General features: G+C 38.9%; 3 protein-coding genes and 1 pseudogene across 3 annotated transcripts; 2 read left to right on the forward strand and 2 right to left on the reverse strand.

The window, feature by feature from the left end:
* Positions 1 to 22,781: 22,781 nt before the first annotated feature.
* Positions 22,782 to 477,400, forward strand: MARCHF1 (membrane associated ring-CH-type finger 1). Its single transcript, XM_055587572.1, has 7 exons — positions 22,782 to 22,892; positions 231,272 to 231,322; positions 343,799 to 343,878; positions 344,182 to 344,925; positions 396,728 to 396,908; positions 464,495 to 464,642; positions 473,945 to 477,400. The coding sequence occupies exons 1-7, from the start codon at positions 22,782 to 22,784 to the stop codon at positions 474,241 to 474,243; spliced, it is 1,614 nt and encodes a 537-aa protein (XP_055443547.1). The 3' UTR covers positions 474,244 to 477,400.
* On the reverse strand, positions 135,362 to 153,011 carry LOC129657135 (basic immunoglobulin-like variable motif-containing protein; annotated as a pseudogene).
* Positions 477,401 to 481,837: 4,437 nt separating the features above from the next.
* TMA16 (translation machinery associated 16 homolog) lies at positions 481,838 to 513,458 on the reverse strand. The gene is made up of 7 exons (XM_055587573.1): positions 513,319 to 513,458; positions 498,912 to 499,024; positions 489,392 to 489,429; positions 488,113 to 488,197; positions 486,893 to 487,041; positions 483,751 to 483,793; positions 481,838 to 482,073 (listed from the first exon to the last, which is right to left on the reverse strand). Exons 1-7 carry the CDS (start codon positions 513,319 to 513,321, stop codon positions 481,893 to 481,895), a joined length of 612 nt encoding a protein of 203 aa, XP_055443548.1. The 5' UTR covers positions 513,322 to 513,458; the 3' UTR covers positions 481,838 to 481,892.
* Positions 513,459 to 536,621: 23,163 nt separating this feature from the next.
* On the forward strand, positions 536,622 to 539,693 carry TKTL2 (transketolase like 2). The gene is made up of 2 exons (XM_055587433.1): positions 536,622 to 539,458; positions 539,574 to 539,693. Exon 1 carries the CDS (start codon positions 537,304 to 537,306, stop codon positions 539,182 to 539,184), a length of 1,881 nt encoding a protein of 626 aa, XP_055443408.1. The 5' UTR covers positions 536,622 to 537,303; the 3' UTR covers positions 539,185 to 539,458; positions 539,574 to 539,693.
* Positions 539,694 to 576,716: the final 37,023 nt, after the last annotated feature.

Genomic DNA, 576,716 nt, shown 5'->3' on the forward strand with positions numbered 1-576,716 from the left:
CTAAAAAGCCTCTTCATGCAAGTGAAAGAGGAGAGTGAAAAAGTTGGCTTAAAGCTCAACATTCAGAAAACGAAGATCATGGCATCTGGTCCCATCACTTCATGGGAAGTAGATAGGGAAACAGTGGAAACAGTGTCAGACTTTATTTTGGGGGGCTCCAAAATCACTGTAGATGGTGATTGCGGCCATGAAATTAAAAGACACTTAATCCTTGGAAAGACAGTTATTACAAACCTACATAACATATTCAAAAGCACAGATATTCCTTTGCCAACAAAGGTTTGTCTCATCAAGGCTATTTTTTTTCCAGTGGTCATGTATGGATGTGAGAGTTGGACTGTGCAGAAAGCTGAGTGCTGAAGAATTGATGCTTTTGAACTGTGGTGTTGGAGAAGACTCTTGAGAGTCCCTTGGACTGCAAGGAGATCCAAGCAGTCCATTCTAAAGGAGATCAGTCCTGGGTGTTCTTTGGAAGGACTGATGCTAAAGCTGAAACTCCAGTACTTTGGCCACCTCATGTGAAGAGTTGTCTCATTGGAAAAGTCTCTAATGCTGAGAGGGATTGAGGACAGGAGGAGAAGGGGATGACAGAGAATGAGATGGTTGGATGGCATCACTGACTCGATGGACATGAGTTTGAGTGCACTCCGGGAGTTGGTGATGGACAGGGAGGCCTGGCATACTGTGATTCATGGGGTCACAAAGAGTCGGGCATGACTGAGTGACTGAACTGAACTTAACTGAAGACATATTTGAATTCTACCTGAGCCACAAACTTTTGAGGAGACTATTTTATGGCTTAGGGAAAGAGCTCTTCAGTTATGTGAAGAGAGAAGCTCTACAATCCTCCTCAGCACCCACTGGAACAATGGACTCACATGCCCCAGAACAAACTCTGGAACAAAGGCATGGGGTGGAATTCAATTCAGAAAATCACTGAGGGTCCCCCTCCCCCACAAGATCCTGAAGTAGGAAAACTTCCTACCCGGGAACCCAGGCAGCCTCAAAGCCCTACCTCCTTCATTGACTAGCATGATACAGTTTCCATCAATTCACTGCCCAAGCCCATGTCAAAGTCAGAAAAATTGCAGACTCACTTGAATGAGCAAATATCCTTTTTTCCTTTTTAAATATTTATTTGTGATTGCATCGTGTGTTACTTACAGCTTGCAGGATCTTCATTCAGGCATGTGGGATCTTTCGTTGTGGCATGTGATTTCTCACTAGTTGAGCACCACAGGTTCAGTAATGGCAGCTGGAGTATTTAGCTGCCTTGTGGCATGTGGACTCTTAGTTCCCCAACCAGGGACTGAATCCAAGATCCCTGCATTGGAAGCTTTATTCTCAACCAAAGGACCACCAGGGAAGAAGCTTTCTGTTTTCAATACCAATACCTCCCACATCTGCCGCTTCCCTCCACTATGACTTAACCTCCTCCGCCTTAATGCTCACTGGAATAAGGAAGCTGGTGTTATGTAGAACCAAACTTGTTCCTGGAAAACCTCTGCCAAAAACGTATATTACTGCAGGGCATTTGGCAGAATTTCTACATTTACCAAATGTAGTCAAGGGAAAAGGGAACATATGAAAGAAGCAGAAGACTCTTTGCTCTTAACAAAGGGGCTGGAAGAGAAAAGAGAGAAACATAGGAAAGAGCATCTTCATAGAGCTTGAGAAACTTCACATGCGACTCCACATCTGAAAGTATATGCATCCTCTCCTCTCCCTACCCTGAACTTTCTTGCCTGTGTGTATATGTACATATAGATGTGCACTGGTGCTTGCATGTACATGTATGAAACCCAATGTAAGAGACTGGGCTTCATTCCAAAGTATAACCAGATGGTTGAAGGATTCTAAGCAGACACTGAAAACTTATATTAAATTTATTTTTTATCAAAGTATAGTTTGTTTACAATATGGTGTTAGTTTCAAGTATTCAGAAAAGTGTCTCACCTATATATATATATATATATATATATATATTTCAGATTCTTTTCCACTATAGGTTATTATAAGATATTGAATACAATCCCTGTGCCACAAAGTAAGTCCTTGCTGCTTATCTATTTTATATATAATAGTGTGTTTATGTTAACCTCAAACTCCTATTATAATCCTCCCTCCTTGATTCCCTAAAATGAAAATTCCCTAAAACTAAGATCATGGCATCTGGTCCCATCCCTTCATGGCAAATAGATGGGGAAATAATGGAAACAATGAGAGACTTTATTTTCTTGAGCTCCAAAATCACTGCAGATGGTGACTGCAGTCATGAAATTAAAAGACTGGAAGAAAAGCTATGACCAACCTTGACAGCGTATTAAAAAGCAGAGGTGGAAATAGAAGGTGATAGGTAAGAAGAACGTGGAGGAGTTGTATTTTCCTGGTATCACATGCTTTGAGACCTCTTCCTGTAGCCTGGTCTCACCTTTGTAACTTGGTCCTCCCATTTGACAATGCCACTTTTAGAATGTGAATCCAGATCCAGGTCCCTCAACCTTGCATGAAACTCGAGCTTCATCTAACCACCAAATGTTGTATTTGTGTCCTTATTTTGGGCTTCACTTGTGGCACTAGTGGTGAAGAACTTGCTTGCCAATGCAGGAGACACCAGAGACACGAGTTCGATCCCTGGGTCGGAAAGATCCCCTGGAGGAGGGCATGGCAACCCACTCCAGTATTCTTGCCTGGAGGGTCCCATGGACAGAGGAGCCTGGTTGGCTATGATCCATGGGGGCGCAAAGAGCTGAACTTGACTGAAGCAACTTAGCTCACACACACACACACACACACACACACACACATCCCTATTTTAGACATCATATTTTAAAGATTGCAGTGCCCAGTGTCACTGGAGCAGCCTAACAGCATTATTAACCACACAGGATAAATAAACTGAAGCAGGGATAGGCAGATTTTTACCATTTTAGGGGGGATGATCAGATATTTGGAAGTCTTTGCTCATCATTTTGATGCACATCACCAGTGAACAATGACTGACAATCACTCTAGATGAGCAATAATCATGAGGACATCATTTTGCAGATTATTAGAACATAAAAGTATTAAGTAACATGGGAGAAGTTCAGAGAGTTAATGTGAAATTTCTAAATAACCTTCAAATAAGCCTATTTTCTTACAATAATTTAACCACAAGCAGGAAAATCCTTTCTGGATTATTGTTTATGGGATATGACCAGAAGCTGACTTAGTGATGGGACTGTTAACTGGCAAAACCTCAAAAAAGAACAATCCGGCTATCATAAGACAAGACTCAGGGCATATGAAATATAAATTTAATATCAAATGACAATGGGTTTTCCTAGCTGACACCTGTTTATATCTTCCAAAACATGCTAAAGAGTATAACTGTCTAGATTCAAACCAAGTGACCTTGGCTGAGTGGTGAGGATTTCCTGTATTTGCATGTTTTGTCACTTAGATGTCACCAGGACTCAGGCATCTGCCCACTCAGCCCACTCTGTATGGTGGAGAAGGGGTTGGGGGGAGCAGGCCCTTCCTGGGATGTCCCTCACTCTGGAAGACTGTGTTGGGCTCTGGGTCACGTTCCTACATGTGATAGACAGGAGGGCCCTATGGGTCAGGCACCTGCTCACCTCTGACCTCAGAAAAATAAATTTTAAAGAAAAAAATAAAAATAAGAGTATAACTATCAAAAATCTATGTACTTGGTGACTACATTTGCCATGCCGCCTTTCCTTAAGATTGAATACATCGAGTGTAGTGCCAATGTTATTTCTCAATACGTATATGTTACAGGAATTTTCTGTCTGAATTAAAAATGTCTTTTCAATGAGATAACTGAAAAAAAAAAAGCAGAGACATTACTTTGCTGACAAAGATCCATCTAGTCAAACCTATGGATTTTCCAGTAGTCATGTATGGATGTGAGAGTTGGACTATAAAGAAAGCTGAGCTCCAAAGAATTGATGCTTTTGAATTGTGGTGTTGGAGAGGACTCTTGAGAGTTTCTTGGACTGCAAGAAGATCAAAGCAGTCAATCCTAAAGGAAATCAGTCCTGGATATTCAATGGAAGAACTGAGGCTGAGGCTGAAGCTCCACAACTTTGGCCATCTGATGCGAAGAACTTACTCATTTGAAAAGACCCTGATGCAGGAAGAGATTGAAGGCAGGAGGAGAAGGGGATGACAGAGGATGAGATTGTTGGATGGCACCGACTCAATGGACAGGAGTTTGAATAAACTCCGGGATTGGCGATGGACAGGGAAGTTGGCGTGCTGCAGTCCAAGGGGTCACAAAGAGTCAGACACGACTGAGTGACTGAACTGAACTGAACCCAAAGTTTGTTTTCTACAACTGTGGGTCTATTTCTATTTTTCATATAAGTTCATTTCTAACATTCATGTTTTTAAAAGTTCACTCTGCCTGCCTGGTGAAGACTGTGCTGTAAGAGGACAAGAATGGAAACAGGGATAAGGTGGTGGCCATGTCAGAGAAACCCCATATCTTTTACTTATTGTGCATATATGAGGGTGGACAGTGCAGATTTCTGAGAGGAGTGGTCAAGAGTTTATTTTTGAACATGTTGAAATGTTCAATGGGGATTTGGATTAATTAATCAACAGATAAGGACAGTAAGACCTTGAGGTGGGATATAGTTTGAGAGTATAATGAATTATTTTCCAGAAAATGGGAGAGAATGAAGAGTGGTGGTTCTCAAACCCATGTTTTCATTAGAAAAATAACAGTGCCCACATCCAAGTACATACTAATTGAATTAAAATATCTGGAATGGGACTGAGACAATGATATTGTTTTTTTAAAAAACTCTCATTTTGATTATGGTGTGCAATGAATTAAAAAACATTCTTGAAGGAAGAAGAGGACTTCCTGGACATGTAGGAAATAAGTGAAAGTCACTCAGTTGTGTCCGACTCTTTGCTACCCCATGGACCATATTCCATGGAACTCTCCAGTCCAGAATACTGGAGTGGGTAGCTTTTCCCTCCTCCAGGGGATCCTCCCAACCCAGGGATTGAACCCAGGTCTCCCATATTGCAGGCAGATTCTTTACCAGCTGAGCCACAAGAGAAGCCAAGAGTACTGAGGTGGGTAGCCTATCCCTTCTCCAGGGAAGAAAAAGAGAATTGGTCAACATATTGGAATTAAATCACTGAAGCTTCTGCCACTTAGACATTTAATCAAAAACATTTCTGTAGTGATGAAAATAACTGATCTTGAGATCACAAGTGATGACATATGAAAGGGGCTTATAATATAAGGCTGTTATTATCATTTATACAGTACTTAATACAGTCTCCATAGAGTTGAGCATGGATAATAGCTATTATTTTGAAACCTGTGGAGCTTTTAAAATATAATTTGGGGCTATTTTCTTCTTCCTGAAAGTTTAAAGAATTGGTACTAATTAAAGAATGATTTGACACAATTAAATTTATGATTGAATCTATAATGTTATTCTAAAATATCTAATTAATCATCAAACACCATTAGCTTAGCATTTTGCTGTATGTAATCTTTTCAACTATCAATAATTCTTTGTAATTATTTGGAAAATCTGGATGGTTAATTTTCTGACTTAACTAGTGAATTATTGAAAGAATATTTCACATCCACATGCAAGACTGAAGAAAATAATCAGCAGTTAAAAGTGAAAGATATTACTTCATGGTTCTATCCTCAACTTTTCTTTTTCATCATCTTTTTTGGGGGCAATACCATTTATTTCTGCAGTTTCTAATATTAATTCTATACCAATAACTACCAAATCTACAATCTTAGCCCTGATCTCAATCCAGTTTCACAAGAACACTTCAAACTCTTCAAATTGATACTGGGTTGGAGGCTCTTCAGGCATCTCACACTCCACATGTGAAAAAGGTGGACTAGTGAAGAAGCTGTTTAATAATCCAAAGAAGAGCTGAGGAACTGGAATCAAGCCTGGGGTAACAGGAGATGGAGGGAAGAAATTCAACTTAGATAGATACATTCTAAAGTCTCTCTTTATAGTCTGGGAGCTGATTAGATGCAGGCAGAAGAGAGTAACCATGAATAGAATCCACATTTCTAATTAGGAACATGAGGGGATGGGAAGTCTTAATAAAAATGAAAGTTTTAGGTGACAGATTGATTTTTAAGGGAAGATAAATTCATTCTAGGCATAATAATGTCATTCTTCCTGTAAAATATTGAGGTGAATACAGTTCCAGGTTACAGTTAGAGTCTGGGTTTGGGGAAACAAGTTAGGTCTACAGTGAAATTTGATATTGATGTAACACTTGTTGCTGTCTAGAGATTGTCAAGACAATTTCTCTGGGAAGTTTTTTATACTTATGAGAAGGCTGTGTCCAATAAGGGCTAATAAGCAATAATAATATCTAATCATGGCTTCCCTTGTGGCTGGGTTTCCCTGATAGCTCAGCTGGTAAAGAATCTGCCTGCAATGCGAGAGACCTGGGTTCGATCTCTAGGTTGGGAAGATCCCCTGGAGAAGGGAAAGGCTACCCACTCCAGTATTCTGCCTGGACTCAATTTGTGTCCAGGTAATCACCTGGAATATTAAATTTAATAAATTTATTTATATAAATTTATTTATATAAATTTATTAAATTTATAATAATTATATATTATGCAACTATATAATTATTAATAATATAATAATAAATTTATTAAATTTATAATATAATATATTATTATAGTAAATATTAAATATTTACAAAATATTTATTTTGTAAATAAATATACAAAATTAGTACCTGCAATACAAGGGAGCAAATAAATATTTCAACATTCTATTCAAATCAAAAGAGCTGGTTCATGAGCTCAATTTTCATTGTATCTTTGAATGGGATGAGTCATGCTCTGGAATTTATGAGAAGTTCTTATTACTTGTTTTGCTGGGGATTGTAATTAAGAGACTGAATTTTCTTTCGTATTGTGATTTTAATAATTTAAAGGCAATTTAAATTTAAGGCAATTTGGGAAGAAACTGTGACAGATTATTGAAATTTAGCATATTTCATTGCTGAATCCTGCTGAGTTGCTTTTTTTCACATCAATGACTTTGGAATTAAAGAGTTCCAAGAAACTCAAAATTAGGGACCTCCCAGTGACTCCATTATGTTTATTATAACTTTTTTATGAACACATTTAACCGATAACTAAATGAAGGAAAAATTTCAAGAAGAGTATCACTGATGTGTTAAAAAGAAGAGTAGGCATTCAAAATCAAATCCAACATGTATGTTCAGGGAAGACAGATAAAATTGAGTTAGTCCTCTATTATGAATTATCATGGACAAAAATCACAGAACAAAGGTTCATTGAGGTATCATGTAGAAATGAAGTCAAATTTTCTGAAGAGGTTCATAAATTTTATTGTGTATGAGAGTACTTCCCCCTCCCTTTTTTTTTCTATCCAGAGGCTTCCTTTGTGGCTCAACTGGTAAAGAATCTGCCTGCAATGCGGGAGATCTGGGTTTGATCCCTAGATTGAGAAGATCCCCTGGAGAAAGAATGGTAACCCACTCCAGTGTTCCTGCTCGGAGAATCCCATGGACAGAGGAGCCTGGTGGGCTACAGTCCATGGGGTTTCAAAGAGTTGGACATAACTGAACAACTAACACACACACACACATATGCATTGCAAAATGGTTGCCACATTCCTTACCTTAAATGGTTATGTGTGTGTGGTGAGAAAGTTAAAGATTTACTCTCTTGACAAATGTCAAGTATACGATACAGTATTATAAATTATAGTCACCATGCTGTATATTTGATCCTCATAACTAACTTGTCTTATTACTGAAAATGTGAACCCTTTGATCAACATTCCTAGCTTTCCCCCACCTCCAGCCTCTGGCAACTACCATTCAAATCTATTTCTATGAGTTTCATGATGTTTTTCTTGAAAGTAAAATATGCATTATTTTCTTTGGCAAAAAATATTTTTGAATTTACGTAATTCGTAGTTGACTGTATTTATCTTTCTTAAGATATATTATTGTGATACCTCTTCTGATGTATAAGTAAAGAAGTTGTCTTTCTTATTGTAGAAAGGAAAACATGATTTTCAAGTATTTTTTACATCAGATCCTTCTTTGCTGAGAGCTTTTAGTTTACAATCAGCTCTCCAAACATTCTACATTCATCTTCTATTGTAGATACAGAGTTACCATTCTACAAGGGTCTACTTGTGAAGATTTAAATGAAAAATTAAGTTTTCCTTGGCATTTCAGTCTAATCAGGTGCTATCTTTGTCTTCCCTTTGGGAAGACAATCAGATTACTTTCACTTCAAGGTGGTAGACTTGCTCACACAACTTAAATTCACATTGTATGGGACAAAAGGATTGACTAAAATAATACAGGATACCTAAGGTAATTTTGAATTTGAATTAAATTTCACTTATTCTAAAGGAGATCAGTCCTGGCTGTTCTTTGGAAGGAAAGATGCTAAAGCTGAAACTCCAGTACTTTGGCCACCTCATGCGAAGAGTGGCTCATTGGAAAAGACTGATGCTGGGAGGGATTGGGGGCAAGAGGAGAAGGGGATGACAGAGGATGAGATGGCTGGATGGTGTCACCGACTTGACGGACATGAGTTTGAGTGAACTCCGGGAGTTGGTGATGGACATGGAGGCCTGGCATGCTGCAAGTCATGGGGTCGCAAAGAGTCAGAAACGAAGATGTCAACTATTCACATGAGGTGGCCAAAGGACTGGAGTTTCAGCTTTAGCATCAGCCCTTCCAAAGAACATCCACGACTGATCTCCTTTAGAATGGACTGCTTGGATCTCCTTGCAGTCCAAGGGGCTCTCAAGAGTCTTCTCCAACACCACAGTTCAAAAGCATCTATTCTTTGGTGCTCAGCTTTCTTCACAGTCCAACTGTCACATCCATACATGACCACTGGTAAAACCATAACCTTGACTAGATGGACCTTTGTTGTCAAAGTAATGTCTCTGGTTTTCAATAGGCTATCTAGGTTGTTCATAATTTTCCTTCCAAGGAGTAAATGTCTTTTAAGTTAATGGCTGCAATCACCATCTGCAGTGATTTTGGAGCCCAAAAAAAAATAAAGTCTGACACTGTTTCCACTGTTTCCCCATCTATTTCCCATGAAGTGATGGGACCAGATGCCATGATCTTTGTTTTCTGAATGTTGAGCTTTAAGCCAAATTTTTCACTCTCCTCTTTCACTTGCATTAAGAGGCTTTTTAGTTCCTCTTCACTTTCTGCCATAAGGGTGGTATCATCTGCATATCTGAGGTTATTGATGTTTCTCCCAGCAATCTTGATTCCAGCTAGTGCTTCTTCCAGCCCAGCGTTTCTCATGATGTACTCTGCATAGAAGTCAAATAAGCAGCGTGACAATATACAGCCTTGACATACTGCTTTTCCTATTTGGAACCAGTCTGTTGTTCCATGTCCAGTTCTAACTATTGCTTGCTGACCTGCATATAGGTTTCTCAAGAGGCAGGTCAGGTGGTCTGGTATTCCCATCTTTTTCAGAATTTTCTACAGTTTATTGTGATCCACACAGTCAAAGGCTTTGGCGTAGTCAATAAAGCAGAAGTATATGTTTTTCTGGAACTCTCTTGCTTTTTTGATGATCCAGCAGATGTTGGCAATTTGATCTCTGGTTCCTCTACCTTTTCTTTTTTTTTTTTTTTTTATTAATTTTATTTTATTTTTAAACTTTACTAATTGTATTAGTTTTGCCAAATATCAAAATGAATCCACCACAGTTATACATGTGTTCCCCATCCTGAACCCTCCTCCCTCCTCCCTCCCCATTCCATCCCTCTGGGTCGTCCCAGTGCACCAGCCCCAAGCATCCAGTATCATGCATCGAACCTGGACTGGCAACTCGTTTCATACATGATATTTTACTTTCTAAAACCAGCTTGAACATCTGGAAGTTCATGGTTCACATATTGCTGAAGCCTGGCTTGGAGATTTTTGAACATTACTTTACTACCATGTGAGATGAGTGCAACTGTGCAGTAGTTTGAGCATTCTTTGGCATTGCTTTTCTTTGGGATTGGAATGAAAATTGACCTTTTCCAGTCCTGTGGCCACTGCTGAGTTTTCCAAATTTGCTGGCATATTAATGTAGCAGTTTCGCAGCATCATCTTTTAGGATTTGAAATAGCTCAACTGGAGTTCCGCCACCTCCACTAGCTTTGTTCGTAGTGATGCTTTCTAAGGCCCACTTGACTTCACATTCCAGAATGTCTGGCTCTAGGTGAGTGATCACACCATCGTGATTATCTGAGTCATGAAGATATTTTTTGTACAGTTCTTCTGTGTATTCTTCCCTCCTCTTCTTAATATCTTCTGATTCTGTTAGTTCCATACTATTTCTGTCCTTTATCGAGCCCATCTTTGCATAAAATGTTCCCTTGGTATCTCTAATTTTCTTGAAGAGATCTCTAGTCTTTCCCATTCTGTTGTTTTCCTCTATTTCTTTGCATTGATTGCTGAGAAAGGCTTTCTTATCTCTCCTTGCTATTCTTTGGAACTCTGCATTCAGATGCTTATATCTTTCCTTTTCTCCTTTGCTTTTTGCTTCTCTTCTTTTCACAGCTATTTGTAAGGCCTTCTCAGATGGCCATTTTGCTTTTTTGCATTTCTTTTCCATGGGAATGGTCTTGATCCCTGTCTCCTGTACAATGTCACGGACCTCTTTCCATATTTCATCAGGCACTCTGTCTCTCAGATCTAGTCCCTTAAATCTATTTCTCACTTCCACTGTATGGTCATAAGGGATTTGATTTAGGTCATACCTGAATGGTCTAGTGTTTTTCCCCACTTTCTTCAATTTAAGTCTGAATTTGGCAATTAGCAGTTCATGATCTGAGCCACAGTCAGCTCACAGTCTTGTTTTTGCTGACTCTATAGAGCTTCTCTATCTTTGGCAGCAAAGAATAGAATCAATCTGATTTCAGTGTTGACCACATGGTGATGTCCATGTTAGAGTCTTCTCTTGTGTTGTTGGAAGAGGGTGTTCTCTATGACCAGTGCGTTTTCTTGGCAAAACTCTGTTAGCCTTTGTCCTGCTTCATTCCATATTCCAAGGCCAAATTTGCTTGTTCCCCCTGGTGTTTCTTGACTTCCTCCTTTTGTACTCCAGTCTCCTATAATGAAAATTACATCTTTTTTTGGGTGTTAATTCTAAAACTTCTTGTAAGTCTTCATAGAACTGTTCAACTTCAGCTTCTTCAGCATTACTGGCTGGGGCATAGGCTAAGATTCCTATGATATTAACTGGTTTGCCTTGGAAATGAACAGAGCTCATTCTGTCGTTTTTTAGATTGCATCCAAGTACTGCATTTCAGACTCTTTTGTTGACCATGATGGCTACTCCATTTCTTCTAAGGGATTCCTGCCCACAGTAGTAGATTTAATGGTCATCTGAGTTAGATTCACCCATTCCAGTACCAATATTAGAAACCCAAATCTGGGCACCAGGAACATTCATTGCTACTGAGCTGCCTCTCAAATGATAGAAGCAAGGAGATATATGTATATGCACTAATCAGTATACATTCACATTTATAATTATTTCTGTATGCAGTTGAAAGTTTGTTGCTGAGCCACAAAAGACGCTGGGATTCTTGGCCTCTGGAGGAGAAGAATTCAATCTGAGGCCAGAGACAAGACTTGATCGCTCAGAGCTTTTGTGTAATAAAGTTTTATTAAAGTAAAAAGGAGATAGAGAAAGTTTCTGACATAGACATCAGAAGGGGGAGGGGTAGAAAGAATACCCTCCTGCTAGTCTTTAGCTGGATGTTATATAGTTACTAGCAGTCTCTTAATGAAAGAAAGGAAATGTCTCAATACTCAGGCACCAGGCCCCTCGCCCACAAGATGCATTTTGAGATAATCTTGGCACCAGGTGAGTCATCACTGGCCATAAAATGATTGACTTGAATCTTGTAGAAGGGCAGATTACCATACAAATAGTTCCGTTTACATGGATTAGGAGAACAAAGTATGAGGATAACATACTGGTGTGTCAGGTCAGTTCTGAGCCTTTAGGTGGACTTGAAGACAGAGTCTGGGGTAAATGCATAGTACATTAACATAGCTGAAGAGAAACATTTCCATAAGAAAAATGCATTGGTAGCTCAAGATTTGAGAAAACTTAAGTTCAGGTGGAACCAGGTGTCTTTTAAGAGAAACCTCTTTTTAAATTTGTATAGAGAAGGAAAAAAATATCGCTAGTTTGTTTCCTCCTGCCCCTTAAGAGAGAGATTAAAAAAAAAAAAAAAAAAAAGTCTGACACCTGCAGTGTATTTCCTAGGTTTGGAGACCCCTTGCCTTCCTGTCTCTTACCCTCTCACAGTTAAGGTTAACAAGGGGCTTCCCAGGCGGTACTAGTAGTAAAGAATCCACCTGCCAGTTCAGGAAATATAAGAGACATGGGTTCAATTCTTAGGTCAGGAAGATCCCCTGGAGGAGGGCATGGCAACCCATTCTAGTATTCTTGCCCTGAGAATCCCATGGATAGAGGAGCCTGTCAGTCTACAGTCCATTGGATCACAAAGAATCAGAAATGACTGAAGCAGCTTAGCACCTACCAAGGTGAACAGGAGTTCATACTGATGTTTGCATCTCTAATACCATATGGCAAGTGCCTTCTACCCCCGCTTATCTGTAACCTCCCACCCCAGTACTGAAAAATTGGCCCTCCTTAGCTGCCAACCACTTACTTAGTTGTTCAGTTCCAGCATACTTGTCTAGCTGCATCAGAACTGTCAACCCATATTTCTGTGGGGAATAATTATGTGAACTAAAGCACAGTGCTGATCTACATTTTTTAATTTAATCTAACAGACTCTATTATTTCTAAATTACTTAACTCAGCACATTTGCCCTCACACTTCTTGGTGAGGGCGTTTCATACACTTGTCATATATTTAGATAGTATTTTTCTTATTCCATCTTGGGACCTCCCAACCTTTTAAATGATGTTTTAACTTGTGTTAGGTAGTTAGAATAGGAAATAAGAGTCCAGAATGGCAGTGGCTAAAAGAAAAGGAAGGGAAAAGCCCATGGAAATAGAACAAAGGAAGGTCTGAGGACTGGAGTAAGGACCTCAGGTAGAACAAACAACACTCCCGGCTAGCCTAATTTACATAGGGCAGGCCTGGGGGAGGGAAAAACATAAAAAGCAGAGCCAAAGGGCTGGGGGTTTCTCTCCCTCTCTCTCCCATGCACTGGGATGCTCCCCCACTCTCTTCTCTTCACGGTCTTTGGGTCAGCATGTCCTCATGCCTTGAGGATGGATTTTCCTGCTATTTTCTAAATAAAATAGAGCTGTAACATGGAGCTGTAACATTGATTTGTCTAAAAGCTATAACATGGTCTGTCCAAGACCCAAGAGCTATGACACACCAAGGGCTTTAATGTCCGTCGCTCCAAATCTTTGTTGTGATGAGACAGAACTGAGGAGTATACACTCGCTTGATAATTTACATCCATTTTCAGTTTTACATTTTGTGCTATGAAGTCTTATAAATGGTCATGATCGATTACAGTGTCATACCCAGTAGTTTCACTGCATTATCACTGATTATTTTTATTATTCCTAGAATTTTGTCTTTTCCAGAATGTCATATAATTGGAATCATACATAACATAGTGATTTTCAGTCTGGCTTCTCTAACATAGCAATATGGTTTTAAGATTCATTTATGCCTTTTTATGACTTAATAACTTTCTTTTTGTTTCTGAAAAATGTACCATTATAAAAAATATTCCACAATTTCTTTATCTATTCACTTATTGAAGGCTATATCAGTTGCTTCTAGTTTTCAGCAATTATGAATGAAACACTAGAAACACCTGTGTACAGGTTTTAGTGGAAACATAAATTCACAAATCAGTCAGGTAAATAGCTATATGTACAATTGTTTGATTTTATGGTAATATTTAGCTTTGCAAGAAAGTACCAAATTGGCTACACCATTCTGCATTCCTAATAACAATAAATGAGAGCCCCTCTTGCTTTGTATTATTCTCCAGCAGTTGGTGTTATCCTCTTGGGATTCAAACCATTCCAATAAACATGTAGTGGTATTTCATTGCTTTAAGTTCCCTAATGATATCTGATGATGAGCATCTTTCATATGCTGATTTGCCATCTGTATATTCTCTTGGTGAGGTTTCTGTTCAGCTAATTTTTTTTTATTTGTTTTCTTACTATTGATCTTTAAGAGCTCTTTGTATATTTTCTATGCAAGTCCTTTATCTGATATGCAGTTTTCAAATATTTTCTCCCTATAACTTGAGTTTTCATTCCCTTAAGTCTTTCAGAGAATAGAGGTTCATAGATTTAATAAATTCTAGCATCAGTTTTTCTTTCATGGATCAGGATTTTAGTGTTCTATCTAATATTTCATTGCTGCAGCCAAAGTTATTCTCCTTTGCTTTTCTTCTAAAAGTTTTATAGTTTTCAATTTAAATTAGGCCTATGATCTATTTTGCAGAGAAGGCAATGGCACTCCACTCCAGTACTCTTGCCTGGAAAATCCCATAGACGGAGGAGCCTGGTAGGCTGCAGTCCATGGGGTCGCTGAGTCGGACACGACTGAGCGACTTCACTTTCACTTTTCACCTTCATGCATTGGAGAAGGAAACGGCACCCCACTCCAGTGTTCTTGCCTGGAGAATCCCAGGGACGGGGGCGCCTGGTGGGCTGCCCTCTATGGGGTTGCATAGAGTCGGACACAACTGAAGCGACTTAGCAACAGCAGCAGCAGCATGATCTATTTTGAGTTTTTTTTGTGTGTGAAATGTGTAAGGTTCTGGTTTATTTTTGATTTTTTTTTTCTTGTGGATATCCAGTTTTCCAGAACCATTTATTGAAAAAAATCTATCTTTTCTCCATTGAGTTGCCTTTGCCCTTTTCTAAAGATGAGTTGATAATAATTATGTGGTTTTTAGCTCGTTTTAGGATTCACCAGTCTTCCATTGTTTTATATGTTCATTCTTTTGCCAATGTCACACTGACTTGGTTACTGTAAATTTATGGTAAGTTTTGAAGCTTCATAGTATGAATCCTTCAGCTCTGTTCTTCTTCATGATTGTGCTTGCTGTTTTTAAGTGTTTTGCCTCTCTATATAAACTTCAGATTATTTTTGTCAGTATCACCAAAAACAGCATTTTGGAATTTTGATTGAGATTGTGCTGAAACTATAGCTCAAGGTAGGAAGAACTGACATCTTAACACTATTGTCTTGTCATCCATGAACACAAAATTTGATGGTATTTATTTAGATTTTATCCAATTTTGCAATCAAAATATAATAGTTTTATACAAAGACCCTTTAACAATTTTGTTAAATTTATACCTAAATATTTCTATATTTTTTGTTATTGAAAGTGGTATTGTTTTTAAAATGTCAAGTTTTAACTTCCCTGATAGTGCATAGGTATTCATATATATAGGAAAACACTTGCCTTTTGAACATTAAGCTTGTGTTCTACAAATATTTCTTACTCAAGATAACTTTGTTATCTTTATTTCTTGTCTGGTATTCCAATTATGCATGTGTTACATCTTCTGAAATAATCCCATAGTTCTTGCATGTGGTGCTCTTTTCCATTTTCCATTCTTCATGGTCTTTTCAGTTCTGTTAGGAAGTTGATTTTCTCAGGGTATATGCCCAGTAATGGGATTGCTGGGGTATGGTAGTTCTATTTTCAGTTTTTTAAGGAGCCTCCATTCCTGTTCTCCACAGGGGCCGTGTCAATTTTACAGTCACACCTATGGTGCACGAGGGTTCTCTTTTCTCCACACTGTCTCCAGCATTTATTGTTTGTAGATTTTGTGATGATGGTCTTGTTGACTAGTATTAGGTGGTACCTCATTACGGTTTTGATTTCTCTAATGATTGTTTATATTCATGTAAGTCAGAAAGAGAAAAACAAATATCATATTAAAACTTCACTTTTGATGTCTCAAAGATCGGCCCAACCTATGTGCTAAGTCTTAAACAAGCACCACATTCAGGAGGAAGCTTGTCTCCCATCACCGAAGAATAGCCCCTCATTTTCATTTTCGGTGTGGGTATTTGAATGAGACCCTCTCTTCATCTACATTTGTATTAAGACTGGAATAGCAAGCTAATGACACAAAGGAACAAGGGCTGTGGAAATTCCATCTGGGCTATGGGCAGCCCTAGGTTCCCAGGTGGCAGTAGTAGGGGTACTGAGAGCCCAAAATCCATGGTGTCAGTAGAGTAAGCCGGGGATTCTGTGTAAAGCAGTAGCAGTGGTGACCTCACCACACAAATTCTATGTTATCATTCCGAGTCCTGTTTCTGGCTCTGTATTTCTGTTCTTCAGCATTCTAAGGTTCTCCATGAGTAACTCAATATCATTTGAATAAATTCCTTATCTACTCAAATTAGTAAAATGTAGAACATATTGACTGTAGCTAGTATGTTTCCATTAAAATTAGAAACAAAACAAACAAACGAAAAAGACTGAAATAGTCACTGCATTATAGTTTTCCCAAAGTTGCTGATCAGGAAGCTGCCCTTTCCTCCTTTTATAAGGACCTTAGGGTTGTGGCTCATACCAAGACTGTCTTTTCAAAAACCTTATCTCTGAACTGCCCCAACAGAGGGGAGAGAAGAGGCTCTCCTCTTCCTTTTATGTGACTTTTTTTTATTCATCCCCAGATTTTCTCACAAGGTTAAAGTAATTTATAAAACTTCACAGAAAGATGGGTGCTTCTAAGAGGAATTTCAAGGTAGAGGGAAGATTTTTAAAAGAAAAATATATACTAAACATACCTTTTCTATAGTCCAAGCCAAAAGCACTTAGGAATTTAAACCTTCACCATGAGTCACTTTATGATTGTTCCCATTTCCTAGCTTTACTCAAAAGGAGAGAGCTCTTCTGTACCTTGTCATTTATTTAATTATCAACAGTTATGTATTGGTCTCTATATCAGTGTTCCACATCCTAGAAGGCAACTATGAACCTCTCTGTCCCTTCAAGAACCTCACATTCTACTCATAGAAATCAAAAGACCCCCAGGACATACTTCCATTTCATAGCAGTAAATTTAACAAACAGTTATCTAGTTTAAAAACTGTCTGGTCTAAAGACTTCCCAGTCTTTGGTGGTCATTAGAACTCCATGTCTTCAAGGACACTTCATGGTTGTGAGTGAGCACTTCAAAACATTCATGCAGGCATCCAGAGTAGCAGTTGCTATTTTAGGCATATATGGTATAGCCTTCTGAGGGTCTAGAGAGGACTCCTGTACACACACACACACACACACATCTTTTCCAAGAACAAGCTTTAATTCTCTGAGGAAGGGAAGCCTATTCCCAACTGCCAGTTTTCTTATTTGCAAGTTGTTTCTTTCATAAAGGAGATTGATCTTCATGTTTATTAGTGGGGGAAAGTGTTCAATAGTTGAGGCCTATTTCTTAAGGACACTTGCAACCAAATCCCTAAAATATTTGTTGGAAAAATCCTTTCAAATTCTTAGATTTGTCAAGTCTCAAATTTGAGGATAATTGCCTACATGAGCAGGTTCAGAAAGCCTTCTCAGTTACATGTGTGTGGTGAAGAGAGCAGGCTCTTAACTGTACTTTCCTGGATATGACATGCAGTGGGCAACCTTTTAGGAAAGAAAGAGTTGAAGGTAGACAGACAAGGTAGAGGCATGCAGCTGCATTTTTTTCTATCAGAAAATTAAAGTTCTTATTTTAAGGCTGAATTGCTTTAAACGTGGGGCATTGTAAGATGCATGTAATATGTCTCACCTAGAGAAATCAGCATGGCTCTGATTCTGCCAGGCTGCTACCTGCAGGAGCTCAGCTCACACAGTGCTCTATGCGAAGGGCACCCCCTGGAGCTCAGTGCCATTTATGTGGATGACAATGGGAATGAGGCCCCTGGAGTTGTGTAGCACAGCTAGTAGTGGTAGAAGCCTTTGGAGTAGCAAGAATTTTAATTTTCATGTAATTTATGTGTAACATTATTTTCTTTGGAAAGTTGTCCAAAGTCAATGGTTTCCTTCAGCAGATACTAAATCAAATGTCTTTTCTCAAAGTTCTTATTATACTCATTACACTGTTGTTAAAAGTTGATCTACTTGTCAGTTTCCCTTCTACCTCAAAGCTCCAGCTTTTTTTTAAGATTTTCTTTTTATGTGACCATTTTTAAAGCCTTTATTGAATTTGTTACAAGATTGCTTCTGCTTTATGTTTTTGGCTTTTTGGCCACAAGGCGTAGGATGTGGTTACAAGGCGTTAGGGTGTTGTACCCACACCCCCTTCAGGATTGTACCCACACCCCCCTGCATTGGAAGGTGAAATTTTAACCACTCAAACACCAGGAATTCCCTCCAGATTCCTTTATTCCTTTTACCAATAGTTCCAAGCACAGTATATGGCACAAGTGTTTAGTAAATGTTTCCTGAATTAAAAGTAAATTACTTTCTATGACATATATGCAATTACCTTGCATTTTTTCTACCTAATTTTAATTTGTTGTCAATTTAGTTCACAGAAAATGCACTGTGCTTATATTTATTAAATTAAATGTCTCCTAGGTGTAAGCATATTAAAAAGTAAGCTTAATTAAATCTCAATTTCCTGTGATCATTATATAGGCTCCTCATTGCTGTGTCTCATATTAGCTTGGTTCAATGGTTAGATGGAAATTAACATGAATACTTAATGATCAATCACTTTTCCATTCTGACATATTACTAATGATACTTAGAGTTTAAAGTGAATTAGGGTTAATTAGAAATGTCCATAATTTGTCTACCCTTCATGTCAAGACTGGCTCGACAAGCAGAGTTTCCAAAAACATAATAGGGCAAGAGAATGAGAAACGAGACACAAGAATTGAAAAGAGAAGACACAGTGAGAAGCAAATTCACAAGACACAGTGAGAACCAAGAATCAGGGGACCAACACCACTCCAAGGTGAAGGTGCTGAAATTGAATCCAAGCCAGCTTTATCACACTTTCAGCCGTGAAGAAAGAATATGCGGGGAGTTAAGCTGTAACTCATGTAGTCTTCAGGGCCAAAGAACAAAGTGATCATTAACCATTGAGTAACTAAGAAACAGGAGAAGGCAATGGCACCCCACTCCAGAACTCTTGCCTGGAAAATCCCATGGATGGAGGATCCTGGTGGGCCGCAGTCCATGGGTCGCTAAGAGTCGGACAAGACTCAGCGACTTCACTTTCACTTTTCACTTTCGTGCATTGGAGAAGGAAATGGCAACCCACTCAGTGTTCTTGCCTGGAGAATCCCAGGGACTGGGGAGCCTCGTGGGCTGCTGTCTATGGGGTTGCACAGAGTCAGACACGACTGAAGTGACTTAGCAGCGGCAGCGGCAGCAACTAAGAAACAGTAATCAATAAAAAATCAGTAACTAAGACTAATATTCTTATCTATAGATTTTCCACCAGATACATAAAACATTTGACTCTGAGACACTAGTTGAGAAACAGTCCAACCCCAGGATCATATCTTGTTTTCAAAACTATGAACTGTTCCATCTGGACTCGTTCCAAGAGTCTTCATGCCTTATAGCATTCAGTTTATCAATAATTATACATTTCTTTTGCAGCCCTTGCCGGGGCCTGCTTTGCTTTTGTTCTTCCTATCTCCTACACTTCTGACTGACATTACATCCTTACACTTAAGAATACCATGAGTGCTACAGACCTGTGCAGGAATATTACTGGTCCTCAGAGGCTCAGCAATCAACATTATTAACCCGTTAGTTATCTCAAACCTATAACCTAAACTTTCTGGAATTTGTATGTTGTCATCAATGTTCCCAAAAACACTGTTCTGAAGTGTAACCTCAAGTCTGAGTGTTTTGTGATAACAGAAGATATAGTCTTTAGTGACTGTCAGTCACTTCCCCACAGGAATTTATGGGATGAAGTGGTACAGCACGCCTTTCATTCCTGTCTCTCTCTCTCTCTCTCAACTCACCTACATCCAAGCTGCTTCCTTTGGTGCAGTTTAAAGATTGGTTTCTTTCAGATATGGTTCTTTGACTCTAAGGTAACTGGTAATGTGAGTGAATGCATATTATACTGAGCACATGATTAGACAAAACTTTAATAAGATGATGTAAATGTCCAGATGTAGGAATGTAACCATCAGAGGCCTTTCTTATAATCTCACATATTGTTCATTCATATAATAAAATACTGAAGTGACACTCTCTAGTTAGATTGTTCTGGTCATTTCACACTTTTAATTTTCTTTGTGAACGTTCTTCTGAATATGTCCAAGTTTAATGAGAAGCTTTCCAATCTTTCAAGCTCTGACTTTATATCATGTTTCTTTTCTGTTTTCCCACAACAGACAGGACAGTGTCCATGGTAAATATTCTATGATTATTATGAACACATTATTTAGGTAAAAAGTGTATATTCTAACCTCTTAGATGAATTAACCTATCTAATCATTCTAGAATTAAGATAATGTGTTACATGCAAAAAACTCCTTAAACTGAGGAGTTTATTATATTTATAATATAATAATAATATTGGTATATTATATATAATATCATTTAATATAATATAGTTTATTATACTACATCAGCAGGCATAATCCAAGTTTAATAACCCTGTCACAATGATTTATTTAACCAAACAATTCAGAAAAAATTATTTGCAGAAAACCAAGTTCAACAAGGACTTCTAAGATCAAAGGGGGCAAGCAGTCACTTAAACTTGAGCAAATATATATACAAGTTTTAAAAATTAGAGAGTCTGGAAGATGCTAGTTATGCTTGGATTTTAAAATCCTTGAGAATATTGCATTGAATCTGACTCAAAATGAAAGTAAGCCTCTTCTTATGGCTTTTCCATGCATACTTCAGTAGCTACAATATAATAAGGACTCAAAAAATGCTTTAGGATTAATGTTGATTGAATAAGAAGGAACATAGCTACAAACACCATCACTACTATGAGAAAAGCCTGCAAATGAAATTAAATTGTTGTGTTTAGTCTCAGAAACTGAATAGGAGATACCAAGTCTGCTGCATTTAAAAACATATCCCAGAATGGATACTTATTATATAATTTTGTGGGCCACATTTTTATGCTTTTTATTCATGCATGAATTCAACATTTTATTATAAGCACTAAAATGATATTTAATTATAGAGTTAATTATTTTTAATAGCAAATGACTTACAAGTTGAACATTTGTTTGTACTTGATTAAACTGTTTTGGTCATTATGTATCATTTCACTTCCTGCTTTTGAAGAAATATACTCATTTTCATTTGCTTTTAGTACACTACAAGAAATGTAATTAAAAACTGATGACTAACCAAGATATTGTGCATCAAGAATGTGGAAATATTTACTCTCTATGGAATGCAAATTAGTTGGGTATGCAAATTTTATAATACATAGATATGAGTTTTCAATAAATTTCAAGCAATGTGTTTAAAGGGGCAAGCATTAATAATTTGTTGCTCATTCAAACAATTGTTTTGAAGCTCTGTTCGCCATTTCCATGTACAACAAATGAATGATTCACTCATATGAGATTGCCAGTCTTATTTAAAAAGTCAATCCATTTAGTATATTAGATTTCATTTTTTTGAAAGTTTTTAAAAATAATTTCCTATGTACATTGTCCAGATCCATTTCACTTGAGTATTTTGTCATTTACAGAAATAACTCATCAATCTGCTAGTGCAAACTTTCTTAATGTTATTTTTCTTAGTCCTGTGAAATGTGCTATTTTGAATCTCTGAAATGTTATAAACCACCAGATTGCTAATTGCTTTGGATGCTGTGAAAAATAATTAATCCACATTATTTTTTATATTTAATTGACAGTGTAATGCATTTAACTAAAGACCTGCAATAAACTATTTCTAATTACTGAGGGTGGTGGAGTGGAAAACTAGGCTGTAAAACTTTACAAGGAAACAATGTTCTCTTCATTACATTAAAAGTCATTGTTGATATATCTTTTTCAGAGACAAAAAATAAAGTCCCCTAAATGGGAAGTTCTGGAAAACTAGAAGGAGTTATGGAATATTTTTACTCACTATTTAGTGAGATGCTTTAATTATTATTTTAATAGATTGCACTAGTGATGTATGTCAGATACTAAAGTTACCATCCTTGCACTAAAATTTCTCTTTCTTTATTTGGTAGAACTTTATAAGGGAGCTACAGTATGATAGGCTACAGTCCATGGGGTCGCAAAGAGTAGGACACAACTGAGTGACTTCTCTTTCACTTTCACTTTTTCATTATGAGGGAGCTAATCATGTCACTGCCAGAATGAGTGATCTTTATCACTGGTCTGTATTTAATTCCTTCTGTATCTACAGCTACAGACATTAACCTGAAAAGCTATGCCAAATTTTAGATGTCACTGAAATATGTAGATATACCAGGAACTGGGTCCATTCTTAGCTTCCAGAGCAGGGACTCCTCGTTAGAAACTGATCCTTGATGTCACAAATTGGGGTGTGAAACATTAGGCTCTGAGTAGTACTATTTGCATTGCCTTGTGGCTCTGAGGTTTTTAATTAATAGCATATCCTTCTTTTCCTCCCCATAACCCCTGTCTAAAATAAAATGTCTCCACTGGTATTTCATTCAGTTGCATATTTAATTTCAATGATGTACATATTCCAACAACGGACAACTAAAGCAAGTGACCTGTTTCAGGGAATGTAAATTGTTTTCAGGATTTCAGAAATTGAAAAGGGATAAGAGGAAGGAGAAAATGCTGGGCTGGTGTGAAGCAATAGCCTGTAATCCTCGCAGGATTCCTAATACCACTCGGACCCCAGAGGGCTCAGAGGAGTGGGCTGATACCTCGCAAGCCTCCACACTGGTGAGTGTAGCAATGGTACCTCGAATGGCTTGTGTGAATGGATGCTGAGGGAATGGCGGGGAGGGAAGGGCTTCCTAAGTTAACAGTTCTGTGCTTTGCAATGGATATTGTTTATATAGATGTTGTTTAATGGATAGTAATTATCATAATTTTATAGAATTTAGAGTTTAATTCAGATTAAACAACAATTCATTTTTTTCTGTTTCTTTTGACATTGCCCATCCATTATGTCAGTGACCTTAAAGAGATATTTAAAATTTATATCTTGCATTCTACACTTTTTTAATGAAATCAATGGAGGAAAACAAATAGGGTTATCCAAAATAATGAAAAAATCAGAATCATACCTTCTGTATTTTCCTATATTCTAAAAATGTCTTTAAATGAATTTAAAAGTTATAATTTTGACACACTATTGTGAATTAAATAATTGCAAGAATTATTTGAAGACCAATAACATACTCATTCTTGTATTGTTTTCTGCTTTAAGTTTACATGTTTGGCTTCAGTTAGCTTTATTTTCCAGTGATTAGGAAAAGAACTTATTAGCAAAAGAGGTTTTACAAAGTCTTTGTTAAGATTTTGCATGCAATGTATTTCATTTTGATTTAAGGAAGGATGATTCCATTCAATCTCTAAGTTTTAATTGACATGTTAGTTGTATTTTAATTACTGTTTTACCAATTTATAAGAACAGAAGTGTTTTTATTGGCCTGATTTATTAATTGATGAACATGTAATTAAACATATGTAAAAGTTATGTTTCTTTTTGCTTTTGAGTTATTTGATAATTTCTATAATTTTACATAAAAATAATAATCCTGAACAAATATTATTGAGCAAATTTAAATAGACACCAATGGAAGGAATAGGCTTTCAACTGATGAAACATAGAAGTGGGAATCCTATTTAATTTCACTCATCTTAGACAGTGGGGCAAAAGGGTTGATGGTACTAAAAAAACTGCAATTTGATTGGACAGTGAAAGTTCTGGGGAATAAATTATTTGAAATCATTATCTGCAATGGTTCATCTCACTCTAATATACTCCTTTGTAAATTAATGTTTTCAATAAAACTGCTTGGCATAAGTTAACACCACTCAAAATATGTGTTGCATAATATGTATATATAAAGCCAGACTTTGTCGGTATCATGCAATAGGTAAAAATTTTTCATTAAATATATTACTTCTGTGATCTCATTATAGTGGCTTTAGTGTTTAATTCTTATTGAATAGAACCATAGATCCAAACCAGAAAACAATCTTGAGCAAAACATTTAGCCTGGATTTCCCTTATAATTTTGGGTAACTTAATATTAGCTTTATTTTACATATATTAGCTTTATTTTGTACATATGTACTAAATTTTACATATTTTACATTTATGGCCCAGAGAAATTGACTTTCCTAGTGTCACTTAGCTAGTAAATGTCACTCCTAGGATTACTAGAATCCTTCCTTCTCAAGATAGGGCTTGCTGTATTAGGGTGATAGCCTGCAGTCACTGTAACATAACCCCAAATCTAAGAAAAATAAAATATTTCTTATGTCATAGTGCACATGTCTAGGGCAGTTCTCCTTGGAGGTTCACTGTCAAAGGTTCACTGATTTTTCAGACTCCATCCATCTTTCTATACTGCCTTCTTAAGCACATGAGCTCTTAGGTCACTGAGGAAAGGAAAAGGCTATGTGGTTCATTATGCATGAGCTATTACGGAGCAACCTGTAATGTGTAGGCATCCTTCCACTGGCCAAAACCTAGTCCCATAAACCTGTCTGAACTGCAAAGGAGGCTGATGAGTGTCAGGAAGCCATATGGACAGGACAAGCAGATGAAGCTAGTGAGCACTTAGCACATCTCTACCACAGTCTGTCCTCTGGTCATCACATATTCATGTCACGTTTCCACTCTTTCATGAAGAAGAAGCATTGCTTTCCAAGAGAGATAACTAAAAATTCTTTTGTTCAGAGAATTCCATTCAAGTCCATTATTGTTGTTGTTGTTCAGTTGCTAAGTTGTGTCCAGCTCTTTGTGACCCCATGAACTGCAGCGCACAAGGCTTCCCTGTCCTTCAGTATCTCCTGGAGTTTGCTCAAGTCCAAAGTCCTTGGTTATTCATCATCCTCATCTAATGATGTGATGGTAAATCACCTACAAATAAATTATCTGTACCTTGCAACCAGCTCCCAACATACATACATACCCAATATGCAGGAGAGAGGTAAGAAAAATTAAATCATAATAAGCACTCATGTTTGGAAAGAGAAAGAATCAGATGAACATGGGAATCAGGGGTCAATTCCTGCTAGACAGACATTATCAAGTCTCTCTGACTGAGAGGTAAGGGAGGATCCTTGAATTGGCTTTGACCCTGCTCCTTAGGAGATCTCACTTGGACATCCTTCTCTCTAGCCTCTAGATATGCCCTCTGAGAAGTTCTCTCTTTTCTATTATTGTCCCTGTTCACATTTGAAATGCCTATAGAAACGTATCACATTATATATATATATATTTCCCCCCGCTTGGGGAAAATTATGGGGCCAAGAGTTGTTTTAAGTCTTAAGTATTTCAAAGCTCATACTTCTGGAAAAATGGTATTTTAGTACTACAGGCCTCTGAAATCTGCTTGGGTTCTGATTTCTCTTTGCTTCCTGATAGTTTATGTGTCTAGGAAAGTTCTTTCTTGGTTGCCTTTAATCCCCAATTATCCATGCCATTTTCTCATGATCTTATGTTGAAAAGCAGACAGGAGGACCACATCCTCAACATCTTTGTCTAGAGATACTTTGTTCAGCTGAGAGGCTCCCCTCAGTGTCAGCTTTAAATATCATATTAGCCTTGAGACACTTTATTCAAATATAACTTTTCATTGGAACTTTGTTGCTCACTTCAAGGTCAGATCTACCAGTTGGGGTTTAGAAGAAGCCATACATTAGGTCCATTGCCAGGAGAAATATCAATAACCTCAGATATGCAGATGACACCACCCTTATGGCAGAAAGTGAAGAGAAACTAAAAAGCCTCTTGATGAAAGTGAAAGTGGAGAGTGAAAAAATTGGCTTAAAGCTCAACATTCAGAAAATGAAGATCATGGCATCCGGTCCCATCACTTCATGGGAAATAGATGGGGAAACAGTGGAAACAGTGTCAGACTTTATTTTTTTGGATTCCAAAATCACTGCAGATGTTGACTGCAGCCATGAAATTAAAAGATGATTACTCCTTGGAAGGAAAGTTATGACCAACCTAGATAGCATATTGAAAAGCACAGACATTACTTTGCCAACAAAGGTTCGTCTAGTCAAGGCTATGGTTTTTCCTGTGGTCATGTATGGATGTGAGAGTTGGACTGAGAAGAAGGCTGAGCACCAAAGAATTGATGCTTTTGAACTATGGTGTTGGAGAAGACTCTTGAGAGTCCCTTGGACTGCAAGTCCATTCTGAAGGAGATCAGCCCTGGGATTTCTTTGGAAGGAATGATGTTAAAGCTGAAACTCCAGTGTTTTGGCCACTCATGCGAAGAGTTGACTGATTGGAAAAGACTCTGATGCTGGGAGGGATTGGGGGCAAAAGGAGAAGGGGACGACAGAGGATGAGATGGCTGGATGACATCACTGACTCGATGGACATGAGTCTTGGTGAACTCCGGGAGCTGGTCATGGACAGGGAGGCCTGGCGTGCTGTGGTTCATGGGGTCGCAAAGAGTCGGACACGACTGAGCGACTGATCTGATCTGATCTGATACATTGGGTCCAGCAAACCCTGAAACTTCTGGATTCTCTCTATTTCTGGTCAGATGTGCTTTCACACAAACCACTTAGTTCCTGAGCTCATATTTCTCCTGTAACACCTTGCTGAATGTAGCAGATAGTAGTTAACATACATTATGAAGTTTTGCTTTTCAATATAGTTTGACTGTTACCAGCCCAACAGGCCTAGGTTCTGACCCTTGAGATTTTGCCAAGAGTTATGCCCAAACTTCATAAAGATGAATAGCTTTCTACCTTTGTAAATCAGTTCCCTGCTCTCTATTGCTTAAACATCAAACAAAAGCCACATATTTGTGATTTTCATTATGGTAGCACAGACTTTGGCTGTTGATTTTTGTATTTGGATAGTTATAAAAACAGCAGCACACTCAGCAAAAACAGAAAGCTGTGATTTTACAGAAAATATGATATAAAAATTATTTAATCTGCTATTCAGATCAGATCAGATCAGTCGCTCAGTCGTGTCCGACTCTTTGCGACCCCATGAACTACAGCATGCCAGGACTCCCTGTCCATCACCAACTCCCGGAGTTCACTCAGACTCATGTCCATCGAGTCAGTGATGCCATCCAGCCATCTCATCCTCTGTCGTCCCCTTCTCCTCTTGCCCCCAATCCCTCCCAGCATCAGAGTCTTTTCCAATGAGTCAACTCTTTGCATGAGGTGGCCAAAGTACTGGAGTTTCAGCTTTAGCATCATTCCTTCCAAAGAAATCCCAGGGCTGATCTCCTTCAGAATGGACTGGTTGGATCTCCTTGCAGTCCAAGGGACTCTCAAGAGTCTTCTCCAACACCACAGTTCAAAAGCATCAATTCTTTGGCGCTCAGCCTTCTTCTCAGTCCAACTCTCACATCCACACATGACCACAGGAAAAACCATAGCCTTAACTAGACAAACCTTTGTTGGCAAAGTAATGTCTGTGCTTTTCAATATGCTATCTAGGTTGGTCATAACTTTCCTTCCAAGGAGTAATCATCTTTTAATTTCATGGCTGCAGTCAACATCTGCAGTGATTTTGGAATCCAAAAAAATAAAGTCTGACACTGTTTCCACTGTTTCCCCATCTATTTCCCATGAAGTGATGGGACCGGATGCCATGATCTTCATTTTCTGAATGTTGAGCTTTAAGCGAACTTTTTCACTCTCCACTTTCACCTTCATCAAGAGGCTTTTTAGTTCCTCTTCACTTCACACCATAAGGGTGGTGTCATCTGCATATCTGAGGTTATTGATATTTTTCCTGGCATTCTTGATTCCAGCTTGTGTTTCTTCCAGTCCAGCGTTTCTCATGATGTACTCTGCATAGAAGTTAAATAAACAGGGTGACAATATACAGCCTTGACCTACTCCTTTTCCTATTTGAAACCAGTCTGTTGTTCCATGTCCAATTCTAACTGTTGCTTCCTGACCTGCATACAAATTTCTCAAGAGGCAGATCAGGTGGTCTGGTATTCCCATCTCTTTCAGAATTTTCCACAGTTTATTGTGATCCACACAGTCAAAGGCTCTGGCATAGTCAAAAACCAGAAATAGACGTTTTTTCTGGAACTCTCTTGCTTTTTCAATGATCCAGTGAATGTTGGCAATTTGATCCCTGTTTCCTCTGCCTTTTCTAAAACCAGCTTGAACATCAGGAAGTTCACGGTTCACGTATTGCTGAAGCCTGGCTTGGAGAATTTTAAGCATTACTTGACCAGTGTGTGAGATGAGTGCAATTGTGCGGTAGTTTGAGCATTCTTTGGCATTGCCTTTCTTTGGGATTGGGATGAAAACTGACCTTTTCCAGTCCTGTGGCCACTGCTGAGTTTTCCAAATTTGCTGTCATATAGACTGCAGCACTATCACAGCATCATCTTTCAGGATTTGAAATAGCTCAACTGGAATTCTATCACCTCCACTAGCTTTGTTCATAGGGATGCTTTCTAAGGCCCACTTGACTTCACATTCCAGAATATCTGGCTCTAGGTCAGTGATCACACCATCGTGATTATCTGGGTCATAAAGATCTTTTTGCCCGAGGTCAGGGGCAGCGGCCGAGAGTGCCAGACTGCGACGGCGCAGGAACGGCCAAGAGGAGATACCCCACGTTCAAGGTTGGGGGGTCAGCCGAGAGGAGATACCCCATGCCCTTAAGCCTGAGGCCAGGAGCGGCAGGCAGGAGGAGCTACCCCACGTCCCCGTGCCTGAGGCCAGGGGCAGCAGCCGGGAGGAGCAACCCCATGCCCGAGGCCAGGGGGGGCGGCCGAGAGGAGATCCCCAGCGTCCGAGGTCAGGGGCCCCAAAGAGAGGAGTTACCCCGTGTCCGAGGCCAGGGGCGGCAGGTGGGAGGAGCTACCCCATGCCCCCATGCCAGAGGCCAGGGGTGGCGGCCGGGAGGACCAACCCCACACCGTGGCTGCGCGGGCACAGGAGGGCCTAGAGGAGCTATACCACGTTGAAGGTCAGGAAGGGCAGTGGTGAGGAGATACCCCTCGCCCAAGGTAAGGAGCATTGGCTGCGCTTTGCTGGAGCAGCCGTGAAGAGACACCCACGCCCAAGGTAAGAGAAACCCAAGTAAGATGGTAGGTGTTGCAAGAGGGCATCAGAGGGCAGACACACTGAAACCATACTCACAGAAAACAAGTCAATCTAATAACACTAGGACCACAGCTTTGTCTAACTCAGTGAAACTAAGCCATGCCCGTGGGGCAACCCAAGATCGGTGGGTCATGGTGGAGAGATCTGATAGAATGTGGTCCACTGGAGAAGGGAATGGCAAACCACTTCAGTATTCTTGCCTTGAGAACCCCATGAACAGTATGAAAAGGCAAAATGGTAGGATACTGAAAGAGAAACTCCCCAGGTCAGTAGGTGTCCAATATGCTACTGGAGATGAGTGGAGAAATAACTCCAGAAAGAATGAAGGGATGGAGCCAAAGCAAAAACAATACCCAGCTGTGGATGTGACTTTTGATTGAAGCAAGGTCTGATGCTGTAAAGAGCAATATTGCATAGGAACCTGGAAAGTCAGGTCCATGAATCAAGGCAAATTGGAAGTGGTCAAACAAGAGATGGCAAGAGTGAATGTCGACATTCTAGGAATCAGCAAACTAAAATGGACTGGAATGGGTGAATCGAACTCAGATGACCATTAAATCTACTACTGTGGGCAGGAATCCCTCAGAAGAAATGGAGTAGCCATCATGGTCAACAAAAGAGTCTGAAATGCAGTACTTGGATGCAATCTCAAAAACAACAGAATGATCTCTGTTCATTTGTTGATTTTTTTAATTTAATTTAATTTTATTTTTAAACTTTACATAATTGTTTTAGACCACCCAGAGGGATGGAATGGGGAGGGAGGAGGGAGGAGGGTTCAGGATGGGGAACACATGTATACCTGTGGTGGATTCTCTGTTCGTTTCCAAGGAAAACCATTCAATATCACAGTAATCCAAGTCTATGCCCCAACCAGTAATGCTGAATAAGCTGAAGTTGAACGGTTCTATGAAGACCTTTTAGAACTAACACCCAAAAAAGATGTCCTTTTCATTATAGGGGACTGGAATGTAAAAGTAGGAAGTCAAGAAACACCTGGAGTAACAGGCAAATTTGGCCTTGGAATACAGAATGAAGCAGGGCAAAGACTAATAGAGTTTTGCCAAGAAAATACACTGGTCATAGCAAACACCTTGTTCCAACAACTCAAGAGAAGACTCTATACATGGACATCACCAGATGGTCAAAACTGAAATCAGATTGATTATATTCTTTGCAGCCAAAGATGGAGAAGCTCTATACTGTCAGCAAAAACAAGTCCAGGAGCTGAGTGTGGCTCAGACCATGAACTCCTTATTGCCAAATTCAGACTTAAATTGAAGAAAGTAGGGAAAACCACTAGACCATTCAGGTATAACCTAAATCAAATCCCTTATGATTATACAGTGGAAATGAGAAATAGATTTAAGGGCCTAGATCTGATAGAGTGCCTGATGAGCTATGGAATCTGCTATTGGAAGACTTAAAATGTCAGAAATTTGCACAAGTTTAGTAATCACGAGAACTAGCAACCACCTATACAAAAGAGTAACACAGACAGGAGGCTAGAGTTACTAGAATCTAAAATGTTGACTGAGACCTCTCAGAACTATACCCAACTTCAAGAAGATGTCCAGTTCTTAACTTCTCAACTGGTGTAGGAAACTTGGAACTCAGAGGAAGGACCCTGAGGATTTAGGACCAATATTCCTGAAAGGAATGTAATCCTTATATATTCAAGTGAGAAAAAGGAGTTGGTGCAGTAAAAGTAATTCAGGGAGTGTGAAAAAACAAAACAAAACAAAAGAAAAAAACGTAGAGACTGGACCCACCTTCCACTGCTGACTCAAAGAAGCCTTGCTGGAATATGCGACAGAAAAAGAGTCTTCTCTCTTCTCCTGTCTTTTGATTTCTGTTATTTATTATTTTTTTAAGTTACATATTAGTTTTACTATTAATAGAGAAACACCATATGGTTCTATTACAGTTTCAGAAAAATTACTAAACCTATATCTACATTGATTTTTAGCTTAAACAATTATAAATGAAAAACAGAAACAGCATTCTTTAATTTGATAAAGTACATTTATTCATTTATTAAAACTTTAAAAATAGCTTATATAACTGTAGAGCTTTAGAAATATTTATATAAAATTAAAGACAAGTCAATTGTGTTAGTTTCTATAGCTGCATAACATTGCCATAAACTAATGGCTTAAACCAATAATATTGTATTAGCTCATAGTTCTATAACTCACCATATTTATTGACCTGAAGATCTTTTAGTACTAGTATTGGCAGGACCTGACCAAGAAGTAAATGTCAAAGGAGACGTCTGGTTTAAAAGCTCCCAACTTCAGCATCTTGGAACAGAATATAGAAGAATGCATTTAAAGCTGGGTGGTATTAACTTAGTAATCAGTAGAAAAAAAATAAGAATACAAGCTTCAACAAACTCAGAAATTTCAAAAGCTTTCACTCATTGCTCAGTCTGATACAGGACATTTGATCCTTCAACAATGAATGCAGAGATCTATGCTCCTCCCCTCTTATGTCTTAAACATGTCTGGTGGTGGTTGGTTGGTGATTTAGTTGCCAAGTTGTGTCTGACTCTTGCAGCCCCATGGACTGTAGCCCCCCAGGCTTTTCTGCTCATGGAATTCTCCAGGCAAGAATACTGGAGTGGATTGCCATTTCCTTCTCCATTGATCTTCCCGACATGTCTTAAACATGCCTCCCATCTCTATGTCTTAAACATAGGCCTTGGAGTGAGTTTATTATATAAGGGACACAGCATAAATAGATAATCATGGAGATACATGGTAACATTTAGATACATCATTGTATCTTGGCAACATGGACTGGAACCAATGACATACCCAGTGTACCTGTCAGAAGGATGGGAAGGAAAGCTTTCCTATATGACCCAAACAGGGAAACTGAGAGCACTGTCAGCCTCTACCACGGTTGGATTCTGCTCTGAATGGTAGCACTTTTGTCCTGCATTTCAATTCATAAAACCAGGCTTTTATTGTTATTATATAATAATACTAGTACCCTCTGTTGTCATCAGAGCATTTGAAGTTTTTCTGCACAAATCATACTCCATCTAAACATAATGATGATGAGGAGGAAGGGGAGGAGACAGGGAAGGAAGAAAAGGAGGATGAAGAAGATATAACTGATTATTATTTGCTGGGAACTTTTCTAAGCATTTCACACATCATCTCATTTGTAACATTACAAGGACTGATGAGGTAGGCATGATCATTATGCCTGTTTTGTGGACAAAAAAATTGAGTTATAGACAAATTTAAAGCTTGCCCAAAGTGACTGAGCTGAAGCTAGGTTTCCATCAGTCCAAGGAGTCTAAATCCAGATGGCTGCTCTCCTGTCCCTCGGTTGGGGGAGAAAGGTCATTATTTGAATTGTATACATTTGGCTAAATAGAAAAATTGTAAATGAGATAATAATACATTATAATGTGGCATAAAGACAAATATGGCCATTTCATTTTAATGTCATAAGTATTTGTGTCTGATATATTATTTTCTTCCCTGCATTGGCTGATATAACTATGGTCAGTTTCACCATTGTATCTTCAAAAACTAACCTAATTGAAAAAGATAGCTTTTTAATTTTTTTTATCCATAAGGCAGTTCAGATCCTCTGCTTTCTAAATTCAGAAAATGCTTACTTAGCCTAAAATTTCTTAAGTTTAAAGATTATTGAAGGGTTTGAGAGATGCTTATTAAGCAACCATCTTTGTAATTGTAACCAATGGGATGAGGAAACCTCTTGTATGACAGGCAGGGAAGAAATACTTCAAATTTATTATAATACAAACTTCCATGCTAAAAACAAAACAAAAAATACCTTATATTGACTACCTTGTTACTGTTCAGTCACAAAGTCGTGTCTGACTTTTTTGCAAACCCATGCCAGGCTTCCCTGTTCTTCACTATCTCTGAGAGTTTGTTCAAATTCACCTCCATTGAGTTGGTGATGCTGTCTAACCATCTCATCCTCTGCCTCTCTCTTCTGCTTTTGCCTTCAATCTTTCCCAGCATCAGGGTCTTACCCTTAAGCAATTTCCTGAATCAAAAAGAGTTCAACATTAGATTCAAAATGAGAGAAAAGGAAACTGAAGCAATAAGAAACTAAAATAAGAAGGTGAGATACTTTATGGGAATAAAGTTTAAGAATCTATGGAACTCAAAATAGGGAGATCAAAAAATGTCATTTTGGGAAGTCATCAACGACTCCATGGAATGTTACTTTTCTATAATTAGTGATGGCTCTTTAAAACCTAAAAAGCCTCTTGATAAAAGTGAAAGAGGAGAGTGAAAAAGTTGGCTTAAAACTCAACATTCAGAAAACTAAGCTCACGACACCCAGTCCAATCACTTCATGGCAAATAGATGGGGAAACAATGGAAATAGTGAGAAAGTTTAATCTGGGGGGGCTCCAAAATCACTGCAAATGGTGACTGCAGCCATGAAATTAAAAGATGCTTGCTCCTTGGAAGAAAAGCTGTGACCTACCTAGACAGCGTATTAAAAAGCAGAGACATTAGTTTGCCAACAAAGGTCCATCTAGTCAAAGCTATGGTTTTTCCAGTAGTCATGTATGGATGTGAGAGTTGGACTATAAAGAAAGTTGACAGCCAAAGAATTGATGCTTTTGAACTGTGGTGCTGGAGAAGTGGAGAAGTTGGAGAAGTGGAGAAGTCCATTGTGGTGTGGACTTGGGAGTCCCTTGGATTGCAAGGAGATCAAATCTGTCAATCCTAAAGGAAATCAGTCCTGAATATGCATTGGAAGGACTGATGCTGAAGCTGAAGCTCCAATACTTTGGCTACCTGATGCGAAGAGCTGACTCACTAGAAAAGACCCTGATGCTGGGAAAGATTGAGGGCAGGATAAGAAGGGGACAACAGAGGATGAGATGGTTGGATGGCATCACTGACTCGATGGACATGAGTTTGAGTAAGTTCCAGGAGTTGGTAATGGACAGGGAAGCCTGGCATGCTGCAATCCATGGGGTCGGTTGCAAAGATTCAGACACGACTGAACGACTGAACTGAACTGAACTTTAAGGCTATAAATAGTCTACAGTTAGGTAGAAAAGAGCAAAGTAATAATCTATGTGTTAGATGAAGTGATTTGCCACTTTAAAACACGTATTCATCTGCTCAGGGCACATTTTCTATCCTGTGTACGTGATTTGCGATGAGGTACTTGCTTCTAGAAAAAAAAAAATATATATATATATATAATTATATATATATATAATTTTAATAAGGTACATATTTGTAGTATAATTTTCAAACAATATTTATGTCCATTGTGTCATTATAATTTGAATACTGAATTATATGTAGTGTAATTACTCAAATACATAATGAAATGGAGATGTTATTAAGAGGTTAACAAATTACTCCAAATCATAATGACCAAGGACTTCTAGTGTTTAGGTTATTTATATACCAAGCCCATTTTAAGAAGTTGATAGTGTTGGCATATAGCAAGGGAAGATACTGTATTATTTTTTAAAAAAGTGAAATAATTCACCTTGGTGGCAAGTAAGAAAGAGTTGGTGACTCAGATTTCTGTCTGATTTTAAATCCCAAGATTTTTCCAATTAGCTATAAATTCAGACACTTTCATGCCAAAACTTCTAATAATGAGGTGCAATAAATAATGAATAATAACTTGTAATAATGAGGTGGAGTGAAGATCATGTGCTATTGAAAATAACCACACCCAAGTCTAGTAGGATTTTGTATTCAAAATTAACATGTTTTAAATTACTTGCCTTTTATTAGTAACTTTAGCAATGATGTTGTTTGAATTGATTAGAATATATTGAATGTGTGTGCTAAGTCACTTCAGTCACGTCTGACTCTTTGTGACTGTAGCCCGCCAGGCTCCCACTCCATGGGATTCTTCAGGCAAGAATACTGGAGAGGATTGCCATTCCCCTCTCCAGAGGATCTTTCTGACTCATGGATCAAACCTGGGTCTCTTGCATTGCAGGCAGATTCTTTACCATTTGAGCTACAGGGAAGTCCAATATATACACTACTATGAGCATTGAGTAGAATTCCCTGTGCTATACAGTAGGCAGGGAATTCTACCCAATACTCTGTGGTGATAAACATAGTATTGTGTATACATATGGCTAATTCACTTTGGTGTACAGCAGAAACTAACACAACATTTGTGAAGTGACTAAACCTCAATTAAAAAAAAAAGAATTTAAAATATTGCATATAGCTTCCCCAATGCATGAGACAATGAAATGCAAATGTACTCATATTAAGAATTAATATGTCTGTATTAATAATTAAATGATAAATTAACCATTTTTCAGTTACTATTTATCAGTCATCTTCCTCAACTTCTTTCTTTCCAAGTATCCCTTTAGTCTATTTTTACTTACCAGGCTGAAGAAAATCACATATCTGCCTATAGCAAATGAACTGATATTGCCCCACAAACATAACCTCTCTTAGAAACCAAAGAAAAGGTAAATAAAAAGAGAAGCTTGAGTATGTTAAATTTCTCATTAAAACTATTGACTTATTTTCCATAGGAATCACCCTTATTTATTTCCATACCTGCTTATTGTGCGATGGCCTTTATACATTTGGAAAATAAATGTCAGGGCAGATAGAGTTTTCAGTAGTGCCTTTTTTTATTTATTTTTTTTTAAATTTTATTTTATTTTTAAACTTTACATTTTAACTTCATTTTCTTCCTCTTTTTGATTCTTTCACATTTGATCATTTATCAGTTATTGCTTTTATTCGCTATTAAATGATTTCTTAGAATAATTATAAAAAAGGGAAATTGAATAAAAGACACCATGCCTTTCAAGAGCTTTGATTTTTGTAAGTAAGTAAATCATTAAAAATATATCCCAATGGTTGTTATGGAAACAGACTGAATTGAAAAATGCAAAGGGAAAGACTGGTGCTTTAAGTGTCACATCATGAAGAAAGGCTACATTCACCATGCAGTTTAAAGTCATGCATTAACTTTAATTGTATAGTTACTGAACAATGTCAAAACATCATTATTCACAATAGTAATGATTGATCTAAAAATGCTCCTCAGAGGAAGAAATCTTTTCCTCTACAGAATTAGTCACGAGATCATGTTCAGAGCTGTTCTTTATCAAAATATGTCATGTCTATCCATTTCGTTTAGATATAAATTAAATTGTGAGCACCTCAAAAAGACATTTAATTCTCAATAGTTGTTTAATTCTACAATTAGTACTATTTGGAACACCCTGATTTCCCAATATCCCAATTTAATTATCTGACACCCAGTGATCATTATTATGTGTACCCAAAAGGGCATGTGCGGAATTGGGGTGCCTTCTTTCTCTCCGCACACAAGTGACCCAGTGTCTTCTTTGTGTTGGTTTTTGTGGAGTGTTGTCATGTTTTATAGAAAGGGGACAGGCAGGACAAATGAGTGTCCTATTTGTCAAATCAGCTTGTTTTTGCCTCAGAACAAAAATTGTACCTTGAAATAAATGGAACATGTCAGAGTGGTCCTGAAGAATCTGAGCAATAATCTCCCTAATCAAGAGACAAATAGGATAGAGCTCACAGAAACATTTATATCTCAAAACACAATTACCAATAATATGATTAGAACATTTTTAATTCCTGTTCTGTGCTGATAAATTTAGATGTCCTGGTAACCCTGAAAGCAGGTCTGCTGTTCTCAAGACACAGACAGAGAAACTAGGTCCAGAAAAATTAGAAAAGTGCTAGAACAGGAATCCTGAGGTCTATGCTACTTCATAGAGCACATTTTCTTCGTATAAACGTTTGACAGTTACATCACATGATATATGATACTAACCTAGAGCAACTGCTCTACTAATTCATCACTGTGTTATTTGCACTGCCTGATGAATGAATTGTTTGGCCTCCAGGGCTGTATATTGTTGAGTTACAGTTTGGGACTCCAGAACTTTCTGCTATCATGGAATGAAGTAAGGATAAATAAATCACTAGGGAATGAGTGATTCAGAACTATGTGAATTACAGTTATCAAGCAGTTTACAATGTATCCTTATTTATTCATTTAACCACTCTCTATTGAAAGTCAGCTGTGTGTGAAGCACTGTTCTATGCAATAAATATATAGTATTGGAAAAAAGATAGTCTTCATCTTCAGGAAGTTAGTGAGCCAAACAAATAAATTAATAGGTTAAAAGTTTGATAGGATAGGGAGTCAACATAGGGTGTTAGAAGAGCCCTTAGGTGTCATTGGCCCAGCTGTAGGAGTTCAAGTTCCCCAAAGACCACAGAGAGTTGGAAATATGAAGAAGACGGTTGCAGGGAGGAGAGAGCACCCATGATAAGCCATTTATCATGTGAAAATTACACTCTTGTATTTTGTTTACTTTTAAAAATACATTTTCTATAGATAGTAAACAGAAACATCTTCAGGAATTGAGTTAGAGAAATACACTTGACCTAAAACAAAACAGTATTTTTGTTCCTGGTGAATGTTAGGATCCTGTCAGAGAAATAATTCAGAAATCAGAGAGATGTCAAGAAAGTAAAGTGAGGATTCATTAATTTTTTTTATTTTAATTTTATTGGGGTATAGTTAATTTTTAATATTGTGCTAGTTTCTGGTATACAGCAATGTGAATCAGTTATACATACACATATATCCACTCTCTTTTAGATTCTTTTACCATATAGGGGATTACAGAGTACTCAGTAAATTTCCCTGTGCTACCTTATATATAATAGTGTGTGTATGTCGATCCCAATCTCCAAATTTCTCTCTCCTTCCTTTTATCTCCTGGTAACCATAATTTTTGTCTGTTTGTTTTGTTTTTTTATATCCATCCCTCAACTTCTGTTTTGTAAGTAAGTTCATTTGTACCCTCTTTTTTTTTTATTGATTCCACGTATAAGTGATATCATATTTCTCTTTCTGCGTCTGACTTTCTTCATTCTGTATGAAAATCTCTAGGTCTATCTATGCTTTTGCAGATGGCATTATTTATTCTTTTTCCTGGCTGAATACTATTCCATTGTATATATGTAGAGTATGCTCTTACAGGGAGTGTGGGGAAATGGGTAAGCAGCTGCCCTGGGTTTCTTTGGCAGGCTGGTTAGGAGGGGCATACAAATGAAGGGGCAGAATATTCACTGGGAAAAGAGTGCTTACATGTCATATTCTTTGACTTTCATCCCAGCTCCATCTTCCCAAGAGGAGAAGGGATTTTTGTCCTTTTTTAGCTTAGATCAGAAGTGACATGGCTTCGGTGCCTGAGGGGAACTTACCTGCAAGGTTAATTTTATTGTAGTGAGAGCATAATGAGCAGCAGGTTACATCCAGATGTGGAGATTCCAGACTTTCTCCTCCTTTATTCGTCTGCTCCAAGACCATATCACCCCAAAATGTGTGGTTTCCTATCAGTCTGAAGGTTCCTGCTTTTCTTTGTCTGCCCATGGACCCTCCTGTTTACAAGATGTGTGGTTTCTGGCTTCCTGGCCCATATTCCCCTTTCTCTGCTCACATCTAGTTACCTGCCTGCTGGAAAACTTTCTACAGGTAGCGAAATTAACTAAATATTTTGTGTACTTTGTTCAACTCTAATATCCAACATGTAGTCTTATGTATGAAGGCTGTAATAATTCAGGGGCCCCATGAAGGTGGATTCCTTTGAGAGGACAGTGAAACTTCCTAGTGAAGAGGATCTGTGTGTCAAAACACATTCTTTGAGAAGGAAACAAGGAGATGTAGGTGTACTTTCTCCCTTAGCAATGCAGAGGTGGGAAATCAATACAATAAAAGCTAGTGTTTGTTGAATACATACTGTGTACCGGGAATGGATCTGAGCACCCGACATTTTAACAATTCATTTAAACCTTCCTGCAGCAGAGGAAAGAGGTAACTTGTCCAAGTTTATTATTCTAGTAAATTTTACTCTTGAATCCATGCCTATTACACTTTCCCATGCTACAAAGAGGGCTTCTTTAGTAGCTCACCTGGTAAAGAATCTGCTGGCAATGCAGGAGACTCTGGTTCAATTCCTAGGTCAGAAAGATTCCTTGTCAAAAGGATAGAGTACACACTCCAGTACTCTTGGACTTTCCTGGTGGCTCAGACCATAAAGAATCTGCCTGCAATGACCTGGGTTCCATCTCTGGGTTGGGACAAACCCCTGGAAGAGGGCATGGCAACCCACTCCAGTATCCTTGCCTGGAGAATCCCCATGAACCAAGGAGCCTGGAAGGCTACAGCGCATGGGGTCTCAAAGAGTAGGACACAAATGAGCCATTAAGCACCACACAGCTTGCGGCAAAGAATATGCTCAGGAAAAGATAAAAACATTGACTTTATTAGAAGTAAGTTTAATTCAGATTCACATTCAACTCTGAATTTTTTGCATACTTTATACACATATATAATATGTATATACTGTGAAATTGAAAGTTGCTCAGTCATATCCAACTCTTTGAGACCCCATGGACTATAATGTCCATGGAATTCTCCAGTCAAGAATAGTGGAGTGGGCAGCTGTTCCCTTCTCTAGGGATGTATATAATAGTATTCTCTAAGTTTATACATATTTTATATTGTATATATGTATTTTTAATTAACAGAACAGCCTTCATTTCTGTTCAGTCACTCAGTTGTGTCTGATTCTTTGCGACCACATGAACTGCAGCAAGCCAGGCTTCCACATCCATCACCAACTACTGGAGCTTACTCAAACTCATGTCCATCAAGTCAGTGATGCCATCCAACCATCTCATCCTGTCATCCCCTTCTCCTCCTGCCCTCAATCTTTCCCAGCATCAGGGTCTTTTCAAATGAGTTAGCTCTTCACATCAGGTGGCCAAAGTATTGGAGCTTCAGCTTCAGCATCAGTCCTTCCAATGAATATCCAGGACTGATTTCCTTTAGGATGGACTGGTTTGATCTTCTTGCAGTCCAAGGGACTCTCAAGAGTCTTCTCCAGTACCACAGTTCAAAAGCATCAATTCCTTGGCACTCAGCTTTCTTTATAGTCCAACTCTCACATCCATACACGACTCCTAGAAAAACCATAGCTTTGACCAGATGAAACTTTGTTGGCAAAGTAATGTCTCTGCTCTTTGCTATCTAGGTTATAGCTTTTCTTTCAAGGAGCAAGAGTCTTTTAATTTTAAGGCTTCAGTCACCATCTGCAGTAATTTTGGAGCCCAAGAAAATAAAGTCTGTCACTGTTTCCTTTTTTTCTTCATCATTTGCCATGGAATGATGGGACTGGATGCCATGATATTGGTTTTTTTAATGTTGAGTCTTAAACCAGATTTTTCACTATTCTTTATTTTTCCCATTGCACAGCCTTTGTATTTCCTATTACATAGATAGAAAAACTTAGGTTTTTGACAAGATATCTTGCCCAAGGGGATTCATCAACATCTAAAATAGCTCAATTCATTGCATTTATATAGGAATGGTAATCTCTTCTAAGATTTTTACTTGTACCTTCTAAATGTTAAAGTACAAATACCATGCAGTTTTAAATAGCATTTCAAATGAATTTGGAGATGAGAAATATACTTATTGGATCTATATTTGAATTAACTGACAGTGACTATACTCATGTTCTAATTATCAATTATCTAATTATCTATCTAGATATTATAATTATCTAATTATGAATCACATTTCTGGAGGAAGGGATGAGGTTATTTAATAGATTCTCTTAAATTAAGCAAGGACTTAATTTGTTTTAACTATTTAGCATAAATGTCCATTCAACATATGGAACTAGTCCCTCAAGTTAAATGCCAAAATGACCTTTTGGTTGATGGTCTGTTAAATTATTTTTATATCACCATAATAATTGTCAACTGTAATTATTAGGTGGAATACTCCATGAGTACAGCTTTGTGATCCCATATTAGGAAACCAGCATCTCAAATGAAGATATGGGAACTTACACAACTGGTTTCTATGTGAGGGATGCAGCCTACAGGAATAAAATTTAATTTAACGACCTAGTAATTCTTTAAAGGTAAAAAATGAAATAGCTTTTGCATTGCAGTACCAATCATCAACTTTCACGGACACATTGTCACACCAACCAAATGTTATTACACATATTGCAATGAGACTACAAACAAAAATGGATTGTCTTTTCACGGGTTGAATAATTTCTCCTATGGAAATTAGACAAAGCAGCACTATTCATTGAGTGAATCATTGCTGTTGTTGTTACTGCCTCTCACTGTGCCAGAATAAACTCAAAATGTAGTGCAGTCATATGTTTAGTGTTTTATCAAAGCCCAGAACCACATTATTCACTTATTTTCTGAAATGTTTTAGGATTAGCTCCACTGCCACTGGCTTTTATTAATTCTTTTACAGGGACATATTTACACTCAGTGAAAGGCATTTAAGAAAACAAATTCTTAAAAAAAAAAAAAGAAAACAAATTCTTTTACCAAATCCTTGTGCAGTGTATGCCTTACTATAATGCATTTATTTGGGACACAAAAGCAAATGAAGAACAGAGATTAAAAATAAGTTTGCTTCTTATAAAAATATTTAAAACTTTATTAAAAATTGATCTACCTTCCTTTTTAAAAGGAACCAACTTATGTTTTATTAGAATAAAAACATCTCTCTCAAACCATCTACTTTTCTTTCTTTTTTTTAATTTTATTTTATTTTTAAACTTTACATAATTGTATTAGTTTTGCCAAATATCAAAATGAATCCACCACAGGTATAAACAAAAATACTTGCCTTTCTACTCAAATGTCTATTTCCCTTTCAGGGTAATGATTCATTCCCTTTCCCTCCTGATATCCTGAAGAAGGAATAAAAAAAAAATAAAAATAAAGGAATAAATCCAAAATAACAAAAAGGAATTTCAACAAATTTAAGAAAAGTGAAAAGCAGAATTGATCTAATTTCTGTTTCAGTTCTGGAGAAGGCATTGCACCCCACTCCAGTACTCTTGCCTGGAAAATCCCATGGGCAGAGGAGCCTCGTGGGCTGCAGTCCATGGGCTTCCAAAGAATCGGACATGACAGAGAGACTTCCCTTTCACTTTTCACTTTCATGCATTGGAGAAGGAACTGGCAACCCACTCCAGTGTTCTTGCCTGGAGAATCCCAGAGACGGGGGAGCCAGGTGGGCTGCCGTCTATGGGGTTGCCCAGAGTCAGACACGACTGAAAGTAACTTAGCAGCAGCAGCAGCAGCTGTTTCAGTTCTGAAGTCATATTTTTTTCTTGAAATATGGTCATTTCTAAGTTTGTTAGTGTAAAATTGGTCATATTACATCTGTAGGTTCTATGATGTCATCTTTTCCTTTCTGATATTGGCCTTTGGGGCTAGTCTCTTTCTATTATGATATTTCTTGCAAGATTTGAACAATATTTTCAAATAAGGACAATATTTTCAAATAAATATTTTCAAAAAAGGATAAATTTTATACTTCATCAATTTTCTTTTTGTTTTTTACTTAATAACTCTATTGAGATATATTTCAAATACTGTCGAGTCTACCCAGTTAAGTGTAATTCAATGGCTTTTATATATATACAATATAATTTTAGAGGATTTTTAGCACACCCAAAGAAACTTGTACCCATCAGCAGTCACTTAACAGCCCTCCCTCCAATCTCCAAGCTTAGATAACTACTCATCTAATTTGACTCTATAAATTTGTCTATTTCAGATGTCTCATATGAATGGAATTGTACAATTTGTGATCTTCTGTGAGTGATTTCTTTTACTTAGTGTAGTGTTTTAGGGGATCATCCTTGTTGTAGTGTGTATAATGCTTAATTCCTTTTTATTGCAAAATATGTAATACTATTTCACTGTATGCATACACCATATTTTGTTTTCCATTCATTAGTTGATTCAGGTTGTTTAATACCTCTTAGCTATTGTGAATACTGTTGTTATGAACATTCATATACTAGTATTTATATGAACATGTAGTTTCATTTTCTTGGTTAGGTACAGGTAGAATCAATTGGTCATATGGTAATTCTATATTTAACAATTTGAGGAATTGCCAACATGATTTTTTTTCATTTAAATTTATTTATTTTAATTGGAGGCTAATTACTTTACAATATTGTACTAGTATTGCCATACATCAATGTGATTCCACCACGGGTGTACATGTGTTCCCCATCCTGAATCCCCCTCCCACCTCCTTCCCTGTACCATCCCTCTGGGTCATCCCAGTGCACCAGCCCCAAGCTTCCTGTATCCTGCATTGAACCTAGACTGGCGATTTGTTTCTTGTATGATATTATACATATTTCAATGTCATTCTCCCAAATCATCCCACCGTCTCCCCCTCCCACAGAGTCCAAAAAACTGTTCTATACATCTGTGTCTCTTTTGCTCTCTCGCATACAGGGTTATCATTACCGTCTTTCTAAATTCCATATATATGCGTTAGTATACTGTATTGGTGTTTTTCTTTCTGGCTTACTTCACTCCGTATAATAGGCTCCAGTTTCATCCACCTCATTAGAACTGATTGAAATGTATTCTTTTTAATGGCTGAATAATACTCCATTGTGTATATGTACCACTGCTTTCTTATCCATTCATCTGCTGATGGACATCTAGGTTGCTTCCATGTCCTGGCTATTATAAACAGTGCTGCGATGAACATTGGGGTACACATGTCTCTTTCCCTTCTGGTTTCCTCAGTGTGTATGCCCAGCAGTGGAATTTCTGGGTCATAAGGCAGTTCTATTTCCAGTTTTTTAAGGAATCTCCACACTGTTCTCCATAGTGGCTGTACTAGTTTGCATTCCCACCAACAGTGTAAGAGGGTTCCCTTTTCTCCACACCCTGTCCAGCATTTATTGCTTGTAGACTTTTGGATCGCAGCAATTCTGACTGGCATGAAATGGTACCTCATTTGTGGTTTTGATTTGCATTTCTGATAATGAGTGATGTTGAGCATCTTTTCATGTGTTTGTTAGCCATCTGTATGTCTTCTTTGGAGAAATGTCTATTTAGTTCTTTAGCCCATTTTTTGATTGGGTCGTTTATTTTTCTGGAACTAAGCTGCAAGAGTTGCTTGTATATTTTTTATATTAGTTGTTTGTCAGTTGCTTCATTTGCTATTCTTTTCTCCCAGTCTGAAGGCTGTCTTTTCACCTTGCTTACAGTTTCCTTTGTTGTACAGAAGCTTTTAATTTTAATTAGGTCCCATTTGTTTATTTTTGCTTTTATTTACAGTATTCTGGGAGGTGGGTCCTGGAGGATCCTGCTGTGATGTATGTCAGAGAGTGTTTTGCCTATGTTCTCCTCTAGGAGTTTTATAGTTTCTGGTCTTATGTTTAGATATTTAATCCATTTTGAGTTTATTTTGGTGTATAGTGTAGCAAGGTTTCTAGTTTCATTCTTTTACAAGTGGTTGACAGTTTTCCCAGCACCATTTGTTAAAGAGATTGTCTTTTCTCCATTGTATATTCTTACCTCCTTTGTCAAAGATGAGGTGCCCGTATGTGCATGGATTTATCTCTGAACTTTCTATTTTGTTCCGTTGATGTATATTTCTGTCTTTGTGCCAGTACCATACTGTCTTGTTGACTGCGGCTTTGTAGTAGAACCTGAATTCAGACAGGTCGATTCCTCCAGTTCCATCCTTCTGGAATCCTACTGGAGTTTCAGCTTTAGCATCATTCCTTCCAAAGAAATCCCAGGGCTGATCTCCTTCAGAATGGACTGGTTGGATCTCCTTGCAGTCCAAGGGACTCTCAAGAGTCTTCTCCAACACCACAGTTCAAAAGCATCAATTCTTCGGCACTCAGCTTCCTTCACAGTCCAACTCTCGCATCCATATATGACCACTGGTAAAACCATAGCCTTGACTAGACGGATCTTTGTTGGCAAAGTACTGTCTCTGCTTTTCAATATGCTATCTAGGTTGGTCATAACTTTCCTTCCAAGGAGTAAGCGTCTTTTAATTTCATGGCTGCAGTCACCATCTGCAGTGATTTTGGAGCCCCCAAAAATAAACAGTCTGACACTGTTTCCACTGTTTACCTATCTATTTCCCATGAAGTGATGGGACCAGATGCTATGATCTTCGTTTTCTGAATGTTGAGCTTTAAGCCAACTTTTTTACTCTCCTCTTTCACCTTCATCAAGAGGCTTTTTTGTTCCTCTTCACTTTCTGCCATAAGGGTGGTGTCATCTGCATATCTGAGGTTATTGATATTTCTCCCCGCAATCTTGATTCCAGCTTGTGCTTCCTCCAGCCCAGCGTTTCTCATGATGTACTCTGCATATAAGTTAAATAAGCAGGGTGACAATATACAGACTTGACTTACTCCTTTTCTTATTTGGAACCAGTCTGTTGTTCCATGTCCAGTTCTAACTGCTGCTTCCTGACCTGCATACATATTTCTCAAGAGGCAGGTCAGGTGGTCTGGTATTTCCATCTGTTGCAGAATTTTTCACAGTTTATTGTGATCCACACAGTCAAAGGCTCTGGCATAGTCAAAAAGCAGAAATAGATGTTTTTCTGGAATTCTCTTGCTTTTTTGATGATCCAGCAGATGTTGACAATTTGATCTCTGGCTCCTCTGCCTTTTCTAAAACCACAGTAGGATGGTTTGCTTCAATTTGCTCACCTAAAATTCAACCTCCTTAATTTGTTTTCCAGTTACTCTGAGTTTTCCAGGAGGCTGAGTCCCTTGAACTCAGGAAAAATTCTCTCATATTCTCTAGTCACAGCTGTCCAGTCAGCAGCCACTGAGATTTTTGCTGCAGATGGTCTCTTGGTATCACTGTTTTGGGAAGGACACTTTCAACTGCTAATGATTCCTCTTTCTACTTCTCTGTGAGCTTTGACCACTCCTCATTCCTTGTCTTTATCTATCTTATTCAAAAGGGGACACTTTATGCTTCATAACAGAGGGGACCAGGGGGCATCTTTTAATAAACTCTAAATAATAAGTGTGCATAAGAAAATATTACAACTATCATGTAGGTATGAATCTGAAGATAGGTCCCTACAAAGCCAGTTCCTCTCAGTTACATGGAAACTTGTCCCTGCAAACATTCTAGAGAACTTCATGCTAATTATTAGCACTAGAAAAAGAAATAAATAAAATTTTGTCCAATCTGACCCAAGACTGCCATTTGTTGTCCGTCACCAACCTTTTCCAAGGGGAACTGTGCCAAGCCAAATTTATTTTAATTTTTGTTCCAAGAGACTTGTGTTATGTTATTTTCCCCATCTTACAGATGGGAAAGCTGAGATAAAGACATTTGAAGCAAATTTTGCATTAACACTAACCAAGAATCCTTCTATAAGTATATTAAAGGAAGTAATGCCTTTGTAGAATAAATGTGAAATCTTCAATTTTAAGATATTTAGCAAAAATCCATAGATGAGTTGCACCACTCATTTACCTGCCAGTCTAAAAGACTTCTTACTCTGGGATTTTAAAAAATTTGAATGTGGGCTTACTTGTCCTATACATTGATTGCAAATTATAGTAAGACTGCTATCCCAGTTATTATGACAGATTTTATTTACTACAAATGTGATAATATAAATATATACATGCATTTACAATGATAACATGTTTGTAACCATCTAGAAATCTGCCATGACCTGAGTAGACGCCTATGAGGACAAAGAATAAATGTAGAGACTGACTTAAGACCTAATGGTAACAAAGTTTTATTTTCTCTTAACATAAATTGAGCGAGCATAATATATCATGTATGTCCTATTTTAATTACATATATATTTCACTAAAATTGTTTGGAAGTACAGAAAACAGTCTGTGGAATTTCTTTAAGGTTATGTGACAGGTTTTATCAGGTGATGAGTTCCTGCTACTTATTCCCTTAAAGCCACAACTTTAATGTACCAAAACAGGCTTTTTTTTTTTTTTTTCTTTTGGCATGTTTTTTATTTCTGTGTAAAATGTGAAATTAACCCAGGTGCTGATTTATGAATATAATTTTTTATTTTGTTTTGTTCTTGATAACAAATTGTCTCTTTCTCTTTGAAAACAAAAGAGTGAAGTACAGAAACATGGTGCAATTGTTTGTTTATTTTAATGTAATAAAACAACACATAAAAGGCTTATATTCATTGCCTTTACTTATCAGAATGGCTGAAAATGAGGCCAGGTTCCTGAGTGTGCCTGATGTTTATGTATGGACTTGGACTTGACAATGAAATTGTGGTTCACTGTGTGTTTCTAATGGCTTCTGGAAAGCTTTGATTGATGTTACACCAGGCTGTGCACAATAAACTGAAGTGCATTATTCCATGATAATTGTTCCCATTTCCATGGAAATCTCTGACTCATGTACATTTTACTTGATTGTGCCCCAAACCGTAATTTTTTTTCATACAAAAGTTGTCCAGCCCTCCTGTTCTAAGGTTTAAAAACAATAACATTTTGGATCAAACTTTAAACTGAGCTAGAAGAAGGAAATCCAAATGAATTAAAATAACATTCAAATGAAACAACATTCATGTCTCTATCACATTAGCTACTTTTCTGCACATATCAATTTCACATGTGAGGGAGGAGAGGTATTCTCATCTCTGTTATACAGACAAGAGAGGATTTAGTTAGGGTGTCACCAGGAACAAGACCATCCCTGGAGTCATCTAACCCTTACTTCTTACTGTGCTGAGTCCCTCCTTGTTCTTTATTCCCATGAAAGCCATGCTTGTTCTATGCCTTTATAAAAGGCACCACATTTTATCCATTTGTCCAAATTAGAAAGTGCATCCTTCCCTGTTGTGTACCCCAATCCCTCACAAATTATTTTTTTCAAATCTACCTGATAAATCTTTTCACTCCATTTCTGTTCATAGCACCATCATATCTGCACTGTAATAGTTTGATATTCCCCTAAATTGTCTTTCTGCTTCTGGATGTTATTGTTTCTAATCTGTTTTGAATTTTGCTTGAAAATTGTCTTTTCAAAACATGAATAGAATACAGTGTTCTGAAACTGTCAATGACTTAGCTTTGCCTGTATCGCAAATGCCAAGCTTGTTAGTGTATGTAAATAGGCCCTTCAAATTCAAACTCTGTATTTACTACCATGAATCCCTTTAGAGGTTCAAGCTTTGCCACATTAATGTGTTGCCAAATGCTCTGCAAAAAAGGCCACAAAAATGCTGGCTGGAGGAAACTATACCTGAACAAAAGAAAGTACAAAAGGGAAAGAAGATGAATTTGGGGGCTGACAAATTACTTTGGACCATTGCCTGCTACATTTCTGCATGGATTAGCTGTCTTACTTCCCTTTTCCCTGAAACTTCTGTTTCAGCCACTAGCTTTTTCTTTCCCTTCAATTTTGTTTGGATTTGAATTTAGTAAATTGACTTTGGACCATAGATATGGTTCTAACCTGGCAATTTATTTAAGTGTTATGCCTGGAAAATTCCCTTGGTTCTGAGAACAGAAAATTCAGTAAACAGCATCTGGCCCTCACTCCCTTTATCAGTCAGTGTTCAGTACAGGAAACAGAAACTACTCTAAGAAAACAGTTAAAATATGAATTAAGTTGTTGGAGGAGCTGAAAAATATTTCATCTGAGCTTCTTGGAAATAATCCCATGGCAACATTCTTGGTTTCATAGGGAGAGATCACTATTTGTCCTGAACCAGGCTGGAGACAGAGCCCCATCTGTACTATTGAAGCTGACTCTCAGCATCTATAAAACTCTCGGTGGATTCTTCACTGCTGCTGCTAGGGCAGCTGAACATTTCCACACCCAGTATTGAAAGCAGCCTCTGCCACACAAGCACCATCAGGACCTCATTTCAACTTTTCCAGATCTTAGGAATATGTGCAACTGATGGACCTAATTTACATTGAGACCCCTAGCTGCAAGGGAATCTGGGAAAAGCTGATTTTTGCTTTCCAAATCTAGAAGAAAAGGGGCTTGGAGGTTGATCGAGTCAGTCCAGGGTTCTCAGTATTCTTCCAGCTCTTGCTCCTATTCTGTTTCTCTGTCAGTCCTGATATTCATTTCTTCTCATTTTTCTTTCTTATTTTCTAGTATAGAGTTAGTCCAACTTGACTCATCAATATAGTACTGTACAGACTAAATACATGCATTTAAAAACAAGCAGAGGGAATCAGTTACACTTATACATATGTCCACTCTTTTTTGGATTATTTTCCCATATGGGTTATTACACCATGTTGAACAGAGTTCCCTGTGCTATATAGTAGGTTCTTATTTAACTAGTTTGATTTTATTTTTGTTGTTTTTATATTTTATTGGAGTATAATTTTCTTACAATGATGTGTTAGTTTCTGGTGTACAACAAATTGAATCAGCTATATATATATATATATATATATATATATATATATATATATATATATATAATCTCCTCCCTCTTGAACCTCTCTCCCTCACCCCCCATCCCACTCCTCTGGATCATCACAGAACATGGAGTTGAACTTCCTGTGCTATACAGCAGGTTCCCACTAGCTATCTGTTTTATCCATGGTAGTGTTATGTGTCAATTCTATTCTCCCTATTTGTCCTGCCCTCTGCTCCCCTTCCCCGTCTGTGTCCACATGTCCATTCTTTACTTCTGCATCTTCATTCCTGTCCCACAAATAGGTTCATTTGTACTACACTTCTAGTATGAAACTAACATAACATTGTAAATCAACTATACTCCAATGCTTGCATGCTAAGTCACTTTAGTCATGTCTGACTCTTTGCAAACCTGTGAACTGTAGCCCCACAGACTCCTCTATCCATGGGATTCTCCAGGCAAGAATACTAGAATGGGTTGTCATGCCCTCCTCGAGGGGATCTTTCTGACTCAGGGGTCAAACCTGCATCTCTTAAGTCTCCTGCATTGGCAGACAGGTTCTTTACCACTAGTGCCAACTGGGATGCCCATACTCCAATAAAAATTATGTTTTTACAAAAACAAAAAATAAAAGAAGAAATATTTGTGGGTAGTATGTGAAAACTTGAGTTTATCAGTTTATCAATTTGATAAACTGATAGTTTTATCTAGTTTGCATTTATCTTCCAAACAGTAAAGAAGATAAGAAACTGAATTTGACTATAAAATTAATCCAATTCCTAGAATTTGCAAACACTTTGAATTAAACTTCTGGAGGTTTTAATTAAATTGTTCACAATTTGAACTTATTCACAACATCCTGACATTTCAGCATTGCTCCAGACTCAATGCACAATGTTTTATAAACTGAGCCAAAAACGGGATAGATATAATCTATCTACTATTTGAAAAACTAGTCTCAGAAAATTAGGAAGTCAGGCAAGGCCAAGTTATTAACCTGTCTCCTGGAATAGGTAAAAGGGTTATCTCCTGTGCAACCAGGCCTCCAGTTCAATTCTTTATCTAATTAATTTACACACAAGCATAGCTGCTCACATTTCCCCTCGGTACAGATCTGTAGGGAAAAACTTAAATTCATAAAGTATGCTTGCACTTACAAAAGTGATGCTGGCAGAAGTAGTGTTTACAAATGTCAGCATGGGTGTTCATTGCTGGTGTATAAGTCCTGACCAGAAGAGCATTCTCCTCTGGGCCTGTTGCACTTCCTAGAAATCTAGGGAAGGCCTACTGAACAGTATGGCAAGACCTGTAAGAAGATTTGGCAGTTTCTGCATATTAAAGTGAGTCACTTGAATTACCACATGTGAAAATGTGTGCATATAAAGAGTCACAAATATGCTAGTGATAAATGGTGCCTAGAGTAAGTTCTAGGAAATGAGATTCAAGCACTTGAGTTATGGTTTTATATTAACTAATGTGGGTCTTCTAGTCTTTCTCTGAGAAAGAATGGAAAAGCTGCAGAGTAAAGAGGGAAAAGTTCTTAGCCCATTCTAACTTGTCACAGTATGGTGGCATTTCACAAACTGGACTTTCTCCAGTAAAAGGAGTTATTAGAATATCCACAGCAAATAGGCCTTCAGTGAGAAAGCATGCATCCAATGATCAGAAATCAGGCTGAGAAAAGGGATCTTTCTTTGGAGTGGCCTTTTTTCTTTCTCTTTTGGGTGTGAAAGAGTTCTGGCAGTGGGCTGCAGCACCCCCAGAAAGAGGGTTCATTCAGCTGCTCAACTTAGCTACCTGGGGGGTCCCTGCCCCAACTACTGCTCCTTGTGCACCTCTCCTGGGCATGTGTGTTTCAGTGCAGTTCAGTCACTCAGTCGTGTTCAACTCTGGGTGACCCCATGGACTGCAGCACACCAGGCCTCCCTGTGAATCACCAACTACCGGAGCTTGCTCAAACGCATGTACATCGAGTCAGTGATGCCATCCAGCTATTTCATCCTCTGTTGTCCCCTTCACCTCCTGCCTTAATTCTTAACCTAATCAGGGTCTTTTCCAATAAGTCAATTATCTGCATCAGGTGGCCAGATTATTGGAGCTTCAGCTTCAGCATCAGTCCTTCCAATGAATATTCAGGACTGATTTCCTTTAGGATTGACTGGTTTGATCTCCTTGCAGTCCAAGCCCTCTCAAAAATCTTCTCCAACACCACAGTTCAAAAGCATCAATTCTCTGGTGCTCAGCTTTCTTTATAGTCCAACTCTCACATCCATACATGACTACTGGAAAAACCATAATTTTGACTTTGACCTTTGTCAGCAAAGTAATGTCTCTGCTTTTTATTATGCTGTCTAGGTTGGTCATAAACTAGTCTTCCAAGGAGAAAGTGTCTTTTAATTGCAAGGCTGCAGTGATTTTGGAGCCCAAGAAAATAAAGTCTGTCACTGTTTCTATTGTTTCCCCATCTATTTTCCTTGAAGTGATGGGACCAGATGCTGTGTTCTTAGTTTTTTGAATGATGAATTTTAAGCCAACTTTTTCACTCTCTTCTATCACTTTCATCAAGAAGCTGTTTAGTTCCTCTTCACTTTCTGCAATAAAGGGAGTGTCATCTGCATATGTGAGATTATTGATATTTTTATTGGCAATCTTGATTACAGCTTGTGCTTCATCCAGACCAGCATTTTGCATGATTCAATTTGCATATAAATTAAATAAGCAGGGTGACAACATACAGCCTTGACATACTCCTTTCCTGATATGAAACCAGTCTGTTGTTCCATGTCCAGTTCTAACTCTTGCGTCTTGACCTGCATACGGATTTCTCAGGAGGGAGGTCAGGTGGTCTGGTATTCCCATCACTTTAAGAATTTTCCACAGTTTGTTGTGATACACACAGTCAAAGGCTTTGGCATAGTCAATAAAGCAGAAGTAGATGTCTTTCTGGAGCTCTTTTGCTTTTTTGATGATCTAATGATGTTGGCAATTTGATCTCTGCTTTTTCTAAATCCAGCTTGAATGTCTGGAAGTTCATGCTTCACATATTGTTGAAGCCTAACTTGGAGAATTTGAGCATTCTTTTGCTAGTGTGAAATGAGTGCAATTGTGAAGTAGTTTAAACATTCTTTGGCATTGCTTTCTTTGGAATTGGTAAAAAAAAAAAAAAAAAAAAAAAAAAAACTGACCTTCTCCTGTTCTGTGGCCACTGCTGAGTTTTTCAAATTTGCCGTCATATTGAGTGCAGCACTTTCACAGCATCATCTTTTAAGATTTGAAATAGCTCAACTGGAATTCCATCACCTCCACTGGCTTTGTTCGTAGTGATGCTTCCTAAGAACCACTTGACTTCACATTCCAGGATGTCTGATTCTAGGCGAGTGCTCACTCCATCATGGACATCTGGGTCATGAAGATCTTTTTTGTATAGTTCTTTTGTGTATTCTTGCCACCTCTTGTTAATATCTTCTGCTTCTATTAGGTTGATACCTAACAGGAAGTTAGGTCCTTTATTGTGCCCATCTTTGCATGAAATGTTTCCTTGGTATCATTAATTTTCTTGAGATCTCTAGTCTTTCCCATTCTATTGTTTTCCTCTATTTCTTTGTTCTGACAACTGAGGAAGGCTTTCTTATCTCTCCTTGCTATTCTTTGGAACTCTGTACTCAAATGGGTATATATTTCTTTTTGTCCTTTGCCTTTAACTTCTCTTCTTTCTCAGCTACTTTTAAGTCCTTCTCAAACAACCATTTTGCCTTTTTACATTTCTTTTTCTTGGGGATGGTCTTGATCACTGCCTCCTGTACAATGTCATGAACCTCCATCCATAGTTCTTCAGGCACTCCATCTATCAGATCTAGTCCCTTGAATCTATTTGTCACTTCCACTGTATAATCATAAGGGATTTGATCTAGGTCATACCTGAATGGTCTAGTGGTTTTCCCTCCTTCAATTCAAGTCTGAATTTGTCAATAAGGAGTTCATGATGTGAGCCACAGTCATCTCCAGGTCTTGTTTTTGCTGACTGTATAGAGCTTGTCCATCTTTGGCTGCAAAGAATATAATCAATCTGATTTTGGTATTGACCATCTGGTGATGTCCACGTGTAGAGTTTTCTCCTGTGTTTTTGGAAGAGGGTGTTTGCTTGACCATTGCGTTTTCTCGGCAAAATTCTGTTGCCTTTGCTCTGCTTCATTCTGTACTCCAAGGCCAAATTTGCCTGTTATTTCAGGTCTCTCTGGACTTCCTACTTTTGCATTCCATTCCCCTCTGATAAAAAGGACATCTTTTATTTGTCGTACTTCTAAAAGGACTTATAGGTCTTCATAGAACTGTTCAACTTCAGCTTCTTCAGCATTATTGGTTGGGGCATAAACTTGGATTACTGTGATATTGAATGGTTTGCCTTGAAAACGAATAGAGATCATTCTGTAGTTTTTCAGATCATACTCAAGTGCTTCATTTTAGACACTTTTGTTGACTATGAGGGCTACCCAATTTCTTCTAAGGGATTCTAAGTGTCTCTTCTTAGTGTTTATATGAAGATAATTACATTACCATGATAAGATGTGCTTCTGTTCTTCAATCAAATGTAAATATAGTTTTGTATCCCCTGCCTAGAATCCCCAAGTCAGTCTTCTGCTTTTGTTTAACAGAAGACTCATGATGTGAAGTTATAAATGTTTCTGATGAATTTGTCCTCAAAACAAATCTAGAATACAAGAAATTTTCTTTTTGACCCAATTTCTCCTGATATCCTGATATATAGCACAGGTTCACATGACCAGAATAGTCAGTGTTTAGGGTTTAGGGGGAAATTAAAATGATGTTTTATTAGCTATAGTGAGTTTCTTTACCAACCAATTTTTTTTCCTTGTAAGTTGTTTTTGAGGCTTTATGTGTATTTGTACTTAAAACTGAATACGTATTTTTTTCTATGTTTAATGTAAATACTCCCTTATTCATACCTATCTTGACATCAGTTTTATTTACTTTACAAAAAAAAAAAAAATTCAAGCACATCAATGAATACATTCTTACCAAAGTTTCTTTAAAATGTTTCTTTTTATCCCTTGAAGTGTGCCTCCATTCAGCTGAATCACATAGAAATCATATTTATTAAAAAACAAACAAACAAACAACAGAGAACAAAGCTCCATAATAACTGAGGTAATATGTCTTATTTCAACATAAGGAAAAGTGCCGGGGTCCAGCCCCAGCTGATCCAGGGTATTCGAAGGAGAGACGGCGTAGGCGAGGGTCAGGGAACAACTGCTTAATTACACTTTAATTAAGGATACAAAGAGTAATAGAATGAGGATAGCTCAGTAGGAAAATTCAGTGGAGAAAAGAGGCTGAGTAGCTTGGTTTACGCTGGAGACCAATAAAACTTCAAGACAAGAAGTTTGCACCACTTACGTAGGCCGCAGGCGTCCTTCCGTTCTCCCGAAGGAGAGGAGACACTGAGGCCTCCCCGGTCGGATCTTAGAAGCCCAGGCATAATTAGCAAGCATGGCAGGTTCCGCGCTCCAGATGGAGACTCAGCCAGAAGTTGAAAGAGAGAGCGACATGGGGAGACCAAGTTTTGGTGAACAAGGCCCGCACTTTATTTTCCAAAGTAGTTTTTATACCTTAAGTTATGCATAGAGGATAATGGGGGAAGGGGTGGAGTCATGCAAGGACAGCAGTTCCTGGTTCTAATCTAAGCCAGGCTTTCAAACTTATCATATGCAAAAGTTCAGGTGATTGACATCATCTTCTGGCCCGGAGGCCTGTTAACATTTTAAGAAACTTATTTTTCTCTAAAGGTGATTATTCCAAAGTCAGGCACCAGCCTTCCAAAAAGCATTGGACAAAGCTGCATTTTACATTTCTATACACCCATTATATCAATCAATACACTGCCAAGGACACAGTAGGTAAGGAGTATGGAGACTTAGCAGCAAACATTGGCCCAACAAGTGAAAAACCCTTCACCAATACAATTTCTAATCAATCTTTTAACTACTCAAAGGAATCTGTGTTTAGGCAGTTTAGAACATCTCCTGCCTCTCACAGTTGGGAGGCTCTGAACAATCACATGTGGCCGGAAAAACCTATTCAGGCAGGCTAGAGGATTTCCAAAGGAGTTTGTAGGTTGAAACACTGTCACACCCAGGAATTATTAACTGGAGCTGTAAGCTAACTCTCTTTTCAGAGAGAGGTAGTGGAAGACAGCCCCCCGTAAAGTCAGAGGTGTAGGTGAAAGCACAAAGCAGAAAGTAGGCAGACTCTGGTTTGGGGGGTAGATGCTCGAGAATTTCCAGGGGGACTCCTGAGGCTCGATCCCGCCTTTGCGTATGCCGAGCCTCCTTCCTCATGACCTTTGTCATGGGCGGAATTCCTCACGCTGGCTCCCGGCAGTGATAGAATTCCAGTTGAGCTATTCCAGATCCTGAAAGATGATGCTGTGGAAAGTGCTGCACTCAATATGCAATATGCACTCAATATGCAATATGCCGGCTCCCGGCAGAAAAGAATAATATAAAAATTAAAATTGAATGTGAAAACCAGAGGAATATTAGAACTCAGATATTTCTTATGCTTCTTTTCACTCTCTCAGTATCTTTCAATATACCTATATAAAGTTAAGAGTAAGTATGAAAGAAATCAGGAACACTTAAAAAGTATACACACTACTATGCATAAAATAGATAACTAATAAGAACCCGATCTATAACACATGGAATTCTACTCAACACTCTGTAATGACCCATCTGGGAAAAGAATCTAAAGAAGAGGATTATATTATGTACATATATACACATATGTACATGTATGTGAGCTGAGTCTTTTTGCTATACCTGAAACTATCACAACATCATAAGTCAACTTACTCCCATAGCTGAGTCTCCTTTCAGATCTACTGAATTGACAACCATGGTGTACATTCTATATACACTGTTATACAAGACATTGATTTCAGTTTAGATTTGTGTTTATTTAGCTATATTGGTTTAAAAGTCTCCATGAAAAAGAAAGGTCTTATTTTCATCTGATATATGTCTCATTGCATGATCTGTTTCAATTTTCAAAAGTGTAAAATACAGCTCAAGTGAGGGTTCGTGTACAAAGAATGAACAGTATTATCTGTAACTTACAAAGCATCCCTGGAGTATACCCAGGAAAAACTGGTGGAAAGGAATTTTCTGTTCAACCATGTCTTACCATGTGCTCACCACGTGGAAGCTATGGGCTAACCTGATGGGTGTGTTTGCTTTCATGAAGCAATGAACTTTTAGTCTGAAAGGAAACATTTAATTCAATGTCAGAAATAATTCACCAATCACTATCTTAACCAATCTATCTATTCAACAAATTTATAAATCAAGTCAATGAAAGTAGAAATTTAATCTCATTTATTTCAAAGACATTATTTGACCTAAATTCTTATTTTTATAATGGCATTAATTAGAATAATCTCCTACAGAAGTGTCAGGTGTTATAATCTTCAGCTAGTTTTTGATCCCTGAAATACCTTGAGCTCTGTCCCCAACTCTACCAATTCAGTAGAGAAAACATCAATCTGTTGGTCAGAAATCTGATTACTGAAAGTTCCTTAAAGCATCAATATGTTTAGAAGATGTCTGTATGTAAAGAGCCCTATACCACTACATATATTACTTTTAACCTAAGGTAAAAGGAGACTTACCTTATCAAAGCTGGTATAAGAATAAGTACAATGTGAATATTTTTAGTTTCCATTTGGAATGGTGGCCAAAAAGATTTGTTCTTATTACTGATTGTATTTTTCATTCTAAAAAATAAAAATATTAATATCTTGTATATGCAAAGTAGCATAGGTTTATATAACTTTGGAGAGTAGGAAATATTTGCTGGTTGTGAATTCTGCAGAGAAAAGTGTAATAAAACCATATATTTTACCCAATTTTTCTTCCTGGGAACTGTGGGAAATTCCTCAATATGGTTATTTATAAGTTAGACTTGCTAATATTATTTTATTTCTCTGTTATACCTCCCTTTTACCTCTGCTGGAAGAGCTCCATACATTTTCTGGCCACTCTCTAAATTGCCCATGGAGTTACAGAGCTAAGCATATTATATCTTTTTAAAAAATTATTGAGATATAGTTGATTTACAAGGGTGTGTTAAGTTCTACAGTATAGATTAAAGTGATAAAGTGATTAAGTTACACATCTTTATGCATTCTTTTTCATATTCTTTTCATAAGTTTTATCAAAGAATATTAATATAGTTTCTTGTCATATGCAATAAGATCTTCCTGATTATCCACTCTCTATGTAATAGTTTGCACCTGCTAACCCCAGACTCCCCCATCTCCCTTCTCGCTTGGCAAAGAAGTCTGATCTCTATGTCTGGAAGTCTGCTCTGTTTCAGAAATTCAACAACTATTGAATCTTCATGGCAGCCTTTATTCTTTTGAAGTAGGGATGGCCCTGCTATTTGACAATACCAGTTGTTTGCTCATATTTTTCATATATTTTCTAGGTTATGTAATCAATATTATTTTCTTACTTGCCTTTTGTCTGCTTCTCTAAGAACTCTATTAAGCAGGGTACATATTGTTTTTGTTAAATGTTTTACTTTAGTACCTAATACAGCACATCTATAATCTCCATAAATATTTATTGAATGAATAAATACTACTTTAATATACTATAGTTCAATAAAACATATTTATGTACAACTTCATGAGTATTCATTTTCATAACTACAAATTGGGAGAATAAACTTTTCCATCAAGAAAGTTAACCTAAAATTAACGTTTCAAGAGTAAACTTTGTAAGTGATAATTAACTGCGATCCTTTTTTTCTTGTGCTGTTTTTTTCCTAAACCAAGGAAAGAAGAAACGGCTAATGCTTGTTGGGCACTAGAACCTTTCAAAGTTATCATCATAGCTCTTGGACAAGTAATGTGCAAGAAAAGTCCCAAAGCCAGATTATAAATTGTACTACACAAGTTGTGAAGTACAAGACAGTAATCTAGAAAAGATAAACTAGGTAAATTAATCAACTAGAAAATAACACATTTGGCAGTTATCTTTAACATCTTATCAGTTCAGTTCAATCGCTCAGTCGTGTCCAACTTTGTATGACCCCATGGACTGCAGCATGCCAGGCTTCCCTGTCCATCACCAACTCCCAGAGCTTGCTCAAACTCATGTCCATCAAGTCGGTGATGACATCCAAACATCTCATCCTCTGTTGTTCCCTTCTCCTCCTGCCTTCAATCTTGCCCAGAATCAGGGTCTTATCCAAATAGTCAGTTCTTTGCATCAGGTGGCCAAAGTATTGGAGCTTCAGTATCAGTCCTTCCAATGAATATTCAGGATTGATTTCCTTTGGGATTGCCTGGTTTGATCTCCTTGCAGTCCAAGGGACTCCCAAGAGTCTTCTCCAAAACCACAGTTCAAAATATCAATTCTTCAGTGCTTAGCTTTCTTTATGGTACAACTATCACATTCACATGTGACTACTGGAAAACCATAGCTTTGACTACATGGATCTTAGTTGGCAAAGTAATGTCTCTGCCTTTTAATATGTTGTCTATATTAGTCATAAATATTCTTTCAAGGAGCAACTGCTTTTTAATTTTATGGCTGCAGTCACCATCTGCAGTGATTTTGGAGCCCCCACCCCCAAATAAAGTTTCTCACTGCTTCCATTGTTTCCCCATCCATTTGCCATGAAGTGATGGGACCGGATGACATGATCTTAGTTTTCTGAATGTTGAGTTTTAAGTCAACTTTTTCACTCTCCTCTTTCACTTCCATCAAGAGGCTCATTAGTCCTTCTTCACTTTCCATCATAAGGGAGGTTTCATGTGCATATCTGAGGTTATTGATATTTCTCCTGGCAATCTTGATTCCAGCTTGTGCTTCATCCAGCCTGGCATTTTGCATGATGTACTCTGCATATAAGTTAAATAATCAGGGTGACAATATACAGCTTTGACATACTCTTTTCCTGATTTGGAACCAGTCTGTGGTTCCATGTCCAGTTCTAACTGTTGCTTCTTGGCCTGCATACAGATAAGGAGGTCTGGTATTTCCATCTCTTGAAGAATTTTCTGTTATGATATGATCCACTCAGTCAATGGCTTTGACATAGTCAATAAAGTAGAAGGAAATGTTTTTCTGGAACTCTCTTGCTTTCTTGATGATTCAACGATGTTGGCAATTTGATTTCTGTTTCCTCTGCCTTTTCTAAATCCAAGAGGTAACAAGAATACACAAAAGAATTATGCAAGAAAGATCTTCATGACCCAGATAACCATGATGGTGTGATCACTCACCTAGAACCAGACATCCTGGAAGGCGAAGTCAAGTGGGTCTTAAGAAGCATCACCGCGAACAAAGCTAGTGGAGGTGATGCAATTCCAGTTGAGGTATTTTAAATCCTAAAAGATGATGTTGTGAAAGTGTTTCACTCAATATGCCAACAAATTTGGAAACCTCAGCAGTGGACACAGGAATGGAAAAGGTCAGTTTTTATTCCAATTCCAAAGAAAGGAAATGCCAAAAAATGTTAAAATCTTATAAAAATGATATTATTTTCCAACAAGTCATCATTTCATGGCAAACCAAAGACATTTCAGTACTTAGAATGGGCTGAAAAAATGAACAGAATGGGCTTAAAACGTATTACTTTCTACTTTTCAGTCACTGATCAAAAATAATTTTTTCTCATAGGTTGTATAACCACATCCAGTCCCCTCCCACATTCTCCACAGGAGGTGCGTAGGAGAACATGCACCCTATCTAGATAGCCAGGTATAACTATCTTAGATAAAGTCCACATTCATCACAGCAGAACCTGAAAGAGGAATTGGTAGGAGCTGATTCAAGTTATTATTTCACTGAAGATCTGAAATCAGTCATTGTATCTAAAAGAAAAATATTTTTGTGAAAAATAATTAATTAGTAAATAAATAATTTAAATGATCAATTTGTAAATATGAAGCATTATGTTGGCATTTATATTCATACAATGTTTTAGAATTGGATAGTTTCTAAGCTGAGAAAGACAGATTGTGTTCAAAGATAAATCATTAATGTTATGGTAAAATCCCATATAAGTAAGAAGTATTGCAAAAACAAATAAAAATACCATCTTGAGTAAAACCTCTAGCTTATATCAACAACTGCTCCCTATGATAAATGAAAGTCAACAAATAAGCCTCAGTATTGTTAAACAGTGGAAAAAGAGAAGTACATCTGAGTGCACAGGTACTAAGAGCATAAAGCACCAAAAACATATGCGGTCAAAGGTTACTCTTTTTCACAAACAGTCATCCTCCTTTACCCATGTGGGATACATTTCACCCCCAATGGATCCCTGAAACTACAGACAGTACTGAACCCTATATATTTCCTATGTTTGTATATCTATGGTGAAGTTTAATTTATAAATTAGGCACAGTGAGAGAATATCTGAATTGTCAGCATCACCAGTCTCACATTTGGAGCCCTTATTAAGTAAAACAAGGTTTATTTAACACAAGAACTGCAGTATCATGACAGTCAACCTGATAAACAATGCAGCTACTAAGAGGCTAATGCACAGACATGCTAGACAAAGGGATGCTCTATGGCCCAGGCAGTAGAATGGAGCAGGACAGTGAGAGTTCAACATACTGTCCAGAATGATGTGCCATTGAAAACTGACAATTTTTTTTTATTCTTAGAATTTTCCATTTAATATTTTTGGAGATTGTTGGCCAAGGGTAACTGAAACCTCACAAATCAAAACCACAGATGAAGGGGCACTTGTATAACAAATTTCGGACCCTCAACACCTAGGTTCAGACAGACGTTTATTGTACCAATTATACAGCCTCTAGTGCCTTTTACAAGTGTATTTATAATTCAGTACCGACCATTCAATGATCTGATAAAACCATGAAAAGGAAAAGTTCAAGACTGATAACACAGAGAAGTTGTTGGTGGGAGTTCCACAGCAAGGAAGCCAGGAGAGCAAAGTGAAATGCAGAGAGAGAACACAGCTAATGTAAGGGATGTGAGCATGTTTAAGGTAGGCTGAGCTAAGCTGTGATGTGTGGTAGGTTCAGTTCAGTTCAGTTCAGTCGCTCAGTCGTGTCCGACTCTTTATGACCCCATGAATCACAGCATGCCAGGCCTCCCTGTCCATCACCAACTCCTGGAGTTCACTCAGACTCATGTCCATCGAGTCAGTGATGCCATCCAGCCATCTCATCCTCTGTCGTCCCCTTCTCCTCCTGCCCCCAATCCCTCCCAGAATCAGAGTCTTTTCCAATGAGTCAACTCTTCGCATGAGTGGCCAAAATACTGGAGTTTCAGCTTTAGCATCATTCCTTCTGAAGAAATCCCAGGGCTGATCTCCTTCAGAATGGACTGGTTGGATCTCCTTGCAGTCCAAGGGACTCTCAAGAGTCTTCTCCAACACCACAGTTCAAAAGCATCAATTCTTCGGGGCTCAGCCTTCTTCACAGTCCAACTCTCACATCCGTACATGACCACAGGAAAAACCATAGCCTTGACTAGACGGACCTTTGTTGGCAAAGTAATGTCTCTGCTTTTGAATATGCTATCTAGGTTGGTCATAACTTTCCTTCCAAGGAGTAAGCGTCTTTTAATTTCATGGCTGCAGTCACCATCTGCAGTGATTTTGGAGCCCAAAAAAATAAAGTCTGACACTGTTTCCACTGTTTCCCCATCTATTTCCCATGAAGTGATGGAACCGGATGCCATGATCTTCGTTTTCTGAATGTTGAGCTTTAAGCCAAATTTTTCACTCTCCACTTTCACCTTCATCAAGAGTCTTTTTAGTTCCTCTTCACTTTCTGCCATAAGGGTGGTGTCATCTGCATATCTGAGGTTATTGATATTTCTCCCGGCAATCTTGATTCCAGCTTGTGTTTCTTCCAGTCCAGCGTTTCTCATGATGTACTGAATTTTTTAATTACTTTCTTTTAATTGGAGGCTAATTACTTTACAATATTGTGGTGGTTTGGGCCATAATTTGACGTGAATCAGATATGTCAATCAGATGTGTCCCCTGTCCCAAATCCCCCTCCCACTACCTTCCCCATCCCATCCCTCTGAGTCATCCAGTGCACTGGTTTTGAGTTCCCTGTTTCATGCAGCAAACTTGGACTGGTCATCTAATCCATATATGGTAATATACATGTTTCAATGCTATTCACTCAAATCATTCCACCTTCAACTTCTCCTACAGAGTCCAAAAGTCTGTTCTTTATATCAGTGTCTCTTTTACTGTCTTGCACATAGGGTTGTTGTTACCATCTTTCTAAATTCCTTATATATACATTAATTTACTGTATCAGGTTTTTTTTTTTTTCCTGACTTACTTCACTCTGTATAATAGGCTCCAGTTTCATCCACCTCATTAGAACTGACTCAGATGTGTTCTTTAATAGCTGAGTAATATTTCATTGTGTATATGTACCACAACCTCCTTATCCACTCATCTACTGATGGACATCTAGGTTGCTTCCATGTCCTGGCTATTGTAAACAGTGTTGCAGTGAGCATTGTGGTACACGTGTCTCTTTCAATTTTGGTTTCCTCAGTGTATATGCCCAGCAGTGGGATTTCTGGGTTGTATGGTAGTTGTGGTTTTTTTTTTTTTTTTTCTCTCTCTCTCTGTGGTTAGTATTTTTTTTTTAATTTTTTTAATTTTATTTTATTTTTATACTTTACAATATTGTATTCATTTTGCCAAATATCAGAATGAATCCTCCACAGGTATACATGTGTTCCCCATCCTGAACCCTCCTCCCTCCCCATACCATCCCTCTGAGTCGTCCCAGTGCACCAGCCCCAAGCATCCAATATCATGCATCGAACCTGGACTGGCGACTCGTTTCATACATGATATTATACATGTTTCAATGCCATTCTCTCAAATCTTCCCACCCTCTCTCTCTCCCACAGAGTCCATAAGACTGTTCTATACATCAGTGTTTCTTTTGCTGGCTGTATGGTAGTTCTGTTTCCAGGTTTTTTTTTAAGGAATCTCCACACTGTTCTCCATTGTGGCTATACTAGTTCACATCCCACCAACAGTGCAAGATGGTCCCCTTTCTCCACATCCTGTCCAGCATTTATTGTTTGTAGACTTTCTGATGGCAGCCATTCTGACTGGCATGAGATGGTACCTCATTGTGGTTTTGATTTGCATTTCTCTGATAATGAGTGAGGTTGAGCATCCTTTCATGTGTTTGTTATCCATCTGTATGTGTTCTTTGGAGAAATGTATGTTTAGTTCTTTGGCCTATTTTTTAATTGGGTTCTCTATTTTTCTGGTACTGAGCTGCATGAGCTGCTTGTATATTTTGGAGATTAATTCTTTGTCAGTTGCTTCATTTGGTATTATTTTCTCACATTCTGAAGGCTGTCTTTTCACCTTGCTTATAGTTTCCTTTGTTGTGCAAAAGCTTAATTAGGTCCCATTTGTTCATTTTTGCTTTTATTTCCATTATTCTGGAAGGAGGGTCATAGAAGACCTTGCTTTGATTTATGTCAGAGAGTGTTCTGCCTGTTTTCCTCTAGGAGTTTTATAGTTTCTGGTCTTACATTTAGATATTTATTCAATTTTGAATGTATTCTTCTGTATGGTGTAAGAAAGTGTTCCAATTTCATTCTTTTACAGGTAGTTGACCAGTTTTCCCAGAACCACTTATCAAAGAGATTGTCTTTCTCCGTTTTATACTTTTTCCTCCTTTGTCAAAGATATCATGTCCAAAGCTGCATGGATTCATCTCTGTGCTTTAGTTTTGTTCCATTGACCTATATTTCTGTCTTTGTGCCAGTACCATACTCTCTTGATGACTGTAGCTTTGTAGTATAGTCTGAAGTCAGGAAGGTTGATTCCCCCACTTTCAGTCTTCTTTCTCAAGATTGTTTTGGGTATTCGAAATTTTCTGTATTTCCATACAAATTGTGAAATTATTTGTTTTAGTTCTGTGAAAAATACTGTTGGTAGCAATGGCACCCCACTCCAGTACTCTTGCCTGGAAAATCCCATGGATGGTGGAGGCCGGTAGGCTGCAGTCCATGGGGTCGCTCAGAGCGACCATCGGGACAGGACTGAGCGACTTCACTTTCATTTTACACCTTCATGCATTGGAGAAGGAAATGGCAACCCACTCCAGTATTCTTGCCTGGAGAATCCCAGGGATAGGGGAGCCTGGTGGGCTGCTGTCTATGGGGTCGCACAGAGTTGGACACAACTGAAGCAACTTAGCAGCAGCAGTAACAGCTTCATAGGGATTGCATTGAATCTATAGATTTCTTTGGGTAGGATACTCATTTTCACTATATTGATTCTTCTGATCCAAGAACATGGTATATTTCTCTATCTATTTGTGTCCTCTTTGATTTCTTTCATCAGTGTTTTATAGTTTTCTATATATAGGTCTTTTGCTTCTTCAGGTAAATTTATTCCTAAGTGTTGGATTCTTTTCATTGTAGTGGTGAATGTGATTGTTTCCCTAATTTCTCTTTCTGTTTACTCATAGTTAGCATATAGGAATGTAAGTGGTTTCTGCGTGTTAATTTTATATCCTGAAACTTTACTATATTCATTGATTAGCTCTAGTAACTTTCTAGTGGTGTCTTTAGGGTTTTCTAAGTAGAGGATCCTGTCATCTGCAAACAATGATTTACTTCTTCTTTTCCAATCTGGATTCATTTTATTTATTTTTCTTCTCTGATAGCTGTGGCTAAAACTTGCAAAACTATGTTGAATAGTAGTGGTCAGAGTGGGCACCCTTTTCTTGTTCCTGACTTTAGAGAAAATGCTTTCAGCTTTTCACCATTGAAAATAATGTTTGCTATGAGTTTATCATAGATGGCTTTTACTATGTTGAGGTACATTCCTTCTATGCCTGCTTTCTGGAGTTTTTTTTTTTTTTTTTTTTTTTTTTTGTATCATAAATGAGTTGAGTTTTGTCAAAAACTTTCTTTGCATCTATTGAGATAATCTTATGGTTTTATCTTTCCATTTGTTAATGTGGTGTATCACATTGATTGATTTGTGAATATTGGAGAATCCTTGCATCCCTGGGATAAAGCCCACTTAGTCATGATGTATGATCTTTTTAATACGTTGGTTGATTCTGTTTGCTAGAATATTGTTGAGTATTTTTGCATCAATGTTCATCAGTGATATTGGCCAGTAGTTTTCTTTTTTATGGTATCTTTCTCTGGTTTTGGTATTAGGGTGATGGTGGCCTCATACAATGAGTTTGGGAGTTTACCTTCCACTGGAATTTTCTGGAGGAGTTTGAGTAGGATGGGTGTTCAGATCGGATCAGATCAGATCAGTCGCTCAGTCATGTCCGACTCTTTACGACCCCATGAATTGCAGCACGCCAGGCCTCCCTGTCTATCACCAACTCCTGGAGTTCACTGAGACTCACGTCCATCGAGTCAGTGATGCCATCCAGCCATCTCATCCTCTGTCATCCCCTTCTCCTCCTGCCCCCAATCCCTCCCAGCATCAGAGTCTTTTCCATAGCACTTCTATAAATTTTTGGTAGAGTTCACCTCTGAACCCATCTGGTCCTGGGCTTTTGTTTGTTGGAAGATTTTTGGTTACCATTTCAATTTCTGTTCTTGTGATGGGTCTGTTAAGATTTTCTATTTCTTCCTGGTTCAGTTTTCGAATTCTTTTGTAAGAATTCATCCATTTCTTCCAAGTGTCCCATTTTATTTGCATATAGTTGCTGATAGCAGTCTCTTATTATCCTTTGTATTTCTGTGTTGTCTGTTGTGATTTCTCCATTTTCATTTCTATTTTTATTGATTATTTTTTTTTCTTGATGAGTCTGGCTAATAGTTTGTCTATTTTACATATCTTCTCAAAGAACCAGCTTTTAGTTTTGTTGATTTTTGCTATAGGCTCCTTTGTTTCTTTTCCACTTATTTCTGCTCTGATTTTTATGATTTCATTCCTTCTACTAACTTTGGGGTTCTTCATTTCTTCTTTTTCTAGTTGCTTTAGGTGTAAAGGTAGGTTATTTATGTGATGTTTCTCTTGTTCCTTGAGGTAAGCTTGTATTGCTATGAATCTTCCTCTTAGCACTGCTTTTACTGATTCCCATAGGTTTTGGGTTGTCGTGTACTAATTTTCATTTGTTTTTATGCATATTTTTATTTCCTTTTCGATTTCTTCAGTGATCTGTTGGTTATTCATAAGCATGTTGTTTAGCTTCCATATGCTTGTATTTTTAAGTTTTTCTCCCCCTCTAGTTGACATCTAATCTTACCACATTGTGGTCAGAAAAGATGCTTGAAATGATTTCAATATTTTTGAATTTACCAAGGCTAGATTTATGGCCCAGGATGTGACCCATCCTGAAGAACATTCCATGTGCACTTGAGACAAAGATGAAATTCATTGTTTTGTGGTGAAATAGCCTATAGACAACAATTAGGTCTACCTGGTCCATTGTATCATTTAAAGCTTGTATTTCCTTGATAATTTTCTGTTTCATTGATCCATCCATAGGTGTGAGTGAGGTATTAAAGTCTCCCATTATTATTATGCTACTGTTAGTTTCCCATTTTACACTTATTACTATTTTCCTTATGTATTGAGGTGCTCCTATGTTGGGTGCATATATATTTATAATTGTTATATCTTCTTCTTGGATTGATCATTTGATCATTATGAAGTGTCCTTCTTTGTCTCTTTTCATGGTCTTTATTTCAAAGTCTATTTTCTCTGACATGAGTATTGCTACTCTTGCTTTCTTTGGTTCTCCATTTGCATGAAATATCTTTTCCAGACCTTCAGTTTCAGTCTATATGTGTCCCTTGGTTTGAAGTAGGTCTCTTGTAGACAGCATATATAGGGATTTTTGTATCCATTCCACCAATATTTGTCTTTTGGTTGGGGTATTCAATCCATTTACATTTACGGTAATTATTGATAAGTATGATCCCATTGCCATTTACTTTGTTGTTTGGGGTTTGATTTTATGAATATTTTCTGTGTTTCCTGCTTAAAGAAGATCCTTTAGCATTTGTTGGAGAGCTGGTTTGGTGGTACTGAATTCTCTCAGCTTTTGCTTGTCTGTAAAGCTTTTGATTTCTCCTTCATATCTGAATGAGATTTTTGCTGGGTACAGTAATGTTGGTTGTAGGTTTTTCTCTTTCATCACTTTAAGTATGTCCTGCCATTCCCTTCTGGACTGAAGAGTTTCTATTGAAAGGTCAGCTGTTATCCTTATGGGGATCCTGTTGTGTGTTGTTTGTTGCTTTTTACTTACTGCTTTTAATATTTGCTTTTTGTGTTTTATCTTTATTAGTTTGATTAATATGTGTCTTGGGATGTTTCACCTTGGGTTTCTCCTTTTTGGGACTCTCTGGTTTTCTTGGACTTGGGTGGCTATTTCCTTCCCCATTTTAGGGAAGTTCTCAACTATTACCTCCTCAAGTATTTTCTCATGTCCTCTCTTTTTGTCTTCTTCGTCTAGGACACCTATGTTTTGAATGATGGGGCATTTAACATTGTACCAGAAGTCTCTGAAATTGCCCTCATTTCTTTTAGTTCTTTTTTCCTCTCTGCTTCATTTATTTCCTCCATTGTATCTTCTACCTCACTTATCCTCTCTTCTGCTTCATTTATTCTACTGCTGGTTCCCTGCAAAGTGCTTTTGATCTCAGTTATTGCATTATTCATTATTGATTGATTCTTTTTTATTTCTTCTAAGTCCTTGTTAAACATTTCTTGCATCTTCTCAATCCTTGTTTCTAGTCTATTTATCTGTAACTCCATTTTGTTTTCAAGATTTTTGACCATCTTTACTATCATTATTCTGAATTCTTTTTCAGGTAGACTCCCTATCTCCACCTCTTTTGCTTGGTTTGGTGGGTATTTATCATGTTCATTTTCCTGTTGAATATTTCTCTGCCTTTTCATTTTGTTTAGATTGCTGTGTTTGGAGTGCCCTTTCTGTAGGCTGGATGTTCATGGTTCCTCTTTATTTTGAAGTCTGCTCCTTGTGAGGTGGGATTGGACTAGTAGCTTATCAAGGTTTTCTGGTTGGGGAAGCTTGTGTTTGTGTTCTGGTGGGTGGAGCTGGATCTCTTCTCTCTGAAGTGCAATGAAGTGTCCAGTAGTGAGTTTTGGGGTTTTAGCATGGCTTTGGGCAGCCTGTCTTTTAATGCTCAGGGTTGTGTTCCTGCTTTACTGGAGAATTAGCATGGTATGCCTTGCACTGATAATTGTTGGCTCTTGAGTGGAGCTTGGTTTCAGTGTAAGTACAGAGATTTTTGGGTGAGCTCTTGTCTATTAATATTCCCTGGAGTCAGGAGTTCTCTGATGTCCTCAGGTTTTGGAGTTAAGCTTCCTGCTTCTGGCTTTCAGTTCTTCTCTTATAGTAGCCTCAAGACTTCTCCATCCATACAGCACAAATGATAAAGCATCTATGTTCATGGTGAAACAATTCTCCACAGCGAGGGACACCCAGAGAAATTCATAGAGATACATAGAGATGAGAAGCGAGAGTTGGGGGATAGAAGTGACCAGGAGGGGAATGGGGGAGTCAAAAGGGGAGAGAGCAATCTAGCCAGTAATAAATTCCCTAAATGTTCTCCACAGTCCAACACTTTCAGAAAGATTCACAGTTACATAGAAAAGAGAAAAGGGAGGAGGGAGACAGAGGTGCCCAGAAAAAAGGGAGGAGGAAGACAGGGGGAGTCAAAGCAGAGAGAGCGATATAGCCAGTAATCAGTTCCCTAAGTGTTCTTCAGAGTCTTGAGCACCCAGAGAGATTCACAGAGTTAAGTAGAGAAGAGGAGGAGGAGAAAGGAGATAGAGGTGACCTGGGGGAGAAGAGGAAGAGTCAAAAGGAAAGAGAGCAATCAAGCCACTAATCAAATCCCTAAGTGAAAATGGATACTGAAGATTAAATCCATAAAGGTATAAAATTGATAACAAATACAAAAAAGCAAAGATTAAAAATCCAGAATAGAGGTTAGACTCTCAAAAATACAATATAAAAAATGCAAGAAAAAATCAATCACAAAAATTAAAATTTTATATATATATGTATCAGTTCAGTTCAGTCACTCAGTCATGCTGACTCTGTGACCCCATGAATTGCAGCACGTCAGGCCTCCCTGTCCATCACCAGCTCCCAGAGTTCACTCAAACTCATGTCCATCGAGTTGGTGATGCCTTCCAGCCATCTCATCCTCTGTCGTCCCCTTCTCCTCATGCTCCCAATCCCTCCCAGCATCCGAGTCTTTTCCAATGAGTCAACTCTTCGCATGAGGTGGCCAAAGTATTGGAGTTTCAGCTTCAGCATCAGTCCTTCCAATGAACACCCAGGACTGATCTCCTTTAGAATGGACTGGTTGGATCTCCTCACAGTCCAAGGGACTCTCAAGAGTCTTCTCCAACACCATAGTTCTAAAGCATCAATTCTTTGGTGCTCAGCTTTCTTCACAGTCCCCACTCTCACATCCACACATGACCACTGGAAAAACCATAGCCTTGACTAGACGGACCTTTGTTGGCAAAGTAGCGTCTCTGCTTTTGAATATGCTATCTAGGTTGGTCATAACATGTGTATATATATATATATATATATATATATATATATATATATATATATATGAAATTTGCTTTAAAACAGGGTCTTTTTCTGGCAAGGTAATAGGTTATTAAAATTAAAGGAGTAATAAAGAACTTAAGATTTATATCTAGGAATTTCTCTAGAGCTGTTGTGAGAAGTGTGGGATCAGTTCAGTTTCAGAGAGCTCTTTGTTCCAGTTTGTACTTGTTCTCAATGTCTATAGGACCCCTCCAATGTATAGTCAATATCAACTGCAGGATTTTTGTCTGTTGCACCTGTCACTTTCAGAGTGGTTCCCTCTTCATTGTTTATTTTGGCTTCCTCTGTTTGCAAGTCTCTTCAGTATATAATTTTTGCCCGGACACAAGGGGGTGAAACTGGTCACTTATTTAGGCTCACTTGTTCTGTTGTGTTGTTGGCATGGAGGGACACTGCAAACAAATGTCATTGGCATGTGTGGGGAGTGCTTGCAGTGTATGGACAACACTGGTTTGGCACAGCCCAAGGTGGCATGTGCTTCTCGGATCTGCACTGCTCAGGCTCCACAGTGATTTGCAATGGCACTGTCCCAGGTGGGCTCTGCATTTACTGCCCTTCCCAGGTCTAAGCCACTCAGGTTCTTGGGTACTCTGCAAGGGCTCAGACTTGGTTGGGGTGTGTGTTTTGTGCCCTTCACAGGTCCAAGCAGCTCAGGCAACCGAGTACTTGGCGAGTGCACTGTCTCATGTGGACCATGCATTTTAATCACCTCCCTGATCCCTTATGCTAGATTTCCTGGGTGTGCCACAAGAGCACTGTCTTAGGTGTGCTGTGTGTCTCCTCTGGGGAGCTGATCTCAGGCTGAGACAATCCTGCCCAATGTCAACCGTCCAGGATCCCAGGAAGACATATTAGCAACTGAGAGCCTGCTTACAGTTTGGTGAAAGATACCATCTCTGGGACTGAAATTGCAGTAGTCCCTTGCCTTCCAGCTTGGCTGTCATATGTCTGCCTCTCTGCCTGGTCAGGGATGAGGCATGGCAGGGAGTGGTGGAGGGTGGCGGGGTGGCGGGGGGAGGGGGGGGGGATCTATATGCAGCCCACTAGCTCTCCTTTGGTATTTACTCAATCCTTTGCTCTGTGAGTGTGCCAGGCTGCACGTTAGAGTCTTTCACAGGAAAGTTTTTTATTATTTTTTCTCTCTGGTGATCCTACGGTTTGGATTGCTATCTCGTGTTAGCGCCCTCAGATTATTCTCAGGGCAATCAGGCTGGTCCTTACCCTAAGGACTGATGATGCAATCCGTGCCTCCCTGCCCAGCCCCTGCTCACTGAAGGCTGATGCAAGTGTCTCGGCTACTTCTCCACTGGCAGTCTCATATAGGCACATATTCTGTGGTTTTTTGTTTTTCTCTCAGCTATATTGCCCTCTGAGATTCCAAAACTCCCCACAGACTCACCTGTGGGAGCATTTCCTACTGTGTGGAAACTTCTCCTCCTTCATGTCTCCCTCCCCAGGACAGGTCTCCATCCCTAGTCTTTTTCTCTGCTTTTTTGTCTTTTATATTTGTCCTACCTCCTTTTGAAGAGAATGGGCTCCCTTTCTGGGTATCTGGTGTCCTCTGCCAGCATTCAGAAGTTGTTTTGTGGAAGTTGCTCAACATTCAAATGAGCTTTTGATGAATGTGTTTGGGAGAAAGTGGTCTCTCTGTCCTATTCCTCCACCATCTTGGGACCACCTCCTTAAATGCATCTTCAACTTACAGTTTCTCCAACTTACAATGGGTTTATCAGGATGAACCCACTGTAAGTCAAGAAGGATCTGTATATGACTTCAATTTAAAATAAATACATAAATTATACACACACACACACATATATATGAACTTTGAGTGATGATATTAAATATTTACTGGAATGAAAAAAAACTGGTTCTGTATACTAAGTAGAAATTACTCATTTGTTTATGTGCTGTTTTTGTAATTCCATCTCCTCAAGTTATAGTTTATTTTGGTTTTTTTGTTTGTTTGTTTTCATCCAGAATATATTTTAAAATCTTTTACACTGATACCAAAGACAGGCAAAGACACTACAAGAAAATGGCAAATATCCTTTAAAAATATTGACATAGAAATCTTGAACAAAATACAAGCAAATCAAAACAGTACATTAAAATGTTTATACACTATGACCAAGTGGGATTTATTCCTGGAATTTGAGAATGAATCAACAGACAAAAATTTATCAATGTGATATGTTAACTTAATAGAATGAAGGGAAAAAAAATCATCTCAATTAATGCAATAAAAGAATGACAAAATTCCACATCCTTTCACAATGAAAAACACTTAATGAACTAGAAATAGAAGGAAACTTATTATGATAAAAGCCATATATGAAAAACCCATGGCTAACAACATATCCAGTGGTGAAAGACTAAAAGCTTTCCCCCTAGAATTATGGGGAATGCTCACTTTTGCCACTTCTAGTAAATATTATTTTAGAGGTTCTAGGCAGAGCAAGTAGGCAAGAAAAAGAAATAAACTTTGAAAATAAAAAGGAAGAAGTAAAAGTATCTCTATTCACTAACAACATGGTAGTATATCTAGAAAATCCTAAAGATTATACAAACGAAGTTAGAGCAAATAAATGAATTCATCAAAGTTCCAAGATACAAAATCAACACACAAAAATCAGTTGCAAAGAGCAATCCAAAAAGATAATTAAGAAAACAACTCCATTTACAATAGCATAGAAGAATAAGATACTTAGGAATAAATGTAACTAATCAAAGTCTCAATGGTGATGAAGCTTTGAAACTAGAGAGGTGGTGGTTATACAGCATTGTGAATGCACTAAATGCCACCTGATTGTATTTTTTAAATGGTTAATCATGTTTTGTCTAGGCAATACCCAGCTTGCTTCTCTTTCTCTTTTCTTCCCCACATTTTATTTTCGAATTTTTCACTGAACACCCATATACTGATCAACTAGATTCTACCTGTTAGCATTTTACTATTCTCTTTACTATTCTTTATCACATAATTTTCCCTCTTTGTACCAGTGCATTTTATTTTATGATGCATTTAAAAGAAATTGTCATCATCATTACACTTTGCCCATAAACACTTCAGCAAGCTTATCATCAACTAAAGATCAATATCTGTTTTACATATTTCTGAGTTAAACTTACATAAAATGCACAAAGTTTAAGTGCATTTTGCTGAGTGTTGACAAATGCACCCATCTGTCTAACCCAACCCCCTATCAAGATACATAACATTACCATCATCCTAGAAATGAAGCACTTGCATTTTAAAAATGGATGAGGTAGGATTTCCACCTTTTTAACAATATTACTAGAGCTACTAACTTGCATTTACAACATAGTTGATAAAAATATTCCAATATTCCTCTGGATTGTATGAAAAGGTAGACAGGGACCACTGATAGACTCAGGCATGTGATGTTAATCACACATAACTTCTTTCTTTTCTTCTCCATCAGAGGCTAGGCTTTCCTTGTTTTTAGTCTCTCCATTTGATGCAGGTAAATCTTTAGTCTCTTGGTTGGCCACTTCCACCTGTCTTCCCTTTGCTCTTTTTTTCCTTTTGTTTGCACTTTTCCACCTGAAGATTCATCTACTGCTGACCTCTTTGGCTTTGCTTCCACTTTGGCAGGAGCTGATTTAGTTGACAACCTCCCAGATCTACTCTTGGACTCCTCTTTCCCTCTACCCCCAATGCGGAGCTGAACTTCCTCTGGGACACCCTGAGAGCTGACAGCTGGGTGGGAACATGCTGGAAATATGGATAGGAGTCTGGAAGCTGGTCTGCCAGGCCACAGCTCCTCCTCCTCCTGCCAGAGCAGCTGGGACCTCTCATGGGCCCTATTCTTGTCTTAATTTTATTCCCTTTCCTTTTTGCTATTCTGATTGAGTGACTTCTATTACCCTTGTTACCCAGATCACCTGTCTGTCTTTTTGCGTTCTGTGACCTCTTGCTGCTTTCAACTACTATATTTTTTGTTTCAATAAATGAATTCAAAAGCTCTAAATCTTTCTTTTTTTACAGTTTCTAGCCTTTTGCTGAAGAAAGCTTGCAATTCACCTAAGCTTTGGTGATTCTCTCATCGAATTCATCAAGTTTTCTACTGAGTCTGATGAACATCTTTACGAGTGTTACTCTGAATTCTTTATCTGATAAAATTCTTATGTCCTCTTCATTTAGCTGTTTTTCTGAGATAGCCTCATGTTTGAAAGATATTCTTTAAAAGATGTGGCAGATTCATTTTGATATTTGGCAAAACTAATACAGTTATGTAAAGTCTAAAAATAAAATAAAATTTAAAAAAAATAATAAATAAATAAAAGATATTCTGTAGTTCCTTCATTTTGCCTAACTCTCTTTGTTTCTATGTATATCAGCTTCATGGCCCAGCTTTGAAAGAGTGACCTCATGCAGGAGGTGTCCTATAGAGTCCAGTGGTGCAATCTCCCCTGGCCAACAAAGCCAGATGTCCCAGGGGTATCCCATGTGTGGGCTGCGTGTGCCCTCCTGTGATGGGTGGACAGCCGTTGTTGCAGGTGTGCTGGTGGGTTAGGTTGGTCCCCAGGCCAGCTTGGCTGTGACTGCTGCAGAGCTGGTCTCTGGTGCAAATGTCTACAGGATCTGGCTGAAACTGCTGCAGGGAAGCGGTTCTGGTCTCTTGAGTTCTTATAGGAAAGCAGGGGCAGGACAGGTGGTGTTAGTTAGGCTGATGCAGACTGATAGAAATAGTGCTCACCAGCACCAGGCCAGCTATGTGGAAAGAAAGTAAAAGCAAATGAAATCTGCCAACACTTCCATCACTAAATCTCCACTGGAGCTCTGCCCCTCTGGTGCACACCCTGAATTAGTCATTGGCTCTCCTGCTTGTGTGGCCCAGGCACTTTTCAAGCTACTGCCTAGGTGATGGACTTTGGAGTGAGTGAGTTTCTGCGTGAGTCTTTTAAGAGTGTAGTCTCTTCCGCAGCCCCTGGGCTCCCCCAGATGTAAGCCCTGCTGGTTTTCAAAGCCAGCTATTATGGGGGCTCAGCTTCCTGGTGCAGATCCCCCAGGCTGAGAAGCCTGATGTGGGTCTTGGACCCCTGCTCCTCAGGGGGTACCTCTGCAGTTGCGATATCTCTCCTGTTTGTGGGTTGTATCACAGAAGTGTGGGAGGGTTTGTTCTCACCTGACCAGAATTCTACACCTCCTCCCTTTCTCAATGTGGCCTTTTCCTTATATCCTTAATTGTAGAAAATCTGTTGTGCTAGTCTTCAGGTCAATTCTCAGAGACAGTGGTTCTATATGTGGTGGTAGTTTGGTTGGTCCCTGGGAGGAGCTGAGTGCAGGATCTTCCTACTCCACCAACTTGATCTGAAAATTGTACAAGGCACTACCCTTGCACAAGCACTGGACTGAGCCTAAGTTCAACCTAAACGGAGGCTAGGAGATGACTCTGGATCTGCTTCTCCTGCCCCTTGAGGGAGTCACTTGCCTCGTCACTGTTTCAGCATGTCCAGTTCCCAGATATCTGGTCCTACCCACAAGTGGCAGAAAGGAATACCTGTACTCTGTCACACCTCTCTCTTAAAGCCCAGACCCAGAAAAGCCAGATCAAGAATGATCCTGCCACCTCTCACTGCCCACCACCTTCAGATCTCCATAGTTTGGTTTTATATCTGTTCTTCCAGATATGGTAATATTGGGACTTCATCCTTTAGAGAAAGACTGAAGTTATATAAGGGGATTTTATAATTTTTAAATTTTTATAACTAAGTGATATATTATCTGTACTGGCCATAAATTTTTTTCCTCATTTTTTATTGTTGAATCTTTAAATTAATTTTAAATGTATTTTGGACTCAAAGTACATTGACTGTGTTTGATTAAATGTAGAAAACTGAAATATAATTCTTCTAGAGATTTAACATTATTTGATCATCTTCATTATTAGTTTCCTATTGGTCATATTATCTCAGCATACTTTAATTACTTCTGATCATCCTGCTTTGTAAATGTTTATGTTCTAGCAGGAATAAAGCTGAAACAGTTGTATCAGGATGGAAAATTATCAACTTGGTTAATTACCTAAGACTAATTTAATGACAACTGGTGTGGTTTTCAAAGCAACAATAATGGTTTGCATTTGATTAGGAATTTGTTTAGGACATTATTTTACTGTGAAATTAGGAAAATAATAGCTCTCTTAAATATCTACTATCTTAATGTATACCTTTTATCTTGCATTAGGTAAAATTCAAGTAGTGGACAGAGCAAAAATATATATATTTAGAATTGATTAGAGTTATGTACATATTCTGATTCTGCCATTTATTCTGCCAGTGTCTGGATCCAGGCCAACTTGTCTTCAACTCTCTGACACTCAGTTTCTTCATCAGTAACAGGAGAGTAATAATGCCTTTCTTGCTGGGTATTTGTCAATTAGTGAAGATAGACAAAGCAGCTGGCAAAAGCAGTAATGGTTTGTTGTTTTTTTTTTTTACACAAACTTGAGACATCACATCATTTTGGAGGTCTAAGTGAATGTGAATGTGTGAAGGGAATTCTTCATTCATTCCCTTATTCCTCTGAATTTTAGGGGTCTATAATTCTGTCACTTGTGTAGGTGATATAAAAACAGATAGCATAAGACTGATGAAAATAAAGTGAGACTATTTGTGTTGGAAGCCCAATAGATTTAACAGCTGGTAAAGGACAGTAGAAGACCATAAGTAGTTATAGTCTTAGGGTCCACAGTTTCTAACAGGGTTTCTACAGTCAGATTCATGAATGAAATTCAGAGCACTACACATCTCCAGATGTTTTGTGTAAACTTGTGCAGGAAGTGTACATTTCCAGAAGTAGTCACACATTCATCCTATTTTCAATGATATCTGTGACCTCCACACCTCAAATAACTGGCTTAAAATCTAACATTTCTTCTCTTTTTTTGCCTACTACTCAAATAATCAGCAAATAAATAGATGGCAGTGTTCTTTTAATAATTACTGTTATATTTTTCCAGTTGTGTATGGATGTAGCAATAGATATAAATAGTTATGGATCAGGTGACTTTCAGACTGGAAGCCCTGTAAGAAGGAGTGAGCCTCCTTTGTGAAAAATAATCATGTGATGTGTGCATGGAATGGATGTTCATAAAAAGAAATGCAAGGCTTTTGTCTCTATTAGTTACATATTCTTTAAGATTCCTAACTTAGAAATTATCTAACTTAACAGATCTCTGAAGAAATCCAAAGCTGAGAACATGATTTTAAAAAATCAGGATGCTGCTGCTGCTGCTAAGTCGCTTCAGTCGTGTCCGACTCTGTGCGACCCCAGAGATGGCAGCCCACCAGGCTCCCCCGTCCCTGGGATTCTCCAGGCAAGAACACCAGAGTGGGTTGCCATTTCCTTCTCTAATGCATGAAAGTGAAAAGTGAAAGTGAAGTCGCTCAGTCCGGTCCAACTCCCAGCGACCCCATGGACTGCAGCCCACCAGGCCCCTCCGTCCATGGGATTTTCCAGGCAAGAGTACTGGAGTGGGTTGCCATTGCCTTCTCCAAAAATCAGGATAAATGAAAATTAATTCAGCCTTTGCACAGCATAAAAATCTTGCAAGATTATGCTTTTATTAATTTTATCTAATGACATTGTCTCATAACTTGACCACTTTCCTGGCATGTCTGCTGCCAATGGCTACATGAGTAGATGAAGTTATAAAAGAAAATTTGTTCTGTGCTTTCTTTTGGCAAAGGAGCTTCTGTTTTGTGACAACAAAGCCACAGATGATGCTTTCCTGCAGCAGGATTGCAACCAAATACTTTCTCTGGGGCCTTGGCAGTAAATGAAAGATTTAAAATTTGATGCTTCAATTTTCTATTTTCATAGTCTTTTGTTCCACAAAGGACAGCTTTTCCTTGATTTGTGGAACTAGTCATTACTCAGTTGAATTGGGAAAGAGATGAAAAATTAGGGAGAACCTAAAAACTCATTAACACAGTCATTTTGTTAACCCTGCTAACAAAATCTGCATGATTAATTTACGTTTACCTTCCTTCAAGCTTTTAATTTTTGTCCCCAAGTATTTTTTATTTACTTCATAGTGTCAGTGATTTAATTTGCCACAAATTTATCAGTCTGGAAAATTGAAATTATTTATATTTAATATTATTATCCAAATATTCATGCATTGCCTACTGTTGCCAATTCCAATTCTGAGCATTGACCATGCATGGTTCCTGACCTCATGGTCTAGTTAAAGAAATAGCTGTTAATTAAATAATCAAAAACACACAAAATGTAAAATTGAGATTGCAATGAATACTAGAGAGGAGTGGTAAATGAGGTAAATGTGCACATAATTCGAAAATTAGACTGTCTTGAAGAAGTGGTTTGTGTTGTGAGCCAAAAGGTTAGAGTTCTCTAAACAAAGGAGGGAGGAAAGTGTGCCCAACAATGAGGAAATAGTCTGCAAGAGCCCATGGAAAGGGAGATGATGAGTGTATCTTAAGACCAGGAGGCCCAGTGATGCTGGAGCAAAAAGATCTGTCTAGAGTAGTCCAAGATTAAGCTGGAGAGATGGGGATGGGGATGGGGCCAAGCTGGACAATGCGGACTGGATTGATGAGTTTTCCTTATACTAAGAGCAATGCAGAATTTAAGCAGGTAGGGGGTGTTTTATATTTTCATTTTAAGCCCTTCCTGCAGTATAAAGAATGAAGCAGGACAATAATAGAAATGGGTAGAATACTTAGAAGGTTACTTCAATAACCCAAGAAACAGATGACAGTAGTATGGACTAGATTATGGAAGGTGGTGTTTGGGGATAGAAAGAAATGGATGTGAATAAAATTTGTAAAGTCAACTTTCAGGATCTAGTGAGGGGTTGGACATGGAATAAAGAGAGAGAGATGCAAAATCACCATTGATTTCTAGCCAGCATAATTTGATAATGGATTACTATTATTAGAAATAAGGAGAACTGGAACAGAGCAAACTTGGTGGACTGTGAGGAAGATGGTAAAATTAATGGGAGACATAATGAGTTTGCATGTTCAAAATAAGATGTCAGTAGATTTTGAAAACTCAGCAATGGCCACAGGAAAAGGTCAGTTATCAATCCAAAAAAAAAAAGGCAATGCCAAAAAATATTCAAACTACCTCACAATTGCACTCATTTCATATGTTAGCAAAATAATGTTCAAAATGCCCCAAGCTAGGCGTCAACAGTAAGTGGACCAAGAACTTTCATATGTACAAGCTGTATTTAGAAAAGGCAGAGGAACCATAGATCAAATTGCCCACATTGGTTAGATCATAGAAAAAGCAAGAGAATTTCAGAAGAACTTCTGCTTCAGTGACTATGATAAAGCCTTTGACTGTGTGGATCACAACAAAGTGTGGAACATTCTTAAAGAGATGGGAATACCAGACCACCTGACCTACCTCCTGAGAAATCTGTATGCAGTTGAAGAAGCAACAGTTAGAACCAGACATGGAACAACAGACTGTTTACAAATTGGGAAAGGAATATATCAAGGCTGTATATTGTGACTCTGCTTATTTAACTTATAAGCAGAGTACATCATGTGAAATACCGGACTGGATGAAGCACAAGCTAGAGTCAAGATTGCTGGGAGAAATATCAATAACCTCAGATATGCAGATGACACCACCCTTATGGCAGAAAGTGAAGAGGAACCAAAAAGATCCTCTTGATGAAGGTAAAAGAGGAGAGTGAAAAATCTGATTTAAAACTGAACTAACTGTCAGTTCTGAGAATTGGACAATAAAAATGGCTGAGTGCTGAATAATTGATGTCTTTGAACTGTGGGTCTGGAGAAGATTATTGAGAGTCATTTGGACAGCAAGGAGATCAAGCAATTCAATCCTAAAGGAAATCAGTCCTTGAATATTCATTGCAAGGACTGATGCTGAAGCTGAAGTTCCAATACTTTGCCCACCTAATGAAAACAGCCAACTCATTGGAAAAGATCCCAATGCTGGAAAAAACTGAAGACTAGAGGAAAATGGAACAACAGAGGACAAGATGGTTGGATGGCATCTCCAACTCAATGGACATGAGCTTGAGGAAACTCTGGGAAATAGTGAAGAACAGGAAGCCTGGCATGCTGCAGTCCATGGGGCTGCAAAGAGTTGGACATGACTGAGAGACTGAAAAACAACCACAAAAAGACTTTGAATAAGTAACTTGCAGAGTAAAAAGTGTTCTGAATTAGAGGCATATATTTGTATGTCATTGAATCTATGAGCATGAATGATTTTCCCAATGAGAAAGGAAAAAAATGAGAAAATGAGTCTAAAAACACAGGGAAGTTCTAATGTAAATAGCCAGGTTGAGAAGGATGAGCTCAAAGGAGGCAGAGGGGACAGCTGTAGAGTTGTAACAAACAGGAGAGGGTAGTGATATGAGGTTTATAGAAGAGAGCACTTCAACAGGACCACAAGGGACTTTCCTGGTGGTCTAGTGGTTAGGACTCTGCACTTCTACTTGCAAGAGACCCCGGTTCTACCCCTGATCAAGGATTTAGGATCCCACATGCTGAGGCTAAAAAAAAAAAAAAAACCACTGAGGTCAGCATTGTTCTAGAAGGCTGCTGAGAGGGCAGATTAGAAGAGTGAAAAATATCTACTGCAAGTGATGATGTAAATACCAGCATTGGTTACCAAGAGCGTTCTGGTATAGCCTGGAGAGTAAGTGCAGGTGAGAACGTGGACACGCTGAGTACAGATAACTCCTTTGGGGAATCTGGCTGTGAAGGAAAGAAGGCATTAACTGGAGGGGCATATAGGGTTAGTTTTATATTTTGTTTTTTAAAAAATATTGTTTAAATATATTTTCTTTGATTGCATAGACTTGTGCCAATTCAGGGGTGTAGAAAGTTATCAAGGGTTTAATGAGACTCAAAAAATTTTGAAACGGTTGGCTGAATTGGAGAGGAGGCTTTCAGAGAGACAGAGTGGTGTTTACATAAGGTGTTTCAGGGTTTTCTGTAGTTTTGTAATCATTAACTTATGGTAACTCAAATGTGACCTGTTGTGAAACTCTCACAAGTACTATTCTGCTTCTCTTCGGAAGCCACAGACTTCATGTGTGCAGAGGTTTCACTACAGCCAGTGGTTCCACTATCCAAATGCAATTAAAAAAAAAGACAAGCTGTGACACCAGAAAGTGTATTATTAAAAAACTATAGAATATCAACTTGATAATGAGAGAAGTAAAAGACATAAAGAAAACAAAGGACTGGGAAGTCTAAGAGTAGTTTAAAATAATTGTAGTGGGTGTAATTGAATAATAAAGGTGGATTTTTAAGTGCATTTGTTCAAGGTAATCCCCAACTGTTACTCTTGGATGATGACTGAAGTGCCAAGATAAAGAAGAGCATCGGGGCAAGGCGGTGACAGTGATGATGGTTCATTAGTGTGAATGTTGTCATCAGGCAGATGAATAGCAGGCTCTGGGCAAGGCGAGTAGACTGTGAGCCTGGTGCCAGAGTCTTTGATGAAAGGAGAAGTGGGAGCAGGATGTCTGAAGACACCAAGAGTGAGGAACTGAAAAGCATGGTGGCATGTGTTTTAAAAAGAGAAGGAGCTCTAAATGAAAGTAACAAGAATGTTAATTTTTATTCTTGACCATGAAGTTCACAGGATGGTGAGAAAATAGTAAACACTAAAGAAGTGGTGTCTTCAGAGCCAAACCAGAATTCAATTAAAATATGGAGAGGAGATGGGGAGCTTTGCAGGTTTTGGAGTGGAAGTTCCAGAAGGTGACATAGAAGGGTTTGAAAAAGGGGGAGTGATTGAAGGATGAGTTGAGGACAGATAACCAGGCTTCCCTTGTGGCTCAGAGGTAAAAGCATCTGCCTTCAATGCAGGAGACCTGGGTTTGATCCCTGGGTCAGGAAGGAGAAGGAAATGGAGATGGAAATAGCAACCCACTCCAGTATTCTTGCCTGGAGAATCCCATGGAGGAACGAACCTGGTAGGCTACATCCATGGGGTCACAAAGAGTTGGACATGACTGAGCTACTTCACTTTCTTTCACTTTCAACCAGAGCAATATGTGAATAACTTACTTGTAGCCAAAAGAAAATATTAATTCACGATGATCTAAAAACAAATATTATGGCATGCATTCCTCACATTTGTTAGGATTCATGAAACATGGACAAAGGATATCTTAAAAAATCCTATAAGATCAACAAGAAAGAGAATGTTTTATTATCTTTCACTTTAACTGGAAGCAAATTAAAACATAATAATGAAACTCCAATACTTTGGCCACCTGATGCGAAGAGCTGACTCATTTGAAAAGACCCTGATGCTGGGAAAGATTGAGGGCAGGAGGAGAAGCGGACGACAGAGGATAAGATGGTTGGATAGAATCACCAACTCTATGGACATGAACTTGGGTAATCTCCGGCAGTTGGTAATGAACAGGGAGGCCTGGCGTGCTGCGGTTCATGGGGTCACAAAGAGTCGGACACAACTGAGACTGAAGTGAACGAAATAAGAGGGGCTTTCTCAGTGGCTCAATATGTGGATCAAGAAAATACCCTGAAGAAGTACATGACAACTCACTCCAGTATTCTTGCCTGGAAAATCCAGTGGACAGAGGGGCCTGGAGGGATACAATCCATGGGGTTGCAAAATAGTCAGACATGACTTAGTGACCAAACAACAATGAAATAACAATTGAAATATCAGTAAGTTAAGCAATATAGAAAAACTAAAGTATATGAGTAATAATTTCATTGTAGGTACCTTCACACTTGGTTTCAAAATGTAGGTAAATTCTTGACAGAAATGCCACCAAGTCCTGATTGATATGTAAATTGTATTTTTAATTCATCTGAGTATATATACTATTTGGGTACTATCCTGTTGGACACAGACAAATTCTTGAAAAAAAAGATCCTGAAATGTGGCTTACAATTGTATAGAACAGGGATGGGGGAGCCTGGTGGGCTGCCATCTATGGGGTCACACAGAGTCAGACACGACTAAAGTGACTTAGCAGCAGCAGCAGCTCCTTTTAAAGAGTAAAGAGATACACTAGTGGGGACACACTTTACAGGGAAAAATTATGTGCCTCTAAAACATGATACAAATACAACAGGAGAGCCATCAGAGCTGAAGGGCAACACAGTGAAGAGTAGTGTAATGGACATAGTTTATTTTGAGTGAGCTCTAATTATTAAAGACATGTCTGACCTTGTTTTTCATCTTATGACTATTTCCAAAATGTTCTGGCATTTGATATCATGCAACTAATGTAATACCACCTAGAAAGTAAACAGGCAAAGCCAAAGCATGGAACAGTAGACAGGGAAGAGGTTTGGGATCAGAAAGACCTGAGTCATAGTCTATTTTCACCACTTGGTACCTGTGGGCCTTGACTAGGTTATTTAAGTCCTCGGAACCTCAGGTTTCTTCATTCATAAGATATAGAGCATCATAGCTACTGGGAGCTTGCCTGCTGGGCAGGTTAAGTAAAATGATGTAGACACAGTATGACCAGTGCCTGGTATCCAGGAACTGCTCTGCACATCTCTTGGAGGCTGAGTAGTATGATCATTGAGGCTGCACTTGGAAACCAGACTGCTGGTTTCAGACACGAGTCTGTTACTTCCTAGCAGTGTGATTTGCAGCAAATCACTTACACTTCCTGCAATTCAGGGTTCTCATCTGTACATGGAGATAACACTACTTAATTCAAAGGACTGTTGTCAGAATTAAATAAACTTTTGCCTCTTTGAACACATCCTGACACATATAGTAAGTATGTGATAAATTTTATTTGTGAAATTATATTAAAATCAAGTATACAATAGTATTAATGAATAAATTATTACTAATAGTATCATTAAGGACTTTTTGGTTAGGGCATCCAGTCAACAAGGGGAAACTGAATGAAAGTAAAGAGTTTTGGTTGAACCACAAGATATTTCTAAAAATCATACTAAGGTATTTAATTTCACTCATCTGATGTGGTCTATGTACATTTTTGGAGATCAGTGTAATTCATGGTAATTATCTGCTGGCAAGTCTACAGGACTATATGAGAAGTAATCTGCTTATTGATCAGCCTCAGGTTTTATTCTCTTTTCTCAGCCAGTTTTCAATGCCTTCACAGCAGTTACATGTAATTACAAACATCTGGTCCCACTGACATCCCCTTAGTTTTATTGTGTTATTGCTCAAGCTCCAGACATTCCTTTTAGAAATCCCATTTCATTGGTCATTTAGTAGAAATGAGGCAACTCTGAGTACAGTATGGTTGCTGTGAAATAAGTAATTTCTGACAACCCATAGAGACAGCATTTACTACTTCAGTCTGGTAAATAGTGAGTGTGCATTCCCCTTTAACATATTACTCAGAAATTATATTTACTTTTATCCAGCCACAGAAAGGGTAGATGAAAGGAATTAAGATGATTAAAAAAAAGATGTTTGCAGTTTTAATTTTCATTTGGTTAGCTCATTTCCCCAAATTTCTGCATTAATTGTTAGGCAGAGAGTTCCCATGGTTTTTCTGGGAAGTAAGAACTATGTGTTTTTATGGAATGTCTCTTTTTCATATATATTTTTATTTTTATACAATTTAAAAAATTACTTTCCACTTATGGTTATTACAATATATTGACTATATTCCCCATATTGCACAGTATGTCCTTCAGCATACTGACAATCCAACAGTTGGTATCCCCTGCTCCCTAATGCCTATATGGCCCCTCACCACTGGTAATTGCTGATTTGTTCTTTATATTTTTGAGCCTGCTTCTTTTTGGTTATATTCACTAGTTTGTTGTATTTTTTAAACTCCTCAGAAAAGTGATGCTACACAGTATTTATCTTCCTCTGACTTATTTCACTTAGCATAATCTCCTCATGGCCCATTAATGATGCTGTAAGTGGCAAAATATCATTCTTTTTTTATAGCTGGGTAGTATGAAATGTCTCTTATATAAGGTTCACATATCCTATAAAATCTGCACAGATAGAGCATTTAAATTATTAAGACTCTTGGAAGATAGTAATAGCCCTAAATCTTTGACAGCTTTGAAGGCAGAAGGCACAGAACGGTAAGCTGTGGCAGATCACAAAGAAACTGGGCCATGGGCCTGGTCTGTCAGGGTGGGAGTCCTGTATTTTCTGTCCAACTGTGGCATCATCATGAAGGCACTTCATGTCTCTGAGCCTCTATGTACAGTCGGACTAATAATACCCATCCAGATGTACTGTGAAAATTTCATGTAATCATGCGGATAATGCAGCAGTCCCAGGCATTACCCATAAGAGATGTCCTGTTAAATTTCTTTCTTTCTTTATCAGTAAGAAAATATAACATCATTTTTTAGATCTTCCACAAAAGGAGTTTCCTTCAAAACTGCAGTATGGTTACTCAGGTTTTCAAAGAATAAAGACTGGGGCCATTTTATTTGTAAATATGCACATTATTACTAGGATCTTTGGGAGTTTTAAAAATCTTTGGGATTATTTAAGCCAAAAATCTTGGCTTAAATGGAAAATTTGTGAGAATATGTTACAATAAATGTAAGATATCCAAACTCTTTCTTACTCTTGTTTAAAATATTTATGTTAAACTTAAGACAGAATGCCAACTTGAAACTTATCATAACAAAGTTGCCCTTGCTATTCTATAATCTGTATAAATAAGCCAAGCAAAATAAAGAAAATTCTTTGTTTGTGAATGTATCTTGTTAGCAACTATGAGCTTAAATTATCTTGTCTTAAATTTTTTAGAATAGTACTGATAAGCCTGTTTGCAGGGCAAGAATACAGACTCAGATATAGAGAACATACTTGTAGACACAACAGGGAAAAGAGAGGGTGGGATGAATTGAGAGAGTAACATTGAAACATATACATTACCACATGTGAAATAGATAGCTAGTGGACAGTTGTCTTATAGCAAAATGAGCTCAGCCTAGTGCTCTGTGATGACCTAGAGAGCTGAGGTGGAGAGGGGAGGTGGGAGGGAGGCTCCACAGGGAGGGGATATATGTATACTTATGGCTTATTCACGATGCTGTACTATGTTGGCAGAAATCAACACAACACAACACAACCCCAATTAAAAATAAGAATTTTAAAAAAGAATGATGTTAACCATTCTGTAACATTTATACACTTAATTTGAAAACCAGTAGAAAAGAATCTTCAAATTTTCAAACTTGTGCAAGTGTATTTTTTTTTATAATAAATCATGAAATGCTAAAAGGAGATACTGATATTGTATGGTATTATAAATTTTTTGAATCATTTTTAAGCTTGTGTATATAATTTCAACTCACACACCTATAGTGTTTGCTGATAGCACAGGCAAGAAAACTAAAATAGAATATATAAAATTTGCCCAAAGTCCCACGACAAATAAGCTTTTGAACCAGAAATAATACATTTTATGACTTTTAGTCTATCTCAATTTATATTATATTGTACTGCAAAGTTTTCTTCCCCTAAAATGTGGTATGGCGAATAATTTTCTAGTCATGTTAAAATAATTTTTTTCAAATGTGTTACTTATTGGCTTCTAGGATGATACTTGCAATTAATTCAGTCATTTTATTGGTTTACTTTAGGGGAAAAATGCCTAATAAAATCATGAGATACTTGTACATAACAAAATTAAGTGACTGAAGGTAATTTGTGTGTTAAAATATGGACAGATGTAATGCAATTTTCATTTCTGTTCCTTACTTTCTTTATAAAAATAGTTATAATTTTTTATAAAAACTTTTCTTTATAAAAATCTGTGTAGAAATCATATCTCTGTAATAGCATAGCATTCTAGTTGAGTTAGCAGTAATGCATGCTGCAGATTGTCCTGAGGAAATCTGAGGGCAGAATAGTCCCACAAATGTGTGCTCATTTGCTCACTCATGCCCAACTCTTTGTGACCCTGTGAACTGTAGCCCAACAGGCTCTTCTGTCCGTGGAATTTTTCATGCACTAATACTGGAGTGGGTTGCCTTTCTCTCCTCCAGGGACTATTACAGACCTCAGGTCTCTTGAGTCTCCTCTTAAGCAGGCAGATTCTTTACCACTGCATCACTTGGGAAGCCCAGTCCTATGAATCAGTTCAGTTCAGTCCCTCAGTCGTGTCTGACTCTTTGCGAACCCATGAATCGCAGCACGCCAGGTCTCCCTGTCTATCACCAACTCCCAGAGTTTATTCAGTCTCATGTCCATCGAGTCAGTGATGCCAGCCAGCCATCTCATCCTCTGTCATCCCCTTCTCCTCCTGCCCCCAATCCCTCCCAGCATCAGAGTCTTTTCCAGTGAGTCAACTCTTCACATGAGGTGACCAAAGTACTGGAGTTTCAGCTTCAGCCATCAGTCCTTCCAGTGAACACCCAGGACTGATCTCCTTTAGAATGGACTGCTTGGATCTCCTTGCAGTCGAAGGGACTCTCAAGAGTCTTCTCCAACACCACAGTTCAAAAGCATCAATTCTTCAGCGCTCAGCTTTCTTAACAGTCCAACTCTCACATCCATACATGACCACTGGCAAAGCCAAAGCCTTAACTAGACAGACCTTTGTTGTCAATGTAATGTCTCTGCTTTTTAATATGCTATCTAGGTTGGTCATAACTTTCCTTCCAAGGAGTAAGCATCTTTTAATTTCATGGCTGCAGTCACCATCTGCAGTGATTTTGGAGCCCAGAAAAATAAAGTCTGACACTGTTTCCACTGTTTCCCCATCTATTTCCCATGAAGTGATGGGACCAGATGCCATGATCTTAGTTTTCTGAATGTTGAGCTTTAAGCCAACTTTTTCACTCTCCTCTTTCACTTTCAAGAGGCTCTTTAGTTCCTCTTCACTTTCTGCCATAAGGGTGGTGTCATCTGCATATCTGAGGTTATTGATATTTCTCCCAGCAATCTTGATTCCAGCTTGTGCTTCTTCCAGTCCAGCGTTTCTCATGATGTACTCTACATAGAAGTTAAATAGGCAGGGTGACAATATACAGCCTTGACCTACTCCTTTTCCTATTTGGAACCAGTCTGTTGTTCCATGTCCAGTTCTAACTGTTGCTTCCTGACCTGCATACAGGTTTCTCAAGAGGCAGGTCAGGTGGTCTGGTATTCCCATCTCTTTCAGAATTTTCCACAGTTTGTTCTGATCCACATAGTCAAAGGCTTTGACATAGTCAATAAAGCTGAAATAGATGTTTTTCTGGAACTCTTTTGCGTTTTTGATGATCCAGCGGATGTTGGCAATTTGATCTCTGGCTCCTCTGACTTTTCTAAAACCAACTTGAACATCTGGAAGTTCATGGTTCACATACTGCTGAAGCCTGGCTTAGAGAGTTTTGAGCATTACTTTACTAGCGTGTGAGATGAGTGTAATTGTGCGATAGTTTGAGCATTCTTTGGCATTGCCTTTCTTTGGGATTGGAATTAAAACTGACTTATTCCAGTCCTGTGGCCTCTGCTCAGTTTTCCAAATTTCCTATGAATAATAATGCTTAATTTACAGATAGTCAACCATGATAATAAAGAACTTTAGTGGAATCACAGCAAGATATCAACTAACACACAAAGTAAATGACCTAAGAGTCTGAAAGTAGAGTTCATTTGGAGTCGGACAAATATGTGTTTGAATTTCAACTCCTGCACCAATTACTTATATAATGGGAGCTGTGAGGATTACTTAACCACTCTCATCCTTGGATTCCTCTTCCACTATAAGTGGTGTAGGGGCAAATGCACACATTTAGAAATCACCCTGTTTAAGACTCAATTCTATCAATGACTAGTCATGTAACTTTCAGCATTGGATAAGCCTACAATTCCTAAATCCACAAAGGTATAAAATCCTAATTATATTTATAACTCTGAGGACATTACCACCTGTCCTGAGCTGACATGAACTATTTATAATCTTTCTTTATCCCACTTAGTGTGAAAAGTCTATGTTTGCATATATAACCCTATTAATACATTCTATTGTGGAGTTATGCAATTTGTGGTTCATGTATCACGTTATCTCTAAAACAACAATTAATAAAAAAAATTCTGAATTCCAAAAGGTTTTAATCAGAGGCTGTGGATCTATGTCTAATATCTCTATGCCCCAGCTTCCTCATATGTAAATGAAGATGAAACACACAGCTGAGTTGCTAGGCTATTGTGGAGATTAAGTGGTGTAATGAATGTGAAGCACAGCGCCAGGTCCATTGTAAATAGGATAAATAGGAATCATAGTAATTATATCTGAGCTTCCCCAATGCCTCAGATTATCATCATTTTTCTAGGAGACTTTCTAGACTTGATCTTCATCTACAATTGAATTGTAATTTTCTTCCCTCCCAACATACACTTGAAATCAATTCATCAGAAATTTGATTCAGCTGTTTAATCCTCTCTCTCCATTTTTCTTTGCTGAAGACTGAAAATATTTGGGAACTTTTTGACAATTAAAGACTTTCCAAATTAGCTTGTGGAATGAGCTAAAAGTCTTAAGACTTGGGCCTGTTTGATATATAAATTGTAATATAATTTGCCAAATGAACAAATTTCGAAATTAAAGTATATTCTGATGCTTTGAAAAATCAAGAAAGGAACAGCTTCCAATTAGACTTGATAAAGTACTTGAGGTCTCATCTACTGTGTCCTGGTGAAGAGGAGTCAAACTGACAAGTCTTCAATAAGATGTCCCTTTACTGGATGAAACTTGAAACTTCTTTGTGCTAACCCAGCTGTAACCAAAAAACACAAAAGCAACTATGATTACTACCACTCATTAGCAATGACAGCAGTGCCTGGGTTACTATTGCTTAAAGATTTACTCGAGAAAATTCAGTGATATAGTGGGTGTTCTTTATGAGTGGGGTAGTGGGGATTGGCTTCAATGTGATTTCTTATCCATGGGAGTATCAGTTCAGTTACTCAGTAGTGTCCGACTCTTTGCAACCCCATGAACTGCAGCACACCAGGCCTCCCTGTCCATCACCAACTCCCAGAGTCTACCCCAAACCATGGCCATTGAGTCGGTGATGCCATCCAACCATTTCATCCTCTGTCATCCCCTTCACCTCCTTCCCTCAATCTTTCCCAGCATCAGGGTGTTTTCAAACGAGTCAGCTCTTCGCAACAGGTGGTCAAAGTATTGGAGTTTCAGCTTCAACATCAGTCTTTCCAATGAACACCCAGGACTGATCTCCTTTAGGATGGACTGGTTGGATCTCCTTGCAGTCCAAGGGACTCTCAAGAGTCTTCTCCAACACCACAGTTCAAAAGCATCAATTCTTTGGCACTCAGCTTTCTTTTTTTTGTTGTTGTTTTGATTTTTTAAAAAAAATGTATTTATTTTTAATTGAAGGATAACTACTTTACAATATAGTGTTGGATTCTGCCATGCATCAACATGAATCAGCCATAGGTATACATATGTCCTCTCCCTCTTGAATCTCCCTCCCCCCTCCCACCTCTTCCTACCCCTCTGGATTGTTATTGAGCCCTCAGTTCAGTTCAGTTCAGTCGCCCAGTCGTGTCCAACTCTTTGCGACCCCATGAATCGTAGCACGCCAGGCCTCCCTGTCCATCACCAACTCCCGGAGTTCACTCAGACTCATGTCCATCGAGTCAGTGGTGCCATCCAGCCATCTCATCCTGTCATCCCCTTCTCCTCCTGCCCCCAATCCCTCCAAGCATCAGAGACTTTTCCAATGACTCAGCTCTTTGCATGAGGTGGCCAAAGTACTGGAGTTTCAGCTTTAGCATCATTCCTTCCAAAGAAATCAGCTTTCTTTATAGTCCAACTCTCACATCCATACATGGCCACTGGAAAAACCATAGCCTTCACTAGACGGACCTTTGCTGACAAAGTGATGTCTCTGCTTTTTAATATGCTGTCTAGGTTGGTCATAACTTTCCTTCCAAGGAATAAGCATCTTTTAATTTCATGGCTGCAATCACCATCTGCAGTGATTTTGGAGCACCCAAAAATAAAATCAGCCATTGTTTCCCCATCTATATAATTGTCAATATGTATGTGTATATTCAGCTATATAGCGGTTAAGAATTCAAAGACATTTCCTAAAAATATTAATATTTCAGATTAATAAAATAATTTAAAAATCAAAGCTATACTGAGCTAATTTTAAATTCAAACTGTACTTTGGTTTATAACTGATTTTTTTAAGGATATGAATTGCAATTTTAATTTTAACCTAGAAAAAAAGTTCATACCATCATGGAAATTCGTGTCATATAAATATTGTGCTGAGGTGTTTCAGAGACCACATGGGCATGGTAAAGCCAGGAAACGGTGGGCCACAGAGGCAGAGATGGATTCACCCATTGACTTACATGCTAAGGCCCCCAAAAAAACCAATCGAACCTGACTTTTCCAAGATTTATTGAGATATACTTGGTATACAAAGATTATGATTAATATATAATTTGCTGAGTTTGGATATATATATGCACTTGTGTTACCATTCCCATAACCAAGTTAACAAATATATCTACCTCTAAAAATTTCCAGTGTCCCTCTGCATTTCTTTTTTCTTCAATTTTATTGTTGGTAGTGTTTTTTTGTTTTTTGTTTTTCTCTCTCTCTCTTTTTTTTTTTTTTTTTTTTTTTGAAGGTAAGAACACTTAATATGAGATCTACTCTCTGAACACATTCTTAAGTGCACAATATTTTATTTATAATTATAGGCACTAGCTTGTACAGCAGATCTCTGGCATTTACTCATCTCATCTAACTTTATTCTAACCCACAACCTTATTGTTTTTTGGATAGGATTTTGTATTTACTACCTTGTAAAAGAAAGTTGAAGGCAAAAAGACGACCTAAGGGAAAGTTCAAAATATTGTTGGACATTCTTAAATGTATTTATCATAATATTTAAAAATACTGTTGAGTTATAGGTAGTGGAAAGCACCTGATGGTTCTGAGTTTAACATTGCTAAATAACTTTAGCCAGCCCAGAGTGGAGTCATCCACAGATCTATATATACACCGACTTTTCTCATTATCCTCCTCTTCTCCTTCTTGCTTAACTGTGGCAACTCCAATTGTCCACATCAAGGGTGAAGTCCACACTTGGAAGGGCAGTCCTAGAGGGTCACTGTAAATGGTTTAATTGTGGGCTGCCTGGCCCCAATGTAAATCTTTCCCCATTGGATCTTGGTGGTAAGGCATTCAAACTTAAAGTCTTCTCCCAATCTGACAGATTTTGTTTAGAGCTTTTCAAATGGCACAGAAACCTTCTCAAAGACAGAAAAAAGTGAAATTTTATAGAAGTTACTGAACTTAATGAAAATCCATAGCCTTGATTCTGTATCATTTCACTCTTTATACAATAGGAGTCAGTCTTCAACATTTTTTAAAATTATATTTTTATTTTAAAATATGTTTTGCCCCAAAACTTACCACTGATGTCATGTATGTGTCTGTGTTTGATTTTTATAAAACTTATATATATGCCTACATTTATATAAAAGTAATGGAAACTAAAGAAAAGAAAGAAAAAATATATCTTTTGCACATAATAATATCTTCAGCAGATAATATGTGCCTCATATAGTCTTGGCTTTCAATATAAATTTGATCTTTCTTCTGACCTATTCCACAATCATGGAGGACTTTATAATAGGAGAGAGTGAATTAAAAATTTTAACATTTTAAATTTTGAGAGAAATTTTCTCTTACCAAAAAGATGGGCAGAACTGGTATTTATGACTAGAGTGCTATTTTGAAATAAACAGAGGAAATGTGAAATATTATAGATGTCATTATAAATTGCAAATATCACTAAAGAGCAGATTCAACATTGAGATCTCAGCTAGATTTTTCTTGAGCTTATTACTTTATAAACACTGGTAAAAAATTTTTCTTCTTACTATTAGTAAACCACTTTGCATAACCCATAGCTATGCTAGTCTGATATAAATCATGACCCCTTTTAAAGATTTCCCAAAGAATAGGTCATAATTGGCTTAAAAGTAACGAAACAAAACATTTTCAAAGTTTAAATCATGTGTTAATTATCACTATTAGGATTTAAGTCAGAGTGGAGGCCTGGAGTGAAGGCTGGGAATCAGTTGCAAAAGAGAACAAGAAAGAATAGGGCAGGCAGAAGGAGGAGGGAAGACTTACTGTTTGGGATGATGTAGCAGAAAGAGTGCAGAGTTTTGAGTTCTCAGCGCTATGTGAAATGAATGAGGTGGTCTAATCTGTTCTCACCCAACCAACATGCCTAATTTTCTCCTTAAACACAAAAATGGATTTCAGTGCATTTCTGTGTGAACTTTCTATTATTTTCCTATTTCCTAAGCCTCATTCAAGTGATAATCAGTGATTTCTTTGACTCTAAAAAAACTTTTGTTAACCAATACTTAATTTCCAAAACATAAACTGAAAAGATGTTTTAATTGATAATCATATTTGAAGTTTCCTTTCAGCTGTAGCATTTTCAATTTGGGCTAAAGAATTTCTAATAATCTAGGTCAATCAACTAGCTGATTATGTACTTGAATGAGAAATGCTTACCTAGAGAAGCCAGGTAGTTACCATGGAGAAGATATGGTCCAGAAAGGATGTGATTATTTAAATGGCCATTTTATTTAATTTTAAAAATTTTTACTGAAGTGTAGTTGCTTTATAACGCTGTGTTTATTTCTGCTGTGCAGCAAAGCCAATCTGTCATCAGTGCAGTTCAGTCACTCAGTCATGTCCGACTCTTTGCGACCCCATGAATCACAGCACGCCAGGCCTCCCCATCAATTACCAGCCCCCGGAGTTCACTGAGACTCACGTCCATAGAGTCAGTGATGCCATCCATCCATCTCATCCTCTGTCGTCCCCTTCTCCTCCTGCCCTCAATCCCTCCCAGCATCAGAGTCTTTTCAAATGAGTCAACCCTTCGCATGAGGTGGCCAAAGTACTGGAGTTTCAGCTTTAGCATCATTACTTCCAAAGAAATCTCAGGGCTGATCTCCTTCAGAATGGGCTGGTGGGATCTCCTTGCAGTCCAAGGAACTCTCAAGAGTCTTCTCCAACACCACAGTTCAAAAGCATCAATTCTTCGGCACTCAGCTTTCTTCATAGTCCAACTCTCACATCCATACATGACCACAGGAAAAGCCATAGCCTTGACTAGACGGACCTTTGTTGCAAAGTAATGTCTCTGCTTTTCAATATGCTATCTAGGTTGGTCATAACTTTTCTTCCAAGGAGTAAGCATCTTTTAATTTCATGGCTGCAGTCACCATCTGCAGTGATTTTGGAGCCCCCCAAAAAATAAAGTCTGACACTGTTTCCCCGTCTATTTCCCATGAAGTGATGGGACCGGATGCCATGATCTTCGTTTTCTGAAAGTTGAGCTTTAAGCCAACTTTTTCACTCTCCTCTTTCACTTTCATCAAGAGGCTTTTTAGTTCCTCTTCACTTTCTGCCATAAGGGTGGTGTCATCTGCATATCTGAGGTTATTGATATTTCTCGCAACAATCTTGATTCCAGCTTGTGTTTCTTCCAGTTCAGCATTTCTCATGATGTACTCTGCATATAAGTTAAATAAGCAGGGTGACAATACACAGCCTTGACGTACTCCTTTTCCTATTTGGAACCAGTCTGTTGTTCCATGTCCAGTTCTAACTGTTGCCTCCTGACCTGCATACAGATTTCTCAAGAGGCAGGTCAGGTGGTCTGGTATTCCCATCTCTTGAAGAATTTTCCACAGTTTATTGTGATCCACACAGTCTAAGACTTTGGCCTAGTCAATAAAGCAGAAATAGATGTTTTTCTGGAACTCTCTTGCTTTTTCAATGATCCAGCGGATGTTGACAATTTGATCTCTGGTTCCTCTGCCTTTTCTAAAACCAGCTTGAACATCAGGAGGTTCACTGTTCACATATTGCTGAAGCCTGGCTTGGAGAATTTTGAGCATTATTTTACTAGCATGTGAGATGAGTGTAATTGTGTGGTAGTTTGAGCATTCTTTGGCATTGCCTTTCTTTGGGATTGGAATGAAAACTGACCTTTTTCAGTTCTATGGCCACTGCTGAGTTTTCCAAATTTGCTGTCATATTGAGTGCAGCACTTTCACAGCATCATCTTTCAGGATTTGAAATAGCTCAACTGGAACTCCATCACCTCCACTAGCTTTGTTTGTAGTGATGCTTCCCAAGGCCCACTTGACTTCACATTCCAAGATGTCTGGCTCTAGATGAGTGATCACACCATTGTGATTATCTGGGTCGTGAAGATCTTTATTTTACAGTTCTTCTGTGTATTCTTTCCACCTCTTGTTAATATCTTCTGTTTCTGTTAGGTCCATACCATTTCTGTCCTTTATTGAGCCCATCTTTGCATACAATGTTCCCTTTGTATCTCTAATTTTCTTGAAGAGATCTCTAGTCATTCCCATTATGTTGTTTTCCTCTATTTCTTTGCATTGATCGCTGAGGAAGGCTTTCTTATCTCCTCTTCTTGCTATTCTTTGGAACTCTGCATTCAGATGCTTATATCTTTTACTATGGTGGAGAGATCGGACAGAATGTGGTCCACTGGAGAAGGGAATGGCAAACCACTTTAGTATTCTTGACTTGAGAACCCCATGAACAGTATGAAAAGGCAAAATGATAGGATACTGGAAGAGGAACTCCCCAAGTCAGTAGATGCCCAATATGCTACTGGAGATCAGTGAAGAAATCACTCCAGAAAGAATGAAGGGATGGAGCCAAAGCAAAAACAATACCCAGCTGTGGATGTGACTGGTGATAGAAGCAAGGTCCGATGCTGTAAAGAGCAATATTGCATACGAACCTGGAATGTCAGGTCCAAGAATCAAGGCAAATTGAAAGCCAAACAAGTGATGGCAAGAGTGAACGTCGACATTCTAGGAATCAGCGAACTCAAATCGACTGGAATAGGTGAATTTAACTCAGATGACCATTATATCTACTACTGTGGGCAGGAATTCCTCAGAAGAAATGGAGTAGCCATCATGGTCAACAAAAGAGTCCAAAATGCAGTACTTGGATACAATCTCAAAAACAACAGAATGATCTCTGTTGGTTTCCAAGGCAAACCATTCAATATCACAGTAATCCAAGTCTATGCCCCAACCAGTAATGCTGAAGAAGCTGAAGTTGAATGGTTCTATGAAGACCTACAAGAACTTTTAGAACTAACACCCAAAAAATGTCCTTTTCATTATAGGGGACTGGAATGCAAAAGTAGGAAGTCAAGAAACAGCTGGAGTAACTGGCAAATTTGGCCTTGCAATACGGAATGAAGCAGGGCAAAAGCTAATAGAGTTTTGCCAAGAAAATGCACTGGCCATAGCCAACACCCTCTTCTAACAACACAAGAGAAGACTCTACACATAGACATCACCAGATGGTCAACACCGTAATCAGATTGATAATATTCTTTGCAGCCAAAGATGGAGGAGCTCTATACAGTCAACAAAAACAAAACCAGGAGCTGACTGTGGCTCAGACCATGAACTCCTTATTACCAAATTCAGACTGAAATTGAAGAAAGTAGGGAAAACCACTAGATCATTCAAGTACGACTTAAATCAAATCCCTTATGATTATACAGTGGAAGTGAGAAATAGATTTAAGGGCCTAGATCTGATAGATAGAGTGCCTGATGAACTATGGAATGAGGTTCGTGACATTGTACAGGAGACAGGGATCAAGACCATCCCCCTGGAAAAGAAATGCAAAAAAGCAAAATGGCTGTCTGGGGAGGCCTTACAAATAGCTGTGAAATGAAGAGAAGCGAAAAGCAATGGAGAAAAGGAAAGATATAAGCATCTGAATTCAGAGTTCCAATCAGTCATATATATGCATATGTCCCCATTTCTTTGGATTTCCTTCCCACTTAAAGATCTAAGTGTAAGCCTGGACACTATTAAACTCTTAGAGGAAAGTATAAGAAGAAAGATTTTTTTTTATCCACTCCTACAGTAATAAAAACAAAAATAAACAAATGGGACTTAATTAAATTTAAAACCTTTTGCACAGCAAAGGAAATCGAAAACAAGACAAAAAGACCACCCTCAGAAAGTGAAAAAATATTTGTAAAGAAAGCAACTGGCAAAGGATTAATCTCCAAAACAGACGTCTTATGTGACAAGTTTTTATCGGGGTTTGGTTAGTTGTGGATTTTGTTGTGATTACATTGCCTAGTTAGATATAAGTTAATGTCACTTAGTAACTGCATATGAGTAATTTTTTTTTTTTCTCCTTCAAAATGCTTTGTCAGAAAACAGCACAGCAGGAAGAGAGTGGTGCAAGAAGTGTATGCAGGACTGAGGGGAGAGAACCCCAGGGAAGAGGTGGATCTTTACTATGATTCACAAAGACTAACTAATCTTGTCAGAGTTGCTTAGTTGCTGTAATTCAGAAACAAAAGCTTTCAAAATAGTGTTAGAAAAGTGTTAAACCTTTGCATATAACGTTTTTATAATAAAAATAGCAAATATTTGTGGGGAAAATACTGAAAATCATAAAGAAGCAAGTAAAAATTATCTATGATTTCACTACTCAGATTTAAGAAATACTAAATTGGGGGTATATTTATTCCACCATTTGTTCTGTTTGGCTTCTCTGGTAGCTCAGGTGATAAAGAAGGAAGTATTTATTTCCGAATAAAGTATTTTAGTGGAACTAGTTCAAGAACAATGGGCATGAAACTATGATTTGATGTGCAGATCTCTGAACATTGACCGTAATATAAGCCTGGTCGGGTTGATATGAGGGTTGTTTGATTTAGACGACCCAGGATTGCATCTGTTTTTAGTCGTAAGGAAGGCACAGCTCATGAGTGCAATACATCTTCTGAGGAAATTAATATTTGAATTGTTATCTCTATAGGTAACACAGCTCGGTTATCTAGTTCTAGTAGTCGTAGTTCCCCTGGCTTTAATTCTGATGTTGGAATTATATAGAAGTTGAAGCTTAAGTCTTCATAATCTGTGTACTCATAGCCAGTATCATTGATGTCCTATAGTTTTTACTGTAAGGGATGGATTATTAATCTCATCTATTATATATAGAATTCATAAAGATGGAAGGGCAATTAAAATTAAAATAATGGTTGACAGAATAGTTCAAACTGTTTCCACCTCTTGTGCATCTATTGTGCTAGTATGGCTTAGTTTTGTTGTTACTATTAGTAAAAGAATGTAAAGTGCTAGCGAGCTAATTAAAAAGACGATTATTAGTGTGTGGTCATGAAAATGCAATAATTCTTCTATAATGGGTGATGTTGCATCTTGAAAGCCTAGTTGTATGGCGTATGCCATATGAGATGTACAGGGCTTTCACCTATAACTTAATTTTGACAAAGTTATATAATGTTTTTACTAACATCTCATTAATTGATAAAGACATAGTGGCTATGGTGTTGGCTAGAAACCAATAATAGGGGGTTTGATTCCTTCAGAATAAAGTATTTATTTCACATGTAAGAATCTGTAATTGTGTGTCTGTAAATTTTAATATACATATACACACAACATGTAACATTTAACCCAAAAGCTGTAATTTATCTTACATTTATTTGTATCAGTGATACATTTTAAAAATGTTTATTATGCTTTATCTTCTTGAATTGTCTGTCTCTCTATTTGACCCATTTTTAATACTGAGAATATTATTGCCATCCTCCATAGAGTAATCACTTTTTGAAAATGTTAATAAATATACTATTCTGTGTTTATTTTTCCCACTTACATTTTTTGTTTAGGATTGTAGCAAACTGAAGTACTTATTATTCATGTTTTTCCATTTTATCTGATATTATCCTTTGTATCATCTTTTACTTTCAAGCTTGGAAAGAAAGTTTCATCCTGATATTTATGAGACATTACACTTTTTTGCTATCTTTTAGATTTTATGGGGTTTTTTGTTTGTTTGTTTTTCACATTTATCACCCTGATACATCTGGAATTTGATTGGTTGAGCAAGGTTTTATTACCCTGAATTTTTTTTTACTGTAAATGATCATACTGTTTGGGGCTAAAGTGGGTAGGTATAGCCTATAAAATTGGGATTAAAATTTGTACTTGGGAATAAGAGCAGCTGGAATCAAGCAGGATGCTTTCTCCCATCTCTTCTCTCTGCTTTTTAGTTTCACTTTTTTCTTGTAGTGGAAAAAGGTGATCATATATTTGTATCCTCAGAGCTTTGCCACCAAAGAATAAGTCCCTTCCTGCTAAAGTTTTCCTGAAACATTACATCAGTTGTTACATTATGGGTTACATGTCTACCCCAGTGGCCAGAGAACCAGGGTACTAGGGTTAGCAGTCCTCAGTGGAGCCCATGACAGGATGAATGACAGTAGTTATTCCTAAAATAGGTGCTGCAATTAACTGGAAATGAGAAGGTGCTAGATGGACTAAAAGGATGGAACTCAGAGGTAGGACCGAGCTATCCTTTATGGGGATTGCTAGCCATGCTGTCATCCTTCCCAGTGTGTGAAACCAACTGAAAAGAAGAGGGGTGTCAGACAGGTGGCAATCAACACATAAATCCATTACCTATAAAGTAGACTGGAGAAAACAGTGTGCCTATGTGCCCTACTGTTGGGTTATACATGCAGCTCCTAAACTGAATTCAACCTTTCCTGCTACTGATCTGCCACTAGTAAGGGGCAGAACCCCCTGGTAAGCCCAGTGTGTGGATAAGCAGAGAAGTCAAGCATCTCCCCAGGGACAGATACTTCCATGTTTTCAGATTATACCCAAGAAAGTGAATAAAATGAATCTAGAATTAGGAGGATCTCTGAAGAATCAGTATTTAAAGCATTAGTGAAAGATTAAGAATCTTGTGTCATCAGAAAACCAGGGTAAAATACTTTGACAAAGAAAGAGGGTCTTCCAGGGTGAACTGTGTTTCTGTGTTGGTGCTGCGACCCTTTCAACACCATCACTCTGGTCCTCCACACAACTGACATGTTGGCTGGGAATTCTGTAAGACTGTAATTCTTAATGGAGTCCTGTGCTCCAATGCTATCAACATAAAGAAAGTTGGTAGTCTAATGTCTTATCTCTTGAACCTCATGTGCTTATGCTTACTTTTCAGTTATTAACACTGCATTCCCTATTATTGGAACAAAGCACCTAGATTTCTGTAACTGATTCATCATATTATTCTCACAAGAGAAAGGACTACATTTTAAAATTTTATCTTTTTTGCAAATAAAATAAGATCGTGTTAGTAGTATAAGCAAAGTTACAGAGTACAGGCCCTGAGCAAATCAAGGGAAATTTTGATCAATGGTTTCCTCTTAAGAATGGAATGTATCTAATGTATTTTCAAAGTTATTTTGCTTTTCAATTGCAAACACCTTCTCTCCATTGCAAAGAAATTCTCTTTAAAATACTCCTGGAAAACACCCTGCAACTAAGGACCTGAATATAATAATGAAAACAAGGTGTGAAGAACATAAAAATGCAACACCATGGATAACTCTCAAGACTTTGTATTGAATGAAAGAAGCCAGACACAAAAAGTGCATCATTGTTGTTCTATATTTGTATGAAGTTAGAGAATAGGCAAAATCAATGGAATGTGATAAAAGTACAGCTAACAGTCACATCTTAGGAAGAAGAATTGACTGGACAGAGGGAAGAACAAGCATGAATTGCTGAAGATGTGTGTTTAGATTTGACTGCATGCCTCAGGTCAGTTCAGTTCAATTCAGTCACTCAGTCATGTCCAACTCTTTGTGACCCCGTGAATCACAGCATGCCAGGCCTCCCTGTCCATCACCAACTCCTGGAGTTCATTCAGACTCACATCCATCGAGTCAGTGATGCCATCCAGCCATTTCATTTTCTGTCGTCCCCTTCTCCTCCTGCCCCTAATCTCTCCTAGCATCAGGGTCTTTTCCACTGAGTCAACTCTTCGCATGTGGTGGCCAAAGTATTGGAGTTTCAGCTTCAGCATCAGTCCTTCCAATGAACACCTAGGACTGATCTCCTTTAGGATGGAACGGATGGATCTCTTTGCAGTCCAAGGGACTCTCAAGAGTCTTCTCCAACATGACAGTTCAAAAGCATCGATTCTTTGGCGCTCAGCATTCTTCACAGTCCAACTTTCACATCCATATATGACCACTGGAAAAACCACATCCTTCAGTTCAGTTCAGTCGCTCAGTCGTGTCAGACTCTTTGCAACCCCATGAATTGCAGCATGCCAGGCCTCCGTGTCCAAAACCAGCTCCCGGAGTTCACTCAAACTCACATCCATCGAGTCAATGATGCTATCCAGACATCCCATCCTCTGTCGTCCCCTTCTGCTCCTACCCCCAATCCCTCCCACATCAGAGTCTTTTCCAATGAGTCAACTCTTCGCATGAGGTGGCCAAAGTACTGGAGTTTCAGCTTTAGCATCATTCCTCCCAAAGAAATCTCAGGGCTGATCTCCTTCAGAATTGACTGGTTGGATCTTGCAGTCCAAGGGACTCTCAAGAGTCTTCGCCAACACCACAGTTCAAAAGCATCAATACTTCATCGCTCAGCTTTCTTCACAGTCCAACTCTCACATCCATACATGACCACTAGAAAACCTATAGCCTTGACTAGACGGACCTTTGTTGGCAAAGTAATGTCTCTGCTTTTGAATATGCTATCTAGGTTGGTCATAACTTTTCTTCCAAGGAGTAAGCGTCTTTTAATTTCATGGCTGCAGTCACCATCTGCAGTGATTTTGGAGCCCAGAAAAATAAAGTCTGACACTGTTTTACACTGTTTCCCCGTCTATTTCCCATGAACTGATGGGACCAGTTGCCATGATCTTCGTTTTCTGAATGCTGAGCTTTAAGCCAACTTTTTCACTCTCCTCTTTCACTTACATCAAGAGGCTTTTTTGTTCCTCTTCACTTTCCGCCATAGGGTGGTGTCATCTGCATATCTGAGGTTATTGATATTTCTCCCCACAATCTTGATTCCAGCTTGTGTGTCTTCCAGCTCAACGTTTCTCATGATGTACTCAGTGTATAAGTTAAATAAGCAGGGTGACAATATACAGCCTTGACGTACTCCTTTTCCTATTTGGAACCAGTCTGTTGTTCCATGTCCAGTTCTAACTGTTGCTTGCTGACCTGCATACAAATTTCTCAAGAGGCAGGTCAGGTGGTCTGGTATTCCCATCTCTTTCAGAATTTTCCACAGTTTATTGTGATCCACACAGTCAAACGCTTTGACATAGTCAATAAATCAAAAATAGATATTTTTCTTGAATTCTCTCACTTTTTTGATGATCCAGCATATGTTGACAATTTGATCTCTATTCTTCTGCCTTTTCTAAAGCCAGCTTGAACATCTGGAAGTTCATGGTTCACGTATTGCTGAACCCTGGCTTCACGCAAAGATGGGCTCAATAAAGGACAGAAATGGTATAGACCTAACAGAAGCAGAAGATAGAAAGAAGAGGTGGCAAGAATACACAGAAGAATTGTACAAAAAAGAGTTTCACGACCCAGATAATCATGATGGCATGATCACTCACGTAGGGCCAGACATCCTGGAATGGGAAGTCAAGTGGGCCTTAGAAAGCATCACTACGAACAAAGCTAGTGGAGATAATGAAATTCCAGTTGAACTATTTCAAATTCTGAAAGATAATGCTGTGAAAGCGCTGCACTCAATATGCCAGCAAATTTGGAAAACTCAGCAGTGGACACAGGAATGGAAAGGTTAGTTTTCATTCCAATCCCAAAGAAAGGCAATGCCAAAGAATGCTCAAACTACCACACAAGGCACTCATCTAACACGCTAGTAAAGTAATGCTCAAAATTCTCCAAGCCAGGCTTCAGCAATATGTGAACTGTGAACTTCCAGATGTTCAAGTTGGTTTTAGAAAAGGCAGAGGAACCAGAGATCAAATTGTCAACATCCGCTGGATCATTGAAAAAGCAAGAGAGTTCCAGAAAACCATCTATTTCTCCTTCATTGAGTATTCCAAAGCCTTTGACTGTGTGGATCACAATAAACTGTGGAAAATTCTGAAAGAGATGGGAATACCAGACCACCTGACCTGCCTCTTGAGAAATCTGTATGCAGGTCAGCAAGCAACAGTTAGAACTGGACATGGAACAACAGACTGGTTCCAAATAGGAAAAGGAGTACGTCAAGGCTGTATATTGTCACCCTGCTTATTTAACTTATACACTGAGTACATCATGAGAAACATTGGGTTGGAAGACGCACAAGCTGGAATCAAGATTGTGGGGAGAAATATCAATAACCTCAGATATGCAGATGACACCACCCTTATGGCAGAAAGTGAAGAGGAACTAAAAAGCCTCTTGATGTAAGTGAAAGAGGAGAGTGAAAAAGTTGGCTTAAAACTCAGCATTCAGAAAACGAAGATCATGGCATCTGGTCCCATCACTTCATGGGAAATAGATGGGGAAACAGTGGAAACAATGTCAGATTTTATTTTTGGGCACTCCAAAATCATTGCAGATGGTGATTGCAGCCATGAAATTAAAAGCCGCTTAGTCCTTGGAAGGAATGTTGTGACCAACCTAGATAGCATATTGAAAAGCAGAGATATTACTCTGTAAACAAATGTCCATCTAGTCAAGGCTATGGTTTTTCTAGTGGTCATGTATGGATGTGAGAGTTGGACCGTGAAGAAAGCCGAGTGCCTAAGAATTGATACTTTTGAACTGCGGTGTTGGAGAACACTCTTGAGAGTCCCTTGGGCTGCAAAGAGATCCAACCAGTCCATTCTAAACGAGATCAGTCCTGAGTGTTCATTGGAAGGACTGATGCTGAAGCTGAAACTCCAATATTTGGCCACCTCCTGTGAAGAGTTGATTCATTGAAAAAGACACTGATGCTGGGAGGGATTGGGGGCAGGAGGAGAAGGGGAAGACAGAGGATGAGATGGCTGGATGGCATCACTGACTCGATGGACATGAGTTTGAGTGAGCTCCAGGAGTTGGTGTGGACAAGAAGGCCTGGCGTACAGTGATTCATGGGGTCCAAAGAGTCGGACATGACTTAGTGATTGAACTGAACTGAACTGATCTTACTAGCGTGTGAGATGAGTGCAATTGTGCAGTAGCTTGAGCATTCTTTGGCATTGCCTTTCTTTGGGATTGGAGTGAAAACTGACCTTTTCCAGTCCTGTGGCCACTGCTGAGTTTTCCAAATTTGTTGGTATATTGAGTGCAGTACTCTCACAGCATCATCTTTCAGGATTTAAAATACCTCAACTGGAATTCCATCACCTCCACTAGCTTTGTTTGTAGTGATGCTTTATAAGGCCCACCTGACTTCCCATTCCAGGATGTCTGGCTCTAGGTGAGTGATCATACCATCGTGATTATCTGAGTCATGAAACTCTTTTTTGTACAGTTCTTCTGTGTATTCTTGTCACCTCTTCTTACTATCTTCTGCTTCTGTTAGGTCCATACCATTTCTGTCGTGTTTTTTTTTTTTTTTTTTAATTTTATTTTATTTTTGTTCCCTTGGTATCTCTAATTTTCTTGAAGAGATCTCTAGTTTTTCCCATTCTGTTGTTTTCCTCTATTTCTTTGCATTGTTAGCTGAGGAAGGCTTTCTTATTTTTCCTTGCTATTCTTTGGAACTCTGCATTCAAATGGGAATATCTTTCCTTTTCTCCTTTGCTTTTCACAGCTATTTGTAATGCCTCCTCAGATAGCCATTTTTCTTTTTTGCGTTTCTTTTCCATGGGGATGGTCTTGATCCCTGTCTCCTGTGCAATGTCATGAACCTCTGTCCATAGTTCATCAGGCACTCTGTCTCTCAGATCTAGTACCTTAAATTTATTTCTCACTTCCACTGTATAATCATAAGGGATTTAATTTAGGTTACTGAATGGTCTAGTGTTTTCCCCCACTTTCTTCAATTTAAGTCTGAATTTGGCAGTAAGGAGTTCATGATCTGAGCCACAGTTAGCTCCCATTCTTGTTTTTGCTGACTGTATAGGGCTCTCTATCTTTGGTGGCAAAGAGTATAATCAATCTGATTTCGGTGTTGACCGTCTGGTGATGTCCATGTGTAGAGTCTTCTTTTGTGTTGTTAGAAGAGGGTGTTTGCTATGACCAGTGCATTCTCTTGGCAAAACTCTATTAGCCTTTGCCCTGCTTCATTCCGTATTCCAACGCCAAATTTGCCCGTTACTCCAGGTGTTTCTTGACTTCCTACTTTTGCATTCCAGTCCCCTATAATGAAAATCCCATTTTTGGGGGGTGTTAGTTCTAAAAGGTCTTGTAGGTCTTCATAGAACCATTCAACTTCAGCTTCCTCAGTGTTACTGGTTGGGGCATAGGCTTGGATACCATGATAATGAATGGTTTGCCTTGGAAACGAACAGAGATCATTCTGTTGTTTTTGAGATTGTATCCAAGTACTGCCTTTCAGACTCTTTTGTTGACCATGATGGCTACTCCATTTCTTCTAAGGGATTCTTGCCCGCAGTAGTAGATAAAAGGGTCATCTGATTTAAATTCACCCATTCCAGTCCATTTTAGTTTGCTGATTGCTAGAATGTCAATGTTCACTCTTGCCATCTCCTGTTTGACCACTTCCAATTTGCCTTGATTCATGGACCTGACATTCCAGGTTCCTATGCAATAGTACTCTTTACAGCATCAGACCTTGCTGCTATCACCAGTCAATCCACAACTGGGTGTTGTTTTTGCTCTGGCTCCATCCCTTCATTCTTTCTGGAGTTATTTCTCCACTGATCTCCAGTAGCATATTGGGCACCTACCAACCCGGAGAGTTCCCCTTTCAGTATCCTATCATTTTGCCCTTTCATACTGTTCATGGGGTTCTCTAGTCAAGAATACTGCAGTTGTTTGCCATTCCCTTCTCCAGTGGACTACATTCTGCCAGACCTCTCCACCATGACCCATCCATCTTGGGTGGCCCCACATGGCATGGCTTAGTTTTACTGAGTTAGACAGGCTGTGGTCCGTGTGATCATATTGGCTAGCTTTCTGTGATTATGGTTTTATAATTATGATTATAGTTTCTGTGATTATGCTGATCATTAGAGAAATTCAAATAAAAACTGTAACAAGATATCATTTCACACCTGGCAGAATGAATATCATCAAATAACATATCATACAAATAACAAATGTGGGTAGGGATGTAGAAAAGAGAACCTTCATACACTGTTGGTGGGAATGTGAATTGGTGCTGCCACTATGAAAAACAGTATGGAGGCTTCTCAAAAAATTAAAAATATAGCAACCATATGATTCAACAGTTCCATCCCTGTTATATATATGAAGAAAATAAAAAGATTAATGCAAAAAGTGAAATGAAACCCAGTGTTTGTAGCATCATTATTTATAATATCCAAGTTACAGAAGCAACCTAAGTGTCCAACAGAGGAATAGATAAAGAAATTGTGAGATATATTGAGAGAGCACTTTACCCAGACATAAAAATAATTAAATTCTTTGACTAAGCTTCAATTAAAAAATAAAAATAAAAGTATTCTTGCCTGGAGTATCCCATGGACAGAGGAGCCTGGTGGGCTACAGTCCACGGGGTCGCAAAGAGTCAGACACAACTGAGCGACTTCACTTTCACTTTAAGCTTCAATTAAAAAATAAAAGTTGTGTGTGTTATAACTGTTCTATCAATCAGCTGTTCCCCCTTCTCTGACCCTCTCTTCAGACCTATTTCCAGAGACACAATGATATTGAAATTAGGCCAGTTAATAACCCTGCAGTATGACCAACCTAGATAGCATATTCAAAAACAGAGACATTACTTTGGCAACAAAGGTTCATCTAGTCAAGGCTATGGTTTTTCCTGTGGTCATGTACAGATGTGAGAGTTGGACTGTGAAGAAGGCTGAGCGCCGAAGAATTGATGCTTTTGAACTGTGGTGTTGGAGAAGACTCTTGAGAGTCCCTTGGACTGCAAAGAGATCCAAGCAGTCCATTCTGAAGGAGATCAGCCCTGGGATTTCTTTGGAAGGAATGATGCTAAAGCTGAAACTCCAGTACTTCGGCCACCTCATGCAAAGAGTTGACTCATTGGAAAAGACTCTGATGCTGGGAGGGATTGGGGGCAGGAGGAGAAGGGGACGGTAGAGGATGAGATGACTGGATGGCATCACTGACTCGATGGACGTGAGTCTGAGTGAACTCCGGGAGTTGGTGATGGACAGGGAGGCCTGGCGTGCTGCAATTCATGGGGTCGCAAAGAGTCAAACATGGCTGAGCGACTGAACTGAACTGAACTGATGCTCTAAGTATCCAAATTTAAAAAAAAAAAAAAAAAAAAAGAGTCACATGTCTCTAACTTTAAATCAAAAGCTAGAAATAATTAAGCTTAGTGAAGAAGGCATATTGAAAGCTGAAACAAGTCAAAAGCTATCCCTTTATACAAAATAGTCAAGCAGTTATGCAAAGGCAAAGTTATGGAAGAAAATTAAAAGTGATCCTCCAAGAAACACACAAATAATTAAGAGAGTGAAGCAACTTTATTTCTGATATGGAAAAATTTGAGTGAACTGGACAGAAGATCAAAGTAGTCACAACATCCCCTTAAGCCTAAATCTAATCCAGAGCAAGACCTAACTCTCTGTAATTCTATGAATGCTGGCAGAGGTAAACAAACTGGAAGAAAAAAAAAAAATGTTTGAAGCCAACAGAGGTTGGATCATGGGTTTCAAGTTATGAAGCCATCTCCATAACATAAAAGTACAATATGAAGCAACAAATGCTGATAAAGAAGCTGCAGCAAGTTATCCAGAAAATTTAGCTAATTCATGGAGGTGTCTACACTAAACAATAGATTTAGAATGTAGATGGCATAACAATTGTATACTAGAAGATGATACCATCTAGAACTATCGTAGCTGGGGAAGAGAAGTCAATGCCTGTCGTCAAAGCTTTAGAGGACAGGGAGACTCTCTTGTCAGGAACTAATGTAGCTGATGACTTTTAAGTTGAACTAATGCTCATTAACCATCTGAAAACCCTAGGGCCCTTAAGAATTATGTTCAGTGTACTCTACCTGTGCTTTATAAATGGAACAACAAAGCCTGAATGACAGAACATCTGTTTATAACATGGTTTACTGAACATTTTAAGTGTACTATTGAGATACACTATTTGGGGTGGGGGATATATATATATATATATATATATATATATATATATATAAAACTTTCAAAAGAATTGTCAATCACTGGTCACCCAAGAGCTCTGATGGATATGTAGAAGGAGATTAATGTTGTTTTCTTACATGTTATCACACATCCATTCAGCAGCCCATGGATCAAGGAGTCATTTTGATTTTCAGGTCTTATTATTTAAGAAACACATTTCATAAGGTTGTAGCTGTCATAGAAAGTGATTATTTAGATTTGGGCAAAGTCAACTGAAAGCCTTCTGGAAAGGATTCCCCATCCTAGATGCCATTAAGAATGTTTGAGAAAAAAATAATGTTTGTGGTTTATGGGAAGAGGTCAAACTGTCACCATTAGCTAGAGTTTGAGAAAAGTTGATTCTAACTCTCATGGATGACTTTGAGGGATTCAAGACTTCAGAGGAAGAATTAATTGAAGATGTGATAAACTATCAGAACTAGAATTAGACATGGAGCCTAAAGATGTAGCTGAATTGCTGCAATCTCATAAAAAAAAAAAATGAACAGATGAGTTTCTTCTGGTGAATGAGCAAAGAAAGTGGTTTCTTGAGGTGGAATCTATTCCTGGTGGAGATGCTATGAAGGCTGCTTGGATGACAATAAAGAATTTAAAGAATTGCATAAACTTATTATTAGTTAATAAACTAGTGGTAGAGTTTGAGAAAATTGACTCCAATTTGGAAAGAAGTTCTTCTGTCAGTAAAATGCTATTAAAGAGCACTAACTGCTTGCCTGGAAAATTCCATGGACGGAGGAGCCTGGTAGGCTACAGTTCTCGGGGTTGCAAAGAGTCAGACACTACTGAGCGACTTCACTTTCTTTCTTTTCTTTATGAACATACATTTTATATGCACTTAGGAAACCAAAAAAATCCATGCAACTTGCTTCATTGAGATATTCATTTTATCATGGTAGTCTGGAACTGAACCTGCAATATTTCTAAGGTACCCCTGTACAAGTAAAAATTTGTCAGATGATACTACTAAAACACATGTGAATTAATTCAACCAAAAACATATAAGCATCTTTTACTGAAAACCACTGAAAGAAGATCAAATAAATATAACTCGATGGAAAAAATTGATTTCACAAACATATTTTATGACTTTGATTAGTAAATTAGTTTATTCTGAAAATTAATAAAATGAGTTAAAAATATATATTAAAAGAAAATAGATAAAGAATAAATCAAGACATGTTAAGAAAACAAGATGAAGCCAAAATTTAAAGTAGTGACAAAGAATTTTCTATTTCTTAATCTTTGTAGATTAAAAACTGCTTCATTATATTTAACCCTAAAATTAATTTTTATATATTTTGGTTTTATATACCCTATTTCACAACAATTTTTTTAAAAAGCTGACAGTATAAATCTGAGGCTCATAGTGCTAAAGAATTGACAATTAAAACAGGATGTTTTACTATTTTACATATGGAACTCAGTAATTGTTACTCACTTTTTAAAATAAAATATATCTCCAGTCCAGGTTCTATGCAGGATACAGGAAGCTTGGGGCTGGTGCACTGGGATGACTCAGAGGGATGGCATGGGGAGGGAAGGGGGAGGGGGGTTCAGGATGGGGAACACGTGTACACCCATGGCAGATGCATGTTGATGTATGGCAAAACCAATACAATATTGTAAAGTAAAAAAATAATAATAATAATAAAATTAAAAAATTAAAAAAATAAATAGAATGTGTGTGTAATTTAGGAAATTTGGAATACACAGAAAATATGTATAAATAAATAAAAATAATTAGACTCCAGGTTAAGCACCATGAACATCTTATACTTCTAGTCTTTTTCTCTGTGAATGTGTACATCAGTTTGTGAATGTGATTTTTTTTTTTTTTTAAAAATTGCTACTTTATTTTATTATATATTCATTTCTGTTACACTTTTTCATTGACCATTGCAAATTTATTATTTGACGTGTTAGGAATTTTGCAAAACTATACTTTTAATTATGAAAAAGTATAGATGAGTAAAGTAACTAGCCTCCAACTAAAATAAATAAATTAAAAAAAAAAACCTCTAAAAAAAAGAAAAAGTATAGCTGACATTGATGTACTTGGTCAAGCAATTATCTTTAGAAATAGCAATATTTTAGAAACTAAAACTTGAAAATATATCAGAGGTTACATTCCCTGAAAGATATATAATGCACAGGAAGAATACATTTTTAGTAATCCAAAAAATAAAAGAGGAAGACGGGGAAAACATGTATCTGATGCACTAATGTCACTCCCAATTGTCAACACTCGGCACCACAGCTGCCACTTGTATTTATTAGTTATTAAAATGAAGTGTAAAGGGCTTTTCTTAAGCAATTTCCTCACAAAAACTGGTCCCAATAATTTGCTAAAAGGACATATTTATTTCAACAATTACTGAGAGAGAAGATAGCATAGTGAACTTAATAGTACGACCAAACACTTTCTACATTTTTCTTTCTATCACAAAAACAGAATTTATTTTCAAAGCCAGAAAATATCTTGAGTAGCATTTCAAGGGAGAGGAAGGGGCCATTTCTTTAAGGTTGAGAACATCTTCCCTTGAGATTCACATCTTCTCCTCCAGCTATCTGGGGAGAACTACAGGCCTGGGTTTGACTCTGGTCTCCAGCAAGTAACTTTATAAATCCACCAATGCCAGTCATACTTGAGATTTCTCTAAATGTTGTTTTCAGACTGTGAAATATATTCCTGTTACTACCTAATTTGAGGAAATAGTAGGATGATATTTGCAATGTCATGGCAACTTACATCTCGGGATAACAATTTTGTTTTTCTTTCTTTCTTTCTTTCTTTACTGCTTTTTAATTGAAAAAAATAAATTATACTCAAACAAAGGGAGGAAAATTAAAATTTACTTAACACCTGCTATATGTCAGGCATTGAGTTGAGTTGTTTATACACACCGCTGCATTTAGTTCTCTGAGGATTTGGGAAAGGTTGTCCCATTTTAGAAGGAGACAGAAATTTCAGTACCTTGTTTTGCTTAAGGTCAAATTATCTAGTAATTCAACCAGAATCTCTTGGAACTGGTGACATTAATTCTCAAGCCAGCATCTTTTCAATGCTCTAGACCTCTTCCTCCAAGCTTTCTCCCTGAACTTCTAGTCTGACTCTCCTCTATAACTGACAACAAACGCTTTGTGAAACATTAGTGCGTGCATTGCGATATACATGTTTTAAGTGTTGTGGGTTTTGATGCTTAATTTTAAATTCCCTGTACAGAAAACTGCATCTAAATCAGAATTGACTTGATTATGCTTTACTCCTCAGTTAAAATAGTTATTCAAATGCTTTAATTGCATGTCATGTGGATTAGAAGATGGTACCAATTAAGTAGTTAGGATTTAGTTATACATATGATAGAGAATTAGTTATATCACTATGGAAGAATAATATCTATATTATAATACAAATTTACAGATATAGATTGCATGAAATATGCATTGCAAATATTCAGTTTTGAGGATCAGCACAGATTTGTTGAATTTAAGGGGATGTGTGTGGAGAAGGAAATGGCAACCCACTCCAGTATTCATGCCTGCAAAATCCCATGGACCGAGGAGCCTGAAGGGCTAAAGTCCGTGGGATCGCAAAAGGTCGGACACTACTGAGCAACTTCATTTCATTTCATTTCATGTGTTCGATTGGAAGAGCAAAGGAGCAAACATGAATTATATTTATAAGCCATTGAATTAAAATTAAACTGATAGCTCAATTCTTGGTAGAATCTAAATATTCTTTACTGAAATTTGGATATCATTTTCTTTATATTTTGTTGCAGAGATTTTTTTTTTCCTTTTAAATAAAAGAATGTAAAGACTAATGCAAAGAAAAGATCTTTTATAGCAGGCTTTAGGAGATATTTAAATAATTTTGTTGTGATGATATGTTGTTCATCTAGAAGCACCAGTGGCAGTTTGCAGGAATAAAACTGAAAATTCTGTTTATTGATTCTGTCTTTATGAAGAAGCAAATGGAATAAAGTGTCTGATATTTTTTAAAAAGATGATACCATCATTTAAGCACCACAACATTTTTTTCGCCTCTTGATTCCCAGCAGGAAAAGGTCTCAAAAACATTATTATTTGGGAAGTTGAGGGGTGTTAGCATTTGAAAGCAAGAACATTTATACAAGAAAATTTCTACTTGAGTGACATGGGCATAAAGGCAGAGAAGAAGCTATTAAGGACTGATGGGTGATCCAAACAGAAAGCACAAAAGTTTAGGATTGTAAAGTAAATCAAAAGAAAAATATAAATTGAAGATGAAATATTGGGTTGGAAAAGTTGTGTTGGTCTTTGGAGCCAAGAAGTAGTACCTGGGTGACTAGATCTGCTATGTAAGGTAGAGTGGACCCTGTGCAGGAGCCAGGGTCTCCATCCCCATCTTGTAGTCCTGTCATACCAGGCCTTATTAATTAAAGGTGGTGTTGGCCCTGCTATGATGTCACAATCTAACATAAAAGCACTTTTGATTGACAAGTTGTTCAGAAGTTAATATATATGCATAAAATTTCAAGTACAAAAAAATGATAAGATGTTATGAGTCTTATATATAACTACCTTTAGTAAGTGAAAAAAATGCACAATCTAAAAGTTATGTTTCATTCAGTGGACAAATATGAGTGCTTAAGCCCAATACACAGTATCTCAGACAACTCTGAGAAATTATTCTGAAAAGGAGGGGGTGGAAGATGTTGAGATTTGAACACGGGCTTCTGTAGGGGCCATTATTTCATCATTAACAGTGATTTTCCATTCTCTGACATTTATTTAATTGGGGGTAAATGGGTTACTTTTAATCAGATTCCATGAGAATATATTTGACAGATACTGTGGGAGTCTATTAGTATTATTTGCTTCTTCTAACAAAGTGTAAAGCAGAATTTTACTTTTGTTATTCAATTAATATTCTCTAACTGCAATGGAATATCATTCTCCCATGTATTCTCACATAGTATTGCATAAGTAAATTTTTTTTGAGAATGAAGGATAAAGTCTCAATTTTGTTTAGTTTTGCCTAAATAAGAATAACAGAAACATAAATTTAAATCAATATTTGACAACACCTCTGTTAAAAAGGGATCCTTAACTATGATTATCCAGGTGTGAAACACCAGCTGCTTTAAATAAAATAACTGTGACACACTTTGAATCAAAGAAAACCATGCTGCTGCTAACTTGCTTCAATCGTGTTCAACTCTGTGTGACCCCATAGATGGCAGCCCACCAGGCTCCGCTGTCCCTGGGATTCTCCAGGCAAGAACACTGGAGTGGGTTGCCATTTCCTTTACCAATGCATGAAAGGGAAAACTGAAAGTGAAGTCACTCAGTTGTGTCCGACTCCTAGTGACCCCATGGACTGCAGCCTACCAGGCTCCTCCGTCCATGGGATTTTCCAGGCGAGAGTACTGAAGTGGGTTGCCATTCCCTTCTCTGAAAGAAAACCATAGACACAGACAAATAAATGTTTGTCTACTGTATGAGAAACTGTAGGGAAATTTTCAAATTATAAATTCATATAATTGGAGAACCCATGCCATTTATGTCATTTTCCTGTGTGATAATGGAGAACTACAAATTAAAATGCTTAATTTTTAGTCTTACTAAGTTCTAAAAGTCTGTGATTCTGGTTTTAAGCAGTACACAATGCAACTCAAAAGTAACTACTGTATTTTATAGATTTTGGGGTTTTTTTTTTAAGACTAACTATTCCTGTGGCATTTCTCTTGTCCTAATGTGGCTAGGAACACTGTTCTCACTCTGAAAACAGTGTATTGACTGGTTCAAAAGGATATTGATTGAAAAAAGGTAGTGTTTTATAAGAATGAAGTTGAGAGGCCTACAGATTAGATAGAAATCTTCCCTGTAGGATTTGAATTTCTCAATGAGTGCATGGGGGTCATATGAATCAAGAATATCTAAGGTAAAGTATATATTTGTGGAAATCAGTTATTTCTATCAAAATTGCTGTTTGGGGGAAAAAATCTTTATTTGAAAGTTAATCACTGTAAGAACACATATATGGATTGCTTTTCCTATTTTTATTTGGTAAGCATTTAAAATAATTAAATCAATTGAAGTCAGTTGCTGAGTTTAATCATTTCTAGGAAATAGCATTATCTCCTAGTCCCTATTTTTCCATAAATGGAGTCAAATGATAAGCAAATTATTAAAGACCTTATGTCAACAACATAGGTAGAAATAGGCCGACTGAGTTTTCAGCCTATGACTTGTCTGAATTATCCTGGTGCTCCATGACAAACTAGTCCTGAGGCTCCAAAACTGTTCAATAAACTTAGGGCATAAAAATATTCATCCATCCATCAGATCATTTCATGTCACTCCTAAGATTATCAAATGAGAGGATAACTCTATTTGAAAGCTTAATCCTATTATGGATCTAGGTTAGCTGATATTTTAATACTTTTCAAAATGAAACATTACAGTGATCTTTTGTCATGTAAGATAGGATAAAACATTTCAGGATATCTGAAGTTTGGGCCATAAATATCAATTTTACAAGACTGAAGAACATTAATGAATATTAAATTGAATAGATGTCCTCTTCACAAACAAAATCAAGATTAGTGTTTGGTGGATTAACTGAAAAGGTTTGTTAAAGTAAAAATGTAAGTAAAAATCATCTATATATCCCTTATTTAAAAAAAAAAAGTAAAATTGCATAGCTGTTACATAGTTACATAACTGGGGTTTCTCAGGTGGCTCAGTGGTAAAGAATCTGCCTGCCAATGCAGAAGCCACAGGAGACACGGATTCAATCCCTGAGTCGGGAAGATCCCCTGGATGAGGAAATGGCAACCCACCCCAATATTCTTGCCTGACAAATCCCATGGACAGAGGAGCCTGATGGTCTATAGCCCATGAGGCCGCAAAGAGTCAGACATGACTGAGCATACGCGCACGCATGACATTCACTAAGCTTTAAATGACACACACTTTCTTTGAATAGGGAACTTCCAGTTGGAGTTATTTGCCATCCTGTTTAGACCATCTATGGGCTTCCCTTGTGTCTCAGCTGGTAAAGAATCTGCCTGCAATGTGGGAGACCTGGGTTCGATCCCTGGATTGGGAAGATCCTCTAGAGAAGGGAAAGGCTGCTGCTGCTAAGTCGCTTCAGTCGTGTCCGACTCTGTGCGACCCCATAGACGGCAGCCCACCAGGCTCCCCCGTCCCTGGGATTCTCCAGGCAAGAACACTGGAGTGGGTTGCCATTTCCTTCTCCAGTGCATGAAAGTGAAAAGTGAAAGTGAAGTTGCTCAGTCGTGTTCAACTCTTCGCTATCCCATGGACTGCCGCCCACCAGACTCCTCCATCCATGGGATTTTCCAGGCAAGAGTACTGGAGTGGGGTGCCATTGCCTTCTCCGAGGGAAAGGCTACCCACTCCAGTATTCTGGCCTGAAGAATTCCATGGACTGGATAGTCCGTGGGGGTCTCAAAGTGGGCAATGGCACCCCACTCCAGTACTCTAGCCTGGAGAATCCCATGGACGGAGGAGCCTGGTAGGCTGCAGTCCATGGGGTCGCTGAGGGTCGGACACGACTGAGCGACTTCACTTTCACTTTCACTTAGACCATCTAAGATTTGTACTCTTTTCATTTTAGTTTCTTTAAATTTAAAATAAACGTAGCTATTTATTAAAAAAATAAAAGCACCCTGAGATGCAAATTCTTCTAAACACTAACACTATTTAATCCAGTCTTTATATTTTCTTCATTTTATTCAACAGTATTTTTGTAAATATTTCCTAACTTTTTTGTACCTTTCCAAAAACGCGGTATAGTTTTCATGTAACTCATTTTATATTTGTACTCAATAGATTTACATAATATTTAATTAAATTTTCCAATTAATACTACCTTCAAAATAGCTAGACTTCCCTGGTGGCTCAGACTGTAAAGTGTCTGCCAACAATGCGAGAGACCTGGGTTTGATCCATGGATTGGGAAGATCCTCTGGAGAAGGAAATGGCAACCCACTCCAGTACTCTTGCCTGGAAAATCCCATGGACAGAAGAGCCTGGTAGGCTACAGTCCATGGGGTCGCAAAGAGTCCAACATGACTGAGCAACTTCACCTTCACATTCAAAATAGCTATCTTTCTACAAAATCATTTTCCTTATTATTCCATACATGCAGGACTATCTTCAAAAGTCTCATGCATTTAAAGATGGGCATGTAAGCAAATTCTCCTCAACAGAATATAAGATAAAATGTGTTGATTACTTCCCACCCTGGCCTATTGGACTTCCCAGGTAACGGGCTCTGTGTCCTTGTTCACTATTTTCAGACTGATACAATAAGGACTAGAGCAATGTTTAAGTTCACATGCTGAAAAGAGAATTCCTTCTCTTTACGTAGATCCCTAAAGACCTAATGGAAAAGTACTCTCTCTCAACTGGGAACTACTCACCTTAGAGCATGAAAAACAACTTCTGTTGGTTTGCACACTAAATTTCATCAATCATAATACAGAAATGAGTATCTTGATTTAAGCAGCTGCTTTAACAAAAACTTAGAGTATTTAGCATTGGTTTAATAGTCATGCTGTAGCTACAAATAGCAAGCATACAGACACTTCAAACTGTCAAGGTAAAATATTTGATGAAACTACAACCTGTGGTTTCTAGAAAGGCAGACCTAGTGCCACCAGCCAAGCCTATAGTTCAAGGAGAAAAACTTGTGAAGAGCCAGAAAATTAGTGTGTGCTGCTTGCTGCTCCATGCTATAAACAAAACCTTACAAGAAGGGACAAGCTTTGCCTCCTTTGCAGGCAAACAAAAAGAGAGTTCATAAATACAGAGCCAAGTCTTGGAAAAGCCAACAGATCCTATACTTCAAACAATAAGAGAGTAAGTTGTACAAAACTCTTTGAAATAACTTCTTCACTATTGGCGCATTCCTATATAAATGTTCTAAGCTTTAAGCTTTCAAGGCAAAAAACGAAAACACAGTTCATTTTTCTTAAAAGAGTATGTTGCCCACTTCTTTAGAGGCTAGGATGAAGAGTGACAACTGGAGTCCAAGGAGCCCACATACAAAATTTAGGGAAGCACTTATTCTCTGCACATGGAGGTCACCAGATGGCCAATACTGAAATCAGATTGATTATATTCTTTGCAGCCAAAAATGGAGAAGCTCTATACAGACAGTAAAAACAAGACTGGGAACAGACTGTGATTCAGATCATGAACTCCTAATTGCAAAACTCAGACTCAAATTGAAGAAAATAGGTAAAACCACTTGACCATTCAGACAGGACCTAAATCAAATCCTTTAGGATGATACAGTGGATGTGACAAATAGATTCAAGGGATTAGATCTGATGGACAGAATGCCTAGGAAACTAAAGGCAGAGGTTCATAACATTGTACAGGAGATGGTGACCAAAACAATCTTCAAGAAAAAGAACTGCAACAAGGCAAAATGGTTGTCTGAGGAGGCTTTACAAATAGCTGAGAAAAGAAGAGAAGTGAAAGGCAAAGGAGAAAAGGAAAGATAAACCCATCTAAAAGCACAGTTCCAAAGAATAGCAAGGAGAGATAACAAAGCTTTCTTAAGTGTACAATGAAAAAAAAAAATAGAATAAAACATTAGAATGGTTAGGACCAGAGATCTCTTCAAGAGAACTGGAGATACCAAAAGAACATTTCACACAAAGATGGGCATAATAAAGGACAAGAAAAAAAAAAAAAGCAGAAGATATTAAGAGGTGGCAGGAATACACAGAAGAACTGAACAGAAAAGGTCTTCAAGACCAGATAACCATGATGGTGTGACACTCACTTAGAGCCAGACATCCTGGAGTGTGAAGTCAAGCAGGCCTTAGGAAGCATTAATACAAACAAAGCTAGTGGAGGTGACGGAATTTTAGCTGAGCTGTTTCAAATCCTAGAAGGAGATTCTGTTAAAGTGTTCCATTCAATATGCCAACAAATTTGGAAAACTCAGCAGTGGCCACAAGACTCAAAGAGGCTAGTTTTCATTTCAATCTCAAGGAAGGCAATGCCAAAGAATGTTCAAATTATCACACAATTGAGTTCATTTCACAAGCTAACAAGATAATGCTCAAAATCTTTCAAGTTGGGCTTCAAGAGTATGTTAACTGAGAACTTCCAGAGGTATAAGGTGGATATAGAAAAGGCAGAGGAATCAGAGATCAGATTGTCAACATCCACTGGATCATAGAAAAAGTAAGAGAATTCCAGAAAAAAATATCTGCTTCATTGACTATGCTAAAGCCTTGTGTGGATCACAACAAACTGTGGGAAATTCTTAAAGAGATGGGAATCCCAGACCACCTTACTTGCCTCCTGAGAAACCTGTAAGTCAAGGGTAGAAGCAACAGTTATAACTGGACATGGAATAATCCACTGGTTCAAAATTAGGAAAGGAATACTCCACGGGTGTATATTGTCAACCGGCAAATTTAAGTTATATGCAGAGTACATCATACAAAATGCCAGGCTGGATGAAGCACAAGCTGGAATCAAGATTGCTGGTAGAAATATCAATAACCTCAAATATTCAGGTGACAAATATGCCTTCTACCCTTATGGCAGAAAACAAAGAGGAACTAGGGCTTCCCTGGTGGCTCAGATGGTAAAGAATGTGCCTGCAATGAGGGTCATAGATTTTTCCCAGGGTTGGGAAGGTCCCCTGGAGGAGAGCATGGCAGCCCACACCACTTTTCTTGTCTAGAATCCCCATTGACAGAGGAACCTGGGGAATACAGTCCATGGGGTCACAAAGAGACAGACATCAATGATCAGCTAAGCACAGCACAAAGAGGAACCAAAGAGCCTCTTGAAGAGAGTGAAAGAGAAGAGTGAAAAGCTTGCTTGAAACACAACAGTCAAAAACTTAAGACCATGGCGTCTGGTCCCATCACTTCATGGCAAATCAGTTCAGCTGAGTTTAGTCACTCAGTCGTGTCTGACTATGTGTGAACTGATGGACTGCAGCACCCCAGGCTTCCCTATCCATAACCAACTCCCACAGCTTACTCAAACTCATGTCCATAGAGTTGGTGATGACATCCAACCATCACATCCTCTGTCATCCCCTTTCCCTCCCGCCCTCAATCTTTACCAGCATCAGGGACTTTTCAAATGAGTTACTTCTTTGCATCAGGTGGCCAAAGTATTGGAGTTTCAGCTTCAGCATCAGTCCTTCCAATGAACATTCAGGACTGATGTTCCATAAGATTAACTGGTTGGATCTCTTTGCAGTTCAAGGGACTCTCAAGAGTCTTCTCCAACACCGCAGTTTAAAAGTATCAATTCTTCAGTGCTCAGCTTTCTTTACAGTCCAATTTTCATTTCAATACATGACTACTGGAAAAACCATAGCTATGACTACATGGACCTTTGTTAGCAAAGTAATGTCTCTGCTTTTTAATATGCCATCTAGGTTGGTCATAGCTTTTGTTCGTAGGAGCAAGCATCTTTTAATTTCATGGCTGCAGTAAACATCTGCAGTGACTTTGGAGCCCAATAAAATAAAGTCTGTCACTGTTTCCATAGTTTCCCCATCTATTGCCCATGGAATGATAGGACCAGATGACAAGATCTTTGTCTTCTGAATGCTGGATTTTAAGCCAACCTTTTCACTCTCCTCTTTCACTTTCATCAAGAGACTCTTTCATCAAGTTCTTCTTCACTTTCTGCCATAAGGGTGGTGTCATCTGTGCATCTGAGGTTATTGATATTTCTCCCAGCAAACTTGATTCCAGTCTGTTCTTCATCCAGCCTGGAATTTCTCATAATGTACTCTGCATGTAAGTTAAATAAGCAGGGTGACAATATACAGCCTTGATGTACTCCTTTCCCAGTTTGGAACCAGTCCATTGTTTCATGTCTCAATCTAACTGTTGCTATTTGGCCTGTGTACAGATTTCTCAGGAGGCAGGTCAGGTGGTCTGGTATGCCCATCTCTTTAAGAATTTTCCACAGTTTGTTGTGATCCACACAGTCAAAGGCTTTAGCATAATCAATAAAGTAGAAGTAGATGTTTTCCTGGAATTCTCTTGCTTTTTTGGTGATCCAATGTATGTTGGGAATTTGATCTCTGGTTCCTCTGCCTATTCTAAATCCAGCTTGAACATCTGGAGATTCATGGTTCACATACTGCTGAAGCCTGGCTTGGAGATTCTGAGCATTACTTTGCTAGCGGGTGAGATGAGTGCTATATGAGGTCATTTGAGCATTCTTTGTTATTGCCTTTCTTTGAGATTGGAATGAAAACTGACCTTTTCCAGTCCTGTGGCCATTGCTGAGTTTTTCAAATTTGCTTTCATATTGAATGCAACACTTTTACAGCATCATCTTTTAGGATTTGAAATAGCTCAACTGGAATTTTATCACCTGCACTAGCTTTGTTCATAGTGATGCTCCCTAAGGCCCACTTGACTGCATTCCAGGATATATGGCTCTAGGTGAGTGATCACATCATCTTGTTATTGGGGTCATGAAGATCTTCTTTGTATAGTTCTTCTGTGTATTCTTGCCACTTCTTAATATCTTCTGCTTCTGTTAAGTCCATACCATTTCTGTCCTTTATTGTGCACATATTTACATGAAAATTTCCCTTGGTATCTTTAATTTATGCCCTGAGCGCCTACCTCTTCCCAGAGAATTTACCAGGTCTCTGAATCAGAGTGCCTCTGCTTCTTCCTACTCAATTCCCATTTTTTCCCAGGGGTTGTCATAATACTAAAGCTATTCTGTTCTCATTTAAAACATATTGGGTTTTTTTTTTTCTCATTTGAAACAATAGCTATAGTTTTCTTCAGGTAACCATTCAAGACTGCTTCCCCTTTATTATGTGTGTATATATATATATATATATATATATATATATATATATATATATTCTAGATAGTTAAACACATGTACAAAGAAGCTCGGAGAAGGCAATGGCACCCCACTCCAGTACTTTTGCCTGGAAAATCCTATGGACGGAGAAGCCTGGTAGGCTGCAGTCCATGGGGTTGCTAAGAGTTGGATACGACTGAGCAACTTGACTTTCACTTTTCACTTTCATGCATTGGAGAAGGAAATGGCAACTCACTCCAGTGTTCTTGCCTGGAGAATCCCAGGGACGGGGGAGCCTGGTGGGCTGCCGTCTATGGGGTCGCACAGAGTCAGACACGACTGAAGTGACTTAGCAGCAGCAGCACAAAGAAGCTATAATGTGATATGAGGGGACCTATTACTTTTAGTGGTTTGATCTTAAGAAGCACATCATACACAGTGTCTCAGAGGAAAAAATGTACCAGATGTAAGTCTGAACAAAACTCTGACCTCATCTGACTTCACCTATGTAAGGCTCTGGAATACCACAAGTGATTTTTTCTTTCTTTCTTTCTTTTTTTTTTTTTAAGATTACTGGCCAGATGGAGATCTCACCTTTATAATGACAGTCTCTAACTATAAATAAGTTTGACTCACATATGACCACTCTAAACTTCAACTCCTTTTGCTTTGGTTCCTATAACAGAAGTGTTTTTTCTTTTATCTCTCTCCTTTCCATTTCTCTTCTTTATTCCTGCTGCAGAAAACACTGAACCTTTGCAAGATGGCCTGTGGGAATTTACTACATTCAATGAAACTCCTGGCTAATATTTCCTCTCCCTACTTATTTAGCAAAACAGATCACTTGCCAAATTTGAATCCTACCTTCAGCTGAACCCCTTGTCCACTAATGACCTTAGCCCACCCAATATATCAGTGGAGATGCCTTTGGTTCCAAAGATAGAACAAAAAGTGATGCAGTTAAGTCATGCTAACACCTCCCTCCCCATTCTCCAAATGGGGTTCATGGACAGAAAAGTAAAAGACTACATCTGGCTCCAAATCTGATAGAATGTAGGTCCAGACATTTCCTCTCGAATTCTAATTTGACCTTTCAATATGTCTCAATTTTTAAGTTCATATCCCACCAGCCTGTTGATTTCAGTGGTAAAACAGTGTTTCCCACTTGGGCTCTGGCAGAAAACTACCAAAAAAGTAACCTATTCACCCCCACTTCAATTACATGGCACTCTCTCAGACAAGTACTGAGGCCAGGAGGTGTGAGTGCAATGCTCTGATTGGCCAGGGCTGGATCATGCCCTGAATGTACCACTGTGGTACATTCAAACAACCCTATCAACATCATATAGAATGAATTCCTCCCAGAAAAGATGCTTTGGTAAGGGAGGAGAAAAAACAATATGTTGTAAATGAGAGAGAAGAAAATGTACTTGGAAATCAGAAGCAACAGCCACTCATTGGCTATCGAATATCCCCACACACATTTTCTGAATGTGACTATTTTAAAAGTCCTATTCATATAAACAAACAAGTCTTATAAAATCCAAGTCAAAGTTCCCCACTTCCTAAAGGAAATTATTTTATCCTTATTGCCTTCACCTTTAAATTAAGGACCACTGAATCATAACCCTTCCTATTTTTATGAGCTGCAGAGTGTCTCTCCATGAACAGTTCTTGTAAGCAAGTAATAGTTTCCTTTTATGGTTAGAAATTAAGTCTGGAAAAGGCTAAATACTTTCACAAGGGAATTATAGAGAATTAATAGAAGATTTAGAATTCCTAGCCCAGCTTCTCTAACTCCATTATCTGATCAGTTAACTTTTTCGATATTCTGATCATATTGGGAATTATATTCAATTCTACTTCCTGAGAGTCATAATTCAGTAGAGTACAATGTGCAGAACCTCAATACTATCTTTTCCTGAACCGAACTGGGGTCTAAGAATAAAACATGCTAACATAAACAAATGACTAATTCCTGAATAAAATGTATGGTCTCTATGCTGATCCCAGTCTCTTGGTTTTTCAATGCTTATCACAGTGGTATTAGAAATTATTTTCAAAAGAATCAATTGATGGGACCTTCCTGATAGTCCAGTGGTTAAGACTTCATTCTTCCACTGCAGGGGCTTCGGGTTCAATCCTTGTTCAGTGAACTAAGATTCCATATCCTGTGCTGCTGCTGCTGCTAAGTCACTTCAGTCGTGTCTGACTCTGTGTGACCCCATAGACGTCAGCCCACCAGGCTCCCCTGTCCCTGGGATTCTCCAGACAAGAACACTAGAGTGGATTGCCATTTCCTTCTCCAATGCATGAAAGTGAAAAAGTCAAAGTGAAGTCGCTCAGTCGTGTCTGACTCTTAGTGACCCCATGGACTGCAGCCTACCAGGCTCCTCCAAATAAAAAAAATAATGATTGATAATAGTCTATATAATTTTTCCACAATAAGCATGTAATATATTTCAAGAGAAGTTCTGAAGCAAATCCCAAAGCACCCAAAATAGTCACAAGGGAACTTAAAGTAATACAATACGGATGTCTGAGAGAAAAATACATTTCGTTATGTGTTGTGTTGTTAATTTTAGGATACAGCCTGTCATTAAAAAAAAAAAAAAAAACCGGAACAGGTGAGCGGTCCATCATTAGCCAAAGAAAATATCTTTTTGTGGCATTTATATTCTCATTAAATTCCATCTGCAAGGCTGCCATCTGAAAAGCCCATTCATCTTCAGGAGAGCCACAACCTTATCACCATAGAGATTAGCCTGCAAATTAGACTTAATCTATTGAGGGATACTTGGGAGAAGACAATGTTTTGACCCAGATGCAGACCATCAAGAAATGTTCTGACCTGCATTACAAAGATTGAAAATCTATGCATTTTCCCTTTAAATATCGATTGCAAGTGATTTTCTCTGCAAAGCGATTGAATTAAAAAGTCAGAGAGTACACAAAAAGGTTTCATAAAAAGAGTACAGAGGCAGTGCACCTTGAGGGTAGAAAAATTGTCACAAATTGTTCCCTACTCTCAAAATGACTATTTTATCAATGTGCTTGTAAAGGATCTATACTTTCAATTCATTTCTTTTTCAGATATTCTAAATTCTGTGATCAAGTCTAACTTCTCTAGGGCAGTGATGATAGCAAATTGCCTTCATAATATCTCCACATTTTGCCTTGTTTCTAAAGTGTTAACTCTTTTTCACAGGAAATAATTTGCATATATTCTGTATATGAAATGATGTCCTAAGTGATTGCAATACAGAGACATATGAGAGCCATTTCGGCCCTGGTGGATGAATAGTCCAGTGAAGAGGAAGGCATAAGGACAGTCAAGCTTAACAAAAGGCAAAATGCAATAAATATTCAAATGAAAGTAGAAGCTTAACACTAACTGGGACATCTGAGCATTTTCTTGGATACACATTTTTTAAATATTCTTCTTTCAGCATCTGTTAGGTTGGCAAATTGCAACTATATAAACAGCAACTACAAAAACTGAACAAGAGAGAAAAGGGAGAGATGGATGCTGGAAAGTAGCAGATTTGGATTTGAACACCTGTTGTTCAGTCGCTAATTCATGTCCAGCTCTTTGGGACCCCATGGACTGCAGCACACCAGGCGGCACTGCAGGAGTCCTTCACTGTCTCTTGAAGTTTGCTCAGGAGAGTCGGTGATGGTCTCTCACCATCTCGTTCTCTGCAACCCTCTCCTCCTTATGTAGGAGGATATAAATAAATTGCTCATTTTCTTTTTCCTTCCCCCTCCCATGCCCTTTCAAGTCTATATGTCCTTTTTGCTAGAAATATAGCCAAAGGTTTCCCTCTTTCCAGGGAGTGCTTGGCAGTGTCTCCAGGGTAGTTCTTGACCTGCATTCTCACCGCATCGCTGCACCACTGTGACCACCCACCGACCCTGGTAGCCCTTTAGATTGAGTGCAAACTCTCTCTCTTTGACAATCCATCACAAGCTGCTATAAATGACCCCACCATCTGGTCTCCTTTTTCCTTCTTTTCTCTTATAATCAACTTACATGAATTTGCTCACTGTTTTCTCATTGGAAACATTATGCTTCACCCAAAATTAAACACTTTTTCTAATATCCATCTTAAGCCTGCCATACTTGCTATTTTCTTAAAATCAGTGAATCATGTCTTTTAATTTGTCCTTGAAATTTACATCTGCTCTATAAAGCCCTTGCTGAACTGAGAGTTGTCCACAAATTCCTCTTAAAATCTTCCTGAGCTGAATTTGAGATTATCAGGGCCCAGTCACGTAATGCATGTTCTCCCTTGATGTATAAAATGTTAATAATTCATATATTTATGCTGCAGTATTGGAGTGACTACTACATGATGGGCTTTGTTCTAAGCATAAGGGACATAGCACTGAACAAAACAAAGCTCTATTCTCATGCAGAGAGAAAGGAGAGACAGACAACAAGCCTGTAAGCAAATATATAAATAAGTACTGTGATGAAATATAAAGCAAAGTAAGGGGAGAATGATTAAAGGTCTGTCTGGCAAGGTGACATTTGAGTGAAAACATGAAAGAAGTAAAGAAGTAAAGCATGCTAATATTTGTGGGAGGAGAATTTAGAAAGAAAGAACAGCAATGTAAAGACTGAACGCAAGAGCTTGCTTGAGTGTGGCTGGAGAAGAATTGGGAAAAGTTAGTGGTGGGAATGCAGCAACAGCTAACTCAGGACCTACCTGGTAGGAAAAGTAATGGTTTGGGATGTCACTGAGAGAGAGGCGAATCCATCTGAGACTTTGCAACAAAAATAAAATGGCCTGATTTTAGGGGGAAAAAATCAAACTGAAGTTGACACACAAATTCCAAATCTCTTACTAGACTATGCTGAGATAGCCCAGCATTTTTCAGGCTCACATTCCTCCTTTAAAAATGAGGGAATAATAGCTGCCATGTCAAGTTGAGAAAATTAAATGAGGACTTACCAGAATGGCTAACATGCAATGAACACTTTATTGAAAGTACTAAACCTTATTGTATGTACATTTGTCAATATTAGCTTTATCTCTCTCCATAATAATGTTTTTTATTGGGACCACATCTAAATAACTGTGGACACTTCGGCTAGATGCCAAAGATAACCACTTCTTCATGCTTTATGTATGCAATCTTTTGTCATCTCAAGCAAAATCCTCTAAATATTTGGATTTAAGAGAAAGTTGAAAAACCAAGTATAGTTCTGACCTGTTGTGAATAGTGACTTGACCTATTTTATATGGTTTTAGTGGCACTATTCATGTCTTTACTTTTTATTGTAAATGTATTCATAAACATATCTTAAGGGAAACAGACATGAAGAATCTTTGTCTTACGCTCACTGATTAATTCTCAAATAGAGTTTACTTAAAAACATTATGTAAAATGTCAACCCTTTGAAGAGTATTTTGGTGGAAGTTTGAAGCCAGGAGGAAAAAGCATAATAAATTTGAATTATTTAATCCTACCTAATTTTTTTCACTGAAACTCAAACATGGTTTTTTAATTATACTGTAAGACTACATGTATATAATGGGGACTTGTTTAACATTTTCTAAAACTATGATTCAGGGACTTCCCTGGTGGTGCAGTGGTTAAGACTGCTTCCAGCGCTGTGTATGTGGGTTCAACCCCTGGTCTGGATGGTAACTAAGATCCCACATGCTGCATCATGTGGTCCCAAGGTAAAGAAGCAAAATAAAGCCACAAAAATCAGGCATCAGGGAGCAAGGTATGTGGGACCAGAGCAGCTGCAAGGTTAAGAGCCTGTGAGGCATATATCAAATGGAGTGTCACCTGCTGCTTGAGTCAGGCTTTTTCATCACCATCTTAGCTGTAATGAAGAGGGAGAGAAGACAAAGTCATTTCCCTCTGCTCTATGTGGTTTAACATTCCTACCATGAATTTGTCAAGAGAATCTTCACTCTTAGCCCAGGCAACCGTAGCAGTGGCCCCAGAGCCCCAAGGAACAGGGTGAAGTGATGACATTCTGTGGCTTTTAAAAGTCTGAAAAAATTAATTCAGTGCTATCATACCTCTGCTTAAAATCCTGAAGCTCACAGGACATGAGGTCCTCCTTACTTCACATTTAGTTAACAGTAAAGAGGAAAACAGTTTTAGCAGATTTCTCCTCCGAGCATTGCCTGACTTGGTGGTACCTGAGGAGGCTGCTTTCTAGGCTGTCCTGTGAAGAGCAGCTTCAATTTCCTCCTCTCCTCAGTATATCAGCCCACATCCAACCCACCAGGACTCTGCCTTTGGGTAGAACACCCTGCTCCTCTGAGGTACATCCTACATTCTGCTGGAATCTCTGCTCTCTCCAGCAACATTTCTTTTTTTTTTTTTTTCTGTTAAAGTAATCCACCATTGCCTGTAGCAGCAATCTTAAAACTTTCAGTTGCCTTAAAGCTTTGAAATTGAAACATCCCCCTTTAATTTTAGCAAATTAAACACTAACTTGATGAGTAGAAGAGAGGTCTGCAGACATTCTGCACAACACAGTCAGGTTTTATAAGTTTGCCATCTCACCTTCTCTTTTCAGATACCACAGAGGCTGCCCTTCCATGTGGGGTCTCATTGCTGCAAAGACTCTGTGACAGGCAGAGGTCTCACATGTCTCCCAAGATTCCCTGTCCCCCACATAATCCCCAAGGATGTGACTATGTAGGTTTTACTTGTATGATAGGTTTATTTTATGGGATTGTTTACTTTAGGAAAGGGAGTTTGTCTGAGTGCCTAACATCTAATCACATGAGAAAAGCAGAGATTTTTCTCTGACTCCTGGGAGAAAGGAAAATGAAAGATTTAAATCATGAGAAGGATTTAGTGAGCTATTGCTGACTTGAAGATGAAGGGACCCACTGGCAAGAATGTAAGCGGTCTCTAGAAGCTGAGAGCAGCCCTCTTCTGACAGCCTTCAGGGAACTGGGTCCTCAGTCCCACAACCATGAGGAATTGAACTTTGTCAACAAGAAGAATGAGCTTGGGAATGGGCTTTTCTCTGGAGCCTCCAAACAAACCATGCTGGCACCTGATTTCAGCTTTGTGGTACCCCAGCCAGAAAACTCAGTCATAGCTCAAGAACTGTCAGAAAATAATGGGTATTTTAAAGTACTAAGTTTGTGGCAATGTGTCACACAGAAATAGAAAATGAATATATTCTACATCTATTCTTATCTCTTTTTTAGGAATCTTTTCATTAAATTGTTTCCAGTCTTCAACCTCTTGCTGTGTAATATGGACTGTCATCACCATCATAGCCACCATCATCACCTCTAATAGTAAATGAATATGCTAGATAGTATATCTAAGTGCTACACACAGAGTATTATAGTTAAAGTTTCGTAAAAAGCCAGGGATCTTATGAAAATGCAGATTATGGATCTGTGGATCTGGGTTGGAGTTCAAGATTTAAACCGGTTCCCAAGGGATCCCTCAAAGCTCTGTTTATGCATGTAAGTCAAAAAATTCAAGTACAACTTTTAGCTGCATGAAATGGCAATTCTTCTTAGGCCATCATTCTTATAAGTTATGTCAGTGACACTTATAAGTCAGTGACACTGACTTTGCTTTGATTTAAGTAACTGCGTACTCAGTTTGGTATTTCTCAGAATATAACCTGAGGGAGGGGAATGGAGTGTGACCTGAGGAAAATAACCAGGTACTGATTCCTAAATTCCATCTCTACGCTTGAAATCAGAGCTGCTTTTTGCACAGTAGTGTATACAATAGATACACTATTCCCAATTCATCCTCTGCTTTGCAAATAGGTTCATCTGAACCATTTTTCTAGATTCCTTATATATATGCTAATACATATATTTTTCTCATTCTGACTTACTTAACTCTGCATGATAGTTTCTAGGTCCATTCATGTCTCTGAAAATGGCACAATTTTGTTCTTTCTTATGGCTGAATAATATTCCATTGTATATATGCACCACATCTTCTTAGACTTTGCTAAATGCCCTTGGGAAGCAAAATCCCCTTGGCTCTTAAGTTGGAAGATTGTTGATTTAGGTTTTGTCTAGAAAAGATGTAACTGAAAGTGTGTTTAGCACAGGGTTCAGTAACTTTTTTCCTATAAAAATAAAATAAATGTACATCCATAAAATTATGCTATGAAAGTTATAACGTGGTTTAGTGTGTTTCATTAAAATTATCTAGACACTTTATTTCTAAGTGAACTTTTTTCTAAGTTTAATTCAGTTTGAACTTTGCATTAATTGACACTTTTCTTTGTGAGGTCCTGGTGAATACTCATATCTTTATAAGACTTAGAAGTTCTTTTACTTTTCAAAACACTTTAACTGTGTGATAAAAGCTATTAAAAAGAGTACTTTAAAAAAATTCTGTCTTCAACATTTACTTTTGTAAATGTTTTAGTAAATGATTTCTTTTACTTTTTTGTGTGTATTTATTATTGTGTGCACATGTGCATATATACACATGCACACTACAGAATACTATTTGGTCATAAAAAGAATAAAATTTGCCATTTGCAACAACATGGATGAAGTAGGAGCATATCATTTTAAGTGAAATAAATCAGACAGCAGAAAACAAATACTGTGTGATATCATATATATAGAATCTAAAAAATAAAACAAATTAATGACTATAACAAAACAAAACCAGACTCACAGATTTAGATAATAAACCGGTGTTGCCATTAAGGGGAGGGATGGGGGAGCTACAACATTGGGATAGAGGGTCAAGAGGTACAAATAATTATGCATAAAATAAACTACAAGAATGTAACAATGTAAAGGACAGGAAATATAACAAATATTTTATAGTAACTTTAAATGGAATGTAACCTTTAAAAATTGTGAATCAGTATATTGTATAACTGAAACTTATAATATTGTACATCAACTATATATCAATAAAAAGTGGAAAAAAACTCAAGTCTATTGCAGCTACAGGAAATTTCTCAAATCCAGAGGCTATTCGAGAAGAAATGGTTTACTGAGCAGAGTTTGAGTCATTCTTGTTAAAGTTGGCCCCAGCACTGCTCATTTATTATTCTCATGTCTGTCACTTAAAGTCTGTTTCAAAAAGCAGTGTGGAGGAGTGGAATTAGATATGGTCTAGAGACTGGACAGACATGTGTTTCACTCTAGCTGTGGCACCATTTTGGCAAACAACTACCTCTTTAAATCTTAATTTCCTCATTTAAAAAAGGGGATGAATCAATCTCATAACTTTTTGTGAAGATAAAATAAAATAAAAATATGTTAAATGATTCAGTTCAGTTCAGTCACTCAGTGGTGTCCGACTCTTTGTGACCCCATGGACTGCAGCACCCCAGGCTTCCCTGTCCATCACCCACTCCCAGAGCTTGTTCAAACTCATGTTCATTGAGTTAGTGATGCCATACAACCATCCCATCTTCCATCATCCGCTTCTCCTCCTGCCTTCTATCTTTCCCAGTATCCAGGTCTTTTCTAATGAGTCAACTCTTCACATCAGGTGGCCAAAGTATTGGAGTTTAAGCTTCAACATCAGTCCTTTCAATGAATATTCAGGACTGATTTCCTTTACAATTAACTGGTTTGATCTTCTTGCAGTCCAAGGGACTCGCAAGATGATTAACACAGGACAGGGCCCATGGAAAGTATTAAGTTATTAATAAATAATAATATTAATTAATGATGCAATACTATCATTTTACTTATCCTGATCTATTTCTTGTCTGGCTTTGCCGTCCTTCATCTTATGTGTAGATAAATAGGCATAGCTAGATCAGAAATTTGTCCATATTAATTCTTAACTATATATTTTTATATATACTTTTTATATAATAAACATTTATTTATAGTTATAAGCTATACACATCACTTGTTAAAATATCCTGGCTTGATTTTGAAAAGCACAACAGAAAAATCATCTCTACAATGGCCTTTTGCTAACAGAGGAAAAACAAGACTTACTGTCAGCTGGACTTTTCACATAGTATGCAGTTTAAGGTATATATTCACACTAAATATTTTCAAGATTATTGGAGACACCAAGATATCCAGATACTTAAGATACACAGGTTCAATGTCAGTTAAAGAGCTAATGACTTAATGAAAGAGAAAGTATAGGAAATTTCATCCTATTTCTATAGGCAGGAAAATTATTGGCTTTAAATCTTCACTTTGCTATTTGTCGGTCAAAACTTGAATCAAAGAAACAAGACTCGATTTGGTTTTGTAGAATTTTCAGAAACTCATTTCAGTTCAGTTCAGTCACTCAGTGCTATCCGACTCTTTCTGACACTGTGAACCACAGCACGCCAGGCCTCCCTGTCCATCACCAACTCCCGGAGTCTACCCAAACTCATGTCCATTGAGTCCGTGATGCCATCCAGCCATCTCATCCTCTGTCGTCCCCTTCTCCTCCTGCACTCAATCTTTCCCAGTATCAGGATCTTTTCAAATGAGTCAGCTCTTCCCATCAGGTGGCCAAAGTACTGGAGTTTCCCCTTTAGCATCAATCCTTTCAAAGAACACCCAAGACTGATCTCCTTTAGAATGGACTGGTTGGATCTCCTTGCAGTCCAAGGGACTCTCAAGAGTCTTCTCCAACACCACAGTTCAAAAGCATCAATTCTTCGGCACTCAGCCTTCTTCACAGTCCAACTTTCATATGCATACATGACTACTAGAAAAACCATAGCTTTGACTAGACAGACCTTTGTTGACAAAGTAATGACTTGGCTTTTTAATATGCTGTCTAGGTTGGTCATAACTTTCCTTCCAAGGAGTAAGCGTATTTTAATTTCATGGCTGCAGTCACCATCTGCAGTGATTTTGGAGCCCAGAAAACTAAAGTCAGCCACTGTTTCCCCATCTACTCCCCATGATGTGATGGGACCAGATGCCATGATCTTAGTTTTCTGAATGTTGAGCTCTAAGCCAACTTTTTCACTCTCCTCTTTCACTTGCATCAAGAGGCTTTTGAGTTCCTCTTCACTTTCTGCCATAAGGGTGGTGTCATCTGCATATCTGAGGTTATTGATATTTCTCGCAACAATCTTGATTCCAGCTTGTGCTTCTTCAAGCCCAGGGTTTCTCATGATGTACTCTGCATATAAGTTAAATAAGCAGGGTGACAATATACAGCCTTGATGTACTCCTTTTCCTATTTGGAACCAGTCTGTTGTTCCATGTCCAGTTCTAACTGTTGCTTCCTGACATGCATACAGGTTTCTCAAGAGGTCAGATGGTCCTGTATTCCCATCTCTTTCAGAATTTCCCACAGTTTATTGTGATCCACAGAGTCAAAGCTTTGGCATAGTCAATAAAACAGAAATAGATGGTTTTATGGAATTATGTTGCTTTTTCCATGATCCAGTGGATGTTGGCAATTTGATCTCTGCTTCCTCTGTCTTTTCTAAAACCGGCTTGAACATTTGAACAGTTCAGGAAACTCACTCTTAAAGTGCAAAATGTTATGCGGAGTAGTTCCATAATAAATGTCGTCCTGAAGATGACTCACTCTTTGACATTTATTCAGGCTGTTGCAAAACAATAATTACCTATGTACTACTGAAGAAAAAGGAAATGAACTCATTGTAGCATTGCATTAATAAAATATTTCAAATGTTTTCTCTTGATATTTTGGATTTAGTGCAACATGGCAGCACTTTTCCTGTTTTGTTTATGCCTCAAAATTAGAGTTGGAGAAGGCAATGGCACCGCACTCCAGTACTGTTGCCTGGAGGATCCCATGGACAGAGGAGCCTGGTGGGCTGCAGTCCATGGGGTCACTAAGAGTCAGACACGACTGAGCGACTTCACTTTCACTTTTCACTTTCATGCATTGGAAAAGGAAATGACAACCCACTCCAGTGTTCTTGCCTGGAGAATCCTATGGACGGGGGAGCCTGGTGGGCTGCCCTCTATGGGGTCGTACAGAGTCGGACATGACAAAAGTGACTTAGCAGCAGCAGCAAAATTAGAGTATAACTACCTATCCTTCTAACTAGTTTGAATCATATTTATGACATGTTCCTAATTTTGTAATGTAGCCAGTTCAAGGTGTCTCTGAGTAATGAACTAAAGTTGTGTTCATATCATTCTTTTTAACATGAGGTATATAAACAATTTATAGTGATAATGATGACTTTTTTGTTCTAGTTCTTCTGTCTTTTACAATTTCAGATTGCATTATAAATGATACAAAAATTATAAGATATTTAAAGTGTATATCATGATGATTTATGTTGTGAAAATCTTCCTGTTGGGTTAACTAACATATCTATCACCTCACATGTTTTACTTATTTATTTATTGCTGGGAACATTTACTTTCTCCTGTCTTAGCAAATTTTGATTATACTAGAAAGTGTTCTCAACTAGTCATCACATCAGATTTTTAGACTTATTCACTGATGGTTGAAAGTTTGTACCCTTTTGCCACCTCTATGTGCAGCTCTTGGTCACTTAGTCTTGTCCAACTCTGTGCGACCCTTTGGACTGTAGCCCACCAGGCTCCTTTGTCCATGGGATTTTTCAGGCAAGAATACTGGAGTGGGTTGCCATTTTCCTCCTCCAGGGGAATCTTCCTGACCCAGGGATCAAACCTATGTCTCCTCTGTCTCCTGCATTATGGGCAGATTCTTTACTTTTTTTTTTTTTTTTTTTAATTTTATTTTATTTTTAAACTTTACATAACTGTATTAGATTTGCCAAATATCAAAATGAATCCGCCACAGGTTTACATGTGTTCCCCATCCTGAACCCTCCTCCCTCCTCCCTCCCCATTCCATCCCTCTGGGTCGTCCCAGTGCACCAGCCCCAAGCATCCAGTATCGTGCATCGAACCTGGACTGGCAACTCATTTCATACATGATATTTTACATGTTTCAATGCCATTCTCCCAAATCTTCCCACCCTCTCCCTCTCCCACAGAGTCCATAAGACTGTTCTATACATCAGTGTCTCTTTTGCTGTCTCATACTTTTTAATCTGAGAATACATGGCAGTTGAAACAGTTTTAAAATGTTTCCTAATATTCATTCATGTGTTAGTCAGTCGTAGTTGTGTCTGACTCTTTGTGACTCCATGGACTGCAGTTCACCAGGCTCTTCTGTCCATGGAATTTTTCAGTCAAGAATATTGGAGTGGGTTGCCATTTCCTTCTCCAGGGGATCTTCCCAACACCAGGATCACACCGCATCTCCTGCCCTAGCAGGTGGGCTCTTTACTGGTGAATTACCAGGGAAGTCCACTTGTTCATTCCTCTACCCTAGAACAGGTTTATTGTAGACTTACAGAAGTCTTTCAAGACAGAAAGTTCTTGTGAGTATGTAACAATAACATACTAAGAAAGTCCAGAACACTTGAATCAATGCACTGCTGCTGCTGCTAAGTCACTTCAGTTGTGTCCGACTCTGTGTGACCCCATAGATGGCAGCCCACCAGGCTCCCCCATCCCTGGGATTCTCCAGGCAAGAACACTGGAGTGGGTTGCCATTTCCTTCTCCAATGCATGAAAGTGAAAAGTGAAAGTGAAGTCACTCAGTCGTGTCCGACCCTCAGCGACCCCATGGACTGCAGCCTTCCAGGCACTAAAAAGAAAAGATCTTACACCAAAAGAAAAGATCAGTTTCTGGACACTGTCTTCCTGAGAAAGTCAATCAGGAAACAAACAAACAAAAAAAATGAGGTAGGCAAGATACTGCTACAAGTAAAAGAATTTCTAGACTCATTAAATTGTTTTAAATGAGCTTTAACCATGAGAAAAAAAGAAGTCAACAGTCCCAATTAAAAAAACAAAAATTTAAAATAAAAAAGTAACTTACATTTTGAACTTAGGGGAAAAAACTGAAACAAATATCTGGGGGTCGAAGCATAAGTAATCACTTCATGCTTAAATATTTCAAATTGTGATGCTATTGAGTGAAATTGTGTCTGATTTGTTTATATGCAATTTTATTGGACTTTGTGAAACTGTTTAGGATGTTTATATGGTCTTAAAATAAATCTGTTCTTATCTGTTTATATGTCTGAAATCACCCATCCTAATTACATACAAACTTATTTACTGGAGGAACAATAAGGTTATGTTTTGTCCCACAAGATCTGTTCCTATTTAACAATGAGTGAAAATCTTGGACTGTCTTAACTCAGTAGTGTAGACCAGCTCTCTGTGTAACATCTGTCATAGGTGCCCATCATGGTCAGCCATTCCTATCGTAATCACTGTAACCATGGTAGCCACTGTCCCTCCTCTTGTGGATACTGGATTTCTTTCTCCATGTTGAGTCCTAATGGAATCTAGCCCTGAAAGACCGGCCCAGACACCTGTGCTGCTACTTACTGTCCTCATTCTCTGATTTGACTGTTCCCTGGCCATGTGTTGGAGGCTGTGATTCTTTTCTGATGGCTCCAAATGGAAAATCCCAAAGGCCAAATCTTTGCCATCTGAGTCTCTGGAATGCTATGATGCAATGCAAATTTCCCCCAACCTTTTTTGTCTTTCAATACTGCAGTCCCCTTTCTAAGTGCTGGATATCTAGATATTCTGGATTTTGAGTGTTTAGATCTGCCCATGTTTTACAGTGGATAGCAGTATGTTTCCTACTTGATTCTCCAATTAAGAACCAATATTCTACTTCTGGTGGTGAGAGGAGGGCCTCTGAAAGCTTTATTCACCTTAAGTGGAGTATAGTTTCTTTACAATGCTGTGTTGGTTTCTGTTGTACAACAAAGTGAATCAGCTGTACATATACATCTGTCCCCTTTCTCTTGGATTTCCATCCCACTGCCCCATCCCACCCCGGCCCCAAGCTGAGCTCCCTGTGCTGTACAGCAGCTTCCCTCTAGCTCTGTATTTCACACATGGGAGTGTACATCTGTCAGTGTCACTCTCTTAATGCGTCCCACTCTTCCCTTCCCCTCCTGTGGCCACAAGTCCATTCTCTGTGTCTATGTCCCTAGTACTGCTCTGCAAATAGGTCTTCTGTAACATTTTTCTAGGTTCCATATATGTGTTAGTATATTATATCTGTTTTTCTCTTTCTGACTTACTTCACTCTGTATGACAGACTCTAGGTTCATCCACATCAGTACAAATGATCCAATTTCATCCCTTTTATTGGCTAAGTATTTTCATTGATTATTAAAAAAAAAAAAAGTAGAGCACTGAAGAATTGATGCTTTTGAACTGTGGTGCTGGAGAAGACTCTTGAGAGTCCCTTGGACTGCAAAGGAGATCAAATCAGTCAATCCTAAAGGAAATCAGTCCTAAATATTCACTGGAAAGACTGATGCTGAAGCTGAAACTCCAATACTTTGGCCACATTATGTGAAGAACTGATTCATTAGAAAAGACCCTGATGCTGGGAAAGATTGAAGGCAGGAGCAGCAGGGGATGACAGAGGAGGAGATGGTTGGATGGCATCACCAACTCAATGAACATGACTTTGAGCAAGCTTTGGTAGTTGGTGAAAGGGAAGCCTGGTGTGCTGAAGTCCATTAGGTTACAAAGAGTCGACATGACTGAACAACTGAACTGGAAAAAAATAAATAAATAAATAAACTCTGTCTAGATTGTCTCTCCTTCCCAATGCAAACGAGTGGAATTTCTAAGAAGGAAACTTAAAATCAGATAGATCTCCAGCACTAACAGGAAATACTCCCTGGGTGAGACATTTAACTTTTAAAACATCTCAAGCTTCCCTATCTGAAAGCACACAGCAGCTTGTAATCTGAAGATGTTTCATGAGAGTAAATGAGTTAGTGAAAAATTGTATATCATCATACTTGGCATATAGCAATTATTATTTTTACAACTAATGATAGAAACAATCTATATATTGACTGGAAATACATGGCAGAGAAATCCCAAGGAAGAGGTGTGTTTTGTTGTTGTTGTTGTTTGTTTGTTTGTTTGTTTTGTTTTTAACATATAAATAAGAGCTGCAAAGTTTCTATACTAGATACAAAAAGATTAAGAAAACTCTGATATTTCATAAACCTATAGCTTGGAACAGAAGGCAATGGCACCCCACTCCAGTACTCTTGCCTGGAAAATTCCGTGGATGGAGGAGCCTGGTGGGCTGCAGTCCATGGGGTCGCTAAGAGTCGGACACAACTGAGCAGCTTCACTTTCACTTTTCACTTTCATGCATTGGAGAAGGAAATGGCAATCCACTCCAGTGTTCTTGCCTGGAGAACCCCAGAGACAGAGGAGCCTGGTGGGCTGCCATCTATGGGGTCACACAGAGTCAGACACAACTGAAGTGACTTAGCAGCAGCAGCAGTGCATTGATTCAAGTGTTCTGGACTTTCTTAGTATGTTATTGTTACATACTCACAAGAACTTTCTGTCTTGAAAGACTTCTGTAAGTCTATGGGGTCGCAAAGAGTTGGACACGACTGAAGTGACTTAGCAACAGCAGCAGCAGCATAGCTTGGAAACAGATTGTATAAAATCAAAGGATTTCTTTTCTGGTATCAAAAGATAACTAATCCATTTAGCCTGAAAAATGTAAAAATATTTTTCTTTTTGAGGGTATTTCCTATTATTAGGTACGTAACGTTTGTCATGGGCTTCCCTTGGCGGCTCAGTGGCAAAGAACCTGCCTGCCAATGCAGGAGACGCGATGTTTATCCCTGAGTCAGGAAGATGCCCCAGAGAAGGAAATGGCAATCTACTCCAGTGTTCTTTCCTGGGAAACACTATGGACAGAAGAGCCTGGAAGGCTACATTCCATGGGGTAGGAAAAGAGTCGGACATGATTTAGTGACTGAACAACAAGACCCGAAATTAGATTGCACATTCAAATAAAGATATTTCTTAAGAAGCTATCATAAGCCATTTATATTTTACTTTTAATACTATGTATTAAGTTTCAAACCTTTAGAAGTGTAGATAAAGCATGAATAATGGGGTGAGAAGAACTGAGACAGATAACATTCTCTTCTCCAATTTACGTAAGCTTCCTAAGACTTCTGAATCTTATTTTCTCACAAGTTACTCTTTTTTTCCTCTGGATGACATTTTCTGTGTGTATTGTCCCAATAGCTTCTCCAAGTGAGAATAGAAATCCCAAGAGGAATGCCTGGATGATTTATAGGTATCACCACACCTCTGGTTTAAAAATATCACCTTCTTTGATATACCACTTAGGAGTATTTTATTGCTTTCTAACTTATCAGGAAATTGCTGAAGTTTGACTCTTATTATGATTGCATACTCATGTGAGAACTTATTGATAATCATAAGAAGAAATTCACAACATAAATTAAGCAAAAAGCAATCTTAAACCTGTCATTCAGGATTCAGAACACAAAGAAGAAAAACTCTTTTTCTGAAATCTTTTGCAGGGTTTCCTTCTCCAGTGACATTGTTCTTACCTCTTTAGTCCTCTGCTTTTCTCTTACCTGGGAGAGAGAAAACAGGCTCCAAGCACACAGTAGTTTTGTAGAAAAGGAGAATCTGTGTGGTGAGTTGTAGCTGTCTTTAATAGCAAGTTCACCAAAAGCCCTAAATTCTGTTCTTAGCTCTGGTGAAGTATTGCTGTGCATGAATACAAGTGATCCTGCACAATCAGTTATCTGCAGCTGTGTCTTAAGATAATAATACATTTTTGCCTATTCACAGATTTTATGGGGGTCAATGAGATGATATGTGCAAAATTTGAAAACCCCGTACTGATAGAAATATCTCCTCTTAGCCTCTAATCTGAGAAGTAAATTAGACTTTCAAAAACTTTACGTAATACAAGAGAATAAAAAAAATTTATAAAATGTTCATATGAGTAATATTATTTTCTTAGTTTTGATTACCCATCTAATTTGCTTCTAATATATCAGTTTAAAATTTTGACTGCAGAGCTGGGAATATCCCATGAATATGCATTCAGCTATTTTAGAGTACAATGGTTAGTTCCAACTGTTGCTACTTGTACACCATGAAAGTGGTCAAGGCATTGGTTCCATTTCTGAAACAGAAGTGTTTAGTAGATGCTCATCAGAAACAAACAAAAAATCTGCATGCATACTCATACACACACTTATTACAGATTTACTGTTATGAAGGATTTGTAGACACAATTTACAAATAATAATACAATACGTAACACTTCTATTTTAAATTCCATATAGTTGATTATCATAGAATGTTTTAATTAACTTTGTGATATATTATATCCATAGCCAACCTATGGCTGCAATTGACATATGAGTGTTGTTCTGACAAAAATTCTGTGTGATGCTTTTGTTTTATTTGACAGTAAGAAAAAACTAAATCAAATTGTATGTTAGAAAGTCATGTATTCATCAATGTTCAGTGATGAATCATTTTTTTAGTAAATTGAATAATAGTCTTCAAATACTGGAAGAATATAACTTCAAGTTTTAAATTTTACTTAAACTATAATGGCTACAGACAAAACACATTTTTAAATTTAATCTCCATCATTAATATTTTCTCTGCAATCTTAAACCTAACAATCAAAGAAACAATAAACCCTAATTGGTAGCATTTGTTGATTTCAATGGTATATTCTCACCATGACTGAGATCAAGCTACCAATGTGACCTCATTAAATATAGAGTTGAGAAAAGTGGCAAAGTAGTAAACACCATTATATAGTATTTCTAATATACAGGTATAGTAGACATTAATAACCTCAAGAGCTTAGGTAATAATACATCAGCAAAAATGTAAGAATAATGAGTTAAGTGTTTATTTTTGTTTTAATATAACTTATTTGTGACTTTATATAAATTAACTCCTTAATAATGCCTGTGATTAAAATCTAGCCACCATATTCCTGAAGCTTCAACAGTTGGTTCCCACAAACCAGCACAAACCAGATCCAACATGTTGGTCCCAGTTGTGGTTTCATAACAAACTGAAATAATCAAAGTGGGAAATAGTTGAAGCTAATAACACTCACTTCCTGGTTCACTACTATATCTAATCTCCATTGGAGATTAGATCCTTAGAATGCTTCTTGGACCTTTTATTGACACAGTTACACAGTCACTGTAGTTATCATAGAGAAGTTGACATCTTGAGATCACATCATATTCAAAGAAGGGTATAGCTTGGCAATATCTTGAATGTCAGTTTGTGAATAATTTCTGCTACAAAGATAAACTTTCTCAAATTTGGCAGGGAAAACTTTTCCTCTAAATTTTTAGGTTCTTTTTGCTGGTCTATTAATTAGATTGATGTGAAACAGATTAACAGGAGAAAAATAAATTTAACTACAAGCATACTGGGGTTCCAGAGATTTAAGACCCAAGGGCAAGTTGAGTAGTCGAGACTAATGAATCCTGAGTTAAGGAGTGGAGTAGGAGCCAGGAATTTCAAAGGGGAGGAGGGCAAATTCACAGGAAGTTGAGATCAGATGTTAGTTAGATATTTGTGTGCCATGCAGATAAATTCAGATGAAACTTATCTCTTGTAATAGCTCTCTCTCTAAGCCAGGTCCTTTATCTAAATTACTTTAGGTAGTTAAGGGGAAAATAAAAAGTTCTTCCTGAGTCTCTTGGGCCTTCATTTTCTTCAGCTCAAAATAATTCACTTGCAGACTGGCAGTTTGGGATGGCTCATTTTGAACACCTTCAATGGTTTGATGTGAAGTTCTATTACGCCCTTCTGTGGACACACGTGCCACTGTTTTTCTAAAGAATTGGCAAGAGAAACCTTACAGATTGTTCCTATGTGCTTACACCTCAGTTTTTAGTGCAATAAAATAGGCATTTTAGTCACTGAAAATATTTTAAGGAGCTTCTGCCCATGCCTTCCCTTTAATATATTCTTATTCCTACATTATTCATTTAATTAAATGTCACTCCTATCCACCAGTTATCAAGCAAAAAAACTGGATGTAATACTAAGTTTTTCCTTTCTATTTACAACTTGTAAATAGCCACTATGTGGTATTGCTTCTTCCTTAATAGCATTATCATCTATTACTAGTGTCAATTAAAAAATATATATATATTCACAACCTAAAAGTTGAGCATTATGTTTTATTTGACGGGAATTTGTAGGACTTCAGGCTGGGGGCAGACAGCATCTCAGCAAACCCTGAGAAAACTGTTTCAAAGAAGTGAGGGGAGGAGTCAGAATAATAGGAGTTTCTCAAGGAAGGGCAGGTAGTCTGAATGTCAAAAGATTATTGCTAATTAAAGAAAATCAGATAACCCAAGCTAAGAAATTTAGCATTTTTCTATGTATGGCAAGAGTCTGGGCTCACTGAAATCATTCCTTTGATATGCACGTCAGCCATCTAAGTCCAGTATTCTGATTTCACATCCTGAACTTCCTCAGAGCTCACCATGGGAAGGGGCTGCAGTCTGATGGCTGCTAGATGGCACGTATTCTTTCCTTCCTGAGTTCTCTCATGGCTCACCAGCTCATCATCCATGGTGGCTGCAATTGCTGGTGATTGTAACATCCTTGTTTACTGACATGGCAGAAAATGTTCCATTTCTCACTTCTTAAAGAAAAAAAAATGGCAAGAAGACCAACTGGTTGTCTGAGGAGGCTTTACAAATAGCTGAGGAAATGAGAAGTAAAAGGCAAAGAGGAAGGAAAAGATAAACCCAACTGAATGAAGAATTCCAGAGAATAGCAAGGAGAGATAAAGAGGCCTTCTTAACTAAACAATGAAAAGAAATATAGAAAAATAATAGAAAGATAAAGGACAGAAATGATAAGGACCTAACAGAAGCAGAAGATATTAAGAAGAGGTGGCAAGAATATACAGAAAAACTATACCAAAAGGTCTTAATGATCAGGATATCCACAACTAGTGTGCCCACTCACTGAGCTGAACATCCTGGAGTGTGAAGTCAAATGGGCCTTCAGAAGCATTATTACAAACAAAGGTAGTAGAGGTGATGAAGTTCCAGCTGAGCTATTTAAAATTCTAAAAGATGATGCTGTTAAAGTGCTGCACTCAATATGCCAGCAAATTTGGAAATTTCAGCAGTGTCCATAGGACTGGAAAAAGTCAGTTTTCGTTTCAATCACAAAGAAAGACAATGCCAAAGAAAGTTAAAACTATCATACAAATTCATTCACTTCACATGTGAGCAAGGTAATGCTCAAAATCCTTCAAGCTAGGTTTCAGCAGTACATGAACTAAGGACTTCCAAATGTAAAAGCTGGGATTAGAAAAGGCAGAGAAACCACAGCCCAAAGAAAAACATGTACTTGTACTTCATTGACTATGCTAAACCCTTTAACTGTGTGGATTACAACATACTGTGGATATTCTTCAAGAGACAGAAATAGCAGACCACCTTACCTGTCTCCTGAGAGACCTGAATGTGGGTCAAGAAGCAACATTTAGAGCCTTACATGGATCAACAGACTGGTTCAAAATTTTGAAAGGAGAACATCAAGGCTGTATATTGTCACACTGCTTATTTAATTTACAAGCAGAGTACATCATGCAAAGTGCTGAGCTGGATGAATCACAACCTGAAATCAAAATTGCTGAGAGAAATATCAAAAACCTCAGATATACAGATGATACCACCCTGATAGCAGAAAATGAAGAGGATCTAAAGAGCCTCTTGATGAGGGTTGAAAAGGAGAGTGAAAAAGCTGGCTTAAAACTCAACATTCAAAAAACTAAGAACATGGCACCCAGTGCCATTACTTCATGGCAAGTAGAAGGGAAAAATTGGAAGCAGTGACAGATTTTTTTTTTTTTTTTTTTTTTTTTTTGCCTAAGGCTCCAAAATCACTGCAGATGATGAATGTAGCCATGAAATTTAAAGATGCTTCCTCCTTGGAAGGAAAGCTGTGACAAACGTAGACAGTGTATTATTAAAAAGCAGACATCACATTGCTGACAAAGTTCTGTATAGTCAAAGCTATGGTTTTTCCATTAGTCATGTATGGATGTGAGAATTGGACCATAGAGAAACCTGAACATCAAAAAGTTGATGCTTTTTAATTGTGGTGCTGGAGAAAACTGTTGAGAGTTTCTTGGACTGCAAGGAGAGCAAACCAGTCAATTCTGAAGGAAAAAATCAGTGCTGAATATTCCTTGAAAGGACCGATGCTCAAGCTGAAACTCCAATATTTTGGCCACCAGATGTGAAAACCCAACTCTCTGGAAAAGACACTGATGCTGGAAAAGATGGAAGGCAAGAGGACAAGGGTATATAGCTCTCTATAAAGAAAGCTGAGCACCAAAGAATCAATGCTTTTGAACTGTGGTGTCAGAGAAGACTCTTGAGAGTCCCTTGGACTACAAGGAGATCCAACCAGCCCATCCTAAAGGAAATAAGTCCTGAATATTCATTGGAAGGACTGATGCTAAAGCTGAAACTCCAATACTTTGGCCACCTGATGCAAAGAAGTAACTCATTTGAAAAAACCCTGATGCTGGGAGAGATTGAAGGCAGGAGGAGAAGGGCATGACAGAGGATGCGATGGTTGGATGGCATCACCAACTCAATGGACATGAGTTTGAGTGGGGTCCAGGAGTTGGTGATGGACAGGGAAGCCTGGCATGCTACAGTCCATGGGGTTGCAAAGAGTTGGACACAACTGAGTGACTGAACTGAACTGACCTGAAGAGGAGAGGGGGCAACAGAGGATGAAATGGTTAGATAGCATAATCAACTCAATGGACATAAATTTGAACCTACTTTCGAGATTGTGGAAGATAGAGGGATCTGGGCTGCTACATTCCATGGGTTCACAAAGAATTAGACATGACTTAGCAAATGAACAGCAACAAAAAATGCTAGAATAATACTTAGACCTAGGAAGACCCCAGTAACCTTTTGACAAATATATGGTTCAGGGGTTGATTCAGGCAAGGCTAAAAAAATAAATAAATAAAAGAAATGATAAAAATGACATGAATCTATTCTTTGTGATGAAGGAGTAAGTAATTTCTTGGCCCTAATTATCTGCACTGGTGTAGACTTAGAATGCTTTTTATTTCTTCATGAAAATTTTAAAATACCAGATTTCCAAATAAATGAGGTAATGGATGTTATGTGATTCTAGCCTTGTAGCTGGTATCATCAGGAAACTGTGAAAACAGATTTTAATGGTTTTATTTTTTTTCCCTTGAACCTAATTTACTTGCACACTTAATACATACAAGACTAAGATGAGTGATGTTTAGGACTAAATAACCCACTGCTAGTATAACAGTCTGATTCATTAGTTTATAAATAGAGTTATGAGCCTCTACTATATGACATCTTTTGCTCTCCAATACAAAATGTCCCCAAACAAGGTATGATTGTGAAATGCCACATAGTGCATAAAGTTTTTATTAACAGAGAGAATGCCAAGAGGGAGATGTTTTGGCTTACTCTAAAGCAGTGATTCTTCAAATAATGTTGGTCAGAATTCCCAGTGAGTCTTATAAAGACCTGGATTCTTTCACCAGAAAAACACATATCTGCATTAACAGACAATTTTGCATGAATTACAGGGCATTTTACAGTCTACAGATTAAAAAATCAATGCTCCAGAGAAACTCAGCTTGGGCAAGCCTTGGCAAATAAAATTAATGAGTATTAAGCCAAAGGAGGGTTAATTAGCCCCTGGTTAAGATGAGAACACCGCAGTCCTGCAAATAAACATATTCCTGCTCAGTGAACAACAGTGTGGGAGCACATAGGGAAACAAGGACAAGCACAGTTCACGAACTCATCTCTCCACGAGACTTTCCTCGCCTGTCCTCAGACTTCACTAAGGGTGGAATGAGCTGCAAAGGTCAGAGTGCAGAGCAGAGATGAATCCTGATTGACTTTGAGAAAAATAGAAGACATAAAATCTTCTCACCTAAACTTTCTCTTTTACAACATGTATAAAAAATAAATTAAAATTGTGCTCAGAAAGTACATTTGATGCCCCAGTGCCAGGAGTATTGCGTTTTGTTTCTGTGGTTTATGTTTTCCCCTGAACATTTCAATATAAATAGAGCTTTGTATTGTGAAGTAGGGCAATACATGATTATTTCATAGTGAAGTCTAGAGTAAGCTTGCCTGGAAAATCCCATGGATGGAGGAGCCTGGGGGGCTGGAAAATCCCATGGATGGAGGAGCCTGGCGGGCTGCAGTCCATGGGGTCACTAAGAGTCAAACATGACTGAGCGACTTCACTTTCACTTTTCACTTTCATGCATTGGAGAAGGAAATGGCAACCCACTCCAGTGTTCTTGCCTGGAGAATCCCAGGGACAGGAGAGCCTGGCGGGCTGTCGTCTATGGGGTTGCACAGAGTCGGACACGACTGAAGTGACTTAGCAGTAGCAGCAGCAGAGTAAGCTTATCATGTGAGCTTGTATGCTTTCACTGTGGCCTTACTCTTTTTTATCATATTCAGAATGAACATCATGGAAGTATCTGGTAAGAAACTTAACCCCAAAATAGTCAATACATAATGTCCAAGTAAGATACATGATCATGTTTACACTCTAAGTTAAATATATATATATATATATATATATATAAAATGCTGCATCAAGATGTCACATATTCAACAAATACATGTGAGAAATGTTTTAAAGATTTTTGAATTGTTAACTAAAGTGTGCTATTTGGATAATTTTAAGTCTTTACAATATATGTTTACAATGGTCACAGAAGTGATAATAAGAGATGTAATTTCTTCTAAAAAATTTTGGAATATAAAAGTTTTCATTCTTACATTTAGGTTGATTTTTATTTTTTTTTTAATTTTATTTTATTTTTAAACTTTACATAATTGTATTAGTTTATTTGTTGCTGTTGTTTAGTCTCTAAGTTGTATCTGACTCTTTGGAACCTGACAGACTGCAGACTTCCCTGTCCTTCATTATCTCCCAAAGTTTGCTCACACTCACGTGCATTGAGTTGGTGATGCTATCGAACCATCTCATCCTCTGTCTCCCCTCCTCCTCCTGCCCTCAATCTTTCCCAACATCAAGGTATTTTCCAATGTATAGTATACAAACTTAACATATATTATGTAAATATTATGTGAATATAATATATAAATATGATGTGTATATATTTCTTTTCAACTTTCTTGCACATAAAGGGATTGGACAATCAGGACACTTTTGAAAATAAAGTAGGCCAAATGATGCAACTTTGCCTTAAATATCCTAAAAATGTATTTTTTTCTTTGTATGTGATCTGGGAGATTGTTGGGATTCTTCTCTTCACTATGTACAACACATTCATAGTTACTTTTGTATTTTCTTCAAAACAAGTCCAAGTAATATATCTTTTCACTCTTAGAACAGAATTTTATGAAAGCTGATGCTGCTAAGTCGCTTCAGTCGTGTCCGACTCTGGGCGACCCCATAGACAGCAGCCCACCAGGCTCCCCCATCCCTGGGATTCTCCAGGCAAGAATACTGGAGTGGGTTGCCATTTCCTTCTCCAATGCATGAAAGTGAAAGTGAAGTCTTTCAGTCGTGTCTGACTCTTCACGACCCCATGGACTGCAGCCTACCAGGCTCTTCTGCCCATGGATTTTCTGGGCAAGAATACTGGAGTGGGTTGCCATTGCCTTCTCCATTATGAAAGCTAGATGTATGCTAATTATCTTTCAATTAAACTGGGGGGAAAAAAACAGGCTTCAAAAATAGTAGTCACAATAATAATAGAGGGAATGGCAGGAAACTTTGGGAGGTAATGGACATGTCCATGGCCCTGGTGGTTGGTTTCATAGGTGTGTTCTTATCCCCAAACTCATCAAACTATATACTTTAAATATGAACAGCTTTTTACGTGTTGATTATACCTTAATGTTTCTTTTTAATGAAAAATAAGTCTGTATAACAAACCCTTTTGTATATAAGTATATATCCTAATGATTCTATTTATTAAAATCTGATTGATAGACTAAACATCTTATCAGCATCAGAACTTCTTATATTTCTTTAATTTTAAAAGGATTGTTCCACATGTAAATAATGTTTATGTTTGCAATATCACTATCCTAGTAGTAATTATTTATGGCAGAGTCCCCAGCCTCTGGGATCTAATTCCGGATGAACTGAGGAGGAGCTGATATAATAATAATAATAGAAATAAAATAAACAATAACTGTCATGTGTTTGAATCCTCTGGAAACCATCCCCCCTACCTCTGTCTGTGGAAAAATTGTTTTCCATAAAACTGATCCCTGGTGCCAAAAAGGTTGGGGGACTGCTGCTTTATGGTTTTCTTGTTGGGTGCATTTTATTTGCAGAAGTATGAACAAATAAATTGCTAAACATTTTCCTTGAAATCTCTAATTTAGAGATGGATTAAATTTGCATTTCAACAAGCAAAGTCTAATGGCCTGCCTATTTAAATTTAGCAAAACTAACTGATGAAAAATAAACACTTTCCAAAAAAAAAAAAAGTTCAAAATATGGAATATGAGCCAACCCATAATAACCAAGTTCAGCCTTTCCATGAAAAGATATGCATTTTTATATGAACTCAATTCTAAGTTTTATCTCCAATTCTTCATCTGTTGGGAAAAATTCGTAACTAGAAACACATGTCAGCATGTTTGCAAACTAGAAATCATCAGCCAAACCAGAGAAACATCAGCCAAACTGTTTCAAATTAGTCTGAGAAGAAAGGATGGGCACCAGTTACCTCTATACCTAGGCATTAGTATTAGAATAAACTGGTTACAATGTGTGGAGGATAGAAGAATGGCCTCCAAAGTGTCCACATCTCAGTCCCCAAAACTCCTGAATGTCAAGTTACATGACAAGAGGAAATTAGAGCTACAGTTGGAATTGAGGTTGTTAATCAACTGATTTTAAGAGGAAGAGATTTTCATGTACAATGTGGGTGGGTTCAGTGTAACACAAGGATCCTGTAACAGAAAGAGTGAAACAGAATAGTCTGAATCAGAGATAGAAACAAAAGACCTGATCATTCACTGATGGCTTTGGGGACAGAAGGACACACAGGCCAAGGAATATGGACAGGTTCTAGGAACCAGGATAACAAAGAAGAGATTCCCCTTGGGAGCCTCCTAAAGGAGCACCACCAAACTTGTAGCTTGATTATAGCCATGAGACCCATTTCAAACTTCTGATCTCCAGAACTGTAAAGTAATAAATTTGTTTTGTTTTAAATCACTGAGTTACTGGCAATTTTATACAAGAGCAATAGGAATTCAATACACATGGCCTCAGAACAAAATGAGTGATTGAAGTTGGTAGCTTTGAGAGAATAATGCACTCACATCAACTCTCTCAATCCTACTAAAAATGAATGGGAAAAATAGGAATAAATATGCAGCTATACAAAATTCACATAAAGGGAAATGTACCCTAATAAGAAAATCATTAGGAAATGTTGTTTTCCCAGGTTTCTAACTTTTATAAAAGAAAAAAGAATTAAAAGATAAATAAAAGAGAATTAACTGAACATGTGAAACACTAGCTAACTTACATCTCTGTGCACCCCACTACATTATATCTTTTGATTATGCAGAGTTTATTTCAGCTCAATGTAGATTAAATTGAATAGTGACATTCCCAACTGGACTACCAGATGGAATCACATTTTAATTAACTTTTCAACCAGCATACAGATGTGCTTCTTGTGATAATTATCAAGAAGTCATTTGCAAAATGAGAAGCCCTGGTGGCAGATTGTAGCTAGAATGATTGATTACATCATGAAATCATTAACCTTAAAATACTTTTAATTTTTTATTGACCAAATGAAGAAAAAGGTTACAAACCATTATTGAATATATCTAAAACACATTATCATGTACCTTTTGGGAGATTAAACTAAAGGAAATATTTGTATGATAAAATAATGATCCATGAATATATATTATTGATTATCCAGAAAGTCACATGGTTTCTGAAATTATGCCTCCATACATTAGTGAAAACACACACCACCAGAAAAACAACCTACCTGTTTCCATCTTTTGTTCTTCAACAACATTAAGTAATTGCAACTTGTATTTGATACTTTAATCATAATAAAGCCCCTACCTTTCTACTTTATGTTTTGAAAATGATCACCAACTTAAATAGAAAAAAATAAGTGAATATAAATGAAACATAAAAGATAATTAAAAATTATAGAAAAGATGAAAGTTTTACATGTACAACTTATTTGATTTGATGTTTACTTCAGTTATTTTCAAATTGTAAATAGTAACTCTAGTAACTAGAACTCTAGAAATTAAAAACACTAGTAATAAGATTTTCGTAATTTAAAAAGGAAGACTTTCATCTGCTTATTCCAAAACTTATAGGTGAAAGTTAGCATAGATATTTCTATTGTTTTAATCATGAACTGAAATAAAAACGTCCGATGTGAGAGCTATGAGTTTCAGTATTATTTGGGCACTTACTGAGGACTATGTGTTTGCTGTCACTAAGTTGTGTCCTATTCTTTACTACCCCATTGACTGTAGCCCGCCAAACTCCTCTGCCCATGGGATTTCCCAGGCAAGAATACTGAAACAAGTTGCCATTTCCTTCTTCAGAGGATCTTCCCAACACAGGGATCAAACCCATGTCGCCTGCATGACAGGAGGATTCTTTAGCACTGAGCCACCTGGAAAGCCCCACTGAGGACAATAGCAGTTCCTCAGCACCGTGAGATTGTCTCACCTGAGACAAATTGTTCCCAAAAGGTAAGGGGAGAGGCCAGCATATCTGTGATTTTGACGAAGAGGTGCGTGTAATCAAGCACACAACTCAGTAGAAGGATACAGCTAATTGGGAGGAACAGAAATCTCAGTTAACAACTTTAGTGCTTTTCTAAGGACAACAAGTCCCCTACATACAAACAAGTTCTGTTCCTAGAGTGTGTTCAGGATAGCTTACAGTGAACGATGTCGGGTTTGTGATCTCTGAAGAAGATTTAGCTTCGGGACCAGGGACCGGGCTTGACCACTCAAGAGTTTTTGTGTAGCAGAGTTTTATTAAAGTGAAAAAGGGACAGAGAAAGGTTCTGACACAGACATCAGAAGAGGATGGAGAGTGCCCCAGTCGCTAGTTTTAGCAAGGGAGTTATATACTTTCTTAATTGGTTATTACAATAAATCAAAAGAATGTCTCAAGGTCGCAAAGGTCTTACCAGATCCACTCCCACAAGTTACATTTTAAGACAACAGGATTAGAATTTAACAGTAGAAAGATCTTAACAGCTTTAACAGAATTAAATGTAACATAATTTACATTTTAAAATAATAGGATTAGTCAGAAAGTTCTCAGGAAGGAAAAACGTGTCCTCAAGCAGGATACATTGTTGTTATATAATCACTGGCACAGAGTTTAAGGGAAACATAACCTTGAGCAAGATGAGTTGTTTTGTTGTGCAATCATCAACTCTGCGATTAAAGAAAAAAAAAAAAAGGGTGTCCTTTTCACCTCCTTGAGAACTCCAGACCCCTCTCTGCTCCTCAGGGACTCTGGACTTCTTATGAACCTGCCAGGAATTGGCTCTCTCAGTTCATAAGTCCAATTTGTTCATAAGTCTGTCAAAGTTTGCCTAGGTACACACTTAACACATTCAGCTGTACAGTATTGTACTCTAATAGGTTTATAAGACTTTCACACAAATAATACATAAAAACACACACACACACAAAAACATTTTTAATCTTATGTACAGTACCTTGGAAAGCAGAGTAGTGCAGTACAACTGCCATACAGGGGCTGGCATTGAGTGAACAGGAAAAAAGAGTTACTGAATTCAGGAGGGAGAGGAGGTGGGAGAAGAGGGATTGTCAGCAACAGGATATGGAGGGCAAGCTGCAGTTTCACTCACACTTGATGCTGATGGCACAGGTTCTGGCTCCTTGCTGGAGACAGGGTTTTTTCTACTCTCTTGAAAAAATGATCCAGTGCTATCTGCGCAGTAGTTCTTTTTTCTCATTATAGATGACATAGTAGCCCTGAGTTGCATTTTGAACAGCTTCATGTACCATTCTATGTTCAGTTTCTGGTACCACAAAACCTAATAACAGCACCTCATCAAATAGACTTAATTTACATGATTAGACATGTGAATGCACGTTCATATCTTTTATTTAATATTTATATTTGATTGATGATTGGTTTACAATATCCACTTGATTTCTGTCATACATCAACTTGAATTAACCATAGGTATATATATGTCCACTCCCTTTTGAATCTCCTTCCCACTTCCTTGCCCATTCCCACCCCTATAGGTTATTCAGTTTAGTCCCTCAGTTATGTCTGACTCTTTGTGACCCCATGGACTGCAGCACGAAAGGCCTCCCTGTCCATCACCAACCTCCCTGAGCTTGCTTAAACTAATGTCCATCAAGTCGGTGATGCCATTAAACCTGTCATCCTCTGTTGTCCCCTTCTCCTCCTGCCCTCAATCTTTCCCAGCATCAGGGTCTTTCCCAAGGAGTCAGTTCTTCGGATCAGGTGCCCAAGTACTGGAGCTTCAGCTTCAGCATCAGTCCTTCTAATGAATATTAAGGACTGATGTGCTTCAGGATGGACTGGTTTGATCTCCTTGTAGTTCAAGGGACTCTCAAGAGTCTTCTCCAACACCACAGTTTCAAAAGCATCAACTCTGCAGTGCTCAGCTTTCTTTATGGTCCAACTCTCAAATCCATACATGACTACTGGCAAAACCATAGCTTTGACTAGACGGACCTTTGTCAGCAAAGTAATGTCTCTGCTTTTTTCATATGTGGTCTAGGTTGGTCATAGCTTTTCTTCCAAGGAACAAGCATCTTTTAATTTCATGGCTGCAGTCACCATCTGCAGTGATTTTGGAGCCCAAGAAAATAAAGTCTGTCACTGTTTACATTGTTTCTCCAACTATTTGCCATGAAATGATGGGACCTGATGCCATGATCTTAGTTTTCTGAATGTTGAGTTTTAAGCCAGCTTTCTCACTCTTCTCTTTTCACTTTCATCAAGAGGTTCTTAGTTCCTCTTTGCTTTCTGCCATAATGGTGGTGTCATCTGCATATCTGAGGTTATTGATATTTCTCCCAGCAATCTTGATTCCAGCTTCTGCTTCATCCAGCCTGGCATTTCACATATGTACTCAGCATATAAGTTAAATAACCAAGGTGACAATACAGACTTGACATATTCCTTTCCCAATTTGGAACTAGTCCATTGTCCCAAGTCAGGTTCTACCTGTTGCTTCTTGACCTGTATACAGATTTCTCAGGATATTAATAATTTATAGATTATTACAGAGTCCCAGTTTGAGTTCTCTGCGTCATACAGCAAATTCCCAGTGTCTATCTATTTACATGTTAGTGTATATGCTCTACATGTTATTCTCTCCATTTGTCTCATTCTCTCTCTCTTCTCCTCCACCCTTGTTCATAAGTCTGTTCTTTATGTCTGTGTCTCCATTGGTGCTCTGTGAATGGATTCATCAGTACCATCCTTCTAGATTCCATATATATGTGTCATTATACAATATTTGTCTTTCACTTTCTGACTTACTTCACTCTGTATAACAGGCCCTAGGTACATCCACCTCATTAGAACTTACTGAAATATGTTCCTTTTTTATGGCTGAGTAGTATTCCATTGTATGGATGTACCACAGCTTCTTTATCCATTCATCTGTTGATGGACATGTAGGTTGCTTCCATGTCTTGGCTACTGTAAATATTGCTGCAATGAACACTGGGGTACATGTGTCTTTTTTTCAGTTTTTTTTTTTTTGGGGGGGGGGTATATGCCTAGAAGTGGGATTGCTGGGTCATATGGTGGTTTTACTCTTAGTTTTTAAAGGAATCTCCATACTGTCTTCCATTGTGACTATACCAATTGACAGTGCAGAAAGGTTTCTTTTTCTCCACACCCTCTCTAGCCCTGTTGTTGTGAGATTTTTTGATTATGGCCATTCTGTCTGGGATGAAGTGATATCTTGGATCCTTTGTGACCCACCTCCTAGAATAATGGAAATAAAAACAAATCATATATTTAAAAGTCTGCTACTTGAAGGTTCATATATAAGGGACTTACTGTATGGGAAGATGCAAGAATCCAAGTTCATAAAAATTTCTTCTGACATATTTCTAACTATCTGAGGGGCTATTTTGGGATATTTTCAGTATCCCCAGAGAACAGAGCACCTCATCCTTGCCCTGCAGAGTGTTTCTGTAGGTAAGCTACTGCAGTGGCTAATGATTCAATCCCCACAGAAATGGATGGCAAGTGACATTGCTTAGTTCACAGTGCACCATGTAGTTCATAAATCAACTAAGTTTTTGGAGACATTTCATGACCAATTTGTGAATGGGGTATAGGAAAGGTAATTTCTAGGTCTAAGGATTTCTTTGGTAGACCAGTCAATATGCTATTACTGGGCCAGGCCATGTTAATTGTAGCAAAAAGTCTCTGGGCCACTTGTCTTACTAGTATGCCATGGCCCAGGAAATTGTTTCCTCTTGTTGCTTTTTCCTATATGTGGAGATACATTGATCTCATATACAGCCATATATTTGGCCAATAATATCAAGTTGTCTAAGTCATCATTATTTTTATAGGAGACTCAGTCACACATTTGGTAATGCAAGAAACAGCAATCCTATAACACTGAATACAAATAATATAACTAGAGGCAATGGCACCCCACTCCAGTACTCTTGCCTGGAAAATCCCATGGACGGAGGAGCCTGGTAGGCTGCAGTCCATGGGGTCGCTAAGAGTTGGAAATGACTGAGCGACTTCACTTTCACTTTTCACTTTCATGCATTGGAGAAGGAAATGGCAACCCACTCCAATGTTCTTGCCTGGAGAATCCCAGGGACAGGGAAGCCTGGTGGGCTGCCGTTTATGGGGTCGCACAGAGTCAGACACGACTGAAGCGACTTAGCAGCAGTAGCAGCAGCATTAATAGAATCATAAGTAAATCTTTACTTATGCAAACACCCTTTTCCAACAACACAAGAGAAAACTCTATACATGGACATCACCAGATGGTCAACTGAAATCAGATTGATTATATTCTTTTCAGCTGAAAATGGAGACACTCTATACAGTCAGCAAAAACAAGACCAGGACCTGACTGTGGCTCAGAACATGAACTCCTTATAGCAAAATTCAGACTTAAATTGAAGAAAGTAGGGAAAACTACTAGGTCATTCAGGTACGACCTAAATCAAATCTCTTGCATTATACAGTGGAAGTGACAAATAGATTCAAGGGATTAGATCTGATAGACAGAGTGCCTACAGAACTAAGGATGGAGGTTCATAACATTGTAAAGGAGGTGGTGATCAGAATCATCCCCAAGAAGAAAGTATGTAAAAAGGCAAATTAGTTGTCTGAGGAGGCCCTATTGAGAAAAGAAAAGAAGCAGAAGGCAAAGGAGAAAAGGAAAGATATACCCATTTGAATGCAGAGTTCCAAAGAATAGCAATGGGAGATAATAAAGCATTCCTCAGTGATCAATGTAAAGAAATAGAGGAAAACAATAAAATGAAGACTAGAGATCTTTTCAAGAAAATTAGAGTTATTAACAGAACATTGCACACAAAGATGGGCACAATAAAGGACAGAAACAAAATGGACCTAAAAGAAGCAGAAAAGATTATGAAGAGATGGCAAGAATACACAGAAGAACTATTAAAAAAAAAAAAATCTTAATGACCCAGATAACCACTATTGTGTGATCACTCACCTAGAGTCAGACATCCTGGAATGTGAAGTCAAGTGGGCCTTAGAAAGCATCACTATGAACAAAGCTAGTGGAGGTGATGGAATTCCAGTTGAGCTATTTCAAATCCTGAAAGATGATGCTCTGAAAGTGTTGTACTCAATATGCCAGCAAATTTGGAAAACTCACCAGTGGCCCCTGGACTGAAAAAGGTCATTTTCATTTCAATCCCAAAGGGCAATGCCAAAGAATGTTCAAACTACTGCACAGTTGCATTCATTTCACACATTAGCAGGGTAATGCTCCAAACTTTCCAAGCTAGGCTTCAACAGGACATGAACAGAGAATTTCCAGATGTTCAAGCTGGATTTAGAAAAGGCAAAGGAACTAGAGATCAAATTGCCAGCGTCCATTGTATCGTAGAGAAAGCAAGAGAGTTCCAGAAAAACATCTACTTCTGCTTCATTGACTACTCTAAAGACTTTGACTGTGGATCACAACAAACTGTGGAAAATTCTTAAAGAGATGGTAATACTAGACCAACCTCCTGAGAAATCTGTATGCAGGTCAAGAAACAATAGTTAGAACTGGACATGGAACAACAGACTTGTTCAAAATTGGGAAAGGAGTACATCAAGGCTGTATATTTTCACCCTATTTATTTAACTTATATTTAGAGTACATCATGAGAAATACTGGGCTGAATGAAGCACAAATTGGAATCAAGATTGCTGGGAGAAATATCAATAACCTCAGATATACAGATGATACCGCCCTAATGGCAGAAAGCAAAAAGGAACTAAGAGCTTCTTGTTGAAGTTGAAAAAGGAGAGTGAAAAACCTGGCTTAAACTCAACATTCAAAAAGCTAAGATCATGGCATTTGGTCCTATCATTATATGGCAAAGAGATGGAAAATAATGGAGACAATGACAGACTTTATTTTCTTTTCTTGGGCTCCAAAATCATTGCAGATGGTGACTGCCATGATTTAAAAAAATTTAAAACATGCTTGCTCCTTGGAAGAAAAATTATGACCAAGCTAGACAGTGTATTAAAAATCAGAGACATTATTTTGCCAACAAAGGTCTGTATAGTCAAGTCTATTTTTTTTCTAGTAGTCGTGTATGGATGTCAGAGTTGGACCATGAAGAAGGCTGAGAGCTGAAGAATTGATGCTTTTGAGCTGTGTTGTTGGAGAAGACTTTTGAGAGTCCCTTGGACAGCAAGGAGATCAAACCAGTCAGTCCTAAAGGAAATCAGTCCTGAATATTTATTGAAAGGACTGATGCTGAAGCTGAAGCTGATACGTTTGCTACCTGATGAGAAGGGTCCACTCACTAGAAAAGACCCTGATGCTGGGAAAGATTGAAGGCAGGAGGAGAAGGGGATGATAGAGGATGAAATGGTTGGATGGCATCACCAACTCAATGGACATGTGTTTGAGCAAGCTCCGGAAGATGGTGAAGGACAGGAAAGCCAGGTGTGCTGCAGTCCATGGAGTCACAAAGAGTCAGACATGACTGATTGATTGAGTGACTGAACAACAGCAACAACAAAGTAAGTATTTAAATCTAGAGGTTTTCAAGACTTAGACATGGATTGCTTAAGACAGAAATCGGGTTTTTCATGTGGTTCATTAAATGAATTATATTGAAGTATTCATCTGGTATAAAAACATAACATTTAGTTGGAAATGTGGCGCAGATGTCTTCCTATAAGGATATTGAGGGCCATGTCATTTTATAATATGATTTTTCTCATCATAAAGACCTCAGAAATCATTAGACTATTAGCCTGATCATCATTGTTTAAGACCTGTTGAATGAATTTTGTTAAGGCTTCAATATGAGTGATTATATACTCCAATCCTCCTGAAGACACACACACAAAAATCACTACAGAATGATCATACCAATGAAATATAGGTTTCTTGATGTGTCAAACCTGTACCAATAGTAAATTTACTATGTCATGTTTAAATTGGCACTTAAATAGCCTTATATCCAAGAGAATTGTAGGGTACTGTCCTGTTCATCCAGGTGGCTGCCTGGGCCATAAATTGGTACCACAAAGTCATTCAGTTCCATTAGATACAACCCAGTATGACCCTGGTCATCTGACTCAGTCTATTTTATAACAATTTCTGTTTGTAAGGGTAATAATGCAGTGACAATGTTCATAAGGAACCCAGCTCAATTTTCTAGTGTTATTAGGCTTACTCTTAGTATGATTTAATTGTTACCAACATAAGGTCTTTAAACTTGAATGGCCATAGCTTGGTGTTGTCCATATAAACCCATTCTTAATGATCAGGGAGTTATGGCTTTATACTGGAATTCAGTTCTTTGTTCCAACTGAGTAATCTTTAAATAAAATTCATAATATGGTCAATGTTAGAGAAGATATTATTACATCAGTAAAGTGATGGGATCCTATCTAGTAATATCAATGGTCCAAATAGAACTACAACTTCTTTCCTCTAAAATGAATTTTCTGAGGGCCATTCAATCAGAGCCTTGTAGAGAAGAAATCCACCAAGTTAACAGGAAATACTGACTACAAACCCAACGACTGGATAGATTTCTAAAATCTGAATTATGGCCATGATAGAAAAACTTTTGATTCATATACAAAATCTAAGAAAGCCCTATATGGGTCAGGTCTGGCATCTTTGGATAGCTATTTGCTTCTTATGCTTATCCTGTGATGAGTGTCATTTATCCTCTGTTTGGACATAGTTTTAAGGTGATTTTGGGGGTCAGCAATCCTCTTTAGACCAGTATAGTACAGAATTTTTGGTAACTTGAAACATATATTAATTAGAAATCTCAACTCTTGAAAAACCTAAATTTCTAGTGAAAACTAAGAAGTAAGCAGTTACAAACTATTTTTCATAAGCTTTCTGTAGATTGGCAAACCCATAAACACTATTTATAATTTATAATTCCTAAAAACATGCTTTCTTATCATGTCTCAGTGTGACACTAAACGTATTTATTGAGTCCTAAATATCTTTAGTTTCTCTGTAAAAGAAAGCTTGTATGAAGTAATTAATGTTTCAGGATCTTATTTTATTTGAGAATGATCTGGACTTTCATAATTTAACTTAATTTTGCAAAACTCTGAAGTTTCAAGTTACCAAAATCTGGAGAAACTATTTTAAGTAGACATACTATAAAACATAATTATTCCTAAAGAGTTCACCAAAAAAAACCTTACCTTATTTATATTTAATTTACTTATAAAAATATTATCATATTAGTGGTAAAGAATATGCCTGCCAATGCAGGAGTCTCAAGAGACATGTGTTCAATTCCTGGGTTGGGAAGACCCCTGCTGGATGGCATGGCAATCGATTCCAGTATTCTTGCCTGGAGAATCCCATGGACAGAATAGCCTGGCAGGCTAGAGTCCATAGGATCACAAAGAGTTGGACATGACTCAAGAGACGTAGCATGCACACAAGTTATTTTTCTAGCTAACAAATTTTGTAGCAGATCTAACGTTTTATTTGACTTCTAGAAAACCTAGGTACAATAAAAATGCTTATGTTTATGACCCTAAAGACATGTCTGTATTAATTAAGCCAACAAAACTATACTCAGAAAAGTTTTCTTCCAGCTCCTGGGGTGATCATGGAAAAGACACTTAAACTCTCTAACCCTTGGTTTATTCATCAGAGAAATGAGTAATTTCCTCCCCTTTCCCCATGTCCACAAGTCTATTCCCTATGTCTGTTTCTCCATTGAAAGTTGTGAAAGTCAAGTCGTTCAGTCGTGTCTGACTCTTTGCAACCCCATGGACTGTAGCCTACCAGGCTCCTCCCTCCATGGGATTCTCGAGGCAAGAGTACTGGAGTGGGTTGCCAGTTCCTTCTCTAGGGGATCTTCCCGACCCAGGGATCGAACCCGGGTCTCCCGCATTCCAGGCAGATGCTTTAACCTCTGAGCCACCAGCCAAGCCCAGTTTCTGTAAATAAATTATTCAGTAACATTTTTCTAGAATCCATATATATGCATTAGAATATGATATTTACCTTTCTCGTTTACTTCACTCTGTATAAAAGGCTCTATGTTCATCCACCTCATTAGAACAAGATTGCTTTGGCTATTCAGGGTATTTTGTGTCTCCATTCAGATTTTGAGATGCTTTGTTCTAGTTCTGTGAAAAATGCTATTGGTAATTTGATAGGGATTGCATTGAATCTTTAGATTGCCTTGGGTAGTAGAGTCATCTTGACAATATTGATTCTTCCAATTCATGAGCATGGCATATCTTTCCATCTGCTTATGTCTTCTTCGATATTTTCCTCAGCATCTTATACTTTTTGGAGTACATGTCCTTTGTCACCTTAGGTAAGTTTATTCCTAGTTTTTTTTTTTTTTTCTTTTCCATGCAATTGTAAGTGGAATTACTTCTTGAATGTCTCTTTCTAATCTTTCATTGTTAGTCTATAGAAACGCAACAGATTTCTGTATATTAATGTTGTAACCTTCAACTTTACCAAATTCATTGATGAGTTCTAGTAATTTTCCAGTAGCATCTTTAGGATCTTCTGTGTATAATACCATGTCGTCTGCAAACAGTGATAATTTAACTTATTTTCCAATTTGGATTCCCTTTACTTCTTTTACTTCTTTACTTCTCTGATTGCTATTGCTAGGACTTTCAAACTGTGTTGAATAAAAGTGTTGAGAGTGGACATCCTTATCTTATTCCTGATCTTAGAGGGGATGCTTTCAGTTTTTCACCAATTGAGTATGATGCCAGCTGTAGGTTTGTTATGCATGACCTTATTATGTTAACATATGTACCCTCTATGCCCACTTTCTGGAAAGTTTTTGTCATAAATGGGTCCTGAACTTTGTCAAAAGCTTTTTTTGTATCTATTGAGATGATTGTATTATTTTTATTATTTTATATTGATATTTTATATATCATATTATATTTTTATTATTTTTATTATTCAATTTGTTGATATGGTGTATCATCTTGATTGATTTGCAGATGTTGAAAAATCTTTGCATCCCAGGGATGATTCTCACTTGATCATGCAGTATGATCTTTTTAATGTATTGTTGGATATTGATTGCTAGTATTTGTTGACGATCTTTGCATCTCTGTTCATCAGTGATATTGGCCTATAATTTTCTTTTTTGTGTGTTATATCTTTGTCTGACTTGTTAAAAGGGTGAGGGTGACCTGATAAAATGTGTTGGGGAGTTTTCCTTCCTTTATGAGTTTTGGAAGAGTTTCATAGGATAAATGCTAACTCTTCTCTAAATATTTGAGAAAATTCACCTGTGAAGCTGTCAGGCTCTGAACTTTTGTTTGTTGAAAAGTTTTTAATCATGCTTTCAATTTCAGTGCTTGTGATTTGTCTGTTCATATTTTCTATTTCTTCCTGGTTCAGTCTAGGGAGACTGTATCTTTCTAAGAATTTGCCCATTTCTTGCAGGCTGCCCATTTTATTGGTATTCAGTTGTTCATAGTAATCTATTATGATCCCTGGTATTTCTGTGGAATCAGTTGTAACTTCTCCTTTCTAATTTCTAATTTTGTTGATTTGAGTCCTCTCCCTTTTTTTCTTGATGAATAGGCTAAAGGTTTATCAATTTTGTTTATCTTTTCAAAGAACCACCTTTTCATTTCATTGATCTTTGTAATTTTTTTGTTTCTATTTCAGTTATTGCTGCTCTGAGCTTTATGATTTCTTTCTCTCTACTAACTTTAGATTTCATTTGTTCTTCTTTCTATAATTCTTTTAAATATAAGGTTAGGTTGAGATTTTTCTTGTTTCTTGAGGTAGGATTGTATTGACATAAACATCTCTCTTAGAACTGCTTTTGCTGCATCCCACAGGTTTTGGACTGTTGTGCTTTCATTCTCTGTTGTCTCTAGGCATTTTTTTTTTTTTTTTTTAATTTCTTCTTTGATTTTTTTTTTTAATTTCTTCTTTGATTTTTTTTTTTTTTTTTTTTTTTTTTTAGTGACACATTAGTTGTTTAGTAAAATACTGTTTAGCCACCATGGGTTTGTGCTTCTCAGAGTTTTGTTCTTGTAGTTTATTTCTAATCTTACAGCATTGCGATCAGAAAAGATGCTTGATATGATTTTGATTTTCTTGAATTTACCAAGGCTTGCCTTGTGGCCCAGCATGTGGTCAATCCTAGAGAATGTTCCATGTGCACTTGAGAAGAATATGTAGTCTGCAGATTTTGGATGTAATGCTCTATGTGAGTGGAAGTTGCTCAGTCGTGTCTGACTCTTTGTGACCTGATGGACTATACAGTCCCTGAAATTCTCCAGGGCAGAATACTGGAGTGGGTAGCCTTTCCCTTCTCCAGGGGATCTTCCCAAACCAGGGATCAAAGCCAGGTCTCCCACATTGCAGACAGATTCTTTACCAGCTGAGCCACAAGGGAAACCCAAGAATACTGGAGTGGGTAGCCTATCCCTTCTCCAGTGGATCTCCCCAACCCAGGAATCAAACCAGAGTACCCTGAATTACAGGTGGATTCTTTACCAACTGAGCTATCAGGGAAGCCCAAATGCTCTATGGATATCAATTAATTCCAACTCATCTAAAGTGTAGTTTAAGGCCTGCATTTCTTTATTGATTTTCTGTCTGGATGATCTGTCCATTGATGAAAGTGGGATATTAAAGTCCCCCACTATTATTTTGTTGCTGTTGATTTCTTCCTTTACATTTGTTAATATTTTCCTTACTCATTGAGGTGCTCCTATGTTGGGTGCATATATATTTATAATTGCTTTATCTTCTTCTTGGATTGAACCCTTGATTATTATGTACTGTCCTTCTTTGTTCTTATAACAGTCTTTTTTAAAAGTTTATTTTGTCTGGTATGAGTATTGCTACTCCAGCTTTCTTATAATTTCCTTTTGCATGAAGTACCTTCTCCCATCCCCTTACTTTCAGTCTTTAAGTGTCTGTAGGTCTGAGGTGGTCCTCTTATAGATAATCTATATATGTTTTTTAGTTGGTGCAATTAATCCATTTACATTTAAGGTAACTGTTAATATGCATGATCATATTTCCATTTTGCTAATTTTTGTGGGTTTATTTTTGTAGATCTTTTCATTCTCTTGTGTTTCCTGCCTAGAGAATTTCCTTTAGCACTTGTTGTAAAGATGGTTTAGTGGTACTGGATTCTCTTAACTTCTGCTTGTCTGGAAATTTTTTGATTTATCCATCAAATCTTAATGAGAGTCATAGGTTCTTCCCTTTAATCACTTGAAATATATCATGTCATTCCCTTCTGGCTTGTAGAGTTTCTGTTGAGAAATCAGATCCCTTGTATATTGCTTGTCTTTTTTCTCATATTGCTTCAAATAACATATCTTTGTCTTTAATTTTTGTCAGTTTCATTACTATGTGTCTCAGTGTGTTCTTCTTTGGATTTATCCTACCTGGGAATCTCTGTGCTTCCTGGATTTAGTTGATTATTTTCTTTCCCAAGTTGGTGAATTTTTCAGCTATTATCTCATCAAATATTTTGTCAGGTCCTTTCTCTCTCTCTTATCCTTTTTGGACACCTATAATGTGAATATTGGTGCATTTAGTGTTGTCCCAGCAGTCTTTGGGGCTGTTTTCATTTCATTTCTTTCCTTTTTTTTTTTTTTTTTTTTTTTTGCCTGTATTCTGTTTTGCAGCATTGATTTCCACCATTCTGTCTTTCAGGTCACTTATCTGTTCTTATACTTCATTTATTCTGCTACTGATACTTTCTGGTGCATAGTTCATCTCTGTTTGTTTGTTCCTTAGCTCTTCCAGGTCTTTGGTAAACATTTCTGTGTCTTCTCCAATCTTCAACTGAGATCCTGGATCATCTGCACTATCATTATTCTGAATTCTTTTTCTGGGGTGTTGCCTTTCTCCATTTAGTTATTTTTCTGAGGACTTATCTTATTCCTTCATCTGGGACATAATCTTATTTCTTTTCATTTTGGTTAACTTTCTGTGATTGTGGTATTAGTTCTGAAGTCTGCTGGGACTATATTTCTTGTTTATTCTGACTGACCTCTGGTGGATGAGAATAAGAGGCTCATTTCCTAATGGGAGGGACTGACGGTGGAGAAAACTGGGATTTGCTCTGGTGGACAAGGCCATGCTCAGTAAAATTTTATTTATTTATTTATTTATTTTAATTTATTTATTTTAATTGGAGGCTAACTACTTTACAATATTGTATTGGTTTTGCCATACATCAACATGAATCTGCCACGGGTGTACACGTGCTCCCCATCCTGAACCCCCGTCCCTCCTCCCTCCCTGTACCATCCCTCTGGGTCATCCCAGTGCACCAGTCCCAATCATCCTGTATCCTGCATCAAACCTGGACTGGTGATTCATTTCTTATATGATATTATACATATTTCAATGCCATTCTCCCAAATCATCCCACCCTCTCCCTCTCCCACAGAGTTCAAAAGACTGTTCTATACATCTGTGTCTCTTTTGCTGTCTCGCATACAGGGTTATCATTACCGTCTTTCTAAATTCCATATATATGTGTTAGTATACTGTATTGGTGTTTTTCTTTCTGGCTTTCTTCACTCTGTATAATAGGCTCCAGTTTCATCCACCTCATTAGAACTGATTCAAATGTATTCTTTTTAATGGCTGAGTGATACTCCATTGTGTATATGTACCACTGCTTTCTTATCCATTTGTCTGATGATGGGCATCTAGGTTGCTTCCATGTCCTGGCTATTATAAACAGTGCTGCGATGAACATTGGAGTACACGTGTCTCTTTCAATTCTGGTTTCCTCAGTGTGTATGCCCAGCAGTGGGATTGCTGGGTCATAAGGCAGTTCTATTTCCAGGTTTTAAAGGAATCTCCACACTGTTCTCCATAGTGGCTGTACTAGTTTGCATTCCGACCAACAGTGTAAGAGGGTTCCCTTTTCCCCACACCCTCTTCAGCATTTATTGCTTGTAGACTTTTGGATCACAGCCATTCTGACTGGTGTGAACTGGTACCTCATTGTGGTTTTGATTTGCATTTCTCTGATAATGAATGACGTTGAGCATCTTTTCATGTGTTTGTTAGCCATCTGTATGTCTTCTTTGGAGAAATGTCTATTTAGTTATTTGGCCCATTTTTTAATTGGGTCATTTATTTTTCTGGAATTGAGCTGTAGGAGTTGCTTGTATATTTTTGAGATTAGTTGTTTGTCAGTTGCTTCATTTGCTATTATTTTCTCCCATTCTGAAGGCTGTGTTTTCACCTTGCTTATAGTTTCATTTGTTGTGCAGAAGCTTTTAATTTTAATTATGTCCCACTTGTTTATTTTTACTTTTATTTCCAGTATTCTGGGAGGTGGGTCATAGAGGATCCTGCTGTGATTTATGTCGGAGAGTGTTTTGCCTATGTTCTCCACTAGGAGTTTTATAGTTTCTGGTCTTACGTTTAGATCTTTAATCCATTTTGAGTTTATTTTGGTGTATGGTGTTAGAAAGCGTTCTACTTTCATTCTTTTACAAGTGGTTGACCAGTTTTCCCAGCACCAATTGTTAAAGAGATTGTCTTTTCTCCATTGTATATTCTTGCCTCCTTTGTCAAAGATAAGGTGTCCATAGGTATGTGCATTTATCTCTGGGCTTTCTATTTTGTTCCGTTGATCTATATTTCTGTCTTTGTGCCAGTACCATACTGCCTTGATGACTGTGGCTTTGTAGTAGAGCCGGAAGTCAGACAGGTTGATTCCTCAAGTTCCATTCTTCTTTCTCAAGATTGTTTTGGAATTTTTGACCACAGCAATCAGAGCAGAAAAAGAAATAAAAGGAATCCAAATTGGAAAAGAAGAAGTAAAACTCTCACTGTTTGCAGATGACATGATCCTCTACATAGAAAACCCTAAAGACTCCACCAGAAAATTACTAGAGCTAATCAATGAATATAGTAAAGTTGCAGGATATAAAATCAACACACAGAAATCCCTTGCATTCCTATACACTAATAATGAGAAAATAGAAAGAGAAATTAAGGAAACAATTCCATTCACCATTGCAATGAAAAGAATAAAATACTTAGGAATATATCTACCTAAAGAAACTAAAGACCTATATATAGAAAACTATAAAACACTGGTGAAAGAAATCAAAGAGGACACTAATAGATGGAGAAATATACCGTGTTCGTGGATCGGAAGAATCAATGTAGTGAAAATGAGTATACTACCCAAAGCAATCTATAGATTCAATGCTATCCCTATCAAGCTACCAGTGGTACTTTTCACAGAGCTAGAACAAATAATTTCACAATTTGTATGGAAATACAAAAAACCTCTAACAGCCAAAGCAATCAGTAAAACTTTAATCCAGTTGTCTGCTAATGGGTGGTGTTGTGTTTCCCCCTTGTTAATTGTTTAGCCTAAGGCAATTCAGTCCTGGACTCTACAGTCTCTATTGTAGGGCTGTTGGCGACCTCCAAAAGGACTAATTCCAAGGTTCGTTTCCCAGGATTTCACCATGGCAGGCCACTGCCAACCCACACTTCTGTAAGAGACCCTCAAACAATCTCAGGTAGGTCTGGCTCAGTCTCCTGTGAGGTCACTGTCCCTTTCCCCTGGGTCTGGTACACACAAGGTTTTGTTGTGCCCTCTAAAAGTGGAGTATCTGTTTCCCTCAGTCCTGTGAAGGTACTGTGATCCAATCCTGTTGGGCATCTAAGTCAGATCCCTGGGAATTTCCATTCCCTTGCTCTGATACCCAGGCTGATGACTGATGTGGGGCCTTGAACTTTCACAGTAGTACAACAACATTCTTGTTCTCCAGTTTATGAGTTATCCAATCAGTGGGTATAGGATTCAATTTTTCATGCTTGTGCCATTCTTACCATTTTGTTGCAGCTTCCCCTTTGTCCTTGGTTGTGGGGTATCTTTTATTAGTAGGTTCCAGTGTCCTCTTTTCCATGGTTGTTCAACAGCTCGTTGAAATTTTAGTGTTCTGGCAGAAGAAAATGAGTGCATGTCCTTTTACTCCACCATCTTGAACCAATCTCAATAATAGGTCTACTCTTTTATAAGAACTCTCACTTTTTAATGCTTTGCTACCCTTGAGAATAACAGTAGATAAAATAGCACCTGTCTTCTTAGGTAATATTCTCCTTTGATTCTCTAAACTGACATTCCCAGGATGCAAAAAGTGACATCATTATTAGGCCCTTGAGATAGGAATGGCAGGTGATCAAAATAACAAGCTGACTTTAAGCCCTATCAGAATTGCTAATGGAGGCTTCCCAGGTGGCTCAATGGTAAAGCATGTACCTGCCAATGCAGGAGACAAGGGTTCTATCTCTGGGTTGGGAAGACCAACTGGAAAAGTAAATGGCAACCTCCTCCAGTATTCTTGCCTGGAAAAATCCCATGGACAGAGGACCTGCTGGGCTACAGTCCATGGGGTTGCAAGAGAGTCAGGCACAACTCAGAAACTAAACAACACCACCAAAATTGTTGATACTTCTTAGCTCCATAGTTTCTCTGAAGTTTATTCATAAATTCTTTGGCAGTAATTATAAATTAATATAATGTATTTGGGAAGGACTTCCCTGGGTTTCAGTGGTAAAGAATCCACCTGCCAAGCAGGAAATGTGGGTTCAATCTCTGAGTCAGGAAGATACCCTGGAGAAGGAAATGGCAACTCACTACAGTATTCGTGCCTGGGAAATCCCATGGACAGCAAAGTCCTTGGGGTCACAAAAGAGTCAGACATGACTTGTTTACTAAACAATAACAACAAAATATTTGGGAGAAGTCTCTTGTTTGCCCTAGCTTCAGGGTGCTTCAAGCTCTTCTTTACATACTTCTTATTCATGCCTATGGAATCTACTATCCAAGAGAGTTACCAAGACCCTCTCAGTCCCTGGAAGAGAGCTGTTTAGACTGACTTTTATACACATGTGATCTCTTGCTCAGAAAGCCCATTATTAGTGATTTTTTTTTTTTTTTTTTTGCCAGTTTACATGATAACTTTCCCACCAAGGTTTAATTTTCAAACATTACTGATTTAATAAAGATTTGAATTGTAGGAAGAGTTGAGTTCATTTCCATTTTCATGTTAAGTCCATGTAAGTCTTCACTCTAACAGCAATGGGCATTCTGTTTCCTCCCTCTGTGATTTCTCAAGTCACTGATGAAAATTACTGGAATGCTATTTAAAAAATCCAACTCCAGTTTTCCTTTTCATGTACTGACTTTCACTTGAAATATTTCTGCTTATTTTTTCTTCATACATATCACAAAATATCCTTAACAAATTTACCTTAGATATCTGAACATAAGCAATAAGTTTATATTATATACCTGAATATTAAACATGTTGCTCAAATTTTTACTTTGTCATCTTCAGTTAACACATGAAAAGCTGGTATTAGGATTCAAACATTTTTTTCTTGCTAATTTTTTAAATTGAATTCCTTTTACACCACATATTTCTCTAAGAATAGAAGTTATATTGGTGCAGTAGAAAAAGGAATAGAAATCAGACAATTAGGGTTGGAATCTGGCTCCAGTTTTATTAGGTCTATGACTTTGCCTAAAGCATCCTTTTTGCTCTGTATCTCAAAGTTCATTCTTGTCTCTGAGCTATTGTGATGGTCTAAATGTAAGTTGTGTATTAAAGTATTTTGTAAGCTCAATGTTTCTATTTGTGTTAAGTAGTATTTGAGTTCCTTTGCAGACTCACAAGTAGCCTTAAAGTGAGGAGCATCTGGATTAGTTAGGGAATGCTGCATCTATAGTCCAGTTCAAATTACATGATAAAATAAAATCTCTCTCTGTGCTCACTGGAAGGGTAAAGTTGCCACCAATGTATATCTGATAGTATGTAAGGCCCAGTAACTGGGATTCAACTGAAATATGCCTTAATTCCCTGAGAAGACAAAGCTTGCATACACCTTTACTGGGTTCACTATGTCCCAGGAAATTTCTCATTCAGCACCAACTTTATGAGCTTACTCATGCAGTCTAAACCTCACCAATGATTTATCCTTTACTAGCTCCCTTGTTATAATAGAAATATGGCATTGCTTCCTTAATTTGGGGGTGATTTTGTTTTCTTTTTCAGATACTCAATAGTACAAGGTGCCTAGACCAACCAAACAAATTGTTTCACCTCTTGAGTCCTTTTATCTTAGGAGAAAAATTGGATCTTTGCTCTCTGGTTCACTTTTTTTTAATTCATGCATGACCTGTTCAAAATTAGAGGGTCAGACATGGAAAGACAGTTGTGTTCACTGCTTGTATTAAGTTTGAAACTTAAATTGACAGAGAAAAACAGAGGTCCCAGTGTTGTCAGGGACTCAGTATGCAACATCTGCTTAAGTGAGTACCTCCCAGCCCTGACATTTTAGGTGAACTGGCAGGGCAGGCTTGACCTGCCATTGGAAACCTGAGTCACAGGGAAAACTAGCCCAGGATGGAGCATACTTAAAGAAGAGACAGAAACTTCACTCTCTGTAGTTGTGACTTCCTGCTATCAGCCAACTAGGAGAGGCAGCAATCTCAGTGTAGCTTGTTGATCTCGTAGTCAACTCCAAAGCTCAGAGTTCTCAACCTCTATGCTCTTGGCATATTAGGTAAATAGTGTTTGCTGTGAGGGGCTTTCCTTTGCAACATAGGATGTTAAACATCTCTGGCCTCCACCTGCTCTATGTCCAGTAGAATCATTGCTGAAGCTTTACTCAGTTGGGAAAAGCAAAAGCTTTTCCAAGCAAGACCCAATTCCCCTGGAGTGGGAGATCACCCAGATTGAAAGATACTAGTTTAAAAGTAAAGGGGGAGTTCCCTAGTGGTTTAGTGGTTAGGATTCCAGCCTTTCACTGCTGGCCCAGGTTCATTCCCTGGGCAGAGAATCGAGATTTTGTAAGCACTGAGGCCAAAAAATAAAATAAAGAGTATACTGAGGCTGAAGCTCAAATTGCAGAGTTTATCCTTGTGATCTTTGCTTTTCCTTTCTTCTTCCTCCCACCCTCTTGCCCGCCTTAATCTCAATGCTTCCAAAACAAATTCTTATTCCTGTATAAGTGTGAAATGACATTTTACAGTCTATCTAGGGAAAAAGTCCTTAATAAGCTTAAATCAAAGCAATAAACTTCGAATTATGGAGTTTTAGATGTCAAGTTTTTGCAATGTCCTGATTGTAGAAATGGACCATACAAGAAGTATTAATTTTTCCAAAAGGTAATCCCCAACATCTGAGGGATTCAAATGTCGTCACTGTTGGGGAGGAATAAATTTTCCTTTAACTTTCTTGGTCTTGGGACTGATCTAAGAAGTAAATTTTAGTGAGACTGATTAATAGGAGAAATTCAAACCAAAATTTAATAATGTGTATACACAGGAGATAATCAGGAGAACTGAACATCTCACCAAGATGGCCAAAATCCTTAAGATTCATCTTTCTTCAGCCAAAAGCAAAAACAAGATGTTGAGGGTAGTAGTTTGGGACTTCAGAGGGGAGGAAGGCAATTTTCAGGGAGATACAAAAGTAAATCTTTGGCTAACAAATGTTTGCTAGGCCAGGCAGAGAAAATGGGACACAGAAAGGAATTTTAACAGACTTTGCTAGGTTCTTCCCTATCTACAGCTAGTTCACACTATAGTGACTTATGCTGACACTTCCCTTCCTAAAAGAGGTCTTCTCTCTGCTTTTAGGCAGTTAGTGAAAGTGAAAGTTGCTCAGTCGTGTCGGGCTCTTTGCAACCCCACAGACTATAAAGTCCCTGGAATTCTCCAGGCCAGAATACTGGAGTAGGTAGCCTTTTCCTTCTTTTTTTTTTTTTTTTTTTTTTTTATATTTTTATGAAATTTTATTTATTTATTTTTTAATTTTATTTTATTTTTAAACTTTACATAACTGTATTAGATTTGCCAAATATCAAAATTAATCCACCACAGGTATACATGTGTTCCCCATCCTGAACCCTCCTCCCTCCTCCCTCCCCATTCCATCCCTCTGGGTCGTCCCAGTGCACCAGCCCCAAGCATCCAGTATCGTGCATCGAACCTGGACTGGCGACTCATTTCATACATGATATTTTACATGTTTCAATGCCATTCTCCCCAATCTTCCCACCCTCTCCCTCTCCCACAGAGTCCATAAGACTGTTCTACAAGACAGCAAAAGAGACACTGATGTATAGAACAGCCTTTTCCTTCTCCAGGGTATCATCCCAACCCAGGGATCAAACCCAGGTCTTCCACATTGCAGGTAGATTCTTTGCCAGCTGAGCCACAAGGGAAGTCCAAGAATACTAGCAGTTAGAGAAAAAGCCTAACTTTCCTCCTGAGTCATTTTAGCCTTGTTTTCAATTCAAAATCATCCCTACAGCAATGAGATACATTTGGGGGTAGCAAATTTTGCTCCCCTACATCCTCTGCATCAGCTGTTTAGTACCAGTGGTATCACATTATTGGTAATAATCTATTTGTCCTCTGGCACATGATTTCATTTGAAAAATTGAGGATGTCTAGACTGAGGAATCTCACCCTATATGGTAGATATTTGTCATTTTCCTCCTCACTTCCTGTTCTGTGTTTTTCCAGCAACATCCATAGATTTTATTTTTAGGTAAATCCCTCTTCCACTCTTGGTTCAAGTGATCTGAAAGTATTCTACCTCTGGCTCGAGAAGCAATGCCCATAACACAGACTTAATGCACTAAGAGTGGAGATTTTGTTGGGCTTATAGGGATAGGGGGATTCTTCTTTTACTGCTGGACTTAATTAAATCTGGAAGAATGTAGGCTGAAGCTTCCTGAAACAATCACAGCTCTACAGAGTCTCAGAAAGAAAGTAGACCTGGAAGGGATCAGAACTCAGCAGAAAGGGGTGGGGGGGCAGCTGCTCCTGATGGCAGATTTGACCTGAAAGCAACAAAAACATCACAATTAAGTCAGGGGGGTTTTCTGTCACTTGCAACCAGGAGTCATAGTGAAAATATTCAGTTATTTCTGATACATGTTGGAGTTGCCTCTTGCTTCCTCTACTCCATGTCCCCTTAGTGATGTCAGCTGTCTTGCTGCTATTCGTAAGTGCATTGCCTTCTCTGACTGTACTGTACCCATAACAGATTAAGGAGGAAATCATCTTATTCATACTTTGTCCTTGCCATACTCTGTCTTCTTAGCATGAGAACTGTTGTTTCTGCCTCATAGAGACCCTATGAAAACACTCAGCAGGTCCTGTACCTGCCCACCTTGGGATGTACCCTGAGCTACTGAATCTCAGAGTTCAAGGATTAGAGCCTATCCAGGCTCCCCTTACTCTAATCCCTGGATCTCTTGGGTATATTTATGATAATGTCTTCTCTGCACACATGGGTTCGAATCCCATCCTCCTAGTCTGGTTGAGTTTATGGCCTTCTGTTGTGGCTCAGCTGATGAAGAAACCACCACCCGCAATGCGGGAGACTTGGATTCAATCCCTGTGTGGGGAATATATCCACTCCGGATATCCACGCCTCTCTTGGGCTTCCCTGGTGGCTCAGAAGTTAAAGCGTCTGCCCCCAATGCAGGAGACCCGAGTTTGATCCCTGGGTCAAGAAGATCCCCTGGGGAAGGAAATGGTAACCCATTCCGGTATTCTTGCCTGGAGAATCCCATGGATGGAGAAGCCTGGTAGGCTACAGTCCACGGGGTCCCAAAGAATTGGACACGACTGAGCAACTTCACCTTCACCTTCTCTTTTTCCAGTTGACAACATTTCATGCGAAATGAATTGTGGTGATTAAAACAGAGCAGAAAACAGCATCAATAGGCTCAGTGAATAAGCATTTTTCTAAACATTAAACAACTGAAATGGTAAATTAAAACATTTTAAAACATAGTATCCTTACATAGGAAGGAATCTTGAGTGATCAATGTAATTCAAAGGAACCATTTTATCTTATTTTATTTTTTTTTAATTTTATTTTTTAACTTTACAATATTGTATTGGTTTTGCCATATATCAACATGAATTCATCTTATTTTGTTTTTTATTAAATGAGTAAATGCAAAAGAATATCCATTAAATATATTTATGTCTGTATTTTAAAAAGTTTGTGGTAAACAACTTCAGGTACTCATCACTCTGTTGAAGAACCTTGCATAAAGGGCACATACCTTCAACTTTATTGGTAAAGAAAACGCATTTTGTGAAGTAGTTTTGGCAATTTCAATTTCCATTTGCAGGGAATTTAACCATAGCAATACATTTTTACTAAGATTTCATATTTTTAAAATATTTAGTTATTGCCAATTTAAGGAGTAAAATGCTATCTTATGGATTTATATTTATAATTACCAAATGAAATTGAATGACTTTTCACATGCTTATTGAATATTTGTGATTTTTTTTTTCTTCAAAATGCCTATTTAGACTATTTTTTGTCAAGTTTTCCTGATACAGATTTTGTATTTACTGTATATTAATCCTATGTATATTCTGTATACTAATCCTATGTCAATTAAAATTCTGAAAGCATTATATTCACATTTGTAATTTTTTTCTCCCTTTTAAAATAATAACATTTAATTAACATTTATGATAACCTTAAAATATTTGAAAATGAAACAAGTGAGGCCAAAGTTACATTAAACCTATATATCAACTTGAGAAATGATGTTCTTCAACATTTTATCTCTCAGTCATAAATATCATTTTCTCTATTTGTTTATTTTACTGTATTTCAATAAAATTTTATAATTTACTCATAAAGCTTTTGCTCATCTGATGTTAGATCCATTCATATATCATGTATTAGAGCTTTTTGATTAGACATATATTGCAAATGCATTTTATTGTCATATATTAATTTTATAACCAAGAATTTTCAAAAACCATTTTTTTAGTTAATTATGATTATTTGTAGATACTTTTAATTTTTCTATTTAAAATTGTATCCCCTGGAAAAACTGGCTATTTGATCTTCTTTCTCTCCCCGCTTGTTTTTCTTTCCTTCTGTGGTGCCTTTTGTATGACTCAGACTCCAAGAGAAAATTGCAGAAGTTGTGGCAATTGACCTCCTACTTTTCTTTTTAATCTTGAAAAAAAAAAGTTTTTATTGTTACACATTAAGTATTATATAAATGTGCCCTAGATTTTTTTAACTGTTCTTACCAAACAATTGGAGAAGGCAATGGCACCCGACTCCAGTACTCTTGCCTGGAAAATCCCATGGACGGAGGAGACTGGAAGGCTGCAGTCCATGGGATCTCTGAGGGTCGGACATGACTGAGCGACTTCACTTTCACTTTTCACTTTCATGCACTGGAGAAGGAAATGGCAACCCACTCCAGTGTTCTTGCCTGGAAAATCCCAGGGACGGGGGAGCCTGGTGGGCTGCCATCTATGGGGTCGCACAGAGTCGGACACGACTGAAGCGACTTAGCAGTAGCAGCACTAAACAATCATAGAAAATTCAATATATTCTCATTTTACAGAGATATTTATCATGAATTGATCCTGAAGTTTATCATTTTTCTATATCTTTTAAGATAAATATTTTACTTTCCTTCTTAAATTTGTTAATATGGTAAAAATGGAAAAATTGTCTAAATTTTGTCAACTCTTACATACCAGAGAGAAATACAAATTTGTAAATGTTATTTTCTTGTTCTATATCCATGGGTATGGTTTACTAACATTTTGTTTAGAACTTTGCATCTACATTTATGAATTAGACTCTCCTATAATTTTGTTCTTAATGTTCTCGTTTGGATATCAAAGTTATGCTAACCTCATAAAACAAGACAGAGTCATCCTTTGTTATTGTTCAGTGAAGTTTTTGTTGCCTGAGATGATCTTCTCCTTGAATCTGTGAGAGAACCCTGGTGGTCCTATGTTCTGTATTTGAGAGACCCTGATGGGTCTTGTATTCTCTTTGCAGAATATTTCTCACTACTGACTCAGTGTCTTTAATAGTTATAAAGCGTTTGGGCCTGGGATCCTTAGGAAACAGAATAGTCTTGAACAATGCATTCACAGGAAGCAGGAATGAGGGTCAAAGGGTTGAAATAAAGGACAGAGCTGGAAGCCAACGCCTGGATGTACTCGTGAGTTAGCCTCTGTTAAGCACGTCTGTTGGCTGATTTCACAAACAGTCCCTGAGAACATACATAACATCATACCATCAAGTTGGTAGATTCAGAATGTATAGCTGACAAAAGTTAATAACTGTTCATGATAAAAATTCTCCACAAATAAGAAATAGAGAAGAGATCCTCCAATTTAATAAATAATGTCTACAAATACTTACAGGTAACATCTGAAGACAGAACTGTTTAAGATGTAGAAAAGGCAAGGATGAATACCCTCATCACTTCTATTCAACATTTTACCAGTGCTCCCTGCCAAGGCAAAAAGTCAGAAAAAGAAATAAAAATTAGAAAGCAAGGAGCAAATCATTTTATTTACAGATGACCTGATTGTGGAAAAAATCCTAAGGAATAGCAAAAAAGAATACAGAAATGAATAAGTGAATTTAGGAAAGTCAATTAAGAACAAAGGACAAGAAAAACTATTATATTTCTCTGTATTCACAAAAAAGTAATTTAAAAATGAAATAGACTATCAATACTTTTACAATAACACTCAAAATGTAAAACACTTGGAAATAAAGTCAATGAAATAATCCACAAGACTGCACATTTAAAACTATGAACAGTTACAGGGGAAACAATTTAAATAAATATGAATAGATGAGCTTCCCTAGTTGCTCAGACAGTAAAGAATCTGACTGCAATGCAGGAGACCCAGGTTTTATCCCTGCATCAGGAAGATCCCCTGGAGGAGAGAATGGCTACCTACTTCAGTATTCTTGTCTGGAGAAATTCATGGGCAGAGGAGCTTGGCAGGCTATACTCCATGGAGTCACAAAGAGTCCACTTTCATAGATTGAAAACAAGAAATCACAAAAAATGTTATTTCTTCTCAATATGATATATTGTTTCAGTGTAATAGCATTAATAATCTTAGGTCTTTTTTTTAGAAATTAACAAAAGGATTATTATTCAATTATTCACCTCTGTATTTCTCTATTGTATTTCCCTTTTGTTGCCATATTCTATATAAATTCTTTCTCTTACCAGCAAATCTAATTTATTGTTAAACCCACTCACAGAGTTTTTAAATTATCACATTACTCTGTCATTTTAGTTCTAGAAGTTCAATTTGGTCTCTCTTGGAATCTACTGGATAACTTTAATAGACTTTTCTTCTTAATTCATATATTTAATTCCTTCATTCACTTTATTAACATTTTAATATTACTTTATGCTTACAGAATTTGAAGTCATTACATGTCAAATTCAGCTGTCAGTAAATTTGCTCATTTGATTCTCATATATGATACATCTTTCCTTGTGTATTTTGACTTTTGTCTATGAGTTCATATATCTTGGAATGTTATATGTGAGAACTGTTTTGAGATCTAAAACTAGGTTCCATCAGAGAAAATTTATAGTTGCCTCTGCCAGCACCGCAGGGTACTTCCAGCTTGAGATCAACTTAAAAAAAAAAGTACTCAGCTTGAGGTATTTTGTTCCAGTCAGATTATGTGATTTAAGGCTAGTTATAGCTACAAATTCTCAGGGAAAAATAGTTTCCCCCTTTTCTAAGGGCTATGCTTCATGAAAGGCAATTTTCTTTATAGTCCCCTGCAAGGAAATAAAATCTTTCTGTTTCCTCATGACACTGACAATGTAATTCTTTAATGCTGCAAAGTATGTGTCTCTCTTATTAGCACCACTGGCAGACTGAATTTTGTTTCCTATACGTCAGCAAAGTATGATTTTGGAAGCATTGATCAAGTTCACCCAGCTTTGAAAATGTGCTCAACGTCAAAGGCCATTTTAATGGTCTTCTCTCTCTTACTTGGTGCCTCTGAATAAGGAGCCTCAGTCTAAAACTCTCCCCCACTGCTGATGTGCCATGATGAGAATGAGGGATCCCAGGGTGAAGTCACTTTGCTAGTTTGCAAGTAGCATGTTATAGATACAAGTTGATTTAGCCTATGTTCTGAGGAAACAGAGCCTGACTCAAAATATGAGTACTAAGCATTGTCAGGGAGAGTGTTTATTTAAAAAAAAAAAAAAAAAACAGTAAAAAGAAGAGGTGTATATATGGAAAGAGAGAGAGCAAAAAGTGAGGGTGTGAGCAACAGGAATCCTCCTTCTTTGCTAATGATACTGAAAAATGGTACAGCTGGAAGAACAATGGTACAGCTGGCTATTTCTAACAAAACTAAACATACTCTTACCATTGCACTCCTTGGTATTTACTCAAATGAACTTAAAACTTATGTTAATCCAAAAAAAAAAAAAAAGCCATACATAGATGGCTGCTGCTGCTGCTAAGTCGCTTCAGTCGTGTCCGACTCTGTGCGACCCCATAGATGGCAGCTCACCAGGCTCTCCCGTCCCTGGGATTCTCCAGGCAGGAACACCGGAGTGGGTTGCCGTTTCTTTCTCCAATGCATGAAAGTGAAAAGTGAAAGTGAAGTCGCTCAGTCGTGTCTGACTCTTCGCGACCCCATGGACTGCAGCCTACCAGGCTCCTCCGTCCATGGGATTTTCCAGGCAAGAGTAATGGAGTTGGGTGCCTTTGCCTTCTCCGACATAGATGGCTATAGGAGTTTTATTCATAGCTGCCAAGATGTATAAAGCAAATGAAATGTCCTTTAATAGATGAACAGATAAACTATAATACATTCAGACAATGCAATATTATTCAGTGCTAAAAAGAAATGTTAACAAACAATGTAAAGAGATGTAGAACACTCAAAGGCAAACTTTTAAGTGAAAGAAGACATTCTGAAAAGGCTACTTAGTATATGATTCCCGCTACATGACATTTTGGAAAAGGCAAAACTATGGAGATAGTAAAAATATCAGTGGTTGCAGGTATTAAGGAAGATGGATGGATGAAACAGGCAGAGCAAGGAGGACTTTTAGGGTAATGAAAAATACTCTATGTGATACTATCATGGTGGATACATGTCACTACAGATGTGTCCAAAACTATAGAACACCCAGAGTGAACCCTAATGTAGACCATGGGTTTTGGGCGATAATAATGCATCAATGAAGGTTCATCAGTGGTAACAGTTGTAATCCGTACCACTCCAATGCAGGATACTGATAGCAGAGGAGATGTGCCTGTGTGGGATTCACAGTATGTATGTGTATGGGAGATCTCTGTTCTTCCTTTTCAGTTTTTCTGTGGACCTAAAGTTGCTCCCAAAAAATAAATCTATCTTTTAAAAAATAAGAATGTCTATTACAGAACCTTCTCAACTTCACAACCCAGCTTTTCTCAGGTGAAGAGGAACTGTTATACTCCTCAGAGAAGACCAGGATTTCATTCATGAGATACTCCTTGATTTCACCCTATCAACTCCTGGGATTTTCCCATGGCATGTTGCTGGGATGAGCATTTGGAGAATATGCTTTTGATCAGATGCTGTACTGTCTGAGCAGGAAGCATGAGAAGAGTTAATGCAAAGCTCTATGAGAGCTGAACATCAGGAAGTCAGCATGCTCACCTACCAGCAATGCTTAACCCAGCATTAAGGCCTCATTAAACTTTTATCCAATTTTTAAATTGTGGTAAAATGCACACAAGACTTACTACTTTAACCATCTTTGAGTGGTAATAGACAGATTCATAATGTGTACCATCACCACCTTTCATCTCCAGAACACCCTTCACCTTGCAAAACTGAAATCCTATGCCCACTAGACAATAACACCATATTCCTTCAGCCCTCCAGCCCCTGGCAACAATCTTTCTTCTTCTACTTTCTGGCTGTATGATTTTGACAACTCTTTGTACTTCATATATTAAGTGTAATCACACAGTATTTGGATTTTCTGTCTGGCCTATTTCACTTAATGTCCTTAAGGTTCATTCATGCTGTAGTGTATGTTAGAATTTTCTTTCCTTTTCAGGCTGAATAGTATTCCACTGTGGTACATATAATGTTTTTCCTATCTGTTCATTCATCGATGCATACTTGGACTGAATTTATTGTGAATAATGCTGGTATGAACATAAGTGTACAAATATATCTTCAATGCTTTGGGGTATATACCTAGTGAAAATGCTGGATTATATAGTAATTCTATGTTTACATTTTTTAGTAACTGCCATACTCTTTTCCACAGGGACTATAAAAAAACTTACATTCCCACCAGCAGTGCACAAGGATTCCAATTTTTCCACACTCTTGCCAACACTTGTTATTTTTCTCTCTTTTTTTTTCCTATAATGATGTTAGATGGTATCTTATTATAGTTTTAATTTGAATGTCCCTAATAATTAGTTGTAGTGAACATCTTTTCATGTGCTTATTAGCCATGTGTAATTTATTTTTTTGGAGCAATTTCTATACAAGTCTTTTGCTATTTTTGAAATGGATTTGTTGTTGTTGAGTTTTAGGACTTCTCTATATGTTCTGGATATTAATCTCTTATCAGATATGTGATTTACTAATATTTTCTCCCATTATGTGGGTTGACTTTTATTCTGTTGATAGTGGTTTTAGATTTACATTTGAAACATTTTTATCAAGTCCAATTGTCTATTTTTTCTTCGTTGTCTGTGTTTTTGGTGTTACTTCCAAGAAATAATTGCCAAATCTAATGTTGTGAAGCTTTTATTTTATATTTTTTTCTAAGAATTTTATGTCCTTGGCCTTCTCACTGAAGTCTTGATTTATTTTGGATTAAGTTTTGTATATGTTGTTAGGCATGTTTCAAACTGTTCTTTTACATGTGATATCCACTTTTTCCAGAATCAATTGTTGAAAATATTCTACTTTTTCCATTGAATTATCTTGGCACCTTTGCCAAAAAAACCATTTGGCCATATGTTCAAGAGCTTATTTCTGAGTTCTATGTTCTATTCCATTGGTTAATATATCTGTCTTTATGCCAGTAACACAATGTTTTGATTATTAAAGCTTAGAATGAGTTTTGAAATTAAGAAATATGAATCCTCAAGCTTTGTGCTTGTTTTTATTTAATTTATGTATTGGCTGTGTTGGGTCTTTACTGCTACATGTGAGGGCTTTCTCGAGTTGCCTAGAGCAGGGGCTCCTTTAGTTGTAGCATGTAGCATGAAAACGTCTCACTGTGCTGGCTTCTCTTGTTTCAGAACCTGGACTCCAGGACCCAAGGCCTTCTGTAGTTATGACATGTGGGTTTCGTAGTTGTGGTACATGAGCTTAGTTGCCCCAAGGCATGTGGAATCTTTCTGAACCAGGGATTGAACCTGTATCACCTGCCTTGGCAGGAGGATTCTCAACCAGTGAACCACCAGAGAAGTCTACTCTGTGCTTGATTTTTGAGATCATTTTGGCTATTTGGGGTCCCTTGACGTTTCATATTAATTTTAGAATGGGATTTTCTATTTCTAAAAAAAAAAATCATTGGAATTTTTATAGAGATTACATCTTTCCTCTATAATGTAAATAATACACAATCAAGGGGTGAAAATACAAACATAACTTCCTTATTTGCCACGTATTATTCTAGGCACATTTACAAATTTGACACTTACACAATGTTTACCAACAAATGATGTATATATATTTTTTTCATTTTACAGATAAGACAGCTAATTATCAGAGAGCTCAAGTAACTGTAAATTCTGACACTATAATACAAACTCATTTCAATACATGGTGCTGATCTTTATCTAGATAAAACCTGAGAAGATATTTATTATATGGAGAGTCCATTGAATCAGATGAATAACATGCTATTTTCCCATGATATCCTTAGGATATGTGAACTTTTATTATAACTCTGCACCTGAAATAGGCAAAGTGTCACCCTAAACAGAATAAGATAAAATGTCTGCTTCCTATTTTACTAAAGAGAAAACTTACTTTGGCTTGATAATGCAAATAAAGTTATGTGGAAAAATCACCCAGGGGGCCCTTGGAGTCTTTTTCTATTATCAAAATATTCACATAATAATTAATCAGTCAGTGCTCTCTGAGAGTGGCTTAAGTATAGTCATTTTGAAAACTGCTCCAGCACCTGCTTGTGAAATAGAAATTCATTTGAAAATAGGGGTCAGTCTTTAATTTAAGTTAATATTTCATGGAGCAATTCTATTTGAAGTATTTCTCACTAAAACTAAGATGATTTATTGCACACACTCAACCAAAGGTGCAGTCACAATCAGGATGTATTGCACAATTGAGAGTCTGAGTTGTGATACAGAATATGTATTTCAGCACCAGATTCAGGGTCTTTATTTGTTATATTTTTAAGTCTCAGAGAGATTATCTAGTTCAGCAAATTGTTTAGTGCTACTCTGTGAAAGAAGATAAATCATCCTTCTATTTTTGGTTATAATTGAATCTATTTAAATGTAGAAACAAATTAGTTGTAGTAATTAGTATATGGGCTTCCCTAGTAGCTCAGATGGTAAAGCATCCTTCTGCAGTACAGGAGACCTGGGTTCAATCCCTGGGTTGGGAAGATTCCCTGGAGAGAGATATAGTAACCCACTCCAGTATTCTTGCCTGATTCACATGGACAGAGGAGCCTGGTGGACTACAGTCCATGGGGTTGCAAAGAGTTGGACACGACTGAGAGACAGACATGCACACAGTAATTAGTACACTGTAAGAAATGGCAACCCACTCCAGTATTCTTGCCTGGAAAATCCCATGGACGGAGGAGCCTGGTAGGCTACAGTCCATGGGGTCGCAAACAGTCAGACATGACTGAGTGACTTCACTCGCTTCACTACTGTATACATTAACTTTACCATAATCAGCTACAGAAATAAATCTCAATATTACATCTTTCTCAAGAAATATGCCATCTTATTTACCTATCTCTGCTCAATTGGCTTAATCTGAGAAAAATCTTTAATGTTTGGAAATTCTGCCCAACACACCTGCTCGTCTACTCATCTGTGGCCAGCGTATGAGAAACAGAGGACTGAGCAAGAGCAGTGGACAGATCTGCTACTTTGGTGCCATATCAGATGATTTTATAATCTTTTTTAAAACTGCTACTGAATGTACAGTGTTAAGAAACATTCCAAAGTCTGTTTCTGGTGTCGCTTCCTTCCAGACTCAAGACTGCCCTCCACCTCTGTGCTCTCCTCCCAAAAGCCCTCTAAGATACGATTTAAGAGGGCTTTCTTTCCCTCAATTAAAAGCAGATAATGAAGAGGAAAAGTTAAAATTTTACATAATCTACTGCTCCTTCTGCCTCTGTGACTCAGCTTGCTCCTTGCAAAGTCTGGATCAGGTGCATCATATAGTCTCAAAGCAGGGACTCACAGTACTAGGAACTGGAGCTTATATCACTCACCCTTGTCCTGCTTTTTGCAATCACCAAGCTCCTGCAAACCTGCTTAATCACACCTGTCTGTGTATAAAATCTCTGTAACCCTTTTGTTCAGGACTCAGAGCTTGGAGTGTTAACTCCTCTGGGACCACTGGCATAATAAACCTGAGTTCTCCAACTGTCTGAGTGTGGTGCTTGGTTTCTCGAGTACTGGTTTCTGCAACAATAAGCTCTACATAAAGATGTGCTTCAAAACTACACTTGGAGCAGCAAGAAGATGGTTATTTCTTTAGTATGTTGCTTCTTTGGGTTAATGAACTAGAATAACTTTGATGTAATCTCTGTGTAAGCCATGTATGCCCAGCTGACCAGGTATGTGTATGATGTGTTAATTGCTCAGTTATGTCTGACTCTTTGCAACCCCATGGACTGTAGCCCACCAGGCTCCTCTATCCATGGGATTCTCTAGGCAAGAATATTGGAGTGGGTTGCCATTCCCTTCTCCAGAGGAGGTATGTGTATGCATGGTTGCAAATGGTTATGTGGAAGAAAAATGGCTACAATACAAAACCAAATGAAAGTACAATTTATTAGCTGTAGCAACATGGATCTGGTCTTCACACTGAATTCTTATCAGGGCAAATACTACTAAAAGTAGATGAACTAGAGATATGGAAATAAGAACTTTTTAAGTGCAGAGAGGGTGTCACTCTCCTGATTCCCCATCCCCATGCTTTCGCATGTAGGTCAGGGGTCAGGGTTTGATTCAACACTCTGATTCTGAACACTAATGATATAAACTCCAGAACCACACAACTGATCCTTTCATTTTTCTTCATTACAACCTGCGTTTAATCACACACACACACACACACACACACACACACACACACATGCACACACAGATAATTTCACCTGTGGTTCACATATTTAACTTTCCTTCTGTGAAATCTGCTCAGAGGCATATCCTTCAGAAATCCCTTTTTAACTGCAGCTGAATGTATGACCTTGTTAAGTGACAATCTCCCTACCTGCAAAGCATCATCTGAATGTAATCTGTAAGTTGTTTCTCTACTCCATAGGTTATCATAACTGCATCAGCACTGAAGAATTCCAAAGTACTCTCTCTTTGGGGAGCTAACCATCCTGCAATATCTTGTAAATTACAGTTTTTGCCTTCACACAAATATACATGTAATCTTTTAATACTCTTTTTCTATTTCTCCTTTTCCTGTTCTTCATTCCTTCTTCCCTGTTTAGACTTGTCAGAGGCACCCACACGCATTAGTGCATCCCCTGGACTAACCAGACTGCTGATGAACAGAGGAAGCATCCTCCTTCTGTCACCTGAGCCTCATCATGACTATGGTCATTGGCCAAGGGGCAGCTTTCTCCTCTGCCTTTGGAAACTTATCTCTTTCTAAGTTAATTGCTCCTTGGTTACCATAGACAATAATCTCTTGAACTTGACATTATTATTCCTGAATTTTCACTAACAAAGCTAGGTAGGAAGTCAAGAAACACCTGGGGGTAACAGGCAAATTTGGCCTTGGAATACGGAATGAAGCAGGGCAAAAGCTAATAGAGTTTTGCCAAGAGAATGCACTGGTCATAGCAAACACCCTCTTCCAACAACACAAGAGAAGACTTTACACATGGACATCACCAGATGGTCAACACCGAAATCAGATTGATTATATTCTTTGCAGCCAAAGATGGAGAAGCTCTATACAGTCAGCAAAAAACAAGAATGGGAGCTGACTGTGGCTCAGATCATGAACTCCTTATTGCCAAATTCAGACTTAAATTGAAGAAAGTAGGGAAAACCACTAGACTATTCAGGTATGACCTAAATCAAATTCCTTATGATTATACAGTGAAAGTGAGAAATAGATTTAAGGGACTAGATCTGATAGATAAGAGTGCCTGATGAACTATGGATGGAGGTTCATGACATTGTACAGGAGACAGGGATCAAGACCATCCCCATGGAAAAGAAATGCAAAAAAGCAAAATGGCTGTCTGGGGAGGCCTTACAAATAGCTGTGAAAAGAAGAGAAGTGAAAAGTAAAGGAAAAAAGGAGAGATAAAAGCATCCGAATGCAGAGTTCCAAAGAATAGCAAGGAGAGATGAGAAAGCCTTCCTCAGCGATCAATGCAAATAAATAGAGGAAAACAATAGAATGGGAAAAACTAGAGATCTCTTCAAGAAAATTAGAGATACCAAGGGAACATTTCATGTAAAGATGGGCTCAATAAAGGACAGAAATTCTATGGACTTAACAGAAGCAGAAGATATTAAGAAGACGTGGCAAGAATACACAGAAGAACTATACAAAAAAGATCTTCATGACCCATATGATCACTCACCTAGAGCCAGACATCCTGGAATGTGAAATCAAGTGCGCCTTAGAAAACATCACTACAAACAAAGCTAGTGGAGGTGATGGCATTCCAGTTGAGCTATTTCAAATCCTGGAAGATGATGCTGTGAAAGTGCTGCACTCAATATGCCAGCAAATTTGGAAAACTCAGCAGTGGCCACAGGACTGGAAAAGGTCAGTTTTCATTCCAATCCCAAAGAAAGGCAATGCCAAAGAATGCTCAAACTATCGCACATTTGCATTCATCTCACATGCTAGCAAAGTAATGCTCAAAATTCTCCAAGCCAGGCTTCAGCAATACGTGAACTGTGAACCTCCAGATGTTCAAGCTGGTTTTAGAAAAGGCAGAGGAACCAGAGATCATATTGCCAACATCTGCTGGATCCTCTAAAAAGCAAGAGAGTTCCAGAAAAACATCTATTTCTGCTTTATTGACTATGCCAAAGCCTTTGACTGTGTGGATCACAATAAACTGTGGAAAATTCTGAAAGAGATGGGAATACCAGAACACCTGACCTGCCTTTTGAGAAACCTATATGCAGATCAGGAAGCAACAGTTAGAACTGAACATGAAACAACAGACTGGTTCCAAATAGGAAAAGGAGTACGTCAAGGCTGTATATTTTCACCTTGCTTATTTAACTTTTATGCAAAGTACATCATGAGAAACGCTGGGCTGGAAGAAGCACAAGCTGGAATCAAGATTGCCAGGAGAAATATCAATAACTCAGATATACAGAAAGTGAAGAAGAACTAAAAAGCCTCTTGATGCAAGTGAAAGAGGAGAGTGAAAAAGTTGGCTTAAAGCTCAACATTCAGAAAACAAAGATCATGGCATCTGGTCCCATCACTTCATGGGAAATAGATGGGAAAACAATGGAAACAGTGTCAGATTTTATTTTGGGGGACTCCAAAATCACTGCAGATGGTGATTGCAGCCATGAAATTAAAAGACGCTTACTCCTCAGAAGGAAAGTTATGACCAATCTAGATAGCATATTCAAATGCAGAGACATTACTTTGGCAACAAAGGTCTGTCTAGTCAAGGCTATGGATGTGAGAGTTGGACTGTGAAGAAAGCTGAGTGCCAAAGAATTGATGATTTTGAACTGTGGTGTTGGAGAAGACTCTTTAGAGTCCCTTGGACTGCAGGGAGATCCAACCAGTCCATTCTAAATGAGATCAGTCCTGGGTGTTCATTGGAAGGACTGATGCTAAAGTTGAAACTCCAATACTCTGGCCACCTCATGGGAAGAGTTGACTCATTGGAAAAGACTCTGATGCTGGGAGGGATTGGGGGCAGGAGGAGAAGGGGACAACAGAGGATGAGATGGTTGGATGGCATCACCGACTAGATGGACATGAGTTTGAGTGAACTCCAGGAGTTGGTGATGGACAGGGAGGCCTGGTCTGCTGCAATTCATGGGGTTGCAAAGAGTTGGACACAACTTAGCAACTGAACTGAACTGAAGCTATCCAACCGAAGCCATCACCATCTGTTTGCATTCATACAGTGCAATTGTCCTCCAGGAATAATGGAGTAAATGAGAATTTCTCATAAAGTATCCCCATAGAGCTAATGTCCACCTAACAGTTCCAGAGATGTTGCTGGAAACATCAGGAGGATAATGAGTGAGGTGATGAAGGCTGGTGACTGGAAATCAGACTGAATTCTCAGTCTGCTTCCATCATAGGGAGACATGGATCGTTCCTATTTCTACAAAGCAGAACAATGCCTATTGCATTTATTACTGAGAGTTTGGCAATTGGTTTTAATAACGAAGAAAATAAAAATATAGCTTTAAGGGAAGATTATATATTTTTTCTAGTGCCTATTGGACATAAATGTTCCCAGAGTGAGGCAATTTCTCTCTGTCTTTGTTTCAAGGGGTGATTTCTCTCCATTCACTGGAATCCTGTTTGACCCTGTTCTCTCATCTCAGGATCCAAAACCAAACTCTTTCCTCAACCCCTGGACAATGCTCCATCCTTCCTGCTCCAGCATATTAGATGGAAAGAACGTCCATCATCCTCAAAGGAACACCCCACTCCCACCCCAGCCCCCATGCCTACATGCATGGAGTGGTTTTGTCTCTTCTAAATCTTAAAAAGAAGTCACTGGAGTCAATCATATATGCCTTAAAGTCTAAATTTTTCAAACTATTGAGGCACAAGTGTCAGCAAATATCTCCACTGAGACTAATTATAATTTTAATTATTTGAGGATTGATTTAGAGTTATTATTAGGTTGGCCAAAGAGTTTATTCAGATTTTTTCATAAGATCTTAGGTAGAAAAATCTGAATGAACTTTTTGGCCAACTTACTAATTTAATTTTATTAGTAAGCAAAATATAGTAAAAACATAAAAGGTGTGCATTTCTATCACTTCCAAAATCTAAAGACTGTTCATTTCACAGATATCCCTGGGTCAGGAAGATCCTCTGGAGAAGAGAATGGGATCGCAAAGAATCAGACACGACTGAGTGACTTAACACTACTACATACTTTTCGTATAGTTAACTTCACTTAAAAAGTTCATCATGTGCCATGTTAATACTCAGAAAATATTTTGTTTCTTCAAATGACAATTTTCTGGTTTCTACCCTTTGAAGGATTTAATTCCAGCCATTAGAAAAATGTGTCAGCTTTAAAATATCATTTAGCATATATTATTTATAGAAAAGCCAGTTCACAGCTGACTCGTAAAAAACCCACCTGGGAGGATAGGTTTCTAAGTAGAACCTTAGATTTATGGATTTAAAATGTTGTGCATTACAGTACAGGGCATTTGTATTTTTAATGAGTGTTTCCAGATAATGCTGATTCTGAGTGAGGTTTAAGAATCACTTCCATATTTTCTTGCTGGCCACCCAGAAGATTGGGTGCTGTCCGGACCCAGGCCTTTTTCAAGCATCTGCTCCTGGATCTGGATCTGTAGCTGGTCTGTAAATGGGGAGATAACTAGGATCCAGGCAGAAAAATGATGCAACATCGTGATTCCCATCCCTTCTCAGGCTCTCAGTAACTGTATGGTGAGCTGAAAACTATTTATCCTCCTTGACTTTACTGAACTTGCTTTTTTTTTTCCTCAGCGATTTTTTAAAACATTTTTAATTAGAGGACAATTGCTTTGCAATATTGTGTTGGCTTCTGCCATAAAACAATGTGAGTCAGCCATAAGTGTACACATGTCCCCTTAATCTTGAACCTCTCCCCCACCTCCACCCCATCCTACACCTCTACGTTGTCACAGAGCACCATGTTAAGCTCCCTGTGCCCATACAGCAACTTCTTATTAGCTATCTATTTTATGTATGGTTACACATACGTTTCAATGCTCCTCTCTCAATTCGTCCCACCATCTCCTTCCCCTGGTGTGTCCAAAGTTTGTTCTGCATGTCTGCATCTCTATTCCTGCCCTGCAAATAGGTTCATCAGTACCATTTTTCTAGATTATATATATATATATAATACACAATAGTTGTTTTCCCCTTTATGACTTTCTTCACTCTGCATAACAAACTCTAGGTTCATCCTATTCACTAGAACTGACTCAAATGTGTTTCTTTTATGGCTGAGTAATATTCCATTGTGTATATGTACCACAGCTTCATTATCCATTTGTCTGTTGATGGACATCTCGGTTTCTTCCATGTCCTGCTGCTGCTGCTGCTAAGTCGCTTCAGTCGTGTCCAACTCTGTGCAACCCCATAGACGGCAGCCCACCAGGCTTCCCCGTCTCTGGGATTCTCCAGGCAAGAGCACTGGAATGGGCTGCCATTTCCTTCTCCAATGCATGAAAGTGAAAAGTGAAAGGGAAGTCGCTCAGTTGTGTCCAACTCTAGCGACCCCATGGACTGCAGCCCACCAGGCTCCTCCATCCATGGGATTTTCCAGGCAAGAGTATTGGAGTGGGGTGCCATTTACCTATTGTAAATAGTGCTGCAATGAACATTGGGGTTACATGTGTCATTTCCAATTCTGGTTTTCTCAGATTATGTGCCCAGTAGTGGGATTGCTGAGTCATATGGTAGTTTTATTCTTAACTTTTTAAGGAATCTCCATGCTGTTCTTCATAGTGGCTATATCAATTTGAACTTATTTTTAAAATCAAAATTTTTGAGGATGGAATGGGATAATATAAGTGAAGTGTTCAGTAAACTGTATGGCTTCTTTTAAGAAGAAGAGGTTTAATTAGGACACAGATTATCCTTCTTGTAGCTCATGGCTGATCTTTCTCTTCTTATTTCACCTGAGATATTAAAATCATTTACATGGAAGGCAGGAACCAGTGCAATTAATTGCAGCTGAAATTGCAACACTTCTTTTCTGTCTCAGCCTTTCCCTATGATGTGATGTGTCCTAATCTATCAGATATAGAAAGTTAATCCCCTGTAGGACTAGACAGGGGAAAAGACAGACAAAAACTATCATGTTTGTTTTACTTCATTCAGTGTTCTTAGCAAGCCTGAGAATAGAAATGGGAATGAAGAGTGTAAAGTGAAAGCACAAGTCAATTGATGGATTTGGTCTAGGGTCATAAAGAGCATGTCCACAAGCTGTGATCTCCAGGATTTGGGGTCATGCACCTACATTACAAACTTTGCAAGCACACTGTCACTGTACTTATACCTTTAAAGTAGTTCAAAAATGAATACACTACTTTGTTATTCACTATATAGATTTTAAGTATATATAAAAATAGAAACTTGACAGGATGATATAAAAATTAGTAGACTATACAACATGGTGATGGTGCTTAATGCCACTGGATTACATATAGAATGGTTAGAATAGTAAATGTTATGTTATGATATTTGATACATATTTTATTATATTATAATACAAATTGTTGACATAAGTAGAAATAATATCCTAACATATCCATCCAGAATACCTGGAGTGCCCCATGGCGGTTGGCTGGAGCTATCAAAAAGCTTAAAGCCAGAGTGAACATACTGCAGTTCTAGTCTCCATTATTAAAGGCCAAATCTCCTGTGAGGCAGAATCCCTTCAGGAAACATGCAAGGTCATGGAGGAAAACCAGCTATGTGATCTTGGGCAAGTCACTTAAACATCCTATTGTCAGGTTTCCTAATATTTTTAATGGAAGGTAAAAAATTCTTATATATTTACAGCAAATATGTATTAGAATAGTTTACATTAAACACTTCATAAATCCAATGGGGACAGATGGTTGCTAGACTTATTGTAGAAATCATTTTATAATGTATGCAAATGACAAATCACTATATAGTATATCTGAAACTAACATAACATTGTATATTAACTGTATTTCAAAAAATTCACAATCTTCAGAAGAGCTTCATAATATAGAGTATTATTCAGATGTTTTAATGAGAAAACAAATATATTTTTTTAAGTTATGTAATTTATGTAAGATCACTGTTTCATAGGTCAGACTCAGAATCTGAATCCATGTCTTAGGTCCAAATCCTTATTCCACCCCCTAGAGGTGACAGGAGGTATAACCGCCTGCAAGGGGTTTTGTGAAGATGAATAAAAATGATCAAAGTAAAGCATTATGAACAGTTATTATGCAGAATAGATCCTCTTTGAAAACTTTCTGTTTCTTCATGATACACTGTTTCGTCAAAAGTTTTACTTTCATCTTAGGTTCAAAATATTCATTAGGAAAAGAAACCACTTTTTACACACAATAAACCTATTTCAATTTCTTAATCGGAGGTTATTTTACTTAATTTCAATATACAGTCATTAGAAGAATCTGAAGCAAAAGAGAGAAGTTACAGTGTGGTGGTGGTTTAGTCACTAAATCACGTCCAACTCTTGTGACCCATGGACTGTAGCCTGCCAGGTTTCTCTGTCCATCGAATTTCCTGGGCAAAAATACTGGAGTCGGTTGCCCTTTCCTTCTCCAGGGTATCTTCCTGACTCAGGGATCGAACCTGGGTCTCCTGCATTGCAGGCAGATTCTCTACCAAGTGAGCGACCAAGGAAGCCCTAAATAACAGTGTTGCTATTGTTGTTGCTTAGTTGCTAAATCCTGAATTTTTGCGACCCCATGGACTGCCAGGCTTCTCTTTCCATGGGATTTTCCAGGCAAGCATACTGGAGTGGGTTGCCATTTCCTTCTTCAAGTAAAAGTGTGTACATCACCAAACTGGGCTGAAACCTACACCCAGATTTGGACAGCTTTGGGAAATTCCATGCAAAAGCAATCTGGAGTTCCAACTGGGAAAGGGTCATGGGTGGTGTGTCCACCCCATGGCTGAGACTTAAGTTTTGGAGGCTCCCACTTGTAATCTCAAGCCTGAAAACTGATATCATCTGTTTGAGCACTGAAATGCAACTCTAGGTTTTTACTTTTACAATACTGTTTCTTTTACCTTGTGAGTCACAAGACTTTTCAGACACCAGAAAGCTGATCAGGCCTCCTCCGTGGCTCCAGGGGCTCAGGAAATTTGAAGTCTCAGTCCCCAGCTTATCTAAGATGGCACTTGCATTGCTGGTAACAACTGGTGTGCTTGCAGGCAGGCATGTAGTCTAGGCAGGATCCAGGCAAAATCGGAAGTCAGTCAGAGGCTCCCCACATCGGACCCTGATCAAGACTACTTCCATTTTAATTTCCCTAAAATATACTGTATATGAAATAAATCAGTAAATGAATTAATATTTGCATTTCCTTAGGGAACAAATTAAGGGTGGCATTAAGGGCAAATTAATCTCTCTCTCCCCTCTCCCTTATCTTCTCTTCTCTGCTCCTTCAAACACAAACAAACACACACGCACACACACACACACGAATACACACAAAGTAACAATCCTGAGCAATTAAACCATGAAGTAACCTATAAAAGAATAGTTGAGATAATAGAACAACGCTAGAAATTTGACTCTTCATTTTGCATAGAATGAGACTGAGACTCAGCAATTTTGAATGACTAACCAAGGTCAAGTAACTAATATGCAGAAGAACTGAGTTTAAAAGCCAGTCTTCTGGCCCACAAGAAGTGTGTTCTACACCACACCCTCTGCTCTATGAAGAGTGGTAGATAAAAGAATAACACAGAGAAGAAGAAAAAACAGAAGACAGTCCACAGAAGGTTGAGGGTCTAAGTGGCAGATGGGAGAGGTCCCCACTGACAAATGTATTTGTTAGAAATGGCAAGACTCTTTGCAGTAGATTACATAGAATCACCTTTTCTTTGTTACCATGTGTCTTCTGGTAGCTCTTGAGTAGCAAGATACCATGTTTTGTGAAATGCCTGCTTTAGAGTTTCTTCCTTCTACTTTTTACCTATTCAGGAAAGACAAAGAAAATGTGTCACATCAAGTTAAATCAATGTTGGAATATGAGTGTGCATGAGTCTCTTGCATTCCAGTACATCTTGCTAGGAGAGGCACTATGATCACACTGTTGTTCCAAGGATGACAGGAAGATGATAGGAAGAGCCTTGGAATAGGGATTCTGTCTCCCTCCACAGCACAGAGCAGGCACGTTTTCTGGCCATTAAAATTGATTCAAGCTCAGGGTTGCTCTCCTGCTATACATCCCACAGAGTGTAGACATCTTGTGGCTCTCTCCACCTTGCCCAGGGTAAACTGGCAATCTACAGTGGACTACAGTCCATAGGGTCACGAAGAGCTGGGCATGACTAAAGCGATTTAGCACATATAACCAGCACAAATGCTGGTACTCTGACTCCAAGGAAGAAACTGTCCTTGTCTGCGATCCACAAACCTTCTATCCTCTGCCTGCATCAGTGACACAGACCTATCTTGGACCAAACCAGGTAATGGTGGGGATACAAACAAATGTGCTCTGTACTGCAGACGGCAGATGAGAACACAGTCACCTGGCGGGAAGCAGACTATGGGCACAGCGAGGCAGTTTTTACAGCGCCATCCATCTCTATCAGGGGCTAAAACTGAGCTCTTTTGGCTGGTTTGCAATCATCAAGTCTCCCGCTTCGAATGACTATGAGTCAAGGACAGATCAATCATGCAGCCTGCCTGTAATGAGCAGGTAATTAACATGTTGGTAATTAAATGGCAAAAAACAATTGCAACAAGAAGTGGGATCACAATTTATTATTTCTTTTACCACCATTCAGGCATTCTGACCTGAATGGAATACTATGTCAGAGCGAATTATACTCCACTGATAGAGGCCTAACAAGAAAAATAGAGTTTTTAACCAAGTGAAGTGAAGTGAAGTCCTGAGTGATTATTGTTACCATATTTTAAAGAAAATACACTTTAATCTTAACATGAAAGTGTGAAGTAGAAATTATCTCTGAAAATTAGCACATAAAAGAAATGTAAACCATTGAAAACTTTCTTGAGAATTTATTCTGAATGTCACATTAGTGAATTTTGTATGATTGTCTCTTACACTGGTTTAGTTGTTAAATACCAAATAGTGTTCTTTAAGGCTTTTAAAAGTGTGTCTGTGTGTGTGGGTGGGGGCAGGGGCTTGGTTTGAGCTCATGACATTTCAATTTAGTGTTCTTTTACTAAAGATATGGTGTTCTTTGAAATTACCATTCTGTCATTCTTACCACACATACAATTTTGTCAATCTCCTTGGTATAAATGTCAAGAGAAGGCATGCCCTTTTCATCATACTGAATTTTCTCATATATAACAATTATCCTCCAAAATTTGCAAATAATCAATTGTTCCATGAACTAGTCTGCTGTCTCCTTTTATGATTTGTATTTGTCTAGCTGTCCTTGTATTTCAGTGCATAGAATCTGATCCAATATTCACCCTACCAAGGGTCTTAAATGTACCACATGGAGGACAATATAAAATCTATTTGCAATTCAGTGTTTGTACAGGGTTGTAAGATGAGATCCAAACAAATATTTATTCCACATGTAAACTCTTTTGGAGAAAAGAAATGAAAATTGAAACACTATCAAATTCAATTTTGTGCAATATTTGTTTGATTTTTGTGACAGACTAATATTTTCTTCCAAAAGGCAAATGTCACTAACCTAAAAAGCATTTGACAAAAAAATAAATAAATAAATAAATTATTCTAAAATTTCAATCATAGATGAAACAGATTTCGTTTCCTGTTTTCATCAGTGGATTCTCAGCCATACCTGATACTTCAACTAGAAATTAGTTAGAAAGGAGGTAGAGGATAGTTACTGTGCTTGAGAATCAGGAATATTTATGATGTTTGAAGCATTTCATAATTTTAAAATATGCTTCAGGTTTTAAGTTTCATGAGTGACTTATCCATCTGTAGTTTTGTGTTTATGGCAGTGAAATATTTTTCTCAGGCTAAATCCCGAGCTGAAGTCTGTTCTGCTTTGCATTTGTGAGAACTACAGTTTGGAAGATGTTAATCACTTGGCATGAAACACTTTATAAAATGCCATTTTGAATAACAAAAAATAGCCCTTTATCAGGTACATAAAGACATCTAAGGCATGTTTTGGTGTCTAATTTGAATGTACCAGGTAGCTGATAATACAGTACTTCTCAATTTGAAGACACTTTTGCCTCAGAAATGTATGTTCTCGTGTGTCATATTACATAAAAGGCAATAATACATGATGAAAATAGTCTTTAAAAAATATGCAAAAGCTCCCTGATGCTAAAAATACTTTGGGATCTGATAAGACTTGAACAAAACCCCAGAACCATAAGCACTCAGCTTTATCCTACAAAACCCCAAAGAAGGCTTTGGTCCTCTGGTGGAAACTTGTACAATATGTTTGTTTCGAGGGCTTAAGTTCCAATCAGTTCAGTTGCACAGTTGTGTCTGAATCTTTGCGGCATCATGGACTGCAGCACACCAGGCTTCCTTGCCCAGGACCAACTCCCAGAGCTTGCTCAAACTCATGTCCATCTAGTCAGTGATGCCATCCAACCATCTCATTCCTCGTCGCCCCCTTCTCCTCCTGCCTTCAAATTTTCCCAGCATCAGGGTCTTTTCCAATGAGTCAGTTCTTTATATCAGGTGGCCAAAGTATTGAAGTTTCAGCTTTAGTATCAGTCCTTCCAATGAATATTCAGGATTGATTTTCTTTATGATTGACTGGTTCTCCTTACAGTCCAAGGGACTCTCAAGAGTCTTCTCCAACACCACAGTTCACAAGCATCAATTCTTCAGCACTCAGCTTTCTTCACGGTCCAACTCTCACAGCCATACATTACTACTGGAAAAACCATAGCTTTGACCAGACAGAACTTAGTTGGCAAAATAATGTCTCTGTTTTTAATATGCTGTCTAGATTGGCCATAACTTTTCTTCCAAGGATCAAGTGTCCTTTAATTTCATGGCTGCAGTCACCATCGGCAATGGTTTTGGAGCCTCAAAAAATAAAGTCTATCAACTGTTTCCACTGTTTCACCATCTATTTGCCATGAAGTGATGGGACCAGATGCCATGATCTTAGTTTTTTGAATGTTGAGTTTTAAGCCAATTTTTACTCTCTTCTCTTTCACTTTGATCATGAGTCTCTTTAGTTGTTCTTTGCTTTCTATCATAAGGGTGGTGTCATCAGTGTATCTAAGGTTACTGATATTTCTTCTGGCAATCATGATTCCAGCTTGTGCTTCATCTATCCTGGCATTTTACATGATGTATTCTCCGTATAAGTTAAATAAGCTGGTTGACAATATACAGCCTTGACATACTCCTTTCCCAAATAAGAACCAGTCTTTTGTTCCATGTCTGGTTCTGCTTTTGACATGCATATAGGCTTTTCAGGAGGCAGGTCAGGTGGTCTGGTATTCCCATCTCTTTGAGAATTTTCCACAGTTTGTTGTGATCCACAGGGTCAAAGTCTTTGGCGTAGTCAATAAAGTAGAAGTAGATGTTTTTCTGGAACTCTCTTGCTTTCTGATGATCCAACAGATGTTGGCAATTTGATTCTGGTTCCTCTGCCTTTTCTAAATTCAGCTTGAACATGTGAAAGTTCATCGTTCATGTACTTTTTAATCCTAGCCTGGAGAATTTTGAGCATTACTTTGCTAGCATGTGAGATGAGTGCAGTTGTGGGTAGTTTGAACATTCTTTGGCATTGCCTTTCTTTGGGATTGGAATGAAAACTGACCTTTTCCAGTCCTGTGGCCACTGATGATTTTTTCAAATTTGCTGGCATATTGAGTGCAGCACTTTCACAACATCATCTTTTAGGATTTGAAATAACTCAGTTGGCAATGGCACCCCACTCCAATACTCTTGCCTGGAAAATCCCATGGATGGAGGAGCCTGGTAGGCTGCAGTCCATGGGGTCGCTAAGAGTCAGACACGACTGAGCGACTTCACTTTCACTTTTCACTTTCATGCATTGGAGAAGGAAATGGCAACCCACTCCAGTGTTCTTGCCTGGAGAATCCCAGGGATGTGGGAGCCTGGTAGGTTACCATCTATGGGGTCACACAGAGTCAGACATGACTGAAGTGACTTAGCATAACATAGCATAACTCAATTGGAATTCCATCACCTCCACTAGTTTTGTTTGTAGTGATGCTTTCTAGGGCCCTCTTGACTTCACATTGCAAGATGTCTGTCTCTAGGTGAGTGATCACACCATTATGGTTACCTGCATCATGAAGATCTTCTTTGTACAGTTCTTCTGTGTATTCTTGCCACCTATTCTAAATATCTTCTGCTTCTGTTAAGTCCATACCATTTCTGTCCTTTATTGAGCTCATCTTTGCTTGAAATGTTCCCTCGATATCTCTAATTTTCTTGAGGAGATCTCTAGTCTTTCCCATTCTAGTGTTTTCCTCTATTTCATCCAATTGGTCACTGAGGAAGGCTTTCTTATCTCTCCTTGCTGTTCTCTGAAACTCTGCATTCAAATGGGCATATCTTTGCTTTCCTCATTTGCCTTTCACTTCTCTTCTCTTCTCAGCAATTTGTAAGGCCTCTTCAGACAACCATTTTGCCTTTTTGCATTTCTTTTTCTTGACGATGGTCTTGATCACTTCCTCCTGTTCAATGTCATGAACCTCTGTCCATAGTACTTCAGACACTCTGTCTATCAGATCTAATCCCTGGAATCTATTTGTCGTTTCCACTTTATAATCATAAGTGATTTTATTTTGGTCATACTTGAACAGTCTCATGGTTTTCCCTACTCTCTTCAATTTTATTCTGAATTTTCAATAAGGAGTTCATGTTCTTAGCCACAGTCAGCTCCCAGTCTCTTTTTGCTGACTGTATAGAGCTTCTCCATCTTTGGCTGCAAAATATATAATCAATCTGATTTCAGTATTGACCATCTGGTGATGTCCATGTATAGATTCGTCTCTTGCATTGTTGGACAAGGGTGGTTTCTATCACTAGTGCATTCTCTTGGCAAAACTCTGTTAGCATTTGCCCTACTTCATTTTGTACTCAAAGGCCAAATTTGCCTGTTACTCCAGGTATCTCTTGACTTCCTACTTTGGCATTCCAGTCCCCTATGATGAAAAGGACACCTTTTGGAGGTGTTACTTCTAGAAGGTCTTGTAATCTTCATGGAACCATTCAATTTCAGCTTCTTCAGCATTACTTGTTGGGGCATAGACTTCCATTACTGAGATATTGAATGGTTTTCCTTGGAAACGAATAAAGATCATTCTGTCGTTTCTGAGATTGCATCCAAGTACTGCATTTTGGACTCTTTTATTGACTATGATGGGTACTCCATTTCTTCTAAGGGCTTCTTGCCCACAGTAGTAGATATAATGGTCATCTGAATTAAATTCACCTATTCCAGTCCATTTTAGTTCACAGATTCCTAAAATGTCGATATTCACTCTTGCCCTCTCCTGTTTGATCACTTCCAGTACCTTGATTCATGGACCTAACATTTCAGGTTCCTATGCAATATTGTTCTTCACAGCACGGGATTTTATTTGCCATTAGGGTGGTGTCATCTGTTTATCTAAGGTTATTGATACTTCCCCAGGCATCTTGATTCTGGCTTGTGATTCATGGACTGATTCAAAATTGGGAAAGTAGTATATCAAGACTGTATATTGTCACCATGCTTATTTTAATTCTATGTAGAGTACATCATGCAAAGACTCCTCTGTCCATGGAATTCTCTAGGCAAGAATACTGGAGTGGGGTGCCATTCCCTTCTCCAGGGCATCTTTTCAACCCAGGGATCAGACTCAGGTCTCCTGCATTATAGGCAGATTCTTTACCACCTCAGCCACCACAGATGTGAGAGATGGACAATAAAGAAGGCTAAACGCTGAAGAATTGATGCTTTTGAACTATGGTGTTGGAGAAAACTCTTGAGAGTCCTTTGGACAGCAAGGAGATCAAGCCAGTTAATCCTAAAGGAAATCAACCCTGAATATTCAGTGGAGGGAATGATGCTGAAGCTAAAGTTTCCATACTTTGGCCACCTGATGGAAAGAGCTGACTCACTGGAAAAGACCCAATGCTGGGGAAATTGAGGGCAGGAGAAGGGGACAACAGATGATTAGATGGTTTGAATGCTATAGTTGACTCAAAGGACATGAGTCTGAGGAAACTCTGGGAAAAGTGAAGGACATGGAAGCTTGGTGTGCTGCATTCTAGGGTGTCACAAAGAGTCAGATATGACTGAGCAACTGAACAACAAATGTCTTTGGCACTTTTCTGTCGACTCTACTAATTAAGGCCAATTTGAAAATAGACCCATGTCTCCCCCCAGCCTTTTCTGAAGCACCAAAAGTCAGAATATTTCCAACTGAATCACCTTGCTATACAGCAGAAACTAACACAACATTGCAAACCAAATGTAATTTAAAAAGACCTGAATCACTTTTAATTTTATTTTTTAACTTTACAATATTGTATTGGTTTTGACATATATCAAAATGAATCCACCACGGGTATATACATGTTCCCCATCCTGAACCCTCCTCCTACCTCCCTCACCATACCATCCCTCTGGGTCGTCCCAGTGCACCAGCCCCAAGCATCCAGTATTGTGCATCAAACCTGGACTGGTGATTCATTTCATGTATTATATTATACATGTTTCAATGCCATTCTCCAAAACCATCCCACCCTCTCCCTCACCCACAGAGTTCAAAAGACTGTTCTATACATCAGTGTCTCTTTTGCTGTCTTGTATACAGGGTTATTGTTACCATCTTTCTAAATTCCATATATATGCGTTAGTATACTGTATTGGTGTTTTTCTTTCTGGCTAACTTCACTCTGTATAATAGGTTCCATTTTCATCCACCTCATTAGAACTGACTCAAATGTATTATTTTTAATGGCTGAGTAATACTCCATTGTGCATATGTACCATGGCCTTCTTATCCATTCATCTGCTGATGGACATCTAGGTTGCTTCCATGTCCTGGCTATTATAAACAGTGCTGCAATGAACATTGGGGTACACATGTCTCTTTCAATTCTGGTTTCCTCAGTGTGTATGCCCAGCAGTGGGATTGCTGGATCATAAGGCAGTTCTAGTCCTAGTTTTTTAAGGAGTCTCCACACTGTTCTCCATAGTGGCTGTACTAGTTTGCATTCCCACCAACAGTGCAAGAGGGTTCCCTTTTCTCCACACCCTCTCCAGCATTTATTGCTTGTAGACTTTTGGATCGCAGCCTTTCTGACTGGCGTGAAATGGTACCTCACAGTGGTTTTGATTTGCATTTCTCTGATAATGAGTGATGTTGAGCATCTTTTCATGTGTTTGTTAGCCATTTGTTTGTCTTCTTTGGAGAAATGTCTATTTAGTTCTTTGGCCCATTTTTTGATTGGGTCATTTATTTTTCTGGAATTGAGCTGTAGGAGTTGCTTGTATATTTTTGAGATTAGTTGTTTGTCAGTTGCCTTATTTGCTATTATTTTTTCCCATTCTGAAGGCTGTCTTTTCACCTTGCTTATAGTTTCCTTTGTTGTGCAGAAGCTTTTAAGTTTAATTAGATCCCATTTGTTTATTTTTGCTTTTATTTCCAATATTCTGGGAGGTGGGTCATAGAGGATCCTGCTGTGATGTATGTCAGAGAGTGTTTTGCCTATGTTCTCCTCTAGGAGTTTTATAGTTTTTGGTCTTACCTTTGGATCTTCTATCCATTTTGAGTTTATTTTTGTGTATGGTGTTAGAAAGTGTTCTACTTTCATTCTTTTACAAGTGGTTGACCAGTTTTCCCAGCACCACTTGTTAAAGAGATTGTCTTTAATCCATTGTATATTCCTGCCTCCTTTGTAAAAGATAAGGCATCCATATGTGCGTGGATTTATCTCTGGGCTTTCTATTTTGTTCCATTGATCTATATTTCTGTCTTTGTGCCAATACCATACTGTCTTGATGACTGTGGCTTTGTAGTAGAGCCTGAAGTCAGGCAGGTTGATTCCTCCAGTTCCATTTTTCTTTCTCAAGATTGCTTTGGCTATTCGAGGTTTTTTGTATTTCCATACAAATTGTGAAATTATTTGTTCTAGCTCTGTGAAGAATACCATTGGTAGCTTGATAGGGATTGCATTGAATCTATAAATTGTTTTGGGTAGTGTACTCATTTTCACTATATTGATTCTTCCAATCCATGAACATGGTATATTTCTCCAAAATCTATGGGACACTGTAAAAGCAGTCCTAAGGGGAAAGTTCATAGCAATACAGGCACACCTCAAGAAACAAGAAAAAAGTCAAGTAAATAACCTAACTCTACACCTAAAGCAACTAGAAAAGGAAGAAATTAAGAACCCCAGGGTTAGTAGAAGGAAATAAATCTTACAAGTTAGGGCAGAAATAAATGCAAAAGAAACAAAAGAGACCATAGCAAAAATCAACAAAGCCAAAAGCTGGTTCTTTGAAAGGATAAATAAAATTGACAAACCATTAGCCAGACTCATCAAGAAACAAAGGGAGAAAAATCAAATCAATAAAATTAGAAATGAAAATGGAGAGATCACAACAGACAACACAGAAATACAAAGGATCATAAGAGACTACTATCAGCAATTATATGCCAATAAAAAGGACAACGAGGAAGAAATGGACAAATTCTTAGAAAAGTACAACTTTCCAAAACTGGACCAGGAAGAAATAGAAAATCTTAACAGATCCATCACAAGCACGGAAATTGAAACTGTAATCAGAAATCTTCCAGCAAACAAAAGCCCAGGTCCAGATGGCTTCACAGCTGAATTCTACCAAAAATTTAGAGAAGAGCTGACACCTATCTTACTCAAACTCTTCCAGAAAATTGCAGAGGAAGGTAAACTTCCAAACTCATTCTATGAGGCCACCATCACCCTAATACCAAAACCTGACAAACATGCCACAAAAAAAGAAAACTACAGGCCAATATCACTGATGAACATAGATGCAAAAATCCTTAACAAAATTCTAGCAATCAGAATCCAACAACACATTAAAAAGATCATACACCATGACCAAGTGGGCTTTATCCCAGGGATGCAAGGATTCTTCAATATCTGCAAATCAATCAATGTAATACACCACATTAACAAATTGAAATATAAAAACCATATTATTATCTCAATAGATGCAGAGAAAGCCTTTGACAAAATTCAACATCCATTTATGATAAAAACTCTCCAAAAGCAGGAATAGAAGGAACATACCTCAACATAATAAAGGCTATATATGACAAACCCACAGCAAACATTATCCTCAATGGTGAAAAATTGAAAGCATTTCCTCTAAAGTCAGGAACAAGACAAGGGTGCCCACTTTCACCATTACTATTCAACATAGTTTTGGAAGTTTTGGCCACAGCAATCAGAGGAGAAAAAGAAATAAAAGGAATCCAAATTGGAAAAGAAGAAGTAAAGCCCTCACTGTTTGCAGATGACATGATCCTCTATATAGAAAACCCTAAAGACTCCACCAGAAAATTACTAGAACTAATCAATGAATATAGTAAAATTCCAGGATATAAAATCAACACACAGAAATCCCTTACATTCCTATACACTAATGATGAGAAAATAGAAAGAGAAATTAAGGAAACAATTCCACTCACCATTGCAATGAAAAGAATAAAATACTTAGGAATATATCTACCTAAAGAAACTAAAGACCTATATATAGAAAACTATAAAACACTGCTGAATCACTTTGATAGCAAGGTCTACAGGGCATACCAATCTGAAGATTTCAGAGAAGCACACAACTCTACCATGCTCCCTCAACACATGCCCACAAAACCACCAGGAAGCCTAAATTGCTTTCAGAGGAGGCAACCAAAGAAAGCTGTGAGTTTTGGGAGGTGGCTTCACTGAAGCAGCATGACCACAGACTTTGTCCAGTTGACAAATGCTTAGACAAAGATGAATGGTCCCTGGCATATCTTGTCTTGCTCTCAATGAACAGAAGGTCCTGCCTCTGTGCCTGAGCTGTGAAGAAGGGATTTAAAGCTATGTAGACACAACCCTACACTTGTTTCTTTCCTTTCACATGTGTGAGATATAGTTTGTTTCTGCATCATTTGCAACTGAATGTGTTAGATCCCTCTTAAATTTATGAGCCTTTCATTTTTATGTGCTAAGAGAGAAAACTAAAGATGTAGGCTTAAATGGCTATGGACAAAGTAAATTACATTTTATGCAAGATATCATTTGTAATGAAAAACAATTTTTTGTTCATACAACATGCAAAAACAATTTGTAGACTGTAATAGAATATAAGCATTCTAGTTGAGTACTTTGGAATTTTTTATTGCATTTCTTAGATGTGATATAACAGTATAATTTGCTGTTGACTTTTTTTTATAGCTTTTAGCTTTTTAAAAAATATTTTGTTTCTTTTTTTTCCCTATACTTCTTAGCTTCCTTACACCCAATATATATTATAGATCACTACCCATTTCAGCATGATTTTTTGCACTTTGTGAGAAACATAGTGGTGATCAGTATCTACAAGCTTATTTAAAGATTGCAGCCCTAGCACATACACCTCTGCATCATATCACAAGAATGACCCAAGAAATGAGAGGAAAGTTTAAAGAAATTACAAGGGTTATATACAAGAACAATAGCATACAGAGAACGATTTTGTGTTGTCTTGGTAACTGCATCAATATATATTTATTGAGTGTGTGATATATTAGCCAGTGTTCCACTTGATTGAGTTGTATCAGAGAATAGAACATCTAGGTTCTCCACTGACATAGCTGTCTAGTCAGGTGGAGGAAAGGACAATAAACAACTATTTAACATAATACAGATGTTATAATAGCCAAAGAGATAGATTGGTTGGGATAATGGGATCAAGAGTGAAATGTCATGAGTTTGCAGGGATTCCTGTAAATGCTGTGGTGAAGGAAGGCTTCTGTGATGGGGTGACACTTGATTAGAGAATTTTTTTTTTAAGTGAGGAATAATTTGTGAGGATTTGTATGGAAGATGTGTTCAGTTGAAGGAATAGTAAGTGTTTCTGATCAAGGGAATGTTTGATGTATTCAGAACGGGGAGAACACCAGATGGAGATACAGGGGCCAGATTATGTAGAACCTTTTAACCCAAAGTAGGAACTTTAAATTTTATTCAAAAAACAATGGGAAGGCAAGAGAGAACTTTGAGCAGAACAGTGGTAAGATTTGATCTAGTATATATTTTCACAACTTTATTGAGGTGTAACTGACATACTATAAACTGCAAATGTTAAAAGTGGACAATTGTATATATTGCAGCGTATGTATAGACCTGCTGAAACCATTACTGCAATTAGCGTAATGAACATGACCTTCTGCCAATGCACTTTATCACTAGGCAGTTCCACTGTCCTGCTGCTCCCCACCACTCTCACCCCTAAGAGGCTCTCCATTTTCTGTCTCTGGAGTAGTATTAATATCCTAGAATTTGGACATTCCATTGTAGCAATAGAATTGAAATGTTACCAAAAAATGTGCACTGAGCACAATTTTTTTAAGAGTCATCCATGTTGTGTCACATTAGCAATTTAGTTCTTTTTGTTGATAACTAATAATCATTGTATAAATGTTCCATAATATGTTTGTTCATCATCTGTTAAAGGAAACTTAGATTGCTTCCAGGGTTTTTGCTATCGTAAATAATGCTACTATGAATATTTGTGTACAAGTCTTGCTATGGACAAACACTTTCATTCTCTTGATTAAAATACCTAAGAGTAACAAGACCTGGAGCTGACTGTGGCTCAGATAATGAACTCCTTATTGCCAAATTCAGACTTAAACTGAGGAAAGCAGGGAAAACCACTAGACCATTCAGGTATGACCTAAATCAAATCCCTTACAATTATACACCTATAATCCAAGCCAGGCTTCAGCAATATGTGAAAAAGATTTGAGGGACTATGTCTGATAGACAGAGTACCTCATGAACTATGGATGGAGGTTCGTGACATTGTACAGGAGACATCCTCAAGAAAAAGAAATGCAAAAAAGCAAAATGGCTGTCTGAGAAGGCCTTACAAATAGCTGCGAAAAGAAGAAAAGTGAAAGACAAAGGAGAAAAGAAAAGATATACCCATTTGAATGCAGAGTTACAAAGAATAGCAAGGAGAGGTAAAAAAAAGCCTTCCTCAATAATCAATGCAAAGAAATAGAGGAAAACAATAGAATGGGAAAGACTAGAGATCTCTTCAAGAAAATTAGAGATACCAAGGGAAATTTTCATGCAAAGATGTGCACAATTAAGGACAGAAATGGTATGGACCTCACAGAAGCAGAAGGTATTAACAAGAGGTGGCAAGAATACACAGAAGAACTATACAAAAAGTTCTTCATGACCCAGATAATCACGATGGTGTGATCACTCATCTAGAGTCAGACATCCTGGAATGCAAAGTCAAGTGGGCCTTAGGGAGCACCATTATGAACAAAGCTAGTGCAGGTAATGAAATTCCAGTTGAGCTATTTCAAATCCTAAACAGTAAGTTGTGAAACTGCTACACTCAATATGCCAGCAAATTTGGAAAACTCAGCAGTGGCCACAGGACTGGAAAAGGTCAGTTTTCATTCCAATCCCAAAGAAAGGCAATGCCAAAGATTGTTCAAACTACCACACAATAGCACTCATCTCACATGTTAGCAAAGTAATGCTCAAAATTTTCCAAGCCAGGCTTCAACAGTATGTGAACCATGAACTTCCAGAAGTTCAAGCTGGTTTTAGAAAAGGCAGAGGAACCAAAGACCAAATTGCCAACATTGATTGGATCATCAAAAAAAGCAAGAGAATTTCAGGAAAACATCTATGTGTTTTATTGACTATGCCAAAGCCTTTGACTATGCAGATCACAACAATCTGTGAAAAATTCTTAAAGAATTTTTAAGACCAGACCACCTGACCTGCCTCCTGAGAAATCCGTATGCAGGTCAAGAAGCAACAGTTAGAACTGGACATGGAACAACAGACTGGTTCCAAATCAGGAAAGGAGTATGCCAAGGCTGTGTATTGTCACCCTGCTTTTTTAATTTATATGCAGAGTACATCATGAGAAATCCTGGATTGGATGAAACACAAGCTGGAATCAAGATTGCTTGGAGAAATATCAATATCCTCAGATACGCAGATGACACCACCCTTATGGCAGAAAGCAGAGAAGAACTAAAGAGCTGCTTGATGAAAGTGAAAGAGGAGAGCAAAAAAGTTGGCTTAAAGCTCAACATTCAGAAAACTAAGATCATGGCATTTGGTCCCATTACTTCATGGCAAATAGATGGGGAAACAGTTGAATCAGCGGTTGACTTTATTTGGGGGGGCTCCAAAATCACTGCAGATGGTTTCTGCAGCCATGAAATTAAGATGCTTGCTCCTTTGAAGAAAAGTTATGACCAACCTAGGCATCTTATTAAAAAGCGGAAACATTATTTTGCCAACAAAGATCCGTCTGGTTAAAGCTATGGTTTTTCCAGTAGTCACATATGGATGTGAGAGTTGGATTATAAAGAAAGCTGTACGTAGAATTGATGCTTTTGAACTGTGTTGTTGGAGAAGACTCTTGAGAGTCCCTTGGACTGCAAAGAGATCCAACCAGTCCATCCTAAAGGAGGTCAGTCCTGGGTGTTCATTGGAAGGACTGATGTTGAAGCTGAAACTCCAGTACTTTGACCACCTCATGCAAAGAGTTGACACATTGGAGAAGACCCTGATGCTAGGAAAGATCGAAGGCAGGAGGAGAAGGGGACGGCAGAGGATGAGATGGTTGGATGGCATCACTGACTCCATGGACATGAGCTTGGGTAATCCCCAGGAGTTGGTGATGGACAGGGAGGCCTGGCATGCTGTGGTCCATGGGGTCCCAAAGAGTCACACACGACTTTGAGATTGAACTGAACTGAACAGAACTGAGAATGACTGAGTCATATGATAAATGTGCATTTAACTTTTTAAGAAACTGTCACATTTTTTTCCAAAGTAGTTAAACAATTACGTATTCCCACCAACGGTGGATGAGGATTTCCTCTTCTCCATGTCCTGCCAACACTTATACTCATTGTTTTGTGTTTAAAATAAAACAATTTCAGCCATGAAACTTAGTTAGTGGTGGTATCTCACTTTAGTTTTTTTTTTTTTATTTCCCCAATGATGACTACTAATGTTAGGCATGTTTCATGTGCTTGCTTGCCATCTGTATGCCTTCTTCAGTGAAGAACATGTTCAAATCCTTGCATATATTTTTAGCTGTTTGTTTTCCTTTTACTGAGTCTTGAATCAAAGACTTATGGTAAGCAATGCTCACAGGATTCCTACTCCTGAGTGGCTTGATTTGCTTTGTAAAGAATAATTCTAATTGCCACAAGGAGAATGGATTGTATATGTTCAGCAGTATGTAGGATCATAGGAAACTTTACCTTACTTTTTTTTTAACATAGTTAAAATTCAGTTTTAAAATTTATTATTTTTGGTTAAACACCAAGGGCTCCATGAAAAGTGTGAACAGGGGTGTTTCCTTTCAAATGTAATTAGCTAGAGCAAGCCCTAGATTATTTGATTTGTTCTTGTCCTGCGTCATTGTAGGGGAGACTTAGATTTAGACAAGTAAGTCTGAGTTGTCTGTTATATATCTATGTAGCGATGCTAAGTAGGTTTTTGTAGATGATGACAAAGAAGTTGGACAGATGAGTCTGAAATTCAGAAAAGAGATCTGACAAAGAGTTATAAATTCAGAGCCTCCATCCTATTGGTTATCCTTAAACCCATAGAACTTGGAGAGCTCACCCAAAAGTAAGTACAGATAGAGAAGAAATTTAAGAGGTAATCCCTGAAGCACTCCAACTTTTAGAAGTTTGAATGAAATAGGAGACAAATTTGGCAAAAAGACTGTTACCATGGTTAATGAAGGTGGTGCTAGCATTGAAAGGGGGGAAGCAATAAAAAGTAATTGACTTTTGCTGGGCTTGATGCTGAGAATTCCCTGAATCACAATTAATAGACGTAAGAAACAAGCAACTCCTACAGCTCAACTCCAGAAAAATAAATGACCCAATCAAAAAATGGGCCAAAGAACTAAATAGACATTTCTCCAAAGAAGACATACAGATGGCTAACAAACACATGAAAAGATGCTCAACATCACTCATTATCAGAGAAATGCAAATCAAAACCACTATAAGGTACCATTTCACGCCAGTCAGAATGGCTGCGATCCAAAAGTCTACAAGCAATAAATGCTGGAGAGGGTGTGGAGAAAAGAGAACCCTCTTACACTGTTGGTGGGAATGCAAACTAGTACAGCCACTATGGAGAACAGTGTGGAGATTCCTTAAGAAACTGGAAATAGAACTGCCTTATGATCCAGCAATCCCACTGCTAGGCGTACACACTGAGGAAACCAGAAGGGAAAGAGACACGTGTACCCCAATGTTCATCGCAGCACTGTTTATAATAGCCAGGACATGGAAGCAACCTAGATGTCCATCAGCAGATGAATGGATAAGAAAGCTATGGTACATATACACAATGGAGTATTACTCAGCCATTAAAAAGAATACATTTGAGTCAGTTCTAATGAGGTGGATGAAACTGGAGCCTATTATACAGAGTGAAGTAAGCCAGAAAGAAAAACACCAATACAGTATACTAACACATATATATGGAATTTAGAAAGGTGGTAATAATAACCCTGTGTACGAGACAGCAAAAGAGACACTGATGTATAGAACAGTCTTATGGACTCTGTGAGAGAGGGAGAGGGTGGGAAGATTTGGGAGAATGGCATTGAAACATGTAAAATATCACGTATGAAACGAGTTTCCAGTCCAGGTTCAATGCACAATACTGGATGCTTGGGGCTGGTGCACTGGGACGACCCAGAGGGATGGAATGGGGAGGGAGGAGGGAGGAGGGTTCAGGATGGGGAACACATGTATACCTGTGGCGGATTCATTTTGATATTTGGAAAAACTAATACAATTATGTAAAGTTTAAAAATAAAATAAAATTAAAAAAAAAAGAAGTCATGCTGTTTGGATGTGAAAGAAAGAAAGTAAACAAGTAAAGAAATTATTTAAAAAGGCACACAGTCTGTGATGGAAGATGTGATAGGGCTGGTTTTACTTTACTAGGGTGGTGTGGGTGCAAATCCTTAGGGACAATCCTTTCTTCCTATATGAGTATTCAGGTACACTCTTTTTTTTTTTTTTTTAAGTTCATTTTAAGCCACTTTGCTTTTTTGAAAGATTTTCCTTAGTACATGTGCTCACTAACCAAAATAAATCTGACATGGAGATGGTTTTTATGGAAAGACACAATTGCTTAATTTTTATTCATTTTTATTGGAATATTTACAATGTTTTGTTATTTACAATGTTGTGTTAGTTTCAGGTGTACAGGAAAGTGATTCAGTTATACATATATCCACTCTTTTTTAGGTTATTTTCCCATATCGGTCAATACAGAGTACTGAGTAGAGTCCCATGTACTATACAGTTCCTTATTAGTCATCTAGCTTATATAATAGTGTGTATTTGTCAATCTCAGTCTTTCAATTTATACCTCTCTTACTTACAATTTGGTAAACGTAAGTTTATTTTCTATATCTTTGACTCTATTTCTGCTTTGTAGATAAGTTCATTTGTATCCTTTTTATAGATTCCACATGTAAGTGATATCATATGATACTTGTCTTTCTAGGTCTAGTTTACTTCAATTAGTAGGACAATTTCTAGGTCCATCCATGTTGTTGAAAATGACATTATTTCATCCTTTTTATAGCTAAGTAATATTCCAATATATATATATATGTACCATTCCTCTGCTGAGTAATATTCATATATATATATATATATATATATATATATATATACCATTCCTCTGTTGATGAACATTTACATTGCTTCCATGTCCTGGCTACCAAACAGCTTTCTTAATGTCTGTACTGAAAATGTAGTGCAACATACTTATGAAATAAGCCCATGAACATACATTGTTTCTGCTGTATAACTTTATGCAAGCAAACAGTAAAATGGGGAGGTAATAATATGTTAGATTCTCCATGGCTTACCTAATGGAGATTAATATAAGGAAAAATTAAAACCTTAATTCTTGCTAGTATAGGTAGCAAGCTGATTACAGCTAGTTGCAACATAGCACTTCTTTTACCTGGTCCTCTACTTCCTATGTGAAGGTAACAGAGCACATCATCCTTATTGTCTTTAAAACTTTTCTTATCATTTACTATTTCTGTGAAGTTCAGGTTGATAACCATACAGATCACTTATTAAATATTCTTTAACATCAATAAACTTTATATAACCAGATTATAAATATTAGTTATTTTATGACTTTTACATTTGCACTTAATTCACTGTATTGTCAACAAGCATCAGAGAGCTATAGATGAATGTCTGATACCCAGTATTACTAGTGTTGATACGTGTTTGTTGGTTGAATGAATAAATGAATGAAATAGTGAATGTTGAATAAGTTCAGCTGAATAAATGCTGGATTTGTGGCAGAAACGGAGGTGCCACAAGTTAAATAGAGACTCAAAGAAATGACTTCACTTGTTCATATCTATTTCATCTGAAAAAATAGAAAGTTCAAAAGGCATTTCCTAGATCTGGCCTTTGGTAATGAATGCTCTGATAGCATATTTATCCATGTAGCAATATTTTTAAAATACTGATTTAATAAAATGTGGAATTTTATGCAATAAAATTCAGTGATATCTTAAAAATTAAAGACAAGTGGTCACTTACATTTCTCATCATTTAAAAAAAATCATGCTGTTAGAAGATCAATGGAAGCCATGAAAAATAAAATACTGTCATTCTAAATGTGATAGTGTAATAAAAATAAAAGACAGGTATTAACTGGATATAGGCTTGATGTTAACTGGATATTTATGTAAAGTATCATACTTAATTCTTAACAGCAAAGATACTTAAATATAAGTACTGATGGTATTTTTGTTGTTGTTGTTCAGTCACCTAGTCATATCTGACTTTTTGCTACCCCATTGACTGCAGCACGCCAGGCCTTTCTGTCCCTCACCATCTCCCGAGGTTTGCCCAAGTTCATGTCCATCACATAGGTTTGCCATCCAGCCATCTCATCCAATGATGCCCTCTTCTGACTCTGATGTCATTCTTTCCCAGCATCAGGGACTTTTCCAATGAGTCAGCTGTTCACATCAGATGGCCAAAATACCAGAATTTCAACTTCAGCCTCAGTTCTTCCAATGAGTGTTCAGGGTTGATTTCCCTGAAGATTAACTGGTTTGATCTCTCTGCTGTCCAAGGGACTCTCACAAGTCTTCTCCAGCACCATAGCTCAAAGGCATCAATTTTCACATTTACAGAAACAAGCTTAGAGGATTCAAATAAGTGTCCTAAGATTGCACAGGTAATCAGCAAATGATAGAACCAGATCTCCAACTTTGGGACTTCTGATTAGAGATTCTATACCACTTACATGCTGCTCTATACTGATTCACATCCACAAACAATAAAATATTAGAGGATCTATTTTGAAATTTATTTTTTAAACCACTTATTGTTTGGAAAATGCATCAATATTACCACCAAAAATTCTCATTTACATTTTTTTAACCATACTTTATGTTTTCTTTCTTTGTGTCACAGTTTTTATCATCAATTTTTTAAATACTTGAAATATTTAGAAACTTCTCACTGACACAAATTAATCAGCAACTATAACAATATACCACTTTGGACATCTAATTTTTTTGTCAAGACATATTATAAATTAACATGTTATTAACTCAAGAAATTTATACTATTAAGTATTAATGTAAGCCACTAACCTCTATGAGAGATTTGCTTATTTGCCCTTTTAGAATGACTATAGGTAGAATCTTTCTAGATTTCAAATACTTTCTGGATCTGGAGTTGCTTTTCTTAACAACCAACTCAAATTTTGGCAATTCTGTGCACCGTTAGCTTTAGGTGACTCTCTTTGTATCTGACTGCCCTCCAGCATCTCCAGCTGTGTGCTGGTGATGTGCCCTCTGGTCCCAAGAGACTGATGGGGATGTAGAGGCACCCTACATCAGGGGAGTCAGGGCCACTGTCATGAAATGTGTGTCCTTAGGGCTCCACATGCCAAGGGAGCAGAGCACATCCATTGTCCTCTAACACAATCAATTCTAAATATGCTTATAAATTAAGTTTCTGAATATATATATATATATACTTTTATGGTTTTACAGATTGCCTGATTTGAAGTTGGCTTTACTTTTATTCTGTATTATATCAACATCTTAAAACAATCAATAATATCATCTCAAAGACTGGGAAATGACTCTTCACCTGTTACTGTAAAGACAATTTGCAAATTTATCTGTACACATAAACTATATAAATTTATATAATTTAAAATGATAAAATAAATTTAAAAATCTCTTTTTAAAAGGACTTGCAGAAATGAGTTACAAAAGCAATAACTCTTTTTGTTGGTACATAATAATTCACTAATATTATTTCATTTTGAACTATCAATACTTTGATAGTGGTCCCTATTTATCTTATTGTATACCAGAATATTTTACCTGCCTCCGGAGAAATCTGTATGCAGATCAGGAAGCAACAGTTAGAACTGGATATGGAAAAATGGATTGGTTCAAAATTGGGAAATGAGTATGTCAAGGCTGTATACTGTCACCCTGCTTATTTAACTTACATTCAGGGCACATCATGAGAAATGCTGGGCTGGTTGAAGCAAAAGCTGGAATCAAGATTGCCAAGAGAAACACAAATAAACTCAGATATGCAGATAACACAACCCTTATGGCAGAAAGCAGAGAAGAATAAAAGAGCCTCTTGATGAAAGTGAAAGAGGAGAGTAAAAAAGCTGACTTAAAGCTCAACATTCAAAAAACTAAGATCATGGCATCTGGTCCCATCAATTCATGGCAAATAGATGGGGAAACAGTGGAAACAGTAAGAGACATTATCTTCTTTGGCTCCAAAGTCACTGCAGATGGTGACTGCAACCATGAAATTAAAAGATGCTTGCTCCTTGGAAGAAAAGCTGTGACAAACCTAGACAGCATATTAAGAAGCAGATACATTACTTTGCCAAACAAGGTCTGTCTGGTCAAAGCTATGGTTTTTCCAGTAGTCATGTATGGATGTGAGAGTTGGACCATGAAGAAAGCTGAACACTGAAGAATAGATGCTTCTGAACTGTGGTGTTGGAGAAGACTCTTGAGAGTCCCTTAGACACAAGGAGATCCAACCAGTCAATCCTAAAGGAAATCAGCCCTGAATATTCACTGGAAGGACTGATGCTGAAGCTGGAACTCCAATACTTTGGCCACCTGATGTGAAGAAAAGATTGAAAACAGGAGGAGAAGGGGATAACAGAGAATGAGATGGTTTGATGTCATCACCAACTCTAGGGACATGAGTTTGAGCAAGCTCCAGGAGTTGGTGATGGACAGGGAAGTCTGCTGCTGCTGCTGCTGCTGCTAAGTCGCTTCAGTTGTGTCCGACTCTGTGTGACCCCAGAGATGGCAGCCCTCCAGGCTCCCCCATCCCTGGGATTCTCCAGGCAAGAACACTGCAGTGGGTTGCCATTTCCTTCTCCAATGCATGAAAGTGAGAAGCAAAAGTGAAGTCGCTCAATCGTGTCCGACTCTTCACGACCCCATGGACTGCAGCCCACCAGGCTCCTCCATCCATGGGATTTTCCAGGCAAGAGTACTGGAGTGGGGTGCCATCACCTGGCATGCTTCAATTCCTGTGGTAGCAAAGATTCAGACACTATTGAGTGACTGAACTGATTTTTGGTAAATATCTGCAATTTGCATTTCGTATTCTTTAAAAATTTCAGACCCTGAATTGTTCTCTGGACTCTCTTAATATTAAGTGGAGGTCTAGTAAGTATTAATTTTCATTGACCACAGAGTGTATTTGAAAATTCACTAATTTTTGAAATCTGCTTGTGGTAAAATGTCTTAATGCCTTTTGAACTTCTGATATTGAAGTAGAGAATTTTCAGCAGATACGTTAGCCCTGATTTTATTATATTTTATCCCTTAATATTATTTCTATTATGAGAAATTCAAATGGATTTAATAAATAGCCATTAGTTCAAGTTCCCTTCTTGCACATATGCTCATGTTTTGGATCTCAGCAATTTCCACTGAGATTAAAATTTAGCCCCATCAGATTTCCACATCTGAGTGACTGAAATTATGTAAACACTTCATAAATACAGAAAAGCTCAAATATATAAAAGCTAATACCTCTGCTGCAGGAGAGGCAGCTGAATTAGATGCAGTATAACATCAGAATTCCAGGTAATACTTTTAGCCACAATCAGGCCAGTGTTCTTTTTACCTCTTTTAAAAATTTCAGCTCAAAGTCCTAGATCAAAGTCCGATTGTTTTTGATTACTCCAGGACTGGTACAAAACTTTCATAAATTATGTTGCCATATGAAGGAGTTAATAATATTGTAGGGGAACTACATATACTATAGTCAAAACAAATCCAATATTACTTTGTATTTTTGACTGTATAATTTAGCAACATTTTAAAAATAGGTATAGATTTTGATTCCCATTATAAATGCAGAAAATATATATTTCATTATTCATGAATGAAATATCACATAGTTCAGTTCAGTTCAGTCACTCAGTCATGTCCGACTCTTTACGACTCCATGAACTGCAGCACGCCAGGCCTCCCTGTCCATCACCAACTCCCGGAGTTCACTCAAACCTATGTCCATTGAGTTGGTGATACCATCCAGCCATCTCATCCTCTGTCGTCCCCTTCTCCTCCTGTCCTCAACACCTCCCAGCATCAGAGCCTTTTCCAATGAGTCAACTCTTCACATGAGGTGGCCAAAGTATTGGAGTTTCAGCTTTAGCCTCAGTCCTTCCAATGAACACCCAGGACTGATCTTCTTTAGAATGGACTGCTTGGATCTCCTTGCAGTCCAAGGGACTCGCAAGAGTCTTCTCCAACAGTTCAAAAGCATCAATTCTTTGGCACTCAGCTTTCTTCACAGTCCAACTCTCACATCCGTACATGACCACTAGAAAAACCATAGCCTTGACTAGACGGACCTTTGTTGGCAAAGTAATGTCTCTGCTTTTTAATATGCTATCTAGGTTGGTCATAACTTTCCTTCCAAGGAGTAAGCATCTTTTAATTTCATGGTATAATCAGATTGAGTATATTCTTTGCAGCCAAAGATGGAGAAGCTCTATACAGTCAGCAAAAACGAGACCGGGAGCTGACTGTGGCTCAGATCATGAAATCCTTATTGCCAAATTCAGACTTAAATTGAAGAAAGTAAGGAAAACTACTAGACCATTCAGGTATGACCTAAATCAAATTCCTTATGATTATACAGTAGAAATGAGAAATAGATTTAAGGGACTAGATCTGATCAAGTGCCTGATGAACTATGGACTGAGGTTCATGACATTATACAGGAGACAGGGATCAAGACCATCCCCATGGAAAAGAAATGCAAAAAAGCAAAATGGCTGTCTGGGGAGGCCTTACAAATAGCTGTGAAAAGAAGAGAAGTGAAAAGCAAAGGAGAAAAGGAAAGATACAAGCATCTGAATGCAGAGTTCCAAAGAATAGCAAGGAGAGATAAGAAAGCCTTCCTCAGCAATCAGTGCAAAGAAATAGAGGAAACAACAGAATGGGAAAGACTAGAGATAACTTGAAGAAAATTATAGATACCAAGGGAAACTTTCATGCAAAGATGGGCTCGATAAAGGACAGAAATGGTATGGACCCACCAGAAGCAGAAGATATTAGGAAGAGGTGGCAAGAATACACAGAAGAACTGTACAAAAAAAGATCTTGAAGACAAAGATAATCACGATGGTGTGATCACTTGCCTAGAGCCAGACATCCTGGAATGTGAAGTCAAGTGGGCCTTAGAAAGCATCACTACGAACAAAGCTAGTGGAGGTGATGTGAAAGCTGTGAAAGTGCTGCACTCAATATGCCAGCAAATTTGGAGAACTCAGCAGTGGCTACAGGACTGGAAAAGGTCAGTTTTCATTCCAATCCCAAAGAAAGGCAATGCCAAATAATGCTCAAACTACTGCACAATTGCACTCATCTCACACACTAGTAAAGTAATGCTCAAAATTCTCCAAGCCAGGCTTCAGCAATACATGAACCATGAACTTCCAGACGTTCAAGCTGAATTTAGAAAAGGCAGAGGAACCAGAGATCAAATTGCCAACATCCGCTGGATCATGGAAAAAGGAAGAGAGTTCCAGAAAGACATCTATTTCTGCTTTATTGAGTATCCCAAAGTCTTTGACTGTGTGGATCACAATAAACTGTGGAAATATCACATAGATTACAGTCATATGGTTGCTGTTTATTATTCTCAAGAATATTTATGCTAATATCTCTCTGAAACATGCAGAATTAATAGTAGCTCTATTTCATTTATTAAATATATATGATGGTCCAGGCCAGTACTGTACTGGATTTAAATATAATAAACACATAATGGGAAATATAAACCCTTTCTTTGAGAGATACTTTAAAATGGTAGTAGAATAATAGACAAACTTACTCCCAAATCAGTTGTATTAGTAATTGTTATTTATGTACAATGAGTCTTTTTTATGGAAAGGAAGTTTGAGGGCAGTAACAGAACTGGTAGCTAGGGGATTTCTATACATCCCCTATATTTGAGTTTGCATAGCAAGCAAATTTTTGCTTACATTGTGTATTTATCTGGGATAGCATTTACCCGTCTGGTGGAAAATTGGGGTTCCTGAAAATTAGGAGGCTCAAGCCAGTTCAATCAGTCATTATTGAAACATGCCCAAATCCTACTCAGTCCAGTGTTTATAATACTTTTTTTGTATTAAAAAAAATATTGGAATATAGTTGATTTACACTGTGGTGTTCAAGCTTTAAATAAAGAAGAGTGTATGGCCCAGCTTGGGCTGTGAGTCTAGCCACTGCCAAAGAGTGGGGCTGGTTTTGGCGGGGGGCGGGGGTGGTGGGGGGAGGCTTGAGTGATAGTCTGTGCAAGATTCTATGCACTGGGGAGAGGAGGGCACTCAGAGCATAAGTGTGCTGTTTCTGGATGGGGGGAACCAAAAGGTGTGCATGTGGCCAGGTGCCTTGGTTTTCTCATCTTGTCAGTTACCCAGGACATGGTACATGGCAGGCTTCGGGAGGGTATGGGGATCCCTAGCGTGCACCTGCGGAGAAGGTGATGGCACCCCACTCTAGTACTCTTGCCTGGAAAATCCCATGGACGGAGGAACCCGGTAGGCTGCAGTCCGTGGGGTCGCTCAGAGTCGGACACGACTGAACGACTTCACTTTCATTTTTCACCTTCATGCATTGGAGAAGGAAATGGCAACCCACTCCAGTATTCTTACCTGGAGAATCCCAGGGACGGGGGAGCCTGGTGGGCTGCCATCTATGGGGTTGCACAGAGTCGGACACGACTGAAGTGACTTAGCAGCAGCGTGCACCTGATGACATATATGGAGTTAAGATTTCAGGGTCAAGGCAGTGTTGGACAACGTGGGGTTATATCCCACATCATATTGTACTTTGGGAGCTCAGTTTGAAATCGGGAAATGAATGAATGATTGGTCTACATGGTATGATGGAAAAGCTACTGGACTCACATGTAGAGACAGTCATGTCCTCTCAACTCTACCACCTAATGTAGGTTTGTCTTCAGGAAACTCATGCCCCTTCCTCAGTTCTACCAATAAAGCAAAGAGGGATACTCACTGTGGCCCTCTCAGTACTTACCTGCCAGGAGTTTATGGGCATGGATACACTTAGGAAGGGCAGATGACTGCACAGAGACAGGGTGTCCTCATCCTGTGTACTGGAAGCAAATCCACACAGACATCCTGGATACATAATTAAAAGCCCATCATAGTAGGAGTCCAGGGGAAAAATAGGCCAAGCTGAGGTTCAGCATCTCCAGCCTCCCCCATTAGAGGCTTCTTCCTTAGCTTCAGAGCCAATATGGGAAGGGTGCGGCCCCCTTTATGAAGCATTACTTCATGAAGTTAAAGCTACCCCAATGGACAGTAGTAACAGTAAGATCCTGACACATTTTCATAACACATTTCTGAAACTAATTTTTCTGCAGTTTCAAGAAGTGGATTTAGAACTTTTTCTAACACAGTATGCCTTGAATGTAATGAAATACAGGCTGTATGGAAATAAGAGTTAAAGTTTATAGAAAATGTAAGACGAACGCTGCTGTTGTTTGTTAAGCCCCTAATGTTCAAGCTGAACATTTGATCCTACATTCCAATTTAATTCTACAGCCACCTTGAGAGGGCTGTGTCCTTATCAGCAGGTTGCACTATCTCAACAGAAGTTGCAAGTGCCTGAGTAACTTGCCCAAGATGGTACCATGAGTGATGAAGGTGGAATTTGTATCCAACCATCCTGGCAAATGTATTATTAAATATAATGTTCTATAAGACCGTAAGGCAGGCTTCAACAGTATGTGAACTGTGAACTTCCAGATGTTCAAGCTGAATTTAGAAAAGGCAGAGGAACCAGAGATCAAATTGCCAATGTCCCCTGGATCATTAAAAAAGCAAGAGAATTCGAGAAAAGTATCTACTTCTGCTTTATTGATTATACCAAACCTTTGACTGTGAGGGTAAACAACAAGCAGTGGAAAATTCTTAAAGAGATAGAAATAACAGACCACCTTACCTGCCTCCTGAGAAATGCGTATGCAGGTCAAGAAGCAACAGTTAGAATTGAACATGGAACAACAGACCAGTGCCAAATCAGGAAAGGAGTATGTCAAGGCTGTATATTGTTACCCTGCTTGTTTAATTTATATGCAGAGTACATCATGCAAAATACCAGGCTGGATGAAGCACAAGCTGGAATCAAGATTGCTTGGAGAAATATCAATATCCTCAGATACGCAGATGACACCACCCTTATGGCAGAAAGCAGAGAAGAACTAAAGAGCTGCTTGATGAAAGTGAAAGAGGAGAGCAAAAAAGTTGGCTTAAAGCTCAACATTCAGAAAACTAAGATCATGGCATCTGGTCCCATCAATTCATGACAAATAGATGGGGAAATAATTGGAAACAGTGGGAGATCTTATTTTGGGGAGCTCCAAAGTCACTGCATATGGTGCTTGCAGCCAAGTAATCAAAATACTCTTGCTCCTTGGAAAAAAATCTATGGCCAAACTAGACAGCATATTAAAAAGCAGAGACATTACTTTGCCAACGAAGGTCTGTCTAGTCAAGGCTATAGTTTTTCCAGTAGTCATGTGAGAGTTGGACTATCCTGAAAGCTGAGCACAAAAGAATTGATGCTTTGGAACTGTGGTAATGGATAAGACTCTTGAGAGCCCCTTGGACTGCAAAAAGATCCAACCAGTCCATTCTAAAGGAAATCGGTTCTGAATATTCACTTAAAGGACTGATGCTGAAGCTGAAACTCCAATACTTTGGCCACCTGACGGGAAGAACTGACTCATTAGAAAAGACCCTGAAGCTGGGAAAGATTGAAGGCAGGAAGAGTAGGGGACGACAGAAAGAGATAGTTTGATGGCATCACTGACTTAAGGGACATTAGTTTAAGTAAACTCTGGGAACTGGTGACGGACAGGGAGGCCTGGTGTGCTGCAGTTAGTAAAGTCGCAAAGAGTCGGGCATGACTGAGAGACTGAACTGAACTGAACTGAACTGAATTGAATCTATATAATGTAAAAATACATCATATGACATCATTTATCAGTTCAGTTCAGATAAGTGGCATCACTTATATGTGGGAAATAAAGAATACAACAGGCTAGTGACTATAACAAAAAATAAGTTAATCAGATATAGAGAACACACTAGTGATTACTAGTGTGGGGAGGGGCAAGAAGGGGCAAGATCAGGGCAAGGGATAAAAAAACACAAGCTATTATGTATAAAGCAAGTCACAAGGGCATATTGCAGAACATGGAAAATATAGCCATTATTTTATAATAACTATAAAAGGAATACAACCTTAAAATTCGTGAATCATTATATTGTATACCTTTAACTTATATAATATTATACATCAACTATACTTCAATTGAAAAAGAAGTAATTGCCCAAAAAAAGACCTAATATCACCCACCTTTCATACAATCCCTGAAATGAAGCCATAACCTCCTACATTTATCAGCTGTTCGGCACCCTTTATTCTCTGTCTTTTCATAACTGTAAAGATGGGTGAATTAAATAAACCCTCATGGTCTTTTCCCTGGTGCTCTGGCAACTTAGCCAATGACCAATTTTTTTATGTTCTTTTTTTCTCATCCAAATAAGTTGTGGTTTGAAACATTTTCAAACTACAGTGTGCAAACTCTTTTTTTTTTATTTTATTTTATTTTTAAACTTAACATAATTGTATTAGTTTTGCCAAACATCAAAATGAATCCGCTACAGGTATACATGTGTTCCCCATCCTGAACCCTCCTTCCCCCTCCCTCCCCATACCATCCCTCTGGGTCGTCCCAGTGCACCAGCCCCAAGCATCCAGTATCGTGCATCGAAGCTAGGCTGGCAACTCGTTTTATACATGATATTTTACATGTTTCAATGCCATTCTACCAAATCTTCCCACCCTCTCCCTCTCCCAGGAATTGCAAACACTTAACTTGTCCAAAATGCCACATCCCCTATCAGGAGGCAATCTTCCTTTCAGAGCTGTGGACACTGCTTTTATTCAAAAAGGCTCTATTTCAGTTCAGTTCAATTCAGTCACTCAGTCGTGTCTGACTATTTGGGACCCCATGAATTGCAGCACGCCAGGCCTCCCTGTCCATCACCAACTCCCGGATTTCACCCAAACTCATGTGTATTGAGTCGGTGATGCCATCCAGCCATCTCATCCTCTGTCGTCCCCTTCTCCTTCTGCCCCCAATCCCTCCCAGCATCAGAGTCTTTTCCAATGAGTCAACTCTTCGCATGAGGTGGCCAAAGTATTGGAGTTTGAGTCCTTCCAATGAACACCCAGGGCTGATCTCCTTTGGGATGGACTAGTTGGATATCCTTGCAGTCCAAGGGACTCTCAAGAGTCTTCTCCAACACAGAATCAATTCTTCGGTGCTCAGCTTTCTTCACAGTCCAACTCTCACATCCATACATGACCACAGGAAAAACCATAGCCTTGACTAGACGGACCTTTGTTGGCAAAGTAATATCTCTGCCTTTCAGTATGCTATCGAAAGTTGGTCATAATTTTCCTTCCAAGGAGTAAGCATCTTTTAATTTCATGGCTGCAATCACCATCTGCAGTGATTTTGGAGCCCCCCAAAATAAAGTCTGACACTGTTTCCACTGTTTCCCTATTTATTTTACATGAAGTGATGGGACCAGATGCCATGATCTTGGTTTTCTGAATGTTGAGCTTTAAGCCAACTTTTTCACTCTCCTCTTTCACTTGCATCAAGAGGCTTTTGAGTTCCTCTTCACTTTCTGCCATAAGGGTGGTGTCATCTGCTTATCTGAGGTTATTGATATTTCTCCCGGCAATCTTGATTCCAGCTTGTGCTTCTTCCAGCCCAGCGTTTCTCATGATGTACTCTGCATATAAGTTAAATAAGCAGGGTGACAATATACAGGCTTGACGTACTCCTTTTCCTATTTGGAACCAGTCTGTTGTTCCATGTCCAGTTCTAACTGTTGCTTCCTGACCTGCATATCGGGTTCTCAAGAGGCAGGTCAGGTGGTCTGGTATTCCCATCGCTTTCAGAATTTTCCACAGTTTATTGTGATCCACACAGTCAAAGGCTTTGGCATAGTCAATAAAGCAGAAATAGATGTTTTTCTGGAACTCTCTTGCTTTTTCCATGATCCAGCGGATGTTGGCAATTTGATCTTTGGTTCCTCTGCCTTTTCTAAAACCAGCTTAAACATCTGGAAGTTCATGGTTCACATATTGCTGAAGCCTAGCTTGGAGAATTTTGAGCATTACTTTACTAGTGTGTGAGATGAGTGCAATTGTGCGGTAGTTTGAGCATGGCTCTGTTTACTTGTGTTTAAATAAATGGACTCATCCTATATACTTTAACTCTTTTTTTTTACCTTAATAGCATCATGCCTAACTTCATAAATGATTGCAATTTTCATACACACATCACATCCATACATAATTTTACATAAACAATTTCCAGCATGTCCTTTTGCTCCTTAAGGCCTTTTTCCCTGTCTCCTTTCTCTGCCCTCCCATCTGCACCATTATAAATTCATGTGTATCTTTCTGTGACTATTTCTGTCTTCATATAGCCATGCACTGATGTGTGTCTACACAGAAATATATACACCCATAGACAATTACAGAGGGTCTGCCTTTATATGTTTTACAAATAATCCTATTATACCACTTCTCATTTTACTTTACATTCTCATTCTTATTTGGTGGAAATCCCTTTAGGTCAAATGGCAGAGAGCCAAATCATTCTTCATTATTGCATAATATTTCAGGCTGTAGTTCCACTATAACTTAATCATTTCTCTGCTAATGAGCATTGTTTACTCTGTTAGTCAGGTTCTGGTCAGGAGACAGAAACCAGAATTTTTGTTTTATCATATAGAATTTATTATAAAGACTTATTTCCTAGCTGTAAAAGATCACTAGGTAACAGTAAAGGGGAAAAAAAAAAAAAAACCAGGACAGTAAGATATTACAAACTGGAATTGACGGAAGCTGTCATCTGCCCCCAGGTCTGTGTGAATAAAGGAAGGATAATGGAATGATTAAAAGCTTGGAGGAGGCACCAATGGAACCAAAACTCAGATTTCTGAGGAGGGAGCCAGCTGGGCTGGTGCTGGAGTCTAAAACCTGAATCTGCTTCCACAAGTGTGCTGCCTGAGGAAGAAGTGATCCTAGGCTGATGCTCACACACAAGAAGCAGTTAAAGAGCTGACAGGAAGCAGTCCCACATTCTTTACCCAGGCTTCCAGTTTCCCTGTGGAGCCCTTCATAGACTGTATTCAGAGGGAGATGTGTGACTTTGCAGCATCCCAGATCCAGAGTAGAATTTAGGAGAGTGGGCTTAAAGGTGCCAGACATTAACTTACCAACTGACACATCTCTGTTGCAAGACAGTTTTTTTGTCAATTAAAAAGAGAGCTGTATTGAGTTCTTATTTACATACCCTTATGTACCAGTGCTTTTATTTCTCTGGGATAGATTCCCAAGGGTGAGATTGCTGCATAAAATGATATTTTAAAATTTAACAGATGTTGAAAAATGGTGTTTTTTTTTGGTTGTTGTTCAAATGATACTGCAGAAATTAACAGACCTGCTAGTAATTTTTAAGAGAATTCCTTCTTCTTACCCACCAACAATAGAGGCTATTGCTCTTTTCCATTTTTCCAGCACAATGGGTATAAAACATTGTCTTGTTACCTCATTTTCATTCTCCTGACTGCTTGTGATTTTAAGTATGTTGTCATATGCATATTAACCATCTGTAGTTACTTTTTATTCATTTCAATTCTTGTCTTTTGCTTAATTTTTGTTGTTGCTGTTGTTGGGATTCTTTCTGTTACCATTTTGTGTGTATGTGTGAATTGACAAAGCCTTGGCTTCCTTGGTGATTCAGATCAAAAAAAAAAATCTGCCTGCAATGCAGGAGATCCAGGTTCGATCCCTTGAGAAGGAAACAGCTACCCACTCCAGTATTCTTGCCTGGAGAATCACATGGACAGAGGAGCCTGGCAGGCTACAGTCCATGGGGTCGCAAAGAGTTGGACATGACTTACCAACTATCATTTTGACAATTATAGAAACTGAACTTTATCAGTCTTCTGTACTGTACTTTTTTTCTAACTCTATTGTTTGTTTATTCACTTCCATTTTTGCATTTTTCCAATATAATATAACCAAATACAACTTACCACTTCTGATTCCTATATTATATAGATGTCTCTCACCCCAAAATTGCATTTATAATGTAGGCTTATTTCAAGGACTTTTTATTATTTTTTACAATTTAGACTTTGTTTTATATACTCTGGCTATAAATGTTATTTGATATGGGTTTACTTTTTCTTGTCCAGAAGCATTTATTATATTACCTATCATTTCAATATTAATTTGACTACTAGTTTTATTAAATGTGAAATTCCTGTAATTATTTCTGGGTTTTCTATTCTGGATTTTACTGACTTTTGATTAGGATTTCCCTGGCAACTCAGCTGGTAATGAATCCGCCTGTCATGCAGGAGTCCCCGGTTCAATTTCTGGGTTGGGAAGATCCCCTGGAGAAGCAAAATGCTACCCACTTCAGTGTTCTTGGGTTTCCCTGATGACTCAGATGGTAAATAATCCACCTGTAATGTGGGAGACCCGGGTTCAATCCATGAGTTGGAAAGATCCCCTGGAGGAGAGCATGGCAACCCACTCCAGTATTCTTGCCTGGAGAACCCCATGGACAGAGGGGCCTGGCAGACTACAGTCCATGGGGTCACAAAGAGTCAGACATAATTTATTATATCAACTATCATTTCAATATTAATTTTACTACTAGCTTTGTCACATGTGAAATTCTTATACCTATTTCTGGATCTTCTATCCTGGGTTTCAGACTTTTGATTAGTTCTTATGTCAATATCATACTGACTTAATGACAGTGACTTTATATGGGTAGTGCCTAGCATAAGGAGATATCCTTTTTTTCCAGCATTTTTTTTTTCTATACTCAGACATTTCTTCTTATATACATGCTCTTTAAAATCATTTAATCTATTTTCTTTCTACTTCAAAAAAATTAAATTTCATTTGAGACTTTATTGAACCAACACTCTATTTACATGTCAATTTATAGAAGATCTATATTTTATGAAATATTCTTGCCATTAAAGAATGTTTTAAGATAATGATTTTTACTCCTTAATAAGATATTATATTTTATATTTTAATAAGATTTTAAGAGGATCCTTTCATATCTATTCTTAAGTGTTTTATAGGTTTGGGTTTTCTTTTTACACTTCTGGGTATTTATAACTAGAAGAGAGAAAGCTATTGATTTTGCAGTATTTCCATTAGGAGAGACTAAACTGTTATATAAAGAAATCCAAAAATGTGGTGACCCCAAATAAATACAAATGTATTTATCTCTTGTGACTGTTTAGAATGTATATTACAAATTAGCAGATGGCTTTTCACAAATGGTCATTAAGGGACTCAGGGGAATTTGGCTCTACCACCTTTAATATGTGCTTCCTGGCTCGTTCCAATACACGCCATCCTTACATAGAGCAGCAGAAGAGAACATGGGGTAAAGTTTAGATTTATGGGACAAGCAGATAGCTGACAAATATTAGCTCTGCCCACATCTCACTGGAGGGAATTTGGCCATAGGCAACCTGTAATTGGAAGGAACCCTGGGAGATGTAACATGACAGGGATAATGCATACCTGGTTACCATTTTCTTAGTACAGAAGAAGGGATAGTGGGTTTTAGGAAATTTGTAGACTCTGCCGTGCTATACATATTCTCTATCTAGCCATTGTATTAAAGTCAAATTAACTGCAGTTTCCTTTTATAACTAGAAAGAAAGAAAGTGAAAGTGAAGTCGCTCAGTCGTGTCCGACTCTTTGCGACCCTGTGGACGGTAGCCCACCAGGCTCCTCAGTCCATGGGATTCTCCAGGCAAGACTACTGGAGTGGGTTGCCATTTCCTTCTCCAGGGGATCTTCCCGACCCAGGGATCGAACTCAGGTCTCCCGCATTGCAGGCAGACGCTTTAACCTCTGAGCCACCGGGGAAGCCCCTTTATAACTAGAGGCAGTTGGAATTTATATAATATTATATTTATCAATAAGAGAAAAATGGCTTATTTATAGCTTCTTGTTCAATAATATTTCAAAGATTTTATCTTTTTGTTGTTACGTTTGTTAGAAACTCTAAGTTAAGCTGAATAATAATAGCAAGAGCAAGCATCTCATGCTTCCCTGGTGGCTCAGTGGTAGAGAGTCTTCCTGCCAATGCAGGAGACATGGGTTCCATCCCTGATCCAGGAAGACCTCACTTACCATAGAGCAACCAAGCCAATGTAGCATAACTATTGAGCCTGTGCCCGAGAGCCCAGGTGTCACAGCTGTGAAGCCACTGCAGTGAAAAGCCTGCACACTGCAACTAGAGAGCAGGCCCTGCTCAGCAAAGCAGAGAGAAGCCCACGTGCGGCAAGGAAGGCCCAGAGCAGCCAGAGTAAATAAAATCATATAAAAAAGGCAAGTGTCCCTAAAAGAACATCGTTAATTAGTGTAATTTTAGTATTTTGCCATTTAAGATAATATTTGATAATGATTTTTAAGATATTATCTTTATCACTGTAAAGATTCCCTTCAATTTTTACTTAAAGCTTACATTGCAGTAAGAGTGCCAAAGTTTGTTCAACACCTTAACTGTAGGATCATAATGTTTTTCTTTATCAAAGAATTGTTGATCAATTTCCTGATAAGGAAATATCCTGAATAAATCTTATTTTATTCCTTGAGCATTTTTTGGTACACTGCTGTACCAAACATGTTTGTATCAAACATACAGTATCAAACATACATGCTACTATTAGATACATTATTAGACACATGCTAATATGTTAAAGGAATTTTTTCATCTTTAGTCCCAAATAATACCATAGTATAGGCTTCCCAGGTGGCACAGTGGTAAAGAATCCAGTTGCCAATGCAGGAGATGCAAGAGTGAAGATTCGATTCTTGGGACGGGAATATCCCCTGGAGAAGAAAGTGGCAACACACTGTAGTATTCTTGTCTTGAAAATTCCATGCGCAGAGGAGCCTGATGGCGGAGTCCATGGGATCACAAAGAGTCAGACACAACTGAACACAAGTCCATAGTGTAACTTTCTTTTCTTTTTATTTTTTATTTTTGATACTGTCTTAATACATTCGAAGTTTCATTTATACAGAGTTCATAATACAGATTAGGGAATTCTATGTTCTTATGGTCAAGAATAGTGTAAATAAAACTGCAATTATGTTTTTCTTGAAAAGTAAGTGTATGGAAAGAGCAAATTACCCAGGATGGTATGGTCAGACTCTCTCACTCCACAGCCTCTTGCTCTTGCCCCATGTTTTGTAAATAATGATTATGTAACAGCGGAGATCATTTGTAGCCTGCACATGCATGTCACGAAGTACTCACTTGGTCACGGGCTGTGTGCAGCATTCATATACATGAGCTCCACCTAGAAAGTGGGGACATTTTACCACTGTGGCCCAGCTGTGTCTGCTGCATCAACCAGAGGAGAATACTCTTACGGCTGCTGGGCCAGCCACGGGAGAGGCTGTGCTGTACTGTGTCATGTTATGGCTGCTGCTAAGGCTGCTGGGCCATCCAGCAGAGAATAAACGTGTCTGTAGTGCCTGTGGCTCCTCACGTCTTCTTCCAGGCTCTTAACTCATGCCTTGCCTACCCTGGGTTTAGTGAACAGTGTGAACAATGTGAACAGCAAGACAACTGGTCTCTTTGAACCAAGCCTTATCTTAAAATGTGTTAATTTTCAGGTGATCAAGATTTATTAGTAACATTTCAAATTTTTATTTCTAATTTTACTGGCTCAATATCAAGACAGGTACCCTATAAAATCTCTACTTGGAGATTTTTGTTGAGGTACTACTTGAAGCCAGATAAATTTTAAATATTTCATAGGCATTTTTAAAAGCATTTTTTATCGAAAGGACATGAGGTTTTTAATAAATCTATTAATTGAGTTTTATTATATTATTCAATGTCTTTGTGTCTTTTTTTATTTACAAGCCACATTGCTTTCAAAGACTTTTTTTCTTCTATTTTAAGCTTTAATTCTTTAACTGTTTAGCAGAAATAGTTTCATGATCAACTTAGAATTTTTCAGATGATTCTCAAAATTGCCTCATTTTTTCTTCTTTCAAATATTCTTGTCTTTTAGCCTGGGGTCGGGAGGACAAAGGAAGAAAACTGTAGAATACCATCATATCTGTTGTCTGATTAATGGTCTGAAATTGTCTTATTCTGATTTCTGCACTTAGAAATAGATTTTTTTTCCTTCAAAAACAAACAAAAATCCTCCCTCAAGCTTCTTTACTTCCCTCTACTGATTACTGGTATGATATATAGAGAGTAGTCTTCTGTAGATAAATACAAGTCCACTGTATCATACATTCTTTTTTTTTTTTTTTTTTTTTTTTGACAATTGACTCAATATTTTTATTGAACATAGTGTTAGTGACGTAGAGTTTTCTGCATCATTCACTGTCATCATCTGAAGAATGATAGAAATATGTTGCTATTTTACAGCAGTTAAGTTAATCCTAGAATAACAGGGCTTCCCTCACAGCTCAGTTTGTAAAGTATCTGCCTGCAATGCAGGAGACCCTGGTTCGATTCCTGGGTCAGGAAGATCCACTGGAGAAGGGATAGGCTACTCACTCCAGTGTTCTCGGGCTTCCGTTGTGGCCCAGCTGGTAAAGAATCTGCCTGCAATGCGGGAGACCTGGGTTCGATCACTGGGTTGGGACGATCCCCCGAAGAAGGGAAAGGCTACTCACTCCAGCACTCTGGCCTGGAGAATCCCACGGACTGCATAGTCCATGGGGTTGCAAAAAGTCAGACACGACCGAGCAACTTTCACTTCACCCATACTAAATAGTCACCTTATAGTTTAACACATTTCTCCTAGTGAATTTTACTAACCAAAGATAACTCTTCTAAAGACCTACCCTAGGATTCTGAATTTGATCTAAGACAAAAATAAAATGAACAATGCTGAATGAGTGCCTATGATCATTCTATTCAAAATTACCATTTTTGTGTACCTCTTCTGTGTGAGGCATTTTACAGACATTATCTCTCTGAATTGTCTTTATCTTCACCCTACCAGGTAAATACGGAAATCCCTGTGTTATAGGTAAGAACAGACTCAGATTTCTGAAGTAACTTTTGTAAAACCAAACATCTAAGAAGCAGACAAGTTAGGAGTCAAGATAGGGAGGGAGGTGTGAGGGGTTTCAGGATGGGGAACACATGTAAACCCATGGCAGATTCAAGTCAATGTATGGCAAAACCAATACAATATTGTAAAGTAAAATAAATAAATAAATAAACAGAAAAAAAAAAAGCAATGTCTTTCCTTCTATTACACTGAACACTGTGAATAGAATCTGCAAGCAAAAAATAAGAGTTCTGTATTCAATAAACTGTATCTAAAGAAAGAGGATCCAAGTGAATTGTTAAGTAACAAGGTTAGAAATAATTTAAAGACTTTTGAGGAAAATGGTCAGGGAAAAATTCATGAAAACAAGTTTGGAAATATGACTGAAGGATCGTTATTTTAAAAGACCCTAATTCTTGGAAAGATTGAGCACAGGAGGAGAAGGAGTGACAGAGGAAGAAATGGTAGAATGCCATCACTGAATCAATGGACATGAGTTTGAGCAAACCCTGGAAGAGAGTGAAGGACTGGGAAGCCTGGCATGCTGTAATCCATGGGGTTGCAAAGAGTTGGACATGACTTAGCAACTGAACAACACCAACAGCAATTGATGGGTGGAGAGGATGTGGTATCTCGAAATGAAAGAATACCTTGCAGCAAGAGAAAGAAGACCCAGAGATAAAAGGTGGTAACAGGGAGATGTCTGAGTGGAGTGGGCATTTTATCTAAGAATGTGCTTTGAATATGTGCTTGTACAAGTGTCACATATGTATCATACATTCTTTAACACAGAGCATTCCATTTTAAAGGAACTATGTCATTTTCCTTAGATTATAATGTTAAATGAGTAAAAACAATTTAGTAATGATTTCCTTATTTGGTAATCATTTATTCTTGCTGGTGATAAAAATCAAGCCTTGCTTAGTAAGGTCAAATTTAAAAAATATTTCTTATGTTAATAGTAATAATCACAAAAAATTAGCAATATCAGATACATTAAAAAGTATAAACTTTTGAAAAGATCTTAAACTAGTTATGAAATTAGAAGTTTCTCTCCCTGCATGCCATGAATAAGCTGCTAAGATTTATCTACTAAAATATCTTATCAACATTATTGCTTCACAATCCCATAATTTTTGTGTAGATTTGTCTGGAACTCTTGTTGATTTCAACTTTTAGTGACCTACAAGATCATTATAATTTGGGTACCAGTAAGTTACATTATATTCTGTGATAGCATCTATTTAATCTACGGTAAAGAATTTAAACTGATCATAATGAGGTATGACGACCATATTTCACTGATCTAGAAAAAAACAACACATCACAGCAATAGTAATGGGATGAACTACCCAATTAATCAGTAGAAATTGGACAGGTTGCTTTGGAAGTTTTCCATGAGGGAAAGAAAGTGCTTCTGGTGCTTTGCTTTGAAAGCAAAGCAGACTGGAATCCTTAATCTACTTTGGTAGAGAGCAATTTGATTCTTCATTCTGAAGTTTTATAAGCCAGAATCTAATCCACAATGGAGGTGGAATTGCAGGACAGAGAAACTAGGGTGTTTATATTAAAATTACAGATCTAGTAACTTGTGATGATTGTCATGATTTTTGATGGAGCTCTTTGGGTGTTTCCTCTACCTGTGAATAATAATGGAAATATTATAATCTTGTAATCTATAAGTTTTTTCATCTATAACTCATTCAATCCAGCCCCCAATATATTATCTACCCATTTCACAGGGAGGAATTTAGAGGCCTGGGATCTTCAATACACTCCTGCTAGAACTAGTGCAGAGGTACAAGTCTAGTTCACATCAAAACCCCAAATTTTACATCACTGCAGGTGAGCAATAGGGTAGCTTCTCTGTTCCCAAGTATTAACTGGAATAAAAATAATAGAGGCCTCAGCCATGGCAAAATGCTAACCCTTGTCTAAGCTTGTTTATTTCCTTCATTGCCTAACCTTGTATTAAAAGAGAATAGAACTAATGGATTTCAAGGTAAAAGATCTTTTGAAATACTAAATAATCAAGCAAGTGTTCCCCACGCGGCTAGATCAGGAGCTGCTATGGGAATGTCTGCTTATTATAGCCCCATGATGAACTCATTCACAATTGTAGAAGGACCTGACCCTTGTTTTTATCTCAAGACACCGCAGAGTCCCACTTGGATGGAAAAAGTAGGTAACCTGATGTCAAATCCAATTTGTATAGTGCTTTTTAGTTCTTGCTGAAGCGCCTTTCAATTCTAGTTCTTTGGTTAGGTTCTCAAATATCACATAAATATAGAAAACAGAGTAAAAGAACCAGGACAACCAAACTCCCCTCAAGTCTGTTATATCATTGACCTCTCTTCTATCAAGTAGTATGTCAAAATTCTGAATTTCACTGAGAGGAAAAGATGGATTCGTTTTGTTTTCTGGTCTGTAGAAGAGGAGTTGAAGTGTCAGTAGAAAAGTACCTCTCTCCATCACCAGAGGAAGCTAATCAAGGAAAAATGTCTTCGGAGAACACACACATTAATCTCCAGCTGAATCACAGGGCTGTTACGAGGTGTAACTAATCGTATAGTTGTGACTCATCTCGGTCTGTAACAACATGCTTCACAGTGACATTCCTGGTTGTATGAGATGGAAGTTGCAAGTAAAGGAAAAAGCACTGTTCAGCTGTAATGCCTGCAAGCCTGTGCCAGACTCAGTGACAGTTTGCAGTGAATGCAGCTATTGTGTTTCCACATTAACACATTGCCATATCCCCTCATCACAGTGTTTCTGAAACCTGTCTCCAGCAGTCATTGCCGGGCAGTTTCAGACCTGCAGGTTGTTATAAAAACTTTGTTTTCAAAAATTACTTCTGTCAAGATGCACTGTAGTTGTCTACTCTGATCCACTCTGGTATTGAGTCCAGATGCTCAGAAATATTTTTTAAAAGATTTCTAAAGTGCCTAACACAGACCTTTCACAAAATATTGGTTTCCAGAACAGTATCTATCAAGGTTTCCTACACTGAAGGGAAGATGTGCTGTGACCTCTTGGATTCTGCTTGCCGATGAGATAACTGGAGTGGCGGGAGGAGGGATGACCTGGTGTGGGCCCCGAGCGTCAGCGCTCCATGGCTGCAGGTAGCACAATGCCTGTGGCCTTCTAACGAGGCGGGCTGCTTATCAGGGGCCCTTTTTACTTTAAAATTGTATGAATTTTTTTTTTTATAAAAATATCTATTCAAGAGCTTTTTGCATTTTTCTTTTCTCCAAAATTGAGAATTCCTTAGGAGGCAAGAACAGAGGTATAATTTTTTAAATTTATTTTTTAAGCTTTAAATTTTAAAATATTAATTTAAACAATTACCTTTTAAATTGTCTTTAAACTTTTTCTCATTTTTAAAATAAGAGAAAAGACAAATAAAGTGTATTGTAGAAGAATACAAGTTAGATGTTATGTACCATGTACCAAAAATTGCATACAGATGCAATATTTACTGACATTGAGAACCAGAATTTACTCAGAATTTCCTGGTAGCCAAAGCCAAAAAAGAAATAAGGGACTATATTTTCATTTCTGAATCTATTTCGATTCAGCTCAGTTCAGTTCAGTCGCTCAGTTGTGTCTGACTCTTTGCAACCCCATGAATCGCAGCACGCCAGGCCTCCCTGTCCATCACCATCTCCTGGAGTTCACTCAAACTCACGTCCATCGAGTCGGTGATGCCATCCAGCCATCTCATCCTCTGTCGTCCCCTTCTCCTCCTGCCCGCAATCCCTCCCAGCGTCAGAGACTTTTCCAATGAGTCAGCTCTTCACATGAGGTGGCCAAAGTACTGGAGTTTCAGCTTTAGCATCATTCCTTCCAAAGAACACCCAGAGCTGATCTCCTTCAGAATGGACTGGTTCGATCTCCTTGAAGTCCAAGGGACTCTCAAGAGTCTTCTCCAACACCACAGTTCAAAAGCATCAGTTCTTCAGTGCTCAGCTTTCTTCACAGTCCAACTCTCACAGCCGTACATGACCACTGGAAAAACCATAGCCTTGACTAGACGGACCTTTGTTGGCAAAGTAATGTCTCTGCTTTTGAATATGCTATCTAGGTTGGTCATAACTTTCCTTCCAAGGAGTAAGCATCTTTTAATTTCATGGCTGCAGTCACCAGTGATTTTGGAGCCCAAAAAAATAAAGTCTGACATTGTTTCCACTGTTCCCCATCTATTTCAAAGAAACTGCATATATTTTTCTAGAGAAATAAGCATTTCCTGGAAATAAATATTCCTAGGTTGGTATAAACCCTGATACTAATTGAAATATTTTTTAAAAAGACACTAACATGTACTATACAAATAAAATTTGGTATGAGAAATATTATCTTTTGTAAGCAGTTTTTATGTCTGTCAGAACATTAAGAAGGACATCTACATTTTGGCCTGTGATATGCTTTCTTTTCTCAGCAGTAAAGATTATTGCTATATTTTAATCAATGTCTCTAATCTTATTTTTCAGAATGACAAATCCCCAAGGCGATCTGCAAGTCGATCAAGTAATATTTCAAAAGTAGGTGAAATATGTTCATTTCCTTGTTTATTGATTTACATGTTTTAGAGTTCAAGTAAATATTTTATAATGTTTTATGTGCGGTTGTTATCTGTGACCAATGTACAAATATGACTTGCTAATGGTAATAACTATTTTAAGGGTTTACTGTGATAAAAGGACATGCTTTCACACACAAAAAATGAGTGAAGCTATTTTTTCCACTTCAGTGCTGTATGCAAAAAATAATTTGCTGCTTTCAGGGTGTCACTCAAAGAATGTTAATCCTCTCACTTCAGCTCAGAGAGCTGCCATACACATCAGTGGAAACTCTGTCAAACATCATGGTACAATTTGCATGAACTCAATTTTTCCAGGAGTTTGGGCTCAACTATGGTGGAACTTAACCAGGACAAGTTTTTGAAAGCAATTTAAGACATTAGTTTGGTAAGATATTTGCTTTAAAGAGTCAATGGTTGAAAAAAATCATATTGCTCCCTAGATTATCTATAAATCCAAGCAAGACACCAGAGTATTGAAAAGCTTATGGCATAGGAGAGATATTCTGGATTTTTATTTCACCTTGAAAAAAAAATTCAGTCACTCAGTTGTGTCCAACTCTTTGCAACCCCATGGACTGCAGCACACCAGGCCTCCCCATCCATCACCAACTCCCAGAGTTTACTCAAACTCATGTCCATTCAGTTGATGATGCCAAACAACCATCTCATCCTCTGTCATCCACTTCTCCTTCTGCCTTCAATCTTTCCCAACATGAGGGTCTTTCCAATGAGTCAATTCTTCGAATCAGGTTCCCAAGTACTGGAGCTTCAGCTTCAGCATCAGTCCTTCCAATGAAAATTCAGAACTGATTTCCCTTAGGATGGACTGGTTGGATCTCCTTGCTGTCCAAGGGGCTCCCACAAGTCTTCTCCAACACCACAGTTCAAAAACATCAATTCTTCGGTGCTCAGCTTTATTTACAGTCCAACTCACATCCATACATGACTACTAGAAAACCATAGCTTTTACTAGATGAACATTCCTTGGGTCGGTCATAATTTTTCTTCCAAGGATCAAGTGTCTTTTAATTTCATGGCTGCAGTCAATATCTGCAGTGACTTTGGAGCCCTAAAAAAATCAAGTCGGTCACTGTTTCCACTGTTTCCCCATCTATGTGCCATAAAGTGATGGGACCAGATGCCATGATCTTAGTTTTCTGAATGTTGAGTTTTAAGCCAACTTTTTCACTCTCATCTTTCACTTTCATCAAGAAGCTCTTTATTTCTTTTTCACTTTCTTCCATAAGGGCAATGTCATTTGCATATCTGAGGCTATTGATATTTCTCTCGGCAATCTTGATTCCAGCTTTTGCTTCATCCAATTTCTCATGATGTACTCTGTATATAAGTTAAATAAGCAGGGTGACATTATACAGCTTTGATGTACTCCTTTCCCAATTTGGAACCAGTCAGTTGTTCTATGTCTGATTCTAACTGTTGCTTCTTGACCTGTATACAGATTTCTCAGGAGGCAGGTCAGGTGGTCTGGTAGTCCCATCTCTTTAAGAATTTTTTAATCTTTGTCTCCAGGCTATTTATCTGTGATTCCATTTTGATTTCAAGATTTTGGATCAATTTCACTATCATTATTCGGAATTCTTTATCAGGTAGATTCCCTATCTCTTCCTCTTTAGTTTGGCTTGGTGGGCATTTATCCTGTTCCTTTATCTGCTGGGTATTCCTCTGTCTCTTCATCTTGTTTAAATTGCTGAGTTTGGGGTGCCCTTTCTGTATTCTGGCAGTTTGTGGAGTTCTCTTTATTGTGAAGTTTCCTCGCTCTGTGTGGGTTTGTACAGGTGGCTTATCAAGGTTTCTTGGTTAGGGAAGCTTGTGTCAGTGTTCTGGTGGGTGGAGCTGTATTTCTTCTCTCTGGAGTGCAATGAAATGTCCAGTAATGAGTTATGGGATGTCTATGGTTTTGGGTTGACTTTGGGCTGCCTGTATCTTGGAGCTCAAGGCTGTGTTCCTTGTTGCTGGAAAATTTGCTTGGTATGTCTTGCCCTGAAACTTGTTGGCCCTTGTGTGGTGCTTGGTTTCAGTGCAGGTATGGAGGCATTTGATGAGCTCCTGTCAATTAATGTTCCTTGGAGTTAGGAGCTCCCTGGAATCAGGGTTTGGACTTAAGCCTCCTGCTTCCAGTTAAGGGAACTGGAGGAATCAACCTAACTGACTTCAGGCTCTATTACAAAGCCACAGTTATCAAGACAGTATGGTACTGGCACAAAGACACAAATATTGATCAATGGAACAAAATAGAAAGCCCAGAGATAAATCCACACACATATGGACACCTTATCTTTGACAAAGGAGGCAACAATATACAATGGATTAAAGACAATCTCTTTAACAAGTGGTGCTGGGAAAACTGGTCAACCACTTGTAAAAGAATGAGACTAGAACACTTTCTAACACCATACACAAAAATACACTCAAAACAGATTAAAGATCTCAACGTAAGACCAGAAACTATAAAACTCCTAGAGGAGAACATAGGCAAAACACTCTCCAACATACATCACAGCAGGATCCTCTATGACCCACCTCCCAGAATATTGGAAATAAAAGCAAAAATAAACAAATGGGATCTAATTAAACTTAAAAGCTTCTGCACAACAAAGGAAACGCTAAGCAAGGTGAAAACACAGCCTTCAGAATGGGAGAAAATAATAGCAAATGAAGCAACTGACAAACAACTAATCTCAAAAATATACAAGCAACTCCTACAGCTCAATTCCAGAAAAATAAATGACCTAATCAAAAAATGGGCCAAAGAACTAAATAGACATTTCTCCAAAGAAGACATACAGATGGCTAACAAACACATGAAAAGATGCTCAATATCACTCATTATAGGAGAAATGCAAATCAAAACCACTATGAGGTACCATTTCACACCAGTCAGAATGGCTGCGATCCAAAAGTCTACAAGCAATAAATGCTGGAGAGGGTGTGGAGAAAAGGGAACCCTCTTACACTGTTGGTGGGAATGCAAACTAGTACAGCCACTATGGAGAACAGTGTGGAGATTCCTTAAGAAACTGGAAATAGAACTGCCTTATGATCCAGCAATCCCACTGCTGGGCATACACACTGAGGAAACCAGAAGGGAAAGAGACACATGTACCCCAATGTTCATCGCAGCACTGTTTATAATAGCCAGGACATGGAAGCAACCTAGATATCCATCAGCAGATGAATGGGTAAGACATCTGTGGTACATATACACAATGGAGTATTACTCAGCCATTAAAAAGAATACATTTGAGTCAGTTCTAATGAGGTGGATGAAACTGGAACCTATTATACAGAGTGAAGTAAGCCAGAAAGAAAAACACCAATACAGTATACTAACACACATATATGGAATTTAGAAAGATGGTAACGATAACCCTGTGTACGAGACAGCAAAAGAGACATTGATGTATAGATCAGTCTTATGGACTCTGTGTGAGAGGGAGAGGGTGGGGAGATTTGGGAGAATGACATTGAAACATGTTTAATATCATGTATGAAATGAGTCGCCAGTCCAGGTTTGATGCATGATACTGGATGCTTAGGGCCGGTGCACTGGGACGACCCAGAGGGAGGGTATGGGGAGGGAGGAGGGAGGAGGGTTCAGGATGGGGAGCACGGGTATACCTGTGGCAGATTCATTTCGATGTTTGGCAAAACTAATACAATATTGTAAAGTTTAAAAATAAAATAAAATTTAAAAAAAAGAATTTTTTAAAGTTTGTTGTGATCCACACAGTCAAAGGCATTGGCATAGTCAGTAAAGCAGAAGTAGATACTTTTCTCAAACTCTCTTGCTTTTCTAATGATCCAGTGGATGTTGGCAATTTGATCTCTGGTTCCTCTGCCTTTTCTAAATCCAGCTTGAATATCTGGAAGTTCACGGTTCATTTACTGTTGAAACCTGGCTTGGAGAATCTTGAGCATTACTTTGCTAGTGTGTGAGATGAGTGCAATTGTGTGGTAGTTTAAACATTCTTTGGCATTGCCTTTCTTGAGGATTGGAATGAAAACTGACCTTTTCCAGTCCTGTGGACACTGCTGAGTTTTCCAAATTTACTGTCATAGTGAGTGCAGCACTTTCACAACATCACCTTTTAGGATTTGAAATAGCTTGACTGAAATTCCATCAGCTCCACTAGCTTTGTTCATAGCGATGCTTCCTAAGGCCCACTTGACTTCATATTCCAGGATGTCTGGCTCTAGGGGAGTGATCACACCATAGTGATTATCTGGGTCATGAAGATCATTTTTGTACAGTTCTTCTGTGTATTCTTGCCACCTCTTCTTATATCTTTTGCTTCTTTTAAGTCCATACCATTTCTGTACTTTCTTGTACCCATCTTTGCATGAAAAGTTCTCTTGCTATCTCTAATTTTCTTGAAGAGATCTCTAGTCTTTTCCATTCTATTTTCTATTTTTTTCCCTCTATTTCTTTTCACTGATCACTGAGGAAAGCTTTCTTATCTCTCCTTGCTAGTCTTTGAATCTCTGCATTCAGATGGGTATATCTTTCCTTTTCTCCTTTGCCTTTTGCTTCTCTTCTTTTCATAACTATTTGTAAGGCCTCTTCAGACAACCATTTTGCCTTTTTGCATTTCTTTTTCATGGGGATGATCTTGATCCCTGCTTCCTATACAATGTCATGAACCTCCATCATGACAGAGTTCTTCAGGCACTCTGTCTATCAGATCTAATCCCTTGAATCTATTTGTTATTTCCACTGTATAATCATAAGGGATTTGATTTAGGTCATACCTGAATGGTCTAGTGGTTTTTCCTACTTTCTTCAAGAAAAATTAAGAGCTATTTTCTAAGATGAGTTGCTATGCAATTTATAAACTGATATTTGAAGAGTGAAAAGTCATTTAGAGCCATTTGTGAAATTGAAAAATTATGACTTCTGAAAATTTAATGCTGATAAAGATGAATTTGCCATGAAGAGAACTTCCATGACAGGTCCTCTCAGTTGCCAGCACCCTTTCCAGCCCTGAGATCAACTTTGTATATAAATTTTGCATTATTTTCCTTCAGGATGGCTCCCAAAGCAGCAATAAACTATAGGTACTACAGAACATAGACCCACTCCCATTTTGATAAGTTTTTGTTTTGTCTTGTTTTCACAAACAAAAGGCTTTATTATTCATTGAAAAAATAGCAGTAGCCAAATTATCAGCATTTTCTTAACCTGGTTTCCCAAGGCTGATTTTAATGAGACAGTGTTAAGATGGTCAGGTGAAACCTGTCAACACACTGGGTCAGGTACAGAAATGCCTGCACTTAAGAAGCTCTAATAGATAGTAGAGATGCCTGTGTGTTGCTCTATATAGAGACCACCTCTCTGTGTTGCAATGCTCTCCACTGTACAGACAAGCTCAGTAACATAGGCCAAAACAAAAGCAGTCAGTGTTTCTACTTCCAAGATGTGCAGAGATGCAACACACCCACAGAGAATTGTATCTCAGCAGCTGGAAGCGCTCATCTCTATGGACTTTCCAATCTAGGCATCTTCCTAACATTTGCGAGTCCCTGTGCCCAGAAGTTAAAGCACCAGCCCCAGGGACAGGGGACCTGAGTCATCACTGTCGCTTCCTACTTCTGGGACCAGAGACACTCATCCTCCCTGAGACACACTTGCCACCACTGAGACATGAGGCAATGGTATCGGTCACTTGAAGGTTTTTCTCAAGTGGTTGTGAATCAAAACAGTACCTTTCAAATGTCAGTCATCATCACATCATGGAGAGCCCTGCCTGCAAGTACATGGCATCATCATCTTTCTGAACATGAATGTTAATGTTGACCTAAAAACCTGTAGACAGTACTGACAACTCCTTTGTCATGCCAAATATTGCTTTGTGACCCAGGTGAAATTGTATCTTCATTTCCAAGCTGCTGTTTGACTTCTACATAATGCAGCATGTTTATTACTTTTACCTTTTCTTTTATTCTTTTTTTTTAAATTGGAGGATAATTGCTTTTCAATGTTGTGATGGTTTCTGCTGTACATCAACATGAATCAATCATAATCATATTCATTCTTTAAGAAATGAGACAGTCTGAAGTAAAGTTTCCCTTCCATGAGTTCTCCTTCCAGGTTCTGACACCTATTAATTGCAGCCTTGAGTGGGAGACAATTGATGATAAAATACATTATATTCAAAGAGAAAAGAGTTCTGTTCTTCTAATTGTGCTGTTGCAAAAGCTCACATCATCACACACCTGTAGGGGTGAAAAGATTTCAGTATGTTTAAGTTTATTTTGCTTCAGCCAACAGGATTCACTTTTATTTACGTTCAGAAGGATGGGCACAAAAGATAAACCCATTGTTGAATCCTTAATACTTTTAATTGAATGATTAAGTGATAAACTCTTCATTAAGACCAGATAACTTACCAAAGATGGAATGGCAAATTATAGCAATATTTGAGCTCTTGGACTTTTAAAGAGGTAGAGAAAAAAATTGTAATAAAACAAGGGTGATTTTTCTCTAAATTTCTCAAAAAAAATTTATGTTAAACACTAAAAGAGTGTTTCTTAAGGGTGTGATAATCAATATAACAGAGTAATTAAGACCATTAAGACCATGGATTCAGAGTAACTGCTTAGAGGTGTCATTTAACTTCTTTAGTAACTTTATGTGTAAAAGAAGAGTATCTAACAGTATCTATCTCTCAGAGGAGTACTTAGCACAGTAGCCAGCAGCCTTTCAGTATGAGCTGCTATTATTATGGGGCTTTTAATGCTGACATCTCAGCGACAGCACAGTGAGTGCTCGGTAATCTTTTTGTGAGTAAGTGAATTTGTGACTCTAGTCATAGTATATGCATCGTTCTCTGGGCAGAATGAAAGTGAATATTAATAATAGATTGGACAGGATGAAGTCAAGTTTAAGATTGAGTAAAACTTTCGTGATCTGACATAATTTTATTGAAAAATGACTACACATTCTTGTTTAATTAAAATGTGCCATGTATGTTTAACAATAAAAATTCTTTTTGGTGAGTGATAATCCTACTCATAATGAGCATCTTCCTTAACTGTTGTCAAATTTCTGCTATCCCTGATCATTTCGTAAAAGAAAGTCACAGTTCAGAGGACTCCATCCTGCAGAACTGTCCTCCTCACTGTTGAGTCTTCCCATTTCCTGCAGTTACTTACTGAATCAGACCTTCTAGTCATTAATATTTGTGAAATGTCTCCATTGGGAATCTTATTCTATCCTTGGAATGATGGAGTAATGAGAAAAATCCCCTCCAAGTTCTCAGCAAGCTTAAAGTGAAGAAATTCAGATGTGGCATAGATATATGAGATACAACTTATAATTTAATATATACATAAATTATAATTTACTATATATTAAGTAGAATTATGTGCAAAAAAAGATAACAGAGCAAGCAGCCCTGCACCTCTCCCCACTAGAAAATTCTAGCAAGGATGGCCCTTGGCTGGTATCTAGGATTTCAGGAGTGGGATACTACCACCCTAACTGGTAAGAATGGCTCATGGTGTTTAAGTTGTGCCAACAATATTGCTTATCCTAGAGACCTGCTTTCATTATGGGAGGTCTGGGATTTGAGTACATGCTAGACAGTGAGTACCTGCATGACCAGCCCCCAGTAAATGTTGGGGCTGGGTCTCTATTGAGTCTCCCTGGTAGATAGCACTTATCTGTTACCAACACGTACACAACTACAGGAATTAAGCACATCTTGTGTGACTCCCCAGGAAGTCAACTTGTGAATATTTGGAACTCTGCTCCCAGTTCCCTCGGACTTCACCTTATGTGCCTTTTCCCTTTGCTGACTTTGCTTAGTGTCCTTTCACTATAATAAACCATAGGGATGAATATAATTACAAGTTCATTCCTATGAGCAGTTCTAGGCAGTCACTGCCCCAGGTGTGGTCACGGGAACCTCTGATATTCCAGCCAAAAGCATACAGACCAGAGGTTGTGGGGGTGCATTTCCATTTGGCGACAGGATAGCACTAGGGAAGAACTGTATATTAACAGGGACTTGGAGGATGGGTATGACTTGATCAAATTCAAGGAAAGTATGTTTAAAGGTATATATGTGGAAGGCATAGAAGTTAGAAAGCATGGATTACAAGGAGAAGGATGCACAAAACAGTTTTTAGGGGCCTTTGAGGTGGAACATTGATCATAGGACATTCTCTTTAATGGTACAAGTGTTCCCTGGCTTGGAAACAGAGATGGATTTAGAATCCATCAAGATCCTTGGGACCTTTTTTAGTAAACAGAACATTATTTAAAAAAAAAAAAATTATTATTTTTGCTGTTCAGGGTTGTATAAGTCCTGACTGATTTTGCTGTTGTGAATATGAAATATCCAAGTGTGGGATAAATAAAAATGTGGAATTGTTAATAAACATTTAAAATTTTTCTCCTTAGTCTTTACCTTTGAATCTTTCTACCTCATATTATTCAGTTGCAATTATACGTTGAATTTTCTGGTTATTCCAATCTTGAGATGTTTTTATTAGTTTATATTTATAGCTTGCTTTAGATGTAAAAGATACATTTGTGACTTTTTTCTTACACTAATAGGATTTGTGTGCATTAGCTATGTTAATGCTGATCCAAAAACAACAGAGATGCTATATAAAAACTTAAAACAATGTATGTAAGATTGTCAAAATATCTCATTGTGAATATACCAGCATTCATTTTCCTCCTCACTTATCCCTCTAAAAAGCTGCTTTTGATATTAGTGTTTGTTGCTGCTTTTTTTTTGGGGGGGGGGGGCATTTTATTATTTTTTTAATATAAATTTATTTATTTTAATTGGAGGCTAATTACTTTACAGTATTGTATTGGTTTTGCCATACATCAATGTGACTCCACCACGGGTGTACATGTGTTCCCCATCCTGAATCCCTCTCCCACCTCCCTCCCCGTACCATCCCTCTGGGTCATCTCAGTGCACCAGCCCCAAGCATCCTGTATCCTTAATCGAACCTGGACTAGCGATTCGTTTCATATATGATATTAGACATGTTTCAATGCCATTCTCCCAAATCATCCCACCCTCTTATTTTTTATTGAAGGATAATTGCTTTACAGAATTTTGTTATTTTCTGTCAAACTGCAACATGAATCAGCCATAGGTGTACATACGTCACCTCCCTTTTGAACCTCCCTCCCATCCCCATCCCCATCTCACCCCTCTAGGTTGATAAAGAGCCCCTGTTTGAGTTTCCTGAGCCATACAGCAAATTCCCATTTGCTATCTATTTTACATATGCTTTTTAACACACATATAGCTCACAAATAGATTCCTCAAGAGGCAAAATTAGTCAAATTTGGCTTTTCTTTTCTTTATTCTAGGGTAAGGCCTCACTATATTCAACTTGTAACAGCATATTATGTATTTCACAAGAAAAGCCTTTCAAGAGCAAACTGTGAAAGAGAAAGAAAGCCTTGCACTTTCAGTTCAAATCAACATCTAGAATTTTCTTTTAAATAAAACACATTATACTTTTTGCTCTACGTAGGAAGCAGTTCATAAAGTTTAATCTATTTGTGAAAAAAAATTCAAAAGCCACCATCTTAAAATGATGTTTGTTAGCTTCCATTATTTCCTGTTATATTTCCTGCACTTAGTTGCTCAGTCATATCCAACTCTTTGTGACCCCATGGACTGTAGCCCACCAGGTTCCTCAGTCGTTGGGGATTCTCCAGGCAAGAATACTGGAGTGGGTTGCCATGCCCTCCTCTGGGGATCTTCCCAAGCCAGGGATCGAACCCAGATCTCCCATGTTGCAGGAGGAGTCTTTACCTTCTAAGTCACCAGGGAAGTCCATGGATACTAGAGTAGTTAGTCTATCCCTTCCCCAGGGGATATTCCTGACCCAGGAATCAAACCGGGGCCTCCTGCACTGCAAGCAGATTCTCTACCAGCTGAGCTACCAGGAAAGCCCGTTATACTCCCTAGATCTCACTTATTTAACAAAAGATCATCTAAGTTGAGGAGAAGGCAATGGCAACCCACTCCAGTACTCTTGCCTAGAAAATCCCATGGACAGAGGAGCCTGGTAGGCTGCAGTCCATGGGGTCGCTAAGAGTCTGGACACGACTGAGTGACTTCACTTTCTCTTTTCACCTTCATGCATTGGAGAAGGAAATGGCAACCCACTCCAGTGTTCTTGTCTGGAGAGTCCCAGGGATGGGGGAGCCTGGTGGCCTGCTGTCTATGGGGTCGCACAGAGTCGGACACGACTGAAGCGACTTAGCACCAGCAGCAGCATCTAAGTTGTTCAACTGGTCTCTACCTAGAAATATTCTATACCATGTTAGGGTAAAGATGGCACATAATGTATAAAATATTATTGCTAAAGCATTCCCTTTTCCTGTCTGTGTGCCCCAGCTCACTCTTCAGTAAGTGAAGGTATATAGCATGTCAACATAATTTATTCAACAAACATTTTTAAGGATATATGTTTTAAATGTGTGCTTTCTTTTGATCAAATACCTTGATTCTACTTCCGTAAATCTTCATCTCTTTCCCTTTAAGATTCCAATGTGTTTTTCAGCAAGGTCAAAGTGAATGTGTTCCCCCAATTTAACAGGTATTGGGAATTTGTTCTGCTGAACCTGAGCTAAGCATTTGGATCTCAGAACAGGTGTTTAATGTTCTGAATTAGTGAGAGATCCATCTTTGTTTGCTTATACAAGGGACCTATAAATCACCCATACCTTCAGACTACATACCTTGAGAGGATAATTTTGACATGTTGATGAGGTAAAATTGGATGTAGAATTAGGAAACAGCTAGAAAGGAGGTGGACTAATTTGAGAACTGTCTTAGCACCTGGATCAGGACCTGTCCAGAGACCAAAGTTGAGGAAATTGGTATAAATTTAATCTAGTTATCAAAGAGAACCTGAGACCCTCTTATATCACATTAGGTGATTTCATCAGGTCTTGTGCCAACAACTCTCGAATAGATGTTTCTAGCCCTAATTTCTGCCATGAATTCTAGGATCAAATAGCCTACTCCACTTTTCCACTTGGATGTGCAACAGGAATCTGTCTTAGGTCAGGTGTCCCAGTGCAGGTGCTGAACAGGGAATTGTTTGCAGTGGTGCCCTGTGGGAGTGTAGTGGGAGAAACAGGACAGGAGGAGGAGGTCAAGAAAGTCACCCCCCCCCCCAGTCCTGCATGGGGACCCTGCAGGATAAAGTGAGCTTGAAGCCTTCCCTACCTGAAGCAGGGAAACAAGGCTACTTCTCTTGCCAGCCATCCAATTCAGGGTGCTTTGAGAGAGGAAACATCCAGCTCCATTGACTCTCTAACATCAGGAATTTAAGATGCCCAGCGCAGTTTTCCAGAAAAGCCCAGTTGCAGGATTTGAGAAAACAAAGTGTCCAGAGGCTTCAGGAGTCAGGCACTGGCACAGTCAAAGTGGCCACCAGACTGGGTCTTGGTAGAACCTTGGAAGCATCTGCTACTGCCTGTCTATCAAACCACCAGGATCCATGGGATGCTCGGTGACAATTTCTGAGGAAGGAAGAAAATATGTGGGCCAGTAGGATGACCTCTTACTGCTGCCAAAGCCATCACTGATTCATCCCCTCTTTCTATCCACTCATCCCCAATATCCCTCATTCTTGATGATCAGTTTTGTTAGACAAGGAAGCTGGCTGGTGAGGTATACCCCACCCCCACTGGGAGTTCTCCCCCAGTCCCAATGATCATGCCCTTAACAAGTTGCAATTGATTTAATTAACCATTTGAAGTTAAACGTGTGTGGGAAATGGAAAAATGTTGCAGTGAATCCCCTAAGTTTTAAACTTATCTTGCTTCCTCATTAGTGGCAGCCACCCTACCTCCTCATGATGGCCAAGTCCACTGTAGATTGAATTGCTGCTCAGCCTCCCAGACAACATACTGTTACTCATGAGGGAAAGCTCCAGTCCTGTGGCCCACGAATATCCTGACCATGGACCTGATAATGGCCCAGTCCTGTGGCCCACTGATGTCCTGACCAGACTTTCTAGAGCCAAGTAGCATTCCAGAAGTTTGCTTTCCATATTATAAGGGGAACTCCGCAATGCTGTGGCCTTGATCTGAAACAATGATGTTTTCACTGCAGTCCCCCCTTTGGAATTTGAGAGAGAACCTGCCTGGCATTCCTATCAACCATGGTAACTCAAATAACACAGAACTTGCCCCTTACTGTAGCTCTGGCATCTAGCTCACTTGTTTTGCTGCTGATCCTTCAGCAGAAGCTTCTCTCATTCAAGCCCCACTCAAAACTGGTAGCCTTCTGAGTCATCTGATAAAGGGCCTAAGAATTATTCCAAAGTATGGATTTTGCTCCAAAACTCAGAATTCTAACAAGCACTCTGGGCCTTTCTTCATAGTAAGATTAGATGAAAAATATGTCTGAAGGGACTGTCTCAGTGTGCATAACACAATGGGATCCCTAAAATTTTCACTGGGTTGGCCAATTCCTGAACGTTTGTGGGATTTTTCTCTCACCCTCATGTCTTAATAAGAGCTTCAGATTACTGGCCCTTCTTGTCCATTAAATCCAATTAACATGATATCAGCACACAATGGATTAATCTGATGTTTGACAATTGACATACAATCAAGATCACCTTCAATCTATATTGTGATGTGTCCCTGGGGCAGGACCAGGAATGTGTACTGCTCTCCATGCCAGGTGAATGCAAACTGTTTTTGATCCTGCTTTATGATGAATATTGGAAAGAACATGTTACTAGAACAATAGCTTCATACTATATACTGGTGCAGACATCTGATAGGCCTCGCACCCCCACTGTATCTAATGTTTGATGGTGAGGGTATCTGATTCAACAGGTGTCTGCAGGAACAGACTAGAAATTAAGTGATGACTTGATGGAAACAACCACCTTTATATCCTTTTAAGTCTGTTCTCATGCAACAGCAAATGTTATCGTTTTCAAATATATGCCAGAGAGTGTCTTGCTCCTGTTTCAGCCCTCCAATGGTTTCCTATACCACTCAGTGTGTGTGAGAGTGTGTGTTAGTCTCTCAGTCATGTCCAACTCTTTGCGACCCCATGGACTGTAGCCCGCCAGTCTCCTCTGTCCATGGAATTCTCCAGGCAAGAGTACTGAAGTGGGTTGATATCCCCTTCTCCAATATTACTGAGTGAAATATTAATCCCAAAGCTGGCCCTGTACTCTCTAATGGATGAGATGTATTTCTCATCTCTCTTCCTCCAGGTCCCTCAGCTCCAGACGCACTGGCCTCTTCTGCTTTGGGGTATTTGCTCTCCCTACCCCTGGCTGCTCAGAAGCCTCACTCCCCACATGTCTGCATAACTGGATTCTTCAGTTTTTCTCCTTAGATAACACCTTATTAGTGAGAACCTATCTCCTTTTCTGATATATTTTCCTTTAAGGATTATAATCTGCAATATTGTTTATTTTACTTGTTTTATTTAAGCTCTATGAAAGCAAGAACTTCATTACTTGGTTCAATACTGCTTCCTCAGCACCTTGAAAAGACTGAGTAATATAACCTCACTAGATATGCTGAATGAGCCAATAGAGCTAATTTTGCTTTGTTAGTTTTGGGATGTATGTTCTTCATGTGGAATCTGTGGGTTCACGGAGCAGTGATACTGAGGTGAGGCCGGTCCATGACTCACTGTTACCAGTACTCACAAGACAGGCCCAAAGTACACATGTTTATAACAGATTCAATTGATGTCCCACCTAGATGCTTGACACCAGCCACATTTCCCCCAGCTTCCCTGGGTGTTTTCATGTACTTCTTCAGCTCTCTTCCTCTCCAGAGATTTTCCCTAAGCCAACTGTTGCCTTTCACCCTAATACATAACTCGTGAGCAGTTTTTTAATCATACGCACAAAAGAACATCTGTTAGAGAAGAGGCACTAACTAGGAGGAAGGGGAGGTGTGTCCAGTGTATCTCAACCAGCCCGAGCATCCCGGCCGCTGTGCCAGAGCCTGTAAATGGTTTAGCCATGTTGGCAGAGAAGGACACCTTGTGCACGCACTGTAGTGTGGTCTCCTCACCAGGGGTGATACAGCCACCAGCCCTGCTGAGTGAACATTTGACCTGAAGAAGTAGAGGCTGATGTTGAGCCCCCTAGTTTAGTACCATTTAGACCAACCAGCCACTTACAGTAGCTTGATTATATCACATGCCTTCTGGGTTTGCCTCTCCTGGAAAGCTAGGACTAGAGTGAAGTAAGAAAAGCACTAGGCTTAGACACATAATGTAAGGGGTGCCAAAAACTCAGCAATCAAGATATATTTTAATGTAATACTGTGAGAAACAAATGTCTTGCAAAAGCTCCATGATAAGTAAGATATCTAATTTTTAAATAAAAACAGGATGAGTACTACACCAGGCCATGTGCATCCAGAAGCAAAAATCTGTAATACTGAATTTTTTAATATATTTAATATTTTGATATTTGTTCATCGTGGATGTTTTTGCATTAATTTGTTAACTTGCTTTAAAATATCTTTTTCTCTTGAATACTCAGTTTTTAAGTGCACCCTTACATTGCATGCATGAGTTAAGTGTCTCATTTTCTAGCTCAGGTCCTGGTTATGTGCCCCACATGACAGTTTCGAGCTACCGTCAACAGCTATGAACTTAGCATTTGATCTACTAACACAGGATTCTGCTTAACATCACATCAGACCCAAGAACTCATTTTATAGCATAAAGGTGGAACAGTGGATGTATGACTATGGGCCTCCTCCATCCATCCCTATCAGCCAGATGCCGTCAGTGTATCAACACCAAGTATAATACCTGTGGCAGATTCATTTTGATATTTGGCAAAACTAATTCAGTTATGTAAAGTTTAAAAATAAAACAAAATAATAAAAAAAAAATAAAGACTTTGGAAGATAAATGGGATGTATAAGCCTAGAAGAGATTGATGCACTACATTTTTTAAACCAACACCCATCAAACCTAGATAGCGCATTAAAAAGCAGAGACATCACTTTGCCACAAAAAGGTCCATATAGTCAAAGCTATGGTTTTTCCATAATCATATACAGATGTGAGAGTTGGACCATAAAGAAGGCTGAGTGCTGAAGAACTAATGTTTTTGAATTTGGTGTTGGAGAAAACTCTTGAGAGTCCCTTGGACTGCAAGGAGATCAAACTAGTCGATCCTAAAGGAAATCAATCCTGAATATTCATTGGAAGGACTGATGCTGAGTCTGAAGCTCTAGTATTTTGGCTACCTGGTGGGAAGAGCTGATTCATTGGGAAAGATCTTGATGCTAGGAAAGATTGAAGGCAGCAGGAGAAGGGGACAACAGAGGATGAGATGGTTGGATGGCATCACCGACTCAATAGACATGAATTTGAGCAAGCTCTGGGAGATGGTGAAGGACAGGGAAGCCTGGCATGCTGCATTTTATGGGGTTGCAAAGAGTTGGACACAACTGAGTGACTAAAAAACAACTGTGTGTGTGCCAGAGCTGCCATATGGGATCAGCTGAAGCTAGCATTCAGGTAAGACTACACTCTGCCCAGCTCTGTAGTTCCTGCTCTATAACTTCTTCCCTCATTCCACTTCTAAAGACACTGCCCTGGTAAATCATTTGGATAAGAATTCTTGTCTCAGGCTCTGTTTCTAAGGAACCTGACTTAAGCAGCTTCAGTATCAGTATCAGTTCAGTCACTCAATCATGTCCGACTCTCTGTGACCCCATGAACTGCAGCACGCCAGGCCTCCCTGTCCATCACCAAATCCTGGAATTTACCCAAACTCATGTCCATTGAGTCAGTGATGCCATCCAACCGTCTCATCCTCTGTCATCCGCTTCTCCTCCTGCCCTCAATCTTTCCCAATATCAGGGTCTTTTCAAATGAGTCAGCTCTTCACATCAGGTATTAATCAGCTTAGGAAATTTTATTGCAATTTTACATTCTTAGAGTGTTAGTCCATAAAGGTTTGGAGAGAAAGAAAAAGAAAGGAGGAAAGTAGGGAGAGAAAGAGAGAGAATGGAAACATTGGTTGTTCACCACAGATAATCTGCCCTGGGACATCTAATATATTTTTAGAAAATTCAAATTTCTAAACTATCAAGAATGCTTTAGAAAGTCCAGTGGGGGAAAGGAATCACTTCAAATTGAGTGTGTGTATATGTATATTTAAATATTGGGGAAGAAACTACATAATTTTCATCAGCTGAAAAATTTTCAAAATGTGAATTATGTCTCCACATATCTGTAGAGAAATGCATATAAAATATTAGTCTTTTGGATCATGGCGAGCTTTGATTGTTTGCTACAGCTGACTTGACCAGCTCTATTGTTGTTTGTAAAACAGAATAGGACAGCTTCTATGATTTTTCATTCATTCATTGAATGCCCAGTTATTGTATGCAAGAAACTATTTTAGATGCTAAACTTTCAAAGCTATTAGAGCTACTATAGTTGTGGCCATTAGGAAACATATATTCCAAGATTATTGCACATTTCTCCAGTATGTTATCTTTAGCCAAATGTTTATTTTTGTTTTTGTTTGTTTGGTTGGTTAGTTGGGTATTTTTACAGAATTTCCTCTAGGACAGGCCTCTGTAGCTTTCCTTGATCTTAAGAAGTAGGAAAAACTGTATGTTTGGGAAGCTTTAGATGTAGTAACAGGTCAAATCTAACTTCAGCTAAAGCATATTGAAGATATGGGGAAGTCTAGTGCTGGGGATCAGCCTGGGAGAGACTGTTGACCTGACCATTGGTTGACGTGACCTTGTGACCACACCAAATGTGATAAAGGATCATGATTTGGATACTGTAATGCTAACTGGTTTTTGTCATCAATTAAATTATGTCGGTGTCCTCACGTATATTCTGGCAAGTGATAGGGCCTGAAATATAGTGTCTCCTTTTTCCTTCAGTGATATGATCCTTACACTATGTAATCTTTATTTAGTTGTAGTTTCTTTCAACCTCCATACCATGTCAACCCTTCTGATAACAGGAAGAGTTGGAGATACTTTTTCTTTTACTTTCTGATTTACTTAAGAGGTAATTAAGTAAGATGGAGCCCAAGCATTGCTGTTTTTTTTTTTAAAGCTTCCCAAGTGATTTGAATGTACAACCCAGATAAAAGCCCCTGGGATATTTGGAACATCTGGAGACATTTCGGGTTGTCACAGTTGAGGAGGGGGTTGCTCCTGGCACCTCAAGGAGAGAGGAAGGGGTGCTGCTAGACACCGAAGATGCACAGTACAGCCAGCCCCACAGCAAAGAGCAATCCCGGCCAGATGTCAATAGTTTCACCACTGGAGGGTGCCCTGGAGGCTGGAGACACATCTGTCAAAGGCAGAGACCAGGTGTGCAGAACCTGGCAGTCCAGGTGGGAGTTTAGACATGCCACTGAGGCAGGGTTCAGTGGACAAGTAGGAGACATGTCAAGAACAAGAGCCAACTTCACAAAAGTTTTCTATCAGTGGCTCCCATCATCTGGAACTCTCCGTGGGCTTCTGGGGCATGGTGGGAAAAGTGGGTTTAGGGAGAGGCCGCTAAGCATCAATCAGGGTGTGATGTGACTGAGGGTGTGTGAGTAATCCGCGTGAGATGGTCAGCTGGCATCTGTTCAAACAAGCTTCTTAGCAGCAGCCTTTTCTCTTATTCAGCAAGTGGTCCTGGGTCACTTTCCCATCTTTGCACAGAAAAGTACTGATTATTATCATTCCCTTGCCCTGCAGAGAACCCTCTGCTATTGAGAGGAAAATTTGAACTCAGAGTTCTTGGACAGTGAGTGACAGCTCTTTAATGCTAGGAGCAGCGTGGGCATGGAAGGCAGAACATCCAGGTCTTAAAAGACATCATTTCTTCCCCTCCATATCACTGGCGTTCTGTGTCACCCTGCAGTTTGTTGGCATCTGCAGTAAATGTGAAGCTGACACCTCCATCCTCACCCCCAACATGGGGTCACACCAGTCCTGCCTGGCTCCTTGGGAGGCAGGAGATGAGTCTAGGGAGGAGTGTCGTTGGCATCCGGGGTGGAGATGGCTGTCCTTGGAGACACTTTTTTTTTAATTTATTTTTAATTGAAAAAATAACTGCTTTACAATGTTGTGTTAGCTTCTGCTGTTGGACACCCGTGAATCAGTCATATGTGTACATATGTCCCCTCCCTCCTGCACCTCCCTCCTACACACCACCTCATCCCACGAGGTTGTCCATGGCTTGCACTCCCTGTGCCCCTACAGCAGCTACCCTCTGGCTATCTATTTTACATACGGTCGTGTGTATGTTTCAGTGCTGCTCTCTCAATCCATCCCACCCTCTCCTTCCCCCACTGCATCCACAAGTCTGCTCTCTATGCATCTCTATTCCTGCCCTGCAAATAGGTTTATCAGTACCACTTTTCTAGATTCCATATATATGCATTAAAATATTTGATTTTTTCTTTCTGACTTACTTCACTCTGTATAACAAGCTCTAGGTTCATCTATCTCAGTTCAACCAACTCAGATTCTTCCTTTTTATGGCTGAGTAATATTCCATTGTGTATATGTACCAGAACTTCTTTATCCACTCATCTGTTGATGGGCATCTGGTTGATTCCATGCCTTGGCTACTGTATATAGTGCTTCAATGAACACTGGGGTACTCATGTCTTTTTGAATTATGGCTTTCTCAGGGTATGTGCCCAGTAGCACAATTATTGGGTCATGTGGTAGTTCTATTTTTAGTTTTCTAAGGAACCTCCATACTATTCTCCAAGTGACTGTGCCAATTTACACTCCCACCAACAGTTCAAGAGGGTTCCCTTTTCTCTACATCCTCTCCAACATTTACTGTTTGTAGATTTCTTGATGATGGCCATTCTGACTGGTGTGTTTTATAGTATTTTGGTTTTTATTTTTATTTTTTTTTTAGTTTTGATTTGTATTTCTCCAGTAATGAGCATTGTTGAGCATTTTTTCATATGTTTGTTAGCCATCTGTATGTCTTTGGAGAAATGTCTGTTTAGGTCTTCTTCCTTTTTTTTTTTTTTTTTTTTGGATTGAGCTTTTTGTTTTCCTGATATTGAGTTGCATCAGATGTTTCTATATTTTGGAGTTTAATCCTTTGTCAGTTGCTTTGTTTACAATTATTTTCTCCAGTTCTGAGGATTGCATTTTTGTCTTGTTTACCATTTCCTTTGCTGTGCAAAAGCTTTTAAGTTTAATTAGGCTCCATTTTTTAAAAATTTTTATTTCTATTTCCATTACCCCAAGAGGTGGGTCAAGGAGGATCTTGCTGCAATTTATGTCAAAAAGTGTTCTGCCTATGTTTTCCTCTAAGTTTTATAGTGTCTGGCCTTACATTTAGATCTTTAATCATTTTGCATTTATTTTGGTGTATGGTTTTAGAAAGTATTCAATTTTATTTTTTTATATGCCATTTTCTGGTCTTCCCAGCACCACTTATTGAAAAGGCTGTCTTTTCTCCATTATATATTCTTGCCTTAAAGGAAGGTATTTATTTTAAATGAGATTGATTACAGTCGATGTCTTTCTAATTTTTACAGATATTCATATATTCCAATTATGGGATTTCTGATGAAATAGGAGTATACATTCCAAATGTAATTGATCATGAATTAATAGTTTTCTGGGATGCTGAGTTGGGGTTAGGAGATGGGATAAGCAAAAGGAACAAAAGCTGTCTATTGCTACTCTAAGAAATTGTAACTTTCTTTCTCTGGATTTTCTGAATTACAAGTTCAAGGCAAGAAAAATTGATCTGAAGCCAAATTGGTGTTTCTTTTCTTTGGATATGTTTAAACTTTGGATAGTTTAATAACTATACAAAATGTACCTAAATTCATTTTATCTAACAGGTAGTTTGATGGGTGCCCTCTTGAATTTTTCATTTATGGTTTTATTTCAGGAAATAATGTATGTTTGCAGATTTCCCCACACAGGACAATAGGCTGCATTTAGCTCCAGCAACCATAAAGATTGATCACTAAAGGACTCAGACATGCACTAATTCAATACTACAAGTAACTTTTTTTTAAAACATCGTTTAAGTCATTGGAAGCCATAGAAGTAAGTTTTTTTATCATCTTTAAGTGACTTAAACAAAAGATGATTGACATATTTTCTATAGGATGACACGGACATCTTTTGGCCTCTCTCCTTTTCTGTTATTTCATGTATCATTACATAATAATTGTATTCTTTTAATTAGGAGGTAGATTTTATTTTTTTTCTTGCAGGTTACAGTTGAATCCTTTTCACTTTTCTCAGTTCACTGATTCATTCACTTGCCATCACCTAATACTTTTTCCTTCCAGCATCCCTCATCATGCCTTTCTTTGAACTCTTTCCATGCATCCTAAAGTGAAGAGAATGTTGGCAACTGTGTTGTAATGTCATTAAGTGCATAGTCAATTTGAATTGACCAGGCCAAATAAATCCACTTTGGGACTTAAGCGATCCAATTTGGCTGTCTTTGCAAATCAGATTCGCTGGATAATTGTCAAATCTGTATCTCACAAGTTGCCACAGAGACACATCATGTATTCCCTTTTTTTTAGTCTCATTTCATTAAAATTTACAGTCTAAGTTCTATGAAGGAATAGTGACATATAAACAGTGCCAATTTAAAATGAAATTCAATACCACTTGCATTGTTTTCCATCTCATCTTTCTGCTGAAGTGAGGAAAGGGAAAGTTGTAAGAATATATGTTTTGTACTGCCATCAGGGAAAGGGTAAAAGAGAGGACTCTACACTCAAGGCTTATACACAGACTTCCCTTCAAAACATTTCAAAATTCTCTGTCTTAATAACTTGTTTTATTTTTAACCTTTAAAAATGAAAATAGATTAATTAATTACCTTTTGACTCATCAAGGACTTGAGTCTTCAGGAACAATATTTTTGCTGACAATTAGAAACTAGATCTGATAGAGTGCCTGATGAACTGTTGATGGAGTTTCATAACATTGTACAGGAGACAGGGACCAAGACCATCCTCATGGAAAAGAAATGCAAAAAAGCAAAATGGCTGTCTGGGGAGGCCTTACAAATAGCTGTGAAAAGAAGAGAAGTGAAAAGCAAAGGAGAAAGGGAAAGATATACCCATCTGAATGCAGAGTTCCAAAGAATAGCAAGGAGATATAAGAAAGCCCTCCTCAGCGATCAGTGCAAAGAAATAGAGGAAAACAACAGAATGGGAAACACTAGAGATCTCTTCAAGAAAATTAGAGATACCAAGGGAACATTTCATGCAAAGATGGGCTCAATAAAGGACAGAAATAGTATGGACTTAACAGAAGCAGAAGATATTAAGAAGAGGCGGCAAGAATACATAGGAGAACTATACAAAAAAGATATTCACAACCAAGATAATCATGATGGTATGATCACTCACCTAGAGCCAGACATCTGGAATGTGAAGTCAAGTGGGCTTTAGAAAGCATCACTATGAACAAAGCTAGTGGAGGTGATGGCATTCCAGTTGAGCTATTTCAAATCCTGGAAGATGATGCTGTGAAAGTGCTGCACTCAATATGCCAGCAAATTTGGAAAACTCAGCAGTGGCCACAGGACTGGAAAAGGTCAGTTTTCATTCCAATCCCAAAGAAAGGCAATACCAAAGAATGCTCACGCTACCGCACAATTGCACTCACCTCACACGCTAGTAAAGTAATGCTCAAAATTCTCCAAGCCAGGCTTCAGCAATATGTGAACCGTGAACTTCCAGACGTTCAAGCTGCTTTCAGAAAAGGCAGAGGAACCAGAGATCAAATTGTCAACATCTGCTGGATCATCAAAAAAGCAAGAGAGTTCCAGAAAAACATCTATTTCTGCTTTATTGACTATGTCAAAGCCTTTGACTGTATGGCTCACAATAAACTGTGGAAAATTCTGAAAGAGATAGGAATATCAGACCACCTGACATGCCTCTTGAGAAACCTATATGCAGGTCATGACACAACAGTTAGAACTGGACATGGAACAACAGACTGGTTCCAAATAGGAAAAGGAGTATGTCAAGGCTGTATATTGTCACCCTGCTTATTTAACTTCTATGCAGAGTACATCATGAGAAAGCCTGGGCTGGAAGAACCACAAGCTGGAATCAAAATTGCCAGGAGAAATATCAGTAACCTCAGATATGCAGATGACACCACCCTAATGGCAGAAAGTGAAGAGAAACTAAAAAGCATCTTGATGAACGTGAAAGAGGAGAGTGAAAAAAAATCGGCTTAAAGCTCAACATTCAGAAAACTAAGATCATGGCATCTGGTTCTATCACTTCATAGGAAATAGATGGGGAAACAGTAGAAACAGTGTCAGACTTTATTTTTCTGGGCTCCAAAATCACTGCAGATGGTGATTGCAGCCATGAAATTAAAAGACTCTTACTCCCTGGAAGGAAAGTTATGACCAACCTAGATAGCATATTGAAAAGCAGAGACATTACTTTGCCAACAGAAGTCCATCTAGTCAAGGCTATGGTTTTTCCAGTGGTCATGTATGGATGTGAGATTTGAGCTGTGAAGAAAGCTGAGCGCCGAAGAGTTGATGCTTTTGAACTGTGGTGTTGGAGAAGACTCTTGAGAGTCCCTTGGACTGCAAGGAGATCCAACAAGTCCATGCTAAAGGAGACTAGTTCTGGGTGTTCATTGGAAGGACTGATGTTGAAGCTGAAACTCCAATACTTTGGCCATCTCATGTGAAGAGTTGGCTCATTGAAAAAGACTCTGATGCTGAGAGGGATTGGCGGCAGAAGAAGGGGACAACAGATGACATGGCTGGATGGCATCACCAACTCGATGGATATGAGTTTGAGTGAACTTTGGGAGTTGGTGATGGACAGGGAGGCCTGGCGTGCTGCGATTCATGGGGTCACAAAGAGTCGGACATGACTGAGGGACTGAACTGAACATAACTGAACAAGTTGCAATTAACAAGTATTTTACTTGTTTACTTAGTGAACTTTTGTACTTGTTCTGTTTCAGGAGAAAGAATATTTACCTCTTGGAAATGTACATTGAACTTGAGAGACTGTTAGATGGGTACTTGTTAATTACAGCTCCATATCAAGTACTTTCTTGATCCCCCAGCTTGACATTTCCAACTATTTCAAGATGATTTTGTTCAAAGTAGTAAAAATTAAAATACCAAATTACATTTTGTACCTGCCCATCTAAGTTAGATTTAACACCTAGGTTATAGATATTACATTTATGTTAGATATAACCCATATGCCAAAAAGTTAATAACAAATTTGCAGGCCTCTAAAGGTCTTCCCTGGTGGCTCTGAGGTTAAAACGTCTGCCTGCAATGTGGGACCTGGGTTTGATCCCTGGGTTGGGAAGATCCGCTGAAGAAGGAAATGGTAACCCACTCCAGTATTCTTGCCTGGAGAAGCCCATGGACGGAGAAGCCTGGTAGGCTACAGTCCACGGGGTTGCAAAGAGTTGGACACGACTGAGCAACCTTAAATAAAATAAAATCCATGCACCACAAGGTAAATTTTTCATGGTTTGGAATGACCTCTGTCAACAAAAAAAGCTAATCCATTGTCAGTCTAAAAAAGAAATGGAAAATTTTACTCATATAGAATAGATAACTGATAGAGAACCTACAGTATAGATCAGGAAACTCTACTCAGTCCTCTGTAGTAACATAAAGGGAAAGGAAATCCAAAAAAGAGGGGATATATATATATATATATATACACACACACACACACACACACACACGTATAGGTGATTCACTTTGCTGTACAGGAAACACTAATACAACATTGTAAAGCAAAGTATATTCCAATAAAAATTAATTTAAAAAAATGACAAATGTACTTGAGTCAACATGAGGATTATAACTGGGGAGACAGTTCCTGGTCTATTCTGAAGAGTAAAGGTGGAAGCCAATATGCATGTGACTTTAGAGAAGGGGGGCAAGCAATCAGTGACACATCTTGATAGAAGGTTATGGCTATGTGTGCATGGGTGCTCAGTCACTCAGTCATGTCTGACTCTTTGTCACCCTATGGTCTGTAGCCCGCAGTAATGTCTGAATCCCTCTGTCCAAGGGATTCTCCAGGCAAGAATACTGGAGTGGGTTGCCATTTCCTCCTCCAGAGGTTTTTCCTAACCCAGGGATCAAACCTGTGTCTCCTGAGTCTCTTTCCATTGGCAGGCAGATTCTTTATCATTGAGCCACCTGTGAAACCCTCTTGTTATCTCTAAGGAACAGACATAATGGTTTTAGTGCTTTTCTGAGTATGGAAAGATTCAAGAAATTGGGCTCATAAAATTTCTTCTTCAGATATCTAACTATCTTAGCGCTAGTTGTACCAGTTTTCCCAGAGCACAGGTTGTGTTAGCCTAATCTTTGCCCTGAATTCCTTGTAAAGTGCCCTGTAGTTTGGTGACTGCAGTGACCAATGACTGGCTTCTTATAAAAGTTGACAGTGGGCAGCATTCTTTATTTTATGATCCCTTCTTTTTCATTCTTAATTCAATGAATGTTTGGGAGGCATTTCATGACCACAGTGCTAGGAATCCCAGGTCAAGCGAGGTTTGTGTTGATAGGCCATTTGATGTGCACTTACTGTTAACAGTAGCCAAATACCTCTGCTAGTATATCATGGTCCAAGAAATGGCTCCCTCTTGTTGCTTCTTCCTATATCTAGAGTTTCACTATTATAATCATTGATCTTATATAAGTATATTTTAAAGTTGCTTCAGTTCAGTTCAGTTCATACGCTCAGTCTTGTCCAACTTTTGCGACCCCATGAATCGCAGCACGCCAGACCTCTCTGTCCATCACCAACCCCCAGAGTTCACTCAGACTCACATCCATCGAGTCAGTGATGCTATCCAGCCATCTCATCCTCTGTCGTCCCCTTCTCCTCCTGCCCCCAATCCCTCCCAGCATCAGAGTTGCTTAGACATCATTAATTTTATTGGAGCCCCAGTCACACGTTTGGTAATACAAGGAAAGATAATATTGTAAAATGGAATATAAGTAATAGAGAGCACAAGTAATAGAGTTAGTAACATAAATAATGTTGTAAATAAGTATTTAAGCTAAGAATTTCCATTATGTACAGCCCAATCTCTCCCCAGGTCATCTGACAGACCAGTCTGTCCAGCAACTATGATAGATTTGCTTTGTACAGAAAGTTCACCAATGATGTTTGCATGTACAAAGCTAGCGGTGGGTCATCAAGACCCCTTACAGGATTGAGAGAGGAATGTTACCTTTTAAGCCTGGTGTCAGAAGAAGAACAATGGTACTTTATGGTTAAGCAGATGCTTCTGCCACTGGGGAGGCTGGTGAACACATAACAAGAATGTACAATGCACACTAGGGGATGAAGGAGGTCAAAGGGCAGAGAGGGCATTTTACATTTAAAATTTTGACTTGCTTTAAAATAGAAATCTTACTTCACCACTGCTAATAGAAGAGTTTGGTTTTGAGAAAACATCTTTCTTCCAAGAACAAAACAAGATAGCTAAAAATAATAAAAATTATAGTAGCTATTTAATGATTCCACAAATATTTCAACTGAGTCCTATATTCCTAGGTTTTTCATAGTGAATTATAATAGCAGATTTGCTTTTCTACATGGACATATACTGTATTAAAGAGCATTTTCCTAATGTAGCTGTCTTTTACTTTTTTCTTTTTAAATGAATAAATTACAATAATAATAATAATAAACATTCATTGCAAACTTACATGTCAAGGGATGACCTCAACACATAAGCCAGGAGATGAAAGTTTTTCAATGTGGGTAGTCAGAGAATGAGACCTTATGATCAAGATAGTTCAGTAAGTGTATATTTAAGGTACTTGAAGGAGATTTGAAGACGTTAGCAGAGATATGCCCATCCATCCATCTTTCCACATATTGTCTCCCCAGCCGTGTATCAGCCCAAATGAGGAAACAGAATGACATATGATTTTTATATAGATCTTTCTGTCCAAGTATAAAGAGAAGTTTTGCTTGCTATTCAACAACATAATAAAGTTATATTTTAAAAGTATAAAACTGAAAATGGATAAAGAATTTGTGGTACATACATACAATAAGAATATTACTCAACCATAAAAAAGAATGAATTTAAGTCAGTTCTAGTGGGGTGGATGATCCTTGTGCCTGTTATACAGAATGAAGTTAACTCAGAAAGGAAAAAGTATATATATATATCGTATGTTAACATACATATGGAATCTACAAAAATGGTACTGCTGAACCTATTTGCAGGGCAGGAATAGACGCAGTCCATGAGAACAGACTTGTGGACACAGCAGGGGAAAGAGAGGGCAGGACAAACTGAGAGGCTAGCACTGAAACATACAGTCTGCCATGTATGAAACAGGCAGCTCATGGGAGGTTGCTGCAGAGTACAGGAAACTCAACCTGGAGCTCTGTGACAATCTAGAAGGATGGGAGGGGATGAGGGGGGGAGGGAATTTCAAGAGGGAGGGGACATATGTATACATATGGCAGATTCATGTTGCTGTATGGTAGAAGCCAACAGAAGGTTGTAAACCAATTGTTTCCAATTAATAATTTTAAAAAGTATATATCTGAGGTAAAAATATTTTCTATTGGGAACTGTTTTGTTATTAATAGAATACAGGACTGGCTTTTAAGTATTGAGGTTGGAAATTTGCTGTATCTTATTAAGAAGACTACTTAATGAATACCAGCTATTATTTACTGAGCACCTGCTATGTGTCAGGCATACTAGTGGGTATTCTACACGTATCCTCACTAACCCTGATAAGAGCCTAAAAGATACATTTACAATTTGGAGATATAAAACCAAGACCCCAATTAATTTACCTTAAATCACAAAGCAGGTTAGTGCCAGAGTCGGCACTTGAACCTACACGTGGTACGCAAAGAGTTCCTCATCCACAGTCTCATGTACAAACCAGCCTACAACCCTCTTGACTCTTTTTCAATGTGACGCACACAAAAATGTGAATGACCATCCCAGATTATGTAGGTTTCACAGTACAGGAGAAAGAGAAATGATTGTAAATATAATTGCAGAATTAATGTGGTTGCTAATATAATTGCAGAAGATTTGGGGTGGCTTATTTTGGTAGACAGTTGGAAGTCATTGATTGGGTTACTTGAGAAAGAGAAGAGCATAAAAATGGCTCTTAAAAAACAATGGTTTCAAACAAACAAACAAACAAACAATGGTTTCAGGACTTCCTGGAGTGTAGGTGAGATCCCTGGTCAGGGAGCTAAGATTCCATATTTCTTGTAGCCAAGAAAAAAAAAAAAAAAAAAAAAAACAGAATATAAAATAGAGCAATATTATAACAAAATCAATAAAGACTTTAAAAATGGTCGGCATCAAAAAAATCTTTAAGGAAAAACAATGCTTTGTAAACTTGTCACATGATGCATTTATGATGCATGAATTTCTCTGTAAGTGAAAATTTACCTAAAAATATAGGGTACACAAATACCAATTTGATCTAATTACCAACATCCGTTGGATCATCAAAAAAGCAAGAGAGTTCCAGAAAAACATCTACTTCTGCTTTATTGTGATGCCAAAGCCTTTGTTTGTGTGGATCAAAACAAACTATGGAAAATTCTTAAAAAGATGGGACTACCAGACCACCTGACCTGCCTCCTGAGAAACCTGTATGGAGGTCAAGAAATGACAGTTAGAACTGGACATGGAACAACAGACTGGCTCCAAATCAGGAAAGGAGTACATCAAGGCTGTATATTGTCACTCTGCTTATTTAACTTCTATGCAGAGTACATCATGAGAAATGCTGGACCGGATGAAGCACAAGCTGGAAATCAAGATTGCCAGAAGAAATATCAATAACCTTAGATATGCAAATGACACCACACTTATGACAGAAAGTGAAGAACTAAAGAGCCTCTTGATGAAAGTGAAAGAGGAGAGTGAAAAAGTTAGCTTAAAACTCAACATTCAGAAAAGTTAAGGTCATGGCATCTGGTCCGATCACTTCATGGGAAATAGATGGGGAAACAGTGGAAACAGTGGCAGACATGATTTTTGGGGGCTCTAAAATCACTGCAGATGGTGACTGCAGCCATGACATTAAAAGATGCATGCTCCTTGGAAGAAAAGTTATGACCAACCTAGACAACATATTAAAATGCAGAGAAAGTACTTTGCCAACAAATGTCTATCTAGTCAAAGCTATGGTTTTTCCAGTAGCCATGTATAGATGTGAGAGTTGGACTATAAAGAAAACTGAGTGCTGAAGAATTGATGCTTTTGAACTGTGGTGTTGGAGAAGACTCTTAAGAGTCCCTTGGACTGCAAAAAGATCCAACCAGCCCATCCTAAAGGAAATCAGTCCTGAATATTCATTGGAAGGACTGATGCTGAAGCTTAAATTCCAATACTTTAGCCACATGATGTGAAGAACTAATTCATGGAAAAGCCCCTGATGCTAGCAAAGATTGAAGGCAGGAAGAGAAGGGGACAACAGAGGATGAGATGGTTAGATGGCATCACCAACTCAATGGACATGAGTTTGAATAAACTCTGGGAGTTAGTGATGGACAGGGAGGCCTGGCGTGCTGCAGTCCATGGGGTCACAGAGAGTCAGAAACGACTGAGCAACGGAACTGAACTGAACATAGATACTGAATGCTGGTTAATGATATACATTCTAAATTACTTAAAAATGGAGTGTTCATTTACATGCAGTTTACTTAGCTATGAATCATAAAAATATGATAGATTTGTGACTGTATCAAAGGAAGAATGAGTTGATAAATATATTATACAGTAAAATTTTAGAAATTTAGGTATCAGCATACTGGTGTTACTGCATAATCCCTTCAGGTTTTGTATATAGTTGACATTTTTCATAAGATACTAGAAAAAAAAAATAGAAGCATAGCAATAGAGGGAGAGATTGCAAGAGCAGAGAGCAATGCTCAGAGACATTATAATAATATGGATCTGAGCTGTTGAATACCTGGACTAGTTAGTGACAATGGGAAATAAAAAATAAAAAAGAGTTACTTTTTAAAAATTAGAAATAAGGGATGAAACAAAGAAAGATGAATCTTACCAAGAGATTTTAGCCTAGGAGAAAGATCAAATGAAGGTGTTGCCCTCTGGCATGGAGATACTGTGTGACAGGTGCCTTTCTATAGCAGGTGTTTTTGGAGACTGCCCAAACTAAAATCCCGCCTAACATTGACAACAGACTTTGTACCTGACATCTTCTGACCCCACCAGAGTTCCTTTTACTGGCCACACCAGTACATACCCCATGCCACATTCTCTTTCTACAACGTGACATTCACAGCCCTCCATCAAAACCAAGAGGAGGCCCCAGATTCACTCTGCTTGAAAGGAGGCAGACCTGTGTAATTTTTTCAGCCAATTGCCTTTAGCAGCATGGCTACTGTGTGTTTCTACCTGTTACCTCTTTCCCATGACTCACACCTTGTGAGCCTGAGATACCGATGGAAGAATCCTGGTCACCCTGAGGCCACCAGCAAGGGGGGCCACATGGAGACCAAACAGAGAGAGGGAGAGGTAGAGAGAGAGATGTCAGAGGAGGCTCAGTGGCTCAGGCCCCTGCTGCTGGACCGCTCCCTGCCCTGGTGGATGCTGGGCCATGAGTCTCCATGGGATTCTCACTGAGCCCTGTCCAATTGTAGATTTATCAGGGAAATAGGTGTCATAATTTTAAGCCACTGACTTTTGTGATACCTTGTCATTCAACCATGATAAAAAGAACACGTTCACACAGACTCTTTCCTTTAAGGTGACACCATCCTAGCAGGAAGACCAGACTTCTTTCAAGACAACTTAAGACCCCAGAAAACATGAACACTTGCTTCTTAGCAGTGAAAGAACATCTTATTCCAACTGGTTTCTTTCTTCACTCTGCAATAGTACCTAGATTAGGTTAGTCTCTCATCTTTAAACTTTTCTAAATCAGAGAAAGTTTCTTCGTAGCTTCCAAAATCTAGATGGTAAATACCAAACTCAGGCCTACCACCAGTGTATGCGTGCTCTCTGTGCAAAGTAGAAAAAAGGCACCATTTACCCCAAGTACTATACTTCCACTGTAACTGTCATAATACATACCAATTTTGTTAGAAAAAATATTTTACTTCCACTTGATTCAAAATTATTTTACTATACTAAACTATAATGCCTATGATAGAATTTGCATACTTTGAGTGCAGTGTACAACCTACATAATTGTAATTCCAGTCTGAAAATTCTCCAAGGTTTCCTAAATCTCTCTTTACTTGGCTTGAGGTGGTTGGAAGCATTCTCTCAATCTCATTGAATAAAACTTCTCTCCTATCAGTCTGAGTGTGAATATGACTAGGAATGCCACAGAATTATTTAGGGAGGAGGGGCTGTAATCTCTTAAAAATTCTTATATATATTCAATAGCACAGCCCTTTAAAATAAAGGGATACTGTTTATTTGTTCTAAGGTGCAGTTTAGAAAGAAAAATAGTCCCGTTTAATGTAGTCCCAATGACATCTGGTTGTTATTATCTATTTAGTTAGTAGTTACTGATTTTATGTATATATGTGTGTGTATGTATATGTGTGTGCATGTGTATATGTATGTGTGTGTATATATATATATATATGTATGCCAGACACTAAGAATATGGTGATGAGCCATGGAATTTACAGTACGATAGGTTATTCAGGCAATTTTAAGACCACACAAGTATATAAACATATAACCACTGGCACCCAAAATTCCAAATTTGGGGCTTCCCCGACAGTTTCTGTGGTAAAGAATTGGTGGTAAAGAGAAGGAAATGGCAACCCACTCTAGTACTCTTGCCTGAAGAATCCCATGGACAGAGGACCCTGCAGGGCTGCAGTCCATGGAGTCGCAAAGAGTTGGATACAACTGAGCATGCACCCACACATGAAAGAATTTCAAGTCATAGTGGAATATTTGGAGCACAGGTCTGGGCTGAAAATAGAGATTCGGGATTTATCTCACAGACATGGTGGTTCTAAATATAAGACATGATAGTCACAGGGAGTAAAGGTATGAAAGAGTCACAATGTATACCCCTAGCTCCACAGAAGGAGGAGCCCTGGAAGAACAGGAGAGGCAAAGGGACACAAGTAAGAATGAGTCTGAGCCTCAGCACACAGTGAGGAGACTGCTTCAGAAAGAGCTGGTAGTCCAGAGAGCGAGACTCCGCAGATGGTTCAAGGAGCATAAGTCCTGAGTAGAGGGCTTCCCAGTGGCACAGTGGTAAAGTGTCTGCCTGCAGTGCAGGAGAGGCAGAAGATGTGGGTTTGATCCCTGGGTTGGGAAGATCCCTTGGAGGAGGGCATGGCAACCCATGCCAGTATTTTTGTAGGGAAAATCCCATGGATTGGGGAGCCTGGCAGGCTACAGTCCATAGAGTCACACAGAGTTGGACATGACTAAAGCGAATGAGCACCCACGCAGGCCAGCACTGAGGAGAGCTTACTAGGTTGGACAAATAAGCAAGCACTGGCCACCTTCAAGTTTAAAAATGAGGCTTGAGTTTTATGGTAAAGACATGAGGAAAATATTGTAGCTTCACAAGGAAAAGAAATTCAAATTAGGCTATGCATCCAGGGAGGCTTTCAGGGAAGACTGAATCTGAGCTGAGTTTTAACAAGTAAATTAGATAAGGGAAATCCTTTTTTTTTTTTTTTTCCCAGTTGCACCATGTGGCATAAAGACAGATTTTAGTGCTCCAACCAGGGATTGAACCCATGCATTCATCCTGCAATGGAAGCATGGTGTCTTAACCACTGGACCACAAGGGAAGTCAATCTATAAAACAAATAGATGTAGATGCTCTGTTTTCTACACATGTGTAGAAAGCAAACTTATGGCTGTCAAGGGGTAACTGGGAGCTAGGGATAAACTGAGAGACTGTGATTGACATATATATACTACTATATATAAGAGGGCTTCCCTGGTGGCTCAGTGGTAAAGAATCGACCTGCCAAAGCAGGGACATGGGTTTGATCCCTTGGCTGGGAAGATCCCCTGGAGAAGGAAATGGCAACCCACTCCAGTATTCTTGCCTGGAGAATTCCCATGGACAGAGAGGCATGGCAGGCTACAGTCCATGGAGTCAAAAAGAGTCGGACACGAATAAGCAACTAAGTACAGCAGAGCATGGCATGTGTACCTATAAAACTGATTAATTCACTTTGCTGTACAGTAGAAACTAATGCAACATTGTAAATAAACTCTAGTCCAATTAAAAATTTTTAAAAATAAAAATTATACCAATAGTGAGATTAAAAGATGTTTGAAGCCATAGAGAAACAGGAGAGTATGGCATGTTCCAAAGTTACCAGTGGTTTGGGGCAAGCAGTTTAACTTGAAGAAATGACTGAGACAAGACTAGGGAGTAGGAACCTAGATCCCTAGACAAGGTCTAGGAATGGAGCTTGAGATGAAATTTATGGGGAACATTGAAAAATTTGGAACAGGAAAGTAATGTAAAAATATCTATGCTTTAGTAAGAGCACTATATCAGTAAGGTTGATCAGTCTCAAAAAGACAGACACAAAGCAAGAGCTCAGTTACAAGGGGAGTGTCAGAGGTGGAGATACATATGAGCTATTCTTTAAAGACAATAGTCAAGGCTTGAAGACTCTGGAGGCTGCAGGCCAGATGAGTGAGAAATCTAGAATGCTACTCAGGTCTCTGTCTTTATTCCCAGGATGAACCTGAGTTACAGGGACTGCATTTACCGCTAAGGAGGACACTGGTATAGAAGAAGACAGGGTTGAAGCATCCTAGGGTTTTCTAATGGCAGCAGGGATCCACTCTAGGTGGAGAGACCTGGGCTATGAGAATAAAACAGACATATCAACATATGCACTCAGATTTTCTTCTGAAACTGATCAGATCAGGTTGTCCTTAAATCTGTAAAATATTACTAGAAAATCCAGTGATTTTTGAAACCCATGACACAACATTAAGCCCAGAAATTATCATTTCACATTCTCCCAAAGCAGACTGGCAGGAAGGGAAGGAAATCATTTCACTCTCTCCTCCTTCAGTTGATTTAAATATTTTGAGAGCCAAACACTGTGCTAATAACTTAAGGCCACAACTCACAACCTAGTTCACATCTCCTTCCCTTTGTCCACACCCCACATCCCCACACCTAATGCTGATGCCCGTGTCCACCACCCATTAGTCTATGGACTCCTTTTTGAAAAATCACCAGAATTATAGAAATAAAGTCTTCATTTTTTAAGTTGCATTGACATCGCATCTAAACAGAGCTGCTATTGCACTTAGTGAAAAAAACAGTGACTGTAATCATTCAGTTGACTGAATAAAATGATGAATAACACAATTATGTTAAAATATGAGTAAACAGCAAAGAACATACCTAAGTTATATTGAACTTCTGTAATTCCAAGAACCCAATACCAAGAAAGAAAATGTAGGGAAAAAACAGGTAAACTGAGTCCCAAAGAGGCACAGACAATCACAAGAACAGGATCCAGTGCGGTGCTGTCAGCTGCATTCCTCATAACTCATACAGATAACTCATTTTCAGTCCAGGAAATGTTCTAGGATAGTAGAAGAGATATACTGAGTCTTTATTCTAAAATTACAAAGGGTGACGCTTAAAATGTTTGTTTCCTTAAAGGAGACTGCCTGACATTTGAACTTCCTTCTAAAATTGCATTAAATATGTATCAGCTCGGAGGGCCTACCAAAACAGAATAATGCATTTTCAATTTAGTCTTGGCTACACTTGACCAATTTTAAAGTGTTTCTCTAATGAAATGGAAGCTACAACAAAATTAATTCTATGCGAGAGGCCGGGTAGACTCCGTGTTCCTTAATCCCCATGCACAGCATAGAAACAATACAGGGCTGACCATGGCTCTAAACTCGTAGGCTTGATAACATTGTCATAATCATCACAATGAAGTTCAGGAGGCTTTCTGACCTGAATGTAACACTCGTGTTTTACTCTAAGGAATAAAGAAGGGCAGAGACCCAAAGAATTCTGCAGTGGCAGTTCTAGCTTGTAGCAGTGTGAGTAATTCTGTATCTAGAGTAATTGAGCTAAGGAGGGAGAGTTGAAAGCCTGGTCTTCTTCATTATTCTCCAAGTATCTGCTACAAGTCGGACCCCTTTATAGGCATTTTCACATGAATTAACTCATTAGTGAGTTCATCCTTAAGATCTTGTTTACCTCTTTAAAACACACACACACTACAAACCATTTGAGAGAAGGAAACCAAGGTCAGAAGTGTTCCAAAGTGACGGCGCTGGCAAGTTGGAGACCTGGGTGTGTAAAAGCCTTCCCCTCCTCCCCACCCTTCACCTTTTCAGTGATGTGTGTGAATCACACACAGTGCACGGCAGGCACTCTGCTAAGGGTGTGAGTGCGAGGTGGATAAAGAGTCATGTCCCTGATAGAGATTTCACTCTAGTTGGATAGAGCAGCAGTAGACGAGTCAAGATATAAGCCAGATGGTGGTAAGAGGTACTGAAGAAATATCTTGCATGCAGAATTGGGGGAGCAGGAGTATTTTTAGTTTCCTTTTTTTTTTTTTGATGTTTCAGGATATTGATTTTTTTTTAATATATAAATTTATTTATTTTAATTAGAGGTTAATTACTTTACAATATTGTATTGGTTTTGCCATACATCAACATGAATCTGCCACAGGTATCCATGTGTTCCCCATCCTGAATCCCCCTCCCTCCCCCCTCCCCATCCCATCCTTCTGGGTCGTCCCAGTGCACCAGCTCCAAGAAACCAGTATCATGCATCGAACTTGGACTGGCAACTCATTTCATATATGATATTATACATGTTTCAATGCCATTCTCCCAAATCTTCCCACCCTCTCCCTCTCCCACAGAGTCCAAAAGACTGATCTATACATCTGTGTCTCTTATCCTGTCTTGCATACAGGGTTATCATTATTATCTTTCTAAATTCCATATATATGCATTAGTATACTGTATTGGTGTTTTTCTTTCTGGCTTACTTCACTCTGTATAATAGGCTCCAGTTTCATCCACCTCATTAGAACTGATTCAAATGTATTCTTTTTAATGGCTGAGTAATACTCCATTGTGTATATGTCCCACAGATTTCTTATCCATTCATCTGCTGATGGACATCTAGGTTGCTTCCATGTCCTGGCTATTATAAACAGTGCTGCGATGAACATTGGGGTACACGTGTTTCTTTCAATTCTGGTTTCCTCAGTGTGTATGCCCAGCAGTGGGATTGCTGGGTCATAAAGCAGTTCTATTTCCAGTTTTTTAAGGAATCTCCACACTGTTCTCCATAGTGGCTGTACTAGTTTGCATTCCCACCAACAGTGTAAGAGGGTTCCCTTTTCTCCACACCATCTTCAGCATTTATTGCTTGTAGACTTTTGGATCGCAGCCATTCTGACTGGTGTGAAATGGTACCTCATTGTGGTTTTTGATTTGCATTTCTCTGATAATGAGTGATGTTGAGCATCTTTTCATGTGTTTGTTAGCCATCTGTATGTCTTCTTTGGAGAAATGTCTATTTAGTTCTTTGGCCCATTTTTTGATTGGGTCGCTTATTTTTCTGAAATTGAGCTGCAGGAGTTGCTTGTATATTTTTGAGATTAGTTGTTTGTCAGTTGCTTCATTTGCTATTATTTTCTCCCATTCTTAAGGCTGCCTTTTCACCTTGCTTAGCGTTTTATTTGTTGTTCAGAAGCTATTAAGTTTAATTAGGTCCCATTTGTTTATTTTTGCTTTTATTTCCAATATTCTGGGAGGTGGGTCATAGAGGATCCTGCTGTGATGTATGTTGGAGAGTGTTTTGCCTATGTTCTCCTCTAGGAGTTTTATAGTTTCTGGTCTTATGTTTAGATCTTTAATCCATTTTGAGTTTATTTTGGTGTATGGTGTTAGAAAGTGTTCTCGTTTCATTCTTTTACAAGTGGTTGACCAGTTTTCCCAGCACCACTTGTTAAAGAGATTGTCTTTAATCCATTGTATATTGTTGCCTCCTTTGTCAAAGATAAGTTGTCCATAGGTGCATGGATTTATCTCTGGGCTTTCTATTTTGCTCCATTGATCTATATTTCTGTCTTTGTGCCAGTACCATACTGTCTTGATGACTGTGGCTTTGTAGTAGAGCCTGAAGTCATGCAGGTTGATTCCTCCAGTTCCATTCTTCTTTCTCAAGATTGCTTTGGCTATTTGAGGTTTTTTGTATTTCCATACAAATTGTGAAATTATTTGTTCTAGCTCTGTGAAAAATACCGTTGGTAGCTTGATAGGGATTGCACTGAATCTATAGATTGCTTTGGGTAGTATACTCATTTTCAATATATTGATTCTTCCGATCCATTAACATGGTATAGTTTCCATCTATTAGTGTCCTTTTTTATTTCTTTCACCAGTGTTTTATATTTTTCTATATATAGGTCTTTAGTTTCTTTAAGTAGATATATTTCTAAGTATTTTATTGTTTTCATTGCAGTGGTGAATGGAATTGTTTCCTTAATTTCTCTTTCTATTTTCTCATTATTAGTGTATAGGAATACAAGGGATTTCTCTGTGTTGATTTTTAAAAAATGAATAGGCAAGACTTCTCTGAGGAAGAAATTTTCTAAAAATTTTTCTTGGAGTCTAGTTGATTTCCTTGGTGGCTAGGTGATAAAGAATCTGCCTGCCCATGCAGGAGACGCACGCTCAATCAGGAAGATCCCCTGGAGAAGGAACTCGCAGCTCACTCTAGTATTATTGCCTGGAAAGTTCCATGGACAGAGGAGATTGGTGGGCTAAAGTCCATGGGGTCACAAAGAGTTGGACACAACTTGGTAACCAAACAACAACAACAAAGTTGATAACCCTGTTGTGTTAGTTTCAGGTGTACAGCAAAGTGAATCAACGTGTATCTATTCTTTTTCAGATCTTTTTCCTTATATAGGTTGTTACAGAGTATTCAGTAGATTTTCCTGTGCTATACCATAGGTCCTTATATAAATTATGGATTTTACATATAGTACTGTGTGTGTGCACCCCAATGTTCATTGCAGCACTGTTTACAACAGCCAGGGAAGAGATAATTTAAGGAGACAATGGAACGGTGCAAAATCACTAGAAGTAAGTAAGCAACTATTTTAGCAACAACAGTACACGCCAGACTCCTGAGCAAGGAGCTTAGCATCTTCGGAAAAGTGAAAAGTTCTGAAAAGTGAAAGTGCTACCTGCTCAGCCATGTTTGACTCTGCAGTCCTATGGACTGTAGCCCACCAAGTTCCTCTGTTCATGGAATTATCCACAAGAATACTGGAGTGGGTTTCCATTCCCTTCTTCAGGGGATCATCTCGACTCAGGGGTTGAACTTGGGTCTCCCACATTGCAGGCAGATTCCTTACTGTCTGCATCACTAGGGAGGTTAGTCTGGCACAAATATAATAAATAAGAGAGAGAAAATAGTGAAATAAGAGGGAACAAATCATGAACCATAAGAGACATGCAGAACCTTCTAGATTTTATTCTAAGATTAATGGGAAGCTACAGAAGAATTGTGGTTTAAAAAAATGACAATCTAATCTCCATCTTTAAAAAATTATCTTAGGTTCTGTATGAAGAATAGATTGTTTATTTTTTGTCTACTTGATGTAGTTTTAGAGAGGCATATGCAAAATCTCAAATGACAATCGTTCATTTACCCGTTTCTCCCTGTAAAGTTTTGATTTATGTTTTGAGTCTGTTTTATAAGAGCACTTATGTTTATGATGCCATGTCTTTCCTATTATTTTATTTTACAGCATATAATATCCTTATGTTTTTTTCTTTTTTTGAAAGTCACTCAGTCATGTCCGACTCTGAGACCTCATGGATTATACAGTCCATGGAATTTTCCAGGCCTTATGTAGTCACATGATATTGTTGTCTCAAATTTTATTTTTTTAGGTTTTAAAATTGCTGCCCCAGCTTTATTGTTGTTGCTTGTATTTTCCATTTTTAAACATTTTGTCTTTTTGTTTTAGAAGTGTCACTTGCAGAAAACATAAATCTAATTTGTTATTCCCAAACTCTTATTTTATTAATATTTTCTAGAACTTAATTTTCAGTTGTTATGAATACATTTTCTTTAACTAAGTACTATGATTTTGTGCTTGTTCTCTCTCTCTCATACATACATATACAATGTTGCTGAATAATTTGATGACTACTTCTTCCCCTGATATTTATAACATCTCTGGGGTACTGTTTTTTCTTTAGTTATTGGAATACTTACTTCAAGAGTGATTTCACTGTATGACATTATCGAAAGTCCTGAAATTTTCAATGCCTATGTTTATATCCTGAAATTTGAATAATTATTCAAATGGATATCCTTTACTACTTTAAAAAATTACTTAATTTTTATATCATATATTACTATAAAAATATTTGACACCTGGTTTTTATTCCTACATGGGAGTTTGCTTCTCTCTCTGAATGATTTTTACATACTGTCATTGTCTTCAGTATTCTTGTTTAATAAAATTTGTTAAGTAATGGTGTTGCCTTCTCCCCTTATTTAGCATCCTAAACTTTTTCATCTTGAAGTCTTCCATCTTCTTTTAATCTTGTAAAGCTTGTCTTTCTTAGTATATTTTATGTATATTATTATATATCTTTAGAACTATCTTCTGGAAGAGCTCCTCCATATTATCCAAATCAGTAGTTCTTTCTTCAGCTATATCTAGCCTGGTATTTATCCCTCTTTTATGTTCTTTATTTCAACTATTACATTTCAATATCTAATATTCAGAACTCTATGACTTATTTTTCTTGTGTCTTATTGCTTCTCTCTTACCTTTTCTGCTCACACATAGATATTACACTTATTTTAAATCACAGCTCCAATGATTGTGTGTCAATAGGTTTCAGTTTAAACCTTTCTTTACCAGGTTGTATTCAAGTCTCCAGTGTTTGATTTGTGAGCTCCCACTTGTCTGGAGACCACAGCCCCTCTGGCATGAGAGACAGCAGAAACCCCACCCAAACGCCTGCTGACAACAACCACCCGCTGTCACCCTGCTGAGTAAACTCATGCGCAAGATCTTTGCATCAGAATTCTGAGATGAGGAGCACGAGGAGGAGTCTTCCTCCTTAGGAAGCCACTGTTTCCCTGGGGATTTAAAGGAGGCGAGGCTGCAGGGGCTCTAACGGAGAAGGACTCTTGTTCAGCCTCCTCAGTGCAGTTCAGTTCAGTTCAGTTCAGCCACTCAGTAGTGTTCGATTCTTTGAAACCCCATAAATCGCAGCACGCCAGGCCTCCCTGTCCATCACCAACTCCTGGACTTCACTCAGACTCAAGTTTATCGAGTCAGTGATGCCATCCAGCCATCTCATCCTCTGTACTCCCCTTCTCCTCCTGCCCCCAATCCCTCCCAGCATCAGAGTCTTTTCCAATGAGTCAACTCTTCTCATAAGGTGGCCAAAGTACTGGAGTTTCAGCCTTAGCATCATTCCTTCCAAAGAAATCCCAGGACTGATCTCCTTCAGAATGGACTGGTTGGATCTCCTTGCAGTCCAAGGGACTCTCAAGAGTCTTCTCCAACACCACAGTTCAAAAGGATCAATTCTTCGACACTCAGCTTTCTTCACAGTCCAACTCTCACATCCATACATGACCACTGGAAAAAACATACCCTTGACTAGACTGACCTTTGTTGGCAAAGTAATGTTTCTGCTTTTGAATATGCTATCTAGGTTGGTCATAACTTTCCTTCCAAGGAGTAAGCGTCTTTTAATTTCATGGCTGCAATCACCATCTGCAGTGATTTTGGAACCCCCGAAAATAAAGTCTGACACTGTTTCCAGTTTCCCCATCTATTTCCCATGAAGTGATGGGACCAGACGCCATGATCTTAGTTTTCTGAATGTTGAGTTTTAAGCCAACTTTTTCACTCTCCTCTTTCACCTTCATCAAGAGGCTTTTTAGTTCCTCTTCACTTTCTGCCATAAGGGTGGTGTCATCTGCATATCTGAGATTATTGATATTTCTCCCAGCAATTTTTATTCCTGCTTGTGCTTCTTCCAGCCCAGCGTTCCTCATGATGTACTATGCATAGAAGTTAAATAAGCAGGGTGACAATATACAGCCTTGATGTACTCCTTTCCCTATTTGGAACCAGTCTGTTGTTCTGTGTCCTGTTCTAACTGTTGCTTCCTGACTGGCATATAGGTTTCTCAAGAGGCATGTCAGGTGGTCTGATATTCCTATCTCTTTCAGAATTTTCCACAGTTTATTGTGATCTACACAGTCAAAGGATTTGGCATAGTTAACAAAGCAGAAAGAGATGTTTTTCTGGAATTCTGTTGCTTTTTCCATGATCTACCGGATGTTGGCAATTTGATCTCTGGTTCCTCTGCCTTTTCTAAAAGCAGCTTGAACATCTGGAAGTTCATGGTTCACATATTGCTGAAGTCTGGCTTAGAGAATTCTGAGCATTACTTTACTAGCATGTGAGATGAGTGCAATTGTGCGATAGTTTGAGCATTCTTTGGCATTACCTTTCTTTGGGATTGGAATGAAAACTGACCTTTTCCAGTCCTGTGGTCACTGCTGAGTTTTCCAAATTTGCTGGCATATTGAGTGCAGCACTTTCACAGCATCATCTTTCAGGATTTGAAATAGCTCAACTAGAATTCCATCACCTCCACTAACTTTGTTCATAGTGATGCTTTCTAAGGCCCACTTGACTTCACATTCCAGGATGTCTGGCTCTAGGTCAGTGATCATATCATCGTGATTATCTTGGTCGTGAAGATCTTTTTTGTACAGTTCTTCTGTGTATTATTGCCACCTTTTCTTGATATCTTCTGCTTCTGTTAGGTCCATACCATTTCTGTCCTTTATCAAGCCCATCTTTGCATGCAATGTTCCCTTGGTATCTCTAATTTTCTTGAACAGATATCTAGTCTTTCCCATTCTGTTGTTTTCCTCTATTTCTTTGCATTGATCGCTGAGGAAGGCTTTCTTATCTCTCCTTGCTATTCTTTGGTACTGTGCATTCAGATGCTTGTATCTTTCCTTTTCTCCTTTGCTTTTCACTTCTCTTCTTTTACAGCTATTTGTAAGGCCTCCTCAGACAGCCATTTTGCTTTTTTGCATTTCTTTTCCATGGGGATGGTCTTAGTCCCTGTCTCCTGTAAAATGTCATGAACTTCCATCCGTAATTCATCAGGCACTCTATCTTTCAGATCTAGACCCTTCAATCTATTTCTCACTTCCACTGTATAATCATAAGGGATTTGATTTAGGTCATACCTGAATGGTCTAGTGGTTTTTCCTACGTTCTTCAATTTAAGTCTGAATTTGGCCATAAGGAGTTCATGATCTGAGCCACAGTCAGCTCCCGGTCTTGCTTTTGTTGACTGTATAGTGTTGCTCCATTTTTGGCTGCAAAGAATATAATCAATCTGATTTTGGTGTTGACCATCTGGTGATGTCCATGTGTAGAGTCTTCTCTTGTGTTGTTGGAAGAGGTGTTTGCTATGACCAGTGCATTTTCTTTGCAAAACTCTATTAGTCTTTGCCCTGCTTCATTCCGTATTCCAAGGCCAAACTTGTCTGTTACTCCAGGTGTTTCTTGACTTCCTACTTTTGCATTCCAGTCCCCTATAATGAAAAGCACATCTTTTGTGGGTGTTAGTTCTAAAAGGTCTTGTAGGTCTTCATAGAACCGTTCAACTTCAGCTTCTTCAGAGTTACTGGTTGGGGCATAGACTTGGATTACTGTGATATTGAATGGTTTGCCTTGGAAACCAACAGAGATCATTCTGTCATTTTTGAGATTGCATCCAAGTACTGCATTTTGGACTCTTTTGTTGACCATCATGGCTACTCCAAATCTTCTAAGGGATTCCTGCCTGCAGTAGTAGATATAATGGTGATCTGAGTTAAATTCACCCATTCCAGTCCATTTTAGTTCGCTGATTCCTAGAATATCAACGTTCACTCTTGCCATATCCTGTTTGACCACTTCCAATTTGCCTTGATTCATGGACTTAACATTCCAGGTTCCTATGCAATACTTTTCTTTACAGCATCGGACCTTGCTTCTATCACCAGTCACATCCACAATTGGGTATTGTTTTTGCTTTGGCTCCATCCCTTCATTCTTTCTGGAGTTATTTCTCCACTGATTTCCAGTAGCATATTGGGCATCTACTGACCTGGGGAGTTCCTCTTCCAGTATCCTATCATTTTGCCTTTTCATACTGTTCATGGGGTTCTCAAGTGGTTTGCCATTCCCTTCTCAAGTGGACCACATTCTGTCAGAACTCTCCACAATGACCCACCCATTTTGGGTGGCCCCCAGGGCACGGCTTAGTTTCATTGAGTTAGACAAGGCTGTGGTCCTAGTTTGATTAGATTGACTAGTTTTCTGTGAGTATGGTTTCAGTGTGTCTGCCCTCTGATGCCCTCTTGCAACACCTACCGTCTTACTTGGGTTTCTCTTACCTTGGATGTGGGGTATCTCTTCATGGCTGCTCCAGCAAAGCACAGCCACTGCTCCTTACCTTGGACAAGGGGTATCTCCTCACTGCCACCCGTCCTGACCTTGAACGTAGAATAGCTCCTCTAGGCCCTCCTGCGCCCGTGCAGCCACCTCAGCCATCAGTTTTGTCTCTGTGTTGTTCATCTTTGGCTCTTATATTTTTTAGCCCTGACTGCACCTTAAATCACTATCCTCCAGGTGTTGGTGATGAGTTTGCTGATGAGAGGTAAAGGAATGATTGTCTGAAGGCATGAGGGAGGAAGCAAAGAGGCACCTGAAAGATGCACAAAGACCCCTTCACCACTTGCCACACTCCCAGATCTAGGCCTTGGGCATCCCCTGGAACGGATCAGGTTGGGGTGGTTTTCTGTTATGTGGGCAACTCCTGCTGGTCTTGTTTCTACTCTCATCTTTGTTTCCTCCAAGTTTGATTTTGAAGGAGTGCTTAGGAACTCAAGCTAGCTTAATATCATAACAGGAGCAGAAGTTTCTTTCTTTTTTTTTTTTTTCTTTCTTTCATTTCTTTGATTTGAATCAGTACTTTCTTTATTCTCCAAGTGCAATTCATGAATTATACTCATGACAGACTACAAAAGTAATATATAATATATCAAAGTCTATGGCATATGGCAAGCACTTAAAAAAACAACTTTTGCCTTTTATGATATTATGTTTATGGATTTCTCTAGGAAATCACAACTTTATTTCTTCCCTTTTTCAGATGTTGCAATATCTCATGTATTTTTGTCACCTGCATTTCCTAGAATAGATGTTTTATGAGTGATAGGAAAGCAAATCTTTTTTAATAGGATGTCTTTGTTTGGTTAGCATTGTGTTTCAATACAGAAAACTAAGAAAATTTTTCTGTTTTTATTATTGAAAACCGAGTAAATAAATAAGAAAAAGAACAACTAAAAGCCTAGTTTTAAGATAATTAGAAAGTTTACAAATTTTGAAATATTGAACATTAAAATAAAATGCAACTGTCGTGAAACCCTAGACAGAGTGTAAATTAACACAACATTCTTGGATTTAATTAAACAATGTTCACTCACTTAGGTTTTTGCTAAATCCTGAATAGGGCCATATTGAGCAAAACGTTTTATTTTTCTTTATTTGGACACAGCATGTGTCATATGGGATCTTAGTTCCCTGACCAGGAATCAGACCCTGTCCCCTGCAGTGGATGTGCAGTCTCAACCACTGGGCTGCCACAGGAATTCCCTCAGAAAAGATTTAAATGGACATGTTGTTTCACCAGAAACATATGTATAGAAATGCATTCCAAGAAATAATGAAGAAGTATGCACAAACTGGGCTTCTCTTGTGGCTCAGCTGGTAAAGAATCTGCCGCAATTTGGGAGACCTGGGTTTGATCCCTGGGTTGGGAAGATCCCCTGGAGAGGAGAAAGGCTACCCACTCCAGTATTCTGGCCTGGAGAATTCTATGGACTGTATAGTCCATAGGGTCTAAAAGAGTTGGACACGACCGAGTGACTTTCACTTTCACATGCACAAATTTGTTTCTCCAAAGATGTCCCCATCCTTAACTTAGGGACCTGTGAATGTTGTCTTCCATTTCTCCACAGCAAAAGGGATTCTACAGATGTGGCTTTAACTTAAGGATCTTTAGATGGGAAGACGATCCTGGATTATCTGAGTGGATCCAATGTAATTACACAGGCTCCTGAATAAGAAGGCAAGACGGATAAAGTCAGGAAAAGGACTTGGAAAAACAGAACCAGAGATTGAAATCATGTACTTTGAAGTGTGAAGAAGCGGGTGGGCCCAGCAATGCAGGGGCTTTTAGAAGCTGGAAAAGGCAAGAAAATGGATTCTCGCTTGGAGTCTCCAGAAGAAACACAACCTTGTTGACATCTTGATTTTAGTCTGACGTCCAGAACTGTAAAATAATAAATTTCGTTATTTAAAGTAACTAAATTTTGTGGTAATTTGTTAAAGTCACAATAGGAAACTAAAAATGTACATGATAGGAAAAATTAATAATAAATCAACTGCAGAGAGTTAACTAAGGAATGACACAATAAAAAATAAATATTATGCATCCACTGGAATTATGTCATAGGACAATATTCTATTATGTGCTCCTCATATTATGTTATTAATTAAAAATAGCTTTATAAAACAAAATGCTAAGTAATTCTTTTTAACAACAAAATTACAAGTTAAAATAGCTGCATTTTAAGTGCTTTTATGTGCATCAGGAAATTTTAAAGAGCTTTACATGCATTATCTCAATTAGTACTCCTGAAGGGTTGAGTACACTGTCCTCATTTTAAAGGAGGTAATTAAGGCACTGAGTCAGTAGGAGATTACAGTTAGTAGGTGACAAGTTTGAAAACAGGACATGATACCCTTGAACTTGCACTCTTAGTCCTCTTGCACAAATAACCCTGGACTTACAAAGCAAATTTATAGAACATGGTAATGTTATGTGGTGGAAGACAGCCATGTTTTCTGTTCTTCAGCTGAACAATAAATTTTAATTACTTTTGAAATGCAGAAAAAAAATTAAATTTTAAAAAGAATAAAACAAAGTTTTAAAAATCTGTTGAGATGATCTTTGAAAAATAGTTTCTATTCTCATTTTTATTTTTAGAAAAATTAGCACCTGTCTCATTTCAAAGTAAATTGCTCTAAGGATTTTTCAAAAGTATGCAATTGTCTAGAGAATAAAATCATGTCATGACCTACTTGATTATATACCATTCAGAGTATTGCAAATCTAATATATTCATATTTAAATATCAACACAATTATTTATAAATAACAATAAAGATACACATGAGAAAATGTAGAACTAGGAATTGAACTAAAAAATTAACCCAGGGAGAAAATGGGATATGATTAGCCCTTAATATGTCCCACCCCATGACAATTACAAGGAAAGTACCTACAAAGACATACAAAAAACTACCAGACTAGAACCACACTAAAAAACAAATACAAAACCTGCTATTGGTAAAAGACTTATATTGTGTTCTTGCTGAAAGAAAACTATCATATTATGCCTCTGCCCAATCCCTTATTCAATATCTAAAGTCTCTACTAAAGCAAATCTTGACAGTTTTCCCTCTACTATGGGTCCCCTGCTTTCTGAAGTGCTGACTCAAACACCCTAAATCACTTGCAGCTTTGGTACATCTTGTTGATAATTGTATTTCCCAGAAAAGGAAAAGCATATTAACAGAGAAATGGCTATAATCATGGAAAAGATAAGGCACAGATCCTTTGTACAATAAGTAGCGAAGACTGTTTTTTCACTTAAGTCATCCATTTATAGGACTAGATAGTAAGTCTAGGAGAACATCTGTGTATCCAACTGCTAAGACAGAGAATGGCAAAGAGTAAAACAGCCATGAGCTACATCCTCCACAAAGTGAAAAGTGAAAGTGAAAGTCACTCAGTCGTGTCGGACTCTTTGAGACCCCATGGACTATACAGTCCATGGAATTCTCCAGGCCAGAATACCAGAGTGGGTGTCCTTTCCCTTCTCCAGAGGATCTTCCCAACACAGAGATCGAACCCAGATCTCCTGCATTGCAGGTGGATTCTTTATCAGCTGAGCCACAAGGGAATCCCCATCTTCCATAAAACATCCAGCTAAATGCAAGGGAAAGGATTTAACGAGCAAACAAGTAAATCCAGAAGGTCTAGGGTCAAAGACAATCCCATGGTCTTGCTGTTGGCACATTAGGTCTGTCTGGCTCTTCTCTCTTTTGAAGATTAATAAACAGAAATAAAAACACACTTACAGTTGCCAGGTACTATAAGACAAGAAAAAGGAAACATCTCATTTCATTAATAAAAAAAAAAAAAATAGAACCCTTCCAGTGATTGACAACCAGAATAAGAACATTTGTCTTTCTTGGTAACAATTGTATCCCCAACTCCTAAAATATTTGTGTGACTGATTGTGGACATTCAATAAATCTTCATTCACTTAATTAATAAATCATTTCAGAACATATTCCACACTACTAATGTGTAACAATAAGTCTAAATCTAAAAGCCATGAATGTAAATATATAGAGAGAATAAAATGATGACCAGAAAACAAAAAGAAAATAAAATGTACAAGTAATAAAATTGAAAAGAAAATAATAGTACAGTCAAGGGAGTAATAAATGATGGATATAAAGAATGTGTCATTATGTATGTATCAAATATTTACTCACTATAACTTGTCCTTTGACTTCACTTTTTTTTTTTCACTTTTTTAAAGCCTTTATTTTTTAGAGCAGCTTTTATGTTTACAGCAAAACTGAAAGGGAGGTACAGAGATTTCTCATACACCCCCTAAATAACTTTGCTATTTTTAAAGTACAGAAATATTGAAATTTTATATATAGTAGAACCGCTCTCTCTTTCTCTTTTTGTCTCTCTTTCTCTCCCTCTCTCTTTCTCTCTTTCTGTTCTTTAATTTTATGTCAGCCTTAGAAAGACTCTTATCATACTATGATTATAATTTTTCCATTTTTTAAATAATTGTCTGCAAAACTTTTTAACTCAATTATAATTTATTATTATGCAAGATGAGATATTTGTATTTACTGTGATGTTTTTGTTTTGTTTTGTTTTTAAGTTTTTAAAAAATTTTTAATTGAAGGATAATTGTTTTATACAATTTTGTGGTTTTCTGTCATATATCAACAAGAATCAGCCAAAAAATAAGCTTGAAGTCACCACAGGTGATTTTTGTTTCTCTTAATAACTAATTAAGGAATTTGGACAATTAGAAAAGCTGAAAAAATATTTAAAATTCATCTTGGTGCAAGAATTTGGAGAATTAAGATGACAAGGATGAAATAGCAGGCAAAGATCCAAATGGGGTAAAAATCAGAGAAGGTAGCTTGGCATTTGGGGCTACTCTACCCTATACAGCGAGCACGTCACTCAGTGGTGTCCAACTCTTTGTGACCCCATGGACTATAACCCACCAGGCTTTGTCCATGGGATTTCCCAGGCAAGAATACTGGAGCAGATTGCCATTTCCTTCTCCAGGGGATCTTCCCAACCCATGGATCAAACCCGGGCCTCCTGCACTGCAGGCAGATTCTTTACCATCTGAGCCACCAGTGAAGCAATGTAGGGATATTTACCAATATCAGAAATGGCCAAGCAGCTGGCAGTCTGAGGAGCCAAATTAGGCTCCAGGGCCTGCCCAGTCAGGGACCTGGTCAGCGTCTCCCACTTTGGTGATCCTTTAGGGCTAAACCCAAGAATTACAAGTGAGCAGAGAGCAGACATGTTTCATAGCACCTGCAGCCTTTTTCCCACATCATTTCAGTGCCTGGAATGAAAATAATGTGATTCTGGATTACTAGTAACACTAGGTACCTGGGATGAACAAACCTATATTCTCTATTTGAATCAGATTATTTCTGAAAAGCACTGGCAGGAATACAATGTCCAACAATAAATAGAACCAGGTATACAAAGAGATAAGACAACAAAACTAGAGCCAAGTCAAGGTTCATTCAGATATTTGGCAAAACTAATACAGTTATGTAAAGTTTAAAAATAAAATAAAATTTAAAAAAAAAATTAAAAAAAAGAAAGAGAGCAGCTATTGGATGTATTCCAGGTACAGAGAAATTACTAGGAGTAGTGGAGGCTTCTAGCCACCCTGGGAGAGAGGAGGGGCTGAAAATCTGAGAAGCATCCATGGAAAATTACTGCACTCAGCCAGAAGTACCAAAGTAGAACTTTTCAAAACCTTTTCCAAAGCTGCCACAGTTCTCAGGAAATTCTCAGACGTTCCCACAAATACCACAGTCTGCAGAAGAGAAATGGGTGGGTCTCAAGGACTCCTCAGAGAGCCACTGTGAAGCTCAGGCCAGCTGATGCATCAGCTGCAAAAGTCTCTGAGAATTATGGCTTCTTTTCTCTTCCACCTTCCCAATCACTTCCAGGAGTCTCTCACCAAAGAGTACCCAGGGGAGGGGATCTTGAGTTCTATGTCCTTTGACCTATTTTTTTTTTTTTTTTTTTTTTGTTCCTAGAAGTTATATAGAAACATCAGAGGATTTCTTAATGAATTCAGAACAGTGAAAGATTCTTAAGGTCATCATAGATGACCTTAAAAGGAAAGATTAATTGATTGGACTGCAGTAAAATGAAGAAATTTGTCATCAATAACATCATTAATGGAGTAAAAAGTCAAGCTATAGAGTAAGAAGCAATATTTTAAGCATGCATAACAGACAGAGAACACATTCAAATAGTTAATAAGCATGTGAAAGACTTCCAAGCTAATGAGTAATCAAAGGAATGCACACTTAAAGCATAAAGGTATACTCCAATAATTTTTTTAATTTTAAAAATTAAAAAAAAGTGTTTTTATTTTATTTTATATTGGAATATAGCCAGTTAACTGGAGAAGGAAATGGCAACTCATTCCAGTATTCTTGCCTGGAAAAATCCCATGAACAGAGGAGCCTGGCAGGCTACAATCCATGGGATTGCAAAGAGTCAGACACAACTGAGCACTTGTGTGTATAACCAGTTAACAATGTTGTGATGATTTCAGGTGGATAGCAAAGGTATTCAGTTAGTCATATATATACATCCATTCTCCCCCAAGCTCCCCTCCCATCCAGGCTTCCACATAACATTGAGCAGAGTTCCCTGTGCTATACAATACAACCTTGTTGGTTATCCATTTTAAATATACCAGTGTGTACATGTCCATCCCAAACTCCCTAATTATCCCTCCTCCCCATCCTTCTCTCCAGGCAGCTGTAAGTTCATTCTCTAAGTCTATGAGTCTGTTTCTATTTTGCAAATAAGTTCATTTGTATCATTTCTTATTTAGATTCCACATATAAGGGATGTCATATAATATTTCTCATTATCTGACTTACTTCATTCAGTAGGACAATCTCCAGGTCCTTTCATATTAAAAAGCATTAGAAGATACTATTATGCAGATATTAGAATGCCTACAATTTAAAATACTAAAAATATTAAGTGCTGGAGAGGATACAGACCAATGGGAGTTTGTAGGAAAATTAATTGAAATAACCATGTCTGGTGTTATCTTCTGTTACACTGTTAACTGAGGAAATGATTAAGAATTAATTAAGAAATCTTGCTTCTGATAGGTTTGCTTTTGACCACTTCTGGCAGTATCTTCTAAAGCCAAAATTTTATATATTTTATGATCAAACATTTCTACTCATTTATATATTCAATAGAAATGTGTTCACATTTGTATGAAGATATATATAATAATCTTTATAGCATGATTAATTTTAATAATGCAAACTGAACCAAATTTCTAAATAAAATAAGTAAAGAAATTATTACATGTTTATAAAATGGAAGAGTATGCAACAATGAAAATGGCTTCATATATAGGCAAAAAATTAATCTCAAATGTAATGTTAAGAGACCAGTCAGAAAATAATGCATACTGTAGGATTCTCTTTACATAAAGCTTAAAAACAAGTAAAACTGTATCATAGTCATTAGGAATATAGATAGATGCTGAAAATACTTTTTAAAAGAAAGAAGGTAATATCATACAAGGCAAAATAATTATTCTCTTTAGGAGGAAAAATGATGTCTAAAAGGGTACTGAAGGCTACTTCTAAAATGAGCATGGTACTGCATCTCTGGACATGATTTACTTTGTGATAACTCATTAAGATTGCTAGCTAATATTGGGGACTTTTTTGCATATTATACCACTAAAAGGAAGCACATATGGAGCTCTCACACTGTCCTATACAATTCCTTCTGTTACACTGTTAACTAAGGAAATGATTAAGAATTAATAAATCTTACTTTTGATAGATTTGCTTTTGGCCTTCAGAAGTATTCTCCCATGTCATTGTTAGGCTTTCAACTCACCATTCATGCTCTGTTGATACCTTGTTTCTGTGGGAATAAAGGTGCTATCTACATGCCTCTGATTTGGATTCTTTCCTAGGTGTATCTGGCAGGTCCTAATCTTCTCTTAAGATCACTAATCTGTTATTGCTCTAACCTTTCTCTGTCATTTTCTCCATCTTCCCTCTCTTCCTTTGAGTAAGTCACTTCTCTGTGCTGTTCCCTGTCATATGTGTGAGCCTTATCAAGCTATGTGGCTTCCCTGATAGCCCAGTTGGTAAAGAATTCACCAGCAATGCAGGAGACCCAGGTTTGATTCCTGGGTCAGGAAGATCCTCTGGAGAAGGGATAGACTACCCACTCCAGTATTCTTGGGCTTCCCATGTGGTTCAGCTGGTAAAGAATCTGCCTGCAATGTGGGACACCTGGGTTTGATCCCTGGCTTGGGAAGATCCCCTGGAGAAGGGAAAGGCTACTCCCTCCAGTATGCAGGTCTGGAGAATTCCATGGACCGTATAGTCTGGGGTCACAAAGAGTCGGACACATGAGTGACTTTCATTTCACTTCACTTATCAAGCAATGTATACAGCAACTGTGGGAATACCTGCTTCACTTATAAGATTGTGGTCATTCTTGAGGGTGGGTACAAACTATCGTTCATTTGTTTTCTATTACCTATGAAAGCCAGTCAATCCTAAAGGAAATCAGTCCTGAATATTCATTGGAAGGACTGATGCTGAAGCTGAAACTCCAGTACTTTGGCCACCTTATGCGAAGAATTGACTCACGGGAAAAGACCGATGCTGGGAAAGATTGAAGGCAGGAGGAGAAGGGGATAACAGAGGAAGAGATGATTGGATGGCATCACCGACTTGAAGGACATGAGTCTGAGCAAGCTTCAGGAGTTGGTGATGGACAGGGAAGCCTGGTGTGCTGCAGTCCATGGGGTTGCAAAGAGTCGGACATGACTGAGCCACTGAACTGATACTGATACTGATGCTTAGCTCACTGCCTCATTGAGAATAGGATCCAGCTTGGTAGTGAACTTATGAATTCTGGATTTGTTTGAAACATACACAGAAAAGCTATAGTAAAGTTTCTCCAAAGTATGGTTGTTTATAACACACAGAGTGATATAATGATATAACACAATTATGGTCAGTTGGTCACACATTTGTTTCAGATGATTCAATCACTGAAGTACCACCAGTGTTTCTAACTAGAAATATTTGACATATCATGTATACATTCATTCATTCTAACACAAGCCCTTCCAAAATAATCTTAAAAATTACTTTTCCATCAAATTTTAAAGTATTTAAAAAAAAATAATGGGCACCATACAACTATGTTGTTACTGTTGTTCAGTCACCCAGTCATGTCCAGCTCTGTGACCTCATGGTCACATGATGCCTCCCTGTCCCTCACCATCTCCCAAAGTTTACCCAAGTTCATTTTCACTGCATCAGTGATGCCATCCAGCCATCTCATCCTCTGATACCCTCTTCTCCTCCTGCCCTTGATCTTTCCCAGCATCAGGGACTTTTCCAGTGAGTCGTGTGTTCATATCAGGTGACCAACACACCTAAACTACAGCTTCTGCATCAGTCCTTCCAGTGAATATTTAGAGTTGATCTCCTTAAGATCGACTGGTTTGACCTCCTTGCTGTCCAAGGGACTCTCAGGAGTCTCCTCTAGCACTGCAATTCAAAGGCATGAATTCTTTGGCATTCTGCCTTCTTTACTGTCCAGCTCTCACAACCATACATGACCACTGGGAAGACTACAGCCTTGACTATACAGACCTTTGTCAGCAGAGCAATGCCTCTGCTTTTCAACACACTGTCTAGGTTTGTCCTCGCTTTCCTGCCATGAAGCAACCATCTTCTGATTTCAAGGCTGCAGTCACCATCTGCAGTGATTTTGGAGCTGGTGAAGAGGAAGTCTGTCCTTACTTTCACCTTTTCCCGTTTTATTTGCAATGCAGTAATGGGGCCTGATGGCATGATCTTAGTTTTTTTTTTTTTAATTAATTTATATTTTATTGAAGGATAATTGCTTTAGAGAATTTTGTTGTTTTATGTCAAACCTCAACATGAATCAGCCATAGGTATACATATACCTCCTCCCTTTTGAACCTCCCTGCCACCTCCGTCCCCATCCTACCCCACTGGATTGATACAGAGCCCCTGTTTGAGTTTCCTGAGCCATACAGCAATCCCTGTTGGCTATCTATTTTACATATGGTAATGTAAGTTTCCATGTGACTCTTTATATAGGCTTCACCCTCTTCTCCCCTCTCCCCATGCCCATAAGTCTATTTTCTATGTCTGTTTCTCCATTGTTGCCCTGTAAATAAATTCTTCAGTATCATTTTTCTAGATTCTGTATATATAGTGTTAGAATATGGTATTTATCTTTCTCTTTCTGACTTACTTCACTCTGTACAATAGGTTCTAGGTTCATCCACCTCATTAGAACTGACTTAAATGTGTTTCCTTGTATGGCTGACTAATATGCCATTGTGTATATGTACCACAACTTCTTTATCAATTCATCTGTTGATGGACATCTGGGTTGCTTCCATGTTCTAGCTACTGTAAATAGTGCTGCAATGAACAATGGGATACATGTATCTCTTTCAATTTTGGTTCCCTCAGAGTATATGCCTTTTTATTTATTTATTTTTTATATATATTTAGTCTTAAGCTGGCTCATTCACTTTTCTCCTTCACCCTCATCAAGTGGATCTTTAGTTCCTCTTCGCTTTCTGCCATTAGAGTGGTATCACCCTCATATCTGAGGTCGTTGATGTTTCTCCTGCCTATCTTGATTCCAGCTTGTAATTCATCCAGCCTGACATCTCTCCTGATGTGCTCAGTGTATAGGTTAAACAAACAGGGTGACAGTGGACAGCCCTGTTGTACTCCTTTCTTGATCTTGAACCAATCGGTTGTCCCATAAAGGGTTCTACCTGTTGCTTCTTGACTGCATACAGGTTTCTCAGTAGACAGTTAAGATGGTCTGGTATTCCCATCTCTCTAAGAGCTTTCTACAGTGTGTCATGATCTACACAGTCAAAGGCCTTAGTGTAGTTGATGAAACAGAAATAGATGATTTTCTGAAAATCCCTTGCTTTCTCTATAATCCAGCAAATGTTGGCAATTTGATCTCTAGTTCCTCTTCCTTTTCTACAACCAATTTGGACATCTGGAAGTTTTTGGTTCACATAATGCTGAAGCTTAGCATGCAAGATTTTAAGATTGACCTGACTAGCATGGAAGATGAGTGCAGTTGTCCAATGGTTAGCACATTCTTTGGTATTACCTTTCTTAGAAATTGGGATGAGAATTGACCTTTTCAATCCTGTGGCCACTGCTGTGTCTTACAGATTTGCTGGCATAATGAATGCAAAACCTTGCTGTCATCCTCCTTTAGGGATTTGAATAGTTCTGATGGAATTTCATCACATTCACTAGCTTTATTAATAGCAATGCTTCTTAAGGCCCATTTGACTTCACACTGCAGAATGTCTGGCTCTGGGTGACTAATAGTCATCATAGTAATATGGTTCATTAAGATCTTTTTTTTGTACAGTTCTTCTGTGTATTCTTTCAATTTCTTCTTGATCTCTTCAGCATCTGCTAGGTCTCTAAAATTTTTATCCTTTATTGTGCCCATCTTTGGGTCAGAAACTCCCTTGATGTTTCCAATTTTCCTGAAGAGATCTCTAGTCTTTCCCCTTTTGTTGTGTTCTTCTATTATTAAACACTGTTCATTAAAGAAGGCCTTCTTGTCTCTTCTATCTATTCTTTGAAACTCTGCATTTAATTGGATGTACCTTTCCCTCTCTCCCTTGCTATTCACCTCTCTTCATTCCTGTGCTACTTGTAAAGCCTCCTCAGATAACCACTTTGCTTTCTTGCTTTTCTTTTTCTTTGGGGTGGTTTTGTTCACCACCTCCTGTACAATATTATGGACCTCTGTCCATAGCTCTTCAGGAACACTGTTATCTAGATCTAGTCCCTTAAATATATTCATTACCTCTACTGTGAATTCATAGGAGAAGGCAATGGCACCCCACTCCAGTACTCTTGCCTGGAAAAATCCCATGGACGGAGGAGCCTGGTAGGCTGCAGTCCATGGGGTCGCTAAGAGTCGGACACGACTGAGCAACTTCACTTTCACTTTTCACTTTCATGCATTGGAGGAGGAAATGGCAACCCACTCCAGTGTTCTTGCCTGGAGAATCCCAGGGATAGTGGGGCCTGGTGGGCTGCTGTCTATGGGGTCACACAGAGTCGGACACGACTGAAGCGACTTAGCAGTAGCAGCAACAGTAAATTCATATAGGATTTAGTTTAAGTCATATCTGCTGGCCTAGTGTTTTTCCTGGTTTTCTTTAGTTTAAGCCTAAATTTTGTTATGAGAAGCTGATGATCTGAGCCACAGTCAGCTCCAGGTCTTGTTTTTACTGATTGTATACAGCTTCTCCATCTCTGGCTACAAAGAATGTAATCGATTTGATTTTGGCATTGACCACTTGGTAATGTCAATGTGAAAAGTAGTCTCTTGTGTTGTTAAAAAAGAGTATTTGCTATGACTAGTGCATTCTCCTGGCAGAATTCAAAGCTTTTGCCCTGCTTCATTTTGTTCTCCAAGGCCAGACTTGCCTGTGATGAATAGAACATCTTATTTTGATGTTAGTTCTGGGAGGTCTTCTAGGTCCTCAGTGAGCTGATCAACTTCACTTTCTTCAGCATCAGTAGATAATAGGAGCATAGACTTGGATTACTGTGATATTGAATGGTTTGCCCTAGAAACAAACCGTGATCATTCTGTAATTTTTGAGGTTGCACCCAACTACTGTATTTCAGACTCTTTTGTTGATTATTAGGGCTACTCCATTTCTGCTATGGGATTCATGCCCACAGTAGTAAATATAATGCTCATGTGAATTAAATTCACCCATTTCTATCATACACTTAATACATACATCATACAACTATATACATACATGCATCATATAATACATGCATCACACCATACAACTACATACATCATACATATATAAATCATACAACTATACTACCATATAAAATATTATAAAGCTAATAAAAATTTCTATTTTCTCCACTGTGCTAGGATCTTCTTATATAATTTCTGTCTTACCTGAAGATTAAGGAAAGTAAGTGTGTGGATTTTGATGTCAGTAAAGGTTTTGGCCCAACCAGTAGAAGGCTATTTTCAACATATTTTAATTTAATTTATGAGACATTGTTATTGTTGCTGTTTCAGCCTGTAATTTAGGGAGGAAATTTATATGTAGCTAATTACTGAAAAGTGCAGTACTTGTCTTTTGCTGGCAAGTCCGTGACAGCAGCCTTGCAACCCAAGCTTCAGTTCACCCTCTACAGTTCTTGGTCAGAACATCTGCAGGCAGTCACACTGCTGGATTTTCTTTTTTTTTTTTTTTTAATTTTTTTGTTATTATTATTATTTTTTTTACTTTACAATATTGTATTGGTTTTGCCATACATCAACATGCATCCGTTTTGCACTGAACAAACTAGCTGGCTTTAAAAAAAAAATGGTTGAAACAATTTTTTTGTTTTAAGACCTATCCATATTATTTTAGTCACTTAAATATTAAAAATGCAATGCAGTGTAGGCATTAAATGATAAGATAAAAGAGTAAATGATAATAGTGATAAAATATTTAAAATAAATGATACTAATGATAGAAGATAAAACATTTCCTCTATCAAAAAATTTGTAGCTCTTAGAATCAAACACGAGGATTCCAAAAATTCAGGGCTTTTTGGTTTTAGCTTTGTCATTTCTATGTGGCTTTGTAGTTTCTATTTTTCAATTTAAAAGTAGAATTTTAAACTGTTTTTAAATTGTATTTTAAAATGAGAACATATAACGTGGTTAGAAACAGGAAGTATAAAGCAGAACCTTGAAATCTCTGAAAATAGGCCAAAAAAGAAAATTCTCTAAATTCTGTCTTGTGACATAGCATCTGTTGTCTGATTGTTCTGCTCCCTGAAAACAAATTTGACGGTGGCGACCCATGGAAAGATGCTTAACACATTCATTGAGAGTAAGCATAGCAGTCAATTAAGAAAGAAGGATAGTTGCCATTTTAAATGAGTTCTTGGTATATATGGAGTTGCAAGTGGTCTAAATCTGAATGTGTACTTCTTTGACGAATCCCTGGTGATAAATTCATTAAATAATCACTCTTGCTACAGTATTTACACAGCACTGGCACAGATTCTGAGAGGGTTTTATTGTGTCAATGTGTGTGTGTGTGTGTGTGTGTGTGTGTGTGTGCAGCTAAAAAGAGGAAGAGTTGGTTGGGAGCAATAAAGTGAAAAACACTTTTTTATGCTCAAACATGTCTTTACAGTCAGTTTCAGAATCAGGAACAAGGTTAAGCTCATAAAATAGAAAAAGAAATCTTAAAGCAGTGTGTTACAGAGGCCAAAACTTTATCAAAGTAACACTATCAAATGATGTGTTTTATGGTTTTCAGTAGACACGTGGACAGATAGTTTAAATGTTCTGGTTAACCCTGTTCTTTAGAACTAGATGGAGTAGAAGATATTCATTGATATTTATTCTAGCTTTTGGACCACTTACTGATATTTGTTCTCAGTATTTACAATGAAAATGGGAAGAAAGTAATCAAGAGTAAATTAAACAAAGTAAGACATTTTAACTTACTGTGTGAGATTGTAGTAAGTGTGTTTGCATGCAGCATAAATGTGAATATTTGCCTGAAGGGGAGTGGGGGTGTCAACTACATCAAACCCACTGGGCACAGGACTCCATATTCATCAAAAATCTCTTCTAAGAGATTACATCAGTGTACCCAGTGGAGTAGTACAGCTGGTAACTTTTAGTTATTGAAAAGTAGTTGATGTTTTTAGGAAGATTGATAATAAAATGCAAAGTATCTTTGAGAGTTGACTCTAGAACACAGATTTATTCTATCTCAGGCAGTGGTGAGAATGGTTAGAATTTTTTACCTAACTTGGGCCATTTTTTTTCGTAGAGGAAAAAAAGTCACAATAAAGGGGTAAAGGATCAATAAAGGGAATTAATTCAAACTTCACCTTAATAATCCTCAAGCTCAAAGCTTGCTTATATAACAGGGTTGTTTCTTTAAATGTTATACACTCTCCAGCAATATTTCAAAGGAAGATTATGTCTATCACACATACAAAAATTTTTGAGATGAAAGAAAATTATACTGTGAGTGGAAGAACATCATTAGTCACCTCTACTACCTGAAAATTCACTTTGAAAAACATTTCTTTGAGGCAGTAGAACAGGACAGCTCCTTTAAGTTCCCTGTCACCTGAGCATCTATACCTCTTAGAAGAGGCTGCAAACAACCAAGTTCTTACCCCAGCAGACTTCCATTGCAGGCAGCATTTTCAAGATCTCTTTTCAGTTATACTCTTTTTTAAAAAACATTTTATTGAAGTGTAGTTGATTTGCAGTTTTGTTCATTTCAGAGTTACAGCAAAGTGATTCAGTTATACACATATATACACTCGTTTTCAAATTCTTTTCTGTTACGGTTTATACAAGGTATTAAGTACAGTTCCCTGTGCTATGCAGTAGGTTCTTGTTATTTATATATACTTTTTATATAATAGTGTGTATCTGTTAATCCAAAACTCCTAATTTATCCCTCACTCCCTTTGATAACCATGTTTGCTTTCTATGTCCTTGACTCTATTTGAAAGTGAAAGTGAAAGTCACTCAGTCGTGTCCAACTCTTTGTGACCCCATGGACTATACAGTCCGTGGAATTCTCCAGGCCAGAATACTGGAGTGGGTGGCCTTTCCCTTCTCCAGGAGATCTTCCCAACCCAAGGATCGAACCCAGGTCTCCTGCATTGCAGGTGGATTCTTTACCAGCTGAGCCACAAGGGAAGCTCAAGAATACTGGAGTGGGTAGCCTATCCCTTCTCCAGCAGATTTTCCCAACCCAGTAATCAAATCAGGGTCACCTGCATTTCAGGCAGATTCTTTACCAACTGAATTATCAGTGAGTATATTTCTGTTTTCTAAATAAGTTCGTTCATTTCATTCTTTAGATTACACATATAAGCAATACCATATGATATTTGTCTTTATCTTTCTGACCTACTTCACCTATTTTAATAATCTCTAGGCCCATCTATGTTGCTGCAAATGACATTATTTCAGTTATAGTCTTGACAGAATCTTTCAAGCAATTTCACTGTAATTGTATCTTTATAATTTAGTATATATTACAAAATATTATGACATCAAGAGTGACATGGGAATTCTGTTGTACTAAAACTTACAATAGAATCAATTCTGTTTAATTTTGCAGAATGTTCCAAAGTTGTTGGGATCAGGACCATTGCATCCTATCTAATAGATGGATAAGGCCATCTTATAACTTTCATGAACCCAGAGTACTTTTACCTTTGATATACACCTTACTCCTCCCAAATTAAAATTATTCTTTATGACCATGTTAATATAAAGACATGTGTGAATGCTAAGGCACTGAAGTCTTGTCTGACTCCTTGTGACCCTATAAACTGTAGTTAACCAGGCTACTCTGTCCATGAGGTTCTCCAGGCAAGAGAATAAAGACAGATATAATCTAATCTGGATTTATTGTTATTTATTTATATTTATGACATTAATTGTAAATAAACTAAAATCAAAATATTTTTATGAGCCATTAAATGTATCATAGGACTCAAGCCATACACCTGCTGTGTCTACTGCATAAACTGTCCCTGCAAATAAATATGTCTTTATTCCATCAGATTAGGAATTTCAGATGTGATCCTTAGATCCAGTAAACCTCCATGCAGAATTTGATTCATTCATTTATCCATATCATTGAGGACTCATTAACTGTCTGGAGGTACCTGCACCAACCAGCCAGGAGGCAGGAGATTCCCTCCCCTTGTTCAATGAGAACAGTTTGACTTTAATATATTTAATATTTTATATTTTAAATTATATTTAAATATTTTATATTTAGGACTTCTTGGTGATATTTAATTTGGAAAATGGAGACACTGCTTTTAAAAAATTGAAAATCATTGTTAGAGAATTGTTAACAATTAGAGGTCTACTGCTGTATTTCAAAGTAACTTTTAATTAATTTGATTTTGTAAACATCTTGGAATTTTCTGAGCAGTATGTGCTCATACTTCTTGACTACTGTCCACAGAAGCACATTACTCTTACCAGGAAGAGACAAATGGAGACAATGATAACACCAGTTCACTGATTTAAACTCCTTATGCTTTGGCTTATTAACACAACATTTTTGCCAGACCTTTTCAGCATTGCAAGTGTCTGAATCTTATTGTCTGTGAAAACTAAGGTAGTGTAACTACTCTTACTTTATTTTTCAATATCCAGTCTTAGTGAAACAATGCAAATCTATGTATCACAGCTGATTGCATTTGTCAGCTGTTTGGTGTTTTTGTCAGTTTTATTTTTTTAACTACCCTATTTTGGAAAGTGCACTGAAGCCTTGACTTAACTATGTTATTAGCTTGAAGTTCTGAAGAACAATCTAGTAGCAATAAATTATTAGAAGAGATAAAAGATGCAAAATGGAAGATAGTGTGATAAATATGAAACCTTAAGGATTTTAGCTTCTATTAATTTATATGTACTTGATACTTACAAGCTGTGATTTATAATAAATGTCTATTTGGTGTTTATCCCCCCAGTTCTGGCACAGAGCTTCCTTAGAAGCTTCCTTGGAATTTCCTAAGCTATAAGGATATCCTGATAGTCATCACAAGTCCCTTTCCACAACACCTGAGTTTAAGTTAATGCAGCTACTTTGGAAAGCACCTAAGGGTTAGACACTTGTTGCTAGGGGAATGAACAAGAACATAGCGCTGGAACTTTAAGTCCAAACCCCTGGGGTAGGGGCTGAAGGTTGAATCTCCCACCAATGGCAATGATTTGGTCAACCTGGCCTATGTAATAAGCCTCCATAAAGATAGGCTTCCCTGGTGGCTCAGACGGTAAAGCGTCTGCCCGCAATGCGGGAGACCCGGGTTCGATTCCTGGGTCGGGAAGATGCCCTGGAGAAGGAAATGGCAATCCACTCCAGCATTCTTGCCTGGAAAATCCCATGGACAGAGGAGCCTGATAGGCTACAGTCCATGGGGTCACAAAGAGTTGGACACGACTGAGCGACTTCACTTTCAAAGATTCAAAAGGAGGGAGTTTGGACAGCTTCTAGATTAGTGAGCCAGAACATTTGTTATGTACCACCCTGCCAGGATCCAAACTCCACCAAGAGAGAAGCTCCTCTGGGATCTTGCCTGAAGTATCTCTGATTTGTATCCTTAAATACCTTTGCAATAAGTTGATTATGTGGTGAGTAAACATGCTTCCGAAGTTCTGTGAGCTGCTCTAGAAAGTTAATTGAAGACAGGTTATAGGAACCCCTGATTTATAACTAGTTGATCAGAACCATAGGTAACAACCTGGACTTTTGCTCCTGGCATCTGAAATGAGAGCAGTCTAGTGGGACTAATCCCTTAACCTGTGGCCTCTGATACTATACAGATAGTGTCAGAATTGAGTCAAGTTATAGAACACCCAGCTTACGTCAGAGCATTGCCACCCCCTCACACACACACACTGGAACCGGATCTGGCATTGTTAGCTTGTATATGTTGGTGTAAGTCAGAGGATTTAGAAGAGATCCAGGGACTCAGTATGTTGGAGGAAACACTGACCGAGAGAAAGGTGACCTTGACTCTGTCACTAGTATTTACTCCTGGGTTAGTCACTTAGTCCACAAACTTCCACTTCCTTGCTTGTAAAATCCATTGTTGCAAAGATGGAAATAAGATAGAGACTAGCAGTGCTGCAGACAGGATGATCTGAGATTATTCCTAATATTAAAACTTAGAAACACTAGATAAAAAGTAAGAAATATCCTTATCCATACTTAGATGTGTGAGCAAGAGGGTAAGAGCAGTCTCCAGAAATCAAAAAGAAAGAGGGACCTTAAGCCAGGGAAGCTGGCCTGTGAATTGACAGGTGGCTTCCCTGGGAGCCAGTCATTATTATCACCTAGTGGGTGTCCATGCCCACTCAGGAAAGGAGACAGGGCAACTGGCCTGCGTGGGACATGGAGTTAAATACCTCATCCCTCCCTTTAAAAAAGTGGTGGGTGGGTGGTCTTTAAAATATTTCCTGAGAAATTTAATCACAATTCTGTACTACATTCCAGTTGTAGGCTCAAATTTGTCTTATCTGCATGAAATAGGTTTCCCTAAGTTAAAAAACATTATTTGTTCCAGGCCAGTGTTAACCCCAGGGAACTAAGATCCCACATGCTGTGGAGCAACTAGGCCTGCCAGCTACCACTATTGAGCCTGAGTGCCAAAACTAGAGAATTCATGCACCACTATGAAAGATTCTACCTACCACAACTAAGATCCAAATAAATAGATAAATATTAAAAAAAAAAAACTCAGGAATGAAAATATCAAAATTCACAACCCATTCTCTGGTTCCTACTGAGAATGGGTTTGTATTCCTTACAAACAAGGGCTTCCCTGATGCCTCACGTGGTAGAGTCTGCCTGAAATGCAGGAGACCTGGGTTCGATCCCTGGGTCAAGAAGATCCTCTGAAGAAGGAAATGGCAACCCACTCCAGTACTCTTGCCTGAAAAATCCCATGGACAGAGGAGCCTGGCAGGCTACAGTTCATGTGGTCGCAAAGAGTCAGACATGACTGAGCAACTTCACTTTCTTTCCTTGCAAACAAAGAAAAGCATGCAGAAAAATGAAGACTTTGTATCCAAGAAAACAGCTTCCAGAATGGAATTATTTTGAGTGGTGGCAGAAGTTAGTGTAGTGCATGACTTGATGTTTACATAGCCAAAATTATTATTCAGCTATATTGGGGAAATAGAAGGAAGGAATGTGTGGCTAGAGGAAGCATTAGGAGAGAATTGTAAGAAAGGTACAGTTCTTAATTTCCATAGGAGGGAGTCAATAAATAATATCCATATCTTTAAATAATAATAATAAAGTCAATTATAACATACATTTGGCAATACAAGAGTAAATTACAAAATGAATCTCTCAATTAGCTATAAATAGTTTATCTGTAGAGAAAGAATCAGAGTGAAATATTATAGCATGTACACTTGGAATTCCACAATAATAGGTGAGAAAAAGTGGGGAAGGCTAATTGTACAGAATTCATAAGAATCATGACTCCTTAGATTTAAGAAAGTCAATATTAAGTAAAAATCCAGACTGCAGAAGGTAGGGAGTGCAGAACACCATAGATAATAGGGAAGAGCAAAATAAACTAATACCATATTTTTTTCAATCAAAATAATACAGTCCAGAAAAAAAAATGAAACACTATCATGTAAAGGAGAAAAATAGAAAAGAAAAAAGCCCTGTCACTCTAGGATTATATACTCAGGTAACTTATTTTTCAAGAGAAAGGATATAAGTTCTGATGGATATAAGGATACAAATTCTGATGGAATTTACTACAAATATTTCCAAACAACTAGAATATTTACTTACTCAAGAAGAAAATTAGGTTTCAAATGCCATGAGATACAAGAAGAAATGATGATTGAATAAATCAACAAATGTACACAGGGAGCTAAATAAACATAATGATAATAATAATTAACTTAAGGGCTTTTAACATCTAGGTGGACTGGAAACGTGAGGAACCATAATTGGAAAGATGAAAGGGGATGATAAACATTTATCAAGAGATCAGAGCATGCATAGTAAAAATTTAAGAGTAAACTTGAAAAATGCAAGTAGAATGTATAACTTCCAAACCCATGCAAATATGGGTAGAGGGAATTGGCAGAAGGATATATGAATAGGGAAAACTTAACTAATGTAATACAAAGCAGATAAAAAAGGCAAAGGAAAAAAGCATGGTTAATATTAAGTACATAAAAAGATAATAGAAATAAATAATAATTCACTATGTAACTAATCACAATTAAAGTATATGAGTTAAACTTGATGTTTAATGACAGAATTTGTTAAAATTGACTCAAAAGAGCAAAATTCAGCTGTTTGGGATTTACAAAGTCATGTCTAAAGTCAAACAATGGTTGGAAGAAAATGGATAGAAAAATTAAATAACAGAAAAATAAATCACAAAAGAAAGCAAAATTTACTTTATGAGAAAAATAATTATTAAGGATGAAGAGAAAAGGGAAAAATTCACCTAAAAGTTAAATTAATTCTAAATATGTATGCACCATTGTCTTCAACAGTATAAACAGTACAATAATTTGAAAGCAAGATAGAGAAATCTACATTAAAGAGATTAATACATCCCTCTCAGTACTTATGTGCCGGGGTCAGCCCCAGCAGGATCCAGGGCTACCCTCAGGATGATGGCCAAGGCGATAAGGAAAGTAAAAAAAATGGAAGAGAAAGAGGCTTGATCTTCCTTGGTTTACACAGAAAGCCAATAAAGCTCCTGGCATGGAACTTGCTCTGTTCACGGAGGCCACAGGCGCCCTCTCGGTGGGGTGAGGACACAGGACACCCCCTTCCCGGTGAAGATGCAGGGCGCCTTCCCGATTGGGTCTTAGAAGCCCAGGCAAAAAAGTGAACTCAGAGAGCCCCTGTGCCCCAAGAAGTCATCCTGAAAGAAGAACAGAGAGAGAAAAGGAGAGAAAAGGAAAAAAGAATGACACAGGGAGACCAAGCTTCGGTGAGCGAGGCCCATAACTTTATTTTCAAAAGGAACTTTTATATCTTGACTTGTACATAGAGGGAAATGAAAGATGCAAAGTCATACAGAGTCAGCCCAAACATTACATCTGTTTTGTCTTTATCGAAACCAAGATTTTTTCTGCATACCTTTCCCACAAACAATGTTGTGTACATTATCTTCTGGCCTTGGAGGCCTGTGAACATTTTATGACCCTTTTTTGATAAAGGCTACTCAACCAGAAAACTTATTTTCCCATAAAGTGTTTTTTCTTTTTATTTCTAATCTATGTCAGCCTCAGAAAGTGCTAAACAGATTTACATTCCCACGGAGCAAAGGTGCAATGAGTTACAACAAAGAAAGAAGCAATTAGCTCAAAGGTCTGATACGGTTAATTCCAAGGCTGCTACTTGTTTTTCTTACATTCCAACTATGCTAAATAATGCATTCCCAGGTGCACAATGGATAAGGGATATGGGAACTTGGCAGCAAGCATTGGTTCAACAATGAAATCTTACACCAGCAGTACTCTAATCGTTTTTAACTCTTCGAAAGGCTCTATATTTTTAGAATGTTTTAGGCTTCCCGTGTCTCTCACGGTTGGGAGGCTGTGAACAATCACATGCTTAGCTGCAAGGGTCTAGATAAACCTGTCAGGCAAGCTAGAAAGCCATCAGAGGGGTTTGAATTGAAACACTCCTATCATGCCCAGGAGACTTATGAACTAAAGCCCTAAGTTGACTTCTTCCAGAGAAAGGTGGTCGGGGATAACCGCCTGTTAATGTCAGAAGAGTTGGTGAAAGGCACAAAATAGTAAGACAGACACATTCTGGTTTTGGGGTAGATGCTCAAGCAGATCCAGGGGGCCCCTCGAGTTCTGATCTGCCTTGCTCGTCAGATCTCTTCCACATGACCTTGTCATGGGTGGGATCTCCCGTGGTGGCTCCCGGCACTTGTGAAATCAAGCAAACAAAAATTTGTAAACAAGATGCAAATAATGAAATAAATGACTTTATCTAATTCACCATTTTTAAAGGAGGATACTGGAGACACTGTACAAATATTGTTATCCCTCCATCAGAAGATGCTCAAGCTGTTATGGTCCTGAGAGGTAAACTCGTCTATCTAGGCACTGCCTACATATACCCTTGCTTTCTACAAATGTTATGGATATTTTCTATGTAAATCAACACATGAAAAAGATTTGTTGTTGGTCAGTCACTCAGTTGTGTTCTACTCTTTGTGATCCCATGGACTGCAGTACACCAGGTTCCTTTGTCCTTCATTATTTCCTGGAGTTTGCTTAAATTTATCTCCACTGAATCAGTGATGCTACCTAACCAACTCATCCTCTGTCATCCCCTTTTCCTTTTCCCTTCAATCTTTCCCAGCACCAGGATCTTTCCAGTGACCTGAAAATATTGGACCTTCAGCTTCAGCATCAGTCCTTCCAATGAATATCCTATGAATCAGGGTTGATTTCCTTTAGGATTTTCTTGTTTGATCTACTTGCTGCTCAAGGGACCCTCAAGAGTCCAGCGCCAAAATTTCAAAGCATCAGTTCTTTGGCATTCAGTCTTTTTTATGGTCCAGCTCCCCCATCCATACTCGACTACTGGAAAAATCATAGCTTTGACTATACAGACCTTTGTGGGCAAAGCGATGTCTCTGCTTTTTCATATATTGTCTTGGTTTGTCATACCTTTCCTTCCAAGAAGCAAGAGTCTTACTTTCATGGCTGCAGTCTCCATTGAGACTGATTTTGGAGGCTAAGAAAATAAAATGTGTCATTGCTTCTATTCTCTCCCATTCTACTTGCCATGAAGTGATTGGACCAGATTCTATGATTATAGTTTTTTGAATGTTGAGTTTCAAGCCTGTTTTCACTCTCCTTTTTCGCCCTCATCAAGAGACTCTTTAGATTCTCTTTACTTTTTGCCATTAGAGTGGTATCATCTACATATCTGAGGTTGTTATTTCTCCCAGCAATCTTGATTCCAGCTTGTGATTCATCCAACCCCATATATCACATTATGTACTTTGCTATAAGGTAAATATAAGTGGGGTGACAATATACAGCCTTGTTGTACTCATTTCCCAATTTTAAATCAGTCAGTTGGTCCATGTCTTCTACCAAATGTTGCTTATTGATCCACATACAGGTTTCTCAGGAGACAGGTAAGATAGTCTTGTATTCCCATCTCTTTAAGAATTTTCCAAAGTTTCTTGTGATCCACAGAGTCAAAAGTTTTAGTGAAGTCAATGAAGCAGAATTTCTGGAATCCCCTTGCTTTCTCTGTGATCCAGCAAAAGTTGGCAATTTGGTCTCTGTTCCTCTGCCTCAACAAAATCCATCTTGTACATCTGAAAATTCTCAGTTCACATACTGCTAAAGCCTAGCTTGAAATATTTTGAGCATAACCTTACTAGCATGTGAAATCAGCACAATTGTACAGTAGTTTGAACATTCTTTGGCATTGTCCTTAGTTGGGGTTGGGATTAAAACTGATTTGTCTAGTCCTGTGGCCACTGCTGAGATTTCCAAATTTGCTGGCATATTGAATGCAGCACTTTCACAGCATCGTCTTTTAGGAGTTTAAATATCTCAGTTGGAATTCCATCACCTTCACTAGCTTTATTCTTGGTAATGCTTCCTAAGGCCCACTTGACTTCACACTCCAAAAGTCTGGCTCTAGGTGAGTGACCACACCGTTGCAGTTATCTGGATCATTAAGACATTTTCTGTATAGTTTTTCTGTGTGTTCTTGCCACCTCTTCTTAACCTCTTCTGCTTCTGTTAAGTACTTAATGTGCCTGTCCTTTATCATGCCCATCCTCACATGAAATATTCCCTTGATATCTCCAGCTTTCTTGAAAAGATCTCTAGTCTTCCCCATTCTACTTTTTTCCTCTACTTTCTCCTTACTGTTCTCTGGAACTCTGCATTCAGTTGGGTATATCTTTCCTTTTCTCCCTTGCCTTTCACTTCTCTTCTTCCTCACCTATTTGTAAAGACTTCTTAGACAACAACTTTACTTTCTTGCATTTCTTTTTCTTTGCAATGGTTTTGGTCAATGCCTCCTATACAATGTTATGGACCTTCATCCATAGGTCTTCAGGCACTCTCTAGCATATCTAATCCCTCGAATCTATTCATCACCTTCATTGTATACTCATAAGATATTTGGTGTAGGTCATACCCAAATGGCCTAGTGGTGTTCCCTACTTTCTTCAACTTAAGCCTAAATTTTGCAGTAAAGAGCTCATGATGTGAGCCACAGTCAGGTCCAGGTCTGATATGTGCTGACTGTATAGAGCTTCTCCATCTTAGGCTGCAAAGAACATAATCAGTCTGATTCTGATATTGACCGTCTGGTGATGTCCATGTGTAGAGTCATTTCTTGGGTTGTTGGAAAAAGGTGTTTGCTATGACCAGTGTGTTCTCTTGGCAAAAAAAAAAAAAAAAAACAACTTTCTAAGTACACAGAATAGCAAACAGAAATGCTAAGGAACAAATTCCAAGGAACCAGTCCTGGTTGGTTCCAAGTGGCAGTTAAAATAACCCATTCATTCATTTATTCATTTGTTTGACAAGGTGGCTCAGACAGTAAAGAATCTGCATGCAGTGCAGGAGGCCTGGGTTCAGTCTCTGTGTCAGGAAGATACCCTGGAGTAGGAAATGGCAAGCCACTCCAGAATTCTTTCCTGGAAATTTCCTTGCATAGAGAATCCTGCTGGGCTACAGTCCTTGGGATCATAAAAAGTTGGACAAGACTGAGCAATTAACACTTACACTTTCTTTCATTTTGACAAATATGCAGTTTAAAGTGATGATTAAATTATTGATTCTGGAACTTCCTGAGTACACATCAAGTTAATAATTTTAAATTCATGGCATGTAACAAACACAGGTAAGTATTTGCTTCTCCTTTTGTGACTGCAACACATCCAATTACCAATCCCAATCTCTGGGATTACACTGAGAAAAAGACAGTGCCATGAATATTCTAGCCTTGAAAACTAATAAAATACATGAGGGAATCTCAGTGAGAGATGCTGAAAAGAAGTGGATGATTCACTGTGAAAATTTTCACTTGATGTCTGTTTTCAGATTAAGTAAATGAGTAAGTGAATGAAAGGTTTAAATTGGCATTGCATTATTACCCTGTAGAATTTAATTTCCAGCAACATGTTTAAGGAAGAAGGGAACTAACATAACAAGTGTACTAGACATTTTATACCTGTTTTAATGTAAGTTTTAGAGGACATATAATGCAAGAATAGTATTCTTATTTTATAGACAAATAAGATGCAAGGAAATTCACACCCTTTCATGGAGTTTGGGAGTTTTTAGTCAGTAGAGAGAAGGAATGAAACAAATTAGACTTCAGAGTCCATGCCAGAGTCTCATAATTTCTAGATAATTTAATTTTTCCCACTGTATATATATTTTTCTACCCCTAAACTTAGAAAAGGGCTTTGTTTTCCCTTTTTATCCCTTTTAAAATTAGTTTTCTTACTTTAACAGCTACTCTTAAAAGATTTAAATGCTTGATTATGTTTAGTTATCTCAGAGTTTTCAGCACAGCTTTTTATATCCCACCTTTGTGCTCCTCAGTGACCTCAGAAAATGGTCTGTAATATATTAGTAAAAGTTCTGTGCCATAGCCTTTTATAATACCTCCTATGCTTACTCATTGTTTTCACTCTAACATGCAAATTTTAATTTCTACCCACATCTTGTCACTAATCATGTCTTTGATCTCAAAGGTCTACCCAGAACTGTTCATTTATCTTCTTTATTAAGGGCCTCCTGACTGCTGACTTCCTGTGCAAACTTTCTTATAAAGGTGAATTAGAGTGTGTTCTTTGTTCTAATAATCTCAAGTGAATTGTACTTACTCAGCTACTCATTTTGCCTTTATTCCCACAAGTATATTCTGTCTGTCTCCCTGAGGTGGGGAGTGCAGCCATTAAGCAATTGTATCACAAACAATAATGGAACCAGGTATAAACAAGGAGAGACCCCTTAGTGCATCATGAGGGGTGTTGCAGTTACTTGTGTTTGAGGAAAAATGCTGTTTGGGGGGTTTTGTTTGTTTGTTTTTTAACATCATACACTTTAAAGTTGACATCACTTTATTTATTTTTTTGGTTTATTCCTGCCTGTCTGACTCCAGAGCCTGTGCTCTTGACCATTACCTTATCCTCAAACATTGCCCTCTGCTGCAGCAGTGTATGAAGTAATCGTGCAGACTTTCAGTCATTAGGGTGTGTTCATGTGCATATTTGTTGAATGATAAGATGTCTGAGGTACTCTATACCTGACCCCTGCACTCTGCTTAAACCATCTAGAGTGCGGTTTGAGTAAAAATGTCTAGGCGTTACTCTTGATAAGTTTTTTCTTATGGTGGTAAAATATACATAGCATGAAAGATACCATTTTAACTGCTTTTAGGTATACAGTTCAGTGACATTAAATGTATTGACACTGTTTTCCAACCATTACTGCCAACCATCTTGAGAACTTTTTCAGCATCCCACACTGATTTCCATACCCATTGGGAAAAAAATAATAATTATAACTCCTCTCTCCCCTTATCCCCTGGAAACTACCATTTACTTTCTGTCTCTACGATTTTGACAACTCTAGACATCTCTTGTAAATGGAATCATAATATCTGTCCTTTTATGTCTACCTTTAGTTAAGCATAAGGTCTTCAAGGTTTGTCCATGTTGTTCGGTTCAGTTCAGTCACACAGTCGTGCCTGATTCTTTGCGAGTCCTGCAGCACGCCAGGCTTCCCTGTCCATCACCAACTCCCAGAGCTTGCTCAAACTCATTTCCATTGAGTCAGTGATGCCATCCAACCATCTCATCTTCTATCATCCCCTTCTCCTTCTGCCTTCAATCTTTCCAGCATCAGGGTCTTTTCCAATGAGTCAGCTCTTCTCATCAGGTGGCCAAAGTATTGGAGCCTCAGCTTCATCATCAGTCCTTCCACTGAACACCCAGGACTGATCTCCTTTAGGAATGACTGCTTGACATCACTTTAAACTAAGGCCCTCAGTCTGCCGCAGCAGCTACCAGGGTTCAGCAAGGCCCAGCTTTTATGCTGCAGATATTATTCAATTCATTAACAATCTATTCAAAATTTTACCAGATCAATCTCTCTAAGAGATTGGGAAACAAAAAACATTGATTATCACCAATTATTTTCTCCAATATCCTTTTAGTTTGGGACAATTTTGTTTTGATTTATAACTCTCTGCCCATAACTTTCTTTTCCATTGTACCATGAGATGTTCCCATGGGTTCAAAGGAAACTAAACTTTGAGAAGTTGAATTCCAAAAATGCTCCAGGAAAATGTTCTGTTTGTCTGAGTCAATATGAGGGCTTGAGTCACCTATTTCAGTGCAGAGAATCCATTCCTCTAAACAGAATATTCAGTTTAATAGAGCATATTATGCTCAAAGAAAAACTCATTCTCAGGAATATGCTGAACCAGGTATATTAGAAATGAAGTTAAGTTCAGTATATTTTTTAAAAAAACATCACGTGTGGCATGTATCTTGTGCTATGCATTGTACTTCAATAGAGTGAAGAGTTTGGACGCAGGAGACATGCCTTAAAATTACTGATTCACAGTTCTAATGAGGTGGATGAAACTGGAGCCTATTATACAGAGTGAAGTAAGCCAGAAAGAAAAACACCAATACAGTATACTAACGCATATATATGGAATTTAGAAAGATGGTAACAATAACCCTGTGTACGAGACAGCAAAAGAGACACTGATGTATAGAACAGTCTTATGGACTCTGTGGGAGAGGGAGAGGGTGGGAAGATTTGGGAGAATGGCATTGGAACATGTAAAATATCATGTATGAAATGAGTTGCCAGTCCAGGTTCGATGCACGATACTGGATGCTTGGGGCTGGTGCACTGGGACGACCCAGAGGGATGGAATGGGGAAGGAGGAGGGAGGAGGGTTCAGGATGGGGAACACATGTATACCTGTGGCGGATTCATTTTGATATTTGGCAAAACTAATACAGTTATGTAAAGTTTAAAAATAAAATAAAATTAAAAAAAAATTACTGATTCAGTAATTTTCATAATATAATAACAATAATACTATATATAATATAATAATATCATATAATACATAATTTTAGCAATATTCTGCACATTGGATAGTATATTGTGTCTAAAATTGACCTCACTAATTAGCAATCAAGCCTAATAGATATAAGATCTATAAGATAAATATTTACTTAGCTTCAATTTCACATATTTTGACACAGAAAAACAATTTTTAAGGGAGATTGGAAACATTTTTATTAACTATGTGATTGATTCTTTTAGAGTCCTTGATGTAAAGTGGAAAATCCTAAATTTTATTTCATGCTAATAGCAAATTGTTATCAGGTAATACTCTTTCTAATAGATCAAAACTTATCAAACAACCTTCTGAATATGTTTCATTATTGGCTGAGAACTTACATTTGAGGTATATTTCTGAGAAAACAATATTTTACCTCAAGTGTTTCAAACATTAAGAAAACTAGGTATAAAAGAAAATATAGAAATGCTGGCTTTACCCAAATGTTATAAATTTTATAATAAAAAATGTTTTGAAGAGACAAGGGTAGTATTACTTATGAAATCACTATATAACACGTAGATAGAAAAAAACGCAGTTGAACTTTAAGAGACCACAAAAGGAACATCGTGCAATAACACAGTTGTTTCCATTCTTGCATTCCTTCTTTGACTCCCATCCCCATTCCACCCCAGTTATAAAAAATATATGTAGAGAGAAGGATAACTTAGAAATTTGGGATTAACAGATACAAACTACTACATATAAAATAGGTAAGTAACAAGAACCTACTGTTTAGCACAGGGATCTATAATCACTATCTTGTAATAGCCTATACTGTTGAGAGTCCCTTGGACTGTAGGAGATCAAACCAGTCCATCCTAAAGGAAATCAACACTGAATATTCATTGGAAGGACTGATGCTGAAGCTGAAGCTCCAAAACTTTGGCCACCTGATAAAAAGAGCTTAAAAGACACTAATGCTAGGAAAGGCAAAAGGAGAAGAGAGTGGCAGAGGATGAGATGATTAGATAACATCACCAGCTCCATGGACATGAATCTAAGTAAACTCTGGGAGATAACGAAGGACAGGAGAGTCTGGCATGCTGCAGTGCATGGGGCCACAAAGAGTCAGACACGACTTAGCAACTGAACAGCAATACCCTATAAGTGAAAAGAATCTGATAAAGAATATATATATACATGGAGAGATATAGATATATGCCTGAATCACTTTGCTGTATACCTGAAGCATTGTAAATTAGCTAAAGTTCACTGAAACTTAAAATGTGTATGTACACACACACACGCAAATATAAATATATATATATATATATATATGTGTGTGTGTGTGTGTGTGTGTGTGTGTGTGTACGTGTGTGCTAAGTCACTTCAGTCATGTATGACTCTGTGTGACCCTTTGGAATGTAGCCCACCAAGCTCCTCTGTCCATGGAATCTTCCAAGCATGAATACTGGAGTGGGTTGCCATGCCCTCCTCCAGGAAATCTTCCCAACCCGGAGATTGAATCTGAGTATCTTATGTCTCCTGCATTGGCAGGTGGGTTCTTTACCACTAGAGCCACCTGGGAAGCCTGTATATAAATTTATATATACATGTTATTTTCTTCCACATGTTTTCCTTCTGGCCATTTTAATTTTGTTATAACAAAATGGTAACAAAACATAAGCTAAAAGCTAATTTTGAAAAGCCAAAAAGTTATTTGTCTCCTTCACTTCCAAGAAAAGGAAAGAGTATCTAAGGAAATATAAATCATTGAAATCAACTTCTATATATCCAAAACCCACGCTGTGTGCTAGTCATGCTTCTCCAGAGAATCAAAATCAATAGTAATTAATTATGAGGAACTAGCTTATAAGATTATAAAGGCTGAACACTCTGCCATCTGCAAGCTAGGGACCCAGGAAACCTGTGGTGTGATTCCATCCAAGTCTGAAGACCTGAGAATCAGAAGAGTTGATGGTGTAAATCCCAGTCCCAGGGCAAGAAGAGACCAACATCACAGCTCAACAGGAAGGAAGCAAATAGGGGCTCCTTCCACCACTGACTAGTTCTCTTCAGGTCCTCACAGACTGGGTGATGGCCACGCCCATCAGGAAAGTAACTTACATCACTAAACCCACAGATTCAAATGCTCATCTCAACAGAAACACCCTCTCAGACACACCCAGAAATCCTGTTTAACCTGGGCACCACTTAGCCTAGACAAATTGATACAAAAAATTAGCCATCATCCTAGACAGTTACAAGAAAGAAACTATCAATTCCTTCCTTATTATTTAGAAGTCATTATTTGGGAATTACTTATTCATATAAATATACTTTTCCTTTCTTGTATCATGACTCTCCAATGTCAAGCAATAAATCATGTTTCTTTTTTTTAATAAAATAGAGAGGTTTATTGTTGTTGTTGCTCAGTTGCTAAGACATGTTTGATTCTTTGGGACTTCATGGACTATAATATGTCAGGCTCCTCTGTCCTCCACTATCTCAGAGTTTTATCAAATTCTTGTCCAAGGAATTGGTGATCCTATCTAAGCACCTCATCCTCTGCAGCCCCTTCTCCTCCTGCCCTCAATGTTTTCAGCATCAGGGTCTTTGTCAGTGAGCCAGCTCTTTGACTGGCCACTGTACTGGAGTTTTAGCTTCAGCATCAGTCCTAACAATGAATATTCAGGGTTGATCTCCTTTAGGATTGACTGTTTTGACCTCCTTGCAGTTCAAGGAACTCTCAACAGTCTTCTTCAGCACCACAATTGAAAAGCATCAGTTCTTCAGTGCTCAGCCTTCTTTATGGTCCAACTCTCACATTTGTACAGGACTAATGGAAAAAGCATACCTTTGATTATTCAGACTTTTGTTGGTGAAGTGATGTCTGCTTTTTAATGATATGCTGTCTAGGTTTGTCATAGCATTCCTTCCAAGGAGCAATCATCTTTTAATTTCACAGTTTCAGTTTCATCGGCAGTGATTTTGGAGCACAAGAAAATAAAATTCATCACTGCTTCCAGTTTTATCCCTTCCATTTGCCGTGAAGTGATGAGACTTGAAGCCATGATCTTAATTTTTTGTATGTTGATTTTCAAGACAGCTTTTCCATCTTCTCTTTCACCCTCATCAAGAGGCTCTTTAGATTCTCTTTACTTTCTGCCACTAGAGCGGTATCATCTATATATCTGAGCTTTTTGATATTTCTCCCAGCAATCTTGATTCCAGCTTGTAATTCATCCAGCCCAGCATTTCTTATGATATACTTTGTATATAAGTTAAAGAAGCAAGGTGACAATATACAGCCTTGTCTTACTCCTTTCCCAATTTTGAGCCAATCAGTTGTTCCATGTCCAGTTCTAACTGTTGCTTCTTGACCTGCAAACAGGATTCTCAGGAGACATGTAAGGTGGTCTGGTACTCTCATCTCTTTAAGAATATTCCACAGATTTTTGTGATCCATATAACCAAAGGCTTTAGCATAGTCAATGAAGCACAAGTAGATGTTTTTCTGGAACTCCCTTGCATTCTCCATGATCCAGTGAATGTTGCAGTTTGATCTCTGGTTCCTATGCTTTTTCAAAATCTAGCTTGTACATTTGGAATTTAGTTCACCTACTGCTGCAGTAGAGCTTGAAGGATTTTGAGCATTACTTTGCTGGCTTTTGAAATGAGTACAATTGAACAGTAATTTAAACATTCTTTGGCATTGCCCCTTTCCTTGGGACTGGAATGAAAACTGGCCTTTTCCAATCCTATAGCCACTGCTAAGTTTTCCAAATTGTTGACATATTGAGTAACACTTTACCAGTATTATCTTTTAGTATTTTAAAAAGCTGAGCTGGAATTCCATCACCTCCACTAGCTTTGTTCATAGTAATGACTCTTGAGGCCCAATTGACTTCTAACTCTAGGATATCCTGCTATAGGTGAGAAACCATGACATCATGGTTATCTCGATCATTAAGACCTTTTTTGCATCACTTATCTGTGTCTTCTCACCACTTCTTATTAATTTTTCTGCTTCTATTAGGTCCTTACCATTTCTGTCCTTTATTGTACCCATCCTTGCATGAAATATTCCCTTGATAGCTCCAATTTTCTTGAAGAGATATCTTGTTTTTCCACTTTTATTGATCCCTTTCATGGATCACAGCCTTTTTGTGGGGAAGGGGTTTGTATAACTCAGTGAAGCTATGAGCCATGCCATGTAGGGCCACTCAAGATGAACAAGTCATAGGGAAGAATTTTGACAAAATGTGGCCCACTGGAGGAGGGAATGATAAACCACTCCAGTATTTTCTGCCCCAAGAGCCCCATGTACAGTATGAAAAGGCAAAGTATATGATACCAGAGTATGAGGCCCCCAGGTTGGAAGGTGTACAACATGCCACTGGGGATGAATGGAGGGCAGTTACTAGTATCTTCAGAAAGAATGAAATGGCTGTGTCAAAGTGAAAACAATGCTCAGTTGTGGAAAATAAAGATGTGGTGAAAGAAAAGTTCGATTTTGTAAAGAAGAATATTTCATAGAAACTTGAATGTTAGGCCCATGAATCAAGGTGAATTGAATGTAGTCAAGCAGAAAATGGCAACATTGAATATCAATATCCTAGGAATCAATGAACTAAAATGAACAGGATTGGGCAAATTTAATTCACATGACCTTTATATTTACTATATATGGGCAAGAATCCCTTAGAAGAAATGGAGTATCCCTCATAGTCAATGAAAGAGTCCAAATTGCAGTATTTGGGTGCAGTCTCAAAAACAGCAGAATGATTTCAGCTCGTTTCCACGTCAAATCATTAAACATCACAGTAATTCATGTCTATGACCCAACCACTGATGCCAAAAAAGCTAAAGTTGACTGGTTCTATGAAGACCTACAACATATTCTAGAACTAACACCAAAAAAAAAAAAGATGTCATTTTCATCATAGGGGACTGGAATGCAAAAGTTGGAAGTCAAGAGATACCTGGAAAACAGGCAAATTTGGCCTTGGAGTACAGAATGAAGCAGGACAAAGGCTAAGAGAGCTTTGTCGAGAGAACATGAAGGTCATAGCAAACATCCATTTCCAACAGCCCAAAAGATGACTCTACACATGGATATCACCAGATGGTCAATACCAAAGTCAGGTTATTATGTTGTTTGCAGCCTAAGATGGAGAAGCTCTGTACAATCAACAAAAACAAGACCTTTAGCTGACTGTGGCTCAGATCATGAGCTCCTTATTGCAAAATTCAATTAAAAAGCTTAAACTGAAGAAAGTAGGGAAAACCCCTAAGCCATTCAGGTATGACCTAAGTCAAATCCCTTATGATTCTGGTAGGCCCAGTGCCTGCAGAATGATGAATACAGGTTCATAGCATACAGAAGGCAGTGACAAAAACCACTGCAAAGGAAATAAAATGAGAGAAGGCAAAGTGGTTGTCTGAGGAGACCTTAAAAATAGATGAAGAAAGAAGAGAAGCAGAAGGCAAGGGAGAAATGGAAAAATATACTTAACTGAATGCAGAGTTCCAGAGAATAGCAAGGAGAGATAAAGAGGCCTTCTTAAATGCATAAAATATAGAAATAAGGTATTTCAATTAGTATTTAAATTAGTTCTCCACTCACACCAGGAAGGCCCTACTGTATAACACAGGGAACTCTATTCAATATTTTGTAATAACCAGTAATGGAAGAGAATCTGATAAATAGATATATAAGTATATATAATTTTGCTGTACACCTGAAACTAACACTACTATTAATCAGCTATACTCCAATAAAGAAATAAAAGATATATTAATGAGCCCACCAAGGTCGACAGAGAACCATCTACAAGAGTCCAGCCAAAGTCACCAATTCTCAGAATAGTAAACTAATAAAATGTATAATAAAATGTGGTTGTTTTAAGCCATGTGGTTGCTTTGCATTTACATATATGTATGTGTGTGTGTGTGTATATATATATACACATAGGAATAGTAATACATATAGGAAGTTACATAATTACAAAGATTAAAACACATATAATAAGGGATTCAGGGAAAAAAAAAAAAAGCTAGATACATGTAAGCCAAGCAAGGAAGTAGGAGAAAGCTTGAACTTGTCAATTTCTTCACCTTTTATGGTACTGTCTGCAGTGGAAACGTGTAATTAAATATAAATAAAGAAATTTTAAAAGATATATTTTCCTTTAATCTTAATCTAAGATTTTTCATTTTCTTGCCTAAGGGGTATCAAATAATTCTTTACATTGTAGTCAAATAATTCCTGTGTCACTTCATAGAGTTGTTTTTAGGAGGATTATTTGACAAGTGCTCAGAAACATAATCAGATAGATAAGTAGTATATCCTGTAAGCTTCCATTAATCACCCATCCATTTGCTTCAGAGCACAGGAAACAGTCCAGTTGTAATAGTAGCTATGGAAACAACTTTACAAAGAGAATTAGCAAACTTGTCTCCTTAGTCAAAAGACAGACATGCAATCAAGTCAACCAGCATGCAAGGCGATGATTTATCAATCCAAGAAGGATGGTTCACCCAGAATGGAAGTGACTTTTAAGCACACTTTTTAAGCAGTGACAGCTGTACATTTTACTGGAAAAAATAAATCTGGGTGACCCAGAACTCCAACACGAAATTTCAACATGATTTATCTAATAATAGGTCAGGGAGACTTCAAACAATTAAATGTAAATAAATAAAATCAACTTTTTACTCTCTTTATTACAAAAAACAAACAGAGCAATGAATTTTTCTATTTTCTCCCCCCCTGGAGAACAACAGAAACCTAAAGCCCAGTGCTAAAATTACCCTACAGAGAAAGGCCAAATGAGTGCATTCATTGCACGGCCACACTGAGCAACTGTGCACCTAAACTCAAAGTCAGTAAGCAGTTGATCCACACATGAAGTCAAACTCCCAACTCTTCATGTTCTGATTCATGATCCCATCTTGAATCATATGACTGCTGGAAGACAGACAGGGTTAATTAGCCTTGCAGGAGTTGGGGGAAGGGGCAGGAGACCCCAGTAACAATAGGAACACATCTTCAACAGCTTCTGAGCTATTTCACACAGGGTCAGTTTAGCCAAAGAAAGCAGGAAAGCTAACTAAAACTTAAGTCTAACATAGATAAAAAGCAACTTTGGATTTGGTCCCACAAATCTCCAGTATTAATCTGAAGAAGAAAAACCAACAGCAAGAAAAAAAGAGGAAAATACATAGAAGTCAAAGAGAGAGAGAGGGACCAACTAAGAGCATTACCTTTGAGGATTCTTTGGGTTCCTGAATATATCCATTGGACTCATGTTTCTCCACAAAAATCCCACTCATCGCAGGCCCAAGAGGAAGATGCCCAATTCCCAATGTAGAGGAGGTAAAATTTCTCTTCCACCCTGTTGCAGTTTCGAGCTGGGACAGATTAACAAGAGGAAAGGATACCAATTTATATTAAATAAATTTTACATATACATGGGAATCCCCAAAGGAAAATGAAGTCCTACAGAATTGCCCAGGCCTCAGTGTTCATGTTCATACATGAAGCCCCCAACAAAGAGATGCACTCATGGAAAAGTAACCAAAATATATGAGTGACTTAAAGAAGATAAAAATTACCATGGCAAGGTCTGTTGGCTGGGCCTCAACTCTCTGACTCTGGAGTTAACAATGTTTGCTTTCTCCTCGTACAAGGACTGCATCTGTCACCTGGGAATTTCATGTGCTTCTTTCAGGAAGTAAAAGGGCTGCCAGAGTTCCTTTCTCGCAACTGCTGTTTTTCAAGCACACTTACCTCAAGATAATCAACCTACAGAAGCAGCAAATTGGTGATACATCCAAGACTCTCTTGCTAGCATGTATTTGCTTTCCACTGAAGGTGGCACTAATGGTAAAGAACCCAACTGCTAATGCAGAAGACATAAGAGACACAGGTTTGATCCCTGGATCAGGAAGATCCCCTGGAGGAGGGCAGGGCAACCCACTTCAGTATTCTTGCCTGGAGAATCCCAAGGACAGAGAAGCCTGGTGGGCTACAGTCCACAAAGAATTGGACACAACTAAAGTGATAGCGATCGCATCCCACTCCAGTACTCTTGCCTGGAGAATCCCATGGATGCAGAAGCCTGGTAGGCTGCAGTTCATGGGGTCGCTGAGAGTCTAACACGACTGAGTGACTTCACTTTCACTTTTCACTTTCCTGCATTGGAGAAGGAGATGGCAACCCACTCCAGTATTCTTGCCTGGAGAATCCCGGGGCGGTGGAGCCTGGTGGGCTGCCGTCTATGGGGTTGCACAGAGTCAGACACGACTGAAGCAACTTAGCAGCATCAGCAGCAGCAAAGTGATGGCATTGTTGACTATGATGGCTACTCCATTTCTTCTAAGGGATTCCTGTCCACAGTGCCAAAGCCTTTGACTGTGTGGATCACAATAAACTGTGGACAATTCTGAAAGAGATGGGAATACCAGACCACCTGACCTTCCTCTTGAGAAACCTGTATGCAGGTCAGGAAGCAACAGTTAGAACTGGACATGCAACAACAGACTGGTTCCAAATAGGAAAAGGAGTATGTAAAGGTGGTATATTGTCACCCTGCTTATTTAACTTATATGCAGAGAACATCATGAGAAATGCTGGGCTGGATGAAGCACAAGGTGGAATCAAGATTGCCAGGAGAAATATCAATAACCTCAGATATGCAGATGACACCACCCTTATGGCAGAAAGTGAAGAAGAACTAAAGAGCCTCTTGATGACAGTGAAAGTGGAGAGTGAAAAATTTGGCTTAAAGCTCAACATTCAGAAAACTAAGGTCATGGCATCTGGTCCCATCACATCATGGGGAGTAGATGGGGAAACAGTGGAAACAGTTGACAGACTTTATTTTTTGAGGCTCCAAAATCACTGCAGATGGTGATTGCAGCCATGAAATTAAAAGATGCTTACTCCTTGAAAGGAAAGTTGACCAACTTAGACAGCATATTAAGAAGCAGAAGCATTATTTGCCAACAAAGGTCCGTCTAGTCAAGGCTATGGTTTTTTCAGTGATCATGTATGGATGTGAGAGTTGGACTATAAATAAAGCTGAGCACCAAAGAATTGATGCTTTTGAACTGTGGTGTTGGAGAAGACTCTTGAGAGTCCCTTGGACTGCAAAGATATCCAACCAGTCCATCCTAAAGGAGATCAGTCTTGGGTGTTCATTGGAAGGACTGATGTTGAAGCTGAAACTCCAATACTTTAGCCACCTGATGTGAAGGGCTGACTCACTTGAAAAGACCCTGATGCTGGGAGAGATTGGGGGCAAGAGGATAAGGGGATGACAGAGGATGAGATGGTTGGATGGCATCACCAACTCGATGGACATGGGTTTGGGTAAACTCCGGGAGTTGGTGATGGACAGGGAGGCCTGGTGTGCTCGGTTCATGGGGTCGCAAAGAGTCGGACACGACTGAGCGACTGAACTGAACTGAACTGAACTGAAAGTGATGGCATGCACACACGCACACACAAGCTTAAAGATACTTATTAACTCCTGCAAAACTTTAGGAATTCATCTTTCTTGTGGTTTCCTACGCATGGTCTAGTATGTGATAATCATATATAGTAGACCCTTGAAGGAATACATCCCAAGACCTTCAGTAAAACTAGTTTTATGAATATTGCAAGAATTCATTTCCTTTAGAAACATCTTTTTTTCTTGCAAACAGCCATAAATTACAAGAATTGTAATAACCTTAGTCCTTCTCTTTCTTCCCCCAAGTAGTGATATTAATTGATTTCCCTATGCTCTCTCAAAGTAAAACTATCATTTAATCTTGAAAATTGAAACATGTGATGAAATAACAACAAGATATTAAGAAATATTCTTTAGCTTCTTATAGCAGACACTACTTACAAATTAACATGCAGGAAATGCAAGAATGACAAGTTATAACATGAAGCAAATGCATCATATTTGCTAGAAGCCAAAAATGACTAAATGACTCTAGCGGGAACCAAGAGACTGAACTGACAGGTTGACATGATAATGAGATTTTGTGTCAAAACCATAAAAACACAAATTACAAACAAAGGAAATATGAAAACTGAGACTAATATTACAAAGTCTCTTTCTATATTCTCTTGTCTTATTGTCCATTGCCTTTTGGCATTTGAAATGTAAAAGTAAATATTGTCTTTGATATAGATAATATGATTTTAATGAAAATAAATGGCCTTAACAGACAATAAGACCAAGTTTCAGATAATTACCCTAAGATTGACAGATCCACTATCTTAAAATCATGTACTCTGCTTATTTGAAAAGTCAATAATCCAGTATAACAATCTGACTTATGCAGTAACTTAGGCATGAAGTTGGTGAGGTGTTTAATTTGATGGATATAGTAGAAGGTAACAGCTCAGGCTGCTAAAAATACTGTAGGTGATTTGCTGATTCTTTTTGTATGAATAAATGTATGAATAAATATGAATAAATACATTCATATGAATAAATGTATGAATATTGCAAGAATATTCATATTCTTTTTGTATGGTAAAATGTGATTGGACACACATTAACATTTTTCCAGGATAAAATTATCTACAGTTGTGGCCCATGATGTTGGAATTTGAGATTTTAACCCTCCTTCTATCTGTGTACTTAAATGCACTTCAAAAGGTTCCTCTTGATAGCTCCTGGCCTTGCCTGTATGTAAACATTTGTCTGATTTGCTAGCAATTGTTTGCCACCTTTTTATTCAGATACCTTTTTTACAGGATCCTCAATATTACATAAGAAGATGCTTAGGTTTCCCTGACCTCATCTGTCTTCACACTTAACTAAGAGAAGTTAAGTGGAAATAACTTATTCCCACTTAACCCTGGAAATAGCTTCATAGAAGCAAATGTCCAAGAATACATAACTCATTTCAACTCTTTCCCAACAACCCTTTGTGATATACAATATTTTTAAAGTATTATCTGATTTGTAGATTTTCTTCTGGTGCTCTAAAGTTGATTCCTAAATTAAGCAAGATGGCAAACAGAACTTCAGATCTCATGTCTTGCTCTCCTGTAGGGCTGTTATCCTTTGGAACAAACCAAAGAAATTGAGGCCTTCTTGCTTCCAGTTTACGTCCTGTGTGAACACAAAATATCATTCAAAAGAAATACAATTGCAGTTCTGAAAGCACTGGTGAGCTCTTTTACAAAGCTTTCTTTGGAATGGTCTATGGATTGCAAGCAGAGGTGGATATAAAATTGGAATCAGGGCAAATAATATAAAAAAAGAATTTCTAAATATCCTTCTTTATCTCCATCCCTTGAGTCCTCATTCATTAAAAGAGTTGCTCATCTTTGTCCATTCACAAAATTCAAAGCTTACTCCATCTCCTTATTAGATCTTACTTCTTTTCCAAACTTTTCCTTTGAAAGGTATTACACCTCTCATGTGCTCCCTTAAATAACAATATCTGCCAATCCAAATAGCATAGTAAAGACAAGCTGTGGGTAGGAGAAGGAACTAAGAATATTTTATAATGAACACAGCAATGAATTTCAAACACACATCCTTATTATTTCTCAATGCCATAGTGTCAAAATAAAATTTTTCCTGTCACATTGCATTTTACTTTGACATTATGCCACTGGAAGATAATAGTGGACGTGTGTCTGAAATTCATGACTGTATTCATTATAAAATGTGTGCTGAGCATAAATGTTCAGCTAGGTCTCTTAAATTATCACAAAATACATGGAGTTCTCTTGGGTCTCATAATCAACAATTGTGCCTCTTCTAATGGTTTAGCTTGTGACTGTCTTATGGTGAGTGTAAGTCATGTGATTTATTGTATCAGGAACTAGAAAACCTAGAACCACGGTGGGGTTACTGCCCTGGCCAAAGGTATCTTATCTTGTTGCTCTCATTTCTCTTTGTCCCATTTTCTTTTATATTTTTAAACATTTTAATTGTAATTAAAATACACATAACAAAAACTGTGCTATGTCAACCAATTGTAAGTGTACAGTTCAGTAGTGTTCAGAATATTCTCATTGTTGTGCAACCAGTATCCAGAACTCTATTCATCTTGCAGACCTGAAACTCTGTGCACATTAGTTACCTTCTCAGGTTAACCTTTAACATCTGAGTCTCTAGAGAAGTCCCAATAAAGTATAGAATGCTTAACAAATTTTGTGACTTGTTACAAATCATAGCCTCATTGTGACAAAGGAGCTTACATAATTCAGGGGAGCTATAAGTCATACCATGCAGGGCCAACCAAGAGGGACTGGTTATAGCTGAGAGTTCTGACAAAACGTAGTCAACTGGAGGAGGAAATGGCAAACCACTCAGTATTCTTGGCATGAGAACCCCATGAACAGTATGATAAGGCAAAAAGATATGACATCAGAATATTAGCCCCCCCGGTCAGAAGGTGTCCAATATGCTACTGGGGAAGAGCAGAGGACAATTATTAATAGTTCCAAAAAGATGAAGCAGCTGGGCCAAAGCAGAAATGACACTCAGTTGTGGGTCGGTCTGGTGGTAAAAGTCCAATGCTGTGAAACTAATATTGTAAAGGAATCTGGAATGTTAGGTCCATGAATCAAGGTAAATTGGAAGAGGTCAAGCAGGAGCCAGGGGTGAACATTGACATCATAAGAATCAGTAAACTAAAATGGACAGGAATAGGCAAATTTAAATCAGATGACCATTATATCTACTACTGTAGGCAAGAATTCCTTAGAAGAAAGGGAATAGCCCTCATAGTCAACAAAAGACTCAGAAAGGTAATCTCAAAAACGACAGAATGATCTTGTCATTTCAATGTCAAACCATTCAATATCTCAGTAAGCTAAGTCTATGACCCAAGCCCTTGATGACAAAGAAGCTGAAGTTGAATGGTTCTGTGAAGACCTAAAAGACTTTCTAGAACTAACATCAAAACGTAGGAAGTCAAGAGATACCTGGAGTAACAGGCAAGATGCCATTGGAGTACAAAATGAAGCAGGGCAAAGGCTAACAGAGTTTTGTTAAGAGAACAAACTAGTGATAGCAAATGCCCTCTTCCAACAACATAAGAGCTGACTCTATACAAGGACATCACTAGATGTCCAATACTGAAATCAGATCAATTATATTCTTTGCAGCCAAAGATGAAAAAGCTCTATACAGTCAGCAAAAATAATATCTGGAGCAGACTGGCTGAGATCATCAGCTCCTTATTGCAAAATTCAGGTGTAAGTTGAAGAAAGTAGGGAAACCACTAGGCCATTCAAGTGTGACCTAAATCAAATCAAACCCTTTATGATTACACAGTGAGGTGATTAATAGATTCATGGGGTTAGATTTGGTACACAGGGTGTCTAAGTACTATGAACTATGGACAGAGATTTTTAACATTATTTAGCAGGTGATGACCATAACCATTCCAAAGAAAAAGAAATGCAAAAGTGGTTATATGAGGATGCCTTACAAATAGCTAAGTAAAGAAGAGAAAAGTGAAAGTTGTTCAGTTGTGTCTAACTCTTTGAGAACCAATGGACTATAACCTGGGATGCTACTCTGTCCACAGAATTCTCCAAGCAAGAATTCTGGAGTGTATTTCCATTTCCTCCTCCAGGCGATCTTCTGAACCCAGGGATCAAACCGGGGTCTCCTGAATTGCAGGCAGATTTTTCACCATCTGAGCCACCATGGAAGCCCAAGAAAAGAAGAGAAGTAAAAGGCAAAGGATAAAAGAAAAGATATACCCAACTGACTGCAGAGATCCAGAGAATAGCAAGGAGAGATAAGAAAGCCTTTTTAAGTGAACAGTGCAAAGAAATAGAGGAAAATGATACAATGGGAAAGACTAGAGATCTCTTCAAGAAAACTGGAGGTATCAAGGGAACATTTCATGCAAGGATGGACATGATAAAGGACAGAAATGGTAAGGACCTGACAGAAGCAGGAGAGAGTAAAAAGAGGCGTCAAGAGTACACTGAAGAACTGTACAGCTTTCCAGATGGAAGGTTGCTGGAAGAAATATGAGACCACCCTAATGGAAGAAAACCCAGAGGAACTAAACCTCTTAATGAAGGTGAAAGAGGAGAGTGAAAAATCTGGCTAAAAAGTCAACATTCAGAAAGCTAAGATCATGGCATCTTGTCCCATCACTTCATGGGAAATAGAAGGGGGAAAAAATTAAAACAGTGACAGACTTTATTTTCTTGGGCTCAAAAATCACTGCAGATATGACTGCATCCACAAAATTAAAAGATGTTTGATCCTTGGAAATTGAAAGCTATGACAAACCTAAACAGAGTATTATTTAAAAGCAGAAACATCACTCTGCCAACAAAGATCCATATAGTCAAAGTTACAGTTTTTCTAGTAGTCATGTATGGATGAAAGAAGTGGATGAAGGATGAAAGAGGATAATGAAGGGTGAATGCCAAAGAATCGATGCTTTCTAATTGCAGTGCTGAAGAAGACTCTTGAGAGTCCCTTGCACTACAAGGAGATCAAACTAGTCCATCCTAAAGTAAATCAATCCTGAATATTCATTGGAACGACTGATGTTGAAGTTGAAACTCCAATACTTTGGCCACCTGATGCTAACAGTCAACTTTTTGAAAAAGTCACTGATTCTGGGAAAAATTGAGGGCAGGAGGAGAAGGGGGCAACAGAGAATGAATTGGTTAGATAGCACTGCTGAATCAATGGACTTGAATTTGAGTAAACTTCAGGAGATGATGAAGGACAGGGAAGCCTGGTTCCCTGCAATCTATGCAGTTGCAGATAATCAGGCATGACTGAGTGACTGAACAAAAACAATGACCCAGATAATCATGATGGTTTGGTCACTCACCTAGAATTTGACTTCCTGGAGTCTGAAGTCAAGTGGGACTTAGGAAGTATTACTACAGACAATGCCAGTAGATGTGATGGAATTCCAGTGGGGTTACTTAAAATCCTAAAAGATAATGTTGCTAAAGTGCTGCACTCAATATGTCAGCAAATTTGAAAAACTCAGCAGTGGAACAGAACTAGAAAATGTCAGTTTTCATTCCAATCCCAAAGAAGAGCAATGCCAAAGAATGTTCAAAAACTACCATACAGTGGTGTTCATTTCTCACTCTAGTAAGATTATGCTCAAATTTCTTCAAGCTAGGCTTCAGCAGTATGTGAACGAAAAACTTCCAAATGTACAAGCTGGCTTTAGACAAGGCAGAGGAACCAGCGATCAAACTGCCAACATTCACTGTGTCATAGAGAAAGCAAGGGAATTCCAGAAAATTATTTACTTTTGCTTCATTGACTACACTAAAGACTTTGTGTGGATCACAACAAACTGTGGGAAATTCTTAAAGAGATGGAAATACCAGGTCACCTTATCTGTCTCCTGAGAAACCTGTATGTGGTGAGAAACCTGTATGTAGGGCAAGAAGCAATCATTATAACCTTATATGGAACAACTTACTGGTTTAAAATTTGGAAAGGAATAAGACAAGCCTGTCTATTGCCACCCTGTTTATTTAACTTCTATGTAGTACATCATGCAAAATGCTGGGCTGGATAAATCGCAAGCTGGAATCAAGATTGCTGGGAGAGAAGCTTCCCTGCTGGCTCAGCAGTAAAAATCCCACCTGCCAGTTCAGGAGATAGAGTTCATTTCCTGATTCAGGAAGACCTCGCATGCCCTGGAGCAACTCAGCCTGTGTGCTACAACTACTGAGCTTGTACTCCAGAACCCAGGAGCCACAACTCCTGAAGCCCACGTGCCCAGAGCCTGTGCTCCACAGCATCTTACTGAAGCCACCACAATAGGAACCCTGTACACCGCAAGCAGAGAAAAGTTCCTGACACAACAAAGACCCAGCACAACCAAGAATAAACAAATTAAATTAATTCTTAAAAATTGCTGAGAGAAATACCAGCAACCTCAGATATGCAGATGATAGCTCTCTAATGCCTCTTGATGAGGGTGAAAAAGCATCTCGAAAATCAATATTCAAAGAACTAGGATCATGATATCCAGTCCCAGCACTTCATGGCAAATAGATGGGGGAAAAGTGGAAGTAGTGACAGACTTTATTTTCCTGGGCTCCAAAATCACTGCAGATGGTGACTGCAGCCATGAAACTAAAAGCTAAAATAAATAAATAAAGACACTTGCTCCTTGGAAGCAAAGTTATGACAAATCTAGACACTATATTAAAAAGTAAAGGCATCACTTTGCCAACAAAGTTCTGTACATTTAAAGCTATGGTTTTGCCAGTAGTCATGTATGGATGTGAGAGTTGGACCATAAAGAAAGCTGAGTGCCAAAGAATGGATGCTTTTGAACTGTGGTGTAGGAGAAGACTCTTGAGAGTCCCTTGGACTGCAAGGAAATCCAACCAGTCCATCCTAAAGGAAATCAACCATGAATATTCACTGGAAGAACTGATGCTGAAGCTGAAGTTCCAATATTTTGGCCACCTGATGCAAAGGGCCACACTCATTTGAAGAGACCCTGATGCTGGGAAAGATTGAAGGCAAAAGTACAATGTGGCAGAGGATGAGATGGTTAGATAGTATCACAAACTTAATGGATATGAATCTGAGCAAATTCCAAGAGAGAGGGAAGGACAGGGAAGCCTGGCATGCTGCAGTCCACAGGGTCACAAAGAGTAGGACATGACAGTGACTGAACATATTTTCCCCTTCTCCACATCCCGTGGCAACCACCATTCTATTTTTTACCTCTATGAATTTGACTACATATATGTCTCATATAAGTGGAACCAAACCATATTTGTCTTTTGATACTAGCTTATTTTATGCAGCATAATGTTCTCAAGGTTTATTTGTGTTGCAAAATATACCATAATCTCCTTCCTTTTTAAGGCTGAACATATTCCTTTATATGTATGGACCATATATTGCTTATCTATTCATATATCAATAGACACATGAGTTGTTTCCTCATTGTAGCTGTTTTGAATAATGCTACTATGAACATGGGTATACAAATATGTCTTTAAGACCCTGCTTTTAATTACTTTGTGTATATACACAGAAGTGGAATTGCTGGATCATATGGAAATATGTATATTACCATATGTGAAATAGATGGCCAGTTCAAGTTCCGTGCGTGAAAAGGCACTCAAAGCCTGTGCACTAGGACAATCCAGAGAGATGGGATGGGGAGGCAGGTGGGAGAGGGGTTTGGGATGGGGAGACACATGTATAGCAGTGGCTGATTCATTTCGAAGTGGGCAAAAACCACCACAATATTATAAAGTAATTAGCTGCCAATTAAAAAAAATGGTAATTTTATTTTTAATTTTTTGAGGAGCTTGCATATGATTTTACATTTACACCAACAATGTGCATGGGATCCAATTTCTCCACATCCTTGCCAAAACTTATTTTCTGTTGTGTGTGTGTGTGTGTGTGTGTTTTGATAGTAACCAACTTAATGGGCTTCCCAGGTGGCTCACTGAGTAGAGAATCTGCCTTTAGTACAGAAGATGCAGGTTTGATCCCTGGGTCAGGAAGATTCCCTGGAGGAGGGCATAGCAGCCCACTTCAGTATTCTTGCCTGGAGAATCCCATGGACAGAGGAGCCTGGTGGGCTACAATCCATAGGGTCTCAAAATGTGGGACACAATGAAACAACTGAGCACAACCTAATTAATGGGGTGAAGTGGAGTCTCAATTGTGGTTTTGACTTACATTTTTCCAATGGTTAGTGATGTTGAGCATCTTTACATGTGCTTATCTGTTGCATGTATATCCTCTTTGGAGAAATGTCTATTCATGTCTTTTGCCCATTTTTTATTATTTTTTTTTTAAACCGATTGTTTGTTTTGGGATATCACTGAATGGTAGATTGTTGTTATGTATTCTGTATATTAACCTTTTTTATAATACATGACTTGCAAATACTGTCTTCCATTCAGTAGGCTGCCTTTTCACTGTATTGATTGTGTGCCCACAAGTTTTCATGTCATCCAGTTTATCTACTTTTCCCTTTGTTGTCTGTGCTTTCCATGACATATCCAAGGAGTCATTACCAAAATCAATGTCATGAAATATTTCTTGTATGTTTTCTTCTAAAAATTTTTTACATTTAATTTTAATCATATCTAAAACTATATTTTTTGTATTTGTGTTTATATTTAAATTATATAGATTACCTTAAATTAATTTTTGAGCAAGAGATATATGAACAGATATAAGATAATGCTTTTAAATTATTTAACTCTTTTAATTCCTTAAACCCTCTCCAAACTATTTGCCAGTCGTGCTATATATTTTAAACAGTCTTGCAATTGATTCTATATTATGCATTTTAATCTTTATGCACATCTGTTTATTCTGTTAAGATATGCCTAAAATGTTTCATGCCTCAAAAGATCTAGTTAGGAATAGTAACTAAACAAAATAGCCAAGTTAAGAAAATTGATTTCCTGCAAAGCTGTGAAATAGTGGCTAGAGTGATAAGTTTTCAAAATCATAGACAGTCAGCCTCTTCTCCACAGCATGTTATATATATATATAAGTATCTCTTTTTTATCCCTCTTTTTTATTATTTTAGTTTTTTTCCCCTTTTTTTCTGCTCCTTTTTTATATTCTCAGCTTTCTTCTTTCCAATTCCATTTTCTTCACAATTTTACTCTTCTTCCTTATTTTTAACCTTCTCTTCATCTCTTTTCCCCATTTATTTTTAAAAGACTCCTTATTTTAAGTGCATTCCTCTTATTATATTCTATATCTGATATGAATAACGTCTTACATTGAGCAAAGAAATATTCTTACCTTTATAAATCTGTTCAATTTTCCCACCACAATTCATTTTCCCCAATATTGTCTATTTAAATTAGACAATTAAATTGTCTAATTAAATTGAATTTATATAGCTCAAATAAAACAATAGACTGCATCTCTTTACATTTCTCAGTTCACAGAGTTTTTACATTATTGTTCAGTTGCTGTCCCCAACTTTTGTGATCCCATGGACCGTAGCACACAAGGACTCTCTGTCCTCTTCTATCTCCCAGAGTTTGTTCAAATTCATGTCCATCGAGTCCATGATACTATCTAACTATCTCATCCTCTGCCACTCTTTCTCCTTTTGCCTTCAATTTTTTCAAGCATCGGAGTCTTTCCCAGTGAGTTGGCTCTTCGCATCAACTGGTCAAAGTATTGGAGCTTCAACCTCAGTCCTTCCAAGGAATATTCAGGGTTGATTTCCTTTAGGAATGACTGGTTTGAGCTCTTTACAGTCCAAGGGACTCTCAAGATTCCTCCACCACCACAATTGGAAAGCATCGATTATTCAGTGCTTAGCCTTCTTTATGGTCCAGCTCTCACATCTGCACTTGACTACTGGAAAAACCATACTTTTGACTATATGGACCTTTGTCAGAAAAGGGACCTCTCTCCTTTTTCATTTGCCATCTAGGTTTGTCATAATTTTCCTTCCAAGGAGCATGAGTCTTTTAATTTCATGACTACAGTTGCCATCTGTAGTGATTTTGGAACCCAAGAAAAGATAATCTGTCACTGTTTCCAATTTTCCCACTTTTACTTGTCATGAAGTTAGGGGACGTGATGCCATGATCTTTGTTTTTTGAATGTTGATTTTCAAGACAGCTTTTTCACTCTCCTTTTTCACCCTCATCAAGAGACTAATTCCTCTTCACTTTCTGCCATTTGAAATATATCATCTGCATATCTAAGGCTGTTGATATCCCTCCCTGCAATCTTGATTCCAGCTTGTGATTCATCCAGCCCAGCATTTCTCATAATACTCTGCAACATAAGTTAAATAGGCAGGGTGACAATATACAGCCTTGCCATACTTCTTTCCCAATTATGAACCAGTCAGTAGTTCCATGCCTGGTTCTAACTGTTGCTTCTTGACCCACATACAAGTTTCTCAAGCGACAGGTAAGGTGGTCTGGTATTCCGATCTCTATAAGAATTTTCCACAGTTTGTTGGGATCCACACTAAGGCTTTAGCATAGTCAATGAAGCACAAGTAGGTGTTTTCCTGGAATTACCTTGGTTTCTCCATGATTCATTGGGTATTGCCAATATGATTTCTGTTTCCTCTGCCTCTAGAAAACCCAGCTTGTACATCTGGAAGTTCTCGGTTCATGTACTGCTGAAGTCTAGCTTAAAGGATTTTGAACATAACCTTACTAGCATGTGAAATGAACGCAATTGTATGGTACTTTGAACATTCATTGGCATTGCCCTTCTTTGTGATTGGAATGAAAACTGACCTTTTCCAGTCCTATGGTCACTGCTAAGTTTTCCAAATTTACTGATATATTGAGAACAGCACTTTACCAGCATCATCTTTCAGGATTTTAAATAGCACAGCTAGAATTCCATCACTTCCACTAGCTTTGTTTGCAGTAATGCTTCCTAAGGCCCACTTGATTTCACACTCCAGGATGTCCTGTTTTAGGTGAGTTATCACACCATCATGGTTATCCATGTCATTAAAAGCTTTTTTGTATAGTTCTTCTGTGTATTCTTGCCATATCTTCTTAATCTCTTTGGTTTTGTTAGGTCCTTACCTTTTCTATTCTTTATCATGCACATCCTTGCATGAAATATTCCTTCCAATTTTCTTGAAAAGATCTCTAGTCTTTCCATTCTATTTTCTCCCTCTGTTCACTTAAGAAGGCCTTCTTATCGCTCCTTGCTCTTCTCTAGAACTCTGCATTCTGTTGGGTATATCTTTCCCTTTCCCCCTTGACTTTCACTTCTCTACTTTCTTCAGGTATCTGTAAGGCCTCCTCAGACAACCACTTTGCCTCTTGCATTTCCTTTTCTTTGGAATGGTTTTGGTCACTGCTTCCTGTGCAATTTTATGAACCTCTGTCCATAGTTCTTCAAGCCCTCTGTCTACCATATTTAATCCCTTGAATCTATTCATCACTTCCACTGCATAATCATAAGGGGTTTGACTTAGGTCATACCTGAATTGCTTGCTGATTTTTCCCTAAAATCTTCAATTTGAGCCTGAGTTTTGCAATCAGGAGCATATGATCTGAGCCACAATCAGCTCCAGGTGTTTCTTTGCTGACTGTACAGAGTTTGTCTATCTAGGCTGGAGTCTGTTTCTGTTATGTAAATAATTTCATTTATATCATATCTTTTCAGATTCTCCACATAAGGGATGTCATATGATATTTCTCCTTCTCTGTCTGACTTGGCATGACAATTTTTAGATCCATCCATGTTGCTGCAAATGGCATTACTGCATTTTTCTTAACGGCTGAGTAATATAATAGAGGCTTTTTTTTTTTTTTTTTTTTTTTTACAAAGCAGTTTATACAACATCACTTCCTGTTGGAAGTTCTAGAACCACTCTTCACAAGGTATTCTTAATGTATTACTGGATAAGAGAAGCCATTTGTAAATGGTTATGCATAATCATTCTTTGGCACATCCATAAATTATCTGTCAGGCTCTTCTAGTGAAGTAGACCTAAACCTGTCAAGGCAACAGGAGGCAACTGTTTCAGCGTCTTTTGAAACAATAATTAATTTTCAGAATGCCAAGGCCAAGTGGCAATAGTTAACATTGCCCCCAGATTACAATCATGGCCTAGATCCCACAGAGAAAAATTGTCTTGCATTGCCTGTAAACGGATTCTCAGAAAACCTAATTTAAGATCACTGCCTTTAATTATACTTCTGATATAAATAACTTTGATAAAATTAGTGCAGCTGGGCTCCTGTTTGTTTTTCCTATTTGAATGCATTTTACAATATAATCATCTGAAATAAACATCCATTACAAAGAATGCTTCATTTCAAAGGACATATTATTCTGCTCATCCAGCCAATTGTTTCTTCCCCTCCCCAATACATTTCCATCCTGCACCTATTAAAGGGATGAACAAATTACCAAGCTCTCATAATGTACCAACTAGCAAATTAAAACAATCCGTTGATGTTGAATAGGGCCATGCATTTAAAAGATTTTAACTCATTTTTATTCACAATTACCATGTTTTCTTTTTAAACAGACTCTTCCAGCTTACAAACTGTTGGAAGACATACTCTTCTCTACACAATATAGTTGTGTCTTTTCCCAACTAGAAATCCCTATCTTTAAAAGAAAATAGGACATGCATCTTGCATTTGATATGTTTTTTATTCCAAAGTCCATGGAAATAGTCATAGGAATCATATAACACTTAGACCTCAGTTCATTTATTTTGTTACAAAACAAAAGTGGCTCTTGGCCAGAAAAGAGTGAAGTCCTTTCTTATTGGATCACTATCATGTGATTGGCATCTGTTATCTCCACTAAAATCAGGATGAGACTCAACAAGGTCAGTTCAACCCTAAAACTGTTTATTAGACACCTGCTGCATACAGGACATTATGAAGTTTCCTAAAATGAGTAAGATGTGGCCTCTTTAAGAAGATCAACCATAGAACATTGTGCGAATTTGGAAATGGCTAGACAGGAACACAGATGATAAAATATATATCAGAGCGAGCTGGATCCCGTAAAAGAAGTTAAAAAGTGCTTGGAGTTCAAAGGAAATGGCTGACATAAAGCTGGAAAAATTAAGTGGGCCTTGAAGAAATCCCAAGCCATAGCAAACACCCTCTTCCAACAACACAAGAGAAGACTCTACACATGGACATCACCAGATGGTCAACACCAAAATCAGATTGATTATATTCTTTGCAGTCAAAGATGGAGAAGCTCTATACAGTCAGCAAAAGACCGGGAGCTGACTGTGGCTCAGATCATGAACTCCTTATTGCCAAATTCAGAATTAAATTGAAGAAAGTAGGGAAAACCACTAGACCATTCAAGTATGACTTAAATCAAATTCCTTATGATTATACAGTGGAAGTGATAAAAAGATTTAAGGGAATAGATCTGATAGAGTGCCTGATGAACTATGGACGGAGGTTCATGATATTGTACAGTAGACAGGGATCAAGACCATCACCATGGAAAAGAAATGCAAAAAAGCAAAACGGCTGTCTGGGGAGGCCTTACAAATAGCTGTGCAAAGAAGAGAAGCAAAAAGCAGAGGAGAAAAGGAAAGATATAAGCATCTTAATGCAGAGTTCCAAAGTATAGCAAGGAGAGATAAGAAAGCCTTCCTCAGTGATCAATGCAAAGAAATAGAGGAAAATAACAGAATGGGAAAGACTAGAGATCTCTTCAAGAAAATTAGAGATACCAAGGGAACATTCCATGCAAAGATGGGCTCGATAAAGGACAAAATGGTATGGACCTAACAGAAGCAGAAGATATTAAGAAGAGGTGGCAATAATACAAAGAACTGTACAAAAAAATCTTCATGACCAAGATAACCACGATGGTGTGATCACTCACCTAGTGCCAGACATCCTGGAATGTGAAGTCAAGTGGGCCTTAGAAAGCATCACTATGAACAAAGCTAGTGGAGGTGATGGAATTGCAGTTGAGCTATTTGAAATCCTGGAAGATGATGCTGTGAAAGTGCTGCACTCAATATGCCAGCAAATTTGGAAAACTCAGCAGTGGCCACAGGACTGGAAAATGACAGTTTTCATTCCAATCCCAAAGAAGGGCAATGCCAAAGAATGCTCAAACTACAGCACAATTGCACTCATCTCACACGCTAGTTAAGTAATGCTCAAAATTCTCCAAGCCAGGCTTCAGCAATAAGTGAACAGTGAACTTCCTGATGTTCAAGCTGGTTTTAGAAAAGGCAGAGGAACCAGAGATCAAATTACCAACATCTGCTGGATCATGGAAAAAGCAAGAGAGTTCCAGAAAAACATCTATTTCTGCTTTATTGACTATGCCAAAGCCTTTGACTGTGTGGATCACAATCAACTGTGGAAAATTCTGAAAGAGATGGGGATATCAGACCACCTAACCTGCCTCTTGAGAAACCTGTATGCAAGTCAGGAAGCAACAGTTAGAACTGGACATGGAACAACAGACTGGTTCCAAATAGGAAAAGGAGTACATCAAGGCGGTATATTGTCACCCTGCTTATTTAACTTCTATGCAGAGTACATCATGAGAAATGCTGGGCTGGAAGAAGCAGAAGCTGGAATTAAGATTGCTGGGAGAAATATCAATAACCTCAGATATGCAGATGACACCACCCTTATGGCAGAAAGTGAAGAGGAACTAAAAAGCCTCTTGATGAAAGTGAAAGTGGAGAGCAAAAAAGTTGGCTTAAAGCTCAACATTCAGAAAACGAAGATCATGGCATCTGGTCCCATCACATCATGGGAAATAGATGGGGAAACAGTGGAAACAATGTCAGACTTTATTTTTCTGGGCTCCAAAATCACTGCAGATGGTGACTGCAGCCATGAAATTAAAAGACGCTTACTCCTTGGAAGGAAAGTTATGACCAACCTAGATAGCATATTCAAAAGCAGAAACATTACTTTGCCAACAAAGGTCCATCTAGTCAAGGCTATGGTTTTTCCGCTGGTCATGTATGGATGTGAAAGTTGGACTGTGAAGAAAGCTGAGTGCTGAAGAATTGATGCTTTTGAACTGTGGTGTTGGAGAAGACTCCTGAGAGTCCCTTGGACTGCAAGGAGATCTAACCAGTCCATTCTGAAGGAGATCAGTCCTGGGTGTTCATTGGAAGGACTGATGCTAAAGCTGAAACTCCAGTATTTTGGCCACCTCATGCGAAGAGTTGACTCATTGGAAGAGTCTGATGCTGGGAGGGATTGGGGGCAGGAGGACAAGGGGACGACAGAGGATGAGATGGCTGGATGGCATCACCAACTCGATGGACATGAGTTTGAGTGAACTCTGGAAGTTGGTGATGGACAGGGAGGCCTGGCATGCTGCAATTCATGGGGTCACAAAGAGTCAGACAAGACTGAGCGACTGAACTGAACTGAACTGATAGAGAAAGATATAGAAATTTGAGTATGACAGGAGGCTCAGAGCTGGTGCACTGGGATAACCCAGAGGGATGGTATGGGGAGGGAGGGAGGAGGGATGGGGGTTCAGGATGGGGAACACATGTACACCCGTGGCAGATTCATGTCAATGTATGGCAAAACCAATACAATACTGTAAAGTAATTAGCCTCCAATTAAAATAAATAAATTTATATTAAAAAAGAAATTTGAGTATGAGATATATTTGATAATAATAACAAAATGCTTTTCTAGAAGCTGGGTATTAAAAGGACTGACTAAAATAAATACCAGAAAAGTAGATGGGATGCAGAACCCAAGGCCCTATATCCTTGGTGGCCCCATGGTAAAGAATCTCCTGCCAATGCAGGAAACATATGTTTGACCCCTGGGTTGGGAAATCCCCTGCAGAAGGAAATGGCAACCCACTCCAGTATTCTTGCCTGGGAAATCCCATGGACAGAGGAGCCTGGCAGGCTACAGTCCACAGAGTTGCAAAAGTGTCAGATATAACTTAGCAACTAACCAACAACAACAAAGTCTCTTTGTATTAAATTTATTAGACAATCAGGAACCACTGAAGCCTTTTTAATAAGATGAAGGAAATGACTGGGGAATCTCTCTTAAGGCATATCTTAAAGCTCATGGAATACTGATAAAATGAAGAAAAATGGCAGGCAGTGAGAACTAGGAGAAGAATATTTATCTTCTCTCTGAACAAGTAATTGCACCATGTTAAAGAAAGAGCCAGGGTTTTGGAACTTGATCTTCTTGTAAATAGACTTGGTTGCAGGGCAGCAGATCCACTCCAGTGATCTTGCCTGGAGAATCCCAGGGAAGGCAGAGCCTGGTGGGCTGCCGTCTATGGGGTCGCACAGAGTCGGACACGACTGAAGCGACTTAGCAGCAGGAGCAGCAGGGCAGCAGACCTGCAATTAGAGGGCTCAGGTGATGGGGAATACACACAACTACAGGAATGTGGGAGGAGGTCCAGGCTGACAGGTGTGAAGGCAGCAACCAATCCATTCACCTGACATACAGCCCGCCCTAAACATCCAGGGTCTGAGCTGCTGTTCTCACAAAAGCAGCATGTTGGACAGGGACTTGTATGGGTACCCTTGGGAAAGGCTTCCTAGGCAGCAGGAATGAGGGAGAAGGAGAGTGAGACAGAAAAGGGGGAGAAGCCGACCGAAGGGTGTGGGAAAGAGGCCAGGGGTGGGATGATGGGCCTAAATCCCTACAGTCCCTTATGAAATGGAAAGAACACTGCCAAATTCTGTGAATTCTTTAAGACTTAGTATTTTGCATTCTATTAAAGGAGTATAATAATTCATACTTTCCAAGGTTGTATATGTTGGATACATATATATAAGTAAAGCATGTTATAAGGCTTTGGTAAATAAACCAGTATTTACTATTTCTGATTATTACTAGTGTTGCTATAATTATTATTGTGACTACTACCCATAGAATCGAATATGACAGGTTCTGTGGTCTTCCAAGAGGCCACTCTCTGCCTAACTCTTGCTTGATTTTTTTTTTTTAATTGAAGTATAGTTAATTTACAATGTTGTGTTAGTTTCAAGACATGACTTAGTGACTGAACAACAACAAATAGGGTAGGGAGATAGGGGAATGACTAAAACAAAATTTAATGGCATCCCACTCCAGTGCTCTTGCCTGGAGAATGCCATGGGCGGGGGAGCCTGGTGGGCTGCAGTCCATGGGGTCGCTAAGAGTCAGACACGACTGAGCGACTTCATTTTCACTTTCATGCATTGGAGAAGGAAATGGCAACCCACTCCAGTGCTCTTGCCTGGAGAATCCCAGGGACAGGGGAGCCTGGTGGGCTGCCATCTATGGGGTCACACAGAGTCAGACACGACTGAAGTGACTTAGCAGTAGCAGGAATAGGAATCCCACTTTGATTTCAACTACTTGTACTGAAGAGCAGGACAAGGAGAGGAGACCAGGGATGACATTCCAGGGTTTCCCTCCCCATTTATATACCCCAGCAAGGTTTGTGGAGAAGGTGGTGGGGGGCGAGGAAGGTATAATGTATATATATGTATATATGTATGTATACATATATGTACATATACATACATATATACTCTCAAGAGAAGACTCTTGAGAGTCCCTTGGAGAGCAAGATCAAACCAGTCAATCCTAAGAGAAATCAACCCTGAATACTCATTGGAAGGACTGATGCTGAAGCTGAAGCTCCAATACTTTGGCCACCTGATGCGAACAGTTGACTCATTGGGAAAGACCCTGATGCTGGGAAAGACTGAAAGCAAAAGGAGAAGAAGGACACAGAGGATGAGATGGTTGGATGGCATCACCAACTCAGTGGACGTGAACTTGGGGGAACTCTAGGAGATGGTGAGGAACAAGGAGGCCTGATGTCCTCATGCTGCAGTCCATGGGGTCACAAAGATCGCAGATTCTTTTCCCTTATAGGTTATTATAAATATTGAGTTCTCTGTGCTCTCTAGTTCGTCCTTGTTGATTATCTATTTTATATATAGTAGTGTATATATATTAATCCCAAAGTCCTGATATATCCAGGCTCTCTTTCCCCTTTGATAAACATATGTTTGTTTTCTATGTCTAGCTTAAATATCTGAAAACAAGCCTCAATAAACCTACACATTACTTTTAGGCATCCAGAGAACTGTTTGCTTTTAACATCTTCCAGAACAAAGTAAATCTAGTGTATGAGATTTAAAAAAAAAAAAAAAAATGTTGCCAAGAATGGTTAGGGGCTGATGAACCTTGGGGATATACACAAAGCACCTTAGGTTGCTATCTGGCCCAGCTGAACCTCCCATTGTCTTTCATAGAAGCCTCCAAAGCAGGAAACCAAGCCACGCAACTGTGTGTCCTTCTAGTTACCAATGGCTCTTCCTGTGCAAACTCTTGGGCTTCTGCATGCTTCCCACTACCTGCACCTCAGCTTCCCGGAGGAATCATGAGGCATCTAGGCATCATCACCACTGCACTCACTCCCAGCAGAAGGTTCCCTCTTATGTCCGGCCATGAGTGACCCAGCTCCTAAATTTTATCCTGTGGTTCTTCTTTCCAGCACTATCTCTGGTACAAATTATCTCTCAGTTTGGGTTTCCTTCAAATCAGTACTAGTAACAAGAAATTCAGTGCAGGTGGTATATTTCAGACATCATTCCAAGAATCATAAATGAGGGATCTGGGCACATAAGACAAGACAGGTAGAAAGTCAAGTTAAAGGTGCATTTTGAAGTCTGTTTGGGGGGGTTGATTCTAATGAGAATGTTGTTGTAATTCAGTCCCTAAGTCTGTCACTCTTTCCGTTGTTTCCCCCACCTATTTGCCATGAAGTGATGGGACCGGATGCCACAATCTTAGTTTTTTGAATATTGAGTTTTAAGCCAACTTTTTCACTCTCCTCTTTAACTTTCATCAAGAGGCTCTTTAGTTCATCTTCATTTTCTGCCATAAGGGTAGTGTCATCTATGTATCTGAGGTTATTGATATTTCTCCTTGCAATCTTTATTCCAGCTTGTCCTTCATCCAGTCCAGCATTTCACATGATGTACTCTGCATATAAATTAAATAAGCAAGGTGACAATATGCAGCCTTGACGTACTCCTTTCCCAATTTTGAACCAATCCACTGTTCCATGTCCAGTTCTAACTATTGCTTCTTGACCTGCATACAGATTTCTCAGGAGGTAAATTGAGGTACTCCCATCTCTTTAAGAATTTTCCAGTTTGCTGTGATCCACACAGTGAAAGGCTTTAGCGTAATCAGTGAAGCAAAAGTAGATATTCTTCTGGAATACTCTTGCTTTTTCTATGATACAAGGGATGTTGGCAATTTGATCTCTGGTTCCTCTGCCTTTTCTAAATCCAGCTTGAATCTGGAAGTTCACAGTTCACATAATGTTGAAACCTGGCTTGGAGAATTTTGAGCATTACTTTGCTGGCATGTGAAATGAGGGCAATTGTGCAGTAGTTTGGACATTCTTTGGCCTTGCCTTTCTTTGGAATTGGAATGGAAACTGATCTTTTCCAGTCTTGTGGCCACTGCTGAGTTTTCCAGATTTGCTGGCTTATTGAGTACATCACTTTAACAGCATCATCTTTTAGAATATGAAATAGCTCAGCGGGAGTTCCATCACCTGCACTAGCTTTGTTTCTAGTTCTGCTTCCTAAGGCCCACTTGACTTCACACTCCAGGATATCTGACTCTAGGTGAGTGATCACACCATATCATGGTTATCTGTGTCATTAAGATATTTTTTGTAGAGTTCTTCTGTGTATTTTTGCCACCTCTTCCTAATATCTTCTGCTTCTGTTAGATCCATACCATTTCTGTCTTTTATTGAGTCCATCTTTGCATGAAATGTTCCCTTGGTGTCTCTAATTTTCTTGAAGACATCTCTAGTCTTTTGCATTCTATCACTTTCCTCTATTTTCATTGCTCACATAAGAAGGATCTCTTATCTCTCCTTGTTATTCTTTGGAACTCCCCATTCAGATGGATATATCTTTCCTTTTCTCCTTTGCCTTTCACTTCTCTTCTTTTCTCAGCTATTTGTAAGGCCTTCTCAGACAACCATTTGCCTTTTTGCATTTCTTCTTCTTGGTGATTGTTTTAATTACTGCCTCCTGTACAATGTTATGAACCTCCACCCATAGTTCTTCAGGCACTTTGTCTATCAGATCTAATCCCTTGAATCTATTTGTCTCTTCCTCTATATTATCAACAGGGATTTGATTTAGCTAATATCTGAATGGTCTTGTGGTTTTCCCTACTTTCTTCAGTCTAAGTCTGAATTTTGCAATAAGAAATTAATGATCTGAGCCACAGTCATCTTCTGATCTTGTTTTTGCTGACTGTATAGAGCTTCTCCATCTTTGGTTGTCAAAGCATATAATCAATTTGATTTCAATATTGGCCATCTGGTGATGTTGATGTGTAGAGTCATCTCTCATGTTGTTGGAAGAGTGTATTTGCTATGAATAGTGTGTTCTGTTGGCAAAATTCTGTTAGCCTTTGCCCTGCTTCATTTTGTACTCCAAGGCCAAACTTGTCTGTCACTCCAGCTATCTCTTGACTTCCTACTTTTGCATTCCAGTCCCCTCTGATGAAAAAGACATCTTTTTTTAGTGTTAGTTCTAGATTTTAGCATAGTCAATTAAACAGAAGTAGACTTTTTTTTTTTTTTAATTCTCTTGCTTTTTCTATGATCCAGCAGATGTTGCATCCATTTGATATCTGGTTCCTCTGACTTTTCTAAATCCAGCTTGTACATTTGGAAGTTCTTGAATCACATGCTGTTGAAGCCTAGCTTGAAGGATTTTTAGGATTACTTTGCTAGCATTTGAAATGAACACATTTGTATGGTAGCTTAAACATTGTCTGGCATTCCCCTTCTTTGGAATTGGAATGAAAACTGACCTTTTCCAGTTCTGTGGTCACTGCTGAGTTTTCCAAATTTGCTGACATATTGAGTGCAGCACTTTAACAGCATCATATTTTAGGATTTGAAATAGCTCAGCTGGAATTCAATTACCTCCACTAGTTTTCTTCATTCTAATGCTTCCTAAGGTCCACTTGACTTCACATTTCAGGATGTCTTGCCAGGGTCCAGCCCCGGCTGATCCAGGGTATTCGAAGGAGAGACGGCATAGGCGACCTATTTATTTAAATATTCATCAAAGATATAATGAGTAATAGAATGAGGATAGTTCAGTGAGGAAATTCAGTGGAGGAAAGCAGCTGAAATAAGGATAGCTCAGTGAGGAAATTCAGTGGAGAAAAGAGGCTCTAATAAGGATAGCTCAGTAGGAAAATTCAGTGAAGAAAAGAGGCTGAATAAAATTCCAAAGCAGGGAATTTACGTCACCTACGAAGGCCGCAGGCGTCCTCCCGTTCTCCCGAAGGAGAGGAGACACTAAGGCCTCCCCGGTCAGATCTTAGAAGCCCAGGCAAAATTAGTAGGCTTGATGAGCTTCCCCTCTTCAGAGGAAAAATTCAGCCAGAAGGTGAAAGAAAGAACGACAAGGGGAGACCAAATTTCGGTGAACAAAAAGAGAAGTACTTTATTTTCCAAAGTAGTTTTATATCTTAAGTTGTGCATAGAGGATAATGGGGGAAGGGGTGGAGTTATGCAAGGACAGCAGTTCCTGATCCTAATCGAAGCCAGGCTTTCAAACTTATCATATGCAAAAGTTTAGGTGATTTACATCATCTTCTGGCCAGGAGGCCTGTTAACATTTTAAGAAACTTATTTTTCTCTAAAGGTGATTATTCCAAAGTCAGGCGCCAGCCTCCAAAAAGCATTGGATAAAGTTGCTTTCCTATAGGGCAAAGGTGAGGTGGGCTCAATCAAGAAAAGAATTAACTCAAGGGTCCAAGGTTACAAACATTGAGGCTACTACTTACATTTCTATACACCCATTATATCAATCAATACACTGCCAAGGACACAGTAGGTAAGAGATATGGAGACTTAGCAGCAAACATTGGCCCAATAAGTGAAAAACCCTTCACCAATACAATTTCTAATCAATCTTTTAACTACTCAAAGGAATCTGTGTTTAGAACATCTCCTGCCTCTCACAGTTGGGAGGCTCTGAACAATCACATGTGGCCGGAAAAACCTATTCAGGCAGGCGAGAGGATTTCCAAAGGAGTTTGTAGGTTGAAACACTGTCACACCCAGGAATTATTAACTGGAGCTGTAAGCTAACTCTTTTTTCAGAGAGAGGTAGTGGGGGACAGCCCCCCGTAAAGTCAGAGGTGTAGGTGAAAGCACAAAGCAGAAAGTAGGCAGACTCTGGTTTTGGGGGTAGATGCTCGAGAATTTCCAGGGGGACTCCTGAGGCTAGATCCTGCCTTTGCGTATGCCGAGCCTCCTTCCTCATGACCTTTGCCACGGGTGGAGCTTGCTCCCAGCAATGTCTGGCTCTAGGTGAGTGACAACACCATTGTGACTATCTGGGTCATTAAGACCTTTTCTGTACAGGTCTTCTGTGTGTTCTTGCCACTTCTTAATCTCTTCTTCTTCTTCTATTAGTTTCTTTCTGTTTCTGTCCTTTATTGTGTCCATCTTTGCATGAAAATATTCCCTTGGTGTCTCCAATTTTCTTGAAGAAATCTCTATTCTTTTCCCATTCTATCATTTTCCTCTATTTGCATTGCTCATATAGGAAGGCCTTCTTATCTCTCCTTGGTATTCTTTGGAACTCTGCCTTTAGTTCATCATATCTTTTCCTTTCTCCTTTGCCTTTTGTTCCTCTTCATTTCTCAGCTATCTGTAAGGACTCCTCAGACAACCATTTGCCTTCTTGCATTTCTTCTTATTGGGGATGGTTTTTGTCACTGCTTCCTGTACCATGTTATGAACCTCCATCCATAGTTCTTCAGGCATTCTATCAAATCTAATCCCTTGAATCTATTTGTCACTTCCACTGTATAATCATAAAGGATTTTATTTAGTTCATACCTGAATTGTCTTTTGGTTTTCCCTACTTTATTCAATTTAAGCCTGAATTTTGCAATAAAGCCCTCATTATCTCAGCCACAATCAGCCCCAGGTCTTATTTTTGCTGACTGTATAGAACTTCTCCATCTTTTGCTGCAAAAAACATAATAATTCTGATTTCAGTATACCATCTGGTGATGTCCATATGTAGATTCATTTTTTGTGTCATTGGAATAGGGTGTTTGCTATGACTAGCGCATTCTCTTGTCAAAACTGTGTTAGCCTTTGCCAGGCTTCATTTTGTACTCCCAGGCCAAACTTGCCTGTTACTCTAGGTATCTCTTGACTTCCTAAGACAGGTGATGATGATAGACAGATAGATAGATAGTAAATAGATAATTGACAGATGGTGATGATAGGTGGATAGATTTCTATTTTTATGATGTATCTTTTTTGCTAAGTCGCTTCAGTCGTGTCCGACTCTGTGTGACCCCATGGACTGCAGCCTACCAGGCTTCTCCATCCAAGGGATTCTCCAGACAAGAACACTGGAGTGGGTTGCCATTTCCTTCTCCAATGCATGAAAGTGGAAAGTGAAAAGTGAAGTCGCTCAGTCGTGTCCAACTCTTCGTGACCCCATGGACTGCAGCCTACCAGGCTCCTCCGTCCATGGGATTTTCCAGGCAACAGTACTGGAGTGGGGTGCCATTGCATTCTCCATGATGTATCTTTTCTAGCCACATATTCTTATTTCTGAAAATTCATACTGTGTTTTGATATTTGGTAAATGTCCTCTGATTTCATGTAGCTTTTTAAAAAGTATATTCCTAGATGTTTCCCCATGTTACTTTGTTCAGCTGATATTTCAAATAATTCTATTATGTTTAAAAATAAAGCATCTACTTGGAATGGTATTTCTTAAGATTCTCCTCTCCTCTTTCCCTGTCATATCTTGGATATACTGAATCCTAATTCTTCTGCCTGTTGATGATCAGTTCTGGATCTTCCCATTCTCAGCTGCCGTAGTGAGCATTCTAGTGCCCCAATTTAATCATTTCCATTTGCTAATGACCAGCTCTCAGTGACTTTCCATTTGTTTAAGGGTACAATTCAAACATTTCAATGTGGCATGTGGGACACCTCTCTGCTCTTTTCTCCTGAATTTTATCACTTCCTATCTCACTCACCACCCTCCCTCCAACCATCACCAAACTTTCTGTGGTTCCCTGATCTCCCCACTCTGCTCTAAAGCACGTTTCTCCTGGTGTGGGCTGCTTACCCCCATCACCAACTCAGCCCTTTTGAGGTAACCTGTCATCTCCCCTGGGACACTTACTTTAAATCTCTGTTCCGTCTTGCATTTGGTACCCTTCCTTCACCAGAATTCACACTACCACACTCTCAGGACATCCTAGACTATATTAAAATCACCTGTTCACTTACACCTCTTTCCCACTAAATAAGAAGCCCTATCAGAATACCATCTGTTTCTTAATCCCAGAACACACCATTGTGTTTATTACTTGATAGATCCTTATTAATTTTTGCTGAGCAAATGAATCAAAAGTGACACAAGCTGATATTAATTTCATATCAATTAGCTGGCCAAATAGATTCCAGTCAATTTTGGTGGTGTCTTTGTTGGGTGCAGGTAGTTTTGTGGGGAGGGGATCCTGGAAAGTGGATAATGCATGAGAAAAGTAAGACAGAGAAAGGGGAAATGCCAATAAAGAGTGTGTTGATGAGCTGGGGACAAGTGAGTTTTAATCCAGCTTGGAACATTTTGAGAGACTCTGGAAGTCACTTCAGCACTGCCCCTGGGAAGATGGAAAAGCAGGGCATTTATGCATTGACTCCAATCTGAGAGCTGTCCTCCAGCAGTTTGATTTATTCCACACTCCTAGGCTATGTCCATGTGCAACCCAGCAAGTACACGTGCTACCAGGAAAAACCCAGGGCAGAGAGTGCAAGTGGGAAGCAGTCCACAGGCAAGTGAACTCAGGATAGGGTAAGGGTCCCAGGAGGCATGGCAGCATCTGCTCCAGCAGGAGACACTGGCCCAGTGAATGTATATAAACTAAAACCAGATGTGAGCTATTCAAAGACTCCTGAGGGGCAACAAGAATGATTTTAGTTCTGTTCAGAATCCTTCAGCATTATAGACATAAATGCTATTTGAGTCAGTATCATGCTGAAGCCAAACCTCTCCAAAGGAAAGCTGTATCTTTTTTAATGTTTGGCGTTATTATTTGTTGATAAATCACTTTTCCATTGCAGAACATGCATTTGCCCAGAACTGTGAGGTTTTTAAAATGTGTTTTATCATGATGATGTCTATTTCAAGATCTTTGTGCAGTCTCATGGAATTGGCTTTAACATACCATTAAGTAGACATGGATACCCATTATGATGGTCATCATATTGTGATCCACATTTATAGTCACATTATCAATGGTTGGGAGTCACTTTGGGGTTGTGTTGCTGTTCTTAAAAGAATGAGGAGCAAACTTCACATATGTGGTCTTTATTCAGTGTCTGCTGTATGCAGAGATTCCTACTAAACTCACTTGGTGTATGTGGAATAAATGGTACACATTCTAACAAAATTTACTGCTTTAAGTACAAAAACTGGTTATGCTTTTGATGGGTACAGATATGAAGTTGATCTAAATTTAAAAACTTTAAGTAAGTTAGTTTTGATACAAATATTAAAGGAGATCACCAAACGTGGACTGGTGTCCAAAGATGACATTCAAAGACTTTAAAAATACACAGTGTTCATGAATTGATGGAAAAGTCTCAGAAAATTAAAAGTCGAAAGTATGCAGATGTTACAAATAACGAATGTTTAAAAGGGTTTGGAGAAAAGGGAAGAGAAAAGAAACACCTACACTGTTGGTGGGAATGTAAATTGGTGCAGCTACTATGGAAAATAGTACAAAAGTTCCCCCAAAAAAACTAAAAATAGAGTTGCCATATGATCCTGTAACCCCCCTCCCGGGCATGTATCCAGACAAAATGCTAATTCAGAAAGATACATGGAGCTCTATTTTCAGAGCAGAACTATTCACAATAACCAAGACATGGAAACAACCAAAATGTCCATTGACAGATAAATGGACAAAGAAGTGGTATACACACTGGAATACCACTCAACCATAAAGAAGAATGAAATACATTGGTATACACAATAGACTAGTACCCAGCCATAAAAAAGAATGAAATAATGCCATTTATAGCAACATGGATAGACGGAGAGATAATCACACTAAGTGAAGTAAATCTCTTTCCAGAAAGAGGAAAACAAATGCCATATGATATCATTTACATGTGGAACCTAATACATGACACAAATGAACTTATCCATGAAACAGAAACCAGCTCACAGACATAGAGAACAGACCTGTGGTTGCCAAGAGGAGGCAGGGTGGGAGAGGGAAGGACTGAGAGTCTGGGATTAACAGATGCAAACTGTTATTTATAAAATGGATAAACAACAAGGTCCTATCACATAGTAGGGAAATATATTCAATATCCTACAATAAACCACAAAGGAAAAGAATTTTATATAATATGAATCACTTTGCTGTACAGCAGAAATTAACACATTATAAATCAACTATAATTCAGTGTTTGTTTGTGTGGATCACACACAACGTTGGACTGTGTGAAGCACAACAAACTGGAAAATTCCTAAAGAGATGGGAATACCACACCGTCTTATCTGCCTCCTGAGAAATCTGTATGCAGATCAAGAAGCAACAGTCAAAACCAGAAATGGAACAATGAACTGGTTCCAAATTGAGAAAGGAGTACATCAAGACTGTATATTGTCACCCTGCTTATTTAACTTATATGCAAAGTACATCATGCAAAATGCTGGGCTGGATGAAGCACAAACTGGAATCAAGATTGCCAGGAGAAATATCAATAACCTCAGATATGCATATGACACCACCCTTATGGCAGAAAGCGAAGAGGAACTGAAGAGCCTCTTGATGAAAATGAAAGAATGAAAAAGCTGACCTAAAACTCAAAAAACTAAGATCATGGCATCTGGTTCCATCATTTCATGGCAAATAGGTAGGCAAACAATAGAAACAGTAAAATACTTTATTTTGGGGGGTTCCAAAATCACTGCAGATAGTGACTGCAACCATGAAGCTAAAAGACACTTGCTCCTTGGAAGAAAAGCTATGACCAACCTAGACAGCATGCTAAAAAGCAGAGACATTACCTTGCCAACAAAGGTCCATCTAGTCAAAGCTATGGTTTTCCCAGTAGTCATGTATGGATGTAAGAGGCGGACTATAAAGAAAGCTGAGTGGCAAAGAATTGATGCTTTTGAACTGTGGTGCTGGAGAAGACTCTTGAGAGTCCCTTGGACTGCAGAGAGATCAAACCAGTCCATCCTAAAGGAGATCAGTCTTAAATATTTATTGGAAGGACCGATGCTGAAGCTGAAGCTCCAATACTTCAGCCACCTAATGAAAAGAACTGACTCATTGGAAAAGACCCTGATGCTGGGAAAGATTGAAGGCAGGAGGAAAAGGCAACAACAGAGGATGAGATGGTTGGATGGCATCACTGACTCAGTGTACATGAGTTTGAGCAAGCTCCGGGAGTTGGTGATGGACAGGGAAGCCTGGCGTGCTGCAGTCCATGGGGTCGCAAAGAGCTGGACACGACTGAGAGACTGAACTGAACTGATACTTCAATGTGTGTATTTGTCAGTCAGTTGTGTCTGACTCTTTGCAAACCCATGGACTGTAGACTGCTAGGCTCCTCTGTCCATGTGATTTTCCAGGCAAGAGTACTGGAGTGGGTTGCCATTCCTTCCTCGGGGATCTTCCCGATCCAGGAATCAAACCCAGTTCTCCTTCATTACAGGCAGATTCTTTACCACTGAATCACCAGGGAAGCCCCTATACTTCAATAAAATAAACTTAATAAGGACAAAGTGTGCAGATCAGTCTATTGGAACATGTGGAGGACATGATGCTCCCCTGTGGGCACATGGCTTCTTCTGCCTCAGAATGTTTTTAATCTCTTCTTTAATAACTTCTACTTTCCTTTTTAGCTTCAGTTCAGTTCAGTTCAGTTCAGTCGCTCAGTAGTGTCCGACTCTTTGCAACCCCATGAATCGCAGCACACCAGGCCTCCCTGTCCATCACCAACTCCAGGAGTTCACCCAGACTCACGTCCATCGAATCAGTGATGCCATCCAGCCATCTCATCCTCTGTCGTCCCCTTCTCCTCCTGCCCCCAGTCTCTCCCAGCATCAGAGTCTTTTCCAATAAGTCAACTCTTCGCACAAGATGGCCAAAGTACTGGAGTTTCAGCTTTAGCATCATTCCTTCCAAAGAAATCCCAGGGCTGATCTCCTTCAGAATGGACTGGTTGGATCTCCTTGCAGTCCAAGGGACTCTCAAGAGTCTTCTCCAACACCACAGTTCAAAGGCATCAATTCTTCAGCACTCAGCCTTCTTCACTGTCCAACTCTCACATCCATACATGACCAGCGGAAAAACCATAGCCTTGACTAGATGGACCTTTGTTGGCAAAGTAATGTTTCTGCTTTTGAATATGCTATCTAGGTTGGTCATAACTTTCCTTCCAAGGAGTAAGCGTCTTTTAATTTCATGGCTGCAGTCACCATCTGCAGTGATTTTGGAGCCCAGAAAAATAAAGTCTGACATTGTTTCCACTGTTTCCCCATCTATTTCCCATGATGTGATGGGACCAGATGCCATGATCTTCGTTTTCTGAATGTTGAGCTTTAAGCCAACTTTTTCACTCTCCACTTTCACTTTCATCAAGAGGCTTTTTAGTTCCTCTTCACTTTCTGCCATAAGCGTGGTGTCATCTGCATATCTGAGGTTATTGATATTTCTCCCGGCAATCGATTCCAACTTGTGTTTCTTCCAGTCCAGCGTTTCTCATGATGTACTCTGCATATAAGTTAAATATACATATAAGTTAAATATAAGTTACATATAAGTGACAATATACAGCCTTGACATACTCCTTTTCCTATTTGGAACCAGCTGAGTATTACCCCTATATTAGTTGCCTATGACTGCTAAAACAAATTACCACACAAATGTATCATCCTGTAGTTCTAGAGGTCAGAAGTCAAACATGAGTCTCACGGAGCTACACTGCAGATGTCAGCAGGACCTCATTCCTTCTGGAGCCTTGTAGGGGAGAGCTCCTTTTCCAGCTTCTAGAGGACACCTGCATGCCTCTCTTTGACCTCTGCTTCCATCCTTTCATCTTCTCTCTCTGACTCTAATGCTACCACCTCCCTCTTAGAAGGATCCTCATGCTTACACCTGGTCCACCTGGATAATGCAGGACCATCTCTCCATGTCAAGGTCCTTAACTTAATCAGCTGTGCAAAGTTACTTTCTTATGTAAGATTGACATAAGAATTGACATGAGATTCACAAATTCCAGAAATTAAAATGTTGATATCTTGAGTAGGAATAAGAGGCAGTATTATTCAACCCTTCATACCTCCTCTTGAAGTTCTTCTAACCTCTTGACTTAGAATTCATTTATTTTCCTCTGGACCCCACAATTGGATATGTTTATTGTCTTCTTTTTTTTTTTTATCTTTTTTCACTGCAGTGTGTTTGATGTATGATATTGTGTGAGTTACAGATGCACAGCATAGTGACTCAGAATGTTTTAAGTTTCACTACATTCATATTTCTTATAAAATATTGGCTGTATTTCATGTGTTGTACAGTATATTCTTGCAACTTTCTTATTTTATACATAACAGCTTGTACTTGTTAACCCCTGCTCTCATTTTGTCCCTCCCCTGTTCCCTCCCCACACTGGTAACGACTAGTTTGTCTCCTATATCTGTGAGTCTGTTTATTTTTTGTTATATTCACTAGTTTTTTAGATTATACATTACTAAGAATTTGTCCATTTCTTCCAGGTTGTCCATTTTATAAGCCTGTGGTTGTTCATAGTAGTCTCTAATGATCCTCTGTATTTCTGTGGTGTTGACTATAGTTTTACTTTTCCCTCTCTGATTTTATTGATTTGTGCCCTCTCTCTTTTTTTCTTGATGATCCTAGCTAAACAGTTATCAATTTTGAAAAGATTTCAAAGAACCAGCTCTTAGTTTAATCTTTTCTGTTATTTTTGTTTAATCTTTTCTATTGTTTTTTAAGTCTCTAGTTCATTTATTTCTGCTCTGATCTTTATTATATCTTTCCCCCTGCCAACTTTGGATTTTGCTTATTCTTCCTTTTCTAGCTCCTATAGGTGTAAAGATAAGTTGTTTATTTGACATTTTTTAATTGTTTCCCTAGGTAAGCTTGTATTGCAATAAACTTTCCTCTTAGAAGTGTCTTTGCTGAGTTGCATAGGTTGTTTCCATTTTCATTTGCCTCCAGGTATTTTTTTTTTTTTTTTCTTGTTTGATTTCTTCAGTGACACATTGGTTGTTCAGTAGCATATTGTGCAGCTTTCACACACTTATGCTTTTTTGCAGGTTTTTTTTTTCTTATAGTTGATTTATATGTATGTATCTTTAATATGGGGACTTTTAGAACTTTGAAATTTGGGGTTAATCTTACTACCTTTACTATTATTTTTATTGCTGGCAATTTCATCTGTGTAGTCAGACTGGTCTAAATCTGGGATTGAACCCCCTGGGTTGCCTCTGTGTACAGGAGGGGGTTGCCTTGTGAGTTGAGATTGAGAGCAGATCAAGGAGCAGAATTTCTCACGTGAAGCTCTGCTCTACCATCTACCAGCAAGGAGCAGCACTGATTTCTCAGTTTCCTCATCTGTAACATGGAAAAAAATTATCATATTTGCCACATGTGTTTCTTGTACTAATGAATGAACATAGGAAAATTACTTAGAACTGTGACTGGCATATAATATTCCCTCAAAACTATTAGTTGTTATTATTTCCCATTTGTGAGATTATTATAAAGATTAAACAGATGGCAGATAAACCACAGTACCATGCCTGGCACACAGTAAATTCTTCACACAGTCTAGTTTTTTATTTATCATCATCACATGTACTAAATACAATGGTTAGAAAATTCAAAGTAGTGAAGAAAATGATGTGTTTCAAACATAGGAGTCTCATGAAACAGACTGAAATTTATGACAATCTACATAATTTCAGGCTTTCTTATTCTCAGGTTTAATCTGGTCATGAAGTTAAAAGTTATGAAGGTTAATAATGCTGTGATCGACAGATTTTTATTAGCCTCCATGATAAAATAATAATAATCACTGCAGGCTTTTAAATATTATAAAGTGTTTTTAAATATATCATCTCATGGGGCCTTAAAGTGACTTAATGTTAACTCCAGGCAGTATCTAGCAATCTAATAGCTATTTGATTATTGAAGCTTCCTGAATTAGTATCATCTTTGTCACATAATAGCCATTGTGTCCTTTATATCACAGGGTATTCAAGAGTTACACATTTGTTTCCAAGGAAAATTGAGCCATTCCACTCAAAAGTTTACAGTAAATAGAATAGAAACTTGTGGATTCATCTTCCTCTATCATAAATGAAGCAACAGCAAAGTGGTACAGAATCTCTCTCAGCTGTTCCAAGTTCCTCAAATCAGTTTTACTTTTGCAAAACCTGCCCTCTGACTTCCTATATCCTGTGAGCTGCCTTACGAACAACATGACCGGCAGCCACGTTTGTTGTAATTTTTTAAATATGTGGAAAAAAAGCAAGATATCGACCATGTATTACCTTAACCAAGATGCCAAATTGTCTAACTTGTTTCTCCAGGCCAGCAGTCCAACAACTGGGACAGCTCCCAGGAGCCAGTCAAGGTTGTCTGTCTGTCCATCCACTCAGGACATCTGCAGGTAAGTGTGCAGCAAACGAGCCTGTTTGGTGTTTTTAGACCAGTGTTTTGTATTCTTGTTGTATATGCTGAGACTGTGTGACTCTTGCTGCTGTCTTATCTTGTCTGTGGATAATTTATATCAGTCTGATTTTTTTTCCTTTACTGCATTACCCTCAATTGATCTTTGTTTGCCAACTTTGGGTCCATGCTGTCATTTTCATCTCTCTCTCTTTCTGTTTCCCATGGCTGTCCTCTCCTTTCCAATTCCCATGGCTTTCCTCTCCATCCCAATCCCTCATCCTTTGCCTGCTGCTTTGTCTAGATCTGCCATCTCACATGACATGTCAGGAGCCTCACTTGAGCACAGCACCCCTGTCACAGTGCTGAGCCCTGCTAGGCAGGAGCCTGGTAAGAAACCAGTAACACAGAAGCCTAGAAGGAGGAGGCGGGAGGCTCAGAGGTACCAGCATGCCCAAGAACAGGGGAGAGGGAGAAGAAGCGACTTTCACCCCCACGTCCCCAGGCCCCGATGCAGTGAAACCGACACAGATTCTTCAGACTCATCTTCCACCCGTGAGAGTCACTGGATTCAGGCAAAGAGAAGAGCCCAAGTGAAGTTCCGCCTGTCGCGGAGAAGAAGGAGAAATAACAAAACAAGCGGAAACCTGGGTGAGTCTTCTGCTCCTAATGAAATCAATCTAGTACACTTGGGATCCAAAGATAAAAAGCACACGAAGCTGACCAGCTGTGAGAGCTGTTCTTTAAACTTGCATGGAGCAAAAGGCACAACGTATGAAGGATGTGGTGTCTCCCTGTCGAGAGGGTCCTCTGACAGTAAAAGACCCTCAAGGAAGCAACAGGAGAGCAGAGAGGGGGACCACCACAGGGATCCTCAACTCTTACATCAGTGTGGGCAAAATGAAACAACAATCAAGAGAAGATTTTCAGGGACAGATTCCAGCACTGAAATGCTGGCAGTCAAAGGTGGCAAGTCTGCTGGTGATGCGGGGTTCCAGGAGCCTCTTTCCACAGACCATGACGGGTCTGATCATTTACACGCATGCAGGTCAGTCTCTCCAGAGAAAGATTTGATGCCCCCCAAATATACCTCCTCCTGCTGTGAGTTACATGTGTGTGTCCCCTGCCCTCAAAACATAACATTTATTCATATTGTTATTTGTCCGATTGGATATAAGGTGATAAAATGAGCAAAGGGATGGGGAGAATGATGCACAAATATCCATGGGTTTGAAATTTGTTCGAAAATAGTTAGCTTTCCCCTTCTCCCTTCTTTTAACTGAAAGATGATTTATCTTGGTCAAAGAATTGACAAAACGAGTCCTGTCCCCACAAGAACTGTGGAGGAGACACGAATGAGAGTGTGAGATATTAGTGCAAATCTGGTGAACTTTTAGCACCCTGACAGTGGATATTCAAGGCTTGGGGGGATTAAGGTCAGACTTTTGTATCAGGAAAGTCTCCTCTGCAGTTGGTGCCAATTTGTTCTCCAATTGTCTGACTCAGCAGGTAATTCAAGACTGAAAGGACACAGCAACACACCACAGACACGCCAGTGCAGCTGCTGGGACCTTCTGAGAAAGAAACCACGTTAACTTTGCTGATAACCATGTACTAAAAAATTTCAACATGCAGACAATTCATATTAATATCTATGAGGCTGCTTGCTTGCACTTTTTACCCAATTAGATACAATTTTCAGAATAATTTAAAGTTTAAAAAAAATGATGTGACTACCCAAGCTAGTTTGCACCAATGAGACAATCTGAAACAAAACAAATATTTTGAATGTTCCTATTACGCAATCATTTAAGTTACTTGGGTTCTGTTTGGGAGCAAGTCAAGGTTTTTTTTTTTTTTTGCATAATGCTTGGTTTGAGGGCTTGCTTTTACAAAAGTTGTACTTTATAAAACGTGTGTGTGTTTTCATGTGAATCACAGGACCCATAGAAAGCTTCCTATGTTCATTCAGGGCAGGACGAGAAGGAGAGTTAATCTCTGGATATAAATAATATTATAATCACTTATTTCTCTGAAAATTGTATGGGTCATTCAAAAAAACGCTCATTTGCTTATTCACTCAGGCATTTATTGATTACAGTGCATCAGGCTTTTATTGCAGGCATTTGACATCTGAGAGCTTACTGTCTGGTGGAGATGAACACAAACTATTTCACAGTTAATTGCAGTTGTGATAAGTGATGTAGGAGTGTATAACGAGGAAAGTAGATCTGTGCTGGGAGATCTAAGGACTGTCTTAAGGAAGTGAGGAACTGCTTGTGGCCCAGGCATGATGGGAACTAACCGAGGAAGGAACAGGGAAGGGTGTGCAGACAGCATGATCCTGGGGTCTGGGGAACCGAAAGCTACTGCTGCTGCCGGGGTATGGAGAGGGAGGGTGCACTGGTGGGGATGAGGTCAGAGAGGTGGGGAGGGCCATGCAAAGCATGCTAAGGGAGTTAAATGAGAAGTGACACCGTTTGACCCATATACAGAAGCAAGCAAGTTTCTCGTAATCTTTTGACTATGATTTAAGTGTGGCTTCGCTACAATGTCTGGGGATGGAATAAAACACTATTTCTAGTCTAGACTAAGAACTCCTCACTAGCAAACATCTGTGGCCATTCCCCAAATCTACTTCCAATGTAATTTAATGAAAGACAGTTAAAGAAGCTAGTTGTAGACTTAATGGTAATTGGAGAAAAAAGGAATGCTTGTAATTAGAGTCGTAGTGGCTGGTTCTCCAAAGTTAAAAGCACTGCTCTGGAGAAAAAGAATATTTAACATAGACTCCTATTAATAAAGTTATATCAATGGGCCTATAGTTATTTCTTGCTGTGGGTTATTGTCAAAATATACCCACTAAGCAAATCCTATGGGCCATATATTATACTGGGAGCTGAGGATAAAAAGTGACAGAAAGACTTGATTCTTCACTTAAGTGGCCTATTAACTAGTGACAGAAGTTGAATGTACACTTGAAAAGATGAAAGTTCAAGATTTTAGAAGAGAAATACTGCAGGAATTTGAAAAAATGGAAATTGCTGGAAGCTGCCACAACCTGGGAGCCCCTTAAGAGCTGGGGTTGGGACTAAGGAAACGAGAAGCTAGCCTGGCGGAGAGGCCTGGTGGGCATCTGGGCCCTTGGGGCAGGGTGAGCAGGACCCCCTCAGGTGGGCAGGATCCCCCTGCCGGGTCATCAGGAACAACTGAACGCTTGGCATTGGTAAGGGCAGACCCTACAGGAGTCAAGGATGACTCCAGATCTTGGACCTTGGGAGGTAGTAAAAGCTGGTGCTACTGACAGAAACAGAAGGGTCAGAGGCCAGCTAAATTGGGAAAGACAATGAGTTCAATTATAGGCAGGCTGTTTTTAGTAGCCCTGGATCAGCTATTGAGCAGACAACATGAGTCACATCCCTGAAATGTGGGAGGAAAATCCAGGCTCAGTCTGAGTGTTTTTTCAAGCATTAGTGAACTATACACAGACTAACATTAAATAGCTGCATATTTCCATTGGTCATTCACGTGATGTCTGAGCACAGGACAATCACACCAAGATATTAACAGTGAAAATCTTCTCAAGGCCAGAGAGGATCTGGGTACCATTCTCAGGGGGGTGACAGATGCTTGGAAAGTGAATGACATCTCTAAAGGCTGTAGATGGACCAGCTTGAGCACCAGGTCCCTGTGTAAGACAGGAATATGAACTTGCACTCCTGCCGCTTCAGACATGAATAAGCAGGACCAGTCTCAGTCAGAACCACAAAGCAGAAGCAGCTTCTAAGCCCCTTCTTCCTTGTTTCTTCCTGGTATTTAGTCCCACAAGGATACTCTACCCACTACCCACTCCACCCACCCTCATCAAAGCCTCATGCAGAGAAAGTGTCTCTGTTAGTACTCTACAACTTAAAGGAAATTTAAATCATCATGCCATCATACCCACACTTGTGGAATGGGAAAGATTTTGCCTTTTTTTACATAGAAAATTTACATTAAAAAATTATGTTAGCTTATGCTTGAAACTTTTCAATAGCTTCTTAGTTACCGTCTGTGGTGAGTTCAGAATCTTTAATAGAATTTACAAGGGTGTGAATGATCTGTCAGACCAGCCTCCTCAGCTTCAACAGCATTGTTAAAAATGACCTACTCATGCTGGTCTGTCTTCAGGTCTCTGAAAGAGCCACACTCTCACCTTTCAGGAATGCCTTTATATTATCTGATCTTCACTTCACCAGATTAATTCTAATAATTTCTTCTTAATTTAGATGTCATTCCTTTGGGGAAAACTTTGTGATTCCCTAACCAACACTCAGGTCCCCTTCACTTCCATATCATCTTTTAAAACTTTTATTGCAATATTGTTCATTTATTATATTGTATTAGTTTCAGGTGTACAGAATAGTAATTCAGCCAACATATCCTAATTTTTTTAATGTATTTATTTTTATTGGAGGATAATTTCTTTACAGAAGTTTGCTGTTTTCTGTCAAACCTCAACATGAATCAGCCATAGGTATACATGTATCCCCTCCCTTTTCAACCACACTCTCATCTCCCTCCCCATCCCACCACTCTAGGTTGATACAGAGCCCCTGATTGAGTTCCCTGAGCCATAGAGTAAATTCCTATTGGCTATCTATTTTACATATGGTAATATTAAGTTTCCATGTTACTCTTTCCATACACTTCACCCTCTCCTCCCCCTCCCCATGTCCATAAGTTTATTCTCTATGTCTGTTTCTCCATTGCTGCCCTGTAAATAAATTCTTCAGTACCATTTTTCTAGATTCTGTATATATGCATTAGTATATGATATTTATCTTTCTTTTTCCGACTTACTTCACTCTGTATAATAGGGTCTAGGTTCATCCACCTCATTAGAAGTGCCTCAAAGTTGTTCCTTTTATGGCTGAGTAATATTGTGTATATATACCACAACTTCTTTATCCATTCATCTGTTCATGGACATGTAGGTTGTTTCCATATTCTTCCTATTTTAAATAGTGCTGCAGTGAACTGTGGGATCCATGTGTCTTTTTCAATTTTGGTTTCCTCAGGGTATATGCCTAGGAGTGGGATTGATGGGTCATTTGGTGGTTTTATTCCTAGTTTTTTAAGGAATCTCCGTACTGTCTTCCATAGTGGCTGTAAATGTATATTTAAATTCCCATCAACTGCAAGAGTGTTCCCTTTTCTCCACACCCTCTCCAGCATTTATTTTTTGTAGACTTTTTCATGATGGCTATTCTGACTGGTGTGAGGTGATATCTCATTGTAGTTTTGATTTGCATTTCTCTAATAATGAGCAATGTTGAGCAGCTTTTCATGTGTTTGTTAGCCATCTGTATGTCTTCTTTGGAGAAATGTCTGTTTAGGTCTTCTTCCCACTTTTTGATTGTGTTGGTTTTTCTGGTATTCAGTTGTCTGATCTGCTTGTAAATTTTGAAAATTAATCCTTTGTCAGTTGTTTCATTTACTATTATTTTTTTCCCATTCTGAGGGTTGTCTTTCACCTTGCTTATAGTTTCCTTTGCTGTGAGAAAGCTTTTAACTTTAATCAGGTCCCACTTGTTTACTTTTGTTTTTATTTCTGTTACTCTAGGAGATGGGTCATAGAGGATCTTACTTTGATTTATGTCATCAAGTGTTCTGCCTTTGTTTTCCTCTAAGAGTTTTATAGTTTCTGGTCTTACATTTAGGTCTTTAATCCATTTTGAGTTTATCTTTGTGTATGGCATTAGGAAGTGTTCTAATTTCATTCTTTTACATGGAGCTGTCCAGTTTTCCCAGTACCATTTACTGAAGAGGCTGTCTTTGTCCCATTGTATATTCTTGCCTCCTTTGTCAAAAATTAAGTACCCATAGGTGTATGGGTTTATTTCTGGGCTTTCTATCTTGTTCTATTGGTCTATATTTATGTTTTTGTTCCAGTACCATACTGTCTTGAATGCTGTAGTTTTGTAGTATAATCTGAAGTCAGGGAAGGTTGATTCCTGAAGTTCCATTCTTCTTTCTCAAGACTGCTTTGGCTATTCAGGGTCTTTTGTGTTACCATATGAATTGCGAAAATTTTTGTTCTAGTTCTGTGAAAAATGTCATTGGTAATTTGATAGGGATCGCGTTGAATCTGTAGATTGTGTTTGGTAGTATAGTCATCTTCACAATACTGATTCTTCCTACCCAGGAACATGCAATGTCTCTCAATCTGTTTATGTCATCTTTGATTTCTTTCACTACTGTCTTATAATTTTCTGTGTACAGTTCTTTTGTCTCCTTAGGTAAGTTTATTCCTAGATATTTAATTCTTTTTGTTGCAATGGTGAATGGGATTGATTCCTTAATTTCTCTTTCTGATTTTTCATTGTTAGTGTATAGAAATGAAAGTGATATCTGTGTACTGATTTTGTATCCTGCAACTTTTCTAAATTCACTTATTAGTTCTAATAATTTTCTGATACTATCTTTAGGGTTTTCTATGTAAAGTATCATGTCATCTGCAAACAGTGAGAGCTTTACTTCTTTTTTTCCAATCTGGATTCCTTTATTTCTTTTTCCTCTCTGATTTTTGTGTTTGGACATCCAGAAGTATGTTGAATAATAGTGGTGAAAGTGGACACCCTTGTCTTGTTCCTGATCTTAGGGGGAATGCTTTCAGTTTTTCACCATTGAGAATAATGTTAGCTGTAAGCTTATCATATATGGCCTTTACTATGTTAAAGTTGGTTCCTTCTATGCCCATTTTTTGAAGAGTTTTAATCATAGATGGGTGCTGAACTTTGTCAAAGGCTTTTTCTGCATCTGTTGAGATTTTTGTATGGTGTTTATCTTTTAATGTGCTAATATGGTATATCACATTGATTGATTTGATTATTGAAGAATACTTGCATCCCTGGAATAAACCCAACTTGACCATGGTGTATGAGCTTTTTGATGTATTGATGAATTCTGTTGGCTAAAATTTTGTTGAGGATTTTCACATCTATGTTCATCAGTGATATTGGCCTGTAGTTTTCTTTTTGTGTGTTATCCTTGATTTTGGGTATCAGGGTGATGGATGCCTCATAGAATGAGTTTGGAAGTGTTCCTTCCTCTGCAATTTTTTGAAAGAGTTTTAGAAGGATAGACATTAGCTCTTCTCTAAATGTTTGATAGAATTCTCCTGTGAAGCCATCTGATCCTGGGATTTTGTTTTTTGGGAGATTTTTTATCACAACTTCAATTTAAGTGATTTTATTTGGTTTGTTCATAATTTCTATTTCTTCCTGGTTCAGTCTTGGAAGATTGAACTTTTCTAAGAATCTGTCCATTTCTTCCAGGTTATCCATTTTATTGCCATATAGTTGTTCATAATAGTCTTATAATCCTTTGTATTTCTACATTGTCTATTGTAACCTCTCCTTTTTCATTTCTAATTTTGTTGATTTGATTCTTCTCTCTTTTTTTCTTGATGAGTCTTGCCAAAGGTTTGTCAATTTTGTTTATTTTCTCAAATAACCAGCTTTTAGTTTTACTAATCTTTACTATTGTTTCTTTCATTTATTTTCCCCTTATTTCTGCTTGGATCTTTATGATTTCTTTCCTTCTGATAATTTAGGGGAATTTTTTTCTTATTTTTCCAGTTGTTTTAGGTGTAAAGTTAGATTTTCTATTCGACATTTTTCTTGTTCCTTGAGGTAGGATTGTATTGCTATAAACTTCCTTCTTAGAACTTCTTTTGCTGCATCCCATAGGTTTTGAGTTGTCATGTTTTCATTGTCATTTTTTTCTAGAAATTTTTTTAATTTCCCTTTTGATTTCTTCAGTAACCTGTTGGTTATTTAGAAATGTATTGTTTAATCTCCATGTGTTTGTGTTCGTTACAGTTTTTCTTCTTGTAACTGATATCTAGTCTCATAGCGTTGTAGTCAGAGAAGATGCTTGATATGATTTCAATTTTCTTTAATTTACTGAGGTTTGATTTGTGACCCTAGATTTGATCTATCCTGGAGAATCTTCCATGTGCACTTGGGAAGAAGGTGTATTCTGCATTTAGATGGAATGTCCTGAAGATATCAATGAGACCCATCTTATCTAATGTATCATTTAAAACTTGTGTTTCCTTATTAATTTTCTGTTTTGATGATCTGCGCATTGGTGTGCGTGGGGTGTTAAAGTCTTCTATTATTATTGTGCTACCATCAATTTCTTCTTTTATGTCTGTTAGTGTTTGTCTTATGTATTGAGGTGCTTCTTTGTTGGGTGCATTGTTATGTCTTCCTCTTGGACTGATCTCTTATTATGTAGTATCCTTCCTTATCTCTTGTAATCTTCATTTTAAGATCTATTTTGTCTGATATGAGAATTGTTACTCCAGCTTTCTTTTACTTCCCATTTGCATGGAATATATTTTTCCATCCTCTCACTTTCAGTCTGTATGTGTCTTTAGGTCTGAAGTGGGTTTCTTGTAGACAGCATATATATATGTATATATATATACATATATATATGTCTTGCTTTTGTATCCATTCAGCCAGTCTGTGTCTTTTGGTTGGAACATTTAATCCATTTACATTTAAAGTAAATATTGATATTCATGTTCCTATTACCATCTTTTTTAATTGTTTGGAGTTGATTTTGTAGATCTTTTTCTTCTCTTGTGTTTCTTCACTATATAAGTCCCTTTAACATTTATTGCAAACCTGGTTTGGTGGTACTGAATTCTCTTTAACTTTTGCTTGTCTGAAAAGCTTTTTATTTCTCCATCATTTTTAAATGAGATTCTTGCTGGGCACAATAATCTTGGTTGTAGATTTTTCTCTTTCAATACTTAAATATATCCTGCCATTCCCTTCTGGCCTGCAGAATTTCTGCTGAAAGATCAGCTGTTAAACGTATGGGGCTTCCCTTCTATGTTACTTGTTGCTTTTCCCTTGCTCCTTTTAATATTCTTTCTTTGTGTTTAGTCTTTGTTAGTTTGATTAGTATGTGTCTTGCTGTGTTTCTCCTTGGGTTTATCCTATATGGGACTGTGCCTCTTGGACTTGATTGACTACTTCCTTTTCCATATTGGGGAAATTTTCAACTATAGTCTCTTCAAAATTTTTCTCATAACCTTTCTTTTTCTCTTCTTCTTCTGGGACCCCTATAATTTGAATGTTGGTGCATTTGATATTGTCCCAGAGGTCTCTGAGATGATCATCAATTCTTTTCATTCTTTTTACTTTATTCTGCTCTTCAGAAGTTATTTCCACCATTCTATCTTCCAGCTCACTTATTTGTTCTTCTGCTTCAGACACTCTGCTATTGATTCCTTCCAGAGTATTTTTAATTTCAGTAATTGTGTTGTTTGTCTCTGTATGTTTATTCTTTAATTCTTATAGGTCTTTGTTAATTGATTCTTGCTTTTTCTCCATTTTTTTCAAGGTTTTTTATCTTTATTATCATTATTCTGAATTCTTTTTCAGGTAGTTTGCCTATTTCCTCTTCATTTATTTGGACTTCTGTGTTTCTAATTTGTTCCTTCATTTGTGTAGTATTTCTCTGCCTTTTCATTATTATTTTTTTTAACTTATTGTATTTGAGGTCTCCTTTTCCCAGGCTTCAGGGTTAAATGCTTTCTTCCTTTTGGTTTCTGCCCTCCTAAGGTTGGTCCAGTGGTTTGTGTAAGCTTCATATAGGGTGAGATTTGTGCTGAGTTTTTTTGTTTGTTTGTTTTTCCTCTGATGGGCAAGGCTGACTGAGGTGGTAATCTTGTCTGCTGATGACTGGGTTTATATTTTTGTTTTGTTGTTTAGATGAGGTGTCCTGCACAGGGTTCTACTGGTGGTTGGGTGATGTCAAGTCTTGTATTCCAGTGGTTTCTTCGTGTGAGTTCTCACTATTTGATACTCCCTAGGGTTAGTTCTCTGGAGAAGGCAATGGCATCCCACTCCAGTACTCTTACCTGGAAAATCCTGTGGCTGGAGGAACCTGGTGGGCTACAGTCCATGGGGTCGCTAAGAGTCAGACACGACTGAGTGATTTCACTTGCACTTTTGACTTTCATGCATTGGAGAAGGAAATGGCAACCCACTCCAGTGTTCTCACCTGGAGAATCCCAGGGATGGGGGAGCCTAGTGGGCTGCCATCTATGTGGTCACACAGAGTCGGACACGACTGAAGTGACTTAGCAGCAGCAGCAGCAGCAGCAGGGTTAGTTCTCTGGTAGCCTAGGGTCTTGAAGTCTGTTCCTATTACAAAGATTCAGGACTTGATCTCTGGTCAGGAATGAAGATTCCACAAGTGGTTTGTTATGGCATTAAGTGAGATTAAAACAAATACCCCAAAATGAGAAACCAAAGGGGAACCCCAGGCAAATGGCAATTACAAAATCAGGCAAATAATAATTAAAACAATGAAATATACACATATACATATACACCCATAAGCAAAGTCAAAATAGTCCAACAAAAATACAGTACAGTCGATTGACCCAGTGAACAAAGGAAATCAAAAATTATGTTTACCAGTTAAGAATAAAACTAACTAAAGCACAAACTGGAAAACAAAACTAAAGCAAGGTGCCAAATGGGGAATAAAACGATGAAAACAAGACTAACAAATATGTTGAAAGGAAAGGAAAGAAAGCAAGAATAGATATGCAAAGTTAAATAGAGGTAGATGAAGAAGATTCATATACATTAGAGATCAACTTCAAGGGGGAAAGAACAGTGGGAAAGGCAACCAAAGGAATAAATGTAGAAAAAATATAATAGGTTTAAAAAATTAAAAATTAAAATTGTAAAAAAGAGAAAAGAAAAAAAAAGGAAGAAGAAAGAAAGGAGGAAAAAAAAAAATAAAATAAAAGGAAAACTCCACACAACTGCAAAAGCCAAATTAGAGGCAGAGGTTTATAACAATAAAAAGTATGACGAATACACACACACACACATATATATACACACACCTATAAGCAAAATCAAAACAGTCCAGCAAAAATAAAGTACAATAGATTGACCTGACAAACAAAGGAAACCAAAAATTATATCTACCAGTTAAGAACTATACTAACTAAAGCACAAACTGGAAAACGAAACTAGAGCAAGGTGCCAATTGGGGAATAAAGCAATGAAAATAAAACTAACAAATATGTTGAGAGGAAAGGAAAGAAAGAAAGAATAGGTATGCAAAGTTGAATAGAAGTAAATAAAGACGATTTATACACATTGAAGATTAGCTGCAAGGGGAACAGAATAGTAGGAAAAGCAAACAAAGGAATAAATGTAAAAAATAATAATAGGTGTAAAAAAATAAAATTGAAAAAAAAAAGAAGGAAAACTCCACAGAACTGCAAAAGCCCAACATAAAGGCAGAGGTTTATGACAACAAAAAAAGTGACAGTGGAAAAAAAAAAAAAGCTCAAAAATTTAATTAGATTTCATAATGCCAATAAAATCGACAACTACAACAGAGGGGGAAAAACAAACAAACAAACAAATCCAAAAAAGTCTATAGAACAAGTGAAAACATAAGAATCATAAGTGTCTTTCCTGAGTCACTGCTGTCAGAGTCCTTTCCCTCGCTGGGAGTCACAGTCCACCTCACCTCCCTACGATGCCCTCCAACACTGTGCTGATCTCTGGACCTGCTGTGGGGGCAGCTCAGAATCTAATCTGGTCCTACTCCTGTGTGTTCTGGCTATCAGAATAGTGTGTTTTCCTTTGTGGGAGCTCTCAAAGTCCTTTAATATATTCCGTAGACACGGAGTCTGCCTAGTTCATTGTGGAAATTTAATCTGCATCTTGTACAGCTGGTAGGAAAGTTTTGGGTCTTCTTCCTTAGCCACACTGCCCCTGAGTTTCAATTATGGTTTTATTTCCACCTCTGGATGGGGGTCATCCACTGGGGTTTGCTCCTGAGGCTGCCTTGGAGGATTTGGGTTTGCCCCTGTGAGGGCCAGGTGTGGAGGTGGTTCAGCTACTTGGGTCGCAGTGGTTCTGGCAGCACCAGGTGCTCAGGGGGGTTGGTGGCTAGGGCAGCAGGAAATACAATGCTCTAGAAGGGTATAGCAACCAGTATTGGCCAATACGGTCCAGTATTCTTGCCTAGAGAACCACCCTGACAGAGAAGCCTGGCAGGCCATAGTCTACAGGGCCACAAAGAGTTGGACACGACCAAAGTGACCCTGCATGTATAGACACAAGATTTTTTTTTTTTTTTTTTTTTTTTTTTTGCCTGTGACAGCTCTGCCCCAGTGAGAGTTGAGTGTGAAGGTGGTGAAACTGCTTGGCTTGTGGAGACCCTGGTTGCACAAAGTGTGCAGGACATGGACATAACTCCTCTGTCCCAGTTATGGCCCTATCTGAGTCTTTTTTCAAGACTCTTGTAGCTGGAAATGAGAAGGCCTCTTTCACCAGTCTTTCTCTGTATCTCTGCTCCTTCAGGCACTTAGAGGGATCCCTTGCCTGGGGTCCTTCTCTGTTGTTGGTGCATCAAGGACATAGAGGGGGCCCCCTGGCTGGGTTCCTACTCTGTAGATCAGCATGTCAGGCACTTAAAGAGACACCCTGAGTGGTGTCCTACTCTGTAGTTCGGGTGCATCAGTCTCTTAAAGGAGCACCCTGGGTGGGATCCTACTCTGTAATTCAGTGCATTAGGTGTTTGATGGGCCAGCCTCTCTATTGTTCAGCTGCCAATGCTGGCTTGTGGGGAGAGAGAGGCTATGGTGATGGCTCCATCCCCTATGCATGACTCAGTAGTTTCGCCTTGCTTCCATGGCTGCCTGGCTTTCCTCCACAGACCTTTTCCACCCCAGTCTCCTCCCTCATATCCCCTTGATTCGTCTCTCTGCAGTTAAAAGCAGCCCTCACCCTGGGATTGCTCCACAATCCCTAAATTCCAGCCCCTAACTGCTGCGCCTTCCCAGGGAACCTGCATCCCTGTCTGGGGTATGTATGGCTGCGGCAAGAATTGTCTGATTTTCATTCCGTTTAGGCTGCCACAGATCAACTGTTTCACTCCCAGCCTTAAATGTTTCTCCTCTGACTCAGACAATTGCCCCAATGTGGGGATTGGGCCTCTGCTTCAGTTGCCCCACCCACTGAGGGCAGGTCCAGTCCTACTAACCCTCCTGTTTTTCCTTCCGAGTTCCTTTGTCCTACCAAGTTTTGCATGCTCCTATATATTCTTTTCCACTGGTCAGGTCCTCCTGTCCACTCTCAGCTGATGTTCTGCATGCACTTCTGTGTCTGAAGGTGTGTTCCTGATGTATCTGTGGAGAGAGATGGACTCCATGTCCACCTGCTCTTCCACCATCTTGTTCTCCCCGACCATAGCCTAATTTTTAATAATCTATGTGTTTTCATAGTTGATGATATCAGGTTTGTTTTCTGCAGTGTCCAAAGAGCTTGGCATTTAGCACATATTCAATATACAGTTTTTGACTGAACAGCTTCAGGGAAATAAATTTTTCAAAGGGAGTCCTTCTTCCTGTGTGAAATCATAGTAGTCAGTGGTGGGTTGCCTCACCTGTGGTAGAGCCCCAAATAGAGCATACTCTTCACCAGCTGTTAGTGGATATCAGTGTCAACCATGGGGCCTAGTCAAAGGCAGACCCTGCCCCCACCCCCAGGGTCTCTGATGCCTTCCTCTGGGGTTGGGCCATGACTGCACTTCTAATACATTCCCAAGTGATACTGTTGCTGCTCATCTAGGGACCATAATTCAAGAACCTCTGTTCGATGCTACAAATTCTCCCTGGTAAAGACAGAGTGTGGGAAGCATAATCAGAGTTTTCTGTCATCCTCTGCTGAGCACTGACACAAAGCACAAAATCAGGTCACCTTCCTGATTTCACACTGTCATCCCAGTGTGGGGTGGGTTGTCAAACTGAAACCGTAGGCTGACAAAGTCCCAGCTTTACCAGGAACTCAGCTGTCATCGTTTGACTATTATTTCCCTTCAAATCCACTTCCCCATCCTAACTGCCCCTTCTTGCCAAAATTTTCCTGTTTTTGACAATTTTTCCTTCACATTGAGTATATCTGGTCCCAACCAAGTCCTGTCACTTCTTCTTCTGGATGCTGCTTTGATCTGGGTCCTCTTCCCCATGATCACCCTACCCTTATGACTCTCTTCTACCTGTCTATTCTCCCTCTTCATCCACACTTTACCCCGTTTTGGTCTGGACTCATCTACCAGGTTAAAATTGGCTTAAACTAGTTAAAATGAGCTTGATGTACTAGCCACAGAAATTGAAAATTCAGGTATACAGATGTCTCAGGAACTTCAGAGAGTCAGGCAATGTGGTTCCCTTGCTTCCATGCCTTCTCTCTGTGGTTCTTATTTTCTCTGACTGCAGTCAAGCTTCCTCTGTACAGCAGAGAGAATAAGCATTGTGGACAGAAACAGTGGCAGCCTTACATTTTACAGTGGCTTCACAGGAAAGGGAAATGTTCTCTTCAAGCAGTTTCATGAAATCCCAGAGAAGGAATAGAATTAGCCTTTCTTAGGTCACATCTGTAGGCTAATCACTGTCAGCAGGTCACTATGCTTGGACTATGTCCTTGAGTGAGAAGACTGGGTTTAAAATGTAGCTGCTGGCAACCCCTTCAGAAACTTATGAGTTGGGGAATGAATATTCTATCACCAGAAAGAATAGCACCAGTACCAGAAGTGGGAAAAGAATTATGAGCAGGAAAAAGCAAAAAAACAAACAGTACAAGGTCCCGCTGTATAGCACAGGGAACTATATTCAAATGATAAACAATATTGGAAAGAATATAAAAAAGAATGTGTGTGTGTGTGTGTGTGTGTGCTTAATTGCTCAGTCATGTCTGACTCTTTGTGACCCCATGAACTGAAGTCCACCAGTGAAATGTTGTTGTTGAATCACGCAGAGACGCTGGGATTCTTGGCCCCCAAAGGAGAAGAATTCAATCCGGGGCCAGAGACGAGGCTTGATCACTCAGAGCTTTTGTGTAATAAAGTTTTATTAAAGTATAAAGGATATAGAGAAAACTTCTGACATAGGTATCAGAAGGGGGCAGAAAGAGTACCCCCCTGCTAGTCTTCAGCTGGATGTTATATAGTCACTAGCAGTCTGTTAATGAAAGAAAGGAATGTCTTAAAACTCAGAATGGCAACAGGCCCCTCACCCATAAGATGCATTTTGGGATAATCTTGGCACCAAATGGTTCATCCTGGGCCATAAAATGATTAACTTGAATCTTGAAGAAGGGCAAATCACCATACAAATAATTTCATTTACATAGATTAGGGGAACAATATCTGAGTAAGTAGGTTCTGAGCCAAGAGGCGGAACCGACTTGAAGACAGAGTTTGGTGGTAAAGGCATAGTACATTAGCATAGCTTAAGACAAACATTTCCATAAGAAAAAGGCATTGGTTATCTCTAGGTTTGAGAACAGTTAACTTCAGGTGAAACCAGGTGTCATTAGGGCAACACAGTATTTTAAGAGAAACCTCCTTTTAAATTGGTATAGAGAAGGAAAAAATATCGCTAGTTTGTTCCCCCTTGCTGCTTAATAGAGATAAAAATGTCTGACACTTGCAGGCTATTTCCTCCGTTTGGAGACCCCTGGCCTTCCTGCCTGTTACCCTCTCATTCCCCCCTCTTCTTTTAGGAGAATTATGTTGCCTAGGGAAAAGAGGCGTCATTCTCATTCCATAACTGCTTCCGAGCTGACAAGGGGCGTTGTCCCTAAATTGGTGAGGCAACATATTCTCCTAATCCTCATATTGAGGATATCTGATCCAGGGGCCCCAAATAGTAGTTGGAGGCAGCTGCAGCAGTAGCAGGAGTTTGAGCAACCATTTGTTACTTAAAAGCTTTCATGCGGCTAAAAACAAATCCAGGTATACAGTTACAGATGTAAGGCAACATAGTCATTAAAACAAGTTAAAATCAAAATTAAAAGTCACGTTATGTCCATAGTTTAAAAAGTGCAACGTGTTGCACCAGTCCATTTTAGGGTTGGTAGATGTCATCAGATGAAGAAGAGGCATCGTATGTGATTGTTGTAGAAGGTATTCACAGACTTGGAGAAAGTCTTTTCCTTGAAGTGGAGATGTCCACCACCACGGGAAGCCTTTTACTAATGAAGAGGGGAGTGCTCCACCAACCCAGCAGTTAGACCAATTGTGGAATGCAGCGTAGGCATGAGCCCAGGACAGGAAGGCATTGTCTTGAGGATCAAACGGCAGACTCAAGATATTTGGAGTCAGCAGAAGTAAGCTCACATAGGTTATCAGGCCCATCTGAAAAGTACAAAGTCAGAGCATAGAAAGTAAAGACATAAAAAGATGTCACTTAGTTTTGGTCAGGGTGCCACCTCTTAACTCGAGTGTAATGTACCCACAAATCATTTTCTGGCACTTTTGACAGCTGTGGGAGAAGAATAACCTGGTAAGGGCCTTCCCAGAGGGGCTCAAGAGATGGGCCCCCGGATCCCAATGTTTTTATGAGGACCTCAGTTCCTGGCTCAAATAGAGGCTTGCTTGACTCAGAGGCAGGGTCAGGAGTTGTCTCCCGGAGTTCTGTTAATGCCTGTTGAGCTGAGAGCTGAGTTACAGAACTAGTTAATTCCAAGGTTTCAGGGTCTATAAAAATGTCTGTGCATAAGAAAGGCCTTTCATAAACACATTCAAAGGGGGACAGTCCCTCCTTTTTTGGGGCAGTTCGAGCCCTCATTAAAGCTATGGGTAGGACTTTAATCCAATTGTCCTGCGTCTCTTGAGTTAATTTGCGCAAATGTCTTTTGATAATGTCATTAGCTTTTTCAACCTTTCCTGAGGATTGGGGTCTCCAGGAACAGTGTAAGTGATATTCTATTCCTAGAGCTTTAGACACCCCCTGAGTTACAGCAGCTCTAAAGGCGGAGCCATCGTCATTCTGAAGGCTCCATGGCAGCCCAAACCTGGGGGTAATTTCATGGATTAAAATCTTTATAACCTCCTTAGCCTGTTCACTATGACAGGGAAAAGCCTCAATCCATCCAGTAAAAGTATCCACCCAAACTTTTAAGCAAGAATATCCATTAGCTTTTGGCATATGAGTAAAATCAATTTCCCAGTCATCTCCAGGATACTTCCCACTTCGTTGTAATCCAGATTTTGTTAGCTTTTCAGTCTTTGGGTTATTTTTCTGACAAACCTCACACCTTTTGATAATATTTTTTAAAGTTTTTATTACATTTTTACCTTCAAACAAACGAGAAGCCATTTGGTAAGTACTCTTTACATCCAAATGAAAACTCTGATGTAAACCCTTAAGAATTTTCCACTGAGCATTTTCAGGAATTATTAATCGTCCATCCTCGGACTGTAACCATCTTTTATCAGTAATCTTTGCTCCTCTTTTCTCACATCTTTCTAATTCTTCCTCAGTATATTGTGTTTGTTTTTTTTTTCCTGTTCCACAGGACCTGTTCAGATCAAAGGCATCTGCAGTGAAGGGGTTTCGTAAAGTGTCACTTTTCTGGCTTAACAGTCAGCCAACTGATTAGCTTTGGCTACTTTACTCCCATCCCTGCTGTGCCCTTTGCAATGCATAACAGCTACTTCTTTAGGACAATATATAGCAGTTAAAAGTCTCTCGATCTCTCTGAAATGCTTAATAGGTTCTCCTGTTGCTGTTTTAAAGTGTCTCTCTTTCTATATTGCAGCATGAGCATGTAAAGTCAAATAAGCACACTTAGAATCTGTGTAGATATTTACCCGCTGCCCGTTGCTGAACTCTAGAGCTCAGGTCAGAGCCACAAGCTCCGCTAAGTGAACATTGGTTCCCTGGGGGAGAGGTTTTGCTTCCAAAATCTGTTCAGCAGTCACCATGGCATAACCTGCTTTATGCTTTCCATCCTGAACAAAAGAACTGCCATCTGTAAATATTTCCATGTCAGGATTGTCTAGTGGGGTATCCATTAGATTTTCCCGAGTTGTATAGTTTAAAGTTAGGAATTGGGAACAATCGTGATCAGGTGTTTCATCTTCCTTCTCAGGAAGGAAAGTGACAGGATTTAAATTTCCACAAACTTTAAGCTTAGTTACGGGTCCTTCTAGCAACAATGACTGATATTTAAGAAGCCTACTATCTGTCATCCAAATATTAACCTTAGAATTTAAGATTCCACTCACATCATGGGAAGTCAGTACAGTAAGGTTTGTCCATTAATTATTTTTAAAGCTTCAGGTGCTAATAAAGCCGCTGCCCCAATTACGCTTAGACAGTGCGGCCACCCACGTGAAACTACATCTAATTCTCTGCTTAGATAAGCAATAGGTTGTTGGTGAGGCCCTTGGGGTTGTGTCAAAACTCCCAAGGCCATACCTTTTCTTTCAGTGACAAACATATTAAATTCTGACCTTGTGGGCAAGCTCAGAGCAGGAGCTTGCAGGAGAGCAGTGTGAAGAAACTTAAAAGCCTTTTGAGTTTCTGGAGACCAAACCAGTTTGTCAGTTTGGGCCTGCTGAGTTTCAGCTATAAGTTTATATAAAGGCCCGGCAAGTTCCCCATAACCCGGAATCCAAATGCGACAGTAACCTGTGATTCCCCAAAATCCTCTCAATTGTCTTAAAGTCATAGGTAGGGGATGATTTAGTATAGGTTTAATTCTCTCAGGGCCTATGCCCCTAGTCCCTTCTGATATGATTAGGCCCAGATATCTAACAGATTGTTGACAAAGCTGAGCCTTTTCTCTTGATGCCTTGTAACCACAGCCTGCCAGAAAGTTTAAGAAATCTTCTGAGGCTCGCGAACAAGCTTCCTTTGTCTCAGCACAGAGCAAAATATCATCTACATACTATAACACCACCGCTTCAGAGCTATTAAAGTTTTGTAGATCCCATGACAAACTTTGTCCAAATAAGTGAGGACTGTCACGAAATCCCTGGGGCAAAACTGTCCAGGTTAACTGAGAAGCTGGCTGCCTAGGGTCTTCAAAAGCAAATAGAAATTGACTTTCTTCCGCCAAAGGCACTGAATAGAAGGCTTCTTTCAAATCAACTACTGAGAAATATTTGGCTCGTTCAGGAATTTCAGGCAATAGACTATAAGGATTAGGCACCACGGGGTGTAAAGGAACTACAGCCTCATTTATTATACATAAATCTTGAACTAGTCTCCATTTACCATTTGATTTCTTTATACCCAAAATAGGAGTGTTGCAAGAACTGTTACAGGGAATTAAACGTCCCTGCTCCTTTAAATTTTCAATGATAGGTTTTAACCCTTCCTTAACCTCAGATTTCAGTGGATACTGCTTCTTATGTGGAAATAAGTGCAGGTCTTTGAGCTTGACAACTACAGGAATAGCATTTTGTGCTCGACCCACAGATTTTCCATCAGCCCATACTCTAGGATTTACATTTTGTTCAACAAAAGGGAGAGAAAGGGAAGGCTCCATATTCATGAAAACACAGGCATGGACTTTGCTCAGTATATCCCTCCCCAAAAGGGGTGAGGGAGATTCTGGCATGATCAGAAACTCGTGTGATAATAGCACAGAATCCCAGTTGCAAGATAAAGAATAACTGAAATAATACGTTATGGCTCGTCCAGACAGTCCCATTACAGAAGTGAATCGGGAAGAAAGTGGGCCAGGGGCTTCAGTAAGCACAGAGTAAGTTGCCCCAGTGTCTAAAAGAAAATCGACGGATTGGCCCCCCCACAATTATTAATACCCGGGGTTCCTCAGGTGTAATTAGGACGGGAGCTTATGTGGGGACCCCCAGACATCTTTAGTCCTGATTGTCTTGAGAGTCCGACCCTGGAGACCTACACCTCTGGGGGCAGTCTCTCTTCCAGTGTGGTCCTTTGCAGACTGGACATGGAGCCGGGGGTGGCTTAGATGCCTGAGGACAATCCCGCTTGAGATGTCCCTCCTTTCCACAGTAATAGCAAGCCCACCCCTTTTCACCTAGGTCCCTCTGGGCATCTTTCTCAGGCTGTTTAAGAAAGCTTTTCATAGCCATTGTGAAGGCTTCCGCCTTTTTCTTTGTCTTTTTCTGCTTTTTTTTCTTTTCTTTATATTCCCTACCACAATAGACTGTCTGAGCCAGTTGTAACAGAATATTTAAAGTCTGATTTGGTCCATACGCCCGTTTTAATAGCTTATAGCACAAATCTGGAGCCGACTGAGTGAGAAATCTATCCTTTAAGATCACTTTTCCCTTGCTTTTTACAGATTCAGTCTAATTGTAAAACAGTATTATACTTAAGAGACCCTCCAACTGGCCACCATTCATCGTCCTCCAATGGATACCGTGGCCATGTAGTATCACATAGGAAGACCAGGTGTGTCTTATTTAAGCCCGGGGGATCAAATTTATCCCAGTTTTTCAGGATACAGTTCAAAGGAGTGAGGCTGGAATTGTTAGCTCCCATCTGTAAGAGAGAAAAAAAGCGACCAGAGCCATTTTTATACCAGAGGTGTCCCTCCCTGCTCTAGATGGGGGTGTAGACTTTACACCAAAAGCTTTTCCTTCCTGGTCGGACTTAGTCTGTCCTTTACCGACGCAGGTGCCGTCCTCGTCCCTCTCGGTTCTACCACCGAGACCGGGTGAGGATGTACCGGGGTAGACCTGATAGCATCCCTACCTGGTGTCCAGCTCTTCACCATTAACCTTGCTTACCTCTGATGCCACCCGGGGTGCAATCAGAGTAACCTTCCGGAGGGCCTCCCAAGCTAAGACTGCTGGGGGAAACATTCGTCACCTGAGTGCCTGTGCAAGATCCTGAGTATATTCTTGACCACAATAAGACTGATACAAACATATAGCTGAGATGTTCCTTTTAAGCATCACCACACCAGTATAAGAGCCTCTTCTGGTCTACTAAGAGTCAGCATTACCAAAGGGAAATAAACCTATTGCAGTCCCAATCTGAGTAACCTTTAACCTCAGAGATGTTTTTGGAGCTAGAGCTCCATCTAGCTTCCGAACTTTCGATTCCTAGCGAGGCTAGGCGCTATTTTTACTATGAATCTAGGTTTGGGACCTAAGCCACAGTACACAGTAACAGTATAGACCACAAGTCCCTTGAAAGTCTATGATCCGATAGATTAGGTTAGTACTTTTAATTCCCAAGGAGTTATGAAATGGTCAAAGAGATAGAAAAGTTTGACCGAGAAAGGAGAGTTTGGCCCACACGCTTTGCCCATTTCTGGTTGGTTCCCGAAGGAGACATTGAGTGCCTCTTGGCATTGGCAGGTCGGTATAAACCCCCGACAGGTTTTTGCCATATGCCTTATGTCTTAAAACTCAGAATGGCACCAGGCCCCTCACCCATAAGATGCATTTTGGGATAATCTTGGCACCAAATGGTTCATCCTGGGCCATAAAATGATTAACTTGAATCTTGAAGAAGGATAACTCACCATACAAATAGTTTCATTTACATAGATTAGGGGAACAATATCTGAGTATGCTAAGTCACTTCAGTCGTGGCCGACTCTGTGTGACCCCATAGATGGCCGCCCACCAGGCTCCCCTGTCCCTGGGATTCTCCAGACAAGAACACTGGAGTGGGTTGCCATTTCCTTCTCCAATGCATGAAAGTGAAAAGTGAAAGTAAAGTCGCTCAGTCATGTCTGACTCTTAGTGACCCCATGGACTGCAACCTACCAGGCTCCTCCATCCATGGGATTTTCCAGGCAAGAGTACTGGAGTGGGGTGCCATTGCCTTCTCCAATATCTGAGTATAGCATACTGGTTTGTTAAGTAGGTTCTGAGCCAAGAGGCGGAACTGACTTGAAGACAGAGTTTGGGCGTAAAGGCATAGTACATTAGCATAGCTTAAGACAAACACTTCCATAAGAAAAAAGGCATTGGTTATCTCTAGATTTGAGAATAGTTAACTTCAAGTGAAACCCGATGTCAGTATGGCAACACAGTATTTTAAGAGAAACCTCCTTTTAAATTTGTATAGAGAAGGAAAAATATCGCTAGTTTGTTTCCTCCTGCCGCTTAAGAGAGATAAAAATGTCTGACACTTGCAGGCTATTTACTCCATTTGGAGACCCCTGGCCTTCCTGCCTGTTACCCTCTTACCAGGCTCCTCTGTCCATGGGGATTCTCCAGGCAAGTATACTGGAGTGTGTTGCCATGCCCTCCTCCAGGAATATATATATATATAGCTTCCCTGGTAGTTCAGTTGTAAAGAAATTGCCTGCAATGCAGGAGACCCAGGTTTGATCCCTGGATGGGGAAGATCCCCTGGAGAAGTAAATGGTAACCAACTCCAGTATTCTTGCCTAGAAAATCCCTTGGAGAGAAGAGCCTGGCAGGCTACAGTCCATGGGCTTGCCAAGAGTTGGACACGGCTTAGCAACTAAAACACCAACATATTTATTAAACATATATATATATATATTTGTATTATATATTTGTTGTTCAGTCACTCAGTCAGGTCCAATTCTTTGTGACCCCATGACTACAGCACACCAGGCTTCCCTGTCCTTCACTATCTTCTGGAGTTTGCTCAAACTCATGTCCATTGAGTCAATGATGTCATCCAACCATCTCATCCTCTGTCACCCCCTTCTCCTCCTGCCCTCAATCTTTCCCAGCATTAGGATCTTTTACAATGAGTCAGCTCTTTGCATCAGGTGGCCAAAGTATTGGAGCTTCAGCTTCAGCGTCAGTCCTTCCAATGAACACTGATGGTTGATTTCCTTTAGGATTGACTGGTTTGATCTTGATGTCCAAGGGACTCTCAATAATCTTCTCCAGCACCACAGTTCAAAAGCATCAATTCTTCAGCACTCAGCCTTCTTTATGGTCCAACTCTCACATCCATACATGACTCCTAGAAAAACCATATAGTCACTTTGCTATACAGCAGAAATTAAACAACACTGTAAATCAACTATACTTCAATTTTTTTTAAGTAATGTTCAACTACAATCAAATGCAATTCTTTCCTTCTTAAATATTTGTCATCTTTTCCAAATTCCCATATTTAGATATGTTTCCTTATTTTTATCCTCTTCCATGAAGCTTTTCCAGTCTATTCTGGACCATGGTGACCTTTTCCTTCTTGCAATTTCCACAATCTTTATGGTCTATATCATGTGTTTAGTATTGTCATTTGTTAGTAGTTTCATGTGTATTGGTTCCCTTTTCTCTACACAGCAAGCCACTTGAAGGTAGGAATCTTGTCTCACACCTGTTTTTCTCTCTATGCAGGGAACGTACTAAGTCACTTCAGTTATGTCTGACTATTTGTGACCCACTTTAAGCAGAATTTTCTCTCCCTGTCATCCTGTGTGCCTGCTTGCTCACTTATTTACACATTGAGTAACACAGTAAATTTCTATTTCTTAGAAATTTACTCTGTATCAAAACAAGTTTTTGGCAGCTGGAAATACAGTGGAAAATGCAATAATGGCTTCATCCCTAATGAATTTGTATTCCATGTGATAAGACAAATCATCAAACAGGTAAATGTTTGTTTGTTTGTTTGTTTAATCCATGAATAAATAAAGCTAAAGGAACATACATCTAGTAGAACAAAGCAGGTTTCCCTGAGGAACTAAAATTAAAGAACAATCCAAAGGAATATAAAGAAGAGATACCCTATTTTAGGAAAAAGATACAGCACAAGTGAGCACACAAAGATGAGCAAGATTTGAAGGAAGAGGATTTCCTTGTGGCCCAGCAGGGAGCAGGAGGAGGGGGTGGGAGCCAACCGTGAGCTCCTTATCAGCCACAGTTAGGAGTTTGGAAGATATCCTAATGACAAGAGGAAATTTCTGTAGACTTTCAAGTAAAAGAAAGACATTGTCACTTTTATGTTTTGGAAAAACACCCAAGCTTCTTTTGGAAAATAGATAGGAAGGACAAGACAGAAGCCAAAGAAACCCTGTTAGAAAGTCAATGCTGTGTTCTGGGAAAGAAGGTGATAGAGGCTGTAAGAATAAAAAGAAGTAGAAGAGGGGCTTGCCTGGCAGTCCAATATTTAGGACTCTGCCTTTCCAATGCAAGGGGATGCAGCTTCAATCCCTGGTCAGGGAACTAAGATCCCACTTGCCTTGTGGTATAGCCAAAAAATATAATAAATAAAATAGGCAAGCAACAAAGATTTGCTGTATAGCACAGGGAACTATTAAAAAAAGAAAAGGTAGATGGGTTTTTTAAGTATTTTGAAAGTAAATCAAGTAGAACTCGATGATTGAGTATCTGTGGAGTTGATCTCATGTTTCTGATTTAGATAACTGGGTAGATTTTATTACCGTTTACTATAGAGAGAACACACTGTTTAGGAGACAGATAGAAAGGAAGAGGAATTCAATTTTTGACACGATAGTCTGAGGCACAAAATAGACATCCGAAGAGAGATGTTGAAGAGACATATACAAGTCTGGAGGTCAAAAGAGGCATTGCAACTTTAGATGAAGATTAGGAGGTCTTGCACCAATAGGTGGCAATTGGTGAGCTCTCCCATAGGAAACTGTAAACTGAGAAGATTCGGGCATGGAGAACCCCATGGAACAGCAGCATTTAATGGTCCTGGGATAGGGCAAGGAGCAGGTGGAAACCAAGGCGTGTGTGAAGGAAACCGAGAATGGATGGAGGTGGAGACAGAGGGCAACTGGGGGGCCTGCTCCTGCATTTAGAGAGCCCTTGAGTTCAGAGAGAGAAAGAGGTTGAAGACACAGAAAACTGGGTGGATTGCTTATGTATTGAGGCACCAAAAAGGATGGAGCCCAAAGCACAAAATAGAAGGGTTGCTATGGTAAAGAGAATAGGTGTGTCTTTCTTTTCAATAGAAGTGAATGAGGAAATGGTAGATATGAACAAATGCCCATCTACTGATTATAAAATTTCTTTTTATGGCCTAAAAAATGAGGGGAGTTTGCAGGGTTGAACATCCATGGAAATTTGAATTTCAGATAAGCAAGTAGGTTTTCATTAGGGCACACTCATAATGTAAAAAGTATTCATTGTTTATCTGAAATTCAAATTTCACTGGGCATGCTGATATGTTTTTTTCTAAGTCCAGCAGCACTAAGAATAGTAAGACAGAAAAAGCACACTGAAAGCACTGCTGAGACTAATAACTAAGCTTATGGACTGCAGCTGCAAGAAGTGCAATTTCCCTTTGCAGCTCATCATTTAAATGCAGATACCACCAAAGGAGGCAATCGGACATGGACCTACAGGAGTGACATCATGAAATAGACAGGTTCCACACTTAGCACAGCTTCATAGATTTATACATATGTGTCCCCAGAAAAAAATGAAATTTTAAAACTAAGACAAATATGCTTTACAACTAAGATGTTTAAAGCAAAGTAACATTACACTGAGCAGTTTTTCTCTCAATATCTATTTAGCGGGGAAAAAATATATATATACTGCTCTTTACCTTCTCCTTTTAAGCAGTTATGATGGTCATTGGGAAGGCTAGGTTCATAGATTCATGGTCCATCCCAGTCACTTTCCAGTCTGTTATTTGAGGACCCCTGAATATCTGCATACTTATTATCTATTGTTACCGAACCAAATTTGGGTTGTGGTGAAGAAAAAGTACACTGTTTATTGCAGGCACCAAGCAATGAGTCCATGGCAGCTAGTACTCAAAACATTCAAACTCCTCGATGGGTGTCAGTAAAGCATTTTTAAAGGCCAGGTGAGGAAGAGAGTCACAGGGAATACAATCAGCTTGTGCACAATTCTCTGATTGGTTGATGATGAGGTAACAGGGCGGGATCTTGGGGTTAACACTGTCAGTCATCAGATGCTAGTAAGTCTGGGGACGACATGCTCATGGGCATCAGGTGGTTAATTTCTTCCATTTGATAGGGGTTTTAGCTTCTATAAAACCACTCAGCTAATGTGTATCAGATACTGCTATCCAGATATTTCATAGAGGAGCTACGGCAGAGGATATGGGGAAGAGTCTGAATTGGGAAGGCCCCATAGGATCCTCCCTGGAGAAGGGAAAGGCTACCCACTCCAGTATTCTGGCCTGGAGTCAGACGCAACTGAACGACTTTCACTTCACTTCACATAGGGTCCTGCTCAGTTATTCTATTTCTTCCTTGGACGTATCATTTTCTGTGAGTCTCTTTCTTCCAGACCTCTAATTGTGAAAGCATTCTTTGTAATAGTTAATAGCCTGTGCCCTATTTTCTGTTAGTCCTAGATTTATATGTACTCCATAGATTTTTTTTTTTTTTTACTTTTGTTGCATATTCTGTTACTTCTATTAGTCATTCTGTACAAACAATGAGACCAATATTCAGTTGTCAACATCCATTCCATGTATGAAAGATAAGTTGTTCACCATCTTCAACATTCAGGTGAGAAAGTTTATTTGAAGTGACCTAGAGAGAAACATTCATTTCCAAGAGTTAACAGAATTTATTGTCTTCCTTATGCCTTTGCTTTAGTTTGCTGAGTCTTGTAGGCATTAATTACAACCTTTCTCCTGTTCATTCTAAATTATAGCTGAATGGGTAGGAAATGCAGGCACAAGTATTACCTCCAGAGATGAGTTACTCAGGGTGACTCCACACAGAGTCATGAGGTCTCACTTTCAATTCTTGCTTTCTCTTTACTTGGAACAGGCAGGCTACAAAAGGCGAAGTAGCCCTCTCTTCATTTATATGATAAAAAAAGGAGAAAAATCAATATATTTTTCAAATATATTCATTGCTAGTCTAATACGTGTTTTATAACTAATTTCTTTCCTAGAAGTGAATAATTGAATTCTTTGCAGTCTTCAGCAAAAATTAAAACATACATGATCCTTCTTTATTTTACAGAGTAGAAGTTCTCAAAAAGAAAACTATTTATGACATGACATTTCAATATTTTGTGTGATTTCACATTTATCTCAGTAATTTGTATTTTGAATAAACAAGAATAATGAAGAGACTGAAATATATATATGTGTGTGTGTGTATGTGTGTGTGAAACATATAGAAAAAAACTTGAAAGGCTAGCAGAAATGGCAGTTGTTTTTCCTTTCTTTCAATGATACATCTTATCTTAGCAGGCTTTTTTATTTCTAATTGTTCTAAATTTAGGAGATAATCTTTTGAGAAACAAAATGACAGTGTCATCAATAATACTAATTGTCTTGACTAGTAAATTATCTTACATGACCAAAATCAAGTGGGTTGATTCATTACCTTCAATTTGGCTAATGAAGCCACTCTGATTTTTGAAAAGAACATGCATTCTGTAGACCAATTATTTAAGAAGTAGTGATTTTAGAAAGAAGAAAAGAGAAACATAGAAATTTTCTGCCTATAAATATATCTTAGCGTAAATTTGAATCAAGCAGGAATTTTCCAACTTTGGAAAGCTTCAGACAGAAGTAGATAGAAGTATGATGCTCCTTCAGAGGTAAAGTCAGTGTCTATGTGTTATGAAGCCGTTTACACTTTACTATGTTTGTCTTTGTGTTGTAATTTCCATGATTGTTAAATAACCAACTATACCAAAGTGCAAAATACTGAATAACCAGGAATATCAGTTAGATCGAGTTTATCTACTTCTTATTTAAGGACAATATGTATTTAGAATTTACAGTTATCTTGAACTATGTCCTCTCTTTAATGAATTTATATCTGTTTGGCACTATGTAAAAAGAACAGAAAAGAAAAACACCCTCTCTCCTCTTTCAGTCACACAAATTCATTTTTAATCCTATGTATTTAGATATTTATGCAAACAGAAAATGAACACTAGGTAAATATTTGGTACAGTACTTGTTGCTACCAAACCATGATTTGTATCTGAGAGTGTATTTATATAGCTTGAGCATTTCCTGCGTTCCTAATTACCATATTTGTGTCCTTATCTTCTTTGTAGCCATTGCAGAGTAGTTCTACATTCATTTTATTTTTTAATATAAATTTATTTATTTTAATTGGAGGCTAATTACTTCACAATATTGGTAATTTCTGCCATCACCTCAGACATAGGTAAATTTAAATACAGTGTCTAATTCGGTTCAGAAGTTAAGATGCCCCTGGAGAAGCACCAGTGAGTTGCCTCCTGTTTATAGAACTCTGACTCTCAAACTCAGAGCCATGACCTCCCTACAACCTCTGTCAGAGGCAGTAAGGGCTCCAGAGGACTCAGTTCTCTTCCATTAACTTGCAGGTTTATGTAGAACTGAAGATGCCCGAGTTCCTGGGTTTAAGAAGCTTCTTGGAGGGAGCTTTTACTTTAGACATTATACTGAAGACTTTCCTCTTTCCTTCATGATTATCTAACAAGTAATCACCAAAACCTCTCTATTTTCTGTCTTAGTTGCACTATTTTGTGCTTGTATGTCCCTTTGAGCCTCACCTTAACAAATTCTGGTGTCTGTATTTTAGAGATTTGGGGGTTTAGGCTAGCTTGCAATTCTGAGAGTGTTAACTAAAGTGTTTTGCCACAGTCTCAGATAATAACAAGATAGAAAAGGAGGAATAAAGAAAGAAAAAAATAGTAACTAGAATGAAATAGAAGTGATAAACACTATCAAAATGTCCATGAATGGAGGAACTCGAGTTCCAACCAGCACTTAAAAGGCTAAAAATTCAACCAGGCAGTGGTGGAAAGAACCAGAGAGCCCACCTCACCCTGCAGTTCTCAATCTGGGCTGCTGGTTAGAGTCACAGGGAATTTTTTTTTTAAGTGTTGCTACCAGGGCTTCATGCAGATCCCTTTAAAAGTGATGTCTCAGCAATGGCAAAACTTTAAAAATCTCCCAGATGGGACCTTCCCTGGTGGTCCAGTGGTTAAGAATCCCCAACACAGGGGACACAAGTTCAATCTTGGTCAGGGGACTAAGAACTCACACGCTGAGAGCAACTGAGCCCGAGAGGTGCATCTAGAGAAAGCTCACACACCAAAACAAAGACGCAGAGTGGCCAAAGTAAATAAAATAAAAAATTAAAACTTCTGAATGGTTTTAATGTGCAGCCAGGGTGGACTATTGGCTCCCAGAAGATACATATGTCGTAAGAACCCTACTTAGGACAGAAGCCCAACTGGCAGCTTGTCTGTGATCTGGTCACAGTAGGACAGAGGAGAAAAGAGTACAGATAATTTCCTCTTGGCTCTTGAAACCATTTGGGACAGGGGTTCCCAAACGTGACAACTTAATTGGAGGACATATAAGATACAATCTCCTTTCACAGTTTTCATCTTGGATGAAACCTTAAATTTCTCATCTAGTTGCAACTTACTTACAGATGACATGATAGGAAATAAAATCCAACTAAATTCATAGTTTGCAAAGGATAATCCCTTCACTAGTACATCAGAATCATGTGGGAAGTTGTTAGGCATGCAGACCATCGGGTCCCAACTTAGACCTACTGAATCAGAAACTCTGAGAGAGGGACCCGGCCCCTAGTTTGACTGACCCTAGCCCTCTGTGTGAGTCTGATTCATGCTTACTTTTGGGACCCACTGAAGCAGAGACTGCAGAGGAGAAAACAGACAGTTGAATAGAATGTGTTCACACCTTCATGGGGTAAGCATAAGGTTCTGGAGAGGGTCAAGAAAAGAAGTCTGATGCAAATCTGCACAAAGCAAGTAAAGGGGATGATATATGTTTATATTTGGTAACTTTCTATGTCCTTTTAAAATTATTTAATACTTTTTTCATATATATATGTATATACAAATATTTGGTTTTGTGTATGAATAGATATAGAGAGATAGATGAATTGCAAGCTGAAATCAAAATTGTTGGGATAAATATCAATAACCTCAGATATGCAGATGATACCACCATTATAGCAGAAAGTGAAGAACTAAAGAGCCTTTTGATGAAAGTGAAAGAGGAGAGTGAAAAAGTTGGCTTAAAGCTCGACATTCAGAAGATTAAGATCATGGCATCTGGTCCCATCACTTCATGACAAATAGATGGGTAAACAGTGGAAACAGTAAGAGACTTTATCTTCCTGGGCTCTAAAATCACTGCAGATGGTGATTGCAGCCATGTAATTAAAAGATGCTTGCTCCTTGAAAGGAAAGCTATGATCAACCTAAACAGCATATTAAAAAGCAGAGACATTACTTTGCCAACAAAATTCTGTCTAGTCAAAGCTATGGTTTTTCCAGTAGTCATGTATGGATGTGAAAGCTGGACCATAAAGAAAGCTGAGTAGCAAAGAATTGATGCTTTTGAACTGTGGTGTTGTAGAAGACTCTTGAGAGTCCCTTGGACTGAAAGGAGATCCAACCAGTCCATCCTAAAGGAGATCAGTCCTGGGTGTTCATCGATGGGACTGATGTTGAAGCTGAAACTCCAATACTTTGGCCACCTGATGAAAAGAGCCGACTCATTTGAAAAGACCCTGATATTGGGAAAGATTGAGGGCAGGTGGAGAAGGGGATGATAGAGGATGAGATGGTTGGATGGCATCACTAACTCAGTGGGCATGAGTTTGGGTAAACTCCAGGAGTTGGTGATGGACAGGAAGGCCTGGCGTGCTGTGGTTCATGGGGTCACAAAGAGTTGGACATGACTGAGCCACTGAACTGAACTGATACATGTGTATGTGCTTAGTCACTCAATCAGTCATGTCTGACTCTTTGCAACCCCATGGACTGTAGCCTGTTGGGATCCTTTGTCCATGGGATTTTCCAGGGAAAAATACTGGAGCCAGTTGCCATTTCCTTCTCCAGGGGCCCTTTCTGACCAGGGATCAAAAACATGTCTCTGGTGTCTCCTGCATTAGTAGGCAGATATTCTTTACCACTGTGCCACTTGGGAAGCACATGTATATATGTGGTATACATGTGTATACCCAAGCATGTGTATATAGTCCTATATACATGTATATATAGGGCTTCCCTTGTAGCAATGTAGAATTTGCCTGCAATGTAGGAGTCACAGGTTCAATCCCTTGGTTGGGAAGATCCCTGGAGAAGGAAATGACAACATGGGAAATCCCATGGACAGAGGAGTCTGGCAGTCAGTCCTTGGGGTCACAAAGGTTGGATACAGCTTAGTGACTAAACCACAATGACATGTGTATATATATGTATATGAAAGTAAAAGTTTGCTCAGTCATGTCTGACTCTTTGCGACCCCATAGACTATATAGTCCATGGAATTCTCCAAGCAAGAATACTGGAGTGGGCAGCCTTTCCCTTCTCCATAGGATCTTTCTGACCCAGGAATCCAACCGGGGTCTCCTCCATTGCAGGTGGATTCTTTACCTAATGAGCTATGAGAGAAGCACTTATATATGTATACACACATACATGCATATATATATATATATACACACATATACATATATGTGCATGTATGTATACCCATGCATGTGTGTGCACACACACACACACACATCAAAAGGATAATTGAGAAATTCAAGACACATGAAAACAAAGGTAGAAAACTACCAAATCCACACACAAAAAAATGCAAACATGGAGATCTACTACAAGTTTTAATTATCATAGGTACAGTGATCAAAGCAAAAAAAGAAACAGGATTCATAGAAAAGCAAATCACGTGTTTAGATGAAATATGTTTTTTTTCTAGTAATGAAAAATAACTGAGCAAATTTCTCTCCTTATAATGATTGGGGACATCTCAATAGACTTGAGTTGCTCCTTGGCTACCTGGTGTAAGCAACGTGTGCCACTTTCTTTGACAATCAAGGTTTGGCAGAGGACAGGGTTAAGGTCCATATCAAGAAGTTGGAGAGCTACCTCAAGATGAGCACTTAAAAGGACGTTTCTCCATCTCCAAAACTCCCTGGACACTCAGAATTTGTGGGGAAAAACAACATCAAAGAAACAAATGCCTGTGTCCACAGGCAGCCTGCACTTTTTCTTGAGAAATAACTCAAGATCAATCCTCTCTTGTGTAACCACTTTAATTTCCCATAATTGTATATAATAACTTTGTATATAATTCTTGCAAGGATGATTTTAAAATGATATCATGCCTTGTTTTATTTTTATTTCAATATTAAATAAATGTGTCATTGCAAGAGCCTATTGATTTTATAAGAAATACAAAGATATATCCTGAAAGTCGCAGCTTATATATTTTTTATTGTTTTGTATGATTGACTATGTACAATAAGTCATTTGTGAAGAAGAGAAAAGATTGGGGTAAAATTATCTTAGATTTGCTTAGGAAGTGCCTTCAAAGAAGAGAAGAAAAGAGAATATGCTTCTTCTTCACCACCCCCTCCACCTTTGCCACACTAAGCCAATGTGAAAAATGCAACTATAGGTTGAGGCCGCCCAGTTAAAAGTATTCATTCATACCGATTTACTACAAATGAAGCCACACCTCCACTATCCCTTGGGAGATATCTTAGCCCGAATTCTATTCTGTGCAGAAACAAGGCTCAGAAATGAATTTAGCTTCTGTACTTAGTTCATACCTTTCCCAGTGGTGAGTTAGCATGCAGATTAATGATTAATTCTCATGTAGTTATCACGATGATATATTGCAACTACAACTAATACAATTTTGTAAGGTTTAAAAATAAAATAAAATTTAAATTAAAAAAAAAAAAAAAAAGACAGACACTTGCAGTTCTATTTGCAACTGTTTAATTCCTCTGAATTTTGTCAAGTGCCATTAAGGGATCAAGTGTGGGAATCAACAAATTCTGCTCCAGTGATTCATGAATGTAATGTGAATATTCTGCACAGGGTAAAATATATACATTTATGTCTATAATATACATATATGTATGTATATATACAATAGATATATAATCTCCTATAATAGTTAAGGCTGTTATAATTAGACTCAAATAAAATTATATTTGTGTGAAATAAAACTGAATCTGTTAGCAGTTTATAATCACCATGTACTTCCTTAGAAGTACACATTAAGATGCTATTTGAAAAGTAAAATGCTTTAAAAATAAAAGGCAGTTTTGATTATAGTAACAGTCAAGAGGTTTTAAATATTAAGCCCAGAATTTTACCTTCTCTCTTCTCTGTGCCTGAAAGAAAAAGACATAGCTGCATCAATATTAAGAAAGTGGAGGAATATTACTGTTGTTCATATTATATATCAGTTATAGCTCATCAGAAAACAAAATAAACTGGGAATTTTTCATGACAGTCATCTACTCTTTATTTAATTTACATGATGTGTAAGGTGACACCATGCTTGAAGTCACCATTCTGCACTTGCATTTCTCACTTTTGTGGTTTATGTTTGAAAAAGAAATGTTCTCTTTTATCTTTCATTAAACCTTCTGTTTAAGTTTTACATTTAAAAAATTTAATTGTTTCTATCTTCACATTAAGACAGCTGCTTCAAAGACTTAACAAAAAGGCAAAGGTAACTGGAAAGAGATAAAGTGATTGTATCTGGTATATAAAATTAATGAAATTCATTCATACTTGATGTGCAGGGAAAATGATATCAATTTATCATTTAGATTATGCCATAGTGAAAAATTTTGCCCTCCAAAGAGAAAGATCAAAAATTCAGGGGAGGTTTGAACAGGAATACAAAATAAAGGGCAGGCATTGAAAAAAGCCTCAATGAACAGTGTTGAAAAGGTTCAAACACATCCACAAATCTGAGAAATGGAAAAATGCTAATGACAGCTGAAGACAGACCCCTATCTGTGGTTTACTAGTAAACCACAGCATAAGTTGATTTTATCTTCTAGAAAACTGAAGCAGAATTATCATAAACCTAAATGGAATGTCTGAATATACATTGCAGATATCAGAGGTGTACACCAAAGCTGGCATGAAATGTTATGTTTTATATGGTTAAACTTCAAACAGTACAAAGACATCCCTGGCACTTGTGTATGCATGTGGGTGGAAGGGGGAGGCAAATTATTCTTTTTTTTTTTTTTTTCAGTTCATCTTATTTATTTATTTTACTTTACAATATTGTATTGGTTTTGCCATATATTGGCATGAATCCTCCAAGGGGGTACATGTATTCCTCATCCTGAACCCCCTTCCCACCTCCCTCCCCATCCCATCCCTCAGGGTCATCCCAGTGCACCAGCCCCGAGAACCCTGTATCATGCATTGACCTGGACTAGTGATTCATTTCATATATGATAATATACATGTTTCAATGCCATTCTCCCAAATCATCCCACCCTCTCCCTCTCTACAGAGTCCAAAAGGCTGTTCTATACATCTGTGTCTCTTTTGTTGTCTTGCATACAGGGTTATCATTATAATCTTTCTAAATTCCATATATATGCGTTATTATACTGTATTGGTGTTTTCCTTTCTGGTTTACTTCACTCTGTATAATAGGCTCCAGTTTCATCCACCTCATTAGAACTGATTCAAATGTATTCTTTTTAATGGCTGAGTAATGTTCCATTGTGTATATGTACCACTGCTTTCTTATCCATTCGTCTGCTGATGGACATCTAGGTTGCTTCCATGTCCTGGCTATTATAAACAGTGCTGCGATGAACATTGGGGTACACGTGTCTCTTTCCCTTCTGGTTTCCTTGGTGTGTATGCCCAGCAGTGGGATTGCTGGGTCATATGGCAGTTCTATTTCCAGTTTTTTAAGGAGTCTCCACACTGTTCTCCATAGTGGCTGTACTAGTTTGCATTCCCACCAACAGTGTAAGAGGGTTCATTTTTCTCCACACTCTCTCCAGCATTTATTGCTTGTAGACTTTTGAATAGCAGCCATTCTCACTGGTGTGAAATGATACCTTATTGTGGTGTTGATTTGCATTTCTCTAATAATGAACAATGTCGAGCATCTTTTCATGTGTTTGTTAGCCATCTGTATGTCTTCTTTGGAGAAATGTCTGTTGAGGTCTTTGGCCCATTTTTTGATTGGGTCGTTTATTTTTCTGGAATTGAGCTGCAGGAGCTGCTTGTATATTTTTGAGATTATTCTTAACACTTTCCTATTCTCTAGAATATTCTTACTGACCAGGCTGCTCCAGAAGCTGCCCAGGAAGCAATCACACTTACTGATAATAAGACACAGTACTTTCCCAAACTGCTCAAATATATAAATCCATCAAATATTCATGAATTTGTTAACTTACTAGCAAATGAGAGAAAAGAAAGTGGAGTAAATTGGAGAACTATTCTTAGATCTTTGTATTTTTTAGTTTATTTCAGTATTTCTTTTAATGATTTTTTGCAGTAGTTACAGTTATTGTAAAGAAAATTAAAAATAAATAATTACTTTAATTTATACTTTTACCTAGATAATCACTATTTATATTTTTAAATATTACCTTATAATATTTTAATGCATTTAATTTTAATAAAGTTGTTCTGATTTTTAGTTGTATTTCTTAATGGCAACACATAAAGTTGATACATAGCTTTTAAAGAATGAAACCTGTCAGAAAAAATTTCTTAGTGTTTTTGTCTTAATGAAAATTTTGTTATATTGGGATTCTGAATAAAATTAAAGCTTTGTAACTTTATTTTCACAAAGCATCTTAATTTAGTTCCACAAAATTGTACTTTCTATGTTGAGAAACAAATGATAGGGATAATCAAATAGTATAAGAATCTTTTTTTAATTAATTTTTATTGGAGTATAGTTGCTTTACAATGTTGTTAGTTTCTGCTGTACAGTAAAGTGAATCAGCAATACATATACATATACATATATCACCTCTTTTTTGGATTTCCAGCAGAGTTCCCTGTGCTAAACAGTAGGTTCTCATTAGTTATCTATTTTATACATAGTACTGTATATATGTCAATTCCAATCTCCCAGGTCATTCCTTTTCCCACCTTGGTATTCATATATTTGTACTTTACATCTGTGTCTCTATTTCTGTTTTGCAAGTAATATTATCAATACCATTTTTCTAGACTGCACATATATGTGTTAATATACAATTTGTTTTTATCTTTCTAACTTACCTCACTCTATACAACAGTCTCTAGGTCCATCAACATCTCTACAAAAAAAAAAAAATCTTTCTAGGAAGACTACACACTAGGGAAAATATGAATTAGAAAGAGGAAATAAAGAACCACATTATTAATTAGGTATCTGTAATTCTGGGCTTTCCTCATATCTCAGTCGGTAAAGAATCTGCCTGCAATGTAGGAGACCCAGATTTGACTCCTGGGTCAGGAAGGTCCCCTGAGGAAGGAAATGGCAACCCACTCTGGTATTCTTGCCTGGAGAATCCCATGGACAGAGGAGCCTGGTGGTCTACAGTCCATGGTGTCACAAGAATCGGACAAAACTTAGTGACTAAACCACCATCTGTAAATCTACTGCTAATTGGAAAAGTCTATTTATTTAATAGACTTATTGTTTGAAATAATTATTTGTTACAGGTATTTCTGTTGCCATTTGGGAAAATATCTTTCAATTATTTTCAAATATGTTTATTCTTTGAAATATGTCAAATACAAGAAAATAGCATCTAAGTGAAAGTGCGGAACTATTTCCTTCTGTTTTTCAAAATGATCCTCTCCATACAATTATCCTCTCCATAACTAAGTTAAAAATTAGATTATCAATATTGTCATTTCCAAGTAGGGCTTCTGATGACAAACAAATGCTTGGAGGCCTTATAAGTAGGTTAATTTTGAGGCTCTGTCCCAAGAAGCTTTTTTTAAAATTTATCCCTGGGTCAGAAGGCATGGCAACCCACTACAGCATTCTTGCCTGGAGAATCCCATGGACAGAGGAGCCAAAGGGTTGCAAAGAGTCAGACACGACTGAAGTGACTTAGCACACATGCACACAGTTGATTTACAAGGTTGTTTTAGATTCAGTTGTCTAGAAAAGTTATTCGGTTATACACATATATATTATTTTTCATATTCTTTTCCATTATGGCTGATCATAGGATATTGACTATAGTTCCCTGTGCTATTCAGTAGGACCTTGTTGTTCATCCACCCTGTATATAATAGTTGTCATTAAAACACTAGAATCAGTGTAGCCAGTCCTTCCCCTCATTGTCCTTCTTCCTGGTCTCCTCTTATCAAATTAATGTCTATACTCCACACCTTTACTTCTGCAGGCTCTCCTATTATCTTTTTTTTATTGTCACAACTATGACCCTAGTGCTTGTCTTCATTACTGTTGACTTTGCTGATTGGAATAGCTTCTTTTTCTTTCTAACCTCTGAGGTAACACAGACAGAATAATCTTTCTAATAATCTACTTTCTTACTCAGATTCTTTATTGAGTTCCGCCTCCAACTGAATATAGTTAAAGTTTTTGTGTGTGTGTGCCTGTATGTGTGTGTGTAAATGTCAGTGCTAGATGAAGGTAATTTTTTTTAGGCTCTCCACAATCTTAATTTTTCAACTTGACATCCCAATATAATCCTACCCAAACCTCATGTTCCTTCCAAACAGCCACATACCTGACCTGATTACCTGGTAATTCCTACTGCTAGACATTCACTGAAAGGGTCTTCTATGTTTGGAGTAGTCTACGAACTTTGCCTCCACCTGGCAAAAATTCTCCCCAGGTTCCAATTCCAATTTCTATAAACATTTTCCATTAGGCTCTAACCACCTTCTCACCCCTAATCAATACATTCTCTTTCTCTTCCTTGCAAAGTACTTAATCTCACACACATCACATGGTAACTTGAATTCCAGCTAATTGTGCTACTGTCCAGCATATAAAGTATCAGAGAATTACCTCCTTGAAGGGAAAAGACTGAGACTTGCTCATCTTTCCATTTATCACAGCACCTTATATAACCTTGCACACACACAACAGATTATTTGGTGAGAGAATGATTAAGTAAATAAATGGACAAATGAAGGAATATGTAAATAAGTGAATGAAGAGAGATCAGTGTTCACTCAAAGTGGCTGGAGCTGCTGTATAATATTAATATTTTGCCAAGACACTCACTTGGCTATGTAGGAGAATTTATATGCAAAAGCATATTTCTAATTCATTCAGTGCATTCTTGGTTACCTGTAAATAAAGTAACTGCCTCGTCAATTATCCATGGCAACTTGAGACTTCCTTAGAAGTAATACTTAGCCAGATAAGGTTAATGAATGGACAAAACTGGAAGGAAGTAGTGGTGGAGGATGAGGTTATAAGGATTCAAACGCTTAGCAATTACAAAAAAAGCTCTATCACAAAATCCATTTGAATTAAGAATCTCTGCCACATGCAGAAAAGTAAAAGGACTAAATAGTTACAATGATAAGTTTACTGATAGCTCTGTTATTATGTATATACCAAAGCCCTATTCTGCATCTGATCAAATATGTTTGTTTTGTCTTATCTACACAAAAAGCAAATGAGTGTGTTTTATTTGTGCTTTTGTTTTTCCTTTTCACGTCAATGCAAGCAGCTCATAAAAACTGAGCCTCAGTTCAATTCAGTTCACTTGCTCAGTCGTGTCCAGCTCTTTGCGACCCCATGAATCGTAGCACTCTAGGCCTCCCTATCCATCACCAACTCCCGGAGTTTAACCAAACTCATGTTCATTGAGTCAGTGATGCCATCCAGCCCTCTCATCCTCTGTCATCCCTTTCTCCTCCTTCCCTCAATCCCTCCCATCATCAGGGTCTTTTCCAATGAGTCAACTCTTCTCAAGAGGTGGCCAAAGTATTGGAATTTCAGCTGCAACATCAGTCCTTCCAATGAATACCCAGGACTCTTCTCCTTTAGGATGGACTGGTTGGATCTTGTTGCAGTCCAAGGGACTCTCAAGAGTCTTCTCTAACACCACAGTTCAAAAGCATCAATTCTTCAGCACTCAGCTTTCTTCACAGTCCAACTCTCACATCCATACATGACCACTGGAAGAACCATAGCCTTGACTAGATGGACCTTTGTTGGCAAAGTAATGTCTCTGCTTTTTAATATGCTATCTAGGTTGGTCATAACTCTCTTTCCAAGGAGTTAGCATCTTTTAATTTCATGGCTGCAATCACCATCTGCAGTGATTTTGGAGCCCCAAAAAAATAAAGCCTGACACTGTTTCCACTGTTTCCCCATCTATTTCCCATGAAGTGAAAATTAAGCCTAATAACTTTAATAATTCCTGCTTAGAAATATCTCTAGTTCAGTTTTGTTCATCTTGCAAACGCATGCAAAAACATCTCAAAGTTGACATAAAATGAATGTTTGTGATGTGTGAGTGTAGAGAAAAATCATTACATCAGGGTATTTATTCAATGTTTATTATCTATTAATACATCTTAATATCACCAAAATTATAAGGTAGGATCTGGAAAGGTAAACACATTGGGAAAAATCAATTCCATTACTCAGAAATGGACCATGGTCTGCCTGGAGCCACCAACAGAGTGTGGATAGGGCAGCAAAGCGACGGTTTGCAAGAAGGGATTATCCCAAAGGGCACAGTCCGTCCTTTGATATCTCCTGACTTGGAGGATTTGGATAGTTGAGCTGATATAAGACTAATGAGCGAGATCTACCTTGCTGTTGAGCACACCTGGGAATAGCACTCCTGAGGCCACACACACCAGCACAAAGGGGAGGACATCGCATGTACTCCACTCGTACAGAGACTTCTCAGAAACCCCTCCAAGAGGGCGTAGCCCACTATGAGACTGAATCACTAGGCTAGCCAACAATGGAGGAGTCCCTATGACAACCCCTGATCCCTACCAGAATGTAAACTCCTGGGATCAACAGGTTGACAGGAGGCAATAAGGCTGCAAGAGGAGCAATTCAAATATTATCTTACCAATCCATTGCAGCTCACTGATCTAAAATACCTGTAAATTCAAATAGGCCTTGGCTTCCTCTGCTTCCGTTATGGACATAAGTGATCATTCATTGTCTTCTCTTTTTCCATCGTCTGCTGTCCAATGGGAAGGAGATGCAACTGGTTCACTGTGACTCTGGACTTGCTCCAGGATCCAGTGAGGAACCAGGGGTGCTGCTATCTCCCTGCCTTTGTGGTTGGTTCTTCCCTGCAGCTCTGTGCAGATGATTTGAGGTTGGGACCAAGTCAGTGGTGACAAATTAGGGCATGAAATTAACTCAGGAAGTCATGGTATGTACCAGGTTTTTCAAGTAGAAAATACTCTTGAGAAAACAAAACACGTTAAAAAGTCATTTGTGTGTGGAGTTGTCACTCATCTGTAGATGTTAAAAAGATTGAAGATTCAGAATGACGAACCTTATGATTACAAAAATTGTATCATCTCTCTATAACATATTTTTGTTTTATGTATAATTGTATTTTTAATTAAAATTTACAAAATATTTTAAATCTCAGACTGAATGGTAGCTTATAATACTTCACCTCTGTGGGGAAATCTTAGAAATCTGATTTGCAAGGCTTTTTTCTTTTAACTCCAAAATATATTTTGGCTCCATATCAGTTAGAGTTGCTGGAAACAGCTGTTGGTAAGAATAATACTAAATACTGTCCATCTTCTCTGCTTTTTGAATAAGAGTTACTTCTCCTTTCTACAGAAGATCAATTTGCTTGACTTCCTCCGATGCTCGGGTAGGGTATAAAATTGGTACATCTCAGCTTACTTCCTCAAATGCAAATGAAGACCACATGGTATGTGTAAGGGTGATACATTTCTCACTTTCATTATAAGCGAGCTTTCCCGAAACATAAACAGAACACTGGTAGTTGGTGACATCTGAGAATTACTAAATCATCTCACTAAACTAGGCTGTCTCTTTTGGTCTGTACATGTTTAAACAACAGTTTAAATTATAGTATCCCAGGTCCATTTGTGGACGATCTTTACCTTGACTTTTTAACACTCTCAGCATTTAAATTGCTATTAATATCCTGCTATTCTTTCCATATAAAGATGATCCTGATCCTCAAAATTAATATGCAGGAATTTATTCAGCTTATAATAGCAGAACTTACATAGATGAAAAAACAAACAGCAAACTCCAAATCTGTATTAAGAATAATGATACCTCAAAACTCGTAAGCAAAGAAGGTCTGGAGTCTATTTCTTGAAGGATTTGAGTCTTAAAGGCAGCTTAAATTTAGATGAAATAAGAGGGTCTCAGGGGGCTGAGATCACATTTGAGAAAATCCCCAGAGGCAAGCAGTCTCAGAAGGCAATAGCCTGAGGAAACAAACACCTAAGCATGAATTGAAAAAATATATATTATTTGATCTTTATCAACACTTAATTAACTTATTCTTATAAACAACCCTAGGAAGTAGACAGTGCTATTTTCCTATTTTATTGGTGAAAAACTTGAAAGCACCAGAGATTAAGTGATTTAACAGACATGACCAGCAAAACTGATGCTACTGTTAACAACCACATCATTTTCCCCAACATTTTCCAGGTCATGACACATGCAGAACACAAAACTTGTGAATTAACTGGGATTAATAGACCACACACCCAGGACCCTGAAACTGCCCTCTAGACTGAGAGGAATCAAGATCTTGGCACAGTGGTAACTAATTTGTATCAAAACTCAAAGCTTCTCAGCTATCCTACAGGTAAATTCTGTAGCATGCTGCTATGCCTGTGTGTTAGGGATTAAGAGGAGATACAGTAGAATGGGTAAGGAAAATTCAAATTACAGAGGGTTAGCTGAAAACCTGGAGAGGGCAATGGCACCCCACTCCAGTACTCTTGCCTGGAAAATCCCATGGGCGGAAGAGCCTAGTAGGCTGCAGTCCATGGGGTCGTTAAGAGTCAGACACGACTGAGCGACTTCACTTCCACTTTTCACTTTCATGCATTGGAGAAGGAAATGGCAATCCACTCCAGTGTTCTTGCCTGGAGAATCCCAGGGATGGGAGAGGCTGGTGGGCTGCCGTCTATGGGGTCGCACAGAGTTGGACACAACTGAAGTGACTTAGCAGCAGCAGCAGCAGCTGAAAACCAGGTGATTTGGATAATTTGGATTTTTTATTTTATTTTATTTTATTTTTAAACTTTACATAACTGTATTAGTTTTGCCAAATATCAAAATGAATCCGCCACAGGTATACATGATTTGGATTTTATTTGATTGATGATAGGGTTCTTGAAGACTGACATTATTTTAAGAGGATCTGAACAACAAACTACATGTTTAAAGAATGATCTGAGGGACTTCCCTGATGATCCAGTGGCTAAGACCCCACACTCCCAAAAGAGGGGCTGTGTTCAATCCCTGGTAAGGGAACCAGATCTCAATGCTGCAAATACGACCTGATGCAGCTAAATAAATACATAAATAGTTTTAAGAATGATTTGAAAGGAGCAAAGTCTTAAAGACAGTTTTTGTATCTGTTGGCAATTCAAAACTACCAGAGCAATGGCAGTGTGGATGAGAAGGAGGAAAATAATTTTTTTGAGAGGAAGGAAAAACCACTAAGGTATAAAAAGTATTGGCATCTTGATAACAATTTGAATTTAGAATTCAAATTACCCAAAGGCTCAAAAACAAAGGCAAGCCAAGAGAATGAGATATTTATGGAATGGCATCTTTGGAAAGAGAAGCTAATTTGGAGATGGTGATATGTAGGAACCAGTAAGAACTGGCTGAGGCTTCTGGCTATTGGAGGGGCAGCGGTTGGTTTGGAGACAAATGTTTTAAAGTCACAAGTCTAGGAGCAATATTTGAATTTGATGGGCATGGATGGCCTCCCTGGAGCAATCAGTGTAGAAGAAAAATCAAAGGGTTAAGTATAAAACTCGCTGGATAAGCAGTCATACTTTGAGAGGTGGCTTTTGTGACCTGATTGAGCCTGGGTCTCCTGTATTGCAGGCAAATTCATTACCGAGCCACCAGGGAAACCCACAATATTAGGTAGACTAGACTTAGCCAAGAAATTAGATATGCTGAAAGGTATCAACATATTATTCCCAACATAGTAACTCACCTGTCATGTCTTAGCACAGGATCATCTCAGGCACCATATCTCAAATTTCCAAGCCCCAAATATTTTGGGTCTGTCTTCCATAAGTAGTCACTCTTTCAGTCCCTATAATCACCTTATATGCTCTTCTGATTCCACTTTTCTCAAGTTTAAGGGTTCAGTTCACTTCAGTTCAGTTGCTCAGTCGTGTCCGACTCTTTGCAACCTCATGAACCGCAGCACACCAGGCCTCCCTATCCATCACCAACTCCTGGAGTTTACCCAAACTCATGCCCATTGAGTTGGTGATGCCATCCAACCATCTCATCCTCTGTCATCCCCTTCTCCTCCTGCCCTCAATCTTTCCCAGCAACAGGGTCTTTTCAAATGAGTCAGCTCTTTTAATCAGGTGGCCAAAGTATTGGAGTTTCAGCTTCAACATCAGTCCCACCAATGAACACCCAGGACTGATCTCCTTTAGGATGGACTGGTTGGATCTCCTTGCATTCCAAGGGACTCTCAAGAGTCTTATCCAACACCACAGTTCAAAAGCATCAATTCTTCGGTGCTCAGCTTTCTTTATAGTCCAACTCTCACATCCATACATGACTACTGGAAAAACCATAGCCTTGGCCTTTGTTGGCAAAGTAATTTCTCTTTTTTTTAATATGCTATCTAGGTTGGTCATAACTTTTCTTCCAAGGAGTAAGCTTCTTTTAATTTCATGGCTGCATCACCATCTGCAGTGATTTGGGGATAGTGATATAAAAACAGTGTCACATAAGCCAAAAAGGGAAGAAGCTTTAAGAAGGAGGGGTTAGTCCATACTTCAGAGGGACATCAGGAAAGATGAAGAACTACAGAAGTTCCTTATACTTGACTGTGAGGAGGGTGCTGGTAGCTTAGGAGAAAAGTAATTTCATTTATACAGTAGATTTGGAAATATCTGCCTTACTTACATCACAGTCCTAGAGGTGAAAAATGACAGTCCCATGAAGTAAAACACAGACATTAAAAAAATGAGTTGCTTTTATAAAAAGCATACAGTGCATTGCACTTACTACCTAGAAGCCCTTTTGTTTATTTTATTGACTAATTATCTGTTGGCAGTAATGACCTGCTTTGGGACAATATTTATATTTTGCTGTATTTTCTCATATATCTTATTGGAACCTGTGATAGCTATATAAAATTTTACAGAAGAAAAAAAAAATCAATTGTCTGAAAACTTGACTGAGGTCACCAACATATAGAAGAGTGAAGCTAAATCCAATCCTAGTTTTCCCCTACACATATGTAAACATACTCCCATGCCAAGATTTCTTTGAGATGTGTCTGTGACGCAACTAACCTGGGGATTCCAGTGCGTCATAACAACTCACCTTAATGAGGTCAAATTCATGACCTTGACCTTACAAGTGCTTGCTCTAACCAATTTAACAAACTAGCTGCTAAAAGGCTTTTAGTCCAATGCACTGGAAGCAATAACATTGATAAACCAAATTAATAGTAGCAGTAGAATTAATCTCATGATCGCATGCTAAAATTAACAAATTTAGCCATAATAAAATGAACAAATATTTGGTTGCCTACTATATGCCAGGTACGTACTCTTTTACTTAATCTTCCTGACACCCTAAGAGTTATTTTTAACTTAATTCTACACATGACTAAATGGAAATCTCCAGTTTACTGGAGCAGAGACCAAAGATGTGAGTCAGGATAAGATTTGTTTGTGAACTTCAAATACCAAATAATTCTATAAATTTTATTTTTATTTTTTCTGTGACAATGGAAAAATACAAAAAAAGGGAGGTGAACTAATCCTTAAGAGAGATAAATGCATCCTCTACATAGAGACAATCTTTGTCCTATCTCCTCCCATTGTCAATATCAGTTCTTCAGCATCATTGTGTCTTTTGGCCTCTGATAATACAGGGTCCATGGGTGGTTTCACTGGCTTGCCTGCTCAGTTCATCTAGACTCTGTGACAGCTATTTTCATACCATCTTCTCTGATGTGCCAGAATCCTTCACTTCTCGCCTTCCCTATCCTGACCTGGTGATCTTGGGACAGTGAGGTTGTGTTACCTGCTGTAGGATCATGCTGACTAATGAGCGTACAGAGTCAGAGAATGCCCACTGTAAACCCATATATCTCATCTGACCTGGGACCTCACAGCTGCTCCACTATTCTGATATTCATGCTTGCTTAATTTTCCATCACATTCTCCCAGTGGCTTTCTTTAATCATTTAGAGCCTCTGTGAGACCTTAAGGGCCATGCCTCCCTGCCCTCCCTTTCATTACCTGTTATCGTTGTGTCAGGGAAGATAGTAAGACCATCCTTCAGACCCAACTGCTGCACCTCCCCTGCCCCCACCTCCTCTCTATCTTCACCAACGTTCCTCCTCTGTCTTTTGCTCATGGGAAACTGTTGGCTTCCCTCCTGGGTATCCTTGCACTTGTCCAAAGATATTCCTCTGTGATCTTTTCCTTACCCACACTCTCCTGACTTCTCAAGAAACTTCATCTAACCATGGATCATTCTTTTGCTTGATTATTTCTTTAAATGTCTCCCTCTCTGTGACACCTTCACTTCTGTTTATGAACACATTCACTTTTACTGTGAAAACAAAATGAAATACAAATGAAAACTAAAATTTTCTCTAGTCTGCTATCCTTTCACTGTGCTGCCATATTTCTCAAAAAGAGAGATCATATCTCCTTACTCATTTGTTTGAGCACTAATTTCTCATACACTGCTTACTACCTTTCAACATGGCTTCTGCCCACCATGAATTCTAATCATTTTTAGCTTAGAAAAGTGAATTCTAAGAATGGGTGCCCCAGAATGCAACCATGCCAAATCTATGTGCTTTAGTTACTAAGTTGTGACCGATTCTTGCAACGCATGGACTGGAGAGCACTAGGCCCCTCTAAAGCAGCTCTTAGAGGGAAGTTAATAACAATAGAGACCACCCTTAAAAAATAAGAAAAATATCAAATAAACAACTTAACCTACCACTTAAAAGAATTGGAAACAGAACAAACAAAGCCTAAAGTCAGCAGAAGGAAGGAACAAATAAAGATCAGGGAGGAAATAAATAAAATAGAGATTAAACAGCAATTTAAAAAATAATAAAACTAAGAGTCAGTCCTTTAAAAGGCTAAAAATGGGCAGCAAATAGGTGCCAAACTCTGAAGCATGATGACTAGTTTTGAGTAAAGATAACATCCAAATTAAATCATTACAAACACAGCAGTGTCCATAGATATGGTGCTCAAAGCTTGGAGATGAAATATGGGGGAAAATATAAGTAAGGAAATGAGAAGATAACAAATGGGAAGATGACATGGAATATGCAAAGAGAGTTGACATGCTGTTTGAATGTTATGGGCATGATTGCCTTTATGAGTTCCATGTTATAGAAATGCTTTGTCTCCAAAGCTAGTAGTCATGGAAACCAAGCTGGGGTCCTTGGAGACCTTGGCACATTCAGTAGGCTATGTCCCATCTCTTCCCCAGTGTCACCATATTGCTTCAGATTCTTTTATTTTTCCATTTTTATTGGAGTATACTTGATTTGCAATGCTGTGTTCAATTTTAGGTGTACAGCAAAGTGAATCAGTTTTATATACATATATCAGTTCAGTTCAGTTCAGTAGCTCAGTCGTGTCCAACTCTTTGTGACCCCATGAATCACAGCACGCCAGGCCTCCCTGTCCATTACCAACTCCCAGAGTTTACTCAAACTCACGTCCATTGAGTCGGTGATGCCATCCAGCCATCTCATCCTCTGTCGTCCCCTTCTCCTCCTGCCCCCAATTCCTCCCAGCATCAGGGTCTTTTCCAATGAGTCAACTCCTCACATGAGGTGGCCAAAGTACTGGAGTTTCAGCTTTAGCATCAGTCCTTCCAATGAACACCCAGAACTGATCTCCTTTAGAATATATATATATATATCTCCACTCTTTTTTTTAAGATATTTTTCCATTACAGAGTTTTGAGTAGAGTTCACTATGCTATACAGTAGGTCCTTATTAGATTTATGTTTCATAGATAAGTTCATCTGTACCCATTTTTTGATTCCACATATAAATGCTATCCTATGATATTTGTCTTTCTCTGTCTAACTTACTTCACTCAGTATGGCAATCTCTAGATCCATCCATGTTGCTGAAAATGGCATTATTTTGTTCTTTTTTTATGGATGAATGGCTCAATATTAGGAATCTGCCTGCGGATGCAGGAGACTGGAGTTGAATCCCCAGGGTTGGGAAGATTCCCTGGAGAAGGAAATGGCAACCTACTCCAGTATTCTGCCTGGAAAATCCCATGGAGGGTGGAGCCTGGCGGGTTACAGTCCATAGGGTCACAAAAGAGCTGGACACGACCTAGTGACATTAAACAACACTATTACAATGTATATATGTACCATATCTTCTTTATCCATTCCTCTGTTGATAGACATTTAGATTGCCTCCATGTCCTGGCTATTGTAAACAGTGCTGTGGTGAACATTGGAATACACATATCTTTTCAAATTAGGGTTTTCTCCAGGTAGATGCCCAGGAGTGGGATTGAAGGTCGTTAACTTTTTTTAGTTTTTTAAATAACTTCCGTACTGTTCTCCATAGTGGCTGTACCAACTTGCATTCTCACAAACAGTGTAAGAAGGCTTCCTTTTTTTTCCACACCCTCCCCAGCATTTAGTGTTTATAGATTTTTTGATGATGACCATTCTGGCCAGTGTGAAGTGATTCCTCCTTGTAGATTCTTAATACCTAGATGTTTATAATCATTGCCCAAATGAGGTCCCTGCCTCCAGGTTCTTTTCTCTCTCTCTCTCCAGTCACCCCACATGTTGATGCCAGTATCTGATTTTCTTTTCATGTAGCAAGAACTAAGAAAATGTGACTGAATGAAATAATGAATAAGTGGATGAAAAGAATTCTAAAGTTGACTAGGTCACTCTGGCCCTCACAAAGATTTTTTAAAATAATAAATTATTTTTAAAAAAAAGCTCCTTCATAAAAATATTATTTTACCTGAACCAAGATATCTTGACAAATGGATAGGGAACAGGAAATGGAGGTCATTTTAAGGTATGTAAGACTGAAAAAAAAAAAAAGCCTACTTTTCTTAAAACTTAAATATTAAAGGGGGCTTGAAGCTGCAAACACACATATACTTTCGAAAATTTAATTTACTAAATAGTATTTTGTGGTCCACTCTTTACAGAAAGCTAGAAATTATATGGAAGTAGATGTTAAACAGCCAGTTAAAATGCTAAAATGCCAATAAAATTTGAATTCAACCTGTTCCTTCCACCAGGTGACAGACACCAATGTAGATCACCAATAATTTTAAAAATCACATAATTCCTAAGTCTCGATTTCCCATAAAGTGAAAATGCATCAAAATGATGATTATTTTGCAATGTATTTTTATTATTGAACTCATTTCCCTATATGATTATTATATTGGAAAATGCATGTTTGTATTTTTATTACTATGTTTTCATTTAAAATTTAGCAATTATGGTTTGTGTAAAGTGTCAATTTAAGAATTGTTTAATTCTTTCTGTAATGGCACTATCACTTTATTTTTCATTTCTAGTAGATATTTGAAATTGATATTTAGCTTTCAAATTCATTTAGAACAGTCTCAACATGGTTTGAAAGACTCTTGGGAACCAACATGAGTTGGATAATTTAGAAAAATTTCAAAATGCTAACATCATGTAAAAAGAAATCTTGTGCAACAGAAATGAAAATGAACCAACTTTTTGATTTTCCTGATGGGAAGTAATCTTCAGTTCAGTTAAGTTTAGCCGCTCAGTCATGTCCAACTCTTCACGACCCCCATGGACTGCAGAACGCCAGGCTTCCATGTCCATCACCATCTCCTGGATTTGCTCAAACTCATGTCCATTGAGTCGGTGATGCCATCCAACCATCTCATCCTCTGTCATCCCCTTCTCTTCACATCTTTAATCTTTCCCGGCATCAGGATCTTTTCAAATGAGTCAGTTCTTCACATCAGGTGGCCAAAGTATTGGAGTTTCAGCTTCAGCATCAGTTCTTCCAATGAATATTCGGGACTGATTTCCTTTAGGATTGACTGGTTTGATCTCCTTGCAGTCCAAGGGACTCTCAAGAGTCTTCTCCAACACCACAATTCAAAAGCATCAATTCTTTGGCACTCAGCTTTCTTTATAGTCCAACTCTCACATCCATACTTGACTGCTGGAAAAACCATAGATTTGACTAGATGGACCTTTATCAGCAAAGAAATAATCTTAACTTTATGAAAAAAAAAATAATATTGCTGGTGATGCTTCAGATAATTTTCAGGAGAAATTTTTTAAAAGAATGTGTAAGACATAAGAAGCCTTGACACCAATCAGGTTCAGTTCTGGTCAGTCTGGAATCAACAAGGTCTCTGTTTCCATCTGCTTATGATGAATTACTTTTTCACGTTAGCAAAAATTCAGAGCCTCAAAACCGTTTTGGCAGCTGTGCAGCATTTGACCCATTTTCTGGTGATAAATTATCAGATGGGATTAACTGCACATTTTTCTTTTTCAAATAAGAAACTTTTCTCCCTGTCCCTACAGACTTGTCATGGGTCAACGGGCATCAGTGACAGGCCAGGAGGGGCTTTGGGTTTTATCATATGCTTCTCCTTGGAACCTTTAATTCAATTTTTGTTATTTGCAGATTTATTTTATAAACTTTGTTTTTATCATTGTTGATAACAGTCAGACATTGTCTTTAACTCAGAATCACCATAAAGTAAATGTGTCCTGCAAAGGGTCAGATAGTGAAGATGATAGTCTTTGTGGACACATGCATCTTCAGGCCTACAGTTATAGTATAAACACAGCTCTTAACAATACATAAACATATGTGGGTGGGTGTGGTCCAAAAAAAATGTTATATGCCAAAACATGCATAAGGAAGTATCACACCACAATGTGCTGGCCCCTGATCTAAGGGAGAATCTCTGTGTGAAGTCAGTGAGAGAAGAGGTTCAAAGGACTTCAGAAATCTTAGCCACTCATGATGTAATTTGTTATGGTTCAGTTGCTCCAAAAATAAATATTACATCAAAGTGATGTGCTTTAATGGAAACATACATTAACATATGTAAAAGAGATGACCAGTGTGAATTTGCTATATGACACAGGAAACTCAAACCAGGGCTCTGTGACAACTGAGAGGGGTGAGATGGGGTGGGGAGTGGAAGGAAGTTTCAAGAAGAAGGGGACATATTATACCTATGGCTGATCCATGTTAACATATGGCAGAAACCAACACAATATTGTAAATATCCTTTAATTAAAAATAAATATTTTTTTAAAAATTGGAGATGTACAGCTAAAAAAAATGATGTGCTTCAGAAACCCAGATTTGCTTTCCTTAGTAGCTTTTAGAATAAGTTATAGTTTGTTGATTGAACAATTTCTTCACTCAACAAGCCTCTACTGATCAATACTCTATCAGCTACAGGTATAATATAAATTATACTAAGCCTTGATCCTAGGATCTACAGGTTTGGAGAGAGGACATATTTCAGTTTCATATTAAAATAGGCTCTGAGATAATTTTCAGTTTTATCTTTTTATAAATATTTATTGAAGTATAGTTGCTTTACAAAGTTGTGTTAGTGTCTTCTATACAGCAAAATGAGTCAGCTATAACATATACATATATCTCCTCATTTTTGGATTTCCTTCTAAGTCACCACAGAGCACTGAGTAGAGTTTTCTGAGCTACACAGTAGATTCTCACTGGTTATCTACTTTATGAAAAAGGAAAAGTGTTAGTTACACAATTGTGTTTGACACTTTGTGACCCCATGGACTATAGCCAGCCAGGATCCTCTGTCCTTGGGATTCTCCAAGCAAGAATACTGGAGTGGGTAGCCATTCCCTTCTCCAGGGCATCATTCCAACCCAGAAATCGAACCCTGGTCTCCTGCATTGCGGCCCGACTCTTTATCATCTGAGTCACAAAGGAAGCCCAATCAATAATCTATTTATGTCAATCTCAATTCTTAGCTTTTCCGCACTAGGCCAGCCTTTGACTGCTACTTTGTAACTCCATCCAGGGGAAGGCAGACACTGATTTTGAACTTTCCTGTGTTCTATCTTTTCACTCCACCCAAAGAACTTTTGAAGCCAGTGTTGCTCTTGGCTTACGTTGTCTCTACTTAAGAAAAAGAGATTCAAAATATTAGCTACTGTGTCATACTTCTTTATTTTGAAGTTAGGGGAGGATTGAGTTTCAATTCCTCTTATCTCATTGAAGTAACAATCTGACCAACCAACCACTGCATTTCCCCTGGGAGACAGTTGAGCTAGATAAATATATTTTAAAACCCACTTTTTAAAAAGCACTGCTTCTGGTGAAGATGGCTGAAAGGAAAGAACAGCAATAGTAATTCAAACATTCTTCCAGCCTGTCACTATGACTCAGCTCCAAAAAATAACTATACAAGTGTTCTGGGAACATTTCATTCATATTTCTAACAGATTTTAAGCAATATTTCTAATCAAACTTAGAAACAACTTCTACAGCCTCTAGATAATAAGAATTATTGAAGTTGTAAGATTTGAATTTGTGACCTCCTGTTATGAAAAGCTTATCTCATTCAATGAGGAAAACAAGTTAGTTTTTAAAATTTGAAGATGAGAATAATGGAGATTTCATAGACTGAATCTATGACATTAGAAATCATAGTAATTCAGTAAACTACTTGAAATAAGAATTTCTAGGAAGATGTAATAATTAAAATTTTAGGGAGAGGGTGGGGAGATTTGGGAGAATGGCATAGAAACATGTATAATATCATGTATGAAACGAGTCGCCAGTCCAGGTTCGATGCATGATACTGGATGCTTGGGGCTGGTGCACTGGGACGACCCAGAGGGAGGGTATGGGGAGGGAGGAGGGAGGAGGGTTCAGGATGGAGAGCACAGGTATACCTGTGGCAGATTCATTTCGATGTTTGGCAAAACTAATACAATATTGTAAAGTTTAAAAATAAAATAAAATTTAAAAATAAATAAATAAATAAAAAATAAAGACTTAAATAAAAAAAATAAAAAAACAGTAGCTGAACTTTACTGTTTACTATAGCTGAACTTTCTGTAACCAAAGACTTTCATGACAATGATGATTATTAAAGTTTAGCTCATTTGTTGTGAACAAATGTGTGCATCTTCCTAGGAAAATCTTTGTAATATTTCCAAGCTGATACTGTCTATATTCACTTTATTCTATGGTAACACATTAAAATTTTTCAGAATTCTTTCACATTGGTAGAATATCATATATACTAAATTATACACCTTCTAAAACTATTGCCAAAATAAAACAATGAAATTACCAGATTCCAACATTCCTTAGAATACTAAACTGTAACTTTAATATATGAAAGAAAGCTTGTGCCTGTGGACACTGACTCTTCTTTTTTTTTTTGGAGTAGAATTCCATTACAATGGTACACTAATTTTTATTTATTTTTTTTGAACTTTTTATTTTGTATTGGAGTATAGCTGATTAACAATGTTGTGATAGTTTCAGGTGAACAGTGAAGGGACTCAGTCATACATGTATCCATTCTCCCTCAAACACCCCTCCTATCCAGCCTGCCACAAAACACTGAATAGAGTTCCATGTGCTATATGATAGGTTCTTGTTGGTTATCCATTTTAAATAAAGCAGTGTGTACATGAACTTCCCAAACTCCCTAACTATCCATCCTTCTACCCCTTGCAGCCATAAGTTTGTTTTCTAAGTCTGTGAGTCTCTTTCTGTTGGGACACTGACTTTTGATAGATAAAAGTGGGGACACAGCTCAATAGTTAGTCTGTTAAAATTGATTTTCCTGGAGGAATGATTGTGCATTTCTGATGTACAGGTGTGTGAAGCCCTAGGATATGACCTAAGAGTCCAACAATGACTAATTCAAGTGAAAGGAAATTAATATTGACCATGTATTTAGCTCCAGCATTAAGTTGAAGTGAAATATTCGTAGTTCTGAATGTGAGGTTGTAGATTCCAATAAGCCTAGGATGCTCAAGGAGGAGGATATGGTGTGCTCCCTGGGAGATCTCACCCGCTTGCTGTGTCCTCTCCAGGATCTGTCACTGCGAAGGGGACGAGGAGAGCCCGCTCATCACACCCTGCCGCTGCACAGGCACCCTACGCTTCGTGCACCAGGCCTGTCTGCACCAGTGGATCAAGAGCTCTGACACACGCTGCTGTGAGCTGTGCAAGTATGACTTCATCATGGAGACCAAGCTCAAGCCCCTGCGGAAGGTACTGTGTTGCCTGGACCAGTTTAAGAGAGCTGGCAAAACAGGCTTCTCTTTTTTTAAGTGAAGTATAGTTGAATTCAGCAAAAATGTACAGTGTTTCAGGTGTACACCAAGGTGATTCAATTATGCATACATATTAAAAACACATTTCCACAATAAGATTTTTCTAACATGCTAATATCCACTAAGACTACACATCATGTGTTGGGCTTAATATGGAAAACACAGCCAAGTTTTCCCAGATAATTCTCCATACTTCTGTCTTAGGTTCTGGGGCTCCTGATTTTTGTGTCACTCTCCAAAGTCAAAAAACCATGTGCATGTGTATGTATGTGTAAACATATATATGCATGTGTATATGTGTTTGTGAGTGTACCCAAATATACCTGTGGATCAATGTAACTGAATTGATGGAAGGGGACTGTAAGAACATTGTACTTACTGAAGTCAATTCCCAAGAAGGTTAGATAATAGACCACAAAGATTAAACAATATGAAGCCAACCATATGCTGGCTATTGCAATTCTTCATTAATTCTGTAAACTATGGAAAGACAGAATAAACAGTCACTGCTTTGCAGTAGCCTTGATTTTTAAAATCTGCCTGTGGTTATAGATGTCAGAATTGGTGCACAAAATATCTTTGGGTTATGGATTTTCTTAACATATGGGGTGACCTGACTGCAAAAAAGGTGAGACTCTGTTCCTCCAGGTCCAAAAACAATCTATGCCAGAAATAGAGATGGACCCTTCCTCCTTGCCCTTTGCTCTATCTGCTGAAAGATGCTGTATGCTGTCTGGGGCTGCTAAATGACACATCATGCTCTGTGATTCTGTAAATTCTTCTTCTTACCCCTCAGGGAAATACCAATTGTTTCATGATATCTGTATAGTTCTCCATTTTTTTTTTCAACATACATCGGTACAAAATTTTCATTTCAACTCTGTCAAAAATATTTAAATTTAAGAACAATCTAGAATAAAATATTCTAATTTCCTCTTTTTCATGCCATCTACTGTTATGGTCTGGGCGTGGGTTGGAAAAGAATCTCCAGACATGAGACAGAATGAGAGGTAAATAAGGTTTATTAGAACAGGAGACACTGTTAGAACAGCATGCCAGTTCAATGGAGAACTGTCATTGAACAAGGGGTCTTTATTCCACTTCATACACAGGGTATGAGGACTGGGATAGGGGTCTTGCCAGTCATTTGTTGATTGGATGAGCTATGTATACTGAGTGGGGGAAGAGTTAGGTAAACACCTTCTCCTTATGGGATAGGAGGGGAGATAGGTTATACTGCCCAGGAGGACCTGGAATCCATTAATAGTTAAAACATGGGGGGAGCAAAGATGATAAGTGTTTGGTTTTTCTGTTCCTGCATTCCAAGACCCTCCTTGGTTTTATCTGCTGTTTTTATCCTTGAGTCACTACATCCCTCCCTCTCTTTATTTTTAGGGCCAATTCTTTGGCCCCTTTTGATATTCTGCTCATGTCTAACTATCTACTTACTTCCCTTCTCAGGCATTTGGGAACCCAGTCTCAGGGGAAAAGGGGTGATGACCACTCTGGCTTCTTCAGGCTATACAGGGGCATTCTGGGGCTCTGGGTTCCCTTTGCTTGCTCTCTGTCAGGGTACATTTATGGAGGGAGAGGAGAGTCCTTGGAATAATAAGGCGATTTGTTCAACATTGTCTGGGTGTTGGCCAGGGAATATCCTTGTCATACTATCACTTGGAGATTTGTTGTATTCTAGAAGAAACAAACTTAACAAGAAAGTTAAAGATATTAATAGAAGTAGAAAAGCTGCTGGGGAACTAGCCAGGAGAACCAGGAGTAGACATTGGTTCATGATGTTTGTATTTCTGTAGGTATGAGAAAATGCAAGAACTTAGATTCATAAAATATTTACCTGAAAACATCTGACTCTCTGAAGGCCGGTTCTTCTGGGTTTTTCCCAGAGCACAGTGCCTTATTTCTGATCTCCACCCTGACCTACTTTCAGGGCGTGTCAGCAGCTTGCAGTGGTCATGATGCAATCTTTGTAGAGGCAGCTGGCAAGCGCCAACTTCCGGTCAGCAGGGTCCCTTCACAGCCACATATTTGGCCATGTTTGGGAGGCATTTCATGGCCACTGTGTCCTGCGGTGCTGAGAAGGCTCATTTCCAAGTCCAGAGAAGGTTCCATTGACAGGCCACTCCATGTGCCTATCACTGGACCAGGCCTCGCGAGTAGCAAACGTCTCTGCACCATACCTGTCTCACTAGCCTCTTGGTCCAGAAATATATTCCCTCTTGTTGCTTCTTCCCTTATCTAGAGTTATATTACTGCAATCATTGATCGCATATGGAGTAATATATAAGAAAAAATCTTCTGAAACAAGCGACATAGAAAATAATACAGCTAGCAGTTATTAGTAAGGTCACAAGCCAGAATTTTAGACAAGAACTTTCATTAGGTATAGCCCAGTATGCCCCAGGTCATCTGACTTACTTAAATGAATATAGCCAGGTGTGAATCTCCTGGTTGTACATCACGGAGCATCTGACCTTCATCCAAAGATTGGTTATTGAGATTAGCTTTAGAAACAAACTTAGAGTGTCCTTTTTAATAACTTAATTAATTAAACCTTTTAGCAATATAACATAACAACAAGGAACTAGCTCAGAAGTGAGTTGTAGTAAACACAGACCGTAATTAACAAAACTAGAACTTAATATTCAGAGAAGGCAATGGCACCCCACTCTGGTACTTTTGCCTAGAAAATCCCATGGACGGAGGAGCCTGGTAGGCTGCAGTTCATGGGGTCGCTAGAGTCAGACACGACTGAGTGACTTCACTTTCACTTTTCACTTTCATGCATTAGAGAAGGAAATGGCAACCCACTCCAGTGTTCTTGCCTGGAGAATCCCAGGGACGGGAAGCCTGGTTGGCTGCTGTCTATGGGATTGCACAGAGTCGGACACGACTGAAGCGACACAGCAGAACTTAATATTAAGTGAAATATAATTTATTTGTCATTGTGGGGGCATTAACCCCATAGCCAGGGAAAGCTTTAATTCATCAAATAAAAATGAGGTTTGTCAGGGAGCTGGGAAAATCCAAGTGGCCATCTTGGATTTCCCATAGCCCTGACTCTTTGATTTACAGCTATTGTTCACCCATTTTTAATTTCCCAATTTAGGAGTAGACTGTTGTCATGATTTAAAGACATCAGGATAGCATAAGTGTAACCGTGAGGGCTTATTTTTTGTAGAAGCAGAATGAGATTTGTCTACATGTACCATATTCTGGGCTCCAAAATCACTGCAGATGGTGACTGCAGCCATGAAATTAAAAGACGCTTACTCCTTGGAAGGAAAGTTATGACCAACCTAGATAGCATATTCAAAAGCAGAGACATTACTTTGCCAACAAAGGTCCATCTAGTCAAGGCTATGGTTTTTCCAGTGGTCATGTATGGATGTGAGAGTTGGACTGTGAAGAAAGCTGAGCCCTGAAGAATTGATGCTTTTGGACTGTGGTGTTGGAGAAGACTCTTGAGAGTCCCTTGGACTGCAAGGAGATCCAACCAGTCCATTCTGAAGGAGATCAGCCTTCAAAGATTCCTTTGGAAGGAATGATGCTAAAGCTGAAAGTCCAGTACTTTGGCCACCTTATGCAAAGAGTTGACTCATTGGAAAAGAGTCTGATGCTGGGAGGGATTGGGGGCAGGAGGACAAGGGGACAACAGAGGATGAGATGGCTGGATGGCATCACTGACTCGATGGACGTGAGTCTGAGTGAACTCTGGGAGTTGGTGGTGGACAGGGAAGCCTGGCGTGCTGCGATTCATGGGGTCACAAAGAGTCGGACACTACTGAGTGACTGAACTGAACTGAACTGAACCATAATTTTAAATAATGCTTCTTTACTTTACCAAAGTAACAAAAGATTTTAAAAACAAATATAAATCACTTAAAGGCAAAGAAATTCATATTCTGTTACCAAAAGCTGCATTCTAAAAAAACTTTGTTCCCTTAACATAGAGAGTAAACTAAATTCCAGCCTGTTACCAGTTTACCAGATAACAACAAAAAAAAAAAATCTGCTTATTGGTTAATCTTAGAAAAGTCTTTTCCATAAATCTTGAAGTAGCAGTATTCTTGCAAAAGCATCAGAGTGAAACCATAGAAGGCATGTTTAAAATTTGATTAAATTGCAATTGACAATGTAGCCTAGTCATTGCTGTGACTTGTAACACTTTAACATGATAACTAGAATTATAATTGACCACATTGTATCAGGGCATATCAGATCTATATGAATTCCACATAATTTTAAGACATCTATATTAGTAACATCAACCATACAGTATAATCTGAGATTTATCACCCCTTCAACAGCACTTCCCATGTAATTTAACATGTCCAATGAACCCAGGTAGTTTAATAGCTCTTTGGGATGTCTCAGGGCCCCTCTGAAGCATCCCAAAGTCAGCTAGAAGTCAAGTTATTTAGGAAGCTTTGTCGATAAATATCAAAAGGGTTTATAACACTGTCAGATAAAATAACATAGATCACTGTGAAACGTTATATTCACTTAGCCTAAGTAACAAAGAAAATTTCAAAGGTAAACATAGACGAGATCACTTCAGAAGTAAAGAAACTTAAAATTCATTATCAAAGTTCAGCATCTCAAGAAAACTTGTATTTATGCACAAAACTCTTGCCTTGGGGTCCACTTTCCATAAAACCTGTCACTTTCTGTACCCATTACTTTGTTCTCCCACCCTGAAACAGCCACCTGTATGTAAGTCAGACCTACTTCCTTTTCCCTTCATAAAATGTAATTTTATTCCTCATACCTTCTTTACTGAAAACACACATCCTACTTTCCTTAAACGACCAAGAACTGACTTTTATATTAGCATTCTATAGATTGGTAAACATAAATACCAGTAATAATTTCTAAAAAAAAATTCTAGAGAACATCTCAGAATGGCATTAAACATTATTAATAAATAGTCCAAAATCTCTATTTTCTCTGTCTGTAAGAGGAAGTTAGTGTTCAGTAATGAATGTTTCAGAATCTTGTTTTATTTGTAAATGACTTGTCTATTCAATAAGCTACTGTCACTTAGCTTAGCACAACCCTAGAAATTCAGGTTACCAAAATCTGGAGAGACTATTTTAGACAGATATTTCTAAAGTGTAATTATTCTTAATAGTTTATCTAAAAACTCATATCTCATTCACATTTTTTAAAAGTTTTTTTTTTTTTCTAGAGGTACTTTCCTTGTTGACAAACTTGTAACAGATATAACAATATTTAGTTTATAATAAACCTAGGCACAATGAAAATCCTATGTTTAATGACTCTTATACATGTCTATAATAGATTAGCAAACAAACATTAATACTAGGTATTTAATATTGAATATTTCCCAGTTCACGTGAATCTGAAATTCATTTGGGGTAATTTCTCTTGTATTTAGAATTGTCTGATTTGTAAGCGCTTATTTTTCTTTACCTGGAGAAGGAAATGGCAACCACTCCAGTATTCTTGCCTGGAGAATCCCATGGATGGAGGAGCCTGGTGGGCTACAGTCCACGGGGTCACAAAATTAGAACTCATTTACAACTTCAGCAATATTGAAAAAACAAAACAAAAGATACACACTAAGACATACATAAATCCAGACAGACAGAGATCTCATAGTTTTCTGCCTGAGATTTAAAACATTTCTTTGACCCTTTTTGTGTGTGTGTGTGTAGGGGGTGGGGTGGGGGGGGGGGGTGTTGAAGTTCTAATTGCCCAAGACTGAGGTTTCAGGCAAAATGGGCAGTGTATTTCAAGGACATGGGAAGGGTTAACTTCAAGCTTTTCCCTAGGCAGGTCTTTTAACAAGCTAGTTGTTTTTAATTGCATATGCAAAAAGAACCAGTTTTACAGTTTGCAAGAAAAAAAAATTAATTTTAACCAGTTTTCTCTGGAGTCTAAAGAATATCATGGCCATCCTGTATCTAAAAGTCATCTTTCCTTTCTGTAGTCATAGTTTTATAGCTAAAATATAGACCAAATAGTGCTTTGACTCTGCTATCAGGGCAGATCAGCCGATTAAAATCTTGGATTGTCCCTCTGGGGGAACGTGAGGTCTTTGTCCCATCAGAAGAATCTGAAGGGTTAAGGGAATTTACAGGAGTGGGGGAAGCCTGGTCTTTCCCCATCCTGAGAAACAAGAGTAGTTAGAAGGGAATTCTTTAGGATGTTCAGGAGTTGGGGAAGCTTGGTTCCCTTCCCCCCTGAGAGAGAAGCGTAGTTAGAAGGGGATTCTTTAGAATGTTGAGAGTTTTTGATCCTTCAGGCTTTTGAATATAGGAGAAAGACCTGGACCAAAGGTAACCTCAGAATCCTTTCCTAGAGATCATGTGGATATGAAAGGTCAAGTAGGGGTCATCTAGGAAATCTGGTGGGGCTAGACAGAGGGGGACAGGACATAGGGAGGCAATAGAACGTAAGGAAATTCTGAGTCCTTTCCCTGTTTTTGGCAAAAGCTAGTATGCCACTCAGAGACCATTTTGGGGGGTCCTTGGTTTGTATTGGGGCCAAGCCTTTTGCAGGGTCAAAATTTTCCAGTTTCTGAGAATGTAGCCAAGGGGTGAGTCTGAGAGAGGCTCCCAGGATTTACCAGAACCCACTCTTAGCCTACCTGCCATAGAATGGGGTACTGAGAGTCACCGGCTGACAGAAAGGCGTCCCTTCTGTGCCAGTGATCTCCCCATGTGACTAATGGCACAAAATGGCCGACCGTCCCAACAGTCGCATCCAACAGAAAGAGGCGACCCCCGAGAACCATGAGGCTAGGGCACCGTGTGACCCGGACAGAGAAAGAGTGACTCCGGGGACCAACCGGCTGACTCACCATCCAGCGATTCCCTGAAACGTGGAAGGCACTCTTGGGATGGCCCAGAGGCAACACCTAGGCTCCTGTAAATCAATCCAGACCAAAAGAAAAGAAGTGAAAGTGACAAGAAGAAGGCTGAGGTATCCGCCTTACAATCCTACCAGGGAGGCGGTGGCCAGGGGACAAAGGTCTCTGTTTTGCTTCAACCACTACATGCCTGACCTATGCCCACACAGTAGTGGCTGGCTTGGTCCTCAGTTGGAAAGAAGGCAAAAGAGAGACCCTCACCTGTTCAGGTAGAAGCTACTGGGGCACAGTGAGCAGTGGGGCCTTTGAAACACACCGGAGGGTAACCCTGCCCAGAGTTCCTCAGTCACTTCCACAGCACTTTGTTCACAGAGGGTCCCTGTGAAAAATGAGAAACGAGTAGTAAGTAGGAAAGAGACCCCAAGCTCCCAGTACGGGCCACCAAAAATGTCGTGGTCCAGGCACAGGTTGGAAAAGAATCTCCAGACATGAGACACAATGAGAGGGAAATAAAGTTTATTAGAATGGAAGACGCTGTTAGAACAGTGGGCCAGCTCAAGGGAGAACGGACACTGAACAGCGGTCCTCAGTCCACTTTTTTTACCCAGGGTACAAGGACTGGGATAAGGGTCTTGTGGGTCCTTTGCGGATTGGATGAGGCATGTATACTGAGTGGGGGAAGAGTAAGGCAAATACCTTCTCCCCATGGGGTAGGAGGGGAGACAGGTTATACTGCCCAGGGGGACCTGAAACCCTTTAAGTTAAAAAACATGGGGGTGGAAAAGACGATAAGGGTCTGGTTTTTCTGTTCCTGCATTCCAAGACCCTCCTTGGTTTTATCTGTTCTTTTTGTCCTTGGGTCACTACTTCTACCCCTCCCCATTTTTGTATCACAACCAAATACATGGTGCTGTGCAGACCTTCAAAAGTCCTCTTCTACCTTCAGCTTTTCTAGAACCCTTTCTTCATATTCCATTCCCAATAAGTTACAGTCCTTTCAAGAGATCTTTTTTCCCCCTCAAACAACCTGTTTCTAAATCAGAGAAAGACAGTGAATAAATCTGTCTTTTTCATCTTAATAATAAACATGTTGCAGCAACCTGTCTGTCTGTTAATGAAATGCCCTGGTTACTTTTTTCAAATGTTTCATTGATTGGTCATAAGTATTGATGAAGGGCAGCCTGTCCGCATCCTTCATCTCTGAAAGCTGTTGTGTGTCCACATGTTGCAGAAAGGGGGACCCCTTCCAGGGCCTGAAACTGGGCTCTTGTCTAACACTCAGAAATGAATTGTCCGAGGAGACACATGTGCTGACAAAGCAAGAGATTTTATTGGGAAAGGGCACCCGGGTGGAGAGCAGTAGGGTAAGGGAACCCAGGAGAACGGCTCTGCTGCGTGGCTTGCAGTCTCGGATTTTATGATGGGATTAGTTTCCCGGTGGTCTTTGGCCAATCATTCTAATTCAGAGTATTTCCTGGTGGCACACGCATTGCTCAACCAAGGTGGATGCTAGTGAGAGGGATTCTGGGAAGTGGCTGGACACGCAGTGTCTCCTTTAGACCTTTCCCAAACTCTTCCGGTTGGTGGTGGCTTATTAGTTCTGTATTTCTTATCAGGATCTCCTGTCATAAAACAATTCATGCAAATGGTTACTAAGGTGCCTGGCCAGGGTGGGTGGTTTCAATCAGTGTGCTTCCCCTAACACACAGAGGCTGTCAGAGTCTAATCCAGATGCTGCTGCACTACAGCCCAGATGTGTTTCACTTGACCCACAGAGCTGAAAATCTGAATTGGTTATTATTTCATGTAAAATCCCATACATCTGTATTTGTTTGAAAGCCACTATATCTGGCTTGACTGGAACCACATTTCCATAAGACAACAATCAGTGAGCCAGCGAGTGGCTGGCCCCTTTGAGAGGTTGTTTGCCCTCAAGGACTCTATATCTCTCAATCTCGCCCTATTTCTGATCCTAAGAGATCCCCTTTCATCTGAGCATCTCTGTGGCTCTGGTGTACGGATCTGAATTTTCAACTCATGGTCTAACACAGTCCTAGACATGAGAAACAAGCATGCTATTCCTGCTTTTATGATTCATGGGCTTTAAGAACCTAGGGAAAAAAAAGACTCCACATTTTCATTTTCTCCCTTAAAATTGTGTGGCACTGGGATAATACTTCAATGGCAGTATCTGAAATGACTTCAGATTTTGAAATGAAGTGAACAGACATGAGGCATATTTAAATGGTTCTGGGTGGTTTATTTTCATGGTACTAAGATTCATCAACAGTTTTCTTTTGGTAGTTTTTAAGTGGTCATTAAGATTGACAGGTATAGCATTTAATTAGAATATAGTCAAAGTACATCCAATTAACTGCTTTCAACTCAGTAATTCTATTACAGTTTTATTACATTCTAAAGACCAACCACATGAAACAATTAATTTAGCTAATGATTCTGAATGTCTATCATTAGCTGATGGAGACAGGAGATTCTGTTGAGATGAAATGGTTTCTTAAAGTAGAAAGGTGCAAATCTTCATACTCTGATGAACCTTGAAGCGTGATAGCCTCTAAAGATATCAGTGAAACTTTACTCCATTAATTGCTACTACTACTACACCAAAATCTACAGTTAGTGAACTCATCAAGGTATCCTAACGTTTCCAGAAGAAAATCGTTAAAGTCTAAATAAAATCAAGGGCTTATTTGAGAAAAAGCAGTTTTCATCACCTTAAGTCCTTAACTCAGCTACTCTTATAACCCTCAATAGAAGTCTCATTTATCTACTGAGTTACCAAGAATCAGAAATAAGTCTCAGGGCCCAGGAAAGTAAAAAATATAGAAAGCACAGTGACGACTCAGTGCAGTCTGGAACGGCACAACAATCTTTGTTGAGAAAAGTAAACTAATCTGTTCTGAAGCTGAAGAACTGCACAGGACTCAGATTCGAATCACTCCTGAATAGAAGAAACCAGTGCTGGACAGAAAGCTAAGCTCATGAAGACAGCAAAAGCTCCTAATTCTGTGTGTCCTCTCCTAAAAGAGTCCCCTACATAGTTTCCTATCTACAAACTACTTGGCAAACACATAACACAAAATATTCAAGTCGTGCATCCTTTTATTCCCTGTCTCATTTCTACAAATAAAATGAGGCAGTGAATCAATTTCATTAAATTACCTTTACTTTAGTAACAATTAGGTAGAACCATACGCATTTGTCATTTCTGTAGATCAATACAGTTGAAAATTGGAAAGTTCCTAAATATAAGTTCTGTAGAATTCATGATGCTAAATAAAAAGGAATAATAATTTTGATGTCTTTTTAAATTTATCAGAGTATAGGTGATTTACAATGCTCTGATACTTTCTGCTGTACAGTAAATTGATTCAGATATATATGTATATTCTTTTCCATTGTGATTTATTACAGGATATTGAATATAATTCCCTATACTATACAGCATTTTCATATTTCTACATGTCTACCATAATGGCTTACAATGCTTTAGTTGAAATGCCTATTTTTAAAAAATAAAGAATTGTATTTAACAACTGCTATGTTAATTTTTTCCTTTTCTTAATTTGATATAGCATCCATCCTCTGAACAGCCAAGAGCCAATGCAAGTTACCATAGCAAATAAACCACCCAAAGGGTGCTATTCTCTGCTGAGCTGGAGCTTGTAGCCTTAAAATTGGACCAGGCAGGAATGTGGTCACATTCCTAGCTATCAATTTCTGAATAATCATACAAAATCACACGCAAAAAAAATTCAAAGTGCATCATTTACTTACCATTATGGGTGATTTGCAATTTCACTAATGCAGCCACCACAGACTGGATTTTCTATTCTGTGCCAGGCATTTAGAATCTGTCATTTAATTAATTTAATCCTCATTATAGCCCCATTGTATGCAGGCACATGAAGCCCATTTTGCAGATGAGGAAATGAGCCATGTGTGATCTCACACCCTGAGGTCTCTGGGTCTACAGTACATGCTCTCTACATGGCATCTTGCCGCACTGGGAACCTCACCCTTTAAGCCTCAAAACTTAAATTTTTATTTAAACTATTTAGTGGAAATCTTTCAAATTAAAACTTTCTAAAATAAAATTGTTTCTAAAATCTTCCTTTTTTAATTTTAGTTTTTGTTGAAGTACAGTTGATTTACAATGTTGTGTTAGTTTCAGGTATACAACAAAGTGATTCTGTTTTATATTCAGCTTATATATTCAATTTTATATGTGTGTGTGTATATATATGTATATATATACACATAAAATTTTCATATTATTTCCCCTTATAGGTTATTACAAGATATTGAGTGTAGTTCCCTGTGCTATACAGTAGGTCCTTGCTGATTATCTATTTTATATACAGTAATGTATATACCCTGGTGGCTCAGTGGTAAAGAATTTGCCTGCCAATGCAGAAGACACAAGAGAGGCAAGTTCGATCCCTGAGTCAGGAAGATCTCCTGGAGAAGGAAATGTCAACCCACTCTAGTATTCTTGCCTGGGAAATCTCAAGGACAGAGGAGCCTGGTGGGCTACAGTCCATGGGGTTGCAAGAGTCAGACACAACTTAGCAACTAAACAACAACATTTGTGTATGTTAATCCCAAACTCCTAATTTATCCCTCCCCCCTTCCCCCTTTGGTAACCATAGTTGCAAAGTCTTTCTTTTTAAATATGCTTTTTTATCCAATATATTTTATTAATACTTGGTTACATCATTTTATAAACATCAATTATTTTGCAGACAGAAAACATAACAGCCTCAGTAACTTGAAACACATCTAAGGCTGTTTTCTTCTCTCTGCTTTGACAGCCTGTTGTGCTTTGGAACCCTTTCTATTTGCTTTTTACTGTTTCTTTTTCTTCCCTGCTCTCAAGAGATCTGCTTCACTTGTCTGCTCCTCCAGTAGCCATTCTCCCACATATCACATAGCTACCACTTTTTTGTTTTAAACAACAAAAACAAAAAAGTCAAAAGTTATAGAATTGGGTCTATAAAAGGCTGAAGTCACTTCTGGATGAACTTCTGCACAATTCTCTTTGATTGCTGGCAAGAGTTTTAGTAGGTGTGTCATGCTGGCATCATTCTATGTTCTTGGCGTTCTCCGTAGCATGCTTCTTAATTCTCAATTTACAAATTACTTGGGATTACATGTTCAAGCCCTCAACAAATGAAGTTTTGATGTCTCCAGGCTGTCCCATGATAATTAGAGCCCAGGTCTGGGGAGTAGGTTTGCTGTTTTATTTTTTCATAAGCATAGAAGATTGGAAGCAATGAAAATATCTGCCTTAATATAGGGCTAGACAAGACTTTCTAGTACTTCTTGCAGCATATCCATACTCATAATTTGCAATGCATGCTTGTTCTCCCATATTCTTGCTGAGTTTTGGTTCCATTAGCATATGAACCCTCAGTGACTCTTAGAAAGTGATTCTATTTTCACACTCACAGTCTCTAAATGATCCAGTAAGTCTTTCACACAGATTTCTCATGTTCAGTGGTGGCATTCCCCCACCCCAGCACTTCCCTTACCTTCACTGAATGAAGGGCTTCATTCAGTGAGAAGGAGGGCCCAGCAGGCTTTTAGCTGATTACTGTGGGGAGGGAGGGTGTATGTAAACCACAAAATAACAAAAAGAAGGTAGATCTCCTGCCTTGCAGGCAGATTCTTTACCATCTGAGCCATGAGGGAAGTCCCTCATTAAAAGAAAAGTATTTCATTTGGAGCATCATCTTCCCCACTAAAATGTTTTTCTTGTTTTGTTTCTTGTTGATGATGTTTATTTGTTTTATTGCCTTACATTCATGCTCTCAATTGGACTGCAATTGATATTTCAATTAAAATAATATTCCAGAGTAAGTAGATAACAATGCCAGCATGTCTGTGTCAGATATGGAAAATACAAGCATCTCACGAATTTTTTTTGATAAGTACCTGGGAGTATCGCATGGCCTCACCCTTTTGTCTTTTGATGAAACACTCATGGGTCGATTAGTCTTTAAAATTTCAGAAACAAAAAAATAACCATGTAGTCAACTGAAATAAGTATTATAGAAGAATTAGTTCAAAACAGAAATATGCTTTTCCTGGCAGCAGATCTTCTTTTGTGACACTTCTATCCATAAACACACTCTTCCCCCTTGGCAGACTAGAACCCACACCAGCAGCCAATTGTGTTCTAAATTGTTGTTCAGAGAGGACACCAATAGATGCAATTCACTCATCTACTAGACTCCCTGTAGTACTCACCACGTGTCAGTGGTGCTCAGTAGAGAACTAGGTAGAAAACCCCTGCTCTCAAAGACCATAGAGTCCCCTGAAAGAAGAATGGAAAAGGGTGAATAACTTAGAATAGAATCTGCCTGCCCATGTGGATTCCTGGGCCAGGAAGAACCCCTGGAAAAGGAGATGGCAGCTCACTCCAGTGTTCTTGCCTGGGAAATCCCATGGACAGAGAAGTCTGGCAGGCTACAGTCCATGGTGTCACAAAAGAGTTGGACACAACTTAGTGACCAAACAACAACAAAGTTTAAAAGGCCTGGTAGTTGGTGGGTGGTGGTGTGGGGATCAGGAATTTCCTGTTGGGGTGGGAAAGGCCATTTAGAGAAAGCAAGCCACCATATACTTCTTCTTTATTGTGAGACCATCATATCAAGAGGTAGGGTTTTGCTTTTTGTTTGTTTGTTTGTTGCTATTACTGTAGACACATAGCGAAGTGATTTTTCTCTTTTCTTTTGTTCTCCATGCTTCCCATAACCTGGACTAATCAAGAATGTATTCATCAGTTGGACATCTGGGAAAACACAGCAGGGATTTGCTATGTCTCCCAAAAAGACTTAAGTAAATTGTCCCTGTTCGGTCATTGTCAGTTGGGACATTTCTCTTCTGTACTTCCTTATTAGAAGTCCCAACTGTATACTAATGTAGTTCAGTTTCTCTTTGTGAACCTTATCCCTTGACAATAGCCTCATTGGGTTGGTTGGAACATCACCTGGTGTTAGTATTCCAGATATGAAAAGAAATACTTACATCACATTTTCTGTTTAAGTTTTTAACTGGACAGTTGCTCCACCCTCTGCCTTGGGAAGGGACACACAGAATGGAGCTTCTTTATATACCATGATTTTTTTACATTTGATACATAAGCTATGGATAAGATGATGGAATCAGTGTTACAGTGATCCATATGGAAACATAAAAACATCAAATCAGAATCTGCAGAAACAAATGTACATCTATCTGTGCACACACACACACACACACATTTGCAAATAACTTTCCCCAAAGCATTATCTTATGATTGAGAATTTTTTATGGGAAATAAGTATATTTATATTCATCTTTCATTTTCATTTTTTTTGAATTCAGTTAGTTCAGTCACTCAGTCATGTCTGACTCTTTGCGACCCCATGGACTGCAGCACGCCATGCCTCCCTGTCCATCACCAACTCTTGGAGCTTGCTCAAACTCATGTCCATTGAGTCGGTGATTCCATCCAACCATCTCATCTTCTGTCATCCCCTTCTCCTCCTGCCTTCAATCTTGCCCAGCATCAAGGTCTTTTCAAATGAGTCAGTTCTTCACATCAAGTGGCCAAAGTCTTGGAGTTTCAGCTTCAGCATCAGTCTTTTCAATGAATATTTGGGACTCATTTCTTTTAGGATGGACTGGTTGGATCTCCCTGCTGTTCAAGGGACTCTCAAGAGTCTTCTCCAACACCATAGTTCAAAAGCATCAATTCTTTGGCACTCAGCTTTCTTTATAGTCCAACTCTCACATCCATACATGACTACTGGAAAAACCGTATCATTGACTAGGCGGACATTTGTTGGCAAAGTAATGTCTCTGCGTTTTAATAACTTGTCTAGGTTGGTCATAACTTTTCTTCCAAGGAGCAAGCGTCTTTTAATTTCATGGCTTCAGTCACCATCTGCAGTGATTTTGGAGCCAAAATAAATAAATAAATAAAATAATAAAGTCTGTCACTGTATCCACTGTTTTCCCATCTATTTGCCATGAAGTGATGGGACCAGATGCCATGATCTTAATTTTCTGAACTTTTCTTAGGATGGAGGAATGATTGGATTTTAAATTACTTTCATATTTAAATTTTACTGCAGCTAAAGATTTTTCTGTGTTATCTGGGACTTTTCTTAAACATTATCCCAGTATCTCTAATCTTGGCATAAAATGTAAGAAAAAGTTTCCCTAATTTTTTCGTTTAACTTTGAAACATAAGGCATTGGGAATGAATCAACATGGCCTTTTGAAATTCTTCCAGCCCAGCGTTTTTCATGATGTACTCTGCATAGAAGTTAAATAAGCAGGGTGACAATATACAGCCTTGATGTACTCCTTTTCCTACTTTGAACCTGTCTGTTTTTCCATATCCAGTTCTAACTGTTGCTTCCTGACCTGCATACAGGTTTCTCAAGAGGCAGGTCAGGTGGTCTGATATTCCCATCTCTTTCAGAATTTTCCACAGTTGATTGTGATCCACACAGTCAAAGTCTTTGGCATAGTCAATAAACAGGAAATAGATGTTTTTCTGGAACTCTCTTGCTTTTTCGATGATCCAGAGGATGTTGGCAATTTGATCTCTGGTTCCTCTGCCTTTTCTAAAACCAGCTTGAACATCTGGAAGTTCAGGGTTCATGTATTTCTAAAGCCTAGCTTGGAGAATTTTGAGCATTACTTTACTAGTGTGTGAGGTGAGTGTAATTGTGCGGTAGTTTGAGCATTCTTTGGCATTGCCCTTCTTTGGGATTGGAATGAAAACTGACCTTTTCCAGTTCTGTGGCTACTGCTGAGTTTTCCAAATTTGCTGGCATGTTGAGTGCAACATTTTCACAGCATCATCTTCCAGGATTTCAAATATCTCAACTGGAATTTCATCACCTCCACTAGCTTTGTTCGTAGTGATGCTTTCTAAGGCCCACTTGACTTCACATTCCAGGATGTCTGGCTCTAGGTGAGTGATCACACCATCATGATTATCTGGGTTGTGAAGATCTTTTTTCTACAGTTCTCCTGTGTATTCTTGCCACCTCTACTTAATATCTTCTACTTCTGTTAGGTCCATACCATTTCTGTCCTTTATCGAGCCCATCTTTGCATGAAATGTTCCCTTGGTATCTCTAATTTTCTTGAACAGATCTCTAGTCTTTCCCATTCTGTTGTTTTCCTCTATTTCTTTGCATTGATCACTGAGGAAGACTTTCTTATCTCGCCTTGCTATTCTTTGGAACTCTGCATTCAGATGTTTATATCTTTCCTTTTCTGCTCTGCTTTTTGCTTTTCTTCTTTTCACAGCTATTTGTAAGGTCTCCTCAGACAGCCATTTTGCTTTTTGGCATTTCTTTTCCATGGAGAAGGTCTTGATCCCTGTCCCCTCTACAATGTCACAAACCTCATTCCATAGTTTATCAGGCACTCTGTTTATCAGATCAAGTCCCTTAAATCTATTTCTCACTTCCACTGTATAATCATAAGGGATTTGATTTAGGTCATACCTGAATGATCTGGTGGTTTTCCCTACTTTCTTCAATTTAAGTCTGAATTTGGCAATAAGGAGTTCATTGTCTGAGCCACAGTCAGCTCCTGGTCTTGTTTTTGCTGACTATATAGAGCTTCTCCATCTTTGGCTGCAAAGAATATAATCAATCATCACCATCTGGTGATGTCCATGTATAGAGTCTTCTCTTGTGTTGTTGGAAGAGGATGTTTGCTATGACCAGTGCGTTTTCTTGGCAAAACTCTATTAGCCTTTGCCCTACTTCATTCTGTACTCCAAGGCCAAATTTGCCCGTTACTCCAGGTGTTTCTTGACTTCCTACTTTAGCATTCCAGTCCCCTATAATGAAAAGGACATCTTTTTTGGGTGTTAGTTCTAAAAGGTCTTGTAGGTCTTCACAGAACCGTTGAACTTCAGCTTCTTCAGTGTTACTGGTCGGGGCATAGGCTTGGATTACCATGATATTGAATGGTTTGCCTTGGAAACGAACAGAGATCATTCTGTCGTTTTTGAGATTGCATCCAAGTACTGCATTTCAGACTCTTTTGTTGACCTTAATGTCTACTCCATTTCTTCTAAGGGATTCTTGCCCACAGTAGTAGATATAATGGTCATCTGAGTTAAATTCACCCATTCCAGTCCCTTTTAGTCCATTGATCCCTAGAATGTCGACATTCACTCTTGCCATCTCCTGTTTGACCACTTCCAATTTGCCTTGATTCATGGACCTAACATTTCAGGTTCCTATGCAATATTGTTCTTTACAGCATCAGACCTTGCTTCTATCACCAGTCACATTCACAACTGGGTATTGTTTTTGCTTTGGCGTCAAACCTTCATTCTTTCTGGAGTTATTTCTCCACTGATCTCCAGTAGCATATTGGGACCTACCTACCTGGGGAGTTCCTCTTTCAGTATCCTATCATTTTTCCTTTTCATACTGTTCATGGAGTTCTCAAGGCAAGAATACTGAAGTGGTTTCCCATTCCCTTCTCCAGTGGACCACATTCTGTCAGCCCTCTCCACCATGACCCACCCATCCTGGGTGGCCCCACACGACATGGCTTAGTTTCATTGAGTTAGACAAGGCTGTGGTCCATGTGATCAGATTGGCTAGTTTTCTGTGATTATGGTTTCAGTGCGTCTGCCTTCTGATGCCCTCTCACAACAGCTACCATCTTACTTGGGTTTCTCTTACCTTGGACGTGGGATATCTCTTCACGACTGCTCCAGCAAAGTGCAGCTGCTGCTCCTTACTTTGAAACAGTACTGTCCCGCAAAGTGCTGGTGTTACTACCTTCCCTAGGTCCCCATCATCCATGTTCTAGCAAATTCACTTTTCCATTCTTACGAAATCAGTATTTAGTGCTGAGTTCACTGGAAGGCCAACAATAGCATGCACCTTTTCAAAGAACTCTTTCTAAAGCATTGGATGATTATGGAGCTGGTGGTGGTTTAGCTGCTGAGTTATGTCCACTCTTTGTGACCCCATGGACTGCAGCCCACCAATCTCCACTGTCCATGCGACTTCCCAGGCAAGAATACTGGAGTGGCTTGCCATTTCCTTCTCTAGAAGATCTTCCCGACCCAGAGATTGAACCTGTGTTCTCCAGAATTGCAAGAGGATTCTTTACCAATTGAGCCACTGGGGAATCCCATTCTCCTGCATTACAGGCAGATTACCTCCACTGGGGAGATACTTGCAAAGACATATTTGCAGGGCATTTCTACCCTGCAGAGGACATAGGTCTGTGGGCTGAATCTAGCCTTCAGATATATTTTGCTTTGCCTGAATAGTTTTGATTTGAGTTGGATTTGTTACGATTATTTTTGAAAAAAAAAAAAAATCAGAAGAGATTAAATGGGGGTACATGAATTGATTAATTTGTTCAGTGATTCAGGGTATTTAGTCATACATATAAGAGTCATGTTGTGCTTCCCTTGTGGTTCAGCTGATAAAGAACCTGAAATGGGGGAGACCTGGCTTTGATCCCTGGGTTGGGAAGATGCCCTGAAGAAGGAAAAGGCTACCCACTCCAGTATTCTGGCCTGGAGAATTCCATGGACTGTATAGACCATGGAGTCATAAAGAGCTGGACATGACTGAACGACTTTCACTTTCACTTTCATAAGACTTATGTTGGTTTAAGTTGCAACTTAGTTTATCTATAAAGAATTTGCTGAGCAAATTAATAATATGAACAAAGTTAAGACACGGAAATGATTAACACACTGAAACCTTTTCAGCATTTCATAAAAATGTTCAGAAAAATAATTAGCCTTGCCTGGCATGTTTGACCAAAATTTATTTTGTGCTTACTTTCCAAAGGATGACCACTAATTGTACAAGACAATCATTTACATATAAACACCTAATGGAGCTATTGATCATTATTATTGATGCATTAAATATTCCTTTTAAAAACTTCTGATACAAAGTAACCCAACACTGTGGTTATTTTTATTTTTTTCTATCTGACTGTGTAATGATTAGGGCTTGAGCTCTGGAGTCAGGCTGCCAGTGTTTGCTCCTTGAAATAGTCATTGTAGCTTTAGAGCTTTGGGCAAATTATTCAATTTCTCCATGCCTGTATTTCCTCATGTGTAAAATGAAGATAATAAAATTGTGTACTACCCAATATGGTTGTTAGGCATTCTGAATGAGATAATACATGAAAAGCACTCAGCATTGCATCTGGAACATGATGAGAATAAATCTTAACTATTAAGTACATGTAAATTTTAAATGACTTTAATTTCAGCTTTTCAGCATTTATTATGGTCCTAGAATTTTTTAAATGAGAACTGTCTTTTGAAGTTATAACAGCTGATTTCTAAAGCTGTTTAAAGCTGTAGAACTTCCCTCTTTTTAAAATGTAATTCTATTTATAATTCAATGGAGAAGGAAATGGCAACCCACTCTAGTATTCTTGCCTGAGAAATCCCATGGACAGAGGAACCTAGCGAGCTGCAGTCCATGGGGTCTTAAGAGTCAGATAAGTCTGAGCCACTAAACCACCACCACAATTTATTATTCAAAAATCTAACACGTAAGGGGATATAGGGTAAATGGAGACACTAGGATGTGACTCAGAAGTGTCCCCCTTATTGAACAGAGACATTTTCAAGGGATCAGCAGAGCCGAGGCATGCTCACTGGAGCCACACAGCCTGGCCTGGAACAGCTTAGAGGGTGGGAAGGTGGGTTCCATAGACATACAGAAAGACCATAGCACAGATTGGGTGCTTCACTTCAACTCTCAACCTGTCTCAGCTACTTGCTAAAGCTTCAAGAACCATGGTGTCAAATAGAAGAAAGAACAGTGGGGAAATACAGCAACAGGTGTCACCAGGAACATCGAAGCATACCATTTCAGAGAAGAAGGGGAAATCCCTCACCCCCCACTGCTGCAGACACCTGTCCTAGAGGTCCCAGAATTCAGATCCCTCTGCTCCTGATTCACCCGAGCCTCTGGCAATGAGCAACCTTGAGCAGAGGTGCCTCTGGTTGGCATTTACCATAGAATTCTTAGCATCATGATGCCCAAGAAGCATGTCTGAAAATCTCTGGTCTTCCTTGGGCACTGTCCTCTGAGACAGTCATATATCAGTTTGTGCAACTATCTGCCTCACCTGCGGATCATGGTCCCAACAGCCTAGATACACGTCTCCTCTTCTGGGCCCCAGCAGGGGAGGGGCTGACCAGCACTGGTCTTCTTCTGCTTTAGCTTCTCAGCTCTTGAGGAAGGTCTGTGTCCAAGGCCTAATGTCACCAAGAATTCCAAACACATTTAATGGGTGGACTTACTTGAGTTAAAAAAGACCAAGCTCAGGGATTAATCTGCTTCTGGAAGAAAAGTAACCCCCCACCCTTTGTCATAGCCCACATCTTCCATCCTCCCTTTGGGCATCTCCTCCTCCATATTTTTGAATCACAGAGAGTTGTCAGGAGATGTTGAGGAAATAGCAGAAACTAAGCTCCCAACTTACCTTTTGAGTTTAGCTCAAAGAAACAACCCAACCAAAGTCAGGACAACTTAAGAATTCCAGTTCTTTATGGGCCAGTGTTTTTCTCCTTCATAAAACATTTTAATGTTTGTGGAAACTGGAGGGTGTCAGGACCTGTAACTTGTAAAACACCAGTGTTATTTAAACATGTCCAGTGAGGAGGGAGAGAATGACTTTTCCAGTATTTTTCAGGAAGTGCCATAGCATTGGCAGTTTTCAGAACTTGACAAAGAAAGCTTAATTTATTAAATCATATATTTATGTTTCAGGCACTCATGAATTAAGAAAAGTAAAAAAAAAAATTAATTTTCTCTGAAATCAAGTAGATAAAAAGCACTCAATTGAAGACTTGAAAAAGAAAGTTGAATAAATATTCCAGAAACTAAAATAAAAGAGCAAAAAGAGTAAAACATTTTTTTAAGTCAAAGTAAGAGTCTAGAATTAGATTAAGAAAATTTGCAGATACTGAGAATAGACAAAAAGACAGAGAAAACTAGCAAAGAAATAATACATGAGTACTTCTGAAAAATGTCAGGTTTGATTATTCAGCATAAATGAATAAAGATTTAGATAAATATATGCTACTGTAAAAATTCAGAACACGAAGAAGAAATAAAAATAAATAGTAAATTCAGAAAGCTTTCAAAGGGCTTCTGTTGAATTCCATTGTAATCAGAATTATGGTGATCTTCCCAACAATATATGCTTTAAAAAGTGGTTTAAGCAGGATCCTCTATGACCCACCTCCCAGAATATTGGAAATAAAAGCAAAAATAAACAAATGGGATCTAATTAAACTTAAAAGCTTCTGCACAACAAAGGAAACAGTTAGCAAGGTGAAAAGGCAGCCTTCAGAATGGGAGAAAATAATAGCAAATGAAGCAACTGACAAACAACTAATCTCAAAAATATACAAGCAACTCCTACAGCTCAACTCCAGAAAAATAAATGACCCAATCAAAAAATGGGCCAAAGAACTAAATAGACATTTCTCCAAAGAAGACATACAAATGGCTAACAAATGCATGAAAAGATGCTCAACATCACTCATTATCAGAGAAATGCAAATCAAAACCACTATGAGGTACCATTTCACGCCAGCCAGAATGGCTGCGATCCAAAAGTCTACAAGCAATAAATGCTGGAGAGGGTGTGGAGAAAAGGGAACCCTCTTCCACTGTTGGTGGGAATGCAAACTAGTACAGCCACTATGGAGAACAGTGTGGAGATTCCTTAAAAATCTGGAAATAGAACTGCCTTATGATCCAGCAATCCCACTGCTGGGCATACACACTGAGGAAACCAGAAGGGAAAGAGACACGTGTACCCCAATGTTCATCGCAGCACTGTTTATAATAGCCAGGACATGGAAGCAACCTAGATGCCCATCAGCAGATGAATGGATAAGAAAGCAGTGGTACATATACACAATGGAGTATTACTCAGCCATTAAAAAGAATACATTTGAGTCAGTTCTAATGAGGTGGATGAAACTGGAACCCATTATACAGAGTGAAGTAAGCCAGAAAGAAAAACACCAATACAGTATACTAACGCATATATATGGAATTTAGAAAGATGGTAACAATAACCCTGTGTACGAGACAGCAAAAGAGACACTGATGTATAGATCAGTCTTTTGGACTCTGTGGGAGAGGGAGAGGGTGGGGAGATTTGGAAGAACGGCATTGAACCATGTATAATATCATGTATGAAACAAGTCTCCAGTCCAGGTTCGATGCACGATACTGGATGCTTGGGGCTGGTGCACTGGGACAACCCAGAGGGAGGGTATGGGGAGGGAGGAGGTAGGAGGGTTCAGGATGGGGAACACAGGTATACCTGTGGCGGATTCATTTCAATATTTGGCGAAACTAATACAATATTGTAAAGTTTAAAAATAAAATAAAATTAAAAAAAAACTGATGTCCTCATGTAAAAAAAAAAAAAAGTGGTTTAGTAAGAACTGGCATACTCTAAAGTAATATTCAACTACAACTTTAATACTTAGCAAATCTACCAATAAAATGTAAGAGTAAGATAGAGATTCTAAAAAGTTATATCCCATGCTGTCTTAGGAAACTTCTCCAGGGAATACATAAGCAAAATAAGGGTCTTAGCACCATAAAAAAAGTTAGGATTGGAAAAGTACAGGAGGCAACACAGCAGAGGAGCAAAGATGCTCCCAGAACAAGGGCTGGGCATTCAGGGTTTCTAAACTACTTGAAAGGGACTGCCCCCAGGGAGGATGCAGAGGAGCAGAAAAAAAGAAAAATGCATCCTCCAAGACAGTGACCTGCTCAGAATGGGAAATAGGATTGAAGCCTCAGGGTCAAAGGCCTGTGGGAAAATCTATCTGGCAGAATATCTGACTTGCTTCAGAAGTAGGATTAAGGGGCTTTGGATAGATGTAATGAAAGATACAGGGAAAAAAAAGTAGGTATATTAAAGCAAATAATTCAAAAGGAATTATCTTTAAACTGCAACATATATTTATTCAGAAACAGAATTATTATGCTAAAGTGACAATTCTCAAACTTTTGATCTCTAGACCCTTTTACAAATTCTTGAAGACACCAAAGGGCTTTGGTATATGTGGATTATTTCTACCAATATTTATCAGGTTAGGAATTGAAACTGAGAAATGTTCAAATAGGCACATATTAAATAATTTTAAAACTACAAGAAATGTTTGCATGTTTAGTGATGTATTTTATGAAAAATTATGTTTCCAAAACAACGACAAAAGAATCAGTGAGAAGAGGTGCAGTGTCTTTCACTTTGCGAACCTCTTTAATGTCCAGTCTTGCGGAGACAGCTGAAGTCTTGCATTGCTTCTGCACTCAGTCTGCTGTGCTGCCATGCATCGTCCAGCTTATGGACAGTTCCACCATATAAAAATCTTTAAGAATTATTATCAAAATAGTATTGACCACATGGATCCTTTGAAAAGATTCCCAGATGACACTTTGAAAGACACTGCTCTCAAGTAACACTTGATTTCTTTAATGAATACCATTTATATAGTTGTAATTTTTTATACTGATATAATCAAAATAACCATACATTTATACTGGGCAGATGGATGTGAGTGAAGGGGGCTATGGCTAGGCATTAAATCCTCAATAAGAATAAGGAATCAATAGATAATGTGTAATATCAATGAGTTGTCAATAATAGTAGAAGCATGTTACAGAAAATGAGGGAGGTATGGGAAATAGATGGGGAAACAGTGGAAACAGTGTAAAACTTTATTTTGGGGGGCTCCAAAATCACTGAAGATGGTGATTGCAGCCATTAAATTAAAAGATGCTTGCTCCTTGGAAGGAAAGTTATGACCAACCTAGATAGCATATGCAAAAGCAGAGATATTACTTTGCCAACAAAGGTCCATCTAGTCAAGGATATGGTTTTTCCAGTGGTCATGTATGGATGTGAGAGTTGGACTGTGAAGAAAGCTGAGTGCCAAAAAATTGATGTTTTTGAACCGTGGTGTTGGAGAAGACTCTTGAGAGTCCCTTGGACTGCAAGGAGATCCAACCAGTCCATCCTAAAGGAGATCAGTCCTGGGTGTTCATTGGAAGGACTGATGCTAAAGCTGAAACTGCAATACTTTGGCCACCTCATGTGAAGAGTTGACTCATTGGAAAAGACCCTGATGCTGGGAGGGATTGGAAGCAGGAGGAGAAGGGGACGACAGAGGATGAGATGGCTGGATGGCATCATGGACTCGATGGACATGAGTTTGGGTGAACTCCGGGAGTTGGTGGACAGGGAGGCCTGGCGTGCTGTGATTCATGGGGTTGCAAAGCATCAGACACGACTGACCAGCTGAACGGAACTGAAATATCAGAAGCAGCACCTACCACACCAGCCCACATTGGTCAGAATAGCCAGCATTAAAAGACTTGCAAATAACAAATGCTGGAGAGGGTGGCGGGGAAAGGGAACCCTCCTACACTGTTGGTGAGAACGTAAACTGTTGCAAGTGCTGTTAATCACTCAGTTGTGTCCAGCTCTTTGCGACCCCCATGGACTGTAGCCTGCCAGGTACCTCTGTCCATGTAATTCTCCAGGCAAGAATACTGGAATGGGTTGCCATGCTCTTCTCTAGGGGGATCTTCCTGAACCAGGGATCAAACCCAGGTCTCTTGCATTGCAGGCAGACTCTTTACCATCTGAGCCACCAGGGGAGCCTGGTGCAGCCACTATGGAAAATAATATGGAGATTTCTCAGAAGATTAAAATAGAGTTTCCATACATATGATCTAACAATCTTAGTATGGATTTCTGGGCATATATCCAGTAAAAAACTATAATTCAAATAGATACACACACTCCAATGTTCATCGCAGCACTACTGACAATAGCCAAAGCATTTGGAAACAACTTATGTCCATTGACAGATGAATGAAAGATGAAGGAAAGATGCAGTATGCATATACAATAGAATACTACTAAGTCATAAAAAATGAAATAATGCCATTTTCAGCAACACAGATGGACCTAAGGCCTTCCCAGCTTGCACCAGTGGTGAACAACCCACCTGCCAATACAGGAGATGTAGGAACTGTGGGTTCCATCCCTGGGTTAGGAGGATACCTGGAAGAGGGCATGGAAACCAACCCCAGTATACTTGCCTGGAGAATCCCATGAACAGAGGAACCTGGAGGGCTACCATCCATGAGGTTGCAAAAGTTAGACATAACTGAAATGACTGAGCATGCACACACACACACACACACACACACTCAGATGGAACTAGAGATGATCATATGAAGTGAACTATGTCAAAAAGGGAAAGACAAATAGCATATTATACCCTTTATATGTAGAATCTAACATAGGACACAGGTGAACTTATTTACAAAATAGAAATAACAGACTCAGAGACATAGAAAACAAACTTCTAGTTGTTAAGGATGAGGGGCATTGGAGAGGGATGGATTGGGAGTTTGGGATTAGTGGACACAAACTATTATATATAGAATAGATAAACAACAAGACCCTACCATATAGCACAGGGAACTATGTTCAACATTCTGTAAGAAACCGCAACAGTAAAGACTCTCAAAAAGAATGTATATATGTATAACTGAATCACTGCTGTGCAGCAGAAACTAACACATTATAAATCAATTATACTTTAATAAAATAAAAATTTTTAGTATTTTAAATTTTAATAAAATAAGAAGCAGCACCTACCATATATAAAAGTGATTGCCTTTCTGTTCAGTTCAGTCACTCAATGCTGTATAACTCTTTGCAACCCCATGGACTGCAGCACGCCAGGCCTCCCTGTCCATCACCAACTCCTGGAGCCTGCTCAAACTCATGCATTGAGTCTGTGATGCCATCTAGGCATCTCATCCTCTGCCATCTCCTTCACCTGCCTTCAATCTTTCCCAATATCAGGGTCATTTCAAATGAGTCAGTTCTTCACATCAGGTGGCCAAAGTACTGGAGTTCCATCTTCAGCATCAGTTCTCCCAATCAATATTCAGGACTGATTTCCTTTTGGATGGGCTGGTTGGATCTCCCTGCAGTCCAAGGGACTCTCAAGAGTCTTCTCCAACACCACAGTTCAAAAGCATTAATTCTTCAGCACTCAGCTTTACTTATAGTCTAACTCTCACATCCATACATGACTACTAGAAAAACCATATGTTTGACTAGATGGACCTTTGTTGGCAAAGTAATGTCTCTGCTTTTTAATATGCTGTCTAGGTTGCTCATAGCCTTTCTCCCAAGGAGTAAGTGTCTTTTAATTTCATGGCTGAGGTCACCATCTGCAGTGATTTTGAAGCCCCCAAAAAAGTTTCTCACTATTTTACCTGTTTCCCCATCTATTTGCCATGAAGTGATGGGACTGGATGCCATGCTCTTAGTTTTCTGAATGTTGAGTTTTAAGCCAACTTTTTCACTATCCTCTTTCACTTTCATCCAGAGGCTCTTTAGTTCTTCTTCCCTTTCTGCCATAAGGGTGGTATCATCTGCATATCTGAGGTTATTGATATTTCTCCTGGCAATCTTGATTCCACCTTGTGCTTCTTCCAGCCCAGTGTTTCTGATGATGTACTATGCATAGAAGTTAAATAATCAGGGTGACAATATACAGCCTTGACCTACTCCTTTTCCTATTTGGAACCAGTCTGTTGTTCCATGTCCAGTTCTAACTGTTGCTTCCTGACCTGCATACAGGTTTCTTAAGAGGCAGGTCAGGTGGTCTGATATTCCCATTTCTTTCAGAATTTTCCACAGTTGATTGTGATCCACACAGTCAAAGGCTTTGGCATAGTCAATAAAGCAGAAATAGATGTTTTTCTGGAACTCTCTTGCTTTTTCCATGATCCAGAAGATGTTAGCAATTTGATCTCTGGTTCCTCTGCCTTTTCTAAAACCAGCTTGAACATCTGGAAGTTCACGGTTCACATATTGCTGAAGCCTCTCTTGGAGAATTTTGAGCATTACTTTGCTAGCGTGTGAGATTAGTGCAATTGTGCAGTAATGTGAGCATTATTTGGAGTTGCCTTTCTTTGGGATTGGAATGAAAACTGACCTTTTCCAGTCCTGTGGCCACTGCTGAGTTTTCCAAATTTGCTGGCATATTGAGTGCAGCACTTTCACAGCATCATTTTTTAGGATTTTCAATAGCTTAACGGGAATTGCTAAAATCACCTCCACTAGCTTTGTTCATAGTGATGCTTCCTAAGGCCCACTTGACTTTGCATTCCAGGATGTCTGGCTCTAGGTGAGTGATCATACCATTGTGATTATCTGGGTCATGAAGCTCTTTTTTGTACTGTTCTCCTGTGTATTCTTGCCAACTCTTCTTAACATCTTCTGCTTCTATTAGATCCATACCATTTCTGTCCTTTATCAAGCCCATCTTTGCATGAACCTTCCCTTGATATCTCTAGTTTCTTGAATAGATCTCTAGTTTTTCCCATTCTATTGCTTTCCTCTATTTCTTTGCACTGATCACTGAGGAAGACTTTCTTATCTCTCCTTCTATTCTTTCGAACTCTGCATTCAGATGGGTATATCTTTCTTTTTTTCCTTTGCTTTTCACTTCTCTTCTTTTCACGGCTATTTGTAAGACGTCCTCAGACAGCCATTTTGTTTTTTGCATTTCTTTTTCTTGGGGATGGTCTTGATCCCTGTCTCCTGTACAATGTCATGAACCTCCATCCATAGTTCTTCAGGCACTCTGTCTATCAGATCTAATCCCTTGAATCTATTTCTCATTTCCACTGCATCATCGTAAGGGATTTAGGTCATACCTGAATGGTCTAGTGGTTTTCCCCACTTTCTTCAACTTAAATCTGAATTTGGCAATAAGAAGCCAAAGTAAAAACAACACCCATTTGTGGATCTGACTGGTGATAGAAGCAAAGTCTGATGCTGTAAAGAGCAATATTGCATAGAAACCTGGCTTGTTAGGTCCATGAATCAAGGCAAATCAGAAGTGGTCAAATGAAATGGTAAGAATTAACATTGACATTTTAGAAATCAGTGAACTAAGATGTACTGGAATGGATGAATTTAACTCAGATGACTGTTATATCTACTACTGTGGGCAGGAATCCCTTAGAAGAAATGGAGTGGCCCTTATAGTCAGCAAAAGAATCCAAAATGCAGTATTTGGATGCAATATCAAAAATGACAGAATGATTTCTGTTCGTTTCCAAGGCAAACCATTCAATATCACAGTAAACCAAGTCTATGCCCCGACCAGTAATACTGAAGAAGCTGAAGTTGAACGGTTCTGTGAAGACCTACAAGACCTTCTAGAACTAAGACCCAAAAAAGATGTCCTCTTCATTTTAAGGGACTAGAATGCAGAAGTAGGAAGTCAAGAAACAGCTGGGGTAACAGGCAAATTTGGCCTTGGAGTACAGAATGAAGCAGGGCAAAGGCTAATAGAGTTTTGCCGAGAGAACACTCTGGTCTAGCAAACATCCTCTTCCAACAACACAAGACTCTACACATGAACATCACCAGATAGTCAACACCAAAATCAGATTGATTATATTGTTTGCAGCCAAACATGGAGAAGTTCTATACAGTCAGCGAAGACAAGACTGGGACCTGACTGTGGCTCAGATCATGAACTCCTTATTGCCAAATTCAGACTTAAATTCAAGACAGTAGGGAAAACCACTAGACGTGATTGCCTTTAGATAAAGGTAAAGAAGGTTGCAGTAATATAGATCGAGAGATTGTCATGAGATGAAATTCTATATGGTCCTTATAATGAACTTTCCTATAGGTTCATGGAAATAAATCTCAAGAAATGTATCAAGTTTTGATCATTCAATAGGTCTGTGTGGGGTGTGAGATTCTGAATAACTAATAAGCTTCCAGGTGATGCAGATCTAACTTAATGGAGCCATTAAGGAGATCTTAACACAGATCTTTAAGACATCCTGATGCCAGCAGAGAGAAATGCTGACTTAAGTACTAAACTGTCCCTTACAATTCTTCCATACTGTTTAAACTCTGAAAAATTATTTCCAAACTTTTTTCAGGGAACAGTATCTAGCTAAAAGTTACAAAGAAATAAGTGGGGAACTAGTATTGTTTTCTTTGACAAATGTATTCCAGTAACACGAGATGTTAACATTAGGGGAAACTGGGTGAGGGGCACGTATAAACTTCCATAAGTCTAACAGTGTTGAAACATTAGAAAGTTTATCTTAAGAGACTTCCCTGATGGCCCAGTAGCTATGACCCTGCACTCCCAATGAGGGGGCCCAGGTTCTATCCCTAGTCAGGGAACTAAATCCCACATGCTGCAACTAAAACCAAAAGCATCCAAATAAATAAATATTGTTTAAGTTTATCAAAATATTAAATAAAAGAGTGAATAACAAGGGATAAAAGCTGAAATACTTTGCTTAGACTCAAGAGAAAAGTTAAAGAAGGGAAACACAGATCCTTCCTGGTCTCTGTCCCCTGGGATTCTGCAAAATTCTTGGCCTCTAAAGAAGAAAGACTGGAAACCAAATCTAACTTCTTATATTCCAAGGGAGAGAAAGACGTGTGACCCAAAGAATATAATGCGGCTTATACATTTGTATAAAATGAGGATCAGAAAGTGAGATTTCCTTCTGTTTCCTGTTTGCTGTTTACCAACTATAGATTTTATTTAGGTATACCTACTTTTTGTTCTAAATTAGAGAGGTTTTCTTTACCGTGACTACAAAGATAGACTCCAAATTTTACCCAAATAGTTCTCATGTGAGACTGACCCATGTGTGGTCACACTAAGAAGACCACAGGACAGGAGAGACATTTACCTTGAAGAAAGAAGTCAGGATAAAGATGAAGGCCTGTCTTCTTGGTTAAAACTCCTGTTTTCTGTGGTCTTATAAGAGTCTTTGCATGGAAGTTGTATTGGTTAGATTGTTGATTAATTAGGTTAAAGGACTTAGCTAAGTGAACAAATTATGGTTGAATATTTGCTTCAGTTCCCTGTATTCTTAGCTTGATTGAGAAAGCCTAACGTTTAGGCTTGAATCAGAAGCTGTCCAGGACTCCTTCTTTGGCATACTTCCAAAAAATATGTTTATTTTTCTACCTGGTATTGCTCCAGTGAAGTTGCTGTTGATGATGTTGATGTTCACCTGCACTTTTAAAGATACGTCTAAAGAGCAGTGTTTCCCATCATCCTTTGACACCCTTTAAATTATTCATAGGCTTGGAGTGATGGTCTTTGCCTCTGAGAGATATAAAGTTCATGAATAACACTGGCATTTAATGTAGGTGATGAAAGTGCAAGTGTCCAACTCTTTGCAACCCCATGAACTGTAGCCCACCAGTCTCAGGCTCCTCTGTCCATGGAATTCTCCAGGCAAGAATACTGGAGTGGTTTGACATTCCCATCTCCAAGGGATCTTCCCAACCCAGGGATCAAACCCGGGTCTCCTGGATTGCAGGCAAATTCTTTACCACCTGAGCTACCAGGGAAGCCCCAATGTAGGGCTTCCTGTCCATTTTTCAGGAGAGAGAAAAGAAATGACACTTGGGACAAAAACTGTGTTAGTTCTTAGCCTTTGTGCTCAATGACTCACTCTGCTGTTTACCTAGGCCCCAATTGTGGGATCTGCCAATGTCTGCCTTTCTGTACTCTCTGAGTTTGGGATCATTTCAGTTCAGTTCAATCACTCAGTCATGTCCGACTCTTTGGGACCCCATGAATCGCAGCACACCAGGCCTCCCTGTCCATCACCAACTCCTGGAGTTTACCCAAACTCATGTTCATCCAGTTGGTGATGCCATCCAACCATCTCATTCTCTGTTGTCCCCTTCTCCTCCAGCCCCCAATCCCTCCCAGCATCAGGGTCTTTTCTTTTCTTTTTTTAATTTTATTTTATTTTTTAAATTTACAATATTGTATTGGTTTTGCCATATATCGAAATGAATCCACCACAGGCATACATGCATTCCCCATCCGAACCCTCATCCCTCCTCCCTCCCCATACCATCCCTCTAGGTCATCCTATTGCACCAGCCCCTAGCATCCAGTATCGTGCATCAAACCTGGACTGGCGGCTCATTTCATATATGATATTATACATATTTCAATGCCATTCTCCCAAATCATCCCACCCTCTCCCTCTCCCACAGAGTCCAAAAGACTGATCTATACATCAGTGTCTCTTTTGCTGTCTCGTACACAGGGTTATTGTTACCATCTTTCTAAATTCCATATATATGCGTTAGTATACTGTATTGGTGTTTTTCTTTCTGGCTTACTTCACTCTGTATAATAGGTTCCAGTTTCATCCACCTCATTAGAACTGATTCAAATGTATTCTTTTTAATGGCTGAGTAATACTCCATTGTGTATATGTACCACTGCTTTCTTATCCATTCATCTGCTGATGGGCATCTAGGTTGCTTCCATGTCCTGGCTATTATAAACAGTGCTGCGATGAACATTGGGGTACACGTGTCTCTTTCCCTTCTGGTTTCCTTGGTGTGTATGCCCAGCAGTGGGATTGCTGGATCATAAGGCAGTTCTATTTCCAGTCTTTTAAGGAATCTCCACACTGTTCTCCATAGTGGCTGTACTAGTTTGCATTCCCACCAACAGTGTAAGAGGGTTCCCTTTTCTCCACACCCTCTCCAGCATTTATTGCTTGTAGACTTTTGGATCGCAGCCATTCTGGCTGGCGTGAAATGGTACCTTATAGTGGTTTTGATTTGTATTTCTCTGATAATGAGTGATGTTGAGCATCTTTTCATGTGTTTGTTAGCCATCTGTATGTCTTCTTTGGAGAAATGTCTAATAAGTTCTTTGGCCCATTTTTTGATTGGGTCATTTAGTTTTCTGGAATTGAGCTGTAGAAGTTGCTTGTATATTTTTGAGATAAGTTGTTTGTCAGTTGCTTCATTTGCTATTATTTTCTCCCATTCTGAAGGCTGCCTTTTCACCTTGCTAACAGTTTCCTTTGTTGTGCAGAAGCTTTTAAGTTTAATTAGATCCCATTTGTTTATTTTTGCTTTTATTTCAAATATTCTGGGAGGTGGGTCATAAAGAATCCTGCTGTGATGTATGTTGGAGAGTGTTTTGCCTATGTTCTCCTCTAGGAGTTTTATAGTTTCTGGTCTTATGTTTAGATCTTTAATCCATTTTGAGTTTATTTTTGTGTATGGTGTTAGAAAGTGCTCTAGTTTCATTCTTTAACAAGTGGTTAACAAGTTTTCCCAGCACCACTTGTTAAAGAGATTATCTTTAGTCCATTGTATATTCTTGCCTCCTTTGTCAAAGATAAGGGGTCCATAGCATGGATTTATCTCTGGGCTTTCTATTTTGTTCCATTGATCTATATTTCTGTCTTTGTGCCAGTACCATACTGTCTTGATGACCGTGGCTTTGTAGTAGAGCCTGAAGTCAGGCAGGTTGATTCCTCCAGTTCCATTCTTCTTTCTCAAGATCGCTTTGGCTATTCGAGGTTTATTGTATTTCCATACAAATTGTGAAATTATTTGTTCTAGCTCTGTGAAGAATACTGTTGGTAGCTTGATAGGGATTGCATTGAATCTATAAATTGCTTTGGGTAGTATACTCATTTTCACTATATTGATTCTTCCAATCCATAAACATGGTATATTTCTCCATCTATTCGTGTCCTCTTTGATTTCTTTCACCAGTGTTTTATAGTTTTCTATATATAGGTCTTTAGTTTCTTTAGGTAGGTATATTCCTAAGTATTTTATTCTTTTCATTGTAACTTTTCATACGAGGTGGCCAAAGTATTACCGTTTCAGCTTTAGCATCAGTCCTTCCAAAGAACACCCAGGACTGATCTCCTTCACAATGGACTGGTTCGATCTCCTTGCTGTCCAAGGGACTCTCAAGAGTCTTCTCCAACACCACAGTTCAAAAGGATCTATTCTTCGGCGCTCAGCTTTCTTCACAGTGCAACTCTCACATCCATACATGACCACAGGAAAAACCACAGCCTTTACTAGACAGACCTTTGTTGGCAAAGTAATATCTCTGCTTTTGAATATGCTATCTAGGTTGGTCATAACTTTCCTTCCAAGAAGTAAGCGTCTTTTAATTTCATGGCTGCAATCACCATCTGCAGTGATTTTGGAGCCCCAAAAAATAAAGTCTGACACTGTTTCCACTGTTACCCCATCTCTTTCCCATGAAGTGATGGGACCAGATGCCATGATCTTAGTTTTCTGAATGTTGAGCTTTAAGTTTGGGATAGTGCTTCTCAACTTTGCTACTACCAAGTCAGTCTGTCAGCTCCTAATATGGGCCCTCTGGTCCTAATTCCCTTCTATGATCCTAAAGTCAGGAAATCTAGAAGGGACGGTCAGCCCAGCCATGCTAGGTACAAAAGCCTGAGCACAGTGTATGTTTTCTTCATTCAGAGCTCAGCTTTGATAATATCAATTGAATTAAAGGTTGTGACCATGTTGAAAGCAAAACTCAAATTGAGTTTAACCAAGGAAAGCATAGTTCAGTTTACCTTTTTCTTTTTTTTTTTTGTGGGGCGGGGGAAACATTTATGAAGGAATCCAAACTCCTCATTCAAAATCACTTGATGGTGATTTAGGAAGCAGAGTATCAAAATGGTATATTTAGAACAGTGCCAGAAAGGGGACTTGCTTGGGGAGGGTGGTAAATTTGTTTTCAATAACAGGCTCTGTCTTTGAGGCTTGATGCTCTATGATAAATCGCTCCTCAGCCCTTCCAGGATAATTGGGCTAGAGAGCTCTCATGTTAACAGGTTTTCTTTTCTCTTCCACTAATAACCAGCTCTGTTGTGATAATCCTTATTATGCTCATTATTTGCCAAAATGCCATAGGACATGGGATATTCCCCACAGAAAAGCATTGTAGGGGACTGCCAGGGAAATGAACAGAATCAGGGTGAGACACCTTTTCTTAGGAGAATCAACTTTCAGAGAGCATGCAGGACTCCTGGAGCCCTATTGGAGGTGTGGGGGTATGAGGAGGGTCGGAAAGACTCTTTCATAGAACGCTTGTACTTTCTGCTTTCTTTCCCCTCTCCTATCTTACCAAGATTTTTTATCTATTTTCTAACCAGGTTCATGTTAAAAAAGTGAGAACCAATATTTCATAGGTCAGGTAACACTGCCTTGTAGTGGGATTCGTTTTCTTTTAACCTAATTTGCGAGATAGTTTGCAATCTTGACATACCAGACATCCTGCATTGCCATGGATTTCTTTATGAAACTAACCCATGTTGTCAAGGCAACCCACTTTACTGCTTTCTCCCCTCTAGAAAACCATTTCCAATGTTGCAAACCCGAAATCTCAATCATCTCTTGCAATACACAGAATCAAATACGTCCCTGAAGGCACAAAGCTATTTATATTTTCACAAGATATTGCATCGTTACAGTGAAAGAATTTTACTTGAGGAAATGTGTATATTAAAGCATTAACGTTAATCTCATAGCGTTTGTGTCCTGTCTCTGCGTTCCCAGGAGACATGAGGTTGTTTACTAAAGGCAGTTACATTTTTGGAGCCTTGGTAACAGGTAATATTTAGACTAATTTCTATGTAAATTAATCCAATCAACAGTTTTTTTCATGGTTTGTGAAATCAAATCACATAAAAGACAAAGTATTTCCTGGGGCTAATGGGACCCACCTGTTGTATATTTCCTCCTTTTTAAGAGGCAAGGCTCAGTTCTGAGAGTCCTTTCCCTGTAAATGGGATAATTCCATGATTCCCTGAGAAGCAACGACAGCATCGTGCTTGAATTCAGATACTGACATCCAGAGGGAAAGTGTCTTCCCAGAGATTTGGATTCCAGAGTGTTTGGTCAAAAGAAAAATCCCATTGAAAGAAGAGCAGAGGCCATTTTACTCTTTCTGCTAGCTCATTATTAACAAGAAAACTGAGATAAGATTCTTAATGAGATTTAAAGATATGAAGACTTAACTTTTTAATTTTTTTATTGAAATACAGTTGATTTATGTTATGTTAGTTTCAGGTGTCAGCAAATTGATGCAGTTATTTGACCGCCTGATCTGCCTCTTGAGAAATGTGTATGCAGGTCAGGAAGCAACAGTTAGAACTGGACATGGAACAACAGACTGGTTCCAAATAGGAAAAGGAGTTCGTCAAGGCTGTATATTGTCACCTTGTTTATTTAACTTATATGAAGAGTACATCATAAGAAATGCTGGACTGGAAGAAACACAAGCTGGAATCAAGATTGCCGAGAGAAATATCAATAACCTCAGATATGCAGATGACACCACGCTTATGGCAGAAAGTGAAGAGGAACTCAAAAGCCTCTTGATGAAAGTGAAAGTGGAGAGTGAAAAAGTTGGCTTAAAGCTCAACATTCAGAAAATGAAGATCATGGCATCTGGTCCCATCACTTCATGGGAAATAGATGGGGAAACAGTGGAAAGAGTGTCAGACTTTATTTTTCTGGGCTCCAAAATCACTGCAGATGGTGACTGCAGGCATGAAATTAAAAGACGCTTACTCCTTGGAAGGAAAGTTATGACCAACCTAGATAGCATATTCAAAAGCAGAGACATTACTTTGCTAACAAAGGTTTGTCTAGTCAAGGCTGTGGTTTTTCCTGTGGTCATGTATGGATGTGAGAGTTGGACTGTGAAGAAGGCTGAGCACTGAAGAATTGATGCTTTTGAACTGTGGTGTTGGAGAAGACTCTTGAGAGTCCCTTGGACTGTAAGGAGATCCAACCAGTCCATTCTGAAGGAGATCAGCCCTGGGATTTCTTTGGAGGGAATGATGCTAAAGCTGAAACTCCAGTACTTTGGCCACCTCATGCAAGAGTTGACTCATTGGAAAAGACTCTGATGCTGGGAGGGATTGGGGGCAAGAGGAGAAGGGGACGACAAAGGATGGGATGGCTGGATGGCATCACTGACTCGATGGACATGAGTCTGGGTGCACTCTGGGAGTTGGTGATGGACAGGGAGGCCTGGCGTGCTGCGATTCATGGGGTCGCAAAGAGTCAGACACGACTGAGCAACTGATGTGATCTGATCTGATCTGATTCATGAATATACATTCTTTTTCACATCCTTTTCCTTTATGGTTTATCATAAGTTATTGAATGTGCTTAGTTGTTCAGTCATATCCAACTGTTTGTGACCCCGTGGGCTGTTGCCCACCAAGCTCCTCTGTCCATGGAAATTCTCCAGGCAAAAATACTGCAGTGGGTTGCCGTGCCTTCCTCCAAGGTTATTGAATACAGTTTCCTATACTATACAGTATGACCTTGTTCTTTATCAAATCTAAATAATAGTTTGCATCTGCTAACCCCAAACTTCCAATCCAATCCTTCCCCACTTCCCTCCCCTTTGGCAACCACAAGATTGTTCTCTATGTCTGAGTCTGTTTCTGCTTTGTAAATAAGTTCATTTGTGTCATATTTTAGATTTCACATGTAAATAATATCATAGGGTCTTTGTCTTTCTCTTTCTGACTTACTTCACTTAGTATAATAATCTCCTGGTCCATCCATGTTGCTGCAAATGGCATTATTTCATTCTTTTTATGGCTGAGTAGTAGTCCATTCTATATATGTACTGCATTTGAAGACTTTGTTTTTAACCTAATCTTGGCAATACAACTCACAGGCTACCTTTAATTATGTAAATAGTTGGAAGTAATTCTTAGTCACTTATCCAATACTACTGGTGTGGGTTTCCAGTTAGTTTTTCAAACATTCATAAGATTTTCCATCCCTTACATTTTTGCTCAAAAGCTCATCATGTCAAAGGGAGCCATATTTCTTTTCACAATTTCCAAAGTTTGAGACACAAATATGGCTAAAATGAAGTTTCTGCATGGGCCTTACTGGCTCAGAGCAGTTTCACATTGCACAGTTATTAGATAAAGCACACCTCAGCTCCTTTGAACTGTTATTTCAATCAAGTTTTATCTACATAAAATAGTACAAATTATTATATCAGCAATTGCAATATTGGTATTATTTCCTTCCCGTTATTATGATGTGACAGATCAGGTCATTCAATCTACAGAGCCTTTCAGGGCACTCAGCTCAGCCCTCTTGTAGCCTTCCATGATTATTAGCATTCCATCACAATGCATAAAGAATTTGAGCCTGCTTTTAGAAACACATTCCAAAACATAAGATGAAAGGTTAAGGAAGTTGTAAGAAAAGAAAGTTAATGAAGTATAATACTAAGGCAAACATAAGGAAAATTCGTACCACAGTCTGTATGCTGCTTATACAGGGAGAGCTGTGTGCTTCCAACATTATAGCAGCCAAAGCAAAGAGAGAAATGTGATCAATTAAATAAGTCATAGTATACACATAGAAATATTTCAGCCAGTACAGATTACTAGGTCACTGAGGTCTGAGGGAAATTGTCCTCCTGGATTACTGTTAAGTTAATTTGGTAGAGTCTAGATCATCTACTGGAGAAGGCAATGGCACCCCACTCCAGTACTCTCGCCTGGAAAATCCCATGGACAGAGGAGCCTGGTAGGCTGCAGTCCATGAGGTCGCTAAGAGTCAGACATGACTGAGCGACTTCACTTTCTCTTTTCACCTTCATGCATTGGAGAAGGAAATGGCAACCCACTCCAGTGTTCTTGCCTGGAGAATCCCAGGGACGGGGGAGCCTGGTGGGCAGCCGTCTATGGGGTCACACAGAGTCGGACACGACTGAAGCGACTTAGCAGCAGCAGCAGCAGCAGCAGATCATCTACAGTAATGATACATTAAGATGCATTAAGTTAGTGGCCTCTATAATCAGTCAGAGTTTGCTGGTTGCTGACTGTGGGCATGCTTTGTTATACACCTAGCCTCCAGTAACCCTCCCAAGAAACATGAAATATGTGTTCTTATAATAGAGTCACAAGTGACCTCACAAACTGAAGTCAATGGAGGTTAAACTGTTTAAGGTCTCAGTTTTTACATGGTGGACTTGGGATTCAGACTTAAATCAATGTTATGCCCACATGTATGATATTAGGTAGCCCACATTTCCTCTGTCATTCAGAGAAGGAGTGATTGTGTTTGCTGAATGGTTACGAAATGCTTCCAATGATAAGATACAACTAAAACTGGTGATGAATGATGACTAGATGTCTCCAGTGAGATCTAGAGAGGTGAGGACATTCTAGGTAAGAAAATGGTGCATTTAAATGCACAGAATATTAATAATTCACAAGTTGAAAGCAGCTGCCTTTTCCGGAGAGAAGGATGACCATAGGCAGGTTTCTTAATCTCCCATCCTCATCTACAATGAAAGTAATAATAAGCTATCCATCACAGAACAGTTGTGAGAATTAACAATATAAAGCTATTAATATTAATATTCTTGTTAAGACAGATAATAGATGAGGTTAAACAGAAAGCAAGTGCCAGGTAATATAGGATGCTAAAGGATTTCAACTTTATCCAGAAGGAAATGAAAAGATATTTAAGGATATTAAATAAGGAATTAATATACTTGCATTTTTGCAAGAAAGTGCTGCAGCAATATGTGGAAGATGAATTGCTCTTGTGAGTGAGCAAGCACGATAAAACATGCAAGCTAGGAAACAAAATGATTCAGAACAGCACTAGCTGAGAGCACAGAGAGGAAGTCATATGGTAGGGTTTGGTTCCTGAACTACTGCAAGGGCTGAAGATGAAGGATGAGGTGTAGGAAATGGCTGTCAGCTTTCTGCCTTTGTGACTGGGTAAAGAGTCTGGTTATTCACTGGAGAAGAATATACATGCAGGTAAACAAATCCGGGGACATAACATAAGAGCTCCAGGCAGGACACATGAGTTTGAGATGCCTGTGCTTAGTCAACAGTAGGAGGTAATTCTGAGAGAGTTTGAGTCTGGATGCAGAAAGGTGCAGGAAGCAGTCATCATGACTTTTCTGGCAGTGGAAGCCTTAGACCCAGATGAGGGAGATCCAGATCAGTGAAGAGGGAGAAAGTATGACAAGAATATGGATGAAGGTGGAGCCCTGGGGACCAAGAGGAAGGAGGAGGTGGAGACAATGAGCCAGCAGAGAAACAAACAACAGCAGCCAGAAGGAGGCACAAGACTAGGGGATAGTGATGCCTTTGAAATAAAAGTTTTAAAAGAAACTACAGACTTGTAGAATGGACTTGTGGACACAGCAGGAGGGGAAAGAGGGGGACCAACTGAGAAAGTAGCATTGACATAATATTCACACTACCTTGTGTAAAATAGGTAGCTAGTGGGAAGCAGCTGTATAATACAGGGAGCTAAACTTGGTACTCTGTGATGACCTAAATTGGTGTGGTGCTTAAGAGGGAGGTGATATATGTACAGTTATAAATAATTCACATTGTTGTACAGCTGAATCTAAAACAATATTGTAAAGGAGTTATCCTCCAATTAAAAAATAAAATAGTTAACTACTAAGGACCTACCATATAGTACAGGGAACTCTATTCAATATTCTGTAGTAACCTATATGGGAAAGAATGTGAAAAGTGGATGTTGGTCTTCAGTTGCTAAGTCATGTCCAATTTATTGTGACCCTGTGGACTGTAGCACATCAGGCTTCTCTGATCTCTGCTATCTCCCAGAGTTTGCTCAAATTCATGTCCGTTGAGTCAGTGAAGCTATCTAGTCATCTCATTTTGTGCCACCCGCTTCTCCTCCTGCCTTCAATCTTTCCCAGCATCAGAGTCTTTTCAAATGAGTCAGCTTTTCACATCAGGTGGCCAAAGTATGGGAGCGTCAGCTTTAGCATCAGTCTTTACAATGAATATTCAGGATTGACTTCCTTCAGGATTGACTGGTTTGATCTTGCTGTCCAAGGGACTCTCAAGGGTCTCCTTCAGCACCACAGTTCGAAAGCACTGCTTCTTTGGTTCTCAGCCTTCTTTATGGTCCCACTTTCACATCCATACATGACTACTGGAAAAACCATAGCCTTGCCTATACATTCCTTTTTCAGCAAAGTGAGTCTCTGTTTTTTAATACATTGTCAAAGTTCATCATAACTTTTCTTCCAAGGAGCAAGTATCTTTTACTTTTGTGGCTGCAGTCACCATCTATGTGATTTTGGAGCCCAAGAAAATAAAATCTGTCACTGTTTCCACTTTTCCTCCATCTATCTGTGCTGAAGTGATGAGACTGGATGCCATGATCTTGGTCTTTTTTTTTTAATATAAATATTTATTTTAATTGGAGGTTTACAATATTGTACTGGTTTTGCCATACATCCACACGAATCTGCCACAGGTATACACGTGGTCCCCATCCTGAACCCCCCTCCCACCTCCCTCCCCGTACCATCCCTCTGGGTCATTCCAGTGCACCAGCCCCAAGCATCCAGTATCATGCATCAAACCTGGACTGGTGATTCGTTTCATATATAATATTATACATGTTTCAATGCCATTCTCCCAAATCATCCCACCCTCTCCCTCTCCCACAGAGTCCAAAAGACTGTTCTATACATCTGTGTCTCTTTTGCTGTCTCACTTACATGGTTATCATTACCATTTTCCTAAATTCCATATATATGCGTTAGTATACTGTTGAGTGTTGAGTTTTAAGTCAGCTTTTTCACGCTCCTCTTTCACCCTCATTGAGAGTTTCTTCAGTTCCTCTTCACTTTCTGCCATTAGAGTGATACCATCTACATATCTCAGATTGTTGATATTTCTCCTGGCAATTTCGATTCCAGGTTGTACTTCATCCAGCCCAAGAAAATAAAGTCTGTTACTGTTTCTGATGTTTGCCTACCTATTTGCCATGAAGTGATGGAACCAAATGCCATGATCTTAGTTTTCTGAATGTTGAGCTTTAAGCCAACTTTTTCACTCTCCTCTTTCACTTAAATCAAGAGGCTCTTTAGTTCTTCCCTTTCTGCCATAAGGGTGGTGTCATCTGCATATCTGAGGTTATTGATATATCTCCCGGAAATCTTGTTTCCAGCTTGTGGTTCATCCAGCCCAGCATTTCTCATGATGTACTCTGCATATAAGTTAAATAAGCAGTGTGACAATATACAGCCTTGACATACTCCTTTCCCTATTTGGAATGACTCAGTTGTTCCATGTCCAGTTTTAACTGTTGCTTCTTGACCCACATACAGGTTTCTCAGGAAACAGGTGTATGTATATGTATATGTATGTATATATATACACATATACATACACCTGTTTGTATATACATTATACATACACTTATATATACATACATACACTTATATATATATATAAGTGATTCACCTTGCTGTACACCTGAAACTAATATAACATTGTAAGTCAACTATACTCCAATAAAAAATTATTTTTAAAGAAAAAGAAAAGAAACTGGAAGAGAATTGACCTCTTCACAATATTGAGATACACATGGCAGATGAGATTATGAATGATTCTATTTCTGATTTACTTTCCTGAATTTTATACATTTTCTATGATGAACATGTAGTTAATATAAATAATAAACTACTGTAAAATAAAATCAGAGACATAAAAGCAGGTTTTCATATTGAATGGAAAAGGTATACAAAGAGAGAAGTCAAAAATAAAGGAAAAGATATAATCCAAGGGTGAAGGGTCTTGGAATGTCTGAAGGGACATTTTGTCCATTTAAATAAGAGGAAAGGAAGTAAGAAGAGTGTGATGCAGTTATAAAAAATGCCTTTAGTCTGAAGACAGGAAGCTAAGGAAAAACTTCTCACCGTGTGAGAACTGGTGTTCTCCAAAGTAGAAACCACGGTTAATGAGACCCAACCATTGGCACCATCAGGCCTTCCAATGGGGAGGAAATGAGTAGCAGGGGCTGCTAAGTCATCACCCTCCATTCAATTCATCCTTACAGCACAAGATTAGACTTTGTAAAACTCTAATAACTGCAAACCCTAAAATCCTGTCCCACCTTATCCTTTGGAAATTTGCTTAAACTTGGCCCAAATTTCAAATCCACGGTTTTAATCCTCATCTCCCTCCTGGTTTCTGCAGTTACCTGCAGCTCATTTTCTCTATTTCTATCTGCTCTGTTCATACTGGCTATTTCACTTCGGTTCATGTACACCTGATCTCAAAAATCAGCCATTTTGTAGACTTTTGTCCCCAGATACACTGGGCAATTTGGTGAGTTCATAGCAGGAGAGGAATTCCATCATTCTGGCCACTCCTCCACTCTCTCCATCCCTGCATCTCCTCGGACGGACAGGCAACTCTTTGCCATCTCTCTCAAAGAGAGAAGTCCAGACTGATGTCCCATGTGTCTTGTTTTTCACTCTAACTAGCCGTGAAGAGATTTATTTCCAGCAAATTCCATGAAGGAAATCCGAGAATATTTTCTACCTCTCCCTGCGTATTAGCCCTCCCATGTCAGTCTGACTTATTAGCCCACCCATGTCAGTCTGACGCATGAGCCCGCCCATGTCAGTCTGACGCCCTGTTATCTTCTCGCTCTGGGTTGATATTCAAACCTGCTCATCACCTGGTCTCGCTCAGTCATCCCACCTGATGTTGACACTGAGTCTTTGCAGTTTCCTCAGGCAATGGCACCCCACTCCAGTACTCTTGCCTGGAAAATCCCATGGATGGAGGAGCCTGGTAGGCTGCAGTCCATGGGGTCACTGAAGGTCGGACACGACTGAAGTGACTTAGCAGCAGCAGCAGACAAATCCACCCCACACCCCTCTAAAGTGTCACATAACCCCAAGTTCACCTTGTCCTCTTTCCCCTTGTATCACACTCAATTCAAGCATCAAAAGGCTTTTATGATCCTTGATAGAACAGGTATTTAAATGAGACTATTAAACGTTCCTTCTTCCTTTTCAATGCGGATAACAGAGCTTCACTTCATTATTTTTATAAGAACAAATTATTAGAATTATGTTAGATTGTCTTACCATTTAATTCACATCCCTCTGCAGGGATTCAATGGTGTTAGAGAAATTGACTAGCAAATCTGCTGCACAGAAAGGTATTTATTTTCAGAATTTTAATAACTGGGAATAAAGGACATAGAAAAAGAAGCAGGGCCAATCCATTTTTATTTCATTTCCAAAAAAGGAAATAATGACATACTATTACATAAGACTATTACATATTACATAAGGGTCTTCCTGGTAGCTCAGTTGGTAAAGAATCCACCAGCAATGCAGGAGTTGCTGCTGCTGCTAAGTCACTTCAGTCGTGTCCGACTCTGTGTGACCCTATAGACGGCAGCCCACCAGGCTTCCCCATCCCTGAGATTCTCCAGATAAGAACAGTGGAGTGGGTTGCCATTTCCTTCTCCAATGCATGAAAGTGAAAGGGAAATCGCTCAGTCGTGTCCGATTCTTCGCGAGACCCAGGTTCAATCCCTGGTTGGGGAAGATCCCCTGGAGAAGGAAATGGCAGCCCATTCCAGTATTCTTGCCTGGAAAATCCCATGGAGAGAGGAAGCTGGTGGCTACAGTCCATGAGGTTGCAAAGAGTCAGACACGACTTAGTGACTAAACCACCACATTACATAAGAACTTTTGAGTAAGAGGTCTTTTTATATTCACTTCTCACTCTTAAGCTCCAGAAAGAAAAATGGAATCTGTTCTAGAATGTGAACAATTTTCACATGTATCCTAAGAAATTCCACACAGACTGCAGTCAGACCTAAGCGATCATGCAGGAAGCTGACAACTTGGCAAGGACCTGAACTAAGCATTCTGGTGTCCTTGGAACTGAAATGAGATGCTCAGTTACCCAAAATCTTTGCCTGGTCAAAGCAATTTCTGTGTTAAAGAAGGAAAACTAGATGTGGGGCTAAAAGGGGAAGAGTTGCCTTTCTTATACAGAGCTTATATGAGCATCTCCATGACAATAGGAGCAAGCATCACATGTTCTTTCCCACACCCTTCCCAGGAGGCTAAGAAGCAGCATTTGGGATTGCTCCCCATTCTAGGTTCTGCAGAAGAGGAAATCTGGCCAGTTGTGGTTGCAGAGTTATTTTTTGTTTCCCAAATTTGTCACACCCCCAGACCACAAGTTTCTGTTCCAGTCTGTAGAGATTTCATGTACCTCACCCTTCCCTCATCCAGGGCTTCCTTATTTTGTAAGATGTGGATGTGCCCAGTAATATTAAACCAATTCAAGAGGGAACAGTTTTAAAGCAAGGGGTTTTAATCCAGTAAGTGTCTTAGACTTCCTTGAGAATCTATGCAAATTACTGACTTCTTCCCAGAAAAAGGAAATATACACAGTTCACATGCAATTTAAGGAATTTACACATAGGCAAACCATTTATTGTGTTTCATTTAATAGTACATTAAAGATATTGCCTTTTTTACAAATTGGCAGACCGTAGCAACCCTGTGTTGGGAAAAAAGTGCATTTTTCCAACAGCATTTGCTCACTTCCTGTCACTGTGTCACATTTTGGAAATTCTCATAGCATTTCACAATTTTTCATTACTATTATATTCCTGTAATGATGAGTGATCTTTGATGTAACTATTGTGGAAAAATTAAAACTAACTGAAAGCTCAGATGATGATTAGCACTCTTAGGAATAGTGTATTATCTAATTCAAGTATGTGCATTGCTTCTTAGATGTAATGCTATTGCACACATGATAGACTGCAATATAGTGTGAACATACCTTTGGTAAGCACTGGGAAGCAAAAAACTTGTGTGACTCTGTATTGCATATTCACTTCATTGTGATGGTTTGGAACCAAATCTACAATACCTCTGAGAAGTGTCTATACCCCTGGAAAGGCCAAAGAGCTCTTCTGTTTAATAAGTCTTCAGTTTTAGGACAAAATTCTTAGCAAAAGCTGAGCCTCTAAAATGCCAGAACAAATTCAAAGGTAATATATTGAGCCAATGAACTATGCTTGATGTCAAAGTACTGATAAAGCTGATTTTAAAACATATTGTTTAAAACACTATTTGCTCTATTTGTATTATTATATCCAAAATCTGAGAGATTAAAACTTCTTTGACTGTCATATATATCTGATGTATCTCAAATTGGTATGTGACTATCTCAGACTAAAAACAACAGCAATGAAAACAAAGACAGCAAAACTCAACCCAATCGCATTATATACAACATTCATACATGAAAACAAGCACTGACAACGGGCTATCAGTAGAGTTGGGCTGGTACTCCTGTACAACAGCAATTCCGGAGAGAAGCTTCTCTCTTTCTTTGCTGCCACCCAAAAAAAATGTTTTAGAACAAGAGTACAGAAAACACACACTTGCACACAAATACACAGTTAAAGACAGTGGGGAAAGAAGCACTTATGAAACAAAAGTGCATTATATCTGACTGATGGGCAGTTATACAATCCTCTGTTCCAAAAAATACAAAATATTCCACAATTATGACATTTATGTAACCTTCATAAAAGCAGTAGGCTTGTCTACCTTGTTCCCTGGCACCTAGAATAAATATCTGACACCTTGTGATGCTTCAGGAATTAGCTCCTGAATGAAAAAAAAAATCTACTACTCAATAAGGCATTTAATAATTTTCCCTGGGCAAATGAATTCAGTTCTCCAGGCCTGTTTCTTCATCTATGAAATGAAGGATATTTCTGGGCAGACCAGGTGGCTCAGTGGTAAAGAATCTACCTGCCATTGCAGGAGAGGCAGGTTCAATCCCTAGGTCGGGAAGATTCCCTGGAGAAGGAAATGTCGGCCCACTGCAGTATTCTTGCCAGGAAAATCCCATGGAAAGAGGAACCTGGTGAGCTATAGCCCATGGGCAAAAGTGTTAGATGACTTAGCAACTAAACAACAACAATCTATATTATATATATATATATATATATATAAATATATATACACATATATATGTTTTATTGAAGTATAATTGAGTTACAATATTTCAAATGTACAGCAAAATGATTCAATTATATGTGTGTATATACATTTACATATATATATGTAAATATATATATTCTTTTTCAGATTCTTTTCCCTTATAGGTTGTTACAAGATATTGAGCATGGTTCTCTGTGCTATGGTAGGTCCTTGTTGTTTATCTATTTTATTTATAAAATAAATAATAATAATAATCTCAAATTCAAAACTAGGTCTTTTGTTGTTTCTGCTGTTGTTTTTGTTGTTCAGTTGCCAAGTAATGTCCAACTCATTGTGACACGATGGACTGCAGCACGCCAGCCCTCCCTGTCCCTCACCATCTCCCAGAGTTTGCCCAAGCACATGTCCATCGCATCAGTGATGCCATCCAAGCATCTCATCCTCGGTCATCCCCTTCTCCTCCTGCCTTCAATCTTCCCAGCATCAGGGTCTTTTCCAGTGAGCCAGCTCTTTGCATCAGGGGCCAAAGTACTGGAGTTTCAGCTTCAGCATCAGTCCTTCCAATGAATATTCAGAACTGATCTCCTTTAGGATGGACTGGTTGGATCTCCTTGCAATCCAAGGGACTCTCAAGAGTCTTCTCCAGCACCACAGTTCAAAAGCATCAATTCTTCGTTGATCAGCTTTCTTTATAGTCCAACTCTCACATGCACACATGACTACTGAAAAGATCATGGCCTTGACTGTATGGGCCTTTGTCAGCAAAGTGATGTCTTTACTTTTTAATACACCATCTCATCTAGTTTTTTGGGGGTTTTTTTTTAAGTCTCTTAATTTCCTAGTCTCTGGTTCTGCTTAGCACACAGGCAATTTCTCCTCAAGTGCAAGGCTATGATCATTTAGGCACAAGTTGGTGCCTGGCTTAAGTAGACCCCTCGTGGAACACTGTGAACAGCAGGCAAGTTTCAGAGTCCCCGGCAAGGGCTTGAATCTGTGGGGAAGAGGTAACGTGCCATCTTGTGAGATGGAGTTCCTCTTGTTTTCAAGTCTCAGCTTATAATTAAGTATTCCCTCGACACACAGCCCCAGATTTCCCCACTGGTTCAACATGGCTGAAGCAGGAACACACTCAAAGTGCTACCAGAACACCCCATATATTTTCACTATAATCTTCAAGAGAAACATACAACCAAGTATTGGTTAAATATTTTTAAAGTAAATTTGTAAAACAATGCCTCTATTAGTTCCTTAAGTAATTTATATTTGTCTTCAATACATGACATGTTATCAACCCAGGTGTGGATAGGAAGTATGTATGTGTGTGTATGGCAGGGGTGGAAGGAGGTTGTTGTTCCTCAGAAAAGTTTCAATCATAAAGATCACTTGGAGTGCTTATTAAGAATGCAGATTCCTAGACCTTGCCCCCAGATATGGACCCGGACAGTCTAGGAGTTGCCTTTTAGCTGTTAACTGGAGCAATTCCAGCGCACACTACCTTAGAACCACATAGTGCGTCTCCCCTCTAAAGAGACCTGTCATACAAACAGGCCTCCTTTTCTTTTTTACTTTTGTCACAAATCACCTTCATGTGTGATATTGTTGCTCCCCCTAGTGGATGATTTCACTCAGCAAATTGTTTTCTGTATTACAAATGCCTTGCTCAAAACTTTTAGTAATTCCATCTCTCAAGAACTTCTTGAAACAATAGGAAATCAGGAAAAGGCTTATAAGAAAAATTGCTTCACGTAACATGAGATTCATATATATTTAGATATGTTTAATATGCAACATACATACATTTTATATAGAGAAAATTTTTATTGTGATCAAGTCAGCTGAATATGACCAACCTGTTTTTTACAAATATTTTAGAAGCCTCAGATTTACTTGCCAAAATAATTTTAGATTGTTTACACCTGTAAGATTAATATTCCCACACACCAGTTTCCTAATAAATTCTTTCTGGCCAAAGAATGCTATGATCTGGATTTTCTTTCTGATGCCTCTCATGCTGGCTTCTGAGATCAACAGCTCTTTTCAAGATCCTGAAATCTCTAGATGTATTTTGCACATTGTGGCTTCTATCCCACTGAAAAATTCTGCTTACTGATGCTACCATTTCAAGAGTCACAAATTCAGCAGCCCACAGGCACCAAGCAGTGACATAAATGAGTGGAGTGGGCAGAGTAGAAAACAAAGACAGTGGAAGGTGAGTTCATTACATTTCAAGGAATTTATAAATCATTATAATTCTATAAAGCCCACTATAGGCCTAATTAGACATCTGTGAACTGGAAGAAATTTTGTTTCATGAACCACCTAAGCATCCCTGATTTACTTGAGGACTTAACAAATTGCTAACTGTGTATGCTTATTGTCTCATAATTCTAACAGCAATCCTATATAAGGGATAGTTTCAGCATCCCAACTATACTAAACAGGAAACTAAGACTTAGGTGGTAGTTTCCTTATTGCAAGTCAGACAGATAAATTTCCCTGCCTGGGGCTAATCCACATGCCTGACCCCAGAGTCTGTTACTTTGCTCCAGGGCCTATCTGAGCAGGGGACTTCCAGCCTCCCCACCTGTCTGACCCCATGTGTTCCTCTCCCCACCCACCACCCCAGGCCCCCTGCTCCCCTAACTCTTCACAACATCTTCTGATCCCGTGACCTCTGATTGCAATAGTGTCTTTTCATTTAGAATAATTTCTCATCTGGTAAGCTGACGGCTCTCTGCACCAATACCGAGCTGGCTACAACTCTTGGGAACTTATTGCTCCCATTGCAAGTGAACATGACAAGTACATCCATATAATATTCTTTTACAGCTGTAGTTTTGAGCAAGTAAACCTTCTACTCAAGCTTTAAGCTTATATTTCAGCAATAATGGGATTTTTGTTATAAGTAGGATTAGCCCTATTATAGCACCTCTGTTTCTACTCAACTAGATTGTTCCAAGTACTACTGTGAAAACTGTAAAGTGATGGGAGCTCTCTGGGTAAAGGCCTATGATATTAATTGGCCTCAAAACATGTTTTTTTGAAAAGCAAATGCTGAATTAGATAGCTAGTGAGAAGCTGCTGTACAGCACAGGGAGCTGAACTCAGCGCTCTATGCTGACTCAGAGGGGCGGGGCTGGCAGGGAGGCTCAGGAAGGAGGGGGTCTATGTACAAATATTGCTGGTTCACTTCACTGTACAGCAGAAACTAATGCAACATTGTAAAGCAACTGTACCCCAAGGAAACAAACAGACAAACAACCCAAAAAACCACTGTGTACAGAAATCACAGTGCATTACCTTTCTCAGGTAGCAGCTGGGGTATCTGTGATCCATGAGACACAGTGGCAGCCCTGGGCCTTGTTGCTGACCAGACTGCCTCTCATGGACCACATTCCTTGGGAAAGATGTAGTTATAACCACACACTCACATCAGTGCTTCATTTTATTTGGAATATTTGTGTCCCTTTTACCATTAATAAAAACTGTTACCCAGTACAGTATTTCTTTGGGTGGCTTTAATATAACATTTTTAATTGAATTTTCATACAAAAAGGATGGAAAGATCCTGGGACATACATTGCGACCTGTGACATGTTCTCAAGTCCTAACATTAAAGAGTGAATCATTGTACAGTCTTCTGCTGCTGCTACTGCTGCTAAGTCGCTTCAGTCATGTCTGACTCTGTGCGACCCCAGAGACGGCAGCCCACCAGGCTTCCCCGTCCCTGGGATTCTCCAGGCAAGAACACTGGAGTGGGTTGCCATTTCCTTCTCCAAGGCATACAAGTGAAAAGTGAAAGTGAAGTCGCTCAGTCGTTCCCGACTCTTCGCGACCCCATGGACTGCAGCCTACCAGGCTCCTCTGTCCATGGATTTTCCAGGCAAGAGTACTGGAGTGGGGTGCTATTGCCTTCTCCGGTACAGTCTTCTAGGAGAGTCCAACTAGGATGTGCACAGTAATTCATCTGCTTGCCCTTCTTTGTATTAATAATTAACAAAAGCAGACTACTTCTCTGATATGAGAGTCACTATTCAGAAAAATCTATTTGTACTTAGAAAATAAATGGGGGTGGGAGGATTCCACGGCCTTAGTTTTGGAAAATAACCAAATCCCAACTTATCCCTTCCTCATCCTCAAGTGATAGTATCAACATGAAAGTAAAAATAACTGAAGTCTGTGGTGAAAGTAAAAATAACTAACTGGCTATGGTGATATGAGATCCAAGTCATGATAACTGTTTATTACATTATTTCTAAGTGCCAGATAGCCTTCCCACGATGTCCATTAACTCACCTAAACTTGACTGTGTAACGTAGGTACTAGTCTTTCTTTTACTGAAATGTAATTGATTTACAGTGCTGTGTTCATTTCTGGTGTACAGCACAGTGATTCAGTTATACATAATAGGTATATTTTTCATATTCTTTCCCACTATGGTTTATTACAGGATATTGAATATAGTTTCCTGTGCTATACAGTAGGGCCTTGTTATTTATCTATTTTATAGATGTAGTTTGTATCTGTTAATCCCAAACTCCTAATTTATCTCTCCCCGCCCTCCCCTTTGGTAATCATAATTTGTTCTCTATGACTGAGTCTGTTTCTGTTTTCTATATAAATTCATTGGTATCATTTTTAGATTTCATATTTATATATGGATGTTTATATCATACCCTATATTATATAGAGGATGTTTATCTTTCTCTTTCTGACTTACTTCACTCAGCATAACAATCTCTAGGTTTGTCTATGTTGCTGCAAATGGCATTATTTCATTCTCTTTATACCCTATCTTCTGTATCTGTTGCAGGACGCTTAGGTTGCTTCATATCTTGGCTACAGTAAACAGTACTGCTATGAGCATTGAGGTGCATGATATCTTTTCAAATTGCTGTTTTCTCCAGATATATGCCCAGGAGTGGGATTGCTGGATCCCACAGGAGCTCTATTTTTAGTTTTCTGAGGAAACTCTATATGTTCTCCATTGTGCCTGCTCTAGGTACCATTCTTATCATGACTTTACAGGTAAGGGAATGGAAGGGCAGAGGATTACACTAGCCCAGCCCAAGCATGCAGGTCTTAGTGGCACAGCCCTCATTTCTAGCAGACATCTAAGCAACCCTGATGGAGTGTCCTCTCAGCGATGGAGTCAGCAGGCCTGGTGTGTATTCTGGAATCTGTCTCAACAGAGGATACTGCTTGAGAGTCAAGGCTGAAAACTACTTCTTATAAGGATTCCTAGATCTGAATAATCTGCATTTTATTCCCTCCATGTCCAGGTAACAGCCATTGCTCAGAAGTTCTAGACACCAAAAGTGGTGCAAATGAAGCCATTTATTCTGTGTTTCCAAGTATTTCTCTTCTTTGTGGGAAAATCTGTAAACCCCTTTTTAGTAAGACTGCCACTAGCATGCAGTGCCGTCTTTCCTGACCTGGATGTCAATAATTGCTGCTGCTGCTGCTGCTGCTAAGTCACTTCAGTCATGTCTGACTCTGTGCAACCCCATAGACGGCAGCCCACTAGGCTCCACAGTCCCTGGGATTCTCCAGGCAACAATACTGGAGTGGGTTGCCATTTCCTTCTCCAATGCATGAAAGTGAAATGTCAAAGTGAAGTCGCTCAGTCGAGCCCAACTCTTAGCGACTCCATGGACTACAGCCCACCAGGCTCCTCCATCCATGGGATTTTCCAGGCAAGAGTACAGGAGTGGGGTGCAATTACCTTCTCCGATGTCAATAACTACTTCCTCCCAACTCCAAATCAACATGGGCTCCAACTGTCCTACAATGAGAGCTGTTGATCCCATAATTACATTTCAGCATAGACTTTCCAGGTCTGGTGCCTATGGTCCAGCCTCACTGTCTCTGCTTGCAAGTGCTTTGGCTGTGGTTCCCAGCCACTGCTGCAGTGTGAGGCCATTTCCTCTTAAAAGTATATAATATGTATAATACCCCTTCAGGGAAGGATGGACTGACAGACTCAGTTTGGTATATGTACACTACTATCTATAAAATAAATAACCATGAGAAATGACTGTATACCATAGGGAACTCTCTAAATGGGAAGGAAATCCAAAAAAGAGGGGGTAATGTGTGCATATAGCTGATTCACTTTGTTGTACAACAGAAACTAACACTCTATTGTAAAGCAGCTATACTCCAACATAAAAAATAATAATAATAAAAGAAATGTATAATACCACTTCACATGGGACTGATAACTTACAGTGAACAATGTTGGATTCGTGATCTCCAAAGAAGATTTAGCTTCGGGACCAGGGACCAGCCTTGATCACTCAAGAGCTTTTGTGTAGCAGAGTTTTATTAAAGTAAGAGAAGGGACTGAGAAAACTTCTGACACAGACATCAGAAGGGGGACAGAGAGTGCCGCCTAGCCAGTCTTATCAAGGCCTTCTATACTTTCTCAGACCCACTTCCACAACATACATCTTAAATTAACAAGAACATCTTAAATTAACAAGATTAGGATGAACAATAGAAAGATCTTACCAGACCCACTCCCATGATAAACGTTTAAAAATGGCAGGGTTAGTCAGAAGGTTCTTGTTAAGGAGAAACATATCCTTAAGCAAGATACACTGTTACATTGACTAAGACAAAGAAGTATAGAAAAAAAAAATTGTCCTTTTCTCCTTGAGAACTCCAGACCCTTTTCTCCTTCTCAGGAACCCTGGACTTCTTATCAACCTACCTAGGAATTGACTCACTCATTCCCCCTTTTCTTTTAGGAGAATTATGTTGCCAAGGGAAAGGGGTGTCATTTTCGTTCCATAACTACTTTCTGCTGTTGAGGGGCATCATCCCTAAATGTTGAGGCAACATATTCTCCTGACCCTTATATTGAGGATCTCTGATACAGGGGCCCCAAGTAATAGTTGGAGGAGTCTATGGCACTCACAGGAGCCTGGACAACCATTTGTAACTTAAAAGCTTTCAGTTAGAAACAAACCCCATTTTGCAGTTACAGATGTAAAGCAAAATAGTCATTAAGCCAAGTTAAAACCTAATCAAAATTAAAAGTTATATTATATCCATAGTTATATCAGTCCATCTTAGCATTGTCAGATGTCATCACAGAGGTGAGGAAAGCCCTTTCCTTGAAGCAGAGAAACCCACCATGGGAAGTCTTCAACTGATGAGTGCTCTGCAGACCCAGCAATTATGTCGATTGTGGAATGCAGCATAGGAAGGAGCCCAGGACAGGAAGGCATTTTCTTGAGAGTTAAACGGCAGACTCAGGACTTTTGGAGTCAGCAGAAGCAAGCCCACATAGATTCTCAGGCCCATCTCCATTCCTGACTCAAACAGCAGCTTGGTTGACTCAAAGGCTGGGTCAGGAGTTAATCTCTCAATAATGTCTGTTGAAAAGCTGAAAGCTGAGTCATATCGTTAATTTTAAGGCTTCAGGATCTATGACAATATCTGTGCACAAAAGCAGTCTGTCATAGAGATAGTCCCCTCTTTGTGGGGGAGTGGGGAGCAATTCAAGCCCGCATTAAAGCTATGGGTAGAACTGTAAACCAACTGTCTTGTGTATCCTGAGTTAGCGTACCTGTATGTCTTTTAACATAATTAGCCTTTTTAACTTTTTCTGAAGATTGGGGTCTCCAGGAACAGTGTGATATTCTAACCCTAGAGCTTTTGACACCCCTTGAGTTACAGCAGCTTTAAAGACGGAGCCATTGTCACTCTGAACTTCAGAGTTTAAGATCCCACTTACATCATGAGAAGTCAGTACAGGAAAATTTCACCCATTAGTAAACTTATGAGCTTTCAGTTCAGTTCAGTTCAGTTGCTCAGTCATGTCCGACTCTTTGCAATCCCATGAATCGCAGCATGCCAGGCCTCCCTGTCCATCACCAACTCCTGGAGTTCACTCAGAGTCACGTCAATCAAGTTGGTGATGCCATCCAGCCATCTCATCCTCTGTTTTCCCCTTCTCCTCCTGCCCCCAATCCCTCCCAGCATCAGAGTCTTTTCCAATGAGTCAACTCTTCGCATGAGGTGGCCAAACTACTGGAGTTTCAGCTTTAGCATCATTCCTTCCAAAGAAATCCCAGGGCTAATCTCCTTCAGAATGGACTGGTTGGATCTCCTTGCAGTCCAAGGGATTCTCAAGAGTCTTCTCCAACACCACAGTCCAAAAACATCAATTCTTCGGCGCTCAGCTTTCTTCACAGTCCAACGCTCACATCCATACATGACCACTTGAAAAACCATAGCCTTGACTAGACGGACCTTTGTTGACAAAGTAATGTCTCTGCTTTTCAATATGCTATCTAGGTTGGTCATAACTTTTTGAGCAAAACAGTAGTAACAATTACCCTTAAGCAATGCGGCTGTAACCTTTTTTCAGTAACAAACTAAATTCTGATCCTGTGGGCAAACTCAAAGCTGGAGCCTGTAAGAGAGCAGGTGAAAAGCCTTAAAAGTCTTTTAAGTCTCTGAGGACCAAATTAGCTTGTTGGTTTGAGCCTATTGAGGCTCAGTTTTAAGTTTTTATAAAGGCTGAGCAAGTTCCCCATAACCTGGAATCCAAATGCAGCAATAGCCAGTAATGACCAAGAATTCTGTCAGTTGTCTTAAAGTCATATTTGGCTCGTTTATGAATATCAGACAATAAAGTATAAGGATTAGACACTTATTATTCATATATCTTGAACAAGTCTCCATTTATCATTTGACTTTTTTACACCCAAAATAGGAGTGTTGTATGGACTGTTAGAGGGAATTAATAGCCCCTGCTCCTTTAAATTCTCAATAATGGGTTTTAACCCTTTATTTAGGCTTTAATGGATACTGCTTTTGATGTGAAAATAGGTGAGGGTCTTTGAGCTTGATAAAAACAGGAACAGCATTTTGTGCTCAACCCACAATTTTTTGATCAGCCCACACTTTAGGATTTACATTTTGTTCAATTAATGAGAGAGAAAAAGCAGGCTCCATATTCATGAAAACAGAGTCCTGGACCTTGCTCAGTATATCCCTCCCCAGAAGGGGTGAGGGAGAGTCTGGCACAATCAGAAACTCTTGAGAAAACAGCACAGAGTCCCAGTTGCAGCTTAAAGGATGACTGACATAATCATGTTTGGCTCATGCAGACAATCCCATTATGGTAGTAGATCAGGAGGAAAGCAGGCCAGGGGCTTCAGTGAGCACAGAGAAAGTTGCCCCAGTGTCCAAAAGAAATTGACTGATTGACCCCCCACAGTTATTAATATCTGGGTTTCTTCAGGTGTAATTAGAAAGGGAACTTGTGTCGGGACCCCCAGTCACCTTCAGTCCCGATTGTCTTGAGAGTCTGACCTCAGGGGCCTACACCTTGGAGGGCAGTCTCTTCTCCAGTGGGGTCCTTTGCAGACTGGACATGGAGCCAGGGGTGGCTTAGATGCCTGCGGGCAATCCCACTTGAGATGCCCCTCCTTTCCACAGTAATAACAAGTTTATCCCTTTTCACCTGGGTTCCTCTAGGCATTTTTCTCAGGCTGTTTCAGAGCAGATCTAACAGCCATTGTTGTGGATTCAGTCTTTTGCCTGGTTCTTTTTAGCCTCTTATTTTGCTCCTTATATTCTCTACCATAATATACCATCTGAGCCAGCTGTAACACTTTTTCTAAAGACTAATTTGGTCCAAACACCTGTTTTTGTAACTTATGGCAGATATCTGGAGCTGATTGAGTGAGAAATCTATCTTTTAAGATTATTCCTCCTTCTGCACTTTCAAGATCAAAATCAGTAAACTTGTGGAGAGCCTCCCATAGTCTATCTAGGAATTTACCAGGAGTTTCCTTCTCTCCCTGTTCTATATCATCCAACTTAGCATAGTCTAAAGCCTTAGTGTGTGCTTGCTTAAGTTCTTCAAGAATACATCCAGCAAAGCGGCTCTGTTATTGGAACCACTTGGTTCCCAGTAGGAAGGAGGGCTATTTTGTGTTCCTTCTTTCCCCTTGTCTCACGTTCAGGTCATTCATCTCCAAAAGTAGTAGCTTCCCCCCAAAACATGAGTTTTTGACCAAGTAAAGTCATAAGGTAAAGTTAGTCCTGTAAAGCCTTCTATGTACTTTTTGGATCCTCTAAATAGTCTCGACTGCAACTGGGACTGTGTGAAATTCTACCGAGACTGAGGCAACCCCTCCTAGAAGGGTGCCCTGAATCTCAGCCTGTTCAGTTGGGATACCAAATAAATAGGTAAAGTTAGAGAATAGGAGGGAGCTGAAGCTTTCACACCCATATCTGTACCCTTAGGACATAAGTCTGGCATGTCTCACAGAGAGGTAAATAACAATTCAAAAGGCACTTCTATCCATTTCCCTTATTTTCTACAGACCCAGTCTAGTTGTAAAACAGTAATAATTGAGATCCTTCAACAGATCAGCATTCCCCATCTTCCAAAGGATACTGTTGCCATTCTGTATCACAGAAGAAGATCAGGAATGTCTTTTTAAACTCTAGGGATCAAACTTGTCCCAGAATTTTTTTTTTTAAAATATATATTAAAGGAGTGGCTTTGGAACTGCTAGCTCTCATCTGTAAGAGAAAAAAGTGGCATCCACAGCTGTGGCTTTTTTCCACCTGAAGTGTCCCTCCCTACTCTAGGTGGGGATGTAGACAGACTCTCCACCAAAGCTTTCCTTCCCTGGTCAGACTTAGTCTGTCCCTTACCAATGGAGGTGCCATACTCATTCATCCCTCCCGGTTCTACCACTGAGGTGGGGTGGAGATGCACCAGGGACAGACCTGATGGCACCTCAGATTGATTTAATTCCTTACCACCAACATCTTTATTTGATTTACCCTTTTCCTCTGATACCACTCGGGGTGGAGCAGAGTAGCTTTTTGGAATGCCTCCCAAGCCAGTACTACCAGGGGGAGCATCCATCTTTCATGTGCCCATGCACATTCCTGAGTACAGTCCTGACTGCTGTAGAAGCAGTGAGTCATAAGAGGATGAACAACAACCAAGACGTCCCTTCTGAGTGTCACCACACCAGTATATGTGATAGCAAAAGAGGTGTGGATGGTTGGCCAGTGAGGAAAGTGATTTTTTTCCTCAAGCTACTAGGGCCAATCGTACGAGTTCATTTCCAAAGCTTTGCAAAAGAAATATCTAAGGAGTTGAGACAGAAGCCATTAGGGAGCCTTCTCTGGCCTGCTAAGAGCTAGCACTACCAAAGGAAGAAGCCCATTGTGCTTCCAATCTGACCAGATCCCGCAATTCCTGATCTGTGTCTTCAAAAACCTCATGGTCACCAGCAGTGCTCCTACCCACATAGATCAAAGGCACAGCTGTGACAAAGACTCACTTTCAGGTCGCTGGCTCCTGAGGCAGGCAGTCAAGAGAGTGACCTGCTTGAGAGACATTCCTGGAACTAGAGTTCTGTGTCACTCCCACACGTGATCCTATAACTTTCTAGCAAGGTTTGCCTAGTCTAGCAAGGCTAAGTGCTACATACAGGGAGTCCAAGTAAAAATGCACAGTAACAGCATGGATCACAAGACCCTTGAAAGTCTATGATCCAACTGATTAGGTTAGTAGTTCTAATTCCCTAGGCAATTACAAAATGGTCAAAGAGACCAGGAAAAGCTGACCAAGAAGGGAAAGTTCAGTCCACACACTTTGCCCGTCTCTGGCTGCTCCCCTCGCAGTGACACTGGGTGTCTCTTGGCATTGGCAGGTCGGTATAAAGCCCTGACAAGGCGCCCCTTTTGGGGCTGCCTTCAGTCATTTCAAGGCACTACAAAACCACAGAGCAGGGCTCATCACGTGCTTTGCACAGGATGTGACATTCATTCACACAAGCACACTATGGAGTTAGTAAAGTAAAGCAGAAAACGTGAATACTGAGAAAGTAGAGAGGCTAGAGTTCTGAGTGATCTGACCTTGTCCTGAAGATCCCGGATGAGCCACCAAGATGATAGTTTACAATGAACGATGTCAGATTCGTGATCTCAGAAGAAGAAGATTTAGCTTTGGGACCAGGGACCAGGGTTGATCATTCAAGAGCTCTTGTGTAGCAAAGTTTTATTAAAGTAAGAAAAGGGACAGAGAAAGGTTCTGACACAGACATTAGAAGGGGGACAGAGAATGCCCTCCTAGCTAGTCTTCAGATATCAGATCAGTCGCTCAGTCCTGTCCAACTCTTTGTGACCCCATGTATTGCAGCACGCCAAGCCTCCCTGTCCATCACCAACTCCCGGAGTTCACCCAGACTCATGTCCATCGAGTCAGCGATGCCATTCAGCCATCTCATCCTCTGTCATCCCCTTCTCCTCCTGCCCCCAATCCCTCCCAGCATCAGAGTCTTTTCCAATGAGTCAACTCTTCGCATGAGGTGGCCAAACTACTGGAGTTTCAGCTTCAGCATCATTCCTTTCAAAGAAATCCCAGGGCTGATCTCCTTCAGAATGGACTGGTTGGATCTCCTTGCAGTCCAAGGGACTCTCAAGAGTCTTCTCCAACACCACAGTTCAAAAGCATCAATTCTTCGGCGCTCAGCCTTCTTCACAGTCCAACTCTCACATCCATACATGACCACTTGAAAAACCATAGCCTTGACTAGACAGACCTTTGTTGGCAAAGTAATGTCTCTGCTTTTTAATATGCTATCTATGTTGGTCATAACTTTCCTTCCAAGGAGTAAGTGTCTTTTAATTTCATGGCTGCAGTCACCATCTGTAGTGATTTTGGAGCCCAGAAAAATAAAGTCTGACACTGTTTCCCCTGTTTCCCCCATCTATTTCCCATGAAGTGATGGGACCAGATGCCATGATCTTAGTTTTCTGAATGTTGAGCTTTAAGCCAACTTTTTCACTCTCCACTTTCACTTTCATCAAGAGGCTTTTGAGTTCCTCTTCACTTTCTGCCATAAGGGTGGTGTCATCTGCATATCTGAGGTTATTGATATTTCTCCTGGAAATCTTGATTCCAGTTTGTGTTTCTTCCAGTCCAGCGTTTCTCATGATGTACTCTGCATATAAGTTAAAAAAACAGGGTGACAATATACAGCCTTGACATACTCCTTTTCCTATTTGGAACCAGTCTGTTGTTCCATGTCCAGTTCTAACTGTTGCTTCCTGACCTGCACACAAATTTCTCAAGAGGCAGATCAGGTGGCCTGGTATTCCCATCTCTTGAAGAATTTCCCATAGTTTATTGTGATCCACACAGTCAACGGCTTTGGCATAGTCAATAAAGCAGAAATAGATGTTTCTCTGGAACTCTCTTGCTTTTTCCATGATCCAACAGATGTTGGCAATTTGATCTCTGGTTCCTCTGCCTTTTCTAAAACTAGCTTGAACATCAGGAAGTTCACGGTTCACATATTGCTGAAGCCTGGCTTGGAGAATTTTGAGCATTATTTTACTAGTGTGTGAGATGAGTGCAATTGTGTGGTAGTTTGAGCATTCTTTGGAATTGCCTTTCTTTGGGATTGGAATGAAAACTGACCTTTTCCAGTCTTGTGGCCACTGCTGAGTTTTCCAAATTTGCTGGCATATTGAGTGCAGCACTTTCACAGCATCATCTTTCTAGCTAGTCTTATCAAAGCCTTATATACTTTTTCAGACCCACTCCCACATCATACATTTTAAATTAACAAGATTAGGATGAACAATAGAAAGATCTTACCAGACCCACTCCCATAATATGCATTTTAAGATGACAGGATTACTCAGAAATTTCTTGTTGAAAAACATATCCTCGAGCAAGATACATTGTTATATTGAATAAGACAAAGTAATGTAGTAAAGAACGTTTGTCCTTTTCTCCTTGAGAGCCCCAGACCCCTTTCTCCTTATCAAGAGCTCCAGACCCCTTTCTCCTTCTCAAGAATGCTGGACTTCTTATCAACCTATCTAGGAATTGACTCTCTCAGGACCATGCATGAAAGATCAATCAGTTGAGTCGTTCAGTCATGTCTGACTCCTTGTGATCCCATGGACTGCAGCACACCCGGCTTCCCTGTCCATCACCAACTCCTGGAGCTTGCTCAAACCCATGTCCATTGAGTCAGTGATGCCATCCAACCATCTCATCCTCTGTCATCCCCTTCTCCTCCTGCCTTCAATCTTTCCCAGCATCACGGTCTTTTCCAATGAGTCAGTTCTTCCCATCAGGCGGCCAAAGTATTGGAGTTTCAGCTTCAGCATCAGTCCTTCCAGTGAATATTCAGGACTGATTTCCTTCAGGGTTGACTGGTTTGATCTCCTTGCAGTCCAAGGGACTCTCAAGAGTTCTCCAACACCACAGTTCAAAAGCATTGATTCTTCGTCTCTCAGCTTTCTTTATAGTCCAACTCTCACATCCATACATGACTACTGCAAAAACCATAGCTTTGACTAGATGGACCTCTGTCAGCAAGGTAATGTCTCTGCTTTTTAATATGCTGTCTAGGTTGGTCATAACTTTTCTTCCAAGGAGCAAGCCTCTATTAATTTCATGGCTGCAGTCACCATCTGCAGTGATTTTGGAGCCCAAGAAAATAAAGTCTCTCGCTGTTTCCATTGTTTCCCCATCTATTTGCCATGAAGTGATGGGACTGGATGCCATGATCTTTGATTTTTGAATGTTGAGTTTTAAGCCAACTTTTGCACTCTCCTCTTTCATCAAGAAGCTCTTTAGTTCTTCACTTTCTGCCATAAGAGTGGTGTCATCTGCGTATCTGAGGTTATTTATATTTCTCCCAGAAATCTTGATTCCAGTTTGTGTTTCATCCAGCCCAGCATTTCTCATGAGGTACTCTGCATATAAGTTAAATAGGCAGAGTGACAATAATACAGCCTTGATGTACTCTTTTCCCAATTTGGAACCAGTCTGTTGTTCCGTGTCCAGTTCTAATGGTTGTTTCTTGACCTGCATACAGATTTCTCAGGAGACAGGTCAGGTGGTCTGGTATCTTCACATCTCTTGAAGAATTTCCACAGTTTATTGTGATCCACACAGTCAAAGGCTTTGGCATAATCAATAAAGCAGAAGCAGATGTTTTTCTGGAATTCTCTTGCCTATGATCCAACGGATGTTGGCGATTTGAGCTCTAGTTCCTCTGCCTTTTCTAAATCCAGCTTGAACATCTGGAAGTTCAGAGTTCACATACTGTTGAAGCCTGACTTCGAGAATTTTGAGCATTACTTTGCTAGCATGTGAGATGAGTGCAATTGTGCACTAGTTTGAACATTCTTTGCCATTGCCCTTTGGGATTGGAATGGAAACTGACCTTTTCCAGGTCAGTGACCCCAAGGAACAGTGACCCCACAAGAAACTGAAGAGTGTCCAGGAGTCTCTGGAGGGGGTGTGGGTTCCCTGTAGCCTGCTGCAGGGTCGGGGGCACTGAGTATAGCAGTGTGTGCCAGGACCTTTTGAAGAAGATCGCCATTACCTTCATTACCTCCACCATAGTTTGGTCTCAGATCAAACAATGGGGAGAGAACACAGCTCCACCCATCAACAGAAAATTGGATTAAAGATTTACTGAGAATGGCCCTGCCCATCAGAAGAAGACCCCAGTTTCCCCCTCAGTCAGTCTCTCCCATCAGGAAGCTTCCGTAAGCCTCTTATCCTTCTCCATTAGAGGGCAGACAGAATGAAATCCACAATCGCAGAATCACCTGAAGGCCAGGTGAAACACCAACTGCAAATATTTCATTTCTAATAGTAAAAGATAAACTGAAGCTTATTTAAAGTTTTAAGAATTCATTTGAACAAAATTTCATTCGAATTGGGCAGCACCACACCGGAAGTGGTTAGGAGACGCCACCCACAGGAGCTGCAGAAGAGAGTGCAGAAGCCAAGCAAGAAGACTAGGGACTGCCTCACGGTTAAAGCCAAGCTGGCTGATTGGGATTAGTCATCCTTAAGTTTCTATTTTCCAACTTTGAGGCATTTAGAGGCTTAGATTTTGGTTAGTTTACTTGGGCACTGGAGCACTGAACCACCTCAGCCAAGGGGCCTCCTTCTTTGATTAATGTAGCAGTGACCAAGTTCCATGCTGATGGTGATGTGCCTGAAGAATCTCTTTAAAAACCACTGGCCCTGGATGAAGAAGAAGGTCCTACTATATAGCACCGAGAACCATATTCAATAGCCTATGATAAACCATAATAGAAAAGAATATTTTTAAAAGAATATATATATGTGTGCATAACTGAATCACTTTGCTATATAACAGATATTAACATTGTAAATCAACTATACTTCAATTTTTAAAAAACAACTAAAAATTTAAAAAAAAGAACCACTGTCCTAGACCAAGGGGGCTTCTTGGAATTGGTCAGTCTTTTGGCCCCAGACTTCCTCTGAGTTCCAGACTGTTAGGCACAATGTGTCACACTGGGTGTGCTCTTGGTGGTGGTATTTGGTTGCTAAGTCAGGTCTGACTCTTTTGCGACCCCATGGACTGTAGTCTGCCAGGCACCTCTGTCCAAGGGATTTCCCAGACAAGAATACTGAGGTTGATTGCCATTTCCTTTCCAAGGGATCTTCCTGATCCAGGGATTGAACTCGCATCTCCTGCATTGGCAGGCAGATTGTTTACCTACCACTGAGCCAGGAGGGAAGCCCACTGGGCTTGTAGATAATGTAACAAACTGAACCTGCTGTTCCAAATATTATTTTCATTCGGGTGTGGTAAAACTTCACCATAACAGGATAAGCAGGGTCGGAAATTTTTAGAGTTAAAATGTGCCTTTGCATTTAGTCTGGGTTGCTGAAATGACCGAGAAAAGCCTGTCAGCAGCTGGTGGGGGACTCTGGAATCTCTGGGGACCCTGGAAAATCACCTTGGAACCAGGAACTTGGTGGGCCCACGCCCTCTGGTGGTGGCTTTTGCTTTATCATGACATAGACGCTGAAATTCTGGCTCCTATTGCCCTTAGGAAATTTGAAAGAGCAGCGGGGCTGTGTCAAGGAAGGGAAAAAAAAAAAAAAAAATGGACTTAGTAAAGTAGCCCCCATCTCGTGTATGTCGATATCATACAAATAAGCTGCCCTTATTTTTCACTGGTACAAAATTTTTAAAAACATTCTTATTAGGCAGTGTGTGTTTCTTTTTGTTTTTGTTTTTTGGTGTTTTTTTTTTTTTTTAATATATTAGGACAGAATGAAAATACAAGTAATTTAAATTAGAAAACGCTCGGTTTCATGTAGCTAAAACAAACGGAAAATTTTACAGAAACCGTGTCTGCATCAATTTAGACTCCAATTTGGAAATCTTTTCAGAATAATCTAATTGTGTATTTCTACGTTGAATAAAGGAGTTCTGTTCAATTCTTTCTGTCGTTGAAGGCTCTGGATAAGGGACCAAAGGCTAAGGACAGTAAAACAGGTGCCAGAGACCCAGGGATCCTATAAAGGGAAGCGAGGTCTGAGGCGCTAAGACTGCGCAGCTGGTTTTGCAGGTGAAGTAAAGTGCATGAACCCAGGAGAGCAGGGACTTGCCGTGAAAGAGCCCTGGGCACTTGAGAGAATATGCGGGCTCCCCTCCCGCCTGTTTCTGGTCACTTCCACCAGCTCCCCTGAGACTCCCTGGAGAGACGTGTCTCCTTAAAACTGAGCATCGAGAGGGCGCCTCTTAATCTTCTAGGGTGGGGCGGGGACGTGGGTCCCACACTGGACATGTCATCTGTGGGCATAAACACACAAATCTTATTAAATTGGGACGGGGAGCTCTGATGCTATGTGCATTTGTGCATATTAGCCCTTTGCTGTCAAATCTTTTGTGAACTGGTATTGAATTTCAGCTTCTTAAATAATAAATTAGTATTTGCCCTTTCATGACAAGTTTGTTAACATAAGATTTCTATCCTTGCCTTCTTGATCCACTTCTCACTGTGGCGGCTTGCAAAACGTATTCAGTCCATATATATATATATAACCTTGAAAATTCAAAGATGTGGATGGATGAACATTTCATGAAATGGATTAAATTTCTGTTGATGCCTTGAGCTGGGTACCGCATGCAGTGACTTGACCGTCAGGAAGAGGGCGCCGTGGTATCGCGTTTAGTCGTGTGCTGTCTGGAGAATTCCTGGGTGGTCGCTGTGAGGATTTATAAAGGAAAATACAATAGCAACGTTTGATGGTCCTTTTACACTCCACTTCTCCTTAAAACGCTGCTGAGATTAGGAAGTGACAGCTTCAGAGCTACTATTGTCTAGAACTAAAAGGGGTTTGGTTTATACCTGTCAGCGCTCTGATGTTTTTCTATTGAGGCTGATTAGTTTTGAAGAATGCTTTTCAACAACTTCATCAAAACGCTCCTTAGATTAAAAAAAGACCCACTTTTTAAGTGTTTTTTTCCCCCCACTCAAAGCCAACTTTACAACGGAGGGTTGATTTGTTATGAATATTTTGTTACTGAGGGTATTGGAACACTTGAAACATTTAGGAAATCTGAACATGTAAAGCTGCCCTTGTTCACCACCCCGCACTTCTTATCTTTTTATATTAAATACTGAGGTAATCCAAGAAATAGTGATTAAATCACGAAATGCTATTGCTAAATGAATAACGTTCTAGTCCACAATCACACAGTATTTAGATTAATATCACAATAAATCAATGAAATTTCAGAAACAATCTTTCACACCCGTGATGTGAAGTTGTGATAAAAAGACCTGAAATCTCATTTCAATGCTGATTAATTAAAAATAGATTCTATAGATAGATTGAAGCATTTAGATTTCCCCTAGTTTCATTACTAAGATTTCTCCATTACTTACTTAGAATAATAAAGAAAATATAGTTTGATGAGAAGTCCAAGATTAGGTTAACTGGCTCTAACAGACCCTGAATGGGAAACGCTGTGAAGACTAACTGGCCAGTAAAAGAGGAATGGGCTTCCCGGCTGGCTGAGTGGTAAAGAATCTGCCTGAGATGCAGAAGACTTCGGTTCAGTCCCAGGCTTGGGAAGATTTCCCTGGAGAAGGAAATGGCAACTCACTCCAGTATTGTTGCCTGGAAAATCCCATGGACAGAGGAGCCTGGCGGGCTACAGTCCATGTGGTCACAAACATGTGGTCATATGACACTGATGTTCAGAGACCGGAAGGGAAGCCAGGAGGTTTCATTTGCTTCTGTCAGGAATTGCACTTGACAGTGAGGAGCAGGGTCCTGAGAAGTAGTGGCTCAGACAGGACTTTATTTCCCTCACATATGCGTGGCGGCCAGAGGTGAGCTGTGGCTGATGGGCTGAGGTCTCTCTAATTCTCAAGAGTTTTTCTCAAGGTTGCAAGATGACTATTAGGACTTCTACCATTAATTGGGAATTCCAGGCAGCAAAGAAAAGAAAATGAAGGAGAAAGGGGCAATTCCTGTGTCAGGAGGGCAAAAACTCAGCATCCCAGTAGATAGCCACTCACCTCTCACTCATAGGAAACAGTCCATGTCACCTCTTCCAGGAAGGTGGGAAAGCAGCTTTACCTACCTAGCATGGTGCCAGCCCTCGCGGGCTTAGTCTGTTCGTAAAGGAAAAGGAGAGGATCGTGTCTCACCACTCCTCTCTGCCTCTGAGGGGGATGAGACGCCTGGGCCCGGAGAGACTGAGGCTCACTCGTGTCTCAGAGCTGGTGGCAGAGTCAGGGCTTTATGGGGCTTTATGACGTGCAAGGTGGGCCGGGCAAGGAATGTGACTGTGAAGGTCTAAGGATTCTGCTTTAGGAAGAGCATAATAAATAAAAAATGTAAAGATTCATAGCAGCACTATTTGCAATAGCCAAGATATGAAAACAACCTAAATGCCCATCAACAGAGAGATGAACAAAGATGTGACATAAATATATATATACATATATATATGGAAATATTCTGTATACATGGAATACTGCTCAGCCATAAAAAGAATATAATAATACCATTTGCAGTAACATAAATGGAACTAGAGTTATCATACTAAGTGAAGTCAGAGAAAGATAAATACCATATGATATCACTTATATGTGGTATCTAAAAAATGATACAAATGAACCTATTTACAAAAAAGAAATAGACTCATAGACATAGAAATTAATTTTATAGTTACCAAAGAGGAAAGAGGAGGCGAGAATAAATTAGGAGTTTTGGAGTAACATATACACACTACTATATGTACAATAAATAATCAACAAGGACTTACTGTATAGCACAGGGAACTATACTCAATATCTTATAATAACCTATAATGGGAAGAATCTGAAAAAGAATATATATTAAATATATATATATATGTAATATTATACATATATATATCTGAATTAGTTTGCTTATAACTAACACAACAATGTAAATCAACTATACTTCAATTTTTTAAAAACCAATGCAAACAATCATGAGTTGCTAAAAAATAAATAAATAAAATTTAAAAAAAAATCATGGTCTAATAAGATCATAATGATTTGATTTTCCTATAGAAATAGGTGAAGAAAAGTAAAAATCAAATCCTAACATGGTAATGAAGTGATACTGTAACTGTCAAGGCATTAAACTGTTGTTTGAAAGTAAAAATGTCATCTGACGGCCTGTTATTTCAAAATAAATCATGGACATGTTCTCTCATATATGCCTTGACTTCCTTCCTGCTATAAAAGTGGCAGCCCTCCCCCTCTCACCGACTAAGAAACGGCCCTCGACTTTCTGAGGCGTGCGCCTCAGGGACCGCGACTGTGAGCAGACTGGTGGCAGCAGAAAAGCAAGACTGCACTGAAAGGGGCTGCAGCTGACTTTCTTCCATTGCTTGGAGGATAAAATTTGTCTTCTAGGAGAAGAGTTGTGACAGATGTTGACTCTCTCACAGATAAAATTCAGCCATTCAAATACTTGGTAAATTTACACACTTAAGAATGCAACATTCACATGCATTAATATATGATATTTGTTTTTCTCTTTCTAACTTACTTCCCTTTGTATAACAGGCTCTAGGTCCATGTTAGGTCCAAATGACCCAAATGACTCTAAGTCCAAATGACCCAATTTAGTTCCTTGTTATGGCTGAGTAATATTTCATTGTATAGATGTACCACATCTTTTTTATCCATTAATTTGTCTGTGGACATTTAGCTTGCTTCCATGTCCTGGATATTGTAAATAGTGCTACAATGAACATTTGGGTGTATGTGGAATCTAGAAGAAGGGTACAGATGAGCCCACATGCAGGGCAGGAATGGAGACCCAGACGCACAGACCGGAGCTGTGGGCATGGTGGCAGGGTGGGGTGGATTAGGAGATTGGAACTGGCACATATACACTACCATGTGTCAAACAGCTAGTGGGGAGCTGCTATGCACCACAGGGAGCTCAAGTTAGTGCTCCATGATGACCCACAGGGGTGGGATGATTCGCGGAAGGGGGAGAGAGGTCCCAGAGGAAGGCGATCTATGTATACATACAACTGATGCACTTCCTTGTCCAGCAGAAACTAACAACATTGTAAAGCAACTATACTTCAATTTAAAAAAGAGAATGCAACACTGCGTCAGGGTATGTACTATCTAAGGGGAGACTATGTATGACTGCTTATAACCTAGGGCCACAGAAAAGTAATATGTAGGAACTTGAGCTGAAATGTTTTTGAAAATTGTATAAAATTAAAATTGTCCCCTTCATGTTACAGAAAAGGAAACTACAAGGAACTACTTATTTGGAGAATAGGAAAATATTTTTGTTTTTGTTTTACTGTGTACTTTTTAAGTTATAACTCCACAGTTTATGATTGTAGATCTTTTCAAACATGAAGACTTGTTTGAATATTTTAGTGTCATCTAAAATGGCAACTATGTAATGGTTTCTCTCCATTCATGACCTAGGCCTGGGATATAAATAGGGAGCAAAATTTCCTGGTTGGAGATTCAATTGTGTGTAATTGGTTTGTGATTGCAGTGGGAGAAACTGCAGATGACAACAAGCGAAAGGAGGAAAATCTTCTGCTCTGTCACTTTCCACGTCATTGCCATCACCTGCGTGGTCTGGTCCTTGTATGTGCTGATAGATCGGACAGCAGAGGAGATCAAGCAGGGTAATGATAACGGTAAGAGTTGTCTCCTTTCTCTTTCTGGCTTGAATCCTGGGACATTACCCAAGGATGTGCAGCGAAGCTGTTTCCCAGAGCACATGTGCATAGCAGCACCCTGTACCGGCAGCTGAGTCTCCTCCAGCTCCCTAACTGATGAACACTCTGACCGTAAAGCACTGACCAAAGTAAGATTTATCAAGTCCACCTTAGCGGGGGAGAAATCCATAGATGCCACACACCATTTTAAGCTATTCAGGAGCTGATAAAGATCAGATTCTGCCCCATGTGAAAAGACAAACAACTGTAAAAATAGAATGTTTTTCCTTTTATTTAATTCACTCTATTCATGGCTTCTTGTAACACATGAATAAGAGGGCAGTTAGTAGAGACTGTGTTACAGCCCATTAATTAGCACACTATAATCTTATAGAGTGGGTTAACACTACAGTTTGAAATTTTTACCACACCAAGTTTGATAGTGAAGGATGATATCAAGTCTGAAGAAAGATGTTTTAAAATCATTGCAGCATAGTCTAAATGGTTAGGTCATTCAAAACAGGAGCAGAAGTAACTTGCTTATCTTCACCTGTGAATGGACCTAGTTCTGTTTCTCAACAGGCTCTGCTGGCTTTAGCCGGTAGCCTAAATCATAGCTGGCAAAACAGTGAGGGATACTCCCCAGCCTCCTCCAGGGGGAGATATGTATATCATATGTAAAACCAGGGGTGAATTTGGAAGGAGATGGTGTTCAGATGATAGCACTGTAAGTTTGCGCCTCCTTCAAAAAAAGAAGTGAAAGAGAAAAAGATGAGAGGCAGTAGGAGTAAGAAGGAAGGAGGAAAAGAATCTTTAAAAGGAGAGGTTTCTTTCTTCTGTGTTTCTCTGTCTGGGCCAAAGCGGAGAAGGAGTCCCCTTCTTGTGCTCCTGGTGCTGCTTCTCATCAGAACAGGGCTGAGATGGAAAGGACCAGGACCCCAGAGCCCCCAGGAGGCGGGGTGTGTAGCTAGAGTGTGTGTGCTGCAGGGAATTGGCAGGGCAGGGGGCGGGCAGGGACACGCTGGGTCAGAGGACAAGTGGGGGGTGGTATTTTGTACATCAATGTTAACTCATGTGTATACAATTTATATTCAACTACGTTGTTTAGAGCTGTATTGTTTCAGACATGATGGACTTTAAAATATCTATCACATCTCTACTAAGTCAGAGTAGACATTTTTTTGTGTGTGCTAAGTCACTTCAGTTGTGACCGACTCTTTGTGACCTCATGGACTATAACCTACCAGGCTCCTCTGCTCATGGGACTCTCCAGGCAAGAATATTGGAGTGGGTTGCCATTTCCTTCTCCAGGAGATCTTCCCAAACCAGACATGGAAGTCTTTTATGCTTCCTGCATTGGAAGGCAGCTTCTTTACCACTAGGGCCACCTGGGAAGCTTCAGACATTTCTTTGAACTTTTAATTTTATATTGGGAATATATAGATGATTAACAATGTTGTGATAGTTTCAGGTGGACAGAAAAGGTACTCAGCCATACATATACATGTATCCATTCTCCCCCCAATTCCCCTCCCATTCAGGGTGCCACAAAACACTGAACAGAGTTCCCTGTGATATACAATGAGTCCTTGTTGGTTATCCATTTTAAATATAGCAGTGTGTACGTGACTTTCCCAAACTCCCTAACTATCCCTTCTCCCCATCGCTCCCCTCAGAGAAAATTTGTTTAAGCCCATGTCCTCCACGGTTGCCGGCACTGGCCGTGCTGCAGACCTTGCAGTTGTGTGTGTGTGCTAGAACAGAGGTGCGCTCCGGCCCTGCACCACCTCGCCTTCTCCAGCCCCCGGCCTCAGGGGCGGAGGGCTTCCTCCCGGGCCAGAGCAGACCTGCAGCTGGACCGAAGCTGGCCTGAAGTCTGACTCAGGGTCCGCTGTCGCAGCCTGTGGGGCTCCCCCTGGGGTCCCCCAGCCACAAGGAAGGGGAAGGAGATGAACAGGATGACTCTCATGTCATCCACATGCAGATTGCTCAGAAATTCTCTCTTAACTCATTTATTCAATCCCATTTCTGACACATGTGAGCGGATAGTGTTTGTTTTTTTCCCGTGACCCATGTCTCCTGTTTTTGTCCGTCTCCAGTCCTCCTGGGTGTCCTTTTGTCCCCAGATGTTGTTTCTACGCTAGTAACGCCCTTGCCCTAATCTCCAACCAGACATCTGCCTGCCTCCCGACCTATCCATTTAAAGGTCTCCCAGGCACCCAGACTAGTGTGTCCAAACTCCTAACCCTTCCACCACTTCCCACTCTGACCACTTTGGCAAAGACACTGCTGCTGCTAAGTCACTTCAGTCGTGTCCGACTCTGTGCGACCCCATAGACGGCAGCCCACCAGGCTCCCCCATCCCTGGGATTCTCCAGGCAAGAACACTGGAGTGGGTTGGCATTTCCTTCTCCAATGCATGAAAGTGAAAAGTGAAATTGAAGTCGCCTAGTCGTGTCTGATTCATAGCGACCCCATGGACTGCAGCCCAACAGGCTCCTCCGCCCATGGGATTTTCCAGGCAAGAGTTCTGGAGTGGGGTGCCATCGCCTTCTCCAAAAGACACTGCTAACCCCCACTAACAAAATGCAACCCAGCTTTCATTGCCCTCTCCTCCCCTTCACTTCCAGCTTACATCAATCACCAAGTCCTATTTATTTAGTCTGCCCCACAAGCCTCTGAAATCTGTTGGTTTCCTCTCCCTCCTCACTGCTACCACCCATGTAGTAGCATCTCTTTTACTCGAAGACTGCAACTGCTCCTTGCGAGACTTTCTCTAGTTTGCCCACCTTCAATACATGTCCAGAAACATAATCACAGGAAGTTCAAAACATAAATCTGACCACATTCTGTCCCTGCTTATTCATGACTCTCAAAACACACCCTGGATTCTGGGAAGGAGCCATGCTGACCCCATGGCCCTGGCTGAAGCCAGCTATGCTGAACACTGGTTCACCCCCAGACCTGCTCCAAGACCCTGCTCTGCTTCTCTGTCTCGGGGACACATTTCCTCCCAGCTTTTTGTGTCCACCTTGCACACCAACTCTCATGCTCATGTGTCATCACACACTTCCTTGTCCCTTAAGTTGACCTTAAATTTCACTCCTTCCCAGAAACCCAGATCAGCTCCCTGAGATAGAATAACTGCTACTACCTCAGCAACTCTCAAAATGCGGTCCCCAAGCCCACAGCATGAACATCACCTGAGTGCTTGTTAGAAAGGCAGACTCCTGCCTCTCCCCACCCTGGGCCTGTGACTCAGAGATTCTGAGGGTGGAGCCCAGCAAGGCGTGTGCCGCCGACACTCTCTGAGCATGGGGAACACGTGCTCCTGCGCATCCTGTGCCACCCCAGCCTGGCTGCCCATCGAGTCACCTGTGCAGCGTCTGCACCACCACAAAGCGTCGAGCTCTATTCCCAGAGGTTTACACGTAATTAGCCCTTACATGATCCTCTTGTGCAGTCAGGCTGAGAAGCTCTGCCCCCAGGAGACTTCCCACACCCTGTTGTGATTGCGCTTTTAATAGTCTGAGTTTTGACCAGGTCAGGCCATGTCTGTCTTGCTCACCAGCACAGCCCAGGTGCTGAGCGCTGTATCTGGAGCCCAGCAAGGGAGCCAGTCAATGTAGGAGGGTGAATTCTTTGTATACAAGCTTTTCTACTTTTTTCTTTAGACTTTTTCTGCAAAATATTTTTTCCTTTTCTCAGTTCTGGGTAGATGCAGGATTTCATACCACAGTCTCCAGTGGACTATCACCCAGGGTTATCAGCCATTATTTCCCAACAGAAAATGCTGCATGGTAATCAAAGATCAGCTTTCCAACACCTGTATCTATCAATATTTAGACACATGGTATATAAGGTCAGTTGTCTACCATATACTTGTAAACATTATTTTCAGTTTCTTAAAAGCAAGTGAAAATGAGATAGCTTTTATCTTTAGTGTTCAGATTTTTTGAATTAGGAAGCAAGATCTTTATCATGAACCAGACTCCGTAGTTATTCCTACAGAGTCACTGGCTAGAGGGACAGTAATTTCAAGTGGGACCGAGGTGACTTTTGTAAAAGTTTTTTTTTTTTTTTTTTTGTAAAAGGCTCTCTGTATTTGTGTTCAAATTGTATGTAACGCCTGACTTCCCAAAGTGCACATTATCAGGTGGTGTAGACATCTTTGTGAGTTGTTATTAATCTTCCTTTGGCTTTGGAACTGTGAGAACTGATCCTGAACTGGCTTTTAAAGTTTTGGGGAAAAAAAACTGTTTAATTTAAAAGTCAAAATACTTAAAATCCATCTTGAAAACCTTCAAAAACCTTTGAAGAAGAACAAATTGCCCTTCTTTAACCAGAATGGAAGTTGATTATAAAACAGCAACATCTTCTGAGCTGTAATAACAAGACTGTCAGGAAAAAGTCTTTTGTATGTTGAGTGACTGTCCTTTTAGCTTAAATATGCATCATGCTCCAGATTCCTCTTTCTATTTCCTGTGATGAAAAAGGCGAAAACAAAAATACATGGTACTTGAAACTTTAACATCCTAAATTATCCATGTTGTCAACTCTAATTTGGGGGAACAATTACTCCCCCTGCCTTATCTTTACATATTCTAGAAGAATGCTTCAGGGTACTATCTGTGTGCTGAAAACAAATCACAAAAATAAGGCCAAGAAAATGAAGCAATTCATGTTATCTATGAAAGAGACTGTAGGCGCAGAGTTAAGGCTGCCCCAGGACCATTTAAATGCATAGAAATGAGGGACTATTGTAGCAAATTGATTTTGTTTACCTCTGACTCCCTCACAAGCCTCCAACAACATCCAGGGTTGGACTGCACCTCCCTGCTGGCTGTTAACATCTGCTTTGAGAGCATCTTAAAAATCACTTCCCTGCCATCCATATAATATTTTCCTTTTCAGCACTGTTGTTTAAACATACCTTTTTAACAGAACTATACATGCTGTTTTGTTAATGACCTCAAAGTGGTAAACGCCTACTTGGGCTAATGATTGGAAGGCTCGCCACAGTCTACTTCTGACTTGGTCATGGACTAGTTATCATGAATAAAATAATCACTCTAAAGCTTACTTTTTCTCATTTGTTGACTAAGTTGGACTGAATATCCTCCAATGTTTCTTTCTAGGATTTGTTTCTCAAAAACATAATGAGCTTGACCTTGCATCAGATAAATTGAAACAAAGTGTTTATACAAATACTGCACATGTATCATCCATGTTTATTCACAGTCAATATTACCATTAAAACTAGTTAAGGAGAATACTAAATATGTGAAATGGGCTATTTCCCTGTGCAAAATCCCTTCGTTCTTGAAGGAAACACCCTTTGTGAAGCCATTAACCATAATAAAGGAAATCTTAGTGAGGTCTGATTTGTAAAGAAATTGAATATGAGTATGGGTCATTTGGAATCTGGCTGTTTCTCAGCCAGGAAAAGGGGGGCTTCTGAGAGTGAAAATAAGGAAATGGTGACTGTAAAGGAGATGAAAGAGACAGTCGGTGGCAGTGATCCTATTGGTGGAAAAACTCTAGTCTTAGGTTCCTGAGGGTAAATGCCCTTCAACCCAACCTGTCTTCTGATCCTGCCTCAATGGAAGATGCAGTGAGGAAGATCTGGGCAATTTTTTTATGCAAAAAAAAAAAAAAATTACAGATTTTACTCTTCCATCATGTTTACTCCTTCGTTCAATCTCTGTAAATACAGTTACTTTTACCTGGACTTCCTAGTTTCCCTCTCTGGCTTGCTAGAAAAATCTCGCCTTAGATACAGAACATATGATGAGCTGAATGGTCAATGTACTTTTCTTTGTCTGAAGTGCTTTTACTCGTTCTTCAAATACCAGTTTCTTTACAAAACTGTGTACTGATTTCTATAGTTCTGGTAGCACTGCACTTTCAGGCAGAATGCAGTGTTTTGGTTCATCTAAGTCTAATTTGTGAAGTCTTCAATGCCATATCACAGGACAAATCTAAAGTCTTTCCTGGAAAACCGACTGGCATGTCTATTGTTTTGGGATGGTGTGGATGTTGTTGCAGCCTTCAAGTATCATGTCACACATATGCAATTATCAAAATGGTGGAAGAGGTTATTTTGACAAGTGTGTATTTTATGACTTGAGAGTTTATTGCCCATTCTTGTAGGATTGACATGATGATATGGAAAGTGAATGAACTGATTGAAGGTATCTGAAGGGCAAGATTCCCATTTCTTTAGAAAATGATGGTTCACAGAATATCTGCTCCTCCAATTCTTGCTCAAGAATTTCCAAGCATCATCTCCTATCAATACTTAAGAGGTCAAGATGGGCAGAGAGTTGATTCCTAAGTCTCCAGGAACTCCTGAAGAAAGATCCAAGCACAAAGGCGGAAGTAGAGATAAATCATAAATCCTTGAACTTCAGAGTAAAGAAGAGATGGTTGAATTGTTTGAAGCTGAATTTTTCAGATTCCTCTTCTGGACTGGCAAGTAGGGTCAACTTTGTGCTCTTGACAATTTTGAGTACATGCTCCAGCTTCAAAGAATTCTTTGGGTTACACAAGGGGTCCACTCTGAGCTTCCCTTCTTCACCTCCACCCTTCCTTACTGTGTACATTCTTTCCTCTTCATGGAAAACAGCATAGAACTGACTAGTCCAACACAACTGAATGGGAAGACAGTGTGCTGCCTCTCAATAAAAAGAAGCAAATGCATCTCACCAATGAAAACAACATCAAAAAATCCATTTAGCCCCATTTTGGCATCTTCTCTTAAGATATCCTTATCATGAGTTTTTCAAGGTAAAATCCTGTAATTGCTAAATAATATCAATAATTTTTAAAGGAAACAAAAATCCTGCCCACTTAGTAAAAGGCAAAGAGAAAAATCAGCTGTCTCTGAAAGAAGGTGGCCATCTGGACAATGGGTTTGCATTCAAATGGCTTTGGCTCTGGGGTGGGGGATACTCTGTACTCTAAAGTTTGTCTAGAGACATTATGGGAGCTTTGACTCCCCAGGAAAGTAAAAAGGAAGAATGACCTGAGTAGAGGAAATAGATTCAGAGATACCTTGTGAAGGAAAAGTACCAGGGTCAGGGTCTCCAAGGTCTGGCAGCTGGTTACTCCTGACCCTGACTCTCAGGCACGTCATGGACTCTGGCCACTGGGTCTGGGAGGAGAGGTGGGTCAAGAATGGAGTCTTCTTCAGCCTGTCCATCAATAGTGCCGCTTCACTTGCAAGGGAAGAAAGGCTGTCACTTTTGGTTATACTGGAAAGATTGAGGCATAGCTGTCAAAGTCAGAACCTTGATCATTAGAATGTTCATTCATCCTTGAAATGTCTACTGAGCAAGGCAGTGTGAAAAACACAGACCAAGAAGACGCAGATCTTGCATGTGTCAAGATAATGGCATCACAGAGAATAACTCACGTCAGTGACTCAGGCCACACGTGTAAGAAATAATGTGAAAGAGTGAGCACATCTATTTCCGGGTGGAAATGATTTCCCATTCAGGTTTGTGGGATAGGTAGACACACAGAAATGGAGAAGCAAAATCCTGAGAAAAGAAATATCATGGGCAGAGGCTCAGAGGGGAAAATATCCAAGCAGTTTTAACTTTCAGTGTGAATAGAAATCAGAGGGAAAGTGAGATGTCATGCATGGGGATTTCCCTAAAAATGAGACAAAGCACATTTCATCTACAGCTTCCCTGTGGTTAACATTTTTCTAAACAAGGAGACTACTGCTCAATGGAACAGCTGAGAGCAAAAATCCTTCTAAATTTAAAGAACTCCAAGATGTTTAATTTGTATACTGAATCTTCCCTGCAAATTTCCAAATAAAGAAGCTTAAGTGATCATCTTCTGCAACAGGGCTTCTCAGCCTCAGCAGCACTGGCATTTGGGACTAGGTAAACTACTTGCTGTGCTACACATTGCAGGCTGTTGACAGAGCAGCGTTACAGACCTCGACTTACTAAGTCAGCAGCACCTGCTCAAGTGTTACCAGGTGGAATAATCATCTCCAGACACTGCCCGGTGGCCCAGGGAACACAATTACACCCTCCCCTGCCCAGCCGGGAGCTGCCGGTGCCCAGATTCACTGACTCAAGTCTGTTCTCCTGGCACAGACATGAGTGAAGAACAAGGCAAACCCATCAGCATGAGGCAAACAAGGCACGGTGTCCGTTTTGAAAGTATATGTAATTATTATACGCAGGATGCTTCCTATAACTCTACTCACTGTTGCAGGTAAATGAAGTCTGATCCCCTATACTGTGGTTTCCAACCACCCTTCTATTTGACAGCCTCTCACACGATTGAAGGCAGATATATCCTCCACACCATTCTAATGTTGGCAAGATGTGGTCTCCTGACCATCATTTATTACACACTTATAATCATGCATGGCCTAAATACTGTTACAGCAAACTTTGTGAAAGAAAGTTCATTTCTAGTTATGATGATGGAAATTAAGATAAAACATTGATGCCTAAGAAAGAGATGGTTCTCAGTTACAAAATATAAGATGTATAAAACAAATGACTGAAACCCTAAATCTTATGCATGTCTGTACCCAGGAATTTTTTCTTTCTGGTGAGATGTAGCAGCTTCTGTGTCTCTTGCTTTTTTTTTTTTTTTTTAATTTTAAAGGTAATGCAGGTGGGGGCGGGCACCTGTAGGTACAGTCCCACACACAGCTTCTGTCACCTTAAGAGGATTAAGTCTGATTCTTTCACTCAGTATGTACACTATCCTTCCTTAAAGATTTCACTGTAAACAATAAATGCTGAAGTCAAGTATCAAAATCCAGTGTAGTATTTAATGATCACAGTAGGTTCTTGATGGTAAGAGGAATGAGACATTAGTGGTAGGTAAGAGAAGGCATGTGCAATTTTAGCAATACCTTGAGAATACTTAAAGCAATTAAGTAATTTTTGTTATTACTAGTTGTTAACAATATATTTGTGATTTATGTTAACAAGCAGGCATAATCCTTTAAGGGCTTCCCGGTAGCTCAGTGGTAAAGAATCCACCTGCAATGTAGGGAGACTTGGGTTTGATCCCTCGGTTGGGAAGATCCCCTGGAGAAGGAAATGGCTGCCAACTCTAGTATTGCCTGGGAAATCCCATGCATAGGAGAGCCTGGTGGACTCTAGTCCATGGGGTCACAAAAAGAGTCGGACACAACTTAGCAACTAAACAACAGCATGGTCCTTTGAAGGAAACATAGGGGGAAAAGATAATCAAATCTATCAATAATGACTGTGATAACATTCTCTTTTCTTTGAAAGGTGTCCTCGAATGGCCATTTTGGACAAAGCTGGTTGTGGTGGCCATCGGCTTCACAGGAGGTCTGGTCTTCATGTATGTACAGTGCAAGGTCTACGTGCAGCTGTGGCGCAGGCTGAAGGCCTACAACCGCGTGATCTTCGTGCAGAACTGCCCGGACACAGCCAAGAGGGCGGAGAAGAGCCGCTCTTGCACCGTGAGCATGGACACCAAGGACGCTGGGGCGGTGCCTGCGTTGCAGACAGGGCCCACCGCACGGCCACCCGCGGAGGCCGGCCCCACCGAGCTCATACCCGTGTGATGGGCCAGCGGAGGCCTGCCACCCAGAGTCCAGCCTGTCACTACAGACGACAGAAGTGATCCTGAGTAGTCACCCTCTATCTTCTCTCCGCTTGCTGACTCATTTGTTCTTACTTTGCTCAAAAGGAAAGAAGAAAACACCAAATGACCAGGATCCCATGAAACAGTCTCAAGTGTAAAGAGGAAAAGTGGAAGTTAGCTGGAAAATAATTTCTGAGACATAACCACTGGCGCAAGGGATGCTTTTAGGCAATGAGGAAAGCCTGAGTGGACAGACCCATGAGTCTTCACAGTAGCAAGGAAAGTTCCAGAATAAGGACTTGAGTTGAACGTGCGTTTCTTCTAGGGCCTCATGATGCTAACTCTCTCATCTGGAAATGACAAACGTATCTGGGTTTAAGCTTGAAATTGTCTGCATTATCCCTAAGGCACATCAGACACAAACTTGGAAGATGCATATTTTGATATTCATACTTTGACAGCTAACAGGTTTTTATGGATGGAGTAGTTTGTTTTGACAGGTAGGTGTATGTTTTTAAAATAGATGCAAGACACATTTGAAGATATTAATACTTGAAATTATGTTTAAATCATGAAGAGTAGATTTTCAAAATATTTTGGGATTTAATTAGCTCTGTTAAATACCCAGAAGCGTTGTATACTCCACTTGGACCCTCTGAAACAGCACTGTCCAACAGAAATGTAATGTGAGCTACAAAGGCTGGCTACATACGCAAATTTAAAATCTTCTAGTAGCACCATTAGAAAAAGCAAAAATACATAGGTGAATTTCGATAATGTTTTATTTAGCATTATATACCCGTTATCACTTCAATGTCATCATTATAAAAAATAATTGTTATTTTACATCTCCTTTTATGAACCAAGTCTTTCAAATCCAGTATGCATTTCACCTTACAGGGAATCTCAATTCAAATCCACTGTATTGGACAGAGCAGCCCTAAAATTAGAGACAAAGCCTGTTTTAAAAGTTGAATCTTTCAAAATAGCACTTCATTCTTTTATTCAAAGTATCACAAATGTTACTTTACAAAGCACTAATCAAATGAAGTATCTTAATAAGAGTTAGATAAAGTTACTATTTTTTAAAGGGTAAAAAAACTATAAAGCAATCTACCCATGACAAAGTTTTGAAATTAACTTATTTGCTACTATGAAGCACTTATAATAGGGGAAATAGAAATTTTTTAAGTCAAATGTACTTTCTTAAATCCACATAAGGTGTCAACTTGACAGATGAGTAGTTATGACCAAGCATTTAGCCTGTATTTTAAAGAGCTGACAGTATTTCCCTTGCTCAACTGGGAAGCAAAAACATTCAACATTCTGTGATAAGTAATTGAGTTGTTGAGGTTTGACAGATGAGTTGATTATTGTATTCTTTGCATATTCATGTAAACCTGAAGCGTGAATACTGCAGTGAGCTAGATTAATGATTATAAATATAGTGGCCTGTCAAAGAGAGATGTCTTACATGAAACAAGGTGATTTATTTTTGCTAGCTGTTGTTATTATTGTGAAAAGGCAACCATGATGGCCATAGAACCAAAGCATGGGTTCCGCATTGCACAAATCTGGGATCACACTGATGTGCTTTGTAACTGTCAGTGTGCTTGCTCCTCACAGGTTACTGTAGGAAAGAGGAAAGAGAAATAGCCTCTTACTGACGAGAAGGATGATATGATATTAGTAGTGGCTGACACTGAGTCCAAATAGTCCCAGTTCTTAGAAATACAGCAAAGGTCAACAGCATCAACTTTGTGTGTGCATGGGGTGTGTGTGTGTTCCTGTATATACATGAGAAAAACGTCCAAGTGTTCAGTCGGGCAGCAAACAAGAGGTTTTTTAAAGCTCATTTTTCTTAAAACTTGTTGAATGAAGGCACAGGAAAAAAAAAACAAAAAACTTGAGGCAACTAAACTGGACCAAAATTTCTGCACAAATAAAAACACAGTGGTGTAATTAAAAATATATGAACCTTAAACTGGACTTTGTATTAACTTTTTAATTTCCATCTTCAAGGTTTAAGACATACACATTCATGGATAATGAAGCTTTGGGTGACTTAACCATGGCACTTCACCCAAGGGACTAAACGTGATTCATTTCGTCTGATAACTTTCCTAAACAGTTTTAATCCATGTCTACTGAGGTTTAGCAACGGCAACAGTTTCACAAGTTCCTGAGGGAACAAAGTCGTCACCAGCAAACAAAGAACTGTTGATCTCTCTGTCCTCTGCTCTGTAAGGAAAGGATTATTTACACCAAAAATATCATTTAAATTCTGCCCAAACTTTAGAAAGATAGGTAAGTGTATGGCTCATAGCACAGTGGAAGATGATTGGCTCACATGAGGCCTGGTTTATTTAGGGGCACACTGAACACTAGAATGAAAAATAAAGATAAGCATTACTGTATTAATGGTAAAAGAGGACATGGTGTTTTAAAACCACACATACATTCTCAAAATTAACTTGAATAGGCTTTGACTTTCTTGAAATGAGAAAATATAGAGCTCTCTTAACAGATTAAAAGTCAGCATTATTCTGCTATTCTTTTTTAAACCCTGAACTCTCGAATTTAAATCCTTAAAGAGTTTTCCCATAATAGCTGCTGAAGGTTCAAACAACTGAAATAACCATGTATTTAAAACCTAGTGTTGACTGTGTTCTTTCATACTGTGTGGCGATGGTCTCTGACCTTTCAGTGACTGGGTGTGGCTTTGTGAAAATACTTCTGTGGACTGGATATACCCTTCAAAAAGAAAAACTGCTGTCTGGAATGCTCTTCAGTTTTTTGAAGCATGTTTACCTGCTTATGTAAGAAATAAAATGGAATTGAAACAAAGGACTTAAATTGAAGAATAAATTGATAGTTCTACTAAAACCTTGGCTTTTTATAATCATGACTCTGTGGTATTACCATTGCCATTTATACTGTTAATTTTTTTTTTAAAGATCTGTCACTTTTATTGTATAAGCTCAAGTATTAAGTTGTAAAGAAATGCAACCCATATTTTTTTTAAAAAGTGAAGCCCAAAAGGCAATTAAGCTTAAGTACAAATGAAACAAAAATGTTCCCATCAATTTGGGATATAAAACAATGGAGAAACTGAGGGAAGACAGGTGTACACAGTAAAGGAGTCTTCTAAATACAGGATTAAATCTCATCCTGAGCTGCTGTTCATGGGATTACAGAGCTGCTGTTCATGGGATTACAGTCCCAGAGAGACAGCTGCATAGTTAATCTGTTTTGCAAAAGGTCCCTGAACCATCTATGTATTTTGGCTGGAAAACTAGCCCATTCGAGCAATGGCATCACTAACATATTCTAACTGTCATGGAGGTGAGGTGGGGGAGTGTTTCATTTGCCTGACACAGTTCACCTTTCCTTTCATGCCAATTAATATTTTGGAACAAAGCAGAGCTCTTCAAACTTAACATTGTCATTATTGTAGTTGTCATATAATTGTGCAGGACTTACATTTTAATTAAGAAAGACAGAAACCAATTTACTTTCCTTTTATGTCAGCCCAAAGGTGCTATTTTACATATCAATACAATTGAGAGGAAGTACTGTTATTTTGGGCTGCAGTGTTTCCTCCACATCTGAAGAAAGCCCATTTGAAACTGCATTAAAACAAATGAAAAACGTTACCTGTGTGCAATTTTGGGGATTGAGCATTTGTACTTTTTTTGGTTTTTCCTAATTCTCTTGCATTAACAATTTACTGTTTTGTGAATTATGCGTACTAAGACAAATTAAGGAAAACAAATAATTCCCTGTGAAAAAAGACTTTGTATATTAAATAAGTGACCCAAACTTTTGTTGTGATTTATTTTTTGCCTAACTTACCTGAATTTCTTCAGATCTGTATCTGTAACATTCAAACAGCCTTGAGTTCTTAAGATTCTGCAATGGTCTGGGTTTTTAAGCAGGGTCTGAACATATTTTAAGGCCAACATAGGTTAACATATGGCATTTTAGAAAAGATTAAATAGGTGTGTTAGTAAGAGAAAATCAATGAAAATAATCTACACAGACTTTCAAACTGTTTTAAAGAAAAAAAAAATTAAGAAAAATCAGAATGTAATCCAGAAAAAGATTCTCTGATGAATAAGGCTTGGATATACAAAAGAATGTAACAGTATTTTCCTACCCAGAGGTAATAAAAACTAAATGAGGGACTCTAATTCAAACCTAAGAGGGTTAGTGATCAGTGAAGAAAACATCCCCCCTGAAGCCCCAACTTTTAAGCCTGAATTCAGGGTCTAATAGGATGCATTCATTCTTCTGTCCAAACTGAACATGCGCATTTGTCTTCTCAGCCTCCCAAATTACAACAAACAAACCTAGATCATAAATCATTGTCACTGTGTGTTTAGCTAGTGACCTAAACCGGGAGCTGTGACAGATACACCAAGGGCAGCAAGGATAGGGTAGACTCCTTAACCCAGGGAAATGGCAGGGCAGGAAGCAGAGTCCTGAACAAGACATGGCAGCAAGATCCAGCCAGGGGGGAAACAAGTCTGTGCTAGAGTTTAAGACAGTTCACCCCTTACAGAGGTACCCAAGGAAAGACAAACAGAGGTGCCAGCTCCTCGGGAGTCTTGCCCCAAAGGGAAGGCACAGGAAGAAAAGGGGCACATGATGCAGTAACACTGCATAAGGCGGGGGCACCCTGTTGCTGAGAAGCCAGGACCACGGTGCAGTAAAGCCGTTTCACAGCCTGTAGCCACAGAGGACTGAGAAGGGAGTCTCACAGTTGATCAGACCTGGGGTGGTGACTTACTCCCCAGAAAATAGGGGGGCAAACATGCAGTGCCCTGTGGGAGCTCCACACAGTACCCCATGCCCTCCTGTTCTAGAAGACCACACAGCACTCTTCTGAGGCTCAGGAACGCCATGAGCCAGCCTGGCCTCAGAGGACACACACGGTCATCGGGGGGCCAGCACCAAGCTGTCCCCACCTGGGACATGGCTTGGCCACCCTAAGGAAGGACAGGCAGACAGTGAGTCTGAAATGAGGCCAGCCTAGGGCATGTGGAGAGGACGGCGGCAATCACAGCACCTCAGGCCTCTCTGGCCATGGTAGTTGTTTAGTCTGGCCATGGTACAGAACGTGGATTTCATTCCAAACATGCTGGATGTCAATGTAGGTTCATCAGTTACAACACGTGTACCATCTGGTGGTGGATGTTGGTAAGGCGGAGGCTATGCATGTGGGGCTAGGGAGTACATGGGAAATCTCTTACTTTCCTCTTGATTTTAATGTGAATCTAAAATCATTTTGGGATCAAGAATAAAATCACACCCTATCAAATAAACATGCCAAAGAGGACATCCATTCAATCTTCTGTCCTGAAGCATAAGGACTATAAGAGTAGAGAATGCTATTTAAGGTGAACAGAGTCCCAGAGAGAGACCAATGTCTGCAAGGCAAGGAAGCAGCCAGGTATTAGGAATAGCAGCTACAGACAGCAGTTAGTGGCTGAGTTTAGAAATGTATCATAAGCCCAAGTCCGTGGAGTTCAGCTTGCTGATTTAGACCAGGGATTGGCCAACTCTGGCAAGCAGGCCAAACCTAGTCTGTAGCCTATCTGAGTATGGCCATGACATACATATATAAGTATATGCAACAGACACTACATTTGGCCTGCAATATCTAAAATATTTACTATCTGCCATTTATTATCTGTCCACCCCAAGTTTACAAAGTGCCAACAAAGTGTTACTTTTCCTCGGTTCCATGTCCGTGGACTAGAGAAGCTATCTCTCAAAGGTTTAACACTGACAGAAAAGGGGACGGGACAAGCATCACTGAAGAAAGAGCATGTTCCACAGACAATGGTTAAGGGGACCATTTAGGAGCATTACTCTAAAGACACATGATCTCTCAGGTTACTCTGGTCTAGCCAGGAGTGACATAACAATTATGGTCATAAATTCACTCAACAAGCACTTATCTGTTCTGGTTCCAAGCAGAGCCTGTTATATTTTCTGCTTTGATAGCATAGGAAAACTAGAAATAAATGTTGGAGGAGAATGTTCTGCCATTTTCACAAGTTATTCTTGTGAAATAAGACAGTATTTCTTTTTAAGCATCAACAGTAATGCTTTTTAAATACCAGACTGGATAAAGCAGTTTTTATTCTCTTTACTGTAATTTATGACTCAGTTTTTGTAGTCATTTTGAAACAAAAAATGAACTCCCTTCCCCCAAGAAGGAAATTTTCCAATGACCAAAGAGATAAGAACTTACTGCTGCTGCTGCTAAGTCGCTTCAGTTGTGTCTGACTCTATGTAACCCCATAGACAGCAGCCCACCAGGCTCCCCCGTCCCTGGGATTCTCCAGGCAAGAACACTGGAGTGGGTTGCCATTTCCTTCTCCAATGCGTGAAAGTAAAAAGTGAAAGTGAAGTCGCTCAGTCATGTCCGACTCTTAGCGACCCCATGGACTGCAGCCTACCAAGCTCCTCCATCCATGGGATTTTCCAGGCAAGAGTACTGGAGTGGGGTGCCATTGCCTTCTCCATAAGAGCTTACTATATAACCATAAAACCATACTCTGCATGGATTACTTAAAGCCAAAGCAAGTCAGCATTAGTTAAATCACCAAAAATTAAATAATAAGAACCTAACATAAAATTGTAAGTTTTATTTTTAACCTTCTGAAGTAAAAAAGCTGTTAACAAGACAGTTGATACCTGGTTACCTCATACAGAATTTTCTTCCCTTGAAAATGCACTTTCACTGCTCTCTTCAGAAAACAGGCCAGAAGAAACTTGCATTTAACAAGTTCTGCTAGGAACATTCTACCCCAGTCATGTTTTCCATGATGCTGGAAACACTGAGTTACATCTCAATTTAACCTCTCTCTCAGAAGAAGAAATAAGACAACTGAAATAACTAGTTCTCTAATCTTTAGTTCTGTTTCCACAAATAAAACCTAATACTTTTCACAATGAGAAAGTAAAAAATAATATACAAACAAAATTAGCCAACCTGAAATTATTTATCCCCTTTATCTAGATAACAGGAGATCCACATAAGAATAAGTTGGTGGCTCTTCTTTAACCATTTACCTAACTCTGGGTCAAAGATAATAAATAACAGCAATGTACAATCCATAAGTGTATATAAATTCTGTATCACATTTTTCCTATTTCATAAGGAAAGAAAACAGGTTTGATGCGTAAGAGGAAGAACAGTGAAAAACACTGCTAAAAGGCAGTTTTGCTGTCATCACTGCTTACTCAAGAAGTACCCACATTAACCTTCTAGCAAACAGCTACTGCCTATGCCCCAAAATGTGATATTAGGTGATTCTAAGTAAACATGTTATAAAAAAAATTGTAACATTTGGGTCCTCATTCATATTGGTCTCCCAGACCTAGAAATTCAAATTAAATGGATTCTGCAGAGTACTTCTATCTATGCTAATAACTTAATGTAAATGAAAAGCAACATTCATTTTTAAGTAAAAATTGCCACACTGTTTTTGAAACTGAAAATATAAGAGTAAGATAAAACAGGAAATTCATGTGTTGAGACAATTATTTACCATAATCAATTCAAGTATAACTTCAAGTTATCAAATTATTTATTTTCAACTCAAGCAAAGACACTTAAGCCACCGCAGTCATTTCCTCATCCGTGTCACTGGACTCATCTTTCAGTTCCAAGTCCCCTAAATCTCCGTCTATAGTTGTCACAGCTTTCTTCTTACACTTCTTGGGCACCGCATCACTAGCACAGACTTTTCTCATTTTAATGTTTGGCAATTTCTTCAGATCAAAATCCCATTCCCTAGACAAAAGAGAGAATGCAGAGAGTTGGTGAAGTGGGGAATGAAATCAATATTCAAACCTATGCAAAAAAAAGTTTATAAATTTACAGCAGACTCCAATGTACTAGACGGAAACAATATAAATGCATCAGGGAAAAAAAATAATGTCCCCCAAACTGAGGTTTGCATGTTCCATACTTACTGCACTTTCTCGTTAATCTATAGTATGTTATAGTTGCTCACTCACGTCTGACACTTTGCGACCCCATGGAATGTAACCGGCCAAGTTCCTCTGTGCATGGGATTTCCTAGCCCAGAATACTGGAGTGGGTAGCCATTTTCTTCTCCAGGGCATCTTCCTGACTCATGGATCAAACCCAGGTCTCCAGCACTACAAGCAGATTCTTTACCATCTGAGCCACCAGGGAAGCCCCATTAATCTATAACAGCAGTTAACTGCCCAGGGAATTTCACATATTCAAGACTTTCAAAACAATGCAGGAAAACATTAGGTAGAAGTTACAAGGAGGCTGTTCCTTTCTTTTATGATCCCTAACCTCAACACTTCCCTCTATCAGGACATACAGTATCAAGAAATCTCAAAAGCAGGAACTATACCATACTGGAAAATCTCCAAAATGCACAGTCAGAAAAGGTTTTTCTCTTCACACACAATGGTAAGTCACAATTAAGTTTCAGCAACCAAACAATTCTTATAACAGAAAACTTCCAGTTTCTCAACCTCAGCATTTCTGTGACAATCCTATGTTCAGCTACTTTGGGAACAAAATGAAGACTGTTTTGAGAAGTGAACTCTAGCTAGATAAAAATACTAACAGTCTATGCTAATTTCTTCTCATTTTTGGCTTCCTTTGGAGGAGACAGAATCTACCGTTTTAATGAATAAAGAGAATACTTATATATCTGACTACTTAATATTACAAGCAAAAAAATTAACATCTAAAAAAAATCTTACGCTCCATGTACTTATAACTACATGTACATGAGTTAAAAAAGTGAACCACTTCTTAAATACGACTGATAAATTTTATGAGCCGAGATTTTATAAATATTAAATATTTTCTATAAATTCAGAAGTATAATAATATAAAATAAGCTTAAGGGTTTCAAATAACATGGACTTAATTTATCTAATTTCAATTAAAATTTCAGGCTGAACAACATGACCTACCTAAGGCCAAAATGATTAATAAAAATTATTTTCTAAAGAAAAATAATTTATGTTTGAAAACTAAAAACTGGAAATCCTACTCACTGGTCTCTCTGGTTACAGAGTACTATTAGAGAGGTCACTGGTCACCTGATTCTTCATGATTCCCTTCCCACCAACCAACTTCTCCAGAAGGAAGTGCTGCAAACAGTCTGGGAATGGGTTTCTGAGCCACCAAGTCTGCTGCTGACTGTTTGTTTTTTTGTTTTTTTTTTTTTAATAACAGGAACAGTGACATCCAGTTCTTTTAAATACTATATTGAAGAATTTTGAAGTATTTTGAAAAACAAAAGCACTAGGTCACTATCATTTCAGGCATTTCTAACAAATGCAACTTAGGAAAATTCTTACTTATCTGATGAAAGAGAGGTGAAAAAGAACCCCTGAATACTCAGAAGGGAAGAAAGGTTATCTATCAAGTATTTTACATGCAGCTTTAACAAAGAAAAAAATGCAACAAACTCACCTAAGCGTTTTCAGATTATCTGCATTTAAAATGTCTGGAATCTCTGGAAAAGAAAATATATTTATTAGGTAAAGTCTTCTTATTACAGTATTTATAGTTCCTTCCTTTATTATCTCAGGAAGAAAAAGAAATAACGACAGAAGAATGCCCAAAGCAAAACAAACTTTCAAAGCATGATTACAAAGCTACAATGAAAAGAAGTTTCAAAAGTATAAAGGACTTAGTTTAAGAAGGTGATTAAAAAATAAAAGACACTATTAAATAATGTATTCTAAAATAGAATGTATAAAATGAAACAAATTACAATAAAAATGTTTGACCTTTACAACAGCTTCAGAAAATAAGAATGTGAGTGAGGAATGGGTATACCAAACAGGGGCAAAACAGAGAGATGTTAGTATGTAGTCTTCACTGAATCTTACTGACAGCATCTCTGACAATTTTGCCCATGTTTCTAGACTCTTGTAGACTTGTGTCACCACATTCCCTGGGCTGAGGCACAACCAGAAGCACAGAAGGTCTGAGATTTAGCACTGGCCCCACCCCGAGGAGGATGTCTGACCTGGGATGTGCTGTCAATTACTGCTACTCAACCTGGCGGCTACAGGTCGAAGAGACTGAGCGCAGAGCCACCTGGGAGGGCATGACAAGGGCAGAGCTGAAAGACGGGTGGCTCGAGCTACAGGAGAGCAGAGCAGCAGTGCCAGTCATCAGACTCCAAGTGTATCTGGCTGATGAACTGGATGTGGGATGTGAAATGTCTGCAGGATGATGGGCAAGTGGTGATGTCACTGAATGAAATACGGATCTTACAAGAGGAGCCAGTTTTAGGAGAAAAGCTGGACTTTGTTTTGGGACATGACAAATTGGAGCTGTCTAGAAGACATTCAAGAAGAGATTTTAAGAAACTCAAGTTTGATAATGCAAGTCTGGAGTTCTAGGGACAAGTTAGGATTGGCAACATAAATTTGGAAGTAATGACATTTAGATGGTATTTAAAAGCACAGGATTAAATGAGATAAATGCAGGACCTGGTATAAACTGGAAAGACAAGAGGCCCAAGGACAAATATCTGGGCCAATTATTTAGTTCGTGAGGCTATGAGAAGGATTCAACTTAGGAAACTGACATTATGACCAGTGAACTGGGAGAAAAACTGGGGAAGGACAGGGGCTACTACCCCAAATATAAAATGTGACCAAAAAATGAAGGGATCATCTGTATCAAAGGCTGCACAGAAGTTGACTATGAGAGTTGGTACCCAGCAGAGCTACCATCTGTCTTAGCAACTTAAACAGTTGATCAGCAACGAGGACTTTGAGTGGTGGCTGCTAAGTCACATCAGTCGTGTCCGACTCTGTGCGACCCCAGAGACGGCAGCCCACCAGGCTCCCCCGTCCCTGGGATTCTCCAGGCAAGAACACTGGGGTGGGTGGTGGCTACAAAAGCCTAATTTAAGGGGTTCCAGAGAAAATGGAAGATGAAGAAATGGAGACTATAAGCACAGACAAATTTAAGTGAAAAGGACACAGGACTGGCCGAAGCTCTCCCTCAATCCCTACATGTTACATGCAGTCTTGTTTGGCTTTTAAACGACCTGGGAAGGGGAGGTGTGCAATCCATCTCTATTTTTAAATGGAAGGTAACAAGGCTGGGGAGTAGGTAGGAAGTAACTTGTGCTGTTATTTAGTAAGCTGCAAGGGTCTAAGTAGAGATCTAACTGTTCTAAAGCTATTCTGTTGTTGTTGTTTTTCCAGTAAAAAAACATTTCTTATCTACTCAGGGTTCCTAGTGTTACTGAAGGTATAAGTGCCTGAAGTTAACCTTTTGACTGCAAAGACATCCAACTCAATGAACCTACTGCCAGCTTCTGACACAGCTGCAGAGAACAACTAGGTCAGAAACCAGGCTGCCCCACCCAGTCAGAACACCTCAGGGGACTGGTCACTTGAGCGAACCCACTCTCCTTTCTGGCATCTTCATGAAGAGGAAGCCCCTGAAACCCGGGGCATTCCACCTATGACGCTTACAATGGCAGGACCCCCGGTCCCTGCTTTCCCCCCCTTTCTCTACTGAAGCCCTCACTGTGAGCCCCTCAGGCATGTCCTGTACCCTCCAGGACCTGCAAGCACTAAATTTTGTGTTTTTCAATGCTCCCTGCTGGGTATTGCTGAACTGCACCCTGCAGTCATAGTGAGAAACCACCAGGGAGGTTTGGCCTGAGGGGAGAATGCCTTTGGGGGGCCGCCCAGGCTTTCCTGGACCAAGTACCGCTATTGCCAGGGCTGGGACCTACACAGAAGGAGTCACAGGATAATGCCTTCAGGCTCCTACTGTTATTAAAGCTAAAAAAACCTAATTTTCCTATTAAACATTTCATTTACTGTATTCTCCAGGCAAATCCACACGAGTGCCTACAGGGACTAGGCAGGGAACGTGAATGAAGGGAGGTCTGGAACCACGGAATGCTGAGTCTAAAAGCGATGGCTGCTGTTCTGCTCTAGCAAACAATGCTGTCAGACCATATGTTTAATGGGCATCCAGAAATCTACATTTTTCATGTGAAGTCAGCAGATCTTTTTATACTGACAATTCATATGCCAATCAAACACTACTTGTAGGCCATGTGCAGCCTTTGGGTCGTTCTCTGCTGGTGGGCTTTGCAAGCCCTTGCAAGTGCCCTCTCCTCTCCTCCTAAGCACTTTTCTTCAGACAATGCTGCTAAACGAACAACACACTTGTGTTCACCAACTATAAGAAATGCTACAGTGCTAAGAAAGAAAATTTGATTTCTGTAATCTCTCAAGAATGGCTGCAACAAGTATAGCTCTTTACTACAAAAATTACAAAGGCAAGAGGACACAGTACCTACTCTAAAGAAACTTGATGTGACTGGACCCAGGCAAGTAATAACCCTAGACCAAAGCAGGTTAAGCACATGCCTGAAGGGAGAGGAAAACATTACTATCATAGTAGAAAAATGTCACTGTCAGAATTGACACAGTTTTCGGAAAGTAGGAGAAAAAAAGAATGAATTAAAAAATTCCAAATATTCAAAAAGAAAGAAAAGGAAAATCAAAGTGAACTAAATAAACAGGGTAAGTTACAGAGACAAGACAGCAGGAAGCCGCACGGAACGCACCGAGGCCGTGGGCCTGGTACTGCCGCTGCTCCCGCTCCAGGGTCTGCCTGATGGCTGCCTCCCGAGAGCAGTGCCTCCGGCCCTGCCTGTCCTTGAAGCTGTTCCGCAACTCAATCTGCTCCAGCTCGCTGCTGAATCGATTCAAATACCTGAAAAACAAGATGGTCTGACTTACAAAATCTGTTTGGCTTATATTACTTCATTTAAAACATAATCCCCAGCCACTGCCTGTCCTTGCTCAAGTTTTCATATTCCTCTAGATTCCTTCAAGTTCTCAGACCTCAGACCTTCTCTTGGTAACTCAAGCACTCTCAAATCTTTGTGAACAAATGAAAGCCTGCCATTACAGTGTCAACTCCAGGTCCTCACACTCCAACACCTCCTGGATGTCTCCATCTGGCTGACAGGTGACGCCTTAACGCACCCTCCGCCCTGCCCCTGGTCCCTTCAGAACCTGCTCTACCTCTGCCCTGGCCGCCGCCCCCATTCACACAGATGAAGACTGGGTCACCCTGACTCCTCTCTCTCCCCTTTATGCCACATTTAAGTTTACACTGAAGATTGAGACTTTTACCTCCTTAAATTCTCTAGACATTTCCATTTCTCTTTACCACATTGCTCCCACCACCACCTCTTGCCTGGACGGCTTTATCAGACTCTTAACAGTCTGCCCCCTCATCCATTTTCCTCACTCTCAAAAGTTTAAATGTGAGCATCACAGCTACTTGCTATTCAAAGTCTCCTATGACTCCCACTGTCCTTGGGTAAAGTCCAAACTCTTACACTGATATTTGAGATCCTTTATGTGTTGGTTGTTTATTCAAACTGTCACAATTCCCTCCTGGAACCTATTATCTCAGTGATATTAAATGTCTGGCAGATCACTAAATAGGCTGCTCCCATCCCCAGGCTTTTCAGACCTTGTTCTCTCTGCCTAGATGCTCTTCAAACTACCTCACCTCCATCTGTTAACCTCCATCTGCAGATGTGAGTTTTGATGTCATTTCTCAAGGAAGTCAAGAAACTGGGTTACCTGCCATTCTGAGGCTCAGAAAGGTGATGAGCCTACTAAAATGACTAAGCTAGTATACCAACCCAAGGTCTTTATAACAAAGTCTATCTGCTTGTCTATAAATCCAGAACAGAACTCTGCATCTGCAGAACCAAGTTGGGGAATTCCTATTACTGACCCTTTGCTTATTAACATGCCCAGTGTTTACCTTTCAATTAATTCACAAGCATCTCTTTTTGAATATCCTACTTTTTGGGGATCAAGATGATTTTGAAACCACTGCAGTTTTTCACCTATAACAACAAGTACCAAAACAGTTTAACACCATAAGTCATTATTTAAGCAAAGGTCTTCATTATAATTTTCAACATCAATGTGTTTAAAACTGTATCAACATTTATTTCAAAGTTAAATATAAAGTTTTATGTGGGCTCAAAGCTAACTAACCCAGCCTGTCAGAAACTGAACTGTCACATTTTAATTTGGGGAAATGACAAAGGTAGGAAGGATGCTTTTCTGTATATATTTCTTATCCAGTAAGGATAAAAAACATTTTTTAAAATAAAGAATACTTTAAAAGAACATGAAGTTCCAAGTATTTATAAAGCAAAGGATAGAACTTGTCTGAAATAAAAAAGGAGAGTTTGATTAGATTAATGAAGAGGATGGTGTGTGCTGAACTTTCAGTAAGCAGTGGGTGCTACGTATAGGCACAGGTCTTGACTTTTACAATCCTATGAGGGTTATTATTATCTCCATTTAGAAGAGAAAGGTTAAGTAACCTGTTCAGGGCCTCAAAGTCAATAAATACACTAAGCATACAAGATCTGCTGTATACGATGCAGAATGACTGACATCTATTATCAAAAAGCTAGCAGACTTCGTGCTTATGAGTCAATCAGACCACAGGGGTGCCACTTTCAGTAAGATTTCTCAGTATTACAAATCAAGAAATGGCCCTATCCAGGATTACTGATAAACCATTTATAAATACTATTCTGCTGCCTGATAAGGCAGTAGAGTTAATGGTTTGAATATCTTTCATTTTAGTTAAAAAGCCTAGTAGCCACTCATTAAATCTCAGACTTATCAGATAACCTTACCAATAATAAATCTGATCACACACCCACACACACACATAAAAAGACTGTGACACTGAGATATAGACTGAGGATATATTCACATCATTAAATATGAATTGCTGTTTCCAAAACCCTTCATAATTCTAATGGTCAGGAAGCTAGAATTAAACTGGAGAGAGAGAGGGATGGATAAAGGTAGATACTAAAAATTTCTAGAAAACTGACCTAGATATTAACACTGTTCTCACAGTTTAATGACTGACTTTATTTTAATAAGTCTGGTATAGAAAATTTACTTAATCTGGCAAAATCACTTTTATCTGGTAGAGATAAAAATAGTATTTCACTAAGAGAGTCAAGAGAAAATAGGTAAGGGAAGAACTTCAAACAAGTAAATCCACTTACCAATAAGGTTGAGACGCAACGCCTTTTCATTCTTCAATCTTGGGAGAAAAAGTGCATGTGTGTTAGAAAACTTCCAAAACAAGTTTTAAAAATCTGAAAAAAACACCAAAAAGAAAAACTACCCAAAGAACCTTAAGAACCTTTCAAAGATCACTTTTATGCATATGAAATTAACTTTCTTAAAGAAGAAACACCGACACCATGCTTCTCTTTTAAATCACGAAATGTTACTAGAAATTTTTTTCTGCTCTGCAGTGACTAAAGGATACCTATAAAACAAACTGGTTTTGAAAACACAAAGGAAAGCTTGTCTGAATTTTGTAATATGCATAATGCTTGTGCACAGAAGAGTAATAGGACTTTCTAGAAAACAGTGCTGCCATCAAGACCAAAATACATCACTGTCATCTTTTAAACTTCAACAGGAATAAAACAAAATGTTTACTTTTCATAAAGTTGATACAAATTATAACAAAGAAAAAGAGCTCATTTACTCTAAAAAAATGGAATTCAAAATAGAATTCTAATCCATTCAGGGACTTCCCTGGCAGTCCAGTGGTTAACAGTCTGAACTTCCATCGCAGGGGGGATGGGTTGTTCCCTGGTCAGAGAACTAAGATCCCACAGGAGGACAAGAAAAGAAAAGAAAAAACTCTTTTCCATTCAGAAAAGAGGGACGCTAATGAGAGGGTAACATGCCGGAAGGCTAGGATCTCCAAAGGGAGGAAATAGGCTGCAACCGTCAGAAGTTTTTTCTCTCTCTCTTAAACGTCAGGAGGAAACAAACTACAATTGTCAGATTTTTTTTTTCCTTCTCTATACAAAATTAAAAGGAGGTTTCCTTTAAAATTCTGTGTTGCCATGATGACATCTGGTTCCAACTGAACTTTTCTCAGCCCTTGAGCTAACCAATGTGTTTTTCTCATGGAAATGTAATTTTTAAGCTATGTTACTGCTGCTAAGTCGCGTCAGTTGTGTCTGACTCTGTGCGACCCCATAGACGGCAGCCCAACAGGCTTCTCAGTCCCTGGGATTCTCCAGGCAAGAACACTGGAGTGGGTTGCCATTTCCTTCTCCAATGTATGAAAGTGAAAAGTCAAAGTGAAGTCGTTCAGTCATGTCCGACTCTTCGCGACCCCATGGACTGTAGCCTACCAGGCTCCTCCGTCCATGGGATTTTCCAGGCAAGAGTACTGGAGTGGGGTGCCATTGCCTTCTCCAAAGCTATGTTAATGAACTATGTATTTACCTTAGACTCTTTCTTCAAGTTGGTTCCAACTAAGACTCAGAAGGGATTTGACAAACCAGTATGTTTTACTTAACAAACCAGTATGCTTTACTCTCGCAAATGTTCTCTTAAGCTATGTTAATGGGAGTACATATTTGCTTGGAAACCTACCTTTCTTCAAGATTCATGTCAATCGTTTTATGGCCTGGGATGACTCACCTTGTGCCAATGTTATCTCAAAATGCATGTTGTAGGTGAGGGGCCTGGTGCCACTCTCTGAGTTCCGAGACATTTCCTTCCTCTAATTAATTAGCTGCCTGCTAATAGGTATATAACTTACTGCTAAAGACTAGCAGGGGGGGCACCCTTTCTGCCCCCTTTTGATGTGTATGTCAGAAGCTTTCTCTATTTCTTTTATACTTTAATAAAACTTTAATACACAAAAGCTCTGAGCGATCAAGCCTTGTCACTGGCCCCAGGTTGAATTCCTCTCCTCCAGAGGCCAAGAATCCCAGCGTCTTTCATGGCTCAGCAATAACCTTCCACTAGTTTTTTTTTCGATGCTTAATGCTATCAACTAGGGATACAGCAATGAAGGAAAAAAAATTCACTGTCCCTGCACTAATAAAGCAGATCAGATTTACCCTCCCACTTTAAACAACTAGAAAATCAGAGAAATAAAATGAAGCCTTTTTAACAAAAATATTTCAGTCACAGAATGGGAGAAAATATTCACAATACAAATAACATACAAAAGACTTGCGTTAAGAATATATAAATAGTTCTTACTACTTAACAGTGGACAAACAACTCAAAATCAAAAGGGAAAAAATTTTAACAGATTTTTCATCAAATCAGAGACATAAAAGCAAACAATAAACACATAAAAATATATAATTAGTCATAAAGAAATACAAATTAAAACCACACTGAGACATTACTGTACACTCACTAGATTGGCTCAAATCTGTTTTAAAAATGATAATACATGTCCGAGAGGAAACAGAGGCTAAGTCCCTTCAGTCGTGTCCAACTCTTTGCAACCCCATGGACTGTAGCCAGCCAAGCTCCTCTGTCCATGGGATTTCCCAGGCAAGAATTCTGGAGTGGGTTGCCATTTCCTCCTCCAGAGGATCTTCCAGACCCAGAGGTTGAACCAGCAACTCTTGTGTCTCCAGCATTGGCAGGCAGATTACCACTAGCACCACCTGGGAAGCCCAACTCTTATACATCAGTCATGGAAAAAAATAAAATGGCATTACCACTACAGATAAGGTAATTTTATTATTATACATACGTAAACATTACACCTCCTACATGACTTCATTCTTTTCAACAAGTTTTTATAAAAACTCAATTTCTTATTTACTTAAACATACATCTGCTGTGCATGTGTGTGCCTGCTAAGCTGCTTCAGTCACGTTAGGCTCTTTGCGACCCTACGGATTGCAGTTCTCCAGGCTCCCCTGTCCATGGGATTCTCTAGGCAAGAATATGGAAGGGGTTGCCATGCCCTCCTCCAGGGGATCTTCCTGACCCAGGGATCGAACTCGAGTCTCTTATGTCTCCTGCACTGGCAGGCAGATTCTTTACCACTAGCACCATCTGGGAAGCCCATATCTACTACATAGCCCAGCAATTCCAGTTCTAAGAACTGAAAGAAAAATGTTTTATGTCCACGAAAATACCTGTACACGTTTATGACAATTTTATCTGTATGCAGCAGCAGGGTTGATCATTTTCACTTAAGCGTTCGCCAGTAACAAGTAAGGCTTTGAGGACCATGTGGCTGGTCTCATAACTACTCATCTCTGCCATCACAGCCACAACATGAAAGCAATGGACAGAGCTGCCCTTCAGTAAAACAAACTGCTTTTATAAAAATGGATGGATGGTCACTCAGCTTGCCGACCCTGAGAAAAGCCAAAAAGTATAAATGATCCAAATGACTATCAACAGGTAAATGGATAAAAACCCACATATCCATACAATGAAATACTACTCAGTAATGAAAGAGAAAGACAACTTGTTGTTTGTGACTAAGTCATGTCTGACTTTGTAACCCCATGGACAGGAGCATGCCAGGCTTCCCCTTCCTCTGCCAGCTTTTGGAACTTGCTCAAATTCACGTCCATCGAGTCGGTGATGCCATCCAACCACCTCATACTCTGCCGTCCACTTCTTCTTTTGCCCTCAATCTTTCCCAGCACCAGGGTCTCTTCCCATGAGTCAGCTCTTCACATCAGATAGCCAAAGTATTGGACCTTCAGCTTCTTCCCCAATGGAAGACAACTAATATATGCAATAACATGGATAAATTTCATGCTAAATAAAAGAAGACTGGCACAAGAAACTACATACAGTATGATTCCATTTACATGAAATGCTAGGAAAGATAGATATCATCTATTAAAAAACAAAACAACAGGTGCCCAAGGCTAGGGGAGGAGGGCTGAGACCTAACTGGGAAGATTTGGGGGAGGATGAAAACACACTCCAGCATACTGATCACGGGGTTACACCACGTATTGTCAAAACTCAAATGCTGTACACTTAAGTTATGTCTATTTTGTCATATGCTATTTAAACCTCAAAGATGATTTTTAGAAAGAAGTACAGAACACTACATAATACGGCTGAGAATGACTCTGAGAAGAATTCATTCCTTTCAAATAAGCCTAGAGGGAGGAGTCTAGTTAGAAGTCAAGTTTGCTATGGATCTGAATGAATACACTGAGGGCTTGAACTACAGGGGAGTGAAGCTGGAATGAAAGAGAGAGATTTGAGACTAAATTCTCCAAGCTGTTACCTAGATTCTTACCCATTATGTTTGTTAAGTGAAATTATTTTCATTTGATATCTATAGTTCTTTGCTACCTACTCTATGGGACAAAATTTGACAATATACAGTACCAACATGTTGCTATGCTGAGAATTCATAAAACAAATGATACAGAATGATATAGAATAATAACTATTTCCTGCCTATAAATTGAGCATCACTTGAAATGCACTAGTCCTCAAACTGCACTAATTTCTTTAATAGGAACAGAAGACGTATTTCATATAGTCCTAAATCAGAGCATTCAAATGCTGAAGATAAACAGTGTCTGACTCCTTCCTACTCTACACCGCTGTTCATGCCTTCAGTATCTTCAGGTATTAAGAGTCCATCTGATGAACCCAGCAGCTCGTGTCTGTACCCTCTACCTCTGGTCAAGGGCACTGCACCCTAACAATATCCACCCCAATCTTCCCCTACCTCCCTAAAAATAAATCTTAGGAAGTAGTACAAAGAATCCTCCAGCTGCTGGCTATCTTTCTTCCTTATAAAATCAAGGATCTGTGTTAGGCAGGATGTGGTAATGCCTAAGAGGGTCCCCAGTGTAGATTCCTGCTGTTTTGATATTCACACCCCTGTCCTCCCTGAGTGTGGCTGGACCTCATGGCTCACTTCTAAAAACCAAAACAGTGCATGGATGTCATCTGAAAAATGACAGTACAAACACTGTCTTCCATCCTGGTCACCCTTCTTCCTCTGACTCCCTCTGACAAGGGAAGCCCAAGAACACTGGAGTGGGTAGCCCATCCCTTCTCCCGTGGATCTTCCCAACTGGAGTCAACTGCATTGCAGGCGGATTCTTCACCAACTGAGCTATAAGGGAAGCCCTGTATCAGGAAACCTCTAGTGGTGCAGCCCCAAAAACTGTTTTAATACACTTTAGGCGTGTATCTCATGTACACTAAACTTAGTGAAATACTGGTATAGGTGATAGCAAAATCATGTAAGTAGTAAATCATGTCAAAAAAATACAGAAAAAAATTCATGAAAGTGATACAAAAATAACTGATGTTAAAAAATTACCATCTTAAAGCAATATCATTATAATAATCTTTAATGTACAAAACAAAGACCCACCATCACAAAGAGGAAAGAAAATTTGACTATATTCTCATAGCATTTGCCTATTCTTTACAAGAAAACTTCTAGCCAAATAACTTGAAACTGCTAACCCAACTGGTCTTGGGCAAGGAATGTAACAATAAAACAGCTGGTTTTTATCAGCTACTATGCAAATGTATTTAGCATTCACCAAACTGCTGCTGCTACGTCGCTTCAGTCGTGTCCGACTCTGTGTGACCCCATGGACTGCAGCCCACCAGGCTCCTCCCTTCATGGGATTTTCCAGGCAAGAGTATTGGAGTGGGGTGCCACTGCCTCATCAAACTGCTAAGGCTATTCTAAAATAATCAAAATCATATCTATTTTGATTTCATAACTTCATTTTAAGGAATTTTTTATTTGTTCCTATAGCAGTTCCCTTGTGGCTCAGCTGGTAAAGAACTCGCCTGCAATTCAGGAGACATGGGTTTGATACCTGGGTTGGGAAGATCCCCTGGAGAAGAGAAAGGCTACCCACTCCAGTATTCTGGCCTAGAGAATTCCATGGACTACAGCCCATGGGGTTGCAAAGTCGGACACGACTGAGCAACTTTCACTTTTTACTTTCATAGCAGTTCCTGGGGACTCTCACAGCCCAGAGGCCCAGGGAAGAATAGGCAAATTACAGTATGGGATGCTGATCAAAGAGAGGCTAAGAGACAAGAAGGGGAGAAAAGAAGAGGCAGCATACACGTTTCATTTTCCAATAAAGAAAACTTTCTTATGAATTCCTTCACATCAAGAATACTGAGCTACTTTCAGAATGGCAGAACAAGAACTTACAAAAATCTATAGAAAGCACTGACAAAACTTGTCAAAATCAACTTTTTCAGAAGTATAAAAATTAACCAAAGGCATGCAACAATCAAAGGAGCATTTACTGAAGAAAAATGACTCAGTCTCAGTAAGAACAGCAAGCTCTGTGGTGTTTTATCCCATCCCCCTCTTCCCAGCTCTGCAGTAGTCTTATAAACCAATGTGTTAGCAACTCAGGGTAGCTGTAAAAGCCATCCTCCTAGCAGTCACTAGAACAGTTAGGTCTGGAATCCCCCAAAGCTTCATCCTGAGCACTGTCACCATTTGACATGGCAGCAGACGGAAATGCTCCATTGCCGTCTACGGGGTCACACAGATTCGGAGAGACTGAAGCAACTTAGCAGCAGCAACAGAGTTACTTTGTAATCTATCGCAGAGCTCTTTCTGTGGAAGCAGCCCAACCCCCAGGCTGTTTCTCAGAAACAATCTCAGTAGCTACTGTCTACAACAACAGCTGCCTGAGTGATATCACCACTTAAGGACTAACAAAAGGCTGACCCAAACAATTTAAAAGCAAAACCTAAGGAATGGAAGTTCAATACAGGGCTCTGAAATGCTCGCTGCAACATATTCCTAGGAATCTAGAATGCCAGGTGTACATTCAGGACTGCTTTCATGCCAAAGAAAGACCCGAGAAGATCCTACTCTCTCATTTCTGGATAATCCTGAGGCTTTGTGCAAATGCTAAATGAAGTCTATACAAACTGCCTCCTGGAGTACTGAAAGTATGTCCAACAGACCTACACAGCCCCTCAATAAAGGCTGACTTACTATCAAAAGCAATTAAACAAACCCCTGTCCAAACATTAGCTGACCACTAATTGAGCAGAAACTGCAAACACTGCACACAACAAACAGGCTTTTACAAAATTAGTCCAGGAAAGTCACAAAGCAAACAGCAACAGCAGCAAACCTAAATGACAGTGGGGATGGGACTGTTATGGAAACCGTGGTGTCGGAAAGAGACCAACAGCACTTGAAGACACAGAATACCAGAGTTATGCAGCCCTGTGTGGGCTGCGCGGAGTCGCCTCCAATGGCTGAGTGCCCCAGCTTTGTTTTGGTTATTTTTTATACACCATAAACTTCTCGCTAAAACAGCTCAGATCCCTCCCTTCCCCAGGCAGCCCAAGCAAGCAAGGTGAGCAAGCAAGGTCACAGAAGCGGAAGCTGTGATTGATGAGTAGCTGTTAAAACAAGATTAAGGAAGGAAAATCAAAAGGCTGTTCCTTTAATTGGGGGCTTTGATCAATATGTCCGTAACAACAGTTATCACCCTGTATTATTTAAAACGCTCAGTTCTGAACACAAAAGTAGGAGACTCACAAAGAAACAAGAATGGCCTATACTCAGGAGTTTAAAATACCATACAGTAGAAACTGTACCAGAGAAAGTACAGAGGGCTGGACCTGTAGACAGAGACAAGCAAACATAAGAAGCCAGCTGAAATTATCCACTCTGAGCAAAAACAAAGAATAAAAATTAAGATGTCTCAGAGATCTGTGGGGATGCCATCAAGCATACTAATATATGCATGTGGGAGTCACAGGAGAGGGGCAGGACAGAAAGGGTATTTGAAAAAATAAAGGTTCCAAACTTCCCAAGTTGATGAAAGACATTAACCTACATACCCCAGAAGCTTAATAAACTTCATGTAGAATAAACTCAGAGATCCACACCTAGGCATATCCACACACTAGTAAAGCTACTGAAAAACAAAGTGGGTATCTTGAAAGCATCAGGAAAAAAGTGACTCCTCACATACAGTGACCCTCAATAAGATGAACAGCTGACTTCTTGTCTGAACGCTGAAGGCCTGAAGACTAAGATGTGACATTTCAAGTGTTGAATAGAAGACTATGAACCAAGAATTCCATACATATTGAAAATTCAAAATGAAGCACAGTCCTACAGAAAAATTAAAGACATTCTCAGATAAAAATGAGAGCATCTGTCATTTTCAGACTCTCCCTACAAGTAACACTAAAGGGAATTCTTCTGACTGAAATAAAAGGACAACAGTTACTAATTTGAATCCACATGAAAAAATAAGAAGCACCAATGATAAAAGGTAATCACACAGATAAATACCCCCGTCCCTGGGATTCTCTAAGCAAGAACACTGGAGTGGGTTGCCATTTCCTTCTCCAATGCATGAAAGTGAAAAGTGAAAACAAAGTCGCTCAGTTGTATCCGACTCTTAGCGACCCCGTGGACTGCAGCCTACCAAGCTCCTCCATCCATGGGATTTTCCAGGCAAGAGTACTGGAGTGGGGTGCCATTGCCTTCTCCAAAAAGACAGTATAAATGTGTTTTAATTTGTAACACTTTTTTTGTCCTAACTTAAGACAACTGCATAAAAACAATAATCATGAAACTGTGTTTTATGAACTTACAATGTATAAAGGCCTAACTTATCTGACAGTAGGGCTTCCCAGGTGGCTCAGTGGTAAAGAATTTGCCTGCAAATGCAGGAGACGTGGGTTTCATACCTGGGTTGGGAAGACCCCCTTGAGGAGGAAATGGCAACCCACTCCAGTATTCTTATCTAGGAAATCCCATGGACAGAGGAGCCTGGCGGGCTATAATCCATGGGGTTGTAAATAATCCAAAGAGTCGCACATGACTTAGTGACAGCATGCAGAACACATCTGACAATAAGAGTACAAAGAAGGGGCTCAGAATGGAGTTACAGTGGAGCAAATTCTTGGTATATTGCTCAAATGAACTTGACGTTAATTTGAATTATATTAAGATGTTAGCTGAAATTTCTGGAGGAAATTTCTGGAGGAAACTAAGGAAACAACTAAAGAAAAAAATATATAGTGATCTCTGCTTTACTAAATCAAATTACTAAATCAATTCTCAGCCCTAATCTTTTAACAAATGACATAGGCTGATCACTATTTTCTCTTTGAAACACGTTTTTTTTTCCTCCTAAGTCTCACTTGTTGGAGCCTCCTCCTTTCTGCAACCTCTAAACGGCTGAGGGGCTCTGGACTCAATCCTTGATGTCCTTCTCTTTCCTGTCTTCATTTATTTGTCAGGTGATCCCACCCAGTCTCAGGACTCCTAGTATCAGCTAGATATTGATGGCTCCCAAATTTGCATCTATATCCCTAACCTATCCTCTGAGCACCAGAGCCAGCACATCCAACAGCCCGTTCTGTATCTCACCTTTGACATCTAATAGGTACTTTCACCTAAATGCCTAATAAATGTCTGCATGGCTCACTGCTCAAATATAAAGTCTTCAGAGACACTTTCCAAGACTATCTTATGTAAAACAGAATCTCTCCCTCACTCTCTATCCCATAATCTTTTTAAATTTTTCTTCATGGCCGTCATCACAACCTATTTATATTTATGTATGTTTTAGGTTAAGTTCTAAGTGCTGAATCCTTGTTCACTGTTTTACCTTAGTGCACAGAACACACTTGAATATTTATCAAAGGACGAGAAAAGGAGTACTGATTAGGAATAACTGTATAAAAGGGTTTTTCACCAATACATAAAACAATGAAGATACTTACTTTTCCTTTTTTTCTTGTTTGTGGGCCTTTCTTGTAATTTGAGCTGCTTTTCTACTATATGGATGGATGATTTTTTTTTCTTGTCCTACACTTTTTCCCTTTGGTGCTTTAGGCTGAAATGCAGAGAAGTATATGACACACATAGTCAGATACATAAATGACTTCTGTCAAAAATTTTTCTCTAGAAATAAAAATTTTAAACAGTAATATAACAGAAATACTGTGAGCTGGAAATACGTCACTGGAAATCAGGAGATATGCCAGACTCAGTCTTTGTTTCCATGGTCCTAACATAAATGATATACAGTTGACCTCTGAACAACACAGGTATGGAATGTGTGGGTCCACTTGAACGTAGATTGATTGTTTCCCACAGTAAGTACTACAGTGCTACATTATCTATGGTTATGGAGGAACTGTATATATGGAGGGCTGACTATAAACTATATGCAGATTTTTGGCTGAGCAGGGAGTTGGTGCGCCTAACCCCTGCACTGCTCAGGAGTTAACTGTATTCAGAACTATGCTCCAGTGATGTAAGAAAATAAAGGCACAGAGCCAATAAACCAGGTTTTCAACTGTTCCATCTTTAAAGCAAATACAGAGAATACAGATAGTGAGGAGACTCACAGGTGGACATCTGGGTCAAAGTTAAAGTTAAGAGAGGGTAGAAGGAACCCAAGATGTTAACAGGAGCCTGACTGTAGAAGCTGCACCAGAAGCTGTAGAAGAGAGTGGGCAGTGAATAACGCAAAATCAAAGCTGGATACACAGGAAATAAGAACAGAGGGTATAATATAAGCCATCTCAAATCAGCCCATTCCAAAAGATACAAATTATTTTCCCATTCAAGACTTAGGCCAGTTAACCAGGTCCTCTAAACTAGCTGTCTAGCATTTCAGTACTGTTTTATTCCTACATACTTCTGTATCTTATATCTGACTTAAATTACTCAGGAGCTTTGTTTGGCTCCCTGTAATAGAAAGCCAAAATAACAGCGGCTTAACCCCAATGAAGTTAGCTCTCTCCCACAGAAAGCAGGAGCTGGAGGCTCTGCTCCATGGAGCCCAGAGGCCCACTCCTTTTTGCTGCATGCTGTCCTCAGATGGAACACCAAGCCTTCAGTCCAGCCAGTGAGAGGCAGAAGAGAAAATCAACAGGCATGTTCCTTCTCTATTATATGTAAGGAGGATTATATAAGTGATTAGTAAATACAGTCTTCAGAGAGTCATTTCCTAGGCAGGTTGATAGGAAATCTAGGGGTCCCCAAGGAGAGAGGGGTCTCCAAATGGAGGAAATAGCCTGCAAGTGTCAGACATTTTTATCTCTCTTAAGCGGCAGGAGGAAACAAACTAGCAATATTTTTTTCCTTCTGTATACAAATTTAAAGGGAGGTTTCTCTTAAAATACTGTGTTGCCATGACACCAGGTTTTGCCTGAAGTTAGCTGTTCTTGAGCCTAGAGATAACCAATGCCTTTTTCTTATGGAAATGTTTGTCTTAAGCTATGCTAATGTACTATGCCTTTACCCCAAACTCTGTCTCCAAGTCAGTTCCGCCTCTTGGCCCAGAACCTACTTGACAAACCAGTATGTTATACTCAGATATTGTTCCCCTAATCTATGTAAATGAAACTATTTGTATGGTGGTCTGCCCTTCTTTAAGATTCAAGTTAATCATTTTATGGCCCAGGATAAACCATTTGGTGCCAAGATTATCCCAAAATGCATCTTATGGGCGAGGGGCCTGGTGCCATTCTGAATTTTAAGACATTTCTTTCTTTCATTAACAGACTGCTAGTGACTATATAACATCCAGCTGAAGACTAGCAGGGGGGTACTCTTTCTGCCCCCTTCTGATGCCTATGTCAGAAGCTTTCTCTATCTCCTTTATACTTTAATAAAACTTTATTACACAAAATCTCTGAGTGAGCAAGCCTTGTTTCTGGCCCCGGATTAAATTCTTCTCCTCCGGGGGCCAAGAATCCTGGTGTATTCGTGTGTTTCAACAACAACCTTTCAGTCTTTATTCCCAGAAAAAAACACATGATTATAGAAGAACAAGAGGCTCTTTAGGGGACAGCTGGGAATCTAACATATCTAATCTTCAAAAAGGTCACATTTTTAGAATATTCTCTCTGAAACTACTGGCACTGTGTTAATGCTGCCTCACACTCTTCCATGATTAAGGTGGCCTTGAGGTTTCCATCGGAAGGCACGGAATGGCTCTGTCTGGAACACTGATGAGTAGAGCCCTTCTCCCCGCTGAAGGGCTTCACTAACTCGGTTAGGCCCTAAAACCTTAACACAAGAAAAAAACTACTCCGACTTACTCTCCAGCATTATATCCCACTCAAAAGACTCTTCATTACATTCTTACTAACTTCTCACCATTCCCAGAACATACCATGCTGTCTTGCCTTTTTTTTTAACTTCTGGAGACTGTACTTGTTACCTCTGCCTGTAAAATCTTTACTTGTCCTCTGATAAAATGCAGCTCAGTCACTTCCTTTATAAAACTGTCCAAGTAGAATTAATCAAAATGACCACCTCACATACATATTCATTTCAACAATTATTAACTTAAATGTTCAATAAATATTTACTATTGCCTTCTTGAAAAACATGACCAGAGAAGATTAACTCCAAGTGTGAAACCCAGGCTGCCCCTAGAAGCTGGTTACGGGTACAGGAGTATAGTGCGAAACCATCATCAGAGTGTGTGCGTTCTTCGTGTCTCTCTGCACGTGTAGAGGGAGAAGGCAGGAAGGTGTAACAGGAACTTATGTGCATGAGGGTTAGCTAGCAAACACAGATCAAATAAAACTTGTAGAACTCAAGGCAGGCTGCCTCTAAGTCGGCCCCCAGTGACTACCCCCTCCTGAGGCCAATGTGCGGCCATCCCCTTGAGTGTGGGCAGGACCTAGTGGCTCACTTCTGTGGACTAACATTTGGGAAAGTGATACAGTATCAGTCCAGAGATAGATCACAAAAGGACCCTGGCTGTGTCCTGCCCACTCCACTCTGCCCTCTCTGGCTCCCTCCAATGGAGACTAGCTGTCTTGTGGTGAGCTGCTCTACACAGAGGCCAGCGGGACAAGTGACTGAGGGAAGCCTCAGGGAGTGAAGAACTGAGGCCCTCGGTCCAAGAGTCCTCAAGGAGCTGAACTCCACCAAGAACCATGTGAGGGAGCTGGGAAGTGGAACCTCCCCAAGCTGTGCCCTGAGACGAAGCCACAGCCTCAGGTTATACTTTGACTGCAATCTTGTGAGAAACCTTGATGGACAGGATCCAGATAAAGTATGCCTGGTCTGTGACTCACAAGAACTATGAGATAATAAATTCTGTTGTTTCAAGCCAATGAATTGTGGGATAGCTTGTTAAAGAGTTAACTGATGCAAAACCAAAAAAATAAAGCAAAGATATCTTTGAAAAGATATTTTTATTTCACATATTCCAACAAATAAAGTGCTTTCAAAAAATGGAACAAGATCACAAAATTTTCAAGAAAAAAAGATGGTCTCTGAAGCTGTAAAACTTAACTGAAGTTACAGACTTGTGTAACATTGTTTTAGCAGTAAGACCAAGTCTACAGAAAATTTCCTTTAAAGATTTGAAAACTTTCTTTAGAACATGAAATACTGTGATAACCCTCGGAGTACAAAATGTCCACACAGCTTTAGACGACCTCATTTTAAAGAACCTCTAAGACTTAGTTCAAAGAAAGTACAAAGAAACCAAACTTACATTCTGACTCAACTGTGGACTATGATTCCTTATAATAATTTATTCATGAAAAGGTTGCCTCAAGACAGGTTATAAATATACAATAAGGCAGAGAAATATGTACCATAAAATAATAAATTTTAAAACAATTCTATGTCAATATATTAACTTTTTTTTTACAAAAAAAAAACCCAACAAAATGCTTCAACAGGGAAAAATGAAGTAACAGCTTATCAATAAAAATTAATCTATTAATTACATTCTATTCAAACTAAATGTTTCTTAATTAAAAAGCAATCAATCTTCATTAGTCAGAGATTCTTCAAATTTATTTTAGAAAACATCTGACAATTCATAAGATAGTACAGAAACATTCTATACATTGGAGGGGAAATGTTTACGCTGTATTTTCAATTCAAACTTAGTGTTTTGTTTCAAAAAGCATCAGAGTTAACTTTCAAAGATACAGCAATAATGTTTTCATATGCATAAAAGACTATTCTAAACAACAGAAACTTCTGAAAAGTTTCTGGCATCACAGAAATATTCTATTTAAGAAAACTGGTATTAAAAGTCCCTTTTACATACAATCTTTAGTGATCACTTCAGAAAATTCATTATAGACCAGTCTTTGGATTCATACTTGAGATTAACAAAGAAAACACAAAAGCAGTTTATTCAAACACAGCAACAGAGAGAGGTTTTCAGGGGCAATACACTTTATCTATTTCTATAAAAACCATAAATAACAAAATAGAACTTTTCCTAAAAGGCAATTAAAGCCATCAAAGAATCTAGGTACAACTAGAAAAAGAAATGTCATTTCAACTGCCCAATATGACTAGAAACCTAAAAGAATGATCATTTCACCAAACACACTTAAGGTACACAAATACACATAAATATTTTTTAAAAAGTAGAGGAGTAATGCCATGCCTACAACTGAGAAAGCTTACAGTATATAATACCTTGAACCACAAGTAACCATAATCACAAAGATAAATTCTAGAATATGATAAACTAAGTCACTTAGTATCAAAGACATGACAGGAATATAATGAACTAATTAAGAGAATCTGACCTTTCTTTTTTTTTTTTTTTTTTGCAGTGACTCTATCCTGAAGAATTCTAGGGCACTTCCCTTGCTTAGCAGATAAATATGATGACAAATGTCAATAACAAATACCTTGTTAGAGAATCCAGAAACAACACATAAGCCGTGTTAAAAGTGAAAAAGTGAAGTCACTCAGTCGTGTCTGACTCTTTGCGACCCCATGGACTGTGGCCTGCCAGGTTCCTCCGTCCATGGGATTTTCCAGGCAAAAATACTGGAGTGGGTTGCTATTTCCTCCTCCAAGGGAATTTCCTGACCCACGGATTGAACCCGGGTCTCCCGCGTTGTAGGCAGACGCTTTACTGTCTGAGCCACAAGGGAAGCCCTTAAGCCGTGTTAAACCCCATTCAATTTTCAAGGACCATTTCCAGTTTAAGTTCACCTCCTCCTTGAAGCTATCCACTAACATGTAACCATTTCATTCTCAATAATCTTGCTCTCTGGGGAGCACTTTCCACACAGCACTTAACATACTGTACCGACCAGTCATTTAATTTCACACTTGTGTTTATTTCCTCCATTGCAACTCCCTGAAGACTACAAATATGTCCTATTGGATTGAAAAACAAGTTCGAAAGAAATAAAGAGAGGTTTCCAAGGTGGTGGAGGAGTTCTACCTGGAGCTTGTTTTGCTCCACAAACACATCAAGAACACATCAACAGGTGGATCAGCTATCTACATCTACAGGTCGAGAACCAGCTGATCACTAGCAGAAGACCTTGGATCCTGGAAAGGACAAGAGGGATCACTGTGCAACCAGGTAGGATGAAAAAGAGAAGGAGAAAAGAGGAGAGGACGTGGGACAAGACCTGTGCCCTGCGGGGGACATGAAGGCGTGTAAAAGTCTCATCTGGGGATGCCCCCTAACTGACAGGACAACAACAGACACAGGTGGAGCATCTGAGGTGTGGAGAAGGGGGAAACAGCTGGCCTGTGGCAGACGGACAGAGACCTTCACAGACGGCTGGTGCTACAGCCCTGTGCACCCCAGAATGGGCTATGTCCCCACCAGTGCGCACAGGGGCTGAGAGCTGGAACATGCAGGTAAGACAGCAAAGCTGGGAGAGGACGGCTGCTGGCTGTAAGGAGACAGCCTGAGGGGACGGAGGGAGGAAATCTGTTCCTGGGAAAGCCTGAGGAGGAAACTCAGACTGCCACAGACACAAGGTACCACTGCTGAGTGGTGAGCAGGGGTGGGACCCGCCATCACACTCTCTTTCTCCGTGTGCTGGCCCCTGCCTGCCGATGGGTTGGGAAGGGTCCCAGCCAGGGCAGGCCCTAGCGTACCTCTCACTGGGCACTGGGAAAGGCCCCCAACAGCGGGCCCACGCATGCCCACAGCTGAATGCCAGGAAAGGCTCCCAGTAGGGCTGATCTTACGCTAGCCATCTGTCACACACACGACTGCAAGCTTCCCTTCCAGTCCTTATCTGTCACACCCACGACTGCAAACTTCCCTTCCAGTCCTCATCACTGAAGGACTGGATCTCTCGTGGCCACCAACTCCTCCGCTCACTTGTTGATGCTGAGACTCTGATCCCAGCAGCCGTGCCACCTCCACACCCTGTCTTCACCAGGCCTCCTGTGTGTGGCCAATACTCTGAGGTGGGGCAAAAACCACAGCTGAGCCCCAAGGGTCTGGTGACTAAGGAATAAAAATCTCTCCATGCAGCTGCACAAAATGTAGATCAAATCCCTGTGATCAGCTTGCTAAACCCAGCGTCTATGGAATATCCAAATGGACAGTGACTGTTCCCACAATTGAGACTGGTCTAGCTGTAGCAGCTGTGGACTCTGCAGCAAGTACATGTGGGAGACAGGCCAGGTCAGAGTCTGAGTGTCCCCCCAGTGCCCACAGCAGGTCCAGAGACCTACTTAGAGGTATCGGAGGGTCTGCTGGGGAGGCAGAGGTTGGCTGTGATTCATAGGAGGGGCAAGGACACTAATAGATGAGACCCCAGGAAAATATTATTATTCCTATTATTATCCTATATTCTGTTGTTGTTGTTTCTCTCATAATTACCACTTTTTACTTGAAACTGTGAAAGCGTTAGTTGCTCAGTCGTGTCCAACTCTGTGACCTCATGGACTGTAGCCCACCAGGCTCCTCTGTCCATGGGATTCTCCAGACAAGAATACTGGAGTGGGTTCCATTCCCTTTTCCAGCTCATCTTCCTGACCCAGGGATTGAACCTGGGTCTCCTGCACTGCAGGCAGATTCTTTACTGTCTGAGCCACCAGGGAAGCCCTATTTTTAAAATTTTTCTTTAATTTTTTAAAATATGTTTTACAACTTTTTCTTTTTTATATACTTTTCATTGTTTTCTGTTTCTTCCTGTTCTCCCTTTGTTCCATTTTGTTTTTATCTTTTTTTAATTTTTCTGTGTTTTAGGTTTCTTAGCTTTTTTCCCTGCAGTCTGCTTTCTTTTTTTGTTTCTGTTAATTTTGTTTTTAATCATTTGGTTTGACTTCTGGGTTACTTTGCTCTGGTAGTTCTCCTGCTTTCTGATTTCTCTGTTTTTGTTTCTTCTTTGTGCATGTGCGCACCTGTTATTTGTTCAGCTCTGGTGTTACTATATGTCTTGGGCTCTGTTTCTTCGTTTCTCTTTAGTTGTTGTTGTTGCTACTACTTGTTTATCTCTTCGCCATCTGTTTTGAGTTTTCTTTGACAATACCCGCGTTACTTTTTCCTTTTTCTTTTGCCACACTGTATGACTTGCAAGGTCTTGGCTCCCCAGCCAGGGGTTGAGCCTGAGCCTTTGGGGTGGAAGTGCTAAGCCCAGGATGCTGCACCAGCAGACAATGCCCAGTCCTAGGGAATATTAATCTGTGACAGTTCTCCCAGAGGTATCCTTCTCAACTCCAAGACCTGGCTCCACCCAATGGCCTTCAGTCCCCAGTGCTAGATGCCACATGCCAAACAACAAGACAGGGACACAGACCACCCATCAGCAGACAGACAGCCTGAAGTTGTACTAAGCCCAGAGACACCCCAAAACACACCACCTGATGTGGCACTGCCCATCAGAAGGACAAGATCTAGTACAATCTACCAGAACACAGGCACCAAGACCTCCCACCAGGAAGCCAACACAAAAGATGGGACCAAACTCACCCACAAGGGGCAGACATCAGAAGCAAGAGGAGCTAAGACTGCAGAAAGGAGACCTCGAACACAGTAAATTAGACAAAATGAGAACATAGAGAAATATGTTGCAGATGGAGCAATGTAAAAATCCACAAAACCAAATAAATGAAGAGGAAATAGGCAATCTACATGAAAAAGAAGGCAAAATAATAATAGTAAAGATGACCCAGATCTCAGAAATAGAATAGAGGCACAACAGAATGGAGAAAATATAATAAATATTTAACAAAGACCTAAAAGAAATAAAGAACAAATAATGATGAAAAACATAACTGAAATGAAAAATACACTAGAAGGCATCAATAACAGAATAACTGAGACAGAAGAATAAGTAAGTGAGCTGTAAGATAGAAATGTGGAAATAACTACCATGGAGCAGAATAAAGAAAAAAGAATGAAAAGAAATGAGGATAATATCAAAGACCCCTTGGACCACATTAAACTCACCAACACTTGAAATATAGGGATCCCAGAAGAAGAGAGAAAAACAAAGAAATGGCTTGAAAAAATTTTGAATAAATTATAGTCAAAAATCTCCCTAACATGGGGAAGGAAATAGCCACCCAAGTCCATGAAGCACAGAGAGTCCGAGAGTCTCATACAGGATAAAACCAAGGAGAAACAGGCTGAGACACACAGTAATCAAACTACCAAAATTTAAATACCAAAAAAAAAGCAACAAATTAAGATACAGGGAACCCTCACATAAGGTTATCAATTGATATTTCAGCAGAAACTGCAAGCCAGAAGGGAGTGGTAGAATATATTTAAAGGGATGAAAGGGAAAAACCTACAACCAAGATTACTCTATCCACCAAAGATCTCGCCCAGATTCAACAGAGAAATCAAAAGCTTTACAGACAAGGAAAATAGCTGAGAGAATTCAGCACTACCAAACCAGCTTTACAACAAATACTAAAGGAACTTGGGGGCATGGGGGGAGGAGAAACATATAAAAAAAGACCTATAAAAAAACCCAAAACAGTAAAGGAAGCTTACACCTGAAGCATATATATCAATAATTAACTTAAATGGAAATGTAGTAAATGCTCCAACCAAAAGAGAGAGACTGGCTAAATGCATACAAAAACAAAACTATATATGCTGTCTACCAGAGACCCACTTTAGACCTAGGGATACATACAGACAAAATGAGGGGCTGGAAAAAGATATTTCATGCAAATGGAAATCAAAAGAAAGCTGGAGTAGGAATACTCATAATGTTAGGTAGTTAGAATAGGGAAAAAGAGTCCAGAACGGCGGTGGCTGGGAGGCGGCCGGAAGGACCAACCCCATGCCCAAGGAGCCGTGGCTGTGTGGTCGCAGGAGGGCCTAGAGGAGCTATCCCACGTTGAAGGTCAGGAAAGGCGGCGGTGAGGAGATACCCCTCGTCCAAGGTAAGGAGCAGCAGCTGCGGTTTGCTGGAGCAGCCGTGAAGAGATACCCCATGCCCAAGGTAAGAGAAACCCAAGTAAGATGGTAGGTGTAGCAAGAGGGCATCAGAGGGCAGACACACTGAAACCATACTCACAGAAAACTAGTCAATCTAATCACACTAGGACCACAGCCTTGTCTAACTCAATGAAACTAAGCCATGCCCCTGGGGCAACCCAAGATGGGTGGGTCATGGTAAAGAGATCTGACAGAATGTGGTCCACTGGAGAAGGGAATGGCAAACCACTTCAGAATTCTTGCCTTGAGAACCCCATGAACAGTATGAAAAGGCAAAATGATAGGATACTGAAAGAGGAACTCCCCAGGTCAGTAGGTGCCCAATATGCTACTGGAGATCAGTGGAGAAATAACTCCAGAAAGAATGAAGGGATGGAGCCAAAGCAAAAACAATACCCACCCAGCTGTGGATGTGACTGGTGATAGAAGCAAGGTCCGATGCTGTAAAGAGCAATATTGCATAGGAACCTGGAATGTCAGGTCCAGGAATCAAGGCAAATTGGAAGTGGTCAAACAAGAGATGGCAAGAGTGAATGTCGACATTCTAGGAATCAGCGAACTAAAATTGACTGGAATGGGTGAATTTAACTCAGATGACCATTACGTCTACTACTGCGGGCAGGAATTCCTCAGAAGAAATGGAGTAGCCATCATGGTCAACAAGAGAGTCTGAAATGCAGTACCTGGATGCAATCTCAAAAACGACAGAATGGTCTCTGTTCGTTCCCAAGGCAAACCATTCAATATCACAGTAATCCAAGTCTATGCCCCAACCAGAACGCTGAAGAAGCTGAAAGTTGACCAGTTCTATGAAGACCTACAAAACCTTTTAGAACTAACACCCAAAAAAGATGTCCTTTTCATTATAGGGGACTGGAATGCAAAAGTAGAAAGTCAAGAAACACCTGGAGTAACAGGCAAATGCGGCCTTGGAATACAGAATGAAGCAGGGCAAAGACTAATAGAGTTTTGCCAAGAAAATGCACTGGTCATAACAAACATCCTCTTCCAACAACACAAGAGAAGACTCTATACATGGACATCACCAGATGGTCAACACCAAAATCAGATTGATTATATTATTTGCAGCCAAAGATGGAAAGCTCTATACGGTCAGCAAAAACAAGACCAGGAGCTGACTATGGCTCAGATCATGAACTCCTTATTGCCAAATTCAGACTTAAATTGAAGAAAGTAGGGCAAACCACTAGACCATTCAGGTATGACCTAAATCAAATCCCTTATGATTATACAGTGGAAGTGAGAAATAGATTTAAGGGCCTAGATCTGATAGATAGAGTGCCTGATGAACTATGGAATGAGGTTCGTGACATTGTACAGGATACAGGGATCAAGACCATCCCCGTGGAAAAGAAATGCAAAAAAGCAAAATGGCTGTCTGGGGAGGCCTTACAAATAGCTGTCAAAAGAAGAGAAGCGAAAAGCAAAGGAGAAAAGGAAAGATATAAGCATCTGAATGCAGAGTTCCAAAGAAGAGCAAGAAGAGATAAGAAAACCTTCTTCAGCGATCAATGCAAAGAAATAGAGGAAAACAACAGAATGGGAAAGACTAGAGATCTCTTCAAGAAAATTAGAGATACCAAGGGAACATTTCATGCAAAGATGGGCTCGATAAAGGACAGAAATGGTATGGACCTAACAGAAGCAGAAGATATTAAGAAGAGATGGCAAGAATACACAGAAGAACTGTACAAAAAAGATCTTCACAACCCAGATAATCATGATAGTGTGATCACTGACCTAGAGCCAGACATCCTAGAATGTGAAGTGGGCCTTAGAAAGCATCACTACGAACAAAGCTAGTGGAGGTGATGGATTTCCAGTTGAGCTATTCCAAATCCTGAAAGATGATGCTGTGAAAGTGCTGCACTCAATATGCCAGCAAATTTGGAAAACTCAGCAGTGGCCACAGGACTGGAAAAGGTCAGTTTTCATTCCAATCCCAAAGAAAGGCAATGCCAAAGAATGCTCAAACTACCGCACAATTGCACTCATCTCACACGCTAGTCAAGTAATGCTCAAAATTCTCCAAGCCAGGCTTCAGCAATATGTGAACCGTGAACTTCCTGATGTTCAGGCTGGTTTTAGAAAAGGCAGAGGAACCAGAGATCAAATTGCCAACATCCGCTGGATCATGGAAAAAGCAAGAGAGTTCCAGAAAAACATCTATTTCTGCTTTATTGACTATGCCAAAGCCTTTGACTGTGTGGATCACAATCAACTGTGGAGAATTCTGAAAGAGATGGGAATACCAGACCACCTGACCTGCCTCTTGAGAACCCTATATGCAGGTCAGGAAGCAACAGTTAGAACTGGACATGGAACAACAGACTGGTTCCAAATAGGAAAAGGAGTATGTCAAGGCTGTATATTGTCACCCTGCTTATTTAACTTCTATGCAGAGTACATCATGAGAAACACTGGACTGGAAGAAACATAAGCTGGAATCAAGATTGCCGGGAGAAATATCAATAACCTCAGATATGCAGATGATACCACCTTTATGGCAGAAAGTGAAGAGGAACTTAAATGCCTCTTGATGAAAGTGAAAGTGGAGAGTGAAAAAGTTGGCTTAAAACTCAACATTCAGAAAACGAAGATCATGGCATCTGGTCCCATCACTTCATGGGAAATAGATGGGGGAAACAGTGGAAACAGTGTCAGACTTTACTTTTTGGGGCTCCAAAATCACTGCAGATGGTGACTGCAGGCATGAAATTAAAAGACACTTACTCCTTGGAAGGAAAGTTATGACCAACCTAGATAGCATATTAAAAAGCAGAGACATTACTTTGCCAGCAAAGGTTCGTCTAGTCAAGGCCATGGTTTTTCCTGTGGTCATGTATGGATGTGAGAGTTGGACTGTGAAGAAGGCTGTGGGCCGAAGAATGATGCTTTTGAACTGTGGTGTTGGAGAAGACTCTTGAGAGTCCCTTGGACTGCAAGGAGATCCAACCAGTCCATTCTGAAGGAGATCAGCCCTGGGATTTCTTTGGAAGGAATGATGCTAAAGCTGAAAGTCCAGTACTTTGGCCACCTTATGCAAAGAGTTGACTCATTGGAAAAGACTCTGATGCTGGGAGGGATTGGGGGCAGGAGGAGAAGGGGACGACAGAGGATGAGATGGCTGGATGGCATCACTGACTCAATGGACGTGAGTCTGGGTGAACTCCGGGAGTTGGTGATGGACAGGGAGGGTTGCAAAGAGTGGGACACGACTGAGCGACTGAACTGAACTGAACTGAACAATCACTAAGCACCAGACACTGGGCAAGCTGTTTACATTTAATTTTCATAATTCTATGAGGTAGACACTATGATTATTCCAACTTAACAGAATAACTGAGTTTTAGAGGGGTTAAGTAACTTCATCAAGACCATAATTCAGCAAAAGACAGGTGCCAAACATTCTCCAGGACTCCACTGCCCACATTCTGAGCTGTAGGAAATAAGTTTATAGAGTAACTGAAACAAATGTGCAGATGGAAAAACCTCTAGCTCCAAGCTGAGTTTAAATTCAAGACAGGATGCAACACAGACACTGCTGAGGCACCAGAAAAATGACAGGCCAGGAAACGTGCCAATGAGAACAGATTTATATTCCTTGACTCATAAGGCAACATACTCCTACTGTACATCCTGACAAAAGTGAAGTTCTGACAGTCAAGGACAACTACAGTCAAATGTCAATGAACACCCCCAATCACAAACACACAATCCAACTACTAACAGTAGTTAGGCTAGAAAAGTATGAAGAGCTGGCAATTGCACATACTGATATGTAAAAAAGACTGAATTTACACAAACATGTATAGCCTGAAGCAAAAACTGACGTGAAAAATGAAAATACAATGAAAAGGAGAAAAAGAAAATAAAAAGGGAGTAATGATACTGCCTTGATAACTGACCAGATAACTTTTAATGATAATGACCAGATAACTTTTTGGTTATCTGGTTTGATAACTTTTTAATGACTTGATAATGATAATGACCAGATAACTTTTGCCACACTATAAACTTTCTATGTCATTGTTTTCGTTAGAAACTAACTGAAAAATGAATATTTAAAAACCATGTTCGGAGAAGGCAATGGCACCCCACTCCAGTACTGTTGCATGGAAAATCCCATGGACGGAGGAGCCTGGTAGGCTGCAGTCCATGGGGTCACTAAGGGTCAGAGACGACTGAGCGACTTCACTTTCACTTTTTACTTTCACGCATTGGAGAAGGACATGGCAACCCACCCCAGTGTTCTTGCCTGGAGAATCCCAGGGACGGGGGAGCCTGGTGGCCTGCGTCTATGGGGTCGCACAGAATCGGACATGACTGAAGCGACTTAGCAGCAGCAGCATGTTGGTGGTATTCAAGAATTATTCTCAAGAACAGAAGCGAAAAAAGCAAGAAACAGCAGCTCTGGAATACAAACAAGCGGTAAGTATAAAGACAAGCAAACAGAATTTAGATACTGGTTACCTCTAAGTGGCTCCTGGAGATACAGATTCAAGGAGGAGAACGGGGATTTCTTATAGTAAGTAATAAACGAGAATTCCTTATACAGTTGACCTTTATACTTAAATGTGCTATATAGGCGCTCTTTCGCGAGAGGCGCGGAGGCGAGGTCTGGGGTGGGAGTGGTCACTGGCGGGAAAGCGGGGAGAGGACCGGAAGTCCGGCGATGGCGCCGTGCCAGCCGCTCCCAGTTCAGCCGCGTCCCCTGCGCCCCCGCCCCCACCAGCTGAGGAGCGAACAGGCGGAGCCTCACGCATACCCGCGGGCGGGGGGCGGAGCCAGGCAGGGCCCGGAGCAGAGCCCCGATCGCGTAGAGCCCTCGCCCGCCCCGCCCCGCCCCCCGGTCTCACTCCCTATCCGCTCCCAGCCGCCCGACGCCGGCCCGTCTCCCCGACCCGGCACTGACCGGGGTCTTCTAGGAACCTGGGGGAACCCACCATGGCGACGTTCTCACGGTTCGGGCCTCCGGAACTCCGACTCCAACACCAGCACCTGACCGCCTGCAGCAACGGTCCGTCGCGCGGTGAGTCCCGCCGAACATACGAGGGGCGGAAGGAGCCGGGCGACCCGACCGGAAGGGGGGGAGCGAGTGCTCTTTCCTGAAACGTCCCTGGAAACAAGACCCCCGGTTATTGTGAGCCGCAGGAGACTGACGCGTCAGCCGGCCGGTCTCCGGTGGTGCCGAGGGAAACGTGGGCTCTCAGGCGTCTGCCCTGCGCTCAGATCCAGGACCACACAGCCTCTTCTGACGAAGCTGCTCTAGGCTCCCGCCCAGCGCAGGCCTGCTCTCTGCGCCTCCTGGCTGCTGGAGCGAGGCTTCCCCGAGGCTGTGTCCTCACCCGTGAGAGCCCCGTCTGCACACTCGAGGCTTCCTCCCACCTGCTTTTTCTGTGTTCTCAGGATGTATCTTCGTTCCATCTGTACTTAGTAGGAGTCCATGAACATTATATTCATTCAGTAAATTGTGTGCAAGTCTTTGGGAACGGGCAAAGTATTTACATGGCCTTGCTCAACTCATATTCCAAGGCAGAATGTGGAGGAAAAAACCCCAAAAAACAAAACCCTGTCAATTAATATTGTTTCCAGTAGTGTAAGTATTCTGAAAAACAAAGTTGAAGGGAAGGCAGAGAAGTTGTTTTAGGCGTGGTGGTCTCTGAAATCCACTTTTGAAAGAGTTGAACAGAGCCCTATGTTAAAGGCAAAATTTTCAAGACACTAACGAAAGTGAAGTGAAATGAGAGTCGCTCCGTCGTATCCGACTCTTTGCGACTCCGTGGGCTATACAGTCCATGGATTTCTCCAGGCCAGAATACTGGAGTGGGTAGCCTTTCCCTTCTCCAGGGGATTTTCCCAACCCAGGGATCAAATCCAGGTCTCCCGCATTGCAGGCGGATTCTTTGCCAGCTGAGCCACCAGGGAAGCCCAAGGGAAGTTAAGACAAACTTTAATTCAAGAGATTCCTCCTCTGTCTGTGTAAGGATCACCACAATGGGGGAGAGATCTACTCGGAATATACGTGGACAAGTGGGAATTTATAGCCAAGGAGCAGAGTCGGGGTTGGTGGACAGAAAGTACTATGAGGAAACATTAAGGATAACGGTGTGTTCTGGCTACAGCGTAGGTGCTAAGTTGCTTCAGTCGTGTCCGATTCTGTGTGACCTGATATACTGCAGTCCACTGTGCTCCTCTGTCCTTGGGATTCATTCTCCAGGCAAGAATACTGGAATGGGTTGCTCGCGGCCTCCTCCAGAGGATCATCCCCACCCAGGGGAAGGAACCCAGGTCTCTTCCGTCTAACATGCACTGGCAGGCGAGTTCTTTACCACTAGCGCCATCTGGGAAGCCAAACCTGGAAATAGGCAGGCTGGTGTAATCAGCCATCACCTGATAGTAATAGATGTGGAGGTTGACCAGATATGGAAGATTGGGGATTCTGTCTAAACTGACTTCCCTACTAAAACTGAATAATCAGGTAAGAACAGGAAATCCAAAATTCCAGGCCTAGTTGAAAAATGAGTTCAGGGGAACCTAAGTAGAATTTGGTCAAGGAGAGACTCTTGTCACCTGAATTAAAGGAGAAAACCAGACAGTGTCAAGGAGCTACAGACATAGTGAAGTTGGGTGTGTTTGTTAGATATGTGTGTGCAGGTTCTTGTATTTAATCAACAAATATAGCCATTTAAAACTAAACTGTAACCAAGAGTGGGTGACCACAGGATCCATGAATCTTGGGGCAATGCTTTTAAGTGTGTGAAAGTGCACTGTGTATGAAGCTACACAATCAAGGGCAGGCTTGCAGTATGTACTCTGGAAGTATTATTCTACTGATAACAGTTAACCCATAATGTTTACACCCTACTTCTGTACTCTCACAATTTCCTGTGAAGCCACCTTACACGCACCCAAGTCTATTCCCTGAATCTGGCTCAGGGCACATCATTGTTCTGAGTCCTATGCTACTGCAAATGCAGTAAGCATTAAATTATTATTCTGTGGACATCATTTTAAAAGTTTACAAGTAACAATTGCTGGAGAGGCTGTGGAGAAAAGGGGAACCTATATGGCTAGTAGGAATGTAAGCTGGTGCAGCTACTCCAGAAAGTATGAAGGTTCCAAAAAAAATCTAAAAATAGAATTACCATATGATCCACCAATCCTACCCCTAGGCATATGTCTAGACAAAACTATAATTCAAAAAGATGTGTGCACCCCTGTGTTCATAGCAGCAAAATGCCCAATAGCCAAGACTTTGGAACAGCCTAAATGTCCATCCATTGATGAGTGGTAAAGAAGACTCTTGTCACCTGAATTAAAGGAGAAAACCAGACAGTGGCAAGGAGCTACAGACATAGTGAAGCTGGGTGTGTTTGTTAGATATGTGTGTGTTAGATAATAATAGATATATATTGTATATATATATAAATATATATATATTAAATATGTACCACGGAATATTACTCAGACATAAAAAAGAAAGGAATAATGCCATTTGAAGAAACATGGATGCAACTAAAGATTATCATACTAAGTGAAGTAAGAAAGACAAATACCATATGATATCACTTATACATGGAATCTAAAATAAGGCACAGATGAACTTATCTATGAAAGTGAAATGAAGTCTCTTAGTCGTGTCTGACTCTTTGTGACCCCATGGACCATAACCTACCAGGCTCTCCTGTCCATGGGATTTTCCAGGCAAGAGTACTGGAGTGAGTTGCCATTTCCTTCTCCAGGGGATCTTCCCGACCCAGTGATCGCACCGGGGTCTCTCACATTGTAGGTAGATGCTTTACCGTCTGAGCCACCAGGGAAGCTGTATATCTATGAAAGAAATACACACAAACATAGAAGACACCTACATAGAAACACACAACATAGAAATCACCTCCTTGGTGATTACCAAGAAGGAAGACAGGGAGTGAGGGATGGACTAGGAGTTTGGCGTCAGTAGTTGCAAACTATCATATATAGACTGGATAAACAACGAGATCCTACTATATAGTATGCTGCTGCTGCTAAGTCGCTTCAGTCATGTCCGACTCTGTGTGACCCCATATATGGCAGCCCACCAGGCTCCCCCGTCCCTGGGATTCTCCAGGCAAGAACACTGGAGTGGGTTGCCATTTCCTTCTCTAATGCATGAAAGTGAAAAGTGAAAGTGAAGTCGCTTGGTCATGTCCGACTTTTAGCGACCCCATGGACTGCAGCCTACTGGACTCCCCCGTCCACGGGATTTTCCAGGCAAGAGTACTAGAGTGGAATGCCATTGCCTTCTCCAGTACAGTATGGGAAACTATTCAATACCCTATGATAAACCATAATGGAAAAGAATATTTAAAAAGAGTGAATATATGTTTATAACTGAGTCACTTTGCTCTACAACAGAAATTAATACAATATTGTCAATAAACTACAATAAAAATAAATTTTAAAAATTCTTATTCTGGCCATTTAAGCTGTTACTAACTGCTATACTGATCACAAAAGTCCCTACCTGTACCAACCTCATTCTTAATTTCAAATTGCCAACAATATATCCTAAATTCTTTTTTCATTATAATTTGGGTTGGAAAAAAGATTTTGTATTTTCACCATTCAGATTCAAGTCTAAATAATATTGATTATAGGCAAGGCATTATATTTAAAATATACTGTAGTAAATGCAAAATGAGTTATACAAAGTAAGAGTATATGTTACATAATAACATACTATATATATATATATATATATATATGTAAAATAGTGAAGACTAATATTTGGTCATAATTTAATGTGTACATGCACCACAGTGAAAACCAGGATGAATCCTACTTCTTGCCCTCCAATATCACACCCTTGTACCCCTGCCACCCTGTAAAAACTGTGAAAAGTTGGGAGATATCTTTATCTTTAGAGCTATTTCCCTGTGCTTTCGCAAATGGACTGAGGTGTGTTTGTGTATGTGTGTGTGTAACAGTAAAGTATTGATTAACATTAGATATTGATATAATAATACATGACAAATTTCTAGGGTTGCCACTAGAAGAATAGAAACAGGATATATGATTTTGAATAGGATACAAACAAGTGGAGAAAATGGGATAATTTTAAACATTGAGATCATTCAGGGCAGTGAAATGAAAAGAAAACTGTAAAGAACATTTTAAAATATGGTGATAGATTTAAATCCATATACTAATAATTATGGATGAACTGCCCCAATTTAAAAATGAGTATTTAACATTGGGCTTAAAATATACAACTGTGTTCTATTTATTGAGACACATCTAAATATAAAGAAACAGAAAAATTAAAGATGAAAAGAAGGATACTAATCAAATACCAAGCAAAATAATGATAATATAGATATATTAATGCTATAGAAAATAGACTGCAGGTCAAAAAGTATTATGGTAGTTAAAAAAGTTCACTTCATGATGGTAAAAACTTTCCACTGTATTTATTTATGTGAAATCACTCAGTCATGTCTGACTCTTGTGACCCTATGGACTGTAGCCCTCCAGGCTCCTCTGTCCATGGAATTTTCCAGGCAAGAATACTGGAGTGGTTTGCCATTTCCTACTCCAGTATTTATTTATATTCACCTGGTAATATAGGCCCAAATATATAGTGGAAAACTGATAAAATTTCAAATAGTAGAAAATGAACACACTTCAAAGAAAATAATCTTTTTTCGTAATTAATACAACAATCAATATGAGTGTGTGTGTGTGTGTGTGTGTGTGTGTGTGTGTATGCCAAACCATGTGGCTTGTGGGATCTTACTTCTCCAACCTAGGCCCTTGGCAGTAAAAGCATGGAGTTCTAACCGCTGGACCACCAGAGAATTCCCCAAGCTGATAAAATAGTCACAATGATTTAGAATATTAGATACCAAGAGAGTTAGACCTAATGGATCAGTACTGCTTCCAGGGCTTGAGAGAATACATGTGTTTTCCAACATATGTGGAATAGTTGCCAAAAATGATCATTGGGCCAGAGAGGGAATCCAAGCAAATTTGAAAGGTTGGAAATCCTACAGAATGTGTCCTCTAACCACTGTGCAAATAGACTAGAAATCAACAACAACAAGATGGAGGAACAATTTCCATATATTAGAAATTAAGAATTATACTTTCAAATAAGTCATGAGTTAAAGAAATCATATTGTCATTCAGTTGCTCAGTCATGTCCAACTCTCTGCGACCCCATGGACTGCAACATGACAGGCTTTCCTGTCCTTCACTATCTCCCAGAGTTTGTTCAGATTCATGTCTGTTGAGTCAGTGATGCCATCCAATGATCTCATCTTGTCATCCCCTTCTACTCCTGCCTTTAATCTTTCCCAACATGTTCTTTTCCAATGGTTCGGCTCTTTGCATCAGGTGGCCAGAGTATTGGAGCTTCAGCTTTAGCATCAGTCCTTCCAATCTATATTCAGGGGTGATTTCCTTTAGGATTGATTGGTTTGATCTCCTTGCTGTCCAAGGGACTCTCAAGAGTCTTCTCTAGCACCACAGTTTGAGAGACTCAATTCATTGGTGCTCAGCCTTCATTGTACAGCTCTCATATCAGTACATGACTGCTGGAGAAACCATAGCTTTGACTAGACAGACATTTGTAGGCAAAGTAATGTCTCTGCTTCTTAATATGCTGTCTAGGTTTGTCGTTGCTTTTCTTACAGGAGCAAGCGTCTTCTAATATCATGGCTGCAGTCACGATCCTCAGTGATTTTGGAGCAAAAGTAAATAAAGTTTCTCACTGTTTCCATTGTTTCTTCATCTATTTGCCATGAAGTAATACTTTGGTCACCTCATGCGAAGAGTTGACTTATTGGAAAAGATCCTGATGCTGGGAGGGATTGGGGGCAGGAGGAGAAGGGGATGACAGAGGATGAGATGGCTGGATGGCATCACCGACTCAATGGACATGACCTTGAGTGAACTCCGGGAGTTGGTGATGGACAGGGAGGCCTAGTGTGCTGCGATTCATGGGGTCACAAAGAGTCGGACACGACTAAGCGACTTAACTGAACTGAACTGAATAGGACCAGATACCATGATCTTCGTTTTTTGAATGTTGAGTTTTAAGCCAGTTTTTTCACGCTTCTCTTTCACCTTCATCAAGAGGCTCTTTAATTCACTTTCTGCTATAAGAGTGATTTCATCTGCATGTCTGAGGTTATTGATATTTCTCCTGGAAATCTTGATTCCAGCATGTGCCTCATTCATTCCAGCATTTCACATGATTTGCTCTGCATAGAAGTTAAATAAGCAGGGTGACAATATACAGCCTTATTGTACTCCTTTCCCAGTTTTGAACCAGTTCAAACTGTTGCTTCCTGTCCTGCATACAGATTTCTCAGAGGCAGGTAAGGTGGTCTGGTATTCCCATCTTTTTAAGAATTTTCCACAGTTTGTTGTGATCCACATAGTCAAAGGCTTTAGTGTAGTCAATGAAGCAGAAATTTTTCTGGAATTCTCTAGTTTTTTCTATTATCCAACAGATGTGGGCAATTTGATCTCTGGTTCCTCTGCCTTTTATAAATCCAGAATGGTACATTTGGAATTTCTCAGTTCACATATTGTTGAAGCCTGCCTTGAAGGATTTTGAGCATTACTTTTCTAGCACGTGAAATGAGTGCAATTGTGCAGTAGTTTGAACATTCTTTGTTATTGCCTTTCTTTGGGGTTGGAATGAAGGCTGACCTTTTCCAGTCCTGTGACCACTGCTGAGTTTTCCAAATTTGCTGGCATATTGAGTGCAGCACTTTCACAGCATCATCTTCCAGGATTTGAAATAGCTTCACTGGAATTTCATCACCTCCACTAGCTTTGTTTGTAGTGATGCTTCCTAAGGCCCACTTGACTTCGCACTCCAGGCTGTGTGACTCTGGGTGAGTGATCACATCATCATGGTTATCTGGGTCATGAAGCTATTTTTTGTATAATTATTTTGTGTATTCTTGCCTCCTCTTCTTAATATCTTCTGCTTCTGTTAGGTCCATACCATTTCTGTCCTTAATTGAGCCCATCTTTGCAGGAAATGTTCCCTTGGTATCTCTGATTTTCTTGAAGAGATCTCTAGTCTTTCCCATTCTAGTGTTTTCCTCTATTTCTTTGCATTGATCACTTTGAAGACTTTCTTATCTCTCCTCGCTATTCTCTGGAACTCTGCATTCAGATATCTTTCCTTTGCTCCTTTGCATTTCACTTGTCTTCTTTTCTCAGCTATTTGTAAGGCCTCCTCAGATGGCCATTTTGCCTTTTTGCATTTCTTTCTCTTGGGGATGATTTTGATCACCGACCACCTCCTATACAATGTTACGAACCTTCATCCATAGTTCTTCAGGCACCCTCTCTATCAGATGTAATCCCTTGAATCTATTTGTCACTTCCACTGTATAATCATAAGGGATTTGATTTAGGTCATACCTGAATGGCCTAGTTTTTTTTGTTCTTCAATTTAAGTCTGAATTTGCCAATAAGGACTTCATGATCTGAGGCACAGTCATCTCCCAGTCTTGTTTTAGTTGACTGTACAGAGCTTCTCTGTCTTTGGCTGCAAAAAATATAATCAATCTGATTTCAGGATTGACTATCTGGTGATGTCCATGTGTAGAGTCATCTCTTGTGTTGTTGGAAGAGGGTGTTTACTATGACCAGCATGTTCTCTTGGCAAAAAACTCTTTTAGCCTTTGCCCTGCTTCATTTTGTACTCCAAGGCCAAACTTCCTTGTACTTCAGGTATCTCTTGACTTCCTCCTTTTGCATTCTAGTCCCCTATGATGAAAAGGACATCTTTTTTTTGGTGTTAGTTCTAGAAGGTATTGTAGGTCTTCATAGAACTGTTCAACTTCAACTTCTTTGGCATTAGTGGTTGGCGCATAGTCTTGGGTTACTGTGATATTGAATGATTTGTCTTGTAAACAAACCAAGATCATTCTGTTGTTTTTGAGATTGTACCCAAGTACTGCATTTCAGACTCTTTTGTGGACTATGATGGTTACTCCATTTCTTCTAAGGGATTCTTGCCCACAATAGTAGATATAATGATCATCTGAATTAAATTTGCCCTTTCTTGTCCATTTTAGTTCACTGATTCCCAAAATGTTCATGTTCATTCTTGCCGTCTCCTGCTAGGTCCATGAATCTACGTAAATTCGAAGTGGTAAGACAGGAGATGGCAAGAAATCATATGGAAATTAAAAAATATTTGGGGCTGAAAGATAACAAAAGTACTACTTATCCAGATTTGTGAGATACATCTGAAGTAGCAGTTAACTCTTTTAATATAAGCATTAGAGCTTCAATCTAAGGTGATGCTAGTGATAAAGAACCTGCCTGCCAATGCAGGATATGTAAGAGACACAAGTTCAATCCCTAATTGGGAGGACCTCCTGGAGAAGGAAACAGTAACTCACTCCAGTATTCTTGCCTGGAGAATGCTATGGACAAAGGAGCCTGGCAGGCTACAATCCATAGGGTTCCAAAAATTCAGACATGAGTGAAACAACTTATTACATACACATAAATATTAGAGAAGAGGAAATGCTGATTAGAAACAAGCAAAAGGCAACAAGAGAAATTCAAAAAGAAGGTGAAAGAGAATGAAGAGCAGACATTATTGAAATTGAAAAAATATACATAATGTGAACATGAATGTAAAAATGTATTTCCTTCCCAAAAATGGTAATATTGATACATTCCTGCAGGGCTACTCAAAAAACTTAAAGACCCAATTACACAATATAAAAACTGAAACAGGTGATATCACTTCAGATGATGCAAAGATAAAAGGATATTATGACCAAATAAATTTAAATAAGATGGACACATTTTAAAAATATATATATATCTTAAAACTGATACAGAGGAATAGAAAACAACTATTCCCATCATTATCTTTTAAAATGCTTACTCAAATATCTGCTAATGTTAAAATTATAAACCCAGATTTTTTAGATTTTATAAATATGTGTAAATAGGAATAGAACAGTACTCCTTAATATGTTAAAAGCATGAACTGATAGACGTCATTGTTTTATTCCTGACCTCAAAGAACAAGCTTCTGTTTGTTTATTCACTTTGGGAAACCACTCTGGCATTAACTGAAATGTCGAAATGTGTAATTCTTCTAATCCAGCCGTGTCATTCCTGGACATAATCCCTAGGAACTCCAGCCCATGTCTCTCAAGATTTGTATACAAAAACATTCCTAACAATATTATTTGTAATAGCTCAAACTAGGAAAAAATCTAATTGTTCATCAACAAAAGATAGAAAAATAAATATGATAAATTCTATACAGCAAAAGAAACTACAATATGATAAGCATTGATAATTTTTAATCAATATAAGAGAAGTAATAGACAAAAGGAAGCATACAGTATAGGTTCATTTATAAAGTTCAAAACAGGCAAAATCAGCTGTGATTTCTACAGATACTTTCATAAGTGAACAGCAATATTCTTAACCTGAATAATGGTTACCTTGCTGTTTGCTCTATAATTTTCATGTGTCATATTTGTGTTTTATGCACATTTATTATATTTACAGGGTATACTTCACAGTAAAGTTGTTTAAAAAATGTTAAGCACAAACATATTACTCCATTGTCTCTTGAATCCAGTATTACTGTTGAGAAGTCTCATGCTGGCCTAATTTTGGTTCCTTTGTGGGTGATTTACTTTTTGTGTGGAATCGTTTCATAATTTCTCTTGTATTTTCTCTTCTGTAATTTTACTATAATGTGTCTAGATATTTCCTTTATGTGTCCTGCACTATATGGCCCCTCAATTCCTTTTGGGGATTTGTATTATCTAGATATTGATAATTCTGTTCTCCTGATTTTTTAGCCTGTCTTTTATATTTTCTATATCTTTATTCATTTCTGTTTCCCCTTGGAAGGCTCCTAACTTGATCTCCCAGTTTATTCTTTTGTTCATTGATATAATCATCCTGCTAGATATTCCATCTTATAACTTCATTTTAAGTATCTTATTTCTAACACACACACACATTTATATATATCTCATATATCACTGGTTTTCTAAAGTAATTTCTTATCCCTTTGCTTTATTACCATATTCTTCCTCAACTCTTTTGAATATGTCATAACTTAAGTTATTGGTTCATCTGTTCCAATAATGTACTTAAGGTGGTATATGCTGTTCAATTTTTTTATCTTTTTACTTTCTTTTTGAGAAGTTGCACCCCTCAGGTAGGTATTTTCTTTGAACCTGTAGCATCATACTTCACGATGGAGTCAATTTTTCTCATGTAATGTGTCCTGGGAACATGCTAAAAGTCACCCTCTTGACTGAGTCTGTTTTTGAAAGTTTGAGAGTGTGGAGGGTCAAGTGTCAGAGGAGAGACTGCAGAGACCAGCTGCTGACAGGAGAGCAGGAGGTGTGATAGCTCCAGGCACCTGTCGTCCTCGGAGGCTGTCTGCATCTCTCCTTGCTTAGCTGGGCTCCGTCTCTGCTGCCGGTGCCTCCCACCACCAGGACACCAGGGACACTCTCCCTTCCCTGGTGAAGGAAGAGAGACAGGAGCTCAGGGTACAGCCTCTCCAGATCCCTCCCTGGCTGCCAGACACCTCCCTCCCAGGCCACTGCCTCCACCCATCCTCTCAAGGAGTTCACAGTTGCAGTCTCACTTCTAACCACCAGTTCCTTCTGGCTTCTGTCATTTTCACAGTTGATTTGGAAGATCCTGCGCTTCTTTACCATTTTACCCTACTTATTGTTAGTAGTCTCGATTACATTAATAAAATTAGCCTTTTGTCACATATGATGTAAATTGGTTGTTAATTTATCTTTTGACAAATCTATGATAATTTTTTGCTACAGAGAATTTGTAAAGTGTCTTCACACTTTACAGGGAGCCAGCTGTTATACAAGGGAGTTAAAGGTGATCCGGCATAAAGTTATCTCTTGTTTCGTTCCTCACAGCAGTCTGGGACCCAGTAATTCAAAAGCCTGATTGGTGTTAAAATCAAAATTTACACATCTAGTTGTTTTTAATACAGTTCCAAAGAGCAGGTGTTTAACCTTTTAGTCTCCCTGCTTTGTATACCTTGTGAAACACCACCCAGCAAAACATCACCCATTAGGTGAGATCAACCCTGGGGCTCTAGAAGACCCAAAGCCACTGCTGCTCTTCAGAGGTATCTGGCCCGGAGTCTCCCCCCCGACCCCCCGTCCTTCTCCCCTGCAGGATAGTGGCTCTACCCTGCTTTTGGGAGGGGATTAGCGCTGAGGGGCTTTCCCTCACCCCCAGCAAATCTGTCAGAATTGTTAGTCTCTCGTCGTGGCCAACTCTTTGCAACTGTATGTACTGTAGCCTGCCAGGATCCTTTGTCCATGGAATTCTCCAAGCAAGATACTGGAGTGGGTTGCCATTTGCTCTTCCAGGGGATCTTTCCGACCCAGGGATTGAACCCAGGTCTCCTGCATTGCAGGTAAATTGGTTACCTTCTGAGCCACCAGAGAAGCCCTAAAATTTGTTGCAGTGGCTTCCATATACAGTTGGTTGTGTGCTAACGCCATCTCGTGGTCACATGCTCTATTGCTACTCTAATATGTCATGGTTATTTGCTGCTGCTTTTTAAAAATGGTTTAAATCTGTATGTATCAATGTGGGCAATGTAGTAGACTTTTTTAAGTAGAAAAAGTGAGCTATAAGACAGTATGCATAAGAGATCTCACAACAAAATGTGGAAGGAAGACAGCTCAGAAGAGATCAGGAAGGATAACAACTGTTAATAGTTTACAAGATGAGGATTGAGGTGGAGGAAGATTGGATAATAATTGCACCGTATTCTTCCAGAGTGTTTGAATTTTTAAAGCAATTTTGTTTTATAACTTTGCCAGTTGAAAAAAGGACGACTGAGAACAGTTGAATTTGATTAAAGTGCTCAAAGACTGTGGTGTCATCGGAGATGTGTTAACAGAAACAAAAATATAAGGGCTGGTGATCAAGCTTAGGGTACAAGTGGGCAAGTTCCTAGCCTGTAGCACCTCAGAATGTGACCTTATTTGCAACTAAGGCCATTGCAGATGTAATTAGTTAAGATAAGAGGTCATTACTGGAGAAGGGTGGGCCCCTAATCCATATGTCTAATATCCTGACAAAAAGAAGAAATTTGAGGACTTCTACAGTGGGCCAGTGGTTAAGACTCTGCCTTTCAGTGCAAGGAATGCAAGTTTGATCCCTGGGCAGGGAACTGAGATCCCACATGCCTCAGGATGTGGCCAAAAATTAAATAAATAAGTCTTGTCTTTTTTTTTTTAAGAGATTTGGATATAGACATGCATAAGGAAAAAACTCCAGTATGTGAATATGGACTTCTGTGGCCATAAAACAAGTGCTACAGTTTGAACTACAACCCCTCCCTGCCCCCTCAAAAGATGTCTGGGAGTCCCAAGCCCCTACCTCAGAAGTGTGGCCTTGTTTGGAGTTGCAGTAGTCTTTCTGGAAGTAGTCAAATTAAAAGGAAATCACTAAGGGGGGCTCTATCGCAAAAGAACTGAAGTCCTTATGAAAAGAGGAGGTTTGACTACACAGTCGTGCACAGAGGGAAGATAGGCATAGGCAAGCCAAGGAGAGAGGCCTGGCATGGGTCCTGTCCTCACGTCTCCAGCAGGACAGCCTGCTCAAACCTCGATTTTGGACCTCCAGCCTGCAGAGCTGTTAGGCCATCTGTTGTTTTAGCTTCCCACCCTCAACCCCCAGTGTGGGATCTTTTGTTACAGCAGACCTGCTGTTTTCTCAACTTCTTGTTCTCAATCTTGTCAGAGAATTCCACTTATTTGCATTAAATTTGATGTTCAGAACTCTATGTATGTATATAAAAAATGTTTTGGAGTCACAAGTGAGGTTTATTTAGTTTATAACCTCCATTGCACACTAAGTTAAATTTACAGGAAATTAAAGCTGAACATTTGAAAATTGATCTGAAAGAAAGAACATGATATTTATAATTGGAACAGAAATAGATCCTAAAGGAAAACTGTACACTAAATAATCCTGGAAATGTAATTTTCCTTATTATAGTTTGTGTTTATTATTTATGAATTGTCCTACAATTTTCTGCAACAATTTTGAATCATATGTGTAGCAAATAGAAAAGTTCCTATGTGTGCAGAGAAATTTTCTTCCAGTGTTTCTATAGTCAGAGTTTAATTTGCCTTGCTCAGGATTCATCAGAGGACTGGGAACTGGGAGTGTCTAGATTCACCCATGGACAAACTCTCAGAACTATATTTTTTGTGGCAGTAACAAAATGAAGAGCTCCCTTAGTTAAGCCTGTATTATCTGACCGCAAAGCCTCACTTTCCTCACATTTATTTTATCTCTCCTAAAGAATAGCACGAAATATAAGAAAGCCCTGCTAAGTGATCAATGCAGAAAATAGAGGAAAACACTAGAGTGTGAAAGACTAGAGATCTCTTCAAGAAAATCAGAGATACCAAGGGAACATTTCATGCAAAGATGGGCACAATTAAGGACAGAAATGGTATAGGCCTAACAGAAGCTGAAGATATTAAGAAGAGGTGGGAAGAATAAACAGAAGAACTATACAAAAAAGATCTTCATGACTCAGATAACCATGATGGTGTGATCACTCACCCAGAGTCACACATCCTGGAATGCAAAGTCAAGTGGGCTTTAGGAAGCATCACTACGAACAAAGATAGTGGAGGTGATGAAATTCCAGTGGAGCTATTTCAAATCCTGGAAGATGATGCTTTGAAAGTGCTGCACTCAATGTGCCAGCAAATTTGGAAAACTCAGCAGTGGCCACAGGACTGGAAAAGGTCAGATTTCATTCCAATCAGAAAGAAAGGTAATGTCAAAGAATGTTCAAACTACCGCACAATTGCACTCATCTCACACACTAGCAAAGTAGTGCTCAGAATTCTCCAAGCTATACTTCAACGGTACACGAACCAAGAACTATCAGATGTTCAAGCTGGATTTATAAAAGGCAGAGGAACCAGAGATCAAATTGCCTACATGATTGTATCATAGAAAAATCAAGAGAATTAAAAAAAAAAAAATCTACTTTGGCTTCATTGACTACGCTAAAGCCTTTGTGTGGTTCACAGCAAACTGTGGAAAATTCTTAAAGAGATGGGAATACCAGAACACCTTATCTGCCTCCTAAGAAATCTGTATGTAGGACAGGAAGCAACAGTTAGAACCAGACATGGAACAACAACTGGTTCCAAAGTGGGAAAGGAGTATGTCAAGGCTGTATATTGTCACCCTGCTTATTTAACTTCTATGCAGAGTACATCATGTGAAATGCTGGACTGGATGAAGCACAAGCTGGAATCAAGACTTCAGGGAGAAATATCAATAACCTCAGAAATGCAGATAACACCACTCTTATAGCAGAAAGCAAATTAAAGAGACTCTTGATGAAGGTGAAAGAGAAGAGTGAAAAAGCTGGCTTAAAAACTCAGTGTTCAAAAAATGAAGATCATGGCATCTGGCCCCATCACTTCATGGCAAATAGATGAGGAAACAATGGAAACAGTGATAAAGTTTATTTTCTTGGGTTCCAAAATCGCTGCAGATGGTGACTGCAGCCATGTAATTAAAAGATGCTTGCTCCTTGGAAGGAAAGCTATGACCAACCTAGATAGCATATTAAAAAGCAGACACATTACATTGCCACCAAAAGTCTGTCTAGTCAAAGCTATGGTTTTTCCAGTAGTCGTGTATGGATGTGAGAGTTGGACCATAAAGAAAGCTGAGTAGCAAAGAATTGATGCTTTTGAATTGTGGTGTTGGAGAAGACTCTTGAGAGTCTTTTGGATTGGAAGGAGATCAAATCAGTCAGTCCTAAAGGAAATCAGTCCTGAATATTTATTGGAAGGTCTGATGCTGAAGCTGAAGCTCCAATACTTTGGCCACCTGATGCGAAGAACTCACTGGTAAAACGTTGATGCTGGGAAATTTTGAAGACAGGAGGAGAAGGGGACAACAGAGGATAAGATGGTTGGATTGCATCACTGACTCGATGGACATGAGTTTGAGCAAGCTCCGGGTGTTGGTGATGGTCAAGGAAGCCTGCCATGCTGCATTCCATGTGGTCATAAAGAGTTGGACATGACTGAGTGACTGAACTGGATATTATCAAAACAATTTTTCCCAAACACTGCCATAATCAAGACGTTCAGATGATTAAAATCCTTGTGTTGCACTTCACCCCCAACCCCAAAGCAAGAGAACAAAGCAAAACTAAAAAATAACCCATTTGGCTTTATTTCATAGGCCTTTTCAAAATCTGACTTCCTCCTTTCCCTCACTGTTCTCAGCATGAATCTTTTTTTTTCCTGTCAGATTAGAAATTTTCTTTTTCTACTTTTGTAACTTTGCTCTTGACTTCCTGTCATATTTACACTAATAAAAATCATACCCATTCTACAAAACCTAGGTCAAAGATGACCTCTTACATTCCATAGTTACTGTTAAATAGCTAAGAGTATTTGTTTCTCTGCCCTGGTACCACACTCGGCACTAAGGGGCATTTACAGTAATCATGTGTGTTTTCCCTACTAGATTGAAGTCCAGTATCTGGAGGGCAAGAACTAACTTTGATTCATCAGTAGAGCTTTAGCTTAGTATTAGCATCTATATTAGCTTTGAATCTATCAAGCATGCAATAAATAAATGAATCAATTATTATTGTTTAATGAAAAAAATCTGCTTTGATTCTTAAGCATAGAAAACATTGCCCTGAAGGTTAACTGTTTGGAACTTGAAAACAAGATACGTAAAAGGTGTTGCAAGACTATGTACATAACCAAAAGTTAAATATTAATGTGTGGTGGAGATTATGAATTATGTACCAGTATTGATTTTTACTTTTGTTTTAGTATTAGGTTGGTGCAAACATAATTGTGGTTTTCATATTGCTGAAATTTGCCATTTGATATTGTAATACAGTCTTAATAAATTATAATGCATATTTCTCACTTTATGTTTGTTTCTTTTTTTGCTAATGACATTACTTGCTGATTATTTTATATTTTAATTTTTGGACTATAGAAATAATGTTAGACAGAAAGCAAATTCAAGCAGTTTTCTTATTTGAGTTCAAAATGGGTCATAAAGCAGCAGAGACAACTCACAACATCAAAAACTCTTTTGGTCCAGAAACTGCTAATGAACATACAGTGCAGTGGTGGTTCAAGTTTTGCAAAGATGAGCACCTTGAGGTGAGGAATGTAGTGACTGTCCATATGAAGTTGACAACCAACCAAGAACAATCATCAAAACTGATCTGCTTACAACTATACAGGAAGTTGCTGCAGAACTCAATATCAACCATCCTATGGTCGTTTGGCATTTGAAGTAAATTGGAAAGGTGAAAAAGCTCAATAAGTGGATGCTTCATGAGCTAACTGAAAATCAAAAACATCGTCATTCTGAAGTGTCATCTTCTCTTACCTTATGCAACAACAGCAAACCATTCTCGATCTGATTGTGACCTGTGACAAAGAGTGGATTTTTTATGACAACTGGTGATAACCAGCTCAGTGGTTGGACCAAGAAGAAGCTACAAAGCACTTTCCAAAGCCAAACTTCCAGCAAAAAGAAGTCATGATCAGTGTTTGCTGGTGTCTGATCCGCTACAACTTTCTGAGTCCTGGCGAAGCCATTACATCCGAGAATGTTCAGCAAATCAGTGAGATGTACCAAAAACCGCAATGTGTGCAGCTGGCATTGGTCAACAGAAAGGACCCAATTCTTTTCTATGACAATGCTTGACCATGCATTGCATAACCAACACTTCAAAAGTTGAACAAATGGGATTGCGAAGTTTTACCTCATCTGCCATATTCACCTGACCTCTCTCCAACTGAGTACCACTTCTTCAAGCATCTCAACAATTTTTTGCAGGGAAAACACTTCCACAACCAGCAGGATGCACAAAATACTTTCCACAGTTCATCAGATCCTGAAGCATGATTTTTATGCTACAGGAATAAACAAACTTATTTCTCATTGGCAAAACTATGTTGATCATAATGGTTCCTATTTGGATGAATAAAGATGTGTTTGAGCCTAGTTACAATGATTTAAAATTCATGGTCTGAAACTGCAATTAGTTTTGCACCAACCAGATAATTATAAGCATAAGCCCCTACATGATAATTTAACATACTCTTACATTTCCCCATCTCCCATAATATTGAATGTGATTAGGCAAGTAAGTTCTTACCAATGGAATATGAGACATAAGGTTTACAATTTCTGGGATACTTCCTGAAAAAATGAATTTCCTACCTCCCTTCCATCCTTTTTATTCCTTCATGTGGGAGTAAACAGAGGATAAGATAATTTCCAGCTTCAGCTTTGCAGATGAGGCAACACTTGAGGAACGAATGGGCAACAAGACAGAAAGGACTTTTACCCTGGAGAGACCCTGTTGAACAGAACTGTCTGACAAGTCTGGACCTTCCACCATCTTCTGAATTTTTACATGAAGAAGAAATGAACTTAAACCTTGCTTGGGCCACTTCCAATTTTTTTCTTCTAGGGGGTCATATTGTTACCACAGACATAGAACCTGAAAGTTATACTATAGTACAGTAATAAAATTTTTTGAATATTTATCCTAACATTATTCTGGAGATATTGGAATAATCTCCCTTAGGCATCATTTTAGATAATTATTTGGATTTTCTTATTGAATTTCATTAGGATGTAATAGCCAGTGTTTATAATGATGACCACTATTCATCAAAAATAAAGGATTATGAATTCACGTCCCCTTTCTAAAAAGAAAGGTAGATATTTGGTATGTTTCAGAGGGGTTAATTTAAGATCATTCACAAGCAAAAGGTTTTTGCATTTTACAGAACAGTATTAAATCTCTCTAGAAAATTCAACTAACCATAACAATGAGATTTTTAAAAATACATAAAGCAGATTTATTTTTAAGTTCTCTACAAAGATGTGTTAAAATCTCCAATTAAATTGTTTTTTATTATTTTTCACTGAAATATAGTTGATTTACAATGTGATGTTAATTTCTGCTGTACAGCAAAATGATTCAGTGGCGCTAGTGATAAAGAATCTGCCTGCCAGTGCAGAAGATGTAAGAAATGTGGGTTCGATCCCTGGATTGGGAAGATCCCCTGGAGAAGGAAATGGCAACCCACTCCAGCATTCTTGTCTGGAGAATCAATCCCATGGACAGAGCAGCCTGGTGGGCTACAGTTCATAGGGTCCCAAAGAGTCAGACTTGACTAAAGTATCTTAGCATACAGACTGTACTTTAGGGAACATATATTTTAAATGACACCAAAAAGGTTAGCAATAATTGATGTAGTTAGAAATTCTGAACTCCAGAGTCTTGTGGGGTCTGTTTCTAAGGCTATGATAGAGTAACTAGAATGAGATTTACCCACTAGCCATAAAGAATAACAAAACTAGAGAACTATACAAAGCAACAGTGTTCAAATGTTGGAAAACAAGCAGCATGAAACTGTAATCCTTAAAGAAGAAAAATAAACAAGGTAAGCCACATCATCTTCATGGTTTCCTTCCTGGAGGGACTTTGCAAACAGGAGGAGGCTGTCTTACATAGAGCATTGCAGAATTGTGAGGGCCTCTACTAGGCCAGGCAAAGAACAACTTGGGGGCAGTATATGAAACAGTCCCGAGTTCACATAGAGCTCACTGGCACAACTGAATCTTGGGGATTCAACCAGAGGGGAGGGTCCTTGTTGAACACTTGGGAGCTTCAGTGGAAACCCCAGGGAAAATATGCTTTTGCAGTAATACCAGAGTGAAGCATACTTTATACCCGTCTTCACAAACTTAAACAATTTTAAAGCACCAAGCTGTCTGCTCGAATGAAGTCCAGTACTCTTTACAAGAAGTTAACAAAATATAGCACCCCTAAACAATGTCCATCATTTAATATTTTTAATTACTATTTCAAAAAGCAGAACTGTGTAACTCCTTGTTCAATGAGAAACAGACAATAGAGGCAAACTTAGAAATAAGAGACTGAAATAGAAGCAGTTTATTTTTTTCCCAGCTTATTGAGATATAATTAACATATTGTGTAATTTTAAGGCATAAAATGTGCTGATTTGATACCTATTTATATTGAAAAAAATAATTACCGCAATAAGGTTAGTTAACATATCCGTACTTCACATAATTATAATTTGTATGTATGTGTGGTGAGACCTTTTAAAATCTACTCTCCTAACAACTTTCAAATATTTAACACAGTGTTTTGAACTGTAGTCACTAGGCTGTAAATTACATTTCCAGGACTTATTCATCTGAGAAGCACTTTAAGAAGTAGGCCTAACTTTCTTAGTATGTTACTCTCCAACCCTCTAACCCTCCCCTTACCAAAATTAAAACTTTATGGAAAAAGTAGGACTGTCAGTAATAGTCTGCCATAAATTTCAAAGCAACAATTCAAGAAAGTAGAATACCTTTATCCCCCTGCAAGAAATTATTGCCCTACACAAGAATCTTACTCTCACTAGCTCCATACTCAGCCCACTAAACTAGCCAAATTTAAACAAAGTAAGAAAAAGGATGAATTCATCATCTGTGTCTTTCTTTGACAAAATTCCATTTTAACAAAATTCAACAGTTGAGATAAAATATCAGTGAAACTTCAGTTTTCTCAGTCTAAAGGTAACTCACTCTCACATAGTGGAAGTGCATATTTTCACAAATTGATGTAGACCTCCTGAGTAATCAGTAGGCATCTTTTGTTTCCTCAGAAATTGCACTTACTAATTCCTGCTCTTTACATTTTTCCTTCCATAACTATATGTATTAGTGTTCCTGCTGGGTTTTAATTTCATTTCAAGTACATATTAGAATAATATTTTTTCTTACTCTGAGGAAAAAAAGTGAAAAATTTAAACAGGTACAAATAAATATTTGTTTATTTATAAACAAGTCAGGGGCAAAAACGGGTAAAATCAGGGGTAAAAACAAATAAACCATGGGCAAAAACTGGCAGCCTGAAGAAATGCTTTGTTCCCCCAACAAAATGTTCACAAATCTTCCAATTTTGCATGACTTTAGCTGGGCTTGTATTCTCCAATCTGTCAGAGGTCCCTCCAACCCTCTTACATCATATTCTACATATGTTTACTCATTTAACTCCCTAATCCAGTAGGTACTTGAATCTTCCAATCCCTACTTTAAGTGTATAAACCAAGATTAATAAATGAATAATTTCTTCCCATTTGCAGAAAACTTTTGACTGTCTTCCAAAATGACTTCTAAAACAAGTAACGGACTTTTGGCATTTGGCTTAAAAATTGGGGGCTGGCCTTTTGTCAGTAATAGTCACTTCTAAGTGGAGAAAATAGAATGTGGTAACACGTCTTTGATTTATTTGATTAAGTTGTGTTCACAGCCACATTGGATGACTTGTATTATCAAGTTACATATACATTATATTTATATGGTTATTTTCTTTCTATTTTTTTCAAAGGAAGCTTTATTCTTTCTTTTATAATTTTATTTATGTATGTATTTTTGGCTGTGCTAGATCTCTTTTGATGTTCACAGGGCTTTCATTAGTTGTGGCTCTCAGGCTCTATGGCACAGGCTCAGTAGTTGTGACGCACCGGCTTAGTTTTCAGGCAGCATGTGAGGTCTTCCTTCCCGGACCAGGGATCGAACCCATATTTCCTGCATTACTAGGCAGACTCTTAATGACTGGACCACCAGGGAAGCCCACTTATATGGTTACTTTCAATTGCATATTTGAAAATATATTTTTAAAGATTAAAATGCCTACAAGGAGTATTCATAATTTTTATAATATTTAAATTTCCATTTCTTCCCTTAAAAAAATCTCAGAACACTTAAAAATATTTTACAGATAATTTACAAAGCATTCTTTTCTATGTAGTCAAAAAAATTCCACACTGTCTCACAAAGCAACAGAGGGAAATTCACACTCATTATCTAAAGCAGTAAATTGCCAAGGCTGCATTCTTTACTTAACAAAATTGACCTTTACTAACATTAAGGGTAAGAACTTTCTGTTTAATAATTTGGGAGATAATTGTGCAGTACTTTAAACAAATGGAAGAATTTGGGAAATTTAAAAGAAATGTTAAGTAGTTCTTATTTCTCCCATTTTTTTTTTCAAGTAAGCACTGCCTCATAGACCATTTTAAACTGTCACGTTTAGCTTCCAATTTTTAGGGTTAATTGGGTGGGCTGCCATCTATGGGGTCACACAGAGTCGGACACGACTGAAGTGACTTAGCTGCAGTAGCAGAGCTCTCTTTAGTCAAAATAATAGTGAATTGCCTACATTTATGTTAACTGCTTTCCTGTCAGCCCCTAGTAGTTTGCTGTTTTGATATAGCATTTTTTTTTTTTTTCTAACTTCCATCTTACTAACATCTGGTTTGGTATGTTTTTATTTTGTCTTCCTTTAGTAGTGTAAAAAGATAAGTCAGTATTAATTTGTAAAAGGAATGCTGAGTAATACAAGATGGACTTCTAAGGATTTTTCTGATCCCAGCATTTCTCCAGCAAGTCTTAAAATGTTGTCTGTATCATACCATTATGGTTTATTCTAATATATAGTATTAAAAATAAAAATCGTAAGTTACAAGTAATATGTAAAGTTTATCTGAGATATAATGTAAGAGACATATAAAGAACAGTAAGACCCCCTTAGTTGTTTACAACCCAACTGAACATTGAAATTATCATGGGAGTTTTAAAAATTATTGGTGCTTAGATCCTTTACCCAGAAATTCCGATTTGGCTGTTTTGGAATGCAGCCTGGACACAAGATTTGTTTGTTTAACTCCTCAGATAACTCTAAAGTACAACCAATGTTGAAAACCACTGAACTAAGCCAATCTGCAGATTATTGGTTCTTAACTTCGACTAAACAGTAGGCAATTAGTCAAACAATAATCCGTATCAATGCTGCCAGGAACAAAGAGCTTTATTTGGGGTCTTAGGAATTGCCATTCTGGAAGCACAAATTGGGGTGAAGTTAAAGAGTTTTCTGGAGAAGGCAATGGCACCCCACTCCAGTACTCTTGCCTGGAAAATCCCATGGACGGAGGAGCCTGGTAGGCTGCAGTCCATGGGGTCGCTAAGAGTCGGACACGACTGAATGACTTCATTTTCACTTCTCACTTTCACGCGTTGGAGAAGGAAATGGCAACCCACTCCAGTGTTCTTGCCTGGAGAATCCCAGGGACAGGGGAGCCTGGTGGGCCGCCGTCTATGGGGTCACACAGAGTTGGACACGACTAAAGTGACTTAGCAGTAGCAGTAAAGAGTTTTCAAGGAAGAGAAAGAGCCAGGGACTTATAAAGACAAAAGTCACAAGTTTGTTAAAGCTCTCTGGAAAGAATTATCACTGATCCTTGTGCAGCAAGGAGATATTTGTTCTTAAGGGATATGCTGTCAGAGTTATTTAGGGTAAGGGTCCAACAAGCACCTTAAATTTCTGAAGCATAGGGCAGAGTTCTGGATGCTTGAGTTAAGACAGTAAGTGATAAGAAGTTCAGAGTCCATCAAGAATCACTTCCTCAGTAGCCTCCCAGCTCCATTTCGGAGATCTCTCTTGGCAATACTAAATTTGTTTTATTTTCCTCCCAGATAAGTAACAGGTGCATTAAAACTATAGTGTTTGAAACTCTAGTCCCATAGATTAGAATTTAGCTTCTCTTGAGGTGGAGTCCAGGAGATAAGTCTGTTTTGTTTCCAGTGTGATGATTTTAATGTGAAGTTAAAACTAAGTATTATTACTCAAAAATTAAGCTGTTTAATACCACAGCATGGGAGAGATATAGTACTGTTATTGTGTTTTTGTGTTTTTAGATAACATGCTAACCTTGGCCTGGTAGAAGCACTCAGTGGCAGAAGTTTAGTTATATAACTAAAGCAAGTAAGTTAATTATATTTAAAAAGTATTATTAGTAAGTGTATTTTAGGATACGTGGGGGGAATTACAGTTCTAGATACCCTACCATTCAGCGGTTCTAAATTTGATCTTCGTGAAAATTTTGCATATTATCGTATTTCTATCTGCGAGTCAGAGTCAGAATTTTCACCAACACAAAGCTGAAGAGCAATTATCGTCCAATTAAAAATAAATAAAAAGAATTTCCAGCTGCTCTGGAAAGTCTCATTGACATGGTGTTGCCATATCCATTAGACTGACAGTAACTCTGGATCATTTCTATTAATGCTGGGCTACAGAACAGTGCATGGGCTTCCCAGGTGGCTCAGTGGTAAAGAATTCATTTCCCCATGCAGGAAATGTAGGACACTTGGGTTCTATACCTGGATCAGGGAAGAAGCTCTTGAAGGAGGAAATGGCAACGCACTCCAGTATTCTTGCACTTGAAAAATGCTATCAACAGAGGAGCCTGGAGGACTACAGTCCTCAGGAATGCAGAGACTGACCGGACTTTGCAACCGAGCACCCAGGCACAGAACAGTGCGGATGTCTCAGGCAGCCTCAAGGCAGGAAAAAACAGCAGGACCTCAACAAACAGCATCCCATAATGCAGGGATAAAAGAAAGCCCTTTTGAATTTATACTGAGGAAAAGTATAAAGAAGTTTAATTATTTTTAATAATGTTAAGCATGTAAATGACTAAGTATTAAAACCCATTCACTGGAAGAAGCCTGCGGGGCAGGGCGAGGACCTAGGCCTGGGTGGTAAGCAGGTTCCTTCCGGAGGTGGAGCCAGGACTCCCTATCACAAGATGAAGCTGCACTAATGTTTCCAGGGGCAGCGGCTGCAGCCACTGGGGTCACGATTAACAGACGGAACCTCCAGAGCTCATTTCCCCGAGGCAAGGACAGGCACGCCGTCAGGTGACGGAACCGCCGTGGCACTGCTCCGTCTGCCCCGCACAGGAACCTGGGAAGGCGCCGACATGGCGGACAGCGAGACACTGGACGCGACCACAGTGCAAGTGCTGCAGGACCTGGCCAACCGCCTGCGCGTCCATTCCATCAGGGCTACATGTGCCTCTGGCTCCGGCCACCCCACATCGTGCTGCAGCGCGGCAGAGATCGTGTCGGTGCTTTTCTTCCACACAATGAGGTACAGACAGACTGAGCCCGCGCACCCCGACAACGACAGATTCGTCCTTTCCAAGGGTCATGCCGCTCCACTGCTCTATGCTGCCTGGGTGGAGGCAGGCAGCATCAGTGAACCCGACCTGCTGAACTTGAGGACAATTCATTGCGACCTCGAGGGACACCCCACCCCCAGGCTGTCGTTTGTGGATGTGGCGACAGGATCGCTCGGGCAAGGGTTGGGGGCTGCGTGTGGAATGGCTTATACTGGCAAGTACTTGGACAAAGCCAGCTACCGGGTATTCTGCCTCCTGGGCGACGGTGAGTCCTCAGAAGGCTCCATCTGGGAAGCTTTGGCCTTTGCTTCCCACTACGGTTTGGACAATCTCGTGGCAGTGTTCGACGTGAACCGCTTGGGGCAAAGTGGCGTTGCGCCCCTGAAACACTGCACAGACATCTATCGGAATCGCTGCGAGGCCTTTGGGTGGAATACTTACTTAGTAGATGGCCATGATGTGGAGGCGTTGTGCCAGGCTTTTTCTCAAGCTGCTCAAGGGAAGAACAAGCCCACTGCCATAATTGCAAAGACCTTCAAGGGCCGGGGTATTCCAAATGTTGAGGATGCAGAAAATTGGCATGGAAAGCCACTGCCAAAAGAAAGAGCAGATGAAATCATTAGACTAATTAAAAGTCAGATAAAGACCAACAGGACTCTCCTACCAAAACCTCCTGTTGAAGGCTCACCTCCAGTCAGCATCACAAATATAAAAATGACCTGTTTGCCTGATTATAAAGTTGGTGACAAGGTAGCTACTCAGAAAGCATATGGTTTGGCTCTGGCTAAACTGGGCCTTGCAAATGAAAGAGTTGTTGTCCTGGTTGGTGACCCAAAGAACTCCACCTTTTTTGAAATATTCAAGAAAGAACATCCTGAACGTTTTATTGAGTGTTTTGCTGCGGAACAAAACATGGTGAGTGTGGCACTGGGCTGTGCCACACGTGGTCGAACCATTACTTTTGTTACTACTTTAGCTGCCTTTTTGACTAGAGCATTTGATCAGATCCGGATGGGAGCCATATCTCAAAGTAATATAAATCTTATTGGTTCTCACTGTGGGGTGTCTGTTGGTGAAGATGGCCCTTCCCAGATGGCCTTGGAAGATCTAGCCATGTTCCGGAGCATTCCCAATTGCACTGTTTTCCTCCCAAGTGATGCTGTCTCCACAGAGCATGCTGTTTATCTGGCTGCCAATAGTGAAGGAATGTGCTTCATTCGGACCAGCCAATCAGAAACTGCAGTTATTTATACCCCACAAGAAAATTTTCAGATTGGAAGGGCCAAGGTCATCCGCCACAGCAATAATGACAAAGTCACAGTAATTGGAGCTGGAGTTACTCTGCATGAAGCCTTAGCAGCTGCTGATGCTCTTTTTCAGCAAGATATTTCTATCTGTGTTATTGACCCATTTACCATTAAACCCCTGGATGCTGCCACCATCATCTCCTGTGCAAAAGCTACTGATGGCCGGGTTGTCACAGTGGAAGATCATTATCAAGAAGGTGGCATTGGTGAAGCTGTGTGTGCAGCAGTGTCTGGGGAGCCTGACATCCATGTTCATCAGCTGTCGGTGTCAGGAGTGTCTGAAAGAAACAGGAAACCTAGTGAATTACTGAGTATGTTTGGTGTCAGTGCTAGACACATCATAGCAGCTGTGAAATATACTTTAATGAACTAAAATAGCCGATTTTTTAAAATGTTAGTCTCTTTGTGTTGGTTTTAAAACCCTGTTGGGCCTTTTTGTTTATTATTTAAACAAAGCCATTTAAGAGCTTGTTTCATTCCTAATTCAGAAATTCAAGTCAACTACTTTTCTTTTAAACTGTGACTATATATACAAGTCTCACTCAGTGTTGAATCATTAGTAGTTTAAGTAACAGAATACAACAACCTAATATGAAGTTTGCTGATAAGACTGCAAATAATTGACTAATTTGGGAATTAATGTAGAGGTAAGTTTCCTAAATGTAATTTATTTGTAAATAAAATGTGAATTTCATTGTAGACTTCAGTAGCCTAGGTTTTGAGGCAAGTATGAGGTTTCATGTAATGTCATCCCTCCTGCAGCTTCCTGGATAATTTTTGATTACAGTTGCCTGGAAATTCCCTTCAAAGTTTGTCTTCTCTCCTCTGCAGTTTAGAGACTGGAGGGCAGCAGTGAAAGCATCTTATGATGTACCTCATTGCTTCAGTGACTGTTCTGTGAAGAGATGAAAGCCTGACTACATCTGGTTTGCACACTACAATGTTTTGTGAGGTTTCAGAAATGTTTTATTTTCTCAGTGACCAAACCAATTTGCTAACTTGATTGTATTCATCTACTCAGGAAACTAGAATTAATGTAATAAAGTATTTAAAAACCAATAACTTTATTCAGTTTGTGTCATGTATGTGTGAATTGGTTTCTCTCTGATAAAACAAAACAAAAAACTTCTATCTAAACCAGAAACAGAAAGAGGCATATTCCCTCAATAGAGGAAAATGTCCCAGCTGGAGACAAATCACTGGAAAACAATGTGTGGACTGAAGCACACCCCTCACTTTTTGCTGTGAGTACATAGATTATATGGCTGGAATGTAAGAATGAAGTACTAGTCAGGTAAATCAAAGCCAGACCCAAAGTTCAAAAGTAAATTTAAAATGACTTTTTGTCAGGTAATTCCTTAGTTTTATTACCTTCATTAAGTGTCATCATTAAGTTCATTGGACACATAACCCAATTTGTTCTGGAAGGTATCATAGAAACCAAAAATCACTAACCTGGGAATCAGAGAAATGGGGGCCTGCTCAGAACAGTAGTAATATTGTCTGCACTTTTTCTCTGAGCTGGTTCTGGTTTCTTCTTTTGAAAATTGATGATAATTGCTCTATTTCCTAAGATTCAAAAATCACTTTGTAAAATTAAAAACAGTTGCTATAGGATTATTGTAGGAATTTAGAAAATACAGATACACAACAAATTTAGCTCATTTGTCTCACTATAGAAAAATCCATTTGTAGTATGCATATATAACTGTAGCTCTTAAAATATGGTCATTCCCATGTAGTAACATCAATCAGATGTATCCATGGATGGGGTGCTATTGAATAAAAGTCTTTATCCTTAAAGTTTTTAAACCTTACTCAAAGGTTGTTGCTGAACCACGAAAGACGCCAGGATTCTTGGCCTCTGGAGGAGAAGAATTCAATCCGGGGCCAGAGACGAGGCTCGATGGCTCAGAGCTTTTGTGTAATAAAGTTTTATTAAAGTATAAAAGAGAAAGAATGCTTCTGACATAGACATCAGAAGGGGGCAGAAAGAGTACCCATCCCCCTGCTAGTCTTTAGCTGGATGTTATATAGCTACTAGCAGTCTGCTAATTAAAGAAAGAAAATGTCTCAAAACTCAGAGAATGGCACCAGACCTCACCCACAAGATGCATTTTGAGATCATCTTGGCACCAGGTGAGATATCCTGGGCCATAAATATAGAGAAGGGGAAACAAATGTAACACTAGTTTGTTTCTTCCTGCCTCATAAGAGAGAAAAAATGTCTGACACTCGCAGCCTATTTCCTCTGTTTGGAGACCCTGGCCTTCCTGCCTGTTACAACCTCTCTACTATTGATTTACACACAGATTAAAACAGATAAAATACCAGCACAAAATTACTTGTCCTAATTTGAGTGTGTATACCAGGAAAGAGCTTCAGTTTTTATGACTTGTAACTTGAAGGTGGGCTGCAAAATGCTTTGCTTCCAATCAAATATGCATAAACACAGCTGTAATAATGAGAGAACTTCAGGGTGGAATCTCAGAAATGATCAAAAATATTTTTGTAAGAGGGTGGAGAAGGCATTAATCTCTCCTGTAAAGATTCTGTCCCACAGGGCATCAATCAGTGGCTGGCAAATCCAGAAGGAAGAAATGGGAGATGAGACTTCTATCTCGTATCTACAGTTTGTCATGTAAGATGAAATCAAATCCAATTGTGTTATATTAAATATTCTCCAGCTTTGAATATGTCTTGAGATCATGTAACTGCCCATGGAAACCAGAGAATCATTCTGACTGATACTAATCTTAACCCCTAAAGCTTGTGTATATGCAGTTTTGACTTGGATGAACACCTGGTCACTGGTTTAACTCAGGTCTTCTATTCATTGTTTTGCCTAGAAAAATGTCATCTCAATTAAAAAAGCTTGATGACATTCCAGGGACAGCTGTGACTACATCTGCTCCCTGGCTTATGGTTCAGATAACAAAGACCAAAGATGGGAAAAGGCAGGAGGTGGCAAACACCAGCAGGCAAAATCTATTTGCCTTCCATTTTTGTGCAACTCCAAACTCAGAAAAATCCTGTGGACAGAGAAACCTGTCAAGCTACAATCCACAGGGTCACAAGAGAGTAGGATGTGACTTAGCAACTAAACAAACAGCAAAAAGTTATGTATGGCTTTATACTTTAGATGGTTAAAAAAATGTTAAAAGTAGCATTTTGTGAAAACTATGAAATTCAAATGTCCATGGATGAAATTTGGTGGTAACACAGCCACATTCCTTCATTTATAAATTATCTGTGGCTGCCTTGGAACTACCACAGCAGAATTGACATCAGTTGTTGACATTTGTCATAACTGTGACACACACTTTATGGTCTACAAAGCCTAAAATATGTACTCTCTGGATTTTTACAGTAGAAGTTTGCAAATCCTGAGGTAGAACATTGAAGCGAGGTGAGGGTGACAATATTCAGGTGGAGGTGATAAGGATGGCCTGTGGAGGTCAGGCTTCGTGGCTACCTCTATCTTTGGCTACAAAGTGTTGGTAAGATTGGAGGTTTCTGGCTTACCACATTGAGGCCACCACGTTGAGGAGTAAAGACACACGCATTAGAGAGGTTCTGTGTGATGCGTGACAGTCTGGGAATATAGGGAGGGAATTTGGGAACATAGGAAGGTGTAATCTCACTGAGAAAGGGACCACCAGTGATTAGAGTCCCTCAGTTTAGTTCAGTTCAGTTCAGTCGCTCAGTCGTGTCCGACTCTTTGTGACCCCATGAATCGCAGCACGCCAGGCCTCCCTGTCCATCACTAATTCCCGGAGTTCACTCAGACTCACGTCCATTGAGTCAGTGATGCCATCCAGCCATCTCATCCTCTGTCATCCCCTTCTCCTCCTGCCCCCAATCCCTCCCAGCATCAGAGTCTTTTCCAATGAGTCAACTCTTCACATGAGGTGGCCAAAGTACTGGAATTTCAGCTTTAGCATCATTCCTTCCAAAGAAATCCCAGGGCTGATCTCCTTCAGAATGGACTGGTTGGATCTCCTTGCAGTCCAAGGGACTCTCAAGAATCTTCTCCAACACCACAGTTCAAAAGCATCAATTCTTGGACTCTCAGCCTTCTTCACAGTCCAACTCTCACATCCATACATGACCACCATAAAAACCATAACCTTGACTAGACAGACCTTAGTTGGCAAAGTAATGTCTCTGCTTTTCAATATGCTATCTAGGTTGGTCATAACTTTCCTTCAAAGAGTAAGAGTCTTTTAATTTCATGCCTGCAATCACCATCTGCAGTGATTTTGGAGCCCCCCAAAATAAAGTCTGACACTGTTTCCACTGTTTCCCCATCTATTTCCCATGAAGTGATGGGATCAGATGCCATGATCTGAGTTTTCTGAATGTTGAGTTTTAAGCCAACTTTTTCACTCTCCTCTTGCACTTTCATCAAGAGGCTTTTTAGTTCCTCTTCACTTTCTGCCATAAGGGTGGTGTCATCTGCATATCTGAGGTTATTGATATTTCTCCTGGCAATCTTGATTCCAGCTTGTGCTTCTTCCAGCCCAGCGTTTCTCATGATGTACTCTGCATAGAAGTTAAATAAGCAGGGTGACAATATATAGCCTTGACATATTCCTTTTCCTATTTGGAACCAGTCTGTTGTTCCATGTCCAGTTCTAACTGTTGCTTCCTGACCTGCATATAGGTTTCTCAAGAGGCAGGTCAGGTGGTCTGGTATTCCCATCTCTTTCAGAATTTTCCACAGTTGGTTGTGATCCACACAGTCAAAGGCTTTGGCATAGTCAATAAAGCAGAAATAGCTGTGTTTCTGGAACGATTAGAGTCCCTACTTGCTATTAAATCCCCCATCTATTGGTCCCAATGTTGCTGAATTTATGTGGAAAGATATGGTTGGTAGTGATTTTCAGCAGAGGAGATGACGATGTGTTTGGAGAAACCTTTGGAAATTTGGATGAAAGAAAAGTATAAGAAAACATACTTCCCTTTCTTTCAACTCTCACTGAAGGAACTGGGGAGAAAATGTTACCATTTCCTTCTCTAGGGATCTTCCCAAGCAGGGATCAAACCAAGTCTCCTGCGTTGGCAGGTGAATTCTTTACTGCTGAATCACTAGGGAAGCCCAAAATATACCTAATATGTGTTGATTCGGGCTTCCTCAGCGGCTCAGCAGTAAAGAATCTGCCTGTAATGCAGGAATTGCAGGAGCCGCAGCAGATTCCATCCCTGGTTGGGGAAGATCCCCTGGAGGAGGGCATGGCAACCCATCCCTGTATTCTTGACTGGAGAATCCCATGGACAGAGGAGCCTGGTGGGCTACAGTCCATAGGGTCACAGAGTCTTACACAACTGAAGAGACTTAGCACACATGCACACATGTTAATTTGATGAAGCCAGAAAGGCAGTTATGCCGGGTGCTGCAAGGCTAGCCGAGTCTCCACTGCACTCTCAGGCACTTTCGCAAGCACTGTTAAAGGATGTCTGCTCTAAGTTGGGCATTGTGGAGGTAAAGCTCAAAATCAACATTCAGCATGGCAGGGGCGCCTCCTACCAAGAATGAATGCTGACTTATCAGAAGGTATGCTGCCAGGAGCTGAACAATAAAGTAAAGAACCCACTGACATCCCCAAGGGAGAGGTGGCCAACCATTTAGTTGGGTCCAGGGGCTCTGTGAAGTGGAAGACACAGGACCACATACAGCTCCGGAGTTGGAGTGTTTTCCTCCAAAAGGCAGACTGCCAAGTTTTCCAGATTCTTACATTTCATACCTTCAAAAGGAGAACAACATGCATAAAATTTCTTGAACACAGTATCATTTCCCAATGAAAAATTATTTTACCAGTAATATGCTGATTAATAGATTGCAGACCCCTCTGTCCATGGGATCCTCCAGGTAAGAATACTGAAGTGGGTTGCCACATCCTCCTCCAAGGGGGTTAATAGATCAGTATATTTCAAAAGTGGACTAAGTATCCCACACATGTAGATGAAGATTAACTGACACACACATATACAGACCTGTATGTTCATGCACATGTGTGCATCACATGATTTATGCCACGTGTTTAAAAGAACATTACTAGATGAATAATAGTATTGTTCAGTCACTAATTCATGTCTAACTCTTTGAGACCCCATGGACTGCAGCACACCAGGCTTCCCAGTCCTTCACTATCTCCCGCAGTTTGCTCAAACTCATGTTCATTGAGCAAACAATGCCATCCAACCATCTCATCCTCTCTCCCCCTGTCCCCCTGTCCTCCTGCCCTCAATCTTTCCCTACAGTCCATAGGGTCACATAGAGTTGGACACAACTGAAGCGACTTAGAATGCACATGTCTGAGAAATATTAATGAGAACTTCCCACAGCACCCAGATGCTGCTAAACTCATCTCGTGTCTCTCTGTCCTTGGCCTTATAGATTTGCCTCTTTAGAATCAAGTCTGCTACTACTCTGTTCCTGGGGCACCACTGGAGTTTTTTTTTTTTTCTTATATAGCATTTTATTTTTTTATTTTTTTTTTAATTTTATTTTATTTTTAAACTTTACATAATTGTATTAGTTTTGCCAAAGTTTTGTTTATACACAGAAGGCTTGAAAGCAGGGTTGGGAAAATTCACTTTGGCTTAAGTTAGCTGTCTTCTTAATATAGTCCTAAAATTACAGTGATATGTAATAATCTATTTCTGGAACCTTAAAAGGCATATTTTTATTTTCTCTTTTCACCTAAACATCTTTCCCTGAACTGTTTACACAAATAGCTTTTACTCTCTAGGTGACAGACTCATGCTGACTATGTAATATATATTAATTACCACAAAAAGTCACCTAACGCAATCAGCTGTACAAGTCAAGTTTATTTGTTAGAAATAGGTTGGTTTGGTTAATTGGCAGTTTACTGTTTCTGGGGAATACAAGAATGTCAGACTATTTTACCTGTTTATACCAATCCACCCTCACATAAATGCTATTATTTTCTTGTATTTTAAGTCCTTCCATACATAATTTTAGTTTAAAAGCTAACAAATCATTTTGATGTGTATCATCCAAACATGAAGTGCACAGTTCAGTGAGTTTTCACAAAGTGGAAACACTCTTCTAACTCATATTGAATCAACAATTATAATAGTTGTCCCAAAGCTGCTTTCTGTCCCCTTCCCATGGATTGATTATTTCCTCTTTTATCCTCCAAGTAACTATTCTAATGTCTAACTCCATTGATTACCTTTACCTGTTTTTAAACTTTATATATGTAGAATGATACAGTGTGTACTATTTTGTATCTGGCTTCATTTACTCAACATTGGGTTTACAAAATTTTCCACGTGATTACCTGTATTAAAGTGAAAGTGAAGTCATTCAGTTGTGTCCGACTCTTTGTGACCCCATGGACTGTAGCCTACCAGGCTCCTCTGTCCATGGGATTTTCCAAGCAAGAGTACTGGAGTAGGTTGCCATTTCCTTAATGTTCATTAAATTTCTCCCCTGTATAGTATTTCAGATCATGAATATACCACAATGTGCATGTCCATTTAAATGATTAATGAACATTGTTTTCAGTTTGGAGCTATAACAAATAGTGCTGCTATGAATATTATTATACACTATCATGATGAACACAAAGGTTTATTTTTATTGGTTATAGAAATCAGGAGTCATTACTTTGTGACTTTGTTATACTATGTCCACCTTTAGTAGAAACTTCCAAGTATTTCTCTACAAGGGGAATTTTTATTTGCTAAGTCTTGCAACCCACTCCACAGTGATCATACTAATTTACACACTTAGAACTTGAAAGTTCAGGTTGCATCCCATTCTTGTCAACATCTGCTTTAATCTATATTTTTTATTGAAGTATAGTTTATTTACAATTTTCTGTCAATTACTGCTGTGTAGCAAAGTGATTCAGTAATACATATAGAGACATTTTTATATTCTTTTCCATTATGGTTTATCACAGGATATTGAGTGTCATTCCCTGTGCTATACAGTAGGACCTGTTGCTTTTCCATTTTATATATGATAGTTTACATCTCTTAATCCCAGTCTCCCACTCTATCCCTCCCCTAACAGCCCCCCTCTGTGGTAATCAACAGTCTGTTATGTAATTCTATTATTTTTTTTAAATTTTAGTATTGGAGTTTGTTGTTTAAATGGCATTGCATCCTGGTTTTAATTTGTATCCCCTTATGGCTAATACAATTGGGCATCTTAGTATGTTCATTGGTCATGCAAAGGTGTCTATTCAATTGTTTTGCATGGAGGTTCTTTGCCTTTATATTTTGATTTTATGGGTGCTTTGTGTATTGTGCATACACACATTTGTTGGATACATGTATTTCAAATATCTGCTCTCACTCTGTGAACTGCCATTTTACTCCCTTAAGAATTCTTCTAATAAACAGAAACATTCATTTTAATGTAGTCCTACTTACCATCATATTTCCTCTCTAGGTATTGTGTTTAAAAAGTCTTTAGTTTCCCCAAGGTTATTAAAGATGTTTTATGTTTTCTTCTGCAAATTTTATATTTTTATCTTTCACTTGTTGTTCAGTCAGTCAATCATGTCTGTGTCTGACTGTTTGCGACCCCATGAACTACAGCATGCCAGGCTTCCCTGTCCTTCACCATCTCCCAGAGTTTGCTCAACCTCATGTCCTTTGAGTCAGTGATGCCATCCAACCAGAGATCTACAATTCATGTGGTTCAGTTCAGTTCAGTTGCTCAGTCATGTCCAACTCTTTGCGACCCCGTGAATTGTAGCATGCCAGGCCTCCTTTTCCATCACCAACTCCCGGAGTTCACTCAAACTCACGTCCATCGAGTCGGTGATGCAATCCAGCCATCTCATCCTCTGTCATCCCCTTCTCCTCCTGCTCCCAATCCCTCCCAGCATCAGAGTCTTTTCCAATGAGTCAACTCTTCGCAGGAGGTGGCCAAAGTACTGGACTTTCAGCTTTAGCATGATTCCTTCCAAAGAAATCTCAGGGCTGATCTCCTTCAGAATGGACTGGTTGGATCTCCTTGCAGTCCAAGGGACTCTCTAGAGTCTTCTCCAACACCACAGTTCAAAAGCATCAATTCTTCAGCACTCAGCTTTCTTCACAGTCCAACTTTCACATCCATACATGACTACTGGAAAAAACATAGCCTTGACTAGACAGACCTTTGTTGGCAAAGTAATGTCTCTGCTTTTCAATATGCTATCTAGGTTAGTCATAACTTTCCTTCTGGTTGTGAAATTTTCAAAGTGCCAAAGAAACATTTCAAAATATTGATTCTGGCAAAGCCACCTTTACTGAAGTTCCTATGAGCCAGCCATAAGTCATTGTGCCTTTTCTTGCCTTACTGTTAACTTTGGTAAAGTAAAGCCTGGAATTAGAAAGTTATTTTAACCTATGTGTGTATACTCTCAATTCAATATACATTATAGGTTGGAGTGGTGGCAGTGATGACATTTTATGCACAAGACCTTTCCTGCTATCTCTCAGTAACTGTCAAAGCACTGATGCTTAGAGTCTCAGGAAAGCAAAACCAAACAACAGTAAAAAATACTGAAGATGGCAGCACTTCATTTTATCCAGCCCAAACATCCTGACAAGTTGTTATGCCTTATCTATGAATTTTAGAAAGGGACTATTAAAGATTTACAAAAAGCATTTTAAGTCTCCTCATTAAGAAGAAAGTCAAGTCTCTCATTCACTTATGTCTATAGTATGAAATGATACTCTGCATGATTGACTGTAGCCATGAAATTAGAAGACGATTGCTTCTTGGCAGGAAAGCTATGACCAACCTAGACCATGTGGTAAAAAGCAAAGACATCACTTTTCTCACAAAGGTCCATATAGTCAAGGCTATAGTCTTTCCAGTAGTCATGTCTGAGTGTGAGAGCTGGACCATAAAGAAGGCAGAGTGCCAAAGAATTTATGCTTTCCAACTGTGGTGCTGGAGAAGACTCTTGAGAGTCCCTTGGACAGCAAGGAGATTAAACCAGTCAATCCTAAAGGAAATCAACCCTGAATACTTATTGGAAGGACTGATGCTGAAGCTGAAGCTCCAATACTTTGGCCATCTGATGGGAAGAGCTGACTCATTGGAAAAGACCCTCATGCTGGGAAAGATTGAAGGCAGAAGAAGAGGGTGACAGAGGACGAGATGGTTGGATGGCATCACTGATGCAATGAACATGAACTTGAGCAAATTCCAGGAGATGGTGAGGGCCCGGGCAGCTGGGCATGCTGCAGTCCATGGGGTCATGAAAAGTCGGACACGACTTGGCAACTGAACAACAACAACAATGATTTCAAGGCAGAGGAAGTGAGATGTTCCATGTTTACTTCTGATGGACCAAATTACTGTTTAATTTTTTGTGTGTGTGTTATTTGTTTAGAATCACAGATGAGATTTTGTGTGTGTGTGTGGGACAAGATTCCTGGATAATGCATGTGCATTGTTTTCTTTAGGTGTAAAACTTGTGCTTGTTGTCACCAATAAACCATTTCTCTGCTTTTTCATCTTTGATATTCTTGTTTATCTCTGAGTGTCCATTGCTACCATGTATTTACTAAATTTAAATTAACCTAAAATTCAGGATATCATGGATTCTACTTCACGAAGAGTTCATTTAAAAGATAGCCATTAATTACCTGTTGCAAAGCTTATGTTTACTTTTGGTCCAATACTTTCTTTTATTTTTGATGCTAATTTCCACAAATTAAAAACTTCGCTCTTTATAGTACATATTAAAAGCAGCTGCAGAACTAAATGTACCCCTGTTGCAATCTAGGACAACCTAGGGCATGGTGCCCTGAACTTTAGAGAACTTGCTTTATTTAGTCAGGATTAATTTATCCCTTTCAGGTTTGATATATCATTTTAATTCCATTGAATGTATTACAATAATAATTTTATTTAAAAGGTAATATTAATATGACAGAAGTTACATCCTTAATATAATAACAAAAAATTAGTTGTAACTTTAAATTTTCTGGTAGTAGATGAGCAAGAAATTTCAAGACCACTGGTTTTAATTAATGAGGACTCATTTATACCAGACAGATATGACAAATTGTTGACCTGAGGGATGAATCCAGCCCACAAAGGTCATCCTATTGCAGCCCAAGGTTGAAATAAATCTAAAATGTGTTTTCTTACAAAAACTAAAAATGTTTCAAGATTCCAAGCTGACATAATTAAGATAACTCTGTAGCAAACAAGATTAGTTTAATCATTTTAGTTTAGTTAAAAAAAAAACAAAGCTATGTCTTCTGATTCATCACTGTTAAGAATAAAACAAGCTTATATCTTATTTTACTTGAGTTTGCTTTTTCCAAACTTAAGTAGATTTACTGATTAACTAGGCTAACTTTACTCTTACATGTTTATGATTATAAAAAATTAGATTTTATTCACTTTAATTGAATCATTATTCTGACTAGCTTTTCTCAAGTCAGGATCATCTTGAGGATAACTTGAGGATAATCTAAGTCAGCTTGAGGATAATTTCCAAGATTTTTAGGTAACCTAAAACCTTGAACTGATGTTGACAATTCAGATAATAGACTGTGAGTTCAGACTTCTGGTAGACATCATTTAGACAACTCTTAGACCATAGCACTGGACTGAATCAGCATATCCAGAACTCAGTTTCAGTTGTGACTAGCAACCCAAGATCCAGAAGGACAGAAATTAATCACTGAATTAACTGATGAGGGGAAATTTATGGTGGTTACCTGTTTGAAATATTTATGATTTTGTCTCTTTATGTTCTATTTTTCTGAATATGTAAGACAGCTACTTCTTAACCAAAAATGATTTCATAAATTCTGCTTTTGTAACATATGTGAAAAAACTTTAATGTCTGACTCTCAGGATCCCCTTCTCCCCAGAATTGAAAAGCTTACAAGATCTGCCTATGTTTTGTGGCAGTTATCTTGGGGTAACTCTAAGAAGACCCGCTGTCCTAAGAAGCTGGGTTTCTCTAAGAAGCTGTCCTCCTTCTTACCAAGTTACGGCTGCTTATATTGTGCAACCAAGCCTTTGCCTGAAGAGTCTTGAGGGTGGTGGTCAACAACCAGGGTGTGACAAGACATTTCAAGGAATTAACTCTGATGCTCTGTGCGACCAATGGCCACAAAGACCTCTCAGGACCCTGGCCTGGAATGAGTGGAAAGGCAGTTAAATCCAGCATCCTAGAGAAAAGCCATACAAGGTTTTAGATACTATGGTGCAAACTAGCAGAGAGAGTTTTTTTTGGATTTGAATTCTTAGCCTCAGAATAGCAAACCATAGAGGCTTTCTTCTTCTTTTTTTTTTAATCTTTCCCTGTGTGTGTGTGTGTGTGTGTTCACACGCGTGTGCTACTCACAAACATGTCAACATTTAACCTGCATTATTAGTTTTTCTCCATCAGTTAAACAATGGTCTATTTACTTTTGGCTGCATTGGGTCCTTCTCGCGGCATATGGGCCTTCTCCATCAGTTAAACAATGATTTGTCTATCTTTGGCTGCACTGGGTCCTTCTTGCTGCATATGGGCTCTCTCTCATTGTGGTGTGTGGGGGCTGCTCTCTACCTTCTCACTGTGGTGGCTTCTCTTGTGGAGCACAGGCTCTAGAGTGTGGGCTCAGTAGTTATGGGCATGGGCTTAGTTGTTCCATGGTGTGTGGGATCTTCTCGCACCAGGGATTGAACCCGTGTCCTCAGCATTGGCAAGCGGACTCTTAACCACTGGTCCACCAGGGAAATCCCATGGAGGCTTCTTAAACACACAGAGTCTCTCACCTACATTGCTCATGGACCTCATGCTTCTCTTTGCTACTCTCCTTTCACTCACCACAACCACGGTATCTGTAATTGTACAGTAAAGACAGCTCCCTGCCACACACAGACATTATTGTAGGAGATACCATGCTTTCACTTACTATAGCAACGATGTCTCTTTGTTGGTCATGAAAGTGGCTTGTGAATTTTCAGTCAAGTCATTGACTCTTTAGTGTTTCCTCTGCTGAGTCTATGAAAATCAGATTCTTCCAGGCACTGTTTCCCCATGTGATGTCACCACAGATTGACTGTAACCCTCCTTGGTGGACAGGGCTTGACTAAACCCTTCTCTCCATGCTGTTCTCCAGGCAATTTCCTATAATTTTGACAGTGTTTCCCATTTCTAAGGCTTGCTTCTATCTTTTTTTGTTTGTTTTGCTCCGCTTTCTTATGGTCTCTGGGACCTCTGCATCTATCTGTTCTTTTTTTCTGAAACTTTGCAGAAAAAAGGTGGAGTACAAGGAGGATGGTAGAAGCCAGATGAAAACAAGAAAGGATCAAATAAATAGTGAGGAAGTTAAGCCAATGACATAAGACAAGTCTTTTGAGAATTTCTGCCACTAACAGGTTCATGGACTTTAAGATTAGTGAAACAGACATATGCATCAGCTTAGAAATCAATGGAGAAAGAATGCTTTAGATTTTTAAAGATGAAGGCAGAAATTTAGTAAGTCCAGAGCACTGAAGGAAGGAGTGGCTTTGAATTAAGAAGAAATGAAGGATGAACTTCACAGAAACTTTGAGATAGCAAGGAGAAAAGTGATCATGGTATTTGAATTTAAAAAAAGAAAGCAGCAGAAGATAGTATTGATCTCAGGTGTATAACAAGCCAGGTTTTTCCAGAGTCTGTGGTAGATCACATCGATTTGTTCATGAACTATAGAATCTGCAAATTACAGCCTCAAGAACTCAATTTGTCACCTATGCCCATGATATCAATCATCTTTATTTTATACCCTTTACAGCTTTGTACTTAGTATATATCTTAAAGATTCATTTCTTCCCTTAGATTCTATCTATTCAATAGCTTTGCACTTAGTATTCAGTATATCTTAAAAATTCATTTCATTCCTCATAAAAGAGATTATAGTTATTGGCTTATATTTATATTTGTCTTTAAAACTTTTAATTAGTTAGCCACATCCCATATTTTTAAAGTCTGTTTTCCTAACCCACGTGTATTCAGTGGAGAAAGAACAGTGCTCTAGGGTACGGGCTTCATCCTGAAAGCCTTCTGATGAAAGCTTCCATTAGTTATTGTCTCTTTGATCTTAAGTGCACTTTCCAATCAGTCATAATAGTGACTCATATTATATTCCATTTTAAAAGAATTACTTGAATCATATGGTAACATATTTCCAAACCACTTAGAATTTCTGCTTCTGCTGGACTTGTATCCTTCAATATGATTATATATTGTAGAAGTGAAATAGGAAATCTATCAATTAATCAACAGATGTGAACGTGCCTTAACTAATAGTGCAATAGAAAGATACATTTCATGAACAGCATGGATAACTATACTTAAGAAGTGGCTAAATTATGACTTCTGCACCATCTATTTAATGTCCTCAAAGTTTTTTGCTTTATCATCTATTATTTATCACCTCATCTGCCTTTTTTACTTCAGAATTTCTCTGCATCATCATTAACTTTTATATTCTGTAATCATTAAGTAAATGTATAGTATTGGCATATATTCTGATAGTTGTTGAAGAAACAGTGATTAAAATGTTTGGACTCTGAGATGGGTTTCTCCTTAGTGGGAAAGAAACATCTATAAATAATATTCATAAAACACAGGTAGATACTACATCAAAACATATGAAATTGTCATTTTTTGTAGGTCCAAATTGGTCAACTTTTAGACAATACTATAATGTACTGATACAGATTTTGAAAGTATCACTTAAGATACTGTGAAAAATGACAGGTGTCAGGTGTCAGGCAGTAAAGACATCAGGAAAGGAGATGCTATTATTGGATGAGGAAAAAAGTATTTTTTCTTCAGATAAAAGTACTTTAGACTTGAAATCTTGAGACTTGAAAGTATCAAGGAACTTGGCATATTCCAGGAAGCATACGAAGACAGTTGTTGAGAGATAAGTATCCAAACTGTTTTGGTTTAAATTTCACTCCACCACTGACTTGCCATAAGGCCATAAGCTATTAATTTTTCTGTTTTCCAATTACTTCATTTGCAGAATAAAGGTGATAATAGGACCAGCGTCATCCAGTTGTTGGAGAGTTAAATGGTTACACCATCTCAGGATGGTGTCTGGCAAAAGACAGTCCTCTGTCCATGTCAGTTGTTACTGTTGAAGGACGAAGATTGAAGAGCCCTTCTCTCCTTCATTTGCCTTCCTGAACCTCTGTCCTGCCTGCTTTCCAAGGCTGCCCCTGTAGGAAGTGTAACCAAAAGTGGAGGTCTGGCTACTCACCCCTCAAAAGCCAATAGCAAGACAAGTTTTGTGGAAAGGTAAGTTTACTTTATTTCAGATGCTGGCAACTGAGGTGGGAGAAAGGGCAGACTCTAGTCCAAAGGCTGACACCCCCCACTGACAACCAGTGGGCAAGAGCTTTTATAGACAGAGGGGGCTTCATGCAGACAGAGTCAGCTCCGACAGTCTTCTTGAAGTTGGTCATGTGGTGATTGTTTTAAGTACAATTAGTCTTCAGTTCCCGGAGAAGGCAATGGAACCCTACTCCAGTACTTTCGCCTTCGAAATCCCGTGGACGGAGGAGCCTGCTAGGCTGCAGTCCATGGGGTCGCTGAGTCGGACATGACTGAGCGACTTCACTTTCACTTTTCACTTTCATGCACTGGAGAAGGAAATGGCAACCCACTCCAGTGTTCTTGCCTGGAGAATCCCAGGGACAGGGGAGCCTGGTGGGCTGCCGTCTATGGGGTCGCACAGAGTCGGACATGACTGAAGCGACTTAGCAGCAGCAGCAGCAGCAGCAGCAGCAGCAGCAGTCTTCAGTTCCAGGGCCAGTTTGTTTCCATTTCCTTGAGGCCAATTCTCAGAATTGTGGCAGCTTATGTCATGGTTATGGTCTGGTCATCATGTGGCTAACTTCCTCCACCTGCTGGGGTTTCAGTATCTACAAGACAGATCACAGGGCATGGCTCAGAATATTATCTCAAGGCCCAGAGAAGGAACTGAATGTCCTTAACTATGCTTAATGACTAACTATTGTTTTATCCTGTCCGACTGCTTTTCTTTGCTTCTGCATTTTCTCATGTCTGTGATTAAATTTCCTCTTTGGCTAAAGTATTTCCACAGACAAAAGGCAGGGCAAGGACATAGGAGGTAAGGCCCATAGGGTCCTACTTGATTTCAGAAGTATCTTATCTCATCATCTCTTGATGTAACTCTCCAAAACTTGGCTCCATCAATTTTGTCTCTTTCAAGCGCTCTGCATCTTGCTAAGGAAACCAACACTCTCTTCTTCACTGAGGAGGTCTCATACTGACCCCAGCTGAAGGTGAGTGGACGGAGAGCTCCACTCCAAGGTTGTCAAATCTGAATGTTGTGCATTTGCCAAGGGCCCACCCACAGGGCAGCATTGCAGGGCTGGGAGCCACTCTGAAGTCACAACAGAGTGAAGCCCACAGAGTGGGCTGTGACCCACTCTGAAGTCACAACATTTCTCTCACTCATAAGTGAAATGGCTTCACATCAGGATTTTTCCACATGACCTTAACCTTATATCGTTACTACAGCTTCAGTTTTTTAAAGTCTTTATCTCTTAAATTATTTAAAAAATGGATACTTATTTTAATGGGAAAGATAATAGCATTTGGTAAAAATGAATGATCTCACACTTGCTTGTCAATCCATCTCTTATCTCACTCATCATGGGAACCGGTATTAAGAGCCCCATGTACATCCTCTTGTTCCTTTGGCCCTTCTCCACACTCAGACAAATGGTGTTGTCCTAGGATACTCTCATTTGAATATTTAACACATGTAAATTTAAAAAGTTTGTTCTTTCTTAACTAAAATGGAACCATTTGCTACCCAATATTCTCAAAATTTCTGTTTTCACTAACAGTGTTCTATAAACATCTCTTCAGGCCAGTGGAAATAGACCTAACATAGATGCTTCAAGGCATGGGTGTAATCATAATTTTTTATTCAACATTCCCCAACTGGTGCTTCCATACTATAAAAAATAGCTTTTGTATCCATTTTTTTAAAGTAAGTTTTTTTTTTTTTAAACTTCAGAAGGTGAGATCTTTAAAAATGGGGCTGCTGAGTCACAGGTTGTGAGTCTTTTTAAATTAACAGTTATTGACAGAGTACTTTCCAAGAACGATTTTAGTCAGTCTCCCTCTTGTTTATCAGAAACAGCAGCAGCAGCAGGAGATGTTTTCACTCTTAATTATTGCCAGTCTGATGAGTTAAAAATACCTTGTATGGTTATATTTTGCATTTCCCTTACTACTTAGAAACATTGAAGATCATTTCATATGCTTGTCAGCTTAAAATTTATCTTCTGTGAATATCTAGTTTGCTTCTTTTCTCCAATTATTTGTATTTTTATTAATTGGCAAGAGCTAAGAGTTGGACATAACTGTCTGGACAACAACAAAAAGCTCATTGTATATTAGAAATACTAAATATTAAAATAAAATAAAAAATGAACAGTAGAGTCAGAATATATTTACAGTGCATATTTGGTTACATTAGCACCACTGGGTGTATAGAAAACAATGTGTTGTTTAGTGTAGTAATGCCATCAAATATGTTTATAGCTTCTGGGTGTGCTGTCTTACTAAGAAACTCCACTTTCCCCACGTCTATTGTCAAATCTAAGGCTATACAATACTCCTTAAGATTATCTCCAATAATTTGATCATTTTATTGCTATACCAGACCTTAATTAATTTAGATTTTTTAAATTGATCTGTAATTTATTTATATCAGTTTCATGTGTACAACATAAACATCAATATTTTTGTAGATTATACTCCATTTAAAGTTATTACAAAATATTGGCTATATCTCTTTGTGCTACACAATATATCCTTGTTGCCTATTTATTTTATAGATAGTACTTTGTGTCTCTCAATCCCATATCCTCACAGCCCTGTCCCCACTGGTAATCACTAGTTTGTGTCTGTGAGTCTGTTTCTGTTTTGGTAAACTCATTTATTTGTCTTACTTTTTAGATTTCACATATAAGTGATAATATAGAGTATTTAAAGTCTTTCTTTCACTAAGCATGGTACTCTCCAGGTCTATGCACGTTGCTGCAAACAGCAGAATTTCATTCTATTTTATGGCTGAGTAATATTCCATAATATATATACACCACATATTCTTTATCCATTAATCTGTTGATGGACACTTAGGATGCTTCCATATTTTGATTATTGTAAATGTTGCTGCTATGAGCATTGGGGTGTATGTCTATTTATTTTATTTCAATATATATCCAGGAGTGGAATTGTTGAATCATACGGCAGTTCTTTCTTTTTTTTTTAGCTTTTCAAGGAACTTGCATACAGTTTTCCACAGAGGTTTCACCAATTTATATTCCCAATAGTGTACAAGGGTTTCCTTTTCTCTACATCCTCACCAATATTTGTTTTTTTGTGGTATTTTTTATCTTAGCCATTCTGTCAGGTCTGAAGTGAAGTCTTGAATTTCTCTTATAATTAGTGATGTTGGGTATCTTTTCATGTGCCTATTGGCCATCAGCATGTGCTTATTGGAAATATGTCTATTCAGGTCTTCTGCCCATTTTTAAGTTGGATTGATTTTTTTATATTGTTTGTATGAGCTGTTAATATATTTGGATATTAATCCTTTATTGGTCATACCATTTGAAAATATATTTCACATGCAGTAGGTTGTCTTTTCACTATGTTGATGGTTTTCTTTCATAAATAAAAGCTTTTAAATTTAATCAGGTCCCATTTGTTTATTTTTACTTTTGTTTTTCTTGCCTTAGAAAATATATCAAAAAATATTGCTATGTTGATGTCAAAGAGTGTTCTGCCTTTGTTTTCTTCTAAAGTTTTATGATTTCTGGTTTTATATTTATGTCTTTAATCCATTTGAGTTTATTTTTATATGTAGCATAAGGGGGTACTGTAATTTCATTCTTTATATGTAGATTTCCAGATTTTCCAACACCACTTGTTAAAGATACTGTCTTTGTTCCATTGTTTATGTCTTCCTTCTTTGTTATAGATTAATTGACCCTAAGTGTGTGGGTTTATTTTGGGACTCTCCATTTTTTTCCATTGAACTATGTGTCTATTTTTGTGCCATTACTGTATTGTTTTGATTACTATAGCTTTGTAGTGTAGTTTTAAGTCAGGAATCATGATACCTCCAGCTTTGTTCTTTTTTTCTCAAGATTCCTTTGGCAATTCAGAGTCTTTTGTGATTTCACATAAATTTTACAAGTATTTGTTCTAATTCTGTGAAACATATCTTGTGTATTTTGATAGAGCTTTCATTAAATCTGTAGATTGATTTGGGTAGGTAGTATGGACATTGTGCCTGAATCTTTGTGACCCCATGGACTGTAGCCTACCAGGCTTCCCTGGGATTCTCCAGGCAAGAATACTGGAGTGGGTAGCCATTTCCTTGTCCAAGGGATCTTCCTGACCCAGGGATTGAACGTGGTCGCCTGAGTTTCAGGCAGATTCTTTACCATCTGAGCCACCAGGGAAGCCCATAGACATTTTAACCATATTAGTTCTTGTAATCCAAGAACGTTGGCTATGTTTCCATTTCTTTGTACCATCATCAATTTCATCAATGTTTTATAGTTTTTAAAGTATAAATCTTTAAATTCTTGGTAAGTTTATACCTATTCTTTTTGATGAGATTTTAATTGGGAGTATTTTCTTATTAATTCTCCCTTTATGTCTCTTAATATTTGCTTTACATATTTAAGTGGTCCTGTATTAGGTACACATATGTTAATGAGTGTTATAACCTCTTTTGGCAATAATCCCTTTATAATTATACAATGCCCTTCTTTGTCTTTTGTTGTATAGTTCATTTTAAAGTCTACTTTGTCTAATATAAGTATTGTTATCCCTGCTTTATTGTCATTTCTGTTTGCATAAAATATCTTTTTTCATCTCCTCACTTTCAATGTGTATACACTAAGAGACTCTGAAGTGAGTCTCTTATAAGCAGCATACATATGGATATATTTTTTAACCCAGTTAACTACACTATGTCTTTTGAATGGAGCACTTAGTAAATTAGCACATAGTGATAATAGATAGGTGTATACTTACTGCCATTTTGCTGCTTGTTTTCTGCTTGTTTTTGTAGTTTTTATCTATTTTTTTCTTCTTTTAGTTTCTTCCCTTGTGGTTTGATGATTTTCTTTAGTGGTATGCTTATGTTCCTTTCTCTCTAGGCTTTGTATATCTATTGTAGGCTTTTGATTTGTGCTTACTATGGGGTTCATATATACTGACCTATAACTATATCTGCTTGTTTTAAACTGGCAGTCATTTAAATACAAGTACATTCCCCAGTGGCTCAGATGGTAAAGAATCTGCCAGCAGAAATTTGGGAGACCCAGGTTCAATCCCTGGGTCAGGAAGATCACCTGGAGAAGGAAATGGCAACCCACTCTGTTATTCTTGCCTGGAGAATCCCCTGGACAAAGGCACCTGGCAGGCTACTGTCCCTGGGGTTTAAAAAGTTAGACATGACTGAATGACTAACATTTTCACTTTTTTTTACTTTCATATATAGTGACCTATAAATATACTCGCTTGTTTTAAACTGGCAGTTATTTAACTCCAAACACATTCTAAAAGATCTACCTTTTTATACTTGTGTTTTTAATGCCATATTTTATATCTCATGTTTATCCCATCATTGTTTATTATATAGCTTATTTTATATTTATCTTTTACTCTTCATCAAAAGAGCAAGAGAGTTCCAGAAAAAATTTACTTCTGCTTTATTGACTATGCCAAAGCCTTTGACTGTGTGAATCACAACAAACTGTGGAAAATCCTTAAAGAGATGGAAATTAGAACACCTTACCTGCCTCCTGAGAAATCTGTATGCAGGTCAAGAAGAACTGGACATGGAACAACAGACTAGTTCCAAATAGGGAAAGGAGTATGTCAAGGTTGTATATTGTCACCCTGCCTATTTAACTTATCTGCAGAATACATCATGAGAAACGCTGGGCTGGATGAAGCACAAGCTGGAATCAAAATTGCTGGGAGAACTATCAATAACCTCAGATATGCAGATGACACCACCATTATGGCAGAAAGAGAAGAGGAACTGAAGAGCCTCTTGATGAAAGTGAAAGAGGAGAGTGAAAAAGCTGGTTTAAAACTCAACATTCAAATAGATAGCCAATGGGAATTTGCTGTATGGCTCAGGAATCTCAAACAGTGGCTGTGTATCAACATAGAGGGGTGGGAGGGGGTGGGAGACAGGAGGGAGGTTCAAAAGGGAGAGGATATATGTATACCTATGGCTGATTCATGTTGAGGTTTGACAGAAAACAAAATTCTATAAAGCAATTTTCCTTCAATAAACAAATAAATTTAAAAAACTGACAAAACAAAAACTAAGATCATGGCATCTGGTCCCATCACTTCATGACAAATAGATGGGGAAACAATGGAAACAATGAGAGACTTTATTTTCTTGGGCTCCAAAGTCACTGCAGATGGTGACTGCAGCCATATAATTAAAAGATGCTTGCTTCTTGGAAGAAAATCTATGATAAATCTAGACATATTAAAAAAGCAGAGACATTACTTTGCCAACAAAGGCCTGTCTAATTAAAGCTATGGCTTTTCCAGTAGTCATATATGGATGTGAGAGCTGGACCATAAAGAAAGCTGAGCACTGAAAAATTGATGCTTTTGAACTGTGGTGTAGGAGATTCTTTTTTTTTTTTCTAATTAATTAATTTATTTGAATTGGAGTTTAATTGCTTTACAATATTTTAGTGGTTTTTACCATACACTGGCATGAATCAGCCATGGGTGTACATGTGTCCCCCATCCTGAACCCCCCTCCCACGTTCCTCCCCATCCTATCCCTCAGGGTCATCCCAGTGCACCAGCCCTGAGCACCCCATCTCATGCATTGAACCTGGACTGGCAATCTATTCACATGTGGTAATATACATGTTTCTGTGCTATTCTTTCAAATCATCCCACCCTTGCCTTCTCCCACAGAGTCCAAAAGTCTGTTCTTTATATCTGTGTCTCTTCTGCTATTTCACATATAGGGTCATTGTTACCATCTTTCTAAATTCCATATATAAGCAGTAATATACTGTATTGGTGTTTTTCTTTCTGACTTACTTCACTATGTATAATAGGCCCCAGTTTCATCCACCTCATTAGAACTTATTCAAATGTGTTCTTTTTAATAGCTGAGTAATATTCCATTGTGTATATGTACCACAGCCTTCTTATCCATTTGTCTGCAAATGGACATCTAGGTTGCTTCCATGTCCTAGCTATTGTAAACAGTGCTGCAATGAACACTGGAATACATGTGTCTCTTTCAATTCTGGTTTCCTCAGTGGGTATGCCCAGCAGTGGGATTGCTGGGTCATATGGCAGTTCTTTTTCCAGTTTTTTAAGGAATCTCCACACTGTTCTCCATAGTGGCTGTACTAGTTTACATTCTCACCAACAGTGTAAGAGGGTTCCCTTTTCTCCACACCATCTCCAGACCTTATTGTTTGTAGACTTTTTGATAGCAGCCATTCTGACCAGCGTGCGATGGTACCTCATTGTGGTTTTGATTTGCATTTCTCTGATAATGAGTGATGTTGAATATCTTTTCATGTGTTTGTTACCCATCTTTAGGTCTTCTTTGGAGAACTGTCTGTTTAGTTCTTTGGCCCATTTTTTGATTGGGTCATTTATTTTTCTGGAATTGATCTGCAGGAGTTGCTTGTATATTTTTGAGATTAATTCTTTGTCAGTTGCTTCATTTGCTATTATTTTCTCCCATCTGAAGGCTGTCTTTTCACCTTGCTTATAGTTTCCCTCTTTGTGAAAAAGCTTTTAAGTTTAATTAGGTCCCATTTGTTTATTTTTGCTTTTATTTCTATTACTCTGGGAGGTGGGTCGTAGAGGATCCTTCTGTGGTTTATGTCAGAGAATGTTTTGCCTATATTTTCCTCTAGGAGTTTTATAGTTTCTGGTCTTACATCTAGATCTTTAATCCATTTTGAGTTTATTTTTGTGTATGGTGTTAGAAAGTGTTTGAGTTTCATTCTTTTACAAGTGATTGACCAGTTTTCTCAGCACCATTTGTTATAGAGATTGTCTTTTCTCCATTGTAAATTCTTGCCTCCTTTGTCAAAGATAAGGTGTCCATAGGTGCATGGATTTATCTCTGGGCTTTCTATTTTGTTCCATTGATCTATATTTCTGTCTTTGTCCTAGTACCATATTGTCTTGATGACTGTAGCTTTGTAGTATAGTCTGAAGTCGGGCTGTTGATCCTCCTATTCCATTTTTCTTAGGAGAAGAGTCTTGAATGTCTCTTGGACAGCAGGAGATCAACCCAGTCAATCCTAAAGGAAATCAGTCCTGAATATTCATTGGAAGGACTGATGCTGAAGCTGAAGCTCCAATACTTTGGCCACCTGAGGTGAAGAACTGACTCATTGGAAAAGACCCTGATGCTGGGAAAGATTGAAGGCAGGAGGAGAAGTGAACAACAGAGGATGAGATGATTGAATTACATCACTGACTTGATGGACATGAGTTTGAACAAACTTTGGGCATTGGTGATGGACAGGGAAGTGTGGCACGCTGCAGTCCATGGGGTCACAAAGAGTCAGATATGACTGAATGACTGAACTGAACTTAGTCTTAATATCAACTTATTTACATGGAACTCAACCTCCAAAATCACTGCAGATGGTGATTGCAGCCATGAAATTAAAAGACACTTACTCCTTGGAAGGAAAGTTATGACCAACCTAAATAGTATATTTAAAAGCAGAGACATTATTTTGCCAACAAAGGTCCGTCTAGTCAAGGCTACGGTTTTTCCAGTAGTCATGTATAGATGTGAGAGTTGGACTGTGAAGAAAGCCGAACACTGAAGAATTGATGCTTTTGAACTATGGTGTTGGAGAAGACTCCTTGGACTGCAAGGAGATCCAACCAGTCCATTCTAAAGGAGATCAGTCCTGGGTGTTCTTTGGAAGGAATAATGCTAAAGCTGAAACTCCAGTATTTTGGCCACCTCATGAGAAGAGTTGGCTCATTGGAAAAGACTCTGATGCTGGGAGGGCTTGAGGGCAGGAGGAGAAGGGGATGACAGAGGATGAGATGGCTGGATGACATCACTGACTCAATGGACATGAGTTTGAGTGAACTTCGGGAGTTGGTGATGGACAGGGAGGCCTGGCATGCTGCGATTCATGGGGTCACAAAGAGTCGGACACGACTGAGCAACTGAATTGAACTGAACTGAACAACCATTACTATATATTTTCCTTTACTAGTGGGATTTTTCCTTGTCTATTGATACTTCTTTTCCATGTAGAGAAGTCCCTCTAATATTTATTTTTAGGTAATTTAGTAATGAAACCTTTTAGTTTTTACTTATCTTTCAGTTCTGAGGGATAGGGCATAGTATCCTGGGTTGTAAGTTTTTTCCTTTCAGCACTTCAAATATATCATACCACTCCCTTCTGGCCTGTAAAATTTCGGATGAAAAATTTGCTCTTCCAGAAAGCAAATGTGGCCAGAGCAGGTACTCAGTTCAAGCTGGGTCTCATGCTGGGGTGGTTTCAGGAAGCTAGTCAGAGTCCCAGGCTGTTTCAGTCTGCTTCCTCAACCATGTTCAGGAGTAAGCAAACGTGTACAATTCTCAAGTGGAGTCTAGGTTTCTTACAGATATACTGTCAGTCCCTGGATCTCTAGAGAACCCAGTCACTGGTTCTGTAACCAGCTAAGTGGACTCACCTTCCTGGTGTCAGAACCCAGAGCTGGAGCACCCAATATGTGGGTTGAACTGCTCACTCCCCAGAGAATATCTCTCCCTACATAATGCCCCTCCTTTTCTGAGTCTTCTCTCAGGGACACAGGTCTCTACTTAATTACTTTTCTTTCCTTTCTACCTGATTGTAGCTGGTTCTTTCTTGCAGCCTTGGTTGTACAGGAGTCCTCTCCAAGTTTCCAGTTAATTGTCAGTGGTAATTGTTCCACATGTAGATATATTTTTGACGTGTTTATGGAGGAAGGTGAGCTCCATATCCTCTGTCATCTTGATCTCTCCCTGGATTTTTAAAAATATCATTTAAAATGGGGGTTGAGCTTTATTTCTTCCAAAGGAGTTGCAAAAAATATCAACGTAATTTTTTAAAAGATTTTATGTGTACACATGACATTTATCAAAAGAGATATCTTGATAAATGTGGTCACAGGACTGGAAAAGTTGAATTCTTCTTCCAGTTCCTAATAAGGGCAGTACTAAAGAAGATTTAAACCACCAGACAATTGCACTCATCTCCCATGCTAGTAAGGTTATGCTCAAAATCCTTCAAGCTAAGCTTCAGCATTATGTGAACCAAGAAATTCCAGATGTTCAAACTGGGTTTAGAAAAGACAGAGGAACCAGAGATCAAATTACCAACATCCACTAGATCATAGAGAAAGAAAAGGAATTTCAGAAAAACATCTACCTCTGTTTCACTGACTATGCTAAAGCCTTTGTATGTATCACAACAAACTGGAAAACTCTTAAAGAGATGGGAATACCAGGCCATCTTACCTGTCTCCTGAGAAACCTGTATGCGGGTCAAGAAGCAACGGTTAGAACCATGTATCAAACAACTGACTGTCCAATTCAATGGACATGAATTTGAGCAAACTCCAGGAGATGATGAGGAACAAGGAAGCTTGGCATGCTGCAGTGCAGGGGGTTGAGAAAAGTCTGATATGACTTGGCCAGTGAACAACAACATGTTAAAACTGAGCTAATGCCAGATACAGTTACAGTTGAGGAGAGGGCTTTCCTTTTTTTTTTTTTTTTTTAACTTCTTATTTTATACTTCGAAAGGACCCTGATGCTGGGAAAGATTGAAGGCAAAAAGAGAAGAGGGTGGCAGAGGATGAGATGGTTAAATAGCATCACTGATTCAATGGATATGAATTTGAGCAGACTCTGGGAGATAATGAAAGACAAGGAAGGAAGCCTGGCATGCTACAGTCCATGGGGTCCCAAAGAGTCGAACACAACTGAGCAACTTTCACTTTCACTTTCATGTTGAATTTAGAAATTGATTTAGGGTGAATACTCATCATAACAATGCATGAACTATTATAGTTTTCAACTTATTTAGGTCGTTTAAACTTTCTCTTAGTTGAGTCTTAACAGGTTTTCTTGTGCAGAGGTCTTTCTTATCTTATGCTAGATCAGAGTTCCCTAACCTCATATTATTGACATTTTGACCTAAGGATTCTTTGTTGTGGGGTGCTGTCTTGCACTGTAGAAAGTTTAGCAGCTTCCTGGCCTCTACACACTAGATACCAGAAGTACCACATAAACTGTGACAGCCAAAAATATTTTCAGACTTTGTTAAAAGTCCCTGAAGGGCAAATTGCTCCCAGTTGAGAAGTACACTTGTTTTAGTTTCAGATACTTGATATATTTTTGGTACTGTTGTAAATGATGTAGATCTTTTTTTAAGTTTTATGTCCATATTTATTGCCAGTACATTGTCCTTGTACCCTGAGGTCTTGCTAAATATTCTAACAATGTATAAGATTTTTTTTTAGTCAATTCCAAAGGGCTTTTTTGTACACTATCATTATTTTTCTAACATTTATGTATTTTATTTGTTTTTCTAATTTTATGGCATGAGCTATGAACTCCACCACAATGTTGGATGGAAGTGGTAAGAATAAACATATTAGCCTTGTCCTTAACTTTAGGGGAAGAAATATTTAATAGTTTAACATCAGGCACAGTGTTAGCTGCAGGGTTTTTGTATTCCATTGGGGCAAAAGTAATTTTGTATTCAGTTTAGTTCAGTTCAGTTCAGTCTCTCAGTCGTGTCTGACTCTTTTCAACCCCATGAATCGCAGCATGCCAGGCCTCCTTGTCCATCACCAACTCCCGGAGTTCACTCAGACTCACGTCCATTGAGTCAGTGACGTCATCCAGCCATCTCATCCTCTGTCATCCCCTTCTCCTCCTGCCCCCAATCCCTCCCAGCATCAGAATCTTTTCCCATGAGTCAACTCTTCGCATGAGGTGGCCAAAGTACTGGAGTTTCAGCTTTAGCATCAGTCCTTCCAAAGAAATCCCAGGGCTGATCTCCTTCAGAATGGACTGGTTGGGTTTCCTTGCAGTCCAGGGGACTCTCAAGAGTCTTCTCCAACATCACAGTTCAAAAGCATCAATTCTTCGGTGCTCAGCTTTCTTCACAGTCCAACTCTCACATCCATACATGACCACTGGAAAAACCATAGCCTTTACTAGATGGACCTTTGTTGGCAAAGTAATGTCTCTGCTTTTGAATATGCTATCTAGGTTGGTCATAACTTTTCTTCCAAAGAGCAAGCGTCTTTTAATTTCATGGCTGCAATCACCATCTGCAGTGATTTTGGAGCCCCAAAAAATAAAGTCTTAGGTTGGTGCAAAAGACAATGCCTAACCCCATGTCACACAACCAACACTGCAAAAGTTGAACAAAGTGGGTTACAGGGTTGTGCCTCATCCACCATATTCACCTGAACTTTCACCAAGCATCTCAACAACTTTTTACAGGGAAAAAACTTCTACAACCAGCAGGATGCAGAAAATGCTTTCCAAGAGTTTGTTGAATCCCAAAGCATGGATATTTGTGTTACAGGAATAAACAAACTTATTTCTCATTGGCTAAAATGTGTTGATTGTAATTGTTCATATTTTGATTGATAAAGATGTGTTTGAGCCTATTATAATGATTTAAAATTCATAGTCTGAAACCACAATTAAGTTTGCACCAATCTAATAGATGGCCTTTATCATGTTAAAGAAATTCTTTTCAGTTCCTAGTCTGATGAGAGTTTTTATTATGAGTGGATGTTTGATTTTGCAAAAAAAAAATATTTTCTGACTCTATAGAGATTATCATGTTTATCTTTTATTTTATTAATGTGAAAAATTCCTGGGACTGATTTTCTAAGGTTAAACCAACCTCCTATTCTTGAGATAGACCCAGCTAGGTTATTATGTTCTATACTTTTTATATATTGTTGGGTCCTGTTTGCTAATGTTTTTAAAGGAGTTTTGCATTTGCCTTCATTAGGAATATTGGTCTCTATTATTTGTAATATATATGTCAGATATTTATGTTATAGTTATGGTGGCTACAAAAAACAAGTTGGGAAATATTTCCTCATTCTCTCTTTATGGAAATGGTTTATATAAGGTTGATATCTATTCCTTAAATGCCTGATAGTCATCAGTGAAGTAGTCGGCCTGAAATTTTCTTCATAGGAAGGTTTTTCATTATGAATTCAATTTCTTTAATTAAGAGTATTTGCCTACAACTTATAAAGAATTATTTTCCAGATTTTCTACTTTTTTGGGTGTATTTTTCCCCCCCAAGGAATCTGTTCATTTTCTATACTTGCTAAATTTATTGGCATTAAATTTTTCCATTCTTATAATATACTATTAATATTCTTTTATATATAAAATCATATATTACATTATATCTGACTTAATATACCCTTAATTTAATACATCCTTCTTGTTGTTCAGTTGCTAAGTTTTGTCCAACTCTGTGTGACCCCATGGACTGCAGCACGCCAGGATCCCTGTCCTTCATTATCTCCCAGGGTTTGGTCAAACTCAAGTCCATTGAGTCAGTGAAGCCATCCAACCATCTCATCCTCTGTCATCCCCTTCTCTTCCTGCCCTCAATATTTCCTAGCATTAGGGTCTTTTCCAGTGAGTTGGGTCTTCACATCAGGGGGCCAAAGTATTGGAGCTTCAGCTTCAGCATCAGTACTTTCAATCAATAATCAGGGTTGACTTCCTTTAGGATTGAATGGTTTGATCTCTTGGTTGTCCAGGGGGCTCTCAAGAGTTTTCTCCAGCACCACAGTTTGAAAGCATCAATTCTTCAGCACTCAGCCTTCTCTGATAGCTCAGTTGATAAAGAATCCTCCTGCAAAGCAGAGGACACCAGTTAGATTCCTGGGTCAGGATGATCCTCTGGAGAAGAGATAGGCTACCCACTCCAGTATTCTTGGGCTTCCTTGTGGCTCAGCTGGTAAAGAATCCACCTGCAAAGCAGGAGACTACGGTTTGATCCCTAAGTTGGGAAGACCCCGTGGAGAAGGCAAAGGCTACCCACTCCAGTATTCTGGCCTGGAGAATTCCATGGACTGTATGTTCATTGGGTTACGAATAGTCGGACATGACTGAGCAACTTTCATTTTCACTTTTCAGCCTTCTTTATGGTCCAACCCTCACATCTGTACATGACTGCTGGAAAAACCATGGCTTTGACTATACAGACCTTCATCAGCAACGTGATGTCTTTGCTTCTTAATACACTATGTTTGTCGTAACTTTGCTTCCAAGGAGCAAGTGTCTTTTAATTTCATGGCTGTCGCAGTCCTCAGTGATTTTGGAACTCAAGAAAATAAAATCTGCCATTGTTCCCATTTTCCCCCCATCTATTTGCCATGAAGTGATGGGAGCAGATACCATGATATTCATTTTTTGAATGTTGAGTTTCAAGCCACCCTTTTCACTCTATTCCTTCACCTTCATCAAGAAGCTGGTTATTTCCTCTTCACTTTCTGTCATTAGGGCTTCCCTTGTGGCTCAGACGGTAAAGTGTCTGCCTACAATGCAGGAGACCCGGGTTCGATCACTGGGTCGGGAAGTTCCCCTGGAGAAGAAAATGGCAACCCACTCCAGTATTCTTGCCTGGAAAATCCCATGGACGGAGGAGTCCGGTAGGCTACAGTCCATGGGGTCGCAAAGAGTCGGACACGACTGAGCGACTTCACTTCACTTCACTTCTTCTGTCATTAGGGTGTCATCTGCATATCTAAGGTTGTTGATATTTCTCCTAGCAATCTTGATTCCAGCTTGTGATTCTGTCAACCCAGCATTTTGCATGATATACTCTGTATAGAAGTTAAATAAGCAGGGTGACAATATACAGCCTTGGCATACAATATACCTTTAACATCCTTTTAACATATATAGAATATATAATTAGACTGTTTAAAATTTATTATTTGTATTTATACAAATAAAGAGATAATATATATTTTTCTTATTCAACCTTGCTATTAACATACATCAATTTTATTAATCTTTCAAAGAATCAAGCTTTTTTAAAAATTTTAAATTAATTTATTTATTTTAATTGGAGGCTAATTACTTTAATCTTGCAGTGGTTTTTACCATACATTGACATGAATTAGCCATAAGTGTACATGTGTCCCCCATCCTGGAACCCCCTCCCACCTCCGTCCCCATCCCATCCCTCAAGGTCATCCCAGTGCACCAGCCCTGAGCACCCTGTCTCATGCATTGAACCTGCACTGGTGATCTATTTCATATATGGTAATATACATGTTTCAGTGCTATTCTCTCAAATCATCCCACCCTCACCCTCTCCCACAGAGTCCAAAAGTCTGTTCTTTATGTCTGTGTCTCTTTGGCTATCTTGCATATAGGGTCATCGTTACTATCTTTCTAAATTCAATATATATAAGTTAATATACCGTATTGGTGTTTTTCTTTCTGACTTACTTCTCTGTATAATAGGCTCTAGTTTCATCCACCTCATTAGAACTGATTCAAATGCATTCTTTTTATTAGATGAGTAATATTCCATTGTGTATATGTACCACAGTCAAGCTTTAATTTTATTGCTTTTTCTCTTCTTTGTGTTCTTCATTGTTTTCCTGCTTATATATAAATTTTTTTTGTATACTCTACTTTTAACTTGCTCTTATTTTATAGTTTAAGGTATCAGCTTAGATTGCTGAATTTGCATCTTTATATTAAATGTTTTATAATCTTTTTGTAATAAGTACTTATGTAATATAAGCTTTTTTTGTTCCCCATTGAGCATTGCTTCAGTTACTTCATACAAATTTTAATATCATGTATTTGAAAATTCCAAATATTAAAAAACATATAGATATGCCCTGTTATTATTAATTTAATACCATATTTGTCAAAAAATATACATTTGACTTTAATACTTTGTTTTTATCATATTTTTTGAGATTTTTGAATAACTTTTTCTATGGTCTAATCAGATGAATCCTTCACGTGCAACTGAAAAGAATGTATTTCCTATTGGGTGCAGAATAGAAATGTTTGTTATTCACACTCGTTGATACTGTTATTCATACCATCAATATCTTCACTGTTACACTTGTTGGCTTCTAATTAATGCCAGCATATCATGCAATATCATTTAAGCCAGACTCCAATTATTTTCTCTCCCATAAAAATTGGTCATAAGAACTTCCATGAAGGCTTGGATATAAGGAAAAAGCAGGATCAACTGAAGTGTGAATATTCTGTTTATGCAGTTTCCTCGAGTTTTCAGGAGATGCTCTGAATAAGTATATATTCCAGGTGAACATTGAATGCTACTGTGTATAATCTATGGTTTGAATTACTCTCATAAAACTCAGCTTATAATGAATTCTCAGTTCTTAATGTTTCCCAGTGTCCAGTGATCAGATGTTGAAGCCAAGAACTGTGTCTCAGAAGGAGAATTACATTCCCAAAATGGCTTGACTTTCCTCCAGAATTCTGAGACTTTGTTGTGATTTTTCCTAACGTAACCAGTCACAGTCTCCATAGAGCATTGAATCGTCATTGGATCTGTTGGATCATAGAGGCAAAAATGAATTGCTTACTCCTCTGCCATCTATCTAGAAAAATGATATGCATGAACCTAGTAGAGAACAGACTTGTGGACACAGTGGGGGAAAGTGAAGGTAGGATGAACTGAGAAAGTAGCATTGACATATATACACCATCATGTGTAAAATAGGGAGTTAGGGGGAAGTGGCTGAATAACACAGGGACCCCAACCTGGCACTCTGTGATGGCCTAGGGAGAATGCTAGAGGGAATGTGATGGAGGAAAGGGAGGAAGGCTCAAGAGGGAAGGAATATCTATCTATATATGTATGTATGTGTTAGTTGCTCAGTTGTGTGCAACTCTTTACAGTCCCAAAGACTAGCCTGCCAGGCTTCTCTGTCCATGGATTCTCCAGGCAACAGTGGGTTTCCATTTCCTTCTCCAGATCTTCCCAACCCAGGGATTGAACCTGGGTCTCCTGCATTGCAGGCAGATTCTTTGCCATCTGAGCTACCTAGGAAACCTATATATATATATATATATATATATATATATATATATATATATATTAAAAATTATGTCTGATTAGTGTTCTTGTATGGCAGAAACCAACACAAAAGTGTAAAGAAATTTTCCACCAATTAAAAAATATTTTTAATTGCTTAAATTTCAGCCTGTATCATCTGGAAAGTCTTCTCTTCTAGACTCCAGTAAAAGCTGACAAATCTTTAGCTTATTTAGTAAATATGATATCAAGTTTTGTGGTCTTCGGTAAAGTAGAAACTTGTACTTCATTTGATATACTGTAGACCCTTTCACAACCTCCTGCCCCAAACACTTCAGTGAGGTGACAGACCCCTGATTTTCCAGGAATTTATCCTTCATTCTCTATATCTCACTAAAGCATCTAGGATGTTTGCACTGCCTTCTTTCCAGGTCCAATTAATATGATGTCACTAGTATAGTGTGATGTCCCAGGAATTGTGAGATGATTCATGCTCTTATTTATTAAATGACAGCAAAGATTCAGAATTGACATAGTTTTGACATAAAGTGCTGCAACATCCTGCTGTTCCTTCCAGGTAAGAGCAAATTGCTTCTAGAGTTCTCTACTTCTTAGTTAAAAGAAAATCATTTGTAAAAGGTGTGAAAACTCTGATTCTGTGCTCCCATAAAGACAGCAGCAGTTGGAGTGTGACTGTCTGATTAAGCTCATTACATCCACTGTCATTCTCTGGTACTCATAAGTTTTTCACATTGGCTAAAAGAAACATTAAAGGGAGATATGATAGGAGTTATATTTTATCATCTCCCCTTTTCTGGGCATTGTAAGGTCCGTGAAGGCAGAGAATTTTATTGTATTCATTGCTGTATTCATTATATTTAGACTCCTACTTGGCACTTGATCAAATATTTGTTAAATTAATTAATATTTATATGTAAATTGAAAGGTCTATGAAGGGATTGCAAGGGGTACAGTTAAAGATATAAATAAGGGATTTATATCTTTAAAAATTGAAGACATTTTTATGGAGAAGATTTTGGAATTCATTGTGTAAGTAGCAGGGAATTATTGAATAAGCTTTAAAGTGATGATTTATATTTTAGAAATATGATTCAAATGTTAAGTGGAAGATGGTTTAGAAGGTGAAGTCTGAAGATAGGGAGGCCTAGGGAATAGGACAAGTTAGAGATAGTCACTAGGTCTTCATGATAGTCTCATCAACCATTGCTTTGTAATGAGTTAGCTTGACACCCATCTAAGATAAAAATTCTTAATAAGAATAGAAATCAATTTTTTAACCTTCTTAAAAGTATCTGAAAAAATACAGCAAATATCATACTTAATGATGAAGCATCAAAGTATTTCCATTAAGGGAGGAACAAATATCTGACAAGGATGCCTACTGAGAAAGCAAAGAAGAAATTCTGACAGCTATCAGCTGTGTACTGACCTGATGCTCATGACAAGGCTACTCTTTTTATTCCTTAATACAAACAATTTCATAGAACATCCACATCTGCCAAGGTCACTCTGTGAATGACTGTAGTAGAGAGGGCAAAACCAAGACTATTACTTAATCATTTATGAGCTTACGAAAATAGAAGAACACTGTGCAGATCACAAAAACAGCCAAGTATCTCCCTCTGCTATTTCTATGGTCAGTTAGAGCTTTAACTCCTTCCATCCCAACTACATTCTAGATAAAAATGAAGGTACAAAATCATAGAATCCAGAGCAAAATGTGCTTCTCTATTCCTCTTCAAAATAATATGATAGAAGCCTCAATCCTTTAACAATTCCATCATAATATTCTCTTGCTGAGATGCCTCACTGTTTTCTATGGCATTCCATCTCCCTTGGAACAAGTAAGCCAAAATCTGATTCTGCTATCCCTTCTGGTCTTTGGCTGGTGAGCACCTACACTCCTTTATGGCAATTATTAAAAAGTGGAGAGAAAAACAGATTCTCTTAAAAAGAGAAGCAATATCCTCAAGGCAGATCTAGGTTTCACTTAAAGGGAGAAGGTTGTATATATGAACCACATCTTTATCCATTCCTCTTTTGATGGACATTCAGGTTGCTTTCATGTTTTGGCTATTGTAAATAGTGCTGCAATGAACAATGGGGTGCATGTATCTTTTTGAATTATGATTTTCTCTAGATATGTATAACTGACTCATTTTGCTGTACACCTAAAACTAACATAACATTGTAAATCAACTATACTTCAATTTACTAAAAAAAAAAAAAAAAAACTACTGTTAAATACCCCATGAATGTTCAATTTTTTCCATTGATTTTTCTCAGTTCTAGAATTTCCACTTGATATTTGTAATTCTCAATTTTTTTTTCTCATATATATATATTTTAATCTTTTAGAGCATATTGAAAATAATTATTGAAGTTTGTGTCCAGTATCTTAAAAAGGGTTGAGGGGGAGAAGGCAAAGGGAACATTTGGAAAAACAGCTGAGGATCCAAGCCACTGCTTACAGCTGTGTTGGTTGTATTCTGCCAAAAGGATTATCATAGGGTGAAAGGGAGGCTAAAATCCAGACTGGGCTCCTCTAGCCAAACTGTGTGCTCTCAGGCTGGCAGGGAGGAGTACCTTTAAAAAAGTGCATGGCGGTGTAGTGTGACTTGGCTATGGCTTTCTTGAGGTTAAGGAAGAGTTTGCTGTAGACTCAGCATGAGTTCCAGAGGGAGAATGTACAGAATTCTATGAGGATGAGAATCTGGGGGATAAGAGTGGATCTGGACATCTTGGGCTTCATATAGTAAGTGAACTAATCAGGGATAAAGTACATGAGATTTGTGACATGATCAACCCTGTCTCAAGTAGAATGTAGCAGTAAGACTGTGAGATTTGAGGCCGGGGTACCTCCTGCCAGAGGTATGCAGAGCAATGGGGCCCAGTTCACTCCATCTAACAGCAAGGTGGATGCCAGGGAGGGGGCAGTCTTCCCTAGATCCCCTATCTGTGGTCTCTCTCCTAACTCTGCAACAGGAAACACTCTGTGGTACTCACTAAATTCTTGCCAACTGAGTCATAGAGGCCAGGAAGGGGCTGTCTCACCTGGAGTACAGGAAGTTCCTCTTTTCCTTGTACAATTTCTTCTGCTGGTAGTGTTGTGGTTGGGGGAAGCTCATAGAAAAGGATGTGTTCTTTCCTGCTTTCACTACACATGCTCTTTCTCTTTCTTTCTTCTAGGAATACTCTCCTACCTGGTTGATAAGTAACTGACCTCCTTTCAAACACAATTCAGAAATTAACTCTTTGGTGAAAGCTTCACTGACTCCTGAATTGAACTTGATTCCAGTGGTGTAATGGTGGAAGAAGGACCTCTGTCCTTGCCTGCTTTAAAGAAAGAATTCAGCAAAGAGACCAAGACTGTGAAATAGAGACAGCATTTATTAGAAGCAAAGTGTGTGTGGAAGATCACATGGGTGAACTCAGGGTGAGTTGTGTGCAGGAGAGGTGGCTTAAGTTCCTTATATGGGGGCAGTTTTCCAGGTTGTCTCCAGCCAATCCTTTCACTTGTGCCTATGCTTAGTCTGTCAAAGGGCAGCAGGAAATCAATTCCAGCTGTTCAGCCGGGGACCTATCTATCTCCTACCTCAAACTGACTTCTCTTTTGAACTCCTACTATTTTTATTACAGCATCACTCTCAAATTAATACCATTTATTTGTTTACATATTTCTTTCTTTTTAAGCCTACATAATATCTTTTATTCTTTTGTCTCTATCACATAGCACAATTCCTAACACATAAAGGTATTTAATTATACTGAATCAAATACTGAGTTGATTTGAAAATAAACTAATGTGATCTAATAGAGTGAATATGGCATCTGAAGGTAGAAACCCCAGCTTCCAGATCCACCTGTGCTAACTACATTTATTTATACAAATTAATACACTATGTTCTTAACCTCTGTACCTTTTCATTTCCTAAAGTGTAAACTAAAGGTATTGGTTGAATCTCTAACATAACTTTCAGCATCACTACAGTGATTCAGATTGATATTCCTTATGCTTGACCTTTTTAACTGAGTTTTCATCAGTTTATGAAGAGCAGTGAGCATTCCTAGCCACAGAAAGTTAATGTGATCACTGGAAATAAGGCTTTTGCTCAAGCACTAAAAGCTAACTCGGATATCTGGCCTTGAACACTTCCCAAAGGTATCAGATCTCTCACACTGACCTAAAAATAAACAGCAGTGTAATTTATAAAGCTTTTATCTATATAGAATTCATGCAATGAGCTTGGAGTCATTGCATTGTTAGGGCAGTTTGGAACCTGTGATTAACTGGAATGATTTAAAAGCTTATACACATACAATTAAACCATGCCATTAAAGAATAATCTCCTTCCCACATATTGTATAAAAAAACTGACTGCCAGGAACCAGTTATCAGAACAATATGATTTCAAATGAATTACATAAACAATTCAGTATGTATTGCTACATAAGCAATACAGTAGTTCTAGCATTTTGAAGATGATGTTTACAAATGATTGCATTGCCTTTGAACTGTTTCCACAAAGAGCTACATTAACTCATAATATGAGGACTCATTATCAAAATTATACTATTTTCTCCAGCTGTTTTTGTAAAAGATACCTGAGTTTTTGATGCTAGTAGGTGGATAGTATAATTTAGTGCAAAATAATCTATAAATACAAATAATATTTAGGGTTATCAACCAGTGTGGATTTATCTCATGTACATCACGGTGGTGAGGGCAAGGAATATGTCATTCCAAGGGGGTGTCTGCTGAGTTATGTTGATTATATAGTCTTAGATCATGGTCATTGTATTGGTTAATGTGCTCTAAAGACTGACAAGGGCAGTTCAGGTCATGATCTCCGGTAAGTTATTATTGCAATCTGTGTGGACATGTATAAAGAATCAGAACACTGTGGAATTTTCCCAGCTGAAAAAAATTGCTATAACTACATTCAAATGACTATCAAGGTTTTTAAAATTACTTTCTGTTAAAAAAAATTGCCTTTGAGTGAAGAATGTTATTTGTTTCAATACTAGGTCTCAGATATACTCAGTTTGAGATTTGAAAAGTGATTATTATTCTCCATATAACAGAAAACATGTCCACTCTTATTTTTGGTGTAAGGCCAATACAACTACCAAAACCTTAAAAATATTTTAGTACTGGGATATTTCCAGGAAAGCAGAGGACTCGTTCTTAGTGATAGTCTGTTTACCAAGACCATGTTCCTGTATGAAACATGGAAAGCACTTCCCCTTAGTTACAGGAACATTTGTATTACTAGTAGAATACAACATCAAGTGGTCAACATCACCTCAGGTATTCTTGACTCTGATGCCACAATGCCTTAGTTGTCCCACTGCTGCTGTAACAGGTTTCCCCAAATGCAGTGCCTTAAACAACACAAATTCTATTCTTGCAGTTGTGGAAGTCAGAAGCCCAAGATGAGTCTGGCTGAGCAACAGTCAGGCTGTCATCTGGCTGCACTCCTTTTTATTTTTATTTTTTTTAATTTATTTATTTTAATTAGAGGCTAATTTCTTTACAATATTGTATTGGTTTTGCCATACATCAACATGAATCCGCCATGGGTGTACACGTGTTCCCAATCCTGAACCCCTCTCCCACCTCCCTCCCCATACCATCCCTCTGGGTCATCCCAGTGCACCAGCCCCAAGCATCCTGTATCCTGCATCAAACCTGGACTGGACTGCCTGACTTCAAGCTCTACTACAAAGCC

This window comes from Bubalus kerabau, chromosome 7 (genome assembly GCF_029407905.1).
Source record: "Bubalus kerabau isolate K-KA32 ecotype Philippines breed swamp buffalo chromosome 7, PCC_UOA_SB_1v2, whole genome shotgun sequence".
NCBI classification, from domain to species: domain Eukaryota; kingdom Metazoa; phylum Chordata; class Mammalia; order Artiodactyla; family Bovidae; genus Bubalus; species Bubalus kerabau.

What these genes read in the sequence shown, in the direction of transcription:
- MARCHF1 (XM_055587572.1), top strand. Translation starts at nt 22,782, where the DNA reads ATGCTGGGCTGGTGTGAAGCAATAGCCTGTAATCCTCGCAGGATTCCT. An exon ending in CCTCGCAAGCCTCCACACTG is followed by an intron (nt 22,893 to 231,271) that starts GTGAGTGTAGCA and finishes CTTATTTTTCAG; the next exon opens with AATGACAAATCCCCAAGGCG. An exon ending in GATCAAGTAATATTTCAAAA is followed by an intron (nt 231,323 to 343,798) that starts GTAGGTGAAATA and finishes TTGTTTCTCCAG; the next exon opens with GCCAGCAGTCCAACAACTGG.
- TMA16 (XM_055587573.1), bottom strand. An exon ending in AAACAAGAAAAAAAGGAAAA is followed by an intron (nt 489,430 to 498,911) that starts GTAAGTATCTTC and finishes TTTTCTCCCAAG; the next exon opens with ATTGAAGAATGAAAAGGCGT. An exon ending in GCTTGTGAATTAATTGAAAG is followed by an intron (nt 487,042 to 488,112) that starts GTAAACACTGGG and finishes CTTGTTTTTCAG; the next exon opens with GTATTTGAATCGATTCAGCA.
- TKTL2 (XM_055587433.1), top strand. Translation starts at nt 537,304, where the DNA reads ATGGCGGACAGCGAGACACTGGACGCGACCACAGTGCAAGTGCTGCAG.